General features: G+C 41.1%; 1 protein-coding gene and 1 pseudogene across 3 annotated transcripts; one reads left to right on the forward strand and one right to left on the reverse strand.

The window, feature by feature from the left end:
- Positions 1-551: 551 nt before the first annotated feature.
- On the reverse strand, positions 552-465,152 carry KCNN2 (potassium calcium-activated channel subfamily N member 2). Of its 3 annotated transcripts, XM_078451764.2 has the most exons (11): positions 464,459-465,152; positions 284,501-284,586; positions 157,759-157,961; positions 155,603-156,891; positions 154,861-154,956; positions 111,571-111,989; positions 37,140-37,281; positions 24,368-24,478; positions 10,315-10,442; positions 3,959-4,028; positions 552-1,167 (listed from the first exon to the last, which is right to left on the reverse strand). In XM_078451764.2, the coding sequence occupies exons 3-11, from the start codon at positions 157,778-157,780 to the stop codon at positions 880-882; spliced, it is 2,565 nt and encodes an 854-aa protein (XP_078307890.1). In that variant the 5' UTR covers positions 157,781-157,961; positions 284,501-284,586; positions 464,459-465,152; the 3' UTR covers positions 552-879. The 3 variants fall into 3 exon arrangements, with proteins under 3 accessions (XP_078307890.1, XP_078307899.1, XP_078307905.1); XM_078451773.1 differs by lacking the exons at positions 284,501-284,586; positions 464,459-465,152 and having other exon boundaries at positions 157,759-158,027; XM_078451779.1 differs by lacking the exons at positions 154,861-154,956; positions 155,603-156,891; positions 157,759-157,961; positions 284,501-284,586; positions 464,459-465,152 and adding an exon at positions 114,623-114,899 and having other exon boundaries at positions 563-1,167.
- A 63,764-nt stretch (positions 465,153-528,916) lies between these two features.
- LOC132680459 (5-hydroxytryptamine receptor 3E pseudogene) lies at positions 528,917-529,565 on the forward strand (annotated as a pseudogene).
- The last annotated feature ends 47,151 nt before the right edge of the window (positions 529,566-576,716 follow it).

Consider the following 576,716-nt stretch of genomic DNA (forward strand, 5'->3'; position numbering starts at 1 on the left):
GAAAGCATTTTTGCACCCCAAGATCGATGGATCATCTATCTATATATGCTTTGATATAACCGCTCCACCTTCCACATAATTTGGAAACAAATAGAATTAATAAGGGACAAATGGAACTGTAGGGGCGCCTGGGTGGCTCAATTAAGCATCCGACTCTTGATTTCGGCTCAGGTCATGATCTCATGGTTCATGAGTCTCAGCCTGGCATTGTGCTCTGTGCTGACAGCGTGGAACCTGTTTGAGAGTCTCCCCTCTCTCTGCCCCTCCCCCACTTGCATCCTCTCTGTCTCTCTCAAAATACATAAACTTAAAAAAAAAATGAGACACTGTAAACTCAAAAAGAGTAATAAGCTGGCTGTATCAAATGAAATGTGACTATAATGTTTCATAATGGGGAAAATGTTAGCGAATAGGTTACAGAGTGATGGCAAATCGTCTTCCGACCGGCCAGACATTGGGTGATCAAAGGTATCAACACGTATCAGACAATAACCAGTCATTTTAGCTTGCAAATAATGTGGGAAGTGAACCTTTAGAAATGTCAAGTGACCAAACAGGTATGTGCAGAAATTAACTTTTTTTTTTTTATTATATATCATATAATGTAGTAGTAAAGTTTGAAGTGCATGAATAAAAAGTTAGTGAAATTACAGGAGGAACAATCTATAGAGCGATAATAGGTGCATTCCTTGTGCATCTGAAAGGAAAAGAAAAAAGAGTTTTCACTCATTTTGGCCTAAAACTTAGTGTCAGGTTCCCAGGATTCTGACATCAGAACCCGGATAACGCTGATTAGAACCATAGGGGCTTTACAATAAAAGCTAAAATATTGACCATATGATGGCAAAAAGTCTTAGTTTGTGGTTAACTGATTCTCTTCTAGCTACTCTCTGATGAAGTTGGTGGCGCTGTGGAGGAGGACCGCCGTCTCCTGGACGAGGATCGGGACCGCTCGGCGTTGTAGGTGACATGCTTGTCGTAGTTCTCCATCTGAGCCTCCAGGACATCTCTCTGCTGCTGCCTGATGGTCTGGCTGATGAGCCCAGGGAGGGCGTGGATGCTGCCAATCAAAGTCTCCAGTTTCGTTTCCACGGTAACAATCCTCTTCTCAAAGTCTTCGCTCCGCTCATTTAGGTCGGAAATCATGTCATACATGATGTTCTGGGTCTGCAAAACAGGGCGGACACGGGTAGAGCAACCAGGAACTCAAGGTTTCACGACACTTGCCCAGGAAGCGAGCTGTCCGCTCTCTTCAACCCTTTGTTGAAGCTGTCTGGTTTCCCTCTAGAGGGCCGCCTGGGTGGCTCATCTGGTTAAGCGTCCCACTCTTGATTTTGGGTCTGATCATGATCTCACGGTTCATGGAATGGAGCCCAAGTTTGGGCTCCGTGCTGCCATCGAGGAGCCTGCCTAGGATACCCTCCCTCTCTCTCTCTCTCTCACATTCTCTCCCCCCTCCCCCCCCCCACCCCGTTTGTGCTTGCTTTCTCTCTCTCACTCTCAAAATAAATTAAAAAAAAAAATAACAAAATGTGCTCTTAGCTGCTTCACAACCTCTTAATGGTGATAAATGAACCAACTGAATAAGGGAGTTACTGTTCATGATACAGGCACCTCATTTGAGTTTGGCCACGGAGACAGAGCGCATTAGCTTTATTTTTTACTATATAGTCTGGAGGCTATGTGAACAACATCCATTCATTCAGAAAATACTGAACCTCTATGGCATGGCAGCCCTAGAGCCGTATTAGTAAGCACAGCACTAAAGAAATACTTTGAAAGAAATAGTGTCTTGCCTCATAGATATATTCCTGAGATGACATTATGCAGTATATATTTATCATATTATACATCTAGTAAAATGTTATATCTTATATTATTTCCAAGTGGTCTGTTTTATCATTTGACCTTACAGTGATGTAAGAGTCTGCCCCATCTTTGTTCAAGGTGTGTCTACGGGAGAGCCACGTTTGTAAATATTAATCGAGAACATCTTTCAGTCTCATATGTGCTACCCACCTTAAATGTATGATATATGTATGCTGTCCTACAGGTAAGTTGTTGAGGATGTCACTATCTTCTATTCATAAGACATCAAATATTCAGGTGCACCTGGGTGGCTTATTCGGTTAAACATCCGACTTTGGCTCAAGCCATGATCTCACAGTTCATGAGTTTGAGCCCCGTGTCGGGCTCTGTGCTGACAGCTCAGAGCCTAGAGCCTGCTTTGAGTTCTGTGTTTCCTCTCTCTGCCCCTCTCCTTCTCATGCTCTGTGTGTGTGTGTCTCTCGCTCTCAAAAGTAAAGAAACATTTTTTTAAAAAGCATCAAATATTCAACATTTACATGTTTATATAGTATGTTATTGATATACATGAAAATGAATATGATTTACTTGTGTTATTTTATGAGACTAGGACAAAGAGGTGTGATTTTCATAGATGATATTGGAAGCTTTATAAAGAACATAGCTGATTTATCGAACAAACAACAAAATGTATTGAGAGAGGCCCCTTTAAAAGCACTCGTTGTTAAGGGGCGCCTGGGTGGCTTGGTCGGTTAAGCGTCCGACTTTGGCTCAGGTCATGATCTCACGGTTTGTGAGTTCGAGCCCCGCATCGGGCTCTGTGCTGACAGCTCAGAGCCTGGAGCCTGCTTCAGATTCTGTCTGTCTGTCTGTCTGTCTCTCTCTCTCTCTCTGCCTCTCTGCCCCTCCCCTGCTCATGCTCTCTCTCTGTTTCTCAGAAATAAATGTTAAAAAAAAAGTTTTAAAAAGCATTTGTGTTAAAAGGCTAAAAACTTCCATATATGCTATAATACCTCTTTTGGACCTAGCTCAGGAAAATGGAAGGTCACTGATGACAAATACTCATATTTAAAAAAAATATATCTGTTTAGGGGAGCCTGAGTGGCTCAGTCAGTTAAGTGTCTGACTTCATCTCAGGGCATGATCTCATGGTTTGTGGGTTCAAGCCCCGCATCGGGCTCTGTGCTGACAGAGCCTGGAGAGAGAGCCTGGAGCCTGCTTCAGATTCTGTGTCTCCCTCTCTCTGCCCCTCCCCTGCTCATTTGCTGTCTCTCCCTTTCTGAAAAATAAATAAAACATTAAAACAAATTAAAAATATTTGTTTAAATGTTTATTTTGAGAAAGACAGAGTGTGAGTGGGGGAGGGGCAGAGGGAGAAAGAGAACACACGTGAGAGAACATCTTAAGCAGGCTCCATGCTTAGTGTGGAGCCCAACGCAGGACTTGATCCCATGAACCTTCGGATCATGACCTGAGCTGAAATCAAGGGTCGGATGCTTAAATGACTGAGCCACCCAGACAGCCCTAAATATTCATATTTTTAAAGTGGAATTTACTTGAAAGGGACAACCAAAAATCAACCAGATAAATCTTATAAGTGTGAAAGAGGAATCTGGGAACTATTAATGTCCTTTTAAAAAGTAGTATGATTTTTTAAATAATGAAAAAAGAATCATAAATTATGAAAACCGATTCCCTTTTTTTTTAAAAGATGATGTCCATGTTCTTAAAAAACTATTTCACAGTCTTCTGAGTTGGCTTAAAAGTGAATAAAAAACAATAATTTTATCAGTGAGTCCTATGGAGCCCTGAAGGTCATGGTCAAACCCAGGATGCAGTTCTCCTCTCAGAGGGAGGAGACTGAAGGACAAATATGAAACCCAATGCTATTGTCTCATATTCCATGTACATTTTCCACGGTACTTTCAAGTCACTGTAAGTAGGAAGGCTTTTAGAATGGGGTTTGAATAATTTATATAGGGAAAGAGCATGTGAAGAGAAATCTTTTAAGGTGGACCATCATGTTAGGGCTAATTGTTGGTTTGATGTGCAACACAAAGTTGGGGTATCCTCCTCCCAGTGGATTATCAGTCACCGTGCAGGGCTTCATTCCAACACACCTCACCATGAAGGCTGAGACCCCCATGCTTACCTTTGCTAGGTCCACCAAGGTGTTGGCTTGGTCATTCAGTTTCCTCTGCTCCATTTTTACACTTCTTAATCTAAAAGACAGAATCTCAAGTCAGAAGGGTTCCTTCCTGTCTACTGCTGTCATAACGCCTTCCAAAGAGCATGCATAAAATCGACAAGAGCAAATAACTGCATGGATAATGCCTTGAACATTTGGGGGTCAAGTTCAAACTGGTTATGTATCTGGAACAATGAGAAGCATGCTTCCCCAACACCGCAAAAAGGAAAGGAGAGAGAGAGAGAGGAGAGTAAGAGATGAGGTGTCCTTAGGACAACTATTTACCAGGGAGTTAAAAGTTGAATCGGGAGAGAGGCTCATAAGGACTTAACCATATGAGAAAAGCCAAAACATTCCTTAAAATCCCAGTATCATTTCAAATAGACATAGGAAGAAATAGGCAAAGCGACTAGACTTTCATCAATGTTGGAGCAGTGAGCACCTTCCTATGCCTACATGACTAGATACACAGGATAGCCCTGTTCAGTTTGAGATGGATTGGGTTAGGTATTTGAACCTGATGAAAACACAGTGATAAGTGAGATTCTTAGTAGCAAAAATAAGACTTTTATTCAACCAGCAGCAAGAGAACCCAAAACACATAAGTCTCTTATTCTTCATTGTGTTTTGCTCGACTTTTATCTTAAACTGCCATCGAATTTGAAGGGAAGCCAGGCCATTTCCTTGGGAGAATTTCCCTTAATTTTTTTCTTGTAGATAAAAGTCAGCGGACAATTAAAATGTCTGACAGATGGGGTTTCTGGTTGTAAACTTACTTTTAGATGCTTTTAAATATCAGTGCATATATCTGATTGACAGTCAAAACACTGCTGTTAAAAAAAAATCTTTCTTAAGGATGACTTTTACTAGTCCTTATTTTATTTACTATAATATTTTTGAAAACATATTTATTGGGTGCTTACTCCCTACCAAGAAATTAAGATTTTCCAACAGGAGAAAAGGGGTTGTTTGTTCTTTAAGCCAACAATCCGAGCCATGCTCCAAATGAGAAGCACATTTCTCTTGGGTACTTAGTTTAAAAACAAAAAACAAAAAACAAAATCCATGCTAACCTTATTACCTGTAAATGACATGTCATTTACAGAGTATAGTGTCGATGTTGGAGAGATTAATCTTTATAATTTCCCAATTTCAACGAAAGGTAGTTACAAAAAAAAAGGATCAAAAATTCACAGGGCAAGATTTTACTGCCAGGGAGATTTTTACAACAAATGTTCAGTAGTGCGCAGTGATTTTGTTTTGAAACTACGCTATGCAATATGTCACCAAGTCTGCTTGACAGTGAAGACAGATTTCCTTCTGCCAGTATGGGTTTAACTGACACCTGCCTATAACATGATATTTAACAATGTAAAACAGCTTAAGGTTATCACTTGCCGTTGCGAGTCTGTGTTTCCCTATTAGAATGCTTGGAACTAAGTTAATTGGCTCTTTTGTACACTATTATAGAGATGGACTGGGTGTAAGTATAAAAGGAATTTACAAACAGGTATTCGAATCTAACATGTTGTTGAGATAGGCTTCTCTAAGTACTCACAAGGATTACAATTCTTGATGTACACCTTTTAAAAACAAGTCCCCTTCCACCCCTCTCCCCCCTGCAAAAAACAAAAAACCCTTTGAACATGTGTGAGGTCATTCTGCAGAAATGTACTAGAGAGAACAACAGTGTCAGATGTGGACTCCCTTCTCCCTGGCCCTATTTGACCTTCAGTTTCTTAATGTATGAAATGAAGTGGGTTAGGATAGGATGGTATTTCTAAAGTGCTGCATTTGTACCGACAGAGGTGTTCGAGGTGGCTATGTGATACTCAAACCAGAAGACATTAAATACTAAACCAGATGGAGAGACAGTTACTCCCTTTTATCCTCTTCCAATTCTTGATTATTACAAGAAAAATGTCTCAGGCTGGTCCTCTCCTGTTTTTATCTCCCAACACCTGCTCTTCTCTCCTTTTTGAAAAGAGAGCAGGATTTCAGCTGAGTGCTTCCTGCATGCAGCAGTTCCGTGGCTAGAATTCAACGCCAGTGTTTCAAATGTTGGTGGATGCGACCTCTCCCTCTCTTTGCTGGGAGCAGGAGCGGCTTTTTGTTTTTGTTTCATTTTTGTTTTTGTTGTGTTAGCCATTTTGTGATAATGATTTACACCAAGCTTTATTTTCAAATTCAAGGAATGGGACCCTTAGCACATGAATGACTCAAGTCTGGGGAACCAGATCAGAAGCCTCCAACCACTTGGGAGTGCAGGCAAGGCCCTGAGGTTGGCAAGCCCAGTGAAAGGGCCAGTGGGTGTCCCTTAGCTGAGGTGGGTACTCTGCTCTTGAATTACCATATATTATGTTTCTGACAGTAGAATTTTGCCCAGTTGTTTTTTTTCCACTAATCTGGAAAGCTGACATAGGGTAGCCCCCTATTGAATCAGAATCCCTTTAAGCTCCTTGAACTTAAATCATCTTGCCTTGCTGTTCCTGAGACTGTACCCTAGAACTGGTAGAAAAAGCCTACTTAAAGCTGCAGCTGCCAGAATAAAAGGTAACATGCATGTGTATTTTACTTTCTCCCCCCCCACCCCGCCCCCGCAAAAAAAAGAAGAATAAGGAACGTATGTTGACTTCTTCCTTGTGAACTTCACTTATCACAGGAAAGTATCATGATTTTGGATCACATTTCCATAGCAGCAATCAGACTACTGAAATTCACAAATAAAGGACCCGCTTGGATGCATGCAGCCGGTAGAAAATTCTGCAAATGTCGAGAGGAGCGGCTCACACAACTTACTTCCGAGCTCTATTTTCATTTTGTTGAAATAAAAAGACAAAACAAAAGAAAAGAAAACTGTAAAATATTCCAGAACAGAGTAACACAGTGTGGTGTTCAGTTGTGCACAGGGGGCTCGATTCATTAGCTGAGAGATCCTGTTAAGGCTCTGTAGGATCTTGGCATGGTGATCAAAGAAAAACACGGTTCGCTTATGGTATCATCCTTCATTGCTGAGACTCCCCCCTCTGTCCCGCCCCTGAAATACAGCGCTTCCTCCAGAACGAGGTTCAGAAGGAAGACCCTCTAGGAAGTCATCACGGCCTCTTTGATACACGATGTCCAAGTAAACTGTAGGAACCGTTTTGACCTAATATGAATGTCATGGGGTTAAAAGGACAGTGTTCTACATAGTAGGATGATTATAATGTTGGTGGTGTTTTTTGGACGGCGTCCATCTCTTCCGAGTTGGGGCTTCTTAGAAGCCTGGTTTTCTGACAGGTGGGTCATCCGAAACTCAGTGTTAGAGAAATTATGTGTATTGAATTTCTCGGCTCTGAGACAAGTTCATGTCAACTGCTGAGTCTACGGTTGAGATAGAAGAGTGATGAGCTTTAAGGTTAAAGTTGATACCAGAAAAAGTATTCAAAGGTATTTAGGAACAGAATGCTTCAAGGCATTGAGTGATGATCTAAAAAGACAGATCCGTTAGTGAAACAGAGGACACAAGCCTGGAGAAGCAGGCATCCACCAGAGACGAGGGAGGCCACGTGTCAGGGAGAGAGGCTGTGAAGTTTGGAAAAGAGGAGAGTCCAGACAGAGCTCTGGAAAAGCTCTCAGGTCAAATGGGAGGATGGGAGAGGCCAGGGAGAGAGCTCTATCAAATGAGTTTGTAACTTCTCCCTCAAGCAGCAAGGTCTGATTTCACCCGATGCCATTTCACCGAGGCTGATGGTCTCACTGTGTCTGAATGGGAGGCAATGGGAGCCTTGCCCTTAAGAATCGAGCCCTGTGTGCTTTCCCGTATCACTAACTTAAAATGAGAGATTATGTACGATTAGAATCATCTAGCCAAACCCAGCCCATATAAATTTCCAATTGTATTTTTTTTACAAAGTACCCCTCCCACCTCAAAGGAAATCTAACCCCAAGACTATATCATAAAAACAATTTAGAACATTTGAGCTGCTTGGAGCTCATCTACTTTAGAAGTTCATGTTGCTGCCGAAGAAACAGACTGAGAAATGCCAAAGAAGCAGAAGAATTCATGAGGGGTTTCCTCTGTTACTCTATCCTGAAGCAGCATTGGGAAGACCCACATAAGCTGTACCTTGAAACTCTTAAAATCGGGTCAGGCCACCTTCCAGCAATCTAACAATTGCTTAGGGACAATGTGTCAACTTTGCTTCCCCAAATATTTTTTCCTAGCATACTATAAAAATTTTCAAACCTAGAGCAAACTTGAAAAAAAACTTACAGCAACCATCCCTAAGCTGTCTGTCCCCTGAGGTTTCAGCATGAATGCATTTCACAATAAAAATATAAATGTATAAATGCCCACCATTCACATGTGGCTACAAAATTACTACAGGAACTACCAAAGCATTTTTTCCCAGTGTTTTTGTTAGATGTAAAAACTCACCAATGGCATCAAAGGCCAATTTCATTTCATTATCTATTTAATAGGTACATCATTCTGATAGAAAGGGTTATAAATACGATCCCGGAGGACATGGGGTATGTGGCTGCTTGACCCATAGACTGACTGCACCTGCCCATACTAACAAAGGTAAGTTTTCGTTTTAATATACTTGAGTGGTATAGGTTAGTGGCAAAACATTAAAAGTACAAAGAATGCTTTCCCAGTATATACACATTATACCGTGTATACTTCTTCTACGAATGTTAGGTTCCTATATGCTATGGTTGTGGGTGTGTAGGAATGCCCTCTGTGCCAGGAGGGTTATGTCTGGTGACCCCGGAGGGAGAGGCCTGTCCTCAGAAGTGAAGGCCCAGCATCCCTTAGGGGACTCGCTCTCTGAGATCTAAACTTGAAGGAATAAAGATGTAGAGGCTCCACAGGGTGGGTATTTGGTTATAAAGGTGGCCATGAGCTTCAGCAAAGCAGCTCCCTGTGTGAGCCAGATCTATGTGTTCCTCTGTGTTTCGCTTTTATAATTTCCCACACTTTGAAAGAGTGTTACCTTAAGATTCTAGCCTTTCCTTACAAGGGACAGAAAGCACAGTTGTGGGCCCGGTGTGAAGTCACAGAACTAAAGGTGAAATGATGTCACTTTGGTGCTGGTAGTGGCAAGATCATGACTGAATAGCTCTGAGTGCATGCAGAATCCATGCAGAATCTCCCTCTCTTGTAGATCTCAGGGTGCCTGGATTTGATTCTCATTAAGGCAGGCAGCAATTTCTAGATGCAGTCCACATTTCCAGCGATAGTGATTCAAAAAACATAGAGGGAGAGGTCAAAGGGTAGCATTTGAATGCTTAGTGGTTTCCCATAGAATGTGAAGTGTGATACAGTACCTATGAACTACCTAAATATACAAAATAAAAACTCCAGCTTCAGAGCTTTTCTGGTCTGCTGTGCTAGGCAGCTCTGAGAAGACCCACCTTGCTGTGTAATCCAGACACCTAGTGTTTACCCACCTTTCTGTGATTGCCCTGGTAGGCTGCATGAGAAAAGCCACATTTCTGACCCATGCATGTGACTGAGCTGCTCTTCCCCATACAGAAATGCCACTGAGTTAAGAGCAAGGCTGCACAGCCTCGAGACTGATGCCCACATGAATGTACTTACGGTAAGGATGCTGCCAGCCTGGGGGAGAAAGAGCTGGTGGCTTTCAAGTCATTATTGATACTTACTACATAGACATTTGTCTTTTCAAAGTCTATGATAGTTATGTATAGCATAGAAACAAAATAACATGAAAGAACTTAAGCATATTGAATAATGGTGGCCTCCATAAGGTCAGACTCATTGTAAAAGGCACTATAAAATCTATAAGGAACATACAGCAAATAGAAAATCCCCTACGTCCTGAGTAAAGACTAGTTTAAAAATTCAAGTATGAAATCAAGTGTAGGTACTGCCTTCATAGAAAGATGCTGGCAGCCTGTTTAAAAAAAAACCCAGAGCGATCATAAAGTATTAAATGTTTTTCAAGATTTTGCAGTCAATACAAACGAAACATCTGAGGGCAAGCCATACGAATAAATAAGTTATATTAAGATATACAATTGCAACTGAAAATAAGGTTTCTAAAGAGAGAAACTGAGAAGACATTTTAATTAATATATTAAATGACTCTGCTCCCAATAACGGATGATTTTGAGTCCAAAAAAGAACTGACAATTTTCTCAGCATTTCATTTATGGAATTATTAAATTGCCAAATAATGTCTTCTGGGAACACACATGACAGTGTTTTCTTTTTTCCCCCTCTCACAAAAGAAGAATAACTAAGTATGGGAAATTAAGACCCAGAGTTACAAAAAGCAGGATGACAATGAATGAAAAATGGTACTTACTGATGAATAGCTTGCAAGAATTTTCGTTGATGTTTTCTTACTTTTGCATGATCTATCTTTTTTACTAGCTTTGTATTTTTGTAAATTAGCCATGTTTCCCTGAGTACATTGGCAGCTGCGTTTTTCACCTGTTAAGAAAACAAACAAACAAAGCAGTTGATAAATTCCCAGAGCAGAATCCTTTTAAAACATGGCCAGGGGTCCTATTCTTTTTTTTTTTAATATTTTTTTTAAGTTTTTATTTATTTTTGAGACAGAGAGAGACAGAGCATGAGCAGGGGAGGGGCAGAGAGAGAGGGAGACACAGAATCTGAAGCAAGCTCCAGGCTCTGAGCTGTCAGCACAGAGCCTGATGCGGGGCTTGAACTCACAGACTGTGAGATCATGACCTGAGCTGAAGTCGGATGCTTAACCGACTGAGTCCCCCAGGCGCCCCCCAGGAGTCCTATTCTTAATCCCAAAGATCACGGTAAGTTCTAGCTCTGTTTACTATTTCTCAAAAGAGTATTTTTGTTGAATCTGTGCCTTTTAAAAAGTACCTCTATCTGTCTGGGCACAACATTTAGGTTGAAATATTAGGGAGGTACCGATCTCTTTCTGGGCTAACTTCTACCCATCAGGAACATTTTCATCTAACCAGTTCTTTTAAAAAGCAAGAGGTGGTTGTAACCTGTCTGGCAACATTGCAGGGCGGGGTCAGGGGGAGGTTGGAAGAGGTGCTGAATTCTGCACCTTGTATTCCATTTGTTTTCCCCATGTTCTTCATTTCCCTGGAGAGAGGCAAAATGCCAGAAGGCCAAGGTGAATCTTGTCTTTTGCAAGCTTGCTTGGCATTTTTGGCTGTGAACTACAGGAAGGGCATGTTTCCACTGCTCAGTGTCCAAGCAGACCTATTCTTCTGCCCTTTCCGAGTGACTCAGCAAACTGTTAGCATGCTTTAATGAGCTGACAGTCTATGTTGTCATGATTTTGTGGGTTAATTTGAGTACACTGCATTTCAAATGGATGGGACAAACCTAAATGATACAAGTGTTCTAATGACACGGCTGAGACCTACTGTGGTTGATGGAAGGTATGAATACTTCCTAGTAATATTCAAGCACTTGCTTTTGTGATTAGCTCTTCATCAATTTCTGGACATTGATAAAGGCCCAGCCACGGACAAGTTCATCCTTCCTTGCTCACACTACAGGTTCTGATGACCCAGAGCTTCCCCTTAAGCTTGTTGTTAATAACTTACTCTAAGAAATTGATCCATTGAATTCTTTTGAGTGATGGATAAAGGCTGTTTCACAAAGAGCAGGCTGCTGGGGGGTTGGGTGGAGGAAGACCACTTTTTAAGAAAGGCACTGTGGTAGGGAAGAGAGAGCCACGAACTGGACTTGAGAAAGGGTTCTAAGTTCTTGACTTTGGACTAACCAAGTGAAGTCAAGGGGATGAGCTAACCCTTGCAGGACTTTAGTTTTCTCTTCCCTACATGAGAAGAGTAGAGAGAATTATCACTCAAGTCTGTTTCAGGCCTTAGATTTTCAATAAGGAAGAGTCTTAAAATTACATGACAACTATGATCCCAAGAAGGTATCTGTATTTTTTGACTTTGAGCACTGAAAGCATCAGGTTTGGTAGCTGACGGTGAATCTTTTTCACGCTGCTGAAAAGGTTTCTTTTTGAGGGAAATTGCTAGAACCCATTTGAAGAAAATGACGCTCTCCTAAAACTGCTTTTAACGCTGACTTTGGTCTATAATGCACTTTCTCTGGATATTCATCAGAGCCTGCACAGAGAGCATGCATTCTGAAACCAGTGGAAAAATGAAATGTCAGGTGCTGAGCACCAGCAGAGCATCTGAGGAACAGCACCACTATCCGCAGTGAAGTTCAAAGGTGTTCCAGTTAAATTCTTTGCTCTTCATTCTCACGTAAACACATTTCTCTCTTTACAGGGGTAAGGAATGCTTTTCCATTTGGTCCTCATGTTCTTTTCAGAGGTAAGGATGCTATATAAGTGGCTAAGGGTTGAGGACATTGCTTTTATTTTTTATTTATTTTTCTAATGAAAGTTTGTTTGTTTGTTTGTTTGTTGAGAGAGAGAGAGAGAGACAGGGAATCCCAAGCAGGTTCTATACTGTCAGTACAGAGCCCAACACGGGGCTCATACTCACAAACCGTGAGATCATGACCTGAGCTGAAATCAAGATTGGAGCACTCAACTGACTTGAGCCCCCCAGGTACCCTGAGGACCTTGCTTTTAAAGGGAGAGGGGTGGGAAGTTACTGGCCAACACTGACTGGGGTTGGAATAGGGTCCTTCCACACTAGAAAGCAGAAGGGCCACTTAAGCGAGGTCTCAGCTCTCTGAACAGCTTTACCACCTGGAAGAAGGTAAGGGGGCTGGGTGGCCCCCCCTCCCTGATATTATCAGCTCAAGACACAGAGGAGGAAGCTAGAAAACTTGGTAAAAACAGGTGGGACCATAACACAGCAGTTGAACATAGTAATGTTTGCAAGAGAACAAAACAATTGATTTCACTTTGGATTCCCATCCACACACAGCAAACGCCAAATGACCCAAGTCCTTAAATCTTGAACAAGGCGATTCATTGCTTGTCATCGGTGTATTTTATATGATTGTTTTTCCTCTTTGGGATGGCAGGGGAATGGCTGAAGGGGAGTAGGGAACCTCATTCTGAATTCATGGGGGTGAGTGAAACCCCCAAGTTCTTTGTTGCAGGGTTCACATGCACAAAATGCTCATTGTAGTTGACAGGCTAAAAATGAACATGATTCCTCGTCTGAAAATGAAATCCCTACAGCTGCTTTTAAAAACTGTGAAACACAGGCATTTATGTTGAAACATTTCCCTTTCTAACTCTCTAATAGGTGGTGAAACCCAGGAAGAAAACTCTGGAAGCATCCCATCTGCTGCTTTTTCAAAGTAGCGGTCACAAGACATGTGTCCAAAAGTAGAAATATGTGCTCTCTGCTTACTGGTCACATGTGTCTGGAATATGTTTTTCTGGTCTGTCTTTGGGTTGGAAGGGACAGGGTGGAAAGCACTTCAGTGTTTCACAAGCTCAAACAATGGGGAACTGTTAAATGACCATGACAGAAAACTTATAGGGGAAACTGGAGAAGAAAAGTTGACTTGGAGGGAAAGTTTCCTCTGCTTATGTACTTAAGAATGCTGCCGTGACATCTAACAGTGTAAACCTAGAGCTCTGTCCTGCCCTTCAAGGGCATTTAAAGACTCTCAGAGGACAGGGGAATATCACTAACCTTTGTGTCTCCCTAGCTCAGGGCTTCGGACATAGGTGGCGCTAAGTATTTGGTACCATAGTGTATACATTGTATCATAAGAACTCCTTTTTTTTTTAGTGTTTTTATTATTTATTTTTGAGAGAGAGAGAGAGAGAGAGCATGAGCAGGGGAGGGCAGAGGGAGACACAGAATCTGAAGCAGGCCCCATGCTCTGAGCTGTCAGCACAGAACCTGATGCAGAGTTTGAACCCATGTACCATGAGATCATAACCTGAGTTGAAGGCAATCACTCAACCAACTGAGCCACCCCAGGCACCCTGCATCATAAATTCTAATCATGAGCCACAGATACATATTTATTGACCACAGGACCTTCTTTTTAAAAAAAAATTTTTAATGTTTATTTATTTTTGAGAGACATCATGAGCAGGGGAGGGGCAGGGAGAGAGGGGGAGACACAGAATCTGAAATAGGCTCCAGGCTCTGAGCTGTCAGCACAGAGCCTGAGGCAGGGCTTGAACTCACAGATCGTGAGATTATGACCTGAGCCAAAGTCAGACGCCCAATCGACTGAGCTACCCGTGTGCCCCGACCAAAGGACCCTCTTGATAAGAAGGGTATACAGGTTACAGAAGAGACGTAAGATGTAACTACGTCTTCCCTAATTTCCATTTACTAATTCAACAAATTTATGAAGTGTCTACCATATGCTAGAGCCCATGATGGTTGTTATGGGGGATCACAGATCTAGCCCTCAAAAATTAGTAGCTGTAGTGATTCTTGTGCCAGTTAATGAGCCAACAACTCTGTGCAATACTTTTCTAATGTCAAGAAACAAGGAGAGTGAGGGGAAGGTTCTTTCTTAGCAGGAAACTTCTCCCCTCCCATCATCCCTTCCTCCACAGCCAGGGAAAAAAAGGAAAACATGAACATTTGCTCTGCCTGACTCATGCTCCATTGCAATTAAAATCTTTCATCAGAAACATTTTGAAAGGCATAATAATAATCAGTTATGTTGAGAAAACAAAAGCCCTAAAAGCAATAATACTATTAAAGATAACAGTACTTACCCAGATGCCTTAAAACCACCTTTGCAGTTAAAAAAGTCATGAAATGTTCTATCGCTGACGTTTACAGGTAATGATGAAATATTAAAGCCAGAGGTCGTAAGGTAAAATATATTTTTAAGTGTAATAATACTTGATAAACCACAAAAGCACTTAAAAGCTGACTGACTTTTCACTGAAACTTTGCCTTGCTCAAACCTATACAGATACACATTAGAGCACTGTTTTAAAGAGTACTTTGTTTATAGTTTTCCTTTGCTTTTGACTCTCCTGATTGTTATTTAATTGATTTTTTTGTTTGTTTGTTTGGTCCAGTTTCCCCTTGCCTCTCCCTTCAGAGACTTATTTTGGTGCAATGCTTCCATTCTTATCAGATTAAGAGAAGGGACATAACCTCTGACTTAAAAAGCAAGAGTTTTCCACCTCTCGTTCTTGTAACTGTGGTAAAATGGGTAAAATGTTGCTTCACAGGCTGTGGGCGATGCCTCCAGGCTGCCGGGGACAAACACAGACAACACTTCTAAACCTGGACACTAGGACCACATGCCGCCCAGGCCCTCTTGAGAGCAGATACCTGGGGCTGGGTGAGTGCTATAGCTTTGGAACAGGGCAAGGTCAAGCGATCCAGTCACTTTGCTTTCTCACCCACGGGGCTGTGTCTCCAAGCACCATGTAAAAGCTCCAGAGACTCAATCCTCCAGAATTTCTGTTCGCTTGTTAAGAGATACGTAGGACAAAAAATTATATAACTGCATAATGGTGTTCTTATTATGGATCTTATTGAGAATTCTTAACAGGATTGGAAACACCCACAGTGGACATTAATATGTATAATTATCCTTTGTGGTACATCTAGCTACTTTAAAAATTACGTCTGGGCTCTCAGAATTGCTTGTTTTCAAGTTTCCTTCCAAAATGAAAGTGTGCAGAGGGCCAAACTCCAGGATTTCTTCTTGGTTCAGATGCAACTGAGGAGTAATAACATTTCCAAAAGATATAGCACAGTATCTATGCTATAGTATCTCTGGAAGGGTGATAAATTGCAAATCTATTAAGTTGCTGGTCCCATCTTACTAAAAGCCCAGTGACAGGTTATTGTCCTTAGGCTAATGATTTCATTTTGAAATCATTAGATTATTCTGGGTACGTGGCCACTTTTGAATTGTAGAGTGGCATGTTAAACTTTTGGAATTGCATAGAACAATCTCCCTTAATAGACTGTGCAAGGCATAATGTGCTGTACTTTCACACATGGTATTTCATGTGGCTGATGTTGTCCAACAGAGAAACGATTTCTATGTGAAATTGTTCCTCTGAAAACTTGTGCACAGTGAATAATTTTTCATGGAAACTGTTCAGTTCAGTTACGAAACACAATGGGAGGCTTGGAAAGTTACATTTCTTCTCAGAAGCATAATCAATCGTTTAACACTCACTGCTTTTTTTTTTTTTTTTTTTACAGTCATGTTCAGATTTCAGAATGTCTATCATCATTACCTCTGTTGACCATGAGAAAAAAAGGATTTCTTCTGCCGCACTGCTTCAGGGGATAGTGGTAGTTTTCTCCAGCGGTAAGGAGCACCCTTGACCTTGTATTTTTAAGCTTCGTCTTGGTAACTATGTATGGTGTTTAGGTGCTTGTTTACTCTATTCTCTCTTATGTCCCAGAATCATTCGTGAATGATCATTCAGATTTTAGAACTCTTTTGAAATTGTAGTTGACATACAACATGACGTTAGTTGCATGTGTACAACATAGTGACTTGACAGTTCTACCTGTTACAACATGCTCAGCCTAAGTACAGTTACATCTTTACATCACTGTACAAAGTTGTTCCAAGAATACGGAATCTACTCCTGATGCTGTACTGTTCCTCCCTGTGACTTGTTTATTTTATAACTGGAAGTTGGTATGTCTTAATCCCCTTCAACTGTTTTGCCCATCCCATACCCCACACCTCTCTGGCAACCATCAGTTGGTTCTGGGTATTTAAAAGCTTGGTTTTTTTAGTCTGTGTCTTTTTTTCTTTTTTTTTTACTTTGTTTATTCATTTGTTTCTTAACTTCCACATATGAGTGAAATCATATGGAATATGTATTTGTCTGACTTATTTCACTTAGCATTATACTCTCTGGCTTCATCCATATCGTTGCAAACGGCAACATTTCACTCTTTTTATGGTTGAGTAATATTCCATTGTGTATATCTGTATTGCATCTTCTTTATCCATTCATCCATTGATTGAAACTTACATTGCTTCCATATCTTAACTATTTTAAATAATGCAATAAATATAGGGGTTTATATACCCTTTCTAATTAGTGTTTTACTCTTCAATACCCAGAGCTGGGTTGTATAGTATTTCTATTTTTAATTTTTTTTTTTTTTAGGAATGACTATATTGTTTTTCATAGTGGCTGCACCAGTTTACATTCCCACCAACAGTGCACAAGGGTTCCCTTTTCTCCACATCTTTGCCAACACTTGTTATATATTGTCTTTCTGATACTGTTTTGATTTGGATTTCCCTAATGATGCAGAATGTTGAGCATCTTTTCAAGTGCCTGTTGGTTATCTGTATGTCTTCTTTGGAAAATTTCTGTTCAGGTTCTCGATCCATTTTTTTAAAAATGCTTATTTATTTTGAGAGAGAGAGAGAGCAGAGAGAGTGCATGTGCATGAGTAAGGGGGGGGGCAGGGTGGGGGAGAGATTCCCAAGCAGACTCTGCACTATCAGTGCAGAGGCCAATGTGGGACTTGAACTCACAAACTGTGAGATCATGACCTAAGCCAAAATTAAGAGTCGGATGCTTAACTGACTGAGCCACCCAGACACCCCTCTCTATCCATTTTTTAATTGGGTTATTTGTTCTTTTTGATGTTGAGTTGTAGGAGTTCTTTAAATATCTTGAATATTAACCCGGTATTGATATATCTATCATTTGCAAATGTATTCTCCCATTCAGTAAGTAGATTGCCTTTTTATTTTGTTGGTGGATGATCCTTTTAATGTATTGTTGAATGTGGTTTGCTCATATTTTGCTGAGGATTTTTATATCTATGTTCATCAGGAATATTGGTCTGTAGTTTTCTATTTTTTGTAGTGTCTTTAGTTTTGGAATCAGGGTAGTGATGGCCTCGTAGAATGAATGTGGAAGCATTCTTTCATCTTCTAACTTTTTGGGATAGTGTGAGAAGGAGAAGTGTTAGCTCTTCTTTAAATGTTTGGTAGAATTCACCTGTGAAGCCATTTGGTCTTGGACATTTGTTGGCAGTTTATTATTAGTAGTAGTTGGCATGGGTTTGGTATGGGATGAGTTTTATTACTAGGAATTGGTGTGTTCAGATTTTCTACTTTCTGATTCAGTCTTGGAAGACGGTATGTTTCTAAGAATTTATCCATTTCTTCTAGATTGTCCAATTTGTTGGCATATAATTTTTTGTAGTAGTCTCTCATAATCCTTTTCATTTCTGTGGTGTTAATTATTTCTCCTCTTTCATTTCTGATTTTATATACTTGAGTCCTTGCTCTTTTTTATTTTCATGAAGACTCTGGCTAAAAGCTTATCAATTTTCTTTACCTTTTCAGTGAGTCAGCTCTTAGTTTCATTGATCCTTTCTATTCTTTTTTAGTCTCTATTTATTTTGGCTCTGATTTTTATTATTTCTTTCCCTCTACTAACTTTGGGCATAATTTATTCTTTTTTCTAGTTTATTTAAATGTAAGTTTCAATTATGTATTTATTATTTTTCTTGTTTCTTGAAGTAGACCTGTATTGTTATGAATTGCCCTCTAAGAAATGCTTTTGCTGCATCCCTAATGCTTTGGACTGTTGTATTTCCATTGTCATTTGTCTAAAGGTATTTTTTTTTTAATTTCCCCTTTGATTTCTTCATAGATCCACTGGTTATTTAGCAGCATGTTGTATAGCCTCCATGTATTTTTTCCAGCTTTTTTCTTGTAACTGATTTCTAGTTTCATAGTCTTGTGGCTGGAAAAGGTGCTTGATATGATTTCAATCTTCTTAAATTTATTGAGACTTGTTTTGTGGCCTAATATGTGATCTTTCCTGGAGAACGTTCCATACACACTTGAGAAGAACATGTATTCTTGCTGTTTTGGGATAGAATGTTCTGAATATACCTGTTAAGTCCATCTGGTCTAATGTGTGTTCAAAGCCACTGTTTCCTGGTTGATTCTGTTTGGAATGATCTATCCATTGATGTAAGTGAAGTGTTAAAGTCTCCTACTATTATTGTATTACAGTCAATTTTTCTTTTTTTGTCTGTTAATATTTGCTTATGTATTTAGGTTGGGTATATAGATATTTACAATTGTTATATCCTGACTGTTGGCCTGATCCCTTTATCATTATGTAGCACCTTTCTTGGTCTCTGGTTACAATCTTGGTTTAAAGTCTATTTTGCCTGAGAGAAGTATTGCTACTCCAGATTTTTTTCACCTTCCATTGGCGTAGAATATCTTTTTCTATTCCTTCACTCTCAGTTTGTATGTGTCCCTGTGTCTGAAGTGAGTCTCTTGTAGGCAGCACAGAGATGGGTCCTATTTTCCTATCTATTTAGTCACCTTGTATCTTTTGACTGGAGCATGTAGTCCACTTTCATTTGAAGTAATTGTTGACAGGTATGTACTTATTGCCATTTTGTTGTTTTCTGGTTGTTTCTGTAGTTTTTCTGTTTCTTTCTTCTCTTGATCTCTCCTGGTTTGATAACTTCCTGTAGTTTTGTGTTAGGATTCTGTTTCTTTTGTGTAAACTTATTACTTACTGGTGTCTGGCCTGTGGTTACAACAAAGTGCATATATAATATCCAATGTGTATAACAGTCTATATTAAGTTGAGGGTTGCTGAAGTTCGCAGACATTCTAAAAGCACTACCTTTCTATTTGCCACTCATGTCCTATGTGTATGACATCATATTTTACATCTTTTGTGTATCCCTTAACTAATTTTTGTATAATGTAACTGATTTTACTACTTCTGCCTTTTCCCCTTCATACTAGCTTTGTGAGTGACTGATGCACTACCTTTACTTCATATATGCTTTTGCCAGTGAAATTTTTTCCTTTCATAATTTTGTTAAGACCCTTCTTTCCCACTTAAAGAAGTCCCTTTAACATTTCTTTTAAGGATGATTGAGTGATAATGAACTCCTTTAGCTTTTGTTTGGGAAACTCTTTATGTCTCCTTCAATTCTGAATAATAAACTAGCTGTGTACAATTTTCTTGATTGTAGGTTTTTTTTTTTCCCTTCAGCAATTTTAATAGATCACATGCCACTCCCTTCTCACCTGCAGAGTCTGCTAAAAACTCAGCTGATAGCTTTATGGAGTTTCCCTTGTACATAACTAGTTGCTTTTCTCTCATTACTTTTAAGATTCTCTGTTTAACTTTTGCCATTTTAATTATTTTGTGCTGCAGTATGGATGTCTTTGGATTCATCTTGTGTGGGGTTCTCTGTGCTTCCTGGACCTCTTTCTTTTGGAACATATTCCTCTGTGCCTTCATTTTGTCTCACTCTCCATGTTTGTTACAATTTATTAGGTAGATCAGCTAAGTCTCCCGGTCTTAGAAGTCAGGTATCCTGTGGGGCCCACTTGTGCAGTCCACCATGGTCAGCAGAACCAGGTACTTCAGGGGTGTCTGCTGTGTGGGTTGCATGTGCCCTCCTGTTGTGCCTGGGCTGGACTGCTCTGGGCCTACTGGCAGGTGAGGCTGGTCCCCCTCCCTGGGGCAGTAGTTGGTTCAGGGGAATGCTCGCCAGGTGTGGTGGGGTGAACAGTGCTAGCAAGGAGGATGGAGAGTACCAAAATTGGCTCCTACAAAGTCTTGCCAACCCAGGTTGCAGGAGAGCAAAAAAAAAAAAAAAAAAAAAAAAAAAAAAAAATTGTATCCACCAGTACTTCCATTCCTGGACAAGTTCCTACCCATTCTTGCCTCTCCAGCACATACCCTAAAATTATTCAATAAATTTCCTTCATGTATAATCTAGGTGCTTTCCAGTCTGTTGTCTGTGCTGGGTCTTGGATTGAGAGGGACTGAGAGATACAGTGCACTGGCCCTTTAAGAGCAGAGTCTCAGAGGCCTGTAGGCCCCCATGTCTTTCAGAGGTAAGCCCTGTCAACTTTTGAATTATGAACATATGGGGACTCACCTTTCTGTTGAAGGTCCCCAGTAACAGGGGATGCCCCATTATGTGATGTTTGCTGCTTTTGTGCCTTAGGTAGGATCCCTGTACCTGTGACCTCCGTCCATCCTGTGGGTCGCCATGCAGGCAATTTGGTTCTCAGGTCCATCTTCGCTGCTTCTCCATGTACCTTTTTCTTTTAAGTCTTCAGTTGTGGAAGATCTGTTCTGTTAGTGTTCAGGTCGTTTTCAGAGTCGGTTGCATTATCTGTAGTTGTAGCCTTGGTATATCCATAGGAAGAGGTGAGCTCAGGACCCTACTATTCTGGTATTTTAGAATTTTTATTTAAAAACTTAAAATTAAAAGTAGGGTCATTTAGAAATTCCATAAATAACCAAATGGAATCAAGTTCCAAGTAAATGGTACTCATTAAGTTGAAGAGGACTATAAAAGGGCTATTATTTTCATATATTGTATTGACTATAATAATGAAATGGGTAGCATAAATGAGAAATTGATGTTTGGTTCTAATGACGTTTTAACATTTGTACCTGCACTTAATGACATTTTGCCTATAAAAATCAAGCTGTCAGCAAGACTTCTTGGAGTGCCTTGGTCCGAAGTAATACTGCAAAGTAGCTAAATTTTTAAGGAGGCGTAATAAAATAAGAGAATTAATAAAGCATCATGGAGAATGTGAATTTTGAATTTACAATAATACTTCTTATGAAAAAGCTTTCTATAAACAGATTCCCTATAGATAATGAGTCAGGCTAAAGTATACAAGAACTTGTAACAGAAGAGCTGTAAGATCAGAAAACATGATCCACTTGGAGAAATGAGTCCCATTCATAAAAACGAATGGAAGTCATCTAGATCCATAGTCCTCCAAAAGGGGCCAAGAATGGGCTTGGGGGTGGGGGAGTGGGGTCATAAGCAACATAAGCAAGAACACAAGCCAATTTTTCTGCCCCAAGTACAGGAAACAAAAAAAAACAGTTCTTATATCTGATTTGCTGAAGGAAGAGTACCAGAAAAGCTTACAATTTCCTGAGTCCTGGAGTTTGGTATTTCAGTTCTATATGCTCAGCAGTTAACACAGAACTCCAACAATATTAGGCGAACTGCAACTCTAATAGGTATGCTATATATTTTGTTAAATAATTACATTTTATTCCCAGGAAGATTATGATAAATTCAGTATATATGAAGAATATCCACTATGAGGACTGTCCCAGGCTCCAAATCCTTGGGGAATAACAAACCAAAGCAGCAGTTCTCACTGTGGGCAATTTTGTCCCAGCCATGTCTAGAGACATTTTTTTGGTTGTCACAAATTAGAGAAAATGCTACTGGCATCTACCAAGGATGCCGCTAACCAGTCAACAATGCACAAGGACATCTGCACAACAGAGAACTATCCAGTCCCAAAGGTCAGTGGTGTTGAGGCTGAGTGATCTTGAGCTAAACTAATTAAATTATAAAACCAACCTGGAATGGCTCCCAACTGAACCTGGGAGACCTGTACAAATCTCACAGATTTTAACATCATAGTCTGTTCAGTAAGTAGGATATGGAATATTGATGTCCCAAAGTAAATCTAAAGAAATGGCATCTTACCTTCTTAAGATAAAACTAAGTACCTGCTTAGGAAATGCAAGGAAATCTGCCTCAATGTGCTAACTTGGTTCTTCTAATTTGTGATCCTGTCCCAGCTTTTGGTGTTGTTGCTGAAAAGATTTACATGCAGATGTATGGGCTATATGATGTTTTAATGGAATTTTCTACCTCAGTGTGGCATTCAGTTAATTCTTATGAAATTTATAAGGTATGATCTTCATGATAAAATTGTTTGGATTACACAGGGGACTTTTTGGGAAGAGTTCTTTTGATAAAGTAAAGTTCTTTTGACTCTCAATACGAACCGTACAGTATGAAATGCATCCAAAATCCACAAAACATCTGTTACGATTTTGGATTATATGTGGACTAATAGCTCTGAATTTATGGCTCTCCTTGTGCTTTTCTGTAACATTCGCCAATGTTCATGAGTTTGGAGAGCGAATTCCAGAGTTGAGAGAAAGCTGTGCAGAGTAGAAGACATTCTAAAGGGGCACCTCCAGGCCAAAAGCATGATATCTGCAATCAAGTGGCTGAGATCACCTAGACTATATGTGGACCTTCCAAATGCAATAAAGTCTCACAATGGTGTCTGGTGGTAAGACTTAGAAAATAGCAAGGCAACTGGAATCCATGCTTACATTTTGTAAATACTGTCCTTATATATAGGCACATTGAAATGACAGAGCTATTAGGAAGTATTTACCAACTGAACCATGATTACTTTTATGTATGCAACCAAAATCAAAAGTGAGTAAAAACAGGGGTGCCTGGGTGGCTCAGTCAGTTGAGCGTCCGACCTCAGCTCAGGTCACGATCTTGCTGCTCGTGGGTTCGAGTCCCACATCAGGCCCTGTGTTGACAACTCAGAACCTGGAGCCTGCTTCAGATTCTGTGTCTCCCTTTCTCTCTGCCCCTTCCCCCATCTCAAAAATAAATAAACATTAAAAAAAAATTTTTTTTAAGTGCGTAAAACCACTGAAAATTGGAACTCTCCTTGAACCAGCCATGGATTCTTTTATGGGTAAAGTTACCAAATGACAATGTGTTTTGTTATTTGGATGACAGCCCGATTGGATTCTCCGTTGAATTATGTTAGCAACATGACGCTGCTAAAAAAGGATTTTTAGCTTTATTTCTGACCTTGTATTTTGGTCTCTCAAGTGACTAGGAAGAGAGGCTAAACATTTGGCGGGAGTGGGAGAAGAAGATTTTTCCTCTTGGATATAGTGACATTGAGCAAGCTACCTAACCTCTCTGTGTCTTGGCTTCCACATTTGTAAAATGGGCAGAATGCTAGTGCCTCTCTCAGAAAATTGTCTGCGTATGACACCAGTTTACACAGGTGACATACTGGGAGCCAAGCCTCGTACAGAGAGAGTGTCAACACCGTGATTCCCGTTGTCTGCCATATTTTCCCAGTGGGCTCTGCTGCCCTTCATCTCTTGCACAGCCTTTAAATCACAGAAAGGGCCTGTCTCTGCTCCTACCTTGGAGTCCTACAAGTCACTGGTGGTTTCTTATTGTCCCTGCACACCCAGTCTTTAGACCAGAGACTGGCTCACAGAAGCTCAGTAAAACATTGTTACATCACTCTAGATGACACTCTAAATTTCTAGATAACATTGACAGCCTGCCCCTTCCTATTCAATCTAATATCACTCCCTTCTTGTATCCTGCAAACTGAAATGTTAAGTGTGCCTCTTTGTTTATACTGACGAGGTCTAGGTTTATCCTTGAGTAAATACCAAGGTTGTCCAATTATTTCCTAGCTGACGTAAAGTTAGGACTGGCCTATTCTCAAAATGTGGGGGAAAAAAAATGGAACAGATTCCAAGAAGGCCTTAACGTTAAACCAGGTTGTTTCAGCTTGAGAGGTCAAAACAGAAATCGATTGCCCACCCCTGCAATGGAAAACACACGAAAATCTTCCCTCTGAAGATCCATGGGGTGATAACTCACCCTTTTAGTCAGCTGAGTATCCATCATGAAATTGTGCACGTGTTTTTCTGCTTTGGTAAGTTCTAGCTTCCTTGCCACGACAGCTACCACCAGGGCTGTGCAACCAGCACCCTGAAAATCAGAAGAGAAGAGAACCCCAACGAGTTATGATTTTTGGTCTCAGCCACAGTAAAAAATGTTTTTCACCAAGTACATAAGAAGCTGGAGATTAAAAAAAAAAAAGTAACATTCAGTGGCTTTAATAATTATGACCAAAAATACATGGTCAACAAACACAAGTAGCATGCCCGGAGATTGGGATTCAAAACCTTAGTTCACGTATTTTAAGATCTCAAGCATAATATGTGAATCAAACATATTTTAATACTAAGAAATAAATGGTAAAGGGGCAACTTGCTGAAATTGCAGACATTTGTTAAAAAACAGAGCAAGTCTGTCCGGAAATATAACAGGAACAAGTAATAGATGAGTAAATTAGCATAAATGCATGAAGTAGAAATAACAATTATTCTCTAAAAAAATAACACTGCATAATCTTCTCTCAAGATAAGACCAGAGGTCTTCCACCCAATTGATTGTGATGTACCAGGAATGAAAAGAGAGAGCTGCATTATCTTGGTGTATGCACAACTTCAAGATCATGGGAGGATCTCTGTGATTTGAACCTGGACAATGGAGACATAGAAAGTGTTGAAGATAAGGCATAGTCATCCTGTTCAGATGCTTACCAATACTAAGAAAGGCATGGGTTACCTTTGTTTTGCAAAAGATCAGCAGCGCTGTGTTTTGAATGATAGGCCCCTGTGCAGGTCTCTTGGGAAGAGATGTGAGACACTGTGTGGTACCCCAGGGATTAGAGTTTCCTGCTCCATGATCACGGGCACGAGGTGTGAGGACTTCTTGGTTGTAAGAGCAGTGATTACATACAGGGCCAGGAGGCAGGGCTGGGGCACCTCTTGGGGGGTGGGGGGCCGGAGGCGGTCTAGGCAAAGTCATGCTGTTGCTGCCACCTCATGGGTCCTGGGCACAACTGACTTACCAGGAGAGAAGGGGGAGCTACTGAGGAGCTGTCACAGCCTGAAGAGCTCCTGACAGGACTGTGAAAGGGAAGTCCAGCCCTCCAGAAGGAATCACTCCCCTGAGAGGGCCACAGGGCAGCAGATATTGCCCACCTGTCTCAGTGGACACAGAGCAATGAAGGCAGGGTCCACGCAGGAGCCCAGTGAAGAGGGACACCCAACAGCATGATGTTACAATTGTGGATCTTTCAACAGACTTGAATCCTCTTAAACTAGTTTTTTTAAGTGCATTTATTTATTTTGAGTGGGAGAGAGAATCTCAAGCAGGCTCCGCACTGCCAGCGCAGAGCCCGATATGGGGTTCCATCTCACCGTGAGATCATGAACTGAGTTGAGATCAAGCGTCAGATGCCTAACCGACTGAGTCACCCCTGAACTAGTTTTTAATAGCATCGCCTTTATGTTCGCAAAAATGGTAACGTGCTCACTGGCTAGTTAGCCAGGAGAGTCTCAAGTTCCCATAAGGTAACGTGGCTTTCCTTATGACAAATAGGTCTGAAAATCACTCATTATGAAAGTAACTCTGCATCTTCCACATAAGGTAGTCTTCATCTTCAGGATCTAATATTGAGGAGCGGTAGTTGCTCCTAGCATGCCCGTGTCCGTAATATGTTATGGCTGTATTAAAATTTTATTTCTGCGATGCTTAAAGACAACGTAATATTTAAATAAGCAAGTCAGAAAATTATATGCCTAATTTGCTCCTAATTTTATTTTTTAGAAAGGACCCACAGTTGGGAACAAATTTAAGGAGGCGAGCAACCTGTACTCTGAAAACTGTAAGACACTGATGAAAGAAACTGAAAAGGACACGAATCCATGGAAAGATATAACAGGCTCATGAATGGGAAGAATTAACAATCTACAGATTTATTGCAATCCCTATTAAAATTCCAATGGTATTTGTCACAGAACTAGAACAAATGAGCCCCAAATTTGTACAGAACCACAGAGAACACAGCTGGGGGTAGCATGCTCCCTGATCTCAATCTACACTAGAAAGCTATGGTTATCAAAACAGTACGGTACTAGCACAAAAACAGACACATACATCAATGGAACGGGATAGACAACCCAGAAATAAGCCCATGCTTATATGGTCAATTTACATCAAAGGGGACAAGAATAAAAAACTGGGGAAAAGACAGAAAGTCTTTTCAATAAATGGTGTTGGGAAAACTGGATCACTTTCTTATACCATACACAGAAATAAACTGCAAATGAATTAAAGATCTACCTGTTAGACCTGAAACCATAAAAGCCCTAGGAGAAAACATAGGCAGTAAACTCTTGGCCATCACGCTGAGGAGTAAATTTTAGATTTGTTTCTTCAGGCATGGGCAACAAAAGCAAAAAATAAAAGGACAATATCAAACTAAAAAGCTTTTGCACAGTGAAGGAAATCATCAACAAAACAAAAAGGCAACACACCTACCTAACAGAGAAGATATCTGCAAATGATAGGTATTCAGATAAGGGGTTAATATCCAAAATATATAAAGAACTCCTACAACTCACTCAATAGCCAGAAAAATCAAATAACTTGATCAAAAATGGGCAGAGAACCCAAACAGACATTTCTCCTAGGAAGACATCCAGATGGCCAATAGACACATGAAAAGATGTTCAACGTCACTAATCATGAGGGAAATACAAATCCAATCCATACCACCTCACACCTGTCATAATGGCTGATACCAAAAGGAAATAACAAGTGTTGGCAAAGATGTGGAGAAAAAGGACCCCTCGTCATGCACTGTTGGTGGGAATGCAAACTGGTACAGCCACTGAGGAAAACACCATGGCAGTTCCTCAAAAAATGTTCAAAATAGAACTGCCATATGATCCAGTAATTCCACTTCTGGGTGTTTACCTGAAGGAAATGAAAACCATAATTTGGAAAGATATATGCATCCCTATGTTTATTGCAGTATTATTTAAGATAGCCAAGGCACAGAAACAACCTAAGTGTCTATCAATAGATGAACTGATAAAAATGTTGTGTATGTGTACACAATGGAATATTACTCAGCCATAAAGAATGTGATCTTGCCATTGGAAACAACATGAATGGAACTAGAAGGTTTTATGCTAAGTGAAAGAAGTCGGAGAAAGACATGTAGTATATGGTTTTTCTTGTATGTGGAGTTTAAAAAAAAAACGGACATCACAGAAAGAGACTAATAAATATAGAAAACAAACTTGCAATTATAAAATAAATCATAGGGATAGAAAATACATTCCAGGGAATATAGTAAATAATATTGTGGTAACTTTATATGGTGACAGAGGGTAGCTAGACCTACGGGGATCATTTTCTAATGTATAGAAATGTCAGGTCACTGCATTATACACTGAAACTTATATTGTATATCAACTATACTTGAAATTAAAAAAAAAATGGCCTTTGGAAGCATACCCATCTATTCTGTTCACTTTCAAATGTTTGCCACAAAATGTACACAGTTTTGGTGTACTGATAAGGGGCTAATCACAATCAGTGGATGGAATCTGTGGCCACTCAAGATGGCTGTCTATACCTACCCACTGGAGGGCAACACTTGCTCGAGAAATACAGGATCACCTGCAGGCTGTTCCCAGGTGCTTGTCAGTCAGTGAGTTACAAGAGATTCAAGAGCAGGGATGCTTTCTGAATAAGCAGAAAATGTAAAAATCTGAGGGGCTTCCACTGTTAGATATCTGAGAGCGGCAGTTGGCACTCAAAGTTGAGTATTGTTTTCCCCTGGCAGGTGGCCACTGCTGAGATCCTTCTGGAAAGAAATCAACATCCTAACAGGAGTGGAAAATCACTGGTATCAAGAGCCTTTGAAAGTCGATTTTTATTTGTGTTTATTCTTGGGCTCTCTTTTTTTCCTGCTACTGGCCCATTCCTTACTGAGTGTTCTCTAGATCCCCCAAAGTCTTGTGCACGAAAATGAGTATCGCTGTTGCAAACTGCAAAAGCAAGGGAGTGTGACAATTTGGGAATTACTGCAACTATTACCTGTGTATGTCACTCCATTATCCTAGCTGTACCCTTTGATGGTACCTCAAGAGCCACTTAAGAAACCTCTTTCTGTTCATATACAGTCACTCCTTTATTTATTTTTAGTTTATTTATTTTAAGAGAGAGACAAAGAGCATGATTGAGGGAGGGGCATAGAGAGAGAGGACAGAGAGAATCCTAAGCAGGCTTTTCAATGATGAGGGCCCTGAACTCACAAACCATGAGACATGACCTGGGCTGAAATAAAGAGTTGGACGCTTAACCAACTGAGCCACCCATGTGCCCCTCCTCTACTTTCATTTTAATTAGGGAAGCCATACACTTCTATGTCCCCAGGTCCTGAATAAACCAGACGAGGATGCCATGTGTATAGAATTGGGTTTCAAAACAGTAACTTTACAAAAATAAAATAAATGTGGAGATATGCAAAATTGCTGGTTCACCTCCGAAAGCTTTCTAGGTCCGAGGTAAATCCCTGTCAACATGAATGTCATTTAAGTCATTTAAGTCACGGTGTGACGCTGCTGTCCACTCAGTATCTATTTCCAGGAGCGTTCTGTTTCATCAAATGAATACAAATGAGAGTAAACATGCTTTTACAACATTTTCTCCAAAGTTGTCGTCATCACAATGGATGTGGAAACAGTTGGGATGAACATATGTTACTCTCTGAAATGAAGATCCCTGTATGTCTTTAACAAGATGAGTCATATTCCTTTCACCAGAGTCAGAAAGTGTATCCTGGTTACTTTTCTCCCATTTCGTTTATGTTACGATGGAAAAACTAAACAGATCATTGGCCTGTCCCTTCAAGATGCTCAGGAACCTAAAAACTAAATGAAGAGAACACAGTGTTTATGAAGCCAATATATTAAAAGCAAATCTTGAGGCTCTCCTTAGCTGGTGTATCTTCTTTCCTTCTACAAATTAGATGTTGCAAGGGAGAGAGAGGAAGAGGAGGGAGAAAGGCCTTGTCCATAGAAGAGGTAATTATGAATGTTCATCTCCCTATGTCAGCTCAGTGTGAAGCACACAAATGACGACCAGAGTGCCTAAGTAGTAGTTGAATACCAACACCTGAAGAGTCTTAGCTGCTACCAAATTAAAATATAGGACTTTTTGGGGCACCTGGGTGGCTCAGTCAGTTGGGCGTCCGACTCTTGGTTTTGGCTCAGGTCATGATCTCATGGTTCGTGGGTTCGAGCCCCACATCAGGCTCTGTGTTGCAGTGTGGAGCCTGCTTGGGATTCTGTCTCTCTGCCCTACCCCCTCAAAATAAATAAATACACTTTAAAAATAAAATACAATACTTTTCAGGGCACCTTGGTGGCTTGACCATTTAAGAGTGGGACTCTTGGTTTCAGCTCAGGTCATGATTTCACACTTTGTGAGTTCAAGCCCCACATCAGACTGTGCTGATGGCATGGAGCCTGCTTGGGATTCTCTCTCCCTTTCTCTCTCTGCCCCTCCCCTGCTGACTCTGTCTCTCAAAATAAATAAACTTTAAAAAATTTAAAATATGGTACTTTTCTCCACTCTATATTTCCTCATCAGAGCACAGAAATCGTAAGCCATGTTGGCCCCCAGGATGCCCAAAAGAGACGTTCATCTTCTCCCAGGTAATTTTATCACACAATGTTGGAAAAGTTCAAAGTACTCCCATAATTTTACTTCAGGTCACCTGGTTGTTCTCATCCTGTAAATACTTTCGAGAAGCTTTTTGATAAACCATTCTGGGAGCAAGCTTTTAACCATTTAAGGATGCAAGCCTGTACAGAAGGGAAATTCCTTTATTAGGATGTTTGGGTAAAGGTTTTGATTCTGATTTTAAAAAGGCAGCTGCCAAAGATTTAACACAAATACTGAAATGTGTAATTTTCTTTTAGAAGTCCCAGAATCCCCACCCTCACCAAGAAGGACTAATGAAAAAAATGCTAGTGTTCAAAATACTCCAGCGTTAAATTAATTATCTTCCTGCAGTTCTAATAATCACTCCTAAAAGCTCAAACTTCAGTGTGATAGCCAATTTCTTTGACCAACAGTAATTAAAATTTGTCAAAACATAGTTAATTTGAAAAAAAAATCATGCTTTTTCCTTAAGATACATCCAAATTAATAAAGCAGCTTTAAGCCTGATTAATATTTTTCATTTAAAAATATCAGCTTATCCTCCAAGAGGAAGGTAAAATGAGTGTTTGAAAATACTGCCCATGTTTCTGTCCCTGGGCTTGAGTGACTCAGTATATAGAACAATAAATAGATTTTAGTACCCTTGTCTGATATAAATATTTTTTCATGAAAGTTCTGGCAAATAGAATTTTGTAAAAGACTCAGCTTTGTTGTTACATCCTACTGGAATTCTGCAAGGTCTCCTTGGGTCGTGAAAATCGATGACAAGGTAATTTTGATGAGAAATGCCCCGAGTTTATCAAAGACGGGTTGGTACTTGCGGATAGGAGGGCAGAGGTCAGGTACGGTGTCCTCATCCAATGGAAGAGGGGAGGTGTGTGTGGTTTTTTGAGTTCAGGGATAAAACCGGTGCCTGGAAAACCCAGGTCTCCCTCAGAGTGAATTACTTGTTCAGCTCATTCTTGTACTTGGATGGTTGGAAAGTGGCACATAACTCTGGTCATCAACAATGACTCATCCCCGGGTTTAAATCTCCTTATTAGCAACGGCGCTAGTGTGAGTGCATGTACTTTAGAGACAGGAAGGCCAGCCTTGCCAACTAAAAATGCTGATAGTTTAGAAAACTTAGGTGGAACTGTGGCATCTACAAGTCAAAAGCTAGAAGGTCACAACACCTGCCGCCTCTGTTTGCCTGTGTTTGAGAGAAACCAGCGGTCATCTTTCTTAAGGAAGTTTCTTGTGCAGAAATGAAGGTCGGCTTGGGGGCATTGGTGGGGAATTTAGCCTTAGGGCTGAATAGGCCCGTGGTACCCCTCCTGCTACCCTGCACAAAATAGGAACTATCCTAAGAATTTAAAGATAGGCTCTCCACACTGAGCCTTTATTTGATGAGATTCGGTGAATACACCAGAAAGACCCCCCAAAATAAATGAAAAGTAAATTAAAAACTTCTTCAAAGTTAGTATTTGATAGTAAACACCTGATGCCAAATTGTGTAAGACACATATAAAGGATCCTAGGTTTTTATTTTATTATTATTATTTTGCTTATTCATACATGCAGTACCAAGTTTCTTGGGATTTCCATATCCATTGGCAGGGGAAAGAAAAATCGCTTAATGGAAAGACAGAAAGTAGCAGGAATATAACCAGACCTTAGGTTTAGCCCTCTTGAATACCAGTCATTTTCCTTATAAGCTCTTGCTAATTTATGGCTATGTTTTGGAATACTCTCAGACTGAGTGGACAGTGTAGTGTGTAATCCTACCCTTCAGGATTAAAACTGCTGACCTCTGACAGTTGACTGAACCACCATGGGACCTTCAATTAAGGCTCCTCAACACTGGGGTAAATTGATGATGACAGGATTATTATCCGAAGTTCTCATCCTAAGATGGTATAAAAATTAATGACTATATTATTGTTGTTGTTCCCTAAGTAAAACTTGAAAGATTCACTGGTGCCATGATTTTTCAATTGTTATGAAATGCAGAAGTGTTTGAGCAAAACCTAAATCACACTTCTGAAAGGCACTCACTTGAGTTGAGGAATCCATGGGGGGACCCTGTGGAAGTCCAAGGGGACCATTTATCACACACCAACCTGTGTCCCTAGGATGGGGCAGATGATACTTCATGTTTAAAGGTAATTTTGCCCCCAAATCTGGTCATCCATATTCTACACAAAGGGCCCACAAGAGACGTCGTAATTCCACAGAAATGGAGAGGTGAAAATTGCAAATGAACGAAGGACCTTCATTCTCATATAAGACAGGAGATACTCTGTCACCAATGAGGTTGTATTCTCCTCTTGAAACAATCATCTGTATTCATAAGCAAGGGGAGATGAGAGCTTCCAGAATGTGTTTTGTCTAGATGTGCAGATATGAAAGGGCAGACAGAATAACCTTTTAAATGCTAAGCAAAACAATTCCCTTCTCTGCATCCAGTTGGAGATCATGAGAAACCAGCTCGAGCTGACAATAGCGAAGACACAACAATCTCACAAGGTTGTCTGCCTGCCACCTTCAACCAAAAGAATAAAGCCATTGAGAGAATTCATGCCATTGGTTATGGTGACATCCACACTAATGAATCCTCAGGTCCTTGGTACAACCCCACAGAGGAAAGACAGATGAATAAGGAGAAAAAAGGAATTACAACCTTCATGGCTTTTCTCTGGAAGGGTGATGAGTGACTTATTATACGATCCTAGGATTTTATGGTTTTAAAATACTATCCAGGAGAGAGAATGAGATCTTTGTCTCCTCGGCTTTACTATTAGGTAGGTCTTGGTAAAAAGGAACTTTCTGCATGATTTGTCTGACCTATCACAGTGTAATACCTCTTCACACATTTCAGTATCTGAGATCCCGTTATTCTAGGATTTCCATCATCATTTATGTAGAACATTGTAAACGAAGTTGTAAAAACTATGAGAAAAGCTTTGCCTGATTGGCTTGTATTCACAATTGATATTTCAAGTGAGGAGAGGTTATTTTTTGAAATGTTCACTTGTTACTGTCTTAGAAATATTCTGGAAAACTCTCTCTCCTAATTGTCTAACAATATATTTCTGCCCAGAGCACTGCAGATTAATCTTAATGTCCTTGGCTCCCAAAAATATCACTCATGACACAAATTAAGCTATTTAAAAATTTTAAATCACGGTTTAATTTTGGGTTTGTAACCAATGAAATGTGAACCTCTAAGACGATGCCACAAAATAATTCATTCGCTTCATTAGCTTTATCAAGAAATGCAGTGCTCATTTCTTTATTTGTACATTTTTGAAATGGGTAAGTGTTTTAGATGTTAGCATATGGATCGACTGTATCTTATGTCAAAGTAAAAAAAAAACACATAAAGGTATAAATTCTATCAATTTTTAAAACACAAGAACCAGAAAATTCAAATATAAGAGAAAACACAGAAATACAGTACTTTGGAGAAAATATACAAGATGATTCAGGGATGGCCCTGTCCTCTCTCAGAAGTATTGTAAGTCGTATTTCTTTTTCACAATATAGTAGGGGCCGGATGGAGAGAGAGAGAGAGAGAGAGAGAGAGAGAGAGAGATGGCCCTGGGGAAATCTGACATTGTACAGTTTATCTAAACATGCATTGCAGAAAGCCCAAGGGGCAACAGGCAAATAAATCCCCCCCCCCAACAAAAGGAAACCATATCTGGCTTAGATAATCCCCAGGTGACAAACTGGTATTTAAGTCTCTTGGAGGGGGGGAGTATCTGACAAAACATATTTCAGCTTAAGGAAACTAACCTTTTATATGAACTGTGAAAACAAGTGATCTTTTTCTAGGTATCTATACTGCCAGCCAAACACTGTACAGGCAAACACTGTACAAGTTTGTAGGAAACCTCCAGCCATACACTGCCGATCCCTGGGAAATTTACAAGGGATAGAATTAACTCCCCAAGCTCACCCCCAGGAGACTGCTCTGGGTCCCGACTCAACGGGAGGCTGCCTGGGCTAGGGACAGACACAATCCTATTCCTCCTAGCATTTCACATAGGCTCGTCCAAGATTACTGAATTTCTCTACATGCAAGTAAACCATTTTGGGTGGGGCCAGTTAAGAAAGAAATCTGTCCCGGGGTGCCTGGGTGGCTCAGTCGGTTGAGCATCCAACTTCGGCTCAGGTCATGATCTCATAGTTTGTGGGTTCGAGCCCCACGCTGGGCTCTGTGCTGACAGCTCAGAGCCTGAAGTCTGTTTCGGATGCTGTGTCTCCCTCTCTATTTGCCCCTCCCCTGCTCAGGCTCTGTCTCCCTCAGTCTCTCAAAAACAAATAAATGTTGAAAGAAAGGGAAGGGAAGGAAAAAGGAAAGGGAAGGGAAGGAAAAAGGGAAGGGAAGGAAAAAGGGAAGGGAAGGAAAAAGGGAAGGGAAGGAAAAAGGAAAGGGAAGGGAAGGAAAAAGGGAAGGGAAGGGAAGGGAAGGGAAGGGAAGGGAAGGGAAGGGAAGGAAAGGAAAGGAAAGGAAAGGAAAGGAAAGGAAAGGAAAGGAAAGGAATCTGTCCCTTAGAAGGGAAATAGAGTGGAGCTTCTCAGGCTGAGAACAGAGGGCCTGTTTCACCATGAATCTAGACAGTGGCAATGAGGTCGCTATAAATTTCAGTGCACACAACACATTTGCGTCCATATAGATTATAAGTGGATTATAACTTCATTTCTTTTGTGAAGTAGGATCAGCAGTGACATCTAAGCAAAGGAGTGGTTCAAACAACTAAATAGAAGATTTGTGCTGTCTGATAAGGCTAGAAAGACAGGAAGGGCAAAGAAAAAAGCAAGGAAAGCTACAAGTACCACAGGATCCAGGCAAGGTTAATCTCCAATCTGGCTACGATCCACTGCATATTAGGCTATTTGCACAAGCCCTGAGTCATACCTGATTCAACAATAAAGGAGTGGGGTTGGGGGGGGCCATCTTGCCAGAAAGGAACACCAAGGAAATTGTTTCTAAGAAGCTTAAGGGGAAAGACTCTGTAATTACCAGTTCTGTGTGTATAAATAGCATCATTCATGTCCCTCGTGGGCTTGTTATGGCCCTCCAAAAATACACCCATGCACATTTCATTTCCCAAAGCATTATGCTATATGATAAAATGCTATCTCTTCTGAGGAAAAAGGAGGAAGTGATCCAACAGTGAGCAGAATGGGCGCTACCCGTTGTAATGAAAAAAACAAAAAACAAAAAAAACAAAAAAGTTCATTAAAATGCACAAAACTATTTTTCTTATACAAGCAAACCATGTTAAATTATAACCCCAGATCATATTCTGTACAATTGGGACTTGAAATGGGCCTCTCGTTACCACTGATGACCTTAAAATTGGCCCAGATTTTATTTTCACATCTAGCTGTCTTAATCCCCGTTTGGTTACTACCAAGTGGGAGAAGAATGTTCCCACTCCATCTATGCCCTGGGCAGCTCAGTCCTTCCAGCCAGTTAGAACTCTTGGAACAATCTTCTGAGGCAGCTGCTAGCAGGGTGCGTGTTGCCCTGGCCACCATTCAGAGGCCCTCACATGGAGATCCTGTCCCTCTGCTGCCAGCATGGGGGTGGACACAGTGGGGGCATTGGGAGGGATGCCTAACATCAGAAATGCTGGGAATTTCCTGGCTTAGGAGCTCCTGGTACTCGTTCTCATAGCCCAACATGTAAGCAGAAGATCAAAGAAGCATCAAGATGATACTTTTTGCTGTCGCCAAACTACACAAAGCAGATGAGAAATGGACAGAACCCAGGTCACTGAACACAGTGCATCAATTAGAAGCTACGTCTGGCTTAAACACTGAAAAGTTCATACCACATTGTCATCAATTTGAGATAACCTGCTGGCCTCCGATGTGTATGCACCTAAAATACATGGAACCAATTAGTCCTGGTCAAATCGGGGTGGGTACGGGGTAGTGATCGCGTAGGAACTTGTGCTGTATCACAGAAGAACAGTGACATGTCGCTACGGGCAGCAGACTTTTCTCAAGGGTTCCGCAAGACCTGCCCACCCGTCCCAGCCTCATGCCATGGCACTGTCCCGCTTTTCACCCCTGGGCCAATGACCTTGCTCAAAGGTACCAAGCTCCCCCTTGACTCACTACCTTCAAATAAACCATTTCCTCCTCCTGGATGCCCTTCCTTCTTGCCACACTGCCTGGCTCTCCACCCTTCACACCTGAGCTCAGAAGTCAACTTTCCCGGGATGGAGGAAAGAAAATATTATTAAGAAAACCATAAGGAAGGGGCATCTGGGTGGCTCAGTCGGTTAAGCGTCCCACTCTTGGTCTCAACTTAGGTCATGACATCATTATTCATGAGTTCGAGCCTTGCATCAGGCTCTGTGCTAGGATTCTCTCTCTCTCTTTCTCTCTCTGCCTCTCCCCTGCTCATGCTCTCTCACTCCCTCTCTCAAAATAAATAAATAAACCAAAAAGAAAGAAAGAAAGAAAGAAAGAAAGAAAGAAAGAAAGAAAGAAAGAAAGAAACTCATAAGGAAGAGAAAATACATTTACAGTACTACACTGTATTTATTGGAAAAAAAAATCTGCATATCCTTAGACTGTGCAGTCAAAACCCATGTTGCTTGAGGGTCAACTGTAATCTAATTCTGTGATTGAGAAAATGCAATTTTTCAGCCCTTCAGCACACTTCAGGATAGGTTGTTATGGTCCGCATTTTGCAGATAAGGAAAGCGCGTTTCAGAGAAGAGAAAGTGTACCTCGCTCTTATGACAATGAGAGGACCCATACTGAAATGAAGAACTTCCTGGCTGCAGCTTAGAGACCAGATTTGCTCCTCAAAACTAGTGCCTCTCCCCACAAAAAGCAATCCAACAGCCCCTGATGCTTCATGGAGCTGTATCACGCTAAGAATGAAGATCAAAACCAGCCATGTTCTCTCGCAACCTAGAACTGATTATTTATACTGGCTGCTGGCTGTTGGGAAACCTAGTAGCTTGCAATCAAATCACACTGTGCACCTTCATGCCTTCATGGTCTAGGAGGATAAGCAAAAGAAACAAAGTAAAAAGACACTTACCATAATTCCAGTAAGCAAACAGACTCCTTTCCCACAGTATGTGTTAGGTACCATGTCACCATAACCAATGGAGAGAAAAGTTATTGATATCAACCACATCGCTCCGAGGAAGTTGCTAGTAACATCCTGTTGATCATGGTACCTGCAAAACAGCAAACAGAGCCGGTCCTTTATAATTAATCTGCAGTATGGCTGCCAAGGGCAATTTGATCCAATCTAGCGAATTCACTAAGTAGCTTCCATAAACTGATCTACCAGAAAGTTTTCAAATCTCACTATTATGTGTCAATAAAATTGAGGTGTCCCTGAGCAATCTGACAGACATCAGGACGTTCCTCAACTTGAAAAACAGTCTGAAAGGGAAGCTATAAAACAGGACAAGTGCTTTTTTCACTGGTAGAAACTGACAAATGCACATTTCTTTCTGAATTCTGCCCATGCCTTTCTCGTGGTTCCTCATTCCTTGATGCCTGCTGACGTGCCCAACTTAATGGGACCCTATGTGGTACTACTGCATGCAATCTGTAATCTCTCCCCGCACCCTTCCAGTAGGAGGAGCCATGCTGTTCCCTTTGCTACCTTTATTTCTGTGATGAGCCAACTCCTAGTCATCCTTCAAATTAAATGCAGGTGGAGCCTTTTCTGTCTGCTCTTCTCCCAGCCCCTCCCCTGCATGCCCTCAGCATCCTCTGTATTCCTCCCCCACAGGACATTACTGAGACTGTCTACCTGAAGGTCCTGCTCTAGCTGGCTTCCTTGAAGACACAAATGTGCCACTGATTGCACAGTCCCTGCCCAGAACCGGAGCTTGATAGAAATCACTGCCTCACTAGTTACACACGAAAAGCTTGCAGTCAAAAAGAGAGGGAGGGATATAGTTTATCCTAATTAGTCTTTGAGGTATCAAGATTTTTGTGGTGTGGGAGAGGAGGAGGGTTTTTATATCAGAAATATATATCCTATGGGGGCACCTGGGTGGCTCAGTCGGTTGAGCATCCAACTTTGGCTCAGGTCATGATCTCTCGGTTTGTGAGTTCGAGCCCTGCATGAGGCTCGCTACTGTCAGCGTGGGGCCTGCTTCAGATCCTCTGTCCCCTTCTCCCTCTGCCCCTCCCCTGCTTGCACGTTCGCGCTCTCTCTCAAAAATAAACAAACCTTAAAAAAAGATATCCTATAGTGTTTATTTGAATTAGCAGCACTGAACAGTAATGCTGGCCCATCATGGAGACACTGCTATCCGCCATGCACACGACAGTGAGGCCAAGTGAGTTGTTGCCCCAGAAGAACTTGCCCTGGATGTGTGTGCTATGTAGTCATGGAGCAGAGTGCCCCTCCTCTAGTCTCCGCGGCAGTCAGACCCCAGACTCTGGTCACCACGGGTATTCTTGGCTCTTCACCCAACGTCTCCTAAGGACCACTTTCCCTCACAGCTCTCAGATACCACTGGGGAGGGTTTTCCTGGCCTCATTTCTTGGTCTCCAAAGCATGCTCATAATCTCCTAGCTTGCCCATGCTCAATCCTTGCCAAAGAGCATACCGTGAGTCTTGGGTGGTAGGAGGCTAGAAATCTCCACCATTCCACCCTAGTGAACTGCCACCAGGACCCAGCTGTAGAATCTCCTCTTCCCAGAATGGCCAGGTCGAGAGGCTGTCATTGCCAAAATAGAGGTCAAGTGCATTCCTAGCTTTCCAGGAAGACAGATGAGTGCCTTCACCCTCATCTGTGATGCAATCGGTGCTATACTTCAGCTGCAACATGAGCTAATGGGCTCTGTGACCTACTCTGGGGGCATGCTGGGCCTGTGTAATAAGACCTCCATGGGCAAATGTGGTTTTTATTTTAAACAAGATGCTTAGGGGCGCCTGGGTGGCTCAGTCGGTTAAGCGTCCGACTTCAGCTCAGGTCACAATCTCATGGTTGGTAGGTTTGAGCCCCGCATCAGGCTCTGTGCTGACAGTTCAGAGCCTGGAGCCTGCTTTGGATTCTGTCTCTCTCTCTCTCTCTCTCTGCCCCTTCCTCACTCATGCTCTCTCTCTCTTTCAAAAATAAGCATTAAAACAATTTTTTTAAACAAGACCCTTTGAAATAAGCTTTAGATGATAACTCTTTCATGACATTGGGGCTCTCTGTATTCTTCATCAAGCACCTGCCTAAAATAGGGAACACATTACCCTGGTGTGGGTGTGTGCTGCACAAGAGAGGGGTGGCAGGGGCACTCATGTCCCATACAGCCTTTAGTTGTGAGACAAGGCCTCTTAACAAAGCACGATCGACATAAAGATCTGAGACACTGAAGAGGTGAAGACTCTAATTCCCTGATGCATCTGTAGTATTTGTGGAGCACCCGCTATGTGTTTAGCCCTTGGCTTGGATTTTCTCGTGTTACATCATTACTTTAAGACCAAGGCAACCTTTTTGGCCAAAACAGTGATAGTCCCCACCTCTATCAACCAGGTGTCCTCAATCACTTAGAAAATGCGATCGTGTGCCAGTGAAATCCTCAAGTTATTTCCACACCATGAATGGCCAGGACACATGTGCACCTACAAAGAGGCGTGTGAGATTTCAGACTATGAACAAAGGTCTCTAAGGGAAACCTTCATGGCTGGTGTCCACAAGGATATCTCAACTTCGTCATGGGTATGGAGAGCTTGCCCATCTGTTCTTTCCACAGCACTTTTGATTTGGTTTCCAAAGCTCGGAGAAGTAAACAGTTTTGAAAATTACCATAAAAAGCATTCACTGGAACGTTTAGGCAACCCGATTCCTCTTTAGTTGCTTACCTTAATAAATGCCCAGGTTTTAAATACACAAATTTGACTCTTTGCAAAGACTCTCAAGCATTACACCATTCTATCGTTCTGTCAATATTCATTATATACTACGCACATTATTTTGGGTCAGACACTGTAATCCTGTAGTGAAGGGCCTAATTAGAAATAAACTTTCTAGGAATTGATATTTTAGGGCTTGGGATTCAATGGTAAATTATTTTTTTTTCTGCTTATGAAATAATAAATATGCCTGAAACGTAGCTCACCAATATGGAAAAAGTAACATCTTGGACTAATGTTTATATTACATTCAGACATACTTACTTGTGAATAGTCAAGAGGGAAGCAATTAGGGAACCACATTAGGCACTATTTGAATAATCAAGATTTCTTTCCTGGCAACTAAAATATCAAACTTATCAGCAGGATGATATTATCCCTTAGAACACTGCCAGATTTGGAACTATGCCAGATTCACACCACTGTGAGTGATTAATCTGCACAATGTAAAGGGTAAAGAAAAAAATTTCAAGACACTGTTTACAGATGTTTATTTCACAAACTTAGACAATTCCAACCTTCTTCACAAGAACTATTCTATAAAAGACATGAAGAAATGACTCAAAGTGGCAAATTTCAAATTCTGATCAGTATGAATCCTTGTTTAATTAAAAATACATCAAATAAGATTAAAATTAGAGCAAGGGAGGCCTGATGATCTCAAGCTTTTAAAAGAAGAACTCTGGAGTTTGGACAGAAGACTTACTGCACTGTTTTAGAGCAGTGCACGTTTCATAGACATAATGGTTGTGAGATCGGCTTTAAGGTTTGGAAAAAAGGAAAAATATTCCTTTTCTTGGTTTCCATTCATTTTTTCACTGTTGCCATTTTCTCAAGTGGGTCTCCCACTTGTTCTTATATCACAAATATGACAGCTTTCTGTGATACTTGTTTAAATTTGCCAGGTTATCTTTCCCAGGGCATTACTGAATTCTTCCCTGAATGAGATAGCATCTGCCCTGCACCCCGGACTCTCTCTCAGCATCTTTCCAGAAGCAACAGGAGCTTTGGCCACACGAGTGGCTGGCACTATGCCATCCTCTTTCATGGCTTTGTTTACAGGTGCGATTCCTCCTCCACCCCCCCAGCCCTGATTTGTATTTTGAGAATCTACTCATTGGTCCCCTTTTCCAGACTCCACACAGCTTTTGGTCAACAGGGTACTTCAGGCGGTCCTCTGTAGAGATGTCTAGCACCATCAGCCAACGTTAACTTGGGTCATAAGACATGTAATATGTAATTTGCTCATCTAACATGCCCCTAGAATCTTAACTATAAAGAATTTAAGGACAAAGACTATGTCTTTATTGAATTAAGTAGCATGACAATGTGAAACATTTGTTATCAAACTGATGTGCCCCTAGCCACATTCTAGGCCTTCAGGATCACATATACAGAGATACAAAAAGGGGACAGGAATGAGTCTTGCTCATCAATTAACGCGAATCAGATTTGTCATGTTCTGTTCCAAGATCTGTGGGCAACTTCTAGGTATTTTTACACTGACAAAAAATAATTCAACAGTGGAGGTTAACAGCTGACAAACTACCTTCATTAGTCTTCTTCTGTTAAACATACTGTTAATACTACAAATGGCAAAAAGACTTCATCTCAATTGTCAGCTCTGATCTCACATACCAGCCTTGGTTGTAGAGTAAAAAGTATTATGGAGATTTAAATGCATGTGATTGATCCACCACCCGTTGCCTCTTGTGAATCCACCTTTCTCTCCAAAGATACCACTAAAGGATAGTAAGGCAGTTGAAAAAAATGTCTAAACCCACAAGAACAAAAAGAAAGGAGAAATCAGAGCATGAAAAATAACACATTTTTATACAAACAAAAGTACACAAAAAATTATATTTCCAGACAAGAAGAAACAAGGGACTGGATTTACACTGCCTCCTGAAACAACTACAAAACCAGACCAAATATTTGAAACAATGGTTAACAAGACATAGATCATCTACTAATAAAGGACAGTGATCCCTGAGAGATGGTAAACAACCAAAGTGATCATACAATCGCCTCAGCTTAATATCTGAAGAGGATCTGCAGGATGTAGCTGAGGGAGAGAAACCAGGCACTGTCCAAAATTCTCCCTAAGTTCAGGGACAGAGTTGGAAATCCAGAGAGATCTGGAGTTCAAAGCGTCAAAATCCAGACAGAAGAAGTCTGCACTGAGGGAGACCCAGAGATCTGCACAGGAGTCTTCCTGATTATACAGCTGAGTAGTGATCAGTACATGCATATAAAACCCCAAGGCTGGAGAAGTGCAAGTACTATATGTAAAGTGGTTCAACATCACTTAAAGACAGGTTGTAGTAAGTGGTATCATTTCAAATGAAGATAAGACTGTGATAATTTAGTTACAGTATACCTATGTCTAGGTATGCTGTAACCCTAAAAGACCCACTAAAATAATACACCAAAGTGTACTAACTAATAACACTTAAAGGATATAAGATGGAAAAATAAAAAATAAGTAATCCAAAAAGAAAGCAGAAATAGATAAAAGGGACAAAGAAAAGATGGGACAAATAGAAAACAAACAGCCAGAGGACAGATTTATCCAAGCATATTGGTAACCATATTAAATATAAATGGCCTAAATACCTCCAATTAAAAGGCACAAAGTGCCATAGAACCCAAGGAAGGTTCACAACTTCAAGAAACCAGGTATCATGCAGAGGGTCAGATGCCTGTCCCTGGTTGGTACTACCAGACAACTAACAGGAGACAGAGTTCATTCTCTGGGGACAGACTGGAGATTCTGACCCAGGGCCCAGCTAAGGCCAGGAAAGTTGTTTGGGGCCGAAAACATGGGGATGAAATTCAAGTTTCCAAACTGAATAACAGCTTCTCCAGTTTCCTTTCTTCACTCCCCATCCCTGACCCTATAATAGAATTCACTATTATAGACAAAGAATATTTTCCTTTGGAGAAACAGAACAGTTTCAGTGAAAAGGCATTCATGTACCAACATCAAGGATCCCCTCATGAAAAATGCAGCTGTCCACTTACCCACCCTACAGGAAGTTTCACCAGACAACAAGCTCCTCTCCCCATATAGAGCTCCCAATTCCCACTCCTGACATGAAAGAACCATAGATGGTCAGCGCACATTTGAAGTATATTCTCTATAGAAAAGATACAGACAAAAAAGGAAGAAAGCAAAGAAAGAATGGGAGGAGGGAAGAAACAGGAGAACCTGGACACAATGCAGGGTGATGGGGACAGGAGTCCTGAACTCTCTAATTTCTGTCAGGAAAGACCTAAGGGAAATGATGGCATCCATAAAACAGGAACAGGATACTAACAAAAATGTGCAAAGAATAAAAGAGGGGAACTTAAAAAAATATTATAGTGAAAAAAATAACATAACATGATAAGAATATAAATTGGAAGAAACCTCCCAGAAAGTAGAAAAGACAAAAAGACAAGGGTAAAAGGAGAAGATAAAGGTTGGTTCTCAGAGAATCAACATAGATGGCCTTATAAATGAATTTCTAGAACACAGAAAGTGGAAGGAAAGAAATGAAAACATTCTTTTATTTCTTTGGTTTTTCCAGGAAAACTGGAAGGCAGGGATCTCAAAGATTCTAGTTGGTATCTGCATAGGGAATAAGAAAAGACCTAAGTCAATGGGGGTGGGGAGTGGTCACAGTAAATTTTATTTATTTTTTTCATTTTTATTATTTTTCTAATTATTCTGAGCTTCGGTTTTTATTTTATTAATTTTTAAGTCTTTTTTTTAAAGTAGGCTCCACACCCAACATGGAACTTGAACTCATGACCCCCAGATCAAGAGTCACATGTTCTACCGACTGAGCCAGCTAGGAGCCCCCACGGTCAATTTCAAAGTACTAGGAATAAGGAGATCTTAAAAAGTTCCAAAGAGTGATCTCATGGTCCATGAGTTCGAGCCCCGCGTCAGGCTCTGTGCTGACAGTTCAGAGCCTGGAGCCTGTTTCGGATTCTGTGTCTCCCTCTCTCTGACCCTCCCCTGTTCATGCTCTGTCTCTCCCTGTCTCAAAAATGAAAAAAAAAATTTCAAAGAGGGGGAAAAAGAGATCACAGCTAAAGATGAAAAATGGTTGTCTCTAACATTATTTAATCATTTAACCTGTGTATTGTGTATTGTGGTGGGAAAGGTGAAGGCAATCTATTACTCCTGGATTTGAAGAGGTAAGGGATGGAGAATCTGGGCAAAGGAACCAAACAGGCATAGCTCAGCCCCTCTCCCTGCTCTACTTACCCACAGAGCAGACCTATCTGGTTTTCTGTGCAATAAGCTTCCCCAAGGAGAGATGACTCCCCCTGGGTTATGAGGTGTACCTATAACTCCATCTATTTTAGTGGTGAATCATCAGAACACTGGGCAGCCCAATGGGCTGTAGTCAAAGGGATGGTTGTCCAGATCCGTTTTATGTCCATAATGAAGCTGATACTTTGATGTCTACCAGTTGAAGACCCAGAGAAGTGAAAGATCTACATGATCTTGCTCCAAACCCCAACTACGTGCTTGTAATTTTGATTTTAAGTAAAAGCAAATAAAATAAGCGATTCAATTAAGACATACAACCATAAAAAGAGCTGCAATGAAGGCATACACCTAGGGCCAAAGGAGAAAAGTACTGAGTGTCAACCGCTCAGAAAGGAGGGGGGACATGTATCTCTTATTTGCCACTGGTCCAAATCAAAGGTGGCCACCTGTACCTGCATATTAGAATCACCTGGGAAGCATTAAAAACTAAATATGCAAGGGGCGCCTGGGTGGCTCAGTCTGTTGAGCGTCCTACTTCAGCTCAGGTCATGATATCACAGTTTGTGGGTTCGAGTCCCACATCAGGTTCTGTGCTGACAGCTCAGAGCCTGGATCCTGCTTTGGATTCTGTGTCTCCCTGTCTCTCTGCCCCTCACCCACTTGCGCTTTCTCAATAATAAACATTAAAAAATAATAATAACTATGCAAAAGCCTGGTATCCCATGACATGGATATACTTTTTTAAGCTTCCAGGTGATTTTAATGTGTTGTCAAGGCTGAGAACCATCTATTAGCTTTATTTCAGAAGTTCTTCATTCAATAACATGTGGAACATCTACACAGAAACGTGTATATGAGCAAAAAATAGTTAAGTGTTTATGAGAAGTTCAAAATATGGTAAGGGAGAAAAACTGATGGCAAAGAATACTAAGGTGACATGTAACTTGTACTAAGTGTGAATATGAAAGGTAAAGACAGATCGAGGAAAAAATATATAACAGATTGAAAGTAATGATATGAGTATGTAATAATGTTAACACTGACACCTAAAATTATCCTCTTAAATTCAAATAAAATGTAAAATCCAGTAGGTGCAAAGATTTTACTAAATACCTTTCTAAGGGAAGGCCCTCTAAAGTGAAGATATTAGTAATTTTATGTATAACATTACTCCATAAATAATTTACACAAAGTTCCTTCAGGCCAGAGAACGTGAACAGCCCCAATCAATGTGACTTTCTTCTTATCCCTTTCTGTTTCCCTGCTTTTCTTTTTATCAGTGAGTTGTGAAAACATAAACACGTCTTTACGACCTTGGGGGTCCCAACATATTGACTTCCTTCACTACTGATAAGTAGATCCCAAGAAAAGCAGCAGAGATAGGTAGTAAAAGGCTATTTGTAAAGCCCAATTGTAATTTAGGCCAGAGCCAGTTCTGATTTTCATTAAATGCATAATTCTTTATTAACTCTAAAACACACCAAAGTCAGTTTTCTTTTCTTTTTTAAGTTTGTTTATTTATTTGGAGAGACAGAGAGACAGTGTGAGTAGGGGAGAGGCAGAGGGCGAATCCCAAGCAGGCTCCATGCTGTCAGTACAGAGTCTGATGCAGGGCTTGAACTCATCAACTGTGAGATCACGACCCGTGCCTAAATCAAGAGTTGGATGCTTAACTGACTGAGTCACCGGGATACCCCACCAAAGTGAGTTTTCTATTTTGATTTCATCCTGCTCTTGTATGCCTGCACGTTTGGAATGTTTTCCTCTCTTCTGGTAATTTGGAAAATCACAAAGCTAAATGCTTCTCTCTCTTCCTCTCTCCTTCCCCCATTTCTCTCTGCCTTTTGTTTCCTCCTCACCTGGTCTGTGCCTGTGTGTGTGTGTGTGTGTGTGTGTGTGTGTGTGTGTGTGTGTTGGAGGGAGAGTAGTTCTATAAATTGACCGATTTCTTTTCATGTGTTTAACTGTGGCTAATGAGAATTTCATCCACTGTGTGGATACAGAAGATTGATCTTTGGGTAACTGCCATCAGTGGATATGTTGTAAGAGCATAGGCTTCCTGTGAAATAAAGCTAAAAGTCTCTATAGGAAATAATGGGGATAATAGAATGGATTTTTAAACTTGAAGAATGACATTATGTTTCCCTGAGAAGACATTGTCTATTATTCATTTATGCATTTTCATTTCTGTGAGAATGAGGGAGTTCAGAAATGACTTGCCTGTTAATACGTTACCAGTCTTAGTTCCCCATAATTATTTTACAATGATCTAGGTTAAAAACCTACAGGAAGACAATGGTATCACATTAACATACCCTCGACATACTTGGAAGACTTAGCAGCATTCGGGGTCTCTTTGATAAAGAGTTTAGTGAAATATGACCCTCTCTGGAGAGAACTTTCAGGTCTGAGAGCCATGGTACCAAGTTGGTTCCTAAAAGTAAAGATGGAGAAAGCCCGAGGGTGTGTGTGCCCATCAGGAAAGATTTCCCTGAACAGAGACCTGCATTTAAGCAATAGTTCTCAATCCTAGGGGACCCAATCCCCCTTTTTAAGATCTTGAAATGGAACTCAAATAGTATACCTTATCTACATACATGATTTTCTAAAAGCTATTTTATTTTTGAGAGAGAGAGGGAAGGTGAGAGAGAGAGAGAGCACAAGCCATGTGAGGGGCAGAGAGAGACAGGGAGAGAGAGAATCCCAAGCAACTCCATGCCTTCAGCTCGGAGCCCAATGTGGGACTCAATCTCATGAATGGTGAGATCAGAGACCTGAGCTGAAATCAAGAGTCTGACACTCAATTGACTGAGCCACCCCGGAGCTCCTGTATACATGATTTATAAAACAAAAATCAATATAACACCTTAATTGAAATACAGAGAATTAAATTGGAGTAACAATTTAAAATACAGCATGTAGGGGCGCCTGGGTGGCTCAGTCGGTTAAGTGTCCAACTTCAGCTCAGGTCACGATCTCGCGATCTCGCAGTCTGTGAGTTCGAGCCCCGCATCAGGCTCTGGGCTGATGGCTCGGAGCCTGGAGCCTGCTTCCGATTCTGTGTCTCCCTCTCTCTCTGCTCCTCCCCCATTCATGCTCTGTCTCTCTGTCTCAAAAATAAATAAATGTTAAAAAAAATTTTTTTTAATAAAAAAAAATAAAATACAGCATGTATTTCAGTATCTAAACCCTTGGGCAATACTAACCTAGGGGGTGCCCAGGTGGCTCAGTGGGTTAGGCATCCGACTCTTGATCTGAGATCGAGCCCTGAGTCTGGATTTGTGCTGACAGCCAGAAGCCTGCTTGGATTCTCCCTCTCCCCTTCTCTTTTTGCCCCTCCCCTGCTCTCTCTCTCTCTCAAAAAATATAAATAAATAAAAATTTAAAAAAGGACTAACCTAGAAGACATAAAGAGCAGTTAGTTTGCACCTTTTATGTAAAAGCACTTGGATGCAATTTAGTCCAGCCAAAGTGAACTGTTCTGGCAATTTAAGAGCCACCGGGGCACGGCCATAGCTGATGTGATTTTCTGAAACGTGAAAAGCTTTTGGCCAAATCCCAAATACAACAAATGACGATATTCCCTCAATTTCTACATTATAAATGTGTTATAAATTATATGATTATAAATCACGTTATAAATAACAGCCTTATTTAAAAGTGTACATATTACAATTGAGCAAAAATATTTCATGTGGATATTTAAAATGGATTTAGGTCTAAACTATGAAAATTATGAACAGGTTTTTAGTACACAGAATGTCCAGCAGGTCAGTTCAAGGTCAAGTGGGACACAGATCCTCTGTTGGATGGGACTGTCCCAAGCACAACAGAACACAGAGCATCCCTGGTTCTCCCCCCCACACCTCCTCCCGCCCCAGTGACAAACAAAGAAAACTTTCTCCAAAAGGGCCCCTGGGGGCAGAACTACCCACCCCCCCTGCCCCTCCCCACCCCCCACCATGCCCTGTGAGAAACACTGGTCTATCACTTCAGCTGGGATTCTGTAACAGCCATCAGAAAATCTGGGGCTGGCTGTATTTCAACACATCTGGAGAGGAGGCAAACTGGAAAAGCTTAGAATTTGGCACAAAATTCTATCCTCGAGCCCCTGCTACTCCCCAGGCAATCAAAGATAGATCAAGTTCCCGAACTACGTCATAACCCAGGCCTGCATTTCTGACCGAGTTTCTCCTCGATTCTTTGTTAACTTCCCAACCCATAGTTATTTGAATTTTCTGGGGCACCCTGCATTCCTCCAGCTCCCGCTCTGTGCCAGGCACCTCGCACACACTGTAGGCTTCCCCAAGGGGCAGGTGGAGCCCCAGCAGACAGAGTTGGAGTCATGTGGGGTCAGGCCCAAAGATTCCCTTACCAGAAAGTCAGCGCTAGAAAACGCTTCACATAGCTCGTGTCTGACGCATGCCAGGCTCACCAATGGCAGACACAGCTAGTCTACACGGCCCATCAGGCCGTAGTTTTAGAAGTCCCCACCATGATCTTCTACACGCACGTGCAGCAGCCTGCAGACAGATTCACCTTCCTTCTGGGAGGCTGAGAAGAGTGGCAGGGAGGTCAGTCACTAGGTGGCACTGCCACACCAGTTTATCTCCAAGGCTGTTCCAGCTGAGGCTGGCCAGGACATGCTGGAGTCAGGGTTGTGAGGGGTCTTAGCTGCGAATGCCTCTCCATGAAAGCCTCTGAACTGGGCATCCTGCAAGCAGGGGCTGTTCCATGTGAGAAACAGCAGTGATGGGTGATACAGACAGTCCCAGGCCACTCCTACACCTGGAGAGCCTCAGGTGTTACCAAGAATCTCAGGGACCGGTGCCTGGGTGGCTCAGTCAGTTAAGTGTCCTACTCTTGATTTCTGCTCAGTTCATGATCTCATGATTCGTGGGTTCGAGCCCTGCATTGGGCTCCAGGCTGACAGCACAAAGCCTGTTTGGGATTCTCTTTCTCCTTTGTCTCTCTCTCTCTCTCTCTCTCTCTCTCTCTCTCTGCCCCTCTCCTGCTTGTGCTCTCTCTCTCTCTCTCTCAAAAATAAATGAACTTAAAAAAAAGAATCTTAGGGGCATCTCCTGAGGTGAGAGAGTGATTGAGTGGGGAGGGGGGAAAGAGAAAGAGAGAGAAAAAGAGAAAGAGAAAGAGAAAGAGAAAGAGAAAGAGAAAGAGAAAGAGAAAGAGAAAGAGAGTGATTGTCTGGACACAGACTCCATCCTAGATCCAATATAATACAGATCTAAGCCAACAGCCCGTCTTCACACATCACCCTCCGACCTGACATTCTCTATATCAAAGGCCAGACCTTATCTCCTAAATCTGTAAGAAAAAAAAATGTGGATTTTTTTTCTAACTTGTCCATGTTGGAACTGAACATGCATTTGAGGATATGGCGGTCAGGGGCTTGTTGACTTACCCCGGGACTCGTCTGTGTTCAGAGCTGCTCTGTACCCTCCTGTTAGCTCCGTGTGGCCCACAGCAGTGAGTCTCCAGGCCCAGCTTCCTTTTGCTCTAACACAAGGATCACACCATCTACCTCCCGAGTGGCTTCTAGGACGAAGAAGTGCTATCCAAATGCCGCCTGATCCGTCCAGAAAGACCGGCTGGGTGTTCTACACTGAGAAGATTCTCCATTTGTGTACGAGGGGACACAAAGGAAAGTGTCTACATTTGCAAGTGCACCTGCCCGCACACAGGTGACGCGGTGGACATGAGGGCTTTCCCGCGCACAGGCAGCTCTGATTTTGCTCCCTGTGGCACAGTGACTAGTACCACTGAGACGGAACAGAGCAGGAAGAGGACTGGTGGAAGGAGGGGAGAGAGAGGAAGCCAAGTGAGGAGCTGTCTGGACACCGTGGCAGGAGAGGACACTGGTCCACAAAATAAGGAGAGTAGGGAGAAGGAGGTATGTTCTGCAACCGGAGGTCCAAGCAAGAAACAAAGCAGAAACAGCAAAAGCTGACAATCTTTCCATGCCATTCTGTTCTCCTGAGTCCTCAGCCAGCCACCCTCCCTCTCTCCAATACTAGCATTTCCACCGTCAGGGGCCAGGGGAGGAGGAAGGTCCATTTGTGGACCTACCATCTCTTAGGGACTCCTGAGAAATTTTGGACAGGGTTTCTGTTTAGGGCTTTCAGTCAACTGCAAAAGAAGAGGCCCCCATGATCCACATCAATCCACAGCCAAGCTGCCCCATTGACAGGAGGCAATGATCATGCACTGATTCAAAATCTCTCATTTTCCAAATACAAGCAAGTGAAAATTCTACTTAGAACAGGTGATGACTAGAAGCAGGAGCCTCCAGTCTGGCATAGTTCTGGGCTATGCTTTGAAGCAAATATTCCTCGATGTCATCTTTGTCCTCAGAGAGAGAGAGAGGGGAGGCAGAACACTGAGCCACCAACCGGAGAGGGCAGACACAGCTGAGCTGAAGGTGACTCAGGCATGGCCAAGAAGAAGAGGAGAAGGAACCGCAGATTTTTTCAGAAGGTCATGTGCTGCTTTTCCTGACGGGCGTACTTTCTTGCACCTTGCTTGCTTCAGCCTGGGCAGCTAAAATAGAGACTGCAGTGACCAAAAATCGTGAACTGAATTAAAAACACAGGTCTTGGTTTGTGCCAGAGGAGCATTTGTGAGGAGCACAGGGCTTCCTCAAACCCAACCCACTGGCCACCAAGGGCCGATCGATCCTCTCTTGGGTCAAGTCCTCAGAGGTCTGCCGTTGGGACAGTATGTTTCGTGAAACGCACATAAATATTTTTTACATAAGCAGAAAGTGAAAGAAGAGAAGGAGAGGAAGGCAAGGAAGAAAGAGGCCAAAAGTAACAATAGTGAGAAAGACTGCGGAAATGACTGTCAATAAAATTCTGGCAAAATGTACACAGGTGAGTGGAGGAAAACATCACTGCATAAACCACAATCACTGCACAGTCTTGGGACTCTGGCGGCCTACTTACCCACTGACAAAAATTAAAACATCAAGGCACCTGGGTGGCTCACTAGGTTAAGCATCCAGCTCTTGACTTCAGAGAGCTCCCTTTCTCTCAATATAAATAAATAAACTTAAAAAAAAGAATTTAAAAATCAACCTCATTTCTTCAAGCATTAAATAGATCACATAGCTTTTACCAGTTCCTACAAAGGCTTCCAACTACTCCAAAGAAAGAAGAATGAGAAAAAGGCCAATCCAGCATTCTTCCAGTATTTTTCAATTTTTAGTGTTTGAAGTCTTTAAAATGGCAATCCGAAACAGCTACTGGCTGAGGGTACATCAACTTTAGAAGCCAAGCAGGGACAGGAGCCTGGGTGGCTCAGTGGGTTAAGTGTCCCTGGATTTCAGCGCAGGTCACGATTTCACAGTTTGTGAGTTCGAACCCCACATCAGGCTCTGTGCTGACAGTGTGAAGCCTGCTTGGGATCCTCCCTCTCTCCCTCTCTCTTCCCCTCCCCCACTTGCATGCATGCATTCTCTCTCTCTAAAAGACAAATAAACATGGGAGTGGGGGGAAGAAGCCAAGTGAGGAGAGGGCACACTCAGTAAAGCAGGCTACATTCTTAGCAAAGTACACTGGAAAAATGGGGGCTGACGCCAAGTGAGGCAGACATTTCCCCCCACAAAGAATCAAAATTTTAGTTTGCCAAATCAGTGAGATTCATTTTTTTTTTAACCTAGAGAATTCAGGAACCAATAAAAAGGAGTATCACACGAGGAAGCTTGGGTGGAAAATTATCTCTGCATGGGGGCTGTTTGCTGGTAACCAAAAGCTGCATCAAGGAGCAGAATGACAACTGAACAGACCTGGGGGCTTAGGCTGGGCTGCGTAATGTGCATCCATCACCTCGTCAGTACAGCCACATGGCAATGACGTGCGTGATCTTCTTCAATTCTGTGCCTGTTCCCCTGTACTAACCAAATGTGAACCTACCAAGCCATTAACATTTCCTTCCATTCAAAAGGACAACATCAGGCTTCTGGCAGCCAAACCCTTTGCCCAAATGCAATAGCTGACATCTAAAAGCCCAGAGCCTTCCGTGTGGTGCACTTAGATGGTGAAGACCTAGCTATGCAGATAAACGTCGATCAATCAATATTCATTTTCTTCTCCCTCCTACCAAATCAGGTTACAAATTGCTATATGCGCAGCTTGGCAACCATCGGGTCGTGCCCCATGGGATAAAGTGTTTGCATGTGTTCTACATAGGCTTTGAGACAGCCTATAGGAAATATCTGATCTGCAAAAATTATGAAAAATCTCCCGTATCCATGCTATCCACTTCAATAGCCACTGGCCACCCCACATGCCTCCTGAGCCCTGGAACAGTGACTGGTACAAATGAGGAACTGAGATTTTAGTTTTATTTCATTTTAACCAATTTATTTTTTTTTTTAAGTTTATTTGAAAGAGAGAGAGAAAGTAGGGGAGGGGCAGAGAGAGAAAGGGAGAGAGAGAATCCTAAGCAGGCTCCATGCTGTCAAGCGTAGAGGCTGATGCAGACCTCGAACTCGCAAACCATGAGATCATGATCTGAGCCGAAATCAAGAGTTGGATGCTTAATTGACTGAGTTCCCCAGGCAGTCCATCATTTTAACCAATTTTAAATTAAAATTAGTCATAGGGGGTGAATGGCTGCCATATCAGATAGCGAGTACCAGAAGGTCAAGTTGGAGACAGGAGAACCAGAGAACACACATAATTATGCCTTAATAGCACAGCTAATTTTAATTCGGCCATAGTGTTCCCTCTGAACTTTCTTTCTGCCAAAGTGCAATGGGAAAAAGAAGTATTATAATACATTCCCTGACTTTCAAGACCTGAAACCATATATACGTTTGACACAATTTTCTATGCTCCACTGTCATTTGCTTGTGTATTTTTTGTGGTTATGCTTCTTAGCTAAAGAAAAGGAGTATTTTAAAGAAATAAATTGAGGAGTGCCTGGGTGGCTCGGTCAGTTAAGTATCTGACTCTTCTGATTTGGGCTCAGGTCATGATCCCAGAGTCATGGGATCAAGCCCCATATTGGGCTCCACACTGAATGCAGAGCCTGCTTAAGATTCTCTCTCTCCCCCTCTCTCTGCCCCTACCCTCCTAAAAAAATCAAATAAATTGAATTTTGATTAATCTGTGTATTAATTCATTCCAACATGCAATGCTCCCCTAGTTCATGGACAGACTGTATCTGAAGCTGGGAGGTGAAGCAGCCCCACCCAACGGTTCTGACATCCACGGTGAGTGAGGAATTACCTTTATCTCCACAGGCTGGAAAAGCACCTCTGTTCTTTGGGTCATCCTTACTTTTTTTACAAAATTTTTTTAAATGTTTTTGAGAGAGAGAGAGAAAGAGAAAGAGAGGGAGAGAACAAGCGAGCAGGGGAGGGGCAGAGAGAGAGGGAGACACAGAATCCGAAGCAGGCTCCAGACTCCAAGCTGTCAGCACAGAGCCTAATGCGGGGCTAGAACTCACAAACTGTGAGATCATGACCTGAGCCGAAGTCGGACGCTTAACCGACTGAGCCATCCAGGCACCCCTGGGTCATCCTTACTTTTGTCACTTTCCATGATCCCGTGCATATTGTGGAATACAGCTGATGCCCAGAAGGGACCCACAAAAAGAGTTAGCATAGGCCAGGTGCCTTTTGGGTAGACAGCTTTCCAAATCAAACAACCTGAACACCGGAGTCTGTCCCTCTATTTAAGCTCTGCTCACCTGGCATCTTCTTGAAACAATGACAGAAGCAGGGCTCCAACTTATGTACTTACCAGATCATTTTGTATACTGTTTAGTGATATGGACGTTGATAGCAAACTACAAGGAAAAAAAGTCATGGGGATGTGTGCATAGGTGGTGACCTTTTTTCACTCTGCGCCTTTTGATACGTCAAAATTATTTGAAAACCGATGCTTCCGTAGTGTGACTATTTTTCTTGTGCAGCTGCTTAGCTTACAGAGAAAGAGTTACAAAGCAGTGTGAAGGGGAACATAGCCCACAATTGGCTTTCTTTTGCTCCATTTGATTTAACTGGTATGTTTGTTCCTTGTATATTTTACTTAAAAATAACCTTTTCATAGAGTCTATCGCTGATGTAAAAGCAGCTGAACACTTCAGGAAAAGTGTGGACTTTTAAAATGAAAGGAGTTCAGTATGGGGGCACCTGAGTGGCTCAGTCAGTTAAGCATCTGACTCGATTTTGCCTCAGGTTGTAATCTCACACATGGTTCGTGAGTTCGAGCCCCGGGTTGGGCTCTGCACTGAAAGTGTAGAGCTTGCTTGGGATTCTGTCTTTCTCTCTCTCTCCCTCTCTCTCTGCCCCTTCCCTGCTCACTCTCTCTCTCTCCAAATAAATAAATCAACTTAAAAAAATTTTAAGGAGTTTGGTAATAGCTGCCAGACATTTCTTCTTAGCAAATGGCGGTAAGGTGGGTTGTAGGGCATTTTTATTTCTATTCTATACAGGATTTGATCCTCAGTTGATATGCACACACATATGTAATTAATACACATCGTGCTTATCTGTCTTTCACTTGGCATGTGTCATTTTATACGCAGTCCAGAGAATGCATACCTTTCAAACCCACAATGCATCATATATAACTATGTATGGTCTGTGACTATTGCATTCACAACTATGATCTCCTCCATCCTATACAACTCAGGAACCATCTGAGCTTTGTTTTCTGAGAATGACTAAAAGGACCCCCGGTGGCCTTGTTATGGTGGCATAGGAATGGAACACAGCACGTAGAAAATGAAGGCACACGCCATGCAAGCCAATGTCCTCAATGCAATCTGTGATGCTAGAAGGCAAACTATTTGGGGGGCAATGTGGGGGTGGGCTGAGCAGAGCAGAGGGCTTCCACAGCTCGGTGTCCTAATTCTCTGACTCGATGGCAGACAAGTGCATTGCTCGCCCCCACAGCTGGGCTGCACATGGGCCTCTGGGGAGGCTCAGGTCAGTGCTGCACCCCTATGTACGGATGATACTGTTTCTGATCAGTGTCCTTTATGCGGCACACAGCTCACCTCCTGCCATATTCCTCATCTCTGTGAAGGGTCCCTCCAGATAGCAGGCTGTGCTGCTTCAGACAAACTGGGATCACCTAACTTAGCTGGGCCTCATCCCTATAATCAAAGAGCTATGATGCTCCGGAGCATCCACCTTCAAACGATCCTAAACAGAGCCATTTCTTCGGGGCCTGGTCTCTGCCGGCCTCTCCAGTCTTAATTCTTGCTGGTCTCAAATGTGCCCTCTGGACTCCAGTGGAAGTACCTTCAATATATGGGGCATATGTTGTGCCCACCCCAACTCCTTGGGGCCTCTGTGCACGTGCTGTCCCTTCTTCTATGACCTTCAGCCCCCTTATAAGTAGCCTGGCTTCAGTCCTTCACATCCCCCCTCCAAACATTTCTTAACACCTTCATCCTCCCTCCTCCTAAGGGTGGGTCATGTGTCCCCTTCTGTCTGGGCCCATGGCACCTGTAGCCAGTCCTGCCACACTTTTCCCATGAGTGCTCCTTAGGGGGTGCACCCTGTGCCCTGTTCAAAGCATGAGGCCAGTGCCACTTAGTACCGTTGACTGTTACATGGTAGATACTTAAAAAAAAAAAGATTTTTTTTAAGTTTACTTATTTTGAGAAAGGGATTAAGTGTGAGCAGGGAAGGGGCAGACAGAGAGGAGAGCAGGAGAATCCCAAGCACATTCCACACCACCAGCGAGAGCCCAACACGGAGCTGGAACTCACAAACCATGAGATCATGACCTGAGCGAAAATCAAGAGTTGGACGCTTAACCGACTGAGCTGTCCAGGCAACCCTAAAAAAACCTGACTTTTAGTAAATGAATAAGAGAGAATCTCCCTTTCCAGCATCTTCTTCTAGGACTGGGATGACAGAGGTATAGTCAATGCCAACTTGACTTGTCTCCAGCCTGTCCCTCAGCACCCTCCTCCTCAATATTCCTTCAACTGTGTTTCTTAAATGTAAATCTAATGGTGCCATTTTGCCTCAAACCTTGGATGGCTTCCCTCTGTTAGGAAGCAAAGTCCCATCTCTTTAGCATGATATCCAAGGCCATTTGCAATTTGCTCCCTGCCCACCATTCCTGCCATTTTTTTTTCCTATCGCTGGCGACCAGCCAAACGCTGCTGCTTTTGCCCCTTTGCTTCTAACTGTCCTCATCTAAGTTCTCCATCATCTTCTTCTTTTTGTGTGTGTGTGTTTATTCATTTCTGGAGACAGAGAGACACAGAGCACTAGCAGGAGAGGGGCAGAGAGGGAGGGAGACACAGAATCCGAAGCAGACTCTGGGCTCTGAGCTGTCAGCACAGAGCCCAATGCGGGGCTCAAACTTGTGAACCACGAGATCATGACCTGAGCCAAAGTCGGACACTCAACTGGCTGAGTCACCCAGGTGCCCCATAAGTTCTCCATCTTCAATGCCCATCCCATCTGAGAAGTATTTCCTACGTCCCTTAGGCACAAGTCCAAATGGACATCACAGCATTTATGTTAAAATGTAATTTTATTTTGTTATTTACTTGTCTCTTCCACTGGTCACTGACAACCCAAGGGGGGACTGTCTCAGAAATCTCACGGACTGGCTCAATACTTGGTTCTCAGCAGGAGCCCAATAAATGTTTGTATAACAAATTACAGAAAGTCCAAATTGTACGTGCCTAATCACTAGGGTTTTGATTTGGGAAGCTACTTGCCTTAAAAAGGAACGTAGAGGCCAGATATATAAAACGTAACACAGTGGTAATTTTGTTATATGGCCAGAGAGTAAAATCAGTGCATTACCTAGAATATTAATGCCTATGCTCTTACTTATAGGTTTTTATTGCTTCGTGTTGTGATGTGTTGTAATTTGTTGATTGCTCATGAGTTTCAACTTCTGACAAATTTCACAAAATTCAGTGAATTCAAAGAAAACCTGGATTTTATATCAGTTTTCCTTTCATGATTTGGACCCTATCAAATTAATTAAAAGTATTAAAACCCCTCTCCCCAAAATAAAAGGACAAATTCTTCAATGTGTAGGATACTACGTATTTTAGACATTGGCCAATTTGTGATTCTTGTGTTCTTCTTCCTTTTTTAATTCTTCTGCTTGATTTTGAGTCTGGAAGAAAGATATTCCTTATATAATCCTAATGAAACAGCACCTAATCATTCTAAAATTCTTTCCATATGTGAACAGCGAAGATTCTGTGCCAAAATGCTAGAAATAGCCTATGAGATTTACACACTGAAAGAGAAAACAAATTTTAAAATAAGTGTTATTAGTGTATTAAATGCCCCAAGTTATTGCCATATTATGTGTGTCACAGATAAACAGGAACATGCCTCAGTTCCAGAGGGTCTAATGATTACGAAATCCATAAGACAAAGGGTAACACACGGCTCTGCAGAAAATGAAGTAACACAGTCGCCTGGTCTAAAATTTTTTTTTTAATGTTTTTTTTTTTTTTTTTTTTTTTTTTTTTTTTTGAGAGAGAGAGAGACGGAGTGCAAGCAGGGGAGGGGCAGAGAGGGAGGGAGACATAGAATCCAAAGCAGGCTCCAGGCTCTGAGCTATCAGCACAGAGCTCGATGGTGGAGCTTGAATGCAAGAACGGTGAGATCATGACCTGAGCCAAAATCGGACACTTAACCGAGCCACCCAGGCGCTGACCCCCCCTACACACACACAGTTGCCTGATTCTAATGGCAATCAACAAAGCAACTTACTAAATACAAGATGTACCCACAAGATGGAGAAATAGCTTGGACTAGAAACAACAACAACAACCCTTCTCTTGTCACTTACAGTTTAGAGAAAGAAAACTGAATACACTAGTGACTAAAACTTACATTTCTTCTCCCTGAAGTTTTCCCCCCTGTGTATTCATTAATTTCCCTGCATTTAGGAACTGATAAATGGCTCTTTGAAACCATCCAGTTCAACCTTCTCATTTAGCACCAAAAGGAACTGAAGCCCAGAAATGTGCATGGGCTGTCCAAGGTGACTGAACTAATCATTAGCAGACAAAAGCCAGCACCCAGGTCTCTTGGCTTGCAGCCACACACTGAGGCTTCCCCACCTTAGTACATCTGAGGGTCGCCAATGGGCATCCAGATTTCAAAACTTGCTACCCAGGGATCTGTTTCATGTGCCTTCACAGCTGATTTCTACTATAAAAGTTTTAAAAGCTTCTAAAATCGGTACCCTTCATTAAGCTGCTTTCCTGAGAGCCCTCGAGGGCAGAAAAATAATTTTAGTAAAATCCACTTATTCATAAGAAATTAAATATTTTATGCAATGGATAATTTGAGATCCTTGTGTTCTTGTTCTTTTTTAACTCTTCAATCCGATTTAGACTCAGGAAGCAAGACATTCCTTACATAATCCCAATGAAACAGCTCCTAATGATTCTCAAGTTCTTTCTACAGGAGAACAAAGAACATTATGGGACCACATGCTGAAAATAACCGACAAGACTTCCACTGAAGCAGAAAAAATTTCAATCAACTGTTAGTACTGTATTAAAGACCCCCATGTGCTCCAGCATTTAAATAATTAGTCATTCCTTGTAGAAAACACTTTCAACATCTCTTAGGCTGGCATTTAGCAGTTTCTTCTTTTTTTCCCCTATTTATTTATTTATATTGAAATTCAAGTTAGTTAACATATAGTGTAGCATTGGTTTCAGGAGTAGGATTTAGTGATTCATCTCTTACATATAACACCCGGTGGTCATCCCAACAAGTGGCCTCCTGAATGCCCATCACCCATTTAGCCCATCCCGCACTCACCTCCCTCCAGCAACCCTCAGTTTGCTCTCTGTATTTAAGAGTCTCTTATGGTTTGCCTCCCTCTCTGTTTGTATTTTATTTTCTTTTTCCTTCCTTTCCCCTATGTTCACCTGTTTATATTTGTCTTTCTCTGACTGACTTATTTTGCTTAGCATAAGACACTCTAGTTGCATCCATGTTGTTGCAAATGGCAAGATTTCATTCTTTTTGATCGCTGAGTAATATTTTGGTTGCTGAGTATAATGCACACACGAGCACACATGAGTGTGCACATGCGCACACACACACACACACAATATCTTCTTTATCCATTCATCAGTCAATTTGCACACTTTCCATACTTTGGCTATTGTCGATAGCGCTGCTATAAACATGGGGGTGCATGTGCCCCTTCAAAACAGCACACCTCTATCCCTTGGATAAATACCTAGTAGCGCAATTGCTGGGTCGTAGGGTAGTTCTATTTTTAATTTTCTGAGGAAACTGCATACTGTTTTCCAGAATGGCTGCACCAGTTTGCATTCCCAACAACAGTTGTCATTTAGTGTTTTCTAAATGAGGATGAAATCCACCCTTTCGATCTTATCTTTACATGCCATATTCTCAAACAGAGGGTTCTCTCTTTAACTAGGTCCACAACTGTTTGATATTCTCAAGATCTTATTCAAAGGAAACTTGTTTCATACTACCTATAGATCCTCTGTCCCAGTCTTGGACATCTGCTCCTTTTCCAATTAGTGCTTATTGAGGCATATCTTCCAGCTATCCTGGACTGTAAACCCCAGAGACAGGTCCATGGTCCAAGCCTTCTTTAAATACCCCCAACCAGGGGCGCCTGGGTGGCTCAGTCGGTTGAGCGTCCGGCTTCGGCTCAGGTCATGATCTCACAGTCTGTGAGTTCGAGCCCCGCGTCGGGCTCTGGGCTGACAGCTCAGAGCCTGGAGCCTGCTTCTGATTCTGTGTCTCCCTCTCTCTCTGCCCCTCCCCTGCTCATGCTCTGTCTCTCTCTGTCTCAAAAATAAATAAAAAACATTAAAAAAAATTAAAAAAAAATACCCCCAACCAGCTCTGACAACGTCTGGCATGGCCTATTAGAGACAGCAGGTACTCAAGGAGTGTTTGGTGAGTGAGGGCAGGAAAAAGACAACTGTAACCCGTCAGAGAAACACAGGTGTAGCTGTGACACCCAGGGAGGTCCACAGTGGTGAAGGGGTCTTGCCAAAGTTTAGACAATATTGGGTAAATTTCCAATCATTGAATCCCGAACAACCAGGTAACTTTCTGCATCAAACCAACTTTATTGCTTAGGTTTTTTTTTTTTTTTTCCAAAATTCGCTCCATAACCGTCCCTGTCCTCCTAATTTGACTACATTAGTTTTTACTTCAAGACCAAAATGGCCTCTTTTCTCTCTCTCTCTCTCTCTCGGACTCTAGATACGTGTTCTGCTGAAAGAGTGACACTGTGCTGGGGAAGGGACATTTGTCCTCATACAAAATCATGCTAGACTATGGTTTCTGATATAGTACCCTTTGCACAGTTTTGTTTATCCCATTCCCACACAGCTGGGTGGCCACTAACTTGTTATCCCCACTCCAGTGGCTTCCTTCTCTTTCCAAATTGTAGTTGTTGGAGAAATGGAATTCCGAGATGCACTAAAATCATGTCTAATGAAAGGCAAGAAGCTCTCCTCAAGACCACCAATTATTTTTTTCTATGAATAAAGCCCATCACAGCTGTTAAGACCTGTATTTTTGGCTATTCACTGACAGTCCTGATTCTTTCTTAGTTGAATTCTGGAAGGACAGGATGTTGGATACTAGATTCACTGGGAGCAAAGTGGGGCGACCGAAGGTCATGTGCCTCTTGTATGAATCTTTTGGTTTAGATAGATGGTATTATCAGTAATCTATCATAGAAGGGCACCCATATGTGCTACCATGAAAACATAAATGTGATAACCTGAGTTAAATGGAAATACAGAATGATATAATCCTAAGAATGATCCTGTTTTTGCCTTGGAAAAAAATTCTATGTCGATGGACAGTTTGGAAGGATACAAACTCTATATTAACATGGAATTTTTGCTAGGGAAAACAGTTATTATTACCAGTGAGGAGGAGGTGTAAACGAGAATGATTTGGGGTTAGATTTAGGTACCTTTAGTTTTGATTTCGAACTCCTCTGAATTGTTGCCTAAGAACACACACTGTAATATACATGGATGCTTATTCTGTCAAATCTCTTGGAGACATATTTCATGGATCATATGTAGTCAATTATTGAAAAAGTCCACAAATGCTAGAAAGGGACATATATTCACTAATTGCTGGCTACAGGGTTCAATGTGTGTATATTCGATCAAGCTTGTTAACTGGGTTATTTAAATACTGTGAGTCATATATACACACTAACCTTTTGTTTGTATGGCCCATTCAATGGCGAGTTGTATTAATTTCCCACTATGATGGTTCATGTGTAAATTTCTGGTCCTAATTTGCTAATTGTCTCATCTTACTTATTTTTGAAGCTATATAATTTGATACATAAAACAGGTTTAGAATTATTATACCTTTCTGGTGAATTGTACCTTTATATTATGTAATGGCCTTTTTTAGTCTTAACAAAGTTTCTCTTTAAAGACGACTTTGATCTGATCTTAACCAAGCCACAGCAACCTCCTTGATTATTATTTGCCTGCTGTGTATTTTCCCATTTTTAAATTTTCAACCCATTCATGTACTTTTCTGTTAGATATAGCACTTTTATTTTAGACTTTAGATAGGTAGAATTTAAAACACAATTAATAATCTCATTTATAGTGACTACTATGGTATCTGTGGGTTTCTCTCACACTATTTTGAAATTTCTAATTGCCCTATTTGTGAAATGCTTCCTCCATAACACACTCTTGTTCTGTTCTCCATTTGCTTAGGTATTATACGTTCTACCTTTATTATTTTACTGACTATCCTTGAAACGTTCAATGAGACTTATGTGACTAGATTTCAGGTCAATAGCCCACCTTCTGCCTGAGCTGCACATGGCCCTTGGAAGGCTTCTTTTCTGGGGGACATCCTCTAGAAGGCCCTTTAGGGAGGATGTGTCAGTGGCAAACACCCTCACTTTTTGAATATCTATGAATACCTTTATTCTGACCTTGTTTTTTTTTAATGGTTATTTATTTTTGAGAGAGAGCAGGGGAGGAGCAGAGAGAGAGAGACTCCCAAGCAGGCTCTGTGGTGTCAGCACAGAGCCCCACCCAGGTCTTGAACCCACAAACTGTGAAATCATGACCTGAGCCAAAATCAAGAATCCGACGCTTAACTGACTGAGCCATCCAGGCACCCCTGACCTTGTTTTTTAATGAAATTCAGGTAGGTATAGAATTCTAGATCTACAGTTACCTTCTTCCAGCTCTTTGAAGATATACTACTGTATTCCAGCTTCTGTTTTTTTAAGTTGGGACGTGTACCTAGATAGGAAGACCATCAGTGTGACGTGTTTCTTTTCTCCTTCTGATTCCTTTTAAAATCTTTCCTTGATGTACTGTAATTTTACTGCATGTGGATTTCTTCTTCTTGACCCTGCTTGGGATTTGCTGGGCTTCCTGAATCTGAGGATTCACATCTCAGCAATTTAAAAAACTTACAAACCACATCTTCATTGGCACAACTTTCTTCTTCTAGAAGTCTAATTTGAAGTACTTACACCTCAAATACCCATGTGTCTCTCCATTTCATTCGTATCTTCCATGTACTTCCAGAGATAAAGAATATGCAACATTCAAAAATTGTTTCTTCAGGGGTGCCTGGCTCAGTCGGTTAAGCATCTATCTTCAGCTCAGGTCATGATCTCACAGTTCGTGGGTTCGAGCCCCATGTTGGGCTCTGTGCTGACAGCTCAGAGCCTGGAGCCTGCTTCAGATTCTGTGTCTCCCTCTCTCTCTGCCCTCTGCCTCTCTCTCTCTCTCTCAAAAATAAACATTAAATTTTTTTTTCTTCAGCTCGATCTCCAGTTTACAAATTCTCTATGAATTAACTGTGTTTGGCCTGCTACTTAGCTTAACCGCTGAGATTTCTGTTTGGTTCTTTTAACGTTTTTCCTGGCCTTGTTCAGAGCATACTTCTGCATTCCTGCTTATTTCACCTTTCTTCCATCCATTCAGACATGTTTTATTTTTTTTTCTTTCCCCATTCTCCGTATTTAAAGTTCTGGGGTGGGGGCATGGTGTTCAATTGTTCTGTTGGCTATTTCTGCTTGTGTATCCTCATGCATGTTGCAGCCCTGGTTGGTTGGTGGGGATGGGGGACGGCTTATGCCTTATGTCAGGAAAGACATCCAGACCTGAGTTGAGGTATGTCTTTCTGCAGAGACTGGTGTTTGCTTCTGCCAGGTGATGGAGGGTGCTTCTTACCAGGGATTGAAATGATGCATTCTTAACATGTAGTAGTGTAGATTCAAAAGCAAGTGTAAGCAGGCATGTGGTTTCATATTCTTCAGGGGAGACCACTCCCCATTCTCAATCCCACCACCCAGTCTGTGCTATGGGTATGATTTTTCTTGGATGGTTTCCTTCTGTGGAGATTTTATATTTAATCTACGCTTTCATTTAAGGTATATACCTCCTTAAAGTAGGTGGTTTTCAAACTGCTGTCAAGTACCATTAGTAGACAGTAAAATCAATTTAGTGTGGTGGTTCTCCACCTTGGCTATGCATTAGAATCACCCAGGGAGCTTTAAAACCCTGGATCCCAGGCCACAACCCAATACCAATTAAATCAGAATCAGAGAGGATGGGATCAGCAATGTATATTTTTATTGCTCCCAGGTGACCCAAATAATGAGCCAAAAGATTGAGAACCGCCGTCATAACCAACATTTGATAATAAAATAGAATGGAATACAACAGAACAGAAGGTACATTAACATTGATCCTCAGTAAGAACTGGGCATATTTGGGCAAAATCTGCTCAGTGGTATGTGTGTGATTATGTATCATGTCCTAATATAAATTATATTCTTTCCTGTGGTTGTCCCTTTTAAAAAGGTCTAAAAAAGTTAAGCCTCTTGGTTACCAAGATTAGATGTTGTCCTCAGAGTAGCTGACATTTGGGAAGCAGTTTATTCCCTGCATTTCTACTGCAAATGTGTGTGTGTGTGTGTGTGTGTGTGTGTGTGTGTGTGTGTGTGTGTGTAGGTTTCCTGGGCTTTTTTGGATGTTCGGTTATGCATTTCCATTTTTTCCCAGCTCCTCTGGGTGTTTTGTACAAGGCTACCAAGAAATCCAGTCTACCATATTGATGAACATGGGATTCCCGATTTCTTTATTCAATTCTGTTTTCTTGGAACTTCATGTCACAAGTATGTACTATAATATCTAAGTTGATTTTACACTTGCTGTGTAAACCACATGCTGTGATTATGCTCTGTTGATGTTAATCTATTCTACAAAGACTTAAGGATGGAGACGTTACCACTTCTCCCCATACACTGGGGCAGTAGAAGGCATCATCGAGACTGTGTTTGTTGTTGCTCTCGTTGCAAGGCTGACCTAGCTACTGAGAACATCTGGGACATTCCTAAAGCTCTTCTGGATCCATTTTTTTTTTTTCAAATGAGATGTGAGATTAGGGATTCTAGCTGTTAAGCCCTTTGTCTATCCTGTCCCCAACACATCAAAAGAGGCAACAGAAATATTTTTCTAATATTGCCACGTACCATCTCTGGAATTCAACACTTTCTCTTGAAACTTAATCCTCCTGAATGCCACTGACCCAGCCAAAATTCCATCCAACCACATGGAGTGATGGGAATTGGTTCAGAGTGCATTTTGGCCAAACCAGGCCGGTGCTAAGCGTCCCATTATCTAAAACTGTTGACTTCCCCACCTTTATGTTACTGTTGCGGGAGTTCCGACATTTTCGATGGTGAATATAGCATGTTCTGGAATCAGCCGTTCAGAACTGTCACACCCAGATCACATGCTGAAATCTGGCAGATTGCTGGCAATCTGTTTTCTCTCTCCAAGGAAGTAAACAGCTGCACAATTGCTCCCAGAAATACTAAGGCGATCAAGGTGAAATGAAATATACTAACAGATTGACTGAGGTAAGGTGCAGCTTTGGTTTTATTTTGATTCCATTTAACTGATCAAAACATTTAAATCTGTTACTAGGTACACAGAACTGGATGATAATCCTCTGAGCTAGGGAAAAAGAAAAAGCAAGAAAAATGTAGGGTAAAACCTTGGACTGTGAGTAACCTGTGAGTGTTCCGCAAGACAAGCAAACATTTCTAGTAAATTTTAACTTGATAAACGAATGATGTCTTGCAATATGAGTCGTACGTGATGCCGAATGTCACATGATCACAACCGAGCCAATGGTTCTTCTCTCTCTCTCTCTCTCTCTCTCTCTCTCTCTCTCACTGCAGGATTGTGGGTGGTCATCTCCCATGCTCCATCTCAGGCCGCAGTGTTTGGCAGAAATCAGTGATTTTTCAGAACATTGGAAGGTGCCCAAACTGGCACTAGTGTATTTTTTGTCACTTCAAAGCACCTATGGACAGACAGTCCTTTGCTTTTCCATACAAGAGTAAGCTTAGGAATGCTTTGCTTCATTCTAGGTCATTGGACAGGTTCCTTGTTAAAGTTTCATGAAAAGAAAAAGATTCCACTGAACCCAGGAGAGAGCAATGGTTCTGTTAGTGATAGTGAACGACATCCTACATAATAACCCTCCTCTCTCTTGTCTCCCTCACCAACCATGAAGGTTTTCAAAGGCAAGTGCAGGTTAATTTATTTTTCTTTATATTTTGTATTTTCTTTATTATTTTGTATTATATTACCATAGTGTAATCATTTTTATAGGAATATTTTTGGGTTGTGGAATTAATCATCTGAGTTTCCATTATTTCTTATGGAGAGATTTGCTCTGATATACAAGTGCTTTCTATTACAAGCATGTTTCCAGAACGAATTATGCTCACAAACCAAGGTTTTACTGGAAGTAGAGAAAAAGACATGTTTAAGGAAAAAAAAAAAAAAAGAGAGAGAGAGAGAGAGAAACAATGCTTAGCAATGAAAAAGAAAAAAAATTACTGCCTACCCAGACCCAACCTTTGTCCTCTGGCAGCACTGTCTGAACCCCCTGTCCCTCAGACTCACAATCTGCCACTGTCCCCGGAGGGCAGAGACTCTCTTACACCAGAGAGTTGGTTCTTTTTTCCTACTGTTCTAAGACAACAAATAGCTGGAAAAACCCTTGAGTTCATCAAAAGGATTTGAATTATGTAACACTTTGAGTAGTCAGTCCCCAAATTGGTAAGTTTAACACTTTTTTATTTGCTACTTTTAGCTTTTTCCAGCTTGAATCTGAAATTGAAGTTAACTGTTGTGAAGGAAGAATGTTTATTTAACTGTACCTCAAGTCTCTGCAATGAAAAGCAGCTAGGTCCAATGAGTGTTTTCCCGCCAGCTGTATTAGAGATCCAGTGCGGGGCCATCCCCTCAGTTACAATTTCCGAAATTTACATAACTCCTACCTTCATCTATATCCTCCTTTCCTCCCCGCCCCCTCCCCTTTCTCCCTCTTTCTAGCAGACACTGTTTTCAATTCCTAGATTGCTCTTCCATTGTTCTGGGAAGAGGTCCATTTAATTCTGTGTACCAAATTTATTATGCTTTAAATTATCTCTCGGGCAATTCTTACAGATGCTATATATAACCGGTTCTATAGTTTTTGTGCCAATTTTTCTTCTTGATAGCTTTCTTTGGATGAAAGAGTTGTACTTAGAGCCCAACTTCTTCTTACAACACATACACATATACACACACACACCCAACTTCATACACGCTAAAAAACCAGTCAACACACAAAAACCTAAATCTCCTCAGTCCAATTTAGGAACCAGTAGCCAAAGTGTCTAATTAAATTAAATTTGGGGTGGGGGGGCACCTGGGGTGGCTAAGTCGATTAAGCGTCCAACTTCAGCTCAGGTCATGATCTCGCGATTTTTGAGTTCAAACCTCATGTTGGGCTCTGTGCTGAGGGCTCAGAGCCTGGAGCCTGCTTTGGATTCTGTGTCTCCCTCTCTCTGCCCCTCCCCTGTTGTGCTCTCTCTCTTGAAAATAAATAAATATTAAAAAATAATAATAAAATGGGTGTTGTATGGAAACGAATTTGACAATAAATTTCATATCAAAAATAATAAAAAATAAATGACAAATTAAAATTAAAAACATTAAAATCTGTTCCCGAATAATGCTCACATTTCAATACCCACATATAGCCAGTAGGTATCATACTGAATTGGTGTAAAAGAACAGGATCATCACTGTAGAAAGTTCAATTAGACAGTATTGTTTTACAAATATCTACAGAATTTGGAAATAACACTGGAAAGCAGAAATACATGATTCACTGGGTTTTCACCCCTTTCATGCCTTCATTTAACAAAGACACAATCTGTAAACACGTCTTTCACTAAATGTCACCATTAGATATAGTCCAAAAGACGGAGAAACGCAGTATCATAAGGATACAAAACAAACAACCCTCAGGTGTGTGTCCAGGGAGAGTTTTAGAAGAAACATCAAGGTCATAAGTCAGGACTCCCAATGCTGACTTCATAGGGTTGATTTTCCAAAGCCATAGCCACCTAATCATTAACATCATATTCAAGTGAAAAACCAAGATGGTTCAATTTCAGACATTCTCTGTTCCAACTCTAGAATAGCTTAATGGTTCCTAAGGGTTAACAGGAGAATCGCCTGAACTGTTTATTATCACATCTATACACTGGAGTCCAAAACAGTATGTTATGGTCTACCTTGATAGAAAACCACTCTTAAATCTATTGCATGGATAAAACACCTAAGCCTAAGAAATACCAGAAAAACCGCTGTAAGTATTAAAACCACTTTGATATTTATAACCCATGGCTGGGAGAGCCTTTTCTTAAGGGAGATTCCTTATTTTTAAATTTGTGAATGATGCAGGGTATGATTTCATATTTCACCTACAATGAGATGACCTTGATTACTCCATTTGAGCAGAAAATGTGGAAGGCAGCTTTCCAGGGTACATGCAAGCAGATTAAAACAAACAAGCTCCAGAGCTAACCAGTTCCAGGTCTGCGGCGATATGAACCCACACCTGGGGGAAAACGGGGACAGGCAGAACTTAACAGCAATCCTTACTAAGAAGCTTAAGAACTAAAAAAAATGAAAGTTCAAATTCTCATTAATTTATCTAGTTAATGAACCGTGCCTTCCTGAAAATACGCCACAATACGGAGAGTTTCCTTATATAAGGAATGACTAAACTTTGGCTTAATATTTGTGTACAAATTCGAAATAAAAAGATTTAAAAAGAATTCTCATCCAATGCTTCGTATTTATTCCTGACAGTGTGGAAGGGCAGGCTTGCGTGGGAAGAATCTAAAAAGCCGAAGTTAATAAATAAAATTACAAATATCTAAGTTAAGTGGATTCTTGGGGTCCCTAGGTGGCTCAGTCGGTTGCGCATCTGATGTTGGTTCAGGTCATGATCTCACAGTTCAGGAGGTTGAGCCCCCTATAGGGCTCTGTGCTCAGAGCTCAGACCCTGGAGCCTGCTTTGGACTCTGTGTCTCCCTCTCTCTGCCCCTCCCTCACTTGCACTCTGTCCCTCTCTCCAAAATAAATAAACATTAAAAAATATTTTAAAAATAAAAATTAATTAATTAAGTGGATTCTTGGAATAAAAAAATTATGGGATGTTTACACTTGGGTCTTTGATCAAGCTGAAATATTGTTGCTTCTTTCAAAAGAAAATGTTGTCAAGAGTCAGGTGTACATCCACACACTGGAGTACGAGGCAGGAATTAAAAGCAAGGCTTCTAGGGGTGCCTGGGTGGCTCAGTAGGTTAAGCGTCTGACTTCAGGTCAGGTGACGGTCTCTCAATTTGTGAGACAGAGCCCCACACCAGGCTCTGCTGACAGCGTGGAGCCTGCTTGGGATTCTTTCTCTCCCTCTTTCTGCCCCCCCCCCCAACTCATGTTCTTTCTCTGTCTCTCAAAATAAATAAAAAACATAGACCTCCGGGCTCTAGACTGACACGTAAGAAACTTGAAAAGTTGTCACTCTCATATTCACAAGAAAAAGGTGAACAAGTGAAAACCAGCAACTCTTCTTATCCAGCAGAGATTTGAGGTCAAAGGACAAACCACTTTCCTGAAAACTACAGGCACCAGCAGACAGAAAACTAGAGCTTACCTGCTACAGAAACTTGTGAGAAACCACCTCTGAAGCCAGTAAGTATCACATAAGAATACTTCAATGAAGAGTGACTGATAACTGGTGGAGGCTGAGCTTGAACTAGCCCCAGAGAGAAAGACTCCACAGTGGGGGTGGCATCACACTCCTGTGAATTTTGCCTCCAGGGGCCCCTCTAGGATGTTGGGGGACAGACCATAGAAAAGCCCCCTCCTGCTTCCAAAAGGGACAAGAGAAAAATAACCGTTTTATAGCAAGTCCAGGGCATTGGGTTCCCCTCAACAAAAGCTGCCTTCATAGGAAACTATTTCATCAGAGCCTAACCAACCAGGGAAATACCCAACTCCAGCCCCCAAGGAGTCTGATGTGGGGGAGGTGGGAAGGCAAAATGGTACAACCACTTTGGAAGGTAGTATGGTAGTCTTACAAAATCCAAACATACCCTGCTCTCACACAATGGCTCAATCATACTGCTAGGTATTTACCCAAATGAATTGAAAATTTAATGTCCACACAAACACCTGTGCACAAAATGGTGCTAGAAGCTTTACTTGTAATTGTCAAAACTGGGAAGCAACCAGACATCCCTTAATAGGTAAAGGAAAAAGCATACTGTGGAACAGTAGAATATTATGCACTGCTAAAAAGAAGTGAGCTATTGAGCCATAGAAAGGCATGCAGGGAGCTTAAATACATACTGCTAAGCAAAAGAAGCCAATCTTAAAAGGCTACATAATGTATGATTCCAGCTACATGACATTGTAGAAGAGGCAAAAACTATGTAGGCTGTTAAAAGATCAATGGTTGCCAAAGAGTTCGGTGAGAAGAAGGGAATGGATAAATTGGTGAAAAATGGGATTTTTTGGGCAGTGAAACTGCTTTATATGATATTGTAATGATAGATACAGGTCATTACACATCTGTGAAAACCCACAGAACGTACAGCACCAAGACTGAACCCTAATGTAAACTATGGGCTTTGCTCAATAATGATATATCAGTGATGGTGCATCACCCATAACAAGCGAACTGATTCTGAATGTTGATGGTGAAGGAGGTTGTGCGTGGGGAAAGGGTTGTGGGAGGTTGTGGGAATCCTCTCTACTTCCTGCTCCATTTTGCTGTGAGCCTCAAGCTGGTCTAGAAAATACTCCAGGGGCACCTGAATGGCTCAGTCAGTTGAGTGCCCAACTTCGGCTCAAGTCATGATCTCATGGTTTGGGAGTTCAAGCCCATCATTGGGCTCACTGCTGTCAGTGCAGAACCCACTTTGGATCCTCTGTCCCCTGCTCTCTCTGCCCCTTCCATGCTCATTCTCTCTCTCTCTCTCAAAAATAAACATTAAAAAAATTAATAAACAAGGGTTCTTGGGTGGCTCAGTCATTTAAGCGTCTGACTCTTGATTTTGGGTCAGTCATGATCTCACGGTCTCACAAGTTTGAGCCCTGTATCAGGCTCTGCGCTGACAGTGCCGAGTCTGCTTGGGATTCTCTCTCTCCTTCTCTCTCTGCCTCTCCCTCGCTTGTGCTCTCTCTCCATCTCTCCTTCTCTCCCTCTCTCTCAAAATAAGTAAATAAACTTAAAAAAATATAGTCCATTAAATATAAAAATGCTTCTATATACAATCGATTATAATATTATACTGTGAAAAAGGCACAATTACATATCGTATGACCCTAACTGAGGAGAAGGCATTATGTTCAGCAGCAAGTTAACAAGGATGCTCTGAGCTATGGAGATGCAGTCCCCATAGTGAAAGCTTGCAGTCTAGTGAGAGAGATAGTCATCAAAACAGAAGATCACACAAATAAACATGCAGTTGCCACCTACAACGAGTGTTGTCCAGAAATGTCCCAGGAGCCCACCACAGGGCCTAATTGAGACACAGAGTGTGAGTAGAGTGGTACTAAGAGTCAAACGATGTGACTTTGAGGAAGTGACACTAAGGCTGGGATTTAAATGAAGAGTAGGGAGGAACTTGTGAAGAGCTGGAAGAAAGACATGGCTGAGGATGTTTGTCCCAGCAGCGCTTGGGTGTCCATCACTGGGGGAAAAGATTAAGTACGGTAAGTGCACGCAATAGGCTGCATGACATCAGGAGGGCCAAGCTTAGGTTGCCAACAACAACCCAGATGGGTCTAAAACAGTGTTGAGCTGGAAAGAGAAATGGAACGAGAAATGGAATGACATTTGTTGTACAATGCCATTCAACAAAATTAAATACACATGCACTCACAGAAAACACACTCTTTCAAAGACGGACATATCTTAAAACATATACTTAATAAAAGCAAAGGGGGGGGATAATAAAACTAGTGAAAAACTAATCAAGGTGATAAGCATCGCAGAGTGTGACAAACTAAACTCTGCAAGTGAGGCACAGAAAAAGAAAGAAAGAAGACACTGGAAGGGGAATATTCTGGTAAGAGGAAACATGATACTCTGAGGCAGTGAGGCAAGAAAAGTCCTGGCTTTCTGAAGAGCCCAAACTAGCACTTGCGTGGTATCCGGAGCAGCGGAAGTTGGAGGGGAGAGGAAAGTGTGGCTAAATATGAAATTGGTGGGGGAAGGCGTAGGCCAGGCCAGTGCATCCCTAGGACCTCGCTGGGGGCTCAGAGTCTATCCTAGCCACAGAGTCTTGAGAAATTAAAAGCCAAGGAACAGAAATAATTTACTTTCTAATGCCTGTTTCTTTTTGAGACAAAGACAGAGCACGAGCAGGGGAGGGGCAGAGAGAGAGAGGGGCAGAGAGAGGGAGGTGCAGAGTGAGAGGGAGACACAGTATCAGAAGCAGGCTCCAGGGTCCAAGCTGTCAGCACAGAGCCTGATGTGGGGCTTGAGCTCACAAACCTCGAGATAATGACCTGAGCTGAAGTTGGGACACTCAACTGACTGAGCCACCCAGGCACTCCCAGAAATAATTTTTTTTTCCAAAAATTAAGGGACAGCTTGGGTGGCTCAGTCAGTTGAGCATTCCAAATGTTGACTTCTGCTCAGGTCATGATCTCGCAATTCGTGGGATGGAGCCCTGTGTCGGGTGTGGAGCCTGCCTGCGATTGGGATTCTCTCTCTCTCCCTTTCTCTCTGCCCACCCCCCACCACCTTCCTCTCTGTCTCTCAAATACAAATAAATAAACATTTAAAAAATTAGGAAAGACAGTAGTATTGACATTGAGTACAACTGGGTTAAATTATTTTAGGTGATCTTGTAAAACTTTCACTGGTGTTTAAAAAATACTTTTATAATAAATATGTGCTACTTCTATAGATGAAAAATGAACTTACATCAAAACATGTCTTTTTAAAGTGTTCAAAACTAGTATTTAATAGGTTCAAGGAATGCGATGGGAATTATACTTTAAAAGGTATCAACTATTCTGTGAGTATAACAACATATTGCAAATACGTCTGAAAGAACATATTTCCTCTTAATGGATGAAGTGGATTCATTTAAAGCTTGTCCCTATACAGCATTTATTACTCTTTGTATGTGTTATTAAAACACATACTTTCATTATTTGAATGAGAAAATCCTCATAAAACCGAGAGAGTAAAATGAAAAACCACAGTCTAACAAAATTACTTTGTAAAACGGAGATTGAATACAGATAAAAGAGCTACCATATTTTCATTGGATAAATATGAAAGATATAAAGAAACAGAGGAAGAGACAATCATCATTGACCAGCCCTTAAACAAACTGAAATGTATATGGTTTACTCCTAACCTGTGACAGAATTAGGCCTGTGGTATGACATTAGCCCTGCTTTATCTTCTAATGCACATTTTGTGCTTTCAAATATGGCCATACGCCCATTAGCATGCATTGCAATTTCACAAGTAATAGAGGCACATAAAATTTCAGTCTGAAACAGCACTGCTAAATTAATGCTACTAATTTATCTATGCATGTCTACGATGGATCCACTCTGTTGTGATGTAACGCTAAGGAGGCCTTAAGCCATCATTAAAAGATTAAATGGAATAAAACATGTAAGTGTCCAATGGCCTGTAGGTCATTTAGTTTATTCCCCACCTGATTAATAAGGCTATCCCTTGGCATTCCAAACCAACCTTCAAAGAATTTTCAAAGCAGAGACTTCCTTTATCTGGGAAGACCCCATTTACTGAAAACTAGAAGGAAACATTCCAGTAGAAATCAACACACAGAGGATTATTCTTCTACAGTACTTTTTATTACCAACTGGAGTGAAAGATTCAGAGGATAGATCCTATAAACACTGAGACCAACATGAACATTATTCGGACAAGACTAGGGTGGGTCTGATGGTAATTTAGAATCCAGGAAAGTACCTGAATAGCCACGTAGGCTATGTTGTCATCTGCAATCCACTACCCCACCCATTGGACAGTCCTCACATTGGCCAATACCACTTCCCCTCCACCTGGCCCTATTTCATATTACCTCCTTCTCTTCTTTCTCCCCTGCAGTCTGAGCATTTCCATTGCACCTACATGTCAATCTTGATGGTTCTCATTAATTGGAAAATATTCAAAGAAATGGCAAGATTCCTAAAGTACACGGTGAGACAAAAGAAAGCTTGGTAGGCTCGAATTCAGGGGACATTCCTGGCTAAGAGTGCTCTGGGAAGGTATAGAATGAGAAGGGAACAAGTCAGGAAAAGATGGTGTGTGCAGGGACAGGGCAGAGATGGCTTCAGGATGTGTAGGGTGACAGGCAATGGGTATGTCCCCACGTGGTTCATCTAGAAGCAATCATTGAAAGGTTTCCTGTTCCACAATAAGCAAATGTATCTTATAGTGCAGGAAATGTGAAACTTTTCTCTCCTCTGAGAGTCCTCTAGTGCTTTGACCAATGGAAAGATGCTGCATTTCCATTAGATAACCTGCCTAAAACCTGACAGAAAAGATTGGAAAGGTAAACCTATAACCTCCAAACACACCCTACTAGACATGATGTGATGTGAACAGCCAGGTTATTTTCCTCTCTCTGCCATACGAAATCATTCGATACACAAGTCTAAATATGTTTCCATCTGGGTGCTTTGCTTCATCCCACAATGGCAATAAAAAAAAATGCTACCATATTTTAAAAACTTAGTTCAAATGAGTACAAATATTTCAGATATTCACATTCAGCATATAGTTTAAAAAAGAGCAAGATGGAACAGAAAGCCAGAAGAGAGGTCTAAAAAGACATCAATGAGTTCTACTAAACATTTAAAGGGGAATTAATAACTAACTCTTCATAAATATGTCCCAAAACAATTAGGGGGAATACTTCCTAACTCATTCTATTATCTAGTGTTTACCTAATACCCCAACCAAAGATATCCTAAGGTTATGGACCAATATATATTATAAACATGGATGTAAAAATTCTAAAGAAAAAAATACACTAGCAACCCCAATCCAATAATACATAATAAGAATTATACAACATGATCAAGTGGGATTTATCGCAGGAACACAACGTTGGTTTAACATCAAAAAATCAATTAACGTAATACACCCTATTGACAGAATAAAAAACAAAATCACATGATCACCTCAATTAACGTAGAGAAAGTATTTACCAAAATCCAACACATTTTCATGATAAAAGTATTCCATAAACTAAGAAAGTAAGGAAAGTTCTTCAGCCTGAAGAAGGCCAAGCTAACATCATGCTTAATGATAAAAGACTGGACACTCTCCTTGTAAGATTAGGAACAAAACATGGGTGTCCACTCTCACTATTTCTATTCAACAATGTAGGAGATATTGTAGCATGGCAATTAGCCAAAACAAGAACTAAAAGGCATTCATTTTCGAAAGAAAGAAGTGAAACTACCTCTATTCACAGACAACATGATCTTGTATATATATAAATTCACTAAGAAATTCAATGCAAATAGAACTAATAAATTCAGCAAGGTGTCAGGATTATGTACAAATCAATATACACAAATCTATTGTATATTTGTAGCAAACAATCCAAAAATAAAATTAAAAACCAATTCCTCATTTAAAATAGTATAAAAAAGAATACTTAGGAATTCAAGAAAAGAAGTGCAAAACACATACTCTGAAAAGTATAAAACATTCTTGAAAGAAATCAAGGAAGACTCAAATAAATGGAAAGGCATACCATGTTCATGGATCAGAAAACTGCATATTGTTAAGACAGACTCCCAGATTGGTTACAGATTCAGTGCAATCCCTATCAGAATCCCACATGTTGTCTTTGTAGACATTGACAAGCTGATCCTAAAACTCATATGGGATTGGAAGGGAATAGCAGAAATAGCCAAAACAATTTTGAATAAGAGGAACAAAGCTGTGGATTCATATATACCAATTATGAAACTTGCTACAATGCTATAGTAGTCAAGAAAAAATGGTACTGGAGTAAGAACAGACACAGAGATACATGGAATAGAAACTGGGAGTCCAGAAATCAACCTACAGATCTGTGGTCAACTTACTTTCAACAAGCATACCAAAAACATGCAATGGTGGAAAGAATAGTGTTTCAACAAATGATGCTGGGACAATTTGATAGCCATATATATAAGAATACATTCGGACTCTTATCTCACACTACATATAAAAATTAACTCAAAGTACATGAAAGATATAATATAATAATACAACTCTCAGAAGAAAACTTAGGGGTAGATCCACATTACATTGAGTTTAGCAATGGATTCTTAGATGTGACATCAAAAGCATGAGTGACAAAATAAAAAATACATAAATTGGGCTTTATTGAAAACTTCTGTGCTTCCAAGTACACTATCAAGAAAACGAAGAGACAAAACACATAATGAGAGAAAATATTTGCAAATCATACACCTGATAAGAGAACTGTATCTAGAATATATAAAGAACTCTGAACTCAACAATTGAAAAACAACCCCACTAAAATATGGGGTGGGGGGGGGGCGGAATCTGAATAGACATTTCTCCAAAGAATATATACAAAAGGCCATTAAGCACATGAAAAACATGTACATAGTCATTGGTCTCTAGAGAAAGGCAAATAAGAACCACAATAAGATATCATATCACATTCAATATAATGGCTAGACTCAAAAAGTCAGACAGTAGTAAATGTTGGTGATGATGTGAAGAAATTTGAACACTTACACATTCCTGGTAGTAAAATGGTACAACCAGATTGGAAAACTATCTGAAAGCTCCTCAAATGATTAAACATAGTGTTACCACATGATCTAGCAATTCCGCTGCTAGAAATATACCCAAAAGAATGAAAATATATGTCCACACGAAAACCAGGACATGAATGTTCACAGCAGCATTATTCATAATAGACAAAAGGGGGAAACATCCCATATGCCCATCAACTAATGGATATTCAAAATGTGATATATTCATACAATGGAATATTACTGGGCCATAAAAAGGAATGAAGTACTGATACATGTGAACTACATCTAATAAAGATATTTAAAAAATCAGTAACATGGGGCGCCTGGGTGACTCAGTCAGTTAAGCATCCGACTTCAGCTCAGGTCACGATCTCACAGTTCCTGGGTTTGAGCCCCGTGTCAGACTCTGTGCTGACAGCTCAGAGCCTGGAGCCTACTTCTGATTCCATGTATCCCTCTCTCTCTCTGACCCTCTCCCACTTGTGCTCTCTCTCTCAAAAGTAAATATTAAATTTTTTTTAAAAATAAATAAAGCTGAAAGGCACACACAGTACAACAAATATAGACTGTCATTCACTGGCATGACTCAAGGGAATGAGCCAAAACAATGGGAAAGGATGCAGAATTCAATCGCATATTCAGGGAAATGGTTACAACCAAGTCTCAATGTGGGCAAAAGAAGTTGCTAAAGCATTAGGTGAGGGAGGAATGTGAAGGTGAGGCTGGGGGTGGGGGTGGGGTGTTGAGCATCAACTCCATCCAAGAAAGGTAGCCTGAGAACTCCTTTCCAGAGCAGCTGGAAGAAAAGTCCTGGCATATCCATCTGTAGCTTGAATAGAACCGCTGTTCACATTAGCACCTGTTCTATGTCTTGCGTCCAACCTTGATGATCAGCTGGGTCAGTCCTTCACAAAAACTCTCTTAAAGGCTGGCTAAATGTTTGAACACTACCTAGGCTTTTATTACTATTTTTAAAAATATTTATTTATTTATTTTGAGAGAGAGAGACATAGAGAACAAGTGGGGAGGGGCAGAGAGAGAGAGAGAGAGAGCGGGAAAGAGAGAGAATCCCAAGCAAGCTCCACACTGTCAGCACAGAGCCCGATGTGAGGCTTGAATTCACGAACCGTGAGATCATGACCTGAGCTGAAACCAAGAATCAGACACTAAACTGACTGAGCCACCCAGGCACCCATAGGCTTTTATTATTATTAATACAAACAATGCTATACATCAACCCTTTCATATGAGTTATTTTTTAGATTAAGTTTAAGAATAATGGGGCACCTGGGTGGCTCAGTCGGTTAAGCGTCCAACTTCGGCTCAGGTCATGATCTCACAGTTTGTGGGTTCAAGCCCCAAGTTGGGCTCTGTACTGACAGCTCGGAGCCTGAAGCCTGCTTCTCATTCTGTGTCTCCCTCTCTCTCTCTCTGCCCCTCCTCAGCTCGTGCCCTCTCTCTCTCTCTCAAAAAAAAAAAAATAAATAAATAAATAAAATAAATAAATAAATAAAATATTAAAAATTTAAGAATAATCTATCATTTCTACTAGAATTGTGACTTCATGCTAAAGAGATATAAAATAATTTGACTATGTTTGTAAAGCAGTATTAGAATGTTTAAGGGAATTTGATTTGCTGTAAGTTTAGTGGATTAGATTAATAAGAATAATTTAACTGTTGGAGGAGTTTGGCTTGTTTGTGTTGTAAATGCTTCTTGTCAGGCATTTGAAATGCTTAAAGAGAAAAATGAATACATTAAATTATTACAGAACTTAAAAGAGGGAAGGGAATTTCATTAGCCACGTTTGTAAATGAGAGCTACTGTTTAAGAATTTAGTCTGATCAACTTGAATTAATCAACCAGCAATAAGAGAAACAGTAAATCTGCTCGTTTTTTTTTATTTTACTGTATTTATCAACAGTATATTAAGATTTGTAAAGTTGAGCTTAAATTCTTAAGGGAAACTAGGTTTTAAATATGTAATGTTAAATAGATTAAAAATTTACAACCAAAGTAACATATACTCTTCTAATGTGAAAAAGTCCCCATCCAGACTCAAGAAAATACTCATCTTTGCATAAATCTCTTTAAACAAGAGATTTAAAGAAAGAATTCATTTGTCCCATAAATGTTCTGGAGAGCCACACAAGGGTACAAGGTGCTGAGAATGCAGCAGTAACTAGAAAAAATCAAGTCTCTGCCCGCACATAATTTACATTCTAGAAGGGAGAGACAGGCAGTAACAAACACATATGTAGTCGAGAATATTCCTAAAAATACATTTAAGTCACATAAAGAGTGGAGGGCAGAATAGTATAGTGGCCTAGGGCACAGATTCTGAAGCCGGACAGCTGAGCTCAAATTCCGGCCCTAATACATAAGCTAGGTGATCTCAAAAAGTGACTTACCCTTGTGGTGACTCAGTTTCTTCCTTTGTAGAATGGGGATAATAACAGAGCTACCCCATAGGGCTCCTGAGAAGATGAATCAATCAGTATTTGTAAAGCACTTAGAACATCACCCAGAACACAGAAAGTACTATGCATATTTTGTTACAGAACATGTCAGGTAGTAAGTGCCAAGAAAGAAGTAGGGCAGGGGTGCCTGGGCGGCTTAGTCGCTTAAGTGTCCAGCTCTTGATTTCAACTCAGATCATGAGCTCACAGTTTCATTAGCTTCAGCCCCGCATCGGCCTCTGAGCTGACAGCGTGGAGGCCTGCCTGGGATTCTTCCCCACCCCACCCCCTCTCTTCCCCTGCTCACATGCTGTCTTTCTCAAAATAAACAAATAAACTTTTTAAAAAGAAAAAGAAAAAGAAAAGAAAAGAAAAGAAAAGAAAAGAAAAGAAAAGAAAAGAAAATAGGGCAGAGTAAGGGAACAGACAGTGACAGACCTGGGAAAGGATAGGGAACAATTTTAAATTATGTTGTCAGGCAGGACCCGTTGCCCTAAAGAGGGGCTATCTGATCCAAGGGCTGAGTGCAGCAGAGAAGAGCCTGTTTGAAACCGGGAAAGACATTCTGGGCAGAGGGGTGTGCAAAGGCCCTGGGGAAGAGAAGGAGGTCCCTGCAGAGAAATACCCAGAAGGCAGATCCCAGAAAGGCCTTCGGATCTGTTCAAAGTGTAACGGAAGCCACTGGATGGTTCTAATCAGGAAAGTTCTATGATCCTGTTTATATTCCTCAAGGGTCTCTGGCTGTTGTGTGGGGGTCTGACCAAAGGGAGAAGGGTGGGTGGCCACGAGGAACCCATGTCATGTCCAAGGCAACCACAGGAGTAATTCTTTACAACCTGTTTTCCCTTGAGAGCGAGAAATAGGGGTGATGTGCACTAGGGTGGTGGCTGAGGAGGTGCTGGAAACAGATGGCCGCAGGATGCGGTTTTGAAGGGACAGCCAGCAGGATTTGCAGGAGGTGCTTCTGACAGCCAAGAGCCTTATTACTTGAAACATGGTCCTTGGACCAGCAGCCTCAGTATCACCTGGGAGCCTGTAAGACCAGCAGATTCTCAGACCCCCTGCTAGACCTACTGAATCTGGGCGGCAGTTTAATATCTCTGGGCAACTTCTCTGAATGATGAAGGTTGAGAAGCACTAGATTAGGGTGATGCCATAGGTGGGGGATGGAGGGGGAGAGAGGACAAGGTCAAGGAGCTCAAGGAGAGGGTGACAGATGTGCTACCTGTGTGGGTGCATCATCAGGAATGATGTGTTGCAGAAGTGTTGGGGTGTTTTTTTCCTAATGTTTATGTATTTATTTTGAGAGAGAGACAGAGAGCATGAGCAGGGGAGGGGCAGAGAGAGAGAGAAAGGGAGAGAGAGAATCCCAAACAGGTTCTGTGCTGTCAGCGCAGAGCCCCATGTGGGGCTCAAACTCATGAAACGAGAGATCATGACCTGAGCCAAAACTGAGAGTCAGACGCTTAACCAACTGAGCCACCCAGGTGCCCCCAGAAGTGCTGCGGTGTGTTAAGGAGTAGGGAGAGAGGAACACTGGTCTGAGAGCAGAAACTGGGAGCAAGGACCCCAGCAACATCTCCGGTTTCTATCAGGTGTGCAAGTGAAAACAGCCAGCACCTGAGAAAGCTTCCAGAAAAGCAGCGTCCTCAGAGGCAGCCCGTCTAGGTTACCGAATGTAACACTAACACACCATCCGACCCACAACTGTCAAGATGCCAGACGCATCAAAAGGGGGCAGGTTTTGTTTCTTTGGGTTCTCCTGACAATTCAAGCATACTCTGCAAACACCTGAATCTCTCAACACGAAATCCTTGAAAAACAAGCAAAAGTTCATTTAAATAATGTGCTTGGGGATGTGAGATAGCAAGGTACACACACAACTTCAAAGGCACTGGTAAGAATCTTTTTCAGCTGTTAAATAAAGATGACATAAAGCCTTCATGTATTAAGCCTTTAAAAGATTTTATTTTAATAAACCTTTGGGTGGCATATTAAATATTAACTTATTGGGTTAAGTGTTTGACTTCAGCTCAGGTGAGTTCGAGCCCAGCATTGGGATCTGTGCTGATGGCTCAGACCCTGGAGCCTACTTCGGACTCTGTCTCCCTCCCTCTCTGCCCCTCCCCCACTCATCCTCTGTCTCTCTCAAAAATAAACATTAAAAACTATTTTAAGTATTAACTTACTGAAGCCTCCTAACACCTTTAGACCTACAGATAGGTACTGTTTCACAGATGAGTAAAACAGAGGCACACAAAAGTTCAGGTAAGTTCCACAAGATCTCTCAGTGGGTAGAGAGCAGAATCAAGATTCAGGGTCTGTGCCGAAACCACGGTGCTGCTTCTCTTCAACTTAGTATATAAAAGTTGCTTTGAAAAAAAAAAAAAAAAATCAGAGACTCATGGAGCTAAGGCTATGTTTACACTAGGGGTTTTGTTCCAGGACCCCCAGGGGATGCCTGAAACCTGAGATAGTACTGAGCCCTACATGAACTACACGTTTTCCTATACATACATACCTGTGATAAAGTGTAATTTATAAATCAGGCACAGTAAGAGATCAACAAAAACTAATAACATAGAACAATTACGATAATATACCGTAATAAAAGTTATGTGAATGTGGTCTCCTCTCTTTCTCAAAATACCTTGCTTTGTGGGGCACCTGGGTGGCTCAGTTGGTTGAGTGTCTGACTCTTGGTTTCAGCTCAGGTCATGATCTCACAGGGTTCATCAGTTTGAGCCCCACATCGGGCTCTGTGCTGACGGTGTGGGGACTGCTTGGGATTCTCTCTCCCTCTTGCTCTCTGCCCCTCCCCCACTCATGCTGTTTCTGTCTCTCTCAAAATAAATAAATAAACCCTTAAAAAAAAATCTTGCTTTGCTGTGCTCACTCTTCTTGGGAAGCTATGAGATGATAAAATGCCTGCGTGATGGGATGAAGTGAAGTCAATGAAGTGAAGTGAAGTCAATGACACAGGTGTGCCATGCCAGTCGTGAGGCTACTACTGCGGACTTTCAATGTGTCAGAGGGAGGATCATCTGCTTCTGGACCTCGGCTGACCATGGGTTACTGAAACCGTGGAAAATGAAACCACGGATAAGGGGGAACTACTTTACTCTACAGGTAGACTTATCCTAAGTCCATTCCAGACAGATAAGAAATCAATCTTCCATTGAAAGAGCCTTAGAGAAGGCCAGGGCATCACTTCCCTTGATAACTGATTCCAATGTCAGATGCCTCCAACTGCCAAGGTGTTCTTCCTTACACTTGACTTACTAACGTATGCTAACTTAACCTCAAGCATTTCAATTGCAATTTAAGCACGCTTTCCCTCTGCAACTTTTCTGAAGACCAGCCTGCCGGGCTCTGAAATTTCAGATCCATTCCATTTTGGGGACACCTCCCACCCTCCTTGTTTTCCTTTCACATCCTAGAAACTTCCTGTGCTGAATCATTACATCATTAGACTAAGTCCAACTGTGATTCCCTTGCTAATCTTTGCTCAACTTGGAGCATTAGAAGTCAGGAACATCAAAGGGGTTGTGGCGGCATGTCCTTATGTGACTCGAGTGGAAAATACTTCAGTGCTGAGGCTCTGGGGACAACCATGTGTCACCAAGGAGATGTTCTGTTCTTGACTCTCACTCTCAGTAAACACGACCCAGAGATTCTGGCTAAATATACAGGGCGGGGGGCGGTGGTGCTGCTGAACCTGCAATGCTCTTCTTACAAATCTCCATCTCCCCCACCTGAGTCATTAGCTAGCAACACTATCTGCAGTGATCACAGGAATTCAACGCTAAGAATTCAGTGTTTCAGGGCACTGAGCGCCTTGGGTGCCGAGAAATAATGAATCACTGGGAAGCAGCAGATGTGTGCAACGATCTGTCTATGTGGATTTCACCTATGCTAATAATGTAAGTCAGAAGTAAGTACAGGGATCTTCAATTGGCAATGTCATATCTTTAGAATCCCAGGAATTCCTTTTAAAATATACTTTGAAAAGATCCACCCTTGCTGTCATAAAAATAAGTAAAATGAATTTAGCACATGCACAACTACAAGACATTCATCTGTACAACTCAATGGTCTGCTTAGAAACATTTGGGGCTTGGGGCGCCTGGGTGGCTCAGTCGGTTGGGTGTCCGACTTCGGCTCAGGTCATGATCTCACAGCTCGTGAGTTCGAGCCCCGCGTTGGGCTCTGTGCTGACAGCTCAGAGCCTGGAGCCTGCTTCGGATTCTGTGTCTCCCTCTCTCTCTGCCCCTCCTCCACTCATGCTCTGTCTCTCTCTGTCTCAAAGATAAATAAACATTAAAAAAAGAAAGAAAGAAAGAAACATTTGGGGCTTACCCCTCCCTGCTTCCCCAGTGCCTCCATCAACATTTGGCTAAGTATTACAAACATAATATATCCTGCATTGCTGCACCCTATAAACCAGCTAACAAGTTTGCAATGTATAGTGGTCTTCAAGGTCAGTCAGGGCAGGGCCAAGGGCCAGACAGGCCACTCGCCCACCAGGTAACCAAAGTCAAGTTACTGTGACTTTCTCAGACTCCCCAGCTATAACTTTAAGGATAACTTCCATTTCTCGACTTTTGTTTTTCCATACCATGCCCCTAAGAAGTCTTTTTTTCTTTAGTCTAATCACCCCCACTATATTTTAATATCATAGGATACCACAGGACTTTGTCCTTTATGTATATTTAACTGTGATGCATAAAGAGTACAATTTGTTCACCTCTGAAGAGCCAATGTTTGCTCCCTTAAAGTGACATCTTCCCTACTGAGAATGGATGGGATAATGATTTCTGTTTCCCAGGGTATTTCAGCAGAGAGACAATGAACATGATTATGCACCAGGCATGGTGCATATTCTTCTCTCATGGGGCTGATATTTTAGTGGTTTCACTAAGGATATCAAGCCTCCCTGAGAACCTGGGAATGATTATTCTTTATCACAATGTATCACTATACTGCACAGTGCTAGACTGGGCTCAACAACATAAATGGATCAGCAAAACTTGGTCACGGGACTAAAGAGACATCTCTAGGGCATGTGCCAACAGCCTCCAAATCATCACAGAGGCAACGCCCGGGATCTGAGGTGGAAGGCAATGAACTGGTAAGTCCAACCCCTCCATTGTACAAATGAGTAAAGCAGATCCATTTTCGATGCGTAGTTTCTTTTTCACCTAAGTTCCCAAGAAGGAGTCCCTCCCAGAGCTACAAGCATATTTAGGTATGGATAGGCAGTATGTCTCGGCAAAATTCTCATGGAAATGTTTGCCCTCTTTTTAATTTGTGAAATTTTAATAAAGGAAAGGCAAAAACATAAGATTCAATGGTACTCTAACTTGAGAACATAATTGAAGGTATTTTTTTAAAAAAAAACTCCTTTATGCTGTTTATTTAATACAAAAAAGACTGCTGGATATTTGGAAGGGTCTGTGAAACACACTTTATTCACTTCTCTGTTTCTCCTAATTTCTGAGCTTTTCAATAAAGTTTTGGAATCACAAAACCTAAGAAGACCATAGCTCACATATAGTCAGATACAATTATTTCTGGATGTAACCAAAGGGAATGTTACCCTCTTTTTCCCTGCCATCCAAAATTCTGGGTTTGGTCTTCTTGACTGAGGAGAATATGAACATCCTTGTTCTCCAGTTATTTTTAGGGGAAAAAAACCCTATTTGCTCATTTCTGCACAGGCTAGACAAAGAACCCAAAGACTCAATCTCAAAGCACTGCAAGTCTTTTCCTTCCTATCTGAAATAAAGCAAAACTATGCCCCGAGGAGCCAACAGAGAGAATTTATCACTACTAGGACAGCAAAGAGCAAAGGTAACACACAGTAGGAAAGTGACCCCTAGGACAGGGTTGAAGCAGATGCAATCCAGCCCTGGAATGTGTTTCTCTGAGCTGCCCATGGAGAGTAAGGGGCAGAAAGACCATGACAGGTGCTCTTGGACTGTGACCGGTCACCTAGTGGTACCAGTTGTCCCCAACTTCCCACAGCACTAAAGCGGGGCAAGTTCAACCCTGCACGTATTCACACCTCTGCCATCCCCTCAAACATTTTTGAAAAGAGTGTGACATCAGCCGTGCTGGGAGTCGAGGCCACCTCCGGCAGAAATTGTGTGCTCATTGGGCAGAGAAAGAGCTCACTCTAGAAGGGCTGCTGAGTATCAGAAGGAGGAAGCAGGGAGTGAGGCAGTCGCATGTGCTGCTTTCACCCCATGCCTTCTACCCACCTTCTCATCCCTGTGGCCCTCGGATGTCCCCGGGGCCAGGTACAGGCACATAGTTCTGTTTGTTGTTTGTCTGAATGCCTGTCAAAACCATCAACCCTACGAGGTTTGAGACCTGAGCTAGGGCTGTGGCATCTCATCTCATCTGCCCAACCAGCGGCGAAATAGTGTATCCTACTCCGACACACTCTCCGGCACATTCCACTGGTTTGTCAGCTATTTATGGAGCGGTTGCATGTGCTCAGCCCTGGGTGAGGCGCGCTGACTCATCCACAGAGGAGTCTGTAGAATGGAACCTGTCATCGTCCTCAGCGAGGACCCGGAGGGTACAGCATGGTACAGGCAGTCGGCATGTGGTTGACGGATGGGTAAATAAAGCAATGCATGAGAGAGAAATGACTCTCTTGGAGAGCTTGCGGTCTGTGGTCTAACACACGGCCATCATAGTATAACATCCACCATGGTGGATGGTGAGGAGAGGTACTCAGGTAGATCTGAGATGAAAATCCTTTAGAAGCTCCGAAGAAAGAGACACAGGGCATCTCAAAATCTGTATTCAAATGGTCTTTCACTATAAATATTTAATTAAACGACTCTAAGCATCACCGAACAGAGGCAACCCCACATTTGTATCAGGTAAACTCTGGTGCCATTAACTGAGATGTAAGCATGATTCTCAACTTCTTGTTAGTACAGGAGAGGGCGTCACCAAGAAACTCAGGTTTAGTCAGCCCGTAAAGATACTAACATTTTTATTAGGCTCTGGAAGAATTTTAGTGTATTTAAAAATAGAACGAATTGGTCCAAGGACAGACTAGGCTTTTTCAGGAGTTGGTAAGGGCATCCTTTGAGGTTCCAAGTATGGTCCTTGGTGAATGACCCTTGGTGTGGTTGACAGGATCCAAGAATTAAATTACTAGTTGGAAAAGTAACCTTGAGAGTCCCTACCATCTTCCAAAATCCCGTGACTCTGACACAGAGATATGTGCATTTTAGGGTGGCTGGTGTAGGTCATGAAGAATTAGGAACATGGGGCCCTTAAGACAGGCAAGAACCAGAGCACATTAGCTTCTAGCTGAATCTCCGTGGTAGCTGTGTGTATCTGAGGTTGCGACATCTTAAGATTTTTGCAGAGTTCATATTTAAGCTGCTTACTCATGCCTTGGGTAAAACAGGTTATAGTATCTTACGTTACTGAATTCACTGTCATTTCTTCACCAGGTTTCCTTTCCATACATAGCTTTATCTCCCATTTGGTCTCCCGTGGAGACCAAAGGTCATGTGATGGGAATTCCCTTAATTTCACTTTTTTCCGGGCACCTGGCTGACTCACTCATGGTAGACCACGCAACTCTCGGGGTTGAGAGTTCAAGCCCCACGATGGGTGGAGATTACTTAAAAATATTTTTTAAGGAATTTCCCTCTCTTTGGGCCTTCACCCATTTCCCCTCTTCCCATCTCTTTAGATGAAGATGGTACCTGAGTTTCCCTTAATGACCTGATTGTCTTCTTTCAACATCTTTCTGGCATCTCCAAAATCAATCCCTCCACTGCCCCTCTCTTCAAGCCTCTCTTCTTGGGGTGCCTGGGTGGCTTGGTCAGTTAAACCTCTGCTTCGGCTCAGGTCATGATCTCATGGTTCGTGGGTTCAAGTTCCAAGCGGCTCAGCTGATTTGCCTGTTCCCAGCTGCTCTTTGCAACAGGGTTCTCCTTCTAAACCAAGGGCAATCTTTGTGTTACTCAGACACCTAAAGCCCTTCAGACCCTCACTGCCATCTCTAGGAGAATTTCCAAAAGTACAAGATGCAGGCAGTGGTCCAGGCTAAGGTTTTAGGGGGTATTTGAGATGAATGTCACTAGCACAGAGACACTGGATTAAAGAATACTATACACTTCAGTCAGTCATTTGTTTTCATTTTGATCCTTTTTGGGTCCTTCTGAGATGTCTAAGAAAAAGCATCTGTTTAGTGCTAGTAGGTCATGTTCGAGCCTTAGACACCTGCTGATCCCCCTTTATAACAAGCTGCTAGACTCAGCTCTGAGCAGCAGCGAAGGAACAGTGTCAAATTAGAATTTAGTAATGGTGTTGGATTGGTTGGAATTATTTACAGCAAGTAATCTAGGTTTATTATTTATGAAGTTCCTTTTCAAGTGAAAATATTCCAGAAAAATAAGTATCAATTTAATGAAAATTCTAATAAAAAATAATACATGTGATGAGGCACCTGGGTGGCTCAGTCAGTTAAGCATCTGACTTCGGCTCAGGTCATGATCTCATGGCTGGTGGGTTCCAGCCCTGCATCAGGCTCTGTGCTGACAGTTCAGAGCCTGGAACCTGCTTCAGATTCTGTGTCTCCCTCTCTCTCTGCCCCTCCCCCACTCACACTCTGTCTCTCTCTGTCTCAAAATAAATAAACATTAAAAAAATTTTTTTTAATATTATAGGTGATGTAAACTTCATGAAGGAAGTACAGTAAAACCTTGGATTGCAAGTAACTTGTTCTGCAAATATTCTGCAAATAGAGCAAACATTTGTAATAAATTTTAACCTGATAAACAAGTGATGTCTTGCAAGACGGGTAGTACGTGATGCTGAACGTCACATGATCACCACTGAGTCAGTGGTTCTTGAAATTTGCTTTGATACGCAAGTGCTCTGGATTACAAGCATGGTTTCCAAAACAAATTATGCTCGAAAACCAAGGTTCTACTGTATTTGGGAAGACTTATTTGGGTCATTCCTATGGTACTAGCCTGCCTCACTTTGGGCCTTTTGAAATTCTATTTATTTGAAACAACAAATCAAATGTTTCCTTCCCTAGGAAGCCTTCCACTAAGTCTTGAAATTATGATTTAATCAACCATGTGTTTGTCCCTCAGCTTATTTTCTCTAGTATTAGAGTTTGTTTACAACTATACCCTACTATAGCTGACTCGAGCAACTCGGGGTTTAGGGGTGCTGACCCTTCTCCCCCTCCAGAGTCAAAACTCCACGTCTGACTTTTGACTGCCCCCAAATTTAACTACTAAGAGTCACTGTTGACCAGAAGCCTTATTGCTAACAGTTGATGGACACATATTTTCTATGTGTATTTTATACTATATTCTTACAATAAAGCTAGGGAAAGGAATATACTATTAAGAAAACTATAGGCATGCCTGGGTGGCTCAGTTGCTTGAGCGTCCAACTCTTGGTTTCCGCTCAGGTCATGATACCAGGGTCGTGGGATTGAGCCCCACATCAGGCTCTGTGCTGAGTATGGTGCTTGCTTGGGATTCTCTCTCTCTCTCTCTCTCTCTCTCCCCTGATTGTGCACTCTGTCTCTCTAAAAGGAATGAAAGGAAGGAAGGAAGGAAGGAAGGAAGGAAGGAAGGAAGGAAGGGAAAATAATAAGAGAAAATGCATCTATAGTAGTATTTACTGAAACAAATCCATGTATAAGTAAACCTGTGCAGTTCAAACTGTGTTGTTCAAGTGTCAACTGTATATTATAAATTCTTGGACAGCAAAGACTATACCATTTTTATATTTATGCTCCCTACAACAAAGTAGGAATGCCCATGTATATATATATATATATATATATATATACACACACACACACACACACACAGATATATATTATTTATATATATTATTTATATATAATATATATATTTATAAATGAGATAATGGGTGGAAATTTTGTGTCTCATCTTGTTGCCTGACCTAGAAGCCATTTGTAGCATTTTTTTTCTCTTACTACATGAGCATCTTTAGAAATAGACCTTAATATAAATAAGGACAACTGTAAGTTACTGAGTGAAAAACAACTTACAACACACTTCCTAAATCCCTGGAGAGGGGAGATTTTTATTAGTCTCCGTATTTAAATTCATATGATTCAGGTTGTTGTTGTGTGTTTTGTTTTGTTTCATTTCGCTTTTTTGCCTGTTGGGGGGGGGCGGGGAATGAGTGAGTGGGGAACTGTGTTCTCATGTAATTAGCTCTGAGGATGGGAGGAACGGACCTTAAAAATTACCAAAACATCCAGAATGCACCACTCATTCTCTTATCCAACAACTACAGATTGATTGCTGACTTTGCTCCAGGTTTTATGTTTGGTGTTATACACAGAGAAAACTGAAGCCACCAGCCTACTCAGCAGGGGTGAGGCTGTGAATTGGTTACATAGGGCTACGTGAAAACAGGGTTATGTCCCCCATTGCTCTGCTCCACGGAACTCTCAACTGGCGGTTAATAAACTTATGGCACTCCAGGGTTTTTTTTTTTTTTTTGCCAGCTCATGTGCTGGGTTCTGGAAACTTGCGGACTTCTCTGTTTTAACTTCATTTGCCACAGTATTGATGATTGGTGACTTTCACCTCCTAAGACAGTATCTGTCCAACCCATAATGACCAGTCCTGAGGCTCAAAAACCTGTGGACGCTAATGGTTATAAAAGCTCCAAGCATTTGCCTGGCGAAATCCCAACTGACTTTACTAGAACTTGCTTTTCTGAGCAATTCCAGTCAGTTCGTGCCAGTGACCTTGGAGTCTCTGATGATGGTCTGCCCTACAGGCCCATATCTGCTCACAGAGAACAGCTTATGGCTGTCCCCGCAGTCAAGTGAAGGTTCAAACAGGTTAGACTCCCCGGCTTGGTCTCATCTCCAAAGTGGCCATGATGACTGACCTCGCCCTAATTCAAAGGGTATTCACAAAGTAGCAATCAAATTTTATATATATATATACATATACACACATATATATGTATACACATATGTATACATAAATGTATGTATACATAGTTATAATATATTATAAATTATATAATAATATATATTAATTATATATTACATATTATGTATATTATTTATATTTAAAATATATGTAATAATGTAGTATATGTAATCTAATGTTAATTTATTAAATACATATAAGTATATTTATAGAAATACTAATTTATATTTATACAAATATGTATTATATATAACAGAAATTTATACAACTATAATTATTTATATAAATATATATAAATGTATACATAATTATTATGATATATAAACATAACTTTATGCATATTTTATATGCTATATGTATATTTAATTTTATAATACATAAATGTATATACATTTTTGATTACCCAGCCTTTCTAGTCCTGAAGAGACCTGTGTGTGCGCGCGCGCGCGCACACACACACACACACACACACACACACACACACAGCCTTTTTCTGTTTTTTGGAAGCCTAAGTCAGGCTCAACCATCTCCTTAAGATGGAGATGCCAGCTAGAGCAGCTCAAGCTCTCTTTCTGATGAAGTCAGATTTTCTCCTTGCCTGGCTGTCATTTTAGAAAAGACTGATGAATGCAAGAGGTTTAGTACAGTGTCAGTAACTAAAAACTGACAATGAAAGCCTGGGAAAACATAAGGGTGATTCTAAGGCTGTGCTTCCTTGCAAAATATACCAAAAAAAATGCATTTTAAACCTTTTTTTAATGTTTTATTTATTTTTGAAAGAGAGAGTGTGCGCGTGCATGCCTGAGCGGGGAGGGGCAGAGAGAGAGGGGACAAGATCCAAAGTGGGCTCTGTGCTGACAGCAGAGAGCTCCATGCAGGGCTCAAACTCATGACCGTGAGAGCATGACCTGAACTGAAGTCGGAAGTTCAATACACTGAGCCACCCAGGTGCCCAAAAATGCATTTTCATTTGAATGAAAGTGGGCAAATTGCAAACACATCCTTTTAAAATCTAATGTAACTTAACAAGGCTTAACCCACATGTTGGCTTTCTTTGTCTTCTTTTTTACAGTTTCACCTATATATGTTAGATCACTAGTTTAACCATAAGTCAGAATTTCTTCCTTTCCAGCAAAGACAATCTATAAAAAGGAAATGTAATATATGCTTAAATCAAGACCATCCAAGGCCATGTGCAAAATAGATGGGAAGGTGGTTAAGGCTGTCCTGGAAAGGTACAGAAATCTTTGGCATTCAAAAAATAAACTTGTTTTGGGAAAGAAGCGCATTGCAATTTTTAGTCACATCCCACCTGTCTTAAATATGAAAAATGTGTCCATCTAAAACAGTGGGGAAGGAAAGGGGAACATCATTTTTACCTAGCTTGAGAAGCGCAATGAAATGACAGTCCTCTGGGGCCAGAACAGGCTCAGCAGAAAGGAGATGAATCTATAGCCAGTCTGAAGGATAATGGAATGAGGAAGGGAGGAGGGGTGTGTGGTGATGTGACAATATGAAATTCTTATCAGGCAAAAATGCCACTGAAGTTCTGGATAGCCTATGAACCATGCTGTGTGGGATGCTTTCTTAATATAAAATGTTACCACAACCACGATATTGTCCCAGATACCTGGTATCTTTGCCAAATTATAGCTTCTGCTCTTGTGAAGAATGAGCATTATGTCGATGGAAAAGGCAGTAATGCTTAAGAGACATATAAAGCAAAGCTCATGAAAGGGCCGAGCAGAGATTCATATAAGAAAATCAAATGGGAATTATTTTAATGTCTCGCTGGTCAATTCCTCCCATGTTAACAACATAAACTGACTTGATAGAAACAGTACCAAATTTGGAAGCAGTGACCACGGGACCAAGACATTCGTGGTATTTTATGATGATACTCCATTATGTAACAGATATAAAGGCTGTTTCACCTTGAAAATGCCAACCATAAGCAGCATGGAGCCATTGCTTTACCCGCAGTTCAGCCTCCATGTTGGGGACAATAACACTGCAAGAGGACTTTAGATTATTTTCCTAGTCAAAGGAAAGTCATTCTGCCAATGTTCGATGACAACATTTTGGGAGCTTCCATTTTAAATCCATCCCAAGATCTGCTCCCCCACAACCTCTATATTAGATTTCTTAATGACTTGGTGATCCTACTGATGTTGCCCAAAGTCAGTGACGTCAGAGCCCAGGATCGTCCAATAGATCAGAGCCCTTCTTTCATATCTTGCTGCATTCACTTTAGGTGGGCAGAGGAAGTAGTTCTTGTTTAGCATGTATAAAAAAAAATGAATTCTACTGGGTTCTAGCTAGAACTACTCAGTATGGCTTAGGGTAGTAACATCCCTATGACACTCATACCTATCACTTGAGCCAATGTCAATGTTTCCTTCTTGGTCACCCAAGTCCTTTATATATTTAGCCTTTAAATATGTCACAATGGCTATTAAAAAAACTCATTTAAGCTGCAACAAATATACATTTACTGTCTGAACCTCAAAGTAAAATTAGAATTCTTTGTAATTTATACTATCACATTTTGCTTAAAACAAATCTGACAATAATGACACTTTTAAGATTGGGGTCAACAAACTTGTTCCAGAAAAGGCTGGATAGTAAATATTTTAGGCTTTGCAGACTGCATATGGTCTTGTCACATATTCTACCCTTCTGTGAAATTATTTAAAAAGGTAAAAACTGTTCTTAGCACATGGGATGTCCAAAAACAAGAAGTGGGTCAAATTTGGCTTATGGGCCATCCATAGTTTGTGAATCCTTGATTTAAATAGCTTAGTACACTGGAAAGAATAATTTTGTTTCCTCAGTGCTTCCCGATATTTGTCCCTACAAAAAAAATGATCAAGAAAAAATACATAGTAAGACAAAGACCAAGCCAGATAAATTGTTTAATAAAAAGTAAAACTGGAGAAAATGCCATGAAAAACTTCTTATGTTATCTTTCAAAGAGCCTGCTTGGATCTCTACAGTGCTGTGGTTACTTGAAGATATGACTGTATGGTGTGAAACCCATGTTGTTCTTTTTCGGAAGGCCATGTTCAGAATTCTCAGAAGTTCTTTGGACCATGATGTTACCCAAAGTCAGTGAGGTCAGAGCCCAGGATCATCCAATAGATCAGAGCCTTTCTTTCATATCTTGCTGCATTCACTTTAGGTGGACAGAGGAAGTAGTTCCTGTTTAGCATTAGTTCAAGTTTAGCACACTTGCTGTGTGCATTAAGGAGTGATGTTAAGTTGCACATTACTGTTAATGAGACTTTCGGGAAGCACCCATGACATTAAACACACTGTGGGACCCAAGCTGAGTGCCAGGGGGGACAACAGCAGTGATCTTCGAACAGTAGATTTTGAGAAAGAAAAGATGGAATGATGCTTTTGGGGGCACTCATATCATCTGCATGTTTCTCTGCACTGTGGAGCTCTATCCGAGTGTTGCCTCAGGATGGGGTTCCCTCTGCCTTCCCTTTGCAAATCCCAGTCAGTAGCTGTAACCACACAGATGCTGAAAGCCCATAAAGCAAGACAGATACTCCATCAGAAGTCTGTGTGCTCCAATGGAGTAAATGAAAACATTACCAGGCTGAACACTGAAAAGCATTTGAAGCAATGCTATACCATGTCTGTCAATTTCTGTGAGGCCTTCTGCCTGTCCGTCTACCACATTATGAAGGTTTCAAATTCCCAAGACCAATGTGCCTGCAGTCTTCAAAAATTGAGCAAGTAGTCAAAGCAGTAAAGCAAGAAAAGGAGATAAAAGGCATCTACATTGGAAAGGAAGAAGTGAAACTGCCACTACGTGCAGATGACAGGATATTATATATAGAAACCCTGAAGTCTCCATCAGAAAAATGTTAGAAGAAATGAATTCAGTAAAGTTGCAGGGCATAAAATCATTAAACAGAAATCTGTGGCATTTCTGTACACTAATATATATATGTTTATATGTATTTATATGTTTATAGTTTATATATGAACTATCAGAAAGTAAAAATTAAGAAAGCAATTCTATTTATAACTGAATCAAAGAGAATAAAATACCAGGAATGAATTTAAGCACAGAGGTGAAAGATTTGTACACTGAAAACTAAGACACTGATGAAAGAAATTGAAGACACAAATAATTGGAAAGCTATACCATGCTCATGAACTACAAGAATCAATATTGTTAAATGTTCATACTACCCAAAGCAATCTACAGAGCCAATGCAATCCATATTAAAATCCAATGACATTTTTCACAGAACTAAAACAATTCTAAAATTTAATGAAACCTCAAAAGATCCCAAATAGCCAAAGCAATCTTGAGAAAGAAGAATAAAGCCAGAGGTATTAACAAGTAATTTATGACAAAGGAGCCAAGAACATAAAATACAGAAGGGACAATCTCTTGAACAAATGGTTCTGGGAAAACCTTACAGCCACATGGAAAAGAATGAAACTGGACCACTACCTTACACCATACACAAAAATTAACTCAAAATGGTTAAAGACTTAAAGGTAAGACCCAATAACAATAAATTCCTAGAAGAAAACATAGGCAGTAAGCCGCTTGACATCTGTCTTTGTGATGTGTTTGTGGATCTAACTCCAAAACGAAGGAGACAAAAGTGATAATCAACAAATGGGACTACTTCAAACTAAAAAAGTGTGTGTACAGTGAAGGAAACCATTATCAAAATGAAAAGTCAACCTACTGAATGAGAGAAGATACTTGCAAATCATACATCCAAGAAAAGGTTAATATATAAAATGTATAAGAAACTCATAAAACTCAATAATTTTAAAAAGAGATTAAAAAGGTGGGCACAGGGGTACCCATCTGGCTTAGTCGGTTAAGCCTCCAACTCTTGATTTTGGCTCAGGTGATGATTTCATGGTTTGTGAGATTGAGCTCTGCACTGATAAAGTGATGCCTGCTTGGGATTCTCTCTCTCCCTCTTGCTCCGCCCTTCCCCTACTCTCTCTCTCTCTCTCTCTCTCTCTCTCTCAAATTAAAGAAACTTTAAAAAACAAAAGTGGTCAGAGGATCTGAATAGACATTTTTCCAAATAAGACATAGAGATGCCCAACAGGGATATGAAAAGATGTTCAACCTCACTATTAGGGGAATGCAAATCAAAACCACAAGGAGATGTCACTTCCCACCTGTTAGAATGGCTAGGATCAAAAAGACAAGAAATAAGTATTGAGAGCATATGGAGAAAAGGGAACCCTCATACACTGTTTGTGGGAATTTCAACAGGTGCAGCCATTCTGGAAAACAATATGGAGGATCTTCAAAAAGTTAAGAACAGATCTACCATATGCTGCAGCTATCCCACTTCAGGGTAGTTATTTGAAGAATATTAAAGCACTAATTTGAAAAGATGTATGCACCCCTATATTCACTGCAGCATTATTTACAAAGTGTCCATGATCCGGAAAGTAAGTGTCCATCAACAGATGGAAGTGTCCATCAACAGATGAAAGGATAAAGAAGGTGGTATATGGAGTAGTCCACAGCCATAAACAAGAAGGAAATATTGACATTTGTAACAACATGGAGGGGCCTTAAGGATACTATGCTAAGTAAAATAAAACAGATGGAGAAAGACAAATACCATATAACTTCACTAATATGTGGAATCTAAAAAGGACCCAAAAAAATGAACAGACAAAACAATATAAAAACCAACTCATAAATACAGAGAACAGGTTGACGGTTACCAGAGGGGAAGGGAGATGTGGGGTGTATGAAATGGGTGAAGGGGGTCAATTGTATGGTAATGAATGCTAACTAGACTTTTCACGGTGATCACTTTGTAGTAGATACAATTGTCTAATTTTAATGTTGCATACCTAAAACTTATATGTTACATACCAATGTTAAAAAAAAACAAAAAAACTCAACAAATGCTATTTTTGCCCCTGCTTCAAAGACTGACCCGGGTGGCTCAGTCAATTGAGCATCCAACTCTTGATTTCCGCTCCGGTCCTTATCCCAGGGTCATGGAATGAATAGAGCCCTGTGTTGGGCTCCACACTGAGCATGGAGCTTAAGATTCTCTCTGTCTCCCTCTGCCTCTCTCCCCTGCTCATGCTCTCTCTCTAAAAAAAAAAATATTTTCTTAATTAACACAGAGCTCCTCATTAACTTTTGTTAACTTACTAAATAGTAAAACTCTAACTGCTTACAAATGAACCAGTTTCTAGAAGATAATAAAATAAAGACATAAGGTTTTTTTTCTATATTTAACATACCTTATTCCTATTAGAAGTATTCTCTATGTTTCTTGGAGGTTTAAACTTACTACGTGAAGTCACTCATGGAGTGTTACTCATCAGCCCTCTATCGTTCTGACTGATGGGCACACATTTGTGCAGAAACATTTCCCTCACAAGTCCTCATGGAGTGATGATAGTTGTTGTTGGTCTTGATCTAGATAACTAGAGAACTAGAAAACTCATAAGGTCTTACAAGACCAAGGTGCTAAAGGGCTCTGCGCTCTTGGGATCAAGATGTTACTAGATATGGTTTTTATCCTTGAAGAGTTTGGTTCGAGTGGGACTTTTATACCTTCATTTACACAGGGTGGAAAATACCATAGATGCTCAAAGAATACCTTGACACTGGAGAGAGAACGCATCTCCTTACCTAACCAGCAACAGATGAAGGTTTTGAGCATATTATATTATATTAGTGACCAAAGACTTCAATAGTCTTTTCTGGTTCTTCTCAAAGACCACATCAAACCTGCCTATGATGGTACCTTCATCCCCCTTACTATATCCATCATCACACCCCTACACAAAACACCTGTCACATCACTCTAAGTGCCAATGGCCTTGGTAGGGCTCAAAGAACAGGAATTAGGAAGATACAGTGGGTGAATGGTGGATGAGAAGAGAATCAAAAGCTATTGGTATTATAAAAAATGAAGAATCCTTAATCAGGAATGCAAAACCCGACAGAGTGGCCTCTCACTTTAAAGTGACACCCCTGAGCTTCGTAGAACCTATATAAAGATACAAAACAAAAACACCTTAGTAACCACTAGAAAGCACAGTAGGCAGATGAGAAAAATAACAGTAGGAAATCTAAGAATACTCTCTCCTTTTCAGACACACAGTGAGCCAGAAATTCTAAGAGCTGGCCACCACTAAGCCAGATTAAAATTACTGACCAAAGCTGATCTTTCTGTATTAGATGCTTCATTTTATAATGCCTTCTGGGTGGGGCAGGGGCGTCTGGGTGGCTCAGTTGGTTGAGTGTCAGTCTTCGGCTCAGGTCATGATCTCACGGTTTGTGGGTTACAGCCCCATGTCCAGGGGCTCAGGGCCTGGAACCTGCTTCAAATTCTGTGTGTCCCTCTCTCTCTGCCCCTCCCCCACTCATGCTCTGTCTCTCTCTGCTCTCAAAAATAAAGAAACATAATAAAAAAATATTTTATAATGACTTCTGGGAAAAAAGCATACAATTACCCCAAAGTAATAATAAGTGGAGATCCAGGATGCTTCTCCATAGATGTCTAACACAGGTTTGGTTTTGTTCAAAACAGAGAGCTTATAACCACTAAAATGCCCACTCACATGAAATATTGGGAACCATTTACTTAAATCAGGAAAGTTATTATATTTAACTTTTCACTCTGACCACTGGCAAAAGATATTTTCTTCAATCCAGCTTGATCTGAATATGTCTTTAATATAAGGTGTTTTTTTTTTTTTTCTAAGGTTTGTTTTTGAAAGGGAGAGTGTGAGCAGGAGAGGGGAAGAGAGAGGGGGACAGAGGATCCAAGGCAGGCTCCTCGCTGACAGCATGAGCCTGATACAGAGCATAAACTCACGAACCGTGGGATTATGACCTGAGCCAAAGTTGGAAGTCCAGGCAGCCCGATCTGAATACTTTTTGCCTCACTTTGTGGCTTTCACATTTACAGACCATGATCCTTACATGGACGTTGCATAAGTAGTTCTAAAGCCCCACACTAGATATCACAACGCCTGCAAAATTTTATTTATGTAAGTATTTTTTATTTATTTTGAGAGAGCAAATGGGGGAGGGGCAGAGGAGAGAAGGAGAGACAGAATCCCAAGCAGGGGGTTGCCGTCAGTGCAGAGCCCAATGAAGGCTTGAACTCACGAACCTGAGCCGAGATCAAGACTCAGATGCTCAACCAACTGAGCCACCCAGGTGCCCCTGCAAAGAATTTATTTTAAAATGGCATCTTCTTCTGTTAGACTATTCAATGCAATTCAGTAAACTAAAACAGTCTTCCTTATGTAACACAGAAAGCTTTTAGAATATTAAATCTATGACAAGCAATAGATATTAGGAGTGGCTACTCAAAAATCCCTTGCCTCTGAGCCACTGTGGAATACTGAATGTCAGATACCAGGTGCACTTTCCTGTGAGTCGTACTACGATACCCTGTCACTGTGGTACCAAGCATACTATGAAGGATAATCAAGCAATGGGATCTGGCCAGGCAGCCCATGGCTAGAGCATCACTCTTCCAAAGCCATGACACTGGACTGTCATAAAGTCCAGTGAGGTCACACAAACTAGGGGAGGGGGGTTTGGTTTCTAACAATCTTTAGCTACATCCCTAAAACAGGGTCCCGCCTGTTACAACCGTTTACCCTTAGTCCCAAAGATACCTATAGATCGTTTAAAGCAAATTATTGCCTTAACTGGGACAAAAAAAAGGAATTTTAAATATCCCCAATAGATGCAAGTCAGGAACATCTTCCCCTAAATATTAAAGGGACGGACACTCTCTAGACTTCCCCTTTCCTAGTTATTACAATCATCAAAGCAATGCAACAACAGGAAAGATATTTTTTTAACTTGGGTTAAATAAACAATCTCCCTTGCTCCTTCCTGGCTTTCTGTTACTAGAAAATAGTGGTTACTAGAAACGCAAGACTTCAGGGTAGCAAAAAGCAGCAAGAAGCAGCATACAAAGCAGAAAAACTTAACAAGGGAGTCAAGTCTCTTCAAAGAGTTCATCACAGCCCCCTGGGTACACATAGCTGGCTTTTTTTGCAGTCTTTGGGAGGCCATGTGAGAGTGGTTTAGAGCAAGAAAAGACGGTCGCTGCAGAAAATATGGTGTTCAAAAAACACACGAATGAACAAGCCGAAGAAAATATGTGCAAATCACATATCTGAGAAAGGACTGGTAATCAGAATATAGAGAAAACAATCTTTAAAGATCTTTTACTGTTTTTTTTTTAATTTATTTTTGAGAGAGAGAAAAAGAGCATGAGTAGGGGAGGGGCAGAGAGAGGGATAGAGAGAATCCCAAGCAGGCTCTGTGCTGACGTGGGGCTCGATCTCACAAACCACGAGAATATGACATGAGCCGAAATCAAGAATCAAACGCTTAACTGACTGAGTCACCTAGGCGCCCTGGAATATAGCAAAAACTCTTATACCATAGTAAGATAAACGATCCAATGTGAAAATGGGCAAACAATTTAAAAAGACATTTCCCCAAGAAGATACATACATGTCTGATGATTATACGAAAGGTGTTCGTCATCATTGGTCAGTGGAGAACTGCCAATTACCACAGTAAGACACTACTTTGCACTTGCTAGAATGGTTATAAGATTATATAAATAGGGGCGCCTGGGTGGCTCAGTTGGTTGAGTGTCAGTCTTCGCCTCAGGTCACGATCTCGTGGTTCAAGAGTTTGAGCCCCGCGTCGGGCTCTGTGCTGACAGCTCAGAGCCTGGAGCCTGCTTTGGATTCTGTGTCTCCCTCTCTCTCTGCCCCTCCCCCATTAACCCCTCACAGATGGTTGATTTTTGGTGGGAAGGTAAGATGGTACAGGCCACTCCTAGATGCCTAGGAGTGCATCTAGTGCATCTTGCATCTAGTGCCTAGTGCATCTTGTTTTTCTTGGGACCAAGAAAAACAAAACCCATTTTGCGCAGAGATCTCTGGGCAAAGAGTTGACAGCGATTCTATTTGCAACAGCCCCCAAACAGGAAGCCTTCTAATGTGTACCAACTGGTGAGTGGGTGAATGCAGTGTGACATGTCCTTACCACCAGAACACTATAGGTCAATAAAAAGGAACAAACTGTAATACATGCTACAGCAGGAAGGAACATCAAAAAACCTTTAAGTGAGGCAAAAGAAAAAACTATGCATTATCTGACTCTGTCTTGGTGAGAGGCTCAGCAAAGCCAATCTATGGAGACAATATTCTGGTGATGGTCTGGGTCTGAACAGAGCAGACACTTCAAGCAAATGGGAACAATGGATCTTTTGGGGGGTGAGGCAACTTTTCAGTTTTAAATTTTTTTTATGTCTTTATTTCTTATTCTGGGAGAGGGATAGAGTGCCAGCAGGGGAGGGGCAGAAAGAGGGAGAACAGAATCTGAAGCAGGCTCCAGGCTCTGAGCTGTCAGCACAGAGCCTGATGTGGGGCTCAAACTCACAGAGTGTGAGATCATGAACTGAGCTGAAGCAGGGAGTTTAACTGACTGAGCCACCCAGGTGCCCCCGGGGTGAGGAAACTTATAAAACTCAACAGAGGTGATGATTGCATAGCTCTCAACATTTACTAAAAGATGACTGAAATATACAGTTAAAATAGGTAGAGAAGCTATACCTCAATAACGTTGTAAAACAAACAAAAACCGGAAGAATGACCCAAATCCTCTTTTCTTCTTACACGTTAGCCAAAAATTATGGTGAAACTCAGCATGAGGGTGTTTTGTTTTGTTTTGTTTTGTTTTATTCCTTCATGTATTCACCAAGCATGTACTAAACGATGGCCATGTTCTCAAAACGGCTTTGACTTCACCACCAGGCCACATTAAGGCTTCTGAAGATTGGGCCTTTTCCAATATCCCTAGGAATTTGGCAGTGATCAGACTATTTATGAATCCATGGGCTTTTGAATCAGGGACAGGACAGGGCTGGATGTGGCATAGTGGGAGAGTTCGAGAACTGGCATTCCCCTTCGTGGGACCTCAGGAACCACTGCTAAGATTGCATACTGCTCTACCCAGCCGGTAAGCACCAGAGAAACAGCACATCCGGGACTTCCTGGGGTGTCCAGCCAAGCAGTCTTCTTGGGGGCTCTACACCCCCAAGACCAACTCTGGGATACACTTCTAAAACTCATCTCATTCCTTAAATGAATAACCATAACATTAAGCAAGTCCTTTAATATGTACTAAGGCTATGAAAGTTTGTTAGGATAGAAGGCAGATTTGTCCAAGCTCTGGAAATTCGCAAAATTTGTATATTTTATTACATGCAAAGGTGCTTTTCTTTTCTCCAATTTCTTTTGCTATTTTAAAGCTATTTTGTAATAAGATAACATTAAAAATAAAAATTATAAATTTATTCATTATTTAAAGAGAGAAAGAGAGAGAGCATGAGTAGGGAAGGAGCAGAGAGGGAGGGAGAAAGAGAATCAAAGGCAGGCTCTGAGCCCAACGCAGGTCTCGATCTCACGACTGTGAGATTATGACCTGAGCCGAAATCAAGAGTTGGATGTTTAACCGAATGAGCCACCTGGGCACCCGAGAGGATATTAAAAGAAAAAATAACATACATATTCCTTCAGGCAACTGGGGAAAAGTTGAGTTTTCTCCAATAGAGCCTCACTGTAATATCTAAGAAATATATTAATTTTCTTAAAGACAAAATAGCTTGAATGTTAGGGCATCTACATTTAGACTTTATGGTCTTTCTTTTTATCTGGCACAGTGGTTCTGAAGTTCAAGGGCATGAGAAAGCTGCACAGGACTGCATACATACACCCTAATACACTGTATGGATTTTCCAAAGTCAGATGACACTCAGGACCCATAGACCATTAAATGTGTACATCAGCATGAATGTCAGGATGGTGGGGGGAGGGACTATAATAAAATCATTATAAGATCAGTGAGTTTGGATTCCTGAGCTGTTTTTGGCTTCTTGTTTTTTGCTTGTTTCTTTTGTTTTTCTTGCTTGAATATAACCACTGCTGGTATTTTCAAACCATACTGTTCAAACCAGGATCTCCAAGCATCTTGTCAATAAATATTAATTTCTCATTGTTCTCTCAGAAGGCAGGTCGAAAACAAAAACAAACACAGACAAAAAGGTGACAAAAAACAAAACAAAACAAAAGAAACCCAAAAAACAAAAACCCTATCTATGGAGGAATGAAAAAAATTGAACTTGACAAAGTATTGGCTTTTCTTTCCATAAGACTTTAATGACCAATTTATTTGGCAAACATTATACCGAGCACTGATGCTTTGCAAGTCACAGATGGATGATGAATGCTTTCAAACCGCTGACTTTTATAACTTGAAAAGGCCCGTTTTAAAGTTGTGACTCATTTATGAGTCTGAAAAGGCTATATCCGTATGTATGAATCAGACTCTGGAAGGCTAAGTTTACAAAGTATTACATTACCATCAACCACAAATTACAAATCCATTGATGAAATGCTTAGAGTTTACTTAGCAGCGGCCGAAGCTTTAAGTGGTAAGAAATAATCTAATTATCTAATACACTGTGATCAATCAAGATGCCCGTTGGATGCTTCCGCAGCACTGCAATGGATCTTTTATGATCACTTTGACAACTACTGAAGAAACCTGATCACAAGTAACATGCTTCAAAGTTAAGGAAATCAACAGGAAATGAGCCATCGCTGATGGTCAGGGCTTAGAAAAGAGTAGACCTTTCTGAGAATCTCCTAAAGAATATGAAATAAAATCACGGATGGCCCATCGAGCAAGCGAGCAAGTGTTCAAAGATGTAGCTCCTCATGTCACATTCTCTTGCATTGGATCCTAGGTAAATAATTAAAAATAGTAATAATAAATAGAACAAATGAGACTCTCAGATGCCATCAATCTCTTCCTTCTTGAAAATCTGGCTTATAGCATATAAAAAACAAAGCAAACTAAAAACTCTTTTGAAATGAGAAACTTGAAAATTAGAATCCAGACCATTTAAGCATTCTGAATAGTTCATCATCTATTGAAACCTGAAGCTGTTTTATTTAAAAAGCATGCTCTAGAGGGAGGAAGTTGGCAATGTATGATCTTAGAATAACAGATTCACACCTGGTCACAAAAAACTAACCACCACAAGGCTGATTAATTTCCTAGATGTAAACAGCTACCATGCAGGAATAAGGCTGTATCCGTTTTACCTCCCTATGTACAAAAATGACATGGAATTCAGGCAAACATTCAATGAAAGGGGAACCCCAGATCATAGATCCTCTATGAATTGCTGCTAAAAGTCTGGAAACCTGTGTAGTTACAAAATAAGATATTCTCATCATGCAAAGGGACTTTTCTTTTTTTTTTATTTTTTAATTTTTTTTTAACATTTATTTATTTTTGAGACAGAGAGAGACAAAGCATGAACAGGGGAGGGTCAGAGAGAGGGAGACACAGAATCTGAAACAGGCTCCAGGCTCCGAGCTGTCAGCACAGAGCCCGACGCGGGGCTCGAACTCATGGACCGCGAGATCATGACCTGGGCCGAAGTCGGCCACTTAACCGACTGAGCCACCCAGGCGCAAAGGGACTTTTCTTATCGACTCCTTCATTGATGCTGATATCAGAAGACATAACCAATCCTTGTGTTCAAAGTAGCTATTTTATATGAAGTTTTATGTTGGATCAAGTTTTACCATGGGACACAACTTGTCTGTAATATTCCCCAATATACTGTCATAATAAAAAGAGGTTTCAGCTGCATTTCAGAAATCATCTTCCAGGCAATTAGAAAAAATGCAATGTAGCAGACTATTAGTGACAGCTTTTTTTTTTTTTTAAAGAGACAAGTCTAACTTGATTAATAAAAGAAATAAAACAAGCTTTTAAGATCCTGAATAATCGATTCTCAACACAACTGAAACTCCGCTCCTCAGGCTGTCTTTGATCATTTGAAAATTAAATGCCCAACCTGTTTTCACTTAACAGTTTTTAGTGGTGAAAGGAATGTCTTAATCCATCTAAAGTGCACTTTAGCTCACAAGAAGCTATACAAAACAAGTTCCCTTGTTTGCCCGTCCAATTTTCCCACTTTGAAAAAGAGCAAACCATTCTCAAGTCATTTTTAGAAAACTTTCCCTCTTAAGTAATGCATACTAGTTAATGCATTCTTGAACACTCCTGGAGACAGAGCAATCAGATCAATAGAAACAGTGTATTTATTGGGTCACTGGTGTCCTTCTTAACCGAACAAATCGTTTCCAGTGACAAACAGCACCTACCATCTCTACATTATTACAGATTGTTCGTGTCTGCTTCTCTGCCTGGTAACACTGCCACCAGAGTTCTTAGCTCCACATTCTTTACCCTTCCTTTCTCTCTGTCCCAAACTCAACCCCCTCCCCCACATTTATAAAACCTGTAAAAAAAAAAAAAAAAAAAGGACAAGAATATTGTGCGGAAAGTAAAAACCCCTTTCATTCTCTGACACTTCAGTTATTGACATGTCAACTCGGGCTCCCAGAAGATGTGGCCAAGCAAATGCCCCCTTTTCCCCCTGGACTGTCCTGGTGCACGTGTACATCTTATGCACTCTGAGAACTCTTGCAGGAAAAAAAGAAAACACAAAACAGGGGCGCCTGGGTGGCTCAGTCAGTTAGGTGTCTGACTACAGCTCAGGTCATCTTACCTGATTTTACCGCTTTGTGAGTTCAAGCCCCGTGTCAGGCTCTGTGCTGACAGCTCAGAGCCTGGAGCCTGCTTTAGATTCTGCATCTCCCTCTCTCTCTGCCCCTCCCCTACTCTCTCTCTCTCTCTCTCAAAAATAAATAATAAACAAAAAAATTAAAAACAAAACAAACAAGAAACACAGCAAGACACTTTCCTTTGTGTAATATAGCCCTGGACCACAGTATCTGGTCTCACTCCTCAAAAACAGTGTCCAGTAAAGCACACTTTGGATTGAACACTCACCTATGCTCTTCATAAAAACAGTGAACCCTTAAAAAGTACATGACGGGATAATTCCCAGTTTCGGGGGCCCCAAGCGATGGGGTTTAGACTTCCTGTAAGACATAAATGTTCCTGAAGGTTCTCTTGATATATTTGATTAAATGCCTTAGCCTAAGTCTGCACGAACAAGAAATCACTTAACAGCACGAGGCCACACTTTCCAGGTTGTTTTAGCAGAAAGTGTTCTGGGGTTGGTTTTAGCTCAAGTGGTGACTTCGTGGTTGGTCATTAGAAGAAAAATGTTCTTTCCAGGTTTGATATCTGCCCCAACATAAGGGCAAAGCAAAAACGAGAGGGAGAAAAGATACGGGTCTAGGGAAGCCTCCTCCTAACAAATGTGGACTACAGAAATGATGCCAAATGGTTGCCACTCGGTTTCTTCCTACCTTTCTGAAAAGAGGGGGGTAGGGAGAAGAAGAGTGAGAGGGAGGGAGGGTGGGAGATAAGTCAAAGAAAAAAGGAGTTTTTATTCCTTACAGGTAAATCAGAGGAACATGATCTGCCAGGATAAGTAATACCACCAGGAAGAGATGCCTCCTACAGGATGCCCTCATTAGTACAGAACATTTTCCAGAAATCTCTAGATGTGCTGTGCTCAGTGGCAGGAGAGAGATAGATCTGCAAAGCAAACTTCTCTAGAGAGCCATTTCTCTCTCTCTCTCTCTCTCTCTCTCCCTCCCTCCCTCCCTCCCTCCCTCCCTCCCTCCCTCTCTATCTATCTCAAAAGCTCTCTCCTTTTAAAAAAATATTCTTGGGGTGCCTGGGTGGCTCAGTCGGTTGAGCGCCTGACTTCAGCTTAGGTCATGATCTCACAGTCCATGAGTTCAAGCCCTGCGTCAGGCTCTGTGCTGACAGCTCAGAGGCTGGAGCCTGCTTTGGCTTCTGTGTCTCCCTCTCTCTCTGCCCCTCCCCTGCTCATGAGCTGTCTCTCTCGGTCTCAAAAATAAATTTAAAAAAAATTAAAAAAAATTTTTTTTAATATTCCTGGACTGGTTCAAATTAACTAAGAAGAGAATTTCTATTTGGTGTGAATCCTTCTTTAATATGGAGAGAATACTCAGGCCTGGTGGAGTTCATTCAAATCCAAATTTCAAACCAAGGATACTGGAGAGCTGTGTGTTGTATGAGGTATTGCAAACTTCACAAAAGGAGGGAGGGAAGGAGGGAGGGAGGGAGGAAGGAAAAATTTAAGAAGTGTAAGATGTGGGTGACATTGTTTCAAAATCAACTTTGTAAAAAAATAAGGCAAATTTATTTTTTTTCCTCTGTAATCTTACCAGTCACAATCTGGAGATTTTTGTGCAGCAGAATGGGAAATCAAATGAAAAAAAAAGTGGGGAAAATCTACCATCACAAAGCTGGTTAATGATTTTCTTCTCCTTTGCATATTCACACAATTAGGAAATGTTATCTTGGGAAGAGGAAAGCTTATTGGGACTCCTGGGTGGCTTGGTCAGTGAAGCATGTGTGGTGAAGCATCCGACGTGGGCTCAGGTCATGATCTCACAGTTTGTGAGTTTGAGCCCCACATCGGGCTCTGTGCCGACAGCTTGGAGCCTGGAGCCTGCTTTGGATTCTCTGTCTCCCTCTCTCTCTGTCCCTCCCCCACTCATACTCTGTCTCTCTTTCTCTCTCTCTCTTTCTCAAAAATAAATAAATCTTTAAAAAAAATTTTTTAAAGGAAGAGGAAAGCTTACCAATCCATTTTGTTTACAGAAAAGAAATGAAGACAGGAAGAAGTGAGCTGGTTGGTCTGAGGCCGCACCACCCCTCCATGGAACAACTGGAATGATATCCCAGCATCCCAGGTCGAGTCTGGTCTCTCTCCCTTCCCTGACATACTACTTTTGTGTCCTTTATGTAACTGCAGGCCACAGGCTCTCATTTTTTTTTTAATGTTTATTTATTTTTGAGAGACAGAGAGAGACAGAGCTTGAGTGGGGAGGGCCAGAGAGAGAGGGAGACACAGAATCCGAATCAGGCTCCAGGCTCTGAGCTCTCAGCACAGAGGCCAATGCGGGGCTCGAACTCACGAGTCGTAAGATCATGACCTGAGCCGAAGTCAGATGCTTAACCGACTGCACCAACCAGGTGTCCCAACAGACTCTCATTCTTGATAGGAAATGGGCAACTTTCACTTTCTAGTGATATGACCATAGGACTCGTCTGTCACCGAGTGACCTCAGCATGTTAAAAACCATGCACACTGTGGACTGCGAAGAAGATGTGACTCAGTTCGCATCAGGCCTTCTGAATTTAGTAAAGGAACAGCTAACAACAGTTAAGATGGACCACTTTTGAAAAGAACATGTATGGCACATGCACAATTTTGAGGCTATTTTATTTCACTGGCCCTTTGCAGAGTAGATGCACTGAACCACTCGTACAGATGTATATCCTGTTAAACTATGAAAAAAAAAAAAAAGCTTTAAAAAAAAGGGGGTGCCTGGGTGGCTCAGTCAGTTAAGTTTCAGCTCAGGTCATGATCTCACAATTTGTCAGTTCGAGCCCCACATTGGGATCTGCGCTGACAGCGTGGAGCTTGCTTGGTGTTTCTCTCTCTCTCTCTCTCTCTCTCTGCCCCTCCCACCTTCTCTCTCTCTCTCCAAATAAATAAAACTTTAAAAAAGCTTTAAATTATTCTTTTACCCACATTATTATGCTGTTATGTGTCATTTCTAACTAAGGGCAATCTTCATAAACTAAATGGGTTTATCAGCCAATGTTTTCCATACTTATTCTTCAAACTTTACAGGCACATCTGCTCCAGAAAATATCACAAGCCTCTAAATACCTTGATTCTGAGCTAACAAAGCATTACCATAAAAGAGTCTACTTTTCTTTAAAAAGAAAACTTTAGGGGCACCTGGGTGGCTCAGTCGGTTAAGTGTCTGACTTTGGCTCAGGTCACGATCTCACCACTTGTGAGTTCAAGCCCGGCGTCAGGCTCCATATTGACAGCTCAGAGCCTGGAGTCCGATTTGGATTCTGTCCCTCTCTCTCTGCCCCTCCCCCACTTGCACTCTCTCTCTGTCTCTTTGAAAAATAAACATTAAAAATAAATGAATAAATAAATAAATAACTTCAATCCTTCAAATGCCATCCTTAGGAAGACAAGTTCTAAAACAGATTCAGATACTTGATGTTAAAGCCTAGTCACTACAGAATTTCTCGTAAAAGCAGATGGAGTCAACAAACGTGCTGGCCTAGGCTCTTTCCCTGGATCCCATTAAAACGACTGTAGATAATTTCAAGAGAAACAAACAAACAAAAAAGCTTAAACTCAGAAGGACAGCAAGGAGTGACAAGACAATATTAAGGGAGCTGAAAAGCCAACTGCCACATGAGAACTGACTGCCTGACTTGAGGAAGGAGAACGCTAGACCAGGAGTGGTGAAACATGAAGCAGCAGCCATATTGGCTCTGAGAATCAACCACTCACCCCCACCCCAAATACTCAGGAATCCTTGGCACCAGTACCTCTGCAAGTGGAGATCAGGACGGAGTTTTAAATGCAAGGACAGGTTCAAATTCTGTGTAAACACGGGTAGACACCTACATTCCCTTCTCCAGTCTGTGCAACTGGTAGTTCCTTTTCGCCACCCTGGCGGAAGCTGGGAGGTTTACTGTCAGGAGAGGTGAAGCACAAGATCTGTGGGCTGACTGCAGAGCATCAAGCACCATAGGGAGAAGGTTCACAGATGAACAGGTGAGCCCTCTTCTCTGCCCTGTCTTTCAGTTCCCACGATGCTATCACCTAGGTTGGCACCTTCATGGTAGGATAGGAGAACTAACTTCCCATGAGCCTGTCAGATTGCTCAGGAAAGAGAAAATACATAAAGATACTGAAAATGGTGTTCTGTGCCCCACCCCACCCCCACCCAAACGTCCATGCAGTGAAGCCCACAGTCAAGAGTTCTGGATTTACACAAACACTTCCATCACTCAGATCCGGATTGCCTCACTGGCAAGTACAAGCAACAGCTGAGGCTACCTAACTACTTAAGGAAACCTCCTAAAAAGAAGCCAACGGGTGCCTGGGTGGCTCAGTCGGCTAAGAGTCGGCTTCAGCTCAGGTCATGATCTCACAGCTCATGAGTTCAAGCCCCACATTGGGCTCTGTGCTAACAGCTCAGAGACTGGAGCCTGCTTCAGATTCTGTGTCTCCCTCTCTCTCTGCCCTTTCCCCACTCATGCTCTGTCTCTCACTCAAAAATAAATAAACATTAAAAAAAAAACAGAAGCCAAAATCAACACAAAAGTGAATCTTTGGGGAAACAATGCATATACAAAGAGAAAAAATTTCAAAAGCTATCATTAACATCTCTGGACAAATAAAACAATGTCTCTAACAATAAAAGAATGATGCTAATTTTTTTTTAATGGGCAGTTAGGGATCAAAAATGAGACACTGGAAATCAATATATATTAAAAAGAAATTAATTTCCAATAGAAAGTTTGGAAGATAAAAATGAGGTTATCCACAAAACAAAACACAGGAACAAAAATCATGAAATAACTCAAGAAAATTTACAGGAACTGAAGGACACTAATTCCAAGAGTGAACAGGAATTAAATTCTCAGTACTCTAGCCCAAAATAGATTCACTCCAAGATATACTCTGATGCAATTGTAGAACAATGATCCTAAAAGCTTCCAGAAAAAAAAGGGGGGGGGGGGGCATGAAAAAGTGAGAATAGTATCAGACTGTTGGATCCTGGATGCTACAAGAAAATAAAGACTTCAATATTCTGAGGGAAAGTGATTTCCAATCTAGAGTTTCATACCCAGCCCAGTTATCAAAGAAGCACTAGACAAGATAGGCCATATATACACATGTAGGCTCTGGAAAAAATCTCCCTCTCCCCCACATTTTCTTAAAAGCTACTGGAGGAAGAATTCCACCAAAATGAAGGAATAAGTAAAGACAAAGGGAGAAATGAGGTTCCAGAAAAAGAGTAGGGGCGCCTGGGTGGCTCAGTTGGTTAAACGTCTGACTCTTGACTTCGGCTCAGGTCATGATCTCATAGTACGTGAGTTCGAGCATGGAGCCTACTTGGGATACTCTCTCTCTCTCTCTCTCCCTCCCTCCCTCCCCCCCTCTCTCCCTCCCCCACCTCTTTCTGCCCCTCTCATGCTCTCTTTCTCTTAAAATAAGTAAAATAAACTTTAAGAAAAAGTTTATTTTGTGACTTACATATACAGCATATAAAGCATATGCCGCATATAAAGAAGCCAAAGGACATCCCTAACATGATGGACAAGGAAGTTAGAAGCAAGAATTGTTTTTCAAGCTGAAATTGATAGATTGCTCAATATACACGAATCTAGCAGAAGAGCATTTATATAACGGAGGTGATTTCTGGAAAATAAGAATCAAAATGCTAACAACATACTATACTGTTCAACTACAAATGCAGATCATATACTCAATAATGTTAGTGTGGAATGTAGATCATTGGCATTTACAGCATGTATAGGGAAGATGGGAATTACCCTTTTGGGGGTAGAGTCATGAAAGGGGTGTGCATGTGTGAAAAAACCCCTCAAACCCCAACTTTCATAAAAATCTAGATAAAAAAATCTAGTGGTAGCAAAATAAGCAATATCATTTAGAAATATGAAAAGCAGTTACCAAAAACCTGGCTCAATAAACTTTAAGTGATTGCTTCTGTAAAATCGAAATGGGGAAGGGGCATTATAGATTTGCTATTTTGGCAACAATTCTCACACAGATATTTTTCTTCTTTATCTATCTATCTATCTATAATAATATATGTAATGTATAATATTATAATATATAATATAATATATATAATACAACTTAGACTTTCAAAAGCTAAATTAAAAAAAAATCTGGTTACTACAAAGAACATCCAAATATGTAACAGTTCTATAAACCATGAAATTGCTCCTGTCTATTGCTAATTTCAAGTTGGATTTTCCCAACCAAGATCACATGAGATCTCTCCCGTCATTATGATAGAGTTCCTTCTATTTATGTAACAAATCTATTTTTGTTTGTTTGTTATATGACAAGGTTAATATCACTGACACTATTTACTAATGAATTCAGTCAGCCTCACTGGGAAACTCCTGAATTCTGAGAATGTGTGTCTAGCTTTAAACCACCAGAGCACCTCATATAGTAAAACAAATACTTCCCCGTCTCACTAACTGTTGAGTTCAATAAAAACCAAATATTATATCTATAAGCTCCTTATCAACAATCCCATGAACACCATTATAAATAAGGACTACAACTGACAAACCACACTGAGATATTCCTTGAAGTTTAGACAGCTTGAATCCAATGTTTCCACTGGATTTCTGTCTCAAGAATAATCTATGCTATAACCAATATGGCACCAACATGATTCGGTATTACCATTGAACACACATTTCAGGCAGAAATCTCCTATAAGATTTGTAGGTTTCCAAATTTTGCCACAGGTTATAAAGACAGCCCTCTACTGAAAACTGATCAAATCAGAAAGAAAAATACATAATCATCAAGGCATTACTGTAAGCAAAACTGTTAAGCAACGTTTTGTCAGGCTCATTTAAAAGAAGCCCAGTGGAGAATCCAAAGTTTTCAAGAGTGAGTCTCTATGTGTGCCTCTGGTCTAAATAAAACATGTTCCTTCTCCCACTTCCAAGGACACCATATGGCAAATTACGTTCTCAGGAAAAGAAACAAACTTACCTTTCACAAGCTCGGACAGTCCATGCGGCAATTATCCATAAGGAGATACTAAAAACCAAGAGTACAGTTCCTGGACATATAGTCATTAAAGTCTTCATAACAAAACGTGTATTGAAGTTTATCTTATTAAGTGCTCCAATGCTTCTAGAGGAGGCATCAGTGAAAAGTTTGCTATGTAAAAGCATGACTCTGGCAATCAGATAGAGTCTTAAGAACATTGGTATAGATAAAATAATGTCCACATCAGCGGTGGTTGTGGATGGGGCATAGGAGAAGGCAAGCCGGGCCGTCCATGTGAACGTATAATTCCCAGGTATGGGATGAATAGCACACACCAGTATTTCCAAGCAGATGAAGAAAATACGCTCATAAGTCATGGCTATTCTCCAGTCATCTGCTCCATTGTCCACCATGAACAACTGAAAAAATAAAGTAGAAAATCAGCTTCAGTATGGCATGAACGGTCTACAACGTGTTAGTGCAGATTTTAAAAATACATAACAGGTGACTTTTTAGCAATCATGGCAAGGTAAAGATTCTAACTTTTAAATGCTAGCCAGGTACGCTATTTTTAGAAAATGGTATTGGCGCAAAAGGAGAAATTTGTTTTGCAAAAATTAAAATGAGAAACTTGCTACACTGGAGCTGAAGTTATTCCGGGGTCAGTGCTCCTGGATGATCGTGTAAGTCACATCATTTTAAAAGAAAGGGTTGTGCCTATCAGCAAGGCACCCCACCCCATCCTTGATGAAGCTGGAATGGACTTGCCTTAGGAACAGTCTGTTCTCCTCATCAAGGGTCTGGATCTAATCCCTTCCTCAATTCTAACCACGTTCTCAGTGAAATCTATTTACGGTGCCTCTGCGGTCACTTATGGCCTATAACGCAACTGTACATGAGCGTCCTTATAGGAAATCTTAATTGGCTTTGGGGAGAAAACCACAAGGGACCACAGACAAGTGTGGCAGAAACATTCCTTCTGGCTTCTCCACCTACTGATCTACCTTCTCTTTTCTTCTGTTCTCCCTTAGCTTTTGCTTGGATTATTAATTTGTTCCCAATCTTTCCTTCTTCTTCTTTTTTTTTAATATTGTAAGGATTCTTTTTTTTTTAATGTTTATTTATTTTTGAGAGAAAGAGACAGTGTGAGTGGGGAAGAAGCAGATAGAGGGAGACACAGAATCCGAAGCAGGCTCCAGGCTCCACACTGTCAGCACAGAGCCCGATGTGGACTCGAACTTACGAATCATGAGATCATGACCTGAGCTGAAGTCGGACACTTAACTGACTGAACCACCCAGGCGCCCTTCCAATCTTTCTTTAATAAAAGTTCTTTTAAAAAAATGTCTGTCATTTCTGGGGAGCTTGGGTGGCTCAATAGGTTAGGCATCAGACCCTTGATTTTAGCACAGGTCATGATCTTGTGGTTTATGGGACTAAGCCCTGCATCTGGCTCTGCACCAATGGTACAGAGCTTGCTTGGGATTCTCTCTCTCCCTCTCTCTCTCCTCCTCCTCCTCTGCTCGTACTATCTCTCAAAATAAATAAACTCAAAGAAAAAAAATTAAAAAACAACTTCTGTCATTCCTCATGACACAATGAAAAAAAAATAACAAAGAAAAAGGAGAGAGATAGATATGTAAGTAGATAGACACACATTCAGGCAGACAGTGGAAGAGACAGAAAAGAATGTTTCCTGCATCTTCCCTTGCTTCTCGGTAAATGACTCCACCAGGCTCTAGGAGTCTGTAAATCAGAGGCATCATCTGGAAATGTGCGGGGACATTTCTGACTGCACAGCGACTTGTGGGGGCTCCTGGCATTTAGAGCCAGGAAGCCAGGGGTGCCACACATGCTGTAATTCTGGGAGTCCCACGCGCAAGAAAGACCCGTCTGCCAGAATGCCAGTGGAGCTCCCCCACTAAGAGATGACATATTCTTTGCCTTTTGGTAAGTAGCCGACTTAAGCAGAAAGCATGAGAGGAATGCCACCCAAAATGAGAACAGTGCATTCTCAGGTAATTGACTCGCAATGGAGGCGGGCAGGGCTCGTCTGCTCTACAGTTGGAGCCCAGCTACTCTGCTCTTATAGAGTCAGGAAAGCGATTTTCCCATGTTGGCTACAAACCCCCCTTCTAGTTTAATTATTCTGTAGGCATAGCTTTTCCCCATGTTATTATCCCAATAATGCTATCAGTGTTACTCTGCAAGGACCGGAGTCTGACAGCAAAATGTACCATACTTCTTTCTGGGACCTCGAGGAGATGGACAGCCAGCAGAATCTCTCATACACATACCAACTTTTAACAAATTAAGTTACATTTGGCAACATAACAGCTTGAGTGTTGCCTTTATCCTAAGTTTTCAGCTGGGGACTTTCAAAGTTTGAACAAATGCTAGTAGACAATGAAGACATTTTTTTCCAGTTTCCAGGAAAGAAATAGGTCGCAAATACAGAGCAGGACAAGTTGACTACAGAAATATTCTTGTTCAGGGATGCCTCAGTGGTTCAGTCGGTTAAGCGTCTAACTCTTGGTTTCAGCTCAGGTCATGATCTCACGGTTATGCGATCAAGCCCTACATCAGGCTCTGTGCTGACAGCACTGAGCCTGCTTGGGATTCTCTCTCTCTGCCCCTCCCCCGCTGGTGAATGTGTTTGTGTTCTCTTTCTCTCTCTCTCCCTCTCTCTCTCTCTCAAAATAAATAAATAATTTTTTTTAAAAAAGAAATATTTTTGTTGAGTCTCACCCCTTCCAATACCATATTAACATAAAGGATTTCAATCTAACAGATACAAAAAGATTATATGGATATAATGGTAGAAGCCTGCTCAACTTCGTATCAGCGAGTGTCGGGATCCCCAAATCTCTTGAGATGTTTACATCCAAAAAAATGCACCCTCAAACTAGTCACTCTGAGAAGCTATATACATTCCAAAGATACTGTCACTGTCCTCTTTAGAAACTGCTGTCAGGGTGTGGCACAAGTCACATAAGAAAAATAATCCTATTATTTAAATCCACATTTCCATTTCTACTGAAAATGATATTACCCAGCTTGATTGTCTATTTTCTTCACCCAACTTAGCTCCGGATGACTTGGCAAAATGTCAAATCCATCCCCAAAAGGGCTCAGGGTCACCAAGCCTCCAGGTAGTCCTAAGCTGTGCCACAGATTCAGAAAGTAATTCCAAGACAGGCTTTCCACGCTCTGTTCTGGGCAACAGCGGCATAAATGCGGCACAGGTACCTTCCCAGGTAACTGGTGAAGAAATGCCAAGCTAGATGGGAGAATTCTGACATTGCTCCCAAAGAGCCTCCTATCTTTCCAGGACTGGCCCTCCCTCCATCACTCACAATGCACCTGCTCCTCAGACCTCCCAGCTACTCCCCTCCTGAACCAGGCTGGTTCCTGCCATTCGTGCCCATCACTTCAACTGTGACCTCACCACATTCACAGCTGCCCTCCCTGCTGTTACATGCAGGTGGGCCCACCCCGGTAACCTCCAAGCTTCGACCTGCTGTCCAGGGTGTTGCAGATGGACTGGGGCCACCTGCGCCTTCGGGCTCAGCTGAACCCGCAGCCTCACACAGGACTATTCCCCCATCCTCCCTAGCACCTACTCTGAATAATCACCTTTCCCCTTGAAGGCCATGCTTTCCCCCCAATATCAGAAATGCCCTCGACTTCCTACTTTGGCCACCATCACACCACATCTCACCCTTCTCCCCTTATTTTCCGATAAGGAAAAATCCAAAGCAATGCTATATCCCAAACCAGTTCTGCATGGAAAATCTGGTTTCTGTGCTTCCTCTCTCAGCTAGTGCAAATCTCGATGGTTCACTATAAACAAAGGAAAAGAAACAAAGAAGAACCCCTCCCGAAATCCCTCCTACCACCCCCACTCCCAGCTCTGTGTGCCACAGGTGATATTTTCTGTTCTCCTTCATCCCCCAGCGTGCCCACATGGCTTTTGCCACCATCAGCCCGCTAACAGGACTCTTGGGAAGGTCAGTAAATACACCTTAATTATGAAATCCAGTCCTTCCATCTTAATTCTTACTTGACCTGTCTGACATTAATCATTCCTTCCTTCCTAAAAAAGATCTCTTGGGGCACTTGGGTGGCTCGGTCTGTTGAGCGTCCAACTTTGGCTCAGGTCATGATCTCGCAGTTCATGAGTTTGAGCCCCACATAGGGCTCTGTGTTGATGGCTCAGAGCCTGGAGTCTGCTTCAGATTCTGTGTCTCCCTCTCTCTCTGCCTCTCCCCTACTTGTGCTCTGTCTCCCTTTCTCTCAAAAATAAATAAACATTAAAAAAATTTTTTTTTAAAAGATCTCTTGGCTTGTGTGACATACGGCTTCCCCCCAACCCCCATCTGCTGTCACTCCAAAGGATCCATCTCTCTTTCCTTAAATATCCACCTTCCTTTAAGTGTCCAACTCTTGATATTAGCTCAGGTCATGCTCTCATGGTTGTGAGACTGAGCCCCGCATTGGGCTCAGTACTGAGCAGAGAGCCTGCTTGGGATTTTCTTTCTCCCTCTTTCTCTGCTCCTCCCCCACTCATGCTCATGCTCTCTCTCTCTCTCTCTCTCTCTCTCTCTCTCTCTCTCTCTCTCTCAAAATAAATAAACAAACTTAAAAAAATCCACCTTTCTCCTCCCTCCCCAGCTAAGTGCCATTACTCTCCTGAGGACCATCTCTGACGCTTCTCTCACTCTGTACCTTCCTGGACGATCTCCTCTATGCCTTCTATCTCCACTACCAGAGCCTTCTACCAAAAACTATCCTCCACCTTTTAATAACCTTGGTAAAAATATCAATTATATCAGCCCCCTGCTGTCAAGATGGAAGCCATTCAAAGGCCCCCATTCTGCAATCTGGTTTTGCCTATCTCTTCAACTTCAGCGCCTATTCGAATCCCTTACCTTTATCTCCCTCTGGGTGCAGAAATTCCAGAACACAGTACCTTAACAGCGCCTCCGTGTGTTTGTGCATTCTGCTCCATGGACTGCAAAGTCTTCCCACCTAGCAGATTCTTACTCCTTTAACACCAAGACTCCACGCTCACTTCTTTCTAGGACATCGTGCGTGCCCTAGCCAAATCTAAAAACTCCCTCCTTTATTCCATGATTTCTGTATATGCCTCTTATTGATACCACAGAGGAACAGTAAGGATTTCCTTGCAAGATTATCACCCTCACTTGTCTGTGAGGCTCCTTGAGGACAGGAGCCACGTCTACCTAGCAGAGAATAATAAAGCTATTACGATTCATTTAATACTGACTATCCTAATCACTGCATAGGTCCTAATGTTAATTAAATATGTTCATGGAAGTTGGGCATATAAAAGCGTAATACAAGTGAATTAAATCTATGCCATGTTTCAAATGTGTACAGAACACATCCTACTAAATGCCAAGGCATTACAGCAACATCATTTTGCATGTTGCAGAAGAAGAGAACATTCTTCTTTAGTAACTTCCCCAGAGAAACTTTCTATCACGTAGTTGCTTTTTACTACAAGTGGTTTCATCCACACCTCAAATGAGTTTTATTTTGGCTTCATTTGATCATGCTACATATTTCAAAGCCAGGGTTAAGGAAACAAACAAACAAACAAACAAACATAATTTATTCTACTCTGCAGATAATCCCCAGCCTAACCTGCTGCTTATTCATCCATTTGCTAAATATCCAGGGTGCTCAACACTCAGTGTGCACCAAGCACTGTGCTACGTGCTAGCCGTACAACAGCATTTACAGCAGACAGAGGGTCTGCTCTGAGAAGCTAACTTTCACCAGGAAAGAAAGACAAAGTCAAGAGAGCAGACTTGAAGCAATTTGATAAAGTAATTATGTCTGTGGACACTGCTCTGAAAAACCAACAAGTGATGAAACAGGGAAGAATAAACTGGAGTTGACAGCACATGTGGGCACCGGGGAAAACGTGTGCCTAAGTTCCTGAGAAGGGGGGCCAGTCCCATCAACAGCCAGGAGAAGAACCTTCTAGGCAGGGGAAATGGCACAGGGAAAGGGCATGAGCTTTATAAAGCTTAGCGTGCTTGGGGCGCCTGGGTGGCTTAGTCAGCTGAGTGTCCGACTTCAGCTCAGGTCATGATCTCATGGTTCGTGAGTTTGAGCCCTGCCTCGGGCTCTGTGCTGACAGCTCAGAGCCTGGAGCCTGCTTCGGATTCTGTGTCTCCCTCTCTCTCTGCCCCTCCCCTGCTCACGCTCTGTCTCTCCCTCTCTCTCACAAATCAATAAACTTTAAAAAAAAATGTAAAGCTTAGTGTGCTTAAGGAAATAAAAGAATACCAGGGTGTTTGAAACTAAATGATCATGGGGCTGAGTGGAAGGAGATGAACTGAAAGAGACAAATAGGGATCAGACGTGCAGGACGTTGTTGGCTGCGGTATCCAGACTGGATTTCATTTCAGGCTCTGCAGGAATCCACTGAAGGGTATTAGGCAGAGGAATGGCATGATCTGGTTTACAGCTTGAAGGGTTCATCCTCACTTTAAGGGATACCAAGGACACAGGGGAGGAAGGACTACTGCATCTGATTGGCTGCAGTTAGTATCCCCATGACCTGGACTGGGGGGGTGGGGTTGCCATGGAAATGGAGATAGTGGGCGCGCTAGAGATATAGTTTGCAGATCTTGCTAGAACTTGCAGAGGGGCTGAATGTGGGAGTGATAAAAGAAAGAAAAGAATCCTAGGTGGCTGAGTTTCTACTCAGGAAAACACAGTGGCTGGCCATGCCATTTTCTGAGTACAGTGGGCTGGTGGGGGGAGGAGGGAAGCAAAGATTCTACATTGGCCACTGTCATCTGAGCATAGACGCCATGCAGGTAGCAGTATATGCAAGTCACTGAGAGAAATCCAGACCGGGGGAATGAACTTGGAAGGTATCACTAGTTAGGTCGTTTTCTGAGATGAGTGGGAAAATTGGAGGAAGTGGAGAGAAAAGGACAGGACACAAGGCCAAGTCCTGAAGGACCCCTCAATGCAGAGGGCAGATGGAAGGTCGAGCCAATCTGTCAAGTAGGAAGACAGGAAAGTGCAGTAAGGAATCAAGGGTGAGGGCTGTCATTCCAAACTGCAAAATAATATTTCCATAGAGAAAATGGAAAACATTCTTAACATCCTAGCCATTCAACACCGGATTCCATGTCGTGTATTAAAATCCACCTGTAAAAATATTCCCATTATATTGCATATGATCAAAATATATGATGGGTTTCAAGCTCGCTTGTGGGGGAGTTAGAGTAATCAGAATGACGGATGCCAAGACATCTTTATACTCATTTTTCACGTTGATGCTAATGAGAAAGATTTTAGGGGCAACGCATGACGACGGTTCAATCTGCTTGCATTCTAGAGCTATGGTTAATGGTCTTTGCCAGAGGTTTCAAGTAACGTTACGTGCAGGCATAACACAGAATCTGTTCCCAGAAAATACCCTCCCCCACCACAAGCTTGAGCTTCCCAATGTAACTGTTTTCTTTCTGCTCTGATATCCAAAATATCCTATCCTTGAAGTCCACTCTCCAAGATGAACTTGGAGTGGAGGTCATTCGGAGGAAGAGGGTCTGGAGCTTAGTGACAGAGACCTTCCTCACAATCAAGTCACCTGCTGGCGTGGGGACCTCTGCTCACCCAGCCCTCCAGAGTGAGGGGCTCACACGCAGAAGCCCCAGCTGCCTTCTGTGTGTGCTTTTCCTCCTCAATGAGGTTCTGAGTTCTGCAGTCTGATCTGGGACAGCGTCTTACATATCCTGCATTTCCTTTCTAGTAAAGAATCCAGGGCAGTGCTCAGCACAAACATGGTGCTTAAAAAGTAGATACTGAATAAAAACCTACAGTCGTGGATTTGTTAAGAAAGCAAATAGAGGTAAAATAACAAAGGAAACTCCAAAAAGGAAGAATAATAAGGGAGAAGCAGCCCCGACATATTATCAAAGTAATAATTTTTTTAAAGCTTATTTTACTGATCTCAAGAGAGAGCATAGGAGGGGCACGGGGGAGGGGGGAGAGAGAGAGAGAGAGATCGAGAATATGAATGAATCCCAAGCAGGCTCCACACCATCAGCGCAGAGCCTGATGTGGGGCTTGAATCCACAAACAATGAGCGAAATCATGACCTGAGCAAAAATCAAGAGTCAGATGCTTAACGGATCACCTAGGTGGCTCAGTCGGTTAAGCATTCGACTTCGGCTCAGGTCATGATCTCACAGTGGGTTCGAACCCCGCATCGGGCTCTGTGCTGACAGCTCAGAGCCTGGAGCCTGCTTTGGATTCTGTGTCTCCCTCTCTCTCTGCCCCTCCCCCACTTGTGCTCTCTCTCTGCCCCTCAAAAATGAATAAATGTAAAACAAAACAAAACAAAACAAATACCACGTGGGGAAAATGTTCACAACTGTTATTGGAACTGAAAACGTTCACAACGAAGGACTTGTTTCCCTGGTATATAGGCTCCTACAAATCCTTAAGAAAGAGACAAGCAATCCACAGAAAAGTGGGGAAAGGACATAAAGAGCAGGTCATGGAAAAGCAACTAAAAATGTCTCATCAACCTATTGTTTTTTTCTTAAAAAGATGCTCAACTTTAATCATAGGAAGAAAATGAGATACCATTTTTTTTTTTTGACCTGTCCTGTTGCAAAAAGATCAAACAGCTTTGTAACACACTAGAAGAGTGGCGGGATGGGGATACAATTATGGTCATACATTGTAGGTGGAAGTGCACATCCACATGACCCTTGAGAAGGCGAATTACCGGGTTGGAAACACACATATTCTTTGACCAGGCCATTCCATTTGAAATTTGTCCTACTGAAATATTTGCACATGTGATCAGTGAAGATATAGGATCATTTAATATGGCATTGCCTGCATATTAGCAAAAGACTAGAAATGATCTAAATATCCACTAATAAGGGAGGGGGTAACCACATTAGGGACTTCCACAAGATGGAACAGTATGACATTAAAACAAGATGAGAGGGAGCCTGAGTGGCTTAGTCGGGTAAGCATCTGGCTTCTGCTCAGCTCATGATCTCATGGTTCATGGGTTTGAGTCCCACATCGGGCCCTCTGCTGTCAGCACAGAGCCTGCTTTGGATTCTCTGTCTCTTTTTCTCTCTGCCCCTCCCCGACTTGTGTGTGTCCTCTCTCAAAAATAAACATTAAAAAAAAACAAGATGAGGAAAATTTTTATATACTATTGAAGAAAATGATGGAGGCAGTAACTGAGTTAAAAAAATTTTTATTATTATGTTTATTTATTCTGAGCGAGACAGAGAGAGAGAGAGACACTGTGGGCCAGTGGGGGAGGGGCAGAGAGAGGGAGAGACACAGAATCCGAAGCAGGCTCCAGGCTCTGAGCTGTCAGCACAGAGCCCGATGTGGGGCTCGAACCCATGAATGTGCGATCATGACCTGAGTCAAAGTCGGACACTCACCCGACTGAGCCACCCAGGCGCCCCTAGAAGTAACTGAGTTTAAAAAATTATACAACTACATGCTACTACTTGTGTAGTTTTGTATGTGCACACAATATCTCTGAAAGAATATTCTAGAAAGAATGCTAAGTATGGCTTAGGGGAGGTAAACTGAGTAGCTGGGGATTAGAAATGTAAAAGAAACTTCTAATGGCACCATCATTTACTTAGCTATTTCAAAACCATGTGAATAAATAAATGTAAGTTAATTGATAAAAATAAAGGATAATGAGTGGTACATGAGAGGAAGGAAAAATGAGAACAAAGGTCATCAGACATTCGAAAACATCCTAACAAATCGTCTACATGTGAAAAAGTACAAAACTAGAAGGTAGCAACTGACAGTCACCACCACGACCTACAGAACCAAGCACACTGAATCCAATTTATATCTATTCTGCTCACACACACACACAAAATAATAAAATAAATAAAAATAAACAAAACACTCTGCTTGCTAAGGTGAAACCTTGAACCATTACATTACATAAGTGTTTTCAGCAGCGTGAACAAAAATAAGTCAGCTTTCTTGGTTAACCTTTAAACCAAATATTCAATAAAGCCAAGTTTTTTTTTTCCTCATTCAGTTATTGAATGCTTCTATTTGTCAAACTCTGTGGATACAAAGACTAAAAACCCTCTTGGCGTTAGCTGAGGAAGAGAAATGCAACTGAATGGTTACAGTGCCTGTGGAAAGGGCCACAGAAGAGGAAGGGTCGGGAGAGGCTACATCATGGAACAGGACGTGGTACCTACCCCTCCCTTCCGCCGGGGGTCGCCTGGACACTTCGTAAAACTCAGGACTGTGACCTTCCAAGTTCAGCACTCGGGTATTTGCAGGATAATGGCCCCGAAGAAAATACACGGAAATGTCTTCATCCAAAAAAGAGGCCCCTTCCTTAGAAACCAGCTTTTGTATAAAGGCGGGTGAAAAAGCCACCAGAGACGCAAGCCAAATAATGAGGCTTTTTCTTCATCAAAGCATGGCCGAGAGAGACTCCATCAACACAGAAGTTAGACCGCAACCTCCTGTCCCAGACTAGGTCAAAGGACAAACAGGGGAAAAGAGACCAGTCTTTTCAACGGCCTCACTGAAATTTCCTACAAGACCCTCAGCCCAGAACCGGTGGGAGGCAGACACAGAAAAGCTATGTTCAGCATTCATGTCCAACGTCCAGTCCCGAGCAAAACTGGGAAGAAACAAGCAGCACTGGTGCTTGTCATTCCCTCACCCCAAGCCTGTAGCCTTTCCCTGGCTTTTGGAACCTCCTGCACAGAGAGATTTCTGCCTCCAGGGAGGAGGATTTCAGAACCAACGCAGCAAAGTCTTAATCACTGAACTGCTCACTCCTCCCTGGGCGAAGAGCGTAGAAGAGAAAGAACTTGCCTGGAATGCAGGAAACCCAGGCTCAGATTCCAGATACTCTAACTTGTCCTTTGACCTTGGCAAGTCATTCAAACCTCACAGACCTTATTTCCATCATGTGTCACACGGAGATAATGTTCTTTGCTGCCTCTGAAAATAGTTTGGAGGATAAAATGAACGTAGATCGTATGTTGCGGGCAACACTGTCGACTGGCTGACCCGGTGTCATTCCCGTCCCTCTCCTACCCTGCCAATCTCCATTACAGAAATACCCACGTCCCCAGACTCTTTTGCAGGTATGTACAGCCATGTGAGGCAGCTCTCACCAGAAGTCAGAAGCCAAAGTTTGCTGGAAGACTCATTGGGTAGGCTTTGCTTTTCTGGATAGAAATAACATCTGGCTGGTGTTGCTCTCTTCCTTCCCTCCAAGCCTAAATAAGAACAGATGCCCTAGGTCTGCAGCAGCTATCTTGTGACCTTGAGGAAAAAGGCCAAAAGAATCAAAGTAATACTGGAGCACCTGGGTGGCTCAGTCGGTTGAGCATCTGACTTCGGGTCAGGTCATGATCTCACAGTTCATGAGTTTAAGCCCCGTGTTGGGCTCTGTGCTGCCAGCATGGAGCCTGGAGCCTGCTTTGGATCCTGTGTCTCCCTCTCTCTCTGCCCCTCCCCTGCTCATGCTCTCTCTCAAAAATAAACATTTAAAAAAAAAAAAAAAAAGAATCACAGTAATACCAGCCCCGACATCTTATGCCACTGAGCCAGCCATCGCTCACCCGGTTTGTGTAAGCCTCTGTTAGCTGGGTTTTCTCCCATTTGAACAGGCAAAAGTATGCCCACGTTTAATTTGATCCACATTAAAGTGCTGTGTGAAGGTCTATAAAAGATAAAGAATGATCATTAACTGAAACACTTCGGGGAGAGTGCAGCTAAACAATTCAAAGGGGATGCATCTCAAGTATTGGAATTTAAGGCACAGTAACTCTTGAGTGGTGCAGTTACTTTCGGGTGGGTGGCTTTGGTTCATGCCTTTTAAATATCAACCAACGGCTCAGAATATCGCGTAGTGTGACTCATAGGAAATGCACACACAATTTGGAGTCAGAGAAGCTTGGATTTCATTTCTGGCTTGACCACTTACTAGCTACATGGTCCTGCACAAGATACGTAATCTCTCCCAGCCTAGGTCTGTTCACTACAGAAATTTAAAATAACATCTACCTTGTATGGTTATTAATGAGGCAAGAGCCACTCGGCTCACCCTAGTAAAAGTGACCCTGTGAATAAGTAATAGTATTGCATGAGCCCTCAAGAGGGCAAAAGCGCATGAATTCAATGTCAACTTGTGATATAAAAATGGGAAAATTAATCAAGGAGGAGGAGGAAGGGACTTTGTAAGAAAGGATATTAAAGCAAAGTCAGTGTTGAAAAAGAGTTCCAAAAAACTTCCAATCATACCTATTTTTGAAAGAATTCTTGCCATTTGCTCAAATTAGGCGTTTCTGACATTCTCCTCTTCTTAGACAATAGCTATCTACAGACTAAAATTCTAGAACTGAACACTGAGGTCCAGGGATGGTTATCCAACATCTATACCCTGCTGCTTTTAAAATTTCTTTAAAATCTTAACCCCCTTTCACCTGCCTTCTCTCAACCAGGCTCGCACCCTCTGCGGACCCACTTAGGCATTTTACGTATGTTGATGTATTGCCAGGAAACTGTTCTCACATGGCCTTGCAATTTATGTCAGTTGACTCTCAAAATTACTTGTGAACTTCTCCAGAAAGAGAGGAGAATTATTTTTTTTCCACCTCGGTTCTCTGCACAGTGATGTCACAGAAAGCACTGAGGCGAATGGCTGAGGAGCCTGGGCTCTAGGATCTAGATTCTGACAGATTTAAGTTCTGCTGGACTTTCCACCTGTGACTAGTTCTGTGACCTCAGGAAAATTATTTAAACTTTCTAAGCCTCAGTTTTATCATTTAAGGAGGGTCTAATCAGAGTATCTCTCTCTCTCTCTCAGTGTAAGACAGTGCTCAACAGATGTTAGTTTCTTAGATAATGATTAATTTCAGTTTCTGCGTCCACAGTTGGCCTCCAATGAATGAATGTCCTCTTTTATTTTTTTACATTTATTTATTTATTTGGGGGGGGGGGTGCTGGAGGGGCAGAGACAGAGAAAGACAGGCAGACAGACAGAAAGAGAGAAAATCCCTAACAGGTTCCACACTGTCAGCACAGAGCCCCATGCAGGACTCCAAGCCACGAACTGCGAGATCATGACCTGAGCTGAAATCAAGAATCAGAGGTTCAACCGACTGAGCCACCCAGACTCCCCTGAGTGAATGCACGAAAGGTGAAGTGAGAAGAGATGGACAGACACACTGACATCACTGGTCGTAGCTACTGGAAAGGATAAAAATCCAGATGAGAGGAAATGAGAAACTGAAATAAAATTCTTCATTGGTCACTTCTTTACTAACTTCTCAACACGCTTACATGAACTGTCTATACATGCTGAAAAGCATCCTCAAATCATTTGGGAGGTTGATAGGGAATAAATCCTAAGCAAATAAAATAAACATGGCAAGTCCTAAAGCTGTGAAATAACTCAATACGAGTCAACCCAGTTAATTCAAAAAATTTAACCTGAACTGATAAAAACCGCATATTTTTATATGAAGCGTTATAGTAATTATTGCTACTGGCTATAATGTGTTATCATCTCCTTAGTTATTTTAAGCACTTAAAATGCTAGCTAAAAGCCAGTCGCTTTTATTATATCATTTGCCCTTATAACAGTCCAATTAAAGCAGAGACAATTGAAAGAACTTGGCCACAGTCACATCATGAATTACCAAGAAAACCTGTTAGCTCAAGTTCATGTCTCCCAGCACTCACATCATTTGATGGGGGCTGCCGGCTGAACTGAAAGGTTGGGTGCAAATCAAATATTTATAAACCAAATAAGCGCCTACCCACTAATTGACATTATGATTTCTAAAATGTCACATCTTCACTCTCTGACGATCCTGGACGACAGCAGCTGTTTGAACCTCCCGCTTCTCTGGCAGAAGCAAACACTTAAATAAACCTGCATGTTACATTCAGTGCCCTATGGTAACAGAAATAGACTGCTTCCAAGTTTAGGCTTTCTCCAACTTACAGTCTTCAGCCAGGACACTTTCTTCTAACTTTGGTAGTACCCAGCCTCAAACTGTCCACAGTACTTGAGATGAAAACATGAAAGCTGTGTTAAAGTATGGTCAGCTCGCCATATGTAATAGGGCCAGGCACTGCTCTAACCTGTTACGTGTATTCATTCATTTAAAACACATGACCACCCAATGGGGTACCTGGGTGGCTGTTAGTTGAGCATCTCACTTCAGCTCAGGTCATGATCTCACTGTCCGTGGGTTCCAGACCTGTGTCAGGCTCTGTGCTAATAGCTCAGAGCCTGCAGGCTGCTTCAGATTCTGTGTCTCCCTCTCTGCCCCTCCCCTGCTCACGCTCTGTCTCTATCTCTGTCTCTGTCTCTCTTTCTCAAAAATAAACAAACATTTAAAAATTAAAAAAAAAATAATAAAACACATAACCACCCAAGAAGGTAGATGCTATTATCATCATCCCCATTTTAAGAATGGGTTAAGTGAGGCTCAGGAGTTAGGGAATGAGCCAGGGCTGTATGGTTTTAAAGTATGGGGCCAAGAGATGGGCCCAAGCAATCCATGTTCGAACCTGTGCCCACAGTAAGGACACTGTGGCTCATCACTTAGCCAGTCATAAAACAATTTTAAGGGGGCACCTGGGTGGCTTAGTCAGTTGAGCATCTGACTTCAGCTCAGGTCATGATCACACACTTTGAGTCTGAGCCCCACAAACGGCACTCTGTTGTCAGCACAGAGCCCGCTTCAGATCCCTCTCCTCCCTCTCTCTGTCCCTACCCCACTCACGGTCTCTTTCACTCTCTCTCAAAAATAAACATTAAAAAAAATAAACATTAAATTAAAAAATATTAATAACATAGATGGACAGGGTAGGGGGATTAGAAGGAAGGTTTCTAAGGGTTGTTACATTGAGTGCAAGAAGAAAGAGGAATTCTCACTAACTTCAGACATCATTAAATATACATATTTGCTAAAAATTATAAAATAACCACTAAAAGAGAGGAAACAAATTGTGTAACATCTAAGCTGTTAGAGGGGAAAAAAAAAAGAATTTTTAAAAAATCCTCACATCACCCAACATAAAGAAAGAAGAAAGAAGCAGTGAGAAAACATTATGAAGTCAAAATAAATGTCAGAAACAGGTACCAAAATATCCATTGCTATAATTAATGTAAGTAAACTAGCCTATACATCCAAAGTATAATGTTGAGTGAAAGAGGAAAGCCAGCTGCGAAATGATAGGCACAGCACAGCATCTCTGTGAAATGTACGGAATTACAAATACTATACACGGGTTATAAAGACGTTAACATTTAGCAAACATAGAAAACCATGAGCTGGAAGGCTGCACGTACCATTCTGAATGGCAGGTGCCGCTACGGCCAGGCCAGGAGGAGGAAAATGTGACTTGGAACAAAAGTTCATCTTTGGCTGTGATGTGATTTTTCACCTACGAGAAATATAATCTGGAGGGGGAAACAAACAAACAAACAAACAAACAAAAAACCCTATGGTTGAGAGGCAAAGAGCGAGGGAGCCCTCTGGAAAGGAAAAGTTCTGAAATGTCAGGGAAGCTCATCTGAGACTCCTTCCTGGCAGTGGGGGGTAGGGGGGGGGCGGTAAGGGGAGAAGGGGGGCTCTGGCTTTTCTTCTTTCCCTTCTCTGGTACAACAAAAGGTTGTGCTGGAACTGAAGCCAGGGGAGATGTGAAGGAGGAAAGTCTCCAGAAAGATTCTTCAAGCTCAAGAGCTCGCAGTCTTGGCAACAGGGAACAAACATCCCAAAGGGGCACCTGGGTGGCCCAGTGGGTTAAGCATCGACTGGCTCAGGTCATAATCTTGCCGTCCAGTAAGTTCGAGCTCCACCTCAGGCTCTGTGCTGACAGTTCAGAGCCTGGAGCCTGCTTCGGATTCTGTGTCTCCCTCTCTCTCTGCCCCTCCCCCACTCACGCTCTGTTTCTCTCTCTCTCTCTCAAAAATAAACTTAAAAAAAAATCCCAGAAACTCATGAAACAAGAGCCCAAAGTCTAAGTACAAACCCCAGGGAACAATTTTTTTAGTGTTGTGCTTTTTTTTGTTTTTGTTTTTAAGTGTTTCTAAGCCAAGCCCTCAAAGTTAGTTCCAATGGAGCGTTACAAAGCACGTTAAACCCGGCCTGATGACAGTCAAGGTTAAGCACAAGTGCACTACACTGTAGCTTAGTGTTTAATTCCCTAAAACTTCCTTTTTTTAAAACATTCTACTTTACTATTCAGTGGCTGCCATGTGGTGTTATATTAATAGTTACTTTCCTGGTTTTAAGAACAAGGGACAAAATAAACATTAAGTGGCAAGTCTGTTACAACTAGCCATGCCTGTAATTAACTGTAATTAAGTCCAAATTGTGACTCCCAGCTCGGAACACCTGCACAGTTAAGACCAATCAGGCAGGGCTGATACTGGTGATTTTTAATACAGTGTATCAATTTGTATTCTCTGAATTTAAACCCGACAAATCATCTTTCTTAACTGCTTCGTTACAGAAGCAATCTCCCGGCCACGATGAAGTCTGGTTTTCTCCAGCGCCCGTGGGTGGTCCATTTTTCTGCCCTAACACGATGGGAAATGACATATACGTAGTCATGCTTGGATTTCAGGATCACCAACTGGCCTGACAGAGATGTGCTACATCCTAAAGATAGGATGGAGAAAATAAGGAAGGTATAAAGGAAAACTCCACGGACTACTTCTCAAGGAAGGTTCTCCATCAGAAAGAAGAACCACCAACCTTGCTGATAAATGAGTGGTTGTAATCTGACAGTGGAAGCTACCTGCGGCAAAATCATTCTGAGAGGGGTGCCTGGGTGGCTCAGTCAGTTGAGCATCCGACTCTTGAGTTCAGCTCAGGTCATGATCCCAGGGCCATAAAATTGAGCCGCATGTCAGGCTCCGTGCTGAGCATGGAGCCTGCTTAGGATTTTCTCTCTCCCTCTCTCTCTGCCCTTCTACCCCACCCACTTGCTCGATTTCTCTAAAATAAAGAAAAAAAGTTCTGAGAGGCAGAAGGGATTTATTTGCTCTTTATCTTACATATGACACCACCTGTCCCTTAAATTCCTTAGGTGTTTATACTAAGGACACAGAGATTAAGAATGAGAGAAAGAGGGGCACCCTGGGTGGCTCAGTCGGTTAAGTGTCCAACTTCTGCTCAGGTCATGATCTCACTGCTCATGAGTTCAAGCCCCACATCAGGCTCTGCACTCGTGATGCAGAGCCTGCTTGGGATTCTCTCTTTCTCTCCCTCTCTCTCTCTCTCTCTCTCTCTCTGCCCCTTCCTCACTTGCACTCTCTCTCTCAGAATAAACTTTTAAAAAAAAGAATGAGAGAAAGAAATTTCTCATCTTTCAGATGGCATGAATTTTAAAGTTCCCTGTGTCTTTCGAACATGTTAAATTCAAAACGGAGTCTACTGCCAGAAAGTGATACTGATGATACATGATCATTAATTACACTGGTAGAGGATACACAAAAATCTGAGGAAAAACAAAGAAAGAGAAAACCAGTTTACTGTATGTTCCTACATTCTAAAATTTGGAGAGGTAGGGGCACCTGGATGGCTCAGTTAAGCATCCGACTGCAGTACAGGTCATGATCTCACAGTTCATGGGTTCAAGCCCCACGTGGGGCTCTGTGCTGACAGCTCAGACCCTAGAGTCTGCTTCAGATTCTGTGTCTCCCTCTTTCTGCCCCTCCCCCGTTGATGCTCTGTTTCTGTCTCAAAAATAAATAAACATTACAAAATTTTCAAAAAAATAAAACCAAAACAAAAAACTTGGAGAGGTAAACAGAAAGACTGCTTAGCCTATTAGAAATAAGACTGCAGGGGCATCTGGGTAGCTCAGTGGGCTGGGTGTCCGACATTGGCTCAGGTCATGATCTCACAGTTTTTGGGTTCAAGTCCCACATCAGGCTCTGTGCTGACAGCTCGGAGCCTGGAGCCTGCTTCAGATTCTGTGTCTCTCTCTCTCTCTCTCTCACTCTGCCCCACCCCTCTTCATACTGTCTCTTTCTCCCAAAAAGAAATAAACATTAAAAAAGAAATAAGATTTAAAATTCAATGGGACAAACATTTTGAGCCTCTACCCCCTCTCCTGCAGTGGATACACAAAATCAACGAAATAAGTCCACAATGTCCAGGAACTCACAATGCAGGAGAGCAAACTCTGCAAACCCACAGTTTAAACTGTGTTGAAAAGCCTCCACAACACTCAAGCAATTGTTCTCTTAGGCCAGTCACTTCTGCCTGCTTCAGTCTCCTCACTAAGATAATACTTCACTAAGTTATTATACGATTACAAGATATCCAAGGATGGCCCCTAGCACCGTCCTTGGCACACAGAAAGGGCTGAGCGAATATTACCCAGGGCATCATCATCATGACTTGTAACAGGACTGGATTAGTACTAGTATATTACCAGATGCTAATTACAAAGGAGAAGGACAACTAAGTCAGGAAAAGCTTCCCAGAGAGGGAAACCTGAACGGGGTCCAAAGGCAGACGGATGGAAGTAATATGTTTCAGATAAGAGGTGCAGCACATACAGAGACACAGAAAACTGAAAGAATGGCCAGGTTTTGGCTCTCCCAACAGTTTAGGGTGGTACCAATGGTGTGTGTGTGTGTGTGTGTGTGTGTGTGTGTGTGTATGTGTGTTGGGTGTGTGTGGAAGTGAGTGTTGTGTGTCTGAGTGTGTGTGTATGTGAGTGTACAGGGCGAGGAGGGGGTGCTGCTAATAAATAATGAGACTCAAGGTGTGGTAAAAAAGAGATCACAAAGAACCTTCTAGGCCCCAAGAAGCAACTTGGCTCTGTTCCCCTAGCACTCACTATAGGCACTGAACGTGATCCTCATGATTTAATGGACAGTTAAATCAAGATAAATACATTTTTGTAAGTTTCAAATATGAAACAGTAGGGGCGCCTGGGTGGCTCAGTCGGTTCAGCGTCCAACTTCGGCTCAGGTCATGATCTCACAGTTCATGAGTTCTAGCCCCACGTCAGGCTCTGTACTGATGGCTCAGAGCCTGAAGCCCACTTTGGATTTTGTGTCTCCCTCTCTCTCTGCCCCTCCCTGGCTCACGCACTGACTCCCTCTCTCTCTGTTCCTCCCCTGTTCACACTCTGTCTCTCAAAAACAAATAAAGATTTTTTTTTAATTTTAAAAAATAAAAAATCTGGAACAGTAAAAGAAAAAATTAAAGTTTTAGTGAGCAGGGTCTCACATGTATTTCATGTTGTATGGGAAGAGAGAAAGGCAGAGAGAGGGGAAACAAGGGAGGGCAGAAAGGAAAGGAAGGAAAAAAGAAAGGGAAGAAGGAAAAGAAGGAAGGAGGCACATACAGACACACAGCCAGCCAGGCAGAAGAGATAAGGAAGACCAGTGGCCTCACAGTCTCTTACACCTTCAGACTTCTTGATTTTAACAACAGCAAATGGTCAACTGATCTGCAAACCTGTTAGGAGGTAGAGCATTTCACCACATCACATCCATTCCACACTCATCCAAGCAAACTTCGTAAAACGAAACAACATAATTAAGACAGTTTCCTTAATGATTATTTTGGAAATGGAGAAAATGCTTCATGCAAGGTTTCAGACTCCACTTGCACAGAGAAGGAAACATAAATGATATACTTAAGATGACAGAAATTTGGGTCACCCCGGCAGCCGCTCGCTTCCCTGTCCTATACTCATGTCAGATAGGAATAATCGGTCAAGGTCCCGACCAGTCCAGCCCTTCTGCGGGCTAAAGAACCATTCTCAGTGCCATGCTACAGATGGTGGCCACCAACTGATGGGAGTTGATGTGGGAGAAGAAACCTATTTACCACATCCAACTAGAATAACACAGGGCTCCTTCCCAAGAATGTTTCCTGGGACTTTCCACTATGCCATGAGGTTTGGTTGAGATGTGGCTCCACTAGGGAAATATGTGAAGAAGTCGTCCAGCCTGAATTAGGGAGTTAAGATGGGAATCCCAGAGAGCAGCACAGGCTCAGATACCATCCGGATTTTGTTACATTCATCAGCGATTCTCTACCTCCCCTTCATGGATAATTGAGTATTGGCTTCAATCCCATCTCTGTGGATCTTTCTAAACAACCATTGAGAGACAGATGAAAAAGACTAAATAAGACCTATTTTATGGAACAACTAATTATGCATCAAAATTACTCTACCACAGTCTCCTTGAATCGACTCTGGCGAACTGATAATGTAAAATTCAGAAGAAATGACCTCCCTCACTTATATTAAGGGAAGCCACAGGTTTGGACATCCTAAGTTTTCAAGCGCTTACTGTCTGTTATGATGATAACTGACATGGGAAATGGTACTTTACCCGTATATTCCAGGTGAAGCCATATCTGGCAGTAAAGGCTGTGTTGCAAAAGAAAAGAAAATTTGAAGTTATAGATCTGAATTTGAGTCTCAGTTTTGCTACTCACTAGCTGAATAAGAATTACGATCTTGGGGCACCTGGATGGCTCCGTCGGTTAAGTGTCTGACTTCGGCTCAGGTCATGATCTCACCACTTTGAGGGTTCGAGCCCTGCGTCGGGCTCGGTGCTGACAGCTCAGAGCCTGGAGCCTACTTCGGATTCTGTCTCCTTCTATGCCCCTCCCCCACTCACATTCTGTCTCTCTCTCTCTCAAAAATAAAAAGACATTAAAAAAAAAAAAGAATTACAATCTAGATGAAATGAGACAATGCATAGAGGTATACTCAGCACTAGTGTTCACAGGGAGTACATTACACACATTGCTTATTTTGATACATATTAGTTATTTTACCTTTCCAAAGAAGAGCCATAAAGCACATAGCTAACAAACCCCGACTTCTCTTTTACGCTGCTGAACAATTATGGCAGTGGTCTTCTGTCCCTATCCCCACCCACCCAAAAGCACTAATGGTCCTTATTAAGTCTTCTGTTAACCTCCCTTTGCCTCACCTTCCCTTCCAAGGCCACATTTATCCTCAGGCAGTCAAGCTTCAGCACATTCCCTTGGGAATATCACTTCATCTCATCATTTCCTTTGTTGCCACATCTAATTTTTGAGATAATCCCTAAACACTATATGAGATAATCACCAAACTGAGGGTTGACACATACAGACTTCACTGTAGCCCAGAGGCTCTAATTCAAGAACAGGACACTCTAACTGAGAAAATCTACCCAGGCCCTTCCGATAATTGTGCAAAACCCAAAGACACCAGTCTTCCACTGGCTGTCACAGATTGGCTACTGTAGTTTCACACCAGGGAAAACTGGAAAACACTCCGCTGAGACACTGATTCATTCCTCAGCTACGATACCTAAGAAGGCTCACGCGTGCACAGAAAAGTCACTCAAATAACTCATAAGCCAAGGGCGTGACCCTAAACACAAACAGCCCAGGCAGAAGGTCTGAACACGAGCAGCTGATTTCCAGAGATGCATGTGTGACCATTGTCCTGACAGCAAGTGCCATCCATCCACTTGTTTTATGGCAGAAAGCTGAAAAAGCGGACAGCTTGTTAGTTAGGCAAGAGAACTCTGGACTCCTGAGAGAGAGGGAGAGGAATGGTCTCCCAGGAGCCTTCTCACTGTTGGCTTTCTGTCTCTCACATGCAGAAAAAGAGGCATCCATGTCACGTGCCTGAAAGCAGTTATGTGGGTCCTGCCAGTGTGATCATATGAACCCACCGAATGCAAACACCAACTCGAGAATGAATGCGAGACCTTAGATCTATTAGTTTCCTCACAGGTGGCGATAATCTTATGTGGACACCTATGCGTTGGACAATTAGAACTGGAGTTCAGGCTGGCAAATATGCGCTACAGACAATCAACCTCATTTACTAACCCTCCCAAATGGCTGCCTCTCACAGAAAGGACCAGAGGGGACAGCCAACTTGGAAATACTATGGATGCCAGAGACAGTCACCTAGTGACTGAAAAGCTGGGAAAACCCATTTATAAAAGCCATGGGAAACAAGGACTTTACTGCAGGGTTTTTGGGTTTTTTAAATTTTTTTAGCGTTTATTTATTTTTGAGAGAGAGACAGAGACAGAGACAGAGAGAATGAGCTGGGAGAAAGGGAGACACAGAATCTGAAGCAGGCTCCAAGCTGTCAGCACAGAGCCTAGTTCGGGGCTTGAGCTCAGGAACCGTGAGATCATGACCTGAGCTGAAGTCCGATGCTCAACCGACTGAGCCACCCAGGCACCCCTAGAGCAGGTTTTTAATAAAGGAAAACATACTCCATGGCCTTCCACACCATTCCACTGTCCAAACCATTTCCAAAGCCTCATTCCAAATCATGATTAAAACATGGGAAAAGTTATATACACAAGAGAACATCAACTTCAGGGCTCACCTAGTAACAGGACGATAGTCTGTATTCTCTTGCGAGGACAATGCTCCAGATCCATGAATATTCTCATATTATTCCAGGTTAAAGAAGCATCTGTGCAATCAACAGATCGCTATCGATAAAAGAGATTTTCAGCTTTTCACATCTGTGGGCCCTGCTCCTGGGCTCCCAGGGAAAGCTGTACTTAAACATTTACCAAGGTCAAAAATGACTCAGCAATACCTCAAAGCATGGGCTCTGTTTCTGTCCCGAGCACACACTCACTGTACATCTGCTTTATTAAAATAATAACCAAAAAGGAGCGATCTGAACACAAAAGATAAGAAAAAGGAAGAAACTGCCCTTGTTTCCTTAAGATTAAAGTCATACACAGCCCTGCATACACTAGGGACTTAGGAGGTCTGCAACTTTCTGAAATGTCCTTTGTCTAACGATGTGTAACTTTTTATGTAAAAAAATGTATACAAGCCTACACCAAATGTTCCTTTGCCCCAAAGCTCTCTTTCTTTATGAAGGTTGTGTATCCAGAGCACCTGTCTTAACTTGGGCTCCGAAAAGGTGTGTTCATTTTGTGTTGGCATTATCCCTACTTCCTCCCTTTGCCCAGCAGCGTCCTGGCACCGTCAGGAAGAAAACATGGACAGGACTAGGTCCTGCCTGGCTCATACCTTGGTTCCATTCCAGAAGAACAATAGAACATAGCATGCATACAACAGCACAGCCTGTGATGCAGCCTGGGGGCAAAACGATACGGAAATACCCTTGAGAGGCCCGGCACAGGCAGAGAAAACAACTCAAGGAGGCTTCGACACTCAATTATACAGACAAAATGACCGTAAATGCAAACATGACTCAGTAAAGGAAGAGACTAGAGTGTCTGAAATAACCAGAGGAGGCTTCCCAGAGAAGAGGGTGTTTGAGATGACCTGAAAAAGTCCCAGGGTATTTTGTGAGGATCAGGAAGGAAATGAGGACCATCGTAGTGGGAGCAGAGAGACTCGAAGAGAGGGGCTCTGCTGTCAAACACAAGTATTGGAAACTACCCTATCACCTATTAGAGGCTCCTGACTCCCAACCCGCTCCTAAAATGCTCAGGGCTTCGTAAGCAGAGCACTGCCGTAAATTGATAGATTCATTTTCACACTCGTTCAGCCATATCTACAAAATGTGCCTCTTTTGATAGAGGTACAAAGAATAGAAACAAATGCACAGCTACATCTTCAACCAAGGGTGCTGTAACTGCACTGGGTCCTTGGACCCAACAACTTGTAGAAATGAGGCGGCACCCAAAATTTAAAGACACAGGCAAAGCGTGATTAAGGGAACGGGTGCAGCTGAAGGGAGACATAGTCCAGATCAAGGTGTTAGACCGGCTCCCCAATGATGGCCAGGGAACATTCCAAAGGGGCTGAGGTGGAAGCTGAATGATGGCTAAGTGTATGGGCATGGGGAATTGCAGGAAAGTGGGCAGCCCAAGGGCCTTCCTCCCTCCTAGGTTTCAGGACCATGTTAAGTCTCATCTCTGGACATTTTTTTTAGCATGAAAATGAGGGGGGAAAGCCAGTGGAAGGTCAGATCCTCCTAGACCAGTTTGAATGGGTCTAAGTTTACAGACTCTTCCTTGGGTCTGCCCTCCCCTCTGCAAGGAAAGTGACGCCAGCCAGCAGGGAGTTGTCCCCAGGCACACAGGGGCTTGTCCCCAAGGTCCCTGACTGGCTCAACAGATCTAATTATACTTTTACTCACTTTAACATCTAGTTTTTAAGTCACAGTCAAGCTGAATTACAAACAGTGAAAGCTAAATTATTTTAGTGGTATAGAAATGTTGACAGAAAAATACAACTGAGTAGAAACAGCTTATGCTAAGATAAGGCGTGTTTATTAAACTACTGTTAGGATTCAATGGTCCTACCATCCTCCAAGATGGTTTATTTTGCACACATGGTCAATTATCCTTCAGGGGACTCAGAAGCAGAAGTAGGTATGGCTGTCCCCACTTCAAAGATGAAGACACAGGGACTGGTTAGGTGACTATTCTGGTTTACTGTCATGGAGAACACAGTAAGGTGTATGAACAGTTACAAAGAAAACTTGGGCCCAAAATGGTATCACTTAGGGACACCTGGGTGGCTCAGTCGGTTAAGCGTCCGACTTCGGCTCAGGTCAGGATCTCATGGTTCATGAGTTCGAGCCCCACATTGGGATCTGTGCTGACAGCTCAGAGCCTGGAGCCTGCTTCGGATTCTGTGTCTCCCTCTCTCTTTGCCCCTCCCCCACTTGCGCTCGGTCTCTCTCTCCTTCAAAAATAAACATTAAAAACATTTTTTTTTTTAAATGGTATCACCTATGTTAAGGCCCATGTCAGCAAACCAAGACTTCCTACCTAACCTAACTGCAGTTTCAACACCCCCCTCCCACATGCTTCAACCAGCCAAACTGGAATTTCCTGGTTAACATTAAGAGATAATCCCTTGATAGACCCCTTCCAATCCCCTTAGGAGGGAGACCTTGCCTAAAGCAATGCATTCCTGGCTAATTAGTTCCTTCTTCCTTCCTTCCTCCCTTCCTTCCTTCCTCCCTCCCTTCCTTCTTCCTTCCTTCTTTCCTTCCTTCTTTCCTTCGTCCTTCCTTCCTCCTTCCTTCCACCTCCTCTCTACCTTTAAAAAACCTTCCATTTGGGGGGCACCTGGGTGGCTCACTTAGGTCATGAGTTCCTGAGATCCAGCCCTCCACCAGGCTCTGTGCTGACAGCACCTGCTTGGGATTCTCTCTCCCTCTTTCTCTGCCCCTCCCCCATTCTCTCTGTCTCTCTCTCAAAAATAAACATTTAAAAAATAATAATAATAAGGATGAAAACCAAGGTAGAAATTCCCAAAAGGGGCATTATGTGTTCCTCTGAGATGATTCTAGGCTTATATTGTCAGTCTACAGTTTTAATGTATTGTATATTAGAGCACATACACAATATTATACTACAATCCGTAATTTCATGGATATTATTACTTAAGATGAAGGTAAAAGAAAGGAACTGATTTAAACTTTTTTAATGTTTGTTTATTTTTGAAAGAGAGACAGAGAGAGAGAATGAGCAGGGGCAGGGCAGAAAGAAAGTGGAACAGAAGATCTGAAGCAGGCTCTACAATGACAGCATAGAGCCCAAGGTGGGGCTCAAACTCATAAACTGTGAGATCATGACCTGAGCCAAAGTCGGACGCTCCACGGACTGAGCCACCCTGGTGCCCCAAGAAGGGAATTGATTTCAAGAAAAAAAACTGAATATAGTAGATGAATAAAATACTATAAACATTAAAACAGGAATAATGTAACATGATATAATGTATGATCTAACTTAATACTATTTATTATTTTAATATATTTTACAGAAATCATATTTATATAAATGTTCAAATATATTGTATATTATGCATAATTTATAATTATTGTATTATATTTTACTTAGAAGGTTAATAATATATATTGTACTATATACATTGTATGTTATACTATATTGTGCTATTATATATACAATATATTATATCATTGCAGTGTAATATATATATATTTTATAAGCAAATACATGTTATATACATATATGTAATTATATATTATATGTTAACACAATGCATGTTATAGTACCACAACATAATATAAAACATAGTATATAAATAATAAAATATAAAATAGTAATTAAATGTAGATATAGTAGAGATTGTAGGAGAACTGGGGAAAAGTTGAATTTCAGGAAACACAGAACTAAGGCATTTAAGAAAGTTATCAGACAGCAGAGGTGGTAATACAAAAGGCACTAAGCAGGAAACATCTTTAGGATCCTGGGATTCCAATGGATAGCGAAGAGGTGTGGGGGGGGTGAGAAGGGGTGGGGAGTAAAGAGCCAGGCCCATCCGTGGAGCCCTAGGAGGCCAGGGGAGTCCTTTGCTGGGAAAGCACAGGGAGGGAGACAAGGAGGAGGAGGCCTGCGGGAATGGGAAAGGCCTGTAGGATTCCCAGGGGAGGGGTCCAGCATGCAGCTGAGGGGGGAGATTATCTACAGGAAATAGAACTTTAAGCATGGGGGAAGAGAAATAAGCAAATCAATCGATTCCACACTCCAGGCCTCAAGAAAATTCCCAGAAAGACAGACCTAAAGAGAAAAACCAACACTCTGTACTGCATCCCAACTTGCTGGGTGATTTTTTATGGTAAAATAGGGAGTTGGAGAACAGTCAGCCACAAAACACTTGATTCAAAAGAGCAAACCAATGAGCTTCCCTTCCTTGCCGGAGGCCAGCCACACCCGAGGAGTCAGGAGCCTGAAACCACCCCCAGCCCAGCTGTCCGGAGACTCTGTTATGGGGCACCAGGGTGCAGACGGGAGCATCCCCTCCTTACTGGCCTTGTCCAGGAAAGACCCTGAAGGCCTTGCTTAGACTCCCAGCAGACGTCATTCGTTCCTACTGCAGACACTGTCCTCACATGGAGGACGGAATTCTAATTCCAATACACCATTTCACCTCAATCCCACTAGTGCACAATCCTACAGGGAGCTTGATGTCTTGAGTTACAGCAGAAGACCTTCCCCGGTGGCGAGCAGGTCTACCTGAACAATAAGCCTAAAATCAGAGCCAAACTTTGCTAAAAGCTTTGCTAAAAGCTAAAAAAGCTTGTGATGTAAAGGCAGAAGAAACGCTTCGGCACATACAGCCTCCTGCTTTGTGGACCATCCCGTTCTCCAACTCAAGGGTTGGCAAACTTTCTGTAAAAGACCAGAGTAACCGTTTTTTGACTTTGCAGGTCATACAGTCCTGGTGCAACTACTCAACTCTGCTGGTTTCCCAAAAACCGCTGTATCCAATTTGTAAACAAATGGGCACGGCTGTGTTCCAATAAAACTTTGTTGATAAAAGCAGCCAGGCTGGAATTGCCCAGGAGGCCATCTTTGGCCCATGGGCTATTGTTTGTCAAGCCTTGTCCTAATGAATCAAGTATTTGCCTTCTCTGCCCACATTCTCTCTTACCAGAACTAGGTTCGGCTGCCTTGAAATATATTATTGCCTTTCTCCATCTCCACTGTGAGATCCACCTAGACTCTAGGTCCTGCTCCCTGGCTATGGCTTTGTATTTTCCTTCTTTCTTTCTTTCATTCTTTCTTTTATTTGAGAAAGATTGCAAAAGCAGGGGAGAGGGGGAGAGGGGGAGAAAGAGAGAGAGAGAGAGAGAGAGAGAGAGAGAGAGAATCCCAAGTAGGCTCCATGCTGGAGCCTGAAACAGGGCTCAATCCCACAACTCTGGGTTCATGCCCTGAGCTGAAATCTAGAGTCAGACGCTCGACTGACTGAGCCATCGCCCAGGAACGTTCACCGAATGGCCATTTACAATGTGTTGGTGTCACACTTAGGTTCTTCATAAACACTGTCTTACTAAATTCTCAAAACAACCTAATGAGAGGGGTGTAATTATATGTTCATTTTACAGACACAGAAACTAAGGCTGAGAGGGGTCCCTTTTTCTTTTCATGGCCATGCAGGGCGAGGCAAGGCCAAGTTCTGATTCCAATCTGTTTGGATGCAGAGGCAGGGTTCTTTTTTTTTTTTTTTTTTTAATTTTTTTTTTTTTCAACGTTTATTTATTTTTGGGACAGAGAGAGACAGAGCATGAACGGGGGAGGGACAGAGAGAGAGGGAGACACAGAATCGGAAACAGGCTCCAGGCTCCGAGCCATCAGCCCAGAGCCTGATGCGGGGCTCGAACTCACGGACCGTGAGATCGTGACCTGGCTGAAGTCAGATGCTTAACCGACTGCGCCACCCAGGCGCCCCCAGAGGCAGGGTTCTTAAAGGCTCAGTGGGCTGCTTCCTAGCAGCACCTGTGGCTGTTTAGACAGGTGTCCGCCAACAGCTCTTCCTCTCCTATCCTCTGGGGGGCGCATCTTTGCGTCATCAACCGCACCCCGCTGGACAGTGATAGGCCCCACCAAATAGCATCTTCCCCTTCAGGCAACAGCTCTTCTACTTTTCACACCGTTTTCACAGGCAACGCAAATACAACTGCCAGAGAAGGTCCCATCCCACTATGACCAGAAAATGTTCATGTTTGTAAGCCTATATATTAAGGATGTCTCTATGTCATGCCTCCCACAGCAGTCAAGCCCCCAAGGGTATCAGAGATCAGCCTGTATCCGCAACTCTCTCCCTTAGGATCAGAGTTGGTTAGGGAATCCTGCTGTGCCTGGAAATCTCAAAACGCAGCGTGTGTTCCCCCAGAATATTCCCACACGGTAACAAGGCTAGGGGAGCTGAGAGGAATGGATAACGTAAACACATCCAGCTGGGGCCTCGGAGACTGCTGGGGAGGGAAGGCTGCTTCTCAGCAGAAAAGATCCAACAGGAAAAACTGAAACAAAGTCAATGAGATGATTTTAACACCCTGCTCTTCTTCCTGGGAAGGAGGAAGAGACTGTAGCCCTTCTGTGGAATGCCCTCCAGTGTGGTTAAGAAGAATAAAAACCGGTAAAAAGAGCATGAACTGCTCTGACCCCACTGACAATGTACACGTCATCACTACACCAAGAGCGGAGAAAGGATCTGAGAGCAAACGAACCAAAGTTCACATGCAGCCTGGGAATGCAGCGAGAGCAAGCATCACAGGGTGCCTGAGCTCAGCACCTCCACCCCACCAGCCTCCCCGATGACTCTCTTCCTTTGCAATTGTGGAATGTGTTCCCATGTGGCAATGCGTCCTAATTCAGGTCTTGAAAATAAGTCTTCAACCCACCTTCCATCACAGGGAGCATCTCCCTGTGGCCATGTGTGCTCCTGTCCGATGGTTGCCGAGAAGACCTTTTTGCAGCAGGATAAATGTTTGCCACTGACAGTGCTGTGCGGTCCCCACCTGGGATGTTCTGACACAGGCTTGAGGGACTCAGTCCTACACGCACATCTGCTTTCCCCCTGTGGCCAGGTACATAATGCTGCCATGAAAAGGACTTGGATACATCAGTTTAAAATAGCTGCCAGGGAAGCAATCTGTGTGTACAAGGTACCAGACTAAACAAGCCTGTGAACATGGCAGCGAGCGGGCTGGATCCTCACCCCCCAACGCAAGGGACACCCAGGGGACACATCCGAGATGTGAAGCAGAACACGGCCAGAGCGCAACAACTGAAAAAATAGGTGTGGTTGTCACAGGAGATGAAAGAGATTGTGTAAAATAGATATGCTGAAGAAAACAAAAAATACAGAAGGTAGAATCTTTCTGAAGTGATATAAGAAATCTACTAGAGCCAATCAGTGAGTTCCAAATCAAGAAAATTTTTTTTAAGTTTTATTTATTTATTTTGAGAGAGACAGAGATAGCACAAGCTAGGGAGGGACAGAGGGAGAGGGAGAGAAGCAGAGAGAGAGAGAATCCCAAGCAGGCTCTGCATTGCCAGCTCAAAGCCAGATGTGGGGCCTGAACCCACGAACCCTGAGATGATGAAGTGAGCCGAAACCAACAGTTGGATGCTCAACTGACTGAGCCACCTACATGCCCCAAGAAAATTTTTTAAAAATAGTTTTCATCCCTAAATGCAAATGCTATGGCTTCCCCCAACCCCCCAAAAAAGCATATTAGAGATTTCGCTTTGTATCACTACTGCTTAATTTTTGGAATTCTGGCCAAGGGCACTTTCATGAAGTATCCTTTTTGATATTGGTAAATGTGAACAAATAGTGAGGTTCTGGACTGAAATTCTAATGAGAAAGCAGTAGAGATTCTATTCAAAGTATTTTTCAACAGCATCAAAGTTTGCAACATCAGCCACAGGTTTAAGCAGTGAGCTAAAGCTTTCAACTAACAGCGTACTTAACTACGTAAATACATCTTAAGCCATTCTCACTTCAAGACAGCAATCCATGCTCTTTGATATAACAACTTTTTTCCCGAGTATGGGAAGATTTACCAATATGAAAATTGACCAATGGCGAGTTTCTAAAAGCCAAAACTTATAGCCTTAAAATTTCATAGCTAAATCCACACAAAGTTTTCAGTCAAAAGCTTTGCTTGGGTATATGCCTAGAAGTACAAGATGTGCCTTTGAAAAGCATGAGGTGACTATTATAAACCCCATGGCCATCACTTCTATGTCACATTATATGCATGCAGCCTCAATAAACATTCAGCCTAATTATTATTTTTCAATATTTTAAATAACACATAATCTTAAGAATAAATCCAATACTAAGACACAATTTCCTTTAGCCACCTAGCAAAAAGTTCAGCACTGTAAGAATTAGTACCCACGTGTTTTTTTAAACACTCATGACAGTAGACTCTATTCTCAGAAAACCATGATCCAAGGTCAAAACCATGGTAAGTGTCTTTCACTTCCTCCCCAAAATTCAGTATGTTTGTGTCAAAACTAATATACAACTATTACATAGAATTTCCTTGGAAGCTTCCAGAAAGAAAGAAGACTACCTCAGTGACAATACAATAAAAGCTACATAACCAAATCTCAATAGAAAGATGACTTGGAAACAACTCCTTCTTAACACATACTGAGTAAAACTACTATGGATAGGGTACCTGGGAGGCTCAGTCAGCTGAGCATCCGCCTCTTGGTTTCAGCTAGGGTCATGATCCCACAGTTTCATGAGTTCTAGACCCACATCTGGCTCTGTGCTGGCAGCACAGAACGTGCTTGGGATTCTCTCTCTCCCTCTCTGTCTGTCCCTTCCCTGCTCCTGCTGTCTCTGTCTCTCTCAAAACAAATAAAGAAACATAAAAAATTTAAAAATAAAAACCACTATGGCTAAATGCATTATTGGGCCAATATGCTCCAAATACTCTAGAAAGCAAAGGACAAATTAGTCCTGTAGATACCGACTGTTAAAACCTGTTTACGATAGTTCGGTTCAATGTTTATGATGTCTGAATCCTAACATGTTTTACAGATTCAAAAAGCAAAGTCCAAAAACTCACCCATCAACAACACATCATTCAAAAAGAGAGACTGGCATCAAACAGACTCAACTAATGATTATTTGACATGAAACGGAAGAGAAGACACAAGCTCCCTGAGAAAAAGTCAATCCAATCAGTGTACCAAGAATACTTTGAGAGACGTTACTTGTCATATTTACACACAAAAATTCTCCATTCCTTCAGACCACTGTTCTCCAAGCACTGTGACGTACTAAACAAAACTCTTGCCAGAGACAAATCCAGGGCAGGAAAGAAAAAGTGCTTTTGATTTACATATCCTGTAGCCCTACGATGAATGCCCACAGAAATGCTGTCAATTATGTCTTTTACATGTATGCCTTTGGCTGTTTACTACCCCTATCCTTTCAGTAGGGATTTAACACCAGAATTTTCCATTATCCAAATTATTCCCTTTGCTTACTTTTCAAAGCACCTCATTTAACTCTTTTAAGTCACCAGGGTCCTCATTAGTAATGAGGAGATGCCATCAGCTATGACCTGGATACACTTAGCTCACAAAGAGCCTTACTTCCAGCATGAAGCCACATGTATGGCAGGTTTTGGGGGCAGGGAGGGGTGGGGATGGCTATTTTGGTAAAAACTGTTGGCCATAACATTAGAGTACTTTCACACTCCTTTACAGACTTGAAACCTAACAGCGAAAATGAGCACTTACCTTCTCAGGTAGCCAACATGCCCAAAGGGAGAATGTGAAGTATCTCGGTTCAAAAAAAAAAATACTGGCTGTCCTCAGTAGATAGCAAAGCTTTTATTAAAAAAAAAAAAAAAAAAAAAAAAAAAAAGAACAGACACACACACACTCTAGATTGTTAAACTAATGAACACTGTCCAAATGCCCACCTTTTTTTTTCTGCTCCCACTCATAAGACTTGCGAAAGAAAGAAAAAGAAAGAGAGAGAGAGAGAGAGAGAGAGAGAGAGAGAAAGAAAGAAAGAAAGAAAGAAAGAAAGAAAGAAAGAAAGAAAAATTCATCACTGTTTCCCAAAGCCCAGAGAAGCTGGGCTTCCAATTCCTTCATATATATATATATATATATATATATATATATATATACACACACACACATATATACACATACATGCATATGTGTGTGTGTGTGTATGTATATGTGTGTGTATATATATATATATGTATATATTTTATATTAACTAAGTGCCATAATGTATATATAAACTCACGTAATCTTCATAACCACCCGATGAGAGACATACTCTGTATTTCTCTTTTTACAGACAGGGAAACTCAAGTACAGAGAAAGTAAGTAACTTGTCCAAGGTCACACAGCTAATTAGTGGCAGAGCTGGGTATGAGCCCAGACAGAATGGCTCCAGAGGCAATACACAAAGCCACGAGGCATGCTGCAGGAAAACAGTAAACAACCCAAAGGAGAGTCTGATTGCTCCGCTCAGCAGGAAAGTTTGCAGAGAAAAATTTCAGAAATTAGGATTTCTATAGCTTCCTACAATAAAAAAGACTGGGAACATTTGGGGACAAAGTTATCTTCCAATGCCGGCTCGCACACTATTTCTATATCAACTTTAATTGTTACACAGGGATACCCTTTTACAAACCTGGTTAGCTGATATTTAGAAGCCAAGACCATGGGCAAATAGGAAGACACAGCCAACTAGAGAAGCAAATTTCCAGACTCACGAAGTAGCACAGTACTGAAGATACTAACCGCTAAATGTGACGGAGACACTCCAGAAAACAACTTTATTGGTTACTTAACACAGTGGTTTGTAAGCACTTCAAAAATGAAAGGAAGGATATAAATTTGGGGGAGGACAATCTGAAAAACTGTCAATTGTCTTAAATGATATCCTTGACCTCAGGAACTTCTCTCTTGGCAATTTTTCCCCAAGAAATCATCAGGGATGTTCACCATTATAAAAATGATTTCAGGGGTGCCCAGCTGGCGTAGTCGACTCTTGATCTCAGGGTTGTGAGTTCAAGCCCCACGTTGGGTTTAGAGAAGACTTAAAAATAAAACCTTTAAAAAAATGATCTTATATAGGTTCTTTCTATTTTTTCAGTATCCAAAATAAGGAAAAGGATTAAACTGATTACAGCCATATGATGGGGGAAAAAATTGGATCTATTAAGAATGTTTAATGGCATGGGGAAATCAATAGAAAATTACATGAAAAGAAATCCAAGTTTCTTTATACGGATACAAAGCAAATACCGTATCCATCCACTTTGCATAAATACATTATAACACAAATAATCATTATCTCTAGGTGGTGAGACTACACAAACATTGTTTCTTATGGCTTCTGTTTTGCCAATTTTCTAATACGAAGAGTTATTAATTTTATAATCTGGAAAGGAAAAAGAAACTTTTAAGAGGAAAGGCATTTGGTCATGAAGCCTACATTATTACAAAGTTTAAAATAGTAAGTGCGTCAACTTAACTGTCACTAGACTTGGAGGTCATGAGACTGCAGTTCCCAAGGAATACGTGGATTCAGTGAGGGATCTGCTAGCCCTGGTGACATTCTTGTAGAGAAATGTGGGCTGGCTGATAGTCAGGGTTCACAGAGTTGCTATTACTTTTAAGGCTGTACCAAATATCACAAATGAGCAGATGTCTAACAACACAAAAGGTCCTATGTCCAAGCTCTGGCCGTGGCTGATGAACTCATGCCTTGAGCCCGGGTTCCCAGGGTACATTTTTCAAACTTCCGGCTAGCGAGAAGCCCGGAGGAAGAGTTAAATGTGTCAATGGCAGGTGTGCAAATCGGGGGCGCGGGGGGAGGGGGGGGGACCACTAATATTGACCATGTTTCCGGAACAGAATTGAGCACACATTTGGGTCTCACCAACACAGCAGCTCTATAGCCAGCATTTTCTGAACCTAAATAAGTAAACACTGGAATTATGATTCACATGATTCTGACAGGCTGAAACACAGGTCTGAAACCAAGATGCTACAGAAGAGTGTCAATAAATATAGAGCCATACATTCAGTTCAAGAACAATTTTACAAGTGTTACTTGGCAAGTTTTGTGTGAAGCAATGACCATTTTAGACCAATAACAGTCGGTACCACGTGGCATCTTTGACAAAGGAGGTTAACAACCCCATCTGAAAGTGCTGAGTACATTTCTAACTTTCTTATTTGGAAAGGGAATTCAGCAACAGAGGGCAAGTACAGAAGAATATGATCAGGGACATTGTAAGTCTGATCAGGAACATTCAAAGAAACTGGGACTATTTAATGAGGAGGGCATTTAAGGGGAACTAACCAATGTTTGCTCTGTGATTCTACGAAGGTGGGGGGGGGGCATCCATTTATTCTGCTAAACTGGAAACTGCAGTCTGTCGTCTTTTGTCTCTACCACTCCGCTGAAACTGAGCGCCAAGGTCAGCAATGACCTTCAAATTTGCCACATCCAAAAGGTACTTCTCTACCCCACTGTAACAGACTCCACAGCATTCGATACATAGCACCGCGCCCCTCCTTACAAGACTGCCATCTGCTCGTCTGGGACACTTCACCTCACCTCTTTTTTTCTGTTCCTCCTTCACACAACCTATAGATGTCAGATGCTGATCAACTCTTGACTTTCTCATCTTTATTCTTGCTCAATGACTTCACCAATCCCCGTGGCTTTAAAAAGTCTCTACACTGGGGTGTCAAGGGAGCTCAGTCAGTTGAGCGTCTGACTCTGGATTTCGGCTCAGGTCATTACCTCAGGTTTTGGGATCGAGCCCCGTGTTGGGCTCCACGCTCTCAGTGTAGAATTCTCTCTCTCCCTGTCTCTCTGTCCCTCTCCCCAGCTCACGCTCTTTCTCTCCCTCTTTCTCTAAAAATAAAAAAGTCTCTACGCTGACCACACCCATTTAAAGTTCCACTACAGACTTTTCCTCAGAACCCTGTATAATCAGAAGCATTTCAAATGTTCTCTGCTAATACAAACTCCTGCCTCCTCATCTTTACCCTTCAATGTGTGTCTTCCCAAGGGCACCTGGGTGGCTCAGTCGGTTAAGCGTCCAACTTTGGCCCAGGTCACGATCTCGTGGTTCATGAGTTCGAACTCTGCATAGGGCTCTGCGCTGATGGCTCAGAGCCTGGAGCCTGCTTCGGATTCTGTGCCTCCCTCTCTCTACCCCTCCCCTGCTCGACTCTGTCTATCTCTCTCTCAAAAATAAATAAGCATTTAAAAAAATTTTTTTTTTAAATGTGTGTCTTCCCCTCCTAGTACCATAGGCTCAGTTGCTCTGACCAGAAACCTTGGATCTGTCCCTGTGACATCCCTTGCCCTAACCTGCCACATCCAACACGGTGCTAGGAAGTCCACTCCACCTTCAACATGGGTCTCAAGTCAGACTACTTCTCAACATCTCTCACTATGACATGGCTTCCCAAGAACCTCCTGATCATCTCCAGACCAGTCTGCTCAGAACATCAGCAAAAGGTCTGTTTAGACATGTTGGGTCATGACTCTCCCGTGCTTTAAATGTTCTGTTTTTTTTGTTTTGTTTTGTTTTGTTTTTTTCCTTAAAGCTTGGTCTGCCACCTCCTCTTCAAATATTTTTAAGTTTATTTATTTATTTATGTGCATGAGTGGGGAAGGGACAGAGAGAGAGAGGGAGAGAATCTCAACCGGGCTCTGCACCGTCAGTGCAGAGCCCCACATGGGGTTCAAACTCACAAACCATGAGATCATGAACTGAGCTGAGGTCTAGGGTCAGACGCGTAACCGACTGAGCCACCCAGGTGCCCCAACTCTTTAATGACTTCGAGGCCATGTACTTTGCAAAAAAAAAAAAAAAAAAAAAAAAAAAAAAAAAAAAAAAAAGGAAAGAAAAAATCTCCAAATCATTATCAAGGCCTCAAGACCTTTCAATATCACAATCCTACATCCCTGTCACTCCACACCCGGTACCATTCTCCACCCTCTTGGGCCACACTGGTTTGCTCTCATTTTTTAAGTGCAGGAAACTCCTTCTGGTCACGAGGCCTTAGCACAAACTGTTCCCACACACTCTGCCAACTGCTGACGACTTCTTTTCTTTCATGCCTCAGTTTCAAAGTCAAATCCTTAGAGAATGCTCCCCTGATTACCCTGTCTGCTGTGTACCACCCCCCACACCTCCTATTATGTTCTACCTCGGCCCTTTCTATCCCCTTCCTGGCACTGATCATGACCTCCAAGGACTTTGTTTCTTAATATTTCCCTCTTTCCCGAGCCCTGTGTCCTTGGAATGTCCTTATTCTCCATACTATGTGCAAGGCTCAAAAACTTTTACAATGTGAAGCAAGAAAGGAATAAAACCAGACTTGACCTCGATGTAAAGAAAATCTTCCTAAAACTAACAGCCATCTGGAACAGCCAGCCTTGTGGGCACAAACTGCGATTCACAGGAAAAGGGTTCAAGCAGAAAGGTGGGTGACCACTTTCATCTATGATGACAGACAGGGATTTCCCATGCAGGGTGGGATACTGGGCCAGATAATCCCTTCCATGCAGATTCTGGTTTTACAAATAGAATTCGTAAGGAGTTTCAGGTTAAAAATACACTCCCAAAGTAGCAGACAGCCTATTATTTTTTCTGGAGCAGAAATTTTTCCTAAAGTGGCCCCGCAAAACCACTTGACATCCTGCCCAGCAGTGACTTCCTGAAGTGAAATCAGTGCGGGCTCCCTCTGCGCAGCCTGCCAGATGTGGTTGGGGACGAGGACAACCCACGGTGCCCTTCTTTCCAAGCTCTACAAACACGTGGCCCAGAAACAAGCTGGCAGATCAAGGAAACCCTCTTGCGGTAAACCTAAAGCTGCACTCTCCATTCATTTGTGACGCTGCTCTGTAAACACACCAGGATCGCTTTATTTAGCGTCACACCCATTAATAATGCAGCGATCTTTACAGAGGCAGGCAGAGAAAATTAGTCCTGAGTGATTTCGTTACTACAGCGTATACGCGAAGTCAAAGGGTCGGAGAGTCCCATTACAACTGATGTAGAAGCTACTGGCAATGCAGGTATCAGCCACGGAGCTGTCTGCCACAGGACAAAGCAATTCTGGCGAGTTCCCCACCTCTCTATCTTCTGGAGTCCTACCGCAATCCTCATCTACCTCGTTGACAAGAGCAGAGACCTCAGGACCCACGCACAAGCCCTCCTTCTTCTACTTTTTCAGCTTCCTTCATCTCTAAATGTTTTAAGTAAAAACATTAAAACATGTGACAAATAGTCAGTCGCCCCTGGTGGCAGCATCTTTACCTGTGATTATTTCTCAGCAGATCAGATAAGGTACCACCAGATATCACACAATGTTGCAAATAAGCTTTGGAGGCCATAAGCTTTGCCCTTAAATTTTTCTCAAAAAAAAAAAAAAAATCTGTTCTCAGGCAAATGAACTTTTTGAACTTCAAACAGCCAAAGATATTTAAAATTCCTTTTTGTAATCTCCAGGGTTAATGACGCTGTGGAGGAATAATGTGTGGGGAAGAAGTGAATGTATAAACTCTTTTGGAAGGGCTGGTGGGTAATGCCTTTCCATTTAAAACACAAATGCCCTTGGGGCACCTGGGTGGCTCAGTGGGCTAAGCTAAGCGACCCAACCGACTCTTGAACAGAGTTTCCACTCAGGTCATGATCTCACAGTTTCGTGAGTTGAAGCCCCGCGTTGGGATCTGCACTGACAGTGTGGAGCCTGCTTAGGATTCGCCCTCTCCTTCTGTCCCTCCCCCGTCTCATGCTGTCCCTGTTTCTCTCAAAATAAATAAACTTAAAAAAAATTTACAACACAAAATCCCTTTGATTCAGCAATCGGACTCCTGGATATTTACCATATGCATATACTCTAATTAGTAGATTAAAGTCAGTATGCAAAAGAACATTCATTTGTGGTATTGCTTATAATAGCAAAAACCTAGAAAACTCAAAATGCCTATTAGTGAACCACGGTACAGCCATAAAATGGGATAATATTCCGGTGCTAAAAGAGAACGAGACAGGCCTCTATGTGTTGATGAGGAAAAACCTCCAAGAGATATTAAGGAATAAAAGCAAGGGTTGTCTGTACCTCAACACATCTAAAGAGTCATTTGTGAGAATTCTGGAAGAGTATATGAGAAACTTAAAAGTGGTCACCCCTCAAGAATAGGTCTGAGAGTATATGAAATGTGACTATCCCATTTATTTTAAATTCTCCTGTACTGTTTTATTACTACATGTATTATTATTTTATGAGTAAGAATGGTAACTCTATGCCATATTTTCTGCATGGTCTGGAAGCATCTACCTTCTCTTTGTAGGAGGGGGTAAGGGAGCATTCTCCCCAGGCTCCCCAAGGCAAGGCAGAGTCTGCTAAATGGGTGCTTGGCCACACCTCTCCAGCCACGGCCTTCAGACATGATCAAGGCTCCTGCCCTCACTCACTCCTTCCTCCTTTGGGTGGCCTAGATGCATAAGTAGAAAGAATGTTTAATTTCTGTTCTTCCAGTTTTAGGTCTAAGTCATCCATCACTGAAAAGTGAACTTGAAAGAGAAAGAGTTAGTTATCCCACTGCAAAAGATACCAAAAGAACTAAGAGTGTTTCCTCTAATGCTACTTATGTAATTATACTGTTACTGAGACAAGAATCAAACAAAAATGTTTTCAACTTTCAAGTATGTACCTGCGGTGCTTCCAAATTCCATGAGACCCAGAAAGATGGAGGTCCACGGGGCTTTCTTTCCCAATTTAGAATCTTGTGTTTGTCTCTCTCAAAAATACTAAGCAACTATCTCATCTAAAATTGCTTCCACACAAGAAATTCAAGGATACTGAAGTTGCAAAGATGAAGTGGAATCTACATTCCAATTTTCCGATGTTGAAGATCTTAAAGCGTATTTGAACTTGACTGGGTACTTATTCCCTCAAAGACATGCCCCCAATCCCATGGAGAAGGAGAAGAGGCAAAAAGGAAAGTCACAAGACATCATACCTCTGTTCTTCCTATTATATGACCTGAGACTTAAGAAGGGCAACCTTTCCGAATCATATAAAAGCAGTCCCTACAGTGTTTTTCCTTTTTCAGAAGACTGTGGGGGCTCCTGGGTGACTCAGTTGGTTAAGCATCCGACTCTTGATTTTAGCTCAGGTCATGATCTCATGGTCATGAGATCGAGCCCCACATTGGACTCTGTGCTGACAGCACAGAGCCCCATCTCAAAATAAATAAATTAACATTGGAAAAAAAAAAAAGAAGACTGTGATACATAGGCATTTACTGAAGTTTGTTTATTTATTCATCATTCATTCTCAGGGTCAGGGTTTATTTTTGTTGTTGCTGCTTTGGCTTTACCAATGGATATATAGAAAGTAAAGCCAAATGTCTACTGGAAAAAAAAAGTCTAACATCTACTCAGCTGCAAAACTGCTCCCACTAAATCGGATTTTATGGAAGCATTCTGACACACACACACATACACACAGTGATTTCATTTTTGGTTGGGGAGGGGTATTCAAGTAATTAGTGGCAAGGACAAACTAAGGCCGGGTGCACTGAGCTGTCTGTGGTACTGAAAACGACACCAGAGCTGCAATGCACTGAGCTCTGTTCTTTCAAAGCCTCCTCATCACACTATTTTAATTCAGGCACTTCCGATCATGACTCACCTGAACCATCTTATTTTGCCAGAGTGTGTATAAACATTTTATAAAAGGTCACACTGACTTACTTTCCAAGGTTCTCCATGGAAATGTCAGGGCCTCCCCAAGCTTCGTTAAGCAATTCCGGTGGACAGAGAGCCAGAACTCTGGCTATCATGCTTTGCCTGAATGCAGTGAGAAATCATACCATGTACCAGAAACCCACACTAGCTAGCTCTCACCATCCAATCATCATGCTGGTATGCTAAATGGGAAAAGGAAAAACCTGTCTTTTAAGACCACATGCTACATCCAAAGACATGCTCTGATCAGCAACATAACCCCTGTGCTGAATTCTTTCACTCAGAGCAAGTCAGTATGTTTGGAACTGTTAACAGTAAACTGAAAAACTCCTACTTGCTTAAAACTTATGAAAAAAATACACCTATAGCAGTGACATCAATAAGTAGAAAGAAAGAAAGAAAGAAAGAACAATTCTTCATTTTCCATACATATATGCACAAACCTGTACACTTACTTAGTTCCACTGGGCTTCAGGGTGAACTACTTTGGTGATACCACTGACTCTATTACCTCAATAAATTAGTATGTGTTTTTCTGGCTCTTGACTTCCAGCTCAGGGTCCTCAAGTGTATTTAGTCTATTTAGTCCTTTCCCCAATTTATACATTTTTAAAAGCAACTCAGATGAGAATTTGCAGCTTCAGCATGAGGAAGAAACGCCCTCAGATAAAATGCTGAGTGTAAAAGCGACACCCAAAACAACCAAATGATATTACCCGAGCATCTATCTTTAAATTCTCTTCAGTGTGGCTGCTTTAACAGAAACTATATATCATATAAAATAAACCCAATTTAAAAAATCTAACATCCTGTGATATTTACGTCGCCTGAACAGTAGAGAAGTTCACTGTGCTTACAAGTTTTAGAGGAACAACTCATGTCCTCAATTTTGTCACCCATGCCATACGTCTTCTAATCAATAGATCTGTGCATTTATGAAACGGAAATAGTCCTCAAAGTGAGCCAGTGAATGGAATTCCAAGCGTGAAAAATCTTTAAAAACATGATTCCTTGTGTTTTTATTAGTTTCTAGAAGGCTCAAGAGTGCTAATACGGTATCAAAAAAAAATTTTAACAACACATAATTAACATGTGGCCACTCCTCGCAAAGTCCTTTAAGTTATTTACAAAAGCCTCCCGATGATTCTGAAAAAGTCAGTGTTTTCAGGCAGAAGATACTTTGCTCTTGATATCATCCAATGTCTCCCTAGAGAATGCTCATGTAGCTGTGTGCTTTTCAGAAGGAAAGCCCAATGGTGAGAAAGCCAATGCTTACTAAACACACCAGCAAGCTCTCTTTCCAGGACGAATGAAGTAAAACCACTCTAGTCTCCAAGTTTTGTTTTCAGTTACTTGATTTTTTAAAAAATACCTGAGAAGCTTTTAATACATTGAACCTATGCATATTCCAAACTTTTAGATTTAGAGAGAAAACATGGACAAAGAAGCTATCTGGACTAGACGCTGGAGGTCTGATCACACTCTACCCTGTGTTGCTGGGCAATCTGGCAATCTACTCACCCCTTACGATTTCAGATTCCTCATCAGTAAACTGAGTCAAAGGACCATTCAGTCCTATTTTGTTCCTCCCAGCTCCAAGTGTCTATTCTTAAAGTCAAAACAAGAAGCTATGCTCATTATGTGTCAAGTCATATTTTAGTATCACTAAAAAATGTTCTCGATACATTCGAGGGATACACTCGATACATCTCGATAATCGAGGGGCGCCTGGGTGGCTCTGTCCGTGAAGCGTCTGACTTCTCGATTTCAGCTCAGGTCGTGATCTCACTTTTCTTCAAAAAGAAAAATGTCCGAAAGAATCTCAGAAGCCCCCGATCACAAGCACTGAATTAAAACGGCCCTCTGCATATTATTAAAGTGTTCCAATGTGCGTTCGCCTTGTTCGGCCAGTACAGTTTTATGACTTACCTTTGAATATTCTCACTCTTGATTCACTAACTTTATCCCTTCAAAGTGGCACTGTCCCAAGTTTCTGCAAATGTTAAAGTATGATGAAGGAATTCTCCAGGCTCCTTTAGGGCCAGGGGTGTCTTTATTCTGTTTGCATGATAGTTAAAATTGGTTTCTTCCATGTTTGGTATGTGCTTGCTAATTAGTAACCTAAAACTGATTTAACTTATAATTAACGCTCAATCATTTAAATGGCAAGTTCCATATGATGTTTTAAATTTAAAGGCAACTACAAAGGAAAGTATCCTAAATGTGAGGGTTTAATAGTTCCAAAAAATACTCAACAACTGCTCCCCCAACAAAAAAAAAAAAACAAAAAAAAATCAGAAAATACGTATCAGTGTAAATTCCAAACTGGAAAATCCTGCTTAATTTTTGAAAACTCTAGTTATTTTACTTCACAAACCTTCCTATTCCTCTGACAGAAGGCTACAGCCAAGTAAACAACTCAAAGATGACCCACGAATTTTATACGAGGATTGTGAAATTGTTAGTAATGGCCAAATCTAACAATAGAGTTCCTGGCTGCATTTAAACAGAACATTTCCTAACAAGGCTGCTCACAAGGGCAGTGGCCTTTGCCCTTAAATGATATTAAAAAAAAAAAAAGAAGGCAATGTAATGATTGTAGCTAAAAATCGACCCAAGTACCACGTATACAGAATTTGTATGCTAACCTTAGAACAGATTTTTTTCCTTTAATGTTTGGGGATATGGAAAGAGTTTGAGTTTTTCTCATGTCTTATTTACATATATTAGCTAGGAATAACATGCGCTTATTTTCTTCTAAGAGATATTTCTTCTCTAATGTCTACGTTATAAAAAATACTGTACAGAGATGGACCCTGTCTTCTGTAATGACGCACCCACTGGGAGTGGGTGTACCAATCAAGAATACACATTTATTTACCCTACCGATTAAGGCTAGCACCTAACTGGCCTTAAGGAAAGCAAATGCAATGACTGATTTAGAGAACTGTATCTACCTGAAGAATAGAGGGGGAAATCTTAAAGGTTTAAAGGGTAGAACCCAGAAGCGACTGCATGTTAACATGCTGTGTTGTTTTGTTTTGAACTTCTTGAAAGAACAGGTCAGGTGCTAACGCAAGACTACAGCGTGTGTCTTCTGTAACCTCAAGCAAGGACACAAGGGCTTGGAAAAAGCTGCCTTGCTTGTCCAAGCAGGCAGCAGCGCTCTGGGTCATTCATAAATAGCAGAGCCCAAGTTACCTGTATTTCCCTGGCGTGGTACACGATGATCAGCCCGAGCAGGATGATTGTGGAGAGACTGATAAGGCATTTCAGAGCTAAGGAATACAGTGACGCCTGCAACACAGTCAGACAGAAGCACTTTTAAGAAACAAGTACTTTTGACCACCTTCCGGGGGTGGGGGTCAGTCAGTCCCCAGCAAGTGGAATCGAACTCCCAGGAGGAGGATGGGGATGAGGGGAGTACCTGTCTTGGCTCTGTGATCTGTCAGATCACTTGGCCTCAAAGGGAAGGGAGAGGAGAACAGGGCAGGCGGATGGCCAGGCAGCGCATCCGCGCCATCACAGACTCAAGCGCAGATCCTGGCTCTGGAAACCGAGAGCGAGTTATTGCTGAGTTTAAGTGCTTTGGGTTGAAAGGGGCCTCTGAAATCCCGAGCACACATAAAAGAATAGAGCAGGCTTTCCCCCACTGACTCCTGGAGCTACTTATTTAATGTGCCCAAATGAGCTGGGCACTCGCTGCCTCTAGAACTTTGGCTGCGCACAGAAAGGCTTCCTCTCCTAGAGTTGCCTGGAGGATCAGGGGTGCGTCCGAGCCGTGCTCACCGTCCCGGCGGGCACCTCCGACCGTCCAGAGGAGGCTCGGGACCCGCCGGCAGAGAGTTCCCACCAGTGCTTATCCCAACCACCCAGCGTCCGGCCCGCGGCCCCGGAAGGCTGGGGGGGGGGGGGAGGTGGAGAGGTGGATTCCAGCGCCTACCTTGTCGTAGGCGCCCCACGACAGCTCGGTCTCGATGACCATGACCACGATGCCGAACATGCCGAAGATGAGCGCGTAGTCGCTGAGCCGCTTGCGCTTCTCGAACAGGGCGCGCCGGTGGCCCAGCTTGTAGCCGATATTCTGGTTCTTCTTTTTGCTGGATTTGGTGCCACTGCTGCTGCCATGCCCGCTGCCGCCGCCGCCACCGCCACCGCCGCCTCCAGCGCTGCCGCTGCCACCGGCTCCGTAGAGTGCCAGGTTATTGGAGTTGTTGTGCTCCGGCTTAGACACCACGATCTCCGGGGCTGAGGACGAAGCGGCGGCGGCGGCGGCTGCAGACGGGGAGGACGCGCAGCCACCTCCTCCGACGGGCGCGGGGGGCTGTAAGGGCTGCGCCTCCGAGTCCATTTCGTGCAGGTTCCGGCGGGACGCGCTCAAGTTGCTGAGCGGCCGCATGACGCCCCCGTTGTACCTGCAGCTGCTCATGGCTATTTCGGTGAAGGGGTTGCTCTCGCGGCGCGCCTGGGGCTGGTGGTGCTGGTGGTGCGCCGGGTGCGGGTGGTGGTGGTGGTGTGAGAGCGGGGGCCCGGAGCCCAGGCTGCCGAGGCTGCCCGTGGGGCTGGCGGCGGGCTGCAGGCTGTGGCACTGGTGGTACTGGGAGGCGGACGCCGGCTGCTGCGTGTACTGCTGCCGGAGCGCACTGGCATGGCTGGACGGCGTCAGCTCGCTCACATTGAGCTGGCTGCCCCGGCGCGACGAGCAGCAGCAGCAGCACGACGAGCCCGACAGCGGCGAGGAGGTGCGGGTCCGGAAGGCGCCGCCGGGCGAGGAGGTGCGGAGCAGCAGGGACAGGTTATCCCCCGCCCCCGCCCCCGCCGCCGGGGCACCGGAGGAGGCGCAGCTGTTGCACCGGAGGCATGGGCTGCTGCCGCCGCTGCCCGGCTGCTGGTGCGCGAGGTGCGGGTGGTGCTGAGGGTGCGGGAGGGACGCGAAGGGCGGGCACGGCTTGTCCTGGCTCTGTTGCTGCTGCTGGCAATGCAGGTGTGAGGAGCGCGGCGGCGGCGGCGGCTGCTCTGAGAAGAAGCCGCGCTGGAACTGCAATGGGGTTTCCATGTCAGGGCTGTTAAAGCTGCAGGGAGACCAGGCGGTGGTGCACCCTGCGCAATGCGTTATGGTTGGGAGCGGGGACTCCTGCTGCTGGTGCGAGGAAGGGCCCATGCCGGCTCCGGTAGAATCCAGGCGGAGAGTCCGATTGGTCGGGCGCACCAAAACAATGGGCATGACATCACCTGCGGGGACCGATACTGAGTTTGCGGCGCGCGCGGCTTAGGGGAGCTCGTGTGTGAAAGAGAGATGGGGAGGAGGGAATCTGCAGGATGAGAACCCTGGGGTGCGCAGGCCAGGGCAGAGTTGGGGGGGGGGGGCACCTGCCGTTTGGGAGCGCCTGGGAACAGCCCCCGGCTGGGGAGCCCCAGGCAGTGCGGCCGGGCTGCAGGGAAAAGAGAGAAGAAAGGGGCGTCCCTGCCTCCCTCCTTCCTTCCCTCCCTCGCCGCCGCCCCCCCCCCCCCCCCCAGCTGGTGCCGGACGCGCAGTCTAGATCACCTGCGCCGGGCACTGCAGCACATTGGGCCACCCCAGCAGTGGGTCAGGCGCGGGGACAGTGCGGAACCCCTGCCACTCGTCCGCCCGCGTGCACGCCTCGCTGGGCTGCAGAACAGCAGCCCCCTCGCCTCACGCCCACCTCTCCCCAGTCGTCCCGCGGAGAGTGGGCAGCGGGCTGCCCGCCAAATAACTGCGGGGGCACCCGCTTAGGAGAGAAAAAGGTTGGCGACTGGCTACGCCAGTGCAGCAGGGCTTAGGGAGAACCCCGGAGCCTGAGCCCAGGTTTGGCCGCTGCGAGTTCCGAGCGAGCCCCGCGCCGCGATCATTCCCCCGCCGCTCGGCTCCGGGGCCCGGGAGTCGGGATTGGCTGAGCGGCGCTCCGGCCCGAGTGAGCTGTGGCGCTGGGAGGGTTAACCGCCTTGGCACTCGGGGCCGGGGGAGGATGGGGGCGGGGCCGGAGGAGGGGATCCCCACCGTCCGCGGGAGGAGCCCGCGCGGGCTTCCCGGGTCCCCCTGGCGGGGGCGGAGGGCTTTCCCAGCTACCGCCCGCTCACATTTGCGCCTTCCGCGGAACATGAGGGGCTGGCGCCCCCGGCCGCCGGGTCCCCGGGCTCTGGCGCTCTGGCCCTCTGGCTTCCCCAACGGGTAGGTCCGTTGGCTTCTGCGGCGGTGGAGAGGCGGCTTGCTCGAGGGTACGGGGGCTGCTCAGCGGCCGCCGGCCGCCAGCGCCTCTTCTGTTCCTCTTCCTCCTCCCCACCTGCAAAGCACAGACAAAGCAAAGGCGGGTGTCACTGATGCACACACACAGAGCATCTCCTTGGCGAGCATCTCCTTGGCGGAGCCCCGACTGCGGCGGCGGGTGGGAGAGGGGCCTGGAGCGGGCTGATTCGCACCGGTAGTTACAGCCTGGCTGGGAAATTATTAATAACGACAACTCCGGCTGAATGTCCACTCCGGGGACAGTGCTGGAGTTTGGCTGGAGTCGGGTATAATTATTTACTTTCTAATAAATCCATGAAAATGGCATTTGTGTCTCACCAATTTCCTGCAATGTGCTCTTCTCTTAGGGGATATACCAACACAAAGCAGTAGGGGACCCTTTTCGAGGGCTGTGACTGTTCCATCTTAAGAACCCTTCTAGTTCGTTTTTCTTTGTAAATTGAAATCCCCGTCTCCCCGAGGAAGGAAATGGCAGACACTAGCCAGCTGAATATTTGTTTCCGTTTTAAATCGTAATTTTAAAGCGTGATTTTTATGATCAATATTATAATGAATTAGACCAAGAAATTGGAGTGTAAGCAGATAACCCTCATTAGGTAATTGGAATTTTCAGCTGGATCCAATTTCTTGATATTCTACTCGGCATCTGCCCTGAAGTTGCTTACCAGGTACCTTGTCCTCACAGTGTGTGTGCGCGTTTTCAATGCCATGGAGTGAATAATTCATTTTAGGATATCCTTTGGACACGGGTTAAACAATTTTAATGTTTTGTACGTGCAAGTAAACAGATCCACAAGAAGAAAAGGACAGGGTTGCTTTTAGGCCCATAGACCTCGAATTCAGACACTGAGTACTGTCACAATGGACAGTTTTCAATAGCCTTGGTCAAGCATAGAATTTGAATAGCTAAAAAGCGGAGACAGCATTTTGTTTTTATCATCTCCCATGATTTTTAGCAATTCAATAAAACATGTTTAGAATTCTGAAAGTCATTGAATCGCTGGGGTGGCTGAGTAGATAGTGCATGAATTTCATGGTGAGCATGACCATTGCAAACAATTCTAATGAGCTGAATTTCAAATGACAATGAAGCCTTCCAAATCAAAAGTGATTCACCTGCTGGGGTGAAACAAAATTCAACTCAAGCACAAAATCAATCATACATTCCTTTTCACTTTATAACCCATTCTATAGGCTTCTTCCAGTTGCTCTGTGTAGCTGAATCGAATGCAGGGGATGCCTGGGTGGCTCAGTCAGTTAAGCAGCAGACTCCATTTCAGCTCAGGTCATGATCTCAGGGTTGGTGAGATCAAGTCCCTCATTGGGCCCTACACTGACAGCACAGAGCCTGCTTGGGATTCTCTCTGACCCTCCCCCATGCGCATGCTCTCTTTCAAAATAAACATTTTAAAAAAGAGACAAGTTTGATTCTTCTTTACAAATTAAATTCTTCAAGGAAGGGTTGCCACAGTAAATCACTACTTTGCCTAACCTTTCATAAATATAGAAAAAAGAGGACATAGTTGCCTCCCCAAATATCACAATTGTTGCCAGCCGCAAATTAGGTATAAGGTTGTAGAATTGCTAAAACACCATAAGGAATGGCTGTGTTCTATGTATCACACTGACTTTCTCAAATAGCAAGTTCAAAGCTTTAAAGAGAGGTTCCATACACAAAACAACAGGGACAAAATATCATGTCGTTTGCCATGTATATCTCTATGCCTTGGTTAGAGATTAGGTGCAGTACCATGAATCATAGAGAAACAAAGAGCGTTGACTAAGATTTATGGCAATGACGTACAGAGTTCCCATGGCTCACAAAGGGAGCTCAGGGGGAGGACAGAATGCATACAGTAAGAAAGAAATGGAGATCTGACCCACAGTGTAAGGAATCGCCAGAATACCAAAACTCAGATTGATAGTGCTTCCACCCAGCTGGTATTTTTTTTTTTTTTTTAAAGCTCATGAAATCATAACATGAAACTTGCCGTGACTGGGGAGAGAGAAGTCAATCAGAGGTATATCATCTTTCTGTTTTAAGGAATCACCTGCTCACACACACCCAAAAAAAGTCACCTTGCTAATAAATGACCGTGTGTGGAGAGTACAAAAATCCTCTGTCAGTACGATGATGAAAAACCTCAAGATGCCCCCAACAGCCTCTTGTTTCATTTTTTTTGTCAGTGTCCTCATAACCTGCTGGTTTGGGGCATCTTACTCTATTGGTTTGTGACACATTTAAGAAGTTCCTGTTTCCATCATTGTTCTCTTCTTTATAAAATTAACAAATGAGTCTTAAATATAGCTGTAAACCTTTAAAAACTGTCTATCATAATTTTGCCTTTTTTTCCTATAAAGGATTATAGAGAAACATGAAATAAAGTCAAACAGAGCAACAAAGACAATGTCCTTCCACAGGGATGGTGCTGTGCATGTAATAGATGCTCATTTATATTTCTAAGACCCAGGAGGGAAAGAGAGGGAAGCGATGAAGAAAGTTGGAAATAAAGGTCACAAAACAAGCCCCACAACCCCTGAAGGATAAGCTTTTGGAAAATTACATTTGCTTCTCTTTCTGCCATGAAGATATAGAAGTGCTGGAATTTCTCTAGTTTAACACCAGAGGTCATACTCATCCACAAAATGCATTTCAAATCTAACCAATTAGTTGCCTTCCTTGATTTCCAGTACCATTTTTTGAAAAATTACCTGTTTTTTTGGAATAGACCAGAACTGTGTTCCCGTATTTGTGAACATGCTTGTTCCCATATTTGTGAACATGTTCCCAAGCTTGTGAACATGCACAGACACATAACACCCCCCACACCCACCCACCCACACTTACTAGGTGTCTTAGAAGAAGGGTTTTCCCAGACCACGTTTGGGGGGGGGGGTGGGGGTTGGAAAAAGTGGCAGGTTTGCATATGCCATTGCTGATAATTCTCTTTTTCACAGGAATTATTTGTGCCCTCCCCCTTCACTGTGCCTTCAAAAGCAAGACTCCCTGAATTTGGATACTTCTGGTCTATTTCCAAAGGCCATCAGAGCAGTTGAGGCAGGCACCCAGGGCATCTGGTACCCACAGTCTGAGGGAAACTTTGACCTACAAAATAAATGTTTTTCTGAGATTTTCTTTTTCCTTTGCCCACATGAGAAAATTATTTGGTTGGTGCCAAACAAAGAGGTTGCAAAAAGACACAGCCTGTCTGAACTTAGTCTGCTTAGTGGTAAATCTAAGTGGGGAATCACGGTAATACCAGAGTTATTTTCTTAGCACAATAACAAGTCCACATTTGCCAAAACAGAACAATTAAGAGGCCATAAGGACAGTTATTTTTATTTTTATATTAAAAAAAATTTTTAACATTTATTTATTTTTGAGAGAGAGTGAGACAGAGCACAAGCTGGAGAGGGGCAGACAGAGAGAGAGGAAGACACAGAATCCGAAGCAGGTTCCAGGCTCTGAGCTGTCAGCACAGAGCCTGATGCAGTGCTCGAACCCACAAACTGTGAGATCACGACCTGAGCCGAAGTCAATGCTTTAACCGACTGAGCCATCCAGGCACCCCAAGAGCAGTCATTTTTAAACCACAGATTATCCTACCTCCTAAGAAATAAACCGCATTTGAAGAAAACATTAGAATAATCATTATAAGTATTCTTTATACTTCTGCATCATGATCAGAAAGTGTCTAGACCTGAATGAGCTTATTGGTGACAGTCTTATTAATTTTTAGCCATAGTGCCATTATTCAGGGGCTGATTACCATGTTGGGGACTATTCATTAACTTCATTAACTTTCCAAATTTTTTCTACTATCATCTCTGTCTTGCTAATTGGCCAATCTGCCAAAGTCTCAGGAGAGCCAGCCAAAGAAAAAAAAAAGAAGAAGAAGAAGAAGAAGAAGAAGAAGAAGAAGAAGAACATATACTAGTTTTGCTAGAAGTGAACCCTGTTACATAATTAAATAGGTGAACACCAGGCTAAAATTATTGACTAGGATAAGTCTTTTGAAGATAGCTTGCAATTTCATAAACAAATATCCCTTGGCAGCTAGAAAACACACATCCAAATCTAGAAAGTCATTAAAAACAAACCAAACAAACACTTCAAGGGTAGCAATCCTAGTTTAAATCCAGTTTAAATCATTCTAGTTTATATATATATATATATATATATATATATATATATATATATATATATACATATATATATATATATACACACACACACACACACACACACACACACACATCCATACACATATATGTATATGTATATAAAATATTTATTTATTTATTTATTTATTTATTTATTTATTTACAGAGAGAGAGAGAGAGAGAGAGAGAGCGAGAGCGAGGAAGCGCCAATGCACTGCCAGCACAGAGCCCGACGTGGGGCTCAAACCCACTAACCACAAGACCCTGACCCAAGCCAAAACCAAGAGTCAGATGCTCAACAGACTGAACCAGCCAGGTGTCCCAGCACATTCTAGTGCAGAAAGCAGTTGCTTCTATGTTATTTTACTTCTGTATCATGAGAACCCTTAGGGAAGGTAGGAAAGGGGAAAGGTTTCATTATCATTTCCATTTTATAGGCAAGGGTAATTCGGGTGATGCGGTGCCTGGGCTACCCCAAGTCACACAGCTAGTGAGTAGCCGAGGAGTGGCCAGACCTCAAACATAGCCTTGTGAGTCTGTCTGCTGAGTCTGTTTGACATTCTTCTAGCATTTTGTCCACAGTGGGGATGGCCTGCTGACTCTACCTACTCATACGGCCTTGTACTCTACTACTAGTCGTCCAGGAGTGGACAGTAGTGGCTTATCACTACCATTCGCCGCCTTTGGATGGCCTCACGGACATTTCCTCACTGCTGTGACTTAGATTCTGCGATTTTTGACTATTGTCCTCCTGTCGACTTCATCTGCTCAACAGGATAATTTCTGCAGATGTAACACACGTGTGGATAAAATGGCAGTGCTGTACGCAAGCAGGTCCAAGGTGCCTCATGAAAAACTGTAAAAAATATAGAGATTCTGGTCCAATCACACACAGTTTTCTGCCTAGTTTGATGGCAGGTCCACCATTCCTGACCCATAGTAGAAGCTGTAGGGCAATGAAAAGTACACCAAGCCCATTTTGCCTTTTTCTGTAATAAGGGAGGCTCAGGCTCCCTCCCTGGCTTGGAGGAACTTGTCTGTAGCCATTTGTCTTCTCACCGCTTCTTCCTTTATGCCAAAGAGTGGGGAGAGCCATGTCACCAGAAGAGTCTCAAAGAGCCTAGCAGAGAATTTGTCTAAAAGCTGTATTTTGGGGTGCCTGGGTGGCTCAGTCGTTTAAGTTCCTGACTTCGGTTCAGGTCATGATATCACAGTTCGTGAGTTCGAGCCCTGCATCGGGCTGTGTGCTGACAGCTGAGAGCCTGAAGCCTGCTTCAGATTCTGTGTCATCCTCTCTCTCTGTCTCTCAAAAATTAAAAATAAATAAAATAAAATTTAAAGGCTATTTTTTTCTAGTACCTTCTGTACAGGTGCTCCTACCCAGATGAGCTTGACACAAGATCACAAGAGACCACCAGAAACCAGATCAAACCAGACAGACCCAATATGACGGACAATGTGGACCAAATTCACATTATTCCTTCACTACACTACATTAACAAACTAAGGTCTCCTCCTTAGGGGCACCATGAGAGGAAACCCCTGACTGAATAAGACAGAGAAAGGGCCATGGCCTAAGTTCCTGGAAATCTCCACCCCTTTCTGGGAATCTGGCTGCCATCAAACATCCTGGCCCCCCACCAGCCCAACTTATGCCCCCTCTGCCTCTCTGTGCCCTTGGAGCATGAGCTCCCCTTCTCCCTTCTCCCATTGGGTAAATTACCTGCTTGCCTTTGATACTGTTTGCTTCTTTGACTATTTGGCCAAAGGTATTGAGTAGGGAAAGAACCTACCAGTTTGGTAACAACCAGAAAAAGGAAACCAAGCTGTGTGCCACAAGAAGAAAGAAACCAGCGTGTCTCACAGTTGGGGTAAAGAGTCAGCAAAAATGGATCGAAGACAGGGAAAACCATCCCTAAATACCGAGGTCAAAGCTCCCACTTGGTAATCCCAAAAATTCTATGGTTGCTTAATGCTAAAAAAATAATGAGGCTCAGGGCGCCTGGGTGGCTCAGTCAAGCATCCAACTCTTGATTTCCACTCAGGTCATGATCTCATGGCTGGGTTCTGGGATCAAGCCCCGCATCAGGCTCAGTGCTGACAGCATAATGTCCGCTTGGGATTCTCTTTCTCCCTCTCTCTCTTGCCCCTCCCTCCCTCCCTCTCTCTCTCAAAACAAATAAACATTTAAAAAAAAAGCCATAATGAGGCTACAAAAATTCTGGAAGGTTTATTTTCTCTCTGAAATCCAATGTATTTCCCCATCATTATATTCTCCTCTTTACCGGATTAGTGTATACAATGCATTAGTTCTTTTTTTCTCTTTTCCTGTTAATGCCATTCCCATGTACTCATCAAACACTCAATGTTTTCCTTTTGCTTTTCTGCCTTTTGCTAAACAGGCTCAGGAAATCTATGTATCTCCCTTTGCCGGTCTTTATACTGTTGTCTCCCTCTCTGGAACTGTTTGTAAATGCCCATTCCCCCAAGAAATTGTCTTAGGGCAAGGAGAGAGTTGGTGCCCACTCACAGGAAGGGAAAGAACAGTTGTTCTAAGTTGAATTAAGCATAACAAGGTCATTGGCAACCGAATACTGTACATGCCAAATCTTCAAGATCTGCATATTCATCAGCTAATATACCATGTTTTTCTTAAAAATGACTTGTGTTCAATGTTGCTGTTGTATTTTATGGCTGTAGATTCAGTAGCACTTTTTCTCTCCTGTTTCAATTATTAGTGTATGAAAATTATCCATATGATCCAAAATGATACACATGAAGCAATGTATCAGGAAAAGCCACAACAGATATTTGTTAGACAAATACAATGACAAAACTCACTATGGGACAGTGTTTCTCTCTCGCTACTTAGGAGGACTCCTTCTCAAAAACGTTTTAATAGTGGGGTGCCTAGATGGCTCAGTCGGTTAGGCACCCAACTTTGGCTCAGGTCATGATCTCACAGTTCGCGAGTTCAAGCCCCACATCGGGCTCTCTGCTGTCAACACAGAGCCTGCTTCAGATCCTCTGTCTCCCTCTGTCTCTGCCCCTCCCCAGCTTGCACTATCTCTCTCCCTCTCTCAAAAATAAACAAACATTAAAAAAGTATTTTAATTACTTAAAACTACTGGATACTTTCATTCACCAGTCCTCTTAACAAGGGGTATTTCTAGCCTTACATAACTGAACATGTCTTAACTAGGGAAGACTTTAATGCTTTTGATTCAGAGAGTAAGACATCGTCAGGGCTGGGACACCTGGGTGGCTCAGCTGGTTAGGCATTGGACTTTGGTTCAGGTCATGATCTCACAGTCCATGGGATAGAGACCCACATCAGGCTCTGTGCCGACAGTGCAGAGCCCCCACTTGGGATTCCTCCTCTCTCCCCATCTCTCTCTCAAAATAAATAAGTGAATAAAATCTGTAAAAAAAAAAAAAGACTTCATCAGGGTTCCAGCAACTTTCCTCAGCTATTTCCTATCATTGACCTCCTTCATAGACACTGGCTTAATCCCCAGAATGTTTTACCATGAGGTGGGGAAAATAGCTGTGGCAGTTCTAGACTTCATACCCACACCCCCATCATTCAGAAGAAAGCAGATCATCTTCTGTCCCCCACCTGCCAAACACATCCATTGACACATCTCCTGACACATCTGTTGACCTGGTTTGGTTCATGCACCCAGCTCTAAACCACACCTAGAGAAAGGTTAAAGAGAAGCATGATGGGAATGACTCATCAAACAGAGAATACTGATATAGAGACAGAAATTACTAAAAAGAACTAAATGGAAATTCTGGAGTTGAAAAGTGTGATAACCAAAATAAAGAATTCACTATAGAGGCTCAGGAGTACACCTGAGTGGGCAGAAACCAAAAACCGCTGAATTTGAGGACATCACAAGAAAATGACAGACTGATATTATTTATGATTATAGATGCAAAAATCCTCAACAAAATATAATCAAATCGCATATGGCAATATATAAAAATTATTACATACTATGACCAACTGGGGTTTCCCCTAAAGATAAGGTCAGTTAACAAACCAATTAGTGTGATAAGGAGTGCACATGTTGTAATGAGCACTGGGTGTTGTAGGTGTCAAATCACTGTATTGTACACTTGAAACTAGTATTACAATGTATGTTAACTAACTGGAATTTAAATAAAAACTTTAAAAAGAATCAATTAGTGTAATACAACACGTCAACAGAATAAAGGGCAAAAACTATATAATCACCTTGACAGACACAGAAAAACATTTGACAAAATTCAAAACACTTTCATAATGAACACAGGCAACAAACTAGAAATAGAAGGATATTTTCTCAATGCAACAAAAGACATCAATGAAAAATTCACTGCTAATATCATATTTACTGTTGAAAGGCTAAGTGCTTCCTAAGATCAGAAATGAGACAATATCTGTTCTTTCTGCTTCTATTAATATTGTACTGGAAGTTCTGGCCAGTGCAATTAGGCAAGAAAAAGAAATAAAAGGCATCCAGATGGAAAGGAAGAAGTAAAATTATATTCACAGATGACATGATTTTTTACATAGGAAATCTTAAGGAATCCACTAAAATATTATCAGAACAAACAGGAGATTTTTGGATACTAGATTAACATAAAAAAATCACTTGTAGGGGTGCCTGAGTGGTTAAGCATCTGACTTCAGCTCAGGTCATGAGTCCTCACATGGTCTGTGAGTTCAAGACCCACGCCAGACTCTGTGCTGACAGCTCGGAGCCTGGAGCCTGCTTCAGATTCTGTGTCTCCCTCTCCTCTTCATGCTCTGTCTCATTCTCTCTCAAAAATAAATAAATGTCAAAAAAAATTAAGAAAAAAACTTGCCCATGAATGTTTATAGAAGCATTGTTCATAATAATAGCCTAGGACTAGAAAGAATTCAAATGCCCATCAACCCCTACGTGTGTAAATACAATGTGGTATACTCTTACAATGGAATATTATTTATTGGTAAAAAGAAATGAAGTTTTGACGCATGCTACAACGTGAAGGAACCTTGAAGACGTGTGAAGGAAAGCCAGTCACAAAAGACCACTTGTATGACTCCATCTATAGGGAATGTCCAGAATAGGATCAAGCTATCAACAAAAAGTTACACAGTGATTATCTTGGGCAGTAAATGGAGAGTGTGCACAGTGTTTATTTTTGGTGTGACAAAAATATTTAAACATTTGATTATGACGATGGTCACTTAACTCCATGAATACACGAAATATCATTGATTTGTACACTTTAAGGGGGTGAATTATACGGTATATGAATTGTATCTCAAGAAAGTTGAGATGATGAGAAAAGGGGCACCTGGGTGGCTCAGTTGGTTTAAGTGTCCAACTCTTGATTTCAGCTCAGGTCATGATCTTGAATCACGAATCTTGAGACTCACCCCACCTTGGGCTCTGTGCTGGGCCAAGAGCCTGCTTAAGATCTCGATCTCTCTCTCTCTCTCTCTCTCTCTCTCTCTCTTCCCCCCTCCCTCTGCCCCTCGCCCATTCATGCTCTCTCATAAAAAATATGACACATGAAATCCCCAAACAATACTGAATATGCAAGTAAAAGGAAATATATCACTGAAATGAAAAAATCAACTTAAAATGACTACTAGTGAACCAACAATTGACCTCTCAGATCAAAGAAGGGCAGGAGTCAGTTTTCCTAGGCAGCACAAGTGACTATTAACCTATGCATTTTAAGGCATTTGAGGATTCAAGGCTCTTTTCTTGGGAGACTCTACCTGGATAGTTATAAATCCTAAGAGACTCCTGGTCCAATGAATATCCTAAGAAGAATTTCAACAGAAGCAGGAGCTGTTGCACTTTTAATTACGGAAATGTAAATTTCTCGTATTGACATAAGTAACAGATCAGGTATATTTTGTATGAAAGCTACAATTAAAAAAAAAAAAATCACTGTCCTCCAATGACCGTAACCAATGAAGGCAAGAGAATGAAAGCATTCTCTGAAGACGGCAGTCAGTGGTTACTTGGGGCCATTAATTAACATCCCCCGTGTGATATCTTCCCTGTCTCACCCTCCAACAGCTCCAACACACGCTTAAAATACGGTGAGACGGAAGCCTTTTTTAAGAGGCTGTCAGTGACAGTTGTGGAAGTCTTGAGGGCAGGCAGCCAAAGTGCACGCCACACGCAGCCTGCAGCATGGGGTTCGGCTGTTTGAAGCATACATCTTAAAGGACTCAGCAGTCAAGAAGACATGGCACGAGACAGGCACCGCAGAGTGGCAGGGGTCTCATTTGATATTGACAAGTGACTGGAGCACCAGGGACGAGACTCACTTCAGCGCTCACTTCAAAAGACAGACCAGGGGCTTTCTTATGAAAGCCGAGAGAACGGTGCAAAGCTGGCTCGAGACAACAGTGCAAAGCTGGCTCGTGCAGGGCTGTCTGCGGAGGCTCGGGGGTGGGTATTACATCACAGGAATTAAAATTCCCCACCGCTTCCCTGTCTCCGGGAAAAACTAATTTGTTCATGGAGCTTCTTGTTCGTGTCTTTTTGGCCAAAATGAAAGCCAGGGTGTTGCTTCCATTGATTCAATACTTTGCTAGGAGGAAAAAACTTTTTTAGTGGTCCCAGAGACAACAGGAAAGAGATGTAGGAAACAGAACACTTGGTTCTCGAAGATAAATTACGTGAAATGGGCCAAACTGTTGAAATGCAATTAATCAAAAAGGTTTTTCGAGGTTATTAATAAGCAGAGTTCCAAGATAAAGGAGGCTTACATTTCCTGTTCTAGATTTTAGTATGTTGCTTATCCCAAGATCAGGGCTCTGGAGGACAAGAGAGAAAAAGGAGTCTTAAAATTAGGCTTACTTACAGGTGTTAGAATAATTGATGGAGTGCTACTTCATCAGAGGGCAGGGCAGTTATGTAAGACGGGGTAAGGAAGGGCTTTTCACCTCTGTTTCAAAATATTTTTTAAGTTTATTTATTTTTTTAGTAATCGCTACACCCAATGTGGGGCTCAAACTCACGACCCCGAGATTTAGAGTTGCATGCTCTTCCCACTGAGCCAGCCAGGTACCCTCCTTTCATTTCATTTTTGTCACTTTCTTTAACAAGCACCAGAGAAAATATCGTGTATTTATAGGTCTTGGGATTATGGTCCTTAGGAGGCCCTATGATCTCTTCTCTGCTTCTTTCTTTTCTTATTCCATTCTCTTTCTCCATTTTTGTTCCTAAGAGGAGTCTCTGGATTTTCCTAGGAAGCAACCTTCAGCCTCCCCTCCCGGGTTGAAGGAAGACCTTGGTTTCACAGTCCACAGGAGAGTTCAAGGGAAAAAGGGAAGGATGGAGACTTTCTGATGACTGGGCAGACCCCAATTATCAACAGACTAAAACATGAAATGGGCAAGAAGAGGAAGGCCTAGTTCACAACAAAGATAACAACACATGCAACACAGATTATGTCCCCGAGAAGCTCAAAGGACAAGGAACTTGTTTCTTTCTCATTCAACTTTTTTAAAACTAGGAGAGTTGCTTCAAAGGAATGTTTAGGAAGACTTTCTAAGCCTTCTTCATGTAGCTGGACTGACTAATCCTTAAAAAACACAACTCACTAAATGTAAGAAACAAAACTACAGAAATAGAGAAAAATATAAAGGAGATATGGTTTTATAATCTCAAGGTAAAGTTTCCCTAAGCAATTGACTAAACCCAGCAGCCATAAAGGAAAAGACAACTGATTTGACGTTATAGCATTAGCAAACATCCAAAGGGGCCGAAACCAAAAAGACAAGTATCATATTTAACACACGGAGGAGTAAAATCAAGAATATGTTTTTGTTTTAAAAAAGGTCTAAGAGGGACGGGGTGCCTTGGGTAGCTCAGTCGGTTAAGCGTCTGACTTTGGCTCAGGTCATGATCTCGCGGTTTGTGAGTTTGAGCCCCATGTCGGGCTCTGTGCTGACAGCTCGGAGCCTGGAGCCTGGTTCAGATTCTGTGTCTCCTTCTCTCTTTGTTCCTCCCCCATTCACACTCTGCCTCATGCTCTCTCTCTCAAAAATAAAGAATAAAAAAAAATTTTTTAAGGTCTAAGAAATTGGTAACAGAAAATGAAAAAAACAAACCGATGGAAAAATAATAAAAGGGTATGAACAAGCAACTCTGAGAAGATGAAATACAATTTTCAAAGAAAGAAAGAAAACCTCCTAAATAATCAAAGAAATGCAAGAAACCAGTTTGCTCATACACCAACAGACAGGAGTACAAATTGGTAAAGCCTATTTGAAAACCTGTTTGCTAATACCGACCAAAATGTCAAATACACAACTGTCCACCAACAGGTATCTACTTGAAAAACATTTGCATTGGGGCGTCTGGGTGGTTCAGTTGGTTAAGCGTCCAATTCTTGGTTTCAGCTCAGGTCATGGTCTCACGGTTCATGAGATTGAGCCCTGCGTCGAACCCCACCTTGGGCTCTGTGCTGTCAGTGCAAAGCCCATTTGGGATTCTCTCTCTCCCTCTCTCTGCCCCTCCCCCACTCATGCTCTCTCTCTCAAAATAATGGATAGACTTTAAAAAATAAATAAGTAAATAAAAATAAGTGAATAAAAACATTGCACATATGTACAAAGATATATTTACAATGATGCTCCTTGTAGTGTGATATATTGGGGAAAATGCTCCCCCAAAGTACCCTCCCATGTTTTTTAAAAGAACGAAAAAGACTTCTGTCTAGAAAACTGGAGCGATCACCAACACTTAACTATTAAACAAAACCAAGTAACAAAACAATTGGTAAGTATGATCTCACATATAAAAAGTCATATGCTCCTGTTTATATAAATTCACAGGAAGGCGATCATCAGGATGGTTGTGGTCAGTGCTGTGAAGTGATGTGGCTGTAAGAAGAAAGGGTGGCTTTTAGGTTAAGTTGCCTAGTGGGTGAGGCTTACACAGTAAACACATTTTTGAAAATAGAGTAAAGAGGAAGAAACAGAACACAGGCATATGAGTGTACTTGAGCCCTCTCCTGATCTCTTACAGAGAGCGGACACCACTTCTGTACTTTCCAGCACTGTAACCGGTGATTCCCCAACCCCACTAGACAAGCGCTTCTCTGTGGCCACAGCATCTGGCACATGGGAAGTGTCCCATCGGTGTTTGTTGAATTAATGTTGAATTAAATTCATAAATGAAAAGTTGCTGCTTTAGAAAAAAGAAACACCTAGAGGCTACATAAACATCCAAGATTCACAGTGTGTGTGTGTTTTGTTTTGTTTTTTACTTGTCAATGTATTAAATGAATAACTCGGGAGGGATATCAGAGGGATTGGACAGCTTCTCAATGTACCTTATATAGGAAGCAGGTGGGTACAGATACTCTACGTACCATAGTGATTCACTGGTATCTCCGTGAGGGAGCCACTCCCCACCTCTCCCCGCTCCCTACACATACCACACATCTTTGCCCCCAAGTAGCCACGATAGTGTAGTCTTTGTCCTACGTCCCTCCACTGTGGAGAGATGAGCATTCTCCTTCCCACTCTGATTTCCTTGCTATGTTCCTCTTCCCCTTCCCCACTTGTCTTAGTCAGCTCAGGCTTCTATAACCAGTGCCATAGACTGACTGGCTTCCGCAACAAAGACAGCATTTCTCTCTCACTCTTCTGGAGACTTGGGAAGGCTGAAATCAAGGTGCTGGCTGAAATGGTTCCTGGTGAGAGATAGCTACCTGGTTTGCACACACTATCGTGTGATATATTCACATGGCAAAGAGAGAAATCCTCTCATTGTTTTCCAATGAGTGCATGAATCATGAGGGCTCCACTCTCATTTTCTCTTTTTTCTCCAAATAGCCCCCACCTCTCCAAATACCATCCCATTGGGGATTAGGTCTTCAACATATGAATTTTGAGAGGATGCAAACATTCAGCCCATAGCACCAACTGACCCCAGTATAAAAGACCATGAAGCCCTATCTCCTCTATGGAAAATTCAAGGGTCTCAGATGCACCTGACATTTCCTCCAAATTCTACCTGTCTTATGGATTTGAGTCCCAGTTGAAAGATGTATTCACACCTCAAGCTTCTTTTTTATTCATTTCTCCTTATGCACATTTATGCTTTAGTATTTTTAGAACTGGGGCAGTATTAATTATTATATCCCAAAAACCAAATACACAGCAGAACTCAGTTATATAGCACCCTCTTAACCAAGCAATCCATCTTTCCAGAATTTAGCTAAAGACTAAGAACAAACCTCAGCCCTCAAGGGCCAAAACTCAATGTCAAAAAGCCTGGGCTGGTTATTCATAAGCAAGCCTTCAGACTTCCAGGAATCCTGATTGTCTGATTTCCTGACCACCCCTCCCCCCCGCCACATGTCAAAAATCTCAAAATAAGAATAACAAAAGATTTATGGAGTCTGATCAATTGAAAACAGCAAGGAGGAAATGACAACTGATTGCTTGAAAAACTAACTAATGGTGAATTTATAAACAAAGCAACATACACTAAGACTTGTGGGGCGCCTGGGTGGCTCAGTCGGTTAAGCGTCCGACTTCAACTCAGGTCACGATCTCGCGGTCCGTTAGATCGAGCCCCGCGTCCGGCTCTGGGCTGATGGCTCAGAGCCTGGAGCCTGCTTCCGATTCTGTGTCTCCCTCTCTCTCTGCCCCTCCCCCGTTCATGCTCTGTATCTCTCTGTCTCAAAAATAAATAAACGTTAAAAAAAATTAAAAAAAAAAAAGACTTGTGCAACATGAGAACTTAAAGAACACAGTATGTGGTAAGTAGTCTTTCATACTTGAATAATCCCTAGTGTCACCCCTGAATTCAAAATGATGCTAACATGTGTCTGGATGGTGTATTAGTTGGGGTTCTCCTGAGAAATAAAATAAATGAGACTATACATGCATACACGTGTGCACGCACACACACACACACTTCATTATAAGGAACTGGCTCAGTTCCTCCATAAATGGAGGCTGAGAAGTCCCAAGGTCATTAGTCAGCAAGCTGGAGACCCAGGAGGGCTGATGGTGTGACTTGTAGAGCCAGGAGGTTTGAGACCCAAGATGAGTTAGTATTTCAGTTTGCATCCAGAGGCAGGAAGAAACTGATGTACCAGTGCAAGGAAGTCTGGCAGAAGTTCACTCTAACTCAGCCTTTTTGTTATAGTCAGGCCTTCACCTGATTGGATGAGGCCCACCCACATTAGGGAGGACAGTCTGCTTTATTCAGACCACCAATTCAAATGTTAATTTCATCCACAAACACTCTGGCAGAATTATGTTTGGCCAACCATCCTGAAAACTGACACACAAAATCGATTGTCACAGATGATAAGCCTGAGTAATCAAGAAACCTTTAAATTATGTACATTATAATCTAGGTAATGAAAGAAGAAAGCATGTAACTCATTTTACAAGAATTACCTCCAAAATTACTAGTGTAAAAATCTTACCGCTGTAACATTATCTTAGAATGTCAGTTTTCCACAAATAATTCTAGCTTTCTAAGAACTCACTGTAGTTGAGAGTTTGTTAAGGCTCTACCATAGAGAACCGAGGTTTAGGTCCCATAGGTTGGTGTGAATACTAGCTCAGAAGGAATCTTTCTGGAAGGAATCTTTCATGTTGTACATGAATATGATGATTGCCACACCCACCTCCTTACATATATAGCATGACTTACATGATATTAGACACTTCTATAATTCTTTTTTATTCTTTTTGTTTATTTATTTATTTTTGAGAGAAGAGAGAGCAGGGGAGGGGACAGAGAGAGAGAGGAAGACAGAGGATCCGAAGCAGGCTCTGAGCTGACAGCACAGAGCCCGACATGGGGCTCAAACTCACAAACCGTGAGATCATGACCTGTGCTGAAGTCGGATGCTTAACCGACTGATCCAACCAGGCACCCTGACAATACAATTCTTAATATTCTGTACATCTCTATCAATTTACGAATGCCTTTAAAATGTAAGCTCTGAGGGAATCTATCTATTTAACTTGCTTTTTATGACCGTCCTCACAGCACCTTGCCTAAGGAGACATTTCAATATGCTGTTTCATGACATGATTAAAAGGACTGGAAAAGTACAATTCTGGGGATATATATTTCTTAACAGTATGAACTTTTCAGTTGTTGTTTGTGCCTTATTTTAACAAATAGTAGCAGATTTGTGTCATTATCAAATAAAATTGAAAATACTAAAAGTTCCTTAAAACTTCTACAATTTGGCAGTAAAACCAAACCTAACAGCAGAAAAGTCTATAAACCTTGGTCATTAGTTTTTTATGAGTAAAATCTCTGGCTAATGCTATATTTTTTATAGACATTTTATCATACTCAGGCTATTGATCATTTTAATGGGAGACACTTGCTTGGGAAAGAAACATCAACCAAGGGAAATGTGCATGTGTATGTATGATGTAGATAGTATATATTATCTAGATATTATATAAACATATCGGCATATATATATGCATACACACATACATGTGTGTGTACAATAAGTATATATGTGTGTGTGTGTGTGTGTGTGTGTGTGTATATATATATATACATATATATATATATATATATATCAGCAGTCTTCAGAATCCAATCATCTGGCATATAATCAATTGGCTACAAATAATGAAAATATTTGTACAATACATTATAATTTGGTTTGCAAGTGGGAAGTTAGAAAAACCTAAATAGAACACAATTAAGCAATGACAATCTGCTCAATCTTTGGGCAAGCCATCATTTGAATTTCTCTTAGGTGAAGTAGAGACAGAACCAAGAAAATCTCTTTTGGGGGAAAAATGTTAACTTCTGCTTTATTTCATAATGCTCACGTTCACTGTGTCATGGAAAATATTTGGATGTGGAGGTAGCAAGTCCTGAATTCAAATCCTGAGTCATGGATAGTCTCTGGATAGAGACACACATGCCATCTTCTCTAAGCAAAGCGTTTTCCATTGTACATGGCAGGATTAGTGACAAATTCACTTGTGTGCTGTTATCCCTCCTCCCTCAACCTTTTCAAGAGGAATCTAGGACTTTGGATCCCAAACTGGGACTTTCCTTACCCAGCAGGGGGAGGCTAGTAAACTGGGCTTTGTGGTTTGAAGGTCTGGGTAGAGGCTGTAACCTCAGATACCTACAGGAGCCCAGCCTTAAATACAGGGGTAAATCCCTTTGGGCGGGACAATAGGGCTGTCATTGGCAGGCAATAGGTAGGTGTGGTCACTGGGAAGCACATCTGCCCCACACAAAGGAAGCTGACCCAATTCGCTTCAAGCTAGCTATTGCCATCAAGGTCTACAGGACCAATATTCCCAGATTTACTGTCTTTTTTTGTTTTTGTTTTTATTTATTTTTATTTGAGAGAGAGAGCGTGCATGAGACAGGGAGAGGGACAGAGGGAGAGAGAGACAGAATCTCAAGCAAGTTCCATGCTCAGCACAGAGCCTGATGCAGAGCTCCATCCCACAACCCTGGGATCATGACCTGAGCCGAAGTCAAGAGTCAGACGCTCAACTGACCGAGCCACCCAGGCATCCCCCTGCTTTTTAAGATTAAGTATGAATCCAACATTTTATGTTAACCCTCCCAATTTTTAAATATTTGAAGCTTAAAAATATTTTTTTTAAATACAAAGTCCTGGGTGAGGCATGTCTACTGCTCAGAGTTCATCTGACACCACCAATTTGCAACTTGGGGCCAGGACCATGAGGAGCTGAAACTGCATGATATGACCAGGGGCCAACCAGAAATGACACCTGGGAAGGGAGCCCAAGTCACAGGTTTTCTGAGAGGGCAAGACCTCAGCAAGACTTCTGGGGGTGGCAAGACCTCTGCAAGTTCACTGTCTTGGTGGCCATGAGAAACCCACACTAAGTCTTGTCGCTTAGGGAAACTTTGTGATGATTCTCCTTCCCTGAGTTTGGCAGAAAAAAAGAAACACCACTGGGGTTGTCCCCCTCTGAATAGGTCAAGCAACACCAGGGGCTCCCACCAAGGACTGACCCTTAAGTCCTCGAGTTCCCGAATGGCCCAAGGCCAACAAGATCCTTCATGGGTCCTGGAACTCATGTTTTCTTCTTTTGGGGTTTTCTCCCCCATTTTTCTGGAATAAATTCTTTCTTTTTTTTAAATACTAGATTTAATTTTTTTTAACGTTTATTTATTTTTGAGACAGAGAGAGACAGAGCATGAACGGGGGAGGGTCAGAGAGAGGCAGACACAGAATCTGAAACAGGCTCCAGTCTCTGAGCTGTCAGCACAGAGCCTGACGTGGGGCTCGAACTCACTGACCGCGAGATCATGACCTGAGCTGAAGTCGGCCGCTTAACTGACTGAGCCACCCAGGCACCCCCTTTTTTTTTTATTTTAACGTTTATTTGTTATTGAGAGACAGAGAGAGACAGAGCATGAGCATGGGAGGGGCAAAGAGAAAGGGAGACACAGAATCCAAAGCAGGCCCCAGGCTCTGAGCTGTCAGCACAGAGCCCGATGCAGGGCTCGAACTCACAAACCGTAAGATCATGACCTGAGCTGAAGTCAGATGCTTAACTGACTGAGCCACCCAGGCACCCCTGGAATAAATTCTTCAGTGACTTCTATGAAAGGGTACAACAGAAATCAACAGGTGCCTCTCATCATACTAGACACCTCCCCCCGCTTACCTTCAAATCCAGAGGGGGTGCTGTCTCAGGCTGCTGGGACCCCCAATAGGGGCTGGGGCCAGGAAACTTCCAGGAAATCCAAAACCCACAACAACTACTGGGTTTTTCCAAAACTCTAACTGTAGCCCCATTTTTCATTCTCCCCATGGTTATATCAAATTCTATGGGCTGGTTCAGGCACCTAACCTCATTATTACGGTGATGTGGAGAATTAAAAAAAAAAAAAAAAAAAAAAAAAAAAAAGCTTTAGAGGAAGGAAGACGTGGATTTAAAATCCTGCTCCAACCATTTTCTTGGCAGATTACTTAATCCTTCACAAATTTCAATATTTTAATCTGTAAAGTGAGAGCAGTACCTACCATTTGGGAATGTCATAAGAATGGCCCATATTTAGTACTTAAGGTGTCAAAGGACCTTGAGAACACCAATTAGACATGACCTGAAATATTCAAACTCTTTTACATGTACAACAAGAATACTGTGTTTCCTTGTCCCTAGATAAATATTCATATTTAGAAGGGATCAGTGGCAGCTTGGATTCACTTTATCATCACCTCCCTGGGCTTATTACTAATTCATGGAAGTCCTTTTCGCTCCAACCAGTTGTTGGTATTATGGTTTCAGGTGGAAATAGCATTTGGATAATTTGTGTCCACCTATCAAATTGTGCATGAAAAATAAAAAGTAAAGAAAAAAATTAAAATACAGATGTGAAATGACTATGTTGGTTTAATGGACCTTAAAAAAAAACCCACTCATAAAAAGTGCTGCAAAAGATACTCAAAGTGCATATCTGGTTGATTTTGCTCAAGGAAATGACTTGAAAGCCTCTGAGACAGAGGAAAACATATCTAGTCTCGTTAGCTGGTACAAACTCAACACATCTAATCTTTTATTTCCCAGTGACTGGCTTTATCCAAGGTACAATTCAGACTTGGAGATGTCGTTAATTTTTCTGTCTAATGACTCAAGGCAAGCCAAATGTCAAAGAAACTTTTAATATGTAAGCTTATTTGTCCCATAAAGAAATCAAATTGGACTCAAGTTATGAATTCATGCTAGGCTCTGCACGTTACAATTCAACACAAGCCAAAAGCAGTTTTTTTTCTTTTTTCCAGGATGGAAAACCCTACTGACTATGGTCATTCTCCAAGAGCAACTCAGCTAGCCTTGTTATGGTGGTAAGGTGAGTTCTGGCTATCGTTCCAAACTTTGTATATTCCTACAAAGGAGACACCAGCTATACAGCCAAAGAGCATGCAAGATAAGAAATGTTTCCTGATCATTTCCAGGAAGTTCCAGAGTTAATCAACTCTGTGTAGTCTTGGTCCTTAAATAGACTATATTCAGTTTTTCAGATGTCAACATGTTTTTCCATAAGTAACTCCAAGTTCCGTGATTACTACCTGCAAGTGGTCTCTTCTCTAAATCACGTATCTATTGTGATATCACAACTAGCAAGTGTTCTAGGCACCTCAAACCCAGCAGCTTCTAAGACTCAGTTACTCATCTCATATCCCTTATAGATTTTATCCACCTCTTAATTTCCTGTCTCTGTTTGTGGCACCCAGTTGCCCATGGTGTAAATCTCTTTCCCTCAACTCTCTCCTTCATGTCCAAATTTCAGCAGGTCCTGGAAATACTGTCTCCAGAACATATCTCTGATCTCTCCATCATGGTTCTGATGGTCATTTAGAACATCTCATTCATTAGCCTTCTCACTTCCACTCCTACCCTTCTCAGATCTCTTCATTATACAGAAGGCAAGGGGTTTTTACCAAACTCCAAAAAATCAGTTCATATCATTTTTAAAAAATGTTTTATTTATTTTTGAGACAGAGAGAGTGGGGGAAGGGTAGAAAAAGAGAAGGATCCAAAGCAGGCTCAGCGTTGATAGCAGAGAGCCTGACATGGGACTCGAACTCATGAACCACGAGATAGTGACCTGAGCCAAAGTCAGACACTTAACCTACTGAGCGACTCAGGCACCCCCAGTTCATATCATTTTTAAATGAATCAAAGATCTTTCTGAAGCAGTTATCTGCACTCCCTTCTCACACACTTTGTGCTTCTGTCCCTTATTTGGTTTCTCCACAACTAACAAATTATAAGTATTTTATTCCCATGTTTACTTTTTTCAAGATGTCCCCTTCAACAGGATGTAAGGAGTGATGGTATAATGTCTTGTTCAATGATTCATCCCTAGTACCTAGGATAGTGGATACACATAAATTTTGGGATGAATGAATTAATATCTAGAGCTGGTGACAAGATGACTAGTATTATTTGAGTACTCTTTATGTTACAGGAATTGGCGTTGGCATTTCAGATCCATTATTCAATTCCTTTATAGAGTAAGAATTCATAATATGGCCCTTAAAAGAACCTAGATATCATTTCACTTTTCTGCTTTCCTGGACAGATCATACATACATATACATACATACATTTATAATGATTACCTATGCTCTTCTCACAGATAACTACAGTCAGATATTCTAACAGCTCCCAAGATGTTCTTCTCTGTTTCATGGCTATTTCTGATATGTGAGTGCTTTAAACACATTTGCTTTCACTAAGCATTTGCAAAGTTTGGTGAATGGATCATTCTTATTCTTAAAGGCAATTATCACCACCCTTCAGCCTTAAACAATATCAAACAGTTACTTTAGAATGTTTTCAAAGGCCAACTCTTAATCATTTTCATCATTTGAGGTTTTTTTTTAATTTTTATGTTTTTTTTTAAAAAATTCAAGTATAGTTAACAACAGTGTTATATTAGTTTCAGGTGTACAATGTAACGACTCAACACTGCCATACATCACACAGTGCTCATCACAACAAGTACCCTCCTTAATCTCCATCACCTATTTAACCCATCCCCCCCATCCTTCCCCTCTGGTAACCATCAGTGTGTTCTCTAGAGTTAAGAATCTGGTTTTTTTCCAGTTTGTCTCTTTTTCTTTGCTCATTTGTTTTGTTTCTCAAATTCCACATATGAATGAAATCATATGGTATTTGTCTTTGTATTTCACTTAGCATTATACTCTCTAGATCCATTCATGTTGTTGCAAATGGCAACAATGTACACACACACACACACACACACACACACACACACACCACGCTTTCTTCATCCATTCATCCACTGATGGACACTTAGGTTGTTTTCACATCTTGGCCATTGTAAATAATGCTATAATGAACATGCAGGTGCAGATATCTCTTCAAATTCGTGTTTTTGTTTCCTTTGGATAAATACCCTAAAGTGGAATTGCTGGATCATAGGGTAGTTCTATTTTTAATATTTGAACCTCCATATGTTTCCCGTAGTGGCTGCACCAATTTACATTGCCACCGACAGTGCACAAGAGTTCCCTATCCTCCACATCCTCACCAGCATTTGTTATGTCTTGTCTTTTTGATACTAGCCATTCTGCCAGGTGTGAGGTGGTATCTCATTATGGTTTTGATTTGCATTTCCCAGATGATGAGTGATGTTGAGCAACTGTCATGTGTCTGTTGCCCATCTCTAGAAAAAAATATCTATTCTAATCTGCTCATTTTTAAAGTGGATTCTTTGACTCTTTTGCTATTGTGTTGTATGAGTTGTCTATTTGGGATATTGGTCTCTTATCAGATATATGATTTGCAATTCTTTTCTCTCATTCAGGAGGTTGCCTTTTCAATTTGTTGGTGGTTTCCTCTGCTTTGCAGAAGCTTTTTAGTTCAATGTAGTCCTACATATTTATTTTTGCTTTTTTACTTTCACCTTTGGTATCAGATTCAAAAATTCATCACCAAGAACTATGTCAAGGAGACCTAAGCTAACGTGATGCCTAGGTTTTCTTCTAGGAGTTTTTTATGGTTTCAGGTTTTATATTCAAGTGTTTAATTTGTTTTGAGTTAATTTTTGAGTATGGTGTAAGACACTGATCCAGTTTCATTGTGTTACATGTGGCTGCCCAATTTTCCCAACACCATTTATTAAAGACCCTGTCCTATCCTCACTGTATACTCTTGGCTCCTTTGTTGTAAATGAATTGACCATATCTGGGTGGGTTTGACCATATCCTGGGGAGAGGCAGGAGAGAGAGAACACAGAGCCTGACTCCGGGCTTGACCCCACGAACTATGAGATCATGACCCAACCTGAAATCAAGAGCTGGATGCTTAACCAACTGTGCCATCCAGGTGCCCCTGTCTTTATTACAGTTTTAAGATTTATGCATGTAATTGCATGGAGGTGTATTCTATTAATATTCATTGTTCAGTATTTATATACAGTTGCTTTTTGATATAGCTTTATAGTTTTTGCATATAGTCCCTTATATAATTTATATAAAACCTTTCTTCTTCTTTTGTACTACTTTCCTCTTTGTTTTTGTGTCAAGATACTGTAATGAGATATTTATATTTTGTTGTTTCTACTACAGAAATTAAGAAGCCTGTGTTCTAAGTCTAGTTTCCAAAGTTTAAGGTGTTTACGAATGGTTTCAATTAACAGAGCCAAAACCAGAGGCTGCAAAACACCCAGGGGATTATTCCTCCTACAGGCTCTTTGGAGAGTACAAGAAAATTGAAGGCAGCTTGTACTAAAGGGAACTCAAAGGAAAAACTGTTCCCACATTTGGAGAAGAGATTCTGTTTCCCTGAGCCTGGGGAAGCAGTGGTGCTGGGTGGGGTCTGATGGATGCATTCTACAAATAGAGACGAGTTTCTCACTTTTATGTTTGCAACTGAGATTAGTTGATGCAACACAATACTTATGGCACCCCAATGTGATGAACATTCACATCCACATGGCTTATGGAAGGGCAGGCACGAGACTGGTAAGTGAGAGCTTCTTAGGATGGTGAAAAGAAAAATAACTCTCATCATTGCTACAGCAGAAAGAACAAAACTCAAATGAGTAGATAAATAAATTATCCTGCTGGCTTTTGTCCCAAACTTAACTAGCTCCATCATAGTCAACCACCTCATAAAATTAAAATGGCACAACAGGGTCTCCTGGCTGTCTCAGTTGGTAGGGCACATGATTCTTGATCTCAGGGTTGTGAGCTCAAGCCCCATATTGGGTGTAGGGATTACTTAAAAATAAAATCTTAGGGGAGCTTGGGTGGCTCAGTCGGTTAAGTGTCCAACTCTTGATTCAGCTCAGGTCATGATCTCAAGATTCATGGGATTGAGTCCTGCATCAGGCTCTGCGCTGACAGCACGGAGCCTGCCTAGGATTCTCTCTCCTTCTCTCTCTTCCCCTCACTTGCACTCACTCTCTCTCTTTCTCAAAATAAATACATAAACTTAAAAAAAAAAATAGGGGCACCTGAGTGGCACAGTCGGTTAAGCCTCCAAATCTTGATCTTGTCTCAGGTCACGATCTCACAGTTTGTGGGTTCAAGCCCCTCACTGGGGTCTCCACTGACAGCACAGAGCCTGCTTGGGATTCTGTCTGTCCTTCTCTCTGCCCCTCCCCCACTATTGTGCATGCACTCTCTCTCTCTTTCTCAAAATAAAAACTTAATTAAGAAAATAAAAAGTAAAATAAAATCTTAAAAAATGAAATAAAATTTTAAAAAATGGCACAAAAAATGCTCTAGACTCCAAGCTTCAGGACAGTGTATAAAGGAAGGGCTTGCCTTTATACATACCCACATTACCCAGCACCTGGTGGGCACTAAAGGACTATAACAATAAATACATCTAATATATGGCTGTATGGCTCCACAATTCCTAGGCACAATAAATCCACAAAACTATAGCACATCTGTAAAATGGAGGTGTCTCAAAGGCAGCTGACAATCTCTCCAAAAGGTTTTCTGTTACTGAAACCTCCCAACAAAAATAATAAATGTCATCTACAGAAATACAGTTGATGACTCTGTTTACCAAGTCACTTGCCTGGAAAATGTAGGAAGCCAGCACCTATGACACTCAGCCCCCACGACACCCAGCACAAATCCAATAGACTTTGCTCAAACAGAATGGACTGCCCAAGAGAGGAAAGAACCTCTGTGTTGTCAACTTCGAGAAGAGACATTATTCTGAAAAAGAAGGATTGGTTGACAACCCTCAGTATAAATAATGAGAGAAAGCAGGCAGGAATAAAATGCAGAACATAGGGCGTAAGCAGGTAGAAGGGTAAAGAAACTTCTGCAGTGTTCCACACGTCCATTTTTTCACCCCTTTTAGCTTTGTCACTTGTTCCATCCATCTTCCAATTTGCATTTGGTGAATGGTTTGCTAAGTGTCCCCACCATGCTTTTTCCTCACATCCCATCCCCCTTCCTTCTCCTCACTCTATTTAAAATAGATGGTTGCTCCCCTTCTTCATCAGGGTTTCTCTCTGTATCCTCATGCATGAAAAGAAGCATTTCTTCTTTCTGACAGGGCACGATTGCCATGTGTTGCCAAATAAACATGAGTGTTTATGGGTAAGAGCATCCACTAAGGTTAACAAGGCGAATACTATCATTAGGTGAGGTCAGGGGGCATATAAATGTGGGCAAGGAGAAATGGATTCCCCCCTCCCCCGCGCCAGAGGCATTAAGTGACTCTGACGTTAAGAATGTTCCCCTCTCATTGGGTGCCTGGGTGGCTCAGTCAGTTAAGCATCCGACTTTGGCGCAGGTCATGATCTCGTGATTCACAAGTTTGAGCCCTGCCTCAAGCTCTGTGCTGACAACTCAGAGCCTGGAGTCTGCTTCAGATTCTGTGTCTCACTCTCTCTCTGCCTCTCCCCAGCTTGTGTTCTCTCTCTCTCTCCCTCTCTCGCTCTCTCTGAAAAATAAAAACATTTTTAAAAAATTAAAAAAAAAGTGCTCCCCTCCCAGTCCACATTTATACACCCGTGAAAGCAGGCCAAAAGGAGGAATATCTGGACAAGCTGAGGGAAACACAGAAAACAATGGTTCTTGGGATTCTGTGAATGTTTACTTCAATCTGTGAAAGCAGGTGAGAAGCTAAGAGGTTCCCCTCCGTGGTTTTCAACAAATGCCCCTACCGCTAACGCCAACGGCAGGTGTGTGGGTGGTTACTTCAGCAAGTGTGGTAATAAATGTGCTCACGGCTTGCTGGGTACAGACAGTTCTGTTACTATGGGGCAGCTGGGCAGGAGCCTAGGTCCACCTCAGATCTTATCCTCCTCAGATCTGGTGGAATGACAAGCCAAAACCAAGGGCACACTCCTCATCACGACAATTAAGCCATGTCAGGATCTCTCTCCAGTTTTGTCAAATCACGCACAGTTCTACTCATTTCCCTACCATTTAGCCTTACCAAGGACTATTTTTTTCTGAAATCTTCTATGGTATTTCCTTTCACTTGGCTCTTGGTCCTTGCAGGGGCTGGGGAGAGTGGAGGAGGCTTTTTTTCTCCTTTTTTTTTTTAATGTTTATTTAGTTTGAGAGAGAGACAGAGACAGAGCGGGGGTGGGCAGAGAGAGAGAGAGAGAGAGAGAGAGAGAGAGAGAATCCAAAGCAGGCTCAACGCTCTGAGTTGTCAGCACAGGGCCCGATGTGGGGCTTGAACTCACCAGCTGAGGGATCATGACCTGAGCTGAAGTCGGACACTCAACTGACTGAGCCCCCAGGTGCCCCTCTCCTCTGTCAATTAAACTCCTATCTATCTCGCTGCTGAGGAGATGGGGACACCTAGTTAAGACAGATCATCCTCTTCTGCACTAAGTATAATTAGTATATCTCTGTCACATATTCTGTATCTTCTACTCAACCCTGCTCCAGGATCCAGAATAGCTTCTTGAGGATCCAGAATAGCTTATACTTCTTTTTTTATTTTAGAGAGAGAAAGTGCAGGCACAAGTGGAAGAGAAGGGCAGAGGGAGGCAGGGAGGGAGAGAGAGAGAGAGAGAGAGACAGAGAGACAGAGAGACAGAGAATCCTAAGCAGGCTTCACACTCAGCACAGAGCCCAATGTGGGGCTTGATCCCATGACCCTGGGATAACCCGAGCCTAAATCAAGAGTCAGAGGCACAACGGACTGAGCCATCCAGGTGCCCCCCAGAATAGCCTATACTTTCAATCAGCATGGTCCCTGAAATTCAAAACCCTAGAATTACAAGAATAAGCAAATGAAATGAAATGAAATAAAAAAGAAATCTTTGCCCCCTGTAAACTCCCAAAGAGCTCATACATACCTCTCCCTGGTGGAACTTTTTAGGTTTTCAGCTTTTGTCATGTAGATATTTTTGCATACATTAAAACTCCCAACTATATTCTCAGCAACCTGTGTATAGATCTGAATTTGGTTCTCTTACCGCCCCAGCTGACAGAACAAGACCTTGAATCCAACAGGGGTTCAACAGTGAATGGGCCAAACCCACCAATATGTGTTCTCTGAGTAGAAGACCATTCTACGTTTATAGAAAATTTTGAATACCTTTCAAGGAATGCAGTCCTGTTACAGACACATTTATCATTTAAAATACATGAACCAACTGTAGTCTGATAGATGTTTATAGAGAACATACTTGCTCACTGTTGAAGAAGAGAATTAATCATTGTTTTTATGTAATCAGTGCCTCTAAAGTCCTTGAGGGTACTCAAGAGCAGTTGATTTTCTTAAGTAGATTAATTATTTATACCATAAATTTGCATAGTCAATTCTGTGTAGAGCATAAAGCTACATTTTACCACAGCCCCTTAAAATGCCACAAATTCTACATTAGTGGGATTCAAATTAATGAGGCTTCTTTGTTTTCTAATGTCTTGTTAATATTAATAAAATACCAAAAAGTCTTCGTGGCCTTCAAGTGGCTGATTCACTGCTAGAGAGCCTCTCCCTATGTCACACTACCTGGCTCGGGCTGAGAGGGCAGAAAAGAATTTTGTAGACCAGTTCAGCTTCCATCACCCAACAATCATCCTGTGCCCCTCCGCCCCATTTTCCATTTCCAGCCCATTCAATATTCTCTCTTTCTGTGTCTCCAAACTGTGAGCTCTTCTAGATCTTTTTTCCCCTCCCTAATGCTCCTTTTTTCTTTTTTCATTTCCATTGTCTTCCTCCCAAGCTCCTCCCACCTGTTGACTTTGCAGCTCTTTAAGCAGTAATAGAAAGAGAGCCAACAATCCACTAGAGAAGGAGAATACTCCATGGAAAGTTAATTCACAAGGATAAGGTGGGTCTGCTTTGTAAATGCAGATGTGGGTATCGTGTTGTTCTTTCACGCTCCACCCTCATTTAATAAACACTGGGTACCTGCTACTTTTCTCTGCCCTCCACTGAGATATAAAATTCGGTAAGTCAAGATCATCCCATCAGGCATGGAAGGACGATCCGGTGTGGGAGAACGATCCCGCTCACAGGTAATGAACAGCACAAATAGCAAGTCCTCCAGTGTGGGCGAGCGCCCACAAGAGGCACCGGAAAAAGCAACCACAGTCATCAAAGAACACTTCACGGAGAAGTGAGTTTTGAACCGCACCTCTATGACTGAGTGAGCATTTGTCAAACAGACAGATTGAGGACAGTCTGCTCCAAGAAAGGGGACTGACTTTGTAGAGGCTGGGCGTTGTTAAGAATCATATTCTGCTGAGAAAGTTACCCATGAGATTGTTATCTAGAGGGCAGGTGCTTCAGGGTGGGAGGAAATGAAGCAGAAAAAAAAAGAGAGAGAGAGAAAGAGCTTTGCACAGGATCACTGGGGCCACTCTGAGAACTCTGTCATGTTGTATATAATTGAGAGTCTTTGAAGAATGAAGGTCGTGCAAGCCAACTTTCCGAAATGTAGTAAATACCTAAGTTAAGCCTGGGCATTGCTGGGAGTTCAAAACTAGTCTGGGGACATACATGGAAAGTGTGTGGAGTGTTTCCATTAGAAGCGTGTGTGCATGTGTGCATGTTTACGATGGGGAGTGGGGTGCAGGGTTAGTAAAGAGCACGTTGGGACAGAGCTCATCCCATGAAGTGCCTTCTCTGGACACAGTAAGACTGACACATGGCCGCTCCTTAGGTGAGAAAATGGAAGAATCTGAAACTCAGCCTCAGCACCATAGCTCATACTAGAACTCCCTTCTATCGCAGGCAGCTAGATAAAGGTCAAGTTCCAAATAGGAGAATGAGCTGTACATAGTAACTGAACGGGCTGTTCCGACATACTTGGTAACACATTGGGCTCCCTGTGAGAGAACAGGGTCTACGGGAGACAGAGCCAGTCTTCCCTTTTCTGTTACAAACCACTGCAGATGGTGGTGCTCACAAGGGGGCTCAGGGGTGCTGCATGCAGAGAGAGACTATGCCCAGCAGAGGGGGAGGAGAAAAGAGGACAGAGCAGCATCAGGGGGCCACCATGCCCAGCAGAGAAGTGGCAGTAGGCAGGTGCCAAGGGCACAGACCTTCAGAAGATTCAAGAGTCCTTGGGGAGCTAGACTGGGCAGGGGGCTGGGCATTCTGCATTAGGAGATGGCTATGGTGTGCCTAAGACATTCGGGGCTGGATACTATTAGCATCCAGAGAGGAGGATCCTAAGAGAAGTGTAGGCTACAGAAAGAACATTTAGCTGGTAATACAGGAAAGGAAACACAGGCACAAAGATTGGTTGTGAGACTACCAGAAGGTTCTAAGTAAGGAATGAGGAGGACAGGCATGAATTCGGGGTAGGGCTAAGGGAATATCATCAAGGATAGTATGAGGCAGAAAGTTACCTTTCGGCCACCTAAAGAAACTAATGATGAATGTCTTGTGGTATTTGCCATCCAAGGCTGGCAGTGAGAGAAGCAATGATCAGAAGTGTCTAAAAGGGAGCCCTGGTCCCCATGTGACCTTGCTTATGATGACTTAGCTAGGATGAGTTGGGAGTAGGAGGGTCCTCCCTATAGGAAGTGCTCTTCCAAAGTTCCATTTCTTAGAGGGACTGTGACTTCTTTACTGAAAAGGGGGAATAGAGCTTCCTTTGGGCCCTCCTTTGGTCCTTCCTTGGAAAGGGAGAACCCTTCCCTTCTGCAGGCACCAGGCGGCTGGCTCCCTAGACCACACCTGTAAACTGCTCCCATTCACACAGACCACTTGGCATCACCCACTGCCAAAGTCACATTCACATGCACCAAAATGAGAGAATAAACACTGGGAAGGCCAGGAACATGAATGATCTCAGCAAAGCATCCTGGGAAGATGGGAAGATGGCAGAGAACTGGCAGGGGTTGGAGGGTAGGGAAAGGGCGAAGGTTCTTTTTCTCTTGCTACTTCATGGCTCCGTCAGGTTCTCTTATCCTCAGTCAAGTCTATTTATTAACCCATGGTATTGTGACTGCTGGAGAATTAGTGTCAGACTCTGGAATATGCCAAGTGATAACAGGTCTGTTAAGGAATCCACCTAGCATGATCCAGGATAGGGTCTTATGAATGATTCAACCAGAGCTGGCACATCCTGCAGTTATACACTATAATAAGAACATACCACATGATTGAGACTGTGGTTAGAGATGCCCCTAAAACAAACCAAGACAAAGAAAAACAGAAGCTATTCACAAGTTGACTGATATTACTTTGATGGTGACATAGAATAAAATGATCTAAGTGCTCTGCCAGGAACCAGGATAAGCCTCGAAGTACATGACACTCATGTATGCGCCCAGAGTCTTCAGACCCACATCTACATAAAAGGCTATTTGTTTGCCTCTTTAGTTAGTGATATCCATAGGTTTTCTGGTAGAAGTAAAATCAGATGTCATTTTAAAGGATTGGCTGATTCAGGGGTGCCTGGGTGGCTCAGTCGGTTAAGCGTCTGACTTCGGCTGAGGTCATGATCCCAGAGTTGGTGAGTTCGAGCCTCGCATAGGGCTCTGGGCTGACAGCTCAGAGCCTGGAGCCTGCTTCGGATTCTGTGTCTCTCTCTCTCTCTCTGCCCCTCCCCTACTCATGCTGTCTCTCTCTCTCTCTCTCTCTCTCAAGAATAAATAAACATTAAAAAATTAAAAAAAAAAGGATTGGCTGATTGAGGTAGTAGTTTTAGAAGGAAATTAAAATTAGAAGGGTACCAACAACTTACCACTTATTGTATTTTCATTTACCTCTTTGATTTATAAAATTAGACAAGCTGAACTCTTCTTTTGGGACTGAATAATAAACATGACTTTGTGACTGCCAAGTTCTGCCTCATCTTTGGTCCAAAAGAAGGCATAGCACAGAAAGAGCACAGATTGAGACACTTTCTAAAGTTTACTTGATTATTTTGAGAGAGCGTGAGCACAAGCAGGAGAGGAACAGAGAAAGAGGGAGAGAGAGAAAGAATCCCAAGCAGGCTCTGTACTGTCAGCACAGAGCCTGATGTGAGGCTCCAACTCATGAACCGTGAGCTGAAATTAAGAGTCAGGCACTCAACCGACTGAGCCACCCAGGCGCCCAAGATGTTTTCAATGATAATGATGGCCAACCCACTGCCACTATCAGAAGATTGCCCCTTTGATTCCACAAATTTAGTTTGATACAGTTTTCAGTCACTTACATAATTCTAAGCTTCTCTACCCTCCTCTATTTTGTTTGTTCACTTATTTATTTTCGCAAGTTCTGCTTCAACTCTTACAATGTAGTTGAAATCAACTCAGAGAGAATTAATTGCTTTTTTCAGGAAAGCCTTGTGATTTCGGTCTGTGCTTTGAAGTGATATAATTATGGCAGCTGTGTTAACAGATCAAAAAGCACTGCACCAAAATGTTTACTGGAATCCCACTGTGTAGCGAAGGACATTCCAGAAGGACAGCTTGGTTCTGGGTGCTGTGGGATTCTGCTCCCAAATATACCAGTCTGAAATAAGACTACCTTGCAAATATCTATTTCAAGGGAGGCAGATGAGAAACTTAACCAATGACGCTTTAATACCCACTAAGACTTTGTTTCAATTGACAATTCACAATTTGTCTTAGAGGGCAGAGTGCTGGCATTGCATATCTACTTTGCACAGTATCAGAACCAGTATTTATTTTCATTTGGGCTCCAGGAATATGTGACTTGTTATTGACAGGGAACACATTGTTTTCAATTCTTTCCTGCTTTGATCCCACTCCATCTCCTGTGTGTGTGTGTGTGTGTGTGTGTGTGTGTGTGTACACGGGCACTGTGATTTGCTCTTGGCCCCTTTAATCTGGCTGCTTCTTGAACAATAGTCAGTAGGAGACACTAGGTGGAGGAGGGAGAACGCTTCCCTTCTGCAGAATGTTCTTTAGCTTATAAACAGCATCTTTTCTCATCTTCCAAGTCAGAGTCCATTGCTGCTAACAAAACAGAATCTGGTATGTCCCAGAAAGAAATGGCTGCTATAGCCATGGGGCAACTTGCCAAACAGAAATGCAAGAACAGGACCCATAACTTGGAATACACAATAGATTGAAAACCCAGAATTTTAAAATAGGACCTCCTTCATAAAATCCTTTCTTGGGATGCCTAGCATGGCCACAAGGCTGTGAAAGCAACCAGACATAGGGAGTAAACTGAACAGTGACCAGAGGGCAGAAAGGGAATTCTAACCACGTTGTGGCAAGGCTTGGCTTTTAGAGAAATTGTGGAGAAGCACAGTTTTCTAGACGCACCCACCCTTTAACATGGCCACAGGTGGAACTGGCCATGAAATGCCCTGTTGAGAAGATCCCATTGGTACAGAATAAAGTCCATGCTCTCATGACTGTGAGATCATGACCTGAGGTGAATCCAAGAGCTGGATGCTCAACCGATTGAGCCACCCAGGTGCCCCTGTTCTTCGGTTTCCAGTCACAGCTCTCATTTCCTTCTAAGCTCTCACCTGTGATGCCTCTGACACCTATATTTCTACAGAACAGTGTTCACAAAGATTTAGGTATTCTTTAAGACAATTCGTGGTTTTTCTACCATGTTTCTGACTTATTTCAGAGCCTCCACTAGGTGAGTCATCAATACCCATTTTCCTACAAACAGCCTGTTCCAGACAATCTCGTATTTTTTTTATCATGCTTCTCCAAATTCTTCCAGCTTCTGCCCACTGCCCAATTCCAAAGCCACCTCCACATTTCACGTGTCCCACAGCTGCATCCCATGTCCTGGTACCAAAATCTGTATTAGCTCTTATTGCAGCTATAACATATGGAGACCGATTTAGCAGTTTAGAACAAAGCTATTATCTTATAGTTTTGTTCCATAGGTGAGAAGTCCAACATGGATTTAAACAGGCTAAAAACTAAGGCTATGTTCCTTTCTAGAAGCTTCAGGAGAAAAGCAATTTCCTTGCCTTTTCCAGCTCCTAGGGGCCACCAATATTCCTTGACTCTGGCCCTCTTCCTCCAGTTTTCTTCATTCATCGGCACTACATCTTTCTACCTTTCTTACATGGTAACGTCTGCTTTGAACCTGACTCTGACAAGGCTCTTTACTCTGCTAAGTACTTAGTTGATGAGGTTAGGTCCACCTGGGCAATCCCAGAAAACCTCTACATCTCAAGGTTCTTGACCTTACTCAAATCTGCAAAGACCCTTTTTCCACATCATGTAACATAGTCCCATGTTCCAAGGATTAGGGCATGGACAACTGGGGGACATTATTTTGGGGTACGTTAATGCCTACTGCATTATCACTTACTTTGAATTTTATAGGATTTGGTACACAGCGTGTGAAGAATGGGTCATAACAAAAGTTATTTTTTAGTGGAGATGACAAAAAGATGGTCAAATTAATGATCATTTGCACGCACTGTGTTTTCATTTCTACTCCGTATCTACTTTTTAACATGTTAATATGGATTCTAGCAAGATTAGGCATAGGACAATGATGTCAATACTTTAGATTTTATAGGGCTTTATAGAAGCCACTGTGCTTTCAGATCTCAATGATGACATAATTACATCTTTTGAGATGTTTACATTGTGATATGTATTTCCTACATTCAACGTGTTTTCTGTCCTGCTATCCAGACAAGAAGAATACGGCATACAGTGAATGTGAAATTGTTTACTAAATTAATCCAATTTATGCTGTAAGTAAAAAAAAAGTTTTGTTTACAAGTTAACTTCGGTTACTGTTATTAAGGATTTAACCTTAAAGCGCTTGACCTTTAAATACCAACTCAATGCAGATGCACTATTTGTAACTTATGATGGCAGCAAAATGAGATGACTACTTCTATTATTTTTAATTTAAAGGTAAGAAAAACTCTGCCACATAGACTTCAGGTAACTCTGTCAAAGTTTTGCAACTGGTTAGTAACAAATCCAGGTTTAAACTCAGAAAGTGGGGGTGCCTGGTTGGCTCAGTTGGTTAAGCGTCGGACTTTGGCTCAGGTCATGATCTCACGATTTGTGAGTTTAAGCCCTGCGTCAGACTCTGTACTGACAGCTCAGAGCCTGGAGCCTGCTTCTGATTCTGTGTCTCCCTTTCTCTCTGTCCCTCTCTTGCTTGCATTTTTTTCTCTCTCTCTCAAAAACGAATAAACATTAAAAACAAACAAACAAACCCAGAAAGTGTGACTCCAGAGTCTATGCTCTTGACCATGATGCTTTGCAGATTCCTAATGAGATGATATACTGTTGACTGTAGCTGTATAATTAGGTAACCCTAATGTAAGCTGGGCTCCTCATTGTCCAGACTGAGCAGAGGCTCACTTTTAAAAAAAGCATAGTAATTTTGTTGTGTCCAAACACACTGCCATCAAAATGTCAAGTATAGTTAATATATCAAAGACATAACAAAGGAAGGCTTGCAAGACATCACAAAGGTTCTCTTAAAACCAATCTCTCAAACTCTCTTACATGCTTAACTGAGGCCTCCAACATCTATAAAAATATTCTGCTCCTTTCCTGCTCTGTAACCAAATTTGTGTGTGTGTGTGTGTGTGTGTGTGTGTGTGTGTGTCTATGTGTGTGTGTGCACAAACACACACATGCAATAAATCCCCAAGTTCAATGAATAAAGCAAAGAGAATAAAAATGCTTGGTTCATAACCCTTGAGCTGTAATTAGCATTTTTACTTTTAAAATAAATGGATTATGTCTACATGGGAGTTAAGTCTCCATCAAGTTCTGAAAATTCAGATTCCAAGTAGAATTTAGAGATTACATTAAGAAAAAAATCTCAGGTTTTAGTTGAAAGATCATTAAAAACTCTTCTAAGATTTGGGGCACTTCAGTGGTTCAGTCACTTAAGCATCTGGAGTTGGGCTCAGGTCATGATCTCATGGTTCATGAGTTCGATCCCATGTCGGGCTCTGCACTGACAGCTCAGAGCCTGGATCCTTCTTCAGATTCTGTGTCTCCCCCTCTCTCTGCTCATCCCCTACTCATGCTCTGTCTCTGTCTCTCAAAAAATAAATAAATGTGAAAATTAAAAAAAAAACTCTTCTAAGACTTAAAAAAATTATTAACCTATTAACACATTATCTGTCTCCAATTAAGCTACTGAACACCTCTGGATTTCAGTTATATGGACTGAGGAGTGAAAGGATTGGACCAGAAAAATCTTAAGGTCCCTTCACACATGAACATTGTGCCATTTTTTGGTTAAATAACTCTTACTACAGTGGGTTCTACAAATTCATTTTGAAATACAGCCAAGAAATGGGAAATTCTAACTATTAAGTTTTCATGTTATTTGCAACTTAATTGTAAGTTTTATTGCAACAGGATACAGAATGGGATTTTGAGTTCTCTTAGAATTTCATTTAAAACTTCTAACTGAGGAAACTGGAAAATCATTTCTACCATATTCTGAAAAAAAATTAGATACAGGTCTACAAACCCCTGTAAAATGTCCAGTGCCCCTCACACCTACAAGCTGATGCAAGAGAAGGCAAGAGATCCATGACAGAGAGGAAACTTCCTGAAGGATCTTTCATAGTTGAGAAGAACATTGTGGCATTTACCTTTCTTCCCTGGGTTTCCAATTCTCTGCCACCAGATCAAATGAGGAAGGCCAAGAAAGCTACTGGTTAAAAAACAAACAAACAAACAAACAAACAAACAAACAAAACAGGGTTGTCTTCCAGAAGAGGAGACTTCTAGCTCATCATCAGCACCCTGCCCCATAATTCCTGAGCTGTAGAAACAGGTAGGCCTGCCCCATGCTGCTACCAGAGAAGAAAGAGCATAACATAGTTCTTGGCAGAGCTCAGGGGTCTTGAAGTTTGAAAGCATATATGGACACAAGACTCCTCTTCTGTAGAAGACGAAGGTGGGAACATGTTTGGAACTACCCTCAATATAAAATGAGGAGAGAGGACAACAATTGGGGCAAATTGTACTTCTAGAGTTTGGAAAAGCAGAGTTTCCCATAAATCAGCTCAATGCTCAAGAAGGCAACTGGGCTCAAAGCCTTTTGAAAGGACCTCTCTGCACAGATGTGGGGAACACAGAGACACACTAACTGGGGCAGGAGCTGGGGAAGGATCCTAAAATGTTCAACTAGAGACTATCTCACCCCATCAGGGATGTGTTGTACAATGTGGGGGACCCTGTGGAGAAGGTGTCTACTCTAGTGAACCTCATGAAAAAGCTAGCATTTCAATGCTCGCCATGATACAGAATATTTGACAGGTAATAGATATGAAAGAGCATCAGGGAAGGAAGGAAGGAAGGAAGGAAGGAAGGAAGGAAGGAAGGAAGGAAGGAAGGAAGGAAAAAGGGAGGAAAGAAGGGAGGGAGGGAGGGAGGGAGGAGGGAGGAAGGAAGGGAAGGAGGGAGGGAGGGAAGGAGGGAGGAAGGGAGGAAGGAAGGAAGGGAGAGAAGAAGGAAGGAAGGAAAGAAGGGAGGAAGGAAAGAAGGGAGGAAGGGAGGAAGGAAAAGAGAGAGGCAGAAGAAAGACAAGACAACCTCTACTCCTTTACCTGTCACTATCCCCCACCTTATGCTTTTTCTTGAATGATTAAGGAAAGAGATGCATCAAGCATTGAGAGGAACAGATCATCCCCTCCCCCATCCCACTCCCTGCCCTGGCTATGGCATCACCAGCTGGGCCAGATCTGGTGAGGAAGAAGTTAGGAATTGGATGAATGCTTTATAAGTTCCTACTTAAATTGGACTGAGGTGTTTTATTTTGTTTTAACCTTCACTGATCTAATACTCTCAAGTACCCAGAAAAGATCTGAGGGCTGCCTGAGATAATTACTCAGATTAAAGAAGGACAGAGAGTATTTAAAAGAAGTGATCTGAACATAAAGCTTGTACCTGATCTCACCCAAGGGAGTCCGCCCATTCAATACATTAGTTGATTACCCTTGAATCTTTTCCTCTTTAATGATTATTCATTCATATTAGGGGAGGGGTGGAGAAAATGGGGATCAGCTTTTACTTTTGTTAAAACTTCCATTTAAGAAGACAAGGAGGTATCACTATTGAATATTTTCTCCACAGCTGCTTTAAGGAGAGACCCGAGCTAGATGGAAAATGAGTGAAGTCTTTCCTGGAGCTCTGTGTCAAAGGCTACATTTGATTCTTTCCTTGGACTAATAACCAGGACAAAGACAGAGAATTTCTACAAGCTCATTATATGTGCCATGGTTAGCACATAAAAAACACAGAATGAGACAGAAGACGGGATGGCGCAAAGTCTCTTTGGTTTAAACTTCTTTAAAAAAAATGAAAAAAAAAGGCGGTATTTTAGTATGATAATGGAACACTAGTAAAAACACTATAAAATATTTTATACAGTTTGATGTAGGAGCAATAAATAATTGTGTTCTACTACATTTTGCTTAACCTGGATGCAATGTAAGTCAGACTTTTTCCTCAATGCATAAAGATTTATTTATCATGAACAAGGAATATAATAAAATCATGGAAAAAGAGTGGATATTTTCATATAAAACAATGACTTCCTACCCAGCCACTCACCTCAGCTTTAAATATATTTATGGGTATTAAAGGACCCCCTTTTATCTCTCTGAACTTCAGGCTGTATTCTACGTTGCTATATATGAGAGCATTCATTTCCACTATGAATTTCCACTATGTTCATACAAATAGCCAAATGATGATAGAAAGGCTGGGTTTGAACTTCTAGTAGGTGCATTTGAATAGCGTCTGCTTTCTTTCCCTTTGCAGGGCTCTTCAGGGAAATGCCTTGCCCCTGTAGGAAACCTCCCTGCAAGGGAGCTCAGGGTGGATGCCCCAATGGAGATGGGCTGGAAGCCCCATCCTACAGAGGATAACATGGTAGGAGACTGACCACAGAAGAGGCCAGCAGACTTCTCTCCATTCCCACCTAGAACATAGCCTTGCTTATGAAGGACACCCCTGAGAGACTTTATTTTCCCCATTCTTGGCAAGTTGCCCATTGCGACGCAATAAGCATTTCTGAATACGTCCCCAGGGTTTCAGTATTTTGCACTGAGGTCTGGATATGGTGGGGGACATCAGAAAGAACCCTAGAGTGATCAAAGTGTAGGACGGCATGCCTGATGCCTCACTTAGTATCTTTGAGCCCCAGTTTACCCACAGGGAAATCATGGTTCTCCAAGGTCTCTTTCAGCTCCACCACTTAAATTGTTGAGTGAAAATGGTGGAAAGGAACACAACCAAAACAATGAAATAACACACATTCACAGGAAATGAACCTTCCCAAGGAGCAGACAGCAGGGAGTATGGAGGAGGGGTTAGGAAGGAAGAGAATTTCAATGCAGCTATAATTTATACCCACAGCATAGAAATTTAGTCAGTGAATCCTGAGCAAATTTAAGATTACAGAAATAATGTAATTCAAGTGCCTGTCAACTAGTGAACAGTAATGTGGAATAGCAATTTATATATAATAATTTATACATATGAATTATCATATATAATTATATGCTCTCATACAATAGAGCATTATAATTGTTATAAGTATATAATTACATATAATGGCATGATAATATAGGATACATACTACAGCTACAGTTTATATATTATTTGAAGTCTCAATTCTTTTAGATCTGGAATTATAAATCCATACATTAAACAAAATACTCTTATATTACCTATGTGAGCAGCCATCCTTCAGATTTTACTAGCAAAGAAAGATACTACAAGACACCATCAAAGAAAAAAATAATGGGTGCTAATAAGAATTTGGCAAGAGACTTCAAATATTCCAGAATGAGTTATAGACCATAGATCGGGCACTTCAAGTGCCTGTCTTTAAACTCCATTGACTTTTCCTCAAAACACAGCTTTATCCTGCCTAGTCAAGAAAGAAACTAAACTAATAAGCACTGCTAGAAAGCAGAAATGTAGTCCAACTAAGGGCAGACAGGTAACAAGCAGGACATTATCAGGTGCACAGTAGACCTCGGGGTTGCGTTGTTTGGTTGCCTGAGGAAGCCATGCAGCAGTGGAACTAAAAGCATAGGGGGTACACACCTGTTTAGAGTACTGACACACTACAGCCAAGAGCCAGTTGTACTGTTGGTCAGCGGCTTCCTCTGCCCATTAGCTCTGCTCCTTCTGGTGCCTTTCCTCTTGTCCCTCAGTGCCTCTCAGCCCATTTCATGGTCACATTTGAGCCACTGCGCAGACCAGTAGGCACACCACCCATCATGGGCAGTTCCCTGGCAACCCATCAAGTCCATCTTGCTCAATATGGCATTATTATGGAATTGCAAGTAACAGCTAATATGTAAGCCACTTTCATTTCTATTGGCATTCCCTGACTCCCCGACATAGAATCTGCTTCCTGCTGCTTCCCTTTAACCCTGTACCAACTGATACCACCAATAGCCTCCTGACTCTGTATGGCGCTTTATCTCCCAGAGCCACTAGTTCTTTTCTGCAGCCTGGAATTAACCATTAGATCGATCTCCAAAATTCCTGCTCCCTCTAAGACTAGCTGTAGCACCTATCTCACAGAGGGGCAGGACTCTTCGGAGCCAGCAACACTACCACAGTACCCCTAAAGCCAAAACTGGGGAGGGGATGGTGTCAGACATGAAAGTAAGATCTGAAAAAGAAGCAAAGTCAGAAGCAGGTTAATCTCAGGCCAACACAGGTTCGAGCCCAACAATCACCATCTAAGGGAAGATGGATGTGTTTTGCTATTGTTGCAAGCTCAGGTTAAACCACGCTTAATAGAACTGTCCTGAGCCATTTGGGGGTCTTTTGATTAAGGAGCTGGGGTTTCCAAAGTCAAAATCACCTTGGAAGAGGGTTGCTTAATGGAGAGTCAATGGAGAAATGATTCCCAGAGGGAGTCTGAAGGCCAGGTGATGTAAGCTTTGCAAAAAGTGTATTCCTCTGAGCTGGGTTTGAGACATTACACAGCTGGCTTCCCAGAAAAAAAAAAAAATGAGATCAATAACCTTCTAAATGTCTGCAGTCCAGACAAGCCTCTATTTTCTTTCTATGTCTACAAGATCTCAATGAATGGGCTATGTCTCAAAGGCAGAAAGTTACGGTGGCAGCAAAGGGTCAGCTAGGGTTCACTAGGAAGACAGATGAAGGCATGAACCAAAGGCCAGAAAGAAAACAAAACAAAACCCAAAACCGTCTGGGAAGACGTTGCAGGGATGCAGCCCTTCTGAAAAGCCCCTTCTGGAAGGCATTTGCTGCTCTCAGAGGGCTTTAGCCTAAGCCCAGAATCTGGAATTTATTCCATAAACATTTACAAAGTAACTGCAGTGATTCAAAGAGCACCCCAAACCATTCCTTTCCTCACCTTCCTTTCGTGCATGTGTGTATCGCATCTCAGATACGACCATGATCCTCACGTGTGAATATATACATATTTGTAAATTGCATACATGAGACTTAATACTATAACAACTTTATGGGAGCATGTTTTAAGTGGCTGGGCTAGAAAGCCTGTATTAAATATTTACACACATGTTTTTGTTTTTAATTTAAGTTAGTTTATTTTTTTTAATTTTTTAATGTTTATTTTTGAGAGAGAGAGAGAGACAGAGTGTGAGTGGGGGAGGGGCAGAGAGCGAGGGAGACACAAAATACGAAGCAGGCTCTGGGCCTAAATACAGGACCTGAACTCACAAACTGCAAGATCATGACCCAAGCAGAAGTCAGACGCTTAACCGACTGAGCCACCCAGGTGCCCCATTTTATTTATTTGTTTATTTAGAGCACGCATGAACAGGGAAGGGGCAGAGAGAGAGGGGGGGAGAGAGAATACCAAGCAGGCTCCTAGTTGGCAGCACAGAGACAGATATGGGGCTTAAACTCATGAATTACGAGACCATGACCCAAGCCGAAATCAAGAGTCAGCAGCTTAACCGACTGAGCCACCCAGGTGCTTCCCCCCACCCCCGACACCCACCCCCAGAGGTATCTTAGATGCCAGGACAGGGCTGAAGTGACCTCTCACTCCAAAAAGCAGTTCTGGTTCTGTCTTCTAGGTTGGGACTCTGCACAGATGTCACAGGCTAAAAAGAAACTTATTGCTAAAAAAGGATTTATAATAATACAGATCTGAAAGTTCTATAAGGTACCATACTGTACCTCCTATAAATCAAAAACTCTCCTGGCTGCTTCCATCTGGGGGGCTCCTGATAGATGAAGAAATGCTAAAATTGGTTACAAAAATGATAAATTATAGAAGATGTGTGAATATCCCTTAGTGCTATCAATGTTTCTCAATGTTGCATGCATAAACTTATGGGAGACAGTCTCTTAATTGGAGATCCCTGGTTAATATAAAACCTAGGCTGGATGGTTTTCTGGTCTCCCTTCAAATCTCACCCTCAGGATAATACCTGGTCTCTGCCAGCTTCCCTACTCTATGTATCTATGCATCTTGGATAACCTTTGCTTCCACGAATGGAATATTCCAGTATAATCATTCCACAGAAAATCTCCTCTGTTCAAGGACCCAGAGACTTCTTAAGGGTTCTTTACATGTTTCTGTTACATCTTTCTAGATATAACCTTACAAAGGGCATTAACAGGGTTGCTTTATTTCGAGAAACATCCTTTCGACAATCAAAATATTTAATTAACCCAAATCCAATAAAATAAAGAAATATGAATAGTCTGAATTTGCAGTAATGGGAGCTGACAACTGTTGCAGTCTGTTTTTAATCAACGCTGCTTATTTCATGAAAGATGAAAATATAGTAAAGTATTTCATTTTTAAACCATCTAAGCACTGAAAAGAGCAATGAAATAGTATGAATCCTAAATACTGAAAACAGTCCCTTTTTTTTAAGACAGAGTGAAAGATGTAAAATAGAAGTGAGATGTGAAAGAAAGAAAGAAAGAAAGAAAGAAAGAAAGAAAGAAAGAAAGAGAGAGAGAGAGAAAGAGAGTCTGCCTCAGCTGGGTTGTATAGCATAAAGCTGTTTATTTTTGAGAGAGACAGAGCTTGAGTGGGGGAGGGGCAGAGAGAGGGAGACACAGAATCCCAAGCAGACTCCAAGCAGTAAGCACAGAGCCTGACATGGGGCTCGAACTCAGCAACCGTGAGACCATGACCTGAGCTAAAATCAAATGCTTAACCAACTGAGCCATCCAGGCACCACTTAAACTGTTTAATTATGTTCCAAGGCACACAGTAAACTTGCCATTTTTTTTTCAATGTTTATATATTTTTGAGAGAGAGAGCAGGAGTGCAAGCAGGGGAGGGGCAGAGAGAGGAGGAGACAGAGGATCCAAAGCAGGCTCTGCACTGACAGCCCAAAACCCAGTACGGGGGTTCAAACCCACGAACCGTGAGATCATGACTTAAGCTGAAGTAGGATGTTTAACCCACTGAGCCACCCAGGCTCCCCGGTAAACTTGCCTTTTAATAGCTTTGTAAAAAAAGTGTTGGCACCCCATTTGACCAGATACCCAAAGCGCTGGAATTATTTTATTAGGTGCGTGCAACCAGTGAGTGTTGTTTGAATTAATTGGCATCACCAGTTATAACAAACCATTTATGGGAATGTGACCCACAACAAGGAGAGGAGACCAGGTGTTCAGGTGTTCATGTCTTCATGGGGTAGAGACATTTGGAAGCCATGAAGCATGGATAAGAGGACTCTGATTCCTGTTGGCTCCCATTCTAGGATTCCTACACTGGGGTCACTTATACCTTCTAATTCCAGTGATTTCATGGTTTATGAATCAAGCTAGGCTGTGGGTACGCAGGGCAGCAATCAAACCCATGGGGTCTTGCTAGAGAACCTCAGGGACGTGCTCAAGCCTGCTAGGAAATTCCGTCAAGTGCAATCCTCTCTAGTTAGAGCAGATTTTTCCATTTTAGATCTTCCTGGATCATTAGGGCTTAACCCCTAGAGGAATGGATCTTTGGCACGTGGGGACCTAACCCTCATGGTTTGGAGGGCTCTCTAGAGTACCCAAAGACCCAAGCCACGTAGCAACTTACCATTTTGCTACATTTGACTCTTAGGCTCCAAAGCTCCATATGCAAGAGGGAGTCATTTAGCAAGGGAGCGGGCCTTTTCCTACCTATACCGCTGGCTGGCTATTTTTGTCCTACGCTTCTGCTACCTCGGCAGTAACGTTTGGGTGGTACCATTCATATTCTTGTTGAAAAGAAAATCTTCTACTGGTTCAGCGAGGAAATGAACAGAAAATAATCCAAGTCCAAAGCATAGTTCTTGGCCAGAATTTTTTTTAAAACAAGTTTTGAAGAGGGAACAGCTATATTAGAAAAGGCAACCTGGTGTATACAGGTGGTAAGAAATTCAGGGGTTGCCAGGAGCTGCCAGGAGAGAGGGAGGCGGAAGGGAGAGGAATGAGTAGGGGGAGCCCAAGGCATTTTTCCAGCAATGAACATAGTCTCTATGATACTGTAATGGAGAGTACATGCCAGTAAGTATTTGGCAAAAGCCATAGAACTGGACAACCCAAAAGTTGACCCTAATGTAAACTATGGGCTGCAGTTAATAATAATAATGTATCACTACTGGCTCATCAATGGTCACAAATATACCACTCCAAAGCACGGAATTAATAGGAAAGCTATGTGTGGGGGAGGGGCAAACATAGGAACTCTGCGCTTTCGGCTCAATTTTCCTATGAATGTAAAACTACCCTAACAATAAAGAATATTCATATTTTTTAAAGTTAGTTGGTTTATTTATTTATTTATTTACTTACTTACAGCGTGAACATTGTGGGGGAGGGGCAGAGAGAGAAGGAGAAAGAGACAATCCCAAGCAGGCTCCGAGCTGTCAGCGCAGAGCTGGACATGGGGCTCGATCCCACAAACCACGAGATCATGAGCTGAGCCGAAATACAGAGGTAGAGGCTCAACCAATTGAGCCACCCAGGTGCCCCTAAAGAATATTCATTTTAAAAATTGCATCAGAAGGTGGCTCTGATCTACACACCAGGGCCAACTACATAAATACTGTAGAAACAGAAAAATGATCCAGGAAACCATTTTAGCAAGTGCTTACACCCTGTGCAAAAGCAGTTTATCAAATTAGAAAATGTTCATCAAAATTAAACATGTAGTTATGAAAAAAAAAAAATAAACAAACCCTTTCACTGAACAGCCATACTGGCAGATGGCCCAAACAAATATTTCTATGAAGCAATGAGTAAAACGCCTGGAATGACCATTTCCATGTGTAAATTTTAGGAAGCGTTTTCGTAAATGTTCCATGGTGTGAAATTAACAGGGGAAGGGCCACTTAACTTCGAAAACCTATCTCCAGAGTTGAACACAGGAAATGCACATATATTAAAGGAAGATGCCTTTTGCAAATGTGCATATCCAAAGGGAAGAAGCTGTGAGTCTAAACAAATCTGAGGGTAGGTCATCTTCTCTGATACCTGACAGCTACACCCTAGAACTTTGGGTCACCTTCACGAGCTGCCGTGATATGCTTTAAACTGCCATGCAATATATTTCTTCTTCACTTTCATCTTTGTCCACACATCTGAATATCTTATCACAGTAACAGCTTTTGCTAATTTAGGTTCCTAGCAAAAGATGATCGGGTAGTAAAGGGTTGGGCTTATTTTAGTAGCTGTCATTAATAGCTACAGGCAGACAAAAGACGTAAGCTTATATATCTAGATCTGTTAAGGGTCTGAAAAGTAACATTAAGAATCTTCTAGTGGGGCGCCTGGGTGTCTCAGTCAGTTAACATCTGACTTCAGCTTGGGTCATGATCTCAAGGTCTGTGGGTTCGAGCCCCACATCGGGCTCTGTGCTGACAGCTCAGAGCCTGGAGCCTGCTTCAGATTCTGTCTCCCTCCCTCTCTGCTCCTACCCTACTAGTGCTCTCTCTCTCTCTCTCTCTCTCTCTCTCAAAGATAAATAAACATTAAAAAAAGTTTTTTAAAAACAATCTTCTACTTCTGGGGCGCCAGGATGGTACAGTTGGATAAGTATTCAACTCTTGATTTCGGGTCAGATCATGATGTCACAGTTTGTGAGATCGAGCCCCGTGTCAGGCTCTGTGCTGACAGCACAGACACAGAGAGGCTGCTTGGGATTCTCTCTTTCCCTTGCTCTCTGCCCCTCCCCGACTCTCGAGAACACACTCTCTCAAAAACAAATAAATAAACATTTAAAAAAATTCTTCTGTTGTTCCATGGAGAGGGGAAACCAAATGTACCTTGAAATCAATCAATTGAGGGTTCTTGAAGACCTTGGGAAGATCCTCTTGTGAATGCGAAGGTTCACTTGAATTTGAAGGCATCGACAACAGTCGGTGTCCCAGCAGAAGGAAACTGAAAATTCCCTTCTATTTCAGAATAAATGTTCAAATAACGAAGCTAACAGGTTCAGGAGCAATGTAAGTGGAAGCCAACTGAACAAAAACCAAGAAAATGTGTAATAGCAACTCATACTAATATCTTCTTTTTCACAGAGATCAAAATAAAATTTCCGAGAGGCAGGGGAGCTTATAAATACAATAGCAGTACAGCAGATCCGAAAAAGCATGTTTCCAGCTCAAAATGTAATTAACCAGGTACTTTGCAATTACTGACAATTGGGGTTTTTCAGCCTTTACCATAGATCTTCCTTGAGCTCCATAGGTTACTGAGAAAATGAGCCATGTTACATAGCAATAACAAAGGCATCACTGCAAAAAGCACCACATAAACATTGCCTTGAAAACTGGGAGGTTGCTAGGAAATTCTGTCAAGTGCAACCCTCTCCAGTTAGAGCTGATTTTTCCATTTTAGATCTTCCTCAATCATTAGGGCTTAACCCCTACAGGAATTTACAGGAGGACAGCTTACATACCTCCGCCAATATAAATTCTCCAGGGGTTCCATTCGATCCTTAGAAGGCCTCAGGCATTAGTGCTAAGAATTTTGGGCAGGGTCAGCTGTTCTGGGAAAGGGCAACACTTGTGTTCTTGACCATATGGGGGTTTGTACTTGAACAGAAGATGGAACTAGGCTGGGTCCATGAGGACATTCACATTTCCCTCTTCTATTTCTACAGAATGGATCGAGGGGGGAAAGGCTTAGTGGCAAGCCAAATCAAATGATTTGAATTATTTTAAGAAGAAGCAATTCACGGCACTGGTTGCCAAATTTAAAATGCCTGGACAGCCTGTTCAAAGAGCCAGCAGCAGGAAGAGAAGGGATCATGCCAGAAATTCATGCCAAGAAGCAGAGAGAAAGAGCTGGGGCAGCTCCCCGTCCTATAAATTAGCATCTCAATGGTCCCACACACAAGGGGGCTGAGAAAGCCCTGCTGCTTCTATTTCCAACGTGGAAAGATCTTTCTTTGCATAGGAGTAGATAATACAAGGAAATAATCCATTGTGAGGTTTGGATTCTTTTTCCTCTCAATACCAAGAGCTACCGTGTGTGATGCACCTGACAGAAACCAAAACACTTTTGCATTCACTGTCTTATGAAACCTCACTACACCTTGTGAGATAGTATGACTTCCCCCATTTACAGATGAAGAAGTGGCACTCAGGGAAAGTGTCACTGGCCCAATGTATCAACATAATAAGTAGCAGAGAGGGGCGTCTGGGTGGCTCTGTCAATTGACCTGTTGAGCATCCGACTTCGGTTCAGGTCATGATCTCAGGGTCTGTGGGTTCCAGTCCCGCATCACACTCTGTGCTGACAGCTTGGAGACTGGAGCCTGCTTGGGATTCTGCATCTCCCTCTCTCTCTCTGCCCCTCCCCCACTTGCACTCTGTCTCACACTCTCAAAAATAAACAAACAGTAAAAAAAAAAAAAAACTTAAAAAAAGTAAGTAGCAGGGCAAGAACTTGGAAATGTAAATCAAGCATATTGGAAATGAAACCGAACATTCATCCCTAATCCATGTGCAAACACCTTATTAGTTATGACAGTAATAAAGTGAGCACCTAGTAAATATCTGGCCCGGTGCTAGGTATTTAGCACACTTGACTGAGTCTTGATAAAACTAAGCAAAGCAGAGGGGAAGAAATGTTTATATCAATGTAAGACACAAAGTGGACAGAGGTGACATGATAATGATTTTCCAGGAGAGAGGGAGCCTGCCAAAGACAGTGAAAATAAACATTTTTTTTTTAATTTTGTGAGAGAAAGTGTGCAAGCAGGGGAGAGGGGCGGAGGGTGGGGGGAAAGAGAGAGAGAGCAAGGGAGGGGACAGAGAGAGAGAAAGAGAATGCCAAGCAAGCTCCACACTCAGTGTGGAGCCCGATGCGGGTCTCGATCCCACAACCCTGGAATCATGATCTGAACTGAAATCAAGAACTGAACGCTCAACCTACTGAGCCACCCAGGCATCCCGAAAACAAACTTTCTAAAAGCAAAATTTTAAATTTCATCCAACTAAAAACAAAGAAGTCTCTGCCAAAGTGTGCTGGCCCCAAAGCAGCCTGTCCAGTGAGAGTCATGGTTATTACACTGTTGAGATTCTTATTTTATAAATCAGTCATTGCTAAATAGAGTGACTTTAATTCCCGGAATCCAAAGAGCGTCTTCATCAACCACAAATGAGACAGTAAATGAAACGCTATTTTATTTACATTTTTACCTCTTACTTCAATAACCACAAACATGCCTGGGTTCAATCATTTTGAAATCAGTGTCCTTATCTTTTTAGGAGGAAATGTGTCAATGCCTAATGTTAAGAAAAAAAAAATAGGCAATCAATGCAAAGACACAAAATCACTTAAAAAGTTCGCACAGACTTAATGTTAATATGATTTTCTTTCAGCCAGCCATCACCCACATTTATAGAAAAGTAGAGTCTTCAGCCAGAAACTTTGCTTGTTTCCAGACTTGTGTGAGACAGGAAACTGTCAAGTGGCTGCAAAAGCAGATAGACTTTGATTGATGGGCAAGTCCAACATGAAGATACATTGGACCGTAGATCATGATGTACCTCATTTCCTGGCACATACGCGCCTTCAGGAAAAGGGAAATGAGTTTTGCTTTAAAAAGAGTATTTTGCTAGACGCAGTCCACAGTTGATGAACATAGACGTCTGTTTCACATACACCACTTCCTCTACTTCCAACTGCGCTTTATGGGAAAGGGAACTATGATTTTTATCTGCCCATTTGCATACATAGCGCCAACCCTTCAAGAGCTTATAATTTATGAAACATCCGCATCTTGATACAGTCACAGTTGCTATGTCCTATCTCTCTAATTTGCAACTTTCCTGTTTTCTCCGAATACATTTTTGTCAACGGTCCCTTGAAAAAATTTAACCTTTAAAAATGGAACCTTATTTTAGCACAGATCCTGTACCCCGGAAACAGAGTCTCTAAGAAAATGACATATTCTACAAATGTTGAACAGTCCCATGTCTATGAGTAGAGTGATACTCTTTCTTTTAAAAATTTTTGTAATGTTTATTTTTGAGAGAGAGAGACAGAGAGACAGAAAGGGAGCGGGGGAGGGGCAGAGAGAGGGAGACACAGAATCTGAAGCAGGCTCCAGGCTCTGAGCTGTCAGCACAGAGCCCCACGCAAGGTTCAAACTCACAAACTGTGAGATCATGACTTGAGCTGAAGTCCAGTGCTTAACTGATTAAACCACCCAGGCGCCCCTAAGTGATATTTTTTCATTTGTAATGTGTTTTAAAACTTTTAATGTGCTTTAGAGGTTTTTGTTTTGTTTTGTTTTTAATGGAGAAAAGAAAACTCGACTGATCCTTTCTGCGCTGCTAAACTGTTCTTCCACAAAGACGTTCCTGAGAGGCAGTCCTGTGTTCGCACAGGGTCTTTCATTCATTGTGTGGAGTGCGGTCACTGGAGCACTATGGTTTCTGTGCATGGCAGTGAATCCTCTCTCTCCCACTCCCTCCCCCTCCCTGCCTGCCTACCACCTTCCCTTTCTCTCTTGTGTTAGTGTGTACACACAGGAGGGTCCATTGCCAAAGGGTGGAAAAGAGGACTTAAAATCTCACTAAGGGAACAGACTAAGAATTCTCAAATGAGACCAGGACACGATGTGCTGGCTCTATAGCTGTCTGCCTTTCTCATTCATGCACTGATGTTACTGGGCACTTCCTCTGACTGAAGGACTCGACGGGATACCTGCCCTCCATTACAGAGTCTGACTCGAATCCCGCCTTCAAGCTGTCTTCCTCTCGGTAAGGGCACTGGGACATGCATGCAATTGTCCAGACCTAATGCTGCCAATGCTAGAGAAGGGGCCACCAAAAGCTTGAAGAGAGGGTGGTTCCTGCAACTTGAAAGTCACAAGGAAGGACTTTGAGAAAGGAGTCATATCGGGTTGAGCCTTCAGGACAGCAGAGATGTTCTCCCCACCTGGTGTGCCTTTCCATCTCTATGTCACCTTTCAAAATCCAGCCTGTCTCTTCAAGGTTCAGCTTGGACTCTATTTGTAAAGCCATTCCTGATGCCACATCAGAAACTGTTCACATATTCTTTCCATGTTTTTGTTCTAATTTTTAGAGACAGAAAGAACAATCAGGAGAAGGGCAGAGAGAGAGAGAGACAGAGACAGAGACAGAGACAGAGAGAGAATCTTAGGCAGACTCCATGCTCAGCACAGAGTTCCGACGTGGGGCTTGATCCCACAACCCTGGGATCTTGACCTGAACTGAAATCAAGAGTCAGACACTCAAGTGACTGAGCCAGGTGCCCCTCCATGTTTTTGAGACAGGAGTCATTCTGCACCTTCTCTCCTGTAGCATCTATCACATTCTTTCTTGTGTTATACTTGCCTGGCACTTAATGGTTGGCTCTGCTGGACAGCTAGCTCTCCCCAGCCCTCCACATTCCTTTTGGCATCTAGTCTGGCAGGGTATCATAGTTCCCTAGGGGATCTTCCTGACAAACCTATGAATGGCTTCATTTGCCCTACTCTTCATTATGTCCACTGGTCCATAATCACACCTTCTTGCCCTTTCTACAAAGGAATAATCCATGCTGTTGTTGCTTTCTCCTTCTGAATATTGGGGCAAAGTACATTAAGAAGCTTCAATTTATACCCAGTGAAACCTGGACTCATAGCATAAGGCTGTACTCTGCATGTGGCTTTCTTCCAGGACTGCACATAACTCCAGAGGAAAATCCAGTCCATAAACCCTCATGCCACATTAGTATACCTCTTTCTACAAGTGATCAAGGAGAAAGTTGGACTTGACTTTGATAATTGAGTCTAGTTATGTTATGTTATGGATGCTGATTTTATCCTTAAATTGCTATTTCCTCTAAAATATACTGTTTCAATTTTGTCTGCCTCAAGGAAAACTGTTGGCCCATATGAAGCATTTTAAAGGTAATATGCAGGCTCTCAGATGAGTGTAAGTAAATGAGTGTAATTGCTGACATGCCCTAAATTAAATGTATTGGCAGACAGTTCACTAATGGTAAGAAAATAGATCAGACGGGGAGATTAATTTCATTTCCAGCTCCTTCAGGCCTAAACGGAATATTGAAATTAAAGATTCTAGTTTCTTTAATCTGGAGTTCTATCGTAAAGATAGCTCTACCATGACCAAATCCTTGGATATACAGTTATTAGAATATGAAAACAACTTTTCCATAAATTATTATTATTAGCAAAATTTCATTTTTCCCATTTAGAAAGGGAATAATTTAGCATCAGATTTTGGTGTTGGAAATCATCCATCCATCCATCCATCCATCCATCCATCCATGCTGGTGTGAGCCATTGCTGTGTGCTCCCTTAGTGATTTGGATAATTATTACACAACATTTAACATCCTTCCAGCCCCAACTTACTAGAGCCATTATCATTACCCCCTGTTCCATACTGGCTTTGACAGAATTCACATACACTACGCCAACGCCTCAACTTGAACAGTGTGCTCTTGCTTCCTGTTCCGGGGGATCTCTGACACTGGCATGGGGGACATTTGTGGGCACACACTGGACACTCACACATATATAACCCAGAATTTCAGGGGATTTCACGACCACGAGTCTGTTCTTGACAGACACAGGTTCAAGCATCAGGCATCTGCAACGTGGCCAACTTGATAGTTACAGCTCTTACACCCTTTCCTTCTCAGTTTCCCCTCCCAGACCCCCCACTCCCTTTCTCTAGGATCACTTCCCCCATAAACTACCTGTATACAAGTCTTCAGCTCAAGCAGAGCCCTCAGGGAGACTAAGGATAAAACAGTCGGTACCAAAACTGTCTGTGGAAAGATGTTATGATGGGATTTGGAGCTGGATCACTTACTGGCCAAACAGCAATAAGGACCCATTGGTGGTGGTGCAGTGGTGGTAATCCCCAGCATGTCATGGCATCAGAATTATTCTCAGATGTGATGGATTGGGATGGGGTAGGAGAATGCCACAGCAAAACCTGCTACGGGAGTGCAGTTCCTTCTCTGGGAGGAAATACTTTTCCACGATGAAGGAATCAGTTAATAGGCACCAGGAGAAATGGCTGAGCTGCATGTAGGGATGGATTGTGAAGATCTTGGGAGTGTGTGTGTGAGGAGGCATAAAGTTGAATAGGGGTTTATGAGGAGGAATAGGCTGATGGCCAATGTCCTGGCAGGCACCCATGGAGCCAGTCCTAATACGCTGCTTGAAAGGCTCCTTGAAGCGAGGGCCTATGGTAAATGACTTGGAGATGCTGAAACTATCTTAGTAGAGTACTGAGCTTAGATGCTTGAGCGGGTACAGGGTCAGAAGAGACTAACTATATACAATCAGAGAACTTAGCCCCTGACTATTTTCCCAGAAGAGCCCAGAGAATGGTCCCTTCATTAAGGCAATTAAAAAAAAATGCACTGGTGGGGACCCAGGTGGCTCAGACGAGTAAGCATCCAACTCTTGATTTCAGCTCGAGTCATGATTTCAGTGTTCATAAGATCGAGCCCCACATCAGGCTCTGTGCTGACAGCTCAGAGCCTGGAGCCTGTTTCAGATTCTGTGTCTCCTTCTCTCTCTGCTCCTCCCCTGCTCGTGCTCTGTCTCTCTCTCTCTCAGAATTAAATAAATAAATATTAAAAGAATGTTTTTAAAGAAAAAGAATATGCACTGGTAAGAGCACACTGACATCTGTGAAAACCACATAGTGTGGTGGCTGTCCCCTCTAGGTCAGAATTTACAATAAAAGATTCTACCATGCTACCATAGCATCAATGAAGATGGCAGGATTCCAGAATGGGAGAAGGAAGGTGGGTGGCATTTAACCATCAGAGGAGAGGCTGATGTAATTACCACAATGAACAACAAGTTGACAGTGCTAATCAGACCCATAGGGGTTAGAATTAAGAGCAATATATATATAGTCACTAGTGTGTTACTTAAAAAAATATCAGGAACTGGCAAGCAGAACTCTGGGGTCAGTGTTGTAATGGAAGAAATCATGATTCATCAGCCTGTCTCCAGATCTGAGTTGGTCAACAGAACCAGAACCCAGTGACTGATGAGATAATCCAGCAATGCCAACATTAATGTGTAGAAGAAATATTCCAGTAGCCCTCCTTCAAAGGTATCTACAGCCATTTATCAATAACTCTGCACCTGGGGAAAAGTTATCCATACTTTCAAAGATCACCGGACAGAGACTTTAACACTGACACAAGGGGTACCAAAGCATCCTCACAGCCCCATTATTAAGTGGGAACTGATGGAAGGCTGGCAATGAATGTATTTCTGGCCCAAGTATATCCCTATTGGGTCCCCAGAAATGTCCTGTGGCTCTTTCCCTGGGCCCTAAGTACACAAATTAGTGTGTGTGTATGTGTGTGTGTGTGTGTATACACACATACACACTATATATTACATAATATATACTACATAGTATTATATAATATATACTATACCACATATACAATAAATAGTATAAATACTATATAATATATACTATATATAATATATACTATAATATTAGCATTATGTAATACTAATATATAATATTAGTATTAAGTATGACCAGAGAAACATGAATCATTTTTGTAGACACAGTCAAGTGTAACCCTTAGAAACTGCCTGCCCCCCATTAAAATACTAAGTTAGAAATAATGACATACTCCAGGAAGAATTGCAGAGATTAGTACCACTTTCAAAAACAAAGGATGAAAATGCTCCCCATTGTATTCAACATATCTGTTGGGTCTCTACAAAATCAGTTAAGAGTTATGATGCATGATAATGCACACCCAAGGAGCCAACCAACCTCCAGCTTTAACCACAGCTGCAGGGCTGAATGAGGTATCCTACTGGAGAAACGGATGCAGACTCTGGCAAGTGGCATGCAGCCACGGGTCTGGTGAAGGCTGTGGCACTGGTGAGCCCAGCTTTCTCAATCCCCACTGGTATGGAAATCAAAAGCAGTTTGGTTTTTATGGGGTAAAGATACCGATTCACATTCACCGTCTAGCTCCAGGACCATGACAGCTCATTGTCACAGTATATCTATAGGGACCTCGTTCAACTCAACATATCACAGAATACCATGCTGTTTCACTATATTGATGGCATCATGTTATCAGGCCTGATGATCAGGAAGCAACAATTATCCTAATAGAAACATGCATGCTGCAGCATGGGGACTGAATCCCTGTGCCAGTTTCAAAATTAACACCTCGGCTCCAAATCCACGCTATGTCAACCACTTCTGTGGCAACCTACGGGAACTTGAGAACATTTAAGCATCTCTCCTTTGCAGGGAGTATAATATTCAATTGGCCAATAGAGGGCACTGGAGGGACACTGCAAAGGAAAGGGGTTTCTCTTCTTGGTTAAGGTATGCTGCCGTCTTGCTGGTTCTCACCGCAGCTCTGCAGTTAGCAGAAACGTATGTGTGGGGACATCCAGAGACACCCTGCCAAGGCTGCAAGCCCAGGGCACACGATCCATTGGTGAGCTTGCAGCTGCAGCTTTGGCCCCATGACCACCTCGCTGAGCCCTCTGGATAGAAACACAAGCTCTCTGGGCCTTATGCTCCCCTGCTGGTGAGCAAGCTCCTAATGTCCTGACTCTTCCTGTCTGCCCACCCGCCAGCCTACATCCATCTGCATCCTGGAGCCTTGTTTCCCCCGCCCTCCAGATATTGAATAGGCTCCTGAGACTGATGCCTTCTGTGATGCCACCCACCAGCCCTACTTGTGTCCAGAGAGGTATTTCCTGTTTGCCTACCAATTGTGGGCCATCTATGGCCTGAACAAACCGGTGAATTCTCTGCTATGTAATGGGCAGCAACTGCATTTATTCCACAAATTTGAATCTCAGCCTTGGGAAGGGAAGCTCTTGGCAAATTAGCTCCTTCCTTCCATATTCTCATCAACCCTAGGGTATTCTTCAGTTTTCTTTAAACCATTTTAGTTATTCTCCTGTTACAGTTAATAGTTCCTGATACGACACTTTCCTTGTTCTAATTATCGTGTTTCTGTGCCATGATTATACTCCGACTGGTACAATCTCAAAAAATTCAGGATCTGCTACTTAGGCTAATACTTTAAGAGTCCAATGGTCTGTGGCATGTTGGGACATGCCCCCAGCCGCCCGCGCCCCTCCCCCCCCAGCTAAGGTAAAAGACAAAGTGTAACATCTCAAAACTGTCATACCAAATAACAGGCATAGCACTTGATGGGTCTCATTCGATTCTGAAGGCACCATATACAGCTTCAGGCATGCTATATGGCCCAGTTTAGATGAAGAACTTGACTATGAGCCACCAAGTGACTGTGTGCCCAGAGTTCCCATCATGAGCTGGTATGAAAAATTCACCGTAATCATTAAGTGTGGGCAGACTCAATAGCCAGGTACTGTATGTTGGAAATGGTATATTCAAAGTTGAGTCTTAATGGGTCCCAAAAGCCGAAAAACACTGCATGATAAGGTGGTCCAGACTCCCCTGGCACCTGCTTGTGTGGCACCAATTCCTTTCCACCAATTCAGACCTATGGCCTCAGGAGAAGGTCCCTATAACTAACTGATGGAAGAGAAGATCCTCAAGCCTGCTTCAGAGATGGGTTGGCTCAATATGGTAGCACTAGCTGAAAATAGACAGCTGTCGCCTATAGGCCCTCTCTGCAGTAGCTCTTAAGGACAGTGACGAAGAGAAATTCTTCCAGTAGGTAGAACTTTGATCAGTATGCTTGGTTATTCATTTTGTATGGGGAAAACGTGGCTTGGGTATAGGTATGTATGGTCTCCAAAACAATGCTGTATGGCTTGGCTGGTGGTTCAGGGGCCAGAAATGGATATTATTAGAGAAGTGGAGACAAATTCTGGAGAAGTACATAGATGGACCCATAGCAGTGGAAATAAAGAATGGATTTTGGGGGGCACCTGGGTGGCTCAGTCACTTTTAAGCATCCAACTTGGGCTTAGGTCATGATCTCATGGTTCGTGAGTTCGAGCCCCACGTCAGGCTCTGTGCTGACAGCTCGGAGCCTGGAGCCTGCTTCAGATTCTGGTCTCCCACTTTCTCTCTGTCCCTCCCCCTTTTGCACTCTGTCTCTCTCTTTCTCTTTGTCTCTCTCTCAAAAATAAACATTAAAAAAAAAAAGAATAGATTTTTGGTTCCATCCTAATGTCCACCAGAGAGCATTCCTTGTAGATGTCAACCAGCATCTTTCCTCAGATATTCCAGTGGTGTTCCAATGGACTCATGAATGAAATACCCATGATAGTAAAAAACAACAACAACAACAACAAAAAAAAACTTGAGGCTATCCATGGGTCACTTCCTCTCACCAATATATGGGTCACCAAGCTTCCTCTCACATTAGCTGTCGCTCTAGATTTCTGGCTCTCTCTTTTATTTTCCTTTACAACCAACTTTCTGGAAAGATAAGTTTACTTTGGTTGACCCTCCTTCCTTACAGCTAATCACCTACTCGCTCCATAACCTCTGGCTGCTTAGCTTTCCTGGCCCTCATTCTATATCCTCTCATTTTTTAAATGTCACCAATGACCTCTTCACTAAAATATGAAATGGTGTTCAGTCTTACCCTCTTTGAGTTCTCTGATATTGGTTCTATTTTTTTCCCATGGTCCTTTCTTCCCACCATTCTCTGAAAATCAGTGCTCTTTTCTGTTTCTCCTCCTTCACTGACCAACCCTTCTACCTCGGGGAGCCTCTTCATTGACTGAATGTACTCAGAGGCTTAGTCCTCAGCCTGACTTTATCTTCTGACTCTACTTTCCTTCCTAAGTAATTTCATTCGGACGGTGTTTGGCACTGTTTCTCCTTACTTTCTTTTTATGCAAACGACTCCTAAATCATATCTCAGCCAAAACTTTATCCAAGGGCAAGTCACAAGTTTTCCTCTACCAAAAGGATTTCTCTGTTTGTGTATACAATTGATAGCTCAAATACACAACGCCAAAAATATAGCATGTGGTCTTTCCTCCTGAATCTGCTTTTTATAGTGGCTCCCCTCAATGATAATACTTTTGTCATAATCTTTTCTCTTTTTCTAGTGCCCTATATCCAATCAATTCCCAATTTCTCTTGATTTGCCATTCCACCTGTCTTAAACTTGTTTTATCCTACCAATTTTCATTGTGACCCTAGCTAGGTTCTTATTTCTTACAGAACCTCTTGCAATGGGTTCTTAAATGGTCTCTTGGATACTGTGCACAGTCACCATAAGATTAATTTTCTCAAAGCACAAATAAGGAAATGTCACTCTCTTCCAATGAATCAGTGGTTTCCACTCCTCAAGTTTAAGATCTTTGGCTTAGTACTCAAGCTCTGGCCTCAACCTGCCCATATAAACCTATTTCCACCAACTTCCCTTCGTAACCTCTACTTCAACACAAAGTTGAGCTGCATTTTGAAGCAAAAACTACAGCGTGTTAAAACCAAAAAAAAAAAAAATCTGTGTTCAAATCCTAGCTCTCTAACTAAGAGACTGAGAGATCTTGAGCCCAACCTTTACCCCTCTATATTCTATAAACAATGATGTTCAGCTTTTCTCATCTGAAAAACAGTATAATTAATACCTACCATAAAGCCTTGCTGGAACCGTGAAATATGATGATATATACAAAGCACTGAGTCCCAGCATCTAATACCTAGCAGGAGAGCAATCAATACTGTTTTGTTCAACTCTTCTCCCTTTTTATGTATGTCCCAAGATTTCCGGATGCAAGCCAATTCACCAAAAGTCAACTTGCCCCATGTCCAGTATGCCAAATTGAAGTGACTTTTTGGCAAACTGGTTCCAGTCCATTGACATATATCCAAGTTTACTGCCTCTTGTGCTTTGCTTAAAATGGTTCTACCTGTCTGCGTGTTGCTGTGTATGGGGCCTCTCGCAGCCCTTTCCAAGGACAAGTCTTCTATCTTACATCTGAACCTTCCACAGAGGCTTGTCTCTGGTTCTCACCTTCTGAGTCTAACTAACATGGCCCTTGAAGTGCAGAGTAACAGATGTTTGGGTAACTTTTTTATCCTTCTGACGGCAGTTGTGTGGCTGACCTGCCTCAGGCACCTTGTCCGAAACCCACACTTCCTGTAAATTGTCCTAAGGGACCTCATGGCAGAATGGACAGACTCTCCAGAGTACTTAGTGTCCATCTAATGCTCAGAACTCTCCTATGCAATGGTGGAATCACAAGGCCTGGAGAAACAACCTCTCATGGTCCTTTCTCTCAGGGGAATTCAATGTAAAATAAATAAAATAAAATTATATGTGCCTCCTGCTGCTGATTTTGTCTTCCTTTCTTGGGCCAACCGTCCATTTTCATTGTTTCTGATTACTTCCCAAAGTTAATATCTATCTTCTTTTTCTATTGTTATTCCAATCGCTAGAGTTCTACTACTAGATGAGGAATCTCTTAATGATTATGGATCTCATGTCTATATATTTTGTGGCCAGCAGCCATCTATCAGACACAGTGCTTTGAATGAAGCAGGTCCAAAATAACTATATGTGGAATGAACAAATAAATGTTTATGGTACTGTGGTCAATATGGCAGGATACATAAAGAAATATAGACAATGGGGCACCTGGGTGGCTCAGTTGGTTAAGCATCAAACTTCAACTCAGGTCATGATCTCGCGGTCCGTGAGTTCAAGCCCCATGCTGGGCTCTGCGCTGACCGCTCAGAGCCTGGAGCCTGTTTCAGATTCTGTGTCTCCCTCTCTCTCTGACCCTCCCCTGTTAATTCTCTGTCTTTCTCTGTCTCAAAAATAAATAAACATTAAAAAAAAAGAAATATAGACAAAAATCTCAGTCCGCTAGGAATGTACATTTTAGGGGGAGACTTAAGTTACAAAATGAAGAACTACTAATAACTATGCAAGGTCAAGCATGATTCAAGTTCAATAATACAAAAAGTTCAATCAAGCTGAACTGATTCAAGTTCAACAACACAAAAACAAGGCACTGTGGGGGACATCGGTCCCCAGCCAAGAGCACGGTCAGCAGTCTGTCCCCCATCTAAAGCAATTCCAATGGACATGCTCCAATTCTTGGGCAGGTGGAAAGAGACTTCTTTGAAGCCTGACAGATGTTGATTGTAATATTTTGGAGTGCTACTTAATGCTGAGTATCAGTATATTCAAACCTAAAATAGTCATTCATAACTCACGAGGATTTTTTGAAGGGAACATTAGAGATAACATAGGTAAAGTGCTTTGCTTTTACTAGTGACTTAACAAACCTGAGCTGTTACATATCTTCAGTCAAATAAATTTGGTTTCGCTCCAGCAGAAAAACTTTGTCAGACTGTTACCCTGTGGGCTCAATTCTGTCCCATGCTGAGTGGATCAGTTCTTACCCCTTCTGTAGGTTTCTATGGAATACCTTCTCAGCTAAGAAGTTAAGGCGACTCAGCTTCCTGTCAGCTGAGGAGTGCTCACAACAGCCAATGTCATGTTGTGTCAGCTTGGCTCCCACACTAGCCTTCTGGGAGCTCAGTGCTCCTGGGAGTTCCTGGGAGCTCAATGCAGGGAGGTAACAGTAAAGAAAGCATGGCACGTGAGGCACTGGAAACACCACCACTCCTGATAACACCAGGAAGACCAGGAGAAGGGGGGTAAGTCCATGTCCCCAAAGAATGTTTCATCCTTCAGAAACAGATTATAAGAGATTATAAGAGAGTATTTTACCCTAACACCCTTCTGCAATTATAAGAGAGCTTGTAATTACAACACCCCCAAGAAATACACCCTCAAGAGGAGAGCCCGGGTGGCTCACTCGGTTGAACATTCATCTCTTTATTTTGGCTCAGGTCATACTCTCATGGGTTGTGAGATCAAGCCCTGTGGGATTCATGGGATTCTCTCTCTCTTCTCTCTGCCCCTCCCCTGCTCACTCAAGCTCTCTCTCTCTCTCTCTCTCTCTCAAAATAAATAAACATTAAAAAATAATAATAATAAAAGAAGCACTCCCTCAGCACACATAGGATAAGGGAAATGACAATGCAGAAATTTCTTTTGTGTCATCAAATAATTCCAACCATAATGAAAGCAGTGACCAGGCTTTACACAGTTTTCTCAGTTAATCCTTTCAAGAAACAGTCATGAGGTTCATCATTCCCATTTCACAGAAGAGGACAATGAGAGATTAAGTAAATGTCCAGGGACCTGGAGCTAACCAAGAGTAAAGTTGCAATTTCAAAGGTAGGAACCAGTAAGAGCAGTTCCTGGTAAAGATACTCATTAGAGAACTTACATAGGACTGGAAGGACCCTCAAGAACAGTCCACACATCCCAAACTGAAAACAAAGTAAATACGTAAAAACAAGCCAAGACACCAAGACACTAAAATTTAACTTTTTGAGAAAGCTTTTCCATTGTGAATCATCACTAAAGATAGGACGGTTACTTCTCAGTTGTTGTTATTGTTGTTTTACATTATCATCAAAAGGAAAATGGAAAGAAGATCTCTGCAAGTCATCCACCCCCCAACCCCCCAACCCCCCTCCACTTTGAGAGGCACAGGAGCAGTCCAATGCAATCATGAAAACAGGACTGGGCAAAAAAAGGAAGCGTGGAATTCGAGAGAGCTAACTGAGCTTAGAAAGCAAATATGTACTTTTTAAATACTTGCTGAAGGCAATGAGAATTCTTAGATTGAATTTTTGTGTCCCTCCAAAACTTCTGTGTTGAAACCTAACCCTCAGTGGGATGGCATTTGGATGTGGGGACTCTGGGAAGTGGTTAGGTCATGAAGGTGGATCCTCATGAAGGGGATTAGTGCCCTTATAAAAGAGACCCCAGAGAGCTCCCTCACCCATCCAGCCATGTAAGGACACAGAGCAAAGCCAGCCCTCTACAAACTAAGACATGGCTCTCACCAGACACCAAATCTGCTGGCATCTTAATTTTGGACTTCTCAACCTCTAGCACTGTGAGAAGTCAATTTCTCTCATTTGTAAGTTACCCAGCCTATTATATTTTTATATTTTATTATAGCAGCCCAAATGGACTAAATCAAGGACCCTCTTGAGGGAAATGGTATTTGTGAACAATAATTACACCTACAAATATATGGATCAACTCCTGCCCGAGCTCTGCTCAAGGAGAGGCTCACCACAGAGAATATTGGCCTATATAACCCATTATAACAAAGGCAAGCCACCAAAGATAACTCCATTTCTCTTCACCTTTTCTTTGTCTTACCAAACTTGTACTTATTCTTGAAGAATTAGCTCAAGTCCCACTACTTGCAGGAGTAATATCTGATTTCCCTTGCTAGAACGAAATTTCTCTTTTCTTTGAACACCTACAGCATTTCATATCTGCATGATTCTTGGCATTTATTATGGCAGCAAGACAATGTTTTGAAATATTTCTTAATGTAATTTCTTTAAAGCCTGTATTTTACCCTAACGCCCTTCTGCAATTAAATCTGCACTTAAAGACTGAGGCCAATTGTCCCTGGGAAGAAAAGACAGAAAAGAACTCAGTGAGAACCAAGAGTTGATTTCTAGGCTTTTAAACTCCAAATGCAACTTTTAAAAACCTATAGTAAGTAAAGACAATGGTCCTGAGAGTCATTTTTAAATGCAAGAAGCCTGGAAAGACAGTGAACAAGGTTGGAAAATTTTCAAAACTTTTCTTGGAAAACCAAGAGCCAAAGCCTGAAGGAAGAGGCCCTAAGGTTTGTCCAAAAATAAAACACTGGACAAAGAATTGATGGTCATGTAAGAAAGGCAGGAAATATTGACTATGAGGAAGGTAGGAGGGCTAAGTAATAGAAACAGGGTGGCCAACAAAACCCCATGTTTGTATGAATCACCAGAAGGCTCTCAGGGAACAGCCCAAGAAACTGGAAGCCCTCTAGCACAGATCCCTTTCCAACATGGCCCTGTGTATAGGGTAATGATGGAGGGGTGGGAGATGACAGAGCAGGTCTGGACACAGCCTCACCAAGCCTGGGGTTAAGCTTCTCACCATTTTCAAAAAAAAGTGTTCAACATTTGAAATGGGGGTCTTGTCAGATAAGCAAATTTGGACCATACTCTGAACCAGTCAAGATAATCCTATCTTTTTTGGCTCAGAATTGATTCAGGAAGGAGCATGAAATGTATGCTTGAGCCAATCAGTTTGTGGTATTCTCTCAGCTGACAACAGGTACAGAGGAGGCAGTCTTAGGATAAAATCAACCTTACAGAAAAAGAGATAGCAGGAAAGAGCAAGAAAACAGGACCAAAAATTATGAGAAAATGAGAAAGAAGGAAGGATCCTTGGTGGCATTATTATGCCATGAAATTAACCTTTACTCTCTGGATGAATTACTAATAAATTCCTTCTATTTGTTATTCAGGTTTGATCAGCTGTTTCTGATACTTTCAACTGATCAAATGTGGCTTAGCTACAACTTGCCAACTTATTACAGAAATTCCTCATGAGAAACACTGTACACTTGAAGTGAGTCCACAGAAGAGGTATCACACACAACACAAGAAATCTTTACTACAGTCAGTCCTGTTAGTTTATATATGGTACATTAAAATTACAGAATTCTGGAAAACCAAAAATTTGAAAAAGGACAAAAGAAGTCACCCAAAATAAGTCTTAACCACCTAAGAACAACTTTTGGGTACAAATGGTTTCTTGAATTTGATTCTTGGTTTTGATCAGAATAAATTTTTTCTAGCATATTTGTGATGATATTTTTTTTAATTTTTTAATGTCTATTTATTTTTGAGAGAAAGAGATACAGAGAGAGAAAGAGAAAGTAAGAGTGGGGCAGGGGCAGAGAGAGGGAGACACAGAATCCAAAGCAGGCTCCAGGCTCTGAGCCATCAGCACAGAGCCTGACGTGGGGCTCAAACCCACCAAACGTGAGATCATGACCTGAGCCAAAGTCCCAACAGTTAACCGATTGAGCTACCCACATGCCCCTTGATGATATTTTCTATCATAATTTTTCATCCTGGTTTATTCACTTAATCTGTAATTGCAGGAATAAGCTTCATGACCCTAAAGCCTGGAGCTGCTGGCGGTGGAAGATATACTTGGAAAACTGACCCAGATTCAACTTTTGATCTCCTGGTGATCAGTTGGGAGTACTGGGATTGCTATTCTGCTTTGTAGCTGGTGAGCTGATGGGCATTGGCCTTTGTGAAATCAAATGGCAAGGGAAGCCCAGCCCCATGAATGGGAATACTTCTGTACCTCTTGTCCACCAGAGCCATCTCTATGCAGTAAGTGGGAACATTTAAGCACATTAAAGAACTTGTGTTCTTTGCTGGGGCCCATTGGCTTCTTTCCCTGAGTCTAGTGGGACAAGCCTACAGTGATTATGAGAATAATAGCATGTGGCATGTGTGGAACACTTACTCTCTGTCAGCTATTATTTAAGCAACTGACACACACTAAGTAGGTCCTAATCTTCATGGTCATTATACAAAGGTGTTACATCATTTTACAGCTTTGTCATTGCCATTTTACATATCAGACACAGAAACTGAGACACAGGTTAAGCATCTTGCCCAAGTGCATAGCCAAGGACTTATGCTTCTATCACTGTGCTAACACACCTCACTTGTTAGATAGTGCACAGTTTCCCTGTTATTACAAAAGCTTAACACAGATTATTTTTAGTGACGAAACAAATGTTACATCCTCCCTATAACCCAAACTCTCTTATGCAATATTTAGATGGTTTCAGTTTTTAATTTCATAAATAATGCTCTGGTGAATATATTTGCACAGAAATAATTTTTCTGCATGTATGCCTTCTCATAAATGCACAGGATGCATTCTCAGAAGCAGAATTATGCAGACTAATAGAACTGTTTTAAGGCTCTTGAGATAGATACATTGCAAATTTCTCACCCAAAGTGCCATATCAAGTTACTTCCCCCGTAGTAAAGTAGTAAAATAGTAAAGTAGGAGAATCAAGTAAAGAGGAGAGGGCCGTCTTTCACCAAATCTTACTATCGTCATGTCTTACTCTTGTCGATCTATTACGAATAGTACAGAATAATATCTCATCATTCTTTTTTTCATTTTTTTGTAAGTCAATAATATTTGTCATAATTAAAATGTAGGCAAAAGATATGATCTTACTATTAAAGTTAACATCTTACAATTTAATCCCGTGTTTACTAGGCTATTGTGCATCATTGAATCATGAATTAGTTATGCTTAAAAAGAAACCAAGTACTGTACAACTACACCCGTACTAACTCTTCCATCAATATAACACCAAGGGAGTAGCTAAGGAGGAAATAGGCTCTTTGCAGAGAGCCCTGAAATCAAATGACCTGCCAAGACCTCATCTTTCAGTTAAAGAAATAACAAAGGTTGTATACAGGGAGGAAAAGAAAGAAAAACAGTATCATCACAGGTTGATGTTCAAGGATGAAAATGTTTCTGTAAAATAAAAAAAAAAAGCAGCACTAATTCTTCCTATTGAGTATCTTGATGCTTCCTTTAACTTTTAAATGCCCTTTCCAGTCGATGACATAAACTAGAGCCTTGGGAAGCTATAAATAGCTCCATCCATGCTCCCCCTCCACCCTTTCAGTGCCTGATGGCGTCTCTTAGGAATGTGCTTGGGCCAGATGGCCTTCAGCCCAACTTCCTGTAAATATTCATTTTTAATGATAATAATTAAAAGCACTAATTTGCTCTTGCCCAGGGCCATTTCTATAGAGACCTCTTGGTACTGGACTATCACTAATGAAGCTTTAGAAATGAGACTTTCTTTGCTAGTCTTACTAAATACCTGAAGGTTTGTCCCCAGAGCTATTTTCCAAGCGTAAGTGGTGACATCAGACAGAGTTTCAGCCTCTTCCTTTCATCATGGCACTATGATGGACTTGTATTATTTAAATTCCAGTTTGGGCCCAACATGGGCTTTTTGAGCTTGTCCACTCTCCTTTTAATCTCAGAAAACAACATCTACTCAATGGCTTAGAGCAGTGTTTTTCAAACTGACAGACAACCCCATTAAACAAGGGCTTCACCTATGGTCCCTAGGCCTCCAGAGGGCCTAGATAGAATTCTGTGGGTCTGTGAACTTGAGTGGAAGAAAAAAAAATGGCATCTTTATTTTCACTAACATTTAATGGAAACATTATTTCCTTCAATTACAAACCTATGATTTTGTCACCAACAGAAGGGACAGATATTTTTATATCACAGTAGGCTATACAGTTATATTGAAATATTGTTTACATACATTGCTACTTTGAGATTCTGACAGTTTATTTAGGATTTTAATTTAAAATCCCACATATTCCCATAACACACATTTGAAGAGATTTTAATACCTGTACTCTCAGCTTTCCTTTATAATCCAATGTACCTTATTTTATGAACAGAAACATGGTTATAGCAGAAGGCACATTATTCTCAAGGATATTCTCCAGAGAGATCATTTGTTAGGCCATGAAATAAATTTCAATAAATTTAAATTTTTTTTTTCAACTTTTTTTTTTTAATTTATTTTTGGGACAGAGAGAGACAGAGCATGAACGGGGGAGGGGCAGAGAGAGAGGGAGACACAGAATCGGAAACAGGCTCCAGGCTCCAAGCCATCAGCCCAGAGCCTGACGCGGGGCTCGAACTCACGGACCGCGAGATCGTGACCTGGCTGAAGTCGGACGCTTAACCGACTGCGCCACCCAGGTGCCCCAAAATTTCAATAAGTTTAAAAGGATTGTAATCATGCAAAGTATTTACCTAAGAGCAATGAAATGAAGCTAGAAAACAGTAACAGAAGGAAAACTAGTAAATTTACAAATATGTAGAAATTAAACAACACACTCTTTTGAGAGAGAGAGGGCATGAGTGAGGAAGAGGGGAGAGAGGCAGAAGAAAAGAGAGAGAATCTTAAGTAGGCTCCATGCTCAGCATGGATCCTACATGGGGCTTGATCCCATGACCTTGGGATCGTGACCTGCACCAAAATCAAGAGTCGGACACTCAACCAACTGAGACACGCAGGTGCTCTGACAACACACATTTAAGTAATCAGTAGGTCAAAGAATAAATTACAAAGGGAACTAGTAAATAGAAACAAATGAAAACAAAAATGCAATATTACCAAAACTTATGCAATATAGCAAAAGCAGCGTTCTGAGGGAAATTCATAGCTATACATGCCTACATATACAAAGAGAAATATCTCAAATCAATCACCTAACTTTATGCAGAAAAGCAAACTGAAGCCAAGACTGACATAAAGAAGGAAATGGTAAAGTTAAGAATGGAGATAAATGAACTAGAGTACAGCAAACTAACAGAATCAATGAAACCCAAAGTTGATTTTTTAAAAAGATCAACAAAATTGATATACTTTTAACTACAGCGACTACAAAACAGGGAAGAGAGATGCACAGAACTAAAATCAGAAATGAAAATGGAGATATGATTACTGACCTTACAGAAATAAAAAGCATTATAACAAATAAAAAGCATTATAAGCAGTATAGAGAATTATTATTGTGTAAATAATTGTACACAAAATAGGCAACACAGATGAATAGGAATTCCTAGAAATATACTAATTTTTAAAACTGATCTGGAAAGGAACAGAAAATGTGAAAACACCTATAACAAGTCAAGAGATAGTAATCAACCTGCTAGCTAAAAAAAGTCTGTAACCAGTCTTCACTGGTGATTTCTACCAAACATATGAAAAAGAATACCTTTCTCAAACTATTCCAAAATAATAGAACAGGAGGGACCACTTGATAACTCATTCTATGAGGCTAGTATTAGCCTGATACCAAAGTCAGACAAAGGTACCATGAGATAAGAAAACTATAGGTCAATGTCCCTTATGAATAATAAACAAATGTAGTAAGTGGCAGAGTATAAGATCACAGCATCAGTTATGTCTTATATACTAGCAATGAATAATCAAAAAGTAAATTAAGAAAATAATTATATTTTCAATAGTGCCCTAAAGGATAAAATACCTAGGAATAAATTTAACCAAAGAAGTGAAAGACTAATACACTAAAAACTACAAGATACTGGGGAAGGAAATTTTAAAAGATCTAAATCAACAGAAAGATAGTCTACAGTTATGGATTGAATAACCTAATATTGTTAAGATAGCAGAATCATCCAAAGTGATCTACAGATTTAAAGGAATCCTATCAAAATCCCATCAGCCATTTTCCCAAAAATAGAAAAGCTAATTCTTAAATTCATATAGGAATTGTAAGCCGAACAATCTTGAAACTGGTCAGTCATAACAATCTTGAAAAAGAAGAACAAAGTTGGAGGACTCCCTCCAGTTTCAAAACTTACTACAAATCTACAGTAATCAAAACAGTGTGGCTGCCATAAGGATAGACATAGAGGCCAATGAAAGAGAATTGAGAGTCTAGAAATAAACCCATGCTTCTATGCCAAACTGATTTTTTAACAGGAGCACTAAAACTATTTAATAGGGAAAGATTTGTCTTTTCAACAAATGGCACTGGGACAAATGTATATCCACATGCAAAAGAATGAAGCTGGACCCCTACCTCACACCATATATGAAATTAAACATGTATCAATGGCTAAAATAAAGAGCTAAAACCATAGAACTCTTAGGGAAAAATATAAGAATAAATCTTCATGACCTTGGCTTGGCAACAGATTCCTAATTATAATACCAAAAGCACCTGTAACAACAACAACAACAAAAATTGATAAATTGGATTTCAATTTAAAATTTTTGTGTATCAAAGGACATTATAAAGAATGTGAAAAGACAACCTACAGATTGGATAAAAATATTCATAAATCACCACCTCACAAAAGTTTAATCTCCAGGATACAAAAACATGTATAACTCAATTAAAAATGACAAAACTGAATTAAAGAAATTAATAAAGGACTTGAATAGAGATTTTTCGAAGAAGAAACACAAATGGCTAACAAGCACATGAAAATATGCCAGCATTGTTAGTCATTAGGGAAATGCAAATCAAAACCACAATTAGCACAATTAGATACCACTTTATACTCACGAGAGTGGCTATCAAAAAAAAGAAGAAATAGAGGAGCCTGGGTGACTCATTCAGTTGAGTGTCCAACTTCTGCTCAGGTCATGATCTCATGGTTAGTAAGTTCAAGCCCCACATTGGGCTCACTGTCTTCAGCGCAGAGCCCACTTCGGATCCTCTGTCTCCCTCTCTCTCTGCCCCTCCCCCACTCGTGCTCGCTCGCTCTCTCAAAAATAAATAGACATAAAAAATAAATAAACAGATATAAGAAGTGTTGGCAAGGATGTGAAGAAATTATAACCCTTATATATTACTGGTAGAGATGTAAAGTGGTTCACTGTATGTGGCAGTTTGGTGAATACTCAAAATGTTAAATGTAGAATTACCACACTAACTATCCTTCTCCTAGGTATACCCAAAATACCTGAACACAGGTATTTTAAAGTGTGTGTGTGTGTGTGTGTGTGTGTGTGTGTGTGTGTGTTTGTGTGTGTCACCATTTGTAATAGCTAAAAGGTGGAAACAACCCAAATATCCACTCATGTATGAATAAAGAAACACACTGTGGTATATACACAGAATAGAATATTATTCAGCCATAAAAAGTAATGAAGTACTGATAATGTGATATACCTTGGATACACCATGAAAACATTACGCTAAGAAACCAGACTCAGATGGTCACATACTGTATAATATCACTTGTATGAAATATCCAGAATAGACATATCCAGAGACACACAAAGCAAACTGGTAGTTGCCAAGGAGTGAGGGAAGAGGAAGAACAGAGAGTAACTCCTTTTAGGCTAGCTTTTCATTCCTTAATTTCTTGGCCCTTGGTCTTCCCCAGGATTCCGTCTGTGGGCACCTTCTGAATATTCTTCCAGGAACTGTCCCCGCTCTTAAGGCTTAGAATACCACTAAATGCTTGATGATCCTGAGCTCACCATCTGTAAGAGCACCAGTTACCATGCAACACGAGACAAGCAACAGAACATGTTGGAACTTCTTTTTTTTTCCTTGATGTGTCAGTACAAAGACAAAGATAATATCTAGCTCCAAATCAGAAATTGCCAACTGGCTAACTGGATGTATTGCCAACTGCTAATCGACATTTCTTTTTGTTTAATTTTATTTAAATCCAAGTTAGTTAACATATAGTGTAATCATTTCTATCATGATATTCTCGAGGCACTTCAAAGTAATCATTTTTCACGAAGTCTGTTCTTCTGGCTTCTGATATTAGTAAGTGAAAATTTCATCTACTCAACTTGCCCAAGCACTGGAAACTCATTATCACCTTTATTTCACTCCCTCCCTCGTCAAACTGTCCTACTCATTTCTTGGTCAACTCAAAGCTCTGAAACAATACCCCATCCCCACCCCCCGGATTTCCTAACAAAAGCCTGAAGGCTTTTGTTACTTAGAACACTGAACTGAAATGGTAACTATTCTGGCATTGAATCTCTACCTGCCCTAAAAATGTTAGTCTTCCTCAGAATTTCATGCTCTCCTTTTCCTCCTTTATCAGTCTTCATACCTCCTATGGATGATCTAATTATTTTTCTTAGTTTCAACTTCTAATTGATTCTCTGAGGACTCCTAAATTAATATATATATGCTTGAAAGTCAGATTTCACAAACTTAAGACTGGTCTGCTAAGGACCCTTGCAAACATCTGTAACTACTTCTCTGCTGTCTACATGGGGATGTCCAAAGCTGAACCCACTATCTTGTCCCTATGAATTCCACCCGTGTGGGTGGCACATGATCTACCCTGAGATTCAAATATAAAATCCATTGTGGCAGGCAGATTAATCACAAAGCTCAATTGGGTGAGGCCTAGCAAATTTGTATAAATTTGAATTATTTGGGGTCTCCCAAACTGTTTATGTTTTAGGCCACCACAGATCAGGATCCATCTCTGTCTGCAAGGAATCCCTTACAATTTCCTATTAAATTTCACCTAGGAGGACACCAAGTTATTGTTTCACCTACACAAGAATATTTAGACCTATTTCAGGCCTTTCCATCTCTATCTGCAATGGAGTTTCAGAATTGACCCTTTATTACCTGGAAGACTAAAACAGCTCCCTAATCATCTCCTCACCCCCAATTTATGTCCACAACAGATTCATCATCCACACAACCTGCAATTGTTGATTTAAAATAGTTATGGAAGAAAAAACACCCCACAAACATCACTAGTGAATTCACTACTTAATGCTCATCTACTTTTTAGGAAAAACTCCAGGTTCCTTAGTAAAGCAATTGACAACCTCCATGAAATGGGCTCATGTATTTAACATTATTTTTTATATTCTTCCTTAATTATCACAGTCCTGTTTTTATGTTCTTGAAATACTAATCCACTTGAATATACCCTCCTGGACCACCGTTATTCTTTCCTTCATGGGTTTGTTCCAATCCACCCTTCCTCCACCAACTGGAACTATCTGTATGTTCTACCAACTGTATGAGACAGCTCAGGCTGCTGTAACAGCAAAAGCCCAAATGGGCTAAGCAATAGAAATGTATTTCCTCATGGTTCTGGAGGCTAGAAGTCCCAGATCAAGGTGCTGGCTGCTTCAGGTTCTGGGGAGGGCTCTCTTCCTGGCTTGTAGACAGCTGCCCTTCTTACTATGTCCTCACATGGCCTCTCCTTGGTGCATATGCATGGAAATAAGGGAAGAGTGAGCTTCCCAGGGTCTCTCATAAAGACACTAATCCCACTGGATCAGGGACCATACACTTATGACCTCCTTTAGCCTTAATTACATCTTTCCATAATTTCTAGCATTTCCATTTGATTATTTCTTACTTACAACTTCCAGCTCTGCTGATATTACTCATCTAATCATGGATGTTGTCTACCTTTTCAACTAGAACGTTTTTTTGATATTTTTACCTTTACCCTGGATGAGATATTTACATCTTTTTTTAAAAAATGTTTATTCATTTTTGAGAGAGAGAATGAGAGAAAGTGACATGGAAGAGGTAGAGAGTGGGGGGACAGAGGATCTGAAGTGGGTTCTGTGCTGACAGCAGAGACCAACACAGGCTGGAACCCACAAACCATGAGATTATGACCTGAGCTGAAGTCAGATGCTTAACTGACTGAGCTACCCAGACACCCCCATCTTTACATCCAAATTAGTTAGCATATAGTGAAACAATGATTTCAGAAGTAGATTCCTTAATGCCCCTTACCATTTAGCCCATCCCCTTCCCACATCCCCTCCAATAACCCTCAGTTTATTCTCCATATTTATGAGTCTCTTTTGTTTTGTCCCCTTCCCTGTTTTTATATTATTTTTGTTTCCCTTCTCTTATGTTCATCTCTTTTGTCTCTTAAAGTCCTCATATGAGTGAAGTCAGGTGATTTTTGTCTTTCTCTGACTAATTTCACTTAGCATAATACCCTCCACTTCCATCCATGTAGTTGCAAACGGCAAGATTTCATTCTTTTTGATTGCCGAGTAATACTCCATTGTATGTATGTGTATGTATGTATGTATATATACACATACACACACACACACACACACACACACACACACACACACACACACATATATATATACATATACACACACACACACCACATCTTCTTTATCCATTCATTCATCAATGGACATTTGGGCTCTTTCCATACTTTGGCTATTGTTGATAGTGCTGCTATAAACATGGGGGTGCACGTGTCCCTTCAAAACAGCACACCTCTATCCCGTAGATAAAAGCCTAGTAGTGCAGTTGCTGGGTCATAGGGTAGTTCTATTTTTACTTTTTTGAGGAAACTCCATACTGTTTTCCAGAGTGGCTGCACCAGCTTGCATTCCCATATATCTTTTTTTTTTTAAGTTTATTTTACTTTTTAGTAATCTCTATACCCAGCATAGGGCCCAAACACAATCCTGAGATCAAGAGTCACATGGTCTACCAATTGAGCTAGCTAGGTGCCCCTCAACTAGAACTTTTAACTTTTTAAACTTACTTATAAATGAATTGGTTATTTAAAATTTCCCCAGGCTTCAACATTCTCAAAATCAGAGGATGAGAATAACCCTACTTAACACAAATTATAGCCCTTTAAGATGCCAAAATGAGATCACTTCCACTGAATAAAAAATTTCCAAGTGCGAATTAGTTATCTAATTGATTGAACGTAACTTTATTAACAAAAGTCAATAAAGAAATTCGAAGAGAATATTTTAGAGTATAGTAATTTGACATGAAAAGAATAAATACTAATACTTTTTTTCATGGTATGTAGAAAGATCTAGAATCATGGTGCTCAGTTTACTCTAACACCCTGAGGAAGTAAGAAAATTTTGTTCTTGGGTTTTGACATTGATAAAGGAGCTTAGATATATGTGTTAAAAGCTTACATATGGACAAAATAATAACATTTATTGAGCATTTATTACCATAAATGCCATGTACTGTTCCAGTTGTTTTATATATATTAATTCACTTTCTCTTCATAATTACTCAATTAGGTAGGTATTATTATTATCCCCGCTGAAGACATTAGGAATTTGAAATACAGAGAGAATAAATTACTTGGCTCAGATTACATAATTACTAAGTACGGAACAGAGATCTGAATTCAGATATGTGGCTTCAGAGCCCACACTCTTTTTTAACAGTCTTTGAAGCCTGTGGAAACCATAGACATGAAAGGTATATACAGGGGAACACCAACTCATCTCTTGTACTGCCAATTAGTGCCAAACATGGGAAATGTCCATCCTTTTGCCCACTGCAGGTATAACTGTCCAGAGCTTGGGAGTGAAGTTCATCCATAAATTCTTGTAGTGAATACACTCATGCTGGGACATACCTATTTTCATCCAATACACCCAGGAAGATTTCAAACCATACTGGGATGAAGGCCAATAGGACAGCAAATGGAGACCTCATCAGTGACCAATACTCAACTAGCTAGATCACTTTTCAATGAGTGGCCAACAAAAAACCATCACACCTATGATGAAAACTCACAATTTAAAAGGATAGCAAATCTGCATAACCAGAAAAATCACAGCCTGTACTGAAATAGAACAGGTGCTGGAAATGAGTTATTAAAAGAAGTCTAATTATTATACACACACACACACACACACAAGCATACACATAGGCTTCCACTTTTGGTAATGGCAGACTAGGTAACTTGCACTAGGTAAAGTGCACTAGGACCACTAAAATGGCTGGTAAAGAGCCGGAAAAGATCTTAATATCAAAGACCCAACATATCAGGAAATTTTCTTGCTGAGAGGATAAAGCAAAAGGAGATGCACTAGAGCCCTTCTTTTCATGGGTATTTGCCCAGGTAGGTGATGCACCTGAGAGCATGAATTCTTTAAAAAAAAAATTAACATTTATTCACTTCTGAGAGAGAGAGAGACAGAGCACAAGTGGGGAGAGGCAGAGAGAGGGAGACACAGAATCTCAAGGAGGCTCTAGGCTCTGGACTGTCAGCACAGAGTCCAACGCGGAGCTCGAACTCCTGAACCATGAGACTGTGACTTGAGCCAAAGTTGGACACTTAACCGACCGAGCCACCCAGGTGTCCTGAGCATGAGTTTTTTAAATTGAAAAGGAGGGAAGTGCTAATAACACCAGGAGTCGATACCCTGAATAATATTCGTTCTTCCCTACATGTCACTTTTACAGCAGTTTGTCTATTCCTGGGGAAAGGGCTTAAAGGCAAGCAGATCTTTCATGGAAATTTCAGGAGCTGGAAAGTCAAGTCTGAATTTATTGCCCACCAAATGCAGAAACCTGAAGTAACTCACACTCTACTTGTGATAGAGACATAAGGGTTGCACTCTTAAGTTACGGTACTTTGGCAGGTCAATGAGGTAGTTCAGAAAATCCTCAACCTTTGATCCCACACTGCTTTCATTCTTAGGTACCTGTCATGAAAAAACAAAACTCCCCTCTGGTAGAAGATATACTCTAAATACCACAGTGTATCTCAAAAATAATTTTTCAAATAAAATTTTCAGCTAACAATAACAGGCTGTATGATAACAAAAGTCAAAATCATTACAAACCGTAGACCAGTGAAATAAAACCCATATGTATGCATTCTCAGATGTAGAAAGTAATGCAGTTATAGTTGCTGTGATCAATGAGAGATAAGCTGAATTTAAGTATTATGATAAGGCATAGGAAAAAATAAAATTTGATACTAAAGATCTGAAAATTAACTACAAGTTATAGAACCGGAAAATACAGTCATGAAATTAAGAACTCAATAGATAGGTTCAACACCACCAAGGAGAAAATTAATAAACTAGAAGATACATCAGAAGAAACCAGCTGGAAGGAAGTGTGGAGACAGAAAAATATGGGACACTGGACAGGATAGGATACATTAAATAATACAGTCTAATATACATTACCTTGAGCTCCAGAAGAACAAGAAAGACAAGAGCCAGAAACAGTATTTGAAAAGAACTGATATTTGAATTCAGAGTCTTCATAACGCCAATGTAAGTGTGACTTTCTGTGAAGGGCATTCAGCAAGTATTGTAGCCATTAATTTATTCATCCTAAAATAGTACATATTGAGTACCTGACATGTCCTGGGTACTGTCATAATTATGGAGGATAAAGCAACAAGCAAAATAAAGACTCTTGAAGAGCTTATATCCTGATAGTAGAGACAACAATAAATATATAACATCTAGTATTTTCTTTTAGTGTCAAGTAATTTTGATTATCAGGAAGATGATTAAAACCTTAGTAAAAGGACAAAAAGCAATGAATGGGGTGCTACTATAGACAAGATGGTTAGAAAGTACTTCTCTAAGGAGGTATATGAGCACTGATCTATATAAAGTGGGAAGGAGACACAGGAAGATCTGGGTGTAAAACATTCCATGAGGAGGGAAACATCAAGTATAAGAGACTGGAGGCATAAGGATGCTTGGTGTGTGTGAGGAACAACAAGAAGACCAGTTTGGCAAGATTGAGAACAAGAATGAGGACAGAGGGACTCCTGGGTGGCTCAGTCTGTTAAGCATCTGATTCTGGCTCAGGTCATGATTTCACAGTTCATGGGTTAGAGCCCTGTATTGGGCTCTGTGCTGACAGCTCAGATCCTGGAGCCTGCTTCAGATTCTGTCTCCCTCTCTCTGCCCCTCCCTCACTTGTGCTGTCTCTCTCTCTCTCTCTCTCTCTCTCTCTCTCTCTCAAAAATAAACATTAAAAAAGAAGAAGGAGGAGGAGGAGGAGGGTGGGAGGAGGGCGGGGGGAGGAAGAGGAGAAGGAGGAGGAGGAGGGCGGGGGGAGGGGAGGAGGAGGAGGAGGACGATAATAACGACAACAACGACAATGACAGAGGGACTCCTGGGTGGCTCAGTTGGTTAAGCATCCAACTCTGATCTCAGCTCAGGTCTTGATCTCAGGGTTGAGAATTCAAGCCCTACACTGGGCTCCACACTAAGTGTGAAGCCTATTTAAAAACAAAATGAGGACAGAATTTCAGGAAATAAGGCTGGAGAGGTGGTCAGAGATCAGATGGTGCAGAACCTTGAAGACTTTGGATTTGATTCTAAATGTCATTACTACCCCTGGAAAGTCTGAACCACAAGAATGATAAGATATGCTTTACATTTCAAAAGGATCACTCTGTTGAAGGACAATATATTGTAAGGAAGAAAGGGTAGATGCAGACAGAGCCCTTACCAGGCCACTGCAATGCCAGGCAAGAAAATGTGGTGGCTTTATCTAAGGAATGGTAGTAGAGATACCACAAAGTAACCAGAAGTCAGTATGCATTTTGAGTGTATTTCCAGTTGGTTTTGGAGATAGACTGAAGGTGAATTATGAAAGAAAGAGATAAATCAAATATGACTCCAAGGTTTTAGCACACAAACTTAGCACTTGAATGAATGAAGCATTCCTATTAAAGTCAAGAACATAATAAGGAAGATAGCATTTATAATTTTCAACACTGTAATGGAGATTTTGGTTAATGTAGTAAGTACAAAATGCAAACTACAAATACCGGAAAGGATGAGACATCATTATAATTTTTACACTTAATATGATATCTACCTAAAAAATCCAGAGAATAAATTGAACAAAACTAAGAAAACAAATAGGAAAATCCAGGAAGGGAACTGCATACAACACACACACACAAATAATTAACAGATTTCCTATACAGCAGCAATAAAATTTTAAAATATATATGAATAAACTGCAGGAAAAAATGTGCAAAACCTTATGAAGACAATGATGTATTACCTCATATTGCCGTGGAAAACATTTACCAAGTGAAAAAACTCATGAATTCATGGAACAGAACATTGAGTGTGATTCCTTTAAAAACCACCAATACAAATTATGTGGATTTGTACATATACATGTGTATACGTATATGTATATAATTGTAGTTATAGCAAAAATTTAACATTGTGAACTGTTGGTGGTAGAAAAGTGGATGGAAGGAAGCTATTACTTAGGGGAAGGTATTGTCTTTTCCCAATCTGTACAGGTAAGTACTGTTTACAATAAGCATTATAGAACTTATGACAAAAAAAACAAGGAAAAATTACATTTTTTATTCAAAAGCATAATCAAAATGCCCATGAATAGCTGGCATAAAAGTTAATATTTATTAAATACCAGATAATGCACTAAGAAGTATGAATTTATTAGTTCGTGCATTCCCCATTAGGATGATTGTTCAGCCTCATGACATTGGTATAAGAATTTTCCCCATTTAACAGGTGATAAATTTCAGACAAAGAGGAAATCGCTCAAGCTCACACAGCATAAAAGAGGCAGGGCCAAGCTGGGAATGGAAACAGATTCAGAAGCCCGTGCTCCTATCCTCTAGACTGACTTCAAATAAAAATAGTCTTACACATCAGACATACACTACATACATACACACACGACAAACAGTATTCCATATGAAAATACTATCCTTCCCATTAAAAGGGAAGATCGTGTTGGAATGAAAGGAACAAAGCAGAAGCTGACAGGACAGATGACTCGAGAATAAAAATTCCTGCCCTCACGATAGAGGCTAAACTTCACTATGGAGAGAAATCACTCTCATTATACATCCTCCCTGGCGATAGAAGTACTGCTCCTTTACATTTTCTTCTTTGTGTTTATCTGTATTTTTAAGCTTTTCCACTGTCTATGCAACTTCCTTAATAGTCTAACTGTTACAAAGTGTTCTGGGTATAGGTTTATCAAGCATATCAAACATAAATGACCAACAGTCAAATACTGAGAGTAAAACGTGACATAACACAACATCCATGATACAACTGAATCCTTAATGATTCCCACTGTGTTTCAGCTTTAGATACATCAACTGTTTGTATTTGTGATTTCAAATGCATTAGTAAATACCAAAAATCCTGAAAAGATGCCACATAGATAAGCTTTTATTATATGCTATCACATTCGTGCCTTGAAGACTAAAATTTGATGTAAATGTCGTGGTTACTATCCATATTTTCGACATGTTCTATCGCTAAACTGCTCTATACAAGCTGATATGCTTGAAGTTTATTACAATAAACACACCTCATGACTGGAATAAAAGCTGATATGATTATTATGACCCTTCATATAACCAACAATTACAATCAAATTCTTTCTGACTCAATAGAAATAAAAAGTAGGTTGTAGGATCAAACCGTCTGGATCAGATGCTTTTTAAAAAATAGCAGAATGAATAAACATAAAAACATTTTTAAAAAATGGGGCCCCTGGGTGGCTCAGTTGGTTGAATGTCCGACTTCGGTTCAAGTCATGATCTCACGGTTTGTGAGTTCGAGCCCTGCATTGGGCTATGGTGCTGACAGCTCGGAGACTGGAGCCTGCTTCAGATTCTGTGTCCCCCCTCTCTCTCCACCCCACCCCTGCTTGTTCTCTGTCTCTCTCTGTCTTTCAAAAATGAATAAACATAAAAAAAATTAAAAAATACAAAAATAACAGAAACTCAGGGCGCCTGGGTAGCTCAGTCAGTTAAGCATCTGGCTCTTGGTTTCAGCTCAGATCATCATCTCAAGGTTTGTGAGTTTGAGCCCTGAATTGCGCTCCAGGCTGACAGTGCAGAGCCTGCTTGGGATTCTCTCTCTCTCTCTCTCTCTCTCTCTCTCTCTGCCCCCTTCCCTGTTCATGCTCTCTCCTTCCTTCTCTCTACCTCTCACAAAATAAATACACTTTATTTAAAAAATTGCAGAAACTCTTGCCATATTAAAGCCCCATTGAATGCCTAGCAGATAAGCACATTCTTACGAACAGCCTACAGTTACCCAGAAAAAAAAAGTGAACCAAAATTAAGCAGGAAATGAACTTTTGCCTATGCTATCCTGGATAGTCTGCGGAATGCTTGATTGTGTTTTGTTTTGCTTAAACAAATAGGCAGACATTCCTCCAAATTCGGAATCTCAACTGATCAAAAAGTAAGAATGATTACTTTCACTATTACTAAAAGAAAACCTGAAGAGTCAAATTTTTTTCCACTATGAATTCTGCCGCCCTGCCCTTGGAAAGAGCCCTTCTGTCCTGCATTCACACACTCGAGTTGAATTCCTCACCTTGAGCTCGAAGACAGTAAAAGTCACATAAAGTTGTCCAGCTTGGTAGCACCATCACCAAAAACCACTTCATAGGGACTAGACCAAATGGTTCTATCTGGAGAGAAATGACCCTTGAGACCTGGCCGCAGAATGCCAGGCTGGAGTATAGAAGGTTTCAGGTCTTCTAAGTCCCTGGGACCCAGGAGGCACCTCTCTGTTCGCGACCCACTTTGTCTGTTCTTTTGGTTATCAGGTATCACCTACACAAGTACTGACACGTCCCAAGGAAAAGCGAAAGGGGCTGGATTGGTCTTTGCACAAAGGAGGTTCATATTAACCCATGCAGGTGCAAACCACAGAAATAAAAGGCTAATGAGGCAGAAGGTGAGAGATGGATCACAGTTAGTTCTATGGCCCTGCAGGCTGTTTTCCTTGCTTGTATATAAAATATTGGATAATCTTGGGATCAGAAAATTGAAATCCAATGTAGAAATTCTACATAGAAAGGATAATAAGCATAAAGATGCATGTTAATAATAAGAGTTATGACGGAACTCAGGAAAATGAGGGTAGAAAAGCAAGTGAATGCGTGATGAATGAATTGGTGCACTGTACCGGGCGCTTCCCTCCGTTCATCAGCTCTTGGTGTTTTCTTCTCATTTGGCTTAGATGGTTTGCCAAATGCATGAGCTTGGGTGTTAGTGCACATTGTGTGCAATTCAGGGAGCAAACCAGGTGATTCGGGGGGCACCAAGAAGGAAGTGTTGAGGGTGGGATCAGAAGGGGGTGGCATTTCAGGTGTTCCGGCACAGCTGGAGAGGGAGCTCCTTGTGAAGGGCATAACATTCTCCCAGAAAGAAGCAACGGTCCTAAAATCTTCTGAAGACAGAAAAAGAAACACTGGTTTTCCCACATAAAGAAACAATAAATTAACTACACGTTGACTCAAAACGTCTGCATCTAGGGGCTCTTGAGTAGCTCAGTCGGTTGAGCATCCAACTCTTGATTTTGGTTCAGGTTATGATCTCAGGGTTATGGGATTGAGCCCCACATTGGACTCCACGTTCAATGCAGAGTCTGCTTGGGATTCTCTCTCACCCTCCCTTTGCCCCTCTCCCTGCTCATGCTCCATCAAAATAAATAAATAAACATAAAAGAAAATTCTGGGGCACTTGGGTGGCTCAATCAGTTAAGCTCTTAGTTTCAGCTCAAGTCATGATCTCATGGTTTGTGGGTTCAAGCCCCGTGTCAGGCTCTGCACTGACAGGGCAGAGACTACTTGAGTTTCTCTCTCTCTACTCCTCCCCAATTCTCTCTCTCAAAATAAATAAAATAAAACCTTTAAAAAATTAAAAATTAAAATATTAATTAAAAAAGCTTCTGCATCTAGACCCGAGTGCCTGAATTAGCCACAATTTATATAATGAAATCTGACTTTAATGTAAATATTAACAGGATATGAAATCCTTTTTCCTCCTCAAGAGAAAAACCTTTTAATCACTATCCAAAGAATATTGTTTCCTCAGGGAAATAAAATAATTTTCATCTAAGAGGACAAAGGGAATGTAAAAAAAAAATCGGTCTGTGCTTCATTAAGAAAAATTATGTTTTAAGAAGAACACCATCATGGAACAGTAAAGATTGAATTCTCAGAGCATTCTATCTCAAAATTCAGGGTGAAACACTATTTTTGGGGGGCCCTGGTCCCTTGGGAGTGGAGATGATTTTTTTCCCCTTGATATATAATATCAGTGACATTGTCTACCTTCCCATAAATACTCAAAAAAAAAAAAAAAAAACAACACATCATCACCAAGGGCAGTTCCACAAGCTAGAGAAGACTCAGTCCATGGTCAATGCGGGTGAGTGGCAAATGGGCCCAGATATGTCTTCAAAGGAAAGTCTACCTACAAAAACCTCATTAAGAAAGAAAGAGGGCACCTGGGTGGCTCAGTCAGTTGAGCATCTGACTCTCGACTTCGGCTCAGGTCATGATCTCACGGTTGGTGGGATCGACCACTGCAACAGGCTCTGTGCTAACAGTGCACAGCCTGCTTGGGATTCTCTCTCTCTCCCTCTCTCTGCCCCTCCACTGCTTGCTCTTTCTCTCAAAATAAGTACATAAACTTTTTTTAAAAAAGAGAGAAAGAAGGAGGGAAAATATTCATGTAGCATCTTAATACGAATTTCCCAAAGGGGACAAGGAAGCAAAGATGGGTGGAAAAAGAATTCTCACATTGCCTTAAAAGTATGGTGTAGGGATATGTGAAAGTTATCCTCAAGGGAAACTACAGAACTTTATCTAGAAGGCGGCTGTCAGCAGGAGCTGTGAGAAGAACACATTTTACGCACGTGTGATGGGCACCAGTCAGCAAAGCCTTGTGATACTAGATACTGTGATATTCTCACCCTTGACCGTTTTGCAATGCAAGACACCTGTGTGACGTGTGATGTGGCATTCTTCTGTGCATCAGTCTGCACCCTTGTGTGGCATGGAACAGGAAACATGACCTTGGAGGGAAGTCATGTGAGTAACGCAGAGCAAGAAGGAAGAGCTGGGAGCAGGGTGGCCCAAGAACAGAGCCTGCTCTGGTCTAGAATAAAACAGATAAGCTTGTAACAATGGAGCTCTGGCAGTTTGTAGATGGGGAGGAAGTGCCAGCGATCCAGCCTGATTTTCCCAGGCAGCTTGTCCTGAAAAAGATCATTTAGACCTCCCTCATATTATATCAAACCCTCCGAACAGACACCCTCTACCCCAAAACTCTCAACAATTTGGTCCGAACGGCACAATGAGATAAGATACAGAAGACAGAGCATTCACAGCAGACACAGTGGGTGCACCCTAGTTACATGTGGTGACGGAGCCTGTGAATCGTGGCTAAACAGTGAGGTGCTATAGCTGCAAAAAACAAACAAAACAAAAAAACAAAAACAAAAACAAAACCACACCACACTGTTGGAAGACATCAAATAAAATAATAATGTAAAACATCTCCGTGATTTTTAGGCTGATAATACATTATAAAAATAACATTTTGGAATGCTGGGTAAAATAAAATGCATTATTAAAACTTGCCCTTTTCTCTGAGCTGACAGTGTGGAGCCTGCTTGGGATCCTCTCTTCTCCCTCTCTCTCTGTCCCTCCCCCACTTGCACACATTCTCTCTGTCTCTCAAAATAAATAATAAACAATTTTTTGTAAAACAAAAAAAGGAGAGCTCAGAAGTGACAGGATTATGGATCATGAAAGGATGAAAATATAAAGCACGTAATACAGTTTACACACAGGAGAAGTCACCAGATGCATATTGTTAATGATCCTGTCTCAGGTATGAAGAAACTTCACAGAGTCATGGAAATGATGAGGGGGATGGTAGACTTCAAGGTCTTGGGGAAACGATGAGCTATGGCCAACTATACAGACGGAGGTGGTCGTTAAGGCATATTGAGCTGGGAGCCCAAAATATCATTTAATTGCAAGGGTGTTTTCTAGTTGGTAAATCAGGTTCACAGATATTTCCTCATTAAACTGCTCTACACAACTTGGGAGTAGGGAAGGTGCTCGCTGGGCCTGGGAGACAGCAGCTCAGAGAGCCCTGCCTGCCTGTGCGGCAAGCCCAGGATGGATGAAGGGATGTGAGGGGCACTGTTCAGACAACCGCTCTGCTCAGGAGGATCCCCCCCCTTGAAGTTCCCAACTCCTCTGCGAGAGAACGGGGCCCACACATCGTCTACAGGGTGCTCGTCGAGTTGGCCATTTTATTCTTCCATCTCTTAACATGTTAGTAAATAGAGTGGCTTTTCCGAAAAGGGAGGATGTCTCATGTGAACTAACACTTGAAGACTGAATTCTCTGTATTTTATCAACAAAGACTTGAAGGATCAAACACAGTTAGAGTTGTCTTGGTGGGACAGGGCGATGCCTGGTTTTAGGTGGCACTGGCCACTGAGGAGGAGCTGGGTTGGAGAAGCTTCAAAAACTCCAGTGGAAGAGGGTAACCCAATCCAGAGGCTGGAGAACAGAGACCATCATACAGGAACAAGTCTCCAGTGTCTAACACGTGCTACAGATTTTTCTCCTTTTTTTGAGAGCGTGAGCAGAGAAGGGGCAGAGGGAGAGAGGGAGAGAGGGAGAGAGGGAGAGAGGGAGAGAGGGAGAGAGAGAGAGAGAGAGAGAGAGAGAGAGACAGAGACAGAGACAGAGACAGAGAATCCCAAGCAGACTCCGTGCCCAGCACAGAGCCCGACACAGGGCTGGATGTCAGGAACCGTGAGTTCATGACCTGAGCTGAAGTCAGATACTTAACTGACTGCACCACCCAGGTGCCCAGGGGTCCAATTGTTCTGACTCCAAGTCCAAAGAAATTTAAATACAATCTCTCCTTTCCATTGACTTTTATTAGTTTCTTACATCTTTTTTAGACTCTCTTTGGAAGTATTTTCTGTAAACTCCAGAGTGGGGATGATATTACAAAATCCTAACATGTTGAGCATCACAGGGTAACTTGGAGATTATCTGGGCCAGTCGCTCTCATAAATAGGAGGACTGATGCCCAGAGAGGTCAAATCATTGTTTCAAGGCTTCCTGACTTTTGAAGTTATGCTTTAAAAGGACTTTGAAAATATTCAACATTGATAACAATTTTTTTAAGTGCAGGTTTTAGCCAGTATTCTAAGCACTTCTCAGCTCTGATAGAATTTAATTTTAAATCAACCCCGTGAGGAAGTTACTATTATTTTTGCAATTTTACCCATAGGGAAACTGTAGCGCAGTGAAGGAAATTTCCCAGGACTGTTCAGCTGGTGAGTATCAGAGCCAGGATTCACTCCCAGGCAGTCTGGCTCTGAAGCCCGTACTTTTTTTATCCACTCTGCTAAATTGACTCTCTTGAAAAATGTCAGTAAGGCTTCTAGAAACTTTGGAAGTCATCTGACATTTTTTTTTTTTTTGTATTTTAACTGCAATTTGCTTTAATGAATCAAAACATTAATTTGCTAAGTGGCTGGTCTTGAGATATCATTCGCCCTTTCCAGAGTCTGATGCTATTGCACATTTCTACTTTTTCGGGATCAGCTGCAAAGAAAACTAGTGAACCCCTTAGTACACGGAGGTTTCCATGCTGACGCTAAGAAATTATAAAATGAAACAGGAATTTCTTTAGCTGTGGCCTGGATAGTGGGATATATTTCACAGTCCCATACTGAGATGTCTCTTAACAAAAGCTATGTCACGATAAGATTTTAGACGTACAACGAAGTGGAAAGCTCCCTTCTACTTGATAGATGGGATGCTATTCAGTTCATGAATCACTTAGTAAAGCCAGTTAGATCTTTAAAAACAGAAGTGTGGGGCCCCTGGGTGGCTCAGTCGGTGGAGGGTCCGACTTCAGCTAAGGTCACGATCTCATGGTTGGTGACTTCGAGCCCCGCGTGATGGTTCACTGCTGTCAGCACAGAACCTTCTTGGCATCCTCTGTCCCCTGCTCTCTCTGCACCCCCCATTTTTGCTATCTCAAACATAAATAAAACATTTAAAAAATAATATAAATAAATAAATGTATGTATGTGCATAGGTACGTCACCAAGTGGTACACTCTGTGTTTTGAATGAGCCTCCCCTAGGTTGCCAGGCAAGGTTTCCAGATGTGTAGTTCATTAGTGGCCAATTACAGCAATCACTACCATGCACCCAGCACTCTCTACGCCCTCTCTTGAATGGCATCTGCCTGCCCGGGGTGGGGGCCTGATAGAAAGCACACTCACGGGCCGTGGACCACTGCTGTGTGGGTGATGCCGGCAAGCTGAGCCACGTCCCAAGGATCAGGCTCTTCAGTAAACGCACACAGCCTCTGGCCAGTGCATAGGTGGCGTTATCTGTTGGCTTCCCTTCCGAGCTCATGATGAGTCATACGCTGCTGTGGGAATGATGATCAGAGAAAATCCTACTGCGAGTACACACAGGTCTTAGCAGGCAGGCGCAAAAACGTCAAACATCCTGCTCCCGTGAATGCGGTGATGTTCCCGTTCTCTGCCTTTGGGGCCCTGTGATGAGCACGTTGGATGCAAGCTTCACCGTGAGGCCAGCACACAGTGTTCTGATGGTGACACCAGCCTGCCTTCTTACCTAATTGCATGCCCAGGGCCTGCATTAAGGGACGAGTGGGTGGTAGGACCAGAACAGCCTGGCGTCCACACATGCTGGGCTCCCGATGCTTTGCTCATGGAAGGGCAGATACTTATTCCAGGCCCTTGTTCTCATCAGGAAAGGGTAGAGGTGCCTGTGTAATCTTCAGAGCCAAGTGAATACCTTGAACACAACTTACTTCTGTAATGAAAAGGCATTTCTATCATCTCTGGCTTTTTAATTAAGTTTATTTATTTATTTAGAGAGAGACAGAGACAGCATGAGTGGGGGAGGGACAGAGAGAGAGGGAGAGAGAGAGAGAATCCCAAGCAGGCTCAGCCCCACCAGCACAGAGCCCAACGCAGGGCTCGAACCCATCAAACTGTGATGAGATCACAACCTGAGCCAAAACCAGGAGTCAGAGGCTTAACCTACTGAGCCATCCAGGCATCCCTATCATTTCTGTTGTTAATCAGTGAATCTTCAGATATGCTTTTAAATCATCACCTGGAGATCATTTTCCTAGAGATCCTGAGAGAGTGAATTCCCCAGTGGGGTACTTCAGATGCTAAGAAAAACACCCAACAGTCTATTCTTACTAACGTACGCACCGTATGTTTATCACCTGCTTATCCTGAATTGCTTAAAAATAAACCACAGTTAACATGACTCCCTGGGGAAGCTAAATGGTCCAGGAGCCTGTAGTGGTCACAGACTTATGGCACATGGTCTTTGAGGAAAACAATTTCCTCCTTCCTTTTTTTCCCCTTCCTCCGGTTCTCCAGTCGCACCTGCTAAGGCTTAGAACAGATCTGGGGCTGCCTTACTCCATGCAAACACTGTAAACACAGGAAGGTGGGAGGGTGGCCAGTTTTCCATATTCAAACAAAAGTCACCTGCATCTCCTAGAACACTCAGTTGTGAGGGAAGACTTCAGGCCAGAAGAGGAGGCAAACCAGACAAAGGAAGGAAGTAGACTCCCGGAAATTGCTCTCAGAAAAAAGAGAGCCAAAGCTACCAAGGCAGAGCTGTTTTCTTTTATTTTGTTTACTCATTCATTTTATGTTATTTTTTATCTTTTAGAGAGGCAGAGCAGGGGAGAGGGGCAGAGGAAGAGAGAGAATCTTAAGCATGCTCTGCTTGGCACAGAGCCTGACATGGGGCTCAATCTCACAACAGCGAGAACATGACCTGAGCCAAGATCAAGAGTCCAACACTTAACCAACTGAGCCAGGTGCCCCTACTCATTCATTTAAAAAAATATTTATTCACATTCGACTTTGTCACAGGCACTGTGTGCAGACACAGCAGAGGACAAGATTTTCAGGATTCTTCCTCTTCCAGATCTCACCCCTCCAATGAGGAAACATAATTAATATCTGTGCATATAAACGTATACACACAAGAAAATAATTACAGATACTCATTGAAGAGCATGATTTAAGTTGAGAGCTGAAAGACAAGATGGGGTAAAACCATGAAAAATCTGGAAGAAAGACTTCAGAGAAGGGAACGGGATAAAACCAAGGGGTTGAGTTGTAAAGGAATTTCAAGACTGGCTTTAAGAGGTAAGCAGAGACTCTGTATTCTTTTTGTCCCCCAAGAAGGGATTTTCACCTTCTCGAAGGTGATATCACCCCCGTTGGAGAATGCATGATCTAAATTTAGCAGAATGAAAAGGAAACACAACCTATATCTAACCTTCATGTAGCTGATTACATGTACTTTGCATGGTTCCATTGTATTTTCCACAATTTTTTTCCCATGAGCCATTAGGAGAAAGACTCCACATTTTTTTAAAGACTTACTTAAATTCCACTTAGTTCACATGCAGTCTACATATAATCTAATATTAGTTTCATGCATACAATTTAGTGATTCAACACTCACATATATGACACTCGGCTTGATTTACTTTTCAGAAAGATCACCAGCTGCTGTGTGGAGGGGAAGGAGCAGAAGAAGATAGTAAGGGGCTACTGCAAAGTCTGAACAAAAGATGTCGGCATCTCAGAGTAGGGCGGTGGAAGCAGAGATCACAGAAAGGGGACACATTTAGGATAAGTTTTGAGGGAGAACTGGTAAGACCTGCTGAAGAACTGGATGTGGGCTGGGAGGGAAGGAGAGGAAATAAAGATGATGTCCAGAGTTTTTTCTTCCCCTTCTAAAACTCTGAACAACCGTGGAATCATAGAGTTGGAGACCAAAGGAAACCCTGGTCTAACTACCCGCGAAATGTCTACGTGTCCCCATGGCCTCCGAATGCTCCAGTTTATGCCTTTACCATCTCTAATCTGTTAAAATAACTGCAATCTCAGCCTCATGGAACCACTTTCTGGCTGTTATGTTAATCTTTCCGGACTGAAGATGTCATCCTTGAACAAAGGCTCTTCTCTGCCAACAAAGAGAAAATCCAAATTCCTTACAGAAACATAAAGGCCCTTCCTCATCTGGCTCCTACCTGGCTCTTGCCTCCCTACCTCTCTCCCTCCTTTTGTCTGTCTGTCTGTCTCTGTCTCTCTCTCCCCCACCCCCTCCCCTTTTCTGTGTGTGTGTGTGTGTGTGTGTGCGTGTGTGTGTGTGTCTCACTTCCACCCTTACATATCCAGGCCCTTACACTTCAGAGAACACACCAAGCCCTCTTCATGTTGCTGTCTTCCTTCAAAAGCCCTCCTCAACACCTAATCCATCTGGAATACTCCTCATTTTCTTTCAAGAGTCTAATGAGTTTCCCTATACATTGTCTCTGTCAAATTTTAGTTGGCACTGTACCTTGTGTAGGTAGTTCTAATACAACATTGCATTGTACTTGTGAGGTCTTGCTCACACATCTTCCTCCTCTTTGCATGGTAAACTCCTTGAGGGCAGGCACCCAAGGTTTTCCTCCTTCTCTCCCTATGTGCCTTTTACAGTGACTGATAGCTACCGAATGATCAGTAAATAATGATGGAAGAATGAAATGAAAAACGTCTACTTTATCTCCATCAAGCAACCACCCAGCCTTTGCGTAAATACTTTTATTGACTCTGAGCTCAACATGCCTCTTCTTTGTCCATCCCTTTTTATCCACTTGTCCTGGGCTTCCTGGCTTTTTAAGTTTTTCATGAATTTATTAAATGCCAGCGTTAAAGGAGTCAAGCAACCAGATACGATCTGTTTTCATGATACCATATTCTAGTATGGAGGAGGGACAGAGTAACGGTAGATACACATGCAAATTAAGTGTGTTAAGTTCTAAACAGAAAATTCCACAAGTTGAATTGAGAAAACAACAGAGGTACTTAAACTGGGGGATCAGGGAGTGCCTCTCAAAAAAGGTGACATCTAAAATGACATCTGAGGGGTGCCTAGGTGGCTTGGTCGGTTAAGCATCTGACCTCAGCCCAGGTCATGGTCTCAAGGTTCCTGGGTTCAAGCCCTGAGTCTGCTTCAAGAAGGAGCCTGCTTCTGATTCTGTGTCTCCCTCTCTCTCTCTCTCTCTCTCTGCTCCTGCCCCACTCACACACACTCTCTCTCTCTCAAAAATAAACAAATAAACAAACATTAAAAAAATTTTAATGACATTTGAATGATTAAAAAAAAAAAAAAAAGGACCCAGTCTTGGAAAGACTGGGACAAGAGGATTGCAGACAGAAGGGAAGCTACTTCAAGGCTTCTAAAAATTTTCAAGGAATGGAGGCACTCTGTGGTTAGAGGCTCACAAGCTGTAGGGAGAGTGGCCAAGGCAGGCCAGGCAGGTGGATCATGGAGCATGCTGAAGGCATGGAATAGAGTTTGGATTTTATTTGAAACACGATGGAATGCAATTGGAGGATGGTAATCAGGGCAGTGGCATGACCTGAATGACATGTTTCGAAGGGCACTGTGGCTGCTTTGAAGAGACCGTATTCATAAAGAGTCACAGTCAAGCAGACAGAAGTGAAGGAAGGCCGGTATCTCCCGTGCCTAGAGCCAACATTAACAGACATCATATACAGTAAAACCTTGGATTGCGAGGAACTTGTTCTGCGAGTGTTCTGCAAGACAAGCAAACATTTCTAATAAATTTTAACTTGATCAACGAGCGATGTCTTGCAATATGAGTAGTACGTGATGTCAAATGTCCCATGATCACAACTGAGTCAATGGTTCTTCTCTCTCTCTCTTTCTCTCTGTGGGATTGTGGGTGATGGTCTCCCATGCTCGGATGCTTGGTCTCAGGCCGTGGTGTTTGGCAGAAATGAGTGATTTTTCATAACATTGGAAGGTGCCCACAACTGGCCCTAGTGTATTTTTGGTCACTTCAAAGCACCTATGGACAGTCCTTTGCTTTTCCACACAAGAGTAAGCTTAGGAATGCTTTCCTTCATTCTAGGTCAAGCGGCCAGTTACATTAAAAACAGCATAGGATAAGAGTTTATTAATACTGTACTGTAGTCAACATCCGTTAGTGATAGTGAAAGTCACCCTACACAGTAACCCTCCCCTCGTCTCCCTCACACCAACCATAAAGGTTTTCAAAGGGAAGTGCAGGTTTATTTTTCTTTATGTTTTGTACTTTATTATTTTGTATTATATTACAGTATTGTAATCATTTTTACAGGAATATTTTGGGATTGTGAAACGAATCATCTGAGTCTCCATTATTTCTTATGGGGAAATCTGCTTTGAGTTACAAGCATGTTTCCGGAACAAATTATGCTCCCCAAACAAGGTTTTACTGTACTTGAATCAGCTTGTTGCCAAGACAAACTCCCAGCTCTTGTTTATGGATACAGTGTGATCCCCTGCTGGTCCTGGCAGCCTTCTTCACCCAGGGGATCCTGGACGCCACAGCACAATTCAGGGAATGTCTGCATTGGAAAACTATTCCCTCCCTAAGACAAAGTTCTTCTGTTATGCAGCCAGGGTCACATTAGCCCTAAGAATTTCTACTGACCTCTGAGTCAACGCAGAGAATATCCTTTACTAATGTCATTGATTTGTGGAAGCCGAGAGCAGGACTTCATTTCTACCTGCAACAAATTCTTCTCATTAGATTCACCCCATTAGCCAGGAGCTCTTTACACCGACCCCCCCCCCCCAAATTCTCCTCCTTACTTTCCTCTTCCGGTCCTCCCACACCTCCCCAGGAGCCTCTATGTTTGAATTAACCATTGAATTCATTAAACAGCAGGAGGTCCAGAAGGGTCAGGGATAGTTCAATCTAAGGACTAAGTATTCTTTGGAGAGAAAAAGGGGACTATTTAGATTTTTAATTTAAAATCAGAAATTGCTTTGATCTTGCTATTGATGAATTAAAGTACTTGTGCATTTTATAAGCCATTTGAATATCAAAGTCTCCTCTTTGAACTGGAGAGTCAAGCTAAGGAAATAGTGGATGTGCTAATGTGAGACCTAATTAGTCTAGGAAATGAGGGTGTGTGTGGGGGGGTATGAAAAGCAGGATTTGGAATTTGTTGAAGATACTTCCCAATTTTGATCATTTGGCTTTGGTTTTTAATGAGAGCAGGTACTCATGGAAGTGATTCTTAGAATAACATAGGTCTGTGAAATAGCCCAGAGTGAAGACGGTCAGACCTTCCCATCACTGCTTGAGACCTTCAGCATCCTCTCATAGACCTGGGTTTTCTTCCTCCTTTCCAGAACGTGTCTACGGAGGAAGGTCTTTAAACACGACGCTTCTCTGAAGTGCCTCTTTACTTCTCCCTTCAAGTTTTATCACCACACCTGCCCCCACCCCCCAACACCAAATAAAAAGAACCAGACATTTAAAGCAAAAGGTTTCCTACATTAAGCTTTGTCATTTGGCAAGCACAGTCCTACAAACAAACCGCTCTTTAAATGTGGCAACCAATGCATCCTTATTGATTGACCAGAACGAGTAAATCCAACCTCATAAATACATCAGATTACTTAAGGTTTATTTGGGGTAAAGCCAAGCTTATGGGTAGCCACTGAACAGGATAGCGAAATCAGAACGTTCAGCATAATTGTGCATGGATTTTCTGGAGTTTTGAAAACCTCGCTGATCATTTTTCCCCCAAGTAAATGAACACATTTCACTTAAATAGGTTTTTTTTTTAAGTTACAGTTTCAGGAGATTAAGGGATATAAGGATAAGCTGGCAATGTAGGGCAGACAACAACTACTTTAAGGCACAGATATGACAAAGAAAAGGCTTAATCCAAGTACTCTATTAAAATACAGAAAAAACACACTGTAAGCTAAAAGGACCTAATACCTATTAATGGATTACTTATTTTTTTCTGAAATATTTACTGCGATAACTTCTATGTAAGCTCCATTCTGCAGATAGTGGGGGCCACTTCAGCTCGACCACCTTGCTCTATAAATGAGTTTTTAAAGAAGGGCCATCTGCAGAAATTAAATGACCTATAGGAGGATGGATTTTCAAGATCTCTGCCTAAATATCAGTTTTAAAGAAATGAAAACTATTTGTCATTTCACAGAAGCTGATACCTGCTCCCCACAATCTCAAAATCAGTAAAATAAAGCTTCCTAATACACGCATATACAGGATTCCGACACTCACTGCATTTTGGGAGATTTTTCTTTTTCTTTGAGGTAGAAATATTTTAAGGTCTTTCATAAAACATCTGCTTATTTCAAAAAATAAAGAGTCCAGGGAAATACTGACTTTTTGTGTTACTTTTCTATACAATGGAGCCTCTCCTAAATAATCTATAGCAAAATACTGCTATGCACTTCCGGTTTTCTTTTTTCCCCCCAAAAAAACTTTCATTAGATAAAAATATTTTTTGCCAGTGAACCCCAGAATAAAAGATCTATAAACTTTATCATTAATTTAGAACAATGTGTGCTGTCAGGGTTCTTTTGCCCTCATCCTCAGACCTCCCTCAGTGGCCATGTTAATGAAGCCCCCTTACAGGCATTTGCTTATGATGTAAGATAAAAGTCCTTCAAGCAGACTGCCAAGACTCTCAGATCAATTGCGTCATAAGGCCTCAATGAAGATTTAACAAGCATCCAACCATCTAACACAGCCATGAAAGTCTTCCTGAAAGATAACTCTAAAAGATTCACCATCTGTGAAAAACCCATTGTGCAAATAGGGTAGAGTCTGAATAGTTATAAGAAGAAAGAAGAAGGCAAATAGAGAGAAATCTTCCTCCTCCTCCTCTTCAAATATCCTTCCCCAGAGCTTTTCAAAAAATGAGAAAAACCACACTGTTGGGGTTTTGTGGCTATGAGTTTTAGGTGAGCAGTCCAGATAAACGATCTTTCATTTACCTGTTGCATCTCTTGCCACTGCTTCTGCTTGGCACGGGTTGGAAACTAGTTCCAGCCTCCATGTGTGCTTTCACCATGACCTGCATTCCCACAAGGCAGCCTTGTGTCCCCTCTGATGATTCATTCTGGACCTTACTTTTTTTTCTAGGGGTTGAAGGCACCAGGAAAAATATCTAGGTTCACTGCCCCAGCATCCCAGACAGAATGCAAGGCAGCCTTTGGGCTTTGCTGGGGAAGAAAACAAAGGGGAATAAAAACAAAAACAAAAACACCCTGCTGTTTTCTTCTATGACCAAATATTGAAAAGGATCTTATTGGCCACTTGGGGTGCACAGAAAGTCTACTGAAGAAGTGCTACCCCGCAGACAGAAGCAGAGCTCTTTTGGATGAAAGCAGTCTTCAACAAACCAGGAAAGACCCTGCCTATAGAAGAGAAACAGCTGCTGGCCAAGGTGCTTGCAGACACAGCAGTGGGTCAAGGACAGGTCAGCAAGGCTCACAGCCCCACCTGCTCTTTTTTCTTTCTAGTCCCTGCCTTCGTCTCGGGTGGCCATGCACGCTTGTCATCAAAGCATCTCCTCATCCAGCTAGTCCTTCTGTCCCCCACTCCCCACACACAGTAGTACAAGGAGGCATTCCTAGGACGCTTACCTGCCATAAACTGACTTTTATTGCTTAGTGCTACTCCTCTCTGTTAGCTAAGTAGGAAAGAAAGCCTTGAATGGGATCAAACCAACGATCTCACAGTGCGTTTCCCCTCCACTGTGGGGTCCGTCTTGTACAGTAAACTTCACTGCTGTAAAAGCAAGCAAGGAAGGAGTATATCTGTGCAGAGAGCCACCTGTCCTAGGATCCGGAACATGGTGGGGATTCCCTCCCCTGTTCAAGTTCCCTTTTGGTCTCAGCTGGGAGAAAGGGCAGAAAGAACTTCTGTCATTTCAAGCTTCTCTCCTTATCTGTCTATTTCTCTCCATTCTTTTTTTCCTGTCTTGATTTTTGCTGTCTTGATTTTTCTTGCATGTGTCTCTGTATTTTTCCTGTCTTGATTTTTGTCACACGTGTTTGATAACCCAACTGGGGAGTGTAAAGAAATAATTGAGCATCTGACTTCAGCTCAGGTCATGATCTCACAGTTGGTGCGTTTGAGCCCCACATCAGACTCTCACTGTCAGCACAAAGCCTGCTTCAGGACTTCTTTCTCCTTCTCTGTCTGCCTTTTCTCTCCTGGCCCCCACCCTCCCCCAAATAAATAAATAAATAAATAAATAAATAAATAAATAAATAAAACAAATGCTTTTTTTTTAATGTTTATTTATTCTTGAGACAGAGACAGAGTGTGGACAGGGGAGGGGCAGAGAGAGAGGGAGACACAGAATCTGTAACAGGCTCCAGGCTCTGAGCTGTCAGCATAGAGCCTGACGCAGGGTTCAAACCCATGAACTGTGAGATCATGACCTGAGCTGAAGTCAGACGCTTAACCAACTGAGCCACCCAGGCACCCCTAGACAAATGCTTTTAAAGCATTATAAGAAAGAGAAAAATTGTCCCAACCATGAATAAATTATAGGACTGTATTATTCTATTTCTCTAGTTAAATGTAAGAACATACACTCAGATCAGACTCAAGGAGAAGTAGAAGAATCTATGTTTTCTGAGCGGGAACAAAAAACCCAAATAACCAAGGAGAACAATATAATTGTGAGAAGATATAAAATATAACTGACAGCTGGGATGCACATGTTATGGTATCTAATGCATACTTTTCAATTACAAGGTTTTTTTTTTTAATGTTGCCAAAGAAAAGATTTAATGAAATAATTTTTTCTTTTTATTTGAGAGAGAGAGAGAGAGAGAGAGTGAGCTCGTGTGAGTGGGGGAGGAGCATGGGAAGAGAGAGAGAGAGAGAGAGAGAGAGAATCTTAAGCAGGCTCCACACTCAGCATGGAGCCCAACATGAGGCTGGATCCCGCCACTCTGGGATCGTGACCTGAGATGAAATCAAGAGCTGGATTCTCAACTGACTGAGCCACCAGGTGTCCCGATAATTTGTTGTTTTAAACAGCAATGTAGAAAGAACCAGCAAATCATAATAACACCAACAGTAGCCAAAATAACACCTACCTTTTATTTAGTTGTTTTGTGCAGATGTTATACCACGTATTTTCTTTTTTATGATTTTCTTAAAAAAATGTGTTTTTACTATCCGTTTTCTTGAATCCATATTAAAATAAACTTTACAAGGCAAGCATTCATTTTCTCATTTTACACATACGTAAACAGGCTCAGAGAAGTCATTTGTTCAATGTTACACATTAATAAATCGCACAGAAAGAATCAAATCCAGATCTCTCTGTTTCAGGGGTGCCTGGGTGGTTCAGCAGGTTGAGCATTCGACTCTTGGTTTCTGCTCAGGTCATGATCTCAAGGTTCATGAATTCGAGCCTCACATTGGCCTCTGTGCTGACATCACGGAGCCTGCTTGGGATTCTCTTTCCCTCTCTCTCCCTGCCCCATCCCTGCTCACACACTCTCTCTCAAAATAAATAAATAAACTTAAAAAAAAAAAAAAGATCTGCTTATAAGCCTCTGAACCTTCCGTTAAGTCATGGTGACTTCCCACCCATCTAGATCAAAGTTACAAATCAAATGTTTATAAAGGTTAAGGGGCAATAAAAGTGGGACAAGCAGGCAGTTTGTAAGGACAGCACCATAATTCAGTGTTGAGAAAAGGCCTGTGACAAGTAGAAGAGCACTTGCCCCCTCCTACAAGCAGTCCATCTGATTGCTACCAGGACACATGTGGAACCAGTATTCCAGGAGCTTTCAATTATTCAGAAAATGTGTAAGTCTACATATTTTTCTGTGAAGTCACTCTATTTTTTAAAAAAATGTTTTATTTATTTTTGGAGGGAGAGAGTACAAGCCTGGGAGGGGCAGAGAGAGAGAGGGACAGAGGATCTGAAGCTGGCTCTACACTGACAGGCTGACAGCAGCGAGCCCACTGCAGGGCTGGAACTCACGAACTGCGAGATCATGACCTGAGCCAAAGTCGGATATTCAACTGACCAAGCCAACCAGGTGCCTGAAGTCACTCAATTTTTAAACATTGGTGCTAATGTGGCTCACTCATCAAACCCTATCAACCTTCTGCACACCGTTTGGCCTGGATATGTCCTTAAAACCTTAAAGCCAGAGTAACCTGCTTATTTCCTGTGGTCGGGGAGTCACAAACTCCTCAGCACTGCAGGTGAGCAATGAATGCTCTCTGGACAGCTGGAGAGAAGTATTCAGCATCTTTCAATTAGTACCAGACTGAGACTCACAGTGGGAACAACTCGGTCACACCAACATGGTTCTAAGTGTGGCCCAAAATAGACCACGTTGCCACTTACTCTGAATCCTGCTTGCACATTTCACAGACTCTTGCCTGCATTCCTTCAGGGGCCTTGGACTTCATTATATCAGTTATAGGGTCCAATTACTCGCCATCTCCTGGATGCCATTTCCATCAGACTCCCTGAGATGTGCCCTGTGTGCTCTACCTTTTCATAGTCTCAGCTGACATTTCCATCCAAGTACTGAAAATGTCTCTAATTTTGTTCCGACACATCAAAGCAGATATAGCTGCCTTTCATTTCTAAACCTCTGGTCTCGGAGAAACTTTGAAGAGGAGCTCAACACTAAGTGGGCTGGCTCTCTGCTTCCAGTTCTCCTGAGACCCTATGTGGCTGAGCTTAGAACCCCAAGATTCCAGCCATGAAGAAGCAACTCCATCAAGGTCCCAATTCTAAATCCAAAGAGAGATAGGCTGACAGATCACCGAAAACTGTGCTGTCTTTGGGGAGAGGCATCAATTAAAACAATGAAGCTTGTTTATAATATAATATTCCTTTTACTAAAGGGTTTACCCAAATGCTCACACTAGACTCGGTATTTCCAGTCTCTGTACAGGACCATACAAAATAAAGACAGAGAATCACACTGGCATTGAAAGATTTCTCCAAATTTTCCTAGACTCTTAGCAGGATTTTACTAGAAATGTACATGCTGAACTTTGTATGGCACAACAAAAGCCACAAGGAGCCAAGGAATCTAGGCAAGACTGCCTGAGTTATCAGGAAAGGTCACATAAGGAGAATATTACATGAATCAGAAGTCACGGAGATCCTAAGTCACTCCTGTGACCTGGAACCCAGGATGATAAATTTCAGCATTGCTAATTTGACCTGAAAATCTTCTCCTCATTGTTAGACCCACTGCATTTTTTTTTTTTTGCAAGAAATCAGCATACCTCTTGCTAAATAACAAAATAAATGCTTCCCATTCATTCTCTCTCTCTCTCTCTCTCTCTCTCTCTCTCTCTCTGGAAGCTAGGAATTTAGGAATTGTTTTGTTTGTTAATTCTTAACTGTTCAAGCTCTTATTCATTCCGCCTAACTCCAACTTATGCCTGTTTTAATCACTGGGTTGATTTTTTCCAAATTTGAATTTATTATAATACTGTCAGAGAAAAATTCTTTTTGGACATCTCCAGAGAGCATTTAGGGTAACATGTCTGTATCCTCTATAAATTTCGCCCATGGTACTTCAAATTCATGACCTTAAAAAAAACAAAATACAAAAAACAAACAAAAAAAAAGGTGTAGCCTTCATTGCCTAAAAATCGTCAGCAGAGCTTCTATAATGCCCTGCTTTTTGACTCTGCTTACACTTTCCTCACACTTCATGTTATGCAAAAACCTTGTCTCCATAGTACTTTACTCCTGAAAATTTCCTACCAACATTAGTCTGAAATGGATACGGCATGGACCACCTGTGCTGGGTGACCATTCACGCCAGTGTTCACCAGGAGATTCGGGCCTTTCCGCCTGCTGTTCTGACATAATTACCAACAGGGGCCCTTTACCTCCTGAAGGGTTCCAGTGCGAATGATTCATCAAATGGTCACGATACGCCACGACTCCGTTCAGAGTTCTCTCTGTAACTTACCAGCTCATGGGAACAACTTCAATGAATTTCATAATATATTCGTTATGACGGGAGCAAGCTGGTAAAATTACTTGGAAATGCTTGCTTTAGATAATGTATTGGATCTCTCTCCAAGATCAGAAACCCAACGTGATAAGTAGTTGCTTGAGTTTAACTTCAAAGACTGTGTTTCCTCTTCTGCAAATACATTTGATGTCATTCTCTAGCTGGTAAATAAGACTACAAAACCACGTCCACTTATTTTTTGCTTTAGCTGCCAGGAAATAAAGCCTCACCTACTGCACAAGCAAGGCAATCTTTCACAAAAGTGCCTAGAAACATCTATGCCCTCCATTTCTTTCAGACAGACTCTGAGCTCTTTGACCTGTAAATACCTCACTATTATTATCACCCACCTCATATGTGGGGTTTCTTTGGAAGTTGGTCAAGTATACACTTTATACTAGGTGACATATTCCAAAATTAACTATACTTCTCGTTAGCCTTTCCAGTTCTAAGTGAGATAAATTATAATAGGTGCTACAGACACCATTTAATGGTGGAAATATCTTTGGGCATTGTTCTACCGAGCATGGTGGGGAGCCTTCCTTTTTTTTATTTTTATTTTTAAGTTTATTTATTTATTTTGAGAGAGAGAGAGAGAGAGAGTGGGTGTGTGTGAACAGGGAGGGGCAGAGAGAGAAGGAGAGAGAGAGAGAATCCCAAGCAGGCTCCATGCTGTCAGTATAGAGTCTGACTTGGGGCCCAATCACACAAACCATGAGATCATGGCCTGAACCAAAACTAAGATGCTTAACTGACTGAGCCAACGAGACACCCCAAGGGGAGTGTTCTTAATATCATTATGTGCATAATACCTACTCAGAAGCTGAAATCTTCTCAATTACCTTGAGACCCTAATATTCCCTTTTCTTGTCCATGTAAGAATCTGGATGAAACAAGGAGTATAATTTTACAAGAAGGTCTGGGACTAAGGGCCTTAAGTGAAACACCTATGACCCAACCCAACTAATAATGAAGGAAGCATGGAGAACCTTCCAGAGCAGTCATTCTCCTGGTGAAAAGCCTAAGGTCTTGCTCTAAATCAAGAGGAAAGTTCAAGAGTCTCAAGTGCAAAACATAAAAACAATAATGAATTCTGAAAACAATTGTATTTAGAGACGCACAAGGAGGGTTTCCAATTAAACTCAGAGGAGGTAAATATCAAATCCAAAGATCCACCTGAAATATCATCCCTCTCCCAGAAAAAAGAAAAAAGTACACACACAGAACTAAATCAATAATAGCTACCCTTCTGAATGCTTGCTAATGAGTTAGATACTGTTGTTAGCAATTTCCATAGATTAAATAATTTACCACCTTTGATTAAATCTAGGCTTGTGCTGATTATAAGAAGCATCATTATGTTGTGCACCACTAGAAAAGAAAAAAAAAATTCCTCGTATTATAACATAGCACTGATTGTCTATAGGCTCTGATTTCAGAGATGGTAAAAGCTTTTTAAACATCTGCTTTTTAAAATTTTTTTTTTTTTTACATTTATTTATTTTTGAGAAACAGAGTGAGACAAAGCGTGAGCGGGGGAGGGGCAGAGAGAGAAGGAGATACAGGATCCGAAGCAGGCTCCAGGCTCTGAGCAAGCGATCAGCACAGAGCCCGATGCGGGGCTCGAACCCACAAACTGTGAGATCATGACCTGAGCCAAAGTCGGAAGCTCATCTGACTGAGCCACCCAGGTGCCCCAAACGTGTGCTTTTTTTAATCGTAAGTTTGAGATACAGTCATTTTACAAGTACATCACGGAAATAGGCACAATTTCTTATCTCTGACTTTCAGATAAGGAAACTGAATCAGTGTCACTCACCCAAGGTTAAAGAGCTAGTTAAGTGGAAAAGCTAATAATCAATCCTAGGCAGACTGGCGCCCAAGACCGTGCTCTTAACCACCAGGCTATAGTCCCGGCCATGTTCCACAGTAAAATCGGCTTCCAAGGCAGCCCCTACATTCTAGTTTTGGATAACTCTTTTAGAGTTGTAATTAATAACAACAATAGCAGCAGCAGAAGCACTGACAGCTATGATTTCCATACTGGGTAGGAGGCCAGCTGCCTTACAACCAAAAATCTGGCCAAGCAACTCATGCTGGGCCAAAGACACATTAGCCTCACCCATTATCTGTTAAAATAGAGTCTCCAGGGGCCTTACCATGAGCTTCTGATTCTGCAGGGCTAGGGCAGGACCCAGAAGTCAGATATTTTTATTTATTTACATATTTATTTTGAGACAGAGAGAGAGAGAGAGAGAATGAGTGGAAGGAGGGGCAGAGGGAGAGGGAGAGACAGAGGGAGAGACAGAATCTTGGGCACACTCTGCCATCAGCACAGAGCCGAAATGGGGCTCGATCCCACGACTCCGGGATCACGACCTGAGCCGGAAACCCAGAGTTGGACACTCAACCAACTGAGCCGCCCAGGGGTCCCAGAAGTCAGATATTTTTTACGGGGGCTTATACAAAACATCACTTTATCATTTCAATACCCCATAAAGTAAGAAGGATTGGATCTACTTTGTAGTCACATCTCCCCCTGCTAAATCACAGTCTCCCCTATGTGGGTAGGCTTACAAATCACTTGTGTTTTGGGGCACCTGGGGGGCTTAGTCGGTTAACCACATGACTTTGGCTCAGGTCATGATCTTAGGGTTCTTGAGTTCATGTCTCAAGTGATCTTGAGCCCCACTTTGGGTAAGCCTCACTTCTCTGTCTCTCTCTCTCTCTGCCCATCACTCACAGGTGCCCTGTCGACCCCCTCCAAAAAATAAAACCACTTGCTGTGTTTTCTAAAATATGCAAATTAGCATCCTGAAGCTAGTAGGAAGCTTACAGCCGTCCTAGCATCAAACCTGAGACAAAGATCACTCTTCCAGGCTCCCGACTGGATCCTTTTCCTGCTGTGGGGGTGGGAGACAAGGCAGGGAGCACGGCCCCCTCAGCAGCCACACTGTTCCGTTCACACTGGAAGGATGAACCATCACTGCCCCGCTATGGAGTCTGGAACTGAAGAAGCTTAGAACGCACCACCACCAAACACCCCTCTTTGGCATATTATTCCGGGCGGAAGGCACTTGAGAAACTGCAGATGCAGGAAGGGGTCCGTGACCTCCCATTCCACCTCACAGCAGGTCACACAATTTCCCATGAGAAAGGTGCCCTCCCCGACCCAGGAGGAAAAGAATACTCATCACCAGAGACTGAGAGTCAATGGCAGAATGGGACCTACTAAAACAACCCTTAGCTTTCATTAATTTCTCCCCTATATTTCCTAACCGCTGCCCCACAATAAGGAAATTGTGCCCCCCGCCCAAATCCCTACCTTGTCATACGTCCCCACAGCTCATCAGTCTTTGTGTAAAAAGATATACAAGCTTATGGGGGTGGCTGGCTGGCTCAGTCGAGTGAGTGTCCAACTCTTGATTCTGGCTCCAGCCATGATCCCAAGGTTGTGAGACTGAGCACCATATCGGGCTTCATGCTGGATATGGAGCCTGCTTTGGATTCTCTCTTTCTCCCTCTGCCCCTCCCCCTGCTCACTCTTTCTCTAAAAAAAAAAAATTAATTTGGGGCACCTGGGTGGCTCAGTGGGTTAGGTGTCTGACTCTTGGTTTCAGCTCAGGTCATGATCTCACAGATCGTTGAGTTCGAAACCCACTTCGGGCGCTGCGCTGATAGTGCAGAGCATTCTTGGGGTTCTCTCTCTTTCCCTCTCCTGCTCTCTCTCAAAATAAATAAACTTTTAAAATATTTAAAAATTAACCAATTTTTAAAAAGGTATATAAGCTTATGGACCTAACAGCTTGTTTGAGTCTACACCTGCCTCTAAAGACTCGTAGATGTTAGGGGCGTCTGGGTGGCTCATTCCGCTGGGTGTCCAACTTCAGCTCAGGTCATGATCTCGCAGTCTGTGGGTTGGAACCCCACATCAGGCTCTGTGCTGACAGCTCGGAGCCTGAAGCCTGCTTCAGATTCCGTGTCTCCCTCTCTCTGCCCCTCCCCTGCTCATGCTCTGTCTCTCGGTCTCTGTCTCTCTCTCAAAAATAAATTAACATTAAAAATTTTTTTCAAAAAAAATCTAGACTCCCAGGTGCAAGTACAAGTATTACATAAATTCATGTGTTTTTCTCTGTTCGTTTGTCTTATGCCAGCTTCATTTGTAGGCCCAACTGCAGAATCTAAGAGGATAGAATTCTTTCCTCCCCTACCGAGCCACAGCTTGGCCTGGGGGTCGGACGGAGAGGAGAGTGAAGTGATCGTGCTGAAATACTTTGCCTTGGTGACTCTGGGTGTGTGTCTGGGCTGGAATTTTCCAATCCTGAGATGAGTGACTGCCACACAGTGATGGGTGATGATGCAACGAAACTCCCCATCCGAAGCCGTACTGGGAATGGCTCACCCAAAAGCACTGAACAAGCCACTGTGGCTCCTGGCACCAGCACCTTGTTCTGTTTCACATCCTGGCATATTGAACCCGACGCAGGAGTCTGCTTAAGTCACCGGTCACCATTTCATTGGCCTCATCTGGCAACCATTCCCAGATTCCCCAGCCCCTGCTGATTGAGAGGGAAGGGACAGAGCCTAGCATGTTACCTTTGGCCCACTCTAGCATAACATGGTGGCAGTCCAACCCACCCAGCGCCAGTTCTTGGTTGAGGGGGAAAAAAAATCCATCTGGGACAGACATTTATAAAGGTTGGCACTGGCACAGGTTTAGGAAATGCAGCTCAGAACCCCAGAAAGTTCACTAGAGCTGCAAAAGCTCTTATTTAGGGGGTGAAGTGGTAACCGATGTATCATTTCAAAACCAAAGTACCTGCTCCCCTCCCCCACCTCTTGGATAGCCGCGAAACTTCTATTCACTTCTCATGATCCAATTCATTCGGAAGGCAAAACTGCCTTAATGGTGAGTGTCCACAGAAACAGATAATCTAGCAGTTGCTGCATATAGGGCTTATGAGATTTTACACAAAACTGTCATTATTTGTGAATATTACAGGTGATGATTACTTTACTGACTGGGTGAAGATTCAAAAGTTATTCCTTGTGTTTACCTAACCTTAATCCCTCTGGGAGGATAATGAATAGAAACATGGCTCTCTAGACACAGCTAAGAGGTAGTTTTTCAACACATTTTTGCAGAGGGTTCCCAACACATCCTTGCTACGTTTTCTAGGATTGTCTAGACTGGCACTTGATAGCTTAGCAGGTCACTAAAATTTTTATTTTACAGTTGAAAAATATAATTTAGAGTAAAAGGGCCCTTGGGGTACTCCAAAGGCACCCTCCAAGATGTTCCAGGTACCTTCTTTTGAGACAAGACTTTATCTGTGGCTCTTAAGTCAGCACTCCCAGAGCAAGAGATTAAGAATTCCGTTTCTCAGTCCACACCCACAAAGGTGCAAATTTGGGTCCTTATAGGGCAAACCAGTTTTCTCTGGCTCTACCTCCAGGTGTCACTGAAGGATCTTGCTTTTATTTTTATTTACTTATTTTAATTTTTCTTTACTTTAAAAGTATTATTTTTAATGTTCAGTTTGAGACAGAGAGAGAGAGAGAGAGAGAGAGAGAGAGAGAGAAAGCATGAGTGGGGGAGGGACAGAGAGAGAGGTAGACAGAGAGAATCCCAAGTAGGCTCCACACTGTCAGCACAGAGCCCCATGCAGGGATCAAACTCACCAACTGTGAGATCATGACCTGAGCATAAGTTGGACGCTTAACCAACTGAGCCACCCAGCCGCCCCAGGATCTTGCCTTTAGATTCACCTTCACAAGAAACCTCCATACACTTATCATTCGAGGATATTCCCAGGAATCATCTACTCTCCCAGGTGACTCCAGACTGCTACCTTCTGCACATCCTCTCTAACTTCCCTTGGGGACACATACCAACAGACATCCCACGATGGAAATGATGTCCTCTCCAGCTTTTTCTGCAGGACAGATGTGGGCAGGTCTGTCTGCTACTCAAAAAGTAATTTCCCTAAGGGGCTCCAGAGTGTCCTGATGTGCTCTCTGCTACGAATATTATCCTTTGCTGCACTGGGTCATTCTTAATCCCAGTGTGTTATAAACATTAGAGTATAATGCAAGCAGTCTGAGTTTGGCATGGTTCAGATACACATGGATTTCTGTTGCCATGGTTTGGTTAAAAACCACCAGCCCCCTCGACCACACAGTTAAAATTTCAGCTACCACAGTGTATAAACCATAAGAAAGTGTACAATGTACCCTTGAACATTTTGCTGCTACCTCTACCGATCACAGAGACACTTGGCCCAAAGCCTGTCATTGGTTGGTCACTGTTCATGTGGTATTCAGTTCACACACAGACAGCAAAGCAGGTAGTTTTCCCCCAGGGAAAAACCCATGTGACATTTTACAAAAATGGTAATGGACAGAGGGGACGATCGACCAAGATGAAACTACAGCAAAGAAACAAAAAATAATATAACACTGGACACAGAGAGACAGAGACAGAGCATGAGCATGAGCATGAGCATGAGCAGCGGAGGGGCAGACAGAGAGGGAGACACAGAATCTGAAGCAGGCTCCAGGCTCTGAGCTGTCAGCACAGAGCCGGATGCAGGGCTTCATCCCACGACCCTGGGATCATGACCTGAGCTGCAATCAAGAGTCAGACGCTCAACCAAGTGAGCCACTCAGGCGCCCCAAGTTGTGCTATTTTTTTAATTTCTCTAAGGATTTCTATTCAACAGTAAGAGAGTTTTTGATGTTTTGACCAAAATTTTGAACGATCGTGGGACCATCTTAATTTTTCCCATCAATTATTAAGATCTCTATGTACATTTTTGGCTTGTACACTCATTATTATTATGGTCCTACTCTACTGTGCAAAGTGCATACCACCTACACAGTTTGCTGTTTTAGTTGACAGCCTCTTTTGTCTTAGACTAGGGGAGATCTACATGACAAACACTATACCTGGTCCTCTCATTTCTTTTCTTTCTTTGGCTTCTCTTTTGTCTTTTCCAAACTCAAGACATAATATTCTCATTAATTGTACATGACCAGTTTCTTAAGAAAATTGGAGTGAACAGGGGCTCCTAGGGTGGCTCAGTCGGTTAAGCATCCAACTTCGGCTCCGGTCATGATCTCACAGTTCGTGGGTTCGAGCTCTGCATGGGGCTCCACAATGACAGCATGGAGCCTGCTTGGGATTTTCTCTCTCTACCCCTGTCTCACTTGCATGGTCTCTCCCAAAATAAACAAACTTTAAAAAGATTTAAAAAAAAAAAAAAAAAGAAATTTGGAGTGAACACAGCTCACAAATAAGCGAAGATGTTCTACACCTCGGCCACGCCCACCGACTCCTTGTCTTTTCCTTACATGCTGCACAGCTGCAGACATCACACCAGACACTCCTGCTGGAGCAGAGCGGGAACTGAATCTACCCTTACATAAGGACTCAAGAATGTCCGCTAAACTCCATCAGAGAAAGGATTGTGCAGGCATGTCTTTAGCAACTTCAGGCTACTAAAAACATTAGGTGATTGATTTAACGATTTTTTGCAGCTGATCTAACTACTAGGATAGACAACTTTAACTAGAAAGTGGACCCTAAATCTGTTTTCACTCCTGGTCCTCTCATTAAAAATGTCTTTAGGGGGCCTGGGTGGCTCGGTCAGTTAAGTGTCTGACTCTTGATTTTAGCTCAGGTTATGATCTCACGAGTTCGCAAGATCGAGTCCTGCGTAGGGCTCTGCACTGACAGCACGCAGCCTGCTTATGATTCTCGCCCCCTGCTCCTCCCCCACTCGTGCTCGCTCGCTCTCTCTTTCTCAAAATAAATAAATAAACTTAAAAAATAAAAATGAAAATGGCTTCAGAAGTTACTCAAGAGGGCAGAAGTTATTCACTTTGGCCGACATTTCCAGCACTTTGCTAGCTTTTTGGTGCCTGCCAATAGTACAGCCAGAGTTCAAAATCTAAATAATCCAATGTTATAGTGCCCTTTTAATCCAAATGGATTTTGGGGGGGTGCTTATTGGCATAGGGTGACAGATTCATTCTTCAAGTAACAGCAGGGGGAAGCAAACAGGTGTAGGAAGTTGTCCATGACAGGCCAGGTCAGCAAAGATACTTCCTCATTCATTTGGTTCCCATCAATCATTGATCCTACTCATTAGCCAATGATAGTGTCTTAACCATTTCCAGGTAACATACATTTTGCTCAACTACGGCCCTTGGAATGATTTTGCAAATCAGAGAAAGTCTATTCCAACAAAAGTGTTCATTTTATTCTTTATCGATTGGGAACATTCCAGTAATTCATTGACTTAGGTTTTAGAAATCACTATTATGTCAGATGACAAAAAGCATTACTTATTGAGGCTTCTAAATGGAGTTAAAGTAATTCATTTGAAAGTTAAAAACCAATTGGCTTTGGAAATCTCCATGGGATTATGACGATCACAAATGTTTTTCTGTTTAATCAGCCTTAAAATAATGTACAGTCAAACTCAGGAGGATACAAAATATTAGATTTTTTTAGTTTTACATGATGATCATGTTGACTTCACTTGGCATAATTATTGATTGTTGCCTAGCCTTTCTGGGTTCTCAATGATTTATTCTACTCTGGAAACAATTCAGTTCAGAGGCCAAAATACATCATTATAATAGGCAGAAATTCGGACATGAAAAATGTCCTTGACATTATGTTTCTTTCCTAAATTTCAAAAACACCATTTATCTCTACCTAAAAGTTTAGACTGCCCTCAATGCCAAATGGAATCACAAAATAATTTTACCAAACAGGATATATAATCACCTCAAATTACGTTTGTTAGGTATTTTTATGGGCATAAACAAACAAAATGACTGTATAGCCTGGTCTTTTTAATATGGGATACATTTGCGCTCCAAGAAATACTTGAGTACTTAGCAAGGCAGTTGTTTTTACTGTTTGTTTATTTTTGAGAGAGCAAGCATGGTGGGGGAGGGGCAGAGAGAAGGAAACAGAGGATCTGAAGTGGGCTCTGTGCTGACAGCAGCAAGCCCAATGCGGGGCTTGAACCCACGAACTGTGAGATCATGACCTGAGCCAAAGTCAGACATTCCACGGACTGAGCCACCTGGACACCCCAGTAAGGCAGTTTTACAGAGAGAGCTACTTTTGGAAGAAGCGTGGAGACAGCTTTACAGACAGAATTAGAGACAGCTTGGCACTCGTGAAGGTACGAATTAAAATGAGGGACAACTCAACCAACAAATTGGAGAAAACCAGAAATCAAAATCATGATGTTGTATTAAAGCCTAAAGATCACTCTGATGCCGTAAGAAATCATTTCTAGCCTACCAAATCTGTTTGTAGGTTTTAATATCCCTGAGGGATTGGAGGCCACACCAAGTCAACCGAACTGACCTTCAAGAGTGAATTCCCTGTGAGTTTTAGCAGAGATGGCGTGGGCAAATGGGGTGACAAGGTGATGAGAGGCATTCCAGGAGAACGGAAAGATCATTTCCTGCCTGGGTGTGTACAGTATGTCAATTCATTCTAGACTCTTCTCCAACATGCTAAATGCACCTTGGCAGAGTTGGTTAACCATCCTGGACCTTGCTTTCCTCATGTATAAACTGAATGACTTGGAACTGGATCATCTCAGGCAGCTCTATGGGTTTTTGGGGTCCCCCCCCCCTTTTTTGGGAAAGAATACTGAAATTTGTCAAGAAAATTGCTTATATTGTTATTTTTCCGGCGGATAAATCGTTCTGGAAGAAAAACAACTCGTCAGAGCTGCTTTAAACAAAAACACAGGTGTCCTGTGGGTGAACCTAGGCCATGCGGGGAAAATTAGCAAATCTACTTTTGATACAGTTTCCATGTAAACTTGGGCAATTCATCTTACTCTCCGAACCTCTTGTTAGCAACAACAGTCTCGAGAAGATTAAGTGTAATAATATATGTGAAAGGCTTTGGCTGAAGTATAAAATGCTACACAATTGCAAGGTGTTTTATTACTTGCCTAGAGAGAGAGCACATCCATCAATAATCCTGCTACCATTCAGGCCATTATAAGTCTGACCAGACACCCAAACTCCTCTCCCCCTCCTTCACCTGCATATCAAACGCCACGACGGTGACAGCAGGACCAGCGTTTTTGATTAAGGAAGAAACCTATCCTGGTTTTACCCCAGAATGTTTATTTTCATCAACTTTGACACCTTAATCTTCCTTTATTATTTTAAGGGCTTAAATATTTTATCAGCACCTGCTTTTGTCTGATGAATTTGTTTGCAACTGGCTGAGCCCATTAATTGACAATTCTTTTTAAACAGCATATACATTGTAGACCCATTATTTTTTGGCTTTTATGCTGAGTAATTTGACAGCAATTAATTTTTTTTTTTTTTTGCTTTATTTTATTTAAGGGTTTCATTTTCCGAGTTATTATTGAGTTACAGAATAACCCAGCAGTTACAGGAGCTCCAAAATGAAGCCACCATTTTAAAGAAGCCAACCCAATAAGAAAATGAATTGGAATTTATGACTTTAGAGACCCACAACCTGCTATATTAACCTAAGTACAGCTTCAGGCAGCACAGTTTGTGGAAAACATAAATACAACACCAGGAAGCTGTGCTACCATCTCAAACTTTAGCAAGGAGACATGTCTGGACTAGTGTCTGAGGAAGTCCACATACTTCCTTTTCTTTCTCTTTCCCTCTCTTTCTCTCCCTCTCTCTTGTTTTGTTTTTTTAAATGTTTTTTAACATTTATTCATTTTTGAGAGAGTGTGAGTGGGGGAGGGGCAGAGAGCGAGGGAGACACAGAATCTGAAGCAGGCTCCAGGCTCTGAGCTGTCAGCACAGAGCCCCATGTGGGGCTTGAACCCATGAACCGTAAGATCATGACCTGAGCTGAAGTTGGGCGCTTAGCCGACTGAGCCACCCAGGCGTGCCCCTCTCTCTCTCTCTCTCTCTCTCTCTCTCTCTCTTGTTTTAAAGAAACAAGCAATAGGTCTTTCTAGCTATTATGTCCAAAAATTCCACTGATGGTCCTATCTGGTCTGGACTCTGTTGGCCACCTGCTCAAAAAGGAAAATGGTACAGTCACTTTTAACTACCCCTGAGAGGGAGACAGAAAATCCCAAGCAGGTTCCACACTGTTAGCACACTGTTAGCACACTGTTAGCAGTGTTCCACACTGTTAACCCATCTCCAGGTTCGAACTCACCAACTGTGAGATCATGACCTAAGCTGAAATCAGGAGTTGGACACTTAACTGACTGAGCCACCCAGGCGCCCCTGTCTTTCTCTTTCTAACAGTTACTTTGAAGTGCCTTTCTTCCACTTACCATAACACAGATTTCACTCCAGTTCAATACAAATAGAGCTAACATTGGTCTAAGGACTGAATAGAGAAATAATTAAATTAATGTAACCATTCTTCTTTTGATGGACATTCAGGTTGTATTTCAATTCCTGTCACTGTGAACAACGTTTATGTAAATATCCTTGTGAACAGATATTTACATAGAACTGAATTTCCATCTGTCACATATAATTACCAAAATGGAATTTCTGGGTCAAAACTATGCATATTAAATTTATATATATACATATTAATATACTATATATAATATATTAAGAATACATAATGCATATTAAATATGTATATATTTAATATGCATTATATATTCTTTCTGTGTGTGTGTATATATACATATATATGTGTGTGTGTGTGTGTGTGTGTATATATATACATATATATATATATATATATATATATATGTATATATATATATATGTATATATATATAGTATAGATAGTACTCCACACTGGAGCAAAAGGTACACATGCTCATTGTCCATTATAAAGAACTCAGGGTGTCTAAGTTCAGGGTACCTCTCCTGTACCCCACAGTGCTTACAGATGCTACTTGACATTCTCCACTTTCCTAAGTGGGAATTAGGTCTCTGGAAGTAGGTAAAAGAAAATGTCAATATTCTGGCTACTGCTGTTCCTTTGGGTAATGAAGTCCTTTGTCTCTGAAGCAGGAAACATATCTTCTGTGAGCATCCGTAAAATGGTGACAGGCTAGCACGTTAGCTTGCAAGTTGGTAAAGTCTCAGATACTTCATGGTTTTAAATACCTACACACAGGTTAAAAAATTGATAGTGCAATATGTATATATTTAAGCTTTCTGGGTATCCTGTCTCATTTTTAAAAAATTTTTTAATGTTTATTTACTTATTTTTGAGAAACAGAGAGCATGAGTCGGGGAGGGACAGAGAGAGAAAGAGAGCAGGGTTGGGGGGGAAGACACAGAATATGAAGCAGGCTTAATGCTCTGAGCAGTTAGCACAGAGCCTGATGCAGGGCTCGAACCCACGGACCATGAGATCATGGCCTGAGCCGAAGTCAGACACTTAATCGACTGAGCCACCCAGGCGCCCTGTGTCATGTCTCATTTTGATGGTCTTCACACTCTCAGCTGATATAAATACTGTCATAAATTTTCTTCTAATATTTTTTACATTTGAACATTCAAAACAGATTACATTTTTGTTCCTGTGGAAGAGCCTTAGCATTTTTCTTCCACAGGACAAGAATCTTTATTAAATAAATCATCCTTTACCCACTGAATGAAAAGTTTATCCTTATTGTACACTAACTTCCCATGTATACTCGAATGCATTTGGGAATATCTTAGGTTCCACCCAGCCACTTATTTATATTCTTGTGGAACAGAACACTGTTTTTATTACAGCAGCTCTGTGTACATTTTAACTTCTGTTAAGTCATGACTATTTTTGCTATTTTTATTTAAGATTTTTTGTATCCTTTGGGGCACCTGGGTGGCTCAATCAGTTAAGCATCTGACTCTAGGTTTCAGCTCAGGTCATGATCTCCTGGCTCATGAAACTGAGCCCCACATGAGGTTCTGCGTTGACAGTGATGAACCTGCTTGGGACTCTCTCTCCCTCTCTCTGCCCCTTCCCACTCACTTGCTCTCTCTCAACATAAACTTAAAAAAAATGTTTTCGTACTCTTAAGCATTTATCCTACTGTGAGAATTGTTTAATATAATTTTTACTTATTTAAAAATAAATCCATTGAAACACTGAGTGGAAGTATGTTGATTTATGTACTACGTAATGTAATAGTAATGGCTGCTATTTTGTGACATTAGATATTTTTATCTAGACATTACAATTTGTTTGGGTCTTATTAAGTACTTTGAAAATATTTCATACTCTATATAATTAAGGGTTTTTTTCTATGTGTTTTATGCTTTTTGTTTTTCTTTGGATCAGGATACATACAGACACATACACAAATTATTCTCTCCCAAAAATAATCTGTACTAACTAGATACTAGTTTGCACAAAAGCCTTTAATTTTTATTTACATATATATATGGTGTTTTATATATATATATATATATATATATATATATATACACACACACACATATATATAATATATATATGGTGTTTGTTTTACATATATATGGTGTTTTACATATATATATGGTGTTTGTTTTACATATATATGGTGTTTTTACATATATATATATATATATATATATATATATATATATATATGGTGTTTTACCAATCCCCCAAATATCTAAGTATTCTCAATAAACCTCTTGAGATCTTAAGTATAATTACATTATCAGTAAATTCAATTTTTAAATTCTTTTCACTATAGGTTTTTCAAGGATTTAAAAAACATTTTGCCTAAAAATATATTTTGCCTGATTAAACACAATTGTCAAAGTAGTACTGAATAACAGTAGTGATAAGTATATATCTCTGTATTAGTCATAATTTTATTGAAAATGTTTTTTTAAATACAATAATAAGAGTATGTATTTATATAAATAATTTCACCATGTTAAGTAATTGCCTTCTTTTCTATAAGTTTTTATGAGGAATGACTGATGAATCATATCAGTACCTCTAATGTTATATAATATATAAATATAACATTTATCAGTGGCACATTATGATGCAATTACATAATTGTAATTAAACATTTTTTAATATAGTGTATTTGCCTTACTAATGTTGAACTATGCTTGCATTCCTGAATTAAATTTCACTTACTCAGAGATTTTTATTCTAATATTCTATTAAACCTGGCTGGATTGGATAAGCTAACATTTTATTTAAATTTTCACATCAATATTCATAAGTGAAAATGATCTTGAGTTTTCTTGGGGGAGGTATCATTTCCCTTAAGTTTTGGCATTAAAGTTTTACTGATCTCTTAAAATCAAGAAGTGTCCTTTTTTTTTAAATATCCCGTAGATTATTTAAGGAAAACAGGAATTACATTTTTAAAATGTTTAGTTAGAATTCAACCATAAAATTATTTCAGTCTACTGCTTCAAAAAGTTGAGATTTCTAATTATCTTTCTCATATCTCCCATGGCTCTGGTTTGTTTGGTGTTTGCAGCTGATGACTCAAAGGCTTTAACACCTGTGGCATCAAATAAAGCTCTCAGCAGGTTTCTTCAAGAAAACTGGTAAAATAAATGACTGGGAAGAGCAAAGTCCCACCAGAAAACCACTGGAGAGTTACTTCACTAACACTGCAAAAGACCATCTTTGGGGACGCCTGGGTGGCTCAGTGGGTTCAGCGTCCGACTCTTGGTTTCAGCTCAGATCATGGTCTCACAGTCATGGGATCAAGCCCACATGGGGCTTTGCATTTTCAACACTTGGGATTCTCTCTTGCCCTATGATCTTACGGTTCGTGAGTTCCAGCCCCACGTCAGGCTCTGTGTTAACAGCTTAGAGCCTGGAGCCTGCTTCAGATTCTGTGTCTCCCCCTCTCTCTCTGCCCTTCCCCCACTTACGCTCCGTCTCTCTCCCCATCTCCCTCTCACTCTCTCGCTCTCAAAAATAAACACTAAAAAAAATTTTTTAGTGAAAATAAATAAATAATAAACAAATAAAGGTCAGAAAACAAATTTATCATTTCCTCCACAGAAGTCAGTTTTTAAGGTCCTAAAGATATTTCTCTCCATATTTTAATAAGCACCTCCTTTCTAGTCTTTATTCTTCACACCATACAACTTTCCCTCTCTTCCTTCTCAAAGTCTCTCCAGTGGTTTTTTAATCAGGCCACTAAGCCATGCACCCTAATGTCAGTCATTTCCTGCATCACTAGGTTTGTCATTGTATCTTGGGTTCCCTAGCTGGACACCCACACCAGGCACAGGCTTCTGTCCATTCAGCTCTTATTTGCTTTGACTCATCAGAATCACCCCCCCCCCCGCCCCCCCCCAGAAGAGCACACTCTCTCACAGCAGGGGTCCCTTCCCGGAAATGATCTAATTGCCTCTGATGCAAGCTTTGAACCCCTCCTTGTCGTCAACAAAGTCAAAATTGAATCTGTTGTTGGAGACAGTGAACCACACACGCAGCATGCTGTACCAACCAAAGAGGGGACACAGACCTAAAGGTAAAGACGATATCATCAAGCTCAAAAAACACAGTTAAGTCACATAAAAAATGGCCAGAAAGACTGTTTGTACTCAGCTCTCCTTCATCTCAGCCCAACAGAGAGGAAAACAGGGACACATACTTTAGGAGGAAAGGACTTGACATTTTGATCTGTGTAAAAGGAAATAGATTGCTCAGGCTGGTAAGAGGTGGGTTAGTGGAATTACATTTCAAATTAACTTCAATTGCTGTACCTGCTCCTCATGGTAGAACCTTAGAATTTTTTTCAAATTGAAGTTTAGTGCAATAGAAACCAATAACCCAATTTTGAAAAAAGAAATCTTTCAACACTAAAAGCAAGAACAATATGGGTCCTTCTGGGAATACTGCCTATTTCCCAAGAGACAAAAGAAAATGAAGGATTGTATTGCAAATCTTTAAAAAAAAAAATAATAACTGAGGGGCACCTGGGTGGCTCAGTCAGTTGAAAGTCTGACTTCGGCTCAGGTCATGATCTCACGGTTCATGAGTTCGAGCCCCACATCGGGCTCTGTGCTGACAGCTCAGAGCCTGGACACAGATTCTGTTTCTCCCTCTCTCTCTCTCTCTGCCCCTCCGCTGCTCATGCTCTATATCTCTGTCTCTCTCTTCCTTTCAAATATAAAAATACATTAAAAACAATTTTTAAATAATAACTTGTATGAGGATAAGGACAAAAGTTGCCTTTCCTGAGGAAATTTCTGGGCTTCAACTGTACTTCATCTTTACTCCGATGATTCTGCCCTTTTGCATCTGATACATGCTTCTCTCACTTGGAACATGTGCTAGAGTTACTGTATACAAAATATTCATTGTCTTGCCCAGCATGTCCTAGCCTCCTTTGTGGTGATGCTGGGGTCATGTGACTTGGTTTAATCAATGGGCTGTGAGCTGAAGAATCACCTGTGAACTGAGTCACTTAAAGGTGGATGGGCTTCCTCCATTCCTCTCTTCCTCCCTATGTGGCTGCAACCTAAGAGGCCACAGGGTGAGAGTACAGCATGATAGGATTGAGACATCACTTGATGGAGGAGAGCCTCTGCCAACCCATAGCCATGTGAGAGTTAAAAATAAACCTGTATAGGGGCGCCTGGGTGGCTCAGTTAGTTGGGCGTCTGACTTTGGCTCAGGTCATGATCTCGTGGTCCATGGGTTCGAGCCCCGCATCAGGCTCTGTGCTGACAGCTCAGAGCCTGGAGCCTGTTTCAGATTCCGTGTCTCCCTCTCTCTGACCCTCCCCCGTTCATGCTCTGTCTCTCTCTGTCTCAAAAATAAATAAACATTTTTTAAAAATGAAAAAAAAAATAAATCTGTATAGGCTAAACCACTGAGATCTGGGGCTTTATCTGTTGTAGCAGCTAGCATTAATTACCCTAAATCATACAATACATTATCACAGAGTATTAGGGCAGAAGTGGACTTAAGAGATTACCTGTTCCAGTGTGTTTCACACTTTTGATTATGCTTATCAATATGAAATATAAACTACTTAGTGATAAGAACAAAACTGCTTTGTTCATGGTGTTGAAGGATCTCCTGGGACCCCAGTCTTGTCTCTTCATCCCCTCCCTCTTTCCCATACCTTCACTCTCAGCTACCAAATAGTCTCCAACATGCACACCTCTGCAGACACACAGAGCAAGGACACCACAGGACAGAGTTTGAGTCTACTCTAGCTCCTTCCATTTGCAGAAGCTCTAGGAACTTCTATGTCTTGCCCAGATCCTTTCTTACACATAGAGGCAGAACCAGGACTATTTTTCTGTGTGTGTGTGTGTGTGAGAGAGAGAGAGAGAGAGAGAGAGAGAATTGTTTCAACCCACACCATGAAATGAAGGTTTGACTCAAGAACATGGTGAAGTATTTTTTTTTTAAGTTTATTTTTGAGAGAGAGGGTGTAAGCAGGGGAGGGGCAGAGAGAGAGACAGAGAGAATCCAAAGCAGGCTCCACACTATGAGCACAGAGCCCAATGTGGGGCTCGATCTCACAAACCATGAAATCATGAAGTGAGCTGAAATCAAGAGTCAGACACTTTACCAACTTGACTGAGCAACCCAGGAGCCCTGCAGATGGTGAAGTTTTTGAGGAGAGGGGTTCTGACAATGATTCATCGGTTTGCCTCTAGGGCAAAGCCCAGCCCACTGCCTATGTATCAATACTCACTGAATAATTGTTCTGGATATTTATCAGAGGATGTATCAATGTTTGCATATATCCAAGGGACCACTAAACAATTTAAAGGGTCAATGAGAAATGCTTCAGTCATACTGGAAATCAGTTTGACATTATCTCCTATAGATAAACAACCATATAATTCCTGTGGCCCAGAAATGTCAATCTTATGAATATATTCCCAAGAGAAACAATATGCACATGTGTGACAGAATTCCCATTCAAGAATATTTGTAGCAGCAGGGCACCTACATGGCTCAGTCACTTAAGCATCTGACTCTTGATCTCAGTTCAGGTCATGATCTCACAGTTCATGGGTTCAAGCCCTGCGTCAGGCTCTGCACTGACAGAGTGGAGCCTGCTTGAGATTCTCTCTCTCCCTCTCTCTCTTCCTCTCCCCCACTCATGCTCTTGCTCTTTCTCTCAAAATAAATAAATAAACTTAAAAAAGAGAGAGAGTATTTGTACCAGCATTGTTCACTACAGAAAGAACCTACAGTGAATAGTGATCTTCCATTGGAGAGCTGATGACTATAATATAGTTCATTTGAGAGAAGTTGAAACAACCTGACTATAGTGACCCGAAAAATACGGATGGATCTTGGCAATGGAATATTATTTAAAAAATTATTTCCCAAGAAATTACATATAGCATGATATTCCTTTTTACAACATGTATGTGTAATCCACATGGAAGTGATAGCTATGTATTTCACATACAAAGAGGAAGGCAGGTTAATGATAAACACATAACTCAAGATAATAATTAGGTTGGATTAAGGGAGGCAAAGGGATTGAGGACATTTGGTTAGGGGCCAGTCACTCTCTCTGAGGTCTTAGCTTTTCCTTTAGGTTCTGGGTTCAAGATGCTCACTGATTTTAGATAGATAGTTACGGACCAAAAATGGACATGTGATTTGAACCCTTACTACTGTGATTAATCCAGGTCTGTGCCTTTGGTCTAAAGGAAAAATAACATTAAGGAAGCTCAATGGATTTTCAGACCAAAACAATGGAGGCAAAACTTGTTTCTCTATCCCTCCAGAGGTACACCAAATACACACTTGGGTACTCTAGGTTTAAATATCAAAGGGGAAATTAGCTATTCTCTGCTAATGTTGGTAGCTTTGGGAAAGATAAATAAAGAACTATTCTAGGTGGCCCAAAGAATACAACTGGTAAACCATACCCAATTGAAGGAAAACAATGGATTTTCACACCCAAACAGGAGAAAATTATCTATGATCCATTGGAGGGCTGTTTACATACCTACAAACACATACCGGCCACCTAGAGAGGGCAAGTTTGAACAGAACAGTTCAAATCAAGCAGGTCTTAAATGCAACTCCACTTCTCATTTTACATCCCCGACACCAGCATGGTGACCTTATACTCGGACTAGTTTTCTTCTCTGACCATGTTGGTAACTTGAGCTTATCACCCAAAGTTTTTATACCCTAGTTTCTCCATCAACTTTTGCAAGCCTTAGGAAATAAATGAAAATACCAGTACGGTGTCTGATACCTGATAGTTTTCCAAGAGATGTTGACTGGATTTAATCTCAAAGTAGACAAAAAAGCAAACATTATTGAGATGCACATTCAGTGATGTTCCAGGCAAGCTGCAAGGTGATGATACAGATCTAATTCCTTAACAAACGAATAGCTAAGTCTCCCCCGTCCCCCTTTCCCTAAGTCTGTGCATCTGGAACCACAGAAAAAGAACTATGGATAGACATTGGCAATCCATATGTGTAGTTTAGAGGCTATCTATTAAGTAATCGAAGTTTGCGTATAGAAGATCTGGAGTTTCAGAGTAATTATTTTGTTCTATTTGGCACTGTTATAATGAAGGTAATGAATTTCATCTTCATTTTTGTGCTAGAGTTCCATTAAAACATTTAGTAAAATTAGGGAATTTTTAAGCCATGGAAATTTAATTGCATTAATTATCCTTGCTCACCCTCAAATGTTTTATAATGAAACTAAATAATGGATGCAATAATGAAGCAAAGGACAAGTTAGATTTGCATATTTTATAAACATGCTCAGGAGAGTAGCTGTGCTATTTTACTGGGAATGGTAGTTAGGTTAATCATGTGTTGATGAAAGAGAGAGCCAATTTACTTGGGGGCAGGAGGGGCACAGAGGGGTGACTTTGAAATGATGTCCTGGGTATCTTCCTTTGCTCTTAAGAGACAGAAGAGGAGAAAACACAGCTCTCAGAGTAACATTCACATTTGCAGAGAAGTTAATTGTGAAACTTTGAGCAGTGTCTTCATTGTCCCCCAGGTGGGTCGTAAATATGTTTAATTCACTGAGTGCAAATCTAGACAGATTAAAAAACTCCTTTCCAAGCTTTAGCTCATAAAATATCCTGAACTTGCTTTATGATATGAAAACCATCTTTAAAAAGAATGGAAGAGACCAGGGCAGTGGACCAGTGTTTGCTCCTCAGTCCATCCCAAGGAGGCAAACATCTCCCTAGGTTGGCATCCTGCTAGGACCCCTAGATACTATGCTTTAGGGTAAACAGAATGTTGTCATTGCCCACTGTTCCCACCCCTCTTTCCTCCATGATCCCGAGCCCCTCAACACACACAAACCGAGACAGCAGATCCCTGATCACTGTGAAGTTAGTAGCACAGTGCATTTTGGCTGGATCCGAACCCCACCTCACTGGGTGAGGGAACTGTGAATAAAGAAATCCCCTCATTCTTCCATAATGTTTTTTCTTTGATACAATCAAATAACAAGGCCCTGGGAAAGAAAGAAAATGGTGTTTGAGCACAAAAGAATATGCTATATGAAATACATGACTGAATCTTAGAATTTAAGTAGAAACTACCTATCTGCCCTCCAGCCCAATCTGTTTGTTGGAGAAGGGAAACTTTCCATCACACATGTGGACAAAGGGCAAGGTCAAGGTCAGCCCTCTCTGTTCACTGGAAATTCTGATTGTGCATACTTTGAGAGCGAGAGAAAACAATTGCATGTAACCTATGAAAAATATTGCCAAATAAAGTAAAGATTCAGGAGGTAAAAGACACTTCAGAAAATAATTTAGAGTAGGACTCAAAAAAAAAACTTCAGGAACTGTTGACATCTTCAATAATGTTCAAGCTACACGGTCACTATGAAGTAAAAGGCTACTGTTATAAATAACGACTGAGGCAAAATGTAAAAAGTCAAATGGATGGGATCAAGATGGATTGCCTGGGTGGCTGAGTCAGTTGAGCATACGACTTTGCCTCAGGTCATGATCTCATGGTTCGTGGGTTCGAGCCCGCATCAGGCTCTGTGCTGACAGCTCAGAGCCTGGAGCCTGCTTGGGATTCTGTGTCTCCTTCTCTCTTTGTTCCTCCCCTGCTCATGCTCTGTCTCTCTCTCTGTCTCAAAAATAAATAAAGATTAAAAACAATTTTTAAAAAAAGATGGACTGCTTACAAAAACAATAATGCTATAGCCAAGTTAAAGTTCATCTTGGAGACTGTAACAAGAAGTAGACATTCTAAGGAGATGTACATCAGTGAAGTGTCTGAAAAACTCAAGAGGCTTCTCAGAACTCAGCAGCATGAGACACAATTAGAATAATGCAAGGGGATGGGGCACCTGGGTGGCTCAGTCAGTTAAGCCTCTGACTTTGGCTCAGGTCATGGTCTCATGGTTCCTGGGTTCAAGCCCTGCATCGGGCTCTGTGCTGACAGCTTGGAGCCTGCTTCAGATTCTGTCTCCCTCTCTCTCTGCCCCTCCCCTGCTCTCTCCTTGTCTCTCAAAAATAAATAAACACTAAAAAAAATTTTTTTTTCCAAAGGAAAGCAATATGCTAATGTGAAAAGATTCCTGATGGTTACCATTGACTACTTAGTTATGTTTTCAAATGAAATCTTTATAATTTATAAAGGAAGAGAAAGGACTACTGCATGATTTAAGGTGGACCATTAGTTTTTAAGGATTTTATAATGCTAATTTAGAATTAAATTTAACGTAATAACTCAGGACCAATAGGATTGACAATATACCCTGTTCCTATTTCCAGCTGAGACTAGACCATTAATTCTCTATTCAGGGCAGCCTCTTAGCTTAATGGTTCACTTTGATATGCCCTGTTCTACTTTAACTCAAAACACAGATTCTCAGTGAAATTAAAAATACTGGGATTCCCACAAGTTTTGTACTATTATTTATCTTTGGGATATCAGTACAAGATTAAAAGTATTTAAAAAGTGAAATCAGTGGATTAAAATTGTATTTTTCACGAATTCAATACTTGGAACTCAATTAACTTAAATATATTTTTGCCAACTCAGATGCTAATGGCCTCAAGTCCTCAATCCTTTCCTACAGATCTACTTGTAACAGCCTAATGCCAAGTACATGGTATTAACAGAAAAGCAAGGCATTTCATGGGATGGTAGAAATTGGAAAAGAGGACTATGAAGGGATTAAGTCATCCACTTATGGACATGGCCCTGGAGTATTCACCTTTCCTAACGGCACAAAATTCAACAAAGCAACCTAGCCTAAATTTTCTGTTAATTGGCGGTCACAGCTTTTAAACCATAACTGGTAAACTTAATTCACACTGGGTGAGAAAAATATTAGAAGCTAAAGCCTAATAAATGTGACCATGGTGGTCACTGTCAGCATATCTGATCACAGTGTCATCTACCATCAGTGGCACACATGGAAAATCAAAGCACAGACCCATTTCCCCAGGAAACTTTAAAAAAAGGCATCCCTACTCTTTGGGTTTATTGTGTCCATATCTCTCGGAAATGAAGAATCCGACCCTAGCTCTAAACTTACCCTTCAAAACTCTGTTTCAGAACTACATTCAAAGGAGAAAACTAACTGCCAATCCAGCTCAAAAGAATTCAACCTCTTAGTTGTATTTTTTGTTTAAGTTTATTTATTTTTTGAGAGAGAGAGAGAGAGAGAGAGAGAGAGAGAGAGAGAGAGAGAGAAAACCATCAGGGGAGGGGCAGAGAGAGAGGGGGACAGAGGATCTGAAGCAGGCTCCGCACTGACACCAGAGAGCCTGATGTGGGGCTCAAACTCACTAACCTTGAGATCATGACCTGAGCTGAAGTTGCAACTTTAACTGACTGAGCCACCCAGGTGCCCCGGTTCCATCTTTTTTTCAACCTCTACCCTTGTTTCTGGCTCTAAATGGGTCTTCTTTCCCTGTTCCCTCTGCCTCAGATGGCCCCATGTTTCAAGGGTCCAACTGCTTCTTTTCCACTAGTACCATAATAGTAATTAGACTTCTTCTGCTAACTAAATCTGAACAAAACAAGGTTATTTTGCTTTGCTTAAAAAAAATTTATATATTTAACTGATGCCTCCACATCCCCATTCACTACATCAATTAACAGCCAATAGAATTAAGGAAAAGCCTTTTCTAAATTCAAAAGACTTGAAACAACTCTAAGAACTTGCAGGTGAAACACAAGAGTGTAGGAGGTGGTAAAGATAAAGATGTACAGCAGGGACTTATAGGGAAAGGGGGGAGGTAACTATGCCAGCAGAAATGTACCTGCAGTGTTTGAATACTAAGTCACGAGCTCCTAAATAACAAAATCAAAAGAAGAAAATGGAAAAGGTTATTGCAGAAATCTTAAGAGATGGTAAAGAAAACAAGCTAGTGGTTCACATTTTCCAGGAATCAAAATTCTACAAAGAAGCCATCACCATCGTGTGAATTCTATGAAAATGAGCACTGAGTAACACAATGGAAAATATTTTCATCTCAAGTTCTAAGAAAGGATCAGTAAATCTGTTTTCATTTCTAGAGAAATCATCTATTTAAAAAAATATTTTTTTTATGTTTTTATTTTTGAGAGACAGAGTATGAACATGGGAGGGGAAGAGAGAGAGGGAGACACAGAATCTGAATTAGGCTCCAGGCTCTGAGCTGTCAGCACAGAGCCCGACGTGGGGCTCAAACCCATGGACTATGAGATTGTGACCTGAGCTGAAGTTGGTCACCCAACCAACTGACCTGCCCAGGCTCCCCAATCATTTATTTTTAAAGCTTGACTTTTTCTATTATTTAATTAACTAATTCAATACTCAATGCAGTGATTTAAATAATCAAGAAAATCTAATTATTTTCTCTTTGAACTATTCTATTTTATTGTTATTTTCAGAAAATGTATTCTAGGGGTACCTGGGTAGCTCAGCAGGTTAAGCCTCCCACTCTTAGTTTTAGCTCAGGTCGTGATCTCACAGTTCGTGGTTCCAGCCCCACATTGGGCTCTGTGCTGTGCAGAGCCTGCTTGGGATTCTCTCTCTCTCTCCCTCTCTCTGCCCCTCTCCTGATTGTTCTCTCTCTCTCTCTTTTTAACATTATTAAAAAAATAAAAATATATTTTAATTTTTTAACATGTAAATATTAGGTTAACATGCCATGACACCGATAATTTATTGCTGTTACTGTCTTTTGTGTTTGACAGTAAAAAATCCTAACATTTGTAAAGAGATCCCTAAGTGACAAATTTTATGTGTAAAAAAATGAAAGCTATAATATGAATTTTACATCAATCATATAAACCCAAAAGTCATTTTTTTTTCCTTGTGTATGACTGACAACATTCTGCACTTTCTGAACCCCAAATAAAATAATGAAGAAAGTACAGGGTGGAAAATCATGAATGTGTAATTTCCAAGTAAGGAGTTGAGTAAGAAAGCTCCATTGACATACAGAAATGGAGTAACATAAAGGAAATTATCTAAATATAAATTCCAGGCATTATACTGCTATTTGATCTGTGTTTTGATTTAAAAAAATAATAATAAAATAAACTTTTTCTAATTGTTGACAGTTACCAGGACTTCTGCCAGAAGTAGAATAATACAATATCAGGATTTTATTTCAAAGAATGAGATAGGGTTACATGTTATACATTTTGAGCTGACTGCCTTTTAAGTTTCTTTGCTTGAGAACATTTTTAAAAGTTGAAATGCTGTCACTAAACTTACTTTTATTATTTTGGTAAATGCAATATTCAAGATTTTCTCTCATACTCCAATGCTAATAAACTATATAGAAGTATAGTTTCCATCACCCAACAGAACCTGAAAAGTAATTCCTTATTTTGTTCCTTATTCTGACATGTTCCTTATTTTGACACTTATAAGGAGAAGGGGCTCTGTGTTTATTCATTTTTCAGTGAAACAGAACTTGATTTTAAAGAAGCTTCTGAAAGGACATCTCAAGACTGGAACTCTATTGTTCCAACACAGTGTATATCTGAACTTCAAACCTCTTAATTACTTAAATAAAAATGTATTTTTGGGGCACCTGGGTGGCTCAGTCAAACATCCAACTTTGGCTCAGGTCATCATCTCACTGCTCACAGGTTCGAGCCCCAAGTCAGGTTCTGTGCTGACAGCTCAGAGCCTGGAGCCTGCTTTGGATTCTGTGTCTCCCTCTCTCTCCTCCCCTCCTCAGCTCATGCTCTGTCTCTTTCTCTCAAAAATTAATAAATGTTAAAAAAAAATTTTAATGTATTTCCTTGTTTTTTATCCTTCCCCACATTACAAGCATGTATCAATGGGAATTCTACAAAGGCTTGTGACCTCTTCCTCTTCCCCCTCCCCTTCCTCCCTTCCTCCCTCCCTTCCTCTTCCTCCATTACTTCCTCCTCTTCCTCCATCATCATCATCATCATCATCATCATCATCATCACCATCATCATCCTCCTCCTCAGTGTCTGGCACACTGTATCCACTCAAATGTCTACTGAATGAATGAATGAATCACCAAATGCCCATCTACTATGTTTCAAGAACTAGGCTTCATACATACTTTTCACAGGTACCTCACCTGCACATGTTTTTTTTTGTTTGCTTGCTTTAAATGTTTATTTATGTATTTTGAGAGAAAGAGAGAGAGAAAGCCCTAGCAGGGGAGAGGCAGAGAGAGAGAGAGAGAGAGAGAGGGAAAATATCCCGAGCTGACAGTGCAGAGCCCAAGGCAGGGCTAGATCCCACAGTGAGATCATGATCTGAGCCAAGATTAAGAGTCAGACACTTAACCGACTGAGCCATCCAGGCGCCCTTCACTTGTACATGTTTTATGTTTAAGAGCCACTGCAACCTTGCAGGTTAGGAATTCTAATCCTCATTTACGCAAGAGGAGAAAGGTATGTGGAAGTTCATTCAAAAACACTATCATACAGCCCAGAGTGGAAAGAACTAGGTTTCATAGGTTTGTGTAGGTTTTTTCCCCGGGTTCTGAGACAGATAAGGATTCTGAGGGGCCTGCCTAGAAATGCTTATCTTGGCATGAGGTTGCCCTAGGCCCTCATCTTAAAAATTCAAACTATTTCAAAAGGAAAGTTCCTTGAATATCTGCCTGCCCGCCTGTAGTTTTCTTTTCTGAGGCACTTCTTTGACAGAATAGAAATTTGAAGAAAACATCAGGCCCCCTCCGATAACCCATTTCTCTAGCCCACCTGGCAGGTGCTTCACACAACCAGGGAGCCAGAAGCCACAAGACTGAAACAAGCTTCAGAGCCCAGTTTATAACCAGCCTTGTTCCTGCAAAGACCAGTCCAGACCAGTCAGAGCCACAGTGAACCCCATGTCTGACCTATCACTAACTTCCCCTCTCATTGTAATGCTAACAACCACACCCAGGGGTGGACACTTAACTTGCAAATGAAACACAAGGTAGGAAGCAGCAGGCTCTGTCAAATGCACCTGTGCACCCACTTTCTTAGAAGTTACGTCTTCCCAGCCTCAGACTCTTTGAGACGTTCACTGGCTACAGCTCAAGCAGCAACTGGGTATCCCTCTTCCTAAGGCTGTCTCCCCCATGCCCAGGCTTGCAATAAACACTACCCGCCTTGTGTTTGTTTCTACACGGACAAAGAACCCTGAGGTCCTTAAGGGTTCCAAATTTCTCTTTTTTTCTACTAAGCCTGCTACTGAAAGTATGAAGGTACATAGGGTAAATTTTCTAATTCAATGAAAAACTCTGTCAAGTGCAAGGCACAATGATCTGTGTGTTCTGGAGGACAAAAAGAGGAATGGCCATGGGCTCTCCCCTCAAGGAGTCTGCAGTCTACTGGGAACACAGCTGGGTGGACAACTCATGATGTTGTTATGGTGGAAGCCGGAAGGAGGTACCAGCAGAGGACTGTAGTACAGAGCCCCCTGGAGGCAGGAGGGAATGAGAACATTGTCTCTGACAGGAAGAGGGTGCAGGAATGCTTCATGGATTAGGAGTAAATGGGTCTTGAAGGTTACACACAGTTTGAGAGGGAACAACATTTTTAGCAGAGGGAACAGCAGAAACAAAACCAAGGAGGTAGGAAGATACTGTACGTTTCTCATTCACACTTGCATGCATGCATATATTCATTCAGTAACTTAGTAAATGCATGTATTTTTTTATTTATTTTGAGAGAGAGAGAGAGACAGCTGAGGAGAGGCAGAGAGAGAGGCAGAGATAAAGGCAAAGAGAAAGAATCCCAAGCAGGCTCCATGCTGTCCGTGCAAAGCCCGAGGTGGGAGTAGATCCTTCAACCTTGGGATCATGACCTAAGCCAAAACCAAGAGTCAGATGCTTAACTGACTGAGCCACCCAGGCAACCCTCATTCAAAAACTTATTGACTGCTATAACCGTTGGGCATATCGCAAGCTGGACAAAGTCTCTGCCTAAACAGCCCTGCGTTCGAGAGGTAAATTGAGTAAAATACCAGGGAAACAAAACAATAAAACAAAACTGTCAAAGAGCAATAAGAAATGTTTTGGATTGAGTGATCAGGGAAACGAACAGGTTAAAGGGAAAGAAATTCAGTAGTGTCTGCAGCAACTAGATACCCACCTGTGATTTGACTTGGCTTCTTCCTTTACACAAGAAGAGTTGTTCAAGAATGTCTATTATTAACAGTAGCAACAACAAAATAGGCATCATCTTAGTAAGTACCAGCCACCATGAAAGATTATACAGCTGTTTAAAAAAAAATGTTTTTAATAGGGGCGCCTGGGTGGCTCAGTTGGTTGAGAGTTCGACTTTGGCTCAGGTCATGATCTCACACTCCGTGAGTTCAAGCCCCGCATCGGACTCGGTGCTGACAGCTCAGAGCCTGGAGACCGCTTTGGATTCTGTGTCTCCCCCTCTCTGTCCCTCCCCTGCTCATGCTCTGTCTCTCTCTGCCTCAAAAATAAATAAAAACATTAAAAAATTTTTTAAAATTTTAATGTTTTTATTTATTTTTGAAGGAGAGAGAGACAGAGAGTGAGTGGGGTAAGAGCAGAGACAGCGGGGGGACACAGAGTCCAAAGCAGGCTCCAGGCTCTGAGCTGTCAGCACAAAGCCTGACACGGGACTCAAACTCACAAACCGTGAGATCGTGACCTGAGCCGAAGTCAGATGTTCAACCGACTGAGTCACCCAGGCACCCCAAAACATTATACAGCTGTTTAAAAGAATGAGTTAGATCTCTGGTTTTGGATTATAAGCCCTGGCATTCATCACCCTACCCTAAGGGATTAAATATCTTAGTTCAAATACAGACTCCCTGTGACAGCTCACTCTCAACAAAAAGCCACATCACTAGTTTCAGAATCACAAACTCCAGATGAAGCAGTAACACAACATGCACAAGACTGGGACTTCTTGATAAGGGACTTGGCAGGAAGTAACAAATAAACACCTATTTTGAGACCAGAACTACCTGCTTTACAAAAAGTCTGGCTTTGAAAAATGTCTCACTCGGACTCAGCAGCCATGAGAAATGGACCTGAGTCATGCCTCTCTAAGGTACAATAGCTCCCTTTTATCCACGGTTTTGCTTTCTGTGGTTTCTGTTACCCATAGTCAACCACGATCTGCAAATATTAAATGAAAATTTCCAGAAAGAGAAAAGTTGTAAATTTCACATCAGAGCCATTCTGAGTAGTGCAATAAAATCTTACACCAGCCTGCTCTGTCCTGCCCTAGATGTGAATCATCCCTTTGTCCGGTATATCCATGCTGGAGACGCTATCGATCCCTTAGTCGTGATTAGCTAACATCTCGGCTATCAGATCGACTGTCGCAGTATGCAGTGCTGGTGTTTAATTAATCCTCATTTTACTTAATAATCGGCCCAGAGTACAAGAGTAGTCATATTAGCAATTTGATATGCCAAAGAAAAGCCATAAAGTGCTTCCTTTAAGGGAAAAGGGGAAAGTTCTGAACTTAAGAAAAAAATATCACATGTTGCAGTTAAGAGTGAATCTTCTCTCCATGGAATGGCGAGGGAAAAAGAAATTTGTGCTAGTTTTCTTCTTCATGTCTCCCTATGCCTAATTTATGAATTAATCTTTATCATAGGTATGTATATATAGGAAAAACATTGTATATGTAGGGTTTGGTGCTGTCTGCTGTTTCTGGCACCCACTGGGGGTCTTGTAACATACCCCTGCAGATAAGGGGGGGGATGACCGTAATCAGAAAATTAAGCCAAGGACCTTGACTATTACTGCCAGTGCCTTAAATGTACCCAACTGTGCTGGCAAGCTAGGTGGGGGGCAGAAGTGTAAGAGAATTACCCTTAGTTTGCCAATGTGAGGATTTTACCACCAGGATGGCGCTGGCAAGCAATGTTTGAGATTGCCCTAAATAAATAATAGGGCAGTGAGTGCAGTCTGGACTCAGAAATTGCTTCTAGACTGAGCAAGGGAAGGTGAGAAGCTTGTGTCTATCTGCTACATATAAAAATAACCAGGTGACATACCCAGAAAGAGTAGTACCTCCTTAAGAACTTTATCTTCAAAGACATGTTTCTCCTTTTCAACCAAGAACCATTTTTGTTATACTCCAGATAAAACCAGAAAGTATTTTGTAACTTAATATCAATGTATTCAAGGACCAAAAAGGGAATCCCACAGAAGACCATCTCCCCAAAAAGTATTCATTGACGCTTGCCGTTAAGTTCTTTAAAAGGTTGACATTGAAATTTGTTTTTAATTATAGATTCATCTTTATCACAGTGTTCTGGTCAAAACAAACCAAGGATGTAATTCTCTGTGCTGATACTTAATCCCACACCAAAGTGCCACCTTTCAAAGGAAACTATCCGTAACGTTAAAATAAAAACATATTTATTCACTCAAGAAATATTTTTGAGCACCTTCTTCACAGTAGCAACTTTTCAAAGCACTGAATGAGCTTTCTCAGGGGTTACAAAGATAAATGAAAAGTTACTTTCTCGGGTTTTTTTCCTCAAGTTATCAATATTCCAACTGTTTATCTTTTCTTAGCATAGTGGCGGTCAGCTAGTGACAGGAATGAGCAGCTAATGGTTGAAAAAGCTAATGGTTGAAAAAGCTAATGGTTGAAAATGTTGAAGCCACAGGCAAAGGGGAGAGTCCAATTGAAGTAAATGTAGCTGACCTAATTTTTAACATTTTTTTCAATCAAATCACCATGTTTTATGTTCGGAAAAAAACCACATATTTTACTATAACTTTTACTCACCGCTATTGTTTATATCCCACTCCATTCCTTGGATTCACTTTTCCTCTTGCTGGAGCCCATGCTTTTGTAATTCTCTCAGCAAGAATCTGTAAGAAGTAAATTCTATTAGATTTTGCCCCCGACTTTCTTTCATCCTTACTCTACTATGATAATTTCATGCTGCACAGAGCCTCATTTAGCATAAGTACTTTCTCCTCAGTATTTAAAGATTTTATTCCATTGCTTTCTAGCATGCATTATCACTTAAAAAGACAGGGAAAAAATCTACAGTCAGCATACTTGTTGCTACATTGCAGAAAATCTATAGAACAATTACTATTTAGATTCTCTCATTTTTCACCATGTAGAGTTCTGACATTACTGCCGTATACAAAGGAATATGGCTAACAGAAGTGGAGGCTGAAAATTAGGCCATGGGCCCCTCAACCCAAGTCCTGAAACTGAAGGACAGCGTCCGCCAGAGGGCTCCATGTTCTGTGTTACACAGAAGTGTCATATAGGGTATGCATCCATTGCCTTCTAGCATGCATTATCAGTATCACCATATTGTATAAAGGACTGAATTTTTATTTCTTATATTCACCACTTGGGTCATTGTCCATCTGAGGATCTATGTCTTTCTTCAATTTGGAAGATAATCTCTCATTATAGCTCTTATTTTTAGAATATGTATTAGGCATATGTTGGAACAAAATTCTCTATCTTCTCATCTGGGTCTTTAATGTCACTGAAAAAAACAAGTCTCAGTGTTTTGTTTCAGGTCTTCCAATACATTAATTATCTCTTTAGTTATATCCACTTGTTAATTTTTTTTAATGTTTATTTATTTTAGAGAGAGACAGAGTGTGAGCAGGGGAGGGGCAGAGAGAGAAGGAGGCACAGAATCCAAATCAGGCTCCAGGCTCCGAGCTGTCAGCACAGAGCCTGGCACAGGGCTCAAACTCATGAGCCATGAGGTCATGACCTGTGCTGCAGTCCAATGCTTAACCAACTGAGCCACCCAGATGTCCCTTCCCTTGCTACTGTAAAAATGACCATAATTTTGGGGGTGCCTGGGTGGCTCAGTTGGTTAAGCATCTGGCTCTTGATTTCAGCTCAGGTCATGATTTCAGGGTTTGTGGGATTAAGCCCTGTATCAGTCTCTGCACTAACAGCAAGGCACATACTTGGGATTCTTTCTCTTCCCATCCCCTCTCCTTCCCCCATGCAAAATAAATAAATAATTTTTTTAAATGACCATAATTTTCAATCCTCGGATTCCTAATTGGTTTTTTTATGTTTTCCCTGTTCTTGAGACACATCCTGTCTTTGTATCTCACAATTTCTTTTTCTTCTCTTACGAATATTACTTATTCCTGTATCTTTTTAGAATTTCAAAACGACTTATTTCAAAAATTCATTTTGGAAGACTGCCTTAGTATTTGTATTTCTTTGAATGACAATTCACATGCTTACGGAGTTTACTGGCCACTTTTCATGAAGTTTTATTTCCCTCTTCTTGGGTGAGATTTTTCATTACTTCTGCGCACCTCCATAAGTGATATAGCATCTATATACTTTAAATACATATTTTAAAACATTTTGACCAGCATTGCTACAACCAGGCGTGTTGAGGGAGATGGTCAGTGCATCAATTAACAATAGGGTTTTAATCAGATTGAAATATACCTTTCTAATGCATTATTTGCTAAACCAGGTGCTGTGCGAAAATATTTTATAGGTTTGATTTGTGAGGTTAACATTCAGAACTTTTTTTTTGCAAGATCAATGTTTCTAATTACACAGTCCAGAGATCAGCAAACTATAACTCATGGGTCTAATCTTACTGGCTACCTGTTTTTTTTTTCAGGTCCGTCAGCTAAAAATTATTTTCACATTTTTAAAGAAGTGTACAACAGAAACCATACGAGGCCCATAAAGCCTAAAATATTTATAATTTGGCCCTTTACAGAAGAAAGTTTCCTGATCCCTGATATGATCTATCATCAGATACCATCCAGGCTTTTTTCCCCCTTGATTTTTAAAAATAGATTTTATTTTCAAGAGCCATTTTAGGTTCACAGCAAAACTGAATGGAAGACAGAGATTTCCCATGTACCACCTGCCCCCACACATCCATAGCCTCCCCCAATCTCAACATCCCCCACAAAACTTTTATTACCACGTGATGAATCTACATAGACACATCACTATTTCCCAAAGACCATAGTTTACTCATGGTAACATAGAGTTCATTCTTTTTTTTTTTTAATGTTTATTTATTTTTGAGAGAGAGAGAGAGAGAGAGAGAGAGAGACACCAAGCATAGGTGGGGGAGGGGCAGAGAGAGAGGGAGACACAGAATCCAAAACAGGCTCCAGGCTCTGAGCTGTCAGCATAGAGCCTGACACGGGGCTAAAATTCACAAGCTGTGAGATCATGACCTGAGCTGAAGTTGGACGCTTAACTGACTGAGCCACCCAGGTGCCCCAAGTTCACTCTTTTTCTTTTTTTAATTTTTTACTGTTTATTTTTGAGAGACAGAGAGAGAGAATGAGTGGGGTAGGGACAGAGAGAGAGGGAGACACAGAATCCAAAGGAGGTTCCAGGCTCCGAGCTGTCATCATAGAGCCCAACACAGGGCTCGAACCCAAGAACCATGAGATTATGACCTGAGCTGAAGTCACGCACTTAACCAACTGAGCCACCCAGGCGCCCCACATAGAGTTCACTCTCACTGTTGTACATTCTATGGGTTAAGACAAATGTATAATGACATGTGTCCACCATTATGTAATCATACAGAGTAGTTACACTGTCCTGAAAATCCCTTGTACTCTGCCTATTTATCCTGTAGCCCCTGGCAACCAGTAATGTTTTTACTATCACCATTGTTTTATCTTTTTTAAACAATGTGATACAGTTAGAATCAAACAGCACGTAGCCTTCTCAGACCGGCTTCTTTCACTTAGTAATATGCATGTAAATTTCCTCCACATCTTTCCATGGCTTGCTAGCTCAGGTTTTTTTTTCAGTGCCAAATAATATTCCATTGTATATACCACAGTCTATTCACTTGGATTTCATCAGTTTTGTAGTCTTGTTCATATTTCTTATGTATATATTTTGTTAAATTTATATCTAAGTATTCAATCAGGGGAGTGCTAATGTATATGGTATTGTGTTTTAAATGCAATTCTTTCAGATTTTCTACTTAACGATCACATCATCTGTGAACAAAGGCAGTTTTATTTCTTCCTCACCAGCCTGTATACTTTCATGTTCTTTTCGTATTGTGTTAACTTAGACTTTAAGTATGATGGTGAAAAGCAGTAGTGACAGAGGACATCCTAGCCTTGTTCTTGATCTTAATGGGAAAAATTCTAGTTTCTCACCATGAGGTAGGATGCTGGCTGTAGATTTTTGTAGATATAATTTATCAAGTTGACAGTTTCCCTCTATTCCTAGTTTACTGAAAGCTTTATTGTGTTAGATTTTGTCAAATGCTTTCTCTACATCTTGATACCATCCCAGTGTTGTTGTTGTTGTTTTTAAGATTTTATTTATGTTTTAAGGAAACTCTACATCCAACATGGGGCTTGAACTCATCACCCCAAGATCAAGAGTTGTATGCTCTACGGACTGAGCCAGCCAGACACCCCTACCATCCCAGTGATTTTATTTTTTAAAAATCTGTAGTGAAGCTCAGAAAGTAATCTTTTACATAAAAACTCACAAGATTCAGATTCACATGGCCCTAAGACCACACTTTGAGATACCCTGTCCTAAGAAGTCCATAGACATTGGCTGTAGAGACATGGAGATCCACCAGCCCAAGTTTTCCCCAAGTGTTCATAATGGAATACAATCATTTGAATATTTTTAATTGTCACTGATTATAGAGGCCTATGCTAGTGATCAATTATCTTCTTTGTTAGCCTGACCCACAAACCGTATATATAAGGGCAGCCTCCTTCCTTAGATCAAACCTAAGTAAACCCAAACAAATTACTTTCTCTTTTTCATTTTTTTCTCATATTGCTGCAATTTCAAAGTACTTTTCTTTTCTTGGTATAGTAATGGCAGGCTGAAGAGAGAAATAAGAAGTTACTGGTTGAAAGAAAGTGAGTCACTGAATCAAGGATATTTGAAAACCACAGATAGGAGAATCCCAGTGAAAGTAAATGCATCAAACCAAATAATGTGCTTTTCAACACAATGACTGAGTTCTACATTAGAATTTCATTATGTTTTACACCTGGAAGTATTACAAGCTATATATCAGTTATACCCCAATAAAAAAAAAAAAAGAATGAAATGCTACATGTGTCCCTGAGTATCATTTGGGTAGCAGGTTAATTCATAAAAATCCTCCCAATTCTAGGTGGTGAAGCCCCACAACTTACTTGTTTCTTGATCTTATTCTGGGTGCTAAAAACTGCTGAAAAGTTTGGGCCCAGACAGAAATGTTCCAGGGAAAATTTATATCTACTTCTTTAAAAAAATTTTTTAATGTTTATTTATTTTTGAGAGAGAGATACAGAGTGCAAGCAGGGGGTGGGGGAGACAGAGAGAGAGGGAGACACAGAATCTGAAGCAGGCTCCAGGCTCCAAGCTGTCAGCACAGAGTCTGACGTGGGGCTTGAACTCACGGACTATGAGATCATGACCTGAGACAAAGTTGGACGCTTAACTGACTGAACCAGCCAGGTGCCCCAATTTATATCCACTTCTTAAGATAAAAGTGCAAAAGAGCTAAAATTATTTGCAGAGCTGTTTGCCAACAATGTGAAGGCTACAGCTGACTTTTAGTTGGAGATAAAATAGCAATCCATTGTTGTCTTCCCATCTCCTCCCAGATAGTGGGTCGGGGAACTAACGGGTACAGAAACCCATGGTGAAACTTGTGACATGCAGAGAACATGGCTCAAGGAAAGAATGCAAAGGGAAAGGTCTGGCTTGTCACACTTTTGTGTCTTGGGTCCTAATCTGATTTATGGATTTAACTCCAGTGACTGCACTTGACTATTTTTCAAATCCTGGAGACAGTGTGGTCCCTTCCCAGCCAGAGTCTCAGCCCATAATCATGCTGAAAGGGTTTTATGTTACTGAGCCTAAGGACTATGTGTCACAGTGAAGAAAAGTAACTCTCCTTTGCTCTTCTCTATCTAGCTACTGGTTTCTTTCTCCCAGCTGAATATAAAGTACATCTTCCCCTTTAAAATCACCCTTTAGAAATTTTGTTCTTATTCACTGTGGCAGAGAGGATAAAAAGTGATTAGAGTTTCCATCCTGAGCCTTGGATCCTGGTTACAGCTGACAAGCCTATACTCTAGCAGGAATAAAATCTTAAATGATTGCTATCACGCTGGCTTCCTATACAATACAAAGACAAACTGTGAACCGAACCCTTTTGAAAAATGGAAATATTTCATTAAGTCTATCCAAGTTACACTCTTGGCAAAGCAAAATCTTTCTGTCACCAAACCAGCACATTTCTACTCTTTCCTAAGCCCTTGGCTATGTGGAGGTGATAAGTAAACCTTTCCTCTGATCTTGGTTCCAAATGAATAATATGAGAGATAGCATCTCATTATTCACTTGGAACTGATGATACCATCTGTTTCTTGTTACCAAAACCATGAGGCTGTAACATAAAAGTTAGGCATTGACGACTTCACTGATTTTACTCCTTTTGAATGACACGGAGGTTGCTTTCAAATTTTTCCCTCAGAGAAAGGTTTTCTTTTATTTCTTTTATTTCTTTATTTATTTTTTAGGTGTTAGAAGACTCAAAGTTCTCAAGCCAAGGCTCTACCTGGTCCAAATTACAACTGATGATTTGGGTGCCATTAATCCTTCTTAATTATACATTCTTCGAAAGAGAGTGTCTGACTCCCAAATGGGGAGCTTTCTATGGCTCAACTTTCACACCTGTGAACTGGGGAGAGAAATAGTAACTCTCTCATGGGGTTCTTTTGAAGATGAAATCAGATCATGTTATTTGAAGCATTTAGCACAGGGTCTGGGGAAGCACTCAGTAAATGTTTGTATTGTAGGGGCCAGAGGTCTTGTTGGAAGCTATCAGTTTGAACTACTTCTTGGAAATCAGTTTGTATGAAGGACAAGAGCTTCAAACCCAGGCTCACTCTGTATGGTAGAAATTCTTACTTATACTGTCTTAAGCAACTTACCGTACCTTTATTTCTTAGCTAGATAATGGGAATAAAGAAAGCTACCTCGGATGGTGGCCGTACCAGTGAGCTACCAAGGAAGGGGGGAGACTAAATGCATCTCCCCTTCCAAGTCTCTTAATGCTGAACTGAGAAGATGGTAACCAAGTAAAAATCCCAAGTTCTGCAAAATCAAAGAATGCTGGTGAAGAACTGAAGCACATAAGAAATGAAATAAGAAATGCTAATCGATATTTACAAGTCAGGAAGCAGATCACTAAGTATAAATGATTAGAGAATGCTGAAAGCTAAATGTGGACAATGAGGAAGATAAAAAGCAAGTCAAGCCCCAATTCCAAACAATGAAAAGGCTAAAAAATGAGAGGAAAAAATATTCTCAGGAAATAGATGAGCATCTGTAAAAGAAACTCTTACGGATAGCCCCATCAAGATGGCAGGTGATTCTGAGCTCACCTCTTCCCACGGACACACCAAAGCTACCACTGCATACAGAGTGCCTCTCTGACAATGACCCGAACACTGGCACGACAGCTCTTCCACAGCTAAAGACATAAAGAGAACCCCACATGAAGAAGGGTAGCAGGAGCACAGATGAGGTCTGATTAGAACCCATACCCCTGGGCTGATGACACACGAGTAGGAGGGATATTGCAGGCATGGAGGTCTTCCCTGAGAAGCAAGGGCTTTAAGCTCCACACCAGGGAGACCCACCACCACCACCACCACCACCACAGGGGCCTGCACGGGGAAGACAAGACTTCATAATGCCTGGCTTTGAAAATCAGCAGGGCTAATTCCAGGGGCTTATGAAAATCAATGAGGCTTAAGTCCAGGAGAGCCAGAGTCTTCTAGGAAGCCAGGATTCTGCTCTTAAAGGGCCTGCATACAAGCTCACTCACTCCAGGACCCAGCAGAGAGGCAGCCATTTGAAAAGTACCTGAGCCATATGTGAAGGAAATTTATGGACCACTTTTAGTGTATGTGCCAGAGGAGCAGGGATTTGTAGGAAATTTCTCCAGGAAAGAAGTACAGGTGGTCACCAGTTCTGACACTCCATCCATCTTGTCAGCACCATCATATCATCCTGGCTTCCTCATGGACCCACCCCCGCAGCTACCCTTCCAAGGTGGCATCCCCCCTCCCCTCTCCAAAACCAGCAGGCAGCCTCAGCCAAGACTGGCACCCCTTCCAAGGCAGCTCCCACCACACCACAACACACCCAGCCAGTGGCTGGGACAAAACACCTCCAGCTTCTATCCCACTACACCTGGCAGCAATCTCAGACCAAACTGGCATGTGTCACACCCCCACTCTACCAAAGTGGCTCCCAATGTCTCACACCCAGTGGGTGGACTCAGTCAGGACTGGAAGCCCCTCTCCCAAAGTGGCTCCTGTCCTGGGGGTGGAGGCAAGCAGTACCACCCCAGCAGTCACAGCAAGACCTTGTAACTAGTCACACTAGGGCTGAGCCTTGCTCACCAGTGAGTCAGCAGGCATGGATAAAAAGTACATTTATATGGCAGCTGCTCATACCAGCCAGCCAGGCCAGGGGCCAGCCACACCCAGCAGTGCACCTTCAGCAGTTATGGCCCAGTTACAACAGAAGGGCATAGGCAACCCACACAGGGACACCCCCCCCCCCCGAAGCACCTAGTTCTGGTGACCAGGGTGAGTTGTTCCTCTGAGCCCCATAGGCACTTTCTACTTAAGTCCACTCCTTTAAGACCAGGAGACATAGCTGACCTACCTAACACATAGAAACAAATGCAGAATCAGGCAACATGAGGAGATGGAAGAATATGTTCCAAAAGAAAAAAGAAGACAAACAGAAAAAGAACAAAACAAAACAGAGATAAGCAATCTACCTGATAAAGAGTTCAAAGTAATAAAAAGTCTCACTGAACTCAGGAGAATGAGTGGACACAGTGACAACTTCATCAAAGACATAGAAAATAAAGAAAATAACCAGTCAGAGCTGAAGAATACAATAACGAATGAAAAATACACTAGAAATACTCAACAGCAGATTAGAGGATGCAGAATGATAGATCAGTGATCTGGAAGACAAAATAGTGGAAATCAGCCAGGATGAACAGCAAAAAGATAAAAAGAATTTTTAAAAATGAGGATAGTTTAAGGGATCCCTGGAATAACAATTGTACTAACATTCACATTATAGGGTTCCCAGAAGAAGAAGGAAGAGGTGAAAGCAAAAAATTCTTTGAAGAAACAATAGCTGAAAACTTGTCCTACCTGAAGAAGGAAATAGACATCCAGGTCCAGGGAGAACAGAGAGCTTCAAACAAGATAAACATAAGGAGGTCTAAACCAAGATACATAATAATTAAAATGGTAAAAATTAATGATAGAGAATTTTATTATTTTTTTAATGTTTATTTATTTTTGAGAGCAAGAGAGACAGAATGTGAGCAGGGGAGGGGCAGAGAGAGAGGGAGACACAGAATCCAAAGCAGGCTCCAGGCTCTGAGCTGTCAGCACAGAGTCCGATTTGGGGCTCAAACTCACGAACCACAAGATCATGACCTGAGCCAAAGTTGGATGCTTAACTGACTGAGCCACCCAGGTGCCCCAATTATAGAGAATTTTAAAAGCAGCAAGGGAAAAGAAAACAGTTACGTACAATGAAAACCCCATGAAACCATCAGCTTATTTTTCAGCAGAAACTTTACAGGCCAGAAGAGAGTCGCATGATATATTCAAAGTCCTGAAAGGAAAAAATCTACAACCAAGAATACTCTATTAGGCAGGGTTATCATTCAATATTGAAGAAAAGATAAAAAGTTTTTCAGACAAACAAAAGTAAAAGGAGTTCATCACCACTAAATGGCCTTACAAGATATGTTAAAGGGACTTCTTTAAGCAGGAAAAAAAGGCCTTAACTAGAAGAAAATTACGTAAAAAAAAAAATCTCACTGGTAAAAGCAAACATACTGTAAAAGTAGTGGATTAACTACTTATAAAACTACTATACAGTTTAAAAGACAAGAGTAGTAAAATCAACTGTTTCTACAAGTAGTTAAGGAATATACAAAATAAAAATATGTACAGTTTGAGGTCAAAAAACATAAAACCCTGGAGGGGGGGTTAAAATGTAGTGCTTTTAGAATGTGCTCAAACTTAAGTGACCATTGACTTAAAACAGACTGCTACATACACAGAGTGTTATATATGAACAGCATTGGTAACCACAAACTGAAAACCTATATAAAATGCACAAAAAATAAAAAGAAAGGAATCCAAACATAACACTAAAAAAGTCATCATTCACAAGGAAAGAGAGTAAGAGAAGCACAGAGAAGAACTACAAAAACAACCAGGAAATAATTAACAAAATGGCAATATGTATATATCTATCAATAATTACTTTAAAATGCAAAATGACTGGGGCACCTGGGTGGCTCAGTTGGTTGAGCATCTGACTCTTGATTTTGGCTCAGGTCATGATCTCAGGGTTTGTGGGATCAAGTCCCACATCAGGCTCTATGCTGACAGTGTGGAGCCTGCATGGGATTCTCTCTCTCTCTCCCTCTCTCTCTGCCCTTCCCCTGCTTACATTCTCTCAAATAAATAAGTAAACATTTTTTAAAAATGCAAATTGACTAACTGCTCTAATAAAAAAAAAAACATAGGGGTGACTGAATGCATAAAACAAGAGCCATCTATATGCTACCTATAAGACATGCACTTCAGACCAATAGACATATACAAATTCAAAGGGAGGGAGACACAAAGATATTCCATGTGAATTGAAATAAAAAAATAGCTTGGTAATAATACTTATATCAGAAAAAGTGGACTTTAGAAGAAAGACCATAATAAAAGACAGAGAAGGGCATTTCATCATGATAAAGAGATCAGTCCAAGAAGATTTAACAATTATGAATACCTATGCACCCAACTTTGGTGCATCTAAATAAATAAAGCAAATATTAACAGACACAAAGTAAGAAATTGACAGTAATATCATGATACAGGGATGTTTAAAAATCACATTTACATCAATGGAGAGATCATCCACATAGAAAATCCTTAAGGAAACAGTGACTTTGAATGGCATATTAGATCAGGTATATACAGAATATTCCATCCAGCAGAATACAAATTCTTTTCAAAGACAAATGGAACACTTGCAGTATACATCACATATTAGGCCACAAAACAAGTCTCAATAAATTAAACAACACTGAAATCATGTCAAGCAATTTTTTCCAACCACAACAGTATGAAACTAGAAATTAATTACAAGGAAAAAAACCCTAGAAAAATGCCAACATGTGGATGCTAAACAAAACACTCTGAATAATCAATAAGTCAACAAAGAAATCAAGGAGGAAATTTTTTTTAAAAGATGGAGAAAATGAAAGTGGAAACACAACAGTTCAAAATCTTTGGGATATAGCAAAAGCACTATTAAGAGGGAATTATATAATGATGCAGGCCTTCCTCAAGAAATAAGAAAAATATCAAATAAACATTTTCACTTTATACCTAAAGGAATAAGAAAAAGAATAACAAACAGAACCCAAAGTTAGTGGAAGGGAAATAATAATAAAGATCATAATGGAAATAAATAAAATAGGGACTCAAATAAATAGAAAAGATCAATGGAACCAAGAGCCAGTTCTTTGAAAAGAAACAAAATTGATATCATTTAGCCATACTCATCAAGAAAAACAAAGAAGACTCATATAAATCGATCAGAAATGAAAGAGAAATTCCTGACACCACACAAAAACAAAGAATTATAAGAGATTAACATGAGTCGTTATATACCAACACACTGGACAAACTAGAAGTAATGGATAAATTCCTGGAAACACACAGTCTTCCAAAACTGATTCAGAAAGAAACAGAGAATCTAAATAAATAATCAGGGGTGCCTGCATGGCTCAGTGGGTTGAGTGTCTCACTTCGGCTCAGGTCATGATCTCACAGTTCATGAGTTTGAGCCCCGTGTCAGGCTCTGTGCTGACAGCTCAGAGTCTGGAGCCTGCTTCAGATTCTGTGTCTCCCTCTGTCTCTACTCCTCCCCTGCTCATACGCTGTCTCCCTCTCTCTCAAAAATAAAGATTAAAAAAAAATAGAAAAATAAATAAATAAATAAATAATCAATAGCAATTAAACTGATAATCAAAAATCTCCCAACAAACATAGGTCCAGGACCAAATGGCCTCACAAGTGGATTCTACCAAACATTTAAAGAAGAGTTAAAACCTATACTTAAACTATTCCAAAAAACTGAGAGGAAAAAATGCCTCCAAAGTTATTTTCAGAGAAAAGAATTACCCTGATACCAAAAACAGCCACTCCAAAAAAAAAAAAAAAAAAATTACAGGCCAATCTCCCTGATAAACACAGATGCAAAACTCACCAACAGAATATTAGCAAACTGAATTCAACAATACACTTAAGGAATCATATACCATGATTAAGCAGGATTTATTTGAGGGGATGCAAGGATGGTTCAACATCCACAAATCAATTAACATGATATGTATCACATTAGCAAAATGCAGAAAAAGCATATTACAAAGTTCAACATCCATTTATGATAAAAACTCTCAATAAAGTTGGTATAGAGGCAATATATCTCAACATAACAAAGTCCATGTATGACAAACCCACAGCTAACATCATATGCAATGTGCTAAGCTGAAAACTTTCCCTCTAAGATCAGGAGGACAAGGATGCCCACTCTTGCCAATTTTATACAACACAGTACTAGAAGTCCTAACCACAGTAATCAGACAAGAAAAAGAAATAAAAAGCAACCAAACTGGTAAGGAAGAAATAAAACTTCCATATTTGTAGATAATATGATACTATACATAGAAAAGCCTAAAGATTTCATTACAAATCTATTAGAGCTAATAAATAAATTAATTAAAGTTGAGGATACAAAAGTAACATACAGAAATCTGTTGTTTCTGTATACTAATAACCAACTGTCAGAAAGAGAAATTAAGAAAATAATCCCATTTATAACAACATCAAAAACAATATAATACCTAGGAACAAATTTAACCAAGGGAGTAAAAGACCTGAGCTCTGAAAACTCTAACACACTGATGAAAGAAATTAAAGATGACAAAATAAATGAAAATATACACCATGCTCATGAATTAAAAGAATTAATATTGTTCAAATATCCATGCTACTCAAAACAATCTAAAGATTCAATGCAATTCCTATCAAAAATACCAATAGCATTTTCACAGAACTAGAACAAATAATCCTCAAATTTATATGGAACAACAAGAAATGCTCCCAGATTTCAAACAATTCCACCAAGCTACAGTAACCAAAACACTATAGTACTGACATGAAAATAGATACATAGATCAATAGGACAGAACAGAGATCCCAGAAATAAATCCATGCTTTTATGCCAATTTTATGGTCATGCTTTTATGGTCAATTAATCCACAGCAAAGGAGGTAAGAACATACTATGGGTGAAGGACAGTCTCTTCAACACATGGTGTTGGGAAAATTGGACAGCTACATGGAAAAGAACGAAACAGACCACCTTCTTGCAGCATGCACAAAAATAAATTTGAAATGGAACAAAGACCAAAATTTAAGAATTGAGGCCATAAACTTCCTAGGAGGAAACATAGATAGTTAACTCTTGGATATCAGTCTTTGTAATATTTTCTTGGATCCACCTCCTTAGACAAAGGCAACAAAAGCTAAAATAAACACTTGGGACTACAAGAAACTAAAAAAACTTTTGGACAGTGAAGGCAACCATCAACAAAATGAAAAGGAAACCTAGTGTATAGGAAAAGATATTTGCAAACGATTATCTAATAAGGGGTTAATGTCCAAATATATAAAGAACTCCTACAACTGAACACCAAAAATCAATCAATCCAATTAAAAAATGGGGAGAAGACATGGATATACATTTTTTCAAAGAAGACATTCAGATATGCAACAGACATGACAAGATGCTCAACATCACTCATCATCAGGGAAATGCAATTCAAAACCACACTAAGGTGTCACCTCACACCTGTCAGAATAACTAAAATCAAAAACACAAAAATCAACACGTGTTGGCAAGGATGTAGAGAAAATGGAACCCTCCACACTAATGGTGGGAATGCAAACTGGTGCAGCAGCCACTGTGGAAAACAGCATGGAAGTTTCTCAAAAAATCAAAAATAGAAACAAAATATAATCCAGTAATTCTACTACTGGGTATTTACTCAAGAAATATGAGAACACTAATTTGAAGAGACATATGCACCCCTATGTTTATTTCAGCATTACTTACAATAGCCAAATTTTGGGAGCAGCCCAAGGGTCCATCAATAGATGAATGGATAAAGAAGGTGTGTGTGTGTGTGTGTGTGTGTGTGTGTGTGTGTGTGTGTGTGTAATGGAATATTACTCAGCCATAAAAAAGAATGAAATCTTGCCATTTGCAAGGACATGGATGGAGCTTGAGAGTATAATGCTAAGTAAAATAAGTAAGTCAGAGAAAGACAAATACCTATGATTTCAGTCATACTTGGAATTTAAAAAATAAAACAAATGAAGGAAATGAATTTTTAACCAGAATGCCCTCCTTAGCCAAACTAGCTAAAGGTCTTTGTAAAATAAAGATATATCAGGACTTCAAATTATAAAACAAAACAAAACCACCCACAAGCTCTTTCTTGGTTATTTGCTGTAGAGTGTGCTGAATAAGAAAAAAAAATAATAACCAAGAAAGAGGGAGATGTGGTTTCTGGAGGCAATCTGGAAGCAGGTACAGGGTTGCAGTGCAGATTTTAAATCTCCCTGAATTACCCCTAAAGAAAGAGTAAATAGGATAAATTAAGCAAAAACTAACAGAAATCCCCTACAACAAAACGTGGTGACAATGTATCCCCTACATCATGAAGTAAGAGTGGGTGGGAGTGGGGCGCCTGGGTGGCGCAGTCGGTTAAGCGTCCGACTTCAGCCAGGTCACGATCTCGCGGTCCGTGAGTTTGAGCCCCGCGTCCGGCTCTGGGCTGATGGCTCGGAGCCTGGAGCCTGTTTCCGATTCTGTGTCTCCCTCTCTCTCTGCCCCTCCCCCGTTCATGCTCTGTCTCTCTCTGTCCCAAAAATAAATAAAAAACGTTGAAAAAAAAAATTTAAAAAAAAAAAAAAAAAAAAAAAAGAGTGGGTGGGAGGGATGCCTGGTGGCTCAGTCGGTTAGGCATGTGATTCTTAATTTCAGCTCAGATCACAATTTCATGGTTCATGAGTTCCAGCCCCATGTTGGGCTCTGCACTGATAGCGTGGAGCCTACTTGGGATTCTCTCTCTCATTCTCTTTCTCTGTACCTCCCCTGCTCGTGCTCTGTGTGTCTCTCTCTCAAAATAAATAAACTTTAAAAAAAAAGTGGGTGGGAAAGAACTACTGAAACAGCAAGATCTGAATTTGATCAACAACGATGTGGGGTGAAATGTATGGCACAGGGCAGGGAAGACAAAGGACTTCTGATGGCCTTGAGAGGTAGAAGACCTAAACGTTTATAAATTTTATATTAGATCCCTGGTCTAAAATTAGTTAACAACTTCCTCTACCACAGCATCTGATTTAAAGGAATATCCTTTTACCTCCAGGAACACATCAAAGGTAATTATTAGGTTCATCTTACTTTTTGTGAACTCACTCAGCAGAAGTTTCCCCCCATCACTAACGTTATATCAGGACTGTTAACAACATGTTGCCTTTACACATGCTAACACCTCCCATAATTTGAGGAAATTCATATAATTTACTAAGTCAGAAAGGTTTTGAGAGTTAAGGGACCATTTCACCAGGTCAGGGAAAGAAATATAAACTGGACAATACTGGCAAAGTACCTATATGATCATCCCATTTATGACAACCATTTAGTTTTACTACTATAAGGTAATGTCTATTTCATGTGTATCACCCAACCTTACATTGGTATCTCTCCACTCTCATCTTCTAAAACCCATTGTCTAGTAAGTACTGCGGGAAGAGCTCATAATGGCAATATACCTTGAGTCTCTGCACACTCACGGAGGTTCTATCAAACCTTTATACTTGAAGTTTAGGTAGAATGAAGATAAAATGTGATTCATATTTCCTTTCATTAATATAATTTTATAGCAGCTTTATTGAGATAATTCACAAACAGTACAATTCATCCATTAAAAGTTTATAGTTCAGTGCTTTTTAGTACATTCACAAGATGGTTCACTCATCACTCCAATTTTAGAACATTTCGTCCCCCAGAAACCCTGTCCCCATCATCCATCACTGCCCATTACCCTCATTTTTTCCACCCTCATTTTAGGCAACCACTCTTTTCTGTCTCTATAGATTTATCTGTGATGGGCATTTCATATCAATGGAATCATGCAGTAATTCTGCTAATGGCTGGTTTCTTTTACTTACCACATTGTTTTCAAGCTTCAGCAATGTTACAGCGTGTTATCAGCACTTCATTCCTTTTTAAGGCTGAATACTATTCTATTGTCTATGTAGAATAAAATAAGCAAATTTATATTTGAATGGAAATAAGAGCTGGCCAAAATTTTTAAGAAATGGTTTGAATGAATTTTTTCTCTAGAAGCTTTCGCCTTGATATGGTTATCATATTAAGAATAGAAACGTCATATATTTAACGTTTAATGTGTATTTAACAAATATATAACATATTTAATGCAATAAAATACATTTAATATTTTAATAAGAAGTATCTTACACTTTACTTAATATAAAATTCTTTAATACTTATTTTAATCAAAATTCAACACTTAATTGAATTCAAATGTTGGGTAGTTTATGAAACCAACTGAGTTGGTTAAGTGCCCCTCCCCTTCTCATGCTCTGTTTCTCTCTCAAAAATAAATAAGCATTAAAAAAAAGGTTTTTGTTACGTCTTGATACATTGAGTTTCACCCTCAGAGACTCCAACTTCATTGGCCAGAGGTAGAGCCTGAGAATTAGTTTTGCAAAAACAGGCCAGCTCATTCCAATGTACAGCTAGGGTTGAGATCCATTGTTCCAGAGGGATCTAGCACTAGAGGGATCTAGAACTGTTCTAGAGGGACAGGCTGATCAACACACTTTGAAGCCATGGAGTAGATCTGACCCTTGGACACATCTTCATGCATTTCAACAGCAGCAAAAGAAGCCAGCATGGGATGGATGAGAATGTGAGAGTTAAGGCCCTTTATTCTCTCCAGGAAGTTAGAGATAAAATCTTCCACTGAGAGTGAGGAACAGAAGGAAACAGAAGGAAAGGGCAAGGGTCTGGACTGGTTTACCCCAAAGCTTGGGAGGGAAAGATGACACAGATACACAGGAAGATCTGAGGACCCAGACGAAGAAAGAAACCTTGAATTTGTAGCAGCCTGATTTGCACCTAGGCTGGATTTTCTCTCCTGGATGGACAGAAAAATCTATGTCTTACCTCACCAACAAAATGTGAGTCATTCTCATTGTTCTTTTAATCACTGAGCCCATGGTGGGATGTTGGCAATATTATGAGCATAGACTCAATAAGTAGCATTTAAAGGCCCAGAATCCAGGGCTACTTCCAGACCTAATGAATTCCCACTGCAGATTCTTGTTCTGATACACACTGCCTATACACCAGCCTCTTCTGGGCTTTACATATATAAAAATCACTTGCGACTCAGATGGGGCTTCTCGCTTAATGACTGAATCTGCTATCACTTTGATTCTTTGTGATGAGACATCGCCATTCCTTTCTAGCAAATAAATGGTGAGGCTGGGTAACTTTAGAGTACTGAGTAACACTGGAGACATGAATACCATTTAAGCAAACAGTCTCATGTTTTCTTTCCTAAAACTGCCCTCAAGAGGTAAACACAAACAGACTTAATGTTCCTGAAAGACATTCTGAGACAGTGTATTGGGAATGTTCCTGTTTGCCTTTCTTTCAAGAACAAGAAAAAAACTCCTATAAGGAATTAGGGGAAGGGAGCAGACAATAATGTTCCCAATCACGATCTATAAGAAAGATACGTAAGATGCTAAAAATCAAGCAACACACATTTGCTGAGAATTTACTAGTCTTTCTGCCAAGATCATGCAATCTAATAGGTAAGGATATGGAAAATTGGCCAACACCGCATGGCCACTGAAAACACTCATGCAATGACCAGAATCATGGGATTGTCTCAGCGATGAATGGTTTTCAGTTCTTCCTTTCACATATGAGGAGACTGACTCATAAGAATGCTAAGACCTTGTTCAAGGCACAGTCAGTTCACTCATCAACAAAAAAAGGCACCAGGTATCCATGTCATCTATGCATGTTGTGAGGTAGTGAGAACGTGAACATCATGAGGCTCTCCGTATGTTCAGAGAGCAGTTACTACGGGAAGTCTCCTAGAAAACTCCGGGTTGTTGTGCTACATACAAAGCAGGAGCTTCTCAGACAATGGAGCCAGGCACAAAGACTCTTCCCTCAGCTCCCACCAAGACCAGCTTCAGAGACAGAACCCACTGTACATGCCCACTAAATACGTACTGAGTACAGGAAAGTCTACAAAAATAAAGAGGGGTGTGGTAAATAGGCATGAAGATGGATCTGGGTGGACACGGCAAAGGAAATTCGTAGTGAGAAATATGGCAAAAATGGCTTAAAATCCGAAAGAGCAACTATGACCTTGTTGACTGGTCAAAAGATGGGCTTGGCTAGAATGGAGAGATTTGATCAAGGAGGAACAGAACGTGACAGAAAAAAACAAGGACGGGGAATAGACCTGTGTGAACCCTTGAGTCTGAGGCTGGGACCTTTATACTCTAGTCCATGGGTCAAAGAGAAGCCATAGGGTGTTATCAACAGCTGAAAATCTTGATGAAGAGGTACTTGAGGAGGGCTGCTGGGGTCTTTGGAGGATGGACTGCAGTCAGGAGAGGGAGGCAAGGGGACCAGTCAAGGAGCCCCTACCCCAGTGCTGGTGAGCTATGGTGAGGGATGGGACAGGTGGGTGGTGCTGGGAACAGAAAGCACGAGCTATTTGAGAGAAACTCAAAGGGAAGAAGAATTACCTGGATCTGGTGCTGAAGAGATCTGGGCGGAAGGTAAATGGAGGAAGGGAGGAGGCAAGGTGAGTGGGAGAATCCAAGCTTGGGGCAGGGAGGGAGGAAGATGCAGTCAGTGAGAGACATAATGGGTTTGGGAGCTGTGACTGGAGGAAGGAGGCAAATCTGGTTTTAGACACACTGAATTTAGGTGTATCTTAACATCCAAATGGAAATAAGCACAGAGGGGTTGAATATTAGAACAAATCTTGGAAGAAGTTGGGGGAAGTCTTGAGAGCTCCAGATGTGGCAGTTCATGTAGTTGGGGCTGAGAGCCAAAGTTACAGAAACAGGTGTCTCGGTTAGGTAAGTTAGCAAACAAATTAAAATTATTCTTGTTTCGGGGTTCCTGGGTGGCTCAGTCGGTTAAGCGTCCAGCTTTGGCTCAGGTCACAATCTCATGGTTCGTGGGTTTGAGCCCCACGTCGGTCTTTGTACTGACAGCTCAGAGCCTGGAGCCTGCTTCAGATTCTGTGTCTCCCTCTCGCTCTGCCCCTCCCCTGCTCGTGCTCTGTCTCTCTCTGTCTCCCAAAGATAAATAAACATTAAAAAAAGAAAGAAAGAAAGAAAAAAATATTCTTGTTTCAGGGGCTCTTGGGTGGCTCATCTGGATGAGCGTCCAATTCCTGACTTCGGCTCAGGTCATGATCTCATGGTTTATGAGGACCAGCCCCACATCAGGCTCTGTGGTAACAGCATGAAGCCTGCTTGGGATTCTCTCTCCCTCTCTCTCCCTGCTCCTCTCCTTCTTGTGCTGTCTCCCCTTCTCTGTGCCCCCTCCCCCTCCCCCAGCTCATTCTCTCTCTCTCTCTCAAAATAAATAAACTTAAAAAAATATTCTTGTTTCAGATCAAATTTAACTACTGTTCCAGACTTGTCTACTTTGTACAAATAAAAACAAAACAAACAAAAAACACAATCAAAGGCAACAGAGAAAAACCCAACTAACTAGCATTTATGAGAACTACACCAATTTTCTAAACGTTGATCTTCAAGTATTTCCTTTAATTGAACTGTAAAGAACAGCTACAGTGGGAAATTACTAGTCAGTACTATTTAGTACATTAACAACCTTACTTTTGAAAAATAACGGGATGTATCTGTCCTTTTCACACTGCCCCCCATGTGATCATCTCTAAGAGGCAGACGCCTTTGAAAAGGAATGACTTACGTAATTTTTTTTAAACCTGTAAGTATTATCGCTTACAGTTTTTTAATATACTGTTCAGAGCAGTGAGAATCTAGACATTTTAAGTTAGATGTAAAATACTGAGAAAGAAGTATTGTTTTGCGGTGCCTGGGTGGCTCAGTCAGTTGAGTGTCTAACTCTTGATTTCAGCTCAGGTCCTAATGTCACAGTTCATGAGTTCAAGCCCTACCTCAGGCTCTACACTGGCACCATGGAGCCTGCGTGGGATTCTTTCTCTGCTCATGCTCACGCTCTCTCTCTCTAAAAATAAACAAACATTTTTTAAAAAGTATTATTTGTAAAATAGAAGGCATCCTTAAGTGAGTTGTCTTTAACTCTTCATTCAGATTTAAATAAATCCCCATTGGTGCATTTTGGGGAGTTTCTTTCCAAAAAAGGAATCTTCTCAATGGTCTTTATTCTGGTGGTATGTTCTGCTGGAGATTCCATTTACATTTGTGATAATTCTATTGTTTGGTCTCCTATACCACCTCCAGTAACCAAGACTCACTCCTTTTAATTCACGCTTTGGTTCCTTTTTTTTTTTTCCTATTGGTTATTAATACCACATAATAGGACAATTAAGTCACAACCCACTGCACACTAAGCATTGTGGGAATGATCCAAAGAACACAAAATGAAGTTAATGTAACATAAAAATGACTGTGCAGCATATAAAGAAGTCATATTACTGGTAAACACTTTGGTGTCATTAGAATCCACTGTAAAGCAGCTAAGCAAACTTAGTATCTTTAGTGTCTTCCATACGGGGTGATTTTAGCCAGACTATTCTCAAATATGTTTTAAAATATTATTTTATTTATTTACTTCTTACAAAGACAGAACCTCAAGTGTAAGCGCACTTCCTACTAGTTTTCTGTGTTGCGCAACAACCAAAATTTAGTCCGTGTCACCTCTATGCAAGGATGGACAGTGTTTTACCAGAACATAGAAATGGTCTGCTGAATTAGAAGAAAAAACTTGAAGGATCCTGTCAGGCTTTCGGCTCCATGTGAGCTGGCTCTTTCCTGCTATTCCTCAGCCAGATGAATAATGTGGTGTCTTTCTTAGTGCTCATTACCAAAGAATTCCACATACGATTTTCAATGTGAATCTTTAATGCAACAATGGCATGAAGTGATCTCTTCTCCTACAGTGCTTTGGAAATTATATGAAGAAGGTGATGCCAAGGTACCATACTGACACTGCAATCTCAGTGGATTAACACAACAGACTTTATGACTTTCTCACTCTGCATGTCCAAAACCAGCAAGCCCAGAGCTGTGCTCTGCAAACTCACCTAGGCTTTGGGGGCTCCACTGTAATGTGTCCCTGCCATTTCAGAAAAATAAATCAAGTGGCTGCAGGGTTTGCTGGGGCCAGGAAGGTGGGCCATGAAGAACTCTTACCCCCACCCCCCCCCCCAGATTCTACTCCTACTTTCTGGGCAGGTGAGTCTAGGAAACCCAGGAATAGGAAAGGAAGTGTTGAACCATAAGAACTGTCTTTACATCCCAGGAAGTTACTGCTCCTGTAAGGTAGCTCCATGAGCTCAAATGATCACTAGACTTGAAAGCAAGAGACATGATTTTCAACAAATCACTTGGCTTTTCCAGGTCTTAACTTGCAAACCAAGAACATGGGAAGAGGAACCATTAAGATGTTAGAATCTTGGGGCGCCTGGGTGGCTCAGTCAGTTTCACAAATAGGGCTGATCTAAACACTTGTGTGGCAGTCTTTTTGTGAACATTTGTTTTCACTTAAGTAAAGGCTTAGGGGGATGCCTGTGTGGCTCAGTCAGTTGGGTGCCTGACTTCGGCTCAGGTCATGATCTTATGGTTCTTGAGTTCGAGACCTGTGTCGGGCTCTGTGCTGGCAGCTCAGAGCCTGGAGCCTGCTTTGGATTCTGTGTCTTCCCCTCTCTCTGTCTCTCTCTGTCTCTCTCAAAAATAAAACGTTAAAATTTTTTTTTAAAAAATGTTAGAATCTTGTCCTTTCACACAAGGCTCAGGAGTTTAGACGCTGGGTTTTAATACGTCGTAAGAATTAACTAATAACCCAAAATGGTGCGATGCTAAAACATAATTAGATGTTAAATCCAAAGGAGCCAAGAAACTTGAAGCTTTCCTCGTCCCTCCTTCATTTACTGCTCACAAATATCTTCCACCCAGCAAAAAAGCCTTGAATAGCAGGGCAAACACTGTAATGGCTTTCCTTTCCTGTTAAGTTGGAACTGCTTTGTTAAACCATTGTTAAACAAGGATGCTTCCAGAGTTTGGATCCAATTAGGGTCCTCAGAAAATAAAATAGAATTGATGAATGTCTCCTCCTTGTGTGATGTACAATATCTGACACCTAAGAATTTTTTTAATACCAAACAAGAAAGATCTATAATATCTAATAAAACCAGGATTCTTCAATGTTTTAGGTGGAAATGGTGTATCATAAAACACCAGGAACTCACAACAAGATGATTCTTTAGAACTCTCAGAATAATAAAGAAAGGGGGCTTCATGATGTTACTTCTCTTGGTAAGTTCTTCACTTCCCACCACCATGCTTGTTGCCATTATGTGGATTTGGGTAAAAAGTGCTGTATTAGAAAATGACCAGAACTGATAGGAAAGACCTAGAAAATTGCTCTAATTTGGGGGTTTATACAATGTTTGAGCATACTTCCTTCTCTAAAGGCATAAATAGCCTCGTCTTTGCTTGACTCTCATAATATTGGGAAAGCTCTGTGTCCATTGAAATTAATTCTGTCATGCAAATGATTTCTGCCTTCATTTTGATCACAGGGACCATGGCTAATAGAGGGAAATATAATTAGTATGTTATTACAACTATAAAACTGTATACTGTGTCTGGATTGGGGATTACACCTTAGCTCCAGTATTAAATCCAGGTAAAAATCAGAGGCCATTATCAGGTTTGGCCTGAAATTTAATGCCATGTAACAAGACACTGTTCAAACAAACAGAAGGTATGATGGTTTGCCTGAATAAGGTTCCAAGATACTGTCCCCAAAGTGCTGTCTGAAGAAGCCACAGACAGTAGTACATCAGTGTTATAGAGAAACAAGAGCAGATTCAGTGTAATGTTACCTACAAATTTTATCAGACTCAACCTCCACATAAATCTCAATGAAGCCATCTGTGTTCATGAAATAGCTAAGAAATGACAGACAGCGATCTGACAGAGAAGAAACTATTTCTAGAATATACTTCTATAATTATATTTCATGTTATTAACACTGAAACAATCTCCTTATAAAAATAAATCATCAAACCAAAAGCAAGAGAGGAAATAGGAAGAAGCAAAAAATCGTGGTATTTCAGAATCTTCGAAAACAAAGGAAGGAGGAGGGAGCTGGGAAGACTTTCTCCTGAGAAAAAGAACAACTTAACGGGTGCATATTATTAAAAAACAATCATTAATCATTCATATTCTCTGGAAACTGCCCTAAATGCAAACAGCCAAGGGAGAGTCATTCACTCAACAAAATCTACTACCTGTCAGTAAAAAGAGAATCTGTGGCATTTGAGCCATGACTCAGTCTATGAAACCCATCCCCCAGCTCGTGGGAAGCTCGACCACAGGCATTTGTGGCCAAGAAGACAGGTGCTCCCCTCTCCTCAATGGCTCCCAGTTTGAAGCTATGTATTCAACCAGAGATGAAGTCAGCTTTTGGCACTCCTTGTCTCCCCCCTCCCACAAGCTGCATGTTCCGGAAGCTATGTTCCAGGCAGATGAGGTCAACAGGACTGAGTCTGTATTCCTCCACCCAGATGTCACCTGGAGGGTAGACGTTCTACCCCAGGCACTGTAGGCAGAGAATACTGGGGCCCTGATCCCCCTCCCCAACTCGTCATAGGCTGGAAGTTCCGCAGTGAGCAAGGCAAGGCAAGAGGAAGCAAATCTGACAGAATTGAAAGGAAAAGTAGGCAACTGAGTGATAATGGTTGGAAACTTTATTACCTCACTTCCAATAATGGGTAGAACAACTTGGCATAAAATCAACAAGGAAAGATAAGACTTGATGAATTCTATACACAAACTAGAACTAACAGCTCTCTCTAGAACAGTCTGACAGCGCTATAGAATACACGTTCTTCTCAGACACAAGTAGCACATCCTCCAGAGCAGACAATATGCTGAACTATAAAACAAATCTCGATATATTGAAAATAGGTGAAATAATAGAAAGTATGTTTCCTGATCACATAGGAATTAAATCAGAAATCAATAACTGAAGGAAATTTGGGAAACTGACAAATATCTGGAAACAAAATGCACTAATAGCCAAGTGGCCAAAGAAGAAATCACAAGGGATATTAGAAAATATTTTGAGATGAATGAAAATGAAAACACAACATAACACAACTTGTGGGCTGCGACTGAATCAGCATTCAGAGTAAAACTTAGAGCAGTGAATATCTATGTTAACAAAGAAGAAGGATCTCAATGAATAACATCATGTTCCATCTTAAGGAACTACAAAAATAAGAACAAATCAAATACAAAGCAAGCAGAAGGGAGCTAATAAAGATTATAGCAGAAATAAATGACATTAAGAATAAAAATATAAGAGAGAACATCAATAAAAACAGAAATTGGTTCTTTGAAAAGATCAACAGAATTGACAAGTCTTTTACTAGATTATAAACCAAAAAGAAGGTAAATACAAAATACCAAAGTCAGGAACAAAATCAGACCTTAAAGAAACAGAAAGAGAATACTATGAATAACTGTATGCCAACAAATGACGTAACTTCGATGAAATGGACAAATTCCTATGATGGCCAATTATCAAAACGGACTCAAGAATAAATGGAAAAATCTTTGTAGGCCAATCATCAACAAAAAGACAGAATTAATTATTATAAAACTTCCCACAAAGAAAAGCCCAGGCCCAGCTGGCCCCACTGATGAATTAATTCTATCAAGTATTCAAAAAAGAATGAATACCAATCCTTTACAAACTCTTTCCCCAAAAAAGAAGAGGGAGGAACACTTTTCAACTTATCCTGTAATGCTAGTATTACCCTGATACAAAGACATCACAGGAAATGAAAACTACAGATTAATATCCCTTATGAATACAGAAGCAAAAATTTCTAAACAAAATACCAACGGATCGAATCCCACAACATGCTCAAAGTAGTATATACCAAGGCCAAGTGGGAAGTAGATCAGGAACACGAGACTGGCTTAACATCTGAAAATCAATTATAATCACTATATTAATAGCATCAAGAACAAAAATCACACAATCATCACAATGGAGGCCAAAAAAAAGTATTTGACAAAATCCAATACTCACTCATGATAAAAGCATTCAGCTAACTAGGAGTAGAAAGAAACTCAGACTGATATTTTAAAAATCTTCAGCTTACATCATATTTAATGGTTTAAAAAAAAAAAAAAAAAGCTTTTGCTCCACTCAAGTTCAGGAACAAAGTAAGAAAGTCTGTTTTCACCATTTCTATTCAACATTGTACTGGAGGTTCTAGTCATAGTAATTAGAAATAAAAAAGAAAGAAGGGGCATCTAGATTGGAAAGGAGGAAGTGAGACTATCTTTATTCACAGATAATATGATCCTGGATATAGAAAATCCTAAGAATTCCACTAAAAATTATTAGAACAAGTAAGTTCGGCTAAATTCCAGAGTAAATGATAAATTACAAAAACCTATTAAATTTCTATCCACCAGCAATAAAAAAATATCCAGAAATGAAATTGAGAATACAATTCCTTTTACAATAGCACAAAAAAGAAAAAAATACTTAAACATACAATCTGCAAAAGAAATATAAAGCACACCCTTAAAACTATGAAAATGGTTAAAAGAAATTAAAGATCTAAATAAATGGAAAGACATCTCATATTCATAGATCAGAAAACAAGTCACTGTTACGTTGCCCATATGTCTCGAATCGATTTATAGTTTCAGTGAAAGCCATATTAAAATTCTAGCTGGCTTTTTAAAAACAGTAATGCACAAATTGAGCTTAAAATTCATATGTAAAGGCAAGAAACCTAGAAGAACTAAAACAATCTTAAGAACAAACTTAGAAGACTCACATTGCTTTCTTTATTTTAAAAAAAATTTTTTTTAATGTTTATTTTTGACAGATAGAGAGAGACAGAGCCTGAGTGGGGAGGCACAGAGAGAGAGGAAGACACAGAATCTGAAGCAGGCTCCAGGCTCTGAGCTGTCAGCACAGAGCCCGACGAGGGGCTTGAACTCACAGATCATAAGATCATGACCTGAGCCAAAGTCAGACGCTCAACCAACTGAGCCACTCCGGTGCCCCAGACTCACACTTCTTTAATTTAAAACTTAACTACAAAGCTGCAGTACTTCATACAATGGGTCACTGCCATAAAGACAGACATATAGATCAATGAAGGAGAACTGAGACTCCAAAAATAAACCCTTCCAATATGGTCAACTCATTTTGCACAGGGTGTCAAGGTAACTGGATGGGGAAAGAGCAGTCTTCTCAACAAATGGTGCTGTGTGAACTGGGAAGTTGTGCAAAATAATGAAATTGGGCTTGTTCCACACACCATACACAAAATTTAAAGATCAGAGAACTAAAATTATAAAACTCTTAGAAGAAAACAAGAAGTTATGTTGGGCTAGGTAATGGTTTCTTAGAAATGCCACCAAATACTCAAGGGGCAAAAGGAAAAAAAAAAATGGGTAAATCAGATTGTGTTAAAGTTTAAAATTTCATGCTGCAAATAATAACATAAAGTAAAATTACAACCCATCAAATAAGAGAAAACATATTCCTGATATATTAGGAAAAAGAATATCTCTCATGAAGAATTTGTATACAGAATATATAAAGAAACCTTATAGCTCTCTAATAAAAAGACAACCCAATTTAAAAATGGGCAAAGGATCTGAACAGGCATTCCTCCAAAAAAGATATACAAATAACCAATATATACATGAAATGTTGTCGTTGTTTTACATTTCCATTAGGGAAATGTAAATCAAAACTACAATGAGATATTACTTCACTACATGAGGATGACTATAATAAAAAAAAAAAGAGAGAGACCACATTAAGGGTTGGGAAAAATGTGGAGAAACTGAAATCCTCATATGCCAGTAGGAATGTAAAAATGATGTAGGCATTTTGGTAAACAGTTCAGCAGTTCCTCAAATGGTTAAACATAGCATTACCCTAAGACCCAGATGTTCCACGCCTAAGTATCAACCCAAGAGAAATGAAAAGGTGTGTTCACACAAAAACTTGTACATGAATATTCATAGCAGTGTCATTCATACAAACCAAAAAGTGACCAACAGATGAATGGATAAATAAAATAGGCTATATATATTCATACAATGAAATATTATTCAGCCGTAAAAGGAATGAAATACTGGTATGTGCTACAACATGGATAAAGCCTGAAAACATGCTTAAGAAAGAAGCCAGTTACAAAGGACCACATATTATGTGATTTCATTTATATGAAATTTCCAGAACAGACAAATCTAAAGAGACTAAGAATAAATTAGTGGTCATTTAGAGCAGAGGAAGTTGGAGAAGGGGAGGTATGGGAAGTGACTATTGAGGGATATGGGTTTCTTTTAGGGGGGGATGAAAATGTTCCAAAATTATATTGTAGTGACGGAGGCACAAACATGGGGACATTCTAAAAAAACAGTAAATTTTACAATTAAAGGGTGAACTGAGATGTGAATTACATCTCAGTACAATTGTTTACATTCTGAAAAGAAAGAAAAGTGTAGAATCTCAGAAAATGCGATTAGTCATGGAGGGGAAGCATCTGAAGAGCTGGATGCGGGGGAAGAAGCCACAGGAGGTTGCCAAAAAGAGACAGGACGTCTGGGTGGCTCAGTCAGTTAAGCATCCGACTTTGGCTGAGGTCATGATCTCATGGATTTTGATTTCAAGCCCTGCATCAGGCTCTTTGGAAATGGCAGCACAGAACCTGCTTCAGATCCTCTGTCCCCTATTCTCTCCACACGCCCCTCTCTCTCTCTTTCTCTCTGTCTCAAAATAAATAAACAACCATTAAAAAAATACAGGACACCTGGTTAAATGTACATTTTAGATAAATAACAAACTTCTTTTTTAGTATATGTATACCTCAGATGGTGTGTGGGACCCTTTTTAACAGCAATTATGTTTTATCTATACACGTTTACGGGTACTTTTTAAAGAACTTTTTTTTTTTTGGATAGTCAACACATAATGTTACATTATTTTCAGGTGTACAACGTAGTGACTCAACAGGTCTATATGTTATACTATGCTCACCACAAGTGCAACTACCATCTGCCACCATAGGGTGCTATCACAATACCATTGACTATACTCCCTATGTTGTACCTTGTATTCCCGTGACTCATTCATCCTATAACTGTAAGCCTGTATCTCCCACTGTCCCTCACCCATTTTGTCTGAACAAAGATGTGGTAAATATATACTGTGGAATATTACTCAACCATAAAAAAGGATAAGCTCTTGGGGCACCTGGGCGGCTCAGTTGGTTGAGCATCTGACTTCAGCTCAGGTCATGATCTCACAGTTTGTGAGTTTGAGTCCCACATCAGGCTCTCTGCTGTCAGCATGGAACCCACTTCAGATCCTCTGTCCTCCTCTCTCTCTCAAAAATAAAATAAACATTAGGAAAAAAAGAAGATCTTGGATTTGCAACAATACGGATGGACCTAGACAATAATCTGCTAAGTGGAATAAGTCAGACAAAGAAACAATACCGTAAAATTTCACTTATATGTGGAATCTAAAAAACAAAACAAATAGATAAACAAAAAGCAGAATCAAACCTATAAATATAGAGAACATGGGGCATATTTTTATGCTAAATTTGTGCCTTTCTTTGCATTTATGTTTGCTAACTATGGCAACACCAACCCAGTGGACAAAGCTAGCTAATGAAATATCTAGACAATCAGCTGGTGGTTTGTAAAGGCTAGGAAGTTGGGAAAAGCTCTAAGAGATGGAGACCAGGACAGAAGGAGAGGACTTGGGGCAAAGGCTGGACAAGCCTACAGCAACAGTTGTTTAGAGGATGCCGTAACTCCGTTTTAAAGCATCACGTAAAGAAATTCCTAAAGATACACATCCACTATGGGTGGAACATAGGATGGTTTGAGTTCTTGGCTGCACATTTCATGATACAAACAGTCAAGAACCTCCCTAAACAATATGAAGATGATTTCCTAACATATGACCATGGGTAATAGTTACAAGAACCTGCCTGATGCTTTTCTATGGAACCTCTACAAAGCATAAGGTCCTATATTCTTATCCCTGATGACCCTGAGACATTGCTAAGGCAGCTACCATGAGAAATCTTCTTCAAAGGAAGAGAAGAGAAATAGCACTCTCACTGCTAGCTGAAATCCTCAGAAACAACAGAATGAAAAAGGAAAAGCTGCTGAAGTCCACGAGTGAGTAGTCCCCAAGAACTTGGAAATAAGGGTGGATGCCCTCAGAATTAAACTAGCAAAATCTACCCTGAGTCACTGTGATTTACCACTTGGGGGAGTGAACCAAGAGATGGCTTGGAATGTGTCACTGAAACATTAGAGGACAATCAAAAAGTTCAATCAAAGGGATATCAGGGTGACCTCCAGGAGGTAGACATGGGAGAGTCATTTAGAATGAAGTATAGGGGCGCCTGGGTGGCTCAGTCTGTTAAGTGGCCAACTCTTGGTTTTGGCTCAGGTCATGATCTCAGGTTCATGGGTTTGAGCCCTGTGTCGGGCTCTGCACTGACAGCATGGAGCCTGCTTATGGTTCTCTCCCTCCCTCCCTCTCTGCCCCTTCCCTGCTCAGGCTCTCTTTCTCTCTCAAAATAAATAAATAAACTTAAAAAAATTTTAAGAAGAATGCAAGTATAATGGAATTTGTCAAACACAGAAGCCTAAATAAATACAGAAAGAAAAGCTGGCAGTGTCTGTTAAAGCAATGTCCTAAAAGGTACACATCTTGGTTAAGCATACAGAAGTATTATGATTGATTTGGTGGGTCAGCTCTCCAGGAGCTTTGCTAAAGAGACGAAAATGTACTGGTCAGGCTCACCTAAGTACTCAGATCACTGTAAATTAATAGCCTACCTTGTGGCTTGTGTACATCAACCTCTGAGCTTGGTTCAATGTGACTCCATCCCGGAAAGGCAGATCCACGGTTACCACTTTACTAAACCAATCTGGCTAGTGATTCACAAGTAGGGTTTCACAGTCTGCAACACTTAAGGCCATCTTCCAGGCTGTGATGAATGGCCCAAGGAAAGCCTTCAGTGTCCCATCCAGTTAGCCAGCCAACCTTCCTAGGGCAATGCCTTGATGCCCACCTCCTTCAAACAAAAATTCAGAGTTCCTAGGCCAAAGGACATTCCCTAAATGATTTTAGAGGCTACAGTTTCCTACTTATTGCAAGCCAACACCCCAAGGTTTGGGGATGCTTTGGATGGAAAAGCAAATGCCTCAGATACCAGATCACCACTGGCAAGGCGGTAACAGATCTCAAACAATAGTTCCTAAGCTCTTCCCAGTCTTGATTTTCAGCCTTCACCCAACCTCCAAAGACTCTCAGAAACGTACGCCATGTATACACTCTGAAAGATAAAGTTTAAATTTATGAATAACTCAGTTCGTACAAGAAAAACAAGCAGCACTGAGCATTTGTAGAGCGGCAGATACTCTGCTCTGTCCTTTACATTTAGGTCTTGACCTGTTCTTACTGAAAGAATCAAAGACTTTCCCATGGGTGTGTTTGGAGCGCTTCAGCTCCAGTCTGTGCTATCCAAAAAGACTGTGTTGCTAGCTTCATGATTTCATCCTACAGTGTTCCAATTGTCTACTTGAGAGTCAGCAACCTTGGGTTCCATGAGTATAGAAGGAGGCTGTGGACATTAATAGCTCACACCCTCTCTGACTCTCTTCCTGCTCTCATCAATATCTAAACAAAGTCGCTACACACATATGAAAAGACCATGACTACCCCCTTACAGTTTTCCTCTCTTAATTTATTTCAATTATTATTGAATATTTCATAACTACATGAGTAAAGATGGTGATTTTTTAATGTTTTTTTTTTTTTGAGAGAGAGAGAGAGAGACAGAGTGCAAGTGGGAGAGGGGCAGAGAGAGAGAGGGAGACACAGAATCCAAAGCAGGCTCCAGGCTTTGAGCTGTCAGCACAGAGCCCAAAGTGGGGCTCAAACTCACAGACCCCGAGATCATGATGAGCTGAAGTCGGACGCTTAACTGACTAAGCCACCCAGGCACCCCAAGATGGTGATATTTTTAAAGATTTATATACTCATCACTCAGAATCAATGAAAGTTAACACTGGATATTTACTCTTATTTTACAAAAATATACTAAAGATACAGTGGAAGCTCACTATATATTATTTCAAGTTTTCTTATATTTCTACATTTTATTTTTATTATTATTTTTTTAATGTTTGTTTATTTTTGAGACAGACAGAGCATGAGCAGGGGAGGGGCGGGGGGGGGGGGCAGACACAGAATCCAAAGCAGGCTCCAGGCTCTGAGCTGTCAGCACAGAGCCAGACACGGGGCTTGAACTCATGGACCACGAGATCATGACCTGAGCCGAAGTCGGACATGTAACGCACTGAACCACCCAGGCGCCTCTTATATTTCCACATTTTAAAATTTCCATATTAATAAACAACATACAAAATATTGTTTGTGTTTGTAAAAGTAGACAAATGATCTAATACCATCCATATGCTTCACAACTTGCTCTTTATCACTCAACATTTTTTGAACTGTACCAACACTGAGTCATATAGCTTATTACTCTTAAAAACTTCAATTATATGAACATTCAGCTTATTACTCTTAAAAACTTCAATTATATGAACATGCCACCACTTATTTATCTATTCATCAATTTGATTCCTGAGGGTATGCTGAGGGTGCTTTCAATCTTGGTGATTGCAACAGAGCGGCCACGGAGAGACACAAAATTCTCTTGTATCTTCACTGGAAGCAGGATTGCTACATCATAAGGAATGTAATTCTTCAGTCTGTTTTGTGAGGATTGATTTAGTTAATATATGAAAGTGATTAGCAGTGCATGGCAGGGAACAAGCTACTGGTTGAGGCGCAGTGGCTACAGACATCTTACATTTTGATGTAGGCTATCGATCTTGGTCTTTTTTTTTTTTTTTTTTTGTATCTTGTCTTAGAGAATTCCCTCCCTACTGTGATGTTAGATATTCTTCTACGCATTTTGGTTAAGTTTCTGAACTCTTGTTTTTCACTTTGAGATCTCTAGTTCATCTGAAACTTATTTTGGTGTGTGCTCTGAGCTAAAATAGTGGCTTTTTATTAAAGATAAGCAATCATCACAATAACACCTTATCCCAGTGGATTCGCAGTGCTTGTCTTTATCATATTCCAAGGTTCCGTGTATGTGTGGCTGTTTCCTGGCTCTCCAATTCACACCACTGGGATAAACATTCAAGTTCCTAACCTCAGGGAGCCCTAGTTTCATTGATAAAGAGGAGATAAAATCATACCTATTTCATCAGTTACTGTGAAAATTAAGTAAATTAACATATGCAGAGTGCTTAGAATAGTGTCTGGTATGGAATGAGTAAAATACATGAGTTAGCTACTGTAATGGTTAACTTTATGTCTCAGTTTCACTGGACCATGGGGTACTCAGATAACTGGTCAAACATTATTCCAGATGAGTCTGTGATAGCGTTACTGGCCAAGATGAACATGTGAATCTGGACCTGTGTGAAGCAGAAGCCCTTTCTAACATGCATGGTTCTGACCTAATCAGGTGAAAACTTGAATAGAACAAAAAGGCTGAATAAGAAGGAACTTCTTATAAGAAGGGCTGTTGAGCTGGGACATTGGTTTTCTGCACTCAGGCTGGAATTCATATCATCTGCTCTCTTAGTTCTTAGGCCTTTGGAAGCAAAATGGAGCCATCCCACTGACTTTCCTGGGTCTCCAGCTTGCTGACTGCAGATTGTGGCACATCTCAGCCTCCATTATCATGGGAGCGAATTCATTATGTTCAATCTCAATCAATCAAAATCTCTCCCATCCTCCCTCTCCTCCTTCCCCTACCAGTTCCATTTCCCTGGAGAACCTTACGTGTATATTACTTTCTGATTTTTGATACTGCAAGTTTTCTTCATCTTTTCAAAGTTTTTCTTCACTTCCTCAGACCTTCCCTCTTTCATGTGACTTTTGGAATCAGCTTTACAAATTCCTCAAAGGTACCCTGGGGGATTTCAATCAGAAATGCACTCAGATCACAGATTTAGGAGAATAGAAATTTTAATAATACTGGATCTGACTTCCATGATTAGCTTCTATCCCCCCTCTTTGAGTCTTCTTTTATTTTTCCAATTAAATATTCTAATTTTCCACATGAGGAACTTAATACAGGTTTCTATTAGATCTATTCCTAGTTACCAGTTTTTTTCACTATTACAGATGAAATTGTATTTTACAAATTCATTTTTAATTTGTTACTGCACAGGATCCTGTCAGGTCTTGTATATGGATCTTGCATTCAACATGCTTGCTTGAATTTTTTATTGTTGTTAATAACTTATTTGAGTAGTACCCTGAATGTTCTGTGTACCGGCTGTTTAGACTGCAGTATATACCAGGACTGTTGCTCTGTTTTCCTACCCTTATACATTTTTACTATTCTTATCTTTTTGCATTAAGACTTGTAACAACACATGCAGAGAAGGGGAACTCTTTTGCACTGCTGGTGGGAATGCAAACTGTTGCAGCCACTCTGGAAAACAGGATGGAGGTTCCTCAAAAAACTAAAAATAGAACTACCCTATAACCCAGCAGTTGCACTACTAGGTATTTATCCAAGGGATACAGGGATGCTGTTTCGAAGGGGCACATGCACCCCAACGTTTATAGCAGCACTATCCATAATAGCCAAAGTATGGAAAGAGCCCAAATGTCCATCGATGGATGAATGGATAAAGAAGTTGTGGTATATATATACAATAGAGTATAACTCAGCAATCAAAAAGAATGAAATCTTGCCATTTACAACAACGTGGATAAAACTAGAGGGTATTATGCTAAGTGAAATTAGGCAGAGAAAGACAACTATCATATGATTTCACTCATATGTGGAATTTAAGACACAAAACAGATGAACATAGGGGAAGGGAAGCAAAAATAATATAAAAACAGGGAGGGGGACAAAACAGAAGAGACTCTTAAATACAGAGAATGAACTATGGGTTGCTTGAGGGTTGTGGGTGGGGGGTGGGCTACATGGGTAAGGGGCATTAAGGAGGACACTTGTTGGGATGTTATATGTAGCCCTGGGTGTTATATGTAGGGGATGAATCACTGGATTCTACTTCTGAAATCATTATTGCACTATATGCTAACTTGAATATAAATTTTTAAAAAATAAATCAATAAAAAGACTTCTAATAAGACTTTAATACTGGCCTATTATCAATGTCCTATCCTTCTGAGACACATGAAGAATGTATATGATGTAAAGATAATGTTTGCCTTCAGTGCCCCTAGAAACATGCTCTAAGAAATAGGTCTGCAGCCATTTGTCTAGTTCATTGCTGTGATCTGAAAGAATTAAGAGGGCCAAGTGATTATAGCCTGGACTGAGTCCCTAAGTTAAGCCCCATTATACCAGGAAGACGGGGCCTCTATCACCCTATTTACATTTCAAATGGTATGAATGCCAGACCTTGAGCACACATATTTCTAGGTCTTAAAAGCAAGAAACACCAGCCATTTCTACTACCCCTGGAAAGACGTATTTGCATTTCAAAGGTAAGACTGAGAATCCAGGATTCTTTCTATCCCCTTCAAATGAGTAAAAAAATGTATTTCTTTTCTCGCTTGAGGGGAGGAGAGTGGCCACCTCTCTCCTATATATAAATAAAATAAACCCATTGTTCTCCATCCCTCACCTATCAAGTATCCAGGCTATTTGTGGAAAAGGTTCCTCCACCTGGTTTTTACTGTGTTACCCAAGGGGTGAAAAGGAAAGGAGAAGTGTGCCCTTATCATTTACTACAAGGTGATAAAAAATAAATCTGTCTCTCATCTAGAATATCTCATAGGTCATTCAAGATACAATTAATAAACATAAATGTTAAAAATCTATAACATTAGGGGTGCCTGGGTGGCTTAGTCAGTTAAGCATCCGACTTTGGCTCAGGTCATGATCTCATGGTCCGTGAATTCGGGCCCTGTTTTGGGCTCTGTGCTGACAGCTCGGAGCCTGGAGCTTGGTTCGGAGTCTGTGTCTCTCCCCTTTTTCTCTCTGCTCCTCCCCTGCTGCTCTGTCTTGCTCTCTCAAAAATAAATGCTAATTTTTTTTTTAATTTATAACATTAATAGATTTTTCTAATGTTAAATCACTTCTGCCTTCCTGACCGAAACCCTAATTGATGATGATATATGTTCAATTTTAAACATGTTTTAAATTTATTTAAGTAATCTCTACACCCAATATGGGGCTCAAACTCATGACCTTGAGATCAAGAATCCCATGCTCTTCTGACTGAGCCAGCCAGGGACCCCAATTTTAAACATTTTTAGTTTGACTCAGGTCATGATCTCAGGGGTCAAGGGGCTCAAGCCCAGCACTGGGCTCTGCACTGGGCATGGAATCTACTGAAAATTCTCTCTCTCTCCCTCTGCCCCTGTCCTCTGCTCATGCTCTCTCAAATAAACAAACAAACATTTTTAGTTTGGATGAAGCAAATTTTTTTTTTTTGAGAGAGAGAACACAACAGGGGAGAAGGGCAGAGAGAGACAGAGAGAGAGAGAGAGAGAGAGAGAGAGAGAGAGAGAGAGACTCTTAAGCAGGTTCCACACTTGGCATGGAACCCCATGCAGGCTTGATCTCACAATCATGAGATCATGACCTGAGCCAAAATCAAGAGTCAGACACTTAACCAATTGAGCCGCCCAGGTGCCTCTGAAGTAACACCTTACTTAGAACTTCTACCTCAACGTTAACATGGAGACTGTCTTGTGATTTTATTTCCTTATCTTATCAAGTTTGGTATTAAGGTTGTACTGGCTTTATAAATGGTTATTAATGGTAGTTTCAGCTTCTTTCTCTCTGACACTTTGCACAAAATAAAAACCACCTGTCCACTGAAGGACTGTTTTACTATATTCTGTAACACCACCTGCACCCGGTGTCTTGATGAGGGGGGAGAGAAAAGGGCAACGGATTCACAAATCTTTAGTGCTTGTAGTTTAAGTCAATTTTTATCATGCGTAGTTTCCCAATAAATTGTCCATTTCATTTGTGCTTTCAAAATTACTATCATAAACTTTTACCGTAGATTCTAAGACCAGTATAATTATACTTGTGAACTTCCTGTGCACACAGGCATCTTCCTGGCTTTGCATCAACTTTTGTTTCTGGGATCTTTCTTTTCTGGCTTTTGAATTCATATTGATTGATTGATTGATTGATTGACTGACTGACTTGCTGTTATATTGTATCCAGCCTCTGATGTGTCTGGAACAGGAGTGACATTTCTGGTTTCAGCTCACTCTTTCATATTGACCAGAAAACCTGACTTTATTTTTCTCTCAGGGACTGTTTTTAGCCCCTTTTCTCAACTTTTTATTCCAATTTCTAATGAGCTAATATGTGCAAAATATATTTTCTACTATCAAGTACTGTCAACTACAATCCAGAAGTTTTTCATCCAAATTTTCTCAGATTACCATACTGTAGCCAAATGACCAGTATTATCTAATGATACCAAATTCCTAGGCAACAGAAACACACACACACACACACACACACACATTTATAAACATGTACTTATTTAGTACAGTTGGTCACAAAACTAAACCATAATTTTCCAATAAGAGATGACATTTAAGAAAGCAGAAATCACACAATTCTTCAATCAAATGAAAGAGGAAAGAAACTGAATAATTACTTAACAACATGAAAAGTACACAGAAGGGAATAGTATCAATTAGGTTATGCTCATTCTGCCCTAAAAATGTAGGCTGCAGCTACCAAGTTCATCTGAACTATCACCTGCCAATCAAAATTTTCAACTGTTGTTGTAATGAAGTCATCATTCTGTTTGAGCCTGTTCTCAGGTCTTCTACCAGGTCAAACCGAAAAGTTTTACCCAAATCAGCTGATAAGCACCTGGTTCACATTGGCCCCTTCTTGCTCTTGGTGAAATTCCTTGAACTCAGAGCAATCGTCTAAGTTTTGTTGATGGATAAAACCCAAGTTTCATCTCCTCACTGAATCAATCATGATCTTATTTTTCAAGATGAGCATAATCTTGGTCTATAATAATATCCACATATAAGGATGAATAGAATCTCAGATTTGGGAATTGTGGTTAGCTTTAACTTGTTTTGGAAGACTCAATTTAGGCCAAAAAGAGTTAAATAACTTGCATGGGGGCACATCCATGTAGGTAATGACAGAGCAACCTTGGACTTATTTCTACTTACTCCTGGTCCTGTGCTTTTCCCCTTGTTTCAAATCCGCCCCACCCCTTTTCCTTTTTCCCTTTTTAAAAAAATGTTTATTTATTTTGAGAGTGTGAGTGGGGGAGGGGCAGAGAAAGAGGAAGAGAGAGAATCCCAAGCAAGCTCTGCACTGAGATCAAGAGTCGGACGCTTCACTGACTGAGCCACCCAGGCAGCCTTCCTTATTCCCTTTTTCTTTTTTCTTTCTTTCTTTCTTTCTTTCTTTCTTTCTTTCTTTCTTTCTTTCTTTTTTAATGTTTATTTATTTTTGAAAGAGAGAGAAAGAGCATGTGGGGGGGGGAGGGGCAGAGAGAGAGGGAGACACAGAATTCCAAGCAGGATCCAGGCTCCAAGCTCAGCACAAAGCCCGACGTGGGGCTCCAGCCCACAAACTATAAGATCACAACCTGAGCCAAGATAAGAGTCAGACACTTAACCTACTGACCCACCCAGGTGCCCTCCTTTTTCCCTTTTAAACTTCAGTGATCTGAATCACCTAGAAAATAGTATGAGATGCTGGGGCACCTGAGTGGCTCAGTTGGTTAGGCATCCGACTTCGGTTCAGGTCCTGATCTCACGGTTTGTGAGTTTGAGCCCCACATCGGGCTCTGGGGTGACAGCTCAGAGCCTGGAGCCCACTTCAGATTCTGTGTCTCCCTCTGTCTGCCCCTCCACTGCTTGCACTCTGTCTCTTGCATTGTCTCAAAAATAAATAAACATTAAAAAAATTTAAAAAAAAAGAAAATAGTATGAGATGCTCATGAGAATTAACAGCCATGCTTATTTGCCAACAATCAACCATCTTTCTAAAAACTGAAATAAAGGCTTATGTTGCAGCACTTAAAAGCTGAAAACAGCTTTACTAGATGCAAGAAGATTTATGGTTCCTTTTAATTAAAAATTTTTTATAAACAAGACGTTAAAATGATTGCTAACTAATGCACAGACATGTGACCAAGAAAACTTACACACAATGAATATTATACCTGTTACAAATCAAATCCAAAAGGAATCACTTTAGGGATAATATGAAATCTCAGAAGTTTTGGTTAATCTGGTAAGGAGAAAAGGGGTAAGTAACTAACATTATTTGAATGTTTATCTTATGCCAAGAGAGTGGTGAGCATCTTGGGTCATTGAGCTCAGTTCATCCTAAAACAAAAGGGAATACTAGCACTTCAGTAGCAAGTTATTATGACCTAATTTTCAAAATATCAGTATATATCCTTAAATATAAGCAAGCATTCTTAACAAATGTCACCACAGAGAACCATACTATACTAAAGTATAACTCATATCGGGCATGACAAACTTTTTTCAAAAATTCTGAAAAAAATGAAATATAGTTTGTTTAAATTGTAGAATTTGCAATCAAAACGTCTTTCAGGGACTCCTGGGTAGCTCAGTCGGTCAAGCATCTGACTTCGGCTCAGGTCACCCACGGTTCGTGGGTTCAAGCCCAGCCCTGTGCTGACAGCTCAGAGCCTGGACACAGATTCTGTGTTTCCCTCTTGCTCTCTGTCCCTCCCCCTCCCGCACTCGCTCACTCTCTCACTCTCTCTTAAAAATAAATAAACTTTTTTTAATTTAAAAATTAAAAAAAAAAACATCTTTCAGTTCCAAACATTTTTTTTTCTTTTTGTCTATCTTCTTATAATGTTTTGATCTGCCTGAGTTGCTTTATTTGCCTGGCATTGCCAAGAATTTATCAACACTGTTACCAATCTGATAACATTTTTGGATTTTACCAATTACAAAATCACTTTTGAATTCCTCACCAATCAAAGCATTGCCAAAGGCTCCGGGCAGTCCCAGTGGTCTATAGTATTTATGTATCAGCTAAGCGAAGTCTTGAAAACACAATGGTACTCTGAGCCCTTTGAGTAAAGATGAGCTCTTCAGCTTTCACAATCCTTAGGAGCAAAGTGAAACATCTAAGTAACTTAGAAGGCTGCAGCTGTAAGGACAGGGAAGGGGAAGTGAGCTGAAATCCAGTGGAAGGAACACTAGACTGAAGGCATTTACTTACTTACTTATTTATTTATTTAATGTTTGTTTATTTTTGAAGAAGAGAGAGAGAGAGCACACATGTGCATGCGTGAGAGGGGGAGGGGCAGAGAGAGAGGGAGACACAGAATCCAAAGCAGCTTCCAGGCTGAACTTTCACCACAGAGCCTGACATGGGGCTCTAACTCATGAGCTGTGAGATCATGACCTGAGCCTAAGTTAGATGCTTAACTAACTGAACCACCCAGGTGCCCCTAGAATGAAAGTTTTTAGACCATGGCTGAGACCTAATTCCATCATTACCAAGGGGTATATCCTCTGGCATGTTATCATACTTTTACAGTACTTAATTCTTACATTAGAAAAGAAAAAAAAAGTTTAAAATCAATAACCTATTTTTTTCACCTTCAAAATCTCTAAGAAGAGCAAAGCAAACTCAAAATAGAAGGAAGAAAGTAGTACAGAGCAGATTTTCAAAAAAAAAAAAAATCAATGACATGGAAAATAAGGAAACAACAGAAAAAGTTTAAAAACCTAACAGTTAGTTTTCTGAAAGATCAACAAAATATAAAACCACCTAGCTAGTCTAGGGGCACCTAGGTGGCTCAGCCGGTTAAGCGTCTGACTTTGGCTCAGGTCATGATCTCACAGTCCATGAGTTCAAGCCCCATGTCATGCTTTGTGCTGACAGCTCAGAGCCTGAAGCCTGCTTCAGATTCTGTGTCTCCCTCTCTCCTTGTCCCTTCCCTGCTTGCACTCTCTCTCTCTCTCTCTCTCACTCCCTCTCTCTCTCTCAAAAATAAATAAACATGAAATAAAATTTTTAAAAAAAGAAAGAAAAGAAACCATTGTGATTCATTCTATTAATATAATCAATGAGAAAAATGTTATGAACATTCCAACGGATGCAGAAAAAAATATTTCACTAAATTCAACATAGTTAATAATACAATAGTCTCAACGAACCAAGAAAAAAAAGAGAGGTTCGCATTCTGATTAAGAGAATCTACAAAAAAACCCACAGCTGACATTATGTTTTGTTACAAAGTATTAATGCTTTCCCCCTAAGTTATGGAACAAGAAAATAATACCCCATCTCAAAACTGCTATTCGACATTGCACTGAAAGTTGTAACCATTGGAATAAGTTAAGAAAAATGAATAAAAGTCATAACCATCACTTGTGTTACCACGTGCAAATGTCATAACTGTTTATGTAGGCAATCCTACAGAATTGAAAAAAACTACTAGAAACTAATCAGTGAATTTAGCAAGGTTGGGAGATACAAGGCTAATATAAAAAAAATCACTTATATGTTAATAGCTAGCAGTCAGAAATGAGGTTCGAAAAATAATTTTTTACAATTGTGCAAAAAAACATAAAATAGTTAGGAATAAATTTTAAAAAGAGCATGAAAATCCTCTACACTCAAAACAATAAAATATTCCTCTAAGAAATTAAGGAAAACCAAAAGAAATAAAAATTATGTAATTTTTTTAATGTTTATTTTTTATTTGCAAGAGAGAGAGAGTGCATGCAAGCGGGGGAGAGGCAGAGACGGGACGGGGGGACAGAGGATCCGAAGAGGACTCTGTGCTGACAGCAGTGAGCCCAATGAGGGGCTCAAACTCACAAACCACAAGATCATGACCTGAGCTGAAATCAAGAGCAGCCAACTGAGCCACCAAGGTACCCCAAGAAATATGTAATTTTTAAAGTCTCAATATTGTAAAGACATAACTCGTTCTCTACAGAATCACTGGAGTTTCATCATAATGCAGTGATTTTTGTGAAATTAAAGAGATCATTCTGATTTTATACAGAAATATAAAGAACCATGAATCCATAGTAATATAGTTACAAAAGAGTGATGTTGAAGAAGTTACACCACCTGATTACTATAAAACAAAGATCAACAGACACATTTAGAAAGTAGACCAATGAAACAAAATAAAGAACTCCTAGGTAGACCCATACCTCTAAGGCCATTTGATCTTTAACAATGATGCCAAAGTACGTCAAAGGGGGGAAAGATTATCTTCAATCAAGGGTCCTATAATAAATGGATATGCATAATTTTAAAAAAAGAACAGAAGCCCTGACCCCACACCACACACACACACACACACACACACACACACACACACACACACACACAAATTAATTTGAGGTGGATCATAGATCTGAACATAAAAGCCATAGAGATTTTGGAAGAAAACACAGAAGGTCTTTGAAATTTAAAGGTAAGCAAAGATTTCATAAACAGGAAACAGAAAGCAAGAAAACATTGATAAATTGGACTTTATCAAAATTAAGAAATTTTGGCTCAACAAAGGATATCACTAGCAAAATGCATACACACTCTGCACAAAGGTAAATAAATGCACAAAGGACAGCTATCCAGAACATAAAAGAACTACAACTCAATAATAAAAAAATAAGCACTCTAACAAAAAAAAAAAAAAAAAGGCAAATTATTTGTGAAGACTTCACAAAGTAAGAAAACAAGTAGCTGACAAACACATTTAAAAGCACTCAGTATCTGGGGCGCCTGGGTGGCTCAGTCAGTTGAGCATCTGACTTCAGCTCAGGTCATGATCTCATGGTCCATGAGTTCAAAACCCAGCATCAGGTTCACTGCTTTCAGTATAGAGCTTGCTTTGGATCCTCTGTCCCTGTCTCTCTCTGCCCCTCCTCCACTCTCATCCTCTCCCTCAAAAATAAATTAAAAAAAAAAAAAAAGCACTCAGTATCTAAAGTACAGCATAAGAAAGTGGATATATTGGAATAACATTGTATAGTGACAGATGTCAGCTACCCCTGTGATGAGTGCAACTTCAGTACTAAGTATTTACCCAAGAGAAAAGAAAAACATACGTCCACAAAAAGACTTGCATGAAAGCATGCATAGCAATTTTATTCACAGGATCAAAAACTGGAAATGGCCAGTGTCCATTAACAAGAAAATGGATACATTGATATATTCACACCAAGGAATACTACCCAACAAAAAGGAACCAAGTATTGATACGAGTTGCATGGTTATAGATCTCAAAAACATTTTACTGAGTGAAAGAAGTGTTAAAAAAGTACATACTATACGATTCCATTGATAGGATGTTCTAGAATTGGCAAATTGAACAGGACAAATTCAGATCAGTGGCTGTCTCTGAGGGGTTTGTGGCTGAGTAATGGGTCGAGGGAACTTTTTGCAGTGATGGCAATATTCTGTATCTTATTAGGGGTTTAGGTTGAAGAGATACATGCATTGTTGGAACTTATCTAATGGTACATTCAAGTATTGTGCATTTGGTATCCTTAAGGTTTGTCCATTTAACTGTATATAAGATTAATCTAAAAAAAAAAAAAAAAAAAGAACCATGGCCCTTGGGTGGCTCAGTAGGTTAAGCATCCAATTTCGACTCAGGCCATGATCTCACGGTTTGTCAGTTCGAGCCCCACATCAGAGCCTGCTTCAGATCCTCTGTCTCTCTCTCTCTCTGCCCCTCTCCCATTCATGTGGTGTGCATGCTCTCTCTCTCAGAAATAAACATATAAGTAAATAATAAATAACTAAATTATAATATTGTTAAATTAAAAAAAGAACCATAAAAAATATGAATAGGCATACTAAAGTATGGTGGTGGGGAGCTTTAGTGATGTCTTCAATTTACTTTAAAATGAAATAAAAAATACAGTAAATTGATGGATATAAAGAAATAAGCATGGTGGGTACTTATGGGATAAGGCTAATGTAATGATAACTTTATAATTAATGGGTTAATTCTCACTGAAAAACTCTTTCATCCTTTCTATATGTTTGACAAATTTTAAATATTGTAAATATGGTTAAGACCTACTTTATTTGGAAGGTATAATAATCATGAATTTGATACATTTTCAGGAACCCTGCCACCCCCTAGTATTTTTTCTTCAAATTACTTAGAGTGACATTAATCATTAAAAGATGTTAGCTTTCAGAATACACAATATTAACTCCAATTTCTTATTCCTGTTCACATAATTTTATTTTCTCCATTTAAATCTGTGATCCATTTGTTTTCTATAAATTCTATCGATAATGTTGCAGAGTATAAAACACAGAATGATAACCTAATGGCCTTCTCAGAGGACAAAAATCTTAATATTTAAGGAATACTTTGGTCAAAGAGATGAGAGTGGTTCAGAAACCAATTTCAACAGACAAAATGAAATCATGATCTCTTGAGATCCTTCCTATCAAAGTTAAGTCTTACAATTTCTATATTAAAAGAGGGACTAATTCTATTGAGAAGAAGTTAATTAGTTTTGGTGAAATATTTAAGTGGTAGCAGCAACATTAGAAATTATAGATCAAATATTTATTTTGGATGGCATTCTGCTTGACAATGTAGTCAGCAGCTAGAGTGAAATTAAATCAAAATTAAATTAAATCTGGGTACCTTATTAAAAAATGATTATAATAATGGTAAAGAAGAGATCCCACCCCAATAATTATGACATGCAATGTTTAATATGAATTGTGGATAGAACTTCCCAGAATTTTTTTTTCAATTTTTTTTAACGTTTATTTATTTTTGAGACAGAGAGAGACAGAGCATGAACAGGGGAGGGTCAGAGAGAGGGAGACACAGAATCCGAAACAGGCTCCAGGCTCTGAGCTGTCAGCACAGAGCCTGACGAGGGGCCCGAACTCACGGACCGCGAGATCGTGACCTGAGCCGAAGTCGACCGCTTAACCGACTGAGCCACCCAGGCGCCCGGAACTTCCCAGAATTATAGCCACCTCTAGCTGATTTAAAATCAATGAGGGGTGCCTATGTGGTTCAGTCCTTTAAGTGGCCAGCTTCGGCTCTGGTCATGATCTCCAGGTTCACAAGTTCGAGCCCCACGTCAGGCTCTGTGCTGACAGCTCAGAGCTTGGAGCCTGCTTCAGATTCTGTATCTTCCTCTCTCTGCCCCTCCCCTGCTCACGCTCTGTCTCTCCCTCTCTCAAAAATAAATTAAAACAAAAATTTTAAAATAAATAAATAAATACAATAAAATCAATGAATATAAGAGCTTATTAACACCACATAACTCCTTTTTTTGGATCCTAATTCTAACAAACGAATTTTAAAATGACATTTCTGATATTATTGGGGAAATTTCAATGGCGTAAGTCTCAGGAGACATTAAGGAATTAGTGCTAATTCTTTTATATGTGATAATGGCATCTGGTAATCTTAAAAAAAAATCTCTGGGGTGCCTGGTACCTCAGTCAGTTAAGCATCCAACTCTTGGTTTCAGCTCAAGTCATGACTCATGGTTTCATGAGTTTGAGCCCTAAGTGGGCTCTGTGGTGAGAGTGATGAGCCTGCTTGGGATTTTCTCTCTCCCTCTCTCTATGCCCCTCCCCAACTCTCAATGTCTCTGTCTCTCTAAAAATAAATAAATAACCTCTAAAAAAATTCTGCTGTCAAAATAGTATAAAGTGTCTGATAGTTATTTCCCTAGTCCACTCTACTTGTGGAGATCCTACAAGCACAACTGGGTAGTTTTGATTTGTGTAGAGGATGCTGAGATACACTAGCTTTAGGACTAAGCCTCTCATTTCCCCAGCTGCGGGAAGGCTGCCTGCTGACAACCCACAGTTGAGTCCCTTCATGGAAACTGACACCCCACTGAAAGCCCTGCCTAGTCTAAGGTTACACACAACTCTTTTGAGGAAGCTAACATTCAATGACTGATTGAGAACAAAACCCATCACCTTGCTTTCATTAGGGACAATTCCAAAAGTCCATCTCAGGTTAGTGCTCCCTCCAGGACTGGCTTGGCCTCTGTTACAACCCCATCTAAGCTCAGCTTCTTCCTTTGCCCAGTTCTGTTTCGCTCACTTTATTAAGAGTGTTGCTCCCAAGAGCAGTCCCCAACTCATGCATACAAATCTTCATCTCAGAGTCTGTTTCAGAGTTCCTTTCTAAGGTAGCCAGAGACAGGGTACCAAAAAGTAGCACAATTCTTCCTCTACAAAAGAGGAAGAGAGCAAAAATAATACTCTCTTCTCCACTTGGCTCTGAGGGCTCTTCCCTTGCCAACCATCAGTCCTAATCAGCCACTAGAGCCTTCACTGAAGCAATCCCAGTTGCCAAAAGTAACTCCAGTACCTCTTCAAGGTCACGCACAAGCATCTAGAATGTTTCCCTGATCCCACGTCTGTGCAAAAACTGCTTCAGGACATCACACCACATCACATCACATCACACCACACTGAGATGTCCTGAATTCCAAGATCCTAGGGACAGATAATCAACTTGGTTGGAGCAGAGAAATTTTATAGTTCATGTCAAGCCTGAGCAAACCTCTGATCTCCATTTCTTTCAGTATTAAAGATATACTCTGCCAACCACTTTAGGCCAAGTATACTTCTCCATCCTCTGCTCTAAAAATCTTACATTGTGAAATCAAGAATTGAGCTTGGATAAAGGCCTGAAGGTAGAAACCTTCAACCTCATTGGTTGATGACAACTCTAGCATTTTACAATAACACTACCTGTGATTTCTTTCTTTAAATGTCTTACAGTGTGACTGCTTTCCAAAAGCATGCTTCATACAGTCTTTTCTGTTTCTTCATCATAATATTACAGTTTTATCATATCTACATAAAAATTGGATAAATTAAATTGTTTTTCTTTTCATACAACATGATCACATATGTACATAATCCTAAGAAATCTACAAAAACATTTAACTAAGGAGGAAATGTGGGAAGGTCACAGGATATAAGGTCAATGTACAAAAAATCAGTATTTTTTACATGCTAGTGAGAGACAATTAGAAAATGAAATTAAAAATCCATTTCACTTACAATACCATAAGAATCTATAAAATTTAGAAATAAAGTGATGCATACCTCTCATACTGCTAGAAAAATTAAAGAAGACAAATAAATGGATAAATTTATCATATTCATGGCTTAGTAGATCCAATGCTATTCAGATGTCACTCTTCCCAATTAATATTCCAGCAGACATTTTTTATAGAAAAAAAGTAATAAGCTGACTCGGAATACATATAGAAATGCAAAGATTATAAAAAATTAAAACTAATCTTGTAAAGAAAACAGCAGAGGAGTTTTACAACCTGAATTCAAGAGTTTTGAAAAAGCATCACTAATAAAAAGTCAGGTATTCATATAATAAGTGACAAATAAAGTAGGAGAATGCAGAGATGGGTATAGATTACACTTAAACTGACTTTCAGTAAAAGTGCCAAAGCAAAGCCCTTTCCACCAACGATGTAAACACAACTGGATATACATACAGAAACAAAGAAGATGAATCCTGATCCCTACCTCACACCATACAAAAATATGAACTCGGGGTGGCAAACAGATTCAAATGAGAAAGCAAAAACTATAAAGCCTTTGTTGTTTTTTTTTTTTTAAAGGAGAGTATCATCTTGAACCAGGGGCAGGCAAATATCCCTTCAGACACACAGAGGAGTAATCACAGAAAAAAAAAAAAGCATAAATTATATCTCATCAAATTAAAAACTTCTCATCTAGAGATGCCATTAAGAAAATGAATACAGTGAGTTCATTTATCACAACTGTGCAGCTAGGATTTATGGATTACAATGCTAGTAAATTTTACCTACATAAGAAATAACTATTTAATAAAATAAATATAAGAGCTTAAATAATTGAAAGGTGTCGTTCTAGCAGAACTTCTCAGAGAGAGGTTCCTAGCTAGCCTTTCCTATCTTCAGCTGGAGTTTTCAAGCTCAACCTGAAAATTCAATTGAGATAACAAGAGGACTTTCAGTGTGTGTCTGTCTGTGTATATAAAATCTTCCTTATCCAACATTCTTCAAATTTCTCATTTCTCTACCTCAATTTATATGAGTCAGAAGCTCATATATAATGGTGGTGACTGAACCACTCAGGTGCCCCTAAAATTCTTTTAAAGAAAATTTATGCTTTCCTTCATTGATACAAAAAAATAATCCTTTAAAAACTATTTTCAGTTCTCATTAAAAGGATGAAAATATTTTTATCTTTTTTTTTCATATCTCTACAAGATGATGGTTGTTAACTACACTTACTGTGGTCATCATTACACAATATATGTAAGTCCAAACATGGTGCTGTACATCTGAAACATACCATGTTGTATATCAACTATATCTCAATAAAGCTGAAAAAAAACCCTAATATTTTCTGTTATCTTCTAATCATTCCATGTCATAATTAAAAAACAGGATCTGGAGGCGTATCTGGATAGCTCAGTTGGTTGAGCCTCTCAGTCTTGATTTTGGCTTAGGTTATGATGCCGCAGTCGTGGGACCGAGCCCTTTTGTCAGGCTCTTTGCTGAGCGTAGAGCCTGTATGGGGTGTTCTCCCCACCCCCACCCCCCCTCTGCCCCTCCTCCACACTTTCTCTTCCTCTCTCTGTCTCTCAAAACAACAACAACAACAACAACAACAAAACCCAGTGTCTGGATAACCAGGTTATTGAGGTAAAATACTGCTATGCTCATCAGGTAGTTTAACTAAAGAGGGGAAAAACATTACATATCATGTTTAGCCTCTTTAATAAAATTCAAGTATGTAAAGCTAATTTTCAAACTAGAAAGAATACTTGCTTGTTCCTCTCTCATTATGTAGCAGCTATAATATTTCAATATTACAGAAATATAAAGAACTATAGTTAATGCAAAGGTTTTCATCATCGATGAAAAGCAAAAGGCAAATGAAAACAAAACGGCAGCCTGCCGAAATGAAGAAGATACTTGCAAATGATGAATATGAGAAGGGGTTAATATCCCAAATATATCAAGAATTTATACAACTTAACACCAAAGAAATCTGATTAAAAAAGAGAGGACCTAATCAGACGTTTTTCCAAAGAAGACAGTCAGATGGCCAACAGACACATGAAAAGATGCTCAACATCACTCATCATCAGGAAAACAGAAATCAGAACCCGAATGAGATAGCACCTCACACTTGTCAGAATGGCTAAAATCAAAGACACAAGAAATAAAAGTGTTGGCGAGGATGTGTATAAAAGGGAATCCTCATATGTTGTTGGTGAGAATGTAAATTTGTGCAGCTACCATGGAAAAGAGTATGGAAGTTCCCAAAAAATTAAAACCAGAAATATCCTATGATCCAGCAGTTCCACTTCTGGGTGTGTATCCACCAAAAAACCCCAAAACACTAGTTCAAAAGGTTATATGCATTCCTATGCTTATGTCAGCATTATTTTTAACAGCCAAAATATTATAGCCAAGCAATCTAAGTGTCCATCAAAAGATGAATGAATAAAGGTGTGCTGTTCACACACACACACAGCAATATCACTCAGTCATAAGAAAAAACAAGAACGAATCTTCTGTTTGTGACAACGGGGTTGGACCTAGAGGATATTATGTTAAATGAATCAAGTCAAACAGAAAAAGATAAATACGATAAGATTTCACTTATATGTAGAATCTAAAACAAAACAAATGAACAAACAAACAAACAAAACAGAAACAGACTCATAAATACAGAGAACAAACTGGTGGTTGCCAGAGGGGAGGGGAGTGAGGGGAAGGGGGTAAGTGATTAAGAGGTAAAAACTTCTGCTTATAAAATAAATAAGCCACGAGATATAAGTACAGCATAGAGTATATAGTCAATGATATTGTAACAACTTTGTATGATCACAGACAGCAACTAGACTTACCTCAGTGAGCGTTTTATAAGGTATATAAATGCCCAATCACTGTGTCCTAACACCTGAAACTAACATAATACTGTATGTCAACTATACTTCAATTTTAAGTTAAAAACAAACACTGGTAATTAGAATATACTATGAATTACCTTTTGACCAGAGTAAAATGATAGCTCTCATGTCTATTTTCTTTGTACTAATCTTAGTCTTCTAATGATCATATTTATTACTATTTAATGAGTCACAAGTTTCCCTCATAATGAGGGAATACATTCCCACTATTACTTTTTTTTCCCATGAAGATGCTAGTATATGTTCGGAACATAAAGTCAAGTCTTTGAAACCTCTTTACCATTAACTGAGAAATTATCCTTCTTGGTAGCAACTTTGTTTTAAATTCTGTTTGGCAACCCCTTCCAAGGATTTTTATCAAATGTATGAATTAGATTAAAAGTCCTGACATTAACAGCAGGGGTAAGAACAATAATTTAACAATTTCTGATTTGATACAAAATGCTAACCAAATGGAACAAAGACAACTCAATTCAAGAGATTTTTTTTTTCTTACTGCTTTCTTACACCCCCATTTGGACAGAGACAAAAACTCTGCTTTAGCAAAAGTTACCCAGAAAATATCTCACTGGCTTTCCCCACATTCAGACCATTCCTACTGTCACCCACTTAGGCTTTTAAGAGTACAAAGCTTTAAATGGTTTATTTAATTTCATGTTTATAAATAATTGATGTCAATTTCCTACTATCACATGCTGTTTAATGAGTTCTACAGATTTTTATAAAGAGAAGTGAATAAAATGTATTCCATGTGACAAGTTAACTCATTTTGCTGACCATTCATGCTTGGTGTATGCACAGTGGGCACAGAAAACCACCAAAAGAGAGCCATTTCAAATCCACGATGAGGCACTGACCTAAGAGGTGTGGAAACAGTGCAAATGACAGACAACTTTCCTATGAAGACTCTCCAAAGCAACATCACTTCAAACCTGGTCCTTCTCCTAGTCCAAAACTCCAATAAGCTATTCCTCAGTAATGGTTATTAGAAAAGATAGGGGCACCTGGGTGGCTCAGTTGGTTGGGCACCTGACTTCGGCTCAGGTCATCATCTCACAGTCTGAGTTTAAGCCCTGCATCAGGCTCTGTACTGACAGCTCAGAGCCTGGAGACTGCTTCAGATTCTGGGTCTCCCTCTCTTTGCCTGCCTGCCCCCCCCCCCCACAAAGTAAATTAACATTAAAAAAAAATAGATTCACAGGTAAGTACTTGGTTTTCTTCATAGATTTGTCCCTTCAAACTTTGATGGAGCCTTTAGATGTGCATACAAATAGTGCCAAACTATCCTTTGATATTAACACAATAGGGGCTTACAAACAGTATTTTTACATGGAACTTTGCTTTTATTTAAAAATAAAGCTAGAATAGGAAGGCTGATATTCCTCTTTTAAAATTATTATTAAAATAGGGGCACCTGGGTGGCTCAGTCAGTTGAGCGGCCAACTTTGGCTCAGGTCATGATCTTGCGGCCCGTGGTTTTGAGCCCTGCGTCGGGCTCTGTGCTGACAGCTGGGAGCCTGTAACCTGCTTCAGGTTCTGTGTCTCCCTCTCTCTCTGCCCCTCCCCTGCTCACGCTCTGTCTCTGTCTCTCAAAAATAAATGTTAAAAAGTTTTAATTATTATTAAAATAATACATGCACTTGTTTAACTATAAAGCCCCCCCAAATCCCTGTGTATACGGTCAGCCATAACGATAAAAGCAAGGGATTTAAGGAGAAACAGACTTAGTAGGATTACAAATATTGTCTGAAATATATTGCCAGCTGTAATGGTGATAATAAAGGAATCGATTAAATATTAAATACAACAAAGTTTCAGTTTCTGGACAAAATGAGACTTGTTAGCAGTGACTGAGTCAAGTTCTGGATGTTGACCATGAGCTCTAGTTGAGACTCAGAGGGGGAAAATATCCATATGGATTTGGGAGATGGGAAGAACAGTACAGCTGCGGTGAATGGGTCAACTCAAACCATTTTGCCATTTCTTAATCCATGTCTATCTTGCATGCCATTTTGTTTTATTATATTTGCCCACAGAGTGTAACCATCCTGGCATTTGAGGCAAAATCCTTATGGGTGATATGCTTTGACCTACAGAAGTCATCTTCAACTTTTTTTTTAACGTTTTTATTTATTTTTGATAGAAAGAGAGAGAGAGAGAGAGACGGAACACAAGCAGGAGGGGGCAGAGAAAGAGGGAGACACAGAATCAGAAGCAGGCTCCAGGCTCTAAGCTGTCAGCACAGGGCCCGATGCAGGGCTCGAACTCATGAACTGCAAGATCATGACCTAAGCCAGAGTAAGACACTTAACCAACTGAGCCACCCAGGCGCCCCAACTTTCTTAACAATATATTTAAAAGTCTGAAGAAAATGGGGGAACCTTGGATTAATAAAATAAACAAATACAAATGTTCAGAGCTATTTCTTGTGTGTGGTTTTACTTAAATATTTTGAGTTCCTTGAAGGTAAAATCCCTATTTCTATATCTTTGCATAGTATCTATCATGGCAGGAGAACACAGCATTGGACTTGTTTTCAAGTGTTGTGCAAAATTCTAAAAGTTCACTCAAGACATTTAAGATGGAGCCTCATTTTAATGTTGTAAATGCTCTACATGAGGAAATGTATGGCCAGAACTGCTATAGAGGTAGTGATTGTGTGTAGGGGGTGTAGAAATGAGCCAAGGACAGCTTTAGGGGAAGATGTTTGGAATTCTCTTTTAGAAGTGTCAACAGGGTCTCAAAGCAGACAAGGCAGACTCCCAAGTAAGGAAAGCACAGGATAGTGCATAGCGTTTGAGCACTTCACCTACTGCCTGGCTCTGTGATGTCAGGCTAGTTGTTCATCTTCTTTGCTTTGAGCCTCGTTTTCTTTTTCTTTTTTTAATTTTTTAAATGTTTATTTTTGAGAGACAGAGCACAGGCTGGGGAGGACCCGAGAGAGAGGCAGACACAGAATCCTAAGCAGGCTCCAAGCTCCAAGCTGTCAGCACAGAGCCCAACACAGGGCTCGAACCCATGAACCCTGAGATCATGAGCTGAGCCAAAGTCAGATGCTTAACCAACTGAGCCACCCAGGCTCCCCTGAACCTCTATTTTCTAAATGGAGATAATAACCTCTGCTTGAAAGTGTCACAAGGAAGAAGGGAGGAGGTCAATTCAGTAAACCACTCTGTAGGCATTGGATAAGTGAAAGCTAGAGTATTTTTGGTACCAGGTCTAATAGTCCTTGTGTAGTCCCCCCACCCCTGCACAGTACAAATAATAGTCCATGCGACCAGTATCATATGGCAGGTATGATGGTGCATCACTTCCTACAGGTTATCAAGACTGAGGCTTCTGTCTAAAGCATTGTCTTATTCTCTCCTCCTTCTCTCTTGTATCACTCTAGGACATGCAAGTTCCCAAGCTGTGATCAGCCCTGTGCAGAAAAGCACATGGAAAAGAACCCAAGCCTCCAGCCAACAGCCAGCAAGGAACGGAGGCATTCCAACCTCCACAGGACTGAGCTTACAGATGCTTCCAGCTGAGTCTTGAGAACTGTATCCCGAGCAACCACTTCACTAAAACCTGGTGAGAGAACCCAAGTGAGAACCACTGAGTAAACCCACATCCAAATTTCTGATCCTCAATTACTGAGAGGTAATACATGATTATTGTTTTAAACTGCTAGGTTGGGGGCCATTTGTTACACAGCAATGGATAGCTAATACAGTTCCTTAAAGCCTCTGTTCTATTAGATGAATTCTGTCTTGGGAAAATCTCAACAAGGCTACACACCCTAATGTCTCTGCATTCAGTCTTCAAGGACTAAGCCACTACCAAACTCTTCTCAAACTATGACCAGAATTAGAAAAGATGGGAGGTCACAGGCAAGAAACAGGAAAGATCATTCACTTGCCAAGTATTTCTGGTCATAATTCAGGAGATACATCAAGCCAGAACACCAAAATACAACCTAAATTCAATACAGCCACAGGATGTGACCTTAGCAAAATGACAAATGGAACCTTAACTCAATGACTAACCTGAATTCCAGAGTGAGAGAAAATGCAATGCGGAAAATTAACCGCTATATTCTTGGAACCGTTAAGAGGAAGCACTTAAAAATATCAAGAGAATAGTGTTACATAAAACCAAGAGAAGCCCACTTAAAGACTAAATGAATTGAAGTGGGAAGGTCATGCATTAAAGTCGCTCCTATCACAAGGGAAATAAACAGAGAAGGCTTTGGAGGAAGAAGAGAGATGACTGTATCTTCAATCTGTCATCTCCAGCTTCTGATAATCTTCTAAAAGCTTTGAAAATTGCTTTACTTCCATAGAAACTGTCATTAACAAGTTTGATCACATACAGCTTCTCCTGAAATGTAACATGATTATGAAGCCATGCTGTGTGTGAATTCACTTATCTTCCGACGGACACATTCAACCACCCGATGAAGCAAATCAGACCAAAGTGGAAAGCAACTGCCAGACAGCAAATAGTTTAGGGAGCTGTTGTCTGCCTTCCCTCCATCTGTTTATCCTGTTAAGTTATGAGCAAAGTTGAGCCTCTGTAGAAGTCTGAAGACACATACATCAAAAAGTCTCTGTATTTCCTACTTAAATGCTGACAAAAGTGTAAAACTCATTTTACTAGTTTATTTTCGCGTGGATTTTGATCCTCATTTTCTTCCTCAGTGGAGGGAAATCAGCAGTGATGATAAAGCACCCAAAAGGAGTCATGCTGGGGTGCTCGGCTGGCTCAGTCAGTAGAGCATGCAACTCTTGATCTCAGGGTCATGAGTTCAAGCTCCATGTTGGATGTGGAGCCTACTTAAAATAGAACTTTAAAAACTCTATATAAAAAAAAAATAAGTTGGATGGTCTAAAAAACAAAAACAAAAGGAGTCACATTTAAGGTCAGTGTTACTGTCTTCCACGACTGAATGAAAAACACTATCATGCATTGCAACTGCAAAGGCAATCTACATGTGATGGGCTTCTCTAAAATGGACAGATTTCTGCACTTGTGTCATAACATATACTGTTTTGCAAATACCTCAAATGCATTTTTATTATTATTTTAAAAAATTGTTTTAATGTTTATTTTGGAGAGAGAGAGAGAGAGAGACAATGTGAGCAGGGGAGGGGCAGAAAGAGGGAGACACAGAATCCGAAGCAGGCTCCAGGCTCCAAGCTGTCAGCACAGAGCCGAATGTGGGGCTCAAACCCATCAACAGCGAGATCGTGACCTGAGCTGAAGTTGGATGCTTAACCGACTGAGCCACCCAGGCGCCCCTGAAATGCATTTTTTTTTAAAGGCCTTTATTTAAATCCAGTGCCTAACTGGTCAGAATTATTCCTTTCCCTCTCTCATCTTTCCTCTTTTCCTTTCTTTGAGAAAAGAGTATTTTCAATAAAACAAAAAAACCAGAATAATAGGATAAGTTAAGTCTTGATTAATTACCTCATTTTAACTTTGGAAGTAATTCTAGGTTTCCACTGAGTTAGCACAATTTTAATTAAAGCACTCCAGGAGAAAGCTCTAATTATGACTGTTAATAGCTTAGACTTATTAATGGTCTATTTTTCAGGACCTATTTTAACAGTTTGTATCATGGGGTGCCTGGATGGCTCAGTTGGTTAAGCCTCTGACTTTGGCTCAGGTTGTGATCTCACAGTTCATGGGTTCGAGCCCCACATGAGGCTCTGTGCTCACAGATCAGAGCCTGGGGCCTGCTTTGTGGATTCTGTCTTCCTCTCTCTCTTCCCCTCCCCTGCTTATACTCTGTCTCTCTCTTTCTCAAAAATAAATAAAACATTTAAAAAAATTTTTTTAAAAACCCACCTTGTACATGTACTCCATAGAAAGCAGTTAATGTACCAAATTTTACCTTAGGTCCCCAACAAGAGTATGCCATGACTTCATGTATTAGTAATCCATATTAATTTTCTTGTCTGACATGTGACATGTTAGCATGACAGCCGCATTATGACCCTACATTTGATATCTAGGATTCATTAATCCCAAGATACTAGATGCCTGATTTTAGGGTGTGGAATACAGATGTAGTAATGGTGGACCATTTATTCAGTGATTATTTCAGAGGTGGGTAGAGAGGTACATTTGAAAAAAATTCGTTTCCCCTTGAAGGGAGAAAAAGAATGGATAAGAGGCTGCTCCTTGGAGAGAGGGATGTTCTGGAGGTGGAGGCATTTACCTTAGAAAAGAGAAATATTTCTGCCTATGAACAAGGAAAAGTTTCAACACTATTAAGAATATTGATTAAAGGTCTGAGACTTAGTGAAGTTCCATGTCTACTTGTAGACTTTTATAGAAATGCCAATCATTTCTGTGTGGTGGAAAATAAATCCCCAAAAGTTCTTATGTAATGCCCTCAGAAAATACTAGCCTGCAAAATTCCTTTACTAAATTGCCTACAAATATGTAGCCCCTCAAATGCTCTTCAGACCAGTTTGACAGTGTACTGGTTGCCTTATTAATTTATGTGCTGAATAAAAAACGTCTGACACGAGCTGATTTTATATTTAAACAAGAGTCATGACTAACAGCGTGTAGCAGTAATAATAATAATGATAGCACTACCTTATTATAAACCCATCACCAAAAACAATTCCATCCTTCTCAGTCATTTGTGTGATGTTTTCTTCATGATATTTAGAATGTAAAGCATTGAGGAGCTCTGGTCCATGAGTAAAATGTTTGATAAATGACATTTAAATATTCAACCATACAAAGCTCAAAGTCTTCTAAGCCCTGGGAAAAGCAGGCTCCATGATTCTTTTATAATTTTCTTTGACATAAATGAATGGCCAATCATTTCAAAATCAACAAGGAGTTCATAGACAGGATAACAAAACATTACAATCAGACATGGTGTTAATGATCTGTCTGCAGTGGTTCTGAACTGGGGCGATTTTACCCCCAGAGGGCACTTGGCAACATCTGAGGTCATGATTGGCGGCCATAACCAGGCAGAAGGTGCCAGGAGCATTGCATGTTGGGTAGAGACGAGGTTCGCTGCTAACGACCCTACATTGCCTAGGATGGCTTAAAATGTTAGTAGTGCTTATGCTAACAGCTCAGAGCCTGGAGCCTGTTTTAGATTCTGTGTCTCCCTCTCTCTCTGCTCCTCCCCTGCTCACACTCTGTCTCTCTGTCTCTGAAAAATGAATAAACCTTAAAAAAAAACTTAAAAAAATTTTAGTAGTGCTAACGTTGAGAAAGACAAGTCTACAGTATCAAGGTAAAGTGAATAGAGAAATTAGCAGGCAAAAAATAAGGGGGAAGACAATCACAAATGAAGTGTAATTCCTTCCAATAAAACTCTGTATAAGAATATTATATTAGCCTAAGAAATAGGATGGCAATTACCTTTGAAGTGCACTCTCTGTTTTCAGGTAATATAACTTGTGATTCATTTCAGAATTGATGTCGAACGTTAAGAATAGCAAATTATTTTCATTTTTCACAATAACTTTGGCAAAATGGCAAATTATACGGCAGTTCAACTCAAGTACAATTGCCACCTTGTTTTATGGGCTGTGTTAACTCTCCAAAGGAGTGAAGTATTTCGTAGATTTTAATTTCACTTTTGGTAATTTCCTACATGAATTTTGAGGCAAAGTATCCACTTTTCCCTTGGAAAACAGGTGTCCTTGACCAAACCTATACATTATGTCTCCTTTCATCATTCGACATTGGAATTGAGATATTATTTCATCTGGGGTACTATAAGTACTTCTTACCAGGGTTTTTATGTTAAAAAGAACCCTACCAGGCCTTTCTCTTGGGGGCACAAAGAGAACCAACAGATTTCACACCTTTCAGAAGCTATGAACATGCCACCATATTCAACTATAAATCTTACTCACCTTTGTACATATATTTGGTTTTTTAAGAAACTGTTCCAAGTTTCATGAGCACATTATTTTCAAGAGGAAACAGAAGTCTTTATGTCCATAAGAGCACAACTTAATGTTGCAGAGACCCAAAATCTACAGAAGTATTTATAAACAGAAACAAACCTCCAACCCTCAAGAAGAAACCTTGTGGTACGTGTAAGTGGCAGGATGTAACAATTTTCCATATGTGTTAGAAGAATATTAAAGTAAGAATTCCCAAAAATCCTCACCTAGAGAGAAAATGATGAATAACATGATAATAGGAATCATTCTAGTCTTTTTTTAAAAAGCATGCCTAGGGGCACCTGGGTGGCTCAGTTAAGCGTCTGACTTTGGCTCAGGTCATGATCTCGGGGTTTGTGAGTTCAAGCCCCACCTTGGGCTCTGTGCTGACAATTCAGAGCCTGGAGCCTGCTTTGGATTCTGTGTCTCCTCCTTTCTCTGCCCCTCCCATGCTCATGCTCTGTTTCTCTCTGTCTCTCAATAATAAATTAAACGTTAAAAAAAAATTTTTTTAAAGAAAAAGCACGCTTAAACCATAGTCTGTAACTACCTCTCTCCAAATATGCCCAGGATGATATTACATGCTGACAAAATAAATTCCTCACCAATAAATAGTATTAGATGTTAAAAGTGAAGTGGTATTTGAGGGAACTAAGGATTTTAATTATTTCCTGATGGAGCATACAGCAAAACTCACAAAGCCCACTGAGAAGTCTTTGATTTCATATCCTGAGAGCCCAAATGATCACTTCCCATTCCCTGCCCCACCTTGCACAGGGAATCCAGTTCAATTCATTCAGCTGATGTCTGGCAGTTTTTAGGGCAACCCAAATCATCCCAGGGATGGAATACATATTAATCCATGACCAGAGGAAACAGGCCCTTTCGATCTAATCAGGAATTAGATTTCAGGAGATGCTACTTTATTGTGAAGGAAAATGAACACATTCAACTGTCAGGGCATGCCAGATAGAGAGGTTTTCCTTTGCATCTGACCAAACACAACACACCAGACTGTAACTGAACTCTTTGAAATATATATATCAAAGCCCATGCAATACAGAATAAATTATCCCTGTGTTGTGGGATAGGGGATCTGCCATTTCAGGCAGAAGTCAGCTCAGAAGAGAAGCATGCAATACTAGAAACCTTCAACATTACAAAGTTAAAAGTCAGACACTGCACAGGTCAATTCCTATAATCCACTCTGAGTGTTCTTGTCTAGAATATTCTCAACTCTGTAGGGCAGCCGTTACACATCTGTTGTGGGTCTGTTTGTGTTACTTCTTGGCTAGAAAGCACACTTATTGCAGAAGGCAATTCTCTAGAAATGTTTTACACATCGTTTTCTAAAGTAGCACACAAGTTTCCAGCAGAGCTCACATATCTTGGAAGCCATGACAACCATGCATAGGTTACAGTGGGGCATAAAATTTGCCAACTGTCCCTGGGTTTTCTAAATCCATCTTCTCTATAGCACTTTGGTTTCAACTATCCTTAATTTTGAGCCACTGGACGAGATTAAGAATCATATTTACGTTGTAAGAAACATGTCTTTAAAAAGGCAATTTTGGGAGGAGAGCCTGGGTGGCTCATTTGGTTAAGTGGCCAACTTCAGCCCAGGTCATGATCTCACGGTTCTTGAGTTTAACCCTGCATCGGGCTCTGTGCTGACAGCTCAGAGCCTGGAGCCTGCTTCAGATTCTGTGTCTCCCTCTCTCTGCCCCTCCCTGCTCATACTCTGTCCTTCCCTCTCTCTCTCTCAAAAATAAACATTAAAAAAAATTTTTTTTAATAAAAAGGCAATATGGGGGAAATGTATCCATTTAGAACTTGCTTGTGAAAACCAGATTCAGAAAAGCTCTTTCCTTATAGTACTTTGTCATAGAGACATTTGAGAAGAGCTAAAATAAATGATATTATTTCATAACTACATTCTTATTGAATTCACCATCCCATTGCCAGGAACACTGACAATTTTCTCAGACATTTTTTTGATTTGGTACTTTTAGGTAAGGTCACTGATGGAAAACAAAGAATAATTTAATTAAAATACTCTATAGCATTTTGGACACCATCAGTCCCCAGAAGGTGAAGCATTGATATTTGAAGATCACACAAAGAAAACAAATTGAAAGTCTCTCTTCTGGGAAAGAGACTTTGCTTCCATTGGAATTCTTTGAAGTTCCTCTTTTGATTGCTGGCATATTAAATACAAATTCATAAAACTGCTGTGATTTCAGAGATCAGGCAGTGCAAATTCTAAAGAACATCATATAAATTAGGGTCTCCAAAGAGAGGCCTCAGTTTTCTGATTCTACCTATAGGCACTAGAGATGCTCTTTTTTTTTTTAAGTTTATTTATTTTGAGAGAGAGAGAGAGCATGATCAGGGGAGAGGCAGAGAGAGAGAATCCAAAGCAGGCTCTACGCTATCAGCGGAGAACCCAATGCAGGGCTTGTGTGACCTCACGAACTGTGAGATCATGAGCTGAGCCAAAACCAAGAGTCAGATGCTTAACCGACTGAGCCACCCAGTCAGTTACCCAGACACCCTGAGATGCTCTTGAATGTGTTCACTAAGAATGTCTAAGTTATTAGGTGCAGCACTATTTGCAATAGGAAAAATTGGAAGTATTTTCAATACAATTAATAAGAGAATGTTTATAAACTGGGAGAGTCATTGAAACAATCACCTAAAAGACTAAATTCACAGGGCACCTGGGTGGCTCAGTTGGTTAAGCATCTGATTTCAGCCAGGTCATGATCTCACAGTTTGTGAGTTCGAGCCCTGAGTCGGGCTCTGTGCTGACAGCTCAGAGCCTGAAGCCTGCTTCAGACTCTGTCTCTCTCTCTCTCTCTGTCTCTCTCTCTCTCTCTCTCTGCCCCTCCCCCACTCATGCTCTGTTTCTCTCTCCCAAAAATGAATAAACATTTTTAAAAAATTTTTTTTAAAAGACTAAATTCAAATTGAATGTACCAACATGGAAACATCTTTTATTTTTTAACTTTATTTGTTTATTTTGAGAGACACAGAGACAGCGTGAGCAGGGGAGGGGAAGAAAGAGAGAATGCCAAGCGGTCTCTGCACTATCAGCTCAGAGCCCAACACGGGGCTAGAACCCATGAAACCATGAGATCATGACCTGAGCCAAAACCAAGATTTGGGCGCTTAACCAAATGAGCCACCCAGGCGCCCCAGAAACATCTTAATATATACTAAAGTGAAGTGGAAAATTTTTATGCACAAATGCAGATATACTCTATATATAATATGTAACATGTATATGAAGCTATGTATGATCCATTCCTCTATATTTTTCCATTTTTCTATAAGTTTCTCTATAAGTTCTATATGTTTCCATTATGGAGTATGACATTCCCACACACTGTATTTCTCCTCATCCAGAAGGTCAGGGTCACTCTCTAATTGTTAAGAACCTGTGAATACCCCAATGGCAGATAAAAGAAAGGTGAGGGAGGACAAGCCCATTCTTCCAGCTCTACAAAACCTATGCAACCTACAACTTTCAATGCATGGATATTTATTCATGGGAGAATTCAAAATTAAAATAACATAGTGGGTATTAAGAAGGCTGGAATGGTTGAAGACTTTGGCTTCATAGTTAATGTTGTCAGTCGTAGAATTTCAAAAATTAGATAAGAACACTGTGAACAGAGGCACTCTTCTACCCCCTTGGTTAATATTTATTAAGTGCCTTTGCATGATGCCTTGCCCATAATAGATACTAAATAAACATTTGTTGAAGTAATAAATGGTGCTGGTAGTTCAGTTTAAGGTGCACATTGTTAGGTTGGGATAAAAGTGAGGGTTGTACAGAGTTGAGAAATGAGCCATTACAGTCATCTCCAAGGGCTTGTCTACAAAGTCTTTGTAAAAAGTTCCCTTCCCTTGCTCAGGCTTGGCATGGGATGACCTCATAAAATCAATACAACTTCCTAATCCCTAAGACCCAGAGCAGATCCCACATTTTTCATCTTTACTGTTTTACCACAACTAGAGGTCCCAATATGATACACCCTGCAAATGGCAATCATTGTAGTAATAAGCTTTTTTTCCCCATGCACAATGCAGCTTCGTTTCAGGCTACATGAATTCAAAGAAGTCATAAGGACGTCAGCCATAAAATGATCATCCACAGGTGAAAGAGTACACTTATGATCACTGTGCAAAGCCAGTAGTCCCCAAGGTATTTATCATCAGGGTTAGGCATCAGGAAACAAATATGGAGGTGAAGGGAGCATGGCTCCCAAAAGAAGCATTTACAGAGAGCAAAGCTTTGGAATTCCAGAATTTGAGCTAAGTTTTAAATCTAGAGGGGGAAGTCTGTAAGGAGGTAGAAACATATCCCCATGTGTGCAGCAAGATGAGTAATAAGGATGTAAATATATACAGAGGGGTTGTCCTCTGCCCCCCTAAGGAGAAGAGGAAAAGGGGAAACTGTATGATGCTTTTGAAAAACATTCACTGAATAATCTGTAAATCTCATTGAACTCCCCCAGTGATCTTCTAAAATGTTTTAGTCAAAGAAACAATAATGGCATTTGAAAGGCAACGGGAAACACTGAAGTGTCAACGTTTTTCCCACTCAGAAGGCATTTCCCTTGTGGGGCATGTGTCATAGTAGGGAAATGTGAAAGGTTTTTGTTGTTGTTGTTGATGTCATTTTCTAACATCTGGCATGATGTGGCTTCCCAGCTGAGGACAAAAGTCCTGGAATGCCTACCTCTTTGTAAAAATGGCTTTTGCTGCGGTACTTTTAGACATGGTGCATGTAAGAACATTAGCCCCCCCCCCCCAAAAAAAAAGAAAAGAAAAATTAGGGACCAGTGGAATATCAAAATAAAAAAGTAAAGATGAGTGCTTGAAAGCCAGACCACAAGGTCTTACTCAATTGTTAAAACTGGGAAACAAATATGACTTTGAGCCTCCTTGTAGGCCAAAGCAAAAAAGCATACATATAATAAATACAAAATGATTTGCAAGAAAAGAGGATCTTGAGATCGTGGAGACATTTTTTTGTGGATTTTCATAGGAACGACACAGTTATAGTTCAAAAAACCTGGTTTTTAAAGGCCTGACGGACCTTAAGAATACGATTAAGGATATCAAAAGAAATTTACACAATTATGGGTTTGGAAAAATTGGAGATCGTTTTGAGATTGTATTCTCTGATAAGATATTAGGTACATAAAGACATGCCCAGACTGAAACTGAGAGGATGGAGAAAAATATTTCATGCAAATGGAAAGAAAAGGGAAGTTGGAGTAGCAATACTCCTACCAGACCAGACTGACTTTATTTTTTTTTTTTTTCAACGTTTTTTTATTTATTTTTGGGACAGAGAGAGACAGAGCATGAACGGGGGAGGGGCAGAGAGAGAGGGAGACACAGAATCGGAAACAGGCTCCAGGCTCCGAGCCATCAGCCCAGAGCCTGACACGGGGCTCGAACTCACGGACCGCGAGATCGTGACCTGGCTGAAGTCGGACGCTTAACCGACTGCGCCACCCAGGCGCCCCCAGACCAGACTGACTTTAAAACAAAGACTGTAACAGAAGACGAAGAAGAGCATTACATAATGATAAAGGGATCATTCCAAGAAGAAGGCAAGACATTCATAAATATTTATGCACCCAACACAAGAACACCTAAATATATAAAGCCAATGCTAACAAACATAAAGGCAGAAATTGACCAGAATACAATAATAGGAAGGGACCCAAATACCTGATTTACGTCAATGAAAGATCAACCAGACAGAAAATCAATAAAGAAACACTGGTCTTAAGTGACACATTAGACCAGATGGACTTAACAGTTATAAACTGAACATGTTATCCAAAACCTGCAGAGTACACATTGTTTGCAAGTGAACACAGAACATTCTCCAGGAGTGAACACATGTTAGGCCACAAAAGAAGTCTCAAAAAATTTAGAAGAATGAAATCATACCAAGCACCTTTTCCATCCACAATAGCGTGAACCTAGAAATCAATTACAAGAAGAAATTTGGAATAAACACAAACATGTGGAGGTAAATCAACATGCTACTAAACAGTCAATAGGTCAACAAATCAAAGAAGAGATTTAAAAAATACCTTGAGACATATGAAAATTGAAACACAATTTTCCAAAATCTATGGGACACAGCAAAAGCAGTTCTAAGAGAGAAGTTTACAGCAATACAAGCTTATCCCAATAAACAAGAAAAATTCCAAATAAACTAACTTTACACACAAAGGAACTAAGAAAAGAACAAAGCCCAAAATTAGTAGAAAAAAAGGAAATAAAGATCATAACAGAAATAAATGAAACGGAGACTGAAAAAGTAGAAAAGATCAATGAAACTAAAAGCAGGTTCACTGAAAAGACAAAATAAAAAACCAGACTCATCAAGAAAAAAAAGCAAGAGCCCAAATAAACAAAATCAGAAATGACACTACAGACATACAAAGGATAATAAGAGACTACTATAATTATGCATCAACAAATTGGAAAACCTAGAAGAAATTGATAAGGGGAAATACACAACCTTCCAAAACTGAATCACGAAGAAACATAAAATCTGAATAAGACCACAAAAAATCAAATTGAACCCATATTTTAAAAAACTCTCAATAAACAAAAGTCCAGGACCACATGGCTTCACAAGTGAATTCTACCAAACATTTAAAGAATTAGTACCTATCTTTCTCCAATTATTCCAAAAAAGTTGAAGGGGAAGTAATTCTTCCAAATTCATTCTGTGAGGCCAGCATTATGTTGCTATGAAAACCAAAGATACCACACACACACACACACACACACACACACACACACACACACACATTACAGGCCAATATTCCTGATGAATGTAGATTAAAAAATACCCAATAAAATATCAGCAAACCAAATTCAACAATGTATTAAAAGGATTATATACTACAATCAAGTGGGATCTATTCCAGAGATACAAGAATGGCTCAATAATCCACAAATCAATGTGACACACCACATTAACAAAATGAAGGAGAAAAGCCATATAATTATCTCAAAAGAAGCAGAGAAAGCATTTCACAAAGTTCTACAACCATTTATAAGGAAAAATCTCAACAAAGTGAGTATAGAGGCAACATACCTCAATATAATAAAGTCCATATATGACAAATCCACAGCTAATATCACACTAAATTGTGAAAAGCCAAAAGCTTTTCCTCTAAGATCAGGAACAAGAAAAGGATGCCCACTTTTACTCAACATACGTTGCCAGTCCTAGCCATAGCAATTAGGCAAGAAAAAGAATTTAAAAGGATCCAAATTGGAAAGGAAGAAGTAAGACTGCCATGATTTGTAGATGATATAACACTATATATAGGAAACTCTAAAGACACGGCCAAAAATCTATTAGAACTAGTAAATGAATTCAGTAAAGTTGCAGGATATAAAATTAACACACAAGAATCTGTCAGATTTCTATACACTACTTAACAAGCTATCAAAAAGAGAAATTAAGAAACAATCCCAGGGAGCCTGGGTGGCTCAGTTGGTTAAGCGTCCAACTCGTGGTTTCAGCTCAAGTCACAATCTCACGGTTTGTGAGTTCAAATCCCACATCGGGCTCTACAGTGGTAGTACAGAGCATACCTGGGATTCTCTCTCTCCCTCTCTCTCTGTCCCTCCCCTGCTTGTGCTCTCTCACTCTGACAATAAATAAATAAATAAACTACAAAAAGAGAAACAATCTCATTTATAATTGCATTAAAAACAATAAAATACCTAGAAATAAATTAAACCAGACATTAAAGGCTTGCACTCCGAAAATTCTAAGACATTGATGAAAGAAACTGAACACAAATAAATGTAAAGATATTCTGCGCTCATGGATGGGAAGAATCAATACTGTTAAAATGTGAATACTACCCAAAGCAATCTACAGACTCAATGCAAACCCTATCAAAATACCAACAGAATTTTTCACACAACCACAACAAAAATCCTAAAACTTGTATGGAACTACAAAAGGCCCCAAGTAGCCAAGGAAATCCTTGAAGAAGGGCACAAATGGTAGTATCATGCTCTGTGATTTCAACCTAGACTACAAAGTATGGTACTGGCATAAGAACAGACACTTGGATGGATGGGGCAGAAAAAAGAGCCCAGAAATAGACCCATTCTTATATGGTCAACTAATCTATGACAAGGAAGGCAAAAACAGATAATGAGGAAAAGAGTCTCTTTAATATATGTTGCTGGGAAAACTGGACAGCTACATGCAAAGAATGAAACTGGACCACTGTCTTACACCACACCACAAAAATGAATTGAAAATGGATTAAAGAGCTGAACAGAAGACTGAAACCATGACACTCATAAAAGAAAACATAGGCAGTAAATTCTTAGACATCAGTCTTAGTAGTACTTCTTTGGGCCAATCTCCTCAGACAAGGGCAACAAAAGCTAAAATAAACAAATGAAATTGCATCAAACTAAGAATCTTCTGCATAGTGAAGGAAACCATCAACAAAACAAAAGGGCAACCTACTGAATGGGAGAAGATATTTGCACATCATACATCTGGTAAAGCACTAAAAATCAAAATATAGAGAGAATTTCTACAGCTTAATATTTTTTAAAAACCCAATTTTAAAAAGAATAGAGGATACAAATAGACATTAAGAAGGCATCCAGATGGCCAATAGATACACGTAAAGATATTCAAGATCACTCATCAGGGAATGCACATCAAAACCACAAGGAGATGTCCCCTGATACCTGTGACAATGGCTATTATCAAAAAGACAAAAACTGACAACTACTGGCAAGGATTTATAGCAAAGGGAACCTTTGTACATTCTTGGTGGGAATGCAAAATGGTGCAGCCACCCTGGACAATAATATGCAGTTTCCTCAAAAAATTAAAAACAGCAATACCACATGATCTAGCAATTCCACTTCTGGGTATTTACCCTAAGAAAAAGAAAACACTAATTCAAAAAGATGTACGTACCTCTATGTTCATAGTAGCATCACTTACAATAGTCAAGTGTAAAGAAACTATGTGTCCATCAATAGATAAATGAATAAAGAAGATGTGGCATACAAATGCAATGGAATATTACTCAGCCATAAAAAATAATGAAATCTTGCCATCCATAACAACAAAGAAGGACCAAGAGGGTATTAGGCTAAGTGAAATCAGTCCAACAGACAAAGACAAATATATCATGATTTCATGATTTTATGTGTAATGTATAAAACAGAACAAATGAACAAACAAAACAGAAACACACTCATAGACTTATTGATACAGGAAACTAATTGTTAGTTATCAGAGGGGGGAAGGGCTGTCTATCTATACACACACACATACACACACTTCTCCCTTGAGAGAATCTTACCTGGAGTGAGAAAAGGCGGTTGTGATATAAAGCCAGAATTCTTGGGTATACTGGCCATACGTCATGGATACTATTAAAGTCTATTCTAATTATTAACAATTGGCATAATTTTAGCAAGTGTGAGAACAACTACTGCTCTTTATTACACACACCAGAATGACCACAACACATCACTATGCCATCCATTGAAGCAAAGACAGACATCTTAGTCCTAAAATGTTCCCACCCACAGAATACAAAGAAATTACAAATAAAAACTGGAACTATTTAGGTTGTTCTCAACAAAGCTTGCTGAAAGGGACTCTAACAGTAGCAAGCTGAAATGACCAATGCCTCTTCCTCATGAAGAGTATTAGCCTGAGAAACTGAGGCTTATGATTTGCCTCATGATTTGCCTCCACTAAGGATGGAGCTGCCTTAGTAATTAAAAGAAATGCTCAAATAACTTGCCATTTGCATTTTAAGAGACTAAAGAAGCATCTTTTAGACAAAAAATAACCCACACCATTTTGAAGTAGATGATTAAGGGCAAGGGTCTTTCCCTATTATAAGACTCTATATTAAAGTAAAGCATGGCACTGACACACAGAAAGAAAAATAGGCTATTGAAACTGAATATAGAACTTATAATCAGACTCATGGATATATGGAAACTCTGGGTGTGTGTGTGTGCACGTGCACACATACCACACATGTGCAGATTTAGCATTTATAACACTGACTAAATTATGTATATATCTAAACACTAGAAACAACCCAAAAGGTCATTCAACAAATGACTATAAGTCAAGGAATAGCTATATAGTCATAATATTCAGCAATAAAATTTACAAACAACTCGGGTGCCTGGGTGGCTCAGTTGGTTAAGCACCTGACCTTGGCTCAGGTCATGATCTCACAGTTTGTGAGTTTGAGCACCGCATCAGGCTCTGTGCTGACAGCTCAGAGCCTGGAGCCTGCCCCAGATTCTGTGTCTCCCTGTCTCTGCCCCACCCCCACTTGCATTCTGTCTCTGTCTCTCAAAAATGAATAAACATTAAAAAATTTTAAATAAAAAAAATTACAAACAACTAATACTTGCAAAAGCATGAATCAATCTCAAAAAATTGGGGCACCTGGATGGCTCCATCAGTTAAGCATCCAACTCTTGGTTTTGGCTCAGGTCATGATCTCAAAGTTCATGAGTTCAAGCCCTGCGTTGGGCTCTGAACTGACAGCTTGGATCCTCCTTGATATTCTCTCTCTCCCTCTCTCTCTGCCCCTCCTTCATTTGCTCACACATGCTCTCTCTCTCCCAAAATAAATTAACGTTTAAAAATCTTAAAAATTGCTATACTAAGTTGAAAGGACCCAAGCAAGAGAGTACAAACTATATGATTCCATTTATATAAAATTCTATCGCATGCACATTAATCTATAGTGACAGAAAGAAGGTTGGCTGTTGCTTGGTGGGATGGACTGCTATCAGCAGGAGGAAATTTTTAGGGTTAAATGTTAATTATCTTCATTGTGGTGGTGGTTTCTCAGATGAATACATAACTTAAAACTAGTCAATGTGTACATTTTCACATTGTGTACTCCAATTATACCTCAATATTGTTTTTAAGTGAGAAAGGCTTGGTTCAAAGAGAAGAGGTTCAAAATACAATAGAAGATATAATAATTATTAGTTGGTTCATTGGCAAACTGGCATGGGTCATAAAGAACAAGTAGGAGTTATTGGACTGAAGTAAAAGGAACCCTTCTACAGTAACGGGAGAGAAGAAGAGAATGTGTGTATATACAGGTAGATTTGCTGGAAGTAAGGCAGCTTTCTCACCTCCACCACTAATGGATCTGAAACTGGCAAGGTTACCTGCTCAGAGTGAGGGGTCGGGGGCAGAGAAGAGGACTTTAAAAAACAATAGGGAAAGCATTTCAGTTACTATTGCTGTAGAATAAACTAAACTGAGTGGCATAAAATAGCAACCATTTGTTATGCTCGAGAATTCTGTGTGTCGAGCATATGGAGAGGGCACAGCAGAAATAGCTTATTTCTACTCCAAAATGTCTAGGACTTGAGCAGTTCTCCTGAGAGTGGGATGTAACTCAATGACCGGGGCCTGAAATCATCTGAAGTTTCACCCTCTCACATGTCTGAAGACAGATACTGGCTATGGGTCAGGAACTCAGCTGGGGCTACTGGCTGGAACATCTTCATGTGTCCTGAAGTCTTTCCAGAAGGCTGTTTGGGCTTCCTCACAACATACTGTCTGGTTCTAGAAGAGAAGAAATTCTCCCAGAAGAACCAGGTGGGAACTATACTACTTTTATGACCTACTTGAAAGCTGCTCCTTTAATAACATGCCTGCCTAAATTTGAAAAGAGGTCACATGGACCCCACCTCTCTGATGGAAGGAACAGCAAAGTCCCATTGTTATACCAGCCAGTAGGATATTGTTATGGCCATCTTTGGAAGAATCCACTTGGCAACAGCAAGTTTGGAAAAGCCATTCTATGTGGGAGAGTGAGTAGGAGTGAGTTATACACTGCCAGGCAGCGTGTAAGACCCACCTGAGGTTAGTGATTTCTAAATATAGTAGAACCATCTGCTCTACTCTGGGATTTTCTCCGGCAGTTCTCAGTTGCTATGGAATAAACACCAAGAAAGCCAAAAGCAGAGCTCATCAGGAAGAAGGGTTTGCCAGATGTGAAACACAAGAGGGGAAAGAGAATTTAGGAATGCTGGCAAGAGGGGATGAATCATAGAATTAAGATGGGCAAGAAGAAACTGTTTTAAAAATTGAGGATTCACAGATAATGAGACAATACACGGTTGCTTATTCTTATCAGCTGGCAAACTTAGTAACAACAACAACAACAACAAAAACGCAATGGCAAGAATAAGAGCAAGTATAGCACTGGGGGTGACAAGCAGAAAGCCGAAAGCCAGTCTACCTGGGTCTGTACTCAACCCTTACCACTTACTTGCTTTGTAAATTTAAGCATGGTAAACTTTCTCTACCTCAATTTTCTCATCTGTAAAATGGCATAATCGTGCCTTCCTCATGGAATCATTAGGAGTATCAAGTTTCTTATTATATGCAAAGCACTTAAAACAGTGCCTAGCATATAACCAACAATAAGTACATTATTAGTATTAAAAAGTGCCAACAAAATTCTTAGTATGTAATGGCTTCATCATATGCCTTCTGTAATTACACTTTTAAAACTGGATTTAGAGCTTATGCTTAATAAAAGGGAAGGCTGAATGATTCCACTATTTATAGGATCCTTGCACTGCTAAGTTTAAATATGTACATCTCAAACGTGCACCACAAACTTAGGAACTCAATTCCAATCGCAGAATTCCAGTTTTTATGGACACATGCTGGCCCTTTCTTAGGATTTGTTGTGCTTGATTTTTCTTACAGGCAGTGTTATGCCTGTCAGATAACCTGAATTTGGTAAATTTCCAAGACTGCCACTTCTTAAATCCATTCCAGTCACATGTCACCTCCCGACTGTGCAAAGTAAGTTTAGTATCCAACAGTCCTGGCTGTCCGTATCTGCATCCAGATGGAAAGAATGTCATCAGTTCAGCTTAACATTAGTTGTTTAACGTGAATAACTCTAGCACTTAATTTTGATGTTAAAATGGCAAGATAAATCTAAATGGTTTATGACTAAGGTAACAGATCATCTTAATCCAGTTAGAGATTCCATTAGTTCTTAATACTGCATGATACAAGTACTTCTGAGGCTAATTTTTGGCTCAAATGAGTCCAAATGATGCACGTTAAAAACAGATTTCCTGCCTGATTCCATTTGGGGGCCACAAATTTGTTCTAAATATTTCCTATTTTTAAGTTAGATTTATTATGCTACATCTCTCAAGAAAGTAATGCCCAGGTATCCTTTTTGTTTGTTTATTCATTTATTTTGAGAGAGAGGGAGCACGAGCAGGGGAGGGGCAGAGAGAGGGAGAGAGAGGGAATCCCAAGAAGGCTCCTCACTGTCAGTGCAGAGTCTGATTCTAGGCTCGATCCCACAAACTGTGAGATCATGGACTGAGCCAAAATCAGTTGCTTAACCGACTGAGCCACCCAGGCGCCCCTGTCCAGGTATCCTTTTGAACATTTCTGTAATCCTTCCTGTAAGATACAGTACCGTTCACCGGAAATTGGCAATTCATTTATCCTGAGAAACCATGTTCATTCCGTGAGTTTCAAAAGACAACAGACACCACCCCGCTCCCCCAACCTTGAATAATGAAACACCTGTTTCTCCCAACATTCTCTACCCATGAATGAAGTAAAGCATACTAAAAATGAGGCACAGAAAACTTGCTAATTTCTAGTTACTATCCCAGCAGCAAAATCATACCAGTCTTCTAACAATTTCTTTCATTACAAGAATTTATTGACCACTTAAGTATTTTATAAAGCACTGCAAATGCTTCTTTCCCAATGACCTTCACATAGGGATCCCTTAACCATGCTAAACAGTGTGTGTAAGAGGACACACAGCCTGTCTCCCCCATGTTACCAGGGAGGGCAAGAAGAAACAGACTCCCCAATGCCCTGGTTGAAGGGGAGAAGACCATGAAAGCCATAGGTAGTCAAGTCCACACAAAACAGACATGACAGCAACATGCAAAAACCTGCCCTAAGGCAAAACATTCTATTTCCAGATATAGGAAAAATAGGAATATAGCTACAATCTGATCAATCATCATCATGTATCCAAAGAAATTCTATGACATCCAGGAGACATAGTGCAGAGAAATCATGCTTACATGAGAACCAAACAAGTAGAGAGGATCATCCACTCACAGGAGCCTGGTTTAGGAAATATCTCGGGTAGGAAGCAGCCCAAAAAAGCAACTTTTAGTGACCTAGAAAAATGCTTACAAATAGACGGTGCTGATTTACATATACCACCTGTATGACAGGAATAGCTCTCTCTCCCTGAAAATAAGTAAATTGGCATTTCCAGCATTGCTGGAAACAGGTATTTGCAGTGTGCTTGCAGAATCAGATTTCTGAGCCTGCAGCATGGGTAACAAAATCAGTCCAGAGGTCTGTCTTCCATCCTGCTGTCCTGTGGTTCCACCCATACCATGCACACCTTCCCATCTTGCCAGAGCCTGAAAATAGCTTCCATGTCAAACCTCCCAAGAGGAAGGCTGTATTACAAAACCCAAAAGCCGGGTTCTTGTGGTTACTAACATCTCCTGTGGACTCCCATTTCCCCAAACATGCCATAAGAGTGGTATTTCTCAGGGTCTTCTCTTGCTTTTTTTAATTCTGATGCTTCACACATCTCACTCAATCTCATAATGTAATGATCTTGGTGTCATCCAGGTTCCCAACAGGAAACAGAGGGCACACTCCAAGGGGGGCAAATTGTGTAGGGTGTATCTAAAAAGAAGCTATTTACAAAGAAACAGAGAAGATATGAGGGACCATCATGTGATAGTGCAGTAACTTAGGGCAGGCCAAAGGAGGAAACACCACTGACCCCAAACCTAAAGGGACTAAGAGCATGATGAGTGCAATTTTGTAGAGGGTCACCTTGAGAGAAGAAGTGACCTTCTATTGAGGGACACAAACAGACTGAAGCAATCTACGAAGGAGGGAAACAAATAAATAAAATTGACCTCACTCTCCCATATTCTCCCACTGACCTCCTTCTGGGGATCTTTGGGAGAAATTCCTTTTGGTCATTCACATTTCTACACATCTTGAGAGCAGAGGCACTGACTGCCTTTGTTACAGACTACCTTTCCAAGGATGTCGGTATAGCACACAATCTTGAAGATAAACATTGTGCCTCCCTCCAGAGTCAAGGGCAGGCATTGCTCACTGCCCATTATAAAAGATGCAGACTCTCCAAGTTCACGGGTCTCCTGTGTAGGTGCTGCTGGCCTTCTTCACATTTTCTTGTGAATATATTAGGGGCTGGGGAACAGACACAATAAAATTCTGATACACTAGCTACCACTATTGCTATAAAAGGATATACTGTGTTTTTTTTTCTTTGTTTTGATTTCAAGTTTTTATTTAAATTCTACTTAGTTCCCATATATAGTAAAATTGGTTTCAGGAGTAGGATTCAGTGATTCATCACTTACATCTAACACCCAGTGCTCATCCCAGCAAGTGCCTTCCTTAATGCCCATCACCCATCTAGCCCATCCCCCCACCCACTTCCCCTCCAGCAACCCTCAGTTTTTTCTCCATAGTTCAGAGTCTCATATGGTTTGCTTCTGTCTCTTTTTTACTCCCTTTCCCTATGTTCATCGGTTTTGGTTTTTAAATTCTACGGATGAGTGAAATCATATGGTATTTGTCTTTTTCTGACTGACTTATATCACTTGCAAATGGCAAGATTTCATTTTTTTTTTGATGACCGAGTAATATTACACTACACACACACACACACACACACACACACACACACACACACACACTACCATATCTTCTTTTGAAAGTTTATTAATTTATTTTGAGAAAGAGGGAGAGAAGGGGGAGGGGCAGAGAGAGGGAGAGAATCCCAAGCAAGCTCTGCACTGTAAGCACGGAGCCTGATGTGGGGATCAACCTCACAAATCATGAGATCATGACCTGAGGCAAAATCAAGAGTCAGACACTTAACTGACTGAGCCACCTAGGCGCCCCTATACCACATCCTCTCTATCCATTTATCTCTATCCATAGACATTTGGGATTTTTCCATAAAATGTTGCTATAAACATTGAGGTTCATGTGCCCCTTCAAATCAGTATTTTTATAATAAGTGATATAGTTATTTTTCAACTGACCAGGAGTCCTGTGTCTTCTTTGCTTCTGTAGCGAACTGACTCATTTGCTCCTAAGTAAGGTAAAACCTCAAGCCCTTCATAGTTCTTAACAGACATCCCAATGGGCAGAACCTAACCTGAAGTCAGAGGGCAGAGCTATCATCTGACTGATTCACAGAGGTCAGCCTTCTGGAGCGAGAACAGGGAGAGGAGTGCATCTGAAGGGGCAAGGGGAATGTATCTGCCACATGATCTGAATGCTACTAACTGTCCAGTCTGTATCTCCGGGCTTGACAGCAAATATCCTGAGCTCCTGACTCATACATCTAATTGTTCACCGGCCATGCCATGGGCACCCAACTCCCAAGGTTTTCAATTTCAGGGAATGACACCATCATCCATCTGTCTAGCTGCCTATTCTTTGTTTTATTCTTGACTCATCTTTCTCCCTCCCAAACCTCACCTTGTCAATCCAAATTCACCTCTAGCTTGTTCCTTGCTCTTCATCTCTATGACCACCAGCCTATCAGGCCAACGCCATCTCCCTGTTGGAAGCCATATCAACTTAGCCTTTTTGCTTCATCATGACTAGCTCCCCTTGAGTTCTCTCAATACTTTAGCCACCATGATATTCTTCCAGTTCCTCCTAGTAGTCCTGTGACATCCCTTGACACATCTTTTATACACACTGACTTCTCTTTTGGGAACGTGTTTTCCTCCCCTCTTTTTGTGGGTAACTCCTGTACATCCTTCTGATCTCTGATCAAGTGTTTCTTCCTTAGAGACGCTCCCCCAACCCCTCAGCTAGGCCCGGTCTTTCTTTCAGACTAAGAACCAGACTAAGTTCTCTATGAAGGCAGGAACCAATTTGTTCTTGTCCTCCATGATAATGGCAGCTCCAAGCACAATGCCTCCACAGAGCAGGCTCCGGTATATATATGTCACATGAATGAGTGCAATGAAACACAGTGGCTCAGCTCCCAGTCAAATAAGGCACCCCTCAAATATGCCTATTATGTCAGGGCTGACTAGATCAATAAAACATTTCTATATGCGAGTAACTCACCTAACATCACGATAATGTTGGATCAGAGGATCTCTTTTTGAGCTGCTTGGGAATTTTTAGCCAAGTGGGCAGTTACCAAAGAAATACTTTCAAGACATATGAAATATAGAGCACATAACTTTTAAGGGTTCATTGTGCTGGAATGAAAATTTGCTACCCAAATATTTTTCGTGATTTTCCTGACATTTTTTGAAAACTAAAGCATCACTTTAAAACAACATAGGTGACATCTCCCCTAGAGCAATCTGAACATAAATTAATGTAGCAGAAACAGAAATGGTAATTACAACTATCACTGAGACATTTTCATTCCTATTCCAAAGCATTTATTCTCATCCACAACATCCAAGCTTTGACTTTCTGGTTTTAATAGCATTTTTTATATTTAAAAAGAAATGTATAAAATGAAAACCAGGGCCTCGCTCCACATGAGTAAGAACACAATATAATTTATCTGTCACTATCTTACTGCTCCGAGAACAAGAACACTTTCATTTCCTCACTTTTATCTACAGAGGTACAGTGTTAACATTGCATGAAGACAAACATTGGTATTTTCACTCCCTATTTAATCGAGAAATGTGATACAGAGTCTATTTCCCTTAGTGCCATACAGAGGCTTTATTTTTCTAGACAGTCCCACCCATTCCAAAGGCAAACACCTGAATAAGGCATCAGAAACACATCTTTCCACCTTTTTTCAAATTTTCAGTTCTGGGTCAGCAGCAGCTGGGATGGCAACCCCACCCAGGTCAGCTCTGCCACTAGCCAGGAAGTAAAAAAAAAAAAAAAAAAAAAAAAAAAAAAAAAAATTCCATGAAGCTTTTTAATTTGGGGAGAGGGCCTTCATAATTCTTCATATGCTTAGTTTGATTGGGCTGTTCTTTGACCAATTTGTTTGTTTGTTTGTTTTTTAGGATGTCTTTTCTATGTTATTCTTTGTTGCAACTGAAGCTATTATGGATAGTGACAGCAAACCTACAACTGATTTTCCTGATGCTTCCTTTACAACCCTTTTTCTGCCCCAATAGTGGGGGCAGGGGCTCTGGAATGACAAAACAGTATAATAAAGACACAATGGAATAAAGGAGAGAAGTGGGGGGTGGGGGTGGGATACCTAAGTTTTTGCCCCTCACCTGTTACCATATAATCTTTAACTCAGTTTCCAAAATTAAAAAAAAAAATGTGTGACAAGGTTAACTCTAAGGTCCTTTAAGCTCTGCGATTTCTTTTAAGATTTTTTAAAGTCCATTTATTTATTTTTGAGAGAGAGAGTGTGTGTGCACGTATGTACGTGCAAGCAGGGGAGGGGCAGAGAGAGAGTGAGACACAGAATCCGAAGCTCTGAGCTGTCAGCACAGAGCCCAACGCAGGGCTCAAACTCACAAGCCATGAGATCATGACCTGAGCCAAAGTCGGACGCTTAACTAACTGAGCCCACACGTGCCCCTAAGCTCTGTGATTTCTATTGTCATAAAGAGATAGTAAAAAAAAAAAAAAAATCACTTCCTTCTCAAGTGGAACTTAGAACTGTTTTTATGCCTGAAAGTTTCTCATGATATTTGGTTTTAAAAAATGAGGATGAGGTTGATATTTGCAACAGACTAATCTGTAGGAATCCATAAAAAACACTTTGGTTTTATTTCTTTATAGCCATTGATAAGTACACAGAAAAATAAAAGCAAATTCTAAAATGCTCATAAGCGAACATCAATCTACAGCATGAGGTATTTGTGTAATGGTTTGCTTGCTCAAGTCAATTTGCTTGCCATCAAACTAGAAATTCACATTGTAATCAAAGTAGGAATTCCTAGCTAAAACTTAGGTGGTAAAATACAAAGTGCACTTACACAAATGTTAACAAATATTGGAATCAAATTACTCATAGCATCTTTCAGGGACTAATTGTTCCATGTCTAGACATTACTTTCACACCAAGTATCTTTCTGGGGTTAACAGTTTAGAAAGAACACATGCGTACAGGGTATGGAGAGCAATACCCCAAGACCCCTAACTCTGTAGGATCCACAGAGGGTATCAGGCAAGCTCAGGGCACTAAGCTAATGACTAGAAGTTGGCCATAGAGACACAGATATTCCAGATCTAGCCCCAAACAAAAGGTTTCACTGAGTGGCTATCTAGCTACTTGATAAAAACCTCATTCCGTATGTCAACAAATCTCCAAATTTTACTCTCAGGGTCTCTTTACAATTGTAGAAATTAGTGGGGAGCCCAGGAAAGCCTCTGTCTCTATGGGCTATATCTGTTAATATTTACCACATAGGAAACTAAAACCAAGAAATCTCTTAAAGATGTATTTATGAATTAATTTTAAAATGGTAAGAAACTATATTGGAAGACAGATAACATATTTATATGAAAAATAATTTTGTAAAACAAAAAATATGATACAAGTGGCACTGTTTCACACAGTTTTGCCCACAGTTTTGCCACAGTTTATGTCTGGCTTAACGAGAAACAATTTCCCACATGTTTCTGCATTTGATCCATTGCAATATGTTGCTTAGGTTGAAGCATATGAAAAAAATAATTTGGTCTGGTCCATATATGTAGTTGGAAAGCAAGAGATTTTGACTTTTCATTCCGTTGTAGGTATTCTACGTAAACTCGATGAACAAATCTAAAACAAGTTTATGATAATTCGTTAGATTTTAAAAAGCAACTTGTTGATCAATATGTAGAGCAACTTCTTCTTCTTCTTCTCCTTCCCCTTCCTCTTCTCCTTCCCCTTCCTCTTCTCCTTCTTCTAAGTAGGCTTCACACCCCACTGTGGAGCGCAATACAGGGTTTGAATGCATAACCCTGAGATCATGACCTGAGCTGAGATCAAAAGTCAGACGCTTAACCGACTGAGCCACCCAGGTACCCCTGTAGAGCAACTTCTGATTTTTGAAAAAGAAATATTCTGGGATGTGCTTCTCCTCCCCCTCCTCTTCTTCCTCCCTTACAAATCCCAAAGTCCCATCCCAGAAAATCTGCTTCACCACAGAGTGGAACTTGGGTATCTGTATTTATTAAAGTTCCTCATTCAAGATTGAGAGAATGGTGATAACTCTAAATGGAGGTTACTTTGAATGAAAGGTCAAGTTAATAATAATGTTATTGGCTACTGATGTAAAAATATACATCCACCTTCTAGCTCCAAGGAGAAACAGATTTGGATTCTCCGTGTAGTCAGCAAACCTACAATCTCCTGTCAACTGGAAGAGCAGCACACAGAACTTTAAGGAAATTTTATTTTCTGACTCTTGATAAAAACAGTATAGAATCATATAACTCATTCATCTACTCAAAAATACTTATTGAACACCTCTAGGTCCCAAGCACTGTGCTGGATGGTGGAGATATGATGGTGAATAAAATAGGCACACACTAGAATTAATCCTTCTAAACTTGGTCATCCTGAAACGAAGACTCTTTGTTGTAGTTTGTCACAGATAAAATATTAACAGACTCAAGACAACAAACATACTTACAGAATATTCTCTTGAGGTACAGAGCACACTAACACATTTCCTTGCACAAATAGAACAGAACATTCACTGGATTCACTGTCCATCTGTTTTCTGACCCAAAAAAAACCTCAGAATTTCAACAGTTGGCCTGAAATTTTCTCCATATGTTTGAAAAATATTAATGTTTTTAGCTATAAATTTAAATATTAACGTGATAAAGATATTAATCTAAATAGAGATTACTGCAAAATTTTGACCACCTGGTCAACATCTAAGATAGAAGCAGTGATTTAAGATATTTTCCTAAAATTCTGTTCTTTGGAAGGTTACATTTAACTTAGTTCCATTTAAAATATTTTTTAATGTTTCCTTATGCTCTTTATAGCAATTGATTTAAAAACAACAAACTTCAGGGGTGCCTGGGTGGCTCAGTCATTTAAGCGTTTGACTCGATTTTGGCTCAGGTCATGATTTCATGGTTCATGGGTTCAAGCCCCGAGTTGGACTCTGTGCTGACAGTGCTGGGCCCGCTTGACTCTCTTTCTCCTCTCTCTATGCCCCTCCCTCCTTCTCTCTCCCAAAATAAATAAAACAACTAACTTCAGTGTGATGTTACTGTAATTGCTCACCGTATAGTTTCCTTCAATGTTTCCATTTTCCAGATATGCAATATCACTACATTTATTTATCACTATGCAGTGGAGTCCATGCCTCCCAGAACATGCCTCTTTGGCATAAGGATTATTTTGAGCTGAAGGAAGATAATCAAGACCCAGCGGACTGAACAGAACCTTTTTACCTCCCCCTTAAATGCCTAAAAGAAAGGGGACCTGTCTCAGAACGAGAGCTATTACCAGAGATAATTCTTGTCACTTAAGAGACTTATCTGCATGTCAGGGCAGTTATATGATGACCAAAGCATTTTATCACCTTCTCTCATCTTCCTGTGAACTGCCTCCCCCCTTTGAAGCCCCAGTACCCTATACTTTTCCTTAGTTCAGGATGGTATATAAGCCTCAATTGCCTGGCTGCTTTGGAGTCTCCTATCTTTGTGGAGCTAGGGTAAAGGTATAATTATTTTTCCTCCCCTCTACCTATTTACCCAAGCAATTCTTGTTTAATTCATTTCATCTTCTCTCATAAATCATTTTGTCAGCTCCTCATAATTCTTGTTGCTTTTTTCTGATTCCTCCTTGATTTCTGGAACTAATAATGTAGTTGGTACTTAGCTTGGCAGGCTACGTTTCTTTAAGACATAGGTAAGAGGTACGACCACGCGGTCCTATGTCATGTTATTTCTGTCTCCAAAACAAACTATCATATTTAAGTTTCATGATGCTAGGTTTTCATTTTTTAATTTACTCTTGGGTCTTTTTTGGCAGCTTTCTCACACAGGATAATATCTGTGTGATTGGTTTGCTTCAAGTCAACACACATTAAAATGATGTATCCAGTGTCTAGTTCTAGTTCTCTGATGTGCGTATGAAGGACACACATGTACTTAGAGAAGGAACAGGGAAATAAAGGGCAAACATTATGGATCCCTTACTAAAAAAGAAGTGCCACAGTGTTTTAAGAAATATTTCTGGCAGGGGGTGGGGAAAAAAAAAGAAATATTTCTGGCATATGTTTAAAAGCTTGGGTTGGGCTATTAAGTATTTTTTTAATAGTGTAGTACACTACACATTGACTATATTCTTCTATTACATTAACTAAAGTGGGTGAACATCACAGCCTGTGCATATAAAGAACCAATGATTCAACTGCAGGGGAAAAACTATTGAACTCGCAGCCTAATATTGGTTCTACTATTAATTAATTGCCTATCATGAATCTGGTGCTATACTAGATATATGAATAAAGATGAAAAAATTGTTTCTATCAACAAGGAAATGCAGGAAAGAGAAGGCGGTATAAGCACAGAACCCAGACTCTGAGTCAAATGTGGCTTTTATGCTTTTTAGCTGTTTGACTTGTATGCGTTCCTGAACCTTGCTAACCCCAAGTTTCCCACTCAGAGGCTTAGAAAATATACAAAGCTAAATCGAATGCCTCCCATTTACTACAACTTACTCAAGGTTAGCGCTATCATTAAGCGATTTACATAAATTATCTCATTTAGTTGTGATGTTTTCCCGTGAAGCTAGAAAGTCTCAGAGACTGTCAGTCACACAGTAAGAAAACAACAGACTTGGGATTGGAACACAGTTTTTTCTCCGATCTTAGACTGTTTCCTTCTGTTTTGAATTAAGTTTGTTTGAATCAATGATACACCGACACAGGGTTTTACATGTTAAGTTGTTCTAAAGGGCTTCTGATGAAAACCATTGGTCTTTATAGGTCTATCTTCCACCATTCTCAACCCCAGAGTTAACATCTTAGAAGTCTTTGAGCTGTCTCAACCTTGGCATTTACCTCTGCATCAGTAAATAATCACATTTATGGTGCACTACTTGATTGAGGTGGACAGGAAGGGGCAGGCAAGAGGGACAGAGATTAACTGTTGTTTTTCACAATGAAAGATGAGACTCCTTCACCATTTCTATACCTTCCAACTCTTCCACACCATAGCCATTGTTCCCTCCCCTATCATCCTCCCCAGAGAGTAACACACTCTATTCAGTGTTTACATTATCATGACCATTTAATATTTGTGCAATAGTATATGTTGATTGTATTTTTCTTGCACAACATTGTTTTCTTCAGATTTAATGACTATTCTACAGTTCTGTGTGCTTAGCATTAATCTATTTCCACTTCTCTCTGATCCTCTAAATCTTTCAGTACCCAAATATGCCAAGTTTTCTTTTTTGTCACTTTCCTCTACTAGAGACATCTCTCTCAGAGCTTTCTGAACTGTTCCACTCAAGATAGTGGCCCTCTGTACTACCAGTCTTCATCCTGTGTACTCACTTCATCTCTTCCTTGAGTTGGATTTCTTATTCCCCAAACCCCATTAATTGCTCTTTCTTCACGTACTCTCTTATTTTAATGGAGCAACTTCCCCTGTGGCTTCCCAAGAAAGAGTTCTTAGGAGTTAAAATGTTTTGTTTTTTTAAGTGTAGTTACTTATTTTTGAGAGAAACAGAGAGAGTGAGCAAGGGAGGGGCAGAGACAGAAGCAGAGAGAGAATCCCAAGCAGGGTTTGGACTTAAACTCACAAACCGCAACATCATGACCTGAGCCAAAATCAAGAATTGGATGCTTCACCAACTTAGCCACCCAGGCACCCCAGGAGTTTTAAGGCTTTGCATGTCTGAAAATATCCTGGTCTTCCCACACTCAATTGATAGTTTCGCTGGGTATACAACTGTCGGTTGGATATTGTATATCCTGAAAATTTTGAAGGCATTACTCCACTGTTTTCCAGCTTCCATTTGCTGTGAGGGGCTCTGAAGCTCTTCTGCTTTCTAATCTTTTATATAATACCATCATCACCCCCCTCCTTCATGGTGCTTCTAGGACCTTCTGTTTGTCTCCAGGGTTCTGTTTCATGCTATGCCTTGGTATGAGTCTGCTTTCATCTGCTGTTCCAGGAAATTCAATTATTTGGTTCTGGAAATTTTTCTTGAATTCATTTTTAATGTTTTTCTCCTTTCCATCTTCTCTGTTTTTCAGATATGGTATCTCCACTACTGAATATCTCAACTGACTTTTCTTTCCAATTTCCCATATGTATATATTAATTTCCATGAGTTTTTCCTGAATATTCCTTCAAAAACTGTATCTTGTTCTTCCTGCACAGATCCAGTATTTTGTCTTATGCCTGACAATAGTAATGATCAATTTCTGTAAGCTTTCATTTTCCTGATTAGCTTCTTGCAGGTTTTACAGTCATTGTATGAGTTTTGTTTCAAAATCTTTCATCTTAGTCACTCCCTCACATGTCTGTTCATTATTGCCTATCTGCTCATATGTTAAAAACTGCCTGGAGGGGCACCTGGGTGGCTCAGTCGGTTAAGCGTCCGACTTCAGCTCTGGTCATGATCTCGCAGTTTGTGAGTTCAAGCCCCACGTCGGGCTCTGACAGTTCAGAGCCTGGAGCCTGTTTCAGATCCTGTGTCTCCCTTGCTCTCTGCCCCTCCCCTGCTTGCACTCTCTCATGTGCACTCTCTCTCTCAAAGATAAATAAATGTTAAAAAATTTTAAAAAAAACTGCCTGAAAATTCTGTGGGATGCTCAACCATGACCTTTATACAAGGTCATGGCTCTTCTTTTATTAGAGAAACCCCAGTATTAGTATCTTTAAGTATTTGCTCCTAGACTTCTCAGAAATCCCAGAAAATAATCTTCCAATCACTCAAGTTTTGTAAGCCCAGTGGAAAAAGAGGTCTGCAGGAGAAGGGGATCTCAATACTCATATACAACATTTCATTTAATATCTATGTTTCAGTTTGGTTCTCTGCCCTGATGTGTGCCCAGTTCACCAACGCCTGACTTCTTACCTACAGAGAAAAATTAATTAATGGTTGGCTTGGAGTAGGCAGTGTTCAATGGGAGGGGAGAAACTGCTCCATTAAGAGCCTTTCAGTCAGCCCTCTTGGTATCTGGGGCTACCATATTTAGGGCACATTTCAGATGTGCTGTGCAAGAGTGCTTCCTCTATTTCTCTGACATTGGCATAAGATTCAGCAATCTCAGATCAACTAAGTCTTTTCCTTATTTCTAAAATATTCCTGACATTGCAGCCTTCCCTTTCCACCTCTATTTTATGCCTTTCTAGATTTGTTTTAGTGGAGTTTTAGAAAATGATTCGGGAAGCATATGCATCTGTGCTAGATACATGTGGTTCATGCCCTACCTTTAACCATAAACCCTCAGAATCCCACGTGTCCATCACTATTCTAGCACTAGAGAAACATCACATGATGGACATCACTTCTTTGCATTTCCCTGTTTTTGGCTTTCCCTCCATTCAATGAGAGATAGTCTTTGCCTTGAGGAAAATTAGATGTTTTATAGCTGGAATGCCAAGGAAAAGTACTGCAAAATAGGCTCTTTCTTGAAAAATTAAAGAAAATCCAAACTTTCAATTATAAGAGATGCATCATTAAGAGAGAGAAAGTATTTTCTAAATTCAAAAAATCCCCCAATAAGTATCAAGACTCAAAGCTATGAGGAGTAAGCATATTGTTTTTACCATAAAGTAAAAAGTACTATGGAGTAGGAAATTTCTGCTCTACAGATGGTAATAGAAATTCCTTGCTGGGGCGCCTGGGTGGCTCAGTCGGTTAAGCATCCGACTTCAGCTCAGGTCACGATCTCATGATCCGTGAGTTCGAGCCCCGCGTCGGGCTCTGGGCTGATGGCTCAGAGCCTGGAGCCTGCTTCTGATTCTGTGTCTCCCTCTCTCTCTCTGCCCCTCCCCCATTCATGCTCTCTCTCTGTCTCAAAAATAAATAAACATTAAAAAAAAAAAAGAAATTCCTTGCTAAGGTAGAGTAACTAGCCTGGAGAGAGAGGAGGGGAGAAAGAAGACTTACCCCTGAGCCTCTCCCAGGAGTGGGTGGAAGAGAAGCTGGTAAAAAAGCATCTCAAGATGAATTAGGAATCTCTGTGCAGGGTACATGAGAATCACTTGCCACATGGAAATCTGAGCAGAGTTCTCCTATAGGTTATAGATATTCAGCCAATACGGTTCAGGACTAATAAAGCTGCAGGATTAGACAGATGACATCTTTAAATGGGGTCAAAACAAGCAAACTGGAGAACTGGCCTCTGTATAGTAACAAGGTAGATATAAATTGGCTACCTCCTTGTAACAGAAGAAAAAAATCACAATCTAGATAGATTTTTTTTAATTTTTTTATGTTTAATTTTGAAGAGAGAGAGCGCGAGCAGGGGAGGGGCAGAGAGAGAGACACACACAGAATCCAAAGCAGGCTCCAGGCTCTAAGCTGTCAGCACAGAGCCCACAAACCCCCACAAACTGTGAGACCGTGACTTGAGCCAAATTCGGATGCTTAACCAACTGAGCCACCCAGGAGCTCCAATATATTTTTTTAACCATAGGTAAAATACCAACAGGCTCCTCACATGGTAAAGATGCCTACAAGGCTGGTAGGCATTGACAGCCTATAGAAATGTGGTCTTAGTGTTACACATCTGTTTTTATTTAACTGTTGAGATCTTCACTTATTTACAATTAGATTCCCCATATGAAGATCTGAGTTTCTTTTTGTTGTTGTTGTTGTTGTTGTTGTTTATTTATTTTGAGAGAGAGAGAGGGAATCTAAAACAGGCATTGTGCTGTCAGCACAGAGCCCAACTCAGGGCTCAATCCCACAAACCATGATATCATGACGTAAGCCAAAACCAAGAGTCAGACACTTAACCAAATGAGCCACCCAGGAGCCCTGGATGTGAGTTTCTTTTAAATAAACCCACAGCAGCTTTCATAGACCACAAAGAGACACCAGAGATGTCACCACGAGGACGAAACTTTTAAGGCCCCAATAGGGCTCTGGTGTCTCGATAACCAAGGATCACGGAGAAGTGGGCAGTATACCACTTGCTTCCCTGGATTTCTCTAATTACAAGAGTGGTTAAGAGGCCAGACAACACATAGAGTTGAGCTTCCCTACTTTTCCGTTCCCTAAACAAGTGATTTTAAAGAACATCAATAATCACAACCAAAACAGCAAATCAAAACCAGTCAGTGCCTACACCAAGTAGAAGGCCTATTACAGTTGACCCTTGAACAGCATGGGTTTGAACTGCATAGGCCCAGTTAAAGGCAGATTTTTTCAATAAGTATATTGGAAAACTTTTTGGAGATTTCTATCAATTTGAAAAAACTCACATATGAACTACATAGCCTAGAAATGTCAGAAAAAAATAAGAAGTTAGGCATGTCATAAATGCATAGATACTAGTCTATTTTATCATTTATTACCATTTTATCATATGCACAAATCTATTAGAAGAACATAAAATTTGTCAAAAATTAGGCATACTAACACCGTACATGGCACCATTCACAGTCGAGAGAAATGTAAACAAATGTAAAGATGCAGTATTAAATCACAACTGTATAAAATTAACTGTAGTACATACTGTCCTACTGTAATAATTTTGTAGTCACTTCCTGCTATTACAGTGAGCTCCAGTGTTGTATCTACTTAAAATGCCACGTGATGCTAATTATCTCCGCGTGAGCAGTTCATCTCTCCAGTAAATTGTGTGTTACAGTAAAAAGTGATCTCTCGCGGTTCTCCTGTGTATTTCATCATGTTCAGAGCAATACCATAAACCTTGACGAACACCATGGGACCCATAAGAAGTGCCACTAGTGATGCTAGAAGTGCTCCCAAGAAGCAGAGAAAAATCACAACATTACAAGAAAAAGCTGAACTGCTTGATATCTACTATAGCTTGAGAGCTGCATTTGCGTCCCATTTCAAGATAAAGGAATCCAGTGTAAGGACTGTTAAAAAAAAAAATGGGAGGGGGGTGGATTTGTGAAGCCATCACTGCAGATACACCAGCAGGTGTGAAAATCTTGCACTCTTTTCAAAAAACTTTTTAATCTCATAGTGAAAATGCAGCTTTTTAATTGTATTTATATGGGAGAGCTCATGAGCTGGGGACAGGGGCAGAGGGACAGAGAGATTCCAAAGCAGGCTCCACGCTCAATGTGGGGCTCCATCCCGCAACTCTGGGATCATGACTTGAGCTTAAATCAAGAGTTGGACACTCAACTGACTGCGCCACCCAGGTGCCCTGAAAATGCAGCTTTTATATGGGTGCAGGATTGCTATCAGAAAGGCACACCTATAGATTCTAACATGATTTAAGAAAAAGCTAAGTCATTATATGACAACTTAAAGCAAAAGGAAGGTGAATCAATGTTTGATGCCTCCTAAAGCAAGGAAAACAAAGGCAAAAATAAACTATTGGGGTTACATCAAATTAAAAGCTTTTGCACAGCAAAGGAAACTGTCAACAAAACAAAAAGGCACACTACTGAATGGGAGAATATATTTGCAAATGATATCACCCAATAAGGGATTAATGCCCAAAATAAATAAAGAACTTATACAACTCAACACACACACACACACACACACACACACACACACACACACACACACACAAATGGGCAGAGGATCTGAACAGACATTTTTCCTAAGAAGTAATATAGATGGCCAACAGACACATGAAAAAATGCTAAACATCACTAATCATGAGGGAAATTGCAAATCAAAACCACAATGAGATTGCGCTTTACACCTGTCAAAATGGCTAAAATCAAAAAACACAAGAAATAATAAGTGTCGGCGAGGATCTAGAGAAGGAACGTTCATGCACTGTTGGCAGGAAAATTCAAACTGGTGCAGACACTGTGGAAAACAGTATGGAGGTTCCTCAAAAAATTAAAAACTGAACAACAATATGATCCAGTAATTCCACTTCTGGGTATTTACACAAAGGCACAAACACCAATTCAAAAAAATATATGCATCCCTATATTAATTGCAGCATTATTCATAAGAGCCAAAATATGGAAACAACCATCAATAGATTAGTGGTCCATCAGTAGATTAGTGGATAAAGAAGATATGATACACACATACACATACACACACACACACACACACAGAAATACTACACAGCCATAAAAAAGGAGGAGATCTCAGGGTGCCTGGGTGGCTCAGTTGGTTAGGTGTCCAACTTCAGCTCAGGTCATAATCTCACAGCTCGTGAGTTTAATCCCTGAGTTGTTCTCTGCACTAACAGCATGGAGCCCGCTTTGGATTCTCCATCCCCCTCTCTCTCCCTTCCCCTCCCCTGCTCATGCTCTCTTTCTCTCAAAAATAAATAAATAAATATTTTTTTAAAAGGATGAAATCTTGCCATTTATTACAACATGGGTGGCCCTACAGAGTATTATGCTATGTGAAATAAGTCAGAGAGAGAAAGACAAATATGCTTTCCCCCAAAACAAAACAAAACAAATGAATAAACAAAAAGCAGAATCGGACCTATAAACACAGAGAACAGGCTGAGGGTTGCTAGAGGGGAGGGAGTTGGGGGAGATGGGCAAAATGGATGAAGGAGAGTTAGAGATACAGGCTTCCAGTTATGGGACAAATAAGTCATGGGGATAAAAGGCACAGTGTAAGGAATAGAGCTAATGATACTGTAAAGGTACTGCCTGGGGACAGATGGTATCGATACTTCTGGTGAGCAGAGCATAATGTATAGAGATGTTGAATCACTATGTTGTACACCTGAAACTTGTGTTTATATTGTGCGTCACCATCACTCAAAAAAATTTTTAATATGTAACTATAAAAAAAAGGAAGGACCTAAAGCTGGTGAATTTATCACCAGCAAAGGATGGTTTGATAATATTAGAAAGAGGTTTGGCCTAAAAAATATCAAGATAAGAAGAGAAGCAGCTTCAGCTGACTGAGAGACAGAAGATGAGTTCCCAGACATAATTAAGAAAATCACTGAGTAGAAAGCAGTTCCTGAATAGGTTTTTAATGCAGACAAAAGTGCCCTGTTCTGAAAAAAAATGCTACAAAAGACATGCATTAGTAAGGAAGAGAAGCAAGCACCAGGATTTAAGGCAGGAAGGGAAAGGCTAACTCTACTGTTAGGTGCAAATGCAGTTGGTTTTATCAACAGGACTGACCTCATCTATGATGTTGCTGACTTCTGAGACTTGAAGGGAATCTACAAACACTAGTTGCCAGTCTTTTGGTTGTACGAGATGGTTGGGACATTGACAACACTTTTTCTGGATTAGTTCCATCAATGCTTTGTTCCTGAACTCAGAAAGTACCTTGCCAGGAAGGGATGCCCTTTTAAAATTCTTTTGATCTCAGACAATACTCCTGGCCACCCAGGACCCCAGGAGTTCAACACCAAAGGTGTCCAAGTGGTCGACTTGCAGTCAAACACAACGTTTTTAATTCTGCCTCTAGATCAGGGGTCCACAGCTTCTGGTCAACAGTAGACTATTAGAAGTTTTAGGAGAGTCATAAGTTATATATGGATTTTCCATTATGCAAGGGGTTGTCACCCCTTGCCCCTGTACTGTTCAAGGGTCAACATTGCTATTGTAATTTTCAAGAAGGTACTTTTGTTCTGAGCAGACCACATGCCTTATTAAGTAGATCTAGAACAGCACGTTCGATCATATGTGGGGAACAGTTAGCTTCTGTGAAAGGCCTCTACCCCTTAAGAAAACCCTTTGTGAAGTCAAGAAGATACTTTTTTTTTAATGTTTTAATTTTTTTTTATTCTTTGAGAGACAGAGAGAGACAAAGCATGAGCAGGGGAGGGACTGAGAGAGAGACACAGAATTCGAAGCAGGCTCCAGGCTCCAAGTTATCAGCACAGAGCCTGACTCAGAGCTTAAATTCACAAACCATGAGATCATGACCTGAGCCGAAGTTTTGGATGCTTAACTGACTGAGCCACCCAGGTGTCCCAAGTCAAGAAGATATTTTTAAAGGAAAACGGCAGATAAACCTTATGGCACAAAAAGAATCAGGGAAATAAAATTCCCTGGTCTGTATTAGTCTGTTCTCTAGGGCATGTTATTCTATCAGTGGCTTCAGAATAACGGAGGAACAATGTATTTCAGAAGTTATAAATAAGTCTAATTGGAATCAGAAACTATTGTAAATAACAGATTCATATATCAGCTCTAAGTAAAATGCCTTCATGAGACAGAAATCCATTGATTATGTTTCTTAAATTTAGGCAAAGGCAAGAATACCACAAAAAAAATGTACTTTGGTTTTCCTAGTTTTGAAAGAATCCTTATCAGTACTAGGCACTAAGGGAAGGAGTACAGGAATCTTGGCTTCTTTCTTGTTCTCTCTTCCCAGTTAGATCAGGGTGTGTAAAGGGTTCCTTTCAATGGAGCATCAGTGTTCGCTTATCTCTTAGAATAATCACAAGTGAAGTAAACACGACTTTCTACAGCTATGGTCATTTTGTACGCTTGTTCGTGACACAAAATGCACTGTTGTTAATTTCCTTAGCAAGCCATTGCTCCTATCTATATTGTTATACCAAAGACCTAAAACAAGACCTTGCCAGAGACTCATTTCTGTGGCACTTAACTGATGCTTTGTACTTTATCATTATGCTGTATGTCTTCTAGTCATTCCATTCTATGTGCCAGGCTCCATCAAGGTGATTGGAAATAATAATGAGATATCTAAAACCAAGGAATCACACATTTCACACATAAAGAAAAGATAAAAACAGAGATAAAAACAAACAAACATACAGCAGCATTATCTACACTAGCCAAATTAATGAAACAGTCCAAGTGTCCATCAGTGGATGAATGGATACAGAAGATGTGGTATATATATATACAATGGAATATGACTCAGCCATCAAAAAAAAAGAAATCTTGGGGTGTCTGGGTGGCTCAGTCAGTTAAGCAACTGACTTTGGCTCAGGTCATGATCTCATAGTTCAGGAGTTCAAGCCACACGTTGGGCTCTGTGCTAACAGCTCAGAGCCTGGAGTCTGCTTCAGATTCTGTGTCTCCCTCTCTTTTTGCCCTTCCCCCTCTCATGCTTGCTCTCGCTCATGTGCTCTCTCTCTCTCTCTCTCTCTCATAAACATTAAAAAAATTTTTTAAAAAAGAATGAAATCTTGCCATTGGCAACAGTGTGAATGGAACCAGAGACTATTATTCTAAGTGAAATAAGTCAGTCAGAGAAAGACAAATACCATAGGATCTCACTTATAAGAGCAAAGGGGGAAAAAGAGAGAGAGAGAAGCAAACCAAGAAAGATTCTTAACTCTGGAGAACAAACTGATGGTCACCAGAGGGGAGGTGGGTGGGGTGATGGGTGAAATGGGTGATGGGTAGCAAGGAGGGCACTTATTGTGATGAGCACTGGGTGTCATATGAAAGTGTTGAATCATTACATTTGTACACCTGAAACTAATATTACATTGTATGTTAACTGTAATTTACATAAAAACTTTAAAAGAACAAAAAACAGAAATATACTTGTAAATACAGAGAACAAGCTGGTGGTTTCTGGGGGAGTGGGGGAGAGTTGGGAGGATGGACAAAATAGAGGAAGGGGATTACGAGGAACAAACTACCAGTTATAAAAACCAATAAGACCCAGGGATGAGAAGTACGGTATCAAGAACATAGTCCATAATATTGTAATGACATATGGTGACAGATGGTGACTGCACTTATGCTGGTGAACAATGAGTGATGTATAGAATCGCCGAATTACTATGTTGTATACCTGAAACAAGTGTAATATTACACGTCAACTCTACTTCAATTAAAAAGAGAAGTTAGGGGGGTGCCTGAGTGGCTCAGTCAGTTAAGCATCCGACTTCGGCTCAGGTCATGACCCACAGTTCGTGGGTTCAAGCCCCGCGTTGGGTTCTGTGCTGATAGCTCGGAACCTGAAGCCTGCTTCTGATTCTGTGTCTCCCTCTCTCTCTGTCCCTCCCCTACTCATGCTCTGTCTCTGTCTCTCAAAAATAAATAAATGTAAAAAAAATTAATAAAAGAAAATTTAGGGGTGCCAAGGTGCCTTAGTCCATTAAGCGTCTGACTTTTGATTTTGGCTCAGCTCATGATCTCAGTCATGAGATCGAGCCCCATGTCAGGCTCTGCACTGGGCATGGAAACTGCTGGAGATATTCTCTCTCTCAAGGGAGGGAGGGAGGGAGGGAGGGAGGAAGGAAGGAAGGAAGGAAGAAAAAGAAAAGAAAAATAGAAAAGAAGTACAAGCCCAACACCAAGAAGAGGTGTACAAATATAAGACTGAGCAGATGGGGTGGGATCAGGTTGGGTAGTATCACTAAGCATCTCCCTCTCTGCCAATGTCTGGAGCCACCCTTCAAAACTTCATGGCACACCCAGATTTTTGTTAAGATTGACTAGGTTATTCATACCAATCCTTCCTCTGAAAACAACTTTGATAAACCTGGATAAAACTTAAATACCCTCTTTAAACAATGGAAAACCTGAAAAGGGAGTAAGGAATACCTGGCCACAGTAACAAGAAAGAAAATGGAGACAGAGAAGTAAGGCCTGGGGTTCCCTTTTGTCTTAAGAATATTTCCCAAACCAGAAAACTGTTTTGATAACCTTTTTAGGACAGCAGGAGCACAACAGTCAAGACATACCTAATGTGGGGCTAATGTGGGGGGGGAAATACCTTTACAGATGTATCTTCACCCACATGTGATAAAGAAAAAAGTATATTGAATAGGATTGGAACGTGTCACTTTAAGAATCCTGTCTAGGAAACCCTACAGGTTTTCCATTTACTTCCGGATGCTCACAATGTTATTTTTGACCCAGAAAATTAAGGTCACTCATTTGCCATAGTTTGAAGCTTGTCCCAGATGGAGGCCAAATTCTCTGAGCTGTTGGGTATAGGGAGAGTAATCAGATAAAATCACTGTTTTGTTTGTTTGTTTATTTGTTTTGACTGACTACTGTATGTGGACTTACAGGGACAGCCATGCCCGTATAGACATACTCATCATTCCATACATGCATGAAATTGAGGTTCTCTGAATTTTACCCATGGTGAGATGCCTGCACGGATTGTATTAGCACCAGGCTGTAAGAGACAAACACTGCAAAGCATTTAAGCTTCTTTACCCAGTGAGTAGAGATGAAGAGAAGCAAAGCTGGATAAGGAGAGCCAGATGGACCCCCGGGCACAGAAACAGACTCCATCCACCCCCCCAGCTCTGCAAGTCAGAGCTGGCAGTGAATCTACAAAGCTGAGATGGCAAAATGGCTTGGCACAGAGCCAAAGAAGCAGAATTACAGGATGTTAATCCACCAGAGCTTGGAGAAGACCCAAATTTTGGTAGGCAAGAAAAGGAAAGCCAGATCCTGTTTGAGCAGCTCCAACAGGAAGATCCAAGGCACCTATTCCCTCCCATGATCCTCACCTTCCTGAATGAAGACAATGATGGTGTGAGCCCACATTTCCCCATCCTGCTTAAGTTCTACTAGTGCCTAAGGAACCAGGAAAGAAAGCTAAGGAAAATATACCCCTTTATTCTTAGAGAGACTACAGGCTTGAGTAGATTTATACCCAATCAAGGATGAACAAACAGAAAAGAGGAGAGGGGGAGAAAACTATTCACAGAACTGTAAGACAGAAAAAAAAAAATGTATGTCTCTCATGCTAACCACATTTAAAGAATGCATTTATTCAACTTTATATCCAAAAAATAACAAACTTTAAATAGCAACTTCTTGGGGCGCCTGGGTGGATCAGTCGGTTAAGCATCCAATTTTGGCTCAGGTCATGATCTCATGGTTAGTGGGTTCAAGCCCTGCATCAGGCTCTGTGCTGACAGCTCAGAGCCTGGAGCCTGCTTCAGATTCCATGTCTCCCCCTCTCTCTGCCCCTCCCCCACAAGCACTCTTTCAAAAATTAATAAACATTTAAAAAATTTTTAATAAATAAATAGCAACTTTTTTATGTTCTTAAATGATGGGAGGAGCCAATAGTAGAGAACAAAGTCAGGGTGATAGGTCACAAAATGAGGTTTATGTCTTAACAGTTAATATTTAGTGTTGTCCCCTCCACTGCCAGAATGAATGGGGCCAGTAGGAGTGACTGCTCTCCCAAACACATCTAATAACCCCCTTGAAGAACTTTGGGCTTGATGTGCTAGGAGGTCCTACGGTCCACAGAAAGAATGATTCCACCAGAAAACAGAACTGTAGGGAACAGAATGCCCCCAGATCATTTTGGGCTCCTCGTGCCAACAAGCCAATAGTCTCAGAAGCAGGTCTCCCTACTGGCCAAGACTATGGGCACTGAGCAGGAGGAAAGTGGGTTGCTGCCCATAATGGGGGGCTACATGTGAAACCAAGAGCCCCTCCAGAGTCCCTCCCTGCCGAGCAGTAACGATCAATGGTAAACTCCGGATATCTAACAAAAATAAGACATCCAAAAACTAAGATCCTGCAGGAATGAAAGTCTGGGTCACTAGCTCAATAAAGAACACCATTCAGCTAAGGTTGCAGCAGAGGTGAGGGGAACACAGGATGGGTGTTGGAAGACTGGTACAATGGGGAAGAAGAAGGCACGTGACCGGCTACAGAATCAGGGACCTTAGCAGCTCTATTCTATGTCAGCTGAATTTTTCTCTCTTACCCTTTTCCCTCTCACTACCTTAGACAAAAGGACATCACTGGCAGTTAATGTTTTAGGTGGGGGTATGACATATGGCATTTGTTTCTAATGCAGCTGATGGGGCATATTACATCTCCTTTGTTGGGTTTCAACCAGAAGGAAAAAGAGTGGGTAGTGAACAGCAAAACGGACTTCTACTGGTTATCTTCCAATCACTTTCCAAAATACAGTAAAAACCTTGGATGGAGAGTAACTTGTTCTGTGAGCATTCCGCAAGACCAGCAAACATTTCTAATACATTTTAACTTGATCAACGAGCGATGTCTTGCAATACGAGTCCTACGTGATGCCGAACGTCACATGATCACAACTGAGCCAACGGTTCTTGAAATTCACTTTGATACACGAGTGCTTTGGATGACAAGCATGTTTCTGGAACGAATTACCCTCTCAAACCAAGGTTTTTGTACTTCCTATCTTGCAAACTGACATGCATGCATTTTATCAAAGGGCTCTGTTTCACTCTGGATCCCAGCTGGGTTTGGCTAATGGAGAACTACAGCAGGAGTTAGCACAGAACAGAGTAAGGTTCTGTGTAAGAAAGTAAGGTTCTGTGTAAGGAGAGTAAGGTTCAGATATCTGTTCTCCTTGTGCCCTCCTGGGTCTCACAGTCCTACTCTTTATACATAGTCTGTGTGCTCAGTGGAAGTCTGATTTATTCATTCAACAAGTATTTACTGAAGGCCTACTAGGTCTCATCTAGTGCTGGGTATACAGCAGTGACCTGAACAGAAAAAATCCTCACCCTCCCTCCTTCAATGTGGCGATGGGGAAAGATAAACGACGTAGAGAGGTAAACTACAGGCATACCTCATTTTATTGAACTTCACTTTATTGCCTTTTTTTATATGTATATAAATTGAAGGTTCACAGAAACCCTGCATTGAACAAGTCTACTGGTACCATCTTTCCCACAGTATTTGCCCACTTCATGCCCCTGTGTCACATTTTGGAAACCCTCACAATATTTCAACCTTTTTCATTATTATTATATTGGTTATGGTGGTCCATGATCAGTGGGGTGACTGGCTGGAAGCTAGGATGCTGGTGGGTGCTTTTTTTAATCAATCAAGAATTCTTGAAGGATATGCTTTTTTTAGACATAATGTTATTGCACACATAGCAGACAACAATGCACTGTACACATAACTTGTATACTCACTGGGAAACCAAAATAACCATCTGCCTTGCTTTGTTGCGGTAGTCTGGAACCGAACCCTCAAAGTCTCTGAGGCAGGCCTGTATTTACACTGACAGATGGGATAATGCTGACAAGAAAAATAAAGCAGAGAAGAAACACAGAAAGTGCGTGTGTGTGAGTGCACGCGCAGGTGTCGGTGTTGAAGGTGTGGGCCCATGTTATATCATGGGGCCAGGGAAGAAACGCCACGTGGAGCTGGAGAGATTGGGTATAAAACTGAAACAAAATCAGAAGACAAGCTATGCAGGTTTCTGAAAAAGAAAAAAGGCATTCAGAATAGAAGAACCAGTGATCACATCTTCCTAAAGCAAGCATGTTTCTGGAAGACCGGGTAAGAGGTCACTGTGGCTGCAGCAGACAGCCTGGTAGAGAGTGGTAGGAGGTGAGGCCAGACAGGTGGCTGTGACTAGGGCAGGGCAGTTACTTGAGGTTACCGTTTCCACCTATAAGAATTTCTCTTCTCCAAAGGCAGACACAACACACGCCTTACATCCCCATCCACAGTAAATCTGCAGGGGGGTACATGTTATCGAGGCCATGGTTTCTACGTGCAATAATTTAGGTCCTCCAAAGGCACAGCATCCCTTCCCTCACTGCCCACAGTGAATTCCAGCTTTGCAAATCACATAGTTTGTTCTGTAATTTGGTTTTTCTGGGTCCCTGAAGAAAAGTTAATATTCAAGAATTATATGTGATAATAGGGGAGAAGTTGTTTTATGAAGTCATTTGAAAGAGTCTTTTTTGTTTTGCTGTTTTCTTTTTCTTTTATGTGAATGTCCAATAAGTTTCTGACGTTATCCCTCTGGTCATTTCTATCTACTTATCATTCCTGCCTCAATATTGTCTTTTTTATGGTGAGCCTTTTAGTTGATCAAACTGACAGAAAATGAGGGAAGTAAATGAAATATGTACCTTTTAGATTTTAAACGCTGTAACAATCACAAAATATTTGTGACACCTTGATTACTGAGATATTGACTTTGCAGACTAAGACTATGTCTATTGCAAAATCTTGAGAAGGAGAGAGGTGGGTAAGGATCAGTTGGGTTGAACCAGAAGCTGTGTTACTGACAAGACCTGGTGTTGCAAAAATGCCCATTACGAAGAACAAGAACAAAACATCAAGAAACCAGAGGAGCTGGCTACTCAGGTAGTTCTTGACAGGGGGGAGGGGGCAGTACTTTACAGGCATTTATTTTAAAGTGGAACCAGAAGCATACAATCTAGCAGAAATACAACAGAAGAGCATGAATCTTAAAGTGTCCTGAAGATCAAAGAACCATCTGGGGCTTAAGAAAAAGGCTGAAGACAACCTGACAAAAAGCATTACGAAAATGTGCCTCACTGAGTGATTAAAGGAACTGTCAATAATTAGCTGGAAAATTACAGGGGATTAGAGATGTAATAGATCTCTGGACAAACAAATGATCTGATTTAAAAATGGACAGGATATCTGAATAGTTATTTTCCCAAAGAAGATATCCAGATGGCCAACAGACACATGAAAAGATGCTCAACATCTCTAATTACCAGGGAAATGCACATCAAAACCACAATGAGCTATCATCTCACACCTGTCAGAATGGCTAGACTCAGAAAGACATGTAACAAGGTGAGGATGTGAAGAATGGGGAACCCTCTTGCACTGTTGGCAGGAATGCAAACTGGTGCAGCCACTGTGGAAAACAGTACGGGAGTTCCTCAAAAGTCAAAAATAGAACTACCATATGATCCAGTAATTCTACTACTAGATATTTATCCCCAAAATATGAAAACACAAATTCAAAAAGATATAAGCACCCTTATGTTGACTGCAGCATTATTACAAAAGTTAAGACATAGAAGCCACCTGAGTGTCCATCGATAGAAGAATGGGTCAAGAAGATATGGTATACATACACAAAATGGAATATTACTCAACCACTAAAAAAGAATGAGACCTTGGGGCACCTGGGTGGCTGAGTTGGTTAAGTGTCTGACTCTTGATTTGGGCTCAGGTCATGTTCTCACAGTTTGTGAGTCTGACCCTTGCATCAGCTCCACACTAACCATGGAGGCTGCTTGGGATTCTCTGTCTCTCTGCCCTCCCCCCCGCCTTCTCTCTTTTTCTCTCTCTTTAAATAAATAAATAAATACACGACTTAAAAGAAAAAAAAAAAAGAATGAGATCTTTCTGTTTATCACAACATAGATGGACCTAGAAGGTATTATGCTAAGTGAAATAAGTCAGAGAAAGACAAATATCAATCAAATGATTTCATTTATGTGTGGAGCCTAAAAAAAAAAAAAAAAAAAAAAAAAAAAACCAGACAACAGAAACAGACCCATAAATACAGAGAACAAACTGGTGGTTGGGCAGAGACAACTGGGAGATACAGGCTTCCAGCTATGGAAGGAATAAGTCATGGGTATAAAGGCCCAGTACAAGGAACATGGTCAACAGCATTGTAAGAGTGTTGTATGGTTAAAGATGGCAGCTACACTCATAGTGAGCACAGCATAACATATGCAGTTGTTGAATCGCTATGTTGTACACCTAAAAGTAATGTAATATTGTCTTTTAACTATACGTCAATTAAAAAAAAGCCACACATGGCCTCAAGAAGAGTGCTGCTTGGTTCACTCATAATCTGGATTTATCTTTGAGTTGCACTGTCCATTTTACGCCATCCCTAAACCACGTCTCTAACACTGTTCTCTGTCACATGTACGATGGATGGACATATCCTTCTCCACAAGTTCCTAATGACCAGTTGCAGAAAATGCTGACTCTCTGTGTCCCCAAACACATACAGCACATATTTCAAAAGACAGGGTGTTCATCTTTTACCTAAGAGTCAGCTTCCCTCCAACACGCTTAACTAAGTATCTTCTTATGCCAGTAACTTCTCACCCCAGGACAGTTTCTCTTTCTGTGTCTGGGCAGCCCAGCTTCTCCCTCCCACCTTTTCTCTCCCCTCTTTTGTTGTCCCTCTATGCCGAGAAATAGGGTGCTTCACATCCCTGTCCTTTTCATTGAAGAGAATTAATTCCAGCTTTGAGTCTAAGCTCAATAGAAATCCTCTGATAGTACAGAGCTCACCTTATTTCTGAGTACCACTAATAAATACCCTTTCTAATGGGGCCATCCTCAGGGTATGAGGGGTCCTTGGCAAATAATTTTGTGCAACACTTGTCTACTATTAGAAGTTTGATTTTTTTTAAGCTTATTTATTTTTTGAGAGAGAGAAAGAGAATCATCGGGGGAGGGGCAGAGAGAGAGAGGGAAAGAGAGAATTCCAAGCAGGCTCTGCACTGACAGAACAGAACCCAACACGGGGGTTGATCTATGAATCATGAAATCATGACCTGAACCGAAATCGAGTGGGATGCTTAACCAACTGAGCCATCCAGGCACTCCTTGATTTTTTAAATGTACAGAATTCAAGGTGTGATGTAAGGCATGGCAGTTTGTGGATGAAGAGATAGAATAATAGAGTGGACATACAAAATGGTTTATTTTCCAGTCAGTGCATGTGAAGTTTCTTCTTAGTATCTAGGTACCATCCCTTACTGTCCGCACCCAGGTATCATCAATTTATGTTCTCTACTGCCATACGCATCATTCCTGGCTAATTTCCTATCACCCCCTGTGAGAAAAAGGTAGCAGTGGCATTATTACTCATGATGCCATCGAAAAAAACGTAGGACTGCAGTTCCCTAATTCCATTTATTTAACACTGGTTACACCATTACTCCTGACACTATATCATCTGTCATGCTGCCCAAAAACACTGGCTTCCAATGACTCTCACAAAAGTTTTTAGAGTGTTTCACTGACAATGTCCACAAGTGCAGTTCGTACATAGAGGATGAAAGTTTTATATTCATGCTAAATTTACTTTTCAGAATTGTATTAGTGTTCTACAATACATCCTCCAACCCCATGTCTTCTTTGAGCCCTTTAAGACATAATCACAGCATTCTTTCCTTTTTAATGTTTATTTATTTTCTTTTTAATGTTTATTTATTTGGGGGAAGGGGCAGAGAGGGAGGGAGACAGAGGATCCAAAGCGGGCTTTGCACTGACAGTGGACAGCTTAACATGGGGCTCGAACTCACAAACCATGAGATCATGACCTGAGCTATAGTCATAAGCTTAAATGACTGAGCCACCCAGGTGCCCCCATAATCATGGCATTGTTAGAATGGGATCCTTCTTGGTATTGACCTCTTCCTTGCCTTCCACACACTACCACCAGTGGGGAGGATTAAAGGAGTGAGAAGCATTCTCATTAGGGCAAGGAAGTTTGCTTGCTCAGCAACGTGGGAGAGCAGGAAATCACCATCTAGATCAAGGCAAGAGAGGACATAACCTGAAAGGGTCCACTGGCACTGCAAAGTAACAGTCTTGAAATACTTGAGGGGAGACATAGACAGCCACCCCTAAGCACAGCTCAACACATGGCATGGAGCCTACAGAGGAGATAGGGCAACTGCTCTGGGTCCCAACAGCAAGGGATCATGAGCAAAAGAACCCTGCCTCCAGTCCTGCTGCCCTCGGGTGTTGCAGACTGGAGGTAACCCTGCATTCACAACACGGGTCCATATAAATGGCTCAAGTCCAAGGGAAGACAGTGGACCGCAGGCATTGCAGGGTCCGAAACGCATTCTGCGTCCAACATTTGGGGATCATTACCCCAAATGATCACGTCAGCATCATTCCAACAGCCCAATCTTGTGGGAGCTGACAAATACAGCACCGCCCATAGGAGTTCTTGGCTCACCAGGCTACCCTACAGAACCAGGAGCAAGCCAGAGAGTCCTGGGAGGATCCCACAGGCCTCAGGATGTCTGGCCAACCTGTCACGTGGGGTGGAGAGCTGCAGATATTCCAAGGAAGAAAAAAAGACTGGGGCCTACTCATGTCCCAATTGAGGCCCAGGCCACCCTGACTAGTTAACACTAAAAGCACCCAGCACAGTTGTAGGCATCAGAAGGGGATTCAGAAAATTTCAAGAAAGTCATAGTTTAAGGCACAGACCACCTCAAGGCATGGTGCCTAGGGCAGGAGCCCACTTGTCCCAGTCTAGAGGTGGCACTGATTCAGCCACAGCAGCTCATACTTTTAAGTCTGCCATGGCAGAACCATGTAGTGTACAAATACATATACCTCCCAGTTTACATTAAACTACACTTAATTAAATACATATTTCTTGATACTTCACAAAATGGCAAGGTGTTCCGTCATCTGAACAAATCTGGAAAATAGCTGTCATTTAGTCTAATTTACAACAGACTAATGTAGTCTGTTTACTTTCTTTTTAATTTTTTTTTAGTATTTATTTTTGAGAGGGAGAGAGAGAGAGAGCCAGAGCAGAGGAGGCGGGGAGAGAGAGGGAGACACAGAATCTGAAGCAGGCTCCAGGCTCCGAGCTGTCAGCACAGAGCCCTACACGGGGCTTGAACCCCCATACCACAAGATCATGACCTGAGCCAAAGTTCGACGCTCAACCGAGGGAGCCACCCAGGCGCCCCATCTTTACTTTCTTTTTGACGACACTGAAGCCAAATAAGATCAGTCACTTGGCATTTCACTCCCACCTCCGCACCATACTGCTCACTGTCTGGCACTAATCAGGTTCCCAAAGCATAAAGTGGCCTGCCTCACCACATCCAGCGCAGAGGTCTGGATACCCTCTACACAGAAGCTATGGCTCACCGCCAGTACTCACTCAACACCTTCCAGACAAATGACCCAAACTCCCATAATATGGATGGTCTTGAGAGTTCGCTTAGCTCTGTTCCACATCTGATGCGGTGATGATACAGAAGTTTATTACATGATGAACATGACCGACTAGGTTTCAAAACCCAGAAAATCCTGAAATCAGAGCCTCCGCACTGACCTCGGTGGTGGGATAAACAAACAGGCAGCTGTGATCACTCCAATGTAATCCTATTAATCACCCCAGCCCCAGAATAAAATAGGAGACAACCAAGACTCCTGCACCAGCACTAAATTAACTTCCTCCACCGCTGCCACACAGAGGAAACGATTCATCATATTCAGGCCTGAAGCTCATTTTCCACATGAAAAATGAACTTAAGTATAATTTAATGAACCGCAGAAAACAGGTACATTTCCATAATGTTTGGGGATTTATATGTATTAAAAAAAAAAAGCAAGAGCTTCTTGGCTGAATAATGATCAAAGCCTACAGTCCTGCCCAAACTGAGGTTCATTTTTTTTTTTTTGAAGTTCACTTTTAAAGAGTTGACCTTTCCTGGCACAGATTCCTCCTATGCTCTTTACTGAGTAAATAAACAATTGCACCTCTGTGAGGGCCTGTGTTTCTTTTTGTTCTTGGTGACTTTCCATCTCCTAATGGTATAATGATGGCAATCTCCAGCATCTTAACTGTCCTCGAAACCTAAACCAGACACCGAGACTTAGTAAACCTGCTTCAGTCTTTCTTGCTCAGGATGGTCCTCTAAATAGAGTGTTAAGACTACATTTGGCCAAGCGATGAAGGGTTTTTGGAGCTCCACCAATTTCAAGGACATTTTAGGCTCTTCTCAAAGACCACAGACAAGGAGACAGGAGAAGGGAGCTATCAGCATGGACTGGGGTCCACAATGAGAGCTTCCTAGGACCTGCAAATCTTAAATTGGGTCTTAAAGAGAACAGAGGATGTGACCAGACACAGAGGTGGAAGAAGGGTGTGCCAAGAGGTGGGATTAGAATACTCAAGACATAAAGTAAGATCTTCATAGAAATTAGAGGGGATCTGAGGAATGAGCAGCTTATCTACACTGGTTGGTACATAAAATAAAGGTGGTTAAAAATAACATTTGCTAGACATGAGGAAGAGAGTAAAAACCAGTATGCATAAATTCTGTTTTTAAGCTGAAAACATTAAAGCATAGAGAAGGCCTTTAATCAAAAATAGCCAATGGGGGTTGGGGAGCTTAGGAAGATGGCAGAGTAGGAGGACCCCGCGCTCACCCTGTCCCACGTTTGCAACTAGAGACCATCCACATCCAAGTCAATAAACCAGAGAGTGATCTGAAGACTGGCAGAGCAAACTCCATAAATCAATATAGAGAAGAAGCCGCAGCTCCAAGGTTAGGAAGGTCAGAAGAGTGGAGGGAGGCTGCCCACAGGAGGGAGGGAACTGCCTGTGGAGAAGGCAGAGAAATGCGCCAGGAGCTCACACGGGAAGACTAATCCCTGTAATATTTGGCTTTAAAAACCAGAAGGGCTGGAATCCCTGAGTTTGTAAAACCAGTGGGACTTTGGAGCCTGGAGCACAGAGGTCAGTTGACTCAGCACATAGGGAACAGGCAGGGTGAGGGACAGCTGGGTCGCTGCCCTTAAAGAGAGAACAGCCTGCACGAACAGGCAACATAAAAACAGCAGTTTACACAATACCAGGGGCAAATGGGAGACACATCTGTTTATACTGATTTCAGAGTGTGTTTGGGGACTTCCCCATAAACAAGGGAGCTGGCAGGAGCCATTTTCCTCCCCCACTCACCAGCATAAACACAGGGCCATCTAAGGGAGATGGGGCTGTACAGACACTTGCTACCTAACCTCCTAGCAGTGAGCTATGCCCACGAGTTCTCCTGAGGACTCACCCACTCTAGCCTGGGCAAATTTTGTTAAAGCCTCCCATGAGCCCTGTACAGCCATTGGCTGCACAGCTGCCCTCACACCCTGGCACATCCACCTCAATGTGTCCAGCCATGCACCCCCAGCCACCGTTGTGTACCACACCCAGCTGCTTGTCCCCAGCCACCATCACACACAAGGCACAGCTGCGCCCAGCCATTGTTGCCTGCCGTGACCAACGTGGCACCTCTTGCTGCCCCAGCACACAGCCTCTAGCCCCCACAGTGCTTGGGGGATCCAGCATAGGACTATTGGCCCAGCACAAATTTTGCTAACACTGTCTCCCCACTCCCAAGTTCTCCAGTGGGCACTCCCCCTCAGAGCTGGCCTGGCTGCATCCCACCAACACCACAGAGAGCAAGCACAGCCCACAACAGGCAGAGGGTCAGTGCAGCTGACTGCATTGAAAGGAAGAAGTGACTGAGACACAACAGCAGGGCATATTCAACACATGCAGGATATTCTCCTGAAGTGCCAGGTTCTGGTGAACAGCGGACACAGCACTGGACACAGCACTCCAGGGCACTCCAGCACCTTTTCTTCATAAAGTCATTTCTTTCAAGAGCAGAAGACACATATGACTTTCTTAACACAGAAAAACAGACAGAGAGAGGCAGACAAAATGAGGAGATAGAGAGAAATTTATCCCAAATGAAAGAACAAGGCCCCAAATATCTAAGCAAAACAGATATACATAACATGACTGATAGAAAATTTAAAGCAGTGATCATAAGGACACTCACTGGACTTGAGTAAAGAATGGAAGACATGACTGAGACTCTTAGAAGACAGATAAGGAATGATATAGCAGGGATAAAGGGAACAATGAACAAAATGAGAAACACAGTTGATAGAATGAACAGCAGGATGGAAAAAACAGAGGAATGAATTAATGACCTAGAAGACAGAGTTACAGAAAGTAATCAAGCTGAACAAAAGACAGAAAAAAGAATCATGCAAAATGAGAATAGACCTAAGGAACTCAATAACTCCATCAGACCTAATAACATTCATATTATAGGAGTCCAAGAAGAAGAGACAGAAAGGGAGCAGAAAATTTATTTGAAGAAATAACAGCTGAATACCTTCCTAATCTGGGGAAGGAAACAGACATCCAGATCCAGGAGGCACAGAGAACTCCCATCAAAATCAACAAAAGCAGACTCATACCAAGACATATTACAATTAAACTGAAACAGCTTAATTAAACTGAAACTTAAATCAGCAAGACAAAAGAAAACACTAACTTACAAGGGAAAAGCCATAAGGCTAGCAGAAGATTTTTCAACAGAAATTTTCCAAGCCAAAAGGGAATGGCATGATATATTCAAAGTGTTAAATGGGAAAAATCTGTAGTTGAGAATATTCCATCCAGCAAGGTAGTCATTCAGAATAGAAAAAGAGACAAAGAGTTTCCCAGACAAATCAAAACTAAAGGAGTTTGTGACCATTATACCAGCCCTGCAAGAAATATTACAGGGGACTCTTTGAGTACAAAGGAGAGATCAAACGACACAGTATAAATGTAGGAAACACAAAAGCAGTAAAAATAAATATTTCTGTGAAAAGTCCAGGAAATGACAAAATAAAAGGATATAAAATATAATAACACATACCTAAAACGTCAGGAGGAAGGAAAAATGAATGGGTTCAAACTTAAATAATCATCAACATAACACAGATGGCTATATGAAAAAGAGGTAACCATGTATCAAAAACTGCTGAAAAACATGTAAATAATAAAGAAAAGGAATCCAAATATATCACTACAGAAAGCCAGCAAAACATGAAAGAAAGAGAAGAAAGGATCAGAGAAAATCTTCAGAAAAAAAACACAAAACAAGTAAATTTAGGCAATAAATACATATCTATCAATAATTGCTTTGAATATAAATGGACTAAATGCTCCAATCAAAACACACAGGGTGACAGAATGGATAAAAAGAACAAGATCCTTCTATATTCTGCCTGCAAGAGACTCATTTTAGACCTGGGACACATACAGATTGAAACTGAGGGGACTGAGAAAACTGTATCATGCAAATGGATGTCAAAAAGAAAACCAGAGTAGCAAAACTTATAAAAGACAAACTAGACTTTAAAACAACTGTAGAAACACCTGGGTGGCTCAGTCAGTTAAGTGTCCAACTCTTGACTTTGGCTCAGGTCATGAGCTACATGTTCTCATTCATTCGTTCTCTCCCCCCCCCACCCGCAAAATAAACATTTTTTAAAAATAAAACAAACACTCTACAAGAGACAAAGAAGGACACTATATAATAATAAAGGGGGCAATCCAACAAAAAGATATAACAATTATAAATATTTATGTACCCAATATGAAAGCACCCAAATATATAAAACAATAACAAACCTAAAGGAACTAAGTGACAATAATACAATAATAGAAGGAGACTTTAACACCCCACTTACATCAATGGACAAATCATCTAAACAGAAAATCAAAAGCAAACAGTGGCTTTGAATGACATACTGGAATACATATATTTAACAGGTATATTCAGAAGATTCCATCCTAAAACAAAATGCACACTCTTTTCAAGTGCACGTGGAATATCCTCCAGAATTGATCACATATTTTTTTAAATGTTTATCTATTTTTAAGAGAGAGAGAGAGAATTTGAGTAGAGGAAGGGCAGAGAGAGAGGGAGACACAGAATCTGAAGCAGGCTTCAGGCTCGATGCTGTCAGCACAGAGCCAGATGCAGGGCTCAAACTCACAAACCATGAGATCTTGACCTGAGCCAAAGTCAGATGCTTAACTGACTGAGTCACCCAGGTGCCCCCAGAATTGATTACATATTAACCCTCAAAACAAGCCTCAACAAATTCAAGAAGATCAAAGTCATACAATGCATCTTTCTGGCCACAATGCTCTGAAACTTGAAGTCAACCATTAAAAAAAAAAAAACTGTAAAGACCACAAATACCTGGAGATTAAATAGCATGCTACTAAATAATAAATGGGTCAACCAGGAAATAAAAGAAGAAATTTTAAAAAGAACATGGAAACAAATGAAAATAAAAACACAGTGGTTCAAAAACTCTGGGATGCAGCAAAAGTGGTTCTCAGATGGAAGATTATTGCAATATAGACCTACATCAAGAAGCAAGAAAAATCTCACATAAGCAACCTAACCTTATACCTAAAGGAGCTAGAAAAATAAATAAAGCCTAAAGCCAGCAGAAGGAATGAAATAATAAAGATTAGAGCAAAAATAAATGATATAAAAACTAAAAAAACAATAGAACAGACCAATGAAACCAGGAGCTGAGTCTTTGAAAAAAATCAAAAAAATTGGGTGCCTGGGTGGCTCAGTTGGTGAAGCGTCTGACTTCAGCTCAGGTCACGATCTCACAGTGCATCAGTTCGAGCCCCATGTCAGGCTCTGTGGTAACACATCAGAGCCTGGAGCTTGCTTCAGATTCTGTGTCTCCCTCTCTCTCTGCCCCTCCCCAACTCATGCTTGCTTTCTCTCTCTCTCAAATATAAACATTAAAAAAAATAATAATAATAAATCAATAAAATTGATAAACCTCTAGCCAGACTTATCAAAAAAAGAGAAAAGACAACAACCAACACTACAGAAATACAAACAATTATAGGAGAATGTTATGGAAAATTATATGTCAACAAACTGGACAAACTAGAAGAAATCAATAAATTCCTAGAAATTCCTAGAAATATATAAACTGCCAAAAGTGAAACAGGAAGAAATAAAAAATTTGAACAAACTGATAACGAGCAAAGAAATTGAATCAGTAATCAAAAAACTCCCAACAAATCAAACTCCAGGACTAGAGGGCTTCAGAAGCAAATTCTACCAAACATTTAAAGAAGAGAGAATATATATTCTTCTCAAATTCTTCCAAAAAATAGAAAAGGAAGGAAAACTTCCATTCTATGAAGCCAGAATTACCCTGATACCAAAACCAGATAAAATACCACTAAAAAAGAGAATACAAGTCAGTATCTCTGATGAACACAGATGCAAAAATCGTCAACAAAATACTAACAAACCAAATACAGCAATATATTAAAAACATCATTCACCATGATCCAATGGGATTTATTCCAGGCTTGCAAGGGTGGTTCAACATCCACAAATCAATCAACCTGATACATCACATCAATAAGAAAAAGGATAAGAACCATAAAATCATTTCAAGAGATGCAGAAAACACATTTGACAACATCTATGGGAGTACAACATCCATTCATGATAAAAACCCTCAACAAAATAAGCTTAAAGGGAACAATCCAAGGGGCGCCTGGGTGGCTCAGTCAGTCGGTTGGGCATCCGACTTCAGCTCGGGTCATGATCTCACAGTTGATGAGTTTGAGCCCCGTGTCAGGCTCTGTGCTGACAGCTCAGAGCCTGGAGCCTGCTTTGGATTCTATGCCTCCCTCTCTCTCTGCTCCTCCCCCACTCGTGCTCTGTCTCTCTCTGTCTCACAAATAAATATAACCATTAAAAAAAATCTTTTTAAAGGGAACAATCCACAACACAATAAAGATCTTATGTGAAAAACCCACAGTTAACATCATCTTTAACAGGGAAAAACTAAGGGCTTTTCCCCTAAGGTCAAGAATAAGACAAGGATGTCCACTCTTATCACTTTTATTCAACACAGTACTGGAAGTCCCAGCCTCAGCTATCAGACAGAAAAAGAAATAAAAGGCATCCAAACTGGTAAGGAAGAAGTAAAACTTTTACTATTTGAAAATGACATGATACTATATATAGAAAATCTTAAAGGCTCCACCAAAACACGGCTAGAACTAATAAATTCAGTAAAATCGCAAGATACAAAATCAATGTACAGAAATCTATTGCATTTTCATACACCAATAATGAAGCAGCAGAAACAGAAATTAAGAAAACAATCCATTTACAATTACACCAAAAATAATAGAATACCTAGGAATGAACCTAACCAAAGAGGTAAAGACCTATACTCTGAAAACTAGAAAACACTGATGAAAGATATTAAAGATAACACAAAGTAACGGACAGACATTCCATGCTCATAGATTGGAAGAACAAATATTGTTAAAATGTCTATACTACCCATAGCAATCTACACATTTAATGCAATCCCTATCAAAATACCAATAGCCTTTTTCACAAAACTAGAAGAAACAATTCTAAATTTTGTATGGAACCACAAAAGACCCCAAATAGCCAAAGCAATACTGAAAAAGAAAAGCAAAGCTGGAGGCATCCCAATTCTGGACTTCAAGCTATATTACCAAGCTGATAGTCATCAAGACAGTATGTTACTGGCACAAAAACAGACATATAGATTAATGGAACAGAATAGAAAACCCAGAAATGGACCTATAACTGTATTGTCAATTAATCTTCAACAAAGCAGGAAAGAACACCCAATGAGAAAAGGACAGTCTCTTCAACAAATGGCGCTGTGAAAACTGGACAGCTACATGTAAAAGAAAGAAACTGGACCACTTTCTTACACCATACACAAAAAGAAATTCAAAATGGAGTAAAGACCTAAATGTGATACCTGAAACCATAAAAATCCTTTTTAAGAGAACACAGGTAGTAACCTCTTTGACATCAGCCATAGCAACTTTTTTTCTAGTTATGCCTCCTGAGGCAAGGGAAACAAAAGCACAAGTAAACTATTGGGACTTCATCAAAATAAAAGGTTACTACCCAGTGAAGGAAACAACAAACAAAACTAAATGGCAACCTACTGAATGGGAGAAGATACTTGCAAATGAAATATCCAATAAAAGGTTAGTATCCTAGTATTACTCGGCAATCACAAAGAATAAAATCTTGCCACTTGCAACTACGGAGATGGAACTAGAGGGTATTATGCTAAGCGAAATTAGTCAGGGAAAGACAAATATATGACTTCACTTATATGAGGACTTTAAAATACAAAACAGATGAACATAAGGGAAGCAAAAATAATATAAAAACAGGGAGGGAGACAAAACATAAGAGACTCTTAAATATGGAGAACAAACAGAGGGTTACTGGAAGGGTTGTGGGAGGGGGGATGGGCTAAATGGGTAAGGGGCACTAAGGAACCTACTCCTAAAATCATTGTTGTGCCATATGCTAACTAACTTGGATGTAAATTTAACAATTAAAGTAAATTAAAATACCAAAAAAACGGTTAGTATCCTAAATAAAGAACTAAAACTCCACACCAAAAAAAAACCAAAAACAAAAACAAAACAAAAACAAAACAAAAACCCAAATAATCCAATTAAAGAAAGAATGGGCAGAAGACATGAACAGACATTTCTCCAAAGACGACATACAGATGGCCAACAGACACATGAAAATATGTTCATCATCACTTACCCTCCAGGAAATACAAATCAAAACTACAATGAGATATAACCTCATACCAGTCAGAATGGCTAAAATCAACAATTCAAGAAACAACAGTGTTGGTGAGGAGGTGGAGAAAAAGGATTGCTCTTGCACAGTTTGTGGGAATGCAAACCAGTGCAGCCCCTCTGGCAAACAGTATGGAGGTACCGCAAAAAGAAAAAAACTACCTTATGATCCAGCAACTGCGCTACTGGATGTTTACCCAAAGAATACAAAAATACTAATTCAAAGGGATACATGCACCCCTATGTTTATAGCAGCATTATTTACAATAGCCAAGATATGGAAGCAGTCCAAGTGTCCACTGATTGATGAATGGATAAGGGAGATACAGTGTGTGTGTGTTATGGAATGTCATTCAGCTATAAAAAAACAATGAAATCTTGCCATTTGCAATGACATGGATGGATCTAGAGGTATAATGCTAAGTGAAATAAGCCAGTCAGAGAAAGACAAATATCCTATGATTTCACTCATATGTGGAACTTAAGAATCCTAACAAATGAGCAAAGGGGAAAACAAGAGAAAAAGAAAGAGAAAGAGAAACCAAGAAATGGACTCTAACTCTAGAGATCAAACTGATGGTTACCAGGGTGAGGAGGTGCTTGGGGGGATGGGGGAAATAGGTGATGGGGATTAAGGAGTGAACCTGTAATGAGCACCAGGTGATGTATGGAATCATTGAATCTCTTTAACTGTACACCTGAAACTAAAATAACACTATAGGGTAACTGGAATTAAAATAGAACTTTTTTACAAAGTAGGCAAAGGTGAATGCTTAACAGAAAATTCTGTAATACACAATTTTCCCCTAATTTATCATAAACGTTATGTAACTTATCACTTTCATTACGATCTGATGGTCTGAACACAGTATCTCATGTGGTACTCTTTAATAATGGAACACAAGTAGTAAGAACAGCCAGTGGTGTGCAAATCAGAACACCAAGCTCTTGGCCTAGCTCCTGAACCAATCTACTGGATAGCTTTGGCTAAATCTGGACAACTACTGTAACCAATTTAAGAATAAATGGATTCTCCTGCCAATTATGCTTTTTAATTGTATTTACAGAGCACTCAATGTCTCCATGTTAAGGCATCAACACCTTTGGGGGTCTTCTTGGATGGTACTCATCATAACCACCTATAAGGTCACCACTGTTACCCTCACCTTACATGTGAAAAAATGGGATCAAAGTTCAGTTCTGGTAGACTCCAAGGCCTCAACTCCTGCATCACCCTCGCCTCCATCTTGTGTCTGGACATGACACCTCCTCCAGACCTTCCTGAGCATGAGGGATACCATGATCCATGACCTGGAAAATGTGGTTTTGATTTTGCTCGGCAGACCAAGATTATCCAGCAGGTATGGAGGGATGACTTTCTATCACTTATCAATATTTCCAGTTGAGTGTGTGTGTGTGTGTGTGTGTGTGCACACACTGATGTGTTGATGTGCTGTGATTGTTTGGGGTAGGTGGTGAAGAACGATTTCCAGATAGCTCACCATAGCACTGGGACCCCCCAGAAATCATGAGAGTCAAAGATGTGCCCTTTCAGCAGGCTGGAGAATTCCATGGAGTAAGTAAACCCTTCCTTTCACAGCTCTCTAGCTCCCGAGTTATACGGTTGTTCTAGCTAAAGGCTACGAGCACAGAACAACTCTGTAGGACACAACCCTTTGGCTACAGCAAGGCCAGCCTCTCCCCATCTTTGCGAATATATCTGCCTCAGACAATCCAGCCTTTGCCACTTACTAGCTTTGTGTGACTTTGGGCAAGCCAATTCGCCTCCCTGAGCTTCTTTCCTCAGCACTAACGTAAGAACGTGAACAGTACTTCTCTGTGGCAATTAAATGAGATAATGCATGTCATATAGTGGCACAGGGCCTACGGTATGAAGGCTCAGTGAATGGTAATGATGTTGCTACTCCCAGTTCTGTATTGGTTTGTGAGGTTCTTCCTACCAGGAAAGCTTCCCCTCCTCTTCTCAATGACCTCCCTCACCTTTCTCTCCACCTTTCAGGACAGGTGAAGACATTTCCTCCAGGCTCCTTGGCATGTCTCTTTTCTGGACACCTGGGTGTCCCGTGGGCTTACGTACTTCACCGTTCTCCAGTCACTTCATAGGCAGAGTACGGTCACCCAAGAGCATGGTGCCATGACAGAAGAAAGAGCCCCTGGGCACTGCTGTTAGCTAATCCCAAGTGTGAGGGACTACGCTGTGACATCCATTGTGTTTTCTAGAAAAAGGAAGGCCAAGGCATTCAGAGAGTTGCTAGAGCGGTCGGGAGGGTTAGGTAGGAGAATGGGTGTGATAGAGGCTGTCCTCCTTGAGCTTTGCTGACAACAGTTCCTGAGGTTCTGTGAGTAGTCACACCCAACGCAGGTACACAAGTGACTAGGTTGGGAAGTCTCCAGTTACATCCTAGTACGCAGCTATCCAGCTACTCCGAAGCCAGCTTTTCTGTAACACTTAGGCATGCTTGATTTCTTCTACAAAAATAAAGCCAGAAACTAAATTCCCCTCTTGGCATGTGTTCATGCTTTCTACTCCCACTGTTTGCAGAGCTGACTGTCTACCACTGTCAAGGTCACAGAGCCCTCTCATCCTTCTTACAAGCAGAGGCAGCGACCGAAGACCATTACCCAAAAAGAGCTGTCTGCCCCTTTCCCTGCGTGACTTCTCTTCATGGAAGCAGATGGTAATTTTATGACGAATCGAATGAACGGGTGAGAAACTGTCCAGGGAAGCAGAAGATGAGGACTTGTCCTCATCCCTATAATCCAAGAATAATTCTTTCAACAGTGTAAGTAAATTGATAACTGTTCCAAACCAAAGTCTCCTACAATTGGCCAGAGGGAAAAAAAGGTGGATGGAGTCCAAGTAGAAATTTATCTAATTCAAGCAACATGGGAGATGTCACCTGTAGGTCTGAATTACTAAATATTGTTTTCAGTTTCAAAATGGGCCTGAAAAATGCATTTGTAATCGTCAGCCATATTTTCAGGAAGTAATGGATATTGCCAAACCACCTCCTAAAGCCTGTGGTTAAGGGAGTAAACAGAAACTGTCTTCTGACAACTTTCCAGTGAACCCTTTCTTCACACACTGTATGAAGCTGATCCTGGTCAAATAATCACAAATTCAATACTAACGAAGATTTTTTTTTTAACAATTTACTTTATCCTCTACATACCAAAAATTCTAAAGAAATCTAAATTCTACAGTGACTCCTCATGTAATTTTGGGGGTCACTTTCATTAGATACTCAAAAAAAAACCTTCCATTCTACTCCTGAAACTAATGTTACACTATATGTTAACTAACTAGAATTTAAATAAAAACTTGAGGGGGCGCCTGGGTGGCTTAGTTGGTTAAGCATCCAACTTTGGCTCAGGTCATGATCTCACAGTTCCAGAGTTCGAGCCCCGTGTCGGCCTCTGTGCTGACACGTCAGAGCCTGAAGCCTGCTTCAGATTCTGTGTCTCCCTTTCTCTCTGCCCCTTCCCTGCTCACGCTCTGTCAAACTCTCTCTCATAAATAAATAAACTTTAAAAATATATATATTAAAATAAAAACTTATTAAAAAAAAAGAAAAAAGAAAAAAAAACTTCCAAATGTTGCAAAATTCTCCCTTTGCCTGTCTGACTGCTAACAACATCCATTGTTTTCTTTGCCTGGTATTCATTACCTCTGGCAATGACCCTCTAGTTTCCCCATAAGGATCCACTTGTCTCCCACTCTTGGTCTTTGTAACTGGCAGGGAAGGTGGAGAACACGAGGGCTGGATTCCCCACCATGGCTCCTGAGTGAGCATTTCACGGCCACTTCACCCGGAAAGAGCTGGAACCAATCAGACCCTCCCTTATCTATGTCATGTCTTCTGTTCTCTACCTTCTGCTTCTTTTCATTCCACCTCTACAGCTCTGCCTTCTCCACTTCTTCACACACATGGCAGAATCTCATGCCAACACATGCCAGGTGTCTTTATAACCCAATTCCAGAATACCAAGAAAAAGATTCTAGCAAGCACATATTTTTCTACCACTGGACCAAGCAGCTATTCTTATGTTAGTACAAAGTTGGGTGACCCATTCCTCATCAGTCTGGGATCAAACACCAAAAGAGTAGGTAGGCTATTTCATTGGATGATACCCCAAAGGCTATCTACTACTGTCTCCTTTTCCCTTTTAATTACAACTTCTTTCCTGCAATGTGCCGGTATTTCCTAGATCACCCAGAATGGTCATTTCTCAAGTGACACAAAGCCTACCATGATTCAGACAAGGTGGCAAAACTTGGGAAGTCTAGATATCAGCATCTGCTGGAGAATTCGACATTTCCATAGCAACAATGGCACTGGTGTCATCTTCTATCAAGGGTCATGCAAGTTATCCAAGTGAATGTGTAGGATTTTCATAAGGGGTCTATCATCAACCCCATCTATTCTGATGCCTCATGCAAGGTCCCCAACAGCTGATTCGAAGCAGAGGACATTAATTTGTTGTATTTATAATTTCAACAATACTAGCGACAGTCTGGAGAATTACAAAACCACATTGCAGGTGACAAATGCCTGCTTTTGGTAGGATGTTTACAAGGCAAGTTAACCAAGAAAGATTATTTGCCTCAATTAGAGAAGTTTGAAGTTTCCCGGAACATCTAAATTACTGTTCACATTTTGCTGCTTGGAAGCATTATATTTCATAAACCTAACCATATGGAATAATCGGTTTAGCAAATTTAATGAAACCCTGACGTATTACTAAATCGATCTAGAGCAGAGAGATTCCCAGAATGGAGGAGAATTAGGAATTCTCCACACCATGCTACAACAGAGATTCCATTAGTTGATAGGAATGCAGGAAGATATCAATCTATTTTTACATTATATATATTCCACCAACTAACACCGTGATGGAGAAAATATATACTTTATGACATAATTTAGCAAACACCCCCCCCCCCCACCTCCCAGAATCCCAGCCACTCATTCAGCTGTTAATCCTGGGTTGCCTTGCAAATTTCTTTTCTGAAAGGGTCTTACCTGAAACTAGCAATCTAATTCCCTCTTCCATTTCTCTCTCACCTCATCACCCTCTTTCTCTCCCCTCTTCCTGTTAGTCCCACTGCGGTGGGTGAATGGTACCCCAGTTATTGCATCATTCGAGATGGAAATTCAGGCAATGTCATCTCTCTCCCTCTCTCTCACCCACAACATTCTAACCAATTAACAAGCTATGTCCAGTCTCTCCAAGACACAGTTTTTCCTTTATATACACTTATTTTTCAGAAGCACTTTTAAGTCCATGGCAAAATTGAGGTATAGAAGGTACACAGATTTCCCATATATCTCATTTCCCTACCCACACAGCCTCCCACACTATTAACACACCACATCAGAGTGGCAGATTTGTTACCAGTAATAAGTCTACACTGACACGTCATTATCACCCCCAAGTCCATAGTCTACCTTAGGGTTCACTCCTGGTGCATATGCTATGGGTTTGACAAGTGTATAATGAAATGTATAACCCCCTGGCAGACAACGGTCTTTTTACTGTCTTCTTAATTTTGCCTTTTCCAGAATGTCATATAGTTGGAATCATACAGTATGAAGCCTTTTCAGATTGGCTTCTTTTACTTAACAACATGCATCTAATGTTCTTCCATGTTCCTGCCTGGCTTAATAGCATACTTCTTTTTATCACTGATATTCCATTGTCTGGATGTACCCACTGTTCATTTATTCATTCACCTATGAAAGGATATCGTGATTGCTCCTAAGTTTTGGCAATATGGATGACGCTGATATAAACATTTATATACAGGATTTTATGTGAACTAAAGCTTTAATTCTTTGGGGGAAACACCAAGAAATGAAATTACCAGATCTTATGGCACATGGATGTTTCATTTTGGAAGAACCTGCCAAACTGTCTTCCAAAGTGGCTGCACCATTTTGCATTCCCACCAGCAATGGACAGGAGTTCCTGTTCCTCCACATCCTCACTAGCATTTGCTGTTGTCAGTACTGTGGATTTTTGCCATGTTTATAGGGATGCAGTGTTATCTCATTGTTTCAATTACCTTGCAAAATCTTTTGGTTGCTGTAGATTATCAGTTAGTGACCTGTGTTTTGGTTTCCTCTTCCTACCTAGATTCCAGAATCATGCTGACAGTCATTCCACTTTATTCATGGTCCATAAGGAGAGGCATGTTTCTTTTTTTTTCCCCTGCATTTGTAGTTTTTGGAGAAGTTTTTTTTGTTTTTCAAGTTTTATTTAAATTCCAGTTAGTTAACACACAGTGTAATATTAGTTTTCAGGTGTAGCATTTGGTGATTCTATACTTCCATGCAACACTCGGTGCTCATCACAAGTGCACTCCTTACTCCTCATCACAGATTTCAACCATGCCCCACCCACCTCCCCACTGGTAACTATCAGTTTGTTCTTCAGAGTTAGGAGTCCATTTCTGGGTTTTTCTCTTTTTTTTTTTCCTTTGTTCATTTGCTTTGTTTCTTAAATTCCACCTAAGAGTGAAATCATACAGTATTTGTCTTTCTTTGGCTGATTTCGTTTAGCATTATACCTCTAGACCTATCCATGTCATTACAAATGGCAAGGTTTCACTCTTTTTATAGCTGAATAACATTCCATTGTGTGTATGTATGTGTATAATAGAGATTGAAAGACAGAACTATTTTGATATACATAGATACATTTCCCAAATCTTTGTCCATTCACCTGTCAATGGACACTTGGGCTGCTTCCATAATTTGGCTATTGCAAATAATGCTGCCATAAACATAGAGGTGTATGTATCCTTTCAAATTAGTGTTTTTGTATTCTTTGAGTAAATACCCAGTAGTGTGATTAACCACACTGTAGGGTAGTTCTGTTTTTAACTTTTCGAGGAGCCTCCATACTATCTTCCACAGTGGCTGCACCAGTTTGTATTCCCACTAACAGTGCACGAGGGTCCCTTTTCCTCCACATCCTTGTCAACACTTATGCTTTCTGGACCTTTTTTTAAAATTATTTTAGCCATTCTGATAGATGTGAAGTGATCTCTCATTATAGTGTTGATTTGAATTTCCCTAATAAGTAGCGTTGGGAATCTTTTTATGTGTCTGTTGGATATCTGTATGTCTTCTTTGGAGAAATGTCTGTTTATATCTTCTGCCCAGTTTTTAACTGGATTATTTGGGGGTTTTGGTGTTGAGTTGTTTAAGTTCTCTATACATTTTGGATACTAACTCTTTATTGGATAAGTCATTCAAATATCTTCTCCCATTCCATAGTCTTTTAGTGTTGCTGGTTTTTTCCCTCACTGTGTAGAAGCTTTTTATTTTGATGACTTCCTAATAGTTTATTCTTGCTTTTGTTGCCCTTTCCTCAAGAGATATATCAAGAAGGATGTTGCTACAACCAACGACAGAGAAAATACTACTTGTGCTCTCTTCTAGGATTTTTATGCTTTCAGGCCTCACATTTAGGTCCTTAATCCATTTTGAGTTTATTTTTTATATGGAGTAAAAAAGTGATCCAATTTCATTCTTTTGATGTTGCCAACCAGTTTTCCTAGCACCATTTGTTGGAGAGACTGTCTTTCTGCCATTGCATATTCTTGCCTCCTTTGTTAAAGAGCAATTGACCACATAATTGTAGGCTGGTTTCTGGACTTTCTGTTCTGTTTCATTGCTCTATATGTCTATTTTTGTGCCAGTACCATACTGTTTTAATTACTTTAGCTTTGTAATGTGACTTGAAGTTTGGAATTGGGATACCTCCAGTCAGTTGTTCATTTTATATTCTCAACTATATCCTTAGAACTTTTAATAGTGCCTGGCACAGACGAGGGACAGGATAAGTATTTGTTAAGTAAGGAAATGAATTCCACCAATACAGTCCAGGACAACAAAAAAAGAGTCTGCATTGATTTAACTTTTCACATACAGACCCATCCTCCTGCACACCTATTTCTAATATAAATAGCTAACAGAGAAACCAGAAGAATAAAAACATTTGTCAAAACTTTGTAAAAGGGACTTTTTGGTTGGCTGTGATTGTCACTAATTGGTTGTCCACTTTTATTGTTTTCTTCCCCACATTAAGTGTGTAATTTTACACTGCTCGTTTAATTGATGATTTTAACTTGGATGATGAGGTTAAGGTCTGACTTCATTAATATACACTTACACGAATAATTATTTTATGAACGATTCTCAAAATTATTTTATGAAGCTGCCAGTCATTCTGAATAAGAATGGTCTCAGTGTGTAGCCAGAAAGAACTGGACTGGACATTAAGAACTTCAGACTGATTAGATTTTGAAAATCTCCCAAACAGGGTAATAAAACAGTCCTATTAAGAGATCTTTAAAGGAGAGAAAGCAAAACTTTTTTCAAGTTTTAAAAAATTCTTCAAGAGGTTCCTCAAAAAACTAAAAACAGGAATATCATACAATCCAATAATTCCACTACTATTTACCCAAAGAAAACAACATTAGTTCAAAAAGATATCTACATCTGATGTCTATTACAGCATTATTTACAAGAATAAAGATATGGAAGCATGGGGCGCCTGGGTGGCTCAGTCAGTTGAGCGACCGACTTCAGCTCAGGTCATAATCTCACAGTGTGTGAGTCTGAGCCCCACATCGGGCTCTGTGCTAACAGCTCGGAGCCTGGAGCCTGCTTCAGAGTCTGTGTCTCCCTCTCTCTCTGACCACCCCCCCCCCCACCCCGTTCATGCTCGGTCTCTCTCTGTCTCAAACATAAACATTAAAAATATTTAAGAAAAAAAGAATAAAGATATGGAAGCAGCTCAAGTGTCCATTAATAGATGAATGGATAAAGAAGATGCAAATATGTGGTGTGTGTGTGTGTATATATATATATGTAATATGTATATGTATATATATGTGTATACATATGTGTGTGTGTGTATATATATATATGTGTATATATACACATATACACATATATATATATACACACACACACACACACATATATATATATATATATATATATATATATATATATATATATATAATGGAATATTACTCAGCCATAAAAAAGAATGAGATCTTGCCATGTGCCACACCATGGATGGACCTAGAAAGTATTATGCTAAGTGAAATAAATCAGAGAAAGACAAATACCATATGATTTCACTTGCATGCGAAATCTAAAAAACAAAACAAGCAAACAAAGTAGAAACAGACCCATAAATACAGAGAACAAACTGGTAGTGGTTACCAAGGGGAGGATTGTAGGGATGGACAAAACGTGAAAAGGGAGAGATAAAGGCTTCCAGTTATGAAATGAGTAAGTCACAGGATCAAAGGTACAGCACAGAGAATATAGTCAACGATTACTGGGCACAGCATAACATACATACTTGTTGAATCACTATGTTGTACACCTGAAGTTGATGTTAACATTGTATGTCAACTACACTTCAATAAAAAATTAAAAATAATAAAATTAAAACCTATGCCCCAAGGAGAGCGGTCTTCCATGGGTTTATATGGTTCCTGTCTGCTCTCTGAATCCTGATTCCTTCTCCATCCTTAGTAAGTACATTGCTGTCTGAATTTGAAGTCAAAACATTACAACAGTTGAGACTTTGGCTACCTGATTCATCTCTGCCTTTCAAGTTTCCAGGTAGAAAATCTTATCCAATAGGGGAAATTAATTTCTTTGAACTGAGAGATCGGAGAGAAACGGCCTTGCCACGTACAGACACATGCATTGTGGAGTAATATGACCTCACTCCCATGGGCAGAACTGGGTTATTCACCTTTACAGAAATTATTTTAATTCGATCTGAAAAATAGAACACAATATAGACATTTCCTGTTTCTCCACCCACAAGCTTCTTTAAATTTATACCTTCTAATTAGCTTTGTAAAATGAAAAATGCTCTTTACATAAACAGTCCTTTGAGATTATTTTATTCAGATTATATACTTCCTGGATTATCCCCAGAGATAAGGCTCTAAGTCACCACAAAAAATGGCAAAAAAAAAAAAAAAAAAAATCAAATGAGATCAATTGTGTTTTTGCCAAAGCCCTTACGACCCAGAAGACTTTTTAAATGGACTCTGTTCCATTTATTTCACTTTGTAATTTCCCTTGACTTCTCATTCTATGTCCTTCTCTGGGTGGTATTATCTAAGTATGATCAGAATTACTAATAGTTCATACCATTACCCTGAGTTCTAGAACTACCTAGCAACTGCCCACCTGACATTCTCCTTGGATATTTCCAATACCTCTTGAAATGCACAAATCTAAATTTTAACTCATGATCTGCTCCTAGATTCTCCTCCTCGAAAACATGGGCCTCTTCTAGCGTTGTGTGTTTCAGGGACTGGAGCTACCATCTATCCAGTTGTCCAAGCCAGAAAGCACTTCTTGTGTGAGGCCTGCTGATTTATACCTCCCAAAATATCAGTAAAACTTATTTTCTAGATTTCCAGTAGCACCACTCTAGTCCACACTACATTCCTTTTATGGCAATCCCCATCCTACTGATCCTCTTAAACCTACTCTTGCTTCCTCTTCGATGCATACTTGACTATGTAGGCAAAGTGGTCTCTTACGTATTTTTTTTTTAACGTTTATTAATTTTGAGAGAGAGAGAGAGAAAGCATGGCAGGGGAGGGGCAGAGAGAGAAGGAGAGGGAGAATCTCAAGCAGGCTCCATGCTCTGTGCAGAGCCCGACATAGGGCTTGATCTCAAGAAACACAAGATCACAACCTGAGCTGAAGCTGCGAATTGGACACTCAACCGACTGAGTCACCCAGGCAAAGTGGTCTTTTAAAACCAAAGCATGTCCCTTCCATCCCAATAATATTTTAGGAAAAACAATAAACTCCTTAACGTGGCATAAAATGGTGCTCCTGACCACATCCATTCCTCTGTAAGGACTCATGAGTAGGAAATCATGTGTCCCCTTTTCTGTGTCTTCACTGGAGCCCAACATTTACTCTGTGTGGGTGAATAATTGATAGGTCTGACCCTTCACTAGACCAAACAATCTCAAAGGCAGAATCTGCCTTTTTTTTTTCCTCTCACAATTTTATTGTAGCATGAATACAGTTCACAGCACCAATAGGTACTCAACAATCAATGGTTCATTGAGTGAATGGACAGATGACTTTTCATCGAAGGGTAAGTAGCTATCTCTTGGTATGATTTCAGAAAGAAATAGATACCGAATAGCACTTTCCTATGTAACTCTTCTACCTCTCCCAGGATATTTGAAATTCCAATACTAACGCAGGAGCCCTTTTATTCCACTATTTGAAAGGAGGCTTAAAATAGAAATGCCATTGGGAGCTGGAGAGAAATGTATTTCATGGGGCCCTGGAGATGATGTGTCAAAGGGAGAAAAAAGCAAGCCAGAAGGAAGGCTGCTTTTGTTGTCAGGCTCCCTGCGGCCTTGGAGGAGTCACCTGACAACAGATCCTGCAATGTCTTCTGTTGTTAGTGCCCCCTCTCTGCAAAGCTGAAGGCTTCATTCCATTCCAGTCCCTAGATTCCTTCCTATCTAAGAGCAAGAGAAATTTGAGGCATTAAGAACTTAAAATTTTTTTTAAATGTACACAAATGTAAAGATGAAGAATCAAATCATGACTGCTTAAGATTAACTACAGTACAAAAAACAAAAAAACAAGCAAACCCTTAATTGCTCTGGAATTCATCGGAACCTGGTCATAAACTTGACCTTGAACTTTAGGCCCAAGATCTGTTTCCTTTTCCAAGAACCCTCCGAAAATTCTTGCCTCAGTTCTACTAGTTTGTACACAGTTGTTATTTCTTAGATCCATGTTTTTATGGTGTTATCCTACCCAGTATTGGCTCCTTACTTGTGTTCTGGTCCCTCCCAGAAACTGAAGGGTCGCCAGAAATGTCCCACGCCTTGACAGGGACCGGCCACCTAATGACAAAACCCCAGATGGTGAACATCTGCTTCATGTGCATTGATTCTCTATTCCTGTCCTCTGTTCCTATGGGGGCATTAAGGAGGCACATTTTTGGATGCCCTGGACTGTTATTAATTGATTCTCTTTTATTCAAACCCTTCTTCCTAAGAGTCTCTGCTCTACATGAATGTGCAAGTCTAATTACAGATAGTGGTTCCTCCCTCTTTGTCCCATCTTGCATTTCTTTGATCATATGCACTTGGGTCATTACTCTCTAGGGTGTTATGGGTAAGACAGGAAAGCTGTGCATGTCTAGAGAAGTGATATAATCACTTCTGAAACTAGTTGTAGTGGAGAGACTCTAAAATGACCCCAATCATTCCCCATGTCCAAATATTCATATCCTTGTGTAATGCACACCTCTGTTTCCCCCAACATTGGCAGGGCCCATGATTTGTTAACTAAGCAAAAGGATAAGACCAAGTTGATAAAAAGTCACTTCCTCGATTATGTTACCTAAGATTGTAATTTCCTTCTTGCTAGAAGAGTTTCTCCATTGATTTTCTCCATTCCTGGCTTTGATTGATTTAGCTGCCCTAGGGAGTGGTCTACATGGCAAAGAACTAACGGCAGCCTTCAGCCAAGGAGTAAGGCCCTCAATCTAAGAGCTCACAAGGAACTGAATCCTGCCAACTGCTACATGACCTATGAAACAGAGCCCTCCCCAGTCAGGGAGCAGATGAGACCCCAGACCTGACTGACCCTTTGAATGAGCCCAGTAGGAGACCCTTGCAGCTCATCTGTCCCCAGATCCCTGACCCACGGAAAGTGAGATAATGTAGATTGTTTGAAGGTGTTAATTTGTGGTAATACGTTATAAAGCAATAAATGGCTAATATACTAGTTATTAACATTATAATTTTCTTGGTAATTTTAAAACTCAAACTCTTTCCCACTACACAGAAGATAATCAGCACACTTAACTGGGTAAAAGCCTAGGATAATGGGAAAAAAAACTTGTGATCTGGAAATCAGAAATATGTGTGATTTTTATTTATCTGTGAAACCCTGAGCAAACTGATTAGCCCACTCTATCTGGGCCTCTGTTTCCCTATTTAATAAGGATTAAGAGATACAAACCGGTGGCCTATGGAATTCATAGTCACCAAATTTATTGTTTGTCCCCCTGTGTTAGACTCACAGTGCTTGTTGGTTTTAACTAATTACCAAATTTATTTTTTTTTTTAATTTTTTTTTTCAACGTTTTTTATTTATTTTTGGGACAGAGAGAGACAGAGCATGAACGGGGGAGGGGCAGAGAGAGAGGGAGACACAGAATCGGAAACAGGCTCCAGGCTCCGAGCCATCAGCCCAGAGCCGGACGCGGGGCTCGAACTCACGGACCGCGAGATCGTGACCTGGCTGAAGTCGGACGCTTAACCGACTGCGCCACCCAGGCGCCCCTAATTACCAAATTTAAAATTAAGGTTATCTCACTTTAAAAAAATAACAATTTTTAGTTCTTCTTGAAAAAAACTACACAATCCTGCCTTGTTAGACATCCCTTATCTGCAGGTGGATGGCTGCAGCCTATATCTGGGGGACACTTGCTCTCCAAGCTCAGCATGGTTTCCACCAGTCTTGAATTCCTGAGACTAAGTGTTGCTTCTGATTATTACATATGCATAGCATTTTTAAAATAGTTATTAAAACATGAAATACTTCAAATGCAAATATGTCTTGCAAAAGTGGGAAAAGAAAAACTAGAAACAAAAGAAAGCAGGCTGATCCCTAACCCATTTCTGTACGACTCCTGGAGACATATGAGCTGTAATTCTTGGTTTAACCAAGTAGGTACAGGACCTATATGCAGAAAATGCAAAACGCTGATGAGAGAAAACAAAGAAGAAGTAAATAAATGGAAAATGATTCCATGTTCACGCTGAGAGACCCAGTATCATTAAAATATTAATCCCCCCCCCCCACCATTGATTAATAGATTTAAGAGAATACCAGTCAAAACCACTGCAAGCTATTTTGTAGCTGTTGAAAAATCGATTCTAGAATATAGGTGGAAAGGCAAAGACCTAGAATATCCAGCATAATACTGAGGAACAAAGTTGCATGAATAGTACTATCCTATTTCAAGTTCTACCATAAAGCTACAGTAGTCAAGACAGCATGGTATTGACAAATGGAATATAATCCAATGGACAGAATGAAAAGCCTAGAAATAGACACAGACAAATACAGTCAACTCACTTTTTGACAAAGGCAATCCAGGGGAGAAAGGACAGCGTTTCCAGCAGATGATGCTAAAATAATTGGACTCCCATACACAAAAGACTGAACTTAAGCATCTTCCACATGACATAAAAATTAACTCCAAATGAACCACAGACCAAAATATAAAAAGCAAAACTGTCAAACGTATAGAATAAATGTAGAAGAAAATTTGTATGATGAAGGATTTGGCAATCAGATACAACACCAAACACTTAATCCAAAAAAAAAAAGAAAAAAAAAGCTGATGTTAGTTTTTAATTAACATTTAAAGCCTCTGCTCTGCAAAAGGCAGTGTGAAAAGAATGAAAGATAACCCATGGGCTGAGACCAAATATTTGCAAATCACATATGTGATAAAGGACCTGTATCCAAAATATACAAAGATTTTTCAAACTCAACAGTGAGAAAGCTAACACGCCAATTAAAACATTAGAAAATGACTGAAACTGATAGCTCAATAAAGAATATATACAGAAGATAAATACGCATTTTAAAAAAGGGTGCCTGGGTGGCTCAGTCTGTTGGGTGTCGGACTCTTGATTTTGACTCAGGTCATGATCCCGAAGTCATGGGATTGAGCCCTGCATCTGGCTCTGCGTGGAGCATGGAGCCTGCTTGGGATTCATTCTCTCTCTCTCTCTCTCTCTCCCCTTATGCCCTTCTCTCGAACTGGCACATGCTCCCGCTCTCTAAAATAAAATAAAATAAAATAAATTGTTTTTTTACAGGCTACATACCATAAAGTTTCATTTATATGGTATTATCACAAACACAGAAGTAGGAGTCAGGAAAAACATCAATGATTGCTGGAGATCTGAGGGAGGGTATAAATGAAACCTAAGGTATTTTTAGTGTGGTATAACTATCCTGTATCACACCATAATGGTGTGTACATATTCTTATGCGTTTGTCAAAATCCATAAAAATTTCGAGGAGAAAGTGAATTTTAATGTGTGCAAACTTTAAAAAATCATTTAGGGACTCAGGGAATTCCAGAATAGAATGCAGATTTTGACAAAAGAATCTGTTTTACAAATGTATAAAACTGAGGAGACATTAAGGAAGCAGGCAAAGATCAAAGTATCTTTGGAAATGAGTGGAGGGAGTGACACTAAAGGCAAAAGGCATTATACATAAGCACTGTCCTCTAGTCTAGGGGTAGAGAGAAACAATTCTGAAACTACTATTCATGCATCCTGGAATCCAATAATTGAGTAAATGTACGAGGAAATAATGGTTTCCTCAACAAATGAGGCTGGATAAATTGGATAGTCATATAAGAAGGAAAAAAACTTGGCCCTTACACTTGATACATAAAAACCAATTCCAGATAGACTAGAGACTTCGGTCTGAAAGGTAAAGCCAGAAAGCCTGTATAAGATTACATGACCTTCATGACCTTACAATTGCCAAAGACTTCTTAAACAAGAAAGAGCCTCAAGCATAAACAAAAAAAGTTACTAAACTGGACCTCTTGAAAATGTAAAACTTATGTTCATCCAAAGTTACAACTGAGGGCAAGAAGAATAAAGAGAGTCAGAAGCTAAACCAGCAAGTGGAAGATGTTCTCAATATATACATCTGATAGAAGATTCACAATATATAAAGATACTGTGTAAATCAATAAAAGAAAACAAGATATAGGGGGGCCAGGGTGGCTCAGTCAGTTAAGCATCTGACTTTGGCTCAGGTCATGATCTCACAGCTCATGAGTTCGAGCCCCGTGTCAGGCTCTGTGCTGACGGCTCAGAGCCTGGAGCCTGCTTCAGATTCTGTGTCTCCCTCTCTCTCTGCCCCTCCCCCTCTCACACCCTCTCTCACTCGCTCTCTCTCAAAAATAAACAAACATGAAAAAATTTTAAAAAATAAAATAAAATAATATATTTTTTAAATGAGTAAAAGTACAGAGCAGGAATTTTACACACACAAAAAGAATATTCAGACAGCCAATAAACATACATAAAGATGCTTAATTGCATTACTTACCAGGGAAATTTAAATTAAAGCAGCAATAACATGATATGTACCTGTCAAAATAGCTAAAAATACAACAAACATACTAACATCAAGGGTCTGTGAGGAAGTGAATCGACAACTCTCATATACTGCTGTTATTATTTAAAATGAACACAACCACTTTGAAATTAAGATAACCACTTTGGAAAACTCAGAAAGCTGTATGTTAACCCCATGAACCAGCAATTCTACTCCTCGATACGTACCCTAGATAAACGAATGTATGTGTGCAACCAAAGACATGTCCAAGAATGTTTACTACAGTACTCTTCCTAATATGCAACTAGTGGAAAACAACCCAAATGATCATGAACTGGACAATACGTAAATGGTAACACTCAAACAATGGAATATCATATGGCGATGAAAGAGAACAAAGTACTGTAACATGAGACAACACGTAGAAGCCTCGCAGATGTAACCTACAGTTAAAGAGGCCAAGTAAAATGGAGTCCGTTTCTTGTAATTCCATTTTTCTAAAGTTCAAAAACAGACAAATTAATCCATGTTGATAGAAGTCTGCAGAATGGTGAGTCCCTTTATGGGGGTTACTGATGCAGGGAACATGAAAGAGCCCTCTGGATGAGCTGGTGACACTCCCTTTCTTGATAGGAATGGTGACTATATACATATGTAAAAACCCATCTTTTGGGGTGCCTGGGTGGCTCAGTCGGTTAAGCGTCGGACTTCGGCTCAGGTCATGATCTCACGGTCCGTGAGTTCAAGCCCCGCGTCAGGCTCTGTGCTGACAGCTCAGAGCCTGGAGCCCATTTCAGATTCTGTGTTTCCCTCTCTCTCTGCCCCTCCCCTGTTCATACTCTGTCTCTCTCTGTCTCAAAAATAAAATAAAACGTTAAAAAAAAAATTTTTAAAAAACACATCTTTTGTACTTCAATTAAAACGTACACCGGAAAAGACTATAAATCATCCCAGAGCCCAGATGCACGATGACTGATACACCACCTTGTTTGGAGAGTTTATGCCAAGTTACTCCAGAGGGGAGTAGCTTATATCACATGGTCCTAACAGGTTACTGATATATTTGACATTTGCACTAGTAAGCTGAGAAAATTACCAAATTCGGGGCGCCTGGGTGGTTCAGTCAGTTAAGCATCCACCTCCTGATTTGGGCTCAGGTCATGATCTAATGGTTCATGAGTTTGAGCCACGCCTCGGGCTCTGCACTGACCATGTGGAGCCTGCTTGGGATTCTGTCTCCCCATCTCTCTGTCTGACCCTCCCCCACTCATGCTCACTGTCTCTCTCTCTCTCAAAATAAACTTTAAAAAAATTATTAATTCAATTTTCACACAAAAACACGTGACTAATGTATTTTATTATGTTTTTCTACTATTGGTTATTTTGTGTAGACTTGCAACAGCTTCTAATTTTCAATCCTGACCATCAGATCATCGATGTTCTCTAAAAGGGCCTCAAATACCATGGTTTTGAAGACTCACTGTATTGAAAGGAATAAAGTTAATTGTCAATGCAAACTTCCCAAACACTTACTTGATAAAACAGTGTCTCAACATGGCCTAGGAAGTAAATTCTCTTTCTGATTTTTACAAGGATTCTCTACAGCTGTGTCTATACACGTATATAAATTGGTCATTTATTTTTCTTCTACTTCAGTTTCCGCTACCTGCCCACTTCTTCCAGGTTGCATTTTTGCTATACAAATGTGGTTTTACAAGGCTAGCTGTATGAATCTGATGGCTTCATTTAAAAATTTTTTTTTATGTTTTTTTATTTTTGAGAGAGAGAGAGAGAGAGAGAGAGAGAGACAGAGCATGAGTGGGGGAGGGGCAGAGAGAGAGGGGATCACAGAATCTGAAGCAGGCTCCAGGCTCTGAGCCATCAGCACAGAGCCAGATGCGGGCTCCAACTCATGGACCGCAAGATCATGACCTGAGCTGAAGTCAGATGCTCAACCGACTGAGCCACCCAGGTGCCCCAAATCTGATGCCTTCTAAGACACTGTGGTTTTAACTCTGACAAGGCTACCGGTTGTTCAGTGATGCTTTGGGACCCAGATGCAGAGAATGATTAGCTAGGCTTTGCCAAGTGAAGATGTAGACAGTGTCATTCTGACTCTGCTTTTCCTTAATGAAACTGTTATTCTTTGATTTACAAAGAAGCATCAGGGTTTGAAAAGGTGGTTTTGACATTAGGGGATAATAAAGTTTAGAGCAAAATATTAAGAAATCACAAGCTAAAATGACAACAATGCCATATATATATATATATATATGTGTGTGTGTGTGTATATATATACATATATATGTGTGTATATATATATATATACCCATATATATGTGTGTATATATATATACCCATATACACACATATATATGGGTATATATATATACACACATATATATGTATGTATATATATATATATATGTATACATATATATATATATATATATATATATATATATATATATATATATATTTGAGAGAGAGCAAGTGGAGGCAGGGAAAGTGGCAGAGAGAGAGGGAGAGAGAGAGAACCCCAGGCAGGCTCTGCACTATCAGCATAGAGCCGGACACCGGGCTCCATCTCACGAACAGTGAGATCATGACCTGGGCCAAACCAAGACTAGAAAGCTTAATAGACTGAGCCTCCCAGACACCCCAACAACAACATCATCTTTAACCAAGCCATGGTTCTTATAACACTGCATCAAAAATATGTGACACTCGGGGCACCATGGGAGGCTCAGTCGGTTAAGCATCCGACTTTGGCTCAGGTCATGATCTCATGGCTCATGAGTTGGAGCCCCGCATTGGACTCTGTGCTGACAGTTCAGAGCCTGGAGCCTCTGCTTCGGATTCTGTGTCTCCCTCACTCTCTGCCCTCCCCCACTCGTGCTCGCTCGCACACTGTCTCTCAAAAATAAGTAAACATTTAAAAAAAAAATTTTTAATGTGATGCTTATTAGAAGTTCAAAGGCTGGAGCACCAGATTCTCTCTCCCTCCCTCCCTCCCTCTCTCTCTCTCTCTCCCACTTGCATGCTCTCACTAACATCAAATTAAAAAATTAAAAAATTAAAGTTCAAAGGCTAAGGCTCCTCCCCACAGAGGTAAACCCTGGGAACCCAAAGCTCAACAATGCCTCCAGTGATACTTACTCTTACTGTCACTAACGTTTGAGAATCAGTGGTTTAGATCTTATTAAAGGTTTGTAATTACACACCAGGGTAAGAAGGGTCAAACTACAGTCCATTAATCATGGTCCTGCTTCACAAAGCTGGCTTCACAAAGACCCTAAACCCTAATTCTCTAAGTGTGGTCTCCAGATCACCTGCATTAGCATTGCTGAAGTCCCCATAAGGCCGTCCAGAGCTACTGAATCAGAAACTCTGGAAATGAGACCCAGAAAGCTGTACTTTCACGAGCCCTCTAGGTTATTTTGACACATACTAAGGTTTGCAAACTCCCCACCAAAAAAAAAAAAAAGCCACAACTTCTTTACCCTCCATTTACTAATGAGCTATATTACTACTACATTCATATGTTGCCCTGGCCAGAGAACATAACTGAATTTTTATTTTATTTTTTTTAATATGAAATTTATTGTCAAATTGGTTTCCATACAACACCCAGCGGTCATCCCAACAGGTGCTCTCCTCAATGCCCATCACCCACCCTCCCCTCCCTCCCACCCCCCATCAACCCTCAGTTTATTCTCAGGGTGTTTTTGTTTTTGCTTTTTTTTTATGAAATTTATTGTCAAATTGGTTTCCATACAACACCCAGTGATCATCCCAACAGGTGTTCTCCTCAACACCCATCACCCACCCACTCCTCTCAGTTTTTAAGAGTCTCTTATGGTTTGGCTCCCTCCCTAAATTTTTTTTCCCCCTGCCCCTCCCCCATGGTCTTCTGTTAAGCATAACTGAATTTTTAAAAGAAAGAGCCCAGGCATAAACTAGCAAACTAATCCAGAAATGAGGCTCAAGATTAAAAGTTTTACGGTGCTGCTTCCAAATGTCTGGGCATTTTGCCCCTAGCACTATATGGATTGACAGGCAAACTGTACCTTGACATTAATTACCTGCTTACAATTTATTGTAAAGTAAATGCAATTGCTTCCCCGAGACTTCAGCGTTTTTGGTTCTAAGAGACATCCTCATTGTGTTCAAGAAAAAAAATGGCTTTGCTCATTCTGAAAATAAAGTCTGTATTTGACCTTCAGAGTTCTAAATTACCAGTCCCCAAGTATGCATTCCTACATTTCTAAGAGATAAACAGAGGGAAAGGAATGATTCCTGGAGACTGCTAATATCCATAGCACTTTTCCTTCACTCTGCAGAAGAATCTTTTAGCAACCTTGATCCTCAAGGATTAATATGCGCGCTGTATGGACACAGGCTCAACCTGAATGGACACATTCATGTTCTCGTGAATGGAGGTGTTTCTGCTAGCCACTACCCCAATTTATTATGGTTTTTCTTTTCCTTCTGAATTAAAGAGACATTAACAGAGGATTTTAAAATAGCACGTGTAAGGGGCACCTGGGTGGCTCAGTCAGTTAAGCACCCGACTTCAGCTCAGGCCATGATCTTGTGGTTCGTGGGTTTGAGCCCCACATCTGGCTATGCACTGACAGCTTGGAGCCTAGAGCCTGCTTCAGATTCTGTGTCTCCCCCTTGCTCTCTCGCCCCCTCCCCTGCTTGTGTTCTCTCTGTCTCTCTCTCTGTCTCTCTCTCTCTCTGTCTCTCAAAAATAAATAAACCTTAAAAAAGTTAAAATAGCATGTCTATAATTTTCAATGAAATTTGTCCGATTTACTAAAGTACAGAAAGGAATAAAAAGAAAGCACCATGATCCCTAATCAATAACAATCATTATCCTGTTATTCAGAGAACTCTTGATTTTTTAAAAAAAAGTAATAAAATAGGGATGAATGCACACATTTTAGTTTTGAAAAGTAAAACAGCAAAAACAGTATAAAATTAAAAGACTCTTCCCAGCCTGTACTCTCTCTGCGAAGTTAGCTACTGTTCACAGATTCACAAAATTTCAGAAAAAAATAATGTATATTGTTTGTGTTTAAACAAAGGGAATCATGTTACGTATACCCTTAGGTTATTTAAAACTTATGCCAGTTGCCTTGTAAGGATATAGCGTTTATGTAGTGTAGAATTACAGAGTAGCTTCAGTTTTATGACCATTACAAATTAAAAAGGAAAAAGGAAACAGAGCCATTAATACCTTAAAATTTTAGAGAATTTTCTGTGCACCTCAATGTAAAGAAATTAAAAAATTGAGTAAAATTGATTAATTTCTGGCAAAACAAATGATTTGGAATTAAAGAGAATCAACCTAGAGGTTTGCCTGGACAAATGGTTTGTTTCAAGTCTTCAAGGAAGAGATGATTCTCTGGCTATGAAATAATTCTCATACCATGTCGTCCACACCATGCAAATTTCCAGGTCACAGAAAAAGACAGAAAAATTACAAAGCAAGCATAACCTGTGTGTGCAAATTTGGCAAATTCAGCAGCACCCCTCTCCGCCAAAAAACAAATCAGAACCAAAGGCACTGATACATCTTATTTGTAAATTAAAAATACAGAGATTCTAAACAATTTTTTTAATTTTTTTTAATGTTTACTTATTTTTGAGAGAGAGGGAGAGCAGGGGAGGGGCAAAGAAAGAGGGAGACACAGAATCCGAAGCGGGCTCCAGGCTCTGAGCTGTTAACACAGAGCCCGATTGGACTCGAAACCACGAACCGCCAGATCATGACCTGAGCCAAAGTCAGACCTGAGATTAACCAACTGAGCCACCCAAGTGCCCCAAAAAGGCAGAGATTCTTAATAAAATATCAGAAAATACAACCCATCAATATATTGAAAAAATTAAATACTAAGACCAAATAGGTTTTATTCAATTAACAACAGGATGTCTTAATAAGATATCTATTACTGCAACTTATCATACAAACTCCACCACACTGTAATACCTAGAAGGCAGGAATCAGGACCTTTGGGGTTCTTTATCTCTGCAAGTTTAGTACCAAGCACAGGTGCCTGGTACAAAATAAAAATTTAATAAATATTTCTTAAGGTAATGAAGAAAGCAATTAATAAGTTGATAAGAAAAATCAAAGAAGACAAGCTAGGAGTATTAATAAATGTCCAAAGTTATTTGAAGAAAGTCAACATCTATCCCTGATGAAGAAAATCTTACACTATGTATAATAAGACTTCCCTGATATGAAAAAGAACACCTAAGCCAAACTATCACAATGTTATGCTGAATAAATTATGGCAGATTTTCTTCTAATTCAAAGTCAACAGGGGCCCTAATTAAAAAAAAAAAAAAATTCTGGAATTAGGCCAAGAAACAAGAGATGTAATATTGATAAGGAGGAAAAAATTATTATTTGCATAAGACTTAATTGCTTATCCACAAAGTCCAAAAGAATTAAATGTTGTTGGTAATTTTTTTTTTTGAGAGAGAGAGAGAAAGAGCACAAGTTGGCGAGGGGCAGAGGGAGAGAGAGAGAGAGAGAGAGAGAGAGAGAGAGAGAGAGAGAGAGAGAGAGAGAATCCTAACCAGGCTCCACTCTGTCAGCATAGAACCCGATGTGGGGCTGGATCCCACAACCAGGAGATCATTCCCTGAACTGAAATCAAGAGTCAGACGCCCAACCGGCTGACCCACTGAGACACCCCAAGTTTTAAAAAAATCAACTAGGGGCTCCTGAGTGGCTCAGTCGGTTGAAGATGTGACTCGTGATTCTGGCCCAGATCATGATCTCATGGTTTGTGAGTTCAAGCCCCACATCTGGCTCTGTGTTGACCATGCAGAGCCTGCTTGGAATTCTCTCTCTCCCTCTCTTTCTCTCCCCTTCCTCTGCTTTCTCTCTCTCTCTCTCTCTCTCTCTCTCTCTCTCAAAACTAAATAAAACTTTTTTAAAAAGTTTTAAAAAATCAAATGAAAAGAATTGGCAAGTAGGGTAAACCATTAACAGTATAAATTAGATGTTGGGTACATAGCTACTCACTGAAAAATGCTTCCAACTTGCAGTTTTGTTTCAAATTTTTCATAGTAAACCGTTGGAGGGAAGAGTAGAAAGAATCAAATATTTCATTCAGCAGCATGGTCAGTTACAAACACAAACAAATATAGGTTGAATAACTACACTATGACCACAACAACCTTGGAAAAACAATAGATGATTGTATTTGATGGAAATAATATATACAGAATATCTTCTAACACAGAATGTACCCTAAAATAACTGTGCAATATAGAATATCTTAGAATAACTGTAAAAAATGATCACAAACATGGAAATTACAAGTTCTGCTTTAAACTAACTCAGACAAAGGAATTATAACTTGCCAAGCAAAACCCGGTGAGGACTGACTTAGACAACTATGAACTTCCTTCAGGGCTAACGTGAATTCCTGAAAATTTCATAAACCTAATAAAAGAAAACAACTACAATAATCCATTAGCAACAAATTACCCTGCTATTTCGACAGCAGAAATTATGTGACATATATCTGATTTCTTAAAATAAGATTACAAGATAATGTGATTAGAAGACAGCATGATTACTTAAATATTGCTATAAATGGAAATATAATGTATCTTGATTTTTTAAGACTCTCTTAAGACTGACTTGTCATTTTATCAATGCAATTTTGACTTACAGATGACTTATATTGACTTGAACAGGAAGAACACCGGAAGCAAACAGGACCAGCAAACAGGATGCTGTCCAAGAGGCTCATAGGCTTTTGCTCCAAGTCTCTTCATTTGTGTTAGCTTTTAGCTTTTGAATATGCAGTTACCCCCCTACCTGGATCAAAACTCTTTCTGTAATAATGTTTTTTTTTTTATTTCAGCTACTTGAGCTGATCTCAACAGCTCAAGAGCCAAAACAGCCCTGGAGACACGCTACAAGCAGACAGTGGGCATGCTCTGTGGGTGGGCAAAGATGGGCTGGACACAGGTGCGTGCTCTGGAATGGACGAACTCTGGTCTAGGGTGAGGGTTTCTCTGACGTTATGCGGTAGGATAGGTGCTCTCAGAACAACTATAGTCCTCTCAGAGGACATCACTGCACTTGTGATGAATCAATCTGTTGCAACGTAATGTGTTCATTAATGAATCAGAGGAGGCGACTGAGAAGATGATGACACGGCACAGGTCACCTTAACCTCTCGTGGCCTCTAGCTTTTCTTAGCATTTCTTTGTTCCTGCAACAGGACAATTTCTACTCCCTGAGCGGGGTCCGTGGGTCTCAATGTACTTCCTCCCTCCCTCTCCCCTTTCTGTACTTTCCCCAGCCTCTTTTCCAGTCAGACCTCAGCAAAGATGAAGGTTCTCTGGGCTTCTCCGGTCATGCCCCAATTGCAGAGTAGGTGCCCCTCCTACGAGCTCTCAGAGAAACCGGTCATGTCGCTTTTTCTCACTCGTAAATTTGTCTGTTCCTGCGCGTATTTTCTTCTCTAGACTGAGTAGCTTCCAAGTCTGGGACCGTTTTGTCTTTTTCTCTGTTTGATCTCCAGGAACTAGAGTGCAGCAAACAAATGCACCGCACTTTTTTGCTTGGCAAACCATAGCTGGTGCCATTTGTATAAACTGTTATGGGAATGGCGCCTCCTAGAGATGGGTAATATAACAACCGGTACCAGGTCTAGGAAAGTTGTGTCGTCTTAACACTTGACGCACGAACGAATTTAAACCAAATATTCCCTCCTTCCTATTTCTGAAATTCTGTGACTATTCACAAATTTATAAAATGAACCCCATTTGGGTATAAATTGTAAAAACTGCCAAATTACGCCCATAAAGCTTGTACACATATCAAATAATACGCAGTTTGTAATTCAAAAGGATATATGCACCCTGATGTTTACTGCAGCATTATTTACAATAGCCACGATACAGAAGCAAGCTCTGTGCGCATCCACAGATGAATGGATAATGAAGATGTGGTGTGTGTGTCTATGTATTTATGTACGTGTGGGTATGTATTACAATGGACTATTACTCAGCATTAAAAAGAACGAGATCTTGTCATTTGCAATGATGTGAATGGAGCTAGAGAATGTAACCTAAGGGAAACACGTCAGAAAAAGAAGAATACCATACCATTTCAATGTGGAATTCTATGTGGAATTTAAGAAACAAATGAACAAAACAAAGTAGAAAACATCCAGGCAAACAACAACAAAAGCCAGACGCTCAAGCACAGAGAAGAAACTGGTGAGTAGGCAGATGGGTAAAACAGGTGACGGGGATTAAGATCACACTTATCGTGATGAGCACTGGGCGATGTACAGAATTGTTGAATCATATCACACACCTGAAACTAATATAACACCATGCTAATTCCACTTCCATAAAAAGAAATATTCAGTTTAGAATTTACAGGCATACTCAGCTTTCTACAATCATATGAAAGAACAGGTATAGTAACAGTAATAGTGAAACGTATTTATTGACGCACTTAATAGAAAGTAGATACCTATGCTTATATATGTAAGTAAAGATCTACAAATATTTTGAAAAAAGGTCTAGAAGATGGATATATTTAAAATGATGTAAATACATAAAATTTTCTATCCTTATGGCCTTACAGATTCTTTTCTATTAAATGTTTAATAATTTACTATTGTCAGTATTCTTTCAATGTTCAAATTGTCCAAACTTAGCCAGTGGGAGTCCTTTCCTGAACCTTTTGACATCTCTGTCTTCTTACTGTCTGGTAGAGCACAACACTTTAAGCCAAGTGCATACCTCCCTCTGCCTCAGAATCTTTAATTTCTGCAAAAGGCCTTGTCTCTCCTGTTTACAAACTAAGGCCTGGGCTCTAGGTATCTCATTGACAATGGGGATTGCTTGCTTCTAGATCCTTTAGGTGCACAGAATGCACACACACACACACACACACACGCACTATACATATATACCTACATATACAATATATTCATACTGATACATCCAAGGAGAGAATTCCTCCTCTCCTTTTTTCATTCCATATGTTTTCCCTCCTCCATAGTGACAATACTGACCTCCAAGAACAATATATGCCCTTCTTTGCCTAATCTTGCAATACATGAAATTCAGCAAGACCACACTCACCACTTCCAAAAAACTTGTCAAATTAATTTTTCTTTGGAATTTATTTTGCTCTTAGAATATATCCCACTAAAGGGGTGCCTGGGTGGCTTAGTCAGTTGAGCATCTGACTCTTGATTTCGGTTCAGGTGATGATCCTAGAGTCACGGGATAGAGCCTCGTGGTGGGCTCCATGCTGACAGTGCAGAGCCTGGTGGGGATTCTCTCTCCTTCTCTATGCCTCCCCTCCCTGCTCCCCCTCCCTCTTAAAATAAATAAACTTAAAAAAAATTCTTTCTCCTTCTACCCTGCTTATGTACACACACTCTCTCGCTAAAAACAAAAAAAAAAAAAACAAACCAAAAAAAAGGAGTATATCCCACCAAAGGGATAAAGTCAGAGAATGCTACATGAAAGCTATTTGAACTATTTTTTTCATCTTTGTGATAGAAATTTGTCGTGTATTTAAAATCTTTTACATTTAGGAATTCCCACCATTCCTCGAAATTCATTTTTCCTTTCAGAGGATGTAAAACATTAACATGGTTCCAAAGTCAAATATACATTAAAAGTACTCTCGGAAGGATCTCATTCCTGTCTTTCCTACTGTCATCCACTGTTCACAGGTAATTAATTTCATTTCAAAAATCTCACATGAATCTCTAAGATTGAGACTGATAGGGATGTTTAAGTTGGGAATACGGATAAAATGGTAGGTGGTAAATTGGGAATACATAGGGCATCTCCTATGGCATTAATATCAGAAGAGCACATTTCAAGTTATACTATACATTTTAAAGCACAAATATTTTTCATGACTTTCTTGAATATGACTCTCAATACGTTATAAATCAAATTATTTCTATAAAAGGTTATTTAAAACTTTGCGTGAGGACGTTTCTAACATCAACAATGCAACTCAATTAAAGAAAATAATATGCCCAGGCATTCTACAGACCACTTTTCTGACTACGTAGCTTTTGAAAAGGAGGGGCTATTATGTTGAAAGAAAAGTAATCTGGGGGGGGAAAAAAAAAAACGTTTTTTCCCTGGGAAAAAAAACTAAAATAGCACAGCTGTCAATGAGCTCTAAACATGAAGGCAGGGGACTTTACCTGTCATCTCGACTCTGCACAAAGTAGTTGTTGGGACTTGGGCAAGACATTCACTCGCTCTGTACCTCAGCTTTCTTAATTGCAAAATGGGTATGCACTGGAAAAGGGGAGTAGGGTAACTTTTTTCAGTCTTCCTCTCATAACCTGTAACCAGATATTATTTTTTAGTTATTCTCAAATGTAACCGTTCAAATAATTTACTTTGAACCACTTGTTATATGCCAGTTATGAGCCCTTATAATATAGGCCTGGGGCTCAGAAATGTCCATTTTGGGGGACGCCTGGGTGCCTCAGTCGGTTAAGGGCCTGATTCTTGATTTTGGCTCAAATCATGATCTTGTGGTCATGGGCTCGAATCCCGTGTCAAGCTCTGCACTGATAGCGTGGAGCCTGCCTGGGATTCTCTGTCTCCCTCTCTCTCTGCTCCCCCCTGCCACTCGTGCTCATGTGTTCTCTCTTTCTCTCTCTCAAAATAAATTTTAAAAAGTGTCCATTTTACAGGTGTCCCAGGTGCAATAACTCAGGGAACCCGTGCACCACACTTTGAGAAACTGTGGCTGATGTACTCATGTACGTGACTGGTCCCAAGTTGAACAGGCCTTAATCTTGAAGAAAGAACTTGCCTATATGGAGTTATTCCAATAGTTCTGATTATGTTTCTTTGCTATAGGAAATACTCTCCACATCAAATTTGATGAAATATTATTTTTAAAATAAAGTCAACCCTTCGGCTGTAATCCAAAGTGTAATCCACAGTAAAATTGCCCTAAGTCATTCATAAATATACATACATATATATATATATATATATATATATAGTATACATAATGTATTTCTAATATATACATAAGTATATGTATATATGTATATATGAAAATATATATGTATGTATATATATATATACACATATTATTTTTATAGATGTGTATATACGTGTGTGTGTGTGTATATATATATATATATATTTTTTTTTTTTTTTTTTTTTTAAGTAGTCTTCATGCCCAGCATAGAACCCAACACCCAACACGGGGCTTGAGCTCATGAGCCTGAGATAGACCCGAGCTGAGATCAACAGTAGGACACTTAACTAACTGAGCCACCCAGGTGCCCCATCAAGTCATTTATATTTTAATACAAATAAATCTGTCAAGTTATGCAATACTACAGCTGGGAAGGTATTTGTGAATTAACCCAAAGCTCCAATTATACAATTCTGAGAACTGAAGTGCTTTGTTCACAGTCTGACAATGAGGGTCATGTCAGGTTCAAGACTGGAGTCAAATGTCTTTGCTCCGAGTTTCAGGCCACATTCATGGAATCACAGAACCTTTCTTTTCTTTGAGTAATACTTCATAAGAAAAAAGTATGAACAATGGCCTCCAAAGCCCCATGGACACTTCCTGATCCCTGGAATCTGTGAATGCTACCTTACATGGCTTTAAAAAAAAAAAAGGCATTGAACAGGTGAATAAGGACCTTGAGACGGAGAGATTATTCAGGTGAGTCCAAAGTAGTCACGACGGTCCTTAAAAAAGGGTCAAACAGAGACAGCACAGTAATGAAGCAGAGAAAAGGTAAAGAACTAAGGAACAAAGACAGCTCCTCGAAGCTGGGGAGGCAAGGACATAGATTCTCCCTCCCCTATAGTATCCAGAAGGAAATCAGCCCTACCACTGTTACCCCTGTGAAACTTCTTTTGTATTTCTGAACTCCAGACTGTAAGATAATACATTCATGTTGTTGTTAAGGCTTATTTGAGAGAGAGAGAGAGAGCACACACGACTTGGGGAGGAGCAGAGAGAGAGAGGGAGACACAGAATCTGAAGCAGGCTCAAAGCTCTGAACTGTCAGCACAGAGCCCAATGCGGGGCTTGAACTCACAAACCGTGAGATCATGACCTGAGCCAAAGTCAGACCCTAACTGACCGAGCCACCCAGGTGCCCAGCACATTCATATTGTTTTAAGCGACTATGTTTATGGTAACTTGTTGCAGCAACAAGAAACTAATATAGGAGGCTGTAAGAAATGTAGGGCACTGGAGACCAATTAGCAGAAACTTGGGAGGAGGAACAGAAGAGGAAATTGACAAGGTGCTTAGCAAAGGTCACTCACTTGATGAATCTGGGAGCAGCTGGTAGCCAGCCTCAGAGCTTAAGACAGAACAGAAGTTCTAATTAAAGAGTTTGTATTCTAATACTTTAAATGAATGGAGAACTTTGTCTGCTTTATCCATGAAACATGAATGAGTGTTCAACATACACAAAGGACACTTGTAACTCACCAAGTATAAGACACAGTTTTCCAGCAGTGCTCTTTGCCTTTCATGCCCTTTTCAGTGTTGTAACTCATTTTCACTTGTCTTTTTTTACCATATGTTTACTTTTGAGACGGGGGTGCAGAGAGAGAGGGAAAGAAAGAATCTCAAGCAGGATCCTCACTGTCAGCACAGAGTTCAACTTGGGGCTCAAACACACCAAAAGCAAGATCATGACCTAAGCCAAAGTCAGACACTTAACTGACTGAGCCACCCAAGCACTCCTTGAGGTCAGTTTATAAACCAAACAGACTAAAACTGACTGGACCCTATAGAAATCACCTTCCCAACCACAGCTACCTCCCACCATGTGAAAACTAACTTAACACTAATAATTACGTCACCTAGGTGGGGGGGGGGGGGACTTTTAAAATTTTATTTCCAAAAGAATCATTTATTAAGTCTAACCATTAGACTAGGTATCCCCTTCAGACTTAATATATTCAGAATCCCTTTACAATAAGACATGTAATTGCCAGAGCAGAGAGTCAGAGAGACCCGAGTTTGAAGGGTAGCTGGGTAACTCTAGGCCGATTACGGCATCTCTCTCAGTGGGTTTCATCTTCTCAAGAACACAGGCAAGAGCAGAGCCTGCTTCATTAGGCTCACAGAAAGATTAAATGGGATATTGTATAAGAAGTGTGCTTTCAGGGTACCTGGGTAGCTCAGTCAGTTAAGCATCTGACTCTTGATTTCAGTTCAGGTCACAATCTCACAGTTCGTGATATCGAGCCCTGTGTCAGGCGCTGTGCTGAGTTTGGATCCTGCTTGGGATTCTCTCCCTCCCTCCCTCCCTCTCCCTCCCTCCCTCTCTCTGTCTCTCTGTCTATCTCTCCCCTTCCCTGCTTGCGCTATCAAATTAAAAAAAAACACTAAAAAAAAAAAGTATGATTCGTTCGTTCAGTTGCTACTATTTCGGGCCACCCTCTAAAGGATTAAAAAGGAATGTTAAAGAACAGAGCATTCTTTGTGGTTTTCAGTCAGCTTGGTGGGTACCTAGAGTTTTTGTGGCAGAATCCCTCAGTGGGACTTCCCACTGAGGAAGGATGAAACCCATGGGGCTCTGGATCCTTCACCCCACCTTCCACTAGAGCTCCCACATGCAGAAGATATAATACTCTTTAGTCCAATAAGGAGGCTCAGTCACAGTTCTCGATGCTCAGTGGGGAGCAATCCTTTCGCTCCCTGCAATGTCCACAGCCCCTTCCCATCAAGCACACAGCACATTCCTGGTATATGTTTGTATGGAGGCTTCAAGGGCTTCTTGGCTTTTGTGATAGAAGACTGAGCCCTCAGCACTGGGGGCGGAATGGGGACTCAGAGGAAGTAAAAGGTGCATGTCCGTAAGGAGGGGGAAGAACTTGGCAGTACCAGGAGGGTTAGAGGGACCATCCTGAGGCTCTGGCAATATTGTCCACACCTGGCAGATATGAGAAAGGTCTGCAAGCCCAGATCTGGATTCTGAAGAACAGCCCCATACAGAAGAGGTGGGAGGGAATGATACCCGCGCAATGATTCCGTGAGGTATGCACTACCCTTATACAACATGATTATAAGTCTCTTTACTGTGTGGTCAGTGCAAGTCCTTATTTTGATTTTATTATGTAACACAACTTTTAACTCCAGATTGTTACCAAATCAGCCCAGGATCTAGCGCACCGTCGCAAGTTGGTGCGCAGTTCTGTTTCACATCGCTTTCACCTCCAACCATGGACACCTGTATAGGTTGGTGCCTGGATAATAGTGCTGAGCACGTTCAATGCCTGATCTCACCTAAACATGGCAACAAGGCTTAGAGAAAGGGAGTCTTGCTGGGGGGGCTCCACGGCCAGGATCCTGGAGCCTAGTCATGTTTGAGTGGGAAGGGGTAGAGACAGAGAATCCTAAGTAGGCTCCACACTGTCAGTGCAGAGCCCAAAGTGGCGCTCGAAATCACATACTAGGAAATCATGACCTGAGCCCAGATCAAGAGTCAGACACTTGACCGACTGAGCCACCCAGGCGTCCCTGCCGAGTCATGGTTTTAACCCACGTCTGTTTGACTGCTGAGCCTGGCTCTCTACCATTCAATTACATGCTCCAAGGCAGTGCTCCCAACCTGTGGCTCCGGGAGACCGTTGAGTTATGGCAAGGTGTCTGCAAATCTGTCTGTGCAATTTATAGATGCCAGGTATAGAACACAGCCCATCTTTAAATGTATTTATAGTACTGATGTGCTTGATAAAATACAGACTCACTTCTACAAATGTAAATGATCTGAACAAGTGAACTATTTTAGGTACCGCAGGTGCACACATTGGGCCCAATTTGCAAGTCAGACGGGAAATATTGGGGACACAGAGAGATGTGTCTATATGTGAGTGAAATATCTGGGGATAAGAACTCCACCCCAGGAAAGAAGACCTAGAAGGAACTAGGCAGACCAAGCCCTAGAGAAAGGCAATGAAAGCAGAAACACAAGGTAGAAAATGTTGATAAGGCATGTAAGGCCACGTGGATGGTGATTAAGAGCCTCCGGAATCATCTGAACTGAATCTCGGTTCTGCCATTTGCTGGGAAATGAAAGTTGTTACATAGAACCTTTTAGGATAGAATCTGTCACCCCCTCACGTTGCCAAATCTGTGCCCAGGATCCAGTGCACCAAGGTCAAAGTTTATGCTCTGTTTTACCTCCAAGTCTCCCTCTGCCTCTTGGAGGCACACAGGGATCTTTTGTGCACAAAGTGAGATATGTATGAAGCATCTGGCCAATCTTGCCCCAAGCCCCATTGTGAGGTTTAAACACGAGAAGACACAGTGCCAGAAATGTGACAGGTGATCAGCGTAAGGTCAGTTTTTGAGTGGGTCTTTGGCCAAGTTCTGCTACTTCTCTCTCTCCCTGGGAGCAGTGATGTTTAGTATTTAAGCCCATGTTTAGACAACAGAGATAAAAGGAAGAGGTATCTGCATACTTAGAAAAAGCTGCTACAAATCCTTCACCCCCTGCTCTGTAAGAGAGGGCTGAAGGCAAGTCTTATGCAGACCATGTATAAAATAAGACAGAAGATTCAAAATAAAGAACATTCTAATAGCCATAAGAAGGAACAGTTGGTGGGAGAAATTAGCATTTAAAAACCTACAGGTGGGGGGAGGGCGCCTGGGTTGGCTCAGGTGGTTAAGCATCCAACTCTTGGTTTCAGCTCAGGTAATGATCTCATGGTTTGTGGGTTCAAGCCCCACACCGGGCTCTATGCTGACAGCTCAGAGCCTGGAGCCTACTTCGGATTCTGTGTCTCCCTCGCCCTCTGCCCCTCACCCACTCATGTGCTGAGCGCATCTCTCTCTCAAAAATAAAAAAAACACCAAAAAAAATTTTTTTAAACCTACAGGCAGGATGCCTGGGTGGTTCAGTCGGTTAAGCATCTGACTTGGTTCAGGTCATGATCTCACGGTTCATGGGTTCGAGCCCTACATCAGGCTCTGTGCTCACAGCTCAGAGCCTGGAGCCTGCTTCAGATTCTGTGTCTCCCTCTCTCTCTGCTCCTCCCCTGCTCAGTCTCTCTCTCTCTCTCTCTCTCTCTCAAAAAATGAAAAACATTAAAAAAATTGTTTTTAAACCTACAGGCAAATTAATATATTTAAAAAAGCAGAATATGCTTTTTTACACCTACAAAACAATCAACAAGGAGCCTCTAACTCTCTAAGGAAATAGTTTATATCAGGAGAGCTCTGAATGAGAAAACAAAGCAGGACAGTGTGCAACAGATCTTAAAAAGATTCATACCTTACAATGAGCAAAATAAGGTTTTTATCAAGTTTTTGGTGCTTAAACTGTTTCTTTAAAATTCAATTATGGAGCAGCTCTTTTCTTTAGCAAAGCTGCCCTGGGAGGGTTAGTGTATTTAACCTTTAAAAATCAGATTACTTGAGGTGCTTGGCTGGCTCAGTCGGTAGAGCATACAACTCTTGCTCTTGGGGTCATGAGTTTGAGCCGCACACTGGGTATAGAGATTACTTAAAAATAAAATCTTAAGGAAAAAAAAACATATTACTTGTTCCTTTTCTTTTCTTACTGTTCACCAAATGTGGAAGTATGCTTTCCTGAATTCTAAGTCCCCTTCACTGTCATTTGGGTTCTCAGGGTGGCAGGCACCACCATGGGAGAAGGAGGAGGGGTGAGCAACCAATGCATGTTGGAAAAAACAGGGAGAGTCCTTTCTTCCACCTTCACCTGCCCACCAAGGGTGTCTTCTGGAAAATTCTGAAATAGAGAAGACCCATTTTAAGATAAAACGGTCAGCTTGGGTCCATTGCAATCACCTCCAGAATCAGATTTCAAATGACTCAGTCCTGGTAGATGTGGTTCGATAGATGATCTATTCTGAGAGTAAGGCGTGGAGCCTGGGGATCTGGTCCCAAGGAAGCAGGACAAGCGGTGTCACAACAGAGGCAGGTAGCCACACACATCTGTCATCCATCTGCCAGGGTGTGAGAAGAGCTCATACAGTCAGGTCTAGGTCAGGCACAGAAAGAAAAAAAAAAACAACCCAAAATAGCACCACAGATGTTTCTTCCTGAGCAGGATGGTAACTGGCAGACAGAATGCTTAGGTGTCATGAGAACAGGCTTTATGCATGTCTCCCCCACTACGGATAGATATAGATTGGTTCCTTAACCTCACATAAGCTCAGTTTTTCATCTGTGAAATGAACCAAAAATACCTGTCATGGGGAAAACTCTTTAGATTCCACGTGAGAAGAAAATCCACTTTTATGGACTGCATGTTTATATGTCCCTCCCCGACCCCCCGCCCAAAACTCATATGATGCAACTCTACTCCCCAGTATGATGGTGGCTGGGAGGTGGGGCCTTTGGGAGATAATTTTGGAGGAAATGAGGTCATGAGGGTGGAGCCCTCCTGGATGGGATTAGTGCCCTTATCAGAGTCACCAGAGCTGGCTGCTACTCTCTGCTAGATGCCTCAGGAGAGTATGAGAAGTCAGCAGTCAGCAGCCTGGAGGGGGGGTTGTCACCAGAAATTGACCACACCACCACCCTGATCTCAGTTCTCCAGCCTCCAGAACCATGAGAAATATTCTTCTGATGTTCAGAAGCCACCCAGCCTAGGGCACTTCGTTACAGCCTTCTGAATGGACTAAGACACCCACCCCCACCCCCACCCCCATCCTCAACCACCTTCAGGGCAAAGGAAGGTATTGGCTCATGAAACACAGTTCAAATATGGCTGGATCCAAGGATGCAAGCTGTTGAGGAATCCTCACCTTTTTATTCCATCTCTGCTCACCTCACCAGGGTACCTCATTCTCTCTGACTCTAGGCAACTTGGATGTTCAAAGCAGCTCCAAATGTATACCCATCTGGTAACACAACCCTAAAGGCAAGAGGTTATTTTCTCTGCCTCAGTTTCAGGAGGAAATTGCCAGGGAGAGCTCTTACGAGGCCCACGAAAACCACACGCAATCTCTTAACCAGTCCCTGTGAATATGAAAGTGGTAGTGGTTCTTCTGTCTGCCCAGATTCTGTGGCCAGGAAACCGAGATGAACAGTCTTATGGAAACCCTGGGAGTAGGGCAGAGATTTCCCTAAGGAAAACTGGGAGGCTGTTACTGGAATCAGAGTAAGGCAAAAAGGAAAATGTGCTAAGGAGAGTGGCTCAGTTAAGCCTCTGACTTCAACTCAGGTCATGATCTCGAAGTTCATGGGTTTAAGCTCTGCATCGAGCTCTGTGCTGACAGCTCAGAGCCTGGAACCTGCTTCAGATTCTATGTCTCCCTCTCTCTCTCTGCCCCTCCCCTGCTTGCACTCTGTCTCTCTCTCAAAAATAAACATTTAAAAAAAAAATTTTTTTAATAGCAGGAAAATGTGCTAAGGAGAAAAAACTATAGAGGTAGCCAATCTCTACAGTATTTTTCTTTTTTAAGTTTATTTATTTTGAGAGAGAGTGCAGGCAGGGCAGAGAGAGAGAGAGAGGGAGAAAACAGAATTCCAAGCAGGCTCCACACCATCAGCATAGAGCCTGATGGGGGGTTCAAACTAATGGACTGTGAGATCAGGACCTGAGAGGAAACCAAGAGTTAGATGCTTAACTGACTGAGCCACCCAGGCGCCCTCTATAGTATCTTTCTCAGGATGGTAACAGGAGGATGAAAATGATGTGAAAAATACTTTGCAAACCATAGAACTCTATTCTCTGTTCAGTTTAATCTACATTCAAAAACTGTAAAGATACACTGAGTATGGTAATAAAGAGAAAAAATATGATGAGACAGGTTTTAGATTTTTTTGTGCCTGCCTGGTGATGAAGCTTTTGGTTCTCGATACATCTTGACAGGTGCAGTCTGAAGGATCACAACACTTGTTCAGGTGTAACTGAGGGAAGAATTCCTCCTGAAAGAGGGCTGAAATCGAAGGTGATTAATTACAGACTTTCTTCACAGAGGAAATTTACTAACAGACACAAAAATACAGGAACGGTTATCTATCCAGTCTTTCCTGCAGGACACACAAACCCCTGAGAGGATGTGAGCCAGCCTTCCGATTGGAGACAACGATCCATGTCTGTTCTCTACAAAGCAATAAAACTCATTCTCCTTAGGTTGCAAAAGTACTGATGTGCTTTCTTCTTCTAGAAATTTTAGTTCCCTGCTGTGATAGCTGAGTGTGCCACAGAAGAAATTTGAGAGAATCAAAAGATCCTGATTTTTCCCCCCTTCACATTTAAGGCTTCTTGACCACCGTAAAACAGTAAAGATTTTCCTGAGTCCTTACTCAACGACTTACACTGTAGTACAAGACAGATCATTTCTTTAATTTTTGATTATTAAAAATCTATGGAATTGCTTTTGCTCTAAATACATGAAAAGAGGGGTGCTTGGGTAGCTCAGTTAAGCCTCTGACTTCAACTCAGGTCACGATCTCACAGTTCATGGGTTTAAGCTCTACATCGAGCTCTGTGCTGACAGCTCAGAGCCTAGAGCCTGTTTCCGATTCTATGTCTCCCTCTCTCTCTGCCCCTCTCCTGCTTGTGCTCTGTCTCTCTCTCAAAAATAAACATTAAATAAATGAAGAAAGAAAGAAAGAAAGAAAGAAAGAAAGAAAGAAAGAAAGAAAAAGAAAGAAAGAAAGGAAAGAAAGAAAGAAAGAAAAGAAAAGAAAAGAAAAGAAAAGAAAAGAAAAGAAAAGAAAAGAAAGAAAAGATATGAGGAGTGACAGCACAGGATAGTTCACATTCTAAAATTCAGCTTTTCCCATTTAATTAAGGGATATCTACTGATTGAAGCCCTTCAGTTTTTCCTGATACGACCATGAGAATAAATATCCATTCATCCCCAACCTCACCCTTACACACACACACACACACACACACACACACACACACACACATACTGTAAAACCATTAACATCACAAAGGTATTTAGACACATTTTAACCAATGGGGCTCCTGGCTGGCTCAGTCAGTTAAGCATCTGAGTTAATCTCCCTAGCCTGGCATCGAGCTCTCTGCTGTTCAGTGCCAAACCTGCTTAGGATCCTCTGTCGCCCTACTCTGCCCTTCCCCCACTCACTCACACACTCACTCTCTCTCTCTTTCAAAAATAAACACTTTTTTAATGGGAAAAAAAACCAAACATTTTAATCAAGTAACATACTCAGACCCCTGATTTAAATTTAACTGTGTAAAGGAACTGAAAAATTCTAAGTTTCTCAAACTTAAATTTTTCTACTGCCCTACTATCTAAGACAGTGGTTTAACCCACATTATGTCCCAGTAAGGCACAAGCTAATCAACAATTAGTGTCAGAGGTTTCCATAATCCTTTTTCAGCAATTGATGGAATAAAAGATACAATTCAGTACAATAAAGGTAACTTAAAAAGTATCAACCAATTGACCTAATTGACATTTACACAACAATCACCTCAAGACCTGCAAAATACAATTATTTCCAAGTGCACTTGGACCCTTTACCAAGTTTGATCATATTCTGAGTTATAACACATGCCTCAATAAATTTAAAAGGATTATTGGGTGCCTGAGTAGCTCAGTTGGTTAAGCGCCAACCCTTGATTTCAGCTGAGATCATGATCCCAGGGTGGTGGGTTTGAGCTCCATGTTGAGCCCCATGTCAGGCTCTGTGCTGACAGGGCAGAACCTGCTTGGGATTCTCTCTCCCTCTCTCTCTGCCCCTCCCCTGCTCCTTCTCTCTCTCTCTCTCTCTCTCTCTCTCTCTAGCATGCACACACATGCTCTCTCAAAGTAAATGAATAAACTTAAAAAGTAAATAAATAAATTTAAAAGGATTGAAATATCACAGAGTATGTTCTCCTACACAGCAGAATTTAACTAAAACTCACTTTTTAAGGGGCGCATAGGTGGCTCAGTCAGTTAAGCAGCCAACTTCGGTCCATGTCATGATCTCACAGCTCATGAGTTCAAGCCCCACCTGGGGCTCTGTGTGGATGCCTGGAACCTGCTTCGAATTCTGTGTCTCCCTCTCTCTCTGCCCCTCCCCTGCTTGTGAGCTCTCTCTCTCTCAAAAATACATAAACATTAAAAAAAATTAAAACTCACTTTTTAAAATCTGAGATTCTAGTAAATTTCAGGATACAAGGTTAATACACAAAAGTCTATTGTTTTCCTGTACACCAGTGATGAACTGGAATTTGCAATTAAAAACCAAATTATCCAGGAGTACTGATGCATAGGGGCACTTGACCCCAATGTTTTTAGCAGCACTCTCAACAATAGCCAAATTATGGAAAGAGCCTAAATGTCCATCAACTGATGAATGGATAAAGAAATTGTGGTTTATATACACAATGGAGTACTACGTGGCAATGAGAAAGAATGAAATATGGCCCTTTGTAGCAACGTGGATGGAACTGGAGAGTGTGATGCTAAGTGAAATAAGCCATACAGAGAAAGACAGATACCATATGTGTTCACTCTTATGTGGATCCTGAGAAACTTAACAGGAACCCATGGGGGAGGGGAAGGGAAAAAAAAGAGGTTAGAGTGGGAGAAAGCTGAAGCATAAGAGACTCTTAAAAACTGAGAGCAAACTGAGGGCTGATGGGGGGCGGGAGGGAGGGGAGGGTGGGTGGTGGGTATTGAGGAGGGCACCTTTTGGGATGAGCACTGGGTGTTGTATGGAAACCAATTTGACAATAAATTTCATATATTTAAAATAAAAAATAAAAAAAATAATAAAAACCAAATTATCATTTACAACAGCACCTAAAAATGAAATATTTAAGTCTCATAACATATGTCCATGATCTGTATGGAGAAAACTACCAAACTCTGATTATAGCAATTAATGAAGTTCTAAATATATGGAGAGATAGTCTGTGTGCATGGATTAGAAAAACCAATATTGTTACGATGTCGGTTCTTTCCCACTTGACCTATAAACACAATTTCAATCAAAATCTCAGCAATCTATTTTGTGAAAATCAACAAACTGATTCTAAAATCTCCATGGAAAGGCAAAAGACCAAAAAATAGCCAACACAATACCATAGAAATAGAACAAAGTTAAAGAAGAGACATAACCCAACTTCAAGTCTTACTATAAAGCTACCATGATCAGGACAGAATGGTATTGGCTAAAGAATAGACACATTTATGAATGGAACAAAAGAGAGAGCCCAGAAGCAGATCCAAAGTCAACTAACTGTTGGCAAAGAAGCAAAAACAAGTCAATAAGGAACAGTCTTTAACAAATGGCACCAGAACAATTGGAAATCCACATGCAAAAATAAATAATCTAGACACAGACTTTATACCTTTCATAAAAATGAATGCAAAATGGATCATAAAACTATATGTGAAATACAAAATTATAATGTTCATAAAAGATAACATAAGAGAAAACCTAGGTGAGCTTGGGTTTGGTGACTTTTAGATAAACACCCTAACTTTGATGCATGATAGGAAAAAAATGTTAAGTAGGACATCATTAAGGTTATAATTTTCTACTCTGTGAATGACACTGTCAAGAGAATAAAAAGACAAAGTACTGACAAGGAGAAAATATTTGAAAAACATATATCTGATAAAGGATCTGTACCTGAAATATATAAACACTTAGAAAACTCAATGATTAGAGGGAAAAAAAAAACAATTAAAAAATGGACAGAAGATCTGAATGAGTATCTCAGCAAAGAGGATACACAGATGGCAGGCATGCCTGGGTGGCTCAGTCAGTTAAACATCCGACTTCAGCTCAGGTCATGATCTCATGTGAGTTCAAGCCCCGTGTGCTGACAGCTCAGAGCCTAGAGCCTACTTCGGATTCTGTGTCTCCCTCTCTCTGCCCCTCCCCCACTCATTGTCTCTGCCCACCCCCCATCAAAAATAAATATACATGAAAAGAAAAAATTTTTAAAAAAGAGGATATACAGATGGCAAACAAGATATGAAATGGAGGTCCCAATCACATGCTATTAGGGAACAGCAAATTAAAGCAGCAATGAGATAACACACCATACCTACTGAAATGGTTAAAATAAAAAACTGACAACATCCAATGCTGACAAGGATGTAGAGCAAGGAGAATCCTCATAGCTGGTGAGAAGGCAAAATGGTACAGACACATTAGAAGTTTTTTCAAAACTAAGCATAGTCTTACTATATGATCCAACAGTCACACTTTTGGATATTTACCCAGCAGATCAGAAAACATTCATCCACACAAAAACCTGCCCAGGAAATGTTTATAGTAGTTTTATTCATGACTGAAAAAAAAAGGAAAAAACCAAGACATCTTTTGAAAGGTGAATGGATAAACAGACTGGTACATAACAATGCAATATTATAAAGCAAAAGAAGACATGTGCTATCAAGCCATAAGAAAATAAGGAGGAATCTTAAATGTTAATTACTAAAAGAAAGAAGCCAGTCTGAAAAATCAACATGTTATATGATTCTAACATCCAGGAAAGGCAAAACAATGGAAAGAAGGCAAGATCAGTGATTGGCAGGGGTTGAGATGGGGAGAGGGTGGTGAACAGACCATCCGGGATTTTTAGGGCAATGAAACTATTCTGTATGATACTATCACGATGGATATACCACATTATACATTTGCCAAAACCCACAAAACTATACAAAACAAACAGTGAACCCTAATGTAAACTATAGACTTTAGTTAATATTAATGCATCAGTATCAGTTCATCAACTGTACCACACGATAATACAACATGTTAATAAAAGAGGAAACAGTGAGCAAGGGAGAGAGGGGGTATCAAGAACTCTCTGTACTACCTGTTCAATTGTCTGTAAACCTAAAACTGTTCTAAAACTAGTCTATTAATTAAAAAAAAACACTTTCAAAAACGAGTCACCAAGGAAATAAGAGAAATTAAAAAATATTCTTAACTGAAGGAAAATTAAAACACAAATTGCAAAATTTGCAAAATTCAACCAAAGCAGTACTCAGAGGGAAATTTATAGCTTTAAATCCTTATTCAAGAAAGAAAAAAATTGTCTAAAATCAATTATCTAAGCTTCTTTCTTAAGAAGCTGGAAGGGCTGGGGCACCTGGGTGGTTCAGTTGGCTGAGCATCTGACTCTTGGTTCTGGCTCAGGTCATGATCTCACAGTTCATGAGTTCAAGCTCCACATCAGGCTCTGTGCTGACAGTGCCAGGCTCTGTGCTGACAGAGAGAGTGCTCTCTCTCTCTCTCTCTCTCCCCCCTCTCCCCCCCCTCCCCCACTCTCTCCCCCCCCTCCCCCCTCTCTCTCTTTCTGCCCCTCCTCTGTTCATTTGCACTCTCTCAAAATAAACTTTAAAAAATTGTTTTAAAGCTGGAAGGTCTAATTAAACACAAATTAAGTAGAAAGTAAGTATAATAAAGATATAAGCAAAAATCAAGGAAATATTGAAAAAAGTCAATGAAATCAAAAATTGTTTTTTGAAAAGATAAACCTCTAGATAGACTGACCAAAAACAAAACAGGAGACACAACTATGGATCCTACAGAATGATATAGACAATAAGGGACTGCATTACAAATAATGTCATATGAATAAACTTGTCAAAATAGATGAAATGAGAAAATTGCATGAAAGACTCAAAACATGCACAAAAGAAACTGAGAATCCACACAGTTTCATGTCTATTAAAGAAACTGTATTCAGTTATTCAATAAGATTGAATAAATAAAAACCTTCCCACAAAGATATCCCCAGACCCAGGTCTTTAAGAAAGATACTTCCAGTGGCAGACAGACCACCTCTTCCTGCCTGCAAATAACAGCAAATGAATGTGAATCCACTGGGGCTCCTTCCTTCTAGGTCTTCTCTTCACAAAATAGATAAATTCCAAACTATGAATGAAACTCAGGAGAGCAAAGAGTGACCCTACTGGAAATGTAGGTATACCTCAGAGAGGGCAGAATGCATTGCGACAACCTAGGTTATATATTCATTTCCCAACATCCCCACCCCTTCACCCCTCCACCCCGTACCTGTGTGTCTCTCTCATTAAACAGCTATTGCTCATTGATTTTCCTCTTAGACCTTATGGTTACAGCAAGAAACATCTGGGAACTACTTCAGTAGAGCATCTTTAAGATGATCCCTACTTCCTCCCTTCCTTGCTTCCCTCCCTCCCTGCAATAACTACTTACTGTCAGCCTACTATGTGCCAAGGAATGAAGTAAGCAAAACCGAACACAGCATTTGTCCCCATGAAGTATATGATCTAAGTTCTAAGTCATCACAGACTGAATGAAACAAGAACAACTAGTATCCAAATGAATCTACATGCTCACTACTGTTACCCCTATTGTATACCTAATGTGGCTGAGCATTGGACAGAGTCAGTTACTTGCTGAGGTTTACAGAGCCAGAAAGGACAAAGACTAAAAAATGTGAGCCTACGTTTGTCCTACTCCAAAGCCCGGCGCCATTTCCACTCTGCGGTCCCGCTAAATTAAGAAAGGGGTTAAATTGATTCTGAATATGTATTATATCTCACTAAGAGTAACTTATTTGTATTTAGTCAAGGGTAACAGCGGTGTATTATATTCACTGCTTGTTATGTTTTTGAAGGGCTGGTTTCAAAGTTTTTATCAGAATAAATTTAAAATTCTGGGAAACTGTCTGAAATCCACAAATCCTTAAAATACTTTTACCCCTCAACTTTGAGGTAGAAATAAACTTCATTTAATAGAGGGTGCCCTTGAGGGGTGCCTACCTGTCTCAGCTGGTTAAGCATCTGACTCTTGGTTCTGGCTCAGGTCATGCTCTCACGGTTCCTGAGATTGAGCCCCAAGTCAGGCTCTGCACTGTCAGCCTGGATTCTCTCTTTCTCTCTCTCTGCCCCTCACCCATTTATGTTCACTCATTCTCAAAATAAACTTAAAAAAAAATAGAGTGTCCTTGACCTGACCCAGAATTTCAATGAGTAGATGTCTCTGCAAAGGTTTGTACATAGGCTATTAGGAGTCTGGCTGTGTTTCAGGCTGGAGGTAGTAAGGCAAGAGTAAATTTAGGCTATAAAAGTCAAGTCCTAATACAAATCTCCACACCACAAAGGAAACTCCCAAGTGAATTTCTTTAAAAAATAAATGTTTATTTTTGAGAGAGGGAGAGCTTGAGCAGGGGAGGGGCAGACACAGAGAGAGAGAAACCTAAGCAGGCTCTGCACTGTCAGCATGGAGCCCGACACAGGACTTGAACTCACAAACCATGAGCTCATGACCTGAGCCAAAATCAAGAGTCAGATGCTGAAATGACTGAGTCACCCAGGCGCCCCACTTTTTAAGTAGGCTTCTTGCCCAGTGCAGAACCCAATGCAGGGCTTGAACTCACAACCCTGAGATCAAGACCTGAGCTAAGATCAAGAGTCGGACAATTCACTCTCACCACTATTATTCAACATAGTATTGGAAGTCTTAGCCTCAGCAATCAGACAACACAAAGAAATAAAAGGCATCCAAATCAGCCAGGAGGAAGTCAAACTTACACTCTTCGCAGATGACATGATACTCTATATGGAAAACCCAAAAGACTCCACCAAAAACTGCTAGAATGGATTCATGCATTCAGCAAAGTTGCAGGATATAAAACCAATGCACAGAAATAGGTTGCATTCCTACACACCAACGATGAAGCAACAGAAAGAGAAATCAAGCAATCAATACCATTTATAATTGCACCAAAAACCATAAAATACCTAGGAGTAAATCTAACCAAAGAGGTGAAAAATCTATACACTGAAAAGTATAGAAAGTTCATGAAAGAAACTGAAGAAGACACAAAAAAAAATGGAAAAAGATTCCATGCTCCTGGATAGGAAGAACAAATATTGTTAAAATGTCAATACTACCCAAAGCAATCTACATTTTGAATGCAATACCTATCAAAATAACACCAGCATTCTTCACAGATCTATAACAAACAACTCTAAAATTTGTATGGAACCAGAAAAGACCCTGAATAGCCAAAGAAATCTTGAAAAAGAAAACCAAAGCAGGAGGCATCACAACCCCAGACTTCCAGCTGTATTGCAAAGCCGTAATCATCAAGACAGTATGGTACTGGCACAAAAACAGACACTCAGATCAATGGAACAGAATAGAGAACCCAGAAATGGACCCATAACGTATGGCCAACTAATCTTTGACAAAGCAGGAAAGAACATCCAATGGAATAAAGACAGTCTCTTCAGCAAGTGGTGCTGGGAAAACTAGAGAACAACATGAAGAAGAATGAACCTGGACCACTTTCTTACACCATACACAAAAATAAGCTCAAAATGGATGAAAGACCTAAATGTAAGACAGGAGGAGAAAGCAGGTAAAAATCCCTTCGATCTTGGCCGCAGCAACTTCTTACTCAACATGTCTCCGGAGGCAAGGGAAACAAAAGCAAAAATGAACTACTGGGACCTCATCAAAATAAAGATGTTCTGCACCATGAAGAAAACAATCAGCAAAACAAAAAGGCAACAGGATCGGAGAAGATACTTGCAAACGACATATCAGATAAAGGGTTCGTATCCAAGATCTATAAAGAACTCATCAAACTCAACACTCAAAAAAACAATCCAGTGAAGAAATGGGCAAAAGACATGAATACACACTTCTCCAAAGAAGACATCCAGATGGCCAACTGACACATGAAAAAATGCTCCACATCACTCATCATCAAAGAAACACAAATCAAAACCACAATGACATACCACCTCACACCTGTCAGAATGATTAACAATGCAACCAACAACAGATGTTAGCAAGGATGCAGAGAAAGAGGATCTCTTTTGCACTGCTGGTGGAATGCAAACTGGTGCAGCCACTCTGGAAAACAGTATGGAGGTTCCTCAGAAAATTAAAAATAGAACTACCCTATGACCCAGCACTTGCACTACTAGGCATTTATCCAAGGGATACAGGTGTGCTGTTTTGAAGGGACACATGCACCCCCATGTTTAGAGCAGCACTATCAACAATAGCCAAAGTATGGAAAGAGCCCAAATGTCCATTCAAAGACGAATGGATAAAGAAGATGTGGTATATACATACAATGGAGTATTACTCAGAAATCAAAAAGAATGAAATCTTGCCATTTACGACTACGTGGATGGAACTAGAGGGTATTATGCTAAGTGATATTAGTCAGTCAGATAAAGACAAATATCCTATGACTTCACTCATATGAGGACTTTAAGACACAGAACAGATGAACACCAGGGAAGGGAAGCAAAAATAATATAAAAACAGGGAGGGGTACAAAACATAAGAGGCTCTTAAATATGGAGAACAAACAGAGGGTTATTAGAGGGATTGTGGGAGAGGGGGATGGCCTAAATGGGTATGGGGAATTAAGGAATTTACTCCTGAAATCATTGTTGCACTATATGCTAACTAACTTGGATGGAAATTTTAAAAATTAAATTTAATTAGTAAAGAAAAAGAGACACTTAATCTGAATGAGCCACCCAGATATTCCCACTTTTTTTTTTTTTTTTTTTTTTTTTTACCAAGTGAATTTCTGATGTAGGGTCATAAGGTTGATAGACATAAACAAACAGTGACACATTCTTTCTCACCAATAATTCTGATTAATACCCTCTCTGTGTGTGATGTCAGCAGGTGCTTTGCAGACAGAGGTAACCAAGCTTGGGGTATCAAGTCCATAATCCTGATCTGAAATCCCACACCCTTAGCAATATGGTCTAACTCTCCATTTCTGTGGGACACCTTCTGCCATGGGTCCCTTCCCCTACACACCTATGCTTCAACCACAGCAGAAAGCAAACCACTTTCTAAATATTCCTCTAAGCTTCCAAACACTCTCTATAAACGATATATCCCTCTCCACCTTCTAACAGCCTATAAGGCTCAATCACCCACTCCTCTGTAAAATCTTATCCCTGTGGAAATTGATCCCTCCTTCTACTTAGTTTTCAGAGGATGTGCACAACTGTCTGGTGCCCTGCTCATCATTTGTCCCAACGAGGACAAGGTGCAGGGCATGGGGAAGGGAGCCTGGACTATGTCTTCACTCTTCAGATTTCTAGTGCCTAGTTCAGTGATGACCCAATAGAGGCAGTGAATGCATAGCAAATACAAGAATTAAGATACAAGGAAAGGAAATCCAGCCAAGAATCCAAACTCCACAAGTTTGCAGGTCAACAGCACAGGAGTCGTCAGCCCCACATTCTCGATCTACCACCAAGGTCATTGCTCTGTAGGGCCATGTGTTCCATACTCTAAATTACCTTAAATCATTGATGTAATTCTCAGTTTGGGTTTCCAATTTGGAGCGAGAACCCTTAAGGTACTTTTCATTATTTTTTTCTAAATCCCTTTTAATCATGTTTTAATACCCGTCAGAAGCTTGAAATTGAAATGTTGTGACCAGACTGCCCTGAGTTTTCTGGGCTACATGTGTACAGGGAGGGTCCCTTCAGATCTGTACTGTAACTATACTGATCATTTTCCTCGAGGAATGTGTGTCTTACTAGAGGCAGTATTATGAAACCAATAACACAGATAAAAGAATATGCCCAGACTGATGGTTACCAGAAGGGAGGTGGGTGGGGAGGGATGGCTGAAGTAGGTGAGCACTTGTCGTGATGAGCACTGAGTAATATTTAGAAATATTGAGCCATTGGGGCATCTGGGTGGCTCAGTTGGTTGATCGTCCACCTCTTGATTTTGGCGCAGGTCATGACCTCACAGTCATGGTATTAATAGAGCCCAGCGTCAGGGTCCATGTGGACAGCACTGAGCCCACTTGGGATTCTGTGTCTCCCTCTGTCTCTGCCCCTCCTCCACTCATGCTCTACGTCTCTGTCTCTCTCTCAAAAATAAACATTTTAAATAAATACATGCATACATACATAAAATATACCAAAGACAATGGGGCACCTGGGTGGTTCAGTCGGTTAAGCATCTGACTCTTGGTTTCAGCTCAGGTCATGATCTCATGGTTCATCGGTTGGAGTCCCACATCAGGCTCTGTCCTAACAACGCAGAGCCTGCTTAGGATTCTGTCTCTCCTTCCCTTCCTCCCTCCCTCCCTCTCTCTCTCTGCCCCTCCCCCCCCCACTTGTGCTCTTTCTCTCAAAAAAAGAAAAAGTATATACATATATATATCTGTGTGTGTGTATAGATAGATAGATAGATAGATATGACAAATTCATATGTATGAGTAAAGAAACTCTCCCGGGGCATGTGAGTGGCTCAGTCAATTAAGTGTCAAACTTCAGCTCAGGTCATGATCTCATGGTTCAGGAGTTCAAGCCCCACATCGGGCTCTGTGCTGACAGCTTGGAGCCTGGAGCCTGCTTCGGATTCTGTGTCCCCACTCGCTTTTTGCCCCTCCCCCACTCATGCTGTATCAAAAATAAACATTAAAAAAAATTGTAAAAAAGAAAGCCTCTCCCAATCTCCGCTTCCAAGGACACAAAGTGACCGACGAAGACAGCGTTGGCCTTCCGCAAACCCCTTCTCTCATCCTCTGCTACGGGGGGGGGGGGGGGGGGGGGGGGAAGGGGGGGAGGGGAGGGGGGGTGCCTCCTGCTATTTGGAGCTGAGACACATTTACCTATTCCCACTCCTGCTTTGTGCCTGGCAGTACTTTTCCGATGATGCCTCAAAGAGATGGCCCCCTGTTCCAGCGCTGGGTGGGCTTTGCCTCCCGGACAACATGGATCTTTTCTGCTCTCGAGGTGGCTTTAACCACAACCCTCCTCCAGTGTCCCAAGCATTGCAAATGAAAACCAGTTACAATGATCATCCTGAAGGTAAAAAGGAAGAGAATGCTTCAAGATGGCCACCTGTCACCTGACGGGAATGTACGAGGAAGCAGAGCTGCAGGCCCTCAGGACCCCAAGCAGGGCCCTCTGCCTTGTGATCCTAGGACATGAATACCCCAGCAGTTTTAGGGCCTTGAATCCTATTTGCCCCATCACCCCTAAGGTATATACCACGCCCCTTCCTGATATAGGATCCGGAGTGGCAACCATGGCTGTCTGCACTCTAGGCCTCTCTGCCACACTGAGCCTCACTGCCTCATGAGGTCCCAGTCATGTTCGGGTGGTTCTGGGGTCCCCCATAAAGACCAAGTATGCTCTGGTGTGGAATCAGCGTCTGAGCTAAGGCAGACCTCCTGAGTGGTAGTGGTGGAAACTTCCACAGCACACCATGCCAACTGCACGTGACCTGCTTGTTAGGAGAAGATGCTTAGGGCTCCAGACACCACAGAGCAAGTGTGCTTCAGCCATAGCTCCATCTCCAGAGCACTTTTCAGACGAAAGGGCCATTCAAGGAGCATGATGGAGACTGAAAAGGGCAGGGCGTCTGGGTGGCTCAGTGGGCCAAGCGCCCGACTTCAGTTCAGGTTGTGATCTCCCATTTTGGTCACATCCCCTGTCCCCCTCTCTCTCTGCCCACTCACACTGCCTCTCAAAAATAAATAAAACATTTTTTTTTTAAAAAAGAGCATCTTTAATGTCACATTTTAAGTACAGGAAGTGCAAGCAGTGAAAGAATTGGTGGCCACTCACACAACCTATCACATAGACAAATCCAGATCTGTGCCCGTCAAGGTGACCTTATTTTCATCCCCAAGTCCATAAGTAAATAGATGAAATTATTCTTGCGTTTTACTCAGCCGCGGGTTTTCTAGTAAAATTTCAATGAGAAATGAAACGCTCGAGCTTGCAGGTCAGAGAGGAATGGGAAATTCTCTTTGCAAGTTGTCAGCCTCACTTCACCGGTAGGACTGGCCCAAAGTGCAAGGTCCAGCTTCGGTATTTCCTATTATTATTGCCCTTCTGAGAGCCCACCCTCTGAGCTCATGCCTTCAGGCAACTCACTCAATGCACCTTTAAGAAATTCAGGGGTCATGGAGGCCAGTGGGAATTTTTAAGTCTCTGAAGTGCACAGACCATCCGCTGCCCTGTCTTCCTATCTCCAATCTGTGTTTGGCAAGTCAACTGAGCATTATAGCAGCCTCATCTGATACTTGTTAAATTCAGATTTCTTACCAATTAACTGTGTACTAGGCATTGCGCTAAGAGTTTAGATGACAGAAGATAGGAAAGAGGGAGGGCAGGGAGAAGGGCAGAAACGAACCTGCCTTCATGCCTTGTATCTTTCCATTTAGTGGGATGTAACCCAGCCACGTTTGCGAGAAATAAAGCTCAAGTACTTCATTTCCAAAATTAAGGTGAATTTTGCATTTTAGACCACCGCCACTGGAATCACTTTTAATTTCCAGAGTCTGTGTCCTCTGAAGAAGGTTTCAGAGCGACGGACTTTCTTCTTTTTATTATTGAAGTGTCACCGAGTTATTTTTAATTCTGACAGTGTCCTCAAGCTCCTTCTGAGGACATTAATTTCTTTGGGCAGTTGAAAAAAAAAACCCCGAATCAATTTCCTCTTACACAGAACCAGCCTCTCACTCAGCTTATACTTCAAAGGAAGGCTTGCTTCACCACCCAGAGCTGGGGCATCAGGAAGCCAGGCTGAAAACATGGGCTAGTGTCATTGCCCCTAAAGTTTTTTCTTTTAAAATCCACAAAGGCTGGTCCTCTACACATTGAAACAATTCAAGTCCACTTTTAGCCTCTGGTCCATCTGTCATTTCAAATGCTTTTCTGGGTTTTCTGCTCTATTTAACTGTAGGCCTTGGGAGGATTTTTTTGTTGTTGCATTGGTTTTTTTGTTTTGCTTTGTTTGTTGTTTTTTGGTTTTTGGTTGTTTTTGGTTTTTTTTTTTGACAACTCATGGTATTTGTGTCCTTGTGGACATTTTCATTTTAATAGGCTACCTTTAGATTCCCCGCCCTCACAGACATCACAGCCTTTAAAATTCATGTGAGGGGCACCTGGATGGTTCAGTCGGTTAAGCGTCAGAGTTAGGCTCAGGTCATGATCTCATAGTTTGTGGGTTTGAGCCCTGTGTTGGGCTCTGTGCTAACAGCTCAGAGCCTAGAGCCTGCTTCGGATTCTCTGTCTCTCTCTGTCTCTCTTTCTCTCTCTCTCTCTCTCTCTGCCCCTCCCCCGCCCACGCTCTGTCTCCCTCTCAAAAATGAATAAACATTATTTATTTATTTATTTATAAATAAAATTTGTGCAAGATTAACTCTACTGATGAGATTGTATACAATACATTAAGAAAGATTTTAGTGGAGTGTGCCTATTCTCAAGGCAGAAGCCATTAACTCAGAAGTTCGGAGCAAATGAATTTTACCTAGTTTTGCTAATCAGTTTAAAATCCTTACATTTTTCCAAAGCCCTACAGATGGCCCACAGGTATGTGAAAATGTGCTCATTATTAATCATCGGGGAAATGCAAATGAAAACCACAATGAGACGTGATGACCTCACACCTGCCACAAGGGCTACAATAACAACACAAGAAACAATAGGTGCTGGGGAGGATGTGGAGAAAGGGGAAAGCCCATGCACTGTTGCTGGGAATGCAAACCCGTGCAGCCACTCTGGAAAACAGTATGGAGTTTCCTCAAATAGAATTACCATACGATCCCGCAATTCTACCTCTGAGTATTTATCCAAAGGAAGCTAAAACACGAACTTCAAAAGACACTTGCAAACCAAGGTTCACTGCAGCATTATTTACAATAGCCAAGACACGGAAACAACTAGGTGTCCATCATTGGAGACAGACAGACACACACACACACACACACACACACAATGGAATATTTTTTCACCATAAAAAGGAAAGGAATCTTACCATTTGTGACAACACAGATGAACCTTGAAGGCATTTTGCTAAGTGAAATAAATCAGACAGAAAAAGACAATACTATATGAACTCACAAGTGGAATAAAAAAGAGAGAGAGAAAACCAACACACACACACACACACACCAAAAAAAACCACAAAAACCTAAACTCCAATACAGAGAACAGACTGGTGATTGCCAGAGGCCGGGGTACAGTGAGGGCAAAACGGGTGAGAAAGGTCACAGGTACAAATTTTCAGTTATAAAATAAGTCACGGGGATGTCATGTACAACACGGCAACTACAGTTAATAATACTGTATTGTAGGGGCGCCTGGGTGGCTCAGTCGGTTAAGCGTCCGACTTCGGCTCAGGTCACGATCTCGCGGTCCGTGAGTTCGAGCCCCGCATCGGGCTCTGGGCTGATGGCTCGGAGCCTGGAGCCTGCTTCCGATTCTGTGTCTCCCTCTCTCTCTGACCCTCACCCGTTCATGCTCTGTCTCTCTCTGTCTCAAAAATAAAAAATAAACATTTAAAAAAATAATAATAATAATACTGTATTGTAGATTTGAAAGTTGCTGAGAGAGTAGATCTTCTAAGTTCTCAATGTGAGAAAAATTTGTAACCGTGTGGTGACAGATGTTAACTAGATTTAACCGGTGATCATTTTATAATATGTACAAATAGCAAATCACCGGGTTGTACACCTGAAACTAATGTCCTATGTCACTTCTATCTCAATGAAAGTGCCCTTCTTAGACCCTCACAGAAGACAAACATCAACTAGGAAGTTTAACAATTTTTCCTAAAAAAAAAAAAAAATAGAAGCTCCAATAAGTCTCAGGCAAAATTCTGGAAGTTGTAGATATTATTATCCCTAGAACCCCCTCTTGAGAAATCAGAAGGAAAATTAATTCCCACTCACCCCCAGACCATATTCAAGTGAAACCCCACGTTATTGTGGACCAAGTGAGGGAACTGTATTTTGTCTACTGATTTTTTAACTGTTTGCATAAGCAAGTGTTAAGTATAGCTTATTTTTCATCATGGAGGTAGACACTCAATACCGCTTTCTTTTTTTTCCCTGAAATAGCTTTATCTGTATTTACCATTCAATTTACTAGTTATTAATAGTTACTGAACATCTAGTGTGGGTCAGGCACTGTACCAGACAATGAGAACACAATGATTAACAGATCTTAGACCTGCTTTCAAAGAGTCTCGAAGATAAATGTTAGCAGTAAAGAGTCTTAAATGTGATTTTCTGCTGACACGCATTTCTTTGCAGGGAGGAGACAATGGTCATGGACAGAGAGCGAAGTAAGCTTAGGCAGACACTTTGGATACTGGGTGTTATTCAAGGGTGTGGGATTATAAAAGGAAAGGTTCTTTTGAATCCACACTGAACCAGGTTCAAAAAAGGTTATTTTTTTTAATGTTTATTTTTGAGAGAGATTGCAAGGAAGGGCAGAGAGAGAATGGGGGCGGGTAGACAGAGGATCTGAAGCAGACTCTGCACTGACAGCAGACAGCCCAATGCGGTGCTCAAACTCACAAACCATGGGATCATGACCTGAGCTGAAGTCAGACACTCAAACAACTGAGCTACCCAGGTACCCCTAAAAAAGGTTATTATTGTAACAGTAACTTAGAACAACAAAAATACTATCAAGAGCCATCAAAGAACTCTATGCTAAATCAACAATCAGCAGAAAGTCTGGAATACAGACTTATAAGGAGAGAATGAATGTATCAATAGGACAGGCATATGAGAAGTTACTCCAAGGTAAAGAAATTTTGCAAATAAATGAAAGGCAACATCATCAAGCCAATTAACAACAACCCACATGCTTATCCTTGGTTCTATAGCAGGGGGAATGCTGTTCTCTTCAAACCTCCTGGGCTTAACTGATGGGAATATTCTAGTAAGGTAATTGCTACCCAGAGCAAAAAAGAAAAAAAAGAGAGAGGACACTGGCTGAGGGAGCAGAGAAGCTATCACAACAGCCTTGGATTTTATATTATATATATATAATGTATATACTAATATATATATATATATATATATACACATATAATATATATAATATATATTATATACATATATGGTATGTCAGAGGGCCAGTCCATATAAACTATAACAAAAGTTGCCTCCTATTCGTAAGTAATCACAGAAAAGTCACTCTGAATAAACAATGCTCACCATGCACGATCTTATAGCTTATAAGATATCAGGCAGTGGATAAAAGCAGAAATGTAAATATTATCTGAAAACAGACATTCCCAGCACCACATAATTTATGTAACAAACATTTATATAGCACTTACTTTTCAAGCACTGTTTTTAAAACTTTAAAAATACTAACTTATCTTAGAGCTTGGGTGGCTCAATCGGCTGAGCGTCCGACTCTTGATTTGGGCTCAGGTCATGACCCAGGGTCGTGGGATCAAGCTCCATGTCGGGCTCCACGCTGAGCATGGAACTTGCTTGGGATCTCTCTCTCTCTCCCCCTGCCCCTCTCTCCCACTTGCACACGTTCTCTTTAAAATAAAAATCTAAAAAATAAAATAAAATACTAACTTACTGATCTTCATGGCTACCGTATGAGGTAGGTACCATTACCTCCATGATACAGATGTGTAAACTGAGGCACAGAGAAGTTAACTAAATTTTCCAAGTACAAGGAGCTGGTCAATGGTAGATCCAGGATGGAAACCCAAGCAGTTTGGCTCTGAAACTCACATGCTTCACATTCTACCTCCTAGGGGGTCGCTTAGGAGTGTGACTAGAAGGAGAACCTGATAGTATCCTCTGAATGCTGCCCACGGAAGATGCTCTAAGTCAAAGGGAAGAGCGGCACTAATGTCCATCCCACCACCTACTGAGTGCTTTCCATACCAGCACCATAGAAACATTCACGCTCTCTTCCCCCAAACGTGACATAGACTCTACGCATACGAAGATTGCAGGCAATACATCAATGCGGTTTGGTTGAGGTTCATGGGTGTGGCAGCAGACACGGTATTTTGACTTCACCTCTATTTCAGGCCCCTGGAAGTTGCTTCTTAACTGCAGAGGTTGGAAAACTAAAACAGCATTCCCGGAATCCCCTGCAGCTATGGCGCAAGCAGGTGACCTATGTGTTTGCAAAGAGACACACCTTCACAAAATTTCAGTGGGGGAGGGTGCTGGGGTGGCTGAGTGAATTAAGCATCCCCGCTTCGGCTCAGGTCATGATCTCGCTGTTCTTGAGTTCGAGTCCCACATCAGGCTCTCTGCTGTCAGCACAGAGCTGCTTCAGATTCTCTGTCCCCCTCTCTCTCTGCCTCTCCCCTGCTCGCGCGCTCTCTCTTCTCCCCCTCCCTCTAAAATATAAAAAAAAAAATTTTTAATTTCAATGTGGGAATAAACAGTGTGATCCAGTGCCCCAGAGTGGGAGTTCAGATTTCCTGACAAGGCTGGAGGTGGTGAAGGTCCTCTGTGGCAGCTATAACAGAGAGATGATGTTCTTGCCAAAAGCAGGGTCCGTGATTGGGGCTATTTCTCCTGGTTATGTACTTCCTAGCTGCCAGGATTCCTGGATTATCGTTCCCAAGGTGAGTTCTCTGGGCCTTCTGGAAATCCTGGGAGCTTTCAAACACCCTTTAATAAAAATTCTTCCTATTTAAACCAGCTGGAGTGGATTCTACTGTATCAGCTAATTAGCTTTACTTCCATAATCTAATACAGACACACATACATGTGTATGTAAAGGCTATACATCCAATCCCAAGATTTCACAAAAATCATTACTTTGCATGAATCTCATGTTAAACAGAACAACAACAAAAAAAAGTGGTCAACTTTAAGAAAATATTTTAGAATGGGGGATGAAGCACACAAACTTTGGAGCCAAACTGCTTGGGTTTCAATCCTGGATCTACTATTGACCGGCTCCTTGAACTTGGAAAATTTTAATTAACTTCTGTACAAATGACTGGAATAGAAAACAGGATATCCATGCCTCATATTCCTCAGTAATAAAAAGTATCGCTTCCCCAATTCTACCTGTGACATGTGACAGAGAGGTGTGGTCACCTGCCCAACATCACACACTAAGTGAACATGAACCCAGGTCGGTCTCTCTTAATGACCCATATTTGTAGCAGCACAGTCCTCTGGAGTTGGAGTTGCCCAATACAGCTGATAACAGTGTCAGTAGGGTTTACAGCTCCAGCACCATGAGTTTGATTAGTTTTCAGAGGATATCAATAATCACTGAGGACACTGGCAAAATACAAGTTTCTGAACCTGCAGAAACCGGAAGCAGCTCCTGGTCTGTGGGAACCTCCCCACATTAACTGTGGAGGTCCCATCAGACAGCTCACTGGCCTCCGAAAGAGGCAGCCTAGGTGCTGAACACCATCTGTGACCTCTATTTGCTAACCATGAGTGGACATGGAATGTCTCTTAGTTACCTCCAGTTTCCCCTAAAATATCATTTCGAACACAAGTGTTCCTCCAACAACAATAAAGACAGCTCAGGAAAATCTCTCAGCATTTCTTAGAGGATGCTTACACTAGCTGTTGAAGGAAGACTGGACATTCCCAGATGGAAACAAACAAGAAAGATCAAGAATCACACAGGTAAAGGCATAGCTCACTGAGAAAATATTAAATAGAGAAGCACAGGGGTGCCTAGGTGGCTCAATTGGTTAAGCGTCCAACTTTAGCTCAGCTCATGATCTCCCCATTCACGAGTTCGAGCCCCACATCAGGCTCTGTAATAACAACTCAGAGCCTGGAGCCTGCTTCGGATTCTGCGTCTCCCTCTCTTTCCACCCCTCCTCTGCTTACGCTCACCCCCCTCTCTCTCTCTCTCAACATTTATTTAATGTTTAAATAAATAGTAAAAAAAAAATTTTTTTAATAGCAAAGCATAGCTGAAACATGAAACAGGCTGGTTGAACAATACAAGAGAAGTCTGGCAAGTAATGGAAGTGAACCTACCAGGGCCTGCTGGCACAGATCCCATGCAGGGATTATCTGAAGGGTTTCAGCTGCATGCATGACCATTTCTCCATTGCAAAAGATGGCTTTGGGGCACCTGGGTGGCTCAGTTGGTTAAGACTCCAATTCTTGGTATCAGTTCAGGTCATGATCTCAAGGTACATGAGTTTGAGCCCTGAGCTGGACTCTGTGCGGACAGCACAAAGCCTGCTTGGGATTCTCGCTCTGTCTCCCTCTCTCTCTGCCCCTCCCCAGCTTGCTCTATCTCTTTCTCTCTCAAAAATAAATAAATAAACTTAAAAAAAAAAAAAAAAAAGAGGCTGTGGAGACATGATGCTCCAGAGATGGGAAGCTGGTGAGATCAGCAGGAAGTGCAGTTAGGAGATAATCGTCAGAGATCCTGACAGCCTGAAACAGAGGGGCAAGAGGGGGATCAAGAAAAAGGGGTAGATATACACACCATTAAGGAAGTAGAGCCTCACCAGATTGCTGTTGTACTAAACTCAGCAGTGCCTGAGGGCCTCAGTCGGTTAAGCTTCCAACTCTTGGTTATAGCTCAGGTTATGATCTTACGATTTGTGAGTTCGAGCCTCATGCGGGGGCTCTGTGCTGACAGCACGCAGGCTGCTTGGGCTTCTCTCTCTCTCCCTCTCTCTCTGCCCCTCTGCTGCTCATGTGCTCTCTCTCTCAAAATAAGTAAACATTAAAAAAATAAAATAAAATAAAGAATAAAAGAATAAAAGAAAAGAAAGAATTAGAAAGATGTTGGCCTAAGTATTTTTGAGAGGCTAATCCCTAGTTTATCCACTACCATCAAAAGGTGAAGAGGCACTTTTCCAACTCTTCTCCTCAGGGTGGTATTGGTGAGGTGGAATCTCAGAGAAGCAAGAGCGAGGCAGAAACCAAAGGGGAGCACATACGAGCCGGCAAGGGCTTCACCACAGACAACGCTGGCTGTGGGGTCTTCCGTGCCGTTCCCAGACAGGCTGTATAACACCCCCACACACACCCACATCTTGGAATAGTCTGCAGGTAGGAGCAGAAAGGGAAGCCATTCATCTGGGGCTCTTCCTCTCCTCTCTCTCTTTGGTGGAAGTGCACTCGGCTATGCTCACACTCCGGATTGTTACCTGGCCCCTCCAGCAGCTCCAGGAAAGCAGAGCCCCTGAAATCGCTCCTGTCAGTGGGAGCTGTGTGCAGGGAGGGGGCAGGGAACCCAGAGATGTATGCATCAGAAGCAAGAAAGCCTGGGCTTTCTTCCCCACAAACAGCATCAACGGACACCCAGGCAGCTCTGGCTGCAAATCTGAGGTCCATGGTGTAGACAGGGCTAAGCTGACCTGGAATGGTCCGTCAATAGGACGGGAGACCATACATAGCCCTAAAATTTTTATACGGCCATAAATTTTCTGTAAAAATCCCGATGTCTTCTCTATCGTCTAAGCTCAAAGTTGAGTTTCTGCCCAAGTCTGTCTTCTAGAAGGGGCGACATCTTTCATGTAACTATTCAGAAATTTATTTAATAGTTATCTTTATTTTTTAATGTTTTTTTATTTTTGAAAGACAGAGTGCACACAGGGGAGGGAAAGAGAGAGGGAGACAGAGGATCCCAAGCAGACTGACAGCGCAGAGCCCCACGTGGGGCTCAAACTCACAAATGCAAGATCATGACCTGAGCCGAAGTCAGACGCTTAACCGACTGAGCCCCCCAGGAGCCCCTAACACTTTTCTTTCAAGAACAACTGATCTTGAGGCTAAGTACATTTGTTACAGAAAATATATGCACCAGAATATTTCATAGCAAAAACAGTTCTGCCTGTGAACAATTTCAATAACAGGAGCTTAAATGTACTTGACAACCCTGTGACAATGAACTATCAACCCTGACACCTGTGACTTTGTTATAATATTCCCTCATTAAGAACTTACCTTGAAAAAAAAAAATCTCCCTCCTGGAAAAAAGTTCATTTTTGTTGGTAAAATAAATGCACTTCCATAGGTTTCATCTCGATGGAAAGCACAAGAGCTGCCTGGGTGGCTCAGGTGGTTAAGCAACCCACTTCGGCTCAGGTCATTATCTCAAGGTTCCTGAGTTCAAGCCCCACATTGGGCTCTGCCCTGGCAACACAGAGCCTGCTTCAGATCCTCTGTCTCCCTGTCTCCCACCCTTCCCCTGCTTACACATTCTCTCTCTCTCTAAAATAAATACTTTTAAAAAATAAAAATAAAGTAAAATACAAAATCTCCTTCTTCCACACCTGTAAAAACTACACATAGTACACAGGACTAATGATTTGTGGGAATAAAATTCTGCCCATAAATAAGTAAGTGAAAATTTTGAGAAAGACGTTAATATCAAGTGAGTTAACAGTATGGGGAGATGCTCTCAAATTAAATTAGAGCCAATAAAGCAGGAACTGAATGCTATATACAATATTCCCAGACCCCTGTGTGAGAGGAGTGGGGTATGGACCCACATACACAGAAAAGAAAGAACAATGGCAAGGAACTTTCAGAGGATTTTACTAAAACACTTCTGTATTTCCATTCTTTCCCAAATTGTGCTGTCAGAAGTTTAGAATTAAAATGAATCTAAAAATACTTTAAATGGAGAGCTACGAAAGGTAGTCAAAACCGAGATGTTTAATAATTCATTAAGTAGAAATCTAATTATCTACATCCTGCTAGAATAAAGACTGTGTGAACAGAAGGGTTTGATTAGCTTTAGAGGAGTAAGTCTCATACGACAGAGGGAAAACCAGGGGAGGGAGAGATGGAAAATGTAGACTGCTTTCATCGGTTTCAGTTCAGGAAGTCTGGGTGAAAACAGAAATCGGCATTTTGTCAAGCTTCCGATGACTCTCATGCAGTGGGTTAGGGCCACACTTTGCTAAAGACTGACCAAAAAAAAAAAAGCCCCAATTCTCACAGAGACTCTCTGCGTACCACCCAGAACAACGCTGTTCTGTCCCTAGGAATCCCAGTTCTCGGGATCCTGAGGCAGATTCTACCGTGGACCATTACACTATCTCCCCTTGTTCCAACCCATCCTTGTTTAACAGATTTCTTATGATTGGCTTTTCTCATGGCATGCCTAAGAGGAAAAAAGTAGACTGCTCTGTCAACATTGGCATTTGAAGTTATTTGAATGCCCTTCTCATCATAAAATAATAAATCAGCATTTGGTTTATACATCAGTCTCTCTTGGCTCAGTTAATGTGATTCTCTACCCCTGAAACTTGGGTTCAATGTCAGGTAACTGTCAAAATTAGGTATGTGAGTTCTCAAAGCTGAAGTTTTTTTGCTACTCTCCCAGAGCAGCGGGTATTTGGGGGTTTTTTGGTCTTTTGTGTGTTTGTTTGTTTTGACTTTGTTTTTCAGGAGTTTTTTTTTTTTGTTTTTGTTTTGCTTTGTTATTGTTTTTGTTTTTATCAGTCTGACACCCTTTTCCATTTTTCTGTATAGCATCTTGAATTTTTCGTGAGGAAATCAGATATTTATCCAAGGGATACAGGTATGCTGTTTCGAAGGGGCACACACACACCTATGTTTCTAGCAGCACTATCCACAATAGCCAAAGTATGGAAAGAGCCCAAATGTCCATCGGTGGACGAATGGATAAAGAAGATGTGGTATATACATATACAATGGAGTATTACTCGGCAATCAAAAAGAATGAAATCTTGCCATTTGCAACTACATGAATGGAACTGGAGGGTATTATGCTAAGTGAAATTAGTCAGTCAGAGAAAGACAAAAATCCTATGACTTCACTCACATGAGGACTTTAAGAGACAAAACAGATGAACATAACGGAAGGGAAACAAAAATAATCTAAAAACAGGGAGGGGGAAAAAACAGAAGAGACTCATAAATATGGAGAAGAAACAGAGGGTTATTGGAGGGGTTGTGGGAGGGGGGTGGGCTAACTGGGTAAGGGGCACTAAGGAATCTACTCCTGAAATCATTGTTGCGCTATATGCTAACTAATTTGATGTAAATTTTAAAAAATTAAATTAAATTAAAAGTCTCTTAAAAAAAATAAATAACGGCAAGAAAAAGGGAGAGTTCTATCACTGCTTGAATCCTGGACACAAGGTGGTCCTACACACAGCCTTGGTCTTCTCTGAGCCAACCAATTCCTTTTTTTTGAGTCTCCTTGAATTGGAGCTCTTTCACTCACTAAAGCAGAGTCCAGTAAGACAACACCTCTGTTATCTTCACATACAGAGTTTACCTTTCATTCAACAGCAACAATTAGGTCCAAAGATCTATCACTTGCTCACTTCCAGCCTCCTAGGAAGCATAGACTACCACCTGGACACTAAGGGCACGCCACATCTCCTCCATTTGAGAATAAGGTGAACATGGGAAGGGGCGCTAAAAAACGATACCACAGGCTTAGGACTTTTCTTTACCAAAAGACCCCGGACATGCTTCAACATGAGGAGGGAACTCACGTATGAGGTGTTCTCCAAACCTTTCTATCTTGCTCTGTTTCATCGGTGTTTCATGCTTACGGCTTAGAGATATTTCTATTAAAAATGAGAGGGAGCTCACCACTCAGTACCCCCAACAGGAAAGGAAAATGGTGGCTGTCACTGCAGTCAATCCATCACCTCAATTATGAGAAACAGAAGCAGGGGTTACTTGTCCACAGGAAAAGCAATGGCCAGATTAACTCCACAGACTGTAACTGCGGCCAAATTCTTTTTGTCCACCCTTTTGAAGTTAGGTGATCTTTGCCGCTTATGTACACGAAGCAATTAAAAGCATTAAAAAAAAAAAAAAAAAAAAAAGAAGGAAAAAAAAGAGAAAAGTTTCATCAACATATTGCAGAGAAACCAAGGAAAACAATTTTGCTCCAGAAAAACGATGCACCGAACAAGAAACGACTCAGCGTGTTAAACGGACGTTTGATTCCCTTCCAGAAAGGCTCCCACAGTCAAGGTGGGACTAGGTTGCAAAATAGAACGGTACCAGTCATAGAAAGCCAGTGATATTTAGGAAACGTCCAGCCTCATGAAATAACTAAACGTGGCATTATGTTTATACTCAAAACTCTCTTTCCCCGTTGCAAAAAAAAAAAAAAAAGACTTGACTCAGAAAAGAGGTAACAGCTCATCAAAAAAGACGGACGTTCAGAAGGGACATCTCACTGGTGTCTACTCGCAAGGCTATAAAGCATGCACATGCTGTCTTCTCTACCAGAAAAGACTGCAAAACAGTAAAATTAGCACCAAGATGAAAGCGGAGCTGATGCGACCATGTTGCAAACATCCAGGGAGAATGTTCTGTCAGATAACTGGGTGGGAAAAGACTAATACTGCATTTGCGCTGGAATTCATACCGCGCATATGGCTAACAGCAGAATCTATACCAACAGGTAATCTCAGTTTCAGAACACAGTCCGCAAGAGGAGTAACGATGCAAGATAACCCATAGTATCTGTGTTGGTAAAAATCAAACCAGCAAAAACCACACAAAAATATTCTGCACCTTCTTGGATTCCCTCACCGTCTTCCTCCTGTGCCTCTCTTGGTGAGCACAGCATCCACACACAGGCATCCCTCCATTTTAGGGCTTGGGAAAAAAACAACGTATTGCGTGGCACTGTGTCTGGATTCCTGAGCAGCCACTGAGAGCCAGGAGTACATGGCATCAGCACCCCCATGGGGTAAAACGTCCTCCATGAAAAAGTAAGAGGAAGCTGGGAAGCTATCTTCCTCTTTCTCTTTCTTTCCAAGAACTACCCCAAAGAATGGTTCCTCCTTTGCAAGAAGCCCCAGAACAGTGTGCTTCATGCCAGCTCACTGTTAAACAGCAGCTAGTGTGTGGATACATGGCATTCAACAGCATCACATCGCCTTCTCTCTTGCCTTGTTCACCTCCATGCCCCAGGATGGTGCACACCCCGGACACACAAACAGCACTCTGAGTACTGCCTTCAGCTCTCCTTTCGGGAAGCTGTAAGAGCAGGGCATTGTTGAAGCTACCACGTTGGAAACAGTGAAATCTCCCTGCATGCTATCGCTAATCATCTTATTAATATAATTCATAACTTCGGGGCACATGGGTAGCTCGGTCAGTTAAGCGTCCGACTTCGGCTCAGGTCATGATCTCACAGCCCGTGAGTTCAAGCCCCACATCAGGCTCTGTGCTGACAGCTCAGAGCCTGGAGCCTGCTTCAAATTCTGCATCTCCCTCTCTCTCTGCCTCTCCTCCACTCACACTCTGTCTCTCTCTCAAAAATAAACATTAAAAAAATAAATAATAAAATAAAAAATTCATAATTAATGATTTCCCTTCTAATATTCAACAGTATAGCCTGGCTTTGCATTTTAACCTGGAGACAACAAACTAGTCCTCATTTACACAGGCCTTCCGAAATGCCCCCCTTCTATTTTTATTACCAGTAAGTGCAAGGAATACACTTGTGCTTGAGCTATATATTGTTCCATAGCAAACCACCCAAAATGAAATGACTTAAGGCAAAGATGAGGGGGTCTGGCCCTCACGATTCCAATTCTGGCGGCCGCAGCTGGAGTCACTCGAGTGGCCAAATTCAGCTGTTGGCTGGGTTCGTATGATGAGAGAAGATAGGAGTCAGTAGGCAAAGAGGGCAAGGTTAGGGCCTGAGGTCCCTGGGTGGGGAAAAACACCTATTTTGGAAAGGTGCTGGGAGCGTCTGACCACAGCAAACCCCCTCAGACGAGAGGTTCCTCTTCAGAATGTAACAGAGCCCACCTCCTCCCCCAAGGGTTTCCCTCAGGAATTTGACAAAAGACCTAAGTATGGCCATAGACCACCCCTCACGCAATGCAATGGAGCCAGTCAGGAATGGGCAGCCCAGCACCTGGCGCTATCAAACCAATAAGGGTAGAACCTGAGAAGGAACGAGGGGGAAGGGAAGGGCGGGGGTTGCTGACCAGAACCTTATAAAACAAGAACCCTGGCCTAGCGTCCTCGGGCATTCATTTTCCAATGTCCCCTCTCTATAAAGAGAGCTTTCCTACTACTCTTCCTTTCGGATCTTATATTCTATTAAACCTTGGCCTGCTGCTCATTTTGTGTCCACTTCTTCGTTCTTCCAAGTGGCGAGACAACGAATCCCGGGTATTGTGGTAAAAAATCCTGCAACACTAGCAGATCCAAGAAAGTGTCACTCACCTCTCTGAGCCTCCCCATGCCTTTGCAAGGTGGCTCACCTCCCCCAGGTGAGCTGCGGCCTCCTCACAGCAGTGTGTGCTCAGGGTAGTCTGATCTCTCACAGGCAGGCTGGCTTCCAAGAAGAAACAAAAGCTACCAGTTCTCTTATGGCCTGGCCTCTCAAGCCCCAGAATTCACTTCCATCGACTATTGTTCAAAACAAGTCACAAAGGCAGCCATGACTCAAGGAACAGGAAAGATATACTATCTCTTGATGTGATAATGGCACCTCTCCAGACAGAGGGAGGTATGCAGGGCTCCATCTTTGATGACCATAGACTATGGCGATCTCCGGACCCGCCTGCAGAGTAAAAATCATCCTGGGACCTTGAAAAACTCTATGAGCTGCACCTAAAGCCAATTTAGGGCACACCCTAAACCAATTAATTCACAATTGGGTAGGTGTAGACCACAGGCTTCTGTTGTTGTTTTTAAGCTCCCCAGGTAATTCCAAAGTAAAGGCAAGTTTGGGTACCCTTGATCTACCACAACTTGTGAGAAAAGAGATTTTAAAAAGCTGAAGATTCCACCTGGCAGGCCACAACTGTACATGGTTGTATGTCATTTCACCGTATGCACTGTGGCTTGTCTTGGGTTTAAAATTTAAGTGAAACACAGGGGCGCCTGGGTGGCTCAGTCGGTTAAGTGTGCAACTTTGGCTCAGGTCATGATCTCATGGTTCATGAGTTCAAGCCCCACATCGGGCTCTATGCTGACAGCTCAGAGCCTGGAGCCTCTTCAGATTCCGTGTCTCCCTCTTTCTCTGCCCCTCCCCCACTCATGCTCTATCTCTCCCTCTCCCTCAAAAATAAATATTTAAAAAATTAAATTTAAATAAAATGTAAGTGAAACACAATCACTTCAAGCAGGATAAAGCAGCTATGATAAGCCAACCTAGCATGCTTTTGGGGTGACCAACCTTCCCACGTGCCTGGGACAGAGTGGTTTCCCTGGAACACGTGGCTTTTAGTGCTAAAACCAGGACTGTCTGGTCAAAGTGGACAGTGGGTCACCCTCACCACTGCCTCATCTGCCTCTGCTCTACCGGTCGTGTTCTGGTGACTTCCGTTTCTGAACAGAAACCACTGTTGCCAACTGACTTCCTTCAAAGTTATGACAGTTTGAAGTGCTCGGCACGTTCAACTGCCCTACGACATTGGCATCACCAGGACCCTTGTTAGACACAAACATGTGGGGAAATTCAGACACTGAGTCAGAATCTCAGAGAGTAGGGCCCAGGAATCTGTGATTTGAAAGCATGAATCTGAGAAACACTCATCTGGTCTGCCTGTGGTAAGATGCTTGTGTCTTCACCAATCTCCACCGTCCCACACAAGGGACAATCAGGTTTCTGGTTTGCAGGAAGAGGTAGAAAGCCTAGCAGGAGGATTCAATCAATGCCAACTGACCAGCTACGTCTTGACCCAGAGCAGCCAGCGTCTCCACTCACGTGATCATCATTTGGGGCTTACTTTTTTTTCCATTTATTGGAGGGGCTGTATAAAACAATTTGCACACCCACAACAGAGGCCCGGGTGTGAAGGGTGTTCCGAGCACAGCAGTCTGCAGTTGGCAAGGCCTGTGGCCTCCAGAACAGCCCAAACCCATCAATACAAGTCACGTGGTAACATTTTCTCCAACCTGGAAGTGGGAAAAAAAAATCTTTCCCTTTAAGTTAGGCAAAAAAATCCAGCTTTATCCGTGACTGGATGCTGGGTTTTCAATTTGAATTTACAGTAAGAATGATGTAGGTTGGGGGCGCCTGAGTGGCTCAGTTGGTTAAGCATCGACTTCAGCTCGGGTCGTGATCTCGCAGTTCGTGAGTTCAAGCCCCGTGTCTGGCTTTGTGCTGACAGCTCACTCAGAGCCTGGAGCCTGCTTCGGATTCTGTGTCTCCCTCTCTCTCTGCCCCTCCCCTGCTCGCGCTCTGTCTCTGCCTCTCAAAAATAAACAAACATTAAAAAAAATGTTTTAAAAAAGAAAGAATGATCTAGGTTTCAGAGATTTCAAAATTAGGCTCTTTTGAACCAGTTTACCCAAGTACCTAAGTGCACCTCAGTACAATGAAGAGTTATGCCAAGCAAATCAACACCCTCAAATTTTAACCACCTTAAAACAAAAGTAAATGTTTTAAGGACTTACCGGTTTATATTCAACTGATGCTAATCCACAAGGAAAAGACTCGAATGCAAGACACTTTGTTGGTCCTATTACTGCATAAATTGAAAGTAAAACAAAGGTATTTCTTCAAACCCTCACACACAGAATTTTTGCTAATCAGACTACTCTTTCTGCACACAGAACAGAAATTTTCAGGAGGACTTCCTCACCTGTCAATTAACCTATAACTTGATCCCTAACTCAGTAAGGCAAATGGAATTCAAAAAGCCCTTCTCAGAAGAACTCCTTTTTGATAAATGATGGCTTTTATTTCTCCCTGTTTCACAAACTTCCTATTTAAATTCAAAGATGATGTAGACTGGAAAAACACAGGCTGTCAGCAAACTCACTTTCCCGTGTGACGATCATGCAACAGATACATCTATGAGCTTTACTTTCCCCGACTAAGTTTTTTAAGGAGACATATTCCTTACGTAAATAGCCATACGCCAGTTTGTAATCATACATATTGTCTATAGAAGACTCTCATATATTTTGCAAGTGACCCACCGTCATTAAAGCCTCTCTGATAAAATGGAAGTCATTCCATTTGTAGGGAGACTACAGTGACTCGTATACTCGTGCCCCAGCCAAGAGAATCAGCCAGCTCTACTACTGAGAAATGAAAAGATTGCTTCCCCTGCCGCTTCCTCTGCTTCCCAGCTGCCCAAGCACAGCTCAGCAACCTAGCATCTATCACTGATCCCTTCCCCCAAGGGAACCATCATGAACCCCTACCTGGGCTTTGCCCTCCTGGCCAGTAAATACCAAGAAGGTGGCCTGAAGATTGGCAGAGTTGCACAAAGCCACCTGCACGGGATGAGTGGTCAGCTTGAGTCTCCAGAGGGCAAAGGTCGCAACAGGCAGGCTAAACTTGGCCATCCAATCCAAGGGTGTGAACTCAGAATCAAAACTAAACCTTCAGCCCCCAAGGATGGTGAGCTAGACAGATCCCTGAATAAGAACAATGGAAGGGCAATGATAGAGGCTGGAAGACAGGTCATGGCAGTGTCCCACATAAGGCAGTCTGCCTTACTTTGAAGCAGCTACTCAATGGAGTCTTGGATTTCATTCATAAAATGAGAGCAGGAAGCTCTACCTATTTCACAAAGCTGGTAGGAAAACCACATGTAATAACTCAAAGTGAACGTGATTTGTACATTGTAAGTATATGTGTAGACACAAGGGACTCTCACTAGTACTAAGTTCACATCATTCTTCCCAGCACTGGGGGAATGGGGGGGGGGGGGGCAGAGGTCTTGGGGTTGGGGGCCTGCACCAAAAGTGATCCCATGAATGTGTAGGTTCTAGTTGTCTATTTATCTGCCTCCCTAAGTAGACTGTGATTTCCTTGAAAGCAGGGACCGTGTGTTAGTCATCACTGCGTCTCCATTTACATAGGAAGATATTCAGTCACTGTTGATGGAATGTTGAATGAATAAATTCTGAATCTTCACTGTTATTCAGACTCCTGGCTGGCCGTGAATTACGTGTAGTGGAAAACCGTGTGACATAATGTGAGAGAGGAAACTGCAAACGCCTGTGTGCCCAGGGATGGTTTCCCATCTGCCAAAAATGGCCACCACCTCACTGCCAGAGCATGGGCTCCTCGGGACAAAGAGCCTAAATTCTCAAAATTAGAAGCATGCCTTAACTTCGGTCAACACAGGAGGTATTGATAATGAAATGCCCTGAAAGATCATAACAGCTAATCTTCGGAGGCTTATTACATGCCAGGCACTGCACTAAGAAGGTTCACCTCATTATCTCATTGCAAACTCACAATGACAATAGAAAGGAGCTTTTGTTCCTATCCACATTTTATAGATGAAGAAATGGAGGAACTCAGAGAGGTTCGGTGGCCTCCCCAAGCTCCATGTGGTAGAGCCAGAATTGAACTCTCCCTCTGTTCTTCCTCCAAAGCCTACAGTCTTAAGCAATAGTGGACTTGACTGAAGAAAGAGAGGTCCTGTGCCTTCATCATTAATGAGAATGGGGTGCTATCCTCTTGATTGGCCAAGCAAGCGAGAATTTCTCCCCCTCCTCCGTCTCTTCGTTCTGTGATCCTGCACACATACCATGAGCCAGCCACTATGCTGGTGCTACAGACAGGACAGTGAATAGGGATAAGGGGAGGGGACTGACAAGCAAAGAGAGGTGAACTACAATGACGTGGTAGTGCTGGGGGCTCAATGTCAGCAGGGTGATGGGACATGGTGACACAGGAGAACCTTGTCAGGCCCTAATGCAATAGAGCAGGGCCAGTCGCTCAGGCCTGGCACCAGAAGGTCCTCTCTCCTCTTCCTGATTTCACTCCGTCCCTATGCCCACGGGCCTCTGCATGCTACGGAGTTCCCATGTCTAGCTCAATGCCCCCTCATCGTCCTTCTCTGACCCTCGGGGCTCTCCCGGCTGCTCTGTATCTTCACTCCCTACTCCTCACCATTTCTGGCTGCTCTGAATAACTCTGGGTACCCACATGTGACACTGGCCCCAAGAACCCTGGGTCATACCCTCCTAAGGGGCTGGCACCACCATCAGACCTGCTTTACCCTCAGGAAGGATTGAAAACCACACAGTCTCCACCTTTAGACACTGCTGGGGTCCAGACCCCTGGGACACTTCCCCACTTCCCCTCAATTCCTTCACACTTACAGTATTTATATCCTCAGTCATCTGGTCAACCCGCGTTTACCGATAATCTATTTTACTTTACACTCTCTGGGGATAAGAAAGACAAAAATTTCTCTGCCCCAAAGGAATTCCCAATCTGACAATGACAACCAAGTGGAGGAACTCGAACTCCACCATAGGCAGGTTTATAGTTCCCACATTTATGTCTGTCCCCCCATATTCTCCCTCAAGCTTCAGACTCACACCTGGCTCCCGACCCAGGATTTTTACCTGGCCCTCTAACAGCATTTCAAAATTAATATATCTAAAATATGATTTTCTTGCCTCACCCGCTCTTCCTCCTCTCTAGGAACAGAATTGATCTCCTCACAGTCAAATAAACATCCAGGGGTTATTTTTGACTCTTCTCCTTCCCTTTCAAATCCCTACATCCACTCCATCCACAGACCTGTCCATTCTGCCTCCAAAACACATCCTAAACATACTCACTTCAAGTTTATTGTTATCAGCCTGATCCACCACTGGGCTACTCCTGGCCAACAGAGCCCTCTGAGCACAGATGAGAAGGTGCCCTCCCTCCAGGCCTTCACTGCTCAGCACAAGGATGTCCACCAGCAAGCGGGACACGGGCTGAATTGCAACCCTTCCACTTGACCCCCAGGCTGGCCCCCAGTGTAGTATATAACTTGCAGAAACAAGGTCACACCCCCGCCACCCTTTTCTCCCTACCACTACAAGTGAGGGTCCCAGAGTCTGTTCTCCACACAGCATCCAGAGCGGTCTTTTAAAATCTTAAACCCAATCATTTCACTCCCTGCTCAAAACCATTCATTCTCTCCCTTGATGTCCAAGGCCCAGCATGATCTCCTGGCCCGCCCTTACTCGGGTCACTGTTCTCCTCCTTAAAAACATCCAGCTCCCTGCCCTCTGACTGAGGTGCCTACCTGTGTTCTTTCCTACCTGCTAACTTTGGACCACAGTACATAGAACAGGACTAGTCTTAATATTTGGCTTAGCATCTACTCTCATCATTAGCTCATGTAGTCCCAGCCACACTTCATTATTTACTAGTTATTTTTAATAATGTAAGAAGTATGTGTACCTGGCCCTAAGCCAAAACACAGCTGGGACCTTGCCACTGACTTGGGTCTAATGAACCATATGGTCCCCCGGCTTCTCCCTACTGGAGGTAGGCATTAGCACAGATTTCATGTTCCTCATCGTCTTGCTTTCCTATTTATATAATGTTATTACATCTATAAATACACTTGACCTTTGAACAACACAGGCTTGAGTTGTGTGAATCCATTTATATGTGGATTTTTTTCAACAAATATATTGGAAAAATTTTTTGGAGATTTGCAACAATTTGAAAAAACTCACAGGTGAACCATGAAGTCTAAGAATACTGAAAAAAAAATAAGAAAAAGTTGGGTATTATAAAAATACAGTATATAATACATATAACATATAACATGCATTAATCAACTGCTCATGTGATCAATAAGGCTTCCAGTCAACATTACCCAATTAGTAGTTAAGTTCTGGGGAAGCCAAAGTTATTCATGGATTTCTGAATGTGCAAGGGGTCAATGCTCCAATTCCCCCACGTTGTTCAAAGGTCAAGTGTATACATTTTCCTAAAAAGGGTTTTTTATTTCAGTTTTTAATGTCATAAAAGATTATCAGGCTCTATGTAATCTTTTAGACTTAATTTTCACTTAATACATTGCCAAAATCTGGGGCGTCTGTGTGGCTCAGTCGGTTGAGCGTCTGACTTCAGCTCAGGTCATGATCTCATGGTCCGTGAGTTCAAGCCACACGTCAGGCTCTGCGCTGACAGCTCAGATTCTGTTCAGATTCTGTTTCAGATTCTGTGTCTGCCTCTCTCTATGACCCTCCCCCGTTAATGCTCTGTCTCTCTCTGTCTCAAAAACAAATAAACATTAAAAAAAATTTAATGATACATTGCTAAAATCTAATCATACTATTATGTCATTTGGTTTATTTCATTTTTGACTGCTATATAATATTCCTCTGTGTGACAATATCAGAATATTCATCTACTCTTCAAGTACAGATGCTGGAGTTCATTCCAGATTTTCATCATTGAGAACCAGACTGTTACATTTATTCAAATACATGTCTTCTGTTGAATGTGCAAGAGCTTCTCATAGATATAAGCCTAGAAATAAGTTGAACTGTTCAACCACAGGTATATGTTCAAATTAGGATACAATATGAAACTGTTTCCCAGAGTCTTTGTACCAATTCATACTGCCACCAGTGATGTTGGAAGGTCCTGCAAAGCTACATCCTATTCAATCACTTAATAAGGTCAAACTGTCATTTGGGGTCAACCAAATGGGTATATATGGAAATCTCAAGGGGCCTTGATTTACATTTCCCTGATTACTAAAGGTAATATTTGTCACTTCATAGGTTCTGTGGCTATTTTTTTTTAAGTAGGCCCAACATGTGGATTGAACTCACTGACCCAGAGATCAAGACCTGAGCTGACATCAAGAGTCAGACAGGGGTCCCTGGGTGGCTCAGTCGGTTGAGCATCTGGACTTCCGCTCAGGTCATGATCTCACAGTTTGTGAGTTCAAGCCCCGTGGGGGGATCTGTACTGACAGCTCAGAGCCTGAAGCCTGCTTCAGATTCTGTGTCTCCCTCTCTCTCTCTCTGCCCCTCTCCCATTCCCTCTCTCTTTATGAAAAATAAATAAGAACATGAAAAAATTTTTTTAAAAAGAGTCAGACACTTAACCCCCTGTGCCACCCAGGTGCCCCTTCCCTGGCTATTGGTATTTCCTCTCTTGAATGCTTGAATGTCCAAAGCCCACGTAAGGAGAACTTCCCTGACCACTGTCTATGTGAGGCTACCACTCTCCAGTGCATCACTCTGCTCTCTTTTCTTTGTGGTATCTACTATGTCCTGAAATTATCTGCTTTGTTAACCGATAGGTTATCTGCCTCCCTCAACTAAAATATAAACTCCAAGGACCTTGCTTGCTTCGCTCACTCCTCCACCTTCAGGGCCTAGAACAGTGCCAAGCACAGAGTGGATGGATTAATCTGCGAAGACAGAGATATGTTCAGGATTCAGAGTTGTGGTCCATAGTCAACCCTCTTGAGTTGCAATTTCAGCGCCCCCATTCCTCGCTATGTGATCACGAACACATTACTTAAATCATCTGTCCGTGAGTGGTGCCATCTACAAAAGAGATAATAGTAGTCCTCACCTCACAGGGTTATTGTGAGGTTTCAATGAGTTAATGTTTGCAAAGTTCTTAGAACAATGCCAATGAGCATAGCAAGTGCTCCATAAATGTCGATTACAATTATTAATGCGTGACTATCATTATCAGGACCCCATGTCTGCCCAGCAGAAGGCACCAAACCAGCCTGGACCTAATGAGCCTCCTCTGGGCCCACAGGTTCTGGTCTCTCCCCCTGGTCTCGCAGATGCCCCTTCCCACAGCCTGGAAGAAAGTAGAGAGTACTTGGGGAAAAGTTTGGGGGTCTGTTGATTTTCCAAAAAATGGTCCAGTCATCCCACATGTGAAAAGGCTGAGTAACAGCGCAGAGTAAGGGAGCCATCAACCCACACACCTTCTAACCCCAGCACCGCGTTACACACAAAATCACGACATTCTCCCTCTCTCCTTTTATTTTCGTACATATCTTCAAAGAGGAGAAAGGAAAGGGGTTTTGGCAAAGATATAAAAGTAGACTGGATGAGGAAAGTGGGGAGTGAAGAGGTAAGGCAAGGGAGAAAGGACAGGAGGGGACAGAGATGGAGGGGACATGGGAGATTTCGGGTGGCACTGAGGCCCCGGCCTCTAGAACATTAAAACGCCTAAAATAAAAACATAAAGGAGTCCCTCCACCCCCACCACCCACCCAAGGGAATTTTTCTTTTTAAGGCATGAGTGGGGGCGGGGCAAAGGTAAAGCAGAAAGAGGGTCGGGGAGGGGGCCAGGGGAGGAGTGGAAGCCCAAGGGAAACTTCATTTCACCATCTCACCTGAGGGGGAGGGGGATGGTCCCCATTAAATCTGTGCCGCCCACCCCAGTCAATGCCACCTCAATCGAGAGCTTACCTCGTTCTGCCACCAGAAGCCCCTTTCCATCTGGAGCCTTCCTTGCCTCAAAGTGGTAAATGCGGCCTTGGTGAAATGCGCCAGGAGGCAAAGCCCAAGTGAGATTCCACGGAGAATTCCGGCAGGTTCCCTGGGAGGAACTGTTTCCATTTGAGAAGGATCGGGAGTCCTGGCCAGGGACCAGCTGCCTCTCCGGGTGTCAGATTCTGTGACAGCTCTCGGCCCGGGAGGGCTCCGCGCCCCTCCCTCCTCCCGGGGTCCGGGGCGCCCAGCACCCGCCGGGTAACCTGGGTTGGGGGGGCGCGGGGGCCTGGCGGGGGGCGCGGCGGGGGCTGCCGCTCGGGCTCCACCTTCGGAGAACCCAGCTCCTCGCGCGTGCCTCTTCCGCACCGAGGGTGCTCAACACCGACCCCGCTCGCAGGCTGCCCTGCCGGGACTGGGGACTCCTTGTCGAGTCCTTGACTGGCAGGGACAAGCCCGATCGGCGGGGCCCCCGAGTGCTCAGGCTATTGCCGACCTTGAGGCCACGGAGGGGTGTGCCTGCGCCCCCAAATGAACCACACGCATACACACACACACACTTTCCCCGCCTTGATCGTTCCCTCCCGAGGAAAGTAACCTTCTTTAAGCAGCACCAGCAGCGCAGGGGAGGGCACCCTGCGCCGAAATACGAAAGCCAGCATTATCCCCAAGACCAAATTTGGGGATGGTTTTAATTTTAAGATTTGGATGTAAGCCGCTCAAAGAAAGAAAGGGGGGGGGGGGGAAAGACACGGAACAAATACTCGTGTGTGTGTGTGTGTGTGTGTGTGTGTGCGCGCGCGCGCGCGTGTGTTGCAGGGCCGAATTTCGGGTGTTACCCGGAGCTTCCGAGGAAACGGAGGGGGGTTGGTAGGGAGAGCACAGACTGTGATTCCCCCTGGGCATGGTTACAAAGGCATCTGGGTGTCCACTGCCGGCGTGCTCGCCCTCTCGAGCCGGCCGGGGGCGCTCGGAGCGGCCGGGCGCCGCGGGGGTTAAGGCCGCCCCGCTGCGCCGGCTTCCCCGGCAGAGCACGCGCCGCGGCGGGCGGAGGGGAGAGCCCGGAATCTCCCGCCCGCTCCCCCTCCGCCCGGCGCTTTCCGCCCCGCGCTATTTATAGCTCGGCCTCCAGCTGCTGCGGGGAACTCACCAGCCGCGCCGAGCCTTCCGAGCTGGGAGAGCCTTCCAGAGACGGGGAATTTTCATAAATTCTGTGAATGGCAGAAACGTCTCTGGCCCTCTGGATTTTGATTGCTACTGTTCCGTCTGTTTTTCATATATTCCATTAACACGTTTAAAAAAAAAGAGAGAGGCGAGAGGATTTTGAGACAGGTGAATTGCAGGCAGGCAGTTCGGCATACTGGGGACCTTTTGTGATCAGATGCCTGGAAATGGAAACAAAATTCTCCATGGGTTTACTGGCTTCGGGCTCATTGCATATTTTCTGCAACACTCAACCTGTTTGGGTTTTTGCCTGTCAGGCGCATGGCCAAAAAAAGATATATGAAGCCATTTGAAGAGCAATGAAAAATCACATCCTCTGCCCTCTAAATGCCTTTTTACTGGGGGGGGGGGGGGGGGGGGGGGTCTCAGGGCTGTCTGTCAGCATATACACACAGCTGGGTGGCTCTGTGTCAAATCCCACACCACCACCCCCACCACCCCCACCCCCCAGAGAAACAGGCTAGTTATGGTGCTGCGTGGGAGTTCCCGGTCCCAGTGGATCCTGGTAACAGGAGAAAACATTTGCTGTTCCCAGCGGTACCTTGAGCATATTGCTCCGGTCTAGAAGGTCCTAAACCTAATAACTTGCTCCCAACCCCCTCCGTTCAAGCACTCCTTCCTGAATGAGTCATGGAGCCCCCAGTGCTGTGCAAAGGCGCAGGGCCCCCTGGGAGCTTGGGAGGAACACCAAGCAGGATATGCCCTGGCAGAACTTGGGGAAGAAGCCTCTGTCCATTAAGTGTGGAAAGGAAGCCTGAAGATCTGCGGTAAGGGGTACTAAGCTCCCCAGCCTCTGCCCCTTCTTACCCATCCTTCACCTTCCAGTGTCCAGGTTTTTTCATTTAAGAGCTGATCCCAGGGGCACCTGGGTGGCTTAGTCAGTTAAGCAGCCACTCTTGATTCCCACTCAGGTCATGGTCACACAGTTGGTGAGTTGAGCCCTGCATCGGGCTCTGCTCATAGGGACGAGCCTGCTTTGGATCCTCGGTCTCCTGCTCTCTGCCCCTCCCCTGCTCATAGGTGAGCTCTCTCAAACATTAATTTAAAAAAAAAAAAAAAAAAAGCTCCCAATATAGTGAGTTCTTATTTATTTAACTGTATTAAATGAGAATGATCTGAGAATGGGGCTTCTAATAATTGAACTCTGTCTCCAGTTAATCTATGCGCTAAGCAGAAACCCCTTTGGGTTTAGGTCCTTGTTGTTGAAATGCTTTTTCCCTGTATTCACTTTCCTGCCCTAGTCAAGAAAAGGTCCTGGACATACTGTTTCCGGGCTGAATCAGGATCCAGAAATGCCTCAGGCAAATTGTCTGGAGCCCCTTGTCCCGAGTTCTGGCTGTTTATATGATCTCGCTGAATTTATTTTACCCCTTTGTGCTTTGGTTCTTTATCTATAAAATGTGAGTAAGACTCATAGCAGCTTCCTTGTGTGGCTCTTATGAGGTCAAATGAAATAATCTAGGTAAATTGCTTAGACCAGTACCTGCCTGTGACAAAGCTCAAAAGACATTAAATATATTATTAGCACCACACAAACATGAGCGGGAGTTGACTTGATTGAAATTTGTACGAAGCAGTATTTAAATAAAACCTATTTTTTTTCTCTGTAAATCTACTATCTAAGTGGGTTTCCTTTTCGTGGTACTAAAGCAGATATACCCAAGGCGTTCCATACATAGAAGAGGCCCCTGGTCACTGACTCTGCCTTTTCTTATTCCAGGGAAAGAAAACCTACCCCCAAAAGGCTTTTAAAAAGTCCTGCTGCTGATCTGTATCACACTCTGACATCGAGGGTAAAGAATTGCCCGCTTATAGTGGTTCACTGCTATCCTGAGGATAATACTTTGATCTATGAAAAGTTGTTGAAACATAAAAACACTCTGTGAAGTTTTCCAAGGGACTATGTAGGGGAAGTATTTCGACTTAGGTGGAAATTCTAAGCTCAGTAGAGGTTTGTATAGTGTCTCATTTCCCCTCCTAAAAATTAGGCTGTAGAAGGCAGGAACTAGGTCCTGTTAAATAGTAGTTCTCTAACAGAGACTGTTCGTCATTTACCCCAGTATTCATCCTCCCTTTCTTTTTTTTTTCATGTTTTTACTTATTTTTGAGAGAGAGTCTCTCAAAAGCATGAGTGGGAGAGGGGCAGACAGAGGGAGACACAGAATCCAAAGCAGGCTCCAGGCTCTGAGCGGTCAGCATAGAGCCCGATGCAGGGCTCGAACTCACGAACCATGAGATCATGGCCTGAGCTGAAGTCAGACGCTTAACCATCAGAGCCACCCAGACACCCCGTCTTTTTTTTTAATGTTTATTTTTGTGTGTGAGAGAGAGAGCAAGCAAGCGAGAAGGGGAGGAGCAGAGAGAGAGGGAGACACAGAATGCAATGTAGGCTCCAGTCTCTGAGCTGTCAGCACAGAGCCCAAAATGCAGGGCTCAAACCCACAAACCGCAAGATTATGACCTGAGCCAAAGTCAGACGCTTAGCCCAGGCACCCCCATCTTCCATTTCTTTAGAAGAGAACCCTTGATTTTTAGACTTGCAGTCAGATGTGGCTGGCCGATTCTGGCCAATGAGCTAGAAAAAAAAAGTCACGTAGAGGGTCCCAAGAAATCCTCCCCCCAGGGATACCTGGTGGTGGTGGTGGTGGTAGTTGTGTATTGTGTCATCCTAGCTAAGATGAAACTGTGTTTCCCAGAATCCGCTTCTCTGTATGGTTCTGGGCTAGGATGGGGCCCAGGAGAAATGTGCACGAGGTTTGGAAGGTGCAACGGAAGCAGCAGCCATATTTATACTAGGAAGGTCAGTGTAAAGTCAAGTGATGTCGGCCCTCATGCACCTTGTGAGGGATCAGCTGACTCACGGTGTCAGCATGACGAAGCAACCAGGTCTGCAGCTATTCCCACTGGATCCTGCAGCTTCTCCGGCTCCCAAAGTGCATGCTAGCTGCATTGACAGAGGGTGCCAGCTCTTCCTCCAGGTCATCAGCGTCATTAGCATTGGGGATTTGGAGGTGGCTAGCACTTAGTGAAGGTTCCTCTTTGTCCCAGTGGTTCCAGGGTATCCTTGTTCTCTCTCTCTCACTTCCTGTTTGTTATCAGTCAGGGCTCCACCAGGGAGACAGAACCCGTGGGAGATATCTATTAAGACAATTCTAGCAGGGAAGGAACTTATGCTGAAAGCTGGCGAGGTGAGTCCAAAATCTGTAAGGCAGGCCATCAGGAAGGACAGGGCAGGCTGGACCTCTCAGGCACGAGGTGACACTTCAATCGAAAGGTGGAATTTCTTCATCTGGGAAGTTTGAGTTCTACCTTTCAACTGATTAAGTCAGGTCCGCCCAGACAATCAAGGATAATCTTCCTTAAATGATTAGAGACTTTAGTCACATATACAAAATATCTTCACAGCAACATACCCAATGACCTTAGACTATAGCCCAGCCAAGTCGACACAGAAAACTAACCATGAAAAGGCCCATCTTTCCTTTGAGAATTAGTCATTTACTTCAGTATCCATAGTATCCATAATACCAACACAGATCATGAACAGTTTCACTCACGCCCACAGCATTTCAAGCCCGTGTTGTTCAAGGATCAAGTGTATTAGGGTTGTGATTGCTTGTTGGTGCTCTGGTTACAGAGTTGCCTAGGTTTTTAGTGATCAGGAGGAAGCAACAGGGGTGCCTGGGTGGCTCAGTTAAGCCACCTGACTGACTTTGGCTCAGGTCATGTTCTTGCAGTTCATGGGTTCAAGCCCCCTGTCCGGCTCTGTGCTGACAGCTCAGAGCCTGGAGCCTGCTTCAGATTCTGTGTCTCCTTCTCTCTCTGCTCCTCTTCTGCTCATGCTCTGTCTCTCTCTTTCAAAAATAAATACACATTAAAAAAAAAGGAAACAATAAATTTTAACGTCTAACCTTATGTTCTTAAGGTGGATGATACTGAAGTACACCAATATCCAGATTTCCTCTAACTTTCAGGACACAGAGGATGATACTTCTTCACAACCTTACCAACGTGGAGTTTTCCAACTCTCTCCTCCTAAAGCCACATGTGAGGTCTCCCTATGCGTGATTGGATAACAAAATCTTAAAATATGTGGTGGCTTTAGTAGTTGTTCTGTTCATGCTCAGAAAACTCATCATGGAAATTATAAAACCAGTGGAAAAATATTTGGTAGGGTTGTCACCTACAAAAATATGGGGGTACGTTAGTACCAATGAACAAGCAACAGTGGAAAATTGGCAATGAGTCTGGTGAAGAATTGTGTGAACAGACCTCTCTGAATGGGCAAAAAATGTGAGGTATTCAACAAAGGGTGACCTCAGCAGAGGAGATTTTAATAACTAACTGGAGAAAATGACCTGTTCTATGGATACTAGTTATACTCTCTTCCCACCCACCCTGTCATCATTCAGTGGCCTCAGGAACAAAGCAGCCATGATTCAGTGGTGGTTATACATAGATTCAGCAACATGGATTTCCACTCACCAAGGCTGACCACTGCTGAGTCCCAATCTGCCAGAAGCAAGAACAAAACTCAGACCCCAATATGGTGCCATCACCCAGCTATTTAGTGGCAGGTTGATTACACTGGACCACTTCTATCATGGACAGGGCAATATTTTGTTCATACCAGAAAAGGCACTCTGGGTATGTATTCATCTTCCCTGCATGCAATGCTTCTGCCAAAATCCCCATCCATGGACTTACATAATACCTTATCCACTGTCATGATACTGGAACTCATGGCACTGGAACTCAAGGACCTCACTTAACAGCAAATGAAGTGAGGCAATGGACCCATGCTCATAGAATTCACTGATATCACCATGTTCTCCACCACCCTGAAGCAGCAGGCTTGGGGGAATGGTAGAATGGCCTTTTATTTATTTATTTTTTCAATATATGAAGTTTATTGTCAAATTGGTTTCCATACAACACCCAGTGCTCATCCCAAAAGGTGCCCTCCTCAATACCCATCACCCACCCTCCCCTCCCTCCCACCCCCCCATCAACCCTCACTTTGTTCTCAGTTTTTAAGAGTCTCTTATGCTTTGGCTCTCTCCCACTCTAACCTCTTTTTTCTTTTCCCTTCCCCTCCCCCATGGATTTCTGTTAAGTTTCTCAGGATCCACATAAGAGTGAAAACATATGGTATCTGTCTTTCTCTGTATGGCTTATTTCACTTAGTGTAACACTCTCCAGTTCCATCCACGTTGCTACAAAGGGCCATATTTCTTTTTTTTTTTTTTTTTTTTTTTTTTTTTTTTTTTTTATAGTGACTTAAACAAAGAAAGGTTTATTTTTTTTCACATGGCAAAAAATCTGGAGGTAAGCAGTCATGTGATTCAGATACTCTAAAATGTCAGTGAGTACCTGAGAGCTTTTTCCATCCATCTGACTGCCATGTTTTATACTTATGTTTCATCATTTCTTTTTTTTTTTTTTTTTTTTTTTTTTTTTATTTTTTAATATATGAAATTTACTGTCAAATTGGTTTCCATACAACACCCAGTGCTCATCCCAAAAGGTGCCCTCCTCAATACCCATCACCCACCCTGCCCTCCCTCCCACCCCCCATCAACCCTCAGTTTGTTCTCAGTTTTTAACAGTCTCTAATGCTTTGGCTCTCTCCCACTCTAACCTCTTTTTTTTTTTTTTTTTTTTTTTTTTCCTTCCCCTCCCCCATGGGTTTCTGTTATGTTTCTCAGGATCCACATAAGAGTGAAACCATATGGTATCTGTCTTTCTCTGTATGGCTTATTTCACTTAGCATCACACTCTCCAGTTCCATCCATGTTGCTACAAAAGGCCATATTTCATTTTTTCTCATTGCCACGTAGTATTCCATTGTGTATATAAACCACAATTTCTTTATCCATTCATCAGTTGATGGACATTTAGGCTCTTTCCATAATTTGGCTATTGTTGAGAGTGCCGCTATAAACATTGGGGTACAGGTGCCCCTATGCATCAGTACTCCTGTATCCCTTGGATAAATTCCTAGCAGTGCTATTGCTGGGTCATAGGGTAGGTCTATTTTTAATTTTCTGAGGAACCTCCACACTGCTTTCCAGAGCGGCTGCACCAATTTGCATTCCCACCAACAGTGCAAGAGGGTTCCTGTTTCTCCACATCCTCTCCAGCATCTATAGTCTCCTGATTTCTTCATTTTGGCCACTCTGACTGGCGTGAGGTGGTATCTGAGTGTGGTTTTGATTTGTATTTCCCTGATAAGGAGCGACGTTGAACATCTTTTCATGTGCCTGTTGGCCATCCGGATGTCTTCTTTAGAGAAGTGTCTATTCATGTTTTCTGACAAAGGGCCATATTTCATTCTTTCTCATTGCCACGTAGTACTCCATTGTGTATATAAACCACAATTTCTTTATTAGAATGGCCTTTTAAAAACCAAGTTAGCAAAAAAAAAAAAAGTTTAAAAACCTAGTTACAGTGCCAGCTAAGTGGCAAAGAACTTGACCAAACTGTGTCCTATGTTTTGTGGAAAGTAGAAATTTAAGGTGATGAACTAGGGGCACATGGGTGGCTCAGTCAGTTGAGCATCTGACTCTTGATCTCAGCTCAGCTCACGATCTCATAATTGGTGGGATCCAGCCTGGCATCAGGCTCTGGCAATGACAATGTGGAGCCTGCTTGGGATTCTCTCTCTCACTCTCTTCCCTCCCTCTTTCCCTCTCTCAAAATAAATAAATAAAACTTTTTTTTTAAAGCTGATGAACTTGGATATTTAGCAGAGAGGACTTTTAGGCAAAGTGTTGAGGGTGCATCCTAGTTCCATAACAGAAACTACTTATAGTAAAATGGGAAAGGAGAGAGATAAATTAATTACTGAGTAAAAAGAGAACAAGAACTTGAAGAATTGGAAGGTGCTTAGTGATCCATAAGGAAGGGAGGGAGGGAGGGAGGGAAGGAGGGAGGAAAGGGAAGGAAGGAAGGAAGGAAGGAAGGAAGGAAGGAAGGAAGGAAGGAGTGGAGTGAAAGCATGTAAGCATGTCCTGGAAAGAACACCAAGGGTGTGTTTGGAAAATTATCTGATAAAGAGATCATAGGTTCGATTCATTGGTTTAATCAGCCATCCTGGCAGGAGTGAGGTCTAGAGATGGTACTATGTCCGCAGGGACACTACCAGTATGGACTACAGGGGGCAGAGGCAGGATGAAATGAAGAAAGCCTATAGGAATTCTGGGGGTCCTATAGGATGGGACAGTACAGCTATTTGGCTGCCACATGCATGATATTATAGTTCAAAAAAAGGAAAGAATGATCCCAAGGGCGATTCAGAAATCAGGGCTGTCACTGCCACCACAGACCTGGGGGGCAGCGCCAGCTCCTTCTTGTTTTCTAAGGTAAGGCTGTCTCCTCCTTATCTGCATTGGGCCAGGGGCAAGGCTGTGACACGGAGCCTCAGACAACAGTGCTGTCACCCAGTCATGCCCCAGTGGGCTTGGAGAGCAGAAAGGAGGGAGCCAGAGAGGATGACTCTGGAGCCTTAAGATGTAATGGGGGGGGGGGGGGGGAGGGGCAACAGATCTAATGGAATTCATCTTGCTAGGTCTTGGACTTGCTTGGGACCTTTCACCCCTTTTGTCTTGCCATTTTCTCCCTTTTGGAAGGGGAGTGTCTGCCCTGTGCCTGGCCCACCATGACGGTTTGGAAGTACATAACTTGTCTGGCTCCACAGATTCACAACGGGAAAGGCATTTTGCCTCAGGATGAATCAGGTCTCCTGTCTCCCCCATTCCTGACTTAAAGGATATTGAGATAAGCCTGGGGACTTGGAGTTGATGCTAGAATGAGTTAAGATTCAGGGGACTCACAAGTCAGAGAAAGACAAATGTCATATGACTTCACTTATATGTGGAATTCAAGATACAAAACAGATGAACACAAGGGAAGGGAAGCAAAAATAATATAAAAACAGGGAGGGGGACAAAACCTAAGAGACTCTTAAATACAGAGAACAAACTGAAGTTGCTGGAGGGGTTGTGGGGGGGGGCGCTAAATGGGCAAGGAGCATTAAGAAGGACACTTGTTGGGATAAGCCCTGGGTGTTATATGTAGGGGATGAATCACTGGAATCTACTTCTGAAATCATTATTGCTAATGATATATATATCATTACTATATACTAGCTAATACTATATGCTAACTTGGATGTAAATTTAAATAAATACATACTTACATACATACATATTTCAGAATGCAAACTTAAAAAAAAAAAAGAATTTTGGGACTGAATAAAAGGGGGAGGGAACTCCTGGGTGGCTCAGTTGGTTAAGTGTCCACCTCTATTTCTGCTCCAATCATGATGTCACAGTCTGTGAATTCGAGCCCCATGTCAGACTCTGCTCTGACAGTGCAGAGCCTGCTTGGGGTTCTCTCTGCTTCTCTCTCTGTCTGTCCCCTGTTCATGCTATCTCTCTAAAAATAAGTTAAAAGAAGAAGGAGAAGAAGGAGGAGGAGGAGGTGGGCAAGGAGGAGGAGGAGGAGTAGAAGGAGAAGGAGGAGAAGGAGAAGGAGGAGGGGGAGGAGGAGAAGAAGAAGGCAGAGGAGCAGTAGAAGAAGGAGAAGGAGGAGGAGGGGGAGTGGAGGGGGAGGAGAAAGGGAGGAAGAAGTAGAAGAAGAAGGAGGAGGAGGAGGAGGAGAAGGAGAAGAAGGAGAAGGAGGAGGGGGAAGGGGAGGGAGAGAAGGAGGGGAAGAAGAAGAAGAAGGAGGAGGAGGAAGAGGAGGAGGAGAGAAAGAACAAGAAGGAGGAGGAGAAGAAGGAGAAGGAGAAGGAGAAGAAGGGGAGGAGGAGAAAGGAGAAGAAGGAGGAGGAAGAGAAGGAGAAGAAGGAGGAGGAGGAGAAGAAGGAGGAGGAGGAGAAGGAGAAGAAGGAGGAGGAGGGGGAGGGGGAGGTGGAGGGGAAGAAGAAGAAGAAGAAGAAGAAGAAGAAGAAAGAAGAAGAGGGAGGGGGAGGAGGAGGAGGGGGAGGGGAAGGAGGAGAAGGAGGAAGAGGAGAAGAGGAAGAAGAAGGAGGAGGAGAAGAAAGAATTTGGGGGCTGCTAGGAGGAAGTGAATTTTTTTGCATGTGAAAAGGGCCTGAATTTGGGTGGGGTCAGGCAGAGAAAAGAATGCTGTGGACTGAAACGTGTGCCTTCAAAATTCATCTGTCAAAGCCCTAATGCCTAGTGTGACTATACTTAGATATAGGACCTTTCTGGAGGTAATTAAGGTTAAATGAGGTCATAAGGTTGGACCTTAATCCAATATGACTTCTGTCCTCATAAGAGAGAGAGAAAGAGACAGACACGAAGCGCCAACACACAAGAGAAAAAAACAGGTGAGGACACAGCCATCTGCAAGCCTCCTGAAGGGCCTCAGGAGAAATCAGTGCTGTCAGCCAATTGATCTTGAATTTCTGGCTTCTGGAACTGTGAGAAAACAAATTGCAAGCTGCCCAGTCGGTGGTGTTTTGCCATGGCGGCCCTGGAGGACTAACACAGGTTGTACACGACAAGGTAAAATTTTTTTAAAGTTGAGCTCCTGGGGTGCCTGGGTGGCTCAGTCAGTTAAGCGTCTGACCTCAGCTCAGGTCGTGATCTCACAGTTCATGAGTTCGAGCCCCACGTTGGGCTCTGTGCTGACAGCTCAGAGCCTGGGGCCTGCTTCGGATTCTGTGTCTGCCTCTCTTTCTCTGTCCCTCCCCTGCTTGCTCTCTCTCTCTCAAAAAATAAACACTAAACAATTAAAAAAAAAAGTTGAGCTCCTGAAAGAATTGGCTGGGTTCCAAATAAAAGTGGAACAGAGTAAAGAGAACACAAAATATTTGGGGACTTGCAAAGTTAAAAGACAACTTTTCCATGACTTTGGAAAGTAAAAGCTAAGCTCAAGAATGCCTTTAAGAGACAAATGTCCATATTTTAAAAATTGAGCTGTATTTACAAACACTGAAATTCACAGATTTTAAGTACACAGGGTGGGGACTTCTGGCAATTATATGTAGCCCATCAAAAGACAAGATTTTCACATCCCTTTGCAACCTCTCTCTATCCTGGCCCCAATCAGCAACTGCTTTCTATAGATCACTATAGATTAAATGTGGCTTCCTTAGAATTTCATAGAATAAGTTCATACAGTATGTACTTCTGTTCATCTGGCTCCTTTCACCCAGGATAAGTATTTTAAAAATTCATCATGTTGCTATGGGTATCAGAAAGTCATTATGTTTTTTGCTAAATTGTATACCGTTGTGGGGATGACTACAATTTATTTGTCATTCCTACTGATGAAAATTTGGATCATATACAAGCCTCTGTGTAAATACATGTTCTTATTTCCCTTGGGTAATTATCTAGATCAGAATTGTTGGGTCTTTTTTTTTTAATGTTTATTTTTGAGAGAGAGCAAGAGAGACAGAGCGCCAGAGGGGAAGGGGCAGAGAGAGAGGAAGACACCGAATCAGAAGCAGGTTCCAGGCTCTGAGCTGTCAACACAGAGCCTGATGTGGGGCTCGAACCATGAACTGTGAGATCATGACCTGAGCCGAAGTCAGACACTCAACTGACTGACCCACCCGGGCACCCCATAGAATTGTTGGATCTTAAGACATGTATGTGTTTAACTTGATGAGAAAATGCTGAAGAATCTTCCAATATGGTTGACAGATGACAGTTCCTGTTCCTCCACATACTCATCAACGCTTGGGGGTTCTCAGTCTTCCCATTGTAGCCATTAAATTTGCATAGGGTGGGATCTCATTGTGACTTTAATTTGCATTTCTCTGATACCTAATGATGGTGAGCGTTGTTTCCTGTGCTTATTGACCATTTGTATGTGCTCTTTTGTGAGGTGTCCGTTCAAATCTTTGGTTCGTGTTATACTGGACTATTTGTCTTTTCCTTATGAGTTGTAAGAACTTCTTTATATATAATAATATTTATATATTTAAATATATTTTTTGAAATATATATTTAATATATATATAGGGACGCCTCGGTGGCTCGGTCGATTAAGCATTGGACTTTGGCTCAGATCACCATCTCGCAGTTCATGAGTTTGAGCCCTGCATCGGGCTCTGCACTGATGATGCGGATCCTGCTTGGGATTCTCTCTTCCCCTCTCTCTTTGGCCTTTCCCCACTTGTGCTCTCTCTCTCTCAAAATAAACAAAAATAAAACAAAAATAAAATAATAATAAAACAATATATATACAAATATATATATTTAAAATATACATAAAAAACTCTTATATGTATTTTATGTATGTATTGAATATTTTCATTCAATCTGTGGTTCCTGTTTTCAGCCTCTTGATGGCGTCTTCCAAATAGTTCATGTCTGAATAATAATAAGGTACTTTAGGGGCGCCTGGATGGCTCAGTTGATGAAGCATCCAACTTGGGCTCAGGTCATGATCTCATGGCTTGTGGGTTCAAGCCCCATGTCAAGCCCTGTGCTGACAGCTCAGAGCCCAGAGCCTGCATCGGATTCTGTGTCTCCCTCTCTCTCTGCCTCTCCCCTGCTTATGCTATCTCTCTGTCTCTCAAAAATAAATAAAACATTAAAAAAAAATTTTAATAAAGTAATTTTGGTGTTTATAAAAAAAAAACACTTTGCTTATCCCAAGGTCATAATAGTTTGTACCTATATATTATTCCAGAATATGTATAACTTTAGCATTCATGATTATGTGAATGATGCATTTCAAGTGAACAGACTGCATTTTTCTCTACACATTTTTATTGACTATTGGGTCTGTTACTGTTGACTTGAGTTTCTTTCCAATTATGAGTCTTATTTTCCCAATGTTTTGTATCAAGTAATTCTTTGGAATACTGGATATCGGGAAGTTTATACTGTTGAGATTCTTGATTTTGCTGTCTTCCTTTAATGAGTGTGGACCATTAAGTTACTTGCTGTTGAGCATGATCCTTTCAAGTTTTGTTTTTAAGCTCTGTGAGGGTCTACAGTAGCTCCACAACTGAGGAGTGTCCCTTCTTTGTCTCTACTGAGTGGTTATTGGGAACTCTTCACCATGGCCCTGGGTGGGTTCTGGGAATTGTTCAGTTCATGGATCCCCAGTTGCTCTTGCCTCAACTTCCAGAATTTCATCCCATGCACAAGCAGAGTGCTGTGCAGCTAAACAGCCTAAGGGAATTCATAGTCGGATTTCTGGAGCTTTTTTTTCCATGGCATTTTCCCTCTCTGGATCTCTTTTCCACAAGTTTTAGCTACCTGGACACCTCTGCCTTCTCAAGTCATTGAGGCAACTTCAGTTCTTTTTGACATCCTCATCCTGCCTCACGGTTCCAAATGTGCCTCCAGGTAGAAAGCTAGGTCATCCTAGGGGCGTCGATTGAGCATCCACCTTCAGCTCAGGGCATGATCTCACGGACTGTGGGTTCAAACCCCGCATGGGCTCTCTACTGTCAGCTCAGAGCCTGCTTCGGAAACTGTCTCCCTCTCTCTCTGCCCCTCGCCTCACTCTCTCTCAAAAATAAATAAATGTTAAAAAAAAAAAAAAGAAAGCTAGGCCATCCTAGAGCTCAGCTCATTTGTTTCCTTTTTGTTAGTGATTACAATCCTGTGTGGCTTCAACCCAGTGTCAGAAACCACTTAATTCCCAGCTTTCTAGTTGTGTAAAGGCATGTTTCTCCATCATGGTCAGAGGTAGAAATCCTGATTTGCAGCTTTTCAACGAGAAATAAATGACTCAGTGGGGCGCCTGGGTAGCTCAGTTAGTTAAGCGTCCCACTCTCGGTTTCGGCTTAGGTCATGATCTCACAGTTGGTGATTTCAAGCCCTGCGTCGGGCTCTGTGCTGAAAGTGTGGAGCCTGCTTGGGATTCTCTCTTTCTTTCTCTCTCATTCTCTCTTGGCCCCTCCCCCACTCGTGCTGCCTCTCTCTCTCTCTCTCAAAATGGATTTTAAAAAAGCTTAAAAAAATCTTTTTAATTAAAAAAAGAGAAATGACTCAAGGTAAGGTGTGTAATATGTGGCTCTTGCACCAATGCCAACAGACTTGAGGGACCTTCCATTAAGCCAAACAGCAGAGAGAGGGATATGCTTGACCAATTTTGTCCATGTAGCAGTTTGGAGAGCCTTGACCAAAAAAGAATGAACGGTGACTCTTCATTCTTTTGAATGAAGTGGGGCTTTATCTGCTTCTGGCTGACAGAGATTGCTAGAATCAAATAGGTAAGATTCCATGAAACTTTTGAGAGAGTTGTACTAACAAAAGAACCAGAAGCCCATGACTATTTCAGACCTAAAATGACTCTTGGTCACCCAGATGCCCATACACAGAAAGTGATCTGATAAAAAGTAACACAACAGGGGTGCCTGGGTGGCTCTGTAGGTTTGAGCATCTGACTCTTGGTTTCAGCTCAGCTCATGATCCCAGGGTTGTGGGATCAAGCCCTATGTTGGGTTCCATGCTGAGAGTGGAGCTTGCTTAGGATTCTTTCTGTCTCTCTCTCTGCCCCTTTCCCTCTCTTGTGCACTCATTCTGTCTCTCTCTCAAGTTTAAAAAAATGAAAAGGAAGACCCTCCAAGAGGGCAGAGCTAAGAGCCATGGAGAACAGTGAGCAAAAGATTTCCTCATCACAGTATTTTCAGAACAGTCCTAATTACAGAACAGTCCTCACTCCCAGAGTATATGGCCCTCACTTTGTCTGCCAGTGGGATTTCAGAAATAGTACATGACCTAATGACTCCTGTGCGCCTTCCATTTTTTTCCTTACCACCAATGGGATTGTTTATTGCTATCACCCTATCTTTGCTCTACCCTATATATTGGGTATGTGGCATGGAGTAGAGGGAGATCAACTGTGTTTTAATTTCAGAGATCTTTGGACCAACAGCGACCACATCTGATTCTGATAACCACAGCGCATTATGCTTTGATATAAATGAGCATTTGAGATCATCTCCCTTATCAAGGGTTGAGTATCTCACACGATGGGAAGAAGAATGTACTGGAAATTTGGTGATCAGATTTGCAGTCTATGGGAAGCCCTCCCAAGTGCTTGCCAGTATTCCGTTCTCTTTTACTTCTGGCAACCCAGATGACTGCACTTTTCCAGCCTGCTGAAATTAGGATAGCTATGTGAAATATGAGTGAAAATGACATATGTCCCTTTGGGGCAGAAGTATTTAATTCCATTTCAAGAATTTCTGGCTCTCTGCTCCTCTATTAAGCTGGACCCTAAATAACCCCAGTTGGAATGGCAGCATTAGGAGATGGTGTTGCCTCCATCGGACTATGAGGAACAGATCCTTTTGCCAACCAACTTTGGGTATCTAGCTTCAGTGACAAATTCAAATTTGTCCTTTAAAGTCACTAAGAAACAGGACACCTGGGTGGTGGCTCAGTCGCTTAAGCGTCTGTCTTTTGGTTTTGGCTCAGGTCATGATCTCGCAGTTTGTGAGTTCGAGCCTTGTATTGGGCTCTGTGCTGGCAGTGTGGACCTGCTTGGGATTTCTCTCTCCTCTCTCTCTCCCCCTCCCCAATTCATGCTGTCTCTGTCTCTCTCAAAATAAATAAATAAAATTTAAAAATTAAAAAAAAAGAAAAAGAAAAAGAATAAAGTCACTAAGAAGCATTTGTTGTTCTTATTAACCCATCATAGCTTAGTTTATTCCAATACAGTCCTGTTTTAGTAAGTGATTTTGTAGAACATGAGATTATAGTAAAACCTTGGATTGTAACTTGTTCTGCAAGTGTTCTGCAGGAGGAGCAAATATTTCTAATAAATTTTAACTTGACAAACAAGCGATGTCTTACAATACAAGTAGTATATGACGCTGAATGTCACATGATCACAACTGACCAATGGTTCTTCTCTTTCTCTCTGGCTGCAGGATTGTAGGTGATCATCAGTGCAACATCACATTTCCACGAAATCCTCAAAAGGAGGCAAAAGCAAGTGTCATTGGATAGGTTCCTTGTTAAAGTTGCATGAAAAGAAAGATTCCATTGAGCCAATAGATAGCAGAGATTCCATGAATGATAATGAAAGTCATCCTACACAATAACCCTTCTCTCTCCAGTCTCCCTCACACCAGCCACAAAGTTTTTCAAAGGTAAGCACAGGTTCATTTGTTTATTGTTGTTTATATTTTGTATTTTCTTAATTATTTTGTATTATATCACAATATAGTAATCATTTTTATATGAATACTTTTGGGTTGTGGAACGAATCATCTGAGTTTCCATTATTTCTTGTGGGGAAATTCGCTTTGATATACAAGTGCTTTGGATTACAAGTGTGTGTCTGGAACCAATTATGCTCACAAACTAAGGTTTGACTGTACTTAGAAACTCAAATACCAGCTCTAGAAGACCGACCTGTACTGAATGCAAATGGTTTATCACCTGCCTCCTCGACAGACCATAGATTTCATGAGGGTCAGGATTCTCTATCTTCTTTGCTGTTCTATCTCCCCAGTACCTAGTACAGTACCTAAGATAAGATAGGTTCTTAATACTTATTTTTTAAATAAACGAGTGTGTGCCTGAGCATAACAAATTACTGCTCTTATACTCCATTTCATCATCTCAGAGCAATAACTTGATTCTGTGTCCACAGTCCTGAAAGTAATAATTAAAGATTAGGACTACTTATGTAGATCAACTCATCCATATCTTCAAAAGAGAAAGGACTTGTTACACCAGGATTTTTCATTTTTGATACTGGGCCAATCCTACAAATAAATACTAAACTTGCCATACACACACAATTTAGTTTTCCTCCTCAAAAATGAATAGACATTGAAAGAAAAGAAAATTTGTCACCCTGTGAGGGACAAATACTCTTTCCTAGCAACTGTGACAAACAGGGGAGAGAATACATGGATATTTTGCAGAATATCAAATGTTCTTACTGTGAGGGACAAATACTCTTTCCTAGCAACTGTGACAAACAGGGGAGAGAATACATGGATATTTTGCAGAATATCAAATGTTAACACATACACAATGTACTCGCTGGAAAGCAGTGATTTATTTTGACATGTGGTGGGCTTACTGTGAGACCAACATATGCTAAACCAATGCAGAAAATGCTGTTAACGTATAATTTAATGAATGCTTTATCTAAAATGTAGTCTTTGCTAATTGCTTAAAGTAGTGAGATAGTAGGTATTTAATTTATACTTAGGGAAATCGCTATGACAAGGTTAAGTTTTATCAGCTTGTTGGTCAATTTGTATTTTAATAATTGAATTCAAGTGTTGGAGGTATTTCGAAGTCTATTATGCCATAGAATCATAGTGAACCAAGGACACTTGGAACCCGCATTTTATACAATAACTTACATAAACAATTTTTTCTGTATACATTTTCTCTGATTTTCAAAGAAAACTTCTTCTACTTTCTCTTTTATGCACTCTGACAGAAGAAATAAAGAACACAACAGTTGGAAATGAAGATAAATAAAAACCCTCCTCTCACTTTTAGGTAAAAGAGTACCCATAGTCATTAAAAAACAGTAAGAAAATAAGAGAAATTCTCATAAGCATCTGAATCTAACATTTAGTACTTCCATTTCTTTAAATAACAAGTCTTTGGTTTTGCATATAATAATGAGTTCAAACTTTTGGGCTCCTACAATTAGGTCCTTACAAGGAGGTAAAAAGTTAGGGACACACGGGATTTTTCCTCATTTTCCTGAGACCTGAACGAAGGTCAACAGTAATTCAGCTACAGCTGCATTGCACCTCCCACTCTCTGCCCAGAAATGTCAACACAAAGAGGAGCTGATTTACCAACAAGAGTAGTGCAAGTTCAAAGACAGACAAATAATGGCCTTAAAAGTAGCCATCAAATAGAACTGAATACTCACCAATGATATCTTTCAAGAAGGAGGATAAATAAAGCCATTTTCATTACCTATAGCTTATCACTACAGAAACCGGTAAAAATTGCCCCAGGGCCAAAAGCTGCTGATCCCAGGAGGAAAGTCAAAGTCATAGAAGAGAGAGAATGCACCGAAGTGGAAACATAAAGGTAGTGTGTCCTTGTGGGAATTACTCTACAGCGTTTCCAGGGAGATGTGCATGTTTTTCCAAATCTCAAATCACATGAAAATGAGGTGAGACACTGAGAAAATTGAGAAAACCATAATTCTGCTGTGAGGTTTAATGTTTAATCAATACAGTGACATTACCAGTTCAAAGGAATCTACCAACATGGAAGAGAAACCAAGGAAGCAGGAAACACTAGCAGGTGTCTGGAAGGTGGAGGAGAGAAGGTCTCACTGGAAACCGCCACCATGTTGTAAGGCTGTCCTGTCTGCTGCCAAGAACAAGTCAGTCCTGCAAATAAAATCAAAGTTAAGACATTTATGTGCATAATACACTCCATACAATTCCTCTGAGTGGACTTCTAAAAAATATCAGGTTTTGTAGCAAAGTAAGTCCTTACATTGGCAACGCTGATGTGTGATTCTGTGAAGCACTGTCCATCTTGCTAGGGAACTGGAATGTTACTTTTCCTTTGATACTACCCCATAACAGTTGCTGGTTTCTCCACTGTTTGAATCTTCATTATGAGCTACCCTTAGAGGAAACGCAGAGCAAGGTGATGTAAACGTTGAATTTTATGGTGGAATATTCTTTCATAAAATCAGAAACTGACCTAAAACCCAAATTAGTACAACAACGTGTCAATTTCAACAGCAAAACTGAACCAGGGCAAGCAGACGAATATTTTTATCACTATAAAATTATTATAAAAGGATGGGCTTCAAATGTCCATCGACAGACGAACGGATAAAGATGTGGTATAGACATACAATGGAGTATTACCCGGTGATCAAAAAGAATGAAATCCTGCCATTTGCAACAATGTGGGTGGAACTAGAGTGTATTATAGTATATACACTATAGAGTGTATTATAGAACTAGAAGTGTATTACAGAGTGTATTTTACGAAGCAAAATAAGTCAGTCAGAGAAAGACAAATATCGTATGACTTCACTCATATGTGGAATTTAAGATGCAAAACAGATGAACATAAGGGAAGGGAAGCAAAAATATATGAACACAGGGAGGGGGACAAAACATAAGAGACATTTAGATATAAAGAACAAACTGGGGGTTGCTGGAGGTGGTGTGGGTGGGGTGATGGGCTAATTGGACAAGGGGACATTAAGGAGGACACTTGTTGGGATGAGCTCTGGGTGTTACATGTAGGGGGTGAATCACTGGATTCTACTACTGAAATCATTATTGCACTACATGCTAACTAACTTTGATGTACATTTAAAAATTTAAAAAAAAAAATGGGCTTGGGGCACCTGTATGGCTCAGTTGGTAGAACATGAAACTCTTGATAGTAGGGTCATGAGTTTGAGCCTTATGTTGAGCAGAAATTACTAAACTAAAATATAAAATAATAAAATAAAATAAATCAGCCCACTAAGATGTTTATCAGCTTACAAAAAAAAAAAAAAAAAAAGAGGACACGGGCTTATATGAAGGATACACCCTAGCACCCAACTTAAACAGGCTTTTGGACGCACTCATCAATCTGACTGATGTATGTTTACGTGACATGTGTGTGTTCGTGTGTGTGTGTGTGTGTGTGTGTGTGTGTGTGAGAGAGAGAGAGAGAGAGGGGGGGGGAGCGGGAGGGAGGGAGTGCAAATATGGCAAATTTAAAAAAAAAATACCATGGTCTGTAGCTGCAGCCACAGCCAACATGACGCTGAGAAAGAATATTATACCCATAATTGCTTATATTAGAAGAAAAATAAATGGTAGACATTAAACAAAGAAAACCCGGAAAAGTCCAAATGAAGTAAAAGGAATGAAATAATAAAATAAGATCAGAAATAAATAAGATAAAATACAAACATACAATAAAAACGATCAACAAAATCCAGGCTGGTACTTTGGAAAAGCCTAGCTTAAAAAAATCTCCATCAAGATTAATCCAGGAGAAAAAAAGCAGTCATAAATAAACAATATGAGTAATGCAAAGGGAAATTGAACTGATTAAGATTAAAAAGATTAAAAATAACACATGATGGGCTTCGTATCAGTATATTTGAAAACTTGGACGAACTGCACACACTCTTCAAAAAATACAAATTACCAAACAGATTCAAGAAGAAATAAAATATTATTGTTTGACACATTGAATCAATAGTTTGCATTCTTTCCCACAAGTACAGCATCAAGCCTAGACAGATTTTTAGGCAATTGCTATTAAATATTGTACTTAATAGAAGCAGTTATAATAGTAGTGGTAATAATAGTAATAATAATTACAAACTTCAACCAACGGGAAAAAAATGAAAAACTACAACTCAACTCGTTTTATGAGACGAGGATAAATCTACTATGAAAACATGACAGATGCCATATAAATACAAATTCTTGGCTGTTTGGGGGGCACCTGAGTGCCTCAGTTAAGCATCTCACTTTGGCTCAGGTCATGACCTCACAGTTTGTGGGTTCAAGTCCTCGGTCGGGCTCTGTACTGTCAGGGCAGCATGTTGCTTTGAAATCTCTGTCTCCCTCTCTCTGCCCCACCCCCACTTGCACTCTCTCTCCCTCTCTCTCTCTATCAAAAATAAATAAACATTTTAAAAAATTCTTGGCTGCTTTCAATAACAAAATATATGCAAATGTTCTAAGCAAAATATTAGTAAGCCAAAGAAACAATATAAAAAAGATATTGCAATGAAGATGCACCAGCCCAGAAATGGAAAGGTATTTAGTTATCAGATAATCTCTTAGTTTATTAGTAGTAGAATAATAAATAGAAATGTCTTTATATTTATATTTCTATAATTAACACAATTATATTTCTTTCTCATTAATATAAATGTCTGAAGGACGTAAAGTTTTCTTTGCGTGAAGCTTTAGTTATACTCTCCTACTTCTGGTTGAAAATTTTTTCTCATTTTTGAAAATGTGTATAAAATATTCAGTTTCCATTTTGATTTCCTCTTCGATACAGACATTTTTAGCAATGCATTCATACATTTCACATAGTTAAGATTCTGATCATTGGCTTTATGGGATTATGATGGGAGAATATAGCCTGTAAATATTTCTACATTTTAGAATTTACTACACTTTATTTGTCCAGGTACATGACTGGTTTCAGAAAAGAAAAAAAACAAAAACAAAAACAGTTCTATGAGCATGAAAAAGCAAAGTTTATTTGATCATGCTGTACAAATTTGTCAAATTTGTCATCTCTACCATGTTCTTATCTCTCCCAATTGCTAAAAAACCATAGATATGTATTTATAGGTTGCATTATTTTTTTTTACTTGTTTTTTAACGTTTATTTTTGAGAGAGAGACAGAGACAGAGTGCAAGCAGGGGAGGGGCAGAGAGGGACAGAGGGAGACACAGAATCCAGAGCAGGCTCCAGGATCCAGGCTCCGAGCTGTCAGCACAGAGCCCGACGCAGGGCTCAAACTCAGGAAGCAAACCGTGAGGTCATGACCTGAGCTGAAGTTAGATGCTCAAACGACTGAGCCACCCAGGCGCCCCTGTTGGTTGCATTATTTAAACTCTCTCTTTAATTCATTAAATTCAGAAGGACATATATTAAGAGGCATCGTTTTGTTTTCATTTTGCTCTCTTTGTATTTTGAGGACTTTCTGCTTCATGCGCTTAGCAATTTTTATTTGGTTATTCAAGTTTGTGGTTGTTTTATCTTCTTGGTGGGTTGTAACTTTTATGACTACTTAACATCCCTTCATCTCATTAAATGCTTTTGCCTTTGAATGTTCTTTTATCACATCAGATACATTCCCAGGGTTCTGGTTTGAATTTGCCTTATATATCTTTGCTTCATCTTTCACTTTTGACATTTCTTTCTCATTTCAAATACATTTCTTACAAAAAACATAAGTACTGGGTTTTTTACCCAATCTGACAGTCTCCGTCTTTTAATGGGGGAATTCAAACAGGAGAACTCAGCACTTCCCATGTATTGCCACAAAAAACAGACATGGCTTTAGTTCCTCCATCTGATTTGACTTTTGCTATTTAATGAACATGGTGGTCTCTTCTTTTCTCCTCTCCTTATTTTTATTGAATGAGTGAACACTCTCTTCGTTCTACCTCTGTCCTCAGTAGAAGTCTTGCTTGACATTTCCCAGTGACACCTGTCTTCATGGACCAGATGAAATATTTAGAAAGAGGTACTGAGGTTTTGCTTTTCACATCCTGGGTTTTGCTGAGATAGTTTAGAACTGTAAGTACCAGGCTAACTCATTAACATTTACATTAACCTTCATCTAACAAATTAAAATTCTTTTCAGGTACATGTAACCACGAATAATGAAGGGCTCCTCGCTGATCTGTTTCCTCTCCTCTATTGTCAGATTGCTGGTTGGATTCAATGAGAGCATTTGCTTCAGAATAAGACATGAGTAGAGGGTGTCTGACTGGCTCAGTCAGAAGGGCATGCCACTCTTTTCCTTTTTAATTTATTTACTTTGAGGAGGGTGGCAGGTGCAGTGAGAGGGAGAGAAAGAATCCCAAGGAGGCTCTGCGCTGTCAGTGCAGAGCCCAATGTGGGGCTTGAACTCACGAACCATGAGATCATGACCTAAGCCGAGATCCAGAGCCAGCCGTTTAACAGACTAAGCCATCCAGGTGCCCCGAGAGCATGCCACTCTTAATCTTGGGGCCCTAAGTTTGAGCCTTAGGTTGGGTGTAAAGATTACTTAAAAATAAATAAATAAAACCTACAAAAAATAAGACTTGGGATAGAACGCTCTCTGAAAACATCTATGTTTCGAAATATCTTTGCATTAATTTTCTATTGCCACAAAGCAAATCAGCACAAATCTTACAATTTATAAATGAGATATCACATCACACCCATTAGAATGGCCATCATCAAAAAGACAAGAGATAAATGCTGATGAGGACGTGGAGAAAAGGTGACCCTTGTGTACTGTTGGTGGGAACATCAATTGGTACAGCCACTCTGGAAAATAGTATGGAGAATCACCAAAAAATTAAAAACAGAAATACCATTTAATCCAGCAATTCTACTTCTGGGTATATATTCAAAGGAAATGAAGATACTAACTGGGAAAGATATCTGCACCTCCAAGTTCACTGCAGCATTGTTAACAATAGCCAAGACATGGAAACAACCTAAGCGTCCATCAATAAATGGATGGATAGAGAAAATGGACATATACACAATGGAATATTCTTCAGCCATAAAAAACGATGATGTCCTACCATTTGTGACAACATGGATGGACCTTGAAGGCATACCTCTAAGTGAAATAAGTCAGACAGAAAAAGACAAATAATTGTGTGGTCTCACTTTATGTGTGTATTTTTTTTTTTCAAGAGAGAGAGAGAGAGAAGTCAGACTTGTGGTTACCAAAGGCAGATGATGGGGTAGCAGAGATTGGAGGAAGGTGGTTGAAAGGTACAGACTTCCAGTTATAAGAAAAATAAGTAGTGGGCGTGTAATGTACAACATGCTGACTACAGCTAACACTGCTGTATGATATACAGGAAACTTGTTAAGGGAATAAATCCTAAGAGTTCTCATCACAAGGAAAAAAATTTTTTTCTTTCCTTTCATTTTATTGTATTATGGTATATGAAATGACAAATGTTAGCTGAACCTACTGTGATAATCGTTTCACAATATATGTAAATGAAACCATCAGGCTGTATGCTTCATGCTTGTACAGTGACGTATGTCAATTCTTTCTCAATAACACTGGGGGAGAAAACATTACAATATAAAACGACACCCACTTAGTATCCCATAATACAATTATGGTCAGAAATTCAGGCAAACTTGGCTGGAATCTCTGCTTAAGCTTTTGCAAGGCTGAACTCAAGGTCAGGATGGGTTCTTATCTGGAAATTCTGGATACAAATCCACTTCTTTACTCATTTAGATCGGTGGCCGAATTCATTCCTTGTGGTTGTAGAACGGGGTCCTCACTTTCCTGGTGGCCATCAGCCAGGGGCCACTCTGGCTGCCTATATTCCTTAGCATATGGTCCCCCTTATCTTCAAGGCCAGCAATGGTGTGACTCTCCAACTTCATCTTCTGTTACCAGTTAGAGAAAATTCTGCATCTACAGAGCTCACCTGATTGGGTCAGACCCATGCGGATAATCTCCATAACTTAAGGTCAAGTAACTTGGGTCTTTGGTTACACGCAAAATCCCTTCAGGTTGGTATCTAGATTAGTGTTTGACCAGTAGGGAGGGTGGACTGTTAGGGAGCCATCTTTACAGTCCTGCCTAATGATGAATGACAAATGTCACATCAACCGGAAATTGAATTCTCTGATCACAGTTCTTCACTCTGAATGACCCACTCGATTTATTCCATTGTCTTCTACTTTCTAGTGATGCCCATAAGATATTGTAAGCTATCGGCATACTTTTTTGGTATATAAATAACACCTTTTTACCCCCTACTGGAATCTATTAAGAATTTCTCTCCATCCTTGGAATTCAGGATACTTGGCAGAACACTCCCAGAGCTATTCTCCAAACCCCTTACTGCTTCCTATAATCTGCCTCTGTGTTTTAGCTCTCTGTTGTGAGAGATTTCTTTTTTCAAAGTACTAATTCTGTGCTCTGGAGAAATCGTCTTCTTTTTAAGTTCACCTACCCAACTTTCAAAGGCAGAAAGGATGGGATCAGGCTCCCTAAGTACTTTTAATGCTCTAGTTTTGTCTCCTTGAGAGTTCCCAGGGGTTTTTTATTTGAATTCCCTTCCATTAGCTCTAGTTCCCTGGAACCATCTGTTCTGATCAGCCAGGTCCCGCTCTTCCATGTTGCACAGTCCCCTTGAACAGGTCGTAAATTCCCTTCACCTGCTCATGGTCCTGTCTCGCAACCACATTTGCACAGGTCAGGCAGTCGGGGTCTCTCCACGGAGGCAAATTTGCAGGCATAGCATTTTCCACACTTGTAAGGCCAGGTATGTAAAATGAAAACCGTTTACCTTTTTTTTTCTTTCTTTTTTTTTTTTTTTAAGGTACTGAGAGGCTGTTTCCATTCTCCACACTTCACAGACAGTCGTTGTCTCTGAACTATATAGTAAAGGCAAGCAGTTTACCTATGAAGGCAGCCTGCCCCAAGCTCCCCCAGGGTTTCAAGGATCTCCCTGAGGTAGCCCCTCTCATTGAAAAGCAACAGGATTTCTCTGCCTCTGACCTCACGGCACTGTCTACACTATCATCTTTGTCCCAGGTTGAGCCCAGTCTGAAAGGAGAGTTCCCAGAAGAAACCGTATTAGGATCTGGCACAGGTTTGGTGTATTAGCCCTCGTGCCTGAGCCTGAAACCTTCCTTCTCTTGACTTCGTGCTGCAGATTCAGGAAAGAGACCTTGGATGGAGCTGTGGTCTTCTGGGCTCTGGGAAGAGGCAAAGATCAGCAGTAGAGGGAAAAGTTTGCCCCACCAATAATTTTGAGGTGCAAACACAAGTTTAGGACTCCCTAAGGGAAAAACAGCAGACGGATGACAGTAGATGACCCTCCGATGGCAGTCTTTGCTGCAGGCATCAAGCAGGGCAAGCTTCTCCCTAGTGTCCGATCCCTTCTTCTGCTCAGGGTTAACAGCTGAGTCCCCACACCCAACCTATACTTCGGACTAGCGCCCACACACACACACACACACACACACACAGAGCAAATTTTTCCAGATGTGGGGAATACAGTGGACCCTTGAACAACACGAGGGTTAGGGGCACACCAACCCCTGCCCTTGCGATCAAAATCTGAATATAACTTTGACTCCCCAAAAGCTTAACCACTAATAGCCTACTGTTGACCAGAAGCCTTACCAACAACATACACAGTCGATTAACACATATTTTGTATATATATTATATATTGTATTCTTACAATAAAGCAAGCAAGGGAAAAACTGTCACTAAGAAAATCATAAAGAAGAGAAAATACATTTACAGTGCTGGTCTATAAAAAATCTGCGTATCAGTGGACCCACGCAGTTCAAACGTGTGTTGTTCAGGGGCTCCTGGGTGGTTCATTTGGTTAAGTGTCAGACTTTGGCTCAGGTCATGATCTCACAGTTCGTGAGTTCGAGCTCCGTGTTGGGCTCTGTGCTGGCAGCTCAGAGCCTGGAGCCTGCTTCAGATTTTGTGGCTCCCTCTCTCTCTGCCCCTCCCCCACTCTCTCTCTCTCTCTCTCTCTCTCTCTCAAAAACAAAGATTAAAAAAAATCCTGTGTTGTTCAAGGGTCAACCATGTATCTGTGGCAATTATCTTTTAGTGTTGCAGTTAGAGATCATGACTACTTCCTTTGCATTTTTTATATTGTCTAAAGTTTATTTCATGAGAACAAATTTCTTTTACAATAAAAAGCAATCTTTGATAAAATATTACGGTTGCTACTGACCTGATTTCTCCTGAACTGTATGGAATAATTTGAGGCTCCTGAGAGCTTTTGTTTTTTATGAGATTGCTATTCTGTGCTATGAGAGTTTTTGAGTTGATTGTTTTGATTGCAAAATCGAAAGATCAAGGTATTTGGAAACACCAAGGATCAAAGCATTTGGAAATACATAAATAGCTGCTTTGTTTTTGTTATTCAAATATTTATTGTTTGGTAAATATAGTCTTTCCAGATGCACAGGTCTTATTACTTGGATTCAAAATACTTAGGGGCACCTAGGTGGCTCAGTCAGTTAAGCTTCTTGATTTTGGCTTAGGTCATGACCTCACAGTTCTGAGATTGAGCCCTGGGTCAGTCTACGCTGACAGAGTGGAGACTGCTTGGGATTCCTCCCTTGCTCTCTCTCTCTCTCTCTCTCAATAATAAATAAATAAATAAATATTTTTTAAAAAGCAGTCTCTGCACCCAATGTGGGGCTCAAACTCACAACCCAGAGATCAAGAGTCGCCCACTCTACCGACTGAGCCAGCCAGGTGCCCCTCCTTTCCTCACCCCACCCCTGGATCATTTTTGGAGTCTTATCTCACTGCTTGTACCTATTAAGAAATCTCATCCTCCCATATTGTCTCCATGAATTGTACCTCAGGGAGATGGAGACATTAAATCCCATATTGTCAGGATATATAGAAGAGATCCACAAAATCCATTCTCGCCCTTATGAAGAATTTTGTTCCCACTGAGTAGATGCGTGCCTTTCCAATGTCTGTTATGCAGTCAAACACGACATTAAGCTTATTGTGTGATCTTACAATTATGTAAGGTGAAGGTATCCGGTCCCCAGGAATGCAGCTGGGCAGTAACTTCATGATGAAAATGTGACAAGCTGATGGGGGTGACTTTTGGAATGGCAGACCTGTCTTGGATACTCATTCCTTAGAAATGTACACATCCACCTGGTGTTAAAAAGTGAATGAATAATTTATATAATAAAGAAAGAGCTACTTTAATTATTGTTCTGCAGGGAAACTCTGGGTTGTTAGACAAGCCACCAGGCTAACATATGGCTTTTAAATTATTTCACCCATTCAGCAAGAAAAATGGTTTTACATGGTTTTTTTTTTTTTTTTTTTTCCGTCCCTGAATACAATAAAGGGTGAAAGATAGCCACAACCCGGCTCATGAATACACAATGGACAGGGACTAGAAGAGACGAGTCTGGTAGCACCTAAAAGAGTAAATCAACCATAACCTAGCCCCTGCTTAATTTTCTGCTCAGTAGGGTGCCATTGCTGTGAACTGAAGGGAACATATGAAGACTCTTACTCTTTGGGAAGGCTTTATGCCTTTATGCCCTGGTGACCTCCAGGGGGGCTGCCAATGGGGTTCTCACCAGGTGTCACCTGGGGAGGGTAGACACCTTGGCTGCAGTGTTCTGCTTCTTTCTTGAATTCTTTGGCTCTCTCTAAAAAAAATTGTGTTTTTATCATTCTTTAGCAGTGCAGCTGATGTCCATTTTCCATAGGGACTGCTACACAGATTCCATGCTATTCATGGAATAATGAATATGCTTCTTAGAGTCTTATGCTTTATCCCTCTTATTAATGTATTAGGACTGAGAATTAACCTATTGTACACTTGTTTGACTTCTAGGTTTCAAATTTTTAATAGCTTTTTTTTTAATGCGTATTTATTTATTTTTGAGAGAGAGACAGGGCGCGCAAGTGGGGGAGGGACAGAGAGAGACACGCGGAATCCAAAGCAGGCTCCAGGCTCCGAGCTGTCAGCACAGAGCCCAACACAAGGCTCGAACTCACAAACCGTGAGATCATGGCCTGAGCCAAAGTTGGACACTTAACTGATTGAGCCACCTAGGCGCCCCTCTAGGTTTCAAATTTATACCATTTGATTCCCCAATCACATTGTGATGATTGAGAATCAGGGCATTCTCTCGGTACAGAAGTCCCCCCTTATCCACAGTTTCAGTGACCCAAGATCAGTGGCAGTTCAGAAGCAGACATATTGTCAGAAGATCAGTGGCAGCCTAACACTAGGTTACAAAACCTGCGTCATTCACCTCACGTCATCTCATCAGATAGGCATTTTATCATCCCACATCAAGAAAGGTAATACAGTACCCAATATATTTTAAGAGAGAAAGAGCACATCTACATAACTTTTTATAGTATATTATTATAATAATTCTATTTTATTATTTATTATTGTTAATCTTTTACCATGCCTAATTTATAAATGAAACCTTATCGTAGGTATGTACGTATAGGAGAAAACATGGTATATACACCGGGTTCTGCACTAACCATGATTTCAGGCATCCACTGGGTGTCCTGGAATATATCTTCCACAAATAAGGGGGGGTGGGGGGGACTATGGTACTTCCTTCACTGTGTATATCACACTGCCTGACAGTCCGTGTCTTTATTTAATAGCTGAGTGGAAAGTTGGATGATGGATGGATGAATGGATGGATGGATGGATGGATGGATGAATCTGCAGATGTCTCTGCACCTGATTTGGCGAATGAGTGGGTAAAGAACAAAATATTGATGTATCAGGCTATATTCCTTTTTGTTTTTATTTTATGTGTAGTAGTAAACTAGCTAATTTCCCGGTGAATTAAGTGTTTTTTAAATATTTTATTTATTTTTGAGAGAGAGAAAGATAGAGCATTCACACACATGTGCATACATGAGAGCTGGGGTGGGAGAGCGACAGAGGGAGAGAGAGAGAAAGAGAGAGAGAGAGAGAGAGGGAGAGAGAGAGAGAATCCCAAGCAGGCTCCACAACCAGCACAGAGCCCAATGCCAGGCTTGATCTCACAACTGTGAGATCATGACCTGAGCCAAAACCAAGAGTCCGATGCTCAAATGACTGAGCCACCCAGGCACTGTGGGTGTAGAAATTGCTTAAAAAATAAAAAATAAAAATAAAATTATCTGGGCACTAGAGGTTCCACCACTGAGCTTTTCGCCATCCATCACCCTCCTCATTGCTCACCTCCCACCTCACTTGACTAGGTTCTATGCCATTGCTCCAATCACTTCTTGGTCCATATCCTCAGTCCTCTTGTGTCTCTCTCTGTCTCTCTCTCTCTCTCTCTCTCTCTCTCTCTCTCGCTCTCTCCCTGTCACACTCAACTCACTAAACTCCGCCAAGCTGAGTCCCACTCTCCATCAACACTCGTTATTGTCGGTCTTTTATACCTTAACTATTATTATTTAAGGGTAGTGGTATTTCATTGTGATTTTAATTTGCACTTCTCTGATAAATAATGATATTTATGTGTAGAGCCACTTAGATATCATTTTATGTTAAGTGCCAATCCAGGTATGCTGTCCATTTTTTTCATTGGGCCATTGGTCTTTTTCATATCAATTTGCAATTCTTCATATATCCTGGATATGTATCCTTTGATGTTTATGTCTTTTTTAAATGTCTTCTCCCAGGCCAGACCATATCTTTTTGCTTTCCAGTTGGTGATTTTTGATGAACAGATATTCTTATTTTTAATAATGTCCAAGAGATCTTTTTTTTTCTGTTACTATTAGTGCTTTTTATGTCCTATTTAAGAAGCCTTTGCCAACGAGCTTACATGTATGAATTCACGGAGAAGATAGAAGCAGCCCCCAAATAGCTGTTATACCCTGCATAACAACAAATCCATCAAGCTACCTGCTCTTCCTCTCATACACTCTGCCCTCACTCCTACTCCAATAGATGAATTTTCCCTGCTCCTAAGATCAGACCTGCTCCTGTGTTTCATCCCCTCTCAACCATTTAAGACCTTCTGTCTTGCAAATATCTTCTACCTCTTCTGCATCAAGTTTTCTCTCTCTACTAGATTATTCCCATCAGCATGCACATATGCTTTAATATCACCCGTTGTCCATCAGGGTACCAGCAGGAAATTGATAGTACTGAATTAGGACAATTTGAGGAGGATTCTTAGAGAGACCATTGACGAAGGCAAGGGTAGGGTGTAGAGAAACATGGAAGATATGGAGCACTGTGCAGTTATTTTTTTTAATATGAAATTAATTGTCAAATTGGTTTCCATACAATACCCAGTGCTCATCCCAAAAGGTGCCCACCAAACTCCACACCCGAAAAACAAATAATCCAGTGAAGAAATGGGCAGAAAACATGAATAGACACTTCTCTAAAGAAGACATCCAGATGGACAACAGGCACATGAAAAGATGCTCAACATCGTTCCTCATCAGGAAGCACCGTGCAGTTCTTAACAGTGACATCATTACCAAGACTAGGTCTCTAGTGAAGGAAGAGCCAATGGGCACTCAGAAAGAGTCAGTCATGCAAAACGACTATCGAGAGACGACGTAAAGGGAACCAGCTAGCCAGAGGTTTCCTCCCGCAGGAACAGAGCTAGGGGGACAAATATCACAAATTTCCTTTCTTCTGTCTCAGACTAGGGGTCCCCACTGGCCAAATGCAATTAGAAGCCAGAGGTTAAGATGGCTTGTTATATAATCCACGTAGGTCAGCTTCCTGTGGTGTAGAGAAGGGAGGAGAAGGATAGAGATAGCTTTAAAATGTCAAATGGTGGGTGGACAGCAGAATCCATCCCTTCACCCCCTCCAAGTTAATTCTTATTTTTCAATTGGGTGGAAAGTGTATGTCCCCCATACAAGGGACACACATTTCCTTCAGCTCCCATATTAGCACAAAATGATGTCAATGTGCTCTTCCTTCCACATGAAATCTAAAATGCTAGTATCATCACTGTTCTTTATAGAAGATAAGAGAATGGGGGTAGGGAAAAATAATTAAGTGATTACGGCCCCTTCCTCTGCAGCTGTTGCCAATACCTAAGCTGGTAATATCCCTACCCTTTTTCTATCATTCATTTCATGTTTCCCTCAAGTTCCATTAGCATCTTGGCAGGATGCAGTTAGTTTTTTATATAGAGACATGACTAAAAAATTTTTTCCTGTAAAATCGGTATACTTAATAGTCATATCAATGGGTTGCTGAAGTTTTCCATTGACCGATACTACTGGGCAAGGAAGAGGCACTTCAGTCAAACTTCTCTGCCCCTAATCTGTAGCAGAAATACAATTTCTCTTGGAAATTAAGAAGAACTTACCCCAGGGGTCCCTGGTTGGCTCAGTCAATTGAGCATCTGACTCTTGATCTCAGTTCAGGTCTTGATCTCAGGGTCCTGAGTTCAGGCCCTGTGTTGGGCTCCACACTGGGTGTGAAGCCTACTTAAGAGATCACTCACCCCAGTCTGTATAGTGACCCATTTCTTTGCCTGTCAGTTCATTAGCATGCAAAGCCCAAAATGGCCATGGATTAGTCTCATTTTTCAGTTCATCAGAGCTATGACTATTTTCCTTGGGTACTAGAACCTCCAAACTCATCAGCCATGGGGACTGAAAGAAAAGAAAAAAGAACCCAAAAAAACAAAAAGCAATACAAGTGAGTTATTAGGGACAATAGCAAGAGGCAACTCCCACTTCCTCCCTTGCCTTGATGCGTTCTGACTATGGGGACAGCACCATATACAGGCTGTTAGTTTAAGGCAAGAATCTCACCCTTCAGGATGGCACCCAATCTTTGGGGAAACTCCACTCCAGCTGGCACCATGACTGAGTCTTTACTGGGCACCCCTTGATTCTATTGTGCTAGCCACCATAGGGTGTCAGGGTAAGACCATTTCAGGAGGATGAGTCTCACTTTCTTTGCCATAAAATGTGCTGCCTGGCCAGACATGATACTGTATGGGATGCATTGGCAATGAATAAAGCAGGCATTCTGCTAGTCCACAAATGGTAGTGCTATCAGAATCCTTGCAAGCAGAGAAGGCAAATCCGTTGTGAAGGATGTATCTTCCCTATAAGGACAAAGTGATGCACTCTGCATAATGGGAGTGGTGAATTAGAATTAATCTACCATGAAGTAGCCAGCCCAACCGGGTAAATGGTACCAGATGGGGCCTCAGCATCAGCATCAGGTTTTAGAAGGTTGGGCATTCAACACAGCAGTAGCCAGATTAGCCTAGGTAAGAAAAGCCTATGAATAGCCTCTCTCCCGACTGCTATGGCCACGTGGTAACATGGATCCATTAAATTGGCTCCAAGGTAGTTGGAAAAAGAAGTTGACATCTAGAGAATGAGTCATACTGTCCACCTGATTTCTGAGGGTCTCCTTCACAGTGGTTGTCCTATGGAACACATTTACTTAAGACATGTATCTTATACCCCATGCCATTCTGAGACGAATATCCACATCTCTTGTTCCCAGAAGTCCTTTCTCCACCATTTTCCAATATGTTCCTAACCCCTGAGTGGCAGGTCAATGTGCTAACGCCTGTCCATCAGCCAATGTAGATGTGTACCTTACACCATCTCTCCCTTAACGCCAAGTGGACAACAGATGCACCATCTTAAGTTCTGTCCATAGGGAGGACTTCCCTTCACCAGGGCCCTCCCCACCCCCAGGACACCCAGTGTGAGCAGTATAGAAGCTGGTTTTCCTTAGCATATGGGGCAGATACATCTGTAACCAGGACCACGTTTTTCCCTCTTAACCAGCCAGTGGGAACCAGTTATGAAGTCATAGGTGTGGGTTGAGGGAGAGGCAGTGAAGCAGGAGAAGCAGGTACCATGGGGCTCTGAGCCACCTGATCTTGCAGTTTACTTTTGCCTTTTGGACCTGCTCAGACCCTGTCCCCATGTTCTGTTTCTATTTTATAGAGTGTGACTGTGTGTCCAATGTTATGGCTCAGTGGATTAGGTAACACAGTTCATGACTGGCACCTAAGGTCACATACTCAACTTCGTGACTCATAGCCATTCATTCAACTCCACCAGGATCCAGTAGCCAGCCAGGGGCTGGGTTTTCTTTAAGTACCTAATAGTTGTTGGTTGGTAAAGGACAACAGATCTTACTCTAAAACGTTCTCTTGTCCTACTTTGGTTTGTATGGTACGTATTTTTAAAACTCATTTTATTTGTTTATGCTTAAATATTTCAAAGTTAATGCCATCTTGATATCACACCCTAAGTATCTTAAGTCTGCATCTCTAAAATTGAAAACATTTCCTACTTAGCCAAATGAACATCATTTGTCCTTAACAAAATTAGAATTCCTTAATATCATTTCATACTCTGTCCATATTAAAATTTCCTTAGCTGTGCAAGAAATGTTCCTTTCATTTAACTTAGGACACTTGAAGGGGCACCTAGGTGGCTCAGTCGGTTAAGCATCTGACTTCAGCTAAGGTCATGATCTCACATTCATAAGTTCAACCCTTAGGTCAGGCTCTGTGCTGACAGCTCAGAGCCTGGAGCCTGCTTCAGATTCTGTGTCTCCCTCTCTCTCTGTCCCTCCTCTGCTCATGCTCTGTCTGTCCCTCTCTGTCAAAGATAAATAAATGTTAAAAAAAAATTTTATTTAACCTATGGCACTTGCAACTTTCTCTTGGCTTGACACTTTTTAAATGACAATTTTGGGGAAAAAAGGTGTAAAATCAGGGAAAATTCAATTAGACTGCCTAAAATGGCATACATAAGTAGCCAAACTTCAAAGAAAAGCAAGTCAATGTGGGACACAGTGGTTAACTGCAGGGAGAGGGCCACAGTTGGAATCAGTTAGGTGCAAACAGGGAGACTTGGAAAGCTGGCAATGTACTATTTCTTGACCAGAGTGATGGTTGCTTAAGAATTTCCTTTCTGAGACAGATAAAGAAACTGATCCCATTCACAATTGTACCAAGAAGCATAAAATACCTAGGAATAAATCTAACCAAAGATGTACAAGATCTGTATGCTGAAAACTATAGAAAGCTTATGAAGGAAATTGAAGAAGATATAAAGAAATGGAAAAACTTTCCGTGCTCATGGATTGGAAGAATAAATATTGTCAAAATGTCAATACAACCCAAAGCTATCTACAAATTCAATGCAATCCCAATCAAAATTGCACCAGCATTCTTCTCGAAGCTAGAACAAGCAATCCTAAAATTCATATGGAACCACAAAAGGCCCCGAATAGGCAAAGTAATTTTGAAGAAGAAGACCAAAGCAGGAGGCATCACAGTCGCAGACTTTAGCCTCTACTACAAAGCTGTAATCATCAAGACAGCATGGTATTGGCACAAAAACAGACACACAGACCAATGGAATAGAATAGAAACCCCAGAACTAGACCCACAAAAGTATGGCCAACTCATCTTTGACAAAGCAGGAAAGAACATCCAATGGAAAAAAGACAGTCTCTTTAACAAATAGTGCTGGGAGAACTGGACAGCAACATGCAGAAGGTTGAAACTAGACCACTTTCTCACACCATTCACAAAAATAAACTCAAAATGGATAAAGGACCTGAATGTGAGACAGGAAACCATCAAAACCCTAGAGGAGAAAGCAGGAAAAGATCTCTCTGACCTCAGCCGTAGCAATTTATTACTTAACACATCCCCAAAGGCAAGGGAATTAAAAGTAAAAATGAACTACTGGGACCTCATGAAGATAAAAAGCTTCTGCACAGCAAAGGAAACAACCAACAAAACTAAAAGGCAACCAACGGAATGGGAAAAGATATTTGCAAATGACATATCGGACAAAGGGCTCGTATCCAAAATCTATAAAGAGCTCACCAATCTCCACACCCGAAAAACAAATAACCCAGTGAAGAAATGGGTAGAAAACATGAATAGACACTTCTCTAAAGAAGACATCCGGATGGCCAACAGGTATATGAAAAGATGCTCAACGTCGCTCCTCATCAGGGAAATACAAATCAAAACCACACTCAGATATCACCTCACGCCAGTCAGAGTGGCCAAAATGAACCAATCAGGAGACTATAGATGCTGGAGAGGATGTGGAGAAACGGGAACCCTCTTGTACTGTTGGTGGGAATGCAAACTGGTGCAGCCTCTCTGGAAAACAGTGTGGAGGTTCCTCAAAAAATTAAAAATAGACCTACCCTATGACCCAGCAGTAGCACTGCTAGGAATTTGCCCAAGGGATACAGGAGTACTGATGCATAGGGGCACTTGTACCCCAATGTTTATAGCAGCACTCTCAACAATAGCCAAATTGTGGAAAGAGCTTAAATGTCCATCAACTGATGAATGGATAAAGAAATTGTGGCTTATATACACAATGGAGTACTACGTGGCAATGAGAAAGAATGAAATATGGCCCTTTGTAGCAACGTGGATGGAACTGGAGAGTGTGATGCTAAGTGAAATAAGCCATACAGAGAAAGACAGATACCATATGTTTTCACTCTTATGTGGATCCTGAGAAACTTAACAGAAACCCATGGGGGAGGGGAAGGAAAAAAAAATGAGGTTAGACTGGGAGAGAACCAAAGCATAAGAGACTCTTAAAAACTGAGAACAGGAGCACCTGGGTGGCTCAGTCGGTTAAGCGTCCGACTTCAGCTCAGGTCACGATCTCACGGTCCGCGAGTTCAAGCCCCGCGTCGGGCTCTGGGCTGATGGCTCAGAGCCTGGAGCTTGCTTCCGATTCTGTGTCTCCCTCTCTCTCTGCCCCTCCCCTGTTAATGCTGTGTCTCTCTCTGTCTCAAAAATAAATAAACGTTAAAAAAAAATTAAAAAAATAAAAATAAAAAAAATAATAAAAACTGAGAACAAACTGAGGGTTGATGGGGGGGGTGGGAGGGAGGGAAGGGTAGGTGATGGGCATTGAAGAGGGCATCTTTTGGGATGAGCACTGGGTGTTGTATGGAAACCAATTTGACAATAAATTTCATATATTAAAAAAAAATTTCCTTTCTGAGTATCCATTAAATTATCACTATATGCCTATGCATTTGAAAAATAGTGTGATACAGCAAAGGAAACAACCAACAAAACTAAAAGGCAACCAACGGAATGGGAAAAGATATTTGCAAATGACACATCGGACAAAGGGCTAGTATCCAAAATCTATAAAGAGCTCATCAAACTCCACACCCGAAAAACAAATAACCCAGTGAAGAAATGGGCAGAAAACATGAATAGACACTTCTCTAAAGAAGACATCCGGATGGCCAACAGGCACATGAAAAGATGTTCAACGTCGCTCCTTATCAGGGAAATACAAATCAAAACCACACTCAGATACCACCTCACGCCAGTCAGAGTGGCCAAAATGAAGAAATCAGGAGACTATAGATGCTGGAGAGGATGTGGAGAAACAGGAACCCTCTTGCACTGTTGGTGGGAATGCAAATTGGTGCAGCCGCTCTGGAAAGCAGTGTGGAGGTTCCTCAGAAAATTAAAAATAGACCTACCCTATGACCCAGCAATAGCACTGCTAGGAATTTATCCAAGGGATACAGGAGTACTGATGCATAGGGGCACCTGTACCCCAATGTTTATAGCGGCACTCTCAACAATAGCCAAATTATGGAAAGAGCCTAAATGTCCATCAACTGATGAATGGATAAAGAAATTGTGGTTTATATACACAATGGAATACTACGTGGCAATGAGAAAAAATGAAATATGGCCTTTTGTAGCAACATGGATGGAACTGGAGAGTGTGATGCTAAGTGAAATAAGCCATACAGAGAAAGACAGATACCATATGGTTTCACTCTTATGTGGATCCTGAGAAACATAACAGAAACCCATGGGGGAGGGGAAGGAAAAAAAAAAAAAAAAAAAAAAAGAGGTTAGAGTGGGAGAGAGCCAAAGCATAAGAGACTGTTAAAAACTGAGAACAAACTGAGGGTTGATGGGGGGTGGGAGGGAGGGCAGGGTGGGTGATGGGTATTGAGGAGGGCACCTTTTGGGATGAGCACTGGGTGTTGTATGGAAACCAATTTGACAGTAAATTTCATATATTAAAAAATAAAAAAAAAATAAAAAAAAAAAATAAGAAACAGTAAGTAAGTGCTAACTATCATTAGTGTTGTATGAAGTAAAAGCTTCCGGAATCAAAAAAAAAAAAAAAAAAAGAAAGAAAAATAGTGTGATATAACATAAGAATAATTTTAATATATTAATATATAATACTATTAATAATAATATGTTAAAATATTTTGGAAAGTAAATTAATATGCAATTGTCAAGCATTATTATAAAAAATAAAAAGTGAAGAGTAATCATAGCATTTTGATTGATAGTGGCCAAATCTAAATAAAGGCAGCTTTTGTAATGTGTACCGTTTAAGTTCAACCTATCAAAAAAAATCACTGAGGATTTATTTTCTAGGAGAGCGTTGCAATCATGACATTTTTACATGAGGCCATTGGCTTCTATCATAATTTATGACCATCAATTTTAAATCCTGTTCTGTCTGGTATTCTGAATAATTCCCATGCATTATAATATTACGAGCACAGTTTGTTTTGACAAACGTTCTAACAAAAGCTATTTGAAAATTTTACAAGAGGACTCAGGAAGGAAGTTTTACTGTTGTAAGAGATTACATTTAAAAACTAAAAACGTCCTTTTATTGTCAAAGAGCAATGCAAGTATTAAACTCTTGGCAAAGAGAACATACTCTAGGCGCTTCTACGGCAGACAGCTACAGAGTGGCTTAGCGAGATCATTTCAGGATATCCATTTCCCCAAGTCTTCAGACTCACCTCCTAGGTATTCTGGGGAAAATTTCTTTTCTCAGCTTTTAAAAGTCCACGCCATCGATGGGTTTATGCTTAGAGGTGCCAACCCGGCCGATGCAAACTATCCCTTCCAAGTGCTTGAACCAGCACATCAAATCCTAACGCCTTGGTGGTCCACCCATAGCAATGGGTATTTGGCCCATTTGATCCTTGTATGTCATCCCCCCACTCAAACACCCTTAGATTCCCCTCCTGCATTCTCCCGAGGCTCCTCCTCTTGATAGAGATTGCTGAGTCTTACACAGGTTTGGGCTATAGGCTATCTCCACTCTGAGCAGCTCTTCCATTTAAGCTTCCTGGCTATGCTGATTTCTAAATCTTGTAACTGCCTTGGAGGTGGTAGGGATGGGTGCTGAAAGGAACTGGCATCGGTTTGGGAGACAGGTGCCTCAAATGCGGTCATTGAAAGGCTTTTACGGGGGCACCTGGGTGGCTCAGTCTGTTAAGCATCCCACTCCGGCTCAGGTCATGATCTTGCGGTTCATGAGTTCGAGCCCCACATCGTGCTCTGTGTTGACAGCCCAGAACCTGGAGCCTGCTTCAGATTCTCTGTCTTCCTCTCTCTCGCTGCCCCTACCCCATTCATATGCTGTCTCTCTCAAAAATAAATACACATTTAAAAAATAAAAAAATAAATAAAAAGAAGGCGTTTATGGAAGTTCCTCCGCAGAGAAAGGGAATTTAGGGGAGGTTCAAGACATTTTGGTCTTGCCCAGATCAGCCCAAATGCCTGGATCCCATTTTTTAGGGTCCCACTTTTTCCCCTCCACTGCCCTGACTTTAGTGTAAGAGACAGTGAGGTCAACTCTGCGACCCTTATAATCTGTCCTGGGATCAGCCCGTAGTCACAGCTACCCTGAAACATTAGGAGTCAAAGCATTCCTTCAAAGCTTTCATAGAGGCCTTCAGGTTTCCCGTGTGTGTTCTTTATTGAATGCTCATGGCCTTTTGTTTTCCCTATGTACACTGTCTAGGACCATATGAAGACTGAAGATTCCCATCTTTATCATCACCTTGTTGCTATAGTGACAAAACTTCACATTCCTGCTTTAGTCTATCCTACCAGCGATAACCTGAGTAACAAGGATTCCACCACGTGCTGTGGATTAATTACCCTGTTCCTCACTCGTCCCACCACCTTCAAAGAGATTCTATTCCTTGTTTCCCTGACTGACTTATTTCACTTAGCAGGATCTTGAGAAACTTAACAGAAGACCATGGGGAGGGAGGGAGGGGAAAAAAAGTTACAGAGAGGGAGGGAGGCAAACCATAAGGGACTCTTGGATACTGAGAACAAACTGAGGGTTGATGGGGGGTGGGAGGGAGGGGAAAGTGGGTGATGGGCATGGAGGAGGGTACTTGTTGGGATGAGCACTGGGTGTTGTATGGAAACCAATTTGTCAATAAAATTATATTCAAAAAAAGAGAGATTCTACTTCTTCAAAATAAAAAGCAACGTCATCTAAGAATACCACTTTGAGGATCTATTCCTTGAAGCCACTTAATTTAACTTACTTTGACTTTCTGTAGAATTGTTGTTTTAAGCCACTAAGTTTGTGGCAATCTGTTACAGCATCAATAGAAAACTAATACATCAACTAACAATTATTATCTCAGGACACCCATCCCCCTTCATTTCATTGAATGGCTGGAGTATAGCTACCTAACAGGGCACTTTAAATGTCTTTTATTTTTGGTTTTATTTGGTGGAGGATATGGCTCTTGGAAAATTCTAAAAGGGACTAAAAAGTATTTGTTGTCATCCAGCTGTTTGAACGTTTTATTGAGCACTTATACATATTTTATACATATATATTTGTGTCTCTCAAAAAAATAAATAATAAATACTAATAATATGCACACACATTTTAATTATAACCCTGGAAGTCATTACCCTGAAAAATTACTACTATTACTCTTTATTTTTAAACTATACAAACTAGGGGCCCCTGGGTGGCTCAGTCAGTTAAGTATTGGACTCTTGATTTCAGCTCAGGCTATCATCTCACGGTTGTGAGATCGAACCCCACATTGGGCTCTGTGCTAAGTGTGGAGCCTGCTTAAGATTCTCTCTCCCTCTGCCCCTCCCTCCCAGCTAACACTTGCCCTCTCTTATAAAACTATACAAACTAAGTCTTAGAGTAGTTAAGATACTTGCTTAAGGTCATAGAGTTAAGATGCACCAGAACTAGAGGCTAAATTCCAGAACTGTAGGAATCCAAAGTCCTTGCTCATTTCTTGGCACAATGTGGCTTCCACAGACCCAGTGACACTTTACTCCAAGTCCCTTAGCTAGAACATGCTGATCCTTCTTTTAGTAGAGCAACCAAGAGACGTGTACATAATATGAAAAAGTCATGCCTCCTGAATAGGATCTGGAAGGAGAGGGTGTCAGTGGGCACAGTTCCCCATTTTATCCTGGCCCTTTGTTTTAATTTACTCACTTCAGCTTGCCCCGGTAAAGAGAAACTTCCAAGGAACCAGAGAGCTGCAGGAAGCTGAGAGTTGAATCTGTCAGTCATAGCCTTGGATCATATTAAACCAGGTTGGATTCAATACAGAGGCTTCCAGCCCTGCTTAATGAATTACAGGTCAGAGAAGGGATATAAAAAACTGCAATGTGATTAACCCATTGACAGAGGGGCTCAAATATCACTTTCTATCTATTGACCAAGAAACTAGAAACATACATTCCAGAAACATTGGCGTACCTGTTTATCAAAAGCATATTCCCACCTATGAGCTCAGATGGACTTGGTATTAACATGAACAACGATGAAAATCTATTTTATTAACTTCCAACTCTACTCACTCCACCCCAGCCCCCAAACCTATAGGCTTAAAACCTAAAAGACTGGACAGGGGCGCCTGGGTGGCTCAGTCAATTAATCATCTGACTTCAGCTCAGGTCATGGTCACATGGTTCATGAGTTTGAGCCCTGCATCAGGCTCTGCACTGACAGTGCTGAGTCTGCTTCAGAACCTCTATCTCCCACTCTCTCTGCCCCTGCCCCCCCCAAAATAAAGAAATATTTTTTTAAAAAAGCTAATAGAATGTAGCACCCCACGCTACAGGATCTGGTCATTGAGATTCTGGGACAGTGTGTTTTCTTATCAAAATACATTCATTTCTCAATACATGCTCTATATTTTTCTTCGGTAATTGGTCTTACACAGGTAAGAAAATTGCGTTCACAATCATTTTTTACCCCTTTGAAATTATACAGCTCTGCTGCTATAAATAACCAGCATTCCATTTCTATCAGCAGGAGTCTACAGATGATTGACTCTGAATGGTCACCTGCATAGAGGATTGTCAGAGTGATGTCTCCAAGATGAGAAACGTGAGGGGCAACCCAGCTCGCACAGGTGAATGGGCCACAAAGGCCCACATCCATCATATCAGTGCACCATAGCCATTTCGTCTTCATGCCATTGACCCAAACAGCAGGACCCAAATCGCCGAAGCCAAGTTGCTAAATCGATGTCAAACAAGAAAACTGGTTAAGATGCAACCACCCGCAATTAGAGCTAGAATCTGTGAATCAGGATTGGGACAAAGAATAAGTGGCCCTTTGTCAGCGCAAACATTTTTTTTTTCAATAGCAAAAAGCGCAAGAGTGACACTTGGTGGCCAGTACAAGGCATCACAAAGGACTGAGCCATAGGGAATATTTTCCTCACTGACCTCGCTCTGGGGAGTTTTGCCAATAGGAGAGAACTATGCTGTTCTTGGAAGAAAAAGACCTGTGTTTGCAAGAATGGTATTACTCTTGCTCTGTTGAGTAGCTAAGCATGAGAAGGGATACCGCACTGCAGCTGTTTTCAATGAATACAAGTTAATGTGTCCAAAGAAGGACATTTCAGGGGCGGCTGGGTGGCTCAGTCGGTTAAGCGCCCAGACTCTTGATTTTGGTTCGGGTCATGATCTCATGGTTCATGAATTCGAGCCCCACATCAGGCTCTGCACTGGCAGTGTGGAGCCTGCTTGGGATTCTCTCTCTTTCTCTCTCTCTCCCTCCCTCTCTCTCTCTCTGCCTCTCTCTCTGCCCCTCCCCTACTTGCTCTCTCTCTCTCCCAAAAAAATAAAATAAAACCTTAAAAAAAAAAGAACAAAAAACAAACAAACAAATAAAAACAAAGGACATTTCAGGGAAGAAGAAATAGTCTTTAGACTACTAATTCAGATAGCCATTAAGAGTCTTGGTAAAAATTCTCTTCTGTGATAAATAACAATTTTTAAAAAGCCATTTTCAGCCACTGCACAGAACTTGGTCGCTGATTCCTGCAGCCTGAAGTTACTCTTCCAGGGCAAGTGCCTCCAACCCTTAATTCAGATCAAAGCCCCTTCTTATTAAGACTTCTGAGCAGGGGTGCATGGCTGGCTCAGTCAGTAGAACATGAGACCCTTGAGTTTGTGAGTTTGAGCCCCACGTTGGGTGTAGAGAGGACTTAAATTTTAAAAACAACAACAACCAGGCTCCTGGGTGGCTCAGTCGGTTTAGTGGCTGACTTCGGCTCAGGTCATGATCTCGTGGTCCATGAGTTCGAGCCCCGCGTCAGGCTCTGTGCTGACAGCTCAGAACCTGGAGCCTGTTTCAGATTCTGTGTCTCCCTCTCTCTGACCCTCCCCTGTTCATGCTCTGTCTCTCCCTGTCTCAAAAATAAATAAAACGTTAAAAAGAATTTTTTTTAATAAATAAAAAATAAAAATAAAAACAACAACAACAAAAAAAGACTTCTGAGCATAACCAAGTTAGTGTTCAGTCACTTTAACTACCTTCTTGTCTTTATCAAATCCCAGACCAAACAAAGAGCCTATTTCAAAGTATGTATCGAATAAATACATGTGTAAGTGAATGAAAAAGGTGCAAGAAAATGGAAACCAGAGTAGTTTATGAAATGCTTAGCTGCTGGAGAAATTAACCTTCCTTCCCCCTCCCCACCACCTTTTATTACAGCTCTATTTCCAGTCTATAAGAAAAAGGCATACTCTCAACCAGCCCAGAATATTTGGTGTGCCTTCTCTGAGGCACACCTCCAGGGCACCAAATCTAGGACTCAATATCAGCAACTTCAATCAGGATACTCCATTCACTTCATTAAACATATTTTCAATAAAATATGGTGCTTAATAATTATCAGTATGCATTATTAGTATTGTTTTGATCGTGTGTTAATAAAATTGTAATAACTCACTCAAAAAATGTTAATTCTTGGGGGTGCCTGGGTGGCTCAGTTGGTTGAGTGTCTGACTTCAGCTCAGGTCATGATCTCTTGGTTTGTGAGTTCGAGCCCCACAATGGGCTCTCTGCTGACATGACAGCTCAGAGCCTGGATCCTGCTTTGGATTCTGTGTCTCCCTCTCTCTCTGCCTCTCCTCTGCTCAAGCTGTCTCTCTCTCTCTCTCTCAAAAATAAATAAACATTAAACATTTTTTCTTAATAATTTTTTTTTAATTCTTAGAACCTATGGTAAGAGCAAATCTTTTGAAAATTACACATGCACACACACAGTTACAGAAATGTATAAGAGGATGACCAACATCAATGAAAGACTTTCAGAAATATAGTATATTAAAATAAAATTCTGTGTGGAAGTTAAAATGGAAATGCAATTTCAAGCAGAAACATGGGTAATACAAAATGACTAATTGTTAGAGAGTTTTTCATGTATATTTTAAAGGATGTTGGGGGCTATCAAATGTCTGTTGTGTTTATATTCTACTGGATACATGAAAAGAACCATGCTTTAATTTTAAACGTCAATATTTGCAACATCAGAAATCACACTTTTAACATTTACATAAACTTATGATAAAAAAAATTGTATGCCAATCTAAAACTGGGTGAATTTTTTTCAGAATTATTTTAGGGGTTTGTGAACCTAAAAGTTTGAAGGCCATTGAATTGGAGTATTTCTAAATCTTGCCTTTCTCTTTTCCTATCTGCCAGCTTTAAGGCTTTATAAGATAGCACAAGTGTTATGTGGGGCCTTTGGGTTTTTGGTTTTGTTTTGAGAACACATGACCTCTGTGGGGATCTGGATAGAGCAGAAGTCTGACAACTGGGAAGCTTCCAATTATCCAGCCAGAGAACTCTGGGTCCATTACTCCAACCAGTTCTTCACTCAACTATACCAGTCTAAGAATACAATGGAAAATCACAAGCTCACACACAAAAAGGAGTAATAATTCTTTTTTTTAAATTTTTTTATGTTTATTTATTTTTGACAGAGAGAGAGGCAGAGAGAGAGATAGAACATGAGCGGGGGAGGGGCAGAGAGAGAGGGAGACACAGAATCTGAAACAGGCTCCAGGCTCTGAGCTGTCAGCACAGAGCCCGACGCGGGGCTTGAACTCACAGACCGTGAGATCATGACCTGAGCTGAAGTTGGATGCTCAACCGACTGAGCCACCCAGGTGCCCCATAATTCTTTAAAACTCTATTTCAGGTTCCAAGCACCAGCCTCCCAATCCTTCAAATTCCAATTCCAGCACCAGAATGACAAGTCTGGCTCTTCTTTAGTCTTTACTATAAAGAGAGAAATATGTTATAGCTAGAAAGAACCAGAATAACCAAATTTCAAAGCATTTTTACAAAGCGATCCATCTTTCATTTCACAAAAGCTTTAGAGAAAGATGACCAATAATTGGCTTTCAACACAAAGTGGCCCTAAAAATTTGTCCATTTTGTTCATCTTCACCTTCATTAGAATCTAGGGAGAGGAAGGGGCACCTGGGTGGCTCAGTCGGTTAAGCAGTCAGACTTCTGCTCAGGTCATGATCTTTCAGTTCATGGGTTTGAGCCCCACGTCAGACTCTGTGCTGACAGCTTAGAGCCTGGAGCCTGCTTCAGATTCTGTGTCTCCCTCTTTCTCTGCCCCTCCCACACTCATGCTCTTTCTCTCTCTCTTAAAAATAAATAAACATTTTGGGGCGCCTGGGTGGCGTAGTCGGTTAAGCGTCCGACTTCAGCCAGGTCACGATCTCGCGGTCCGTGAGTTCGAGCCCCGCATCGGGCTCTGGGCTGATGGCTCGGAGCCTGGAGCCTGTTTCGGATTCTGTGTCTCCCTCTCTCTCTGCCCCTCCCCCGTTCATGCTCTGTCTCTCTCTGTCCCAAAAATAAATAAAAAACGTTGAAAAAAAAAAAAATAAATAAATAAATAAACATTTAAAAAAAAAGAATCTGGGGAGAGGCAGTCTTTGGGGTACCAGATCTATGGGGCCCATACAGAGAAACACACTTTCCTTAGGATCAGTGTCCAATGGCTGTCTGCTGGGTTGCCTGTGTGTGGAGGTAGAAATTCACCACTGGAAATTAAATCAAGTGTTTTAGACTTATGGCATTTGCCAGCCAGCTTTGAGGAAGTGTTCTAGCCCTGCCTTCAAACTCCCTGGGAGAGACAGGAAGGGATGGGAAAGGGAGGGCTAAGACGGTGGACAGAAAGGAAAAGTCCCCAGTTTTCTCCAGGCCTTGGATAGCTTGGGAATAGGAGACTGATGGGTGTCTGAGCAGAAATAGAGGGGCCACCAAACAAAGGTTGAAAGAAGGGGGAGTCAGACACTTGAAGTGAGTATTCATTATCCACATTAAATTTGTGACGAGCTAAGTAATGCATTCCCCAGCTAGCCCAACAGCAGTGGAGAACGGTGCCTCGCTTATTTTTTTATCCACATTACTAAGCACACAGACTGGCTCAAAGTCAGTGTTTCGTCCACTATGTTTATTTCTGACATACCTCAGCACCACGAGTGTGTCATTCCAGACCGTTAGAACTCTGCGGGTCTAACTCTCAAGGAATTATGTGCAGGCATTTTAAAACTGCCTGAAAAATTTTTACAGGGCATGATTTAACATTTTACCTGTAACAAGGACTTCACTTTTGAGACTCCCTCGCAGGGCGATGATAATTCATCTTAATTTTTTAACATGGGAAGAGAAAACAAATTTAAACCTCAGTTAAACGAGCTACGTAGAAATGAGTGGAATCTTGGTCTCAAGTGATATTTAATAATGGCGTGATATCGCAACCAGGTTAGAGTAAATAGAAACTCTGCCTGTGGACAGTGATCACAGCTACTAATTATTAAGCATTTGCTACTTGTCCAGCACTGTGGACATCTTTATGATAACCCCATACATACCGCTATCCCCTTTAACTGGGGAAGAGGCAAAAATTAAAGAGGCTCTTTGACCTGCCTGTGGTCAGAGATGTGGAAATTGGGTGAGCCAGGTTTCAAATCCATTTGGAAACCTATGGGTTCCAGAAGAATCTCCAGCTCTGAGACTCACTGGGTTGTGTGCTGATCTCCCCAGAGCCACGAGAATGGCTTGCCCATAAATGGACTGTGCAGCAATGAAGAAAGCTGGAATGAGCTGTGTGAGTATCAGGGCTGTGCAGCTCAGCCCTGTACAGTCCTGTGTGAGATTTTACTGTGCGTTAAGACTCCAGTAACTTTTAGTATGGGGGACCACTATCTGAGTAAGCATTTCCACCCGCTCCCCACTGTTCAGATCTCCAGTAAAAGCAAGTCCAATATAAATGAACCATGCCTGGTTAAGTCCATCCATAGTTTAAGACCAGCCCACTTGCACCCAAATGATTTTAAACTATTCAGTCGCCAGGTTTAAAAAAATAACTTTTGGGGGCAAAACCTAGAGTAACGCAAAGCATTTTCTGCATGAAGAAGTGCACTTGACAGTTGGGATTTTAACTCTATTTGTAAAGTAAATTGCTTTTCAAAGAAATCCATGGTTAACATGTTCAATACACGTTTGATTTCTCAGAGTTTTAGAATGTAATGTCACTGTTTTCTGTGCCTCTGTCTGGCACTTTTTCCGTAAAAGAAAGCAGTGAGATTCAGCTCCCAAAAAGTACTTGCTACTGCCACAATGCTCCTAGATACAACCTGTGGCCCCAAATTCATCATTTAAAAATGTATAAATAGTTTCTTACAGTCATAGGATTGCAGGATGTACTGAGAGTACCAGGTTATCAAGTGTTATTTAAAGGTACCAGGAGGAGGGGCGCCTGGGTGGCTCAGTCGGTTAAGCGTCCAACTTCAGCTCAGGTCACGATCTCGTGGTCCGCGGGTTCGAGCCCCGCGTGGGGCTCTGGGCTGGTGGCTCAGAGCCTGGAGCCTGCTTCCGATTCTGTGTCTCCCTCTCTCTCTGCCCGTCCCCCGTTCATGCTCTGTCTCTCTCTGTCTCAAAAATAAATAAACGTTAAAAAAATAAAAATAAAAATAAAAATAAAAAAAAATAAAGGTACCAGGAGGAGCACCTGAGTGGCTCAGTCCATTAAGCATCTGACTCTGGATTTCAGCACAGGTCATAATCTCACAGTTGGTGGGATTGAGCACTGTTTTGGGCTCTGCGCTGACAGCAGTGAGCCTGCTTGGGATTCTCTCTCTCCCGCTCCTCAAAAAAAAAAAAAAAAAAAAAAAAAAAAAAGTACCAGGAAACACCAGGCTAGATTCTGAGGTAGAAAAGACCAATTAGCAAAGATGAAGTAGGAAAACCCACATTTAGTATTCAAATAACTTGGCTGACACCATCTTCTTTTTCACCCCATTGCAAGCCAGATCTAGCCAGAGTCACTGAAGACGCTGAAAAAGCCAAAACAGCAAGGGCCCTTTGTGACATAAACTCAAACATAAAGAACATAGTTTTTTCAGAAATATACAACCTGTGAGCTTACGGTTGTCATGCGTCCGCTATTTCCTGATGAGGCAGTCAGGGTCATATGTGGGTGTGTCTAGTCCTGGGCATGAAATTTATCCTGGAAAACTGGTCCAAGATTTAGCATCTGGTGGCACATTACTCTAAAAAGCAATGCCATTTCCTCCTTGGGTGACCACAGAAAGGTCCCCTAAATGAGGTACATATAGTTGCTGCAGAAGGTTACTATGACAATTAAGTAGAATAATATACATGAATATCTAACACGGTGACTGGTGGACAGCAAATACTCAATAACGTGCAATAGCCATATGTGATTAGACCTCACTGGAAATGAATATAAATCTACAAATTCAAAAGATTGGTCATTGGGGTCAAATAGATCTGCATTCAAATCTAAACTCTATCACTTCCTGTTGGTTTGACTTTGAGAATGTTACTTAATCTCTCTGAATCTCCCTATCTTAATCTTTTTTTTTAAATTGAGATATAATTGACATATAACATTCTATTTGTTGCAGGTGTACAACATAAGGATTTGATATTTGTGGGTTTTTTTTAATGTTTATTTATTTATTTTGAGAGAGAGAGAGGTAGGCAGAGACAGAATCCCAAGCAGGCTTCTCACTGTCAGGGTTGAAGCCCAACATGGGGTTCAATCTCACAAACCCGTGAGATCATGACTTGAGCAGAAATCAGGAGTCGGACACTTAACCGACTGAGCCATCCAGGCACCCCCAGGATTCAATATTTGCATATGTTGTGAAATGATCACCACAATAAGTTACACCATAGTGAGTTACAAATTTTTCTTCCTGTGATGTACACTTTAATCTTTCCATTGGGCTAATGAAACCTATAGTTTGTGATTACTGAAAAAAATAACAGATAAGACATATCGAATGCCTAACATTACAACAGCAACACACAGGAACCAAATAATGGTCTGTTGCTGGTCAATGTGGTTGAGTGGCGAAGGCTAATGAATATCTCCATCCCTGAAAGGGCTTCTATCCTTTTACCTTTAGAGGAAACATGGCATAGGAAGGGAAAGAACAGGAATGAGAAACAAAGAAATGTTGAAGCTTATGATAAGGGATAAAAGAGAAAAGGGAAAAAAAAAACTAATGGAGAGTCAAGGTGTGTACTCACAGAAGGAAGGAAACAACTCAGAGATGATGAACTAAGTCACCTTCACTTGACACAGACCAATTTCTCTATAATACCCTCCAAAATGAGGGAGGTAGTTCAACTATTCTTTGTAGAGAATTGAGGGTTTTTTTTTTTCATTTAAATAACCCAATGGGGCACCTGGGTGGCTCAGTCAGTTAAACATCCAACTTGAGCTCAGGTCATGATTTCACGGTTTGTGGGTTCAAGCCCCACATTGGGCTCTATGCTGACAAGTGCTGAGCCTTCTTGGTATTCTAAGTAAATAAAAATAAACTTTAAAAAACATAGATTAGTTAATTAGAACAACACATTAAGAACCAACTTATAGAAGAAAAGCATGTTTAAATTATTCTAGTTCTCAGAATTATGATGCCTCTTCCAGGACCAGTGGTGTACGAAGGGAAGGGTGACGCTTGGGTGCAGGCACCAAGGCTTGTGTGGTCTTTACAAAACTTAAAAGCGTGAACACAACTAACTCACCGTGTGCCTGCCTTTTATTATTACCGTGGTCAGATGTGGGGTGTAAGCGAACCACCAGATTTTGGCCTCTTAAGGATTTTATCGATCCAAGTTTTATTTTTGCCCTTTCAGGTACTGTGGGGCCTATTTTATGTGGTGAGTGTGTTTCCCTTTCTCTGGTATTCAGAAGAATTCCATGGGTAACACCCAAAGGTAGTTTTTAAGTTGACTGCTGAAATATTACTATGTTCTCATATAAAGGCATTCCTTTGTATGGACTCTATATGGGCATACTAGAACGAAGACATTAGAGACATAATGTGTCACTGCTTAACAAGACTGTCACCAAGAATCAGTCCAAAGCAGTTTGTGCTCTCAGACAGCCAGTCAAGCAGTTAATGACTGAGCAAATCCCCTAGTTAATTTGTCAGTAGAAAACTCAGTGGTTAGCAGCTTCATACAGTACATCCTACTCAACAGACTGTCACCTGAAAATCCCAGAAATGGCTGCTGTGTTAAAATCCTCTCCCTCCCCTTTCAAATGGCTGCTTTCTGTGAAAAGCAGTATTCTTATCCATGCTCCAGTGACAAGGCTGACGGACAACAGGCAGAGAAAGCCCAACAGCTGGCCAGCCTGCTCTGTGTCCTTGGACAGCCCAATGCCGTGATGGGGTGGGTATTACTGCCACCACGGTCAGGGACCCGTGCCAGAGCAGGTAAACTGGGAACAGGTCCTGTGTAGAACTGACTTTTTTTTATCGTTCTTACTGAATTCAAAATGCCACAGGGTCAAAAGTACAATGCAGACATAAAATCACTTCTAGAAAGTTAGCATGTATGATCATAAGTATTTCCAAGGGGTCAAATGACGAGAACAATAAGGGATCTTCCCATGATCTTCTGAAGGTCACATGTGGGTGATACATAGGAAGCAGAACGAGTCTATGGCCACTAGACACTGGAATGTCCCTGCTGCTTGGGGCCACATATTAAGGGAAGAGGAAGACACAGAGGGACAGACAAGCAGTTTGGTTGGATATAAAATAATTTTTTTTCATTTGAGAGAGAGAGGGAGTGCACGAATGGGAAAGAGGGGCAGAGGAGGAGAGAGAGAGAGAGAGAGAGAGAGAGAGAGAGAGAATCCCAAGCAGGCTTTACGCTCATCATGGAGCCAGATATGGCACTCGATCCCATGACCTGAGCTGAAATCAACAGACACTCAACCAAGTGAGCCACCCAGGTGCCCCTAAAATAATTTTTATACTCACACTTGAAAAAAGGAAAGTGGGCATGGTAATGACAAAATGGTAAGATTCGTGTAGTTGGTTGTGGAATGAAATGTGTGTACCTCATCTAAGGCCATTTTCTTTTTTTTTTCCTTTTTTTAAATTGAAGTCTAGTTGACATACAATGTTATGTTAGTTTCAAGTGTGCAACATAGTGATCCAACAATTCTATCCACTACAAAATGCTCACCGTAATTAAGTGTAGTTACCATCTGTGACCTTAAGAAGTTATTACAATATTATCGACTATATTCCTTAAGCTGTACTTTTCATCCCTGGGACTTATTTATTTTATAACTGGAAGTTTTTTGTACCTCCCCCCCATTTTCCGTCCCTTCTAGCAACCAGCAGATTGTTCTCTGTATTTATCAGGCTGTTTCTATATTGTTGGTTCATTGGTTTTTTAAGAATCCACATATAAGTGAAATTGTACAGCATCTGTCTTTCTCTGTCTGACTTGTTTCACTTGGAGTTATACCGTCCAGGTCCATCTATGTTGTTGCAAATGGCAAGATTTCATTCTTTTTTATGGCTGAGTAATACTCCATTGTGTATATATACCACATCTTCTTTATCCACTTATCTATCCATGGACACTTGAGTCATAAAGCTATTTTTTAATTAATTTATTTATTTTGAGAGAGAAATAGACAGAGAACAAGCAAGCAAGGGAGAGGCATGGAGAGAGGGAGAGAGAGAATCCCAGGCAGGCTCTGTGCTGCCAGTACAGAGCCTGATGCAGGGCTTGAACTCAGGAACTGTGAGATCATGACCTGAGCTGAAACCAAGAGTCAGACTTAACCAACTGAGCCACCCAGGCCTCCCCAAAGCTATTTTCTTAATGTGCCAGTTTTCTGAGAAAGTCAATCAGCTAGTTGTATCACCCTCCTCAGCAACTTGGAAAATCAGCCTTGGAAGGGACAGAGAGAGTTTCCCTTAAAAAGGAAAAATAAGGTCAGAGCATAAAATGCTTTCCCCAAGGTTACAAGTTGAATTAGAGGTAGAGCTGAGACCAGAAGCACATCCTGACTCCTTGTGCAGTGACATTTCTCTCTGCTGTATATGTGACAAGGAACAGTGAAATATCCTAGTCCTTAAGTCTCCAAACCAGTTTTTCTAATTACAAGGCTATACTGGAGTTTCCATAAGGAGGGTCTCATAGGTCAAAACTGGGCAGTAGCATTTTATTCCTCCCTATAGAGGTTTGTTATAAAGACCTGTCCCACCACCCTGATTGTTCAGGGGTCCTTACGCTAACTTCTATCCTGGATTTCCTTCTTAGGCAACACCACATGGTCACCAACCCTGCTTACGATCATGCTCTCTTATGCTGAACTCACTTGTCCTGAGCCCTAATCTCTCAAAGTCTCAGTGAACATTTGGCTGAAAGATCTGATGAATTTATTCTATGTACACCACAGGGTTTCTTTTTTTCCTCTGCTTTATTTTCATTTAAATAAAATAATAAATAAAATAAAATAAAATAAAATAAAATAAAATAAAATAAAATAAACTTATTTATTTTTATCTAAATCCCAGTTAGTTAATCTGCGGTGTAATATTTTAGTGATTCACCACTTACATACAACACCCAGTGCTCATCACAGCTGCCCTCCTTAATCCTCATCACCTATTTAACCCATCCCTCCACCCACCTCCCATATCCATCAGTTTGTTCTCTACGCTTTTGGTTTCTCTCTTTTCCCCCCTTCTTTTCCTTTACTCAACTGTTTGTTTCTTAAATTCCACGTGAGTGAAATCATAATGTATTTGTCTTTCTCTGACAAATAATACTCCCTTAACATGATACTCTCTAGCTCCATCCACATTGGTGCAAATAGCAAGACTTCATTCTTTTTGATGGCTGAGTAGTATTCTACTATATATACAGAACCTCTTCTTTATTCATTCATCAGTCAATGGACAAAGGACATTTGGGCTCTTTCCGTAATTTGGCTATTGTTGATAGTGCTGCTATAAGCATCGGGGTGCATGTATCCCTTTGAACCAGTATTTTTTGTATCCTTTGGGTACATACCTAGTAGTGCAATTGCTGGGTCATAGGGCAGTTCTATTTTTAATTTTTTGAGGAATCTCCGTACTGTTTTCCAGAATGGGTGCACCAGCTTGCATTCCCACCAACAGTGTAAAAGCGTTCCCCCTCCTCGCCAACACCTGTTGTTCCCGGTGTGGTTAATTTTAGCCATTCTGATTGGCTGGAGGTGATACCTCATTGCAGTTTTGATTTGCATATCCCTGATGATGAGCGATACTCAGCCTCTTTTCACACCACAAGGTTTCTTAACCTATCTCCACTGAGCTGACTCTGGATTAGACGGTATTGTCCATCCCCTCTTGAGCCCCCAGCATGCTAAGGACTTGCATGGATGGTCTGTGTGTTTGCAGCATACTATGTGTGTAAGTGTGTGTGTGTACTTGTGTACACACAACACCTTTTTTGACAGCAACCATAGAGGGGACAGTTGAGAATTTCTATAATATCTTTCTGGTTTCACAGTGGTGTTCCTAACCAAAAGCATGAACACAAAGTAAAACAGCTAATTTTTGTATGCTATTCCTTTCCCTTCACACTTTGCCATCAGCTACTAAAAGCTAAGGCGTTCAAGACTTCAAATTTTATTGTTTTATGATGGGATGCATTAGGCCTGAACAAAGGAAATTGCTTGTTGAATATTCCTTGTCTTAACTATGCATTTTCCCCATCTGGAGTTATTTTTTCAATGAGGTACTATGGTATTTATATCTCCCTATTTTTTTGACAATCTTTCTAAAAAATTTTTTTAATGTTTATTTATTTTTGAGAGAGAGAGAGAGAGAGAGACAGAGCATGAGCTGAGGAGGGGTAGAAAGAGAGGGAGACACAGAATCCAAAGCAGGCTCCAGGCTCTGAGCTATCAGCACAGAGCCCAATGTGGGGCTCAAGCTCACGAACCATGAGATCATGACCTGAGCCAGACACTTAACCGACTAAGCCAGCTGGTGCCCCAACAATCTTTCTGTTTTTATATTTGCTTTCACCAATTTTGCTACAAACATTTTAATGTGTTAAATTGTTTCCAACACTTAATTTTTCATTAGCATAATTAAACATTTTTATTTCAATACTTGGGATTTTACAACGTACAAAAAAAGCTCTTTTATTTCTTGGGGGAAATGTCTCCTCCGGAATCACCACATTGATCATGTGTTTAATTCTGTCTCCCTGAGCACAAAGCAGGTTAATCCCACTCTTGGGATTACTGACAGATTGGAAGAAAATAAAAAACAGTCTCCTGGGAAGATATAACTTATCAAAGTGCTGACTTAAGATCATTTGATAAGTTCAGAACCAACTAGTTGTCTTTGGCGAACCAACAGAGTCAAACAGAAACCCAAATGCTTGTATTCCCTAGACTTTTAGAAGTGCTCCCCTTCTTCCATAGACATGCATTTTAAAATAAATATTTTGAGAATCTTTTTATGTTTGTTTGTTTACTTTTAAGTTATCTCTACACCCAATGTGGGGCTCAAACTCATGACCCCTAGATCAAGAGTCACACGCTCTACTGATTGAGCCAGCCGGGCACTCCTTGAGAATCATTTTAGATTTACAAAAGAGTTATAAATATTTACAGAGATTCCTGTATACCGCATACTCACTTTCTCCTAATGCCAACATCTGACATTAGTATGGCATCCTTGTCACAACTAATGAGCCAATATTGATACTAGCTCTAACTAAAGTCTATACTTTATTCAGATTTCCTTAGTTTTTACCAAATGCATGTTGCTGTTGCAGGATCCTATCCAGGACACAATATTCCATTTAGTTGACAGGTTTCCTCTGGCTTGTCTAGACTGTGACAGCGTCTCAGACTTCCAGTGTTTTGAATCCCCTTGACAATTCTGAGTAGTACCGGTCAGCTACTATGCAGAAGGCCCCTCAATTTGCATGTGTCTGAGATTTCTCTCATGATTAAAATGGAGTTATGGGTTCTTGGGGAGCAAGATCACAGAGGTAAGGTACCACTCTCATCAACTGTATGAAGGGTATGTGCTGTCAACATGACTTATCACGGATGATGTTAACCTCGGTCCCCTAGCTGAGGTAGTGTCTGGCAGGTGTCTCCACTGTAAAGTTACTCCTTTTTGCTCTTTCTGTTCTGTGCTATTTCGAAGAAAGTCACTATGTACAACCTACATGTAAGACGTGTGAAGTTTTGCTCCATCCTCTGAGCAGGGGGGATCATCTATATAAATTATTTTTAGTTCTATGTAGAATATATGTGCATTTTATGTACCCACTCAGTAATTAACTTACATCAGTATGGACTCATGGATACTTATTTTATGTTTTAGATTATAATCCAACATTAAACCATTTCTTTTGTTTCTCAAATTATTCCAGTTTTGGCCACTGGGAGCTCCTTCAGCTGGCCCTTCTGTCCCTTTAACATACCTCCATCAATTAAATTTTTTTTGAGGACTTCCTTTCTGGCACTACAAGACACTCCAGGCTCCTCTTTTACACTCCTTGCCCCAATCCTGAAATCAGCCATTTCTCCAAGGAGCCCTGTTTCTCTTTGTAGGAGGGTGGTATTCAAACCAAATCTGGATGTTGGATTTGCTCATTGCCACTGAGGCATTGCTGCTTCTAGACTCTGTCAGATAACAGAATAAGAAACTCTATGTAGGTACTAACCGAAGTATATACACATATCCACATCTATCTGTATCCACATATATTATTTATATTAAGCTACACGTAGGTTCATACTGCTGTCTCCAATTCTGATCCATTCCCACCTGGATTGTTCTAGCCTAACTTCTGTTTATCTGCAACCTGGCTCCCAGTCTCTGCCATCCATTTACTTATCTGTTCAAGCCCACATGTATGCATCATGGTTGCAGACTTGCTCATCCGTACACCCACAGAAAGTAAGTTTAGCAAGTAGAATGCCATCTTTTTGCCTTTAGTCTCCACTCACTTTCAAAGCTACTTAGGTCAGCACCTTCTCCCTCCCCTCCCCCACCGCCTTCATGAGTCAGGTTATTTCATACACTTCTTCTGACACATTCTGCATACCATCCTGGGATCGATCAACTCCTAATTTTGTTTTCAATTAATAGATAGGAAAGTTTCCTTTGTGACATAAAGTTCTATAAATGTATGTAGCCTTTTCAGATTGGCTCCTTTTGCTTAGCAATATGCATTTAATATTCATCTATGCTTTTATGTGGGCTAATAGCTCATTCTTTTTTTATCACTGGATAGGATCCCATTGTATGGACGTACCACAGGTTACCTCTTCACCTATTGAAGGATATCCCAGCTGCTTCCAGTTTTTGGTGATTATGAATAATGCTACTGGTGATTATGTTGGTGATTATGAAAAACGCTTCCCAAAACATATGCGGGTTTTGGGTACACATATTTTCAACCAGCTGAGTCAAAACATAGGAATACAACCGTGAGATTATATGGTAAGACAATGGTTAGCTTTATACAAATCTGCAAGACTGCATTCCAAACTAGCTGTACCTTTTTTCATTCCCACCAGGTATGAATGATAGTTCCTGTTGTTCTTCATACTTAAAATTTGTTCTGCATACTTATTGCCAGCAATAAGTATTACTGGCTTGGGGCTTTTTAAATTATTATTTTAGCCATTCTCAGAAGTATGTGGTGGTAACTCATCTTGGTTTAAGTAACACTCCGTGTTCACCACTCCCGCCACACACACATTTTAACATTGCTGAAATAGATACAGGTCTTATAAACCCTATGTATATTTAATGTAGTGTTTCTGGTGCTGCCTGTGAAATGCTATGGCTCATCTTAGAACAGATGATGCTTTATAATGTACATAGTGCAAAGGGAATGTGACTCTCAGGGACTGCAGTAGGACATCAAACTTGTGTTTTTCCTCTCTCATGAAGTTGTTAATTGGAATTATATTTGGTTGCAAGTAACAGAATTTTTTTAAGTTTATTTATTTATTTTCAGAGAGAGAGGGAGACAGAGAGAATCCCAAGCACTAACAGTGTAGAGCCCAACGTGGGGCTCGCACTCACAAACTGCGAGATCATGACCTGAGCCAAAATCAGGAGTTAGGATGTTTAACCGAATGAGCCACCCAGGTGCCCCAACAGAATTTTTGATTAACAGTTGATGAAATAAATAGAGTTTTGCTTCCCTCATACAACAGTCTAGAGAAAGACAATTACTAGTATCAATCCAATTGCTGAGAAATGAAGTCAGAAATTCAGAATCTTTTATATTTTGACTGTACCCAAGTATTTCACTTCATGGTTGTAGGATTCCTTCCCTTGCAGACTAGATGTAATGTCTATTTTTTTAATATTTACTTATTTTGAGAGAGAAGGAGAGCATGCATGCAAGTGAGCAGAGGAAGGGTGGAAAGAAAGGGAGAAAGAACCCCAAGCAGGCTCCACACTCTCAGCACAGAGCCCAATGCAGGGCTCGATCCTACAAACTTTGAAATTATGACCTGAGCTGAAATCAAGAGTCAGACACTTAACCAACTGAGCCATCCAGGCACCCTGTAATGTCTATTTTTAATACAAGAATTAAAGGTGGGGAGTTATGTCAAAAAAAGTTTCAGAAATAGCCAGTTTACTAATTGTCACTGCTGAAACTTGGCTACAAGAGTACCCACAGCTGCATTGGAGGCTAGGAAAGTAAGTGTTCGGCTGACTGATATTTCAGCCTGAACCAAACTGGACTTCAGGTAGCAAAGTAAATGAGGACACATGACTAGGCAACTAACAGAATTTGAATTTGGAGAGGATGTAAGAGAGGAAATGAGTATTTTGAAACCTTCCTTTACAATAACAGTCTTAATGACTACTACTCATTTTTTTTTAATTGTTTTAATGTTCACTTATTTTTGAGAGAGAGAGACAGAGTGCAAACAGAGAGAGAGAGAGAGGGAGACACAGAATCCGAAGCAGGCTCCAGGCTCTGAGCTGTTAGCTCAGAGTGCAACACAGAGACTGAATTCACAAACTGTGAGATCATGACCTGAGCCAAAGTTGGCACTCAACCAACTGAGTCACCCAGGAGTCCCATGATTACTACTCTTTTCTGACTAACCTTCGTCAAAGTAAGATATTTTTGTTAAATTGGATAAAATATATCACACTGGCTTAGAAAGTTTAGAGATGGAATAGATTTATAGAGGTGGAAATAAAATGGGACTTAGAAAATCAAATGTCAAGGTTTGTCACTGGCTTTCACTAGCTTCTAAACATTCCATGAATTATATTACCACAGCATCTACTTTCTTTACTTATAAGATCCCTGTTTGCCATGGATAACACTGCCTGTTTCCTGTGTGTCAAGTAATTTAGGATTATGTCTTGGACATTGCCAGGACGTGTGATAAAGACTGACTTCTGTTATATTCTTCTGAAGATTATCAACTTTTTTTTTTCTGATTGCTTGTTTGTTTAACCAGGCAGTCAACTAGGCTGATTTCAGTCTGCAAACTCTGTCTCCTCTGCAACTGGCACCAGCTGAAATTCTAGTTCAGTTCTTTTAGCTTTAGCTGGAGTGCTTGAAGTCTGTCTCACACATGCATAATTCAGGGATCAGCCTGATATTAGGGTGGACTCCCTACACAGAATTTGGAGCTCTCCTTCTCCCACTTTCTCTTTAGAGTTCCTTTGGTTATACTGGAGTCTATCCCCTGTCTTCAAGCCAGTAAAACTATAGCTTCTCTGCTAGTGTTAGCTACTCCTCTCTGATTCAGTCTGGGCTCTGACTTCAGGCTAAAAGTCATAAAAATATGTGAAAATCCTCTGATGCTGTTTCTCTCTTCCAAGTGTCGATCCCCTTCCATAACGAGCCTATTTGAGGAAATGGTCTAGTTTGGGTAGTTGTTTTTTTTAACATTTGCATAGAGTGTGTAATTTTTATTTGAAGAGGTGGTTTGATAGGAATTGCTCAGTCATGACCAGAATCAGGACCTCAGCTTTGCCATCTATAACATGGGGAATAATAATTATATGTGTCATGGTTCCTTTTGGAATTTTTATGTCTGTCAAATAAGATAATACATATGAAAACTGTTTGTGAACTGTACAGTTGCATTCAGCAGTAATTGTGCAGATGAGAAAATTCAAGCCCAGTGAGACGAGCTGACAGTTGAAAACACAGATCTAGTCAGTATTAAAGGAGGATAACAATCTATGTGTCCCAAATCCCGGTCTAGTCCTATTTCAACTATGCCATGCAATTTGCTCCTTTCTCAAAATTTGTCCTCAAGGCACAAGACAGCCACCAGATTTATCCAAATTTGGTGAAACATTAGGCAATTCAGTGAATCAAAATTAGCCAGAGTGGTTGTTTGCTTCAGTAGACTAGTTGACTGACCAAAACAGCTGCTCCAATATCAGTTTATAGAAGTAGCTAGCTCTATAACTATAGAGCTCTATATAGCTCTATATAGCTCTGTAACTATAACTATAACCTTCAGCTCAGGTCATGATGAGCTTCAGCTCAGGTCATGTGGGGCTGAGTTCGAGCCCCACATCAGGCTCAGTGTTGTCAGCACAGAGCCCACTTCGCTCTGCCCCCAGTCTGTCCCCCTCTCTCTCTGCCCCTCCCCAACTTGCACTCTCTCAAAAATAAAACATTAAAAAAAGAAAAGAAGTAGTTAGAGAATCAGAAATGGCAAGCTAGAGGGGCGCCAGGGTGGCTCAGTCGGTTAAGCAACCAGCTTCGGCTCAGGTCATGATCTCATGCTTTGTGGGTTTGATCCCTGCACTGGGCTGTGTGCTGACAGTTCAGAGGCTGGAGCCTACTTCAGATTCTGTGTCTCCCTCTCTCTGCCCCTCTCCTTCTCGCTCTGTCCCTCTCTTTCTCTCTCAAAAATAAATAATATATTTAAAAATTAAAAAAAAAAAAGAAATGATGAGCTAGGACTTTTGCTGGCTAAAAAGGAAACGAGCTTCTCAGAGATAGGAGATGCTCATAGGCTGTCCTTTGTGACTTCTCACTTCCCTCTGAACACCCCGTGTCCCCTTTTCCAACTCCAGGTTGGTCTACACCCAGTATTTATAAGAGAGATAAAATGGATCCTTTTTCTCTTGCCTCCTCTTTTTTTATATTGGATACTACCGATTGAAAATAAAGTCTCCTTTGAGCAAGGTTATGCATTACTTTATTTTTGCCTATTATGCCAGCTGAGACATCACACAGTCTGGGTGGGAGCAGGGAGGGGAGTATGGGGTGTCTTTTCCCTGTGGGCTCCTCCAGCAAGAAAGTCACAGGGATCACCCAGATTCTCGCTAAAGCTGGGTGAATTATTCTGGGCTCTCTGTCCCTATGAACTGGGGTGAAACAAGATGTGAACAGCACAAAGAAGAAACTTTTCATGTTTTATCAAAATGTATTAGAGAAGCGCCTGGAAATCTTCGAATTGGATACTAAAATCAATGGGGAAAAAAATCTGCAGAACATAAGCAAAGTCTCTTAAGCAGCCACAAACTTTAAAACTCATTCATTTTAATAGTTACCAGCTTATTGCTAGCACAGCTTTTAGCTAAGTTGTGCAGACTATGCAAACCTTTTATCTTTGTCTAAATAATTCCGCACATTTTATTGATCCTGCTCAGAACATGTGACTAATTACTTTAAGACCTTGTGCTTGGGAGTCAGACTCCCAAAGCAGGCTTTCCCAGGGTTGCATTTGGCCAACTTTGAAGTAGCATGCAAATACTCAGGCAGCCAGCTGGATACTTGGATTTCCTAGACCAGTGTCTTTCAACCTGTGGTCCATAGACCAACAAGGTCAGAATCTCCGGATGCTATTTAAAAATGAAGATTCTGGCTTCCAAACTATGGCATGGGGATCTTCTGAGAGGGGTGGAGGACAGAAACCTGGATCTTTAACAAGGGCTAAAAGCTGCTGTGAAAATGGACATTTCCATATGAGGTCTTATATATAATGAAGGACAGCTTGTTTTGATGGTCAGTTTGGACCTTTGGAGATGTATTTACAAGAAGGATTTCCGGTTCGCAGCATGATAACCTGAAAAGGGACTCTGACTTTCAAACTTGCCAGTTTATCTCATGCTGATATGCCTTCCTTAGAAGAACACACGACAGCCTTTGTCCAGGTGAAATGTGAATAAAATCTGAAATCCTTAGAAAGCACATTCTGAAGGCACCTGGGTAGCTTGGTCAGTTAAGCGTCTGACTTCAGCTCAGGTCATAATCTCCCTGTTCATGAGTTCAAGCCCTGCATTGGGCGCTGTGCTGACAGCTCATAGCCTGGAGCCTGCTTGGGATTCTTTGTCTTCCTTGCTCTGTGCCCCTCCTCCACTCATTCTCTCTCTCTCTCAAAAATAAACATTAAAAAAAATTTTTTTAAAGAAAGTACATTCTGACAAGTCTTTAGACATTCATTCATTTAACACATAATTATCAAGCATCTATCATGAGTAGCCATTGTTCCTGGCAAGAGAAACATAGTAATGAACAAGACAGATGAGGTCTCTGGCCTCATGTAGCTTATATGTTAGTGAAGAGAAACCTGCATCTACATATACATGCAGACAAATATATATTCAGGCTGAGGAATAAAAGGAACAGGAGGATGACCTACGGAATGAATCAGGTGAGGGAGAGAGATTTACCTAGAACATTGCAAACAGGACCTCTGAGAGGTTTGGTCTGAAGAATGAGTCTATCCAATATTTCAGGCACAGGGAACAGTGAATACAAAAGCTAAAGACATGGAAAGGAGGTGAGTGTAGTGAGACCCTGGTGACCAAAGGGAAGCATTAGGAGAGGAGTCTTGATAGTAAAGGAGGTAAAACCAGAAGATAACTATGCCAGCTTTTCAGTACAACTAGTCCATTATCTAACATGCTTGCCTAAAAATCATCCAATTCTCAGGGATCGTAACTCACTTTCCACTTACCACTGACTAAACCCCAGGCATTTTACATTCTGTAAACAGAGAGATAAATTTGCAGAGAACTGACAAATGGATTTTTGCCAGGGCGAGCAAATATTCCCAAAGGCTATGGTTTTATTTCTCTGTGGTGTTTTACCCATATTGTATCTCGCTTAGCATTTACTTCAGTTTTCTTTGCTTTTATTTTTCTACTGATCTTCAATGACACATCTGTGTCTCATATCCTTTGAACCAACTCTGTTATCTCACTGGGTTCCTCACCCATGAGTCAAAGAAATGTTGGAAAATCAGGCATTTCCTGTTGGAGAGACAGAAAAGAAGTGTTCGCATGGGGGTTCAACATGGTCATTGGGTATGCCTTTTGGGGTGAGGGTGTGAAGGAGGGATGGTGGCCATGGAAAGACTGCTGGAGGCCTACTTCAGTACCCCAAGTGAGAGGTAAAGCAGGCAGAAGAAGGGAGAGGTCTGCGTAGACAGAAAGAAATGGATTGAGTTGAGAACCAACTTTTAACCAGCTACTTATTAAGGCTTGGATTGAATAGGGCTCACGGGAATAAATAAGTTCTGATGAGGAACAGTGGGGGGTAAAAGAGGGGAAATATCAAGAAACAATTCTATTAGAGCATGACATTCTTTGGAGGGAAACCCACAGCCTGAGATCATTATGTCAGACACGAAACAACACACCTTTCTGATGGGTAAGAAATAAGGTTCTTGTGTCCCCTCCTTCTAGTCCTACATGGAATGTCCAGACAAACAGATGGGAGAAAAATAAAATATAAACTAAGATGGTAAGAGCAGAAACTGAAGGCTTATTAAACTTCAGGGTTAGAGTTTAAAAATAGCCTTAAATACACTGTATTCAATGCATGAGCAGGAAAAACATTAGAACTCTCGAGAAGACATACTAAAAGCACTTCATGGATCAACAAGTTGAGAGAAGCAAGAAATCTACTTAATATGTTTAGGAAACATATGAACCTACGGCTCAGCATTTTCTCCCAGCCATGATTTTCAGAAACAAATTTAGGGAAGGAATTGTGGAATCTTTGATTTGTTTACCGAACCACTAACAAATTCTGTTTTAGAATATTCAAAAAAATCTCCACATCACTGTCCCCAAGTTCATGTACTCTTCCAACTGAATTCCAATACAATCAAGCAACTTTTCTTACGTGTATTCCCTTTTTTATGTCAGGAGCCAATCATTTCCTCATTCTATACTATGGCTCTGACTTTTCTGACAGCAAAGGCATAGACTGTTGAGAGATTACCATCTGTACTTACCATAGAACCATACCGAAAGAGAATGTACTCTTGTCAAGGATGAGTTGAATTTTGTCCATAAAAGCACGCATGCCCTCAAAGCACCTAGAATCTGACTTACAAATGGGAAGCCCATGTTCAGATTTAGCTTCCATGCATTATATGTCAAAGTTAAAACAAACAGTGGTAAATTACACAGACAGAATAAAGATATTCTGTCATTTTGGTACATGTAGTAAGCACCAAAGAAAAAGGACCCATATATCAACAGAATCACTGCTATGTAGTTACTGAACCTTCATAAGCAGGAAGTGATTACTCAGTGCTGAAGGTCTGGACTTATTACATAACATATCCATCAAAGCCAAGGTGATGAAGGATAAGCAGCTTCTGAGATCATCATGTCAGTTAATAGGCACAAGAGCACAAAACAAAAGAGATTAAGAAAGCCAATGTGTTTTATTGATAGAGTCAACCTTGTCTCTCACCAAGGCAAAATACTCATTCAGCCAGCAACCCACTAAAGCTGCTTAGAAAAATACATCTATGCCCCAGGTGAAGACCTAACATGCACTTGTATAGGATAGCACAATCAGCAAATTCATTCATGAAGGTCAATGAGAAAGATTTGCTTGAACTAAAAAATCACAATTTCTTCTCTTTTTTTTAAATCATGATTTCTTAAGAGAGCAGAACAAGATAGTCTTAAAATAAAGGGAAAGGATTTTATTTCATTTAGAAAACCCCTTGAGTTCAAGTAAAAACTATACTGAAGCTTATAAACGTTCAATTAAGAAGGTGTTCCATAGGAGCACCTGGGTGGCTCAGTCGGTTAAGCGTCTGTCTCTTGATTTCAGCTCGGGTCAGGATCTCACAGTATGTGGATTCGAGCCCTGCATCAGGCTCTGCACTGACAGAGTGGAGCTTGCTTGGGATTCTCTCTCTCTCTGCCCCCATCTCTGATCCTCCCCCACTTGTGCTGCCTCTCTCTCTCTCCCAAAATAAATAAGTAAACTTTTTTTTAAAGGAGGAATTGCATAAATAATTCTAGTCCAAGTACCTCCTTCCAGTTCTTCCCACAAACTGATTCTTTTTCTGTGTGTGAGTCTCTCTATCTTATGGTAGCCAGATTTGGCAAGTAAAAATACAAAACGCTCACTTAAATTTGAATTTGAGATAAGTAACAAATAATATTTATTATGTGTGATAACTTGTGCTAGGTCTACAATTACTTGTTGATACCTCAAATTCAAATTTAACTGGGCTTCCTGTATTTTTCCCAGCAACCTAGTGTGCCTATGTACGTCTCTATGTATTGTCTTCTTGTTATCTACTGTTCTTAACACAAGGACAGATAACATTTGCACGTCTGATATCCTTAGAATTATATGTTCTATGTGGCCATCAGGTGGAGGCCCAGACTCTATATCATAAACTTCTGGTACCCAGTGGCTTTCTGGTTGCCCTCAGCTTCTAGCTGCCAGCAGAAATTGGGAATCATGCCCCATTCAAGATAACCCTTCTGCTGGGCTACAATGTCTTCCTGCTCTTGATGAATGACTTACTTCCCACCAATGGTACCTCCCTCATCAGTGTTTACTTTGCCCTATGTCTGTCCCTGATGGTGATCAGCCTGCTGGAGACCACCTTTATCACCTACCTGCTGCACCTGGCCACCACCCAGCCCCCACCCATGCCTCGGTGGCTCCATTCTCTGCCTTTTTACTGCACCTGCCCAACAAAGTGCTGCCCCACTGCACCCCTGAAGAGAAATAAATCCTTGGGCACCCCCCCCCGGCCCACCACTTGGTGTGAAGGAGCCTGTGGAGTTAGTGGGGAAGATGCAAAGTCCCAGATAGGCAGTTAAATGGGTGTCCTGGGTCATCAAGGGCCCAGCAGAAAGAAGAGATTCAGAAACCACACTTGGTCAGTCTGTGGGTGTAGTTCAGCCACATGATGGACACCTTGCTCTTCCGCCTCTACCTGCTTTTCATGGCCACCTCCGTGGTCACAGTCATCATCCTCTGGAACATCTAGGCATGATGTCTATTTGCTCCTGCAGACCCCAACCCAGAGCTGCTTGTGGTTTCCAGAGACCAGCTAGGTCTTTGCCCCTTGTTGAGTATTGACTGTCATAGCCCAAAGATAACCAGTTCCCTTTTGCATTCCATGCACCTCAATGCAGCCCAACCTCAATGCAGTCTCAACCCAACTCTAGACATTTTCCTCTTGTATCTGCATTCTGTTGGCTTCCTGCACTCCCCTCATGTAGTTCTACAGCCCCTTTATGTCTTCTGCATAGCAGTCCCACCTCCTCTGCTTCCTTACTTGTCCCAATAAATCACTCTGCCAGAAAAAAAAAATTACAGAATTTAGAGCAGGAAAGCACTTAGACGGAATGTAGTTTAATGATTTTATTCCACAGTTAAGGAAACTGAGACTCAAATAGATTAAATGACTTGACCAGATCCCATACCTAGTTACTATCCTATTCGGAGAAACAACTGGGATATAGTTGTCCTGGCTCCCAGTTCTTTCTCTTTCTAGAATATAGTTTCTCTCTTAAATCTGAAGTTCCAGTTGGTTTTTCAGTGATACATTTGGACCAGACTGATGCTTTCATTTAAATGGGTATACCTATATACAAATCATTTGGTTTCTGTATACAAGACAGAACACACGTGCATGCACACGCACACACACTGCACAAACCAAAAGGAGAGTTTCAAATCAACATGTTATGTAGTGAGAACATTTGTTGTTTGAGGCTTCCCAATACCCATCCTTCCTTTAAGCATTAACATCCAAAATTCCTTTTAGGGAAGGGCCTTTCTCCCTGCTGAATAAAGTCTAATGGGACCATTGATGAGGGCATCCTTCCTTAGCCAATGAGTGGGCACATGACCAAGCTAAGCCAGGTGATGGTTGTCATTTCCTGGTCCTTTCCTAGCCTCCATTTTTAATTTTGAGAGGATAAATAGAATATTCCTCTACCCCCACCCTACTCCAGACAGCAAGATGGTTGCAGATGATTTACTGCATTGGAAGTGACTGGGCAAGACAATAGAGTAGTTCATATTTGCAAGACCTTTTGGAGCTAATTGTTTCCTTCTATGTAAAGCCCAGTGCTTCAACTCCTTCACACTCTTCCAATACATTATTTGCTTAGCCTTAGCTTTAAGAAGCAGAGTTAAATTGTCACCTGACAAAAGCTGTAATCATCAAGACAGCACGGTATTGGCACCAAAACAGACACATAGACCAGTGGAATAGAATAGAAACCCCAGAACTAGACCCACAAAAGTATGGCCAACTCATCTTTGACAAAGAGGAAAGAACATCCAATAGGAAAAAGACAGTCTCTTTAACAAATGGTGCTGGGAGAACTGGACAGCAACATGCAGAAGATTGAAACTAGACCACTTTCTCACACCATTCACAAAAATAAACTCAAAATGGATAAAGGACCTGAATGTGAGACAGGAAACCATCAAAACCCTAGAGGAGAAAGCAGGAAAAGACCTCTCTGACCCCAGTCGTAGCAATTTATTACTTAACACATCCCCAAAGGCAAGGGAATTAAAAGCAAAAATGAACTACTGGGACCTCATGAAGATAAAAAGCTTATGCACAGCAAAGGAAACAATCAACAAAACTAAAAGGCAACCAGCAGAATGGGAAAAGATATTTGCAAATGACATATCGGACAAAGGGCTAGTATCCAAAATCTATAAAGAGCTCACCAAACTCCACACCCGAAAAACAAATAATCCAGTGAAGAAATGGGCAGAAAACATGAATAGACACTTCTTTAAAGAAGACATCCAGATGGCCAACAGGCACATGAAAAGATGCTCAACGTCGCTCCTCATCAGGGAAATACAAATCAAAACCACACTCAGATATCACCTCATGCCAGTCAGAGTGGCCAAAATGAACCAATCAGGAGACTATAGATGCTGGAGAGGATGTGGAGAAACGGGAACCCTCTTGTACTGTTGGTGGGAATGCAAACTGGTGCAGCCTCTCTGGAAAACAGTGTGGAGGTTCCTCAAAAAATTAAAAATAGACCTACCCTATGACCCAGCAGTAGCACTGCTAGGAATTTACCCAAGGGATACAGGAGTACTGATGCATAGGGGCACTTGTACCCCAATGTTTATAGCAGCACTCTCAACAATAGCCAAATTGTGGAAAGAGCTTAAATGTCCATCAACTGAAGAATGGATAAAGAAATTGTGGTTTATATACACAATGGAGTACTACGTGGCAATGAGAAAGAATGAAATATGGCCCTTTGTAGCAACATGGATGGAACTGGAGAGTGTGATGCTAAGTGAAATAAGCCATACAGAGAAAGACAGATACCATATGTTTTCACACTTATGTGGATCCTGAGAAACTTAACAGAAACCCATGGGGGAGGGGAAGGGAAAAAAAAAGAGGTTAGAGTGGGAGAGAGCCAAAGCATAAGAGACTCTTAAAAACTGAGAACAAACTGAAGGTTGATGGGGGTGGGAGGGAGAGGGTGGGTGGTGGGTATTGAGGAGGGCACCTTTTGGGATGAGCACTGGGTGTTGTATGGAAACCAATTTGACAATAAATTTCAAAAAAAAATCTGTAAGGTGAAACTTTAAAATAAGGGGAAAAGAGAATTTTATGACGTTAGTAGAACAAAATGATAGGGAATCTAAATCTCAATTGGTACTTGGTTTATCAGTAATTACAGGATATAAGTGATGGATGTGAGGATATTTTTGAAAGTGTGTAGACAGGTAGGACTGTGATCTGGAGGACCAAAATTAGGAGAAGGGAAAATAATTCTCCACCTGGAACTTGAAGTTACAGTCTTCCAGGAAGCCATATAAGACACACACACACACACACACACACACACACACACACACACACAAACACACACAAACACGTGTATGTAACTTATCTAAACCCTTATATAAACATAAGATAAGGGCACCTAGGTGGCTTTTTTGGTTAAATGTCTGACTTAGGCTCAGGTAATGATCTCATAGTTCATGAGGTTGAGCCCAACATCAGGCTCACTGCTGTCAGAAGAGAGCCCACTTTGGATCCTCTGTCCCCCTCTCTCTCTGCCCCTCCTCTGCTCATGCTCTCTCTCTCTCTCTCTAAAATAAATAAAAAAACATTAAAAAACTGTAAGATAAATTAGTAGTTTTATAAAATATCATTCTTCATTTTTGTGAAATTTAAAATGCTTGAAAATTTGGGATTAAAATCTAAGATCCAAAATAATTTTTACATTTTTTTCATTTGTTCATATTGTTTTATTGACAATACTTCCAGGTTTATAAGCTGTATGTTTAACAATATCTGTTGACAGAAATGCTAGTATTTCTAATTTCAACTGACAGTGTCTAGAGAAAATTTTAACGTTCAAGAGATTCATGAAGATTTTTATCTTACTAACTTGAAAATGATACTCAACAGTCAATTTCCCTCAGTAATTCTTGTGGTTTTAAAATTCTTAAGTGCGTGCCACCCTACATGTTATACACATTCTATGTGTGTAGCATCATATTAAACAAATACTACAGCCTCTGAATATTATTCTTCTCCTTATTTTCTCATTGTCTTCTATAATGACAGTTTGGAGCTATAGAAACTGGTTTCATAATATGCTAATACTATATGTACAAAGGCCATATGATTTCACTCACGTGTGGAATTTAAGAAAAAAAGCAGATGAACATATGGAGAACAAAAGAAGGGTCGGCCAGGAACAAATTCTTAATTATAGAGAACAGACTGAGGGTTACTGGAGGGGAGGTTGGCAAGGGGGATGGATTAAATGGGTGATGGGTATTAAGGAGGGCACTTGTGATGAACACTGAGTGTTGTGTGTAAGTGATGAATCACTAAGTTCTATACCTGAAACCAATATTACACTGTATGGTAACAGAAGTTTAAATAAAAACTTGAAAAAATAAAAAATAAAAAAAATAAACTGCTACCTGACAGGAGAAAAAAAAAAAAAAAAAAGAAGCAGAGTTAGTTTCTGTTGTTTTCAACAAAGGAACTGTGATTGACACATAGTATTTATATATTCCAAAAATGTTGGCCTGGAAAGTGTAAGGGTTAAATTGTAGTGTAGGGCTAATGCTTAGCTTGAAAAATAACAGCTTTGTGTTGACATTGAAGGTTAAGAGATAACAGCCTTGCTTTACTCTTATAAATTACGCCTCATACTCTTGTAAATTAGGCTTCACCAATTAAGGAAGCAAAAGTTCAAAGAAAAGAGCATCAGAGGCAGGGTCAAGGAGATCCACTGGTTGCAACTTAGAGGCAGAAAGTCTAAAGTAAACACCTCATTAGGCAACTGTTTCTAACTCATCTGGAAATTGTTTCTTTGTTCTGTTCTCAGGTGATGATAAAACGATGTGATCGGTTATAAAAACTCTGTACCCCGGCTGTTCGGGGCCGCACTCTTATCAAGAGTGTTGGTCCCGATTGGTCGGCCTTGCCTCTCATTGTAATAAACTTTGTTGTGACTGTCACTGGTGCCCGTAGCATTCTGTTTCAGGAGTCGTGTGGATGCAACAAAAGAACTTTCCATGTCATAGGCAATCCATGAACTGAGGAAGGTAAAAGAAAAAATACCAAGTCACTGATATTTAAAATATATACCTTTCCTGGCACCTGGGTGGCTCAGTTGGTGAGGCGTCCAACTTTGGCTTAAGTCATGACCTCACAGTACTTGAGTTCGAGCCCTGCATCGGGCTTTGTGCTGACAGCTCAGAGCCGGCTGCCGATTCTGTGTCTTTCTCTCTTTCTGCCCCACCCGTGCTTGCACTCTGTCTCTCTCTGTCTTTCAAAAATGAATAAATGTTAAAAAAAATTTTTTTAATATATACCTTTCAGTTGTGTAGATGTAAAACTGATCTGAAAATAAATGTCCAACTGCACAAAATCAAATATAAAACTCAAACTGTTATGTAGATTGTCATTAGTATGCTTCCAAAGACCTAAATACAAAAACTAAAATGATAAAGTTTTTAGAAGAAACAAAAGAGAAAATTGCTTTTACCTTGGGTTAGGCATAGGCTTCTTGAAAAGACACAAAAACCATGAGCCATTTAAAGAAAACACCAATAAATTGGACCTCATCAAAACTGCAAATTTTTATCCTTCAAAAGATATTGTTCAAGAAATGAAATGACAAGCCCAAGCCAGAGACTGGGGGAAAAGCTTTGCAAAGAATATATCTGATAAAAGATTTGTACCTAGGATATTAAAAAAAAAAAAACTCTCAAAATTCAATAAAAAAAAAAAAACAATAAAAAATGAGCAAAAGATTTGAACAGACCCTTCACCAAAGAAGACATACAGATGGCAAATAGCACATGAAAAGATGTTCAACATCAGTAGTTCTTAGGAAAATGCAAATTTAAAATAGAGTTTAAAAAAATCTCACAACCAAAAGGATGCTAAGGATTCATAATAACTTACTGTGATTTGGTATTCTACATAGCATCCTAGAACAGAATTTGGGAAAAACTAAGGAAATCTAAATGAAGTATGGACTTTACCAATATTGATTCATTAGTTGTAACAAATATACCATACTAATGTAAGAAGTTCGTAATAGTGGAAACTGGAGGCAAGGTATATGGCAACTTTTTGCATTCTCTTCTCAATTTTTCTGTAAATCAAAACTGTTCTAAAAAAAATAAAAGTCTATTGGAAACACACATTTATCCGAATGGCAAAAATTAAAAAGCGTGGCTATACCAAGTGTTAACGAGGATGTGCAGAAATCATCACTCTCATATACTGCTGACATGAATGTACAACACATTGTAAAAATATTAGACAAAAAAATCTGATTTATATATTAAAAAAAACTTGTATCTAGAATATACTCTTTAAGCTCTTGCACTAATAAGAAGACAACTCAGAAAAAAATGGACAGATTTGAATACATACTTTATCAAAAAAGGTATACAAATCCAACACATGAAAAGCCACTCAACATCATTACTTATTAGGAAGACACAAATTAATAACCACAATAAAATATCACTATACTGGGGCACCTGGGTGTCTCAGTCAGTTAAGCATCTGACTCTTGATTTAGGCTCAGGTCATGATCTCACAGTTTGTGAGATAGAGTCTGGAGTCAGACTGCACTGATAGTGAAGAGCAAAGCCTGCTTGGGATTCTCTCTCTCTCTCCTCCCCTTCCCAGCTCATGCATGAGCATTCACTTGTGTGCACTCTGTCTCTGTGTCTCACAATAAATAAATACTCTGTCTCTGTCTCTGTCTGTGTGTGTGTGTGTGTGTGTGTGTGTGTATAATTACACTGCTAAAATGGTTACATTTTAAGAGATTTTTGGTACCAGCTACTGGGGAGGATGCAGAGCAACTAGAACTTCCAGGTACTATCGATGGAAATGCGAAATAGTATAATATCATAAACCATTTGGAAAGCAGTTGGCTAGTTTCCCATGAAAGGACATTTACATTTACCATGTGACTCAGCATTCCTCTGCTACAGATTTATCCAAGCTATAGGAAAACATATGTCTATACAAAGACTGGGATGTGAGTGTTCACAGCAGCTTTGTTCTAAAAGCCAGAAACTGGAAATAACCCAAATATTTATCAACAAATGAACAGACTGAATGGATAAACAAGTCGTAGTATAATCATACAATGGAATATTACTCAGAAATAAAGGAATGAACTACTGATACAAGCAAAAATATCAATGAATCTCAAAACCAACACACCAAGTCAAGAAGCTGGACAATAAAAGCTATATACTACATATTTCATCTATCTGACATTCTGGAAAAAGCAAAACCATAGGGAAGAAAATCACACCAATGGTTATCAAAGGCTGAAAGATGGGTAGAGAGGACTGATTTGCAAAAGGTATGATAAGTCATTTTTGGGGCTGAAGAAAATATTATAGATCTTGATGGTAGTGGTGGTTATACATTTGACAAAACTCATTGAACTATCCACATGAAAAGGGTGAATTTTACTGTATGTGAAGAATTCCACCAAATACCTAAAAAAAAAAAACTGAGGCAAATACTGGAAAGTTCCAGGATAAATATTAAAATTTGACATATGTTAGTGAAAACATAAAGACGTTCCCAAGGTATTAAGGCCGAAGCACTCTAAAACGTGAATAAAAGTCTATGTGGTAAAGGAGGGGAGTAACGGACATGTGCAGAGAGTATTCTAAGTAGGCAGTGCAGTACACACATAAGATTAATGATGGCAAGAAATATGGCATACCGCGATCTGGGGAAATGACAATTAGCGACAGGGTTGGGCATAAAAGCAGTGGTAGGCATAGACAGGAGCAAAATTTCACAGTATCAGGTACAAAAGATGGGGTACAGGTTTCCAGCTTACTGAGCTGAATCGACAGTGGTAACATCTCCTAAGGCAGGGACACCAGCTTTGCAAGGGAAGATCATGACTTTGTTCTTGTATATGTCGAATATAAGGTTCCTTAAAGTACACAAATATGACAAGTAAGACAATCAAAAAGTTGGGATTCAATCATATGAAATTACTAATATTCAAACCACCTTGATCTACAAAAGGCAACTCATATGTTTGGATCCAGTAAGTTCCTGGAGCTCCTACCCAACTGAGTGACATTACTGACTTTATAAAAAAAAATTTTTTAAAAAGCAAGCAACAATGAATATTCTTCAAGCGTAATTATTATAGCAACACGCTTCATAACAGAGAGTCTTTTATGAAGGATATAGAAGTTTCAACATTGCACATGATGTAAAACAGTCTTTATGCATCAGGTATTTTTGGCAGTAGTTATTAATCATTTTCTTTCAAGACAAAGTAATTATGATCCATCATAGCAGTTGATATAAATAACTAAAGGAATTTAGGGGAAGAAAACAATTCGCCATTGGAGATTTGCCAAGAAATCAACTCTTCAAGTACAGCTCACAGCTGCTCCTCTGAGATCTGTTAACTGCCTCTACAAGTCAGACTCTGGCTTCTGTAACCACAATTAATCTATCCAATTCTTTCTGTTGTAATATCATATTGTTCAAAATTTTTCCAAGTACTATTCAACTGTAGGTATGCACACTTAATCCAACCACTGACTCCACAACAAGAATAGGTTGCAAGAGACTATAAATAAAGGAGAAAAACAAATGTGTGACTCATTATATCAGAAGCATGAAGTTTGATCTATAAATATGCCATTTTCATTATATTGTCAAAGGTGGGCACAATATTACAAGTTACATTTGAAAAGTCAGCTTCTAGTTCTAATACTTGCTTGCTTGCTCTCTTGCATTCTCATTCTCTCTGTCTGGAAATTACTGTGCCTCAGATGACTGCAGATTCATGGTTGAAACTATCCAAAGGTGCCAACTTATAAAATCAAAGACGTTGTTCTTTTGAGGAACAAGAGACTTCCATTTGAGTCTTATTTGAAGTCATTTATCTTACACATCAACAAAAATGATTTGTCATACGATCTACGTTGGAATTTCTTTGAGACATACGTTTTCAGTCTGCCATTCTATAATTAACAAGTAGAACCATCAAATCAACGAGACAGTAGCACTACCTAATAGTATGTATACCTCTGTTTATTATCATGTTTAGCAATTATATATTTAATAGGACAAGACTGGAAATCTGGATATCTGGGTTCTGCCTCTGCCAGTTCGGTTTTTGTACTGGTAAGTCTCTTATACTCCTAATAAACTGGTTAATTAAAAGTTAGGTAACATCTACATTTCCTTCCATTTCAAAACTTATGTGACGTTCTGAAAGTCTGCATAAATAGAAAAAGATAAACTTGAGATAATTACATGAGTACTGCGCTTCTATAACTTTTCTACCAAAGTGACTCCAATGGCAAAGAGGAAGGTACACACCTCTCTTCAGTGACCATCCCATGGGTTGGTCTGGGACAGAGCCTGAGGCAACTTTCTGAAGCAAGATTTTTTTTTTAATTTCTAGATTGACCTTTAAATCCACTCTCCATTATATTCCATAATATATCTACACTTGGCTTAATATAAAAATAATATGTTTTCGGGGTGCCCGGGTGGCTCAGTCAGTTAAGCATCTGACTTCGACTCAGGTCATGATCTCATGGTTTGTGGATTCAAGCCCCACATCAGGCTCTGTGCTGACAGCTCAGAGCCTGGAGCCTGCTTCAGATTCTGTGTCTCCTTCTCTCTCTGCCCCTTCCCCACTTGTACTCTGTCTCTCTCTCTCTCTCTCTCTCTCTCTCTCTTTCTCTCTCTCTCTCAAAAACAAACATCAAAAAAAAATTTTTTAATAATATGATGTTTTCTAAATCCTAAAGCACAATGAACACTCTAGCAAGGTCTATTATGTTTACTGGGTAACACTGAATATTCCCCATAGACCACCTGATAATCCATAGCCTGTTTTGAGAAATATGTATAAGCATCAAAGAAAAGGAGTCTATACCAGGACAAAAACTCAAAGTTATGACACTTGGGCAGGAAACGCGTATGAGTGGCATAGGCTGGGGGTAGGGGTGGGGACTAGGGCAATCTCCAGATAACCTAAAAGAACACTTGTTAGCTCCAACCAGACTGTTGGCTAGTGTGGCCAAATATTCCACTTCTTCGAGGGAGGTGAAAAGATGAATTTTATATCAATTTTCTCCTCTCTGTTACACACAACATATACAAAATAAAACAGACCAGCTGTCCAGATTCAAGGCAAAGCCTTCCTGGTTTTGAGTCTTTAGTCCTAATGCCTGCTCCAGGAAATGAATTCAATTACACAGGAGAGAGAGCATCTCCATGGAGGAGGGAATAGAAAAACATTTTCAAAGGGTCAGAGTGAAGTCTATGGACTTCTGAGGGCAGTAGTGGAATTTTCTCCCTTTCAGTTAGATCATTAAAAGCAGAAAAGACTTCAATTTTTCATAGTCATTATGGGCAGCTTAGCCCGGAGGCAGAAGGCTGGATCAGACAGGCTCTGGAGACTGACTTCCAGGATGATGGGAAAGTCGTGCATTTTATGTTTGCATTTAACCTTGGAATAATGACAACATATTTGCACACCAGGTCAAAAAGCTATGGCATATAAATGAAATATATTTAAAAGCCACATGAGTATTGAGTGCACCAAGCTATGGTCCATAGAGCAAACTACTGTATGGTTGCTTCAACCTTTGAGAAAGAAAACATAGGAGCTGCAACTGACATTCAGAAGCTGGTCTGGCACCCACAGCTATGCCATGTGATCCTTTTAGGGAACGTTAACGAGCTCACAGCGTGCCAACCTCAGACAAGCTTACTCTGAGACTATGGATTAAATGAGACAAAACTAGACCACTACCTAATTTTCCCTAAGCAGAGACAAAACTAAGGTCACAGTGCTACCTAAGGTCACAGTGCTACCCACAGTCACCCTCACTCTTGGCTAGGATGAGGGATGGCTATTTCTTTACCTGTTAGAGCTCTATGCTCATCCTAGTCTATAGGTAAGATTTTGATACCCAATTTCTCAATAGGTAAGATTTCGATATCCAACTATAGAATTGCTACTGCTTTCTGACGGACAGTTTAGATAAAAGCCCAGCTTCTTTAGTCCTTCTGCCAAATTACCCAGTAAAAACTCAACTCCTATAGTAGATGTTAATTAACATCCTTTTACACGAAGACACCCAGAGTCCCCCACAGTGTGTGTTCTCCCTCGTTGCAATGGGCAATGAACCTAACTCATTTTACTACAGGTGTGCTCCTGCTGGGACCTGGCCAAAAGACACTGACACACATGTGAAAAATTAGCATGGTCTCCCACCCAACCAGCCCATTCAGTCGAAAGGTGACAACTCTCAAGATGGCCGAAGTGATTCTGCCCAGCTATTATGCACTCTTCCCACCAGATACGCTCTGGTCCTACTTCATTCCACTTCTGTTCCTTTTGTGGTGCTCGATTAGGCATTTTTTCTGTCTCTGATGAATTCAGAGGGTTTGCAGGCCTTTCTGAGATTCATTATTCAGATAGCATATAAACCAGTGTTTACACATTTACTTTTAGGTGACCTTACTCAAAAAAACCAATGAAGTAGAAGCATTGCTCTTAAAATGATCATATCAAGAGTGAAGACACGTATTGTGGGGGAAACAAACAAACTTCAAGGAAAGCAATACAGGACACAATGTGGTCTGCATTCCCTTTCAGTTGCATAAAAAACAAGCAATTAATTTCCAAAACGCTATTAAGCATGGCATTTAACAAGAAGATATATTCTGCTTTGTGTGACTTCAGAAGGCAACAAATGGAGTCATGTCTAGAACAGGATGTAATCTGGCAAATTTGTAGTCACCAGGGAACAATTACATTCAGTTTGGGTAAATGAGTGTTAAGACAGTGAAATGTAAAACCAGGACAGCCAACATTATTAGAAGCCTGAAGCTTTTCCCTGACATTAATTCTGGTGTCAACACTGAGGGAGGTATGCAGACATTCACTTCCAGCTGGAAATAACAATCAGAATTTTTAAACATTTATTATGGATTTTAAAGCAGAAACATAAAGACAAAACCAAAACAGTGGCCCACAATCCTGCTGACCTAGTGAACATGCACAGAAGAAAATCCCAACAAAATGGAAAAGGCACAAATAAAACTTCTAGTCTTCCCTCTCATTTTCAAACTGTTTTCCCTCGATGTAACCACTGTTAATAATTTCTATGCATCCATTGAAAACATGAAAAATGTTTCAACGAGATATCACTGCATACTTGTTAGAACACCTTTACACAAGACAGACGGAGTGTAATTCCAAATGCAGGTAACTGCCGAGAAATCAAAGCTCTCATATGTCACAGGACAAAATGTAAAATGGTACAGCCACTCTGGAAAATAGTTTGGCAGTTCTTTCACACAATTAAACATGGACTTATTAAGTGACCCAAAAATCACACCCCTGGGGATTTATCCCAGAGAAATAAAAGCTTACATTAATACACACACACACACACACACACACACACACACACCCTACATGTAAATGTTCATGGAATCTGTATAATAGCAAAAACTGGGAACAACCAAACATTCCTGGATGAATGGCTCAACCAAATCTGATACGTGGAACATATAATGGAACATAATTTGCAGTAAAAAGAACAAACTATTTATACATGAAACAACCTGAATGATTCTCAAAGACATTATGCTTAGATAAATAAAGGAATCAGTCTTAAAAACCTGTACTATATGATTCCACTTGCATAACAACCTCAAAACGACAAAACTATAGAGGCTAAGAACATATAGAGCTGTCAGGGTGGGTAGGGTATAAAGGGACAGGATGAGGGAGATCCTTTGTGCTGATGGATCAACTCTATATCTTGATTATGGTGGTAGCTACACAAATATAAATATGGAATAAAGCTCCATAGAATTACACACACACACACACACACACACACACACACACAGAAACACACACATACACAGAAATGTACATAAACTAAATAAGATCTGTAATATTGTACTATTGTCAATTTTGTGGGTTTGATGTGTACTACAGGTACACAAGATGTTACCACTGAGGGATGTTAGATAAAGGGAATGCAGTCTACACTATTTTTGAGACCTCTTGTGACCCTATGAAGCTTCCAGAATAAAATGTTTTTTTAAAAGCTACATATATACCAACTATATAGATTAGGATTCTTTTGGCCACAAGTAGAAAATTCTAATTCAATCAGCTTAAAGGAATAGAAATGTCTTACACTCCCAGCTAACAAGAGTATGGAAATAAGTTAGCTCTGGGAACAATTAAGTGCTCATCAACATCCTCAAGGACTCAGGAATTTTCCATAGTTCTCCTCTGTCATTATTGGCACATGATCTTGGTCCCTTAGGCTGGCTTGTATCATGGCCTCAAGATGGATATTGAAAAAGAGTTATTGGGGCACTTGGGTTGCTCAGTTGGTTAAGCATCTAACTCTTGATCTCAGCTCCGGTGTTAATCTCAGGGCCGTGAGTTCAAGCTCTGTGTTGGGTCCCACACTGTGCATGAATACATACATACATACACACACACACACACACACACACACACACATACATAGAGTTATCACATCCAGTGGTAGAGGGACCATTTCCAGTTAGTATCCATTTTAGTCATAGAAGCAAACATTTTCCAGAAGTCTTATGCTAATTTTCTCTCATGTCCCATTAGCAGGGTCATAAACCAACTCCTAACACAAACGCTAGGGTTAGGGGAGCTGGCAAGGGGAATCAGAGCAGGAGAAGGGTATGTAGGAATGGAACCACCATGAATCATGAGCGACCCTTGGAGCACCAAACAAATGTCTACAACTAAGAGTTAAATAAGTTAAGGCACATGAGCACAACAAAATACCATACAGCTATAAAACATGAACTAGATACCCGTGGGTTAATATGGAATCTTCTCAGAAATCTAATATGAAATGAAATATAAGGTATAGAATCGTGTATATAATATGGTACCTGTTGGGCAAATTTTTTTAAGTAATACCAAACAATGTTGGCATTAAGGACTGAATATTTGTAGCCCCTCAAAATTCCTATGTTGAAATTCTTTTTTTTCTTAATGTTAATTTTTGAGAGAGACAGAGTGTGAGTGGGGGAGGAGCAGAGAGAGAGGGAGACACAGAATCTGAAACAGACTCCAGGCTCTGAGCTGCAGCACAGAGCCGGACGTGGAGCTGGAACTCAAAAATGGTGAGATCATGACCTAGGCTAAAGTCAGATGCTTAACTGACTGAGCCACCCAGGTGCCCCCCTATGTTGAAATTCTAAACCCCAGTGTGATTATATTAGGAGGTGGGGGACTTCCGTGGGTGCTTAGATCATGAGGGTGGAGCCCAACTGTCCACAGGCCAGGAAGCGGGCCCTCAAGTAGACACTGGATCTGTTGGCACCTTGATCTTGGACTCCCCAACCTCCAGAACTGCGAGAAATAAGTATTTGTTATTTAACCCCCTCCCCACCTCCCACTGTGGTATATTTGTGATAGCAGCTTGAGCCCCTGAGCAAAACAGTTAATATATTCTAATTCCTTGCTCTTCATTCTTAACTTTAGAACCTCCATTTCATCCAGGAACACATACCATTCAACAGGGCAACTTCCTATATATTCATTAGTACCATTTGTGACAATTTAATAGATTGAAAATAGCACATCACTATTGTTTGAAGGTTTTGGGGGCTTTGGGGGGGTTGGTTTTTTTTGTTTTGTTTTGTTTTTTAGAGAAAGAGAGAGGAGGGGGAGGAGCAGAGAGAGAAAGGGAGAGAGAGAATCCCAAGCAGGCTCCACAGTCAGTGCAGAGCCCAACATGGGGCTCAATCCCATGACCCTGGGGCTCATGATCTGAGCCAAAATCAAGAGTTGGTTGCTCAATCGACTGAGCCACCCAGGTGCTCCTGAACCTAAGCATTTTTAATAATGAATGAGGTTAAACATCCTTCCATAGTCTTCAACATTTGACTTTATATTCTTTAACATTTTCAATCAAGTCATTTTTCTTCTACTTTTTTAATCATGTGAATTTTTTATAAACCTAAGAAAACTAACTTTTTAATCAGCCATAAAAGTTGCAGGTATTTTCTCCTTTGTGATTTTGTCTTTCTTTTTGATGATACAATTGGCTATGCAGGAGTTTCTACTTTTCAAATAATTAAATGTATCAAAGTTTTCCCTTTCTAGGTTTCTTGACTGCTTTGAAAAGCTTTTTCTGTAAGACTGTAAGTAAATCCACCTAGGCTGTCTCATAGAACTTCCCAGGGACAGAAATATCCTATACCTGCCTTAATCCAACATGGTAGCCACTAGCCCCAGGGGCTGTTGAGTCATTAGTTCGAGTGAGGAAGTGAACTTTCCATTTTATTTAAGTTTAATGAATTATAATGTAAATAGCAACATGTGGCTAGTGGCTACCACCCTGGGCAATGCAATTCTAGAATCTTCATGGTTTCGTTTTTTAAAATATCTAAATATTTGAGCCTTTAGAGATTTATTTGGACAAAAGGAGTGAATTACCAGGATTTAAATCAGTGATTGCTGTGTTTTATTGGGAACACAGGCCACCTTAAGATTCAAATGAAAGTTGTAGAAACTACCTCCAGAAAAATGAGTGTATGGAGATACAGACAGTATCCTGAAGCTTATATTCCAGTAGCATGAAATAAATACCCAAGTCAATCATAAATCAAGACAATTTCTGATGATGATCAGAGCAAGAAGGAGCTGAGACATGAGGTAGAGACTGACAGTGGGGAGGAGAGGTAGAAGGCACCACTTTAGGGAAGGCAGATAAGAAAGGCCCTTCTGGGGAGAGGAAATTTGAGCCAAAAGCTAAATGATGAGTTAGAAGCCAGATCCCAGGGGCGCCTGGGTGGCTCAGTCAGTCAAGCATCCAACTCTTGATTTGAGCTCAGGTCATGATCTCATGGTTTTGTGAGTTTGAGCACCACATCAGGCTTTACGCTGTCAACATGGAGCCTGCTTGGGATTCTCTTCCCTGCTCATGATCTCTCTGTGTCTCTCTCAAAATAAATAAACAAACTTTAAAAAAAAAAAAAAAGACCCCAAAATGCTGGATGAAGAGCCTTTAAGCTGAGGAACAGCAAGAACAAAGGCTTAGAGGCAGGAGTGAGGTTTGCTCCTTGGAAGGCGGAAAAGACTTCCAGGGTAGTTAGAGCCCAGAGAACAAGGGAGGAGTTAGATGAGATAACAGTGGAGGATGCAGAAGCCACATCAGCTCTCTTCTAAACTGTGCAATTTAAGCTTAAACACAGTAAGTAAGGAGACAAAGTTCACACACGGTTGGAGGCGGTGGAATCAGGACACCAGTTACTCCAAAGTCTCTACTCTCCCCCTACCACAGTGCCTGTCCTGGGGGGTCCTTCTGACTCTAACCTGTTCCTTTACTGCCTAAATAATTACACCTGATATGACCTTTACTCTTGCTTCCAGGCTTATTGTCTACCCCCAAAATCTATCACCTCAACTACTGACATGTCCTTGGAGAAGCCATCCTGGCACCTCTCCAAAAGCTCTTTGTGTCTGCAGTGCCCTCCCGTGCCACAGATGCCTGATAAACAGTAACTCACCCCTGACCTCCCTGAGCCTCTGCCTGCCCTGCAGCTCTAGCAGATCCATTAACCTCTTCCCTCATAGCCCCCCTAGCTGGTGCATTCTGCCGTGGACCTACTTACTACCGGAGATGGTACATTTTGGTAATATGCTGTCACTTCCAACTAAATCTCAAGTCACTTAATCATGTCTTACTAATCTCAGCACATTGCCTGACACATACATTTTTTTTTTACTTCATTACTGAGTTAATGAATCAATTTCTACAGAAGAACACACTTCCCATTCTGTTCTCTGTTATGAACCATGACAAGCACACTAGAGCACTCAGCTGATAATGGGTCTATTTGTCCTGAACTGTGAAGCTGAGGTCTAAACTGGTGTTTCAGCCACACTGCTGGCTTCCTAATATATTATGATAATGCTTTCAAGCTCCCCATATCGTCGATTGATGTCCTGTCTAATAAAGAGCCTATCATTTTTAGCATTCCCTTGAGTCCTCAGTTAATAATCATTCCATTTTCACCTGAAATAGATTTCATTCCAATCTATTGTTGTCAAAACCCACACAGACTTGATACTTTGTACACAAGCTACACTGAACATGCAGGAAGCTTAGAAAATTTTATATTGACCAACATGATTTTCAAGCCATCACGTGAGTACCTAACAAAAAATTACCACCCCATTTAAGACAGATTCAAATAGCTTTGTCTTGAATGAATCAGTGGCTTGGTATTATCCAGCTTTCATTTTCTATGTCATGATTTGGTTTAATTTAACATTGATTGAGCAAGCTGAGTAAATATAAATTGATTTTTTTCAGGGATAATGCTTTGATCATTTGGCTCTATATGTGGCTTATACCTGTTAGTCATTACAAAGATAAATCAAGAAACATAATTGAAGCAATGTTATATACTCAATGGGGAATCACTGGTCATGTAGCATGTGTGCACAAAGTGACCTTGTCAAATTAGCCATGGAAACATCAAGTGCTATGGAATTTAAAAGCAATGTAATCAGGTATCAGAGCAAAGGTCTACCTTAGACTACATGACTTAGAAAACAAGTTTATTGTCAGTACTTGGGTCTTTCCTTTCAATGTCCAGTCTACCCGTAAAACTACAGTAAAATTCCTGATAATGTCATCTGGTTGAAAAGTGTGCTACTGCCATGATATGTTCTACTGAAAGCACTCTAACTTGGAAGGGCCACCAACAACTGGCATCTGGAAGACCACAGAAAATGCCAAAGGGTCTAGAAAATGTGCCTTCATTAGAATAGTTCATATGATTGGCATGTGTTGTCAAGATTATAAGAAACTTCGCTTTTGCTTCCAACATGGCCAAGTAGAACAGACTAGACCCGATTTTTGCAGATAACAACTATCAACTTGGGATAAAATACAAAAACAAAGCAAAACCAATTGGAAATGATTTAGCTACAGTAAAATGAATAAAGGAAGGGCTGAATCTGGAGGAGAGTCACTTGGAAGAAGGGAATCACAGAGTGAGCTACTCATGTATAGTTTTGGGCCTGAGAGTAGTCCATAGTCAGAACAATGCATTTCTCAAATCATAGCTTTCTCTTGCTCTAAATACACTATGGTTCCCTATATCCTTTATGATAAACTCAAAACTTTTCACCTATTCTTCAAAGGGCATCATGACAAGACCTGGATGCCTCTATAACTTTATATCTTTTTATGCAGCAGGCTTCCAAGTTTCTGGGCTTCTGTTCAGGCCAACTCCTTCTCTTGGGTACTGTATCCCATTTCCATTTGCTAGTTCAAGAACATGGTTACTCCAGTTGACCTCTTTCTTGACTGCCTTATCTCTTCTCTCCTCTAATCCTGTACCCCTCCAGTTACTGCTCTAGCTCTTGGATCCTCTTTACAAAAGATGTCCTTGAAAGGGTTGTTTATAGTCTTTCCATGCAGTCTCTCTTCAGCCAACCCCAACTATGCTTTATTTCTCCAATCTTCCACTAAAATTGCCCTTGCTAAGGTAACTAATGACTTTCCAGTTTCTGTCTAGTGATCGATTCACAGTCCCCATCCTATCTGAACTACCAATAGCTTTTGTCACATCTGATTACTGCCTCCTCCTTCAAATACCTTATTCCCTTGCCTTCTGGATGCCACACATCCTAGGTCTCCTTTTCCTGAAAAGCTGTTCCTTCTCTGCCTCCTTTCATGGATTCTCCTTACTTTCTGAATCCCTAGAGATTGGAATCCCTGAGAGTGATTCCTCAGAACTGTTCTCTTCCTACATTCCTTTCCTGAGTGATCTCCTCTAATCCTAAAGTTTTAAATATCAATACAACTAAGAATCATAAATTTTTATTTCCAGCCATGAATCTTCTCTTATCTTCAGTCTGTAACAGTCAATTACCTGCTCAACATCTCCCACATGTATGCCCAATAGATGTCTGAGACTGCATATCATCCACTGAATTCCTGATTCCAACTCCATCCCCACTCTACTGTCCAGCACGTTCCTCTGGTGATTATGCCCATCTTGGTAAATAACAACTCTGCCCCTCCTGTGGGTGTGAGGACCAACACCTTAGCATCATTCTTCATTTCATTCTTTCTCACACTTCAATATCCAACTAATCAACAAAACCTATTGGTTCTACCTTTAAAATACACCCCAAATCTGTGGTGCCTGGGGGAGCTCTGTCAGTTAACCATCTGACTCTTGACCTTAGCTCAGGTCTTGATCTCAGAGTCATGAGATTGAGCCCAGAGTCAGGCTCTGAGCTGAGTGTGGAACCTGCTGGGGATTCTCTCTCTCCCTCTCTTTCTCTCTCTCTGCCCATCCCCTGTTCGCTCTCTCTAAATAAATAAATAAACATTTAAAAAAAAAATGTCAACAACTGAATGAGTCATTTAGGTATAAGGGGGGATTCACTAATGACCCTGATGCTTCTACCTGGGGAAACTATGTGGACGAGACTGCCATTAGGTAAGCACCTGAAAACAGAAAGATGAGGTTTGGGGAGCATAGGGATTGGAAAATTAATGAGGTCCATTTTACGTCTGTTGTGTTAAAGTGCTTTTGAGCCTTTAACTATTGGAAATACTCAATAGTAACTTGGCAAAACAAGTGTGAAGCTGGGTTATTTGTAGTAACTAACACCAGGGGTGGATGAAATGGCTAGAGAGTGTGCAAAGAAAGAAGAAAGGGTGGTCCTAAATTCTGAAGAACATAACACCTCAAGGGGCAGATAGAGAAGTTGACACAGCTGAGATAGAAAGAGTGTACTCCATGAGCAGGAAGAAAACCGAAACAGTATCAGAAATCAATGGGGAAGGGGCGCCTGGGTGGCTCAGTTGGTTGAGCATCCAACTCTTGATTTCCGCTCAGGTCCTGATCCCAGGGTCATGGGACCAAGCCCTACATTAGGCTCCACGTTGAGCATGGAGCTTGCTTAGGATTCTCTCCCTCTCTCTCTGCCCCTCTCCTCTTCTTGTGCTCTCTCTCCCTCAAAAAAAAAAAAAAAAATATATATATATATATATATATATATATATATATATATATAATTAGTGGGGACAAACCTTCAAGATGGAGGGAATAGCTATTACCACTAGAGCCCCCCAAAGAGACAAAATGAAAAGAGGCTTAAGAGACAACAAATGATAGTTTGCAGGAGATATTTCAGTTCTGTGGCCCAAAGAGAACTCAGATGGTAGAGTACTGAATGGGGGAATGAGGTAAAAGAGGTGCACCCTGACTCAGTCAGTTAAGCGTCCGACTTCGCTCAGGTCATGATCTCATGATTTGTGAGTTCGAGCCCCGCGATCAGGCTCTGTGCTGATAGTTCAGAGCCTGGAGCCTGCTTCAGATTCTGTGTCTCCTTCTCTCTCTGCCCCTCCCCCACTCATGCTCTGACTTTCTGTCTCTCAAAAATAAATAAACATTTAAAAAACAAAAACAGGTGCACCCTTTCCAGAAGCTTTATGATGTCAGGAAGTAGTGAGAGGACGTTCAATATAAAGGCAGGCTCAATATACATTTTTTTTTGGAAGGAGAGATACTCGAGCATGTTTTTAGTATCCAAAGAAGAAGAAATCCCAACAGTTGAACATTACAGATGGGGAAAAAGAAGCAATAACCAAAATTCCAGGGGAGACACATCTTTAAAGTACAGACTGAGAAAAGAGCATAGAAAGAAAAAGGGAAATATCATTCATTCATACTTTCAAAAACCATTTGTAGAGCATCAACTATGTGCCAGGCACTGTTGTCGACACTTGAAATCTATCCATGAAGAAAATAAAGAAGCCTGCCCTTATGTAGCTTATATCTTAGCAAGGTTAGTAGGGGGAGAGGGGACATAAAATAACAAAGAACACTATAAATACATAAATTATGAGTATGATTTGATTATGATTTGATAGAAGGCACCAAGTACCAAGGAATAAAAATAGAACACTGTAAGGGAGATCGAGAGAGTCATAACGGGGAATTGCATAGCAATTCTGTAAAAGAGTAATGTCAAAGAAGAGCTTATACACAAGCTAAGACAAATGAGGGAATTTGCCACGTGTAATACAGGCAAAAAGAAAGAATGAGTGCAAGCTTATGCACGAAGAGGAGAAATAAAATTTGCACTTTCAGTATCAGAGAAACTAAAAGATAAATTAGCTATCAAAGGAAGAAATATTGCCACAATTTAGCTGTATGTTTCCTTTTTTAAAAAAATTTTTAATGTTTATTTATTTTTGAAGGAGAGAGAAACAGAGCATGATAGCTACATGTTTCTTGAAGGGAGGAGTCATTAAGCAGAATTAACCTCTTGGGGCGCATGGGTGGCTTAGTTGGTAGAATGTATGACTCTTGATTTTGGCTCAGGTCACCATCTCCTGGTTGGTGGGATTGAGCCCCGCATCAGGCTCTGCCCTGAGAGCACGGAGCCTTCTTGGGATTCTGTCTCTCCCTCTCTGCCTCTCCCTTGCTTGTGCACACACACTCTTTCTCTCTCTCTCTCTCTCTCTCTCTCTCTCTCTCTCAAACATAAATAAATAAACAAGCAAACAAACAAAGAATCTCTTTCTGTGTGTTCTCCAGGGAGCCAAGCTAGTATCTCTGGACTCAGTGTATTATACTTAGATTAGATTAGCAGTGGGGTCACTGAAAAGTCAGGAGGCCCATGATTAATTAATAGGATCTGGGGGCACCTGGCCAGTTCAGTGGGTAGAGCATGTAGCTCTTGATCTCAGGGTCGTGAGTTCGAGCCCGAGATTGGGTGGAGAGATTGCTTACATACATAAACTTAAAAGAAAAAACAGGATCTTCTTCCATCAGCTACAGCCCAGAGAAGCTCACCGTAGAGTTCCATCTCACTATTACAAAACAGCCAAGCAAGGAATTTCATAGTTATTACTCATACCTCTCTTTATTGATTCATTTGGGCAGCAATAATTTATTATTAAAGCTAATTTACTCAAAATGTTCATACACACTGTAATAAATAAGGCCTCTAGATTCACATATGAAGCAGATCTAAATAAAACTGCACACTACCTATAGAATTCCTCCTTCACCTAAAGGCACCAACTCAATCAAAGAAAAGTCTGTCCAGATGGCTAGGAAGTTTTAGGGATTTCATGAGACCAAGAAAGGATGATTGCTACTCTCTACGTCCAAATTTCTCACACGTTCTGTATTTTCAAAGACCAGTACAGTTGAAAATGGCCTTGTATTCACCGCATTGATACACCCTCAAAATTTCCCACAGTGAAGACACCCGAAAGATAAAAACTCAGAGTGCCACAAAAACCACTGCAGAAGCTAAGAGGAAGCTCCATTACCCAGCAAAAGTGATGGGGTGAGGTGACCCCCATTCCCCCCCCCCGAAAGCTATTCTGATCTGCCGTCTGTCTGAAAGAAAGTAAAGAGATACGATTTCCCTCCTCTACCAACAGCTTCCCTCGTCCAGGGACTCGGCCTCTGAAAACAACATTAAATATGGTCTGTCGAGGGGCGCCTGGGGGGCTCAGTCGGTTGTCTGACTTCTGCTCAGGTCATGATCTCGCGGTTTATGGGTTCGAGACCCACATCGGGCTCTGTGCTGACAGCGCAGAGCCTGGAGCCTGCTTCAGATTCTGTGTCTGCCTCTCTCTCTGCCCTTCCCTCACTCGTGCTCCGGCTCTCTCGCTCTCAAAAATAAATAAACATTAAAAAATTAAAATAAATAAATAAACAAATATGGTCTGTCGGTTCTTAATTGTATTCCTCAAGGAAGCAGATCACGGCCCCTCAGTTGTTTCTCTATAGCCCTTTAGAGTCAAATCATCCAGCCTAACTTGGGGCTAGGAAGGCATGCGCTGACAGTGAGCCAGTGTAATCTAGGATGTGTAGACCCTACAATGAGGTGCTCCAGTTGGAAGCATGGAAATTCCCTGGCAAAAAAAATCCCTGGCAGTTGTTGGCCCTGTAATTATAGCTTCGCATGGATTGCATCTGTTAAGAGCGTCAGACAGCCAAGAATTGGGAGAAAGGGAGGCCCCCACCTCAGTGCAGTCAGGCTGTATTACACAAATGCCCACTCAAAATTAGGAATTTGGCTGGAGGCTGTCCACATCAATTTCTCCTCTAAGCAGGAGATTTGACAAGGGGATTTGACCAGTACTCAAGTCGACAATGAGTAAAGCCAAGAGAATTCCACACATCTAGTCTTTTGACAAAGATAGAGTCTAGATCTCTCCTGCCTTATTTGAATAAAAGTAAGAAAAAAGCTTTGGACCTATGAGAATATATGCAGAAAGGGAGAGAAACATTCTCCTAAAGATTCAGAGTAATAGTGGGTGAGTGAAATGACTTATCCCAAGAAATAGACAGTTATTTTGAGAAACATGTGTCCCTAAAGGACCCAAGAAACCACTGTCTATATAAAGAAAATCACAAGAAGTAAAAGGCAAATTGCAAATACAACAGGCTAAGTCACAAAGATATTAAGTTGGGATAAAAAAGGAGCTCCATGCATTGTAAAAGAGTATAAAGAAAGGAAAATTTCACCAGATGAAGTACAAAATTTTCACTAAAGAAAGGAAAAGTAGAAGTATTGTTATAGAATTTAAAATCATAGATGTGGAAAAAAAGTCTTGGGGAGGTGAGTCAAAGCCTGGGAACAGAAATATTCCTTTGTTGGTAGAAACAGCATTGAAATAGGAGGTTTGATAGAAATCAGAGGACAGGGAGCAAAATCCAGATCATGTATCTCAATCCTACCCATCCCCTACCCATCCCCATATCCCCATATTCATTCCCAGAGCCCCCAGTATCAGAGAAGCAAGATGTGGGGGAAGGGAGAGGAGGAAGCCTGGGTGGCTCAGTCGGTTAAGCATCCGACTTCAGCTCAGGTCATGATCCCATGGTTTCTGAGTTTAAGCCCCACATCAGTCTCTCTGCTGTCAGTGTGGAGCCGCTTTGGATCCTCTGTCCCCCTCTCTCTCTGCCCCTCCCCCACTCATGCTCACATTCTCTGTCTCTCTCAAAAATAAATAAACATTAAAAACAAAACAGCAAAATGGAACTAACACCTCCCTCTCAAAATATCATTTGGGAGGAAGGGAGAAAACAGACTCCAATTAGGTATGACGGGTGCCAAGGAGAATCAACCCAGGTTGCATCAGAGTATAAAGAAGATCTGGAGAGAGTCACTCAAACACGAGCCACAGGAAGAGCAGAGGCATGGCATTCCTGCAAGTTTTCTGTGCTGGATGTCTCCCACTGGCCCTTCTCACCACCCTGTCTCCACCCGCCGCCTGCATTCTCTATGCCCTGGAAGGTTGAACGTTCTTTATGCACAAACCCCTTTTGGCTTCTCTCTGGAAGCCACCTGCAAAAGAGTATAGGAAAGGAGAAATTAAGTTTAAGGTAATTCATTCCCACCTCTCTCATATGACCTCCGATGACCATGGACAAGGTTGTCTCTCTATAGAAGACTACAGTTTCTACTGGGTGGACTCTTCTGTAACTCTCTTCTCTGGGCTCCAAGAACCACATCCTCTTTTTGCCTCTTCAGCCCTGGGGGTGAGAATGGCTCCCTGCTGTTGCTGGCCAAAGGGTACTAGCTTTTGTTGGCATGGGCATCCCTAACTCCTGCCTATAGCTTTGTGAACAGTTTCCCTATTAAACTTCCTCAATTATCCCAGTTTGCATCTATCATCCATTTCCAGCCAGGACCCTGAAACATATACTTGAGCAAATGTAAAATAAAGTAAGAGAAAGAACATACCAAAGAGAGAGAAATAGCCTGAAACCGAAGCAAGCGTAATCCAAGCAAGAGAACATGCCTCGCATACTTTTGCCTTTCATTCAATGAGTAAGAGCTCAAGGACAAGATTATCAAGTCAAGAATGACATTTAAAAGGAGATTAGAGGGGTGCCTGGGTGACTCAGTAGGTTGAGCATCTGACTTTGGCTCAGGTCATGATCTCACAGTTCATGAGTTCAAGCCCCACATCGGGTTCTGTGCTGACAGCTCAGAGCCTGGAGCCTACTTTGGATTCTGTGTCTTCCTCTCTTTCTCCCCCTCCCCTGCTCATGCTCTGTCTGTCTCTCTCTTGAAAATAAACATTAAAAAAGAATTTTAATAGATAAATAAAAGAAGATTAGAAATAAGACAACAAATTGATAACTTGATAACTAAGACATGAACTACTGCCATTTACTACCCAGGTAAAAATTAATTTCAGATAGCAAAAAATGAAATGAATAGAGCTGAGAAGCAAATTAATGATGTTGAGAAGGTTACAATGACTACAAAAGAAAAAAAGTATAGCAATTAGAGAAGAAATGAGGGATGTAGAAGACAAACACATTTTAACACAAAGATAATCAAGGTCTCTGAAGTCAAGGACACAAAAGTGATGCCCAAAGTATTCTGACATCTTTAAGTCTTCTCTGAAATGAAGGAAGAACTGACCCTACAGATAAAAACAGCTTATCTGTTTAATTAAATGGGTCAATACCAAGATATCTGGGAAATAAACTTTAATGATAAAAAAAATAATTTTTTGGGCAACCAAATGCAGAGACAAATTTATCCACCAGAGTGAGAAGGCACACCAGCCTCAGTTTCCCCCAAAGCAATGATCAATGCCAAAAGATTAGGAGACATGTCTACAGGGCCAAGAAGAATATCATACTCAGACAAGTTTTAATTCAAGTATAAAAGCAACAGGAAGACACATCAAGAAACATCAAGAAACAGTAACACCCACAAAAACTTTTTGAAAAAAAAAATAGTCCATAATGAAATCCAGGCAAACAAGAAAAAAACTAGAAATAAAGTATAGAGGAAGAAAGTAGTCAGGACAGAAGGCTTGGTGAAAAGCAGAATGCATTAGAAGATAATTTGCAAATTATATGTGTGATAAGGGCTTAATATCCAAAACATATCAGGAACTTATACCGCTCAACACCAAAAAAACAAATAATTTGACTTAAAAAAGGGTGGAGGATATGAACTGACATTTTTCCAAAGGAGATGTGAAATCCAAATGAAGATGTGATATATGTATCATATAACATATGTGATATGATATGTGCCATATGTGATATGATATATACCATATGTGATGTGATATATATGTCATATATCATATGTGAGATATACATATCATGTTTTCTTTATCATTCATATATATGATATGTTATTCATATATATATGTATATATATATGCAACAGAATATTACTCAGCTATTAAAAACAAGAATGAAATGTTGTCACTTATCACTATATGGATGGACTTAGAAGATACTGTGTGAAGTGAAATAAGTCAAAGAAAGACAAATACAGCATGAATTCACTTATATGTGTAATATATAAAACAGAACAAATGAACAAACAAAACAAAACAAAACAGCAACAGACTCATAGATACAGAGAAGAAACTGGTGGTTGCCAGAGGGGGGAGTGGTCAAGAGCTGGGAAAAATAAGTAAAGGGAATTAAGAGGTACAAACCTCCAGTTATAAAATAAATGTCACAGGGATGTCATGTAAAGCATAGGGAATATAGTCAATATTGTAATAACTTTGTATGATGACTAGTTATCATGGGGATCATTTCATAAAATACAAACATATCGAATCATGGTGATGCACACCTGAAACTAACAGGATACTGTATGTTAATTACTCTTCAATAAGTTTTTTTTTAATTGACATGCATAAGGGCTCAGAAAATATACCACCCAAATGCCCTTAAAACTTAAAGACATGTACCAGATAATCACTAAATCGATTAGCACTGAGAGTTCACAAGGTGGAAAGTGACTGTATAAAAAGGCCAATAGTTCCTCTCCTGTTGGAAGTCAATTCTAATGGCCGAGCCTCAACCATGGAAATGCCCCCATTCAGGGACAGCTGTCAACTTCACAACCCAACCTTATTCCTGTAGGTCTGGTTTCCCCATCAGACCTAAGATTTCACCAATTCTGGGAAACCCTGGAGGGAGGGATGGTGATGGCACAGGAAAGAAAACACTGTACTGAGATCAAGGTCAACTTATAAAAATAAATGGCCTAGCATTTCTGCTACTACTAAGATATGCTAAGTAGTTGAACATTCATACTAAGAACAACTAGAAAATCCAGAGCTTTGGAAGCAGTGAGAACCAGAGGGGCTAAAATTCTAGAGAGAAGAGAACCTTTGAGACATGAACCTTTCAGGCTGAATCTCAATGTGGTTAGTGTCTTTTTTGTTAATTTTTTTTTTTTTAATTTTAGACGGGGAGAGAGAGCAAACAGAGGAGAGGGGGAAAGGAGAGAGAGAGAGGATCTTAAATAGGCTCCACACCCAGTGTGGAGCCCAAGGGGCTCTGCCCCACAACCCTGAAATCATGACCTGAGCCCGAATCAAGAATCGAATGCAGGGCCCCTGGGTGGCTCAGTCATTTAAGCATCCGACTTCGGCTCAGGTCATGATCTTGCAGTTTGTGAGTTCCAGCCCCACATCAGGCTCTGTGCTGACAGCTCAGAGCCTAGAACCTGCTTCGGATTCTGTGTCTCCCTTTCTCTGTCCCTCTCCTGCTTGCACTCTGTCTCTCTCTTTCTCAAAAATAAATAAACATTAAAAACAATTTAAAAAAAGAAAAGAGTTGGATGCTCAATCAACTGAGCCACCCAGGTGTCCCTCCCAATGTAGTTACAGCCTGAAAATCAGGCCCCGTCCCAGGCAGAGGGGCCACAGATGGGGGACAGAGATGCCAATGAGCTTTAGGTGGTCATGCTGAGAAGTCGAGACAAACTTGTACACTTGAGGGGCTTCAAACACACGGACGGTTTTCCTTCAACATTTGTTGAATTCCAAAGCTGTGCAGGGCTGGAGGCTAAAGGGCTAAGAAGGCAATCTCTGAAGGCAAACTGGAATGTTACGCATTTCCTTGGTGCTTAAGAGAAAAAAACACCTGCCAAGAAGAGCCCTATAAAATTAAAATTCCTAGAGAGAGCAAATAATTCACTCTGATGAGCTGCAACTGTTTGGGGGTTTTTTGTTTTGTTTTGTTTTTTTGGTTTTTGTTTTGTTTTGTTTTGTTTTATTAGGGAGAAGATGACAATCTGGGCCAATGTAGAGACTTAGTATCCAGACTTAGGCCCCAGTAGATGAACAGAAAACAGAGCAGAGCTTTGGCAGTTATGTGGGGCTAGAGTGGCAAATGTGGAGATTGGAGACATTGCAAACTCACTGCTGGTCTCCCCTAGAATCACTGCCAAAGTCTAGAGTTTGTGGGATAGAAAAGATTAAAAATTAAGTCTACAATTTCTAAATTTTTTTTAACATTTATACATTTTTTGAGAGACAGATCATGAGCGAGGGAGGGACAGAAAGAGAGGGAGACACAGAATCCAAAGCAGGCTCTGGGTTCTGAGCTGTCAGCACAGAGCCTGGTGCAGGGCTCGAACCCACAAACCATGAGTTCATGACTTGAGCCAAAGTCGGACCTCTTAACTGACTGAGCCACCCAGGTGCCCCAAGTCTGTAACTTCTAAAAAGCAGAATAAAAATCCCCAGTCGCTCAGTCATAAGACAAGTAACTGTCACACTCTCAAATGAAAGCCACGAAAAGCCACAACCCTGAAACAGGGGAAAGCCAGGTAGACTGGGTCTTACCTAAGCTACAGCTCAAATGTGAGTCTTATTTAATCTCTGGCTGAATTCAGGGAATCATATCCATACTCTTATTCCTCAGTAGAAGAAAAAGTAAACCTCCTCTGATGGAAAATAGCATCATCTGGTGTCTCTGACTTTTTTTGTTTTTAATATACAGCATCCCACATTTGATAAGAAATTAGTAGACATGCCAAGACACAGGATCCATGTGACAAATACCAAAAGAAAAAAATAGCCAAAACAAGAAAACTCACTGATAATTCTGGACCCCAGAGAACAGAGCTAGCAGAATCAAATGGACATTCTAGAACTGAAAGCTGTAATACTGAAATCAAGGATCCAATAGATAGGTTTAATGGCAAATTGGATCTAACAGAAGGATCAGTGAACTGAAAACATGGTTTAATAAAAATATCCAAAATGAACAATAAAAAAAAAAAAGAGAATGGGGAGAAATAATGACCCTCCTATTACAGCAATAATTGGTTAAAAATGTTTTTTATAGGTGCCTGAGTGGCTCAGTCGGTAAGTATCTGACTTCAGCTCAGGTCATGATCTCGTGGTTTGTGAGTTCGAGCCTCACATCAGGCTCCGTGCATACAGCTCAGAGTCTGGAGCCTCTTCAGATTCTGTGTGTCTCTCTCTCTGCCCCTCCCCCCCCCAAAAAAAAATAAAAATAAATAAACATTTAAAAAATGTTTGTTTTAAAAGATCCCATTTGCATTGCAACACAAATAATAAAGCAGCTAAGAATAAATCCACAGAAGAAATGTCCAGAAATTTTATGGAGAAAGATGTTAAGAATTTACTAAAGGCTGTAAGAGAAGGCATGAATACATGGTTAGATAGATCATACCCAGAGCTATAAAGGTCACATTAAAATAAAAGAATTCTGAGGTACCTGGGTGGCTCAGTCAGTTACACGTCTGACTTTGTCTCAGGTCACGATCTCGTGGTTTGTGAGTTCAAGCCTGCATCAGGCTCTGTGCTAACAGCTCAGAGCCTGGAACCTGCCTTGGATTCTGTGTGTGTGTCTCTCTCTGTCCCTCCCCTGTTCACGTGCTCTCTCTCTCTCTCTCTCAAGAATAAACATTAAAAAATTAAAATATATGAATTCTACCTGCATTAATCTACACATACAAAAATTCAATCAAAATTCCAGTAAGATTTGAAAATTCACTTTATAAAGAAAGAATCTCAAAACATTGGGGAAAGATGCAGGATTTAATAAAGGGCTATGGAACAACTGACTATCCATTTGGGGAAACAAAAATAGGCTTCTATTTCAATATTTCCTCCTGTCTCACTCCTTCATATTTTTCTATATATCCGTATACATTACTGTGCTCACAAAAAAGAAGTAGAACCTTCATAGATGAGGTTCCTCATAGATGAGGAAGCAGGGATGGGAGGACACAAGACCATTGATGAGATCAATGTGAACATTTTCATCACAGTCCAAAACCTATTCAGGAGATACCACTGAAAAAGTTGGAAGAGGGTGCCTGGGTGGCTCAGTTAAGCATCTGACTTTGGCTCAGGTCATGATCTCACGGTCTGTGAGTTCAAGTCCCACATCAGGTGAGCTCAAGTCCCACTTTGGGTGAATACAAGCCTCAGGTGAGTCCTGCTTCTCTCATCTCTCTCCCTTTCCCTCTTCTGCCCCTCGTGGAATTCTCTCTCTCTCTCCCTATCCCTCTCTCTCTCTGCCCCTGAATCACTTGCACCCTCTCTCTCAAAAAAAAAAAAAAAAAAAAAAAAAAAAGTTGATACGAAGAGCGCTCCATCTCCAGAGATGGTAAATATAAGGTACAAGTTGCTGAGGGCAAGTGACAGAATTTTTAGTCTGCTGCACCATGCAGCAGGGTCATCTGGGTGAGAAGCCATCCCACACATTTCCCCCTCGTCCCCAGCTAGACCAGGCAACAATGAAAGTGTTTGCCTTCAGGAAGGACAAGAGACTGTGAGAGCTTATCTGGAGGGGTCTATAGGGTTAGAAACATCCAGGAAGATTGGAGAACAACACCCAGATCTTCAATAAGAGGCCATGGAGAACCACACATTGCAATATATCATAAGAGCTTAACAAAGTTGCTGGTCAGATCAATGTATTAAAATCAATATCTATCAGCGAAACCAATTAGAAAATGTGCTAAGAAAAAAACTGTGCCTTTCAGGCACATGCATCTCAATGTGTATAGCAGCATTATCCACAGTAGCCAAAGTATGGAAAGAGCCCAGATGCCCATCGATGGATGAATGGATAAAGAAGATATAGTATATATATACAATGGAGTATTACTCGGCAATCAAAAATAATGAAATCTTGCCATTTGCAACTACGTGGATGGAACTGGAGAGTGTGATGCTAAGTGAAATTAGTCAGAGAAAGACAAATATCATATGACTTCACTCATATGAGGACTTTAAGAGACAAAACAGATGAACAGAGGTGAAGGGAAGCAAAAATAATATAAATACAGGGAGGGGGACAAAACATAAGAGACTCTTATGAGAGGCTATATAAACTGAGGGATATAGAGAATAATATAGAGGATATAGAGAACAAACAGGGTTGTTTGCTGGAGGGGTTATGGGGGGGGTGGGCTAAATGGATCAGGGGCATTAAGGAAGACACTTGTTGGGATGAGCACTGGGTGTTATATGTAGGGGGTGAATCACTGGAATCTACTCCTGAAATCATTATTGCACTATATGCTAACTAACTTGGATGTAAATTCACAAATAAATAATTAAATGATTGTTAAAAAAATAAAATAAAATAATAAAAATAATCTTAAAAAAAAAGAAAGAAAGAAAAAACTGTCCCTTTCAAAATAGAGACAACCACCATAACATAATTGGAATTAAACTTCATTAAGTAGGGACTCCTGGGGGTGTCTGGGTGGCTCAGTCAGTGAAGCATCTGACTCTTGATTTCAGTTCAGGTCATGATCCCACAGTTTCTGAGCTCGAGCCCTGCACTGCCCTGACAGTGTGGATCCTGCTTGGGATTCTCTCTCCCTCTCTCTCTGCCCTTCCCCTGCTTGTTCTCACACCTGCACAAGCATGCTCTCTCTCTCTCTTGTCAGTGGAAGAATGAAATTAATACTTACTTAGTGTTAAATTAATACTTACATTTAAGTGAAAACAGTCCCAGAGAGGAAGAGAAACTGAGGCGTAAAGGTATCATTTGAGCCACTAGATAAAACCATGCCTGAATCCTAAATTCTTGGGAGGGCAACAAATGCCCTGTGGTCATTGGGTAAGCAAATTTGAGTTGCTTGGTTTCTCTGTCTCTTGCAAACAAGAGTCCTATACGTCAGATTTTGAGTAAGGAACTCAAGGAACACAAATTTAATGTTATAATAATGCTGCTTTTATAGGTAAATGAGAAGAGGGAAACTCCCAAGGATTTCCCATTTCCTACAGGATAAATCATACTCCTTAGGCACTATTCCACCAAGACACATTGGAGCCTGGGGCAAAAGGAAAAATCAGTAACACTGATCCTGTCTTTATTTTAAATTTGGTATTTTGCTCATTATGGATTTTTCACACAGATTTGGGATTTTTTACTTTTTTTTAATGTTTATTTTTGAGAGTGAGAGCGAGAGAGCAGGGGAAGGGCAGAAAGAGAAGGAGACACAGAATCAAAAACAGGCTCCAGGCTCTGAGCTGTCAGCACAGAGCCAGACTCAGGGCTTGAACCCACAAAGAGTGAGATCATGACCAGAGCCTACATTGGACGCTTAAACAACAGAGCCACCCAGGAGCCCCCAGATTTGGGATTTCTTAAGTATTGCATTAAAACATCATTTATCTTTACGTGTGAGTTGTTTCTGGAGTCCCCTTTAATTTTGTACCTGAGGTAAATGCCTTGGTTCCCTCACCATAGTATCAGCCTTGTCTTCGGGCTCTTTATCATCTGGGGCTACACTAATTATCCATCTAGAGTGGACACTGTGGTGTACCACCTGATTTTTTTAAATTTTTTTTCATGTTTATTTATTTTTGAGAGAGAGAGAGAGAGAGAGAGAGAGAGCGTGAGCAGGGGAGGAGCAGAGAGAGAGGAAGACACAGAATCCAAGGCAGGCTCCAGGCTCTGAGCTGGCAGCAGAGAGCCTGACGTGGGGCTCGAACCCACGAACCTTGAGATCATGACCTGAGCCGAAGTCAGATGCTCAACTGACTGAGCCACACGAGCACCCCATGTACCACCTGATTTCTACCAAACACTTAAAGTTTCAAGAATTTATTCCCCCACTGCTGGGACCATGGAAGGCTGACAGCTGGCATCTGGGTCCCTGACTCACTCCACACCTCACTCATTGCCCTTAGCTGAAGAGAGACACCTTGCCCAAGATCATACCCTCTCCCTGGGGGCAAGCCAGATAATAAAAACTCAGGTGGGAATATACAGGTCTGTAGCAACTCTGCAGGGCCATCCTAGCTCTAGAATTCTCTGTAGGGATTGGATCACCCTACACCATTGTCCAGCTTCCTTCTCTGTCCAGTCCTGCTATCTTCCCTTTCCAACAGATGTTGATTCCCGGAACACATCCCTATAAATGCCCTATATGCATCTCTCTGTCTCAGAGTCTGTGATCCAGAGAAGTCACCTGCAACACCTATCTAATTTCACAACACCTCCAGCAATACCAACCTAATTTCCCATCACCCCAAACAAATATCCTTAACTTCTGCCAAGGCTGTTCTTCCCCTTGTCTTTACGTTATGCTCATACATACATCTATAGTTCTGGTGCATTTTTCCTCTTGCCCCTAAATTCCTCATCTCTCTCCTTGGCCTTTTCAACCCCTACCATCTTCAAGACATGGCACAAGACCCACCTCGTACACAAATGACTTCTCTATCCAGTCCAGCCTACTACTCCTGAATTTTATTGTCCTTAAATATATATCAAAGGATCCATGAGCTTCCTGTCCCATGCACTATGTTCTTTTTGAATCTCTTGGTCATAGTTATAGCAGGATTTGACCTAGGTTAACATCAAGCCACCACTGATGCTCCCAGAGCCAACAGCCTTCCTATTGAAGTCCTGACTTTTCTGACTCCTTTGTATTTTCTCACACCACTACACCCACTCATTCGCAGAATGGACTGAGTTCACTTGGCCACCGGTTTCACCTGCCTGGCAGGCTGAGAAAGTATTTCTTACTTAACCTGCAGGCAAAGGGCCTTCTGAAGCCCTCCTTTCCAAGTCTTGATGGTTTGATAAGGATTTCCTGTCACTTGTATTTTCTATCTAATAGCATCATGCTTGGGGAAAAAACACCGTATTAGTTCCATGTGGTAACTCTACAAAGAATAGAGGAGGCTTCAGTGAAAGAGACCAGAGAATTTTTTCCCTTGAAGTCCTGAAAAACCAGCGAACATTCATAATATGAATTTGGCTATGGCAAGCCCTAAGATGACCTATAATACACTCAATCCTGGCATTAATTGAACACATTCCAGAGTTTCCTGGGAAGGAACAAAAACCAATGACCAACAAACTCCCTGAACAAGTAAAACCTATTACCTGTAAGAAGAGATTTTTAAAATTATCGTACCTATAATATCTTCTTTGATATCGACATTGCTTATCTTCATTGCATTTGATTCTCAAAATGGCCCTGTGCATTAGGTTAACCTGCATTGTACATAAGCAGAACCTGATGCTTGGAGAGGTTAAAATATATATCTAATATCACAGAACTAATAAATGGCCAAGTGGAATCTTGAATCCCACTCGTCTGGCAGTCCAAAGTCTTTTCCACTATGCACACTGCCCTCAACTGGACTAATGGCTAGAGCTTTATCACTAAGTTATCTGCTCACAAAATGGCGCTAATATTTCACTCACTAACACCCAAGGGGGAACTCAGTTCATCATTTCTGATAGCCATCAATGTTCTACTTCTCTGTACAGCAGCTCTGGCTACAGGGACTCTTCCTGGTCATGAGAATGGCAATGAGGCTGATTCTCTCAGGAGTCAGGATGGTGTGCCTTTTTTTTTTTTTTTAATGTAAATCAGAGATATTGGCAACTGAGCAAGAACTTTATCTCTAACAAGGGAAGACAAATGAGAGTCTCTCAGAAAGCTGACGATTATAAATAACTCAGCCTTAGCAAAGGGAAGAGATCATTTCCTTAGAGCTTGTGGTGCTCAATTATAAGGTATTTACACTAAGAAAAACCAGACTTTACTTTTAACACCAACTGTTGCAGCTTAGAGACAGCCCAAACTCCAGTCCTTTCCAGGGTGTTCCAAGTTATGGGGGAAGAACACCGCTACCCAACTACAGCTATGGTTTTTCTTCAAAACCCCAGGATTCCACCAGGCTCTCTAGAGTCTAGATGCAAGATGGTGGCAGTAATGTACCACAGTGGTTGTTTTGGTCCCCAGCCTTCCCATCTGAGCTAACAAACAGCATTTTACAGCAAGTACCCGTGGCTCTCAGACCAAGGGCTTTCTTATCAGGGGGAATGTGCTCAGACTATAGAGGGGGCCAACTAGAAATGCTAGAGAAGAAGTGAGAACATCCCTCGATGGATTGGGTTGGTAGACACAGCCTAGCTTCCTTGTCTCCAGAGCAGAACAGTTCCCAGATGAGGTCTCCGTATGTCTCATACATCCTGAGATGTGTAAGCCTCCAGGTGAGAGAGCGATGCTGTCCCTGGGTTAACAGATATGGCAGACATTTTCCAGAGCCTGTTAGAGGGAAACAAAGCCTCATTTCCAAGATCACTAAGCAAGAGCTCATATGCCAAGAAAGTTAGAAACAGACCCAGAGCTACTGCTGCTATCTACCACAGGAAACCACATGAGAACAGCAGGGATATATAGAAAAAAGGGGGGAGAAAAACAGAACACAGAAGACTCAGGACAGACGGTTTCAGTCCTGGGAACTGAGTTCTCTATTCTCCTCTACTGATCTATTTGTCTCATACCAACACCATAATATTTTATTGCTATAGCTCTGTAGCATTAATATCTGGTGGACCTAGTGCCTCCTTATAGTCTTCTTGTTTTTCATAACTAGCTTAGCAATTTGCATATGAATTTTTGAGCAAGTTTATCAAATTCCACAATAGTTCCAACTAAAATTTTGATTGGCTATTTTAAACTTCTGGGGTAATAAGTAGAAAAATGACATTTATATCTATTTGTCTCATCAAAAAATATCAAGTACCTCTTCATTCTTTAGCTTCTTTATTAAAGTTTTTAAATCTGCATAAAATAAAATAAAATTTTCTGCACAGAGGTCTTGTTTTTCAGTTAATTCCAATATACATATAGTCTTGATACTATTTGGGATAGAATAATATATTTTCTAGATGATTATTTTTGTCATTTTTTACAGAAAGATTTATTCAACAACACTGATGAATTCTCTTATTTCATGTTGATTTTTCTGGGTTGTTTTCAGTACAGTAAATAATACTATCATTTGCAAATAATAAAAGTTTATCTTTTTCCTTCCAATTTCCTCCCAATTCCTTCATATTTCACTCATGAAGACACATGTGAATACCATAAATAAAATATCAGCTATCTGAATGGAATCTTACTGTTAATTAAAAACATATATTATGTATTAAAGGTAATATATCATGATCAAGTTGGGTTTATTTCAGGAATGCAAAAGTTGAACTCCAGCAAATCTTTTTATGTATTTATATATGTGTATGTATGTGTATATATATGTATATATTTATTTATATGTGTATATGTATGCATATAGTTATATGTGTGCATATATGTATACATATATACTTATATATTGTATATATGTGTACATATATATTTATGTGTATGCATATTTATATACGTGTCTGTATGCATATATATGTGTGTATATGTATGCATATATATTTATGTGTGCATGTATATATTATTTATATATGTGTGTGTATATTATTTATATGTGTGTATGTATGTATATTTATATATGTGTATGTATGTGTGCATATATATTTATACACATGTGTATATGTGTATATATGTGTGTATGTGTATGCATATATATTTATGTGTATGTATGCATATATATTTGTATATACACAGATATATATATACACACATACACATATGTGTGTATGTATATTTCCTTTGTGATATGGAGAATTCATTTGTGATGATCTGCCTTTATCTTTATCATCCAGGGCCACTCCAGAGTAGAGCACACAAGCCTCATTCCGGGATGACAACAAGCATCCCAGATGAGATTAGTTTCACTCAGTGCATGACCACAGCAAGCACCACTAGTGTTTATTTACTTTCTAAGGTGCCACAGAGCCAAGATTTAAACTAATATCCTAATCACAAACCTGGGTCTCACCACCCACAGTCACTATTTCACAATTTGGAAAACGTATTCCAGCACAACAAAGCAATGCTATGGTTTCGTCAGAGGGATAGATTGGTTAGCTTTTGTTTTCCACTTCATTCTTGAGCTCTCAGCCTTCTCTTCTGTTTGCACTCTCTTTCAGCAATTTTCTCCCTTCCCATGGCTTTCATTGGCATCTATACTGTATCTATGTGAGGGTGAATCCCTAGTTCATAAATCCAGCCCAGACTTCACCCATCTGCTCCATGCCCTTCATTTGCTTATTCCATAGTGTTCCACTTCTACACTCAACACATGAGTGGATATTACAATCCTTTCCTTCAAGTACCTTCTTTTGTCATTGCACCCTATTTATTAAATGTCATCACCACCCACTTACTTGCTCTTGCCAGTATTATGTATGGCATTCTTGACACTTGGAATCATCAGGTCCTGTCAAGTGTGAATCCTCAACATCCCTCAATTAATCTCATCTCCTTAGTCACCACTGTACTCCAAGGTACCACCGTTTCTCATTTATAATATTATAATAGTTGAGGCGCCTGGGTGGTTCAGTTGGTTAAGCGTCCAACTTCAGCTTAGGTCATGATCTCGCCCTTCATAGGTTTGAGCCCCGTGTCGGGCTCTGTGCTGACAGCTCAGAGCCTGGAGCCTGCTTCAGATTCTGTGCCTCCCTTTATCCACCCCTTGCCTACTCACACTCTGTCTCTCTCTCTCAAAAATAAATAAACATTAAAAAAAAATTAGAACATTACAATAGACCCCTGACAGGTCTACCTGCTCTTACCAGATTCCTTCTCCACATTTTGGGTAGAGTAATCTCTTCTTTTTTTAAGTTTATTTATTTTGAGAGAGAGAGACAGAGAAGATGAATGAAGGAGGGGTAGAGAGAATCACAAGCAGACTCCACACTGTCAGCACAGAACCCAGAGCGGGGTTCGAACCCACACACTGTGAGATTGTGACCTGAGCCAAAACCAAGAGTCAGACGCTTAACCGACTGAGCCACCCAGGTGCCCCTGGGTAGAGTAATCTCTTACACACAGAATGGATGAGGTTTCTCCTCTACCTTAAAATCCTTTACTGGATCCCATTGTTCTTGGGAAGAAGTATAATTCTGGATCAGGAACCCAGCTCTACCACTCAATAGTCATAGAACTTTGAACAGGTTAGTTAATCGCTCTGACCTATTTCCTTATCTGTGAAATGGGGAAAACAATATCATCTATCTAGATTGTTGGGGGGAATAAATAAGTTAATGTCTATCAAGTGCTCAGAACAGAGGCTGGCTCCAAAAAATGAATGAATGAATGATAGAGAGAGTGAGAACTTCTGGAAAAAGGAGATTCCAGCTGAAACCATACTTAGTCTGCTTCACAACACCTGGTATGATCTACCTCCTACCATCCTCTCTATCCTCACCTTTTGTTATTCTCTTCATTCACAGCTAAGCTGTCTTTTACTTAGTTCCTGAAAAATGTCAAGCTTCCCTTTGGTGGAGGGCTTTCCACAAAGTATTGGCCTCTCCCCAAACTGCTCTTACCACCAACCACCACTGCCCTAACTCCTCTCTGAAGTGTCTATCTTTTCCTCAGGGAAACCTTACCACTCCCCACCACCCCACACCACATCCGACTAGGTTGGATCCCCCATCATACGCTCTGGCTAATGGAATTCACAAAGCTGCCAGGATCTGCAGTATTTTACTCTAGTCATAATATAAAAGGTTGTCTTCCTGCTGAAGACCTAAAAATAACCTGATATCTGTTATCTTCACAGATGAATATACTACAAATCATGTCAAACAGCAAGGTGGTCTGGATGGCAAAGAATATATTCCTCTGTCTCGGCAATTTATATGGAGACAGAAATTTCCTCCTAAGTTTGAGACTCAGAGGGGCTCCATCTTCTACAGTATACTAAACAGCAATTCAGTAGCATTGCCCCAAACCTCTACGACAAGGGGGTCAAATCAATATTTGCATTGCTGACTGGGGTTGGAGGGAGGGAAGAAAGGTCTCTCCACTTGAATATCCCAGCCCCTAATCTATTTTTTTTTAATGTTCATTTTATTTTTGAAAGAGAGAGAGACAGAGTGTGAGCAGGGAAGGAGCAGAGAGAGAGGGAGACACAGAATGCAAGCAGGCTCCAGGCTCTGAGCTGTCGGCACAAAGCCGGATGCGGGGCTTAAACCCATGAACTGTGAGGTCATGGCCTGAGCCGAAGTCAGAGCTTAACTGACTGAGCCACCCAGGTGCCCCACCCCTAATCTATTCTTGATTCTGCTGTACATTAGAATCTTAGAGTATCTGCCTCTCTACAGAACCTAGACTATCCCTAGCCTAGACTTTAACACCCTCAAGGGGTGTTAAACTCAATGCCGTCTGTCCACAAATGGTGTGCAACTAGATTTTGGTGGAAAATTGCATTACTAGACCATGTATCATCTTACTGACATCTCCTTCCAGGTAAATTAGTGGCTGAGGGAAGTCTTAAGACTTAGAGGAACACACATGTTAGGCTTGATTAATTATTACCAGTGGAAATTAGTCCCTGAATTATCCTATCTTGCAAAAGCTGATTTTCATCATGCATTCACATGTTTCATTTTTGAAAACAGCTCCCCATTCCTCAAGAACTATGTTCTCTCAACTAGCCAGTCTGGTCTGTGCCTTACTTTATAACAAGTGAATTGGACAATTATTACAACATATTAATTACAATTAAATTAAATTAAATACAGTTAATACAACGTATTACAAAGCCTTTTTTCACGCTATGCATTTTTATACATTCTTATCACCTACAATCTTCTAGTTTGTTTTTTTTTTAACAAATAGCAACAATTTTACTAAATGACAGATTTTGTGTGTGTGTGTGTGTGTGTGTGTGTGTGTGTGTGTTATTGAGCCAGGGAGACAGGAATTAAATTTTCACTTTTTGGAATGGAATTAGAAGCACTGACAGCTTGACGTTATAAAATGAGGACATACCAGAGAGAGTGAGGAGGCTGGGCCCACGCGGAGCTCTTAACATACTGGCATTTGGCCCTTGCTATGAAGTCAGGTCACACATACAGCCTTTGGAATAGGACCTAGGCTTTGTTACAAGACCAGAAATACTGATTCTCAGAGGTGGGTGGACTTACATTAGTAAATGCCAGAATATTCCTCGAAGGCTCCCCGGTTGCTGGAGGGCCTGCATATTTTTTCCAGAGGCAGCTCCTTGGCGCTGGTCAGCATAGAGTGAAGCATGAAGAAATCATGTGGATTGGCCTTCAACAGTCCCTGGGAGCCTGCCTATAGACTCCTCTGCTGGCCACGCTTAATGACTTCAAGTCCCAGAGAACTCAAGTTTGGTGTGTATACTTTGCTAGGTTGTGTGATACCTAAGTCCATAATGACATGGCCCAACTGAATGCATCCCCACTGGAAGGTGAGCTCCCTGAGAAGAGGTACAAGGTCTATTCGACACCATATTTCTAGGGCCTGGAACAGTATGGAGCACATAGCAGAGACTCAATAAATCTTTATTGGGTAAGCGTTAAGGGGTTTAGTCAACAAAGAACATATGTTATAAAGTATAGATTTCATTTTAGTGTTAGTATTCACTAAGAAAAGCTATAATTATTCAGTACAATGAAATTGGCAGTGTAGAGGTGGGCTGTTTAATCTCTCTTAGGAAAAGAACTTCCTGTTTGTCTTTTTTTTTTTTTAAGTTTGTTGCTTACTTATTTATTTATTTTGAGAGAGAGAAAGGGAGCATGAGCGGGGGAGGGGCAGAGAAAGGGAGAGAGAGAATCCCAAGCAGGTTCCACACGGTCAGTGCAGGGCTGGATGTGGGGCTACAACTCACCACCCTGAGATCACAACCCCAACCAAAATCCAGAGTTGGACACTTAACTAACTGCATCACCCAGGCGCCCCCTTTCTGTTTGTCTTTAAGGGCTATGGTTCTAAGCACCTTCAGGATCTGCCTGAACTTTTAACCAAGGTCATGTTCTTTCTATGTAGCTCCCAGAGAATGCCATAGCACCTATGCCCATTTCTTTCAAGAAGACTCTCTCCAGGAGTCTTTGCTCTAGCGCCCCCTGCTGACTGGTTGGAAACTTTGTCAGATCCATTGTCTTCTAAAGCACTTGCTGCCCCCAAATCCTTCTTTGATTCCCCTTTCTTCTCATCGGCTTCCTATCTTCATCCAGTCTGAAGCCTTCGCTGTACAGTCTGGCTTCTTCCTCATAGATGACACCCCCTAATATATCTCTTGTAATCCTAGCTCTGTTTCAGTGTCATCCTTCTAGAAGACCCAAGTGACAGAGAAGAGGAGTCCAGGCAAAGCCTAGCAGTCTTCCTTAGTTGAGGAGATAGAGTTGGTAGTTCGAGGAGAGACTAGAGCTTGGTTAGAGCTTGCAGAGTATCAGAGGGAAGTGAGCTACAAAGACAGAAACTCTAGAATAATGTGCAGAGTTCCCCTTGAGTATTCAGCTAAGCACAGATCAGTATGTGCATATAAGCAAACAGCCCAAGTTCAGGGGAAAAAAAAAAAAAAAAAAACCTAAAAATGTAAGAAGGAAGAATGCCGGGGCGTCTGGATGGCTCAGTCAGTTGAGCGTCCAACTTCCGCTCAGGTCATGATCTCACGGTTCCTGAGTTTGAGCCCCACGTCAGGCTCTGTGCTGACAGCTCAGAGCCTGGAGCCTGCTTCGGATTCTGTGTCTCCCTCTTTCTCTGCCCCTCCCCCCACTCTCACTCTGTCCCTTTCTCAAAAACAAATAAACATTTTTTTAAAAAAAAATTAAAAACAGAAGAAATTAATTAAAAAAAAAAAAGACTCTTGCAATGCCTTCAATTTAAAAGACTGACCATATCAAGTGACAGGATGTGGAAGAAACTCCCATTCTTGGTTTCCCCTCAGGTCATGTTCTCACAGTTCTTGGGATCAAGCCCCAGGTGGGGCTCTGCAGAGCATGGAGACTGCTTGGGATTCTCTCACCCTCTCTTTCTCTGCCCCTCCCCTGCTAGCTTGCTTGTTCTCTCTCTCTCTCTCTCTCTCTCTCTCTTTCTCTCGCTTTCTCTCTCAAAATAAACATTAAAAACAAAGGATGTGGAGGAACTGAACGCTTGTGTACTTCTAGTGAGGAGATAAAACTTTAGAGAACCATTTGTCAGCTTCTTAAAACATTATACAGAAGCCGAACCCATGCCCTAGCCATTCCACTTCTAAGCCTTTACCTCAAAAAAAAATTTTTTTTTTTTATTTTTTTTTTTTTATGTTTATTAATTTTTGAGAGAGACAGAGACAGAATGGGAGTGGGTTGGGGCAGAGAGAGAGGGAGGCACAGGATCCGAAGCAGGCTCCAGGCCCCAAGCTGTCAGCACAGAGCCCGATGTGGGGCCCGAACTCACAAGCTGTGAGGTCATGACCTAAGCGAAGTCGGAGGCTCAACCGACTGAGCCACCCAGGTGCCCCACAAAAAAAATTTTTAATGTTTATTCTTGAGAGTGAGAGAAAGACACAGAGCATGAGCAGGGGAGGGGCAGGGAGAGAGGGAGACACATGTTCGAAGCAGGCTCCGAGCTGCCAGCACACAGCCTGACGCGGGGCTCGAACTCACAGACTACAAGATCATAACCTGAGCCGAAGTCAGGCCCCCAACCGATTGAGCCACCCAGGTGCCCCCTAAGCCTTTAGTTAAGTGAAAAAAGATGTTCACAAAATACTGCCACACAAGTGTTTAGATCAGCCTTATTTGTGAAACCCAAACAGAAAACAACCTAAGGACGATCAACAAATGAATGGATTAACGAATTGTGATAGCTTTACAATGCAATGCTACTCCGCAATAAAAAAAAACCTCAGTCACAATCTATAGTGAGAGAAAACAGCTTACTGATTGCCTGGGTTTGGGGATTGAGAGCAGGAAGCAGAAAGAGGCAGGAAGGTGGATTACAAAGGGTGGAGGAAACTTTGGGTGTGATGGAAATATTTATCATCTTAATTGGGATGACATTTCACAGGATATGTTTACGTATGTCACATTTAATATGCTAAATAATTTAAACACATATAGTTGTAAATTGTATGTCAATTATACCTAAAATCTGATTATTCTTTTTTTTTAAAAAATGTTTTTAATGTTTTTATTTATTTTTGAGAGAGAGAGAAACAGAGCACAATTAGGGGAGGGGCAGAGAGAGGGGGAGACATAGAATCTGAAGCAGGCTCCAGGCTCTGAGCTGTCAGCACAGAGCCCAAAGCAGCACTCAAACTCATGAACCGTGGGATCATGACCTGAGCCAAAGTCAGATACTTAACTGAATGAGCCCCCCAGGCGCCCCTGATTATTCTTTTAAAGCAGTGTATCATTGTGATCTTTGATTAACCACTTCCATCACAAAATGGCACAGTGCTGTTTCAAACATAGCCTAACACCATGTTCATCACTTTCTAATTAAAAATTGATCTAGTGGGAGCACCTGGGTAGCTCAGTCAGTTAAGCATCAGACTCTTGATTTTGGCTCAAGTCATGATCTCACGGTCCTGAGATCAAGCCCCATGAGGGGCTCCTTGCTGAGCATACAGCCTGCTTAAGATTCTCTCTCCCTCTGCCCATCCACCTCTCGCACCTTCTCAAAAAAAATGGATCTAGTGATGCATCAAAGAGATTAGATTAGTATCAGATTCAGTGTTGCATGAAAGTAAAGGCAAATTAATTTTGGCTTAAAAACATGATTTTATTCTTTCATGTAAAATGTCCAGAGGCGGATAGCCCAGGGATGTAGAGAAGTTCCACAGATTATGAGGAACCCAGAATGCTACAACTTTTGCCCCATTATATGTTAAGGTAACTCCTTGAGAACCAGCCATTATAAAGTCATTCCAGCAGCAAAAAAGACAGAGACTAGCATACTTCTCCCTTTAAGGACACTTCCCAGAAGTCACATATGATACTTTTACCTCCTTCTCATTGACCCAGACTGAGTCACATGGCCACTCCTACCTGCAAGGGATGCTGGGAAAGGTAGTCTTTACTCTACGTGGCTATATGGCCAATTAAAAATCCGATGTGCCGTTAGCACTAAAGAGAGGAAGATGATAAAGGGGCAACTAGGAGGCTCAGGTTTCCACAGAAGGTATATAACTGAAAAAATAGATTGTAGACCACCTCAGTCCCAAACAAATGAGCCTTTTCAATTCTGAAAATAAAGCCAGTTTTCACATGTGCCTCTTACACATTCACTCTTCCTCTCCAATATTTGTAAGCATCAGTGAAAAACAGGAAATTAGCCTCAGCCCATTATTATCATAGATGAATGTCTCTCATCATCTAGAACCGGTATAAAATGAGCTTTGTTACAAAAGACTGCCCTATGACGGTTACTTTGGGGGCTCTAGTTAGCGAAAAGGACTCCTAAATCACACGTGTTTTCTCTGGTGCATCAACCAAAGATACTCATGGAAAAAGACTAAGCCATATTAAACAGAGGTGCAGACCAGCTGTACGCTTTCCTGAAAATGAGTTTTTGTAAAGTTCAGTGTAACGCTTTTGCCATCCATCTTTCATTCCTTCCATGCCAGGGCAGAGATTAATCACTGCTAAAGATCCTCAAAGAATGTCAACGCTCAGATTTGGCAGGAAATGTTTGCCTGCCTTTACTCCATTCATTGCCAACTCTGTTGCCTTCTAGCGGACATAGAGTGGGATACTGTGAATCACAGAATGATAAGCCATTGCTACACTCAGAGTCTGGGAAGAAAGTCGTGGACTGAGGTACAAGCTGGGGGCGGGGGGGCAGAGGTAGATTTACACTTCCCATCCTTCTAATCCCGGAACCTTTGGAAGATCTTCTGCTTCTAGTGCCCCAAGATTTAAGATTATGAAAACTCAGTATTCCTAAATTGCCTAAATTCTCTGGATGAGAACAGAGTCGGGGAGGAGGGATCAGAAAAGGAGAACACCATGCACTCAGTGGTTGCAACAACCTCCCACATCTTTCTTTTCCATTCAGAAGCTGAGAGAAGCCTAGGTCATGTCCAGTTTTTAAATATTCTGGGATGTTAAAAATGAACAGCAGGACTTCTGGAATGATGAAGTAAGGAGCCCAGTGAGCCCACTCCCACCAAGACAATCGGTGGAAAAAAATATATATATATATATTTACATTATATACAATATAATATATATATATTATATATGTATAATATATATATAGTCAACCCTTGAATAACATGGGGTTTGGGGGTACTTACCTTCTGCACAGAGAGAAATCCATGCATCATATATGACTCCCAAAAACTTTGCTAATAGCCTACTTTTTTTAAATAATTTTTTAAGTTTATTTATTTATTTTTGAGAGAGAGAGAGACAGCGTGAGTTGGGTACAGGCAGAGAGAGAGGGAGAGACAGAATCCCAAGCAGGTTCTGTGCTGTCAGCACAGAACCTGGTACAGGGCTCAAACCCATGAAACTGTGAGATCGTGACCTGAGTTGAAACCAAGAGTCAGACACTTAACCCACTGAGCCACCCAGGTGCCCCACTTACAGCCTACTGTTAACCAGAAGCCTTACCAAGAATACAGTCGATTAATACATGTTTTGTGTATTATATTTATTATATATGACTTCTTACAATAAAGTAAGCTAGAGAAAAGGACATTATTGAGAAAATACATTTACAGAACTATACCATATTTACAAAAAAAAAATCTGCATGTAGGTGAACTCGCATAATTCAGACTGGGTGGTTCTAGGGTCAACTCTGTAAATCAGTCCTTTAAAGGCTCTGGAAATTGTCCAAAGGCATACAGCAAATGGAGAAACATTCATTCAACAAAATCTTGTTAAGTTCCAACAAGAACAGTGAGAATTCTGTGCCATCTGAGCCAGGATCCACTCCATTTCCACCTACCTCCAATCGCTTCCATGTCATAAAGCTCTACCCCTAGAACCTGTAGCCAAGAAGATGGAGGGTCTCCTTCCAGCAACACCCCATATCCCACCCCAGCACCCAGTAGTCTGTGGCTCTGGTTTTACCCTGGAAGGAGCGGACCACTGGTGTTTTTCTTCACCCCCGGCCCTGAGTTGCAGAAGCTCTATGCCAAGCCAAGAGGATACAGTCTCTCTTCCCCCATCCAGCCCCACTTTTTTTTTTATTTTTGTTAATGTTTATTTATTTTTGAGAGAGAGAGAGAGAGAGAGAGAGAGAGAGAGAATGTGAGCAGGGGAGGGGAAGAGAGAGAGGGAGACACAGAATCTGAAGCAGGATCCAGGCTCTGAGATGTCAGCACAGAGCCTGACGTGGGGCTCGAACTCATGGACCGTGAGATCATGACCTGAGCCAAAGTCAGATGCTTAACCGACTGAGCCACCCAGGTGCCCCCATCCAGCCCCACTTCTATGGCAGATACTCTACCCCAGACACAGCAAGCCCAGAATGCTGTGCCCTGATCACCCCCATCGCAGCTCATTTGTAAAAGCTCTATCTTTCTGCTCTACACAAATACTCTGTTAGCAAAAGGAATGAACCTATTGCAGCCCAAGAAAAAGAGGGGATTCCCCTTTCCCCTCAAGGGTATCATTGAATTTTTCAAGGAGGAAGCAGGTCAGCACAGTATGTAGAAAAAATCCCAATGTCTCAAGTGGGTTGACCATCAGACCATCAAAAGTGACCCATGTCTGGGCAGTATTGACCTGCCAGACATTTAACTCTTCATACCCACCTAGCACTGCCTGGATTCGGGCAGGTGTAAAGCCAGGGGATATGAAGCAATGCTCTGCCTCAAATGGGACACTGTGGCTCTCTGAGACCAATTCAAGGGTAGTGGCAAATATACCTGTGGGTCTCTGGGTCCTAGCTGTTTGCCTCTTGTTGCCTGGAAGTGAGTAGTCCTTTGATATCTGTATTTGCCTTAGGACTTCATTCATATCCTCCTTCTCCTTCTCCACTGTGCACCAATGGCACATGGGACAGAGGCTCCACATAGAGAGGGGCTGCTCCCCCCTCTCTAGTCCTCACCCCTAGAGTGTCACTCCCATTGGTGCCCAGGGAGAGTGGCGAACTCCATGCCTAAGGGTGTTGTTGAAGGCAACAGAGATCTTGGTGAAGAGCAGTGACAGTGGTTTCATGACACAAATAAAATGGCAGAGTGGCCAACTGAATACGGAGAACCAGGGGTAGACACAGTCAAGAAGAGCCCTCCTGGAGGTAACCTGGGAATCAGGAAAGCTGTGCACACAGGCTAGGCTACACCCACTGGTGAGCCGTCACAGCAGGACAGAGCAGACTTGAAAGCAGTCCAAGCCATATAGATCCACCAACACAGGACAGAAGGCTCACTGGTACAAGGGGCTCCAGCACAGCCTCTGACCAAGCACTGGCTGGACAATAAGCTCTGTCCCCCCAGGGAGCGACTCCTACAGGCTTACAAATAACACCAAAGTCAGGGGCCCCTGGGTGGCTCAGTTAGGTAAGCATGCAACTTCGGCTCGGGTCATGATCTCATGGTTCGTGGGTTTGAGCCCTGCATCGGGCTCTGTGCTGACAGCTCAGAGCCTGGAGCCTGCTTCAGA

This window comes from Panthera onca, chromosome A1 (genome assembly GCF_046562875.1).
Source record: "Panthera onca isolate mPanOnc1 chromosome A1, mPanOnc1 haplotype 2, whole genome shotgun sequence".
NCBI classification, from domain to species: Eukaryota; Metazoa; Chordata; class Mammalia; order Carnivora; family Felidae; genus Panthera; species Panthera onca.

Bases quoted from the DNA above. Each gene is read 5' to 3' on its own strand.
- KCNN2 (XM_078451764.2), bottom strand. From the start codon at position 157,780: ATGTTCCGCGGAAGGCGCAAAT. The intron at 154,957-155,602 runs GTAGGCGCTGGA...ACTGTGTTGCAG, and splicing joins CGTGGGGCGCCTACGACAAG to GCGTCACTGTATTCCTTAGC. The intron at 24,479-37,139 runs GTAAGTGTCTTT...TCTGATTTTCAG, and splicing joins GTTTGCTTACTGGAATTATG to GGTGCTGGTTGCACAGCCCT.